This window comes from Mesoplodon bidens (genome assembly GCF_964165515.1).
Source record: "Mesoplodon bidens genome assembly, chromosome: 12".
Lineage (NCBI taxonomy): Eukaryota > Metazoa > Chordata > Mammalia > Artiodactyla > Ziphiidae > Mesoplodon > Mesoplodon bidens.
Genome location: NC_138168.1, coordinates 68,654,902 through 69,231,617, shown reverse-complemented (window position 1 = coordinate 69,231,617; position 576,716 = coordinate 68,654,902). Strand labels below are relative to the sequence as shown.

At 40.7% G+C, this 576,716-nt stretch overlaps 7 protein-coding genes across 19 annotated transcripts; 2 read left to right on the top strand and 5 right to left on the bottom strand.

Moving 5' to 3' along the window:
* Positions 1-7,328: 7,328 nt before the first annotated feature.
* On the bottom strand, positions 7,329-21,146 carry ABRACL (ABRA C-terminal like). The gene is made up of 3 exons (XM_081250636.1): positions 20,769-21,146; positions 15,521-15,587; positions 7,329-7,916 (listed from the first exon to the last, which is right to left on the bottom strand). The coding sequence occupies exons 2-3, from the start codon at positions 15,579-15,581 to the stop codon at positions 7,732-7,734; spliced, it is 246 nt and encodes an 81-aa protein (XP_081106762.1). The 5' UTR covers positions 15,582-15,587; positions 20,769-21,146; the 3' UTR covers positions 7,329-7,731.
* A 31,016-nt stretch (positions 21,147-52,162) lies between these two features.
* REPS1 (RALBP1 associated Eps domain containing 1) lies at positions 52,163-132,420 on the top strand. 6 transcript variants are annotated; one of them, XM_081250685.1, is made up of 20 exons: positions 52,163-52,437; positions 91,250-91,373; positions 93,003-93,199; positions 93,332-93,485; positions 94,042-94,103; positions 94,675-94,837; positions 95,116-95,179; positions 96,323-96,477; positions 108,007-108,128; positions 111,610-111,690; positions 117,201-117,288; positions 118,078-118,179; positions 120,487-120,559; positions 121,878-121,996; positions 122,837-122,901; positions 125,011-125,196; positions 126,385-126,480; positions 128,490-128,638; positions 129,757-129,862; positions 132,160-132,420. In XM_081250685.1, exons 1-20 carry the CDS (start codon positions 52,285-52,287, stop codon positions 132,226-132,228), a joined length of 2,328 nt encoding a protein of 775 aa, XP_081106811.1. In that variant the 5' UTR covers positions 52,163-52,284; the 3' UTR covers positions 132,229-132,420. The 6 variants fall into 6 exon arrangements, with proteins under 6 accessions (XP_081106811.1, XP_081106812.1, XP_081106810.1 ...); XM_081250684.1 differs by having other exon boundaries at positions 52,164-52,437; positions 94,042-94,166; positions 120,490-120,559; XM_081250683.1 differs by having other exon boundaries at positions 52,164-52,437; positions 94,042-94,166.
* A 1,750-nt stretch (positions 132,421-134,170) lies between these two features.
* On the bottom strand, positions 134,171-198,563 carry ECT2L (epithelial cell transforming 2 like; the record flags this gene model as incomplete). Its single annotated transcript, XM_081250499.1, is given in 27 exon segments — positions 134,171-134,703; positions 136,065-136,237; positions 144,616-144,704; positions 146,042-146,107; positions 153,384-153,439; positions 153,442-153,539; positions 153,638-153,711; positions 155,400-155,594; positions 157,326-157,496; positions 162,956-163,081; positions 164,065-164,093; positions 164,360-164,416; positions 164,419-164,518; positions 164,522-164,541; positions 166,092-166,190; positions 171,599-171,727; positions 173,534-173,712; positions 174,457-174,625; positions 175,743-175,956; positions 175,960-175,995; positions 180,041-180,194; positions 180,196-180,246; positions 185,058-185,350; positions 186,371-186,818; positions 197,230-197,270; positions 197,274-197,306; positions 198,462-198,563. Coding segments are annotated over 27 exon segments (3,330 nt in total). The 3' UTR covers positions 134,171-134,575.
* A 12,931-nt stretch (positions 198,564-211,494) lies between these two features.
* CCDC28A (coiled-coil domain containing 28A) lies at positions 211,495-228,684 on the bottom strand. 3 transcript variants are annotated; one of them, XM_081250693.1, is made up of 6 exons: positions 228,288-228,684; positions 226,237-226,436; positions 222,287-222,450; positions 218,161-218,315; positions 216,368-216,390; positions 211,495-212,057 (listed from the first exon to the last, which is right to left on the bottom strand). In XM_081250693.1, exons 1-6 carry the CDS (start codon positions 228,597-228,599, stop codon positions 212,003-212,005), a joined length of 909 nt encoding a protein of 302 aa, XP_081106819.1. In that variant the 5' UTR covers positions 228,600-228,684; the 3' UTR covers positions 211,495-212,002. The 3 variants fall into 3 exon arrangements, with proteins under 3 accessions (XP_081106819.1, XP_081106817.1, XP_081106818.1); XM_081250691.1 differs by having other exon boundaries at positions 228,295-228,420; XM_081250692.1 differs by lacking the exon at positions 218,161-218,315 and having other exon boundaries at positions 228,295-228,420.
* A 66,682-nt stretch (positions 228,685-295,366) lies between these two features.
* NHSL1 (NHS like 1) lies at positions 295,367-537,375 on the top strand. Of its 6 annotated transcripts, none has more exons than XM_081250681.1 (8): positions 295,367-295,781; positions 478,924-479,076; positions 504,174-504,301; positions 515,252-515,441; positions 520,180-520,311; positions 526,024-529,272; positions 529,789-529,921; positions 534,647-537,375. In XM_081250681.1, exons 1-8 carry the CDS (start codon positions 295,499-295,501, stop codon positions 535,380-535,382), a joined length of 5,004 nt encoding a protein of 1,667 aa, XP_081106807.1. In that variant the 5' UTR covers positions 295,367-295,498; the 3' UTR covers positions 535,383-537,375. The 6 variants fall into 6 exon arrangements, with proteins under 6 accessions (XP_081106807.1, XP_081106803.1, XP_081106808.1 ...); XM_081250682.1 differs by lacking the exon at positions 295,367-295,781 and adding an exon at positions 405,932-406,663; XM_081250680.1 differs by lacking the exons at positions 295,367-295,781; positions 520,180-520,311 and adding exons at positions 433,256-433,330; positions 439,298-439,517.
* Positions 537,376-550,360: 12,985 nt separating this feature from the next.
* On the bottom strand, positions 550,361-556,347 carry HEBP2 (heme binding protein 2). Its single transcript, XM_081250690.1, has 4 exons — positions 556,194-556,347; positions 555,484-555,619; positions 554,344-554,524; positions 550,361-550,909 (listed from the first exon to the last, which is right to left on the bottom strand). The coding sequence occupies exons 1-4, from the start codon at positions 556,290-556,292 to the stop codon at positions 550,711-550,713; spliced, it is 615 nt and encodes a 204-aa protein (XP_081106816.1). The 5' UTR covers positions 556,293-556,347; the 3' UTR covers positions 550,361-550,710.
* A 15,452-nt stretch (positions 556,348-571,799) lies between these two features.
* On the bottom strand, positions 571,800-576,602 carry SMIM28 (small integral membrane protein 28; the record flags this gene model as incomplete). The annotated part of the gene is made up of 2 exons (XM_081250498.1): positions 571,800-572,662; positions 576,504-576,602. 2 exons carry the CDS (start codon positions 576,600-576,602, stop codon positions 572,282-572,284), a joined length of 480 nt encoding a protein of 159 aa, XP_081106624.1. The 3' UTR covers positions 571,800-572,281.
* Between the last annotated feature and the right edge of the window lie 114 nt (positions 576,603-576,716).

The following is a 576,716-nucleotide window of genomic DNA, read 5'->3' as shown; positions in this document are numbered from 1 at the left end:
TCTGGATGACCTGGAGGCTGAAGGAGTCAAAGAAAGCAAGAATCTGGCAAAGCTTGTTTTGACAGGGCTACAGATGTAGCATAGGCTGGGGAATCAACACAACAGTGACCTCCAACACAGATGATGCAAAGTAGAGCTAAAAATGAACTCTCAATTTCTTACATTTGCAATCTGGGAGTCTTAGAGCAAAAATATTAGAGAAAAGTTTGGTAATAAAAGAAAGGGAGAGATTTACCACCTAAACGATGGTGAATCAATCACCTTTTTAATATTCTTTTACTCCTGAATCTGTTCTTAACTGCAGCAAATAAAGTCACCAATTCACAAGGATAAAGAGAATGTGAGAGGAGACAAAACTGATGGGCAACATCAGTAATCTTCTGGAGTTTGGAAAGCAGATGGAGGAATGATAATAGACTTGAGAAAGGTGCTACCTAAGCATCTACGATAGGGACTGAGCCATTCCCCCCCCACCCCGCACAGGGCCCCAGAGAGGCTCAGAACATGGCACTTCCAGGGGACCCTTAAGGCAGGAATGAGATCCGTGACTGGAATTAGGGGGACTGGCTGACCATCCGTACACTGAGCTGGTAGACTTTCCCCAGGTCCCATCTCCCCTCCCATAAATCCAGACAACTCTCCCTACGCCCCACTACACAGAGACACATGGGAAAATGGAGAGGAAGTAGTTCCACACCAGAGAACCCCAGTTATGGTAGAGAGAAAGGGTGATGGGCAGAGCTGAAAACAGGAGAAAAGTTTGCTGATTAAAGAGTAGGACCTGCCAGTCTCTTCTCCTACTCTGCTTCCAAGTGCCAGCAGCCATGAGATACACCCAGGCAAAAAATAGCTGAATTCTTCTCAGGAGACTGAATGGCTTCAGAGGGAATTAAACAACCTACAGTGTTGATGTTTAGGATTTTCACAATGAGAATCTTGCTTTCCATCTGATTACCACACAGCAAATCTCACTAGTACAGGTTGGCAACATCTACCCCCAATCCAGAGCCTATCATTTTTTTAGTGACTCACTATTAAATGTTAATGGAAAGCCAAAGATCTCTAGGTATTGGAGGAAATACTCCAGCAAAAACACACAAAAATAGAGATACAAACAAATTGAAAACAGGACCTCAGTTGAAAGAGACAGTGCAGGAAGTAGAAGAAAACGTCAGCGAAGCCATAATTAATATCCTCAGAGAGATGAGATACGAGATATTGTATCAACAAATGGAAACAGAATGCTACCTTCAATAAAAGTATTGGAAACTAAAATATGAAAATAGAAATTTTAACTATTAATTTTAAACAATAAACCAAAGTCAATCCCTTAGAAAAATGAAAAGAGACAAAAGATGGAAGGGAAAACTTTTTAAATTAGAATATCAATTCAGAAGTACTAACATCTAATTAGCAAGAGTTCACGGAGGCAGGGGAGACACACACACCCCCGCACAAAATGGAAGTAAAGAAATTATCAAAGAAAAATGCAAGGAAATTTCCCCAAAATAAAGAACATAAGTTTCCAGATTGAAAGAATCAGTACAATGCCCAAGTTAAAAGGTTAAAAAATTACCCATACTAAGGTGCAATATGGCAAAACTTAAAGATCCTAAAAGTTTTCACAATAAAAAAAAAGTCACATAAAAAAGATAAGAAATTAGAATCTCATCTGACTTCTCCACAGCAGAACTAGAAGCTAGTTGACAACCTACTGATGCTACTTTTTCTACCTTGGAGCTCCTCTCTTTCTTACTCTCTCAGATACCTCTCTCTCTCTCTTTTTCCATCTCTGTCTCCCTCTGTCTCTCTCTCTCTCCAAGGAGCCATGTCACCCCAGAAGTTGCTGGCAGCTATTTTTTGACCAGGAAGGAAGTCATACTTAGAATGAAATCTATGAAACTGACATCACAGAAGGTGGAGTGGAGAAACAGAAAAAAAACAGGATCTTGGTGACATCACTGAGTTACTCGATCAAGCTGTCCCTGAAGCCCTGCCTCCCTCTCAACATTTCATTACTCTTGACAGGTAGCTGCTCTATGGCCATTTAGACCTAGCCTCAGAAACCACTAGCATCATTTCCACAGCATTCTATTTGCTGAAGCAGTCACAAGCCTGCCTAGATTCCAGGGGAGGAAGAGCAGAACTACCACTGGCTCTAAGAACTGAAGTTAGTGAGTAGTAAACCCTGAGGCTCAAATGCAGCCTTTCCTGATATAGGACCTGTGCTTAGTGTACCACAAACTCATTCATAACCTGTGGACAGAACACCCCTTAGGAGCCACAGAGTTATTTCAAGGAGTCCAGGAAACCATACACGCACCAAGCATTTTCTGTGGATAAATGATGTGTCTTATATACATAAATAACCGTATTATTATCTTTAAAGTGTAAGTACTGTTCTTACAAGTAATAAATTGCAAACTCATTTAAAAATCTTTGCTGAAATTGTAGCTTTTTGTATTTTATATCTTTTGTATTACACATTTTGTATTATGTATTTTCTTAATCATGAGTACTAAAAGTACAACTAACCTGTAGAGGAAATATTTTTTATGCTTAAAAGAGGTGGTCATACCTTCCAAATTGAAAGTTACTGCTTTCGTATTCTACTATAAATCACAGAGAATCTCTGAGGAAATGGTTAGAATGTAGACACACTGCCTGCCTGATCCACAGGCACATCTAAGGCAGCTCAGCTCACAGACCCTGTCGCAGCAGCTCCAGGCAATGTGCCTTCCCTGCCTGCATTTGCAGCACAGCTGATTGGACCAGGGGTGGGCAGCTGACCCAATCAATCCTTAAACTGACCAATGACCTATGGGGTGGTCTGGCACCATAAGGACAAACTGTGCTACTCTTTTATATTAAGCATTTTCATTTAGACATACAGACATTCAGCATACGAGACAGCCAGCAGCAAGAAATGACACTAGTAGATCAAGGTAACGAGGGAGCAAACTAACTCTTAAGTAGAAGCTACCAATAGAGAAAAGATAGAGGATGCGGAAGCTAATTGCAAGCAGGAGGAGAATCAAATAGAACGAAGTGGATCCAGGAACACAGCTGAGTGGTGTTGACAGAGAAGCTCTTAGGCAGCCAGGAGTGATTCTTTCCCACAGCTGTCCATTAGAATCGGACTGGGAGATGCTACTTCGTGGAAATGCTTGGGGCCCAACCCGGATTTATTCACTCAGAATCTCCGGAATATTTAGATGTTGAAAAAGCTACAAAAGCCATTCTGATGCCCTCTGGTTAGGAGTCCCTCACCCCCCAGGAGCCCTGCTGTGGTGCATTTTCCAGTCTCCTATTTCAGTGCGTTACTTTATCTTCCTAATTGCCCTTTATGCATGCTCATAGTTAAGCCCCGTTACCCAGAGAAGAGCCTCCATTCCTTCCAACCAAAAGTGTCTCACTACAACAGTCACTAAAAGGAGAGCTACAGGGGTAAAAAAATTTAAGAACCCTTTTGTTGAGGCTGCTAGAGTCACACAAAAGCTACGAGAGAACTTTTCATACAAAATGATCTTCCGTAAAAAATGTGGTCTTTTCTGATTTCTTATCATAAAAGGCTCCTGAGGAGTGAGTTTTCTTTGAAGAGTTATTTATATCTTTTGTTAAGGAAAAGGAAACTCCAAGATTATCCGACGACAAATAAATTAAAGGTGCATGCCTTTCTCTTGACTTTTTCTAGATATACGAGGCTATAAATTAATGAGGTCAACCCCGCGTGCCACACAGAAAAGCAGGCTTGTTCCTTTGCCATCACATATGTTTGTATTTTGTCTGTCAGTCCATAGCCCTTTTTTCCCCTCATTGTCTGGAACCGTAGGAAGCAGCTCAGACACCAGGAAAATCTGGGATGTGAGTGTTCAATTAAGACAAATTCTTCAAATCAACATTTCTGTAACTTATTTTTAAATTGTGCCTCCAGCACATGAAGGAGCGCTTTGGGATTTTCTATGACGGGAACTTAAGGAAATTTGAGTTTGCACAAGTGGTAACATTAATCAATTTTTCAATTAACAGTCATTCACTCTGAAGACAAGCTATAATTATAGATTGTTTTGTATAATCTCAGTATACAAAATAGCACTGTTATGGATCTTACAAATTAAAGTTACTTCATAATGAGTGGTACTTATCAAATTATTTCATATAAGTTTTTTTTTTTACAGTTCTTTGTAATTCACTATTATTAAGACATACACTTAGAATTGTTTCTTCTGTCTTAAGGGTTCAAACTAATGTCCCAATCCTTTCCAGCCTCAGCTCCCAATACTCCTCTTTCCTTCCTTACCTTAATTTTTTTTGCGGTACGCGGGCCTCTCACTGTTGTGGTCTCTCCCGTTGCGGAGCACAGGCTCCGGACGTGCAGACCCAGAGTCCATGGCTCACGGGCCCAGCCGCTCCGCAGCATGTGGGATCTTCCCGGACCGGGGCACGAACCCGTGTCCCCTGCATCGACAGGCGGACTCTCAACCGCTGTGCCACCAGGGAAGCCCTCCTTCCTTACCTTAAGTTACCTGCCTTTCTCTACCTTTGTAGGCAGAAACAGCTCCACCAGTAAAGTCCTTTGGATCATTCTCCTGCTTTAAGGCAAACTTCACTTCATCCCAGTGCACCCTGTAACAATTCATCATTTTTGCACCTGTATCCCTCTATCATTTACCCAAAGCTTCCTCTATATTTAATATATATTGTGCAAATTATTTGCTTCTCTTTGAGAATAATAATAACCCCTAATGCCTAGCACAGTGACTTGAACAAAGTAGATACTGTACATTTTTGTTGCAAGAATGAAGAAATGTTTGTGTACAATTGTTTATAATTTCTAATTCCCATCCACCTATAGCCAATGACACTCATTACTGAGATGATTAACTGGAATGCAGTTTATGGCCAAGGAAAAGTATTTTCACTGTGATTCTGGATCAAAAGGAATCAAATTTATGATTTTGAATTTTAAGACCATGATCCAAATAAGAACTATCCATATGTTAAATTGCTACAAAGGAATTGACCATCTTGAATCTAAAGGAAAATACATAAAACTGTATTATGGATGTCAGCAGTAGATAGGAATGCTGTTGTATTAATTTTCTCAAAATAACTAAATAACCCCATGGATACATTTTTTCTGGAATATATTTCTCAAATTCTAAATCATTATGGGTTTGAAACTTTGAAACTTCATTGGATACTCACCAAGAAGATACTTAACAAAGTGACAAACTAAGTAACTATTTCAACTTCTGAAGATTTTTTAAGGAAGTTTTTGACTATGAGGTCAACCTGCTCTCAAAAAAATGCCATCAGACATGTGAGTTTCCCAGATTGCTTTCCTTTAAAAATTGCTTCAGTTTCTCAGCCCAGCCTTTCACAAAGCCTGTAGATTGTATGTCTTTTGTGTTTTCTAAATGCCTAATAATTAATATTTCAACTTAAAGATAATAATAGTGGCAGAATTATGATTATCTATACATATCAAAATTGAGATGAAAATCAATCCTGAACCATAATTCTCAGGTCTCTGTCGATATTCCTGAACCTTCATCTGAGTTCCAGAACGAAATCCTCACATTTCCAGTCCAAATACTCCAAGCTCACCATGTCCAAATGTAACTCTCCCTAAAACCAGCCCTCGTGCTCCACTCAATTTCCCTATCTCTGCTAACACGTTATTTTCTCAGTTACTAAGGCCACACGAGTAGTAGCTTTTGATCATTTCTTCTCATTTATCTTTTGTTTTCTGCCACATATATATTATATGGATTCATCCTCAAAAGATCTCTTGTATCTATATTCAACCTGTGTTGTTCCCATGTACTTAGCATCCTTCCCTTTGGGGAACTATCCCTCTCCTATTTGAGGTGAGGCTGTGAAGCACAGTCTCCTACCCAATCCTCACTCAGAAACAAGCATATGACCCAGGTCATTCAAGATATCTCATCCCTCTGGCAAATGTTATTGATCAGAGGGGTAGATTTATGCTGCAAGTGGAGCCAATCAGAGTTCCTTCCTTTGAATTCATAATTAATATATAATTCTCTCTCTGCTAGAGTTGCTAATCTAGGAGTAGACGAATTTGCAACTACCTGCAGGCATGTATATGCAGGAAACATATTTAGAGTAGAAAGAGAATGAGAATAAACCAAAGAAGTCATCAGAGCCGATATGGAAAGTCAGAGTGTTTAAACAACAGTGTTTGAGTCCCTGGAGCCAGCCATGCCTGAACTCCATCCCATCCCTGGACTTGCCAGTTAGATGAGTCAAATTTCAAAATCCTGACTTGCCCACTTTTTGGCTAGGTAAACTTGGAGAAGCTCTTAACTCTTCTGTGTCTCTCTTACCTCATCTATAATACCTACCTCATAGGGTTATATGAGGATTAGCATAATAAATGCTTGATAAATATTAGCAATGACTATGAAGTGCCAGTGAATTCTGTTGTTCTTTAGCCTAGTTTGAATTGGGGTCCTGTCACAAAAGAAAAGGTACTGGTGACAAAGTTTCAATTTCCTTTAAAATGTGCTTGGACTCCATCCTTCCTCTGCCTTCCCATTATCACCACTCCCATGAGCTTCTTGAGCAATGTTTTTGCTGGCTTGTCTGACTACCTCTGCACTCTCCACAGTCCACCCTAGTTACCAGTGGCAGAGCTACCTTCACTAAACATCACTTTCATCATGGAACTTCCCTGCTCCAATTTTTCCCCAGACTCCTCTCCCTGGCTTCCCAGGTTCCACCTTAATTAGCCAAACTGAATCACCTCTCTTCCTAACATTCCAGTCAACCTGACAGCCTACCTTTCACAAGATCATGCCTTGCTATTTCATGTCCCTCTGCCTTACCTTGAGTCATCACCCTCACCCATCCCATCTTTTTCCTTGTGGATATAATCAGCTCCAATCCTGCAAATTCTGCCTCCTCTATACCTCTTCCAACCATCATGCCTTTCACTGATCTTATCCTCCTTGAGATTCTGTATCATTTTCAGTTCTGTACTACAAGCTGCAACATGCAATCACGGATAATCCTGTATTATTTCAGGTGGGTCTAACTAATCCAATTAGAAAGTGAAGTTTTTAGGTTACATTTTTGGGGGCATGTCCCCTATCCCAGTGGCAAGCACAATATAGGCATCAAAATTACTATTTTTTTATAGGACCAAATCGTAGCACTAACCATCCCTATTTTTTAAATTCTGTAGTTTTAAGAGAATTTTTCCTTCAAATCAAGATAACTTTTACTGCAGTTACCTAATCTTGATGCAAAAACTCGATTCTGAGAGATATACATAAATCTCAAATAACTCAATAAGGCAATTTTAAGAGAGTTACATGTTTTTATTACATAAACATTACATTCATTGTGGGAGCTGGTCTTCAAGTTTGCTTCTTGATTTCATGGAATGTCAAGTATCTGTAGAAATTATCTAAGAATGATTTATGAAACAAACACTCTTGCATCCCCACCAAAAAAGCCTCATTGCCTACATTTTCCAGTCAGATTCCTGAGAAAAATAATAGGTTTTGTTTATTTTACAGTGTAATACATAAATTTACTTTCAAGATACAAAAAAGGACAAGCTTCTAAAATGAGTCTCCTTTTGTTTATAAAGTTCTATAAAAATACATTAAGTATGCTAATATGTTTGTCCTTTGATGTAATATTCCAGTTTACCAGAAACAAAAAAAACCCACAATAAACAAAGCTATGCAAGCCACATTAATCTTGCAGCAATATAATGTCAACATCATCATGAACACCTTGCAAAAGTAGCTCTCCTGGGTACGTAATCATCTTCCTTCTTTTTGCAGCTTTGAGAGTTCCTACCAGTGCTTCAAAGAGATTGGCACATTTGTCATCTCGGAAGAGGACCCCAAATTTCACACTTAATTTTCCATCAGCATCTAATTTGAGAAAACACAATGTTAGTCGATGCAAAGTCTGTTTCTTGCCACCATGTGTGGCAGATACACATAACCTTTCATAAACATCTAACTGAAGGTTAACCAAGATTACAGTTTAACAGTCAACAGTCAGAAATTCAGTGTAACCTCTTGCCAGATTCAAAATGTGATAGAATAAATGCAACGTGTGATACATCTCCTAGCTTCAGTGTCATCTGGACAGAGAGTGGAAGACAACTAAGAAACAGTAACAAAAAGTGAATGTGTGGGACTTCCCTGGAGGTCCAGTGGTTAAGATTCCATGCTTCTACTGCAGGGGACACAGGTTTGATCCCCGGTCTCCCTAGCTGGAGAACTAAGATCCAGCATGCCACACGGTGCGGCAAAAAAAAAAAAGTGAATGTGTTACAGCACTACAGTGGACAATTCCTCTCTGTCTAAATTTCGATTTTTTAATTGTTAGTTGTTGAATCGATAAAAATAACAAGTACAAGAGAAACCCTGGATCAGGAGCAGTGTTTCTCTAAGTGTGTTCTGAACATGCTCAGAATCCCCAGGGAAGGAGTGGTAACCTTAAAAATGAAGAAATCTTTATTTACCAGAATCCCTAGATTATCTAGTTTGAAGGCCAGTTTTTAATATAGATGTTAAGGGCTCCCCTGGTGGCGCAGTGCTTGAGAGTCCGCCTGCCGATGCAGGGGATACGGGTTCGTGCCCCGGTCCGGGAAGATCCCACATGCCGCGGAGCGGCTGGGCCCGTGAGCCATGGCCGCTGAGCCTGTGCGTCCGGAGCCTGTGCTCCGCAATGGGAGAGGCCACAACAGTGAGAGGCCCGCATACCGCAAAAAAAAAAAAAAAAAATATATATATATATATATATATATATATAGATGTTAAAAGTTAAGGTAAACACTAAAAAGAAGTGAGCTATCAAGTCATGAAAAACGTGGAGGAACCTTAAATATGTATTACTTAGTGAAAGAAAGCAATCTGAAAAAGCTACATGCTGTATGATTCCAACTATGGGATATTCTGGAAAAGGCAAAACTATGGAAAAAGAGAAAACTAAGTAGAAATATCAGTGGTTTTCAGTGGTTAGGATACGGGAGAGATGAACAGGCAGAGCACAGAGAATTTTTAAAGCAGTGAAGATACTCTATGATACTATAATGATGGAGACACGTCCTTACGCATTAGTCAACCCACAGAATGTACAATACCAAGAGTGAAATGTGATGTAAACCATGGACTCTGGGTGATAATGATATGTCAGTGTAGAGTCATCAACTGTAACAAAGGTACCCCTCTGGTGGGGGATGTTGATAATGGGGGAGACTATGTATGTGCAGGGGTCAGAGGGTATATGGAAAATCTCTATACCTTCCTCTCAATTTTATTGCAAATCTAAAACTGTTCTAAAAAAAAGGGTTTTTTTTTAAATTAAGGTAAACAAAAGGTGGATCTTTGGCTAAAAGTCAATCAACTGAAGTCTCAAAGGGTAATCTAGGACACCTTCCAACTGTTGGCTGTACCCTTTGATCTACCAGGCTGAACCCTTGACCCAGTCCTATCCTACTGCACTGCTCCAAGTTCTTCCCTCCCAAAGCTGTGCCCCCTGTCAAGTAGATGGCCATCACGGTGAGAAGGGTTCTTGAGTTCCTGTGCTCCCCTGCTAGAGCTTATAGCCTGAAGCTTAGTAAACTCCTACTGTGGGTGCAGCCCTGTGTTGGGCACTAGAGGCAGAGAGAAGGAAGTATAGAATCACTTTCTAACTATCAAAGAAATGGCTTCCATTCCCACAAGGAAATAAACATACAGTAAAACAACAGCACAAAGCAGTACGTGATTGGATGTCAAGAACAAGATGACTGGGCTAGAATGGGAAGGGAAGACTTCATGAATGGCAGTACCTGTTCTGGACTTTAAAGGGAGTATAACACAGAGCTTTTTAAAAAAACTTGACAGTCCTCAGTTGAAATCCTGGCCATCTGCTAGTTGCTTGGCCTTGAGAATTTTATGTAAGCTCCCTAAGCCTCAGTTTCCTCATCTGTATAATGGGGATCTTAATACCTCCCACACTGTGAGGTTGGGGACACAGTTCTAAAGCACAAAGCACAGTGCCCAGCACATGCTAAGCACTTGATCGATGTTCATTATTGGTTCAATTTTTTTATGGATATAATACATTTTATTTATCCATTCATCAGTTAACATTGGTTCAATTATGAACGAGAGAAATGGGGTATGTGCCATTAGGCACAGGTGAAACAATTAAGTGTCTAGGAGAACAGTAATTAGAGTGGCTAATTTACTCACCGCAAGTAAACCATCTAAGAGGAGAAGAAGAAGGAAATAAGTTTGTAGAGGAAAACAAAGAATGCTTGGCCTGGAAAGCAAAGATGCACCTGTTTGATTTCCCTTTTTTTTTTTTTTGGCCATGCCTTGTGGCTTGCGGGATCTTAGTTCTCCGACCAGGGATTGAACCTGTGCCCTCGGCAGTGAAAGCTCAGAGTTCTAACCACTGGTCCACAGGGAAGTCCTGCACCTGTTTGATTTCTTAACTTCTAGCTGCACAACCCTCTGTTTGCAATGAGAATCTTTCACTGATTACAGGAATCAGTGCAGCTGCTGGTAACCTGGCAGGTCCTTCAAGCAATCTGAGTTGCAGTTAGGAGGATAAAAATACCCCTCACAGGGTTATTGCAAAGATTAAAAAATAGAATATAGGTAAAGTCTTTTATAGAGTAAATTCTATGGTAAATTCTCAATTTAGGTTAAGTTTTTAAAGGTACCAAAGGCAGAAACCTGGCCGTAATCTCAGAGTTCTCCTGCCCACTCACCCCTCAATCTGACAAATGTCCAGGTGATGCCACCTTCTTTGTATCTTCTGTTGCTCTAGCCTCTCCTCTTCATGGACAATTAATTCCTTGGTTCAGGCCCAAACTGATTCTCACGTGGGTAACTGCAAGACCCCTATCAGTTTCCCCTTCTCCATGTTTACCGCAAATATACCCTCTACATTGATGCAGAACTAAAAATGTGGAAGAAACTTTGTCTGATGCAAACTTAAATTGATATTCTTCTACTCTAATCTTTCAATAGCTCCCTATCACCTTCAAACTGAAGTGAAGACCACAGCCTCACAATTAAGACTCTCCATCCTCTGGCCCTTGCGCTCATCTCTCACCTGATCTCCTGCCATATAGTTCCATGCACCTTGCGATACAGTCAAAATGAGCACCTTGGTGTTACCCAAGGTGACAGGAGTCACCTCCCCTGGTAACTTTGCCCACATTGAGCCATCTACCCAGCATCCTAGACCCTCTTTTTTAGCTAAATTCTTTTTTCTTCAAAAATGGACTCAAATGTCACCTTCTCTGAGAAGTCATCCATGATTCCTTCAGCCAAGCTATTAAAGCTCTTCTTATAAAATTGAGTATATATCAAAGCATTCACCATCAGTTATAATAATAATAGCTAACATTTATTGAGTAACGTTGAATGCATATATTGAACCGTTCAATGCATTTTACAATCATTAAAACTCACTTAACCATTTTGTCAAAGATAAGACACAATTGATTGCAAGATAGCACCATTATTTTATGTTCTAATTAAACTTCCAATTTAACAATAGAACACCATGTATCACAAAATATGTCCATCTTTTAGAGATTTTAAAGTGTGAAAAACAAATATCTTCAATACTCATTGAAAGAGTAGTAGTCAGAAAAGTTTAGAAATGTGCCCAAGGTCACACAGCAAGAATACGGAAGAGCTAGGATTCATTCCCAGAGTCTGACTCCAGGGCACACACTCCTTTTTTAAAAAAATAAACTTATTTATTTATTTATTTTTGGCTGCATTGGGTCTTTGTGGCTGCGCACAGGCTTCCTCTAGTTGCAGCGAGCAAGGGCTACTCTCCATTGTGGTGCACGGGCTTCTCATTGCGGTGGCTTCTCTTGTTGCGGAGCACGGGCTCTAGGCACGTGGGCTCAGTAGTTGTGGCTCGCGGGCTCTAGAGTGCAGGCTCAGTAGTTGTGGCGCATGGGCTTAGTTGCTCCATGATATGTGGGATCTTCCCACACCAGGGCTTGAACCCGTGTTCCCTGCATGGGCAGGTGGATTCTTAACCACTGAGCCACCAGGGAAGTCCCCCAGAGCACACACTCTTAACCACTTCCCAATACATGTTTCCAGTTTATCTGTCTTCTCGATACCTAAAGAGGCCCACAAGGATGGAATTTTGTTTATTTTCCCATCTCCAGCACTTGAGAAAAAGGTAGCACTCAAGAAATATTTGTTAAACGAAGGAGTTTAAATCTCCAAATAATCTTTACCCACTTAATTCTTTTCTACAGGATGAAAAATGAGAGACTTTAAAGAACTTTATTTTAAAAGAAACAGGTAAAACTAAATTCATCAATCTCCAACTTCGGCTAATACATCATATTTAGATTAGGCTAAATATGATTAATCTAAATCATAATTTAGATTGTCAAAATTATTCCAGATACAACATAAATAACCATAACCTGTCAGTAGATAACATATCTCCATAGATGCTTTCCAACTTAAAAAGTCATCTATTACCAGGAACAGGTAAGTCAAGGAGGCCTAGTGAAGTTGCAATGTTCAAAATATTTTCATCCTTATAGAAGTTAGGATAATTACTTTGTAGTCATCTAGTTTGTAAAGCTGCTCATTTTGAAGTGCAGGTTCAGTTTGCCTTAGCCAATAATAACACTGTGCTAGGGATATAGAGGTTAGACTTTTAAATGCAATTGAATCTGACCAATAAACACTAAGCTGACATGGAGAAAGATCTAATAAGAAAACCCGACAAATCTTTGGAAATATATCTTTAATATCTTTAACAATCCAAACAATAGTACTACTCCCAAGAGTGACAGAGCTCGTCACAGAGCTCAGGAGAAACTGAGAATGTAGAAATGAGGAACACAGGTAGGGGCATCACTATCGAAAATAAGACTCACTGAGGGACTGCCCTGGTGGCGCAGTGGTTAAGGATCCACCTGCCAATTCAGGGGACATGGGCTCGATCCCTGGTCTGGGAAGATCCCACATGCCGTGGAGCAACTAAGCCCGTGGGCCACAGCTACTAAGCCTGTGCTCTAGATCCCACAAGCCACAACTACTGAGCCCACGTGCCACAACTACTGAAGCCTGAGCACCTAGAGCGAAGGCAGACTGCCTCTGGAAGCTAGAAAAAAGACTAGAAAACAGATTCTCTAGAGCTTCCAGAAAGGAATGCACCCTGCCAACACCTTGATTTTAGCCCAGGTGACCTTTATCAGACCCTGCTGTGGTCTGAATGGCTGTGTTCTTCCAAAATTCATATGTGGAAATCCTAACTCCACAAGGTAATGATATTAGTAGATGGGGCCTTTGGGAAGTGCCAAAGTCATGGGGGTATAAGGGTGTAAATTCATGAGTCATAAGGATTAATGTCTTATAAAAGAGGCTGCAAGATTTCATCAGCCATAAAAAAAAGATGAAACCTTGCCATTTGTGACAACATGGATGCACCTTGAGGGTATTATGCTAAGTGAAATAAGTCAGAGAAAGACAAATGTCATATGATTTCACTCATATGTGGAAAATAAAAAACAAACAAACAAAACTCCCTAAATAAATGAACAAACCAAACCAAACAGAAGAGCATGCTGTGCTGTATCACATGAAACTTACACAATCTTATAAACCAATGTTACCACAATGATAGATAGATAGATAGATAGATAGATAAAAAGGCTGCAAAGAGATCCCTAGTCTCTTTCACCATGAGAAGATACAAGAAGTCTGAGACCTGGAAGAGGACTCCAAGCTGATCATGCTGGCACCCTGATCTCGGACCTCCAGCCTTTAGAACTATGAGCAATTAATTTCTGCTGTTTATAAGCCACCCAGTCCAGGGTATTTTGTTATAGCAGCCCAACCAGACTGAGACAGACTCCCAACCTACATGACCATTAAGATATTAAATGTGGACAAAACTATAATTCAAAAAGATACATGCACCTCTATGATCATAGCAGCACTATTCACAATAGCCAAGACATGGAAGCAACCAAAATATCTATCGACAGATGAATGGATAAAGAAGATGTGGAACATATATACAATGGAATACTACTTGGCCATAAAAAAGAATGAGATAACACCATTTGCTGCAAAATGGGTGGACCTAGAGATTATCATACTAAGTGAAGTAAGTCAGAAAGAGAAAGACAAATACCATATGATATCACTTATATGTAGAATCTAAAATATGACACAAATGAACTTATTTACAAAACAGAAACAGACTCAGAGACTTAAAGAACAGACTTATGGTTGCCAAGTGGGAGGGTATACGGGGGAGGAATGGATTGGGAGTTTGGGGTTAGCAGATGCAAACTACTGTGTATAGAATGGGTAAACAACAAGGTCCTACTGTATAACACAGGGAACTATTTCAATATCCTGTGATAAACCATAATGGAAAAGAATATGAAAAAGAATATATATACATATATATAACTGAATCATTTTGCTGTACAGAAGAAATTAATACAATGTTGTAAACCAACTACACTTCAATAAAACATATTTTTTAAAAAAGATATTAAATGTGTTGCTTCATGCACAAGGTTTATAGTACTGTTACATCAGCAACAGAAAACTACAGGGGACATTTGATACTAATGGCTTAATGGAATCTTCAAGGTACCTCCTGTTATTTCAAATGATTTGTGATTCATAAGTAGACAGAGCTATAAGGAAGAAGAATCAAGCTATAATGACAAGCAACTCTTTCAAGGTACTTTTTAAAGTTGTTTTTCACTTATATGATGTAAGTTTAAAACTTTGGGTTCCATTATCCCAGTTGTTGCTGAATGTATCTACTGCTCTTACAGTTTTCGAAATGCTCCCCAAACTCTTGTATGTCTGGTCTGAGATGCACGAAATACTTACAGCTACAAGCATAACAGTTGCTTTCATTACAACTTAGGAAAAGGACACTAATACTACCAATTTTACATGTCACAAATTTCACAATGGCTGCTTATATGCTGCTAGGGGGAAAGCTAACTTTAAAAGAAAACTACCTAAAGGATGGCTTCTTTTAGTTATATACACATAAACACCTGATTATACAAAACTCAAAAACCTGGAGAAAATAAAGACAATTTATTAAAATTTCAATCCGAGTCCCTAGTCATTTGGCAATTTGCAAAATGGTGGCAGGGTAAAGCAGAAAAAAATGAATTTTAACAGTGTGCCAAATAAAAATTTGAACATGATTTAATTACAAGATTTCAATGCAGCTAGGTTACAGAAGCACAGCAATTTTCTTTCCATTCAAAGGATAATGAAATATCTCAACCATTCTTTGTATAAGAAACACAATACCCGGGTGGCTCTGTGTCTCCAGAAATCACTTCAGAGCTAAGAGCGGTTATCACCTGAGACTGACAGAAGAGCTGCCATTGACTGTGTCCTGAATCCCTAGGTGATCCCTTCATATGCCTCTGAAAGTTAGTCCTACCTGCTCTAACACAAACTCAGAAGAAATACTGCATCCATGTGATAATACTTACTTTTTGAACCCAGACGATGAATTTCCTCCACTAAGAGGTTAACTTCGTGATCCACATTCATTGCTGCCTGAGGGAGAAAAAAATAAATGTGTATTACTGCAGTTTCTACATTCCATTAAACACACCTTGCAAAATCCAAGGGCCCTTTCTTTTTTTCATGTAGCATTTGTAACTATTCATTTACTGTGGCCCTCTTCCTAAAAATACTTGCATGATGTACCTGGCCCTAGAGTACCTCCATTTCCCCAATTTTATAACTGCCCCTCTGGGCTGACCCCACTCTTCTTCTACACAGTCTACTGGGCAGAATGAAGCCATTCTCCTTGCACCCACTATGAACTCTAAGCCCATGCCCTGGGCACCAAAAATACAAAGGTGAGTGACACAGGACCTGCCCTCAGGGAACTCACCATCCAGACGCAGAGAAAGGCCTGGAATGAATAGCACTGTGACAAGAAAGCACTCTTTTAGTGGTGGGTCCAAGGCATTAAGGGAACACAAAGGAGGAAGCCACAGAAGTATTTGTCACTGGGGAGGTGTGGCCACTAGACAGTTGGGAAAGGATGTTCTAGGCACAGGAAAGAGTATATACAAAAGCACAGAAGCAAAAAACAAAACAAAACCGCAGCACACTTGGGGCAGGCCCTAAGCTAGAAGCTGGTGGTACCAGGATAAACCAACACAATCCCTCCCCTCCGGGAGCCTGCGGGCCAGTAAGGAAGGCGGATCCAGGTGGATCCAAGGCAATTTTAATACCACGGGGTCAGCGCAATGATGACTTCTGGGTCCCTTCCTCCAGCAGTGCCCAGTGCAACCTGACTGTAATGGAGAGCCTGTGATGAAAACCATTCATCTTTGGACAAGGAGTTCAGGACTAACAGCGGCTGTGAGAATCCCCTTGGCTCATGAGGTCCTCCACTGGCTGGGCTCTGCCCGCCGTTCCACCATTCCAGCCACCTCAAATCTACCCCCTTGAATCCAGGCTGCAGTTCCATGGGGCTCCTTTTTATTCCTCATATACCCCTCACTCTCACACCCCCAGCCTTCACATATCCTGTTTCTTCTTCAACCCGGACTCTGGCTAACTTCCATACGTCCAGTCCCAGCTGAGATAGAACTTCCTGCAGGAAGCCCTCCCTGAATCCCTGGGGTAGGAGAGCTCTCCCGTGTGTGTTCCCACAGCATGTGTGCCCTCTTCATTTCACTTGATTGGAATGACACTTCTTAGTTTTTATCACTAGAGAGTGAGCTCCTCTATGCGGGGATCTGACTGTCATGCTCACTGCTGGACCATGTCTGGCACCAAGAGCAGGAGTTCAATAAATAATTGGTTTGCAGACTGGAAAATGAGCAAAGACACAAGAAGGGATGGAACCACACCTGTGGGTGTTGTCGCCATGGAGCTGCTGATTTATGTGAGGAACAGAAAGGAGCTCTGAGAGGGAGGAAGTGCACTCAGACAGAAAAGGTAAAGGGGCCTGGCAAACCCCTACAGAAAGTGGGAGGAGACAAACACAGCAAGAAATAGGAAAGTGCAGAGGAGAGAAACCCAACCTTGTTGGATCAAAGACGTAAAGTATAGAAGTAAAGGAAGAAGAATGAGTTTCTATAGGAAGGCAGTAATTTACAGTGAAAACAGCAACATGAGGGTTGGAAAGTATAAGCAGCTGGGCACAAGGAATCAATTCAGTCTGTTTGCAAATCGTAAGTTTTCCAAATCAAATAAAAGAGTGGGATTGTGTGAATGGTTTACGTTGGGGTGATGATTTGGAAGAAACAACTTTATTCAGACAGATTGTAACTAATTCTCTGTAGCTTTGAAAAAACAAGAATGACATCTATGTTTAAATGATATTGATCAAGACCCCAGATTTTCTATCAGCTAATAATAAAAGCACCACTACACTGCTACACTTTCGTGTAAATCTTATAATTTAAGAAGCCTACATTGCAATAAAATGCAACATCTTAGGTTAATGCATCTACACAAAACCGAATATCAAAAATTACAGTGTCCAGGGCTTCCCTGGTGGCGCAGTGGTTGAGAGTCCGCCTGCCGATGCAGGGGACACGGGTTCGTGCCCCGGTCTGGGAAGATCCCACATGCCGCAGAGTGGCTGGGCCCGTGAGCCATGGCTGTTGAGCCTGCGCATCCGGAGCCTGTGCTCTGCAAGGGGAGAGGCCACAACAGTGAGAGGCCCGCCTACCGCAAAAAATAAATAAATAAATAAATAAATAAATAAATAAATAAATAAATAAAATTACAGTGTCCAAATGTGGGAACTTTGTGTTGGTGAAATTATAACATTATATTCAATTCAAGATAGTTTAAGAGAGACACTAAAAAGCTAAAACATACCCAGAGGACACAACTGAAAGACATGCCATGAGAATAATGGTAAGAAAAAAACTGGTTAATGTCAGTGTGGTGGACAGCTGTTATATTTCCCTGCTCAGCACCCATTCCGCCTTCCGGCACCAGCAGTCTAATGTTTGTTTGGATACAGCCTTTCCTTCCTTACTCTAAACCCATGTATCTTGGGTAGAGCCTCACCCTGGACTCCAGGAGTGGTTCAAAGTCAGAATAATTGGTTTGGGACATGGGATAGGTGATCCCATCCTGAACAACGGGTTCAGCCCATCAATTTTGCCAGAACTACTAGTAAAAAGACACTTTCCTACTGGGTTTTAAGGTATAAGCTCACAGCCCCTATATAAATGGCTACCATGTGAAAAGAGCCTGCCAGGAATAAAGCTGCCACAAAGAAAAATCCAGCCACATGACAATGATTGAGTCTGTATGACCTTGGACTTTCCAGTTACAGGAACCAATCTTTCCTGGTTTGGCTTGTGCTGGTTTGCTTAAGTTTCTGTCACTTGCACTCTAAAGAATCTTGACTTTTAGAGTTAGCCTAGAGAAGACCTGCTGCTGTTTTTTAAAAATTAAAGCCCCTTTTATGTACTTATGTGAATAGTCTTATTTTGTGTTGCTCTATTGGGTAGGATGGATAGATGGAACAGAAAGGCAGATTTGAAAGCCATATGAGACAAAATTTCTCTAACAATCAAAACGATCTAACAGTGAATAAAGTTTGCAGTAGTAGTATGGATCTGTGAGGGTTGATGAAGAAATCAGCCCACATTGGACAAAATAGAAAGGGAAATGTCCAAGGGGATTACAGTCCTTTCCAATTCTCAGATGCTTTGATTTCCTCCCACCCTGAATATTTATCTCTTTAACATCGTTTTCCACTCCTTCCACCCCCCACCAGCCACACACTTCAGACCTAATTCTCCTTTAATAATGAGACTCAAAGAGGAAATCCCGCCCTTAAGCAGTATGAATTCCTGGATCACATTAAGCAGATGTATGTTCATCCAATTTTAAGACAGGAAGACAACCAGAATTTCTTTGTAATTAATTACACCTGAGGCTCCTTATCTGCACTAATTCATGTAAACGTAAGAACCTTACAAAGTAATATTATTCATCCCCATTTTATGGATGATGAAACTGACTCCGAGGGGCTTCCCACAATTAAATGCCGTTTCTACTGCATCATTCTGGCTCTTCTTATTTTAAAATTTTGTTTTATTTATTTTTTTGCTGGTTCTTATGCCAACTGCACTAAATATAACAGTGGGTTGTATTTGTGTGAAATGTTACATGCTGAGCGCTTACTGAGGCATACACTTACAAAGTAAGAAAGGCTCCCTGCACTGACGCCTCTGAGTAGGAACATAACAGGCTTAGAAACTATTGCTAGCATACGTAATTTGGCATGGTTTACGTCTTTATTTGTTTATTTAATGAGGACAAAGGAGTATGAAATACTCCGCTGCACAATCCTTGGAAGGCCCATGACATTTTATAAGGACAGAAGCCTGGGACTGGTGTTAAGCAGCAACATCAAGAACAATGAGACACCACGGGCAGAGCAAGTCTAAGGGAAAGAAAGAGCCCCTCAGCGGGAGGCTCAGGGGAAGGCGATGGCAGATGCTAGTCGGGTCCTCTAATTGAGACAGAATCCAATTAGGCACTGTGCGTGGGAATCACAAAGAAAGCGGAATGTGGGAGCACCGGGCCATCTGGGCCATATGCTGAAATGCTCCACCATCAAGATGCGCTTAAGAATATATTTAAGGACTCTCATAGCTTTTTTCTTTGGGTGGTTGGTTCCTTTTTTGTTTTGTTTTGTTTTTGTTTTTGTTTTTGTTTTTGTTTAAGTTTGGAGGCAATACCTAGAAACGTTCTAATGTCAGGGAATAAGCCTACTGGAGTGGGGACATCTTGGAGTCAGGAGCCACCTCTCCACACTGGGGCTGGCCACTGTTTCCCAGCCCTCCTTCACAATCCCTGACGAGCAGCTGGTGAGGGTCAAAGAATGACTGGGTTCCTTCCTGCCCCTCGCAGGCGCGCACATACTCCATATTTGGTCATCCCTGCACCAACTTTGGGAGGTGGCCCGGAAGGGGTCCCAAAACCCTGTCCCCTGCGGGCCATCACACGGTCACCACCGGTACCAGTGCAGAGCTGGGGAGCGCGGGGTTCGGCCCCCTGCTGCGGGGCGCACGGCTGGCTCCCGGGCGACCTCCCCAGGAAGAACCGCATTCCGGAAGCCTTTGTCTCCGAGAGTCTCGCGCCAGCGCCACCTGCCCGCGCTCCCCGGCTGTCGGTGCGCCCCCGGCGCGCCCCGAGAGCGAGCTCCCAAACCGCGCGACGCAAACGGACCCAGCCCGGGGCTCCCCGAGTCGCTGGTGTCCCCTCACTACCACCCACGCCGCACACAGAATCGGGAGCGTACAGATCCGCACCCGCCGCCGGCGCCGCAGAGTCCACTACCCTGAAGCCACCAGATTCCTCGGGGGAGCCTGTCCCCTCACTCCCAGCCCGTCGCCGCTCAGCTCTGCGGAATTGGCTCCCCAAGCACAAAGCGGACACATTGCTCCGCGGTAAAAATCTTTAAACGCTGCAGGTCTCCCTGCCCTGTCCGCCCCCGGGCGGCAAAACGTCACGTGAGCCGAGGGCGGAAGTCTGCTGGAGAGTTGGGGGGCGCAGGGGCGCGCCCACCCGGTCCCCCGCACCCGCTCAGCCCAAGGTCAGTTATACCCTCCAGGTGTCTTAGCCCCCTCCCGGTCCCGGCTCTCCACCCGCAGCCCACGATCCCCCGGCTACTTGGCCTCCACCGGCTACCCCCGTCCATCCTACATACCTACCTGGCCACATCTTCCCAGGGCAATCACTCACCTCTCCGCCTCCTTTTCTTTTCCGAGAAAACGGCGGCTGCGTCGGTGCGGGCTGGTTATCTTCTTCAACGCACTGGGGAGGAAGAAGCTGAGGAAGGAAGTGACTGAGGCAGAAAAGAGAGGCTGGTGTGCTGGAGGAGGAAGGCTAGCGGGGGGAGGGGGGGAGAGTTTCGGTGATCAGGAATGCGGCCGCCCACACTCCCAGGGACAAGCCTATGAGGAGGAAACTCTGAAGAGGAGATGCCCGAGACGGGGGCAGACTCCAGACAGGTGGCGGAGCGCTGGAGGCTTCTAGGAAAATGCACCCAGAGCTTCGATTACCGCCGCCTTTCGCCCGCGCCGCTCGGAGCCACGGATCCTCAACTCCAGCATCTGATCCTGGACGTTGACTTCCTGCCAGGATCTCTCTCCTAACTTAGGAAACAAAGCGTCCCCAGCGTGCTGAATGCTGAGGTCTCCTAGGAGGAACGTAAGCCAGGAGCAGGGGCCTTCAGAAAGCTACAGACGTGACAACAGGATGGTCAGTTTTGCAAAAGAAAATTCATGTTTGAAAACCAATTTGTTCTACTGCGAAGAAACTTTACTTGGACAAAGCTAATTCTTGGTCCCAGTCAATAGAGATTTCTTCCCCTCTTTATTATTTCCTACACGTAACCGCATAATTCAATCATTTTATTCATGCATCCTTTATTTTAGTAACTGTTGTTTTAATCAATGTGTGTTTGTGTGTGTGTACGTGTGTGACATGTTTGCTGTACCTGGCGTCCCTTCAGAAAGGAAACCGAGACCCTGCTGAGAGAACTGACCCAAACTATTCTTAGGACAAAGGTTGCACAAATAACTGCCCCCAAATTTCTCCCCCCCCCGCCCCACCCTGCCATAGCTGATTGGATTGAGTGGTCATGTGACCCAAGAGACATAGTCCATAAACTGGCCATCACCCTAAGAGGTGACCTGGAACAAACAGTCCTCACCAAACCGGGACTCGGATCATTAGATAAGCCAATCAGATTCTCCCTTGGAAATGGAAAGGGGAGAATACAGAGAATGAGCTATCTGCCAGGAAGGCTGAAGCTGAGAGGGCTTGAGGCAGAAGTAGAGAAAATGGGCCGCCACAAAGCAAACACTGGAGTAAACAAAAACCAAAGATGAAGTAGAAGGTGGATGGGGGTGGAAGTGGTAGAAGTGCCTCTATGGGAAGCTGAGACCCAGTGGTATATTAAGAACAACAAAGACCTGCTCCCCAGGAAGATATGAGTATCCAGGTCCCTAGGGCTGCACTGGGTCCCGCCACTTCCCAAAGAGCGTTCTAGTTACCCTTTCACAATAAACACCTATGACTTTGGGTGTGACTTCGAATGAGTCTCTGTTCCCTACCACCAAAAGATTACTCTTCAACAAAGGTCTGATTCGTCAAGGTTTCTCATGTTACATGAAGTTTAAGGTGATCCCACCATCCGTTTGAGGACTAATTTTTTCTCACTAAAAGAAAGCTGAGAGGTAGTATTTTATATCTTTCAAAGTCTACATAATGCAAAAATTATAATTCAAGAAACGATCATATTTAGCAATTCTCTAAGCAGGACCTGGCTACGTTGGTTTGTGGCAGTGACCACAACTCTTCATTCGGAGAATATCCAGTGAAATGAATAATCAATCTGTAGTCACGCCACTTCTTTATAACTAGGTAGTGTTTCACAGTACTTTGCCAATGGGGAGAAAACAAAAGAGAGAGAGAGAGGGAGAAAACGATTACTTTTAGCAAGTAAAAGTCCCTGTTACTATAAAAATGGATTCACTCTTTTAAAATACTTTGTTTATGCATGTTGCACTAAGCGTAACATAAACTTCCTGTAATTTACAAAGAATTACAATTCAAGAAAGTTGTTTTGAGTGAAAGAAATATCAAAATCTCGCCAAGTAATATTTTTCATACCTAATTCCTACTCTTTCAGTTTCCATGCAGGTTTTTGCCATTATCTTTCCTTGTTCTTTTACCAATATTATCATCATGTAGCTAAGCGATGTGGAATTTTAACCTAAAAAACAGAAAATAAAGTTTAACGTTTAAGAAGTACTTATTAACTATCAAGCATGCACCGGCAACAATGTGCCAAAACTGAAGGGTACAAAGTAGCCTAAAGCATGATCTTTGTCAAAAAGAACTTTCAGCGATGTACATATAAAATTTTAATTTGTCAAAAAGAACTTTCAGGGCTTCCCTGGTGGCGCAGTGGTTGAGAGTCCGCCTGCCGATTCAGGGGACGTGGGTTCGTGCCCCGGTCCGGGAAGATCACACATGCCGCAGAGCGGCTGGGTCCGTGAGCCATGGCTGCTGATCCTGCACGTCCGGAGCCTGTGCTCCGCAACGGGAGAGGCCCCAACAGTGAGAGGCCCGCGTACTGCAAAAAAAAAAAAAAAAAAAGAACTTTCAGCAATGTACATATAAAATTTTAAGACAATCCTTATCCATTTATTTTATTACATAGTATAGACCAGCACTGTTTAATAGAAATATAATTGTGAGCCACTAATGTAATTTAAAATTTTCTAGGAGCCACATTAAAAAAAGAAACATGTGAAATTAATTTTAATAATATGTTGTTTTTTTTTTTTTTTTTTTTTTTTTTTGCGGTACGCGGGCCTCTCACTGCTGTGGCCTCTCCCGTTGCGGAGCACAGGCTCCAGACGTGCAGGCTCAGCGGCCATGGCTCACAGGCCCAGCCGCTCTGCGTCACGTGGGATCTTCCCGGACCGGGGCATGAACCCGTGTCCCCTGCATCGGCAGGCGGACTCTCAACCACTGCGCCACCAGGGAAGCCCAATAATATGGTTTTATATAATGTTCTCTTTAACCCAGTATATCTAAAATACTATATTTACAACTTGTAGTGAATCTTTTTAAATTATTAATGAGATATTATAAACTTTGTTTTGTACTAAGTCTTCAAAGTTATTGTGTATTTTACTCTTAGAGTGCATGTCAGATGCTCAATAACTTTATATGGTTAATGACTACTGTATTGGTTGGTGTAGTTACAGATAATTCCAGAATAAAGCATGACATATAGGCTAATAAATTTACTTAAGAAATTACATGTTCCTGGAATGAGGAAAATAATAACACTATATTTAAAGGTTCATTTAAAAAAATATAATTGTCTCTCTTGTAATGAATAGAAAAAAATCTTTGTAAAGGATCTTCAGGGCAGCAATTCTATCCTGAGTATATACCAATAGAAAAGATACCTAAATCCACCAAGAGACATGTACAAAATATTCACTGAGTATTCATGGCAGCACTATTTATAATATTTCCAAACTAGAGCTACCCACATGCCCAGTAACATTAGAATGGATTAATAAATGGTAGCATATTCAAAAAACAGAAATTACCCACCAAGGAGAAGGAAAAACTAACAACTACATGGAAGGGTATGGTTGAATCTCACAAATACAGTGTGGAGTGAAATAGCCTATTATTCGTTTTACATAAAGGTTTAAAAGCAGGCAAAATGAATCAGTGGTGTTAGAAGTTAGGATAGTGGTTATCCTTGTTGGGTTGTGGGAGATAGTAATTGGGATGGGGCATGAGGGGGGCCTTATGGGGTGCTGACAATATTCTGCTTCTTGATCTGTCTACTGGTTATGCGCATGTTTGACTCTTCAACAAGCTGGCCAATTAAGATAAATTTTTTCTTCCTGTGGCTATGTTCTTTTTAATAACATTTTCTTAAAAATAAAGAAGAGAGGATCTTGACCAAACAAGGCTTATTCCAGGAATATAAGGATTATTCAACAATATTAGGAAATTTTATAATTCCCTATGGCCAATAGTCTCTCATTTTTGTCTTATTCTTTAAATGAGGTTTATCATTTGGATCTATCATTCTAGTTCAGACTGTCATCACCTTGTGCTCATGTTAATGTTGGTTATTATGGTAATAATAATGATTATTGCATACCTTGGGCACTAATTTTGGATCCAAGTATAGTACTGTTTGAGTGCTTTGGGTAATATAAAGAAGTAAAAGTAAAATCTGTGCCCTCGAGAAATAATGGAAAAAGAATTATATACCATGAGTAAGTGAAATTTATTTGAGGAATGCAAAGTTGGTTCAACAAATGGAAAGTAATCAATGTAATACACTATATTAATAGAATAAAGGGAAAAGTCCACATCATCATCTCAACAGATGCAGAAAAAGCATTTGACAAAATCCAATACCCTGTCATGATTAAAGACACTCAACAAACTAGGAATAGAAGGGGTTTTCCCCAACCTAACAGCAAGCACATACAAAAAACCCATAGCTAACACCACACTCAATGATGAAAGACTGAAAGCATTCCCCCTAAGATCAGGAACAAGACAAGGATGTCTGCTAAGGAATACACAAAAAAAGCTAACAGAATCAATAACCCAGTTCAGCGAGGTGGCAGGAAATAATATCAATATGCAAAAATCAGTTATATTTCTATTTTTTCTATATACTAGGGATGAATAATCTGAAATTGAAACTAAGAAAACAATTCTATTTACAACAGGCTCAAAAGAATAAAATACTTAGGAATAAGTTTAACTAAAGAGGTGCATACACTTGTACAAAATAGTATTGAAAGAAAAAAATTTTTAAACCCAAATAAATGGAAAGACATCCTACATTCACAGATTGGAAGGCTTAATATTGTGTAGATGGCAATACTCCGCCAAATCATCGACAGATTCAATGCAGTACCTATCAAATTTCTAACATCGTGTTTGCAGAAATTGACAAACTGATCCTAAAATTCATATGGAAATGAAAGGGATTCAGAATAACCAAAATAATCTTGAAAAAGAGAATAAAGTTGGAATATTCATGTTCCCTGATTTCAAAGCTTACTACAAAGCTACAGTAAGTGGTACTAGCATAAGGATAGACATATAGAAACTGGAATAGAATTGACCAGTAATAAACCCACTCATCTATGGTCAATTGATTTTTGACAAGAGAGCCAAGGCCATTCCATGGAGAGAGAATGGTTTTTCGTCTGTTTGTTTTTGTTTTTGTTTTTTGGCCATGCCATGCAGCATGTGGGATCTTAGTTCCCTGACCAGGGATCAAACCCATGCTCCCTATAGTGGAACCTTGGAGTCTCAACCACTGGACTGCCAGGGAAGTCCCAAGAATGATATTGTTAACAAATGGTGCTGGGACACTGGTTAACCACAGGAAAATAGCTAATTGGATCCCTATCTCACATCATACACAAAAACTTAAAATGGATCAAGGACCTAAATGTAAGAGCCGAAACTATAAAACTCTTAAAAGACATAAGTGTAAATCTTTATCATCTTGGACTAAGTAACATTTTCTTAGATGTGACACCAAAAGCACAAGCAATCAAAGAAAATATAAACTGGGTTTCCTCAAAATTAAAATGTCAGTGCTTTAAAGGACACCATCCAGAAAGTGAAAAGTAACCCACAGAATGGAAGAAAATTTTTGCAAATCATGTCTGACAAAGATCTCATGTCCAGAAAATGTAAAGAACTCTTACAACTCAACTATGAAAAGACTAATAATCTAATTTAAAACTGGGCAAAGAATTTGAACAGATATTTCTCTAAAGGAGATGTACAAATGGCCAATAAGCACATGAAAAGGCGCTCCACATCATTTGTCACCAGGGAAATGCAAATCAAAAACACAGTAAAATACCACTTCACACCCAGTAGGATGGCTATAATTTTTAAAAAAGGAAAATAACAAGTGTTAGTGAGGATGCAGGGAAAACAACCCTCAGACAATGGTGGTGGGAGTGTAAAATGAATGGTGCATCCTTTGTGGAAAACAGTTTAGCAGTTCCTCAAAAAATTAAAAATATATTTTAAATTCTTTGACTCAGCATTCTACTCCTAGTTCTACAGCCAGGAGTTGTACATCCAGAGCAGACAAATCCACGGTAAAAAGCAAATGGATTATTGTTGGCTAGATACTAGGGAGAGGAAGGAAAGAGGGCTAATGAGCATGGCGTTCCTTTTTAGTGATGAAAAATACTCTGGAATTAGATAATGAAGAAGATCACACAATCATGTGAATACACTAAAAACCTCTGAATTGTACACTTTAAAATGGTAAATTTAATAGTATGTGAATTATATTTCAATTAAAAAATTTTTTGAAAAAGAAACAATGGAAAGACAAGACTAATAAACAATTAATAATTTTAAAACAAACCAGGGAATTCCCTGGCAGTCCAGTGGTTAGGACTCCACGCTTCCATTGCAGGGGGTACAGGTTCAATCCCTGGTCGGGGAACTAAGATCCTGCAAGCCACAAGGCACAGCCAATAAACAAAACAAAACAAAACAAAAAAGAGAACAAATGAAGATGCTTTGGCTGAAAAAAAAACTGTTGCACAAAAGGGTTGATAGACTGCCCTGGGAAGATGCTGCCTTTTCCCATTGCTCATTTATCCATTCAACAAATATTTATTGAAAACCGTTATGGGCTAAGATTTACATGTCTCTTTCTCAAAGAGTGGTCAAAGAGAACAAACTTCCCATGTGAAAGAGAACCATTCTTTGTCAACTGAAGAACAGGACTTTTCTAAACTGGTTTATTAGACAATATATATCATCATTATTTCCAGGACTTACATTAAGATATTTTTCTAATTTTATTTTTTTCTCTTTTTTCCCCTTCCTCCATATCTTTCTTTCTTTCTTTTTTCTCTTCTCTTCTCTAACATGCAAATTAGAAACAATGGAGTTCAACAAAGCTCAGGTAGTATGTCCATCACTCATCTGAAGTGATTTATTCCCTCTTTCCCTCCTCCGCCCCCCTTTTCCTCCCCTCCCCCACCTTCACTGCAGTTTCTAGTCTCCACCCCAAAATAACTTCGGGTTGCACAAAGCTTTGAGAGTCCAAGGCACAGGCTCTAGCGCCAACCCTTCTTGCTCAGCTCACCACTACCAAATGGATGCAGGCTTTCAGTATGTCATTTCCAGATTCTTGAAAGAGAAAATCCAGTTGGGCCAGTTTGGATCGATTATTATCCCAGAGTTCAATCTGCTGTGTCCAATACATAGGGTTGCCCTTTCTCTACAAAGGAGGTGTGGGAGATGAATCACCCCATAATGTCTACCATAGACAATAGCAACTCTATAGTACAATAAAGATAAAGCCTTGTACAGTAAGTAACTACTAAACCCGTACAGATAGTTTCATTTTCATTTAAATTAATTGAAATGAAATAGCATTAAAACTTCAGATCCTTAGTCAAGGTAGACTCAATTCAAATGCTCAATTGCTACAAGTGGTTAATGGCTACTGTATTGGACAACACAGAATATTTCTATTTCCTCAGAAAGTTCTTTTGGACAGAGCTGTTAGAGGTGGTTAAAAAAAATCAACAAAATCTGGAAAATTATTAAGGATCTTAATAAGATAACTACTATTTAGTTTTTGCATTTCTTCCCCCACTCCCAACCCACCAACCAAACAAATGTACAAATCACCTCTGTTCTAGGCCCCCTACTTTTCTGACAAGCAATCTAAATTCTTACCCGAACGAGGGGCTAAATGCTACATGCAAAGAGCAGCCAGGCAGGCAGCTGTGATGATCACAGGGGAGACAGCTATCAAAGTGGGCACTAAGAAATACAATTTCTAATCCAAATATCCAAGCTGTTGTCCGGGGGTGACAGAAAGCCTGGAGTGGAAGGGGTTAATGCCACAGAGCATGACAGTTCGAGTTAATCAGGCTACACATTAGAATCACCTGCTAACCTCTAAGACACAGTGCCCAGGACCCACCCAAACCAATTAAATCATAATCGCTGGGACATCTGTGTTTTAAGGTCCCAAAGTAATTCTAATGTGCAGTCGAGGTTAAGAACCACCCTTTGGACAAGCTTTGAAGCCAGCTGCCAGGGAAAGCTTGGGGCAGCACTTGCTCCAAGGAATTCCAAGGGACTTCTGCTGCTTTTCAGCTACAATAGTTCATTGATGTCTTCTTAGTCCATCCCGTAGCATATAAAGGGTCTGCTCTGGTCTCTGCCCAGGCTCCCTCATGGTGTCTCTGGTAGGGACACTTTCCCAGGATGAGCAGAGGACAATCTGATCCCTAGGCAAGGTAGGGACCCAACAACATTATCAGATTTGAGGAGTACTTAGGAAAGTCTCTTTTCCCCCATCCTCTACCATCATAATTTATGCCTGAAATTTCAATCCGTATAGATTGCTTTAAAACAGGCATTGCAAATTCAAATGCTTTTAGAGACAGGCAAATAATAAATGACAGCTGTAGGAATGTTTACCCAATGTTGCTAACTCTTACCATTTTTCAAGAGATGACAGAAATCTGGATTTGTAAATATATATATATGTATATATATATATATATATATATTTATCTCCCATTTTTAAAAAAATGCAATTCACTGAAATGCTTTTAACACACTGTCCAGGTAAAATGAAACTTGTCTGCAGGATGGAAAAGTCCCTTTCCAAAATGCAAATGTCCCTAGAAGTAGCCAACAGAGGATTTCTTTTTTCTCAGGTCTCTGTAGGAGCATTTGTCTCTTTCTACAATCCTGATAAATCCTCTGCTTTATTCACAATTTTTTCCCTCAATCCTGCTGTTTGCTGAGCTTCTGTTTTCTCTTTTTCTCGACATATTTCTTCAAAGAACACTTTAAATTTGCTGCTTCTAGCCCTCACCACCCGCTATGTATTTCACTACTTATAACATGGCTTTTGCCTTCACCTTTTTGCTAAAAGTATCCTCTCCAGTCTAAGGTCACTAATGACTCACGACTGGCAGGCACATTTACCTGTCCCCAGTTCTCGTTGACCTGCAGATCTCCATAGCACTTGGCATTGTCACCCATCCCCTTAGTCATGATCATTACACAGTAAGGGAGAGTAAGTGGCTCTAGGCTGCTGGAGATCAGAAAGAAGTGGGATCCTCAGAGTGGATCTGAGGGTGCAAACAGGAGGCAGGGGAATGCAGGCAATAGGGTCAACTACAGTCTCCTGGGAGAAAAGTGATATTCTAAGGCTGAGTTCAAAAGAAGCACGTCTAAAGCAGTTCAGAGTTGGAGTTCTGATCTGGAAGTTTCAGGTCCAAGAGAGAAGATATAAACCTGTATGCCTAGCACAGAAAACACTAAATAATCGTTTACAGAACAGAAGTGGTCTTCACCACATCCCCTCACTATACTCTGGACCCGATGCAGAAACAGAAGCAGATCTTGCCACTGGGTCCAAGACTGGGGATGGAGGGGAGGAATGACAGCCAGAAGCCAGGGCTCAGGCCGAGGAAATCAGGGGTCAGACCCCGCAACATGCATACCCTAAAGCTCTCGGCAGAATGTTGGTGAATACTGCCATGCTGATGGGCACCCTCCCCCGTGGAGGGGACTCTGGGAGAAACTGGAGTCAGACGGCCTCAAGTTCCTTTAATCAGCTGTGGGAGAGGAGTGGGACGACAAGGAAGCACTCGCATGTGTGCACAGAAAGGTTGGGGAGGGACAAAGCAGTTCACCAACTCAGACCCTTTCCTGTATCAAGGATGGATAAAGAGCTACCTCGAGGCTTCTCCCATTGCCATTTCTTCCTTCTCTAAATCCTTTTCCTCTCCTGAGACTCTAAACAAAGGAAGAGTTCCCAGCTTGAAACTTGTCACTTTCCCTCTGGTCCATCCTGCCAATGCTTCTCTATACAGAGTTCTCAGATCCCTGAACCCACCCTAGCCTCCCTGGGTCAGAATCTTTAAGGCAGAGAGCTTGTTAGAAATGCAGAATCACAGACTCTCTGAAACAGAGTTGGCATTACATTCAAGTCTGAGATGCCCTGCTCTGGGCTATTCTTCACCTTACTGTCAGGTTAATTTTCTGAGTACAGCTTTAATCATGTCACATCTGTTAAAAAAAGAAGCAACAGGCTCCAAATGGAGTCACTTGTGCTAAGCCCCACATCAGCAAACCAAGGCTTAATACTTAACCTAATTGCAGTTACAACCTCTCCCAGGAATGTAGTCTTAACTGGTCAGTATAGAATTTTCTGGTCAGCTCCAATGAGGTAATCTGCCTCCTTCCATCCCCCATAGGTAAGTTACCTAAGCCTGAAACAATCCACGCTTTTCCCCCTTCTGCCTATAAAAGCCTTCCATTTTGTACAACTCCGTGGAGCTCCTTTCTACTTGCTAGATGGGATGATACCTGATTCATGAATCATTGAATAAATCATTCAGTGAAACCAATTAGATCTTTAAAATTTACTCAGTTGAAGTTTGTTTTTTTTCACACACTCTTGCTCAAAATCTTCAGGGTTTCCTCATGGTCCACTAAATAAAGTATATAGTTTTTACCATGCCTTTTAAAACCTTCTACAACCCCTACTACCTTCCAGATTCTTGACCCCCCCAAAACCATCTGTGAAAACCATGAGTCATTCAAATTGAACTCCATCCTCTTCCTTCACCTGGTCCAGAGTATGGGGAAGAGATGGAGATCAGTTTTGTTCTGTAAAAGTTTAGTTAGCACTTTCTGTGTGCTTGGCATACAACCTGTACCTTCTTTCTCCTGGGCCTGAAATCACAAAATCCTCACTTTCTTTTTTTTTTTTTTTGAATTTTATTTTATTTATTTTTTATACAGCAGGTTTTTATTAGTTATCTATTTTATACATATTAATGTATATATGTCAATCCCTATCTCCCAATTCATCCCACCACCACCCGCCCCCCTGCCACTTTCCCCCCTTAGCGTCCATACTTTTGTTCTCTACATCTGTGTCTCTATTTCTGCCCTGCAAACCGATTCATCTGTACCAACCAAATCCCCACCTTCTTGCCTTTGCCTTTTTTTCCTCTGCCTGATGAGTCCTTCTTTCCCACCATGTCTTTGCCTACTGAAATCCAAGGCCAAAGCCGAATGCTGGCTCTTTCACCAAGCCCCACATGTTATCTACAAGGCAGAGGTTATCCAGGCACCCAGTGTGGCTCCAGTCCTGTCTGTGTATGTCCTTAGGAAAGGTATTAACCTCTACAAGTCTCAGTTTTCTAATCTAAAAATTAGTGATCCTAAAACCTACTGGCAGGGTTGTTGTAATGAGTAAATAAAATCGGGTCTCTTTTTTAAAAAATACATTTATTTTATTTATTTATTTTTGGCTGCATTGGGTCTTCATTGCTGCGTGCGGGCTCTCTCTAGTTGCGGCGAAGGGGGGCTACTCTTCCTTGCAGGGCGCGGGCTTCTCATTGCAGTGGCTTATCTTGTTGCAGAGCACGGGCTCTAGGCATGCAGGCTTCAGTAGTTGTAGCACGCGGACTCAGTAGTTGTGGCTCAAGGGCTCTGGGGCGCAGGCTCAGTAGTTGTGGCGTATGGACTTAGTTGCTTTGTGGCATGTGGGATCTTCCCGGACCATGGTTCGAACCTGTGTTCCCTGCATTGGCAGGCAGATTCTCAACCACTGTGACACCAGAGAAGCCCAAAATTGAGTGTCTTTTTGAAGCATCCTTCCTCTTTGCAAAACACCTTGGGAAATGAATTAATATAGCAATGTGCCCAGCCCTGCGTCTTCTCCTTCATTCCATTCCCCTCTGTCCCCAATGTGTCATATGCCTCTCTTGGGAGTCCTCCAGCACTTTGGACATCTTCTAGGACAGTTATATCATGTCACCTTATGAAATGCAAATATCACCATCATCTTTGAAATTTAATAAAATTAATTCAAGTTTACTACTTTAATCCTCTAGGAAGTCCAGTGATCTTCTCTTTTTGCAATTCTCAGGATGTATGTTCTGCTTTCCACTGGTTCTGAGTTCTCTAATCCTAATTACATCTCACACTTCGTGAATATTTAGCCATTCTACCCGAAGCAGACACGGGAAAGCTTCCTTTCTTTATTCACCCTTCACACTAACTCCTTCCCTCCTCCTCCCCAAAACTAACCTTTGGCATTTGTGATGAATGTCAGGCTTTCCCAAAGGTTTAAGGATGTAGGCAAGGTACATTAAAGCGAAGCAAGCAGTTTATAATGGAATACGAAAGTCTCGTTTACAAGTCCCCTCACAGCCCTGTCTCTGGAATTGCTCGCTGGCCCCCCTCCCCATAGCTCCAGCCTCCCCATCTGCTGCCAGGGCTGTCCTCACATCTCCCAGCTGCTTCCTAAGGCCCTTCCCCGGCCCCAAAACCTCTAGTTCGCTTCCTATTGTGCAGAGCAGTTTAGCTTTCCGGTCCAAACTCCAAAGTCTCATTAATGTGCTCTGCTGAAAAAAAAAACCTTCCTCTCTGACCCTTGAACAGCTTGGAAGACCTGGCAGAAGCTTTAGAATTTGCCTTTTTCCTTTTTTGTCTCTCTCTACCACTTACTAATCCCTATGAGTGAAAGTAAGTCTACAGCCATTTGTTTTCTCAGTGATGTGAGTAACAACAACTCTCTCAGGGAGGCAAAAGTTGCTACGGTATATTGTTCTGAATAATACATTTATGTAAATTTGTACGGAACTTGTGCCATAGTCATTTCCTCTTAGTAGACTCTAAAGCTCTTGAGGGTGGACAGCGTCTTATTCATTTTGTATCCTTTGCAAAGCTTGGCACCGCGCCTGGCAGGGAGTGGGCACTCAACAATTGCTTAGTTGAATGAACTTAAAGGTTGACTTTCTAACCTCTTGACTCCTCTCAGGGCTATTAAAATGAGAGATTAGATGTGTACACCAAATACCTTAGTCATTGTAGACTGAATATCTTTTTCACCTTCACCAAAATTTAAACAAGTTTCTAGGGAAGAGGTAATATAAAAAAAAATTAGTATGTAATGAATACATATAATTACCAGCATTTATATTCTATTTCCATTGCCTTTTTAATATGAGATTAATGCACCTCCGCCCTCAGTATCAATGCCTCTGGACCATATTCAATTGAAATAAGTCACTAAAACATGCAAAAGTTAATAGAATGCATTTTTAATGGGATAGAGTGGCAAGCAGTCACGACAATGAAAGTTTCATTGACATCATTTCCAACGTGATGTGAATTATTTATTTATTTATTTATTTATTTTTATTGAAGTATAGTTGATTTACAACATTATATTAGTTTCAGGTGTACAACATAGTGATTCAATATTTTATAGGTTATACTTCATTTAAAGTTATTACAAAATGATGGGCTACATTTCCCTGTGCTGCACAGTATATCTTTGTTGCTTATTTATACATATACATTTTATTTTATACATAGTAGTTTGTATACCCTTTAATCCCCTACCCCTCTTGCCCCTCCCCCCTTCCCTCTCCCCACTGGTAACCAGTAGTTTGTTCTCTATAACCATCTGTTTCTGTTTTTTTACATATATTAGTTTGTTTTATTTTTTAGATTCCACATACGAGTGATAACGTAGAGTATTTGTCTTTCTCTGTTTGACTTATTTCACTGAGCATAATACCCTCTAGGTCCATCTGCACGGTTGCAGATGGCAGAATTTCATTCTTTTTTTTTTTTTTTGGCTGTGTTGGGTCTTTGTTGCTGTGCATGGGCTTTCTCTAGTTGTGGCGAGCAAGGGCTACTCTTTGTTGTGGTATGTGGGCTTCTCATTGTGGTGGCTTCTCTTGTTGTGGAGCATGGGCTCTAAGCATGTGGGCTTCAGTAGTTGCGGCACATGGGCCCTAGAGCACATGGGCTTCAGTAGTTGTGGTGCGTAGGCTCAGTAGTTGTGGCACATGGGCTTAGTTGCTCCATGGCATGTGGGATCCTCCTGGACCAGGGCTCGAACCCATGTCCCCTGCATTGGCAGGTGGATCCTTAACCACTGCGCCACCAGGGAAGTCTCTCATTCTTTTCTTTGACTGAATAATATTCCATTGTATATCTATACTACATCTTCTTTACCCATTCATCTGTTGATGGACACTTAGGTTGTTCCCGTATCTTGGCTAACGTGATGTGAATCTTAAATATTATTAATTGCATGTAAAATTCTTTATAAAAGCTACCTGTTAACTATCAATTATCAGTATGTTTCACAGTACATATTTTTAACTCCTCAGAGAAAGAGAGGAGAAACGTAGTTTGATGTTTTGTCAACATAAATTGAAAAGATCTATCTACAAGAGTAAATCTTTAAGTCTTTTTGGCAGTTGTTCTATATGTTTAATTAAGGAATAAAACAACAAAAATTTGCTGGGAAGGCACATATACCACATTTTCTTCTTTCTTGGTCTTAACAGTTGGGGGAATTCCCTGGGGTCCAGTGGTTAGGGCTCTGCGCTTCCATTACAGGGGGCACGGTTTTGATCCCTGGTCAGAGAACTAAGATCCCACAAGCAGCAAGGTGCAGCCAAAAAAAAAAAAACTATTTGGAATGTTCTAAATAAGCCATAAGAATTCTTTGATAAATGGAGATTTTTTCTTCTAGAATTAATTCCAATCTTTTCATTGATTTCTTAGGAACTCAGAACATGGTTTTTATTGCCACAGATTTCCTTAAAATAGCTAATTAGTTCTATGGGCTTACAAAGTCTGATTGAGTTTGATAGGTTATGTCACTCAAACACTTAGATTTTAATTTAAAAATTCAAAATCCAGATGTGTCTACATGGGCTTCTCTTTTGAATAGTTAGGTGGCTTCAGGGTGCTCCTCCAGCTATGCCACAAAGCAGGAAGAATGGCTAATAGTAACCAATGTAGAAGATTGTCTTTGAAACATCAGTATAAATACACAGTAAGAACTGTCACTGTACAAAAAGTTAGATTAGTTATCCACCTAGGGGCATCCACAATTTACAAATGGATTGCTGTATTTGCAAAATCAGATTGGTTTTCACAAAGCAGCTTTAATAATCACAGAAATAAAGACAAAACAATGGGGATTATCCTAGAGGTTATCTAATTCTTGGCACATTGATAGGAATTCAAAGCTTATGAGAGAAAAGAAAGATGAGTGGTAGTGTTATAGTCATGCAAGACTTTAATACTAATATTTTTTCAGTTCAAACAGTTATTTTTGTCATTGGTAATTATAACCATTAAACAAACATTTATTAAATATTTATTTTTAAATATATATATATATATATTTTTTTTTTTTTTAAGTGTTTATCTAGTACTGACTATGAATTGATAGGTTGCTCTTTCCCCAACAGGGTTTTTTGGTCTGATATCTAGAACCATTTCCTCTGTTGGGGAAATATCTACAAGATAATTCCTGAGCTGAGATTGTGTAAGTCCCTTATCAAATGCTCTCTTTCAGTACTTTGCAATGATCTTCAGAAGCTTCTGTTTGTAGCTGTTTTTCTGTCCCCCCATGAGTACAGAGGCTCTAATAGCTTGCTAAATGTAGCTTTTATTTTCAACTATTATTTTCAAGCCAATTAAAAGTAGAGAGGCCTTATGTACACATGGGGTAGGCAGCCATCACCGTGGTAAAATTTGAGATTAGAAAGCATAATGGTCGCCATACTATGTTTCAAAGCACCTACTTGTATTTCCACAGTCAAAGCACTAGAATTTGGCCATATTAGGAAGGCCACTTTCTTAACAGTGAGGCATCAGCATTACCTTGTGATGATTCTTGTTTTCAGTTACTGTTAGTCTGCTTTTTAATTACTGTAAGTGTATTATCAGGTATGTTTATGATTCATTATAAATGACTTTTAATTAAGTACATCATAGTTAATTTAGTGTGTATCATTATATCTTTGCATCAGTTTTATTTCAGGTTCATAATTTTCTAATAAGCTGCTGCCAAATGACATGTACTTCTGAAAACACTCCACATTTGCTGTGTGGTAACATTTAATTCATTATATGCACCCAGTGGATCTACACTATTTAAATAGCTTTCATAACACTAAGTTAAGTATGATAATTTACTCTGTTATTTTATAATTTATATATTATTGTCTTAGGATATATGTTATATATCTGTTTTTATGCCTCATAAAGTAAGCTAAATGTTTCAAGCTACATGTTTACTGTAGCTTTTTTATTCTCTCTAATTTTTTATTATCAAACAGTTCTGGGACTTCCCTGATGGTCCAGTGGTATAAAATCCACCTTCTAAGGCAGGGGACGTCAGTTTGATCCCTGGTTGGGGAACTAAGATCCCACATGCTGTGGGGCAACTAAGCCCCCGTGCCACAACTACTGAGCTCACGCGCCTGAACAAGAGAGCCCGCCTGCCACAAAGTACAGAGTCCATGAGCCCTGGAGCCTGAGCCCCACAACTGGAGAAGAGAAAACCCACACGCCACAACTAGAGAGAAGCCCACGTGCTGCAACTAAGACCCGACAGAGCCAAATAAGGAAATAAATAATAAAAAATGTTTTAAATGAAAGTTCTTTTTTCACTGGGAAAACATTGGTCCAGTAAAGCTGTGCACTCATACAACAGTGATGAAAACATTAAAGCACAGACTTTGGGGCCCAACATGCTGTGGATGGAATCCCACCTCTATCACTTCACGTGTGTGAACTCCATCTCTCTAAGACGTAGACCCTTCACACATAAAATAAGAATAATAACACTTTCTTTGTAGAGTAATTGTAAGGCTTACCTAGCCCAAAGCAGCCATTCAATGAAGAGTAATTATTATTATTATGTATGTACAGTGGGATTAAATGATGGAGTTTGTCTTTCCAGGCCTTGGGAGGCAGATGTGGTCAGAGAATTAAAATCCCACGAGCAGCGCAGTGGGATAAAGCCAGGCAGACTCTTCTGGAATTGATGGGCAGGATCTGTGTGTTACAGCTTAGTTTCAAGATAAGAAAGTGGGTACCATGTCCCTTTTGCTGACTTGCATTTTGTAGGGACCCAGGAAGCTGAAAGAAATTGCCATGATATCCCAGCAGGAACTTCTGATCTTGCACAGATACAGTAACTCAATGTTCTATTTAGCTTTAAACAAGTTAATCTGTAATTTAATCTTGTGTGGGTGATGGAAATCCCCTTCCCATCGGTTGGATGAGACATTTCAGGATATGCAAAGGGTTCCTTTCAAACCATATCAGGTGCTCAAAGGGACAAGTAAAGGTGTGTCTTAGGCCCACAAATCTGAGCTCTCATAGTTACCTGATGCAGCGGCTTACCCAGGGCCTGGTTTTAGAGCAGAATACAAGTTCTTTCCACCTTTAGAACAGAATAGAAGTTCTTTTTCTGAAATCGCCAGAAAGCTACTATGGTTCAGGAAACACATTTGTGTGATACCTCAAAGGAACCTAATAGGAGGACCTTACAGGTAAGCTTAACTGGAAACAGGGCCGTGGTAACAGTAACCTGGACTTTGTCCTAAGGCTCAGGAACAGGGTCTGAATCTCTCCCTTCCATTTAGTGAGGGGAGAACACAGCCTGATTAGGGCACTGGTCAAGGGGCAGGAGTTGACCAGGGGTCCATGTAGGGCAGGAGACACGGAGGCTGTAGGAGCAGGAAAATTGAGCCCTCCTTGAAGGAAATTCAAAATCATGCACGACAGCCAAATTCCAAAGAACCAAAAATATTAGGAGCACCAAATCTGGGGTCTAGTATGAAGGTTGAGTTCAGAAAAAAAGGCAGAATATAAGCAAGGTGGAATCAAATGTAGTAGAGGGCTGGATAAAGGGAAAGAAATAAATGTTTTTTCCTGAATTTTTTTTTAGAATATTAATTGACATTGATAGTTTTCACGGAATGGCTTGCCATAAGGACTGAAAAGGTGTCAGTGGCAAATGAGTGTATGGGTGCTCACAGCTCAGATGGCCTGGGGGAAAGCAGACAGGTACTGGTGAGATCAGTTATTATCTGAGCCCAGGCTGATTTTTAACTTCTTTGGTTCCACCCTTAACCAACTATGAGGAAACCTCCCCTTTCCCCCCATGTCAACTAAGAGTAGAGCTTTTGGGGGCTTCCCTGGTGGCGAAGTGGTTGAGAGTCCGCCTGCCGATGCAGAGGACACGGGTTCGTGCCCCGGTCGGGGAAGATCCCACATGCCGCAGAGCGACTGGGCCCGTGAGCCATGGCCGCTGAGCCTGCGCGTCTGGAGCCTGTGCTCCGCAGCGGGAGAAGCCACAATGGTGAGAGGCCCACGTACCGCAAAAAAAAAAAAAAAAAGAGTTGAGCTTTTGCCCTTCTCTCTCAGATGTATGGATATTCGGTATTTTCACAAGAGCAGAGGGCGGTCTCCTTGGGTAAGCCTGAGTGGGCTCCACTTGCTGGGCAGTACAGAGTGCAGACAGAGACAGTGGCTGGTTTGGTCCCTGTTCCTACACACGGGGCTTTTCCAGTGAAATCAGGGGTTCTGAGTTTTATGACTCTTGGGCCTTCAGACAGCACCCCTCTTGGTTGTCCTTCCAGCTCACCCTGCTTCTCTTGAGCAATGGCCTAAAGCCTTCTAGACTGCTTCTCCAGGATCAACCCGCAAGCTCCCAAGGGGCCCTCTGTAAGCCCCTCTCGTTGGAAAATCCCTCCTCTCCTACTTCCCTTTTCCCTCAGAAGCGTTATCTCCCTTCATGACGACTTCTTCTCCTGTGGTGTTTTCACAATAGACCTTGACATGTTAGAAAGTAATTTAATTAAAACCTGAAAATCTTGCTTTCCTTGAGAGCAGGGAAAGCTTAACTCCAAATCCTCCCTGGAAGTGAGGTGAAATGTTTGCATGCCATCTTTCCAGTGCAGACAAGCAGGGGAAAACAAAGCATTCATAGAAAACAGCCTGAATTGTCACAAGCTACTGCAAAACATTCACATGAAAGGGGATCAAAGGCCATTAAAGGAGAACCAGACATCCTCAGACTAGGAACAAAGCCAACTTGGGACTCAGAGGTGTTGGGTGTGGGTGGGGAGGTGCATATTGTACATTAGTACAATACAGGGGACAGAAAACGAATCGTTAGGTAGTATTACATGTCTCCTCCACTGGATTCTAAAGTCCTCAATGGCAAAGATCGTGTTATTCATCTTTCTGTTCTCAGCATCCAGTAGAATTATTAACACTTAGTAGGTGCTCAATAAATATTTGCTTGAAATGAACTAAACTTACCAAACTATTTTCATGACAGATATTTGTAGGTATGAGCAAAGCCCCCAGGATGTCTTAAAAGTTCCACATATCTCAAACTACTCAAACCTTTAGACGGTTACAGATATATTGGAACATTAAATGAATGCATATCAATGAAGGTCCGAGAAAAATGAAGAGAAAGACAAATATAAAGGAAATAGGCAGAAAAGTACCTGGATGTAAAATATAAACTAACTGGTAGTTCTCTTGTTCCAAAGCTCATCACATCAAATAATTTCTTTAAAATAACTCTATTTAATCTAATTAGAGCAGACTTAGAAACATTGAATATTAGTCTTATTTCCAAATAAACCACCTTTTTCTCAAAATGATGAAGGCAACAGGGCAGATATTACAAAACGGAAAATGTCAAGTAAATTCTGGGGTCTGGCAGATTCTCCGTAGAGAATCAGGCATCACTCTCCACTAAGGTTCAGCCTGGTCAACACAAGGATTTGTACTGTGGGAATATTGTTGTTATTTTTTTATTTATTGCCATTAAGACGCTTAACATTAGTTCTACCCACTTAACAAATTTTCAAGTGTATGATATATTATTGTTACATGTGCAAACTTTGTTGCAGAGCAGAACACTGGAACTTATTCCTCTTGTGTAACTCTTTCATTTTTGTCTCCTTTTTCTCACTGTCTTTCACTTACCTTTGCCTTCAACATCACCTCTAGTTCCATTCTCCATTTTCCTGGCTCCAAAGATGTAATTGGACATGTCCTTGCTTTAATCTTGTTAACTTTCACGTGTCATTTTCTATCTAATCAAATTATTGATCATCATCCTGCAGTTCTCTCCTAAAGAGAGCAACAGCAGGTCAACAGCAAAAAACTACATTGAACTTACTCCTCACCACTCCGGGTCTACGTAGGGAAAATTTCCATATATTCTAGGAGTATTCTGTTTCTCTCTCTTAGACCATGTACCACACTGAATTATAATTACTTGTTTACTCATAGTGAATGTCACCCTCACTGACTTCTTACCTCTTTAAAGGCAAGAAATGTTTTCTTGAAATCCTCAAACTGAGCACAGTGCCTGACATATAGTACGTATTTAATAATTGATGAATGAAGGTGGGGGGAGAGAGAGAAGAAGGAAGCAAAGGAAAAAAGGAAGGAAGGAGGAGAAAAACAGTTAATTTGTTAGTTGGAGAAGTCTAGTCATAAAAGAGAAGAATATATATTAAATTTGTGGAAACCAATCATTCATATGCACTCTCACAACAAAATCCCTGTAACTACTCCTCAGCCTGGTCACTTGAAGTGACCTGGCTAATTGGGGAGCATATCTTGAGTTGAGGGCAATGGGCCAGTTTAAGTAGCTATTTGTTTTTTTAAAGTTTCCAAATTCTACAAATACAATCATCAAGAACAAACATTAGGCCAAACTAACCAAACAAAAGCAAATTTCATTTTGGTTACCAGGCAATTTCAGGGAAACTTTTGGTTTTGATTCCTCACCTGAATTTCTCTATTTTTTAAATTTCTTTTTGTACATAGAATGATTATCTTAATGACTGCTTTCTAGTAAATAATCCTTTGAAAAGTATTCTCTTTGAGTGAATAAACTGGTTTATTGAATTACTTTGGGAAAATAGTTTTCTGTTCTTAAAGTATTGATCCAGGAAACATGAGCATTGTGAATTCTGGCATCACTGAGACTGAATCTCAGTGAGTTTATCGACTTCTTGTGGGATTGACCTTTATGAGTTTCTTTATTATATGCTACAGAAAATAGCATACAGTTAAGTTTATAGTTCTTAGCTCAAATAAACTTATTTTGGTAAAATTAGCTTTGCTACTATCCAAACAGTACATTTTCACAATGACAAAAAAAAATTTTTAAGACACTATAAATCTCTTTCAAAATAATCCAAGAAAGTAGTTAAACTTATCTTCTATCTTGAAGCTTAATTGTGTCCTGTCTTTAAAATAGTTACAAAAGGCACATTAAAAAAGATTTATGTCAAAAAAAAAGATTTATGTCAATTTAAAAATCTTAATGCAATGGATAAATTTTTGAGGAAAAAAAAGAGTTATTCAACAAGAAAAAGAAAACCTGAATAGGCCAATAAGCTAGGCAGAAACTAATAAATTTGGCAAAGAAACACCACCCAAAAATATCAAGTGGTTTTATAAGTGAATCATCCCCATGGTAAATAGAAAAAAATTTATCTAGTAAATGTGGGCACCTAAACATAATCTTGATAGGAAAGTGGCAACAGTACAATGTCAACTACAGAAAGATGTTAGATTGATTGAGCAACAGAGAAATCCAAACTAAAGTAAAGCCCCTGGGAATTCCCTGGCCGTCCAGTAGTTAGGACTCTGGACTTCCACCACAGGGGGTTCAGGTTCGCTCCCTGGTTGGGGAACTAATATCTCACAAGCCGCACGGTGCAGCCAAAAAAAAAAATGATATAAAGTAAAGCCCCTGGTTAGTTGTTTTCATTTTTTGTCATTTATAATATGTATAGTTTAAAAAGGCAAATCATTTTATGTGGCTTATTCATTATAATGAAAAACAGTGGATCCTTCCATCAAAAGGTGGGATATAATTTTCATTTTATTAAATCTGCACTGGCCATCATGACTCACCTGTAATCAATAGAATGCATTAAAAAGCTGTTGCATAATTTCTGCCTGATCTCTTGGAATGCTTGTTCTTTAAATACTCCCTCCATAAACCCAAGCACTATGTTGTAAGAAGTCCAAGCAGATGGAGATGCCATGAGATGCTCCAGGAGATAGCCCCAAATGAGTTCCCAAATGAGTCAGCATTAATTACTACCCACATGAGTGAGTCATCTTGGACATCCAGCCCAGTGAAGCCTTCAGATGACCGCACATAGAAGATACCACAAAAGATATCTGCTTAGCTGAGCCCTTCCCACATCCCTGACCCACAAAATCATGTTTTCTGCTGTTCAGTTTAGGGATAACATGTTACACAGCAATAGCTAACCAAACCACCTGCCAGTTCTCAATTCTAAGAAGCACCCCTACCCCAAGTTCCTACATGGACCAGTGGAACTACTACAGAAGTCACCAAATGCAGAGACTTAATGATTAGAGGTTAAAGGCTACAAGTGATTTCATGATACCAGCCTGATGGCCCAAAAGGCCGGACTAACTCTGAGGATACCTCAACACAGACTAAGGGACCAGGCCACAGCAGCCACTTTGCAGTAGAACCAGAGACAGCACAAGGACTCCTGCCTGTAGATTTGAGGCCCCTTCTCTCTCAGAGTCAAATCATTTTAAGCTGATCTCCATCTTCTGTCCTCATATTCCCCCATGACATCTGGGAGGAAAACAGAGAAAAGAGGAAGAAATATGAAAGGGTGAGCATTTAAGTGAACGAGACTGAATTACTCGTGATTACACTTTAACAGGAAGATTCTGAGACACGATAACTGACAAAATTAAGTTCAACCCCATGCAGATACTAATGAAGATTATAAGTATTAGAGAAAATTAAAAAGCCACATATAGTGTTTAAAATGTTTGATCCCACTACACGTATATAATCATTAAAGAAAAGAAAAAAGATACATAGATTTTAACCACTACATGCTTAGTGACTATAACACTTGTTGAATATACCCAAAGCACTAGACACATCAGTTTTTCTTTGTCCAAAGGGTTTACAGTATAGTAACAACTTAAAGACTAGGAGGAAATGGATACTATAGCTGGTAATCATATGTTGTAAATAATTATTTATATCTTAATAAAGGTTATCAGCCCTAGCCGTTTGAATTATTTTAACAAAGAACAAGAACAAATATAAACAAACAGATTTTTTTTTTTTTTCCTGTAAGCGGGCCTCTCACTGTTGTGGCCTCTCCTGTTGCGGAGCAACAGGCTCAGGACGCGCAGGCTCAGCGGCCATGGCTCACGAGCCTAGCCGCTCCACGACATGTGGGGTCTTACCGGACCAGGGCACGAACCTGTGTCCCCTGCATCGGCAGGTGGACTCTCAACCACCACGCCACCAGGGAAGCCCAACAAACAGATTTTTAATGATCATGTTTGTCCCTGATAATAGCTGCCAGTAGTTAAATACCAGTTAGATAACAACCTTTTATATTCATTCTTTCTTGTTCTTATACTGGCCAAATAAAGCATCCCATTTTACAGAAGACACTGAGACTGAGAGATGTTAAATTTGCCTTAGATTACACAGCTAATTAATTGTCAGAATCAGGCCTCAAACCTATTTTACCTCAAACTAGGATTATCTGTTTTCATTACAACTTGATACCTTCCTATTTCTGTAGCCATTAAGACTTATATTCATTTTCACTTTATTCATTTTTAGTTTTTAAGAATGCACAGAGATAACCTCTAAGCATCCTTGGAAAATGAAATATTGGCAACAGCAAAGTATGACAGAGGATTAAAATGAAAATACTTCACAAAGCAGAAAACCTCTAGCTCTTAAGCACCATGAAAGGTTATGGAACCCATAACACTGTAAAATGTTTTCATGGCAGGGCAATGGGAGTTAGGAGACACTAATAAAGATTGTAGATGTAGAATTAAAGACAGGTTGCTTTATTTTTGTTAAATTACTGGTTTAAAAAGTTGCAGTTTTTGGAGGTGACCCTGCCCAAATGCAAAAGTTTTGCTTTAGAAAACACTACTAATAAAAAAAAGAAAGAAAGAAAGAAAGAAAAGAAAACACTACTAATGACAAGCAACATGCATTTAGTATTTTTTACAACTACCTCTGCATGCTTCAGTTTTTAAAGAATAGGGAAACCATTCAGACTCTTCCCATTTTAAAAATTTAAAATATTGAAAGCACGCTAAATTGAGAAAATGTTTACAAAGGAAACTTAGGGGGAAAACTTCCTTGCATAGAGTAAATAATAAATATTTGTTGGTTTGATTTTTATTTGGAGAAAAATGCTTTTCATTTTTGGTTAGTCTTCCCTGAGAACTTTATTTATACAAAGAGTTGATTTATTTTTGCTGTGCCAACAATTTTGTGTGGATTTCTATGTCTTTGCTCCTGACGAACCTCATGCTCATATGAGATTTTACATTTATCTGGCATTTTCTATCTCATTATTAAACCCCAACTGCAACATCTAAAAAAATAATCATTTTATGATTCTCTCCTAGTTAGGTAATGAAAATAGATCACATTGGTAAGACAGTGTAAGATTGCCTCCTGTGGTTTCTGGAGGATACAGTTGTGGTTTTTCAAGTTAACCTGATTATATATCATTTATATTGATGACTCCGAAAGAGGAAAATAAATAAGATTCATATTAAGTTTGAAAGAAAAGGACAACTCTTTTCCAAGTACAATCTATAGTTGAGTGAAAAAGACCTGCTGCAAAAGATATAACAAAGAAGTAGGCATACAATATCAAATACATGGATGGAATATATATATGTGTACATATATATATAATGCAGGAATAATATATAGGAATATATAATGCATCTGTTGGTTTTTTAAATTATATGTTTGTAATGTATATATATAACATATTATATATAAAATATAATGTGTGTGTATATACATATATATACTATATATAAAATACATCCTTTTACTTGATATTGTATGCCTATCTTTTTGTGTGGCTTTTAAATAAGTGATGTCAAGAAAAATATTCATCCAAATGTTAATAGAGGTTGCCTGTGGATGGCAGAATTCAAGGTAATTTTTTTCTTTGTTTTTTTCTGAGTTATTTTGTTTTTACAGAGAGTGTGTATATTTTTATAAAAATAATAGATTTTTCAAAAATAAAAAAACAGGAATTTTGATTACAGGTAAGAAACTATATTCCATTCCAAACTCTACGTCAATCAAACAAGAAGCACACATTGAATATCCCATGTGTCCAACCCATAGATACCATGTTGTTTTTTGCAACTCCAAGTCTTTCTCCACGAGTTCCACAGCTAATTCAACAGCCACTTCTCTTAGCAATTCACCATCATCACATCTTCCCACAGTATCATTCTTGGTTTCCACAGAAACAAAAACCATCTTTCTGTTTTCTTAATTTGTTTATGTAATGTTTAATCCAATTATAACAATTACAATATTAAGTGCAACAGGTTGGTAAGCACTCATTAAGTCACTTAATAGGATCAGAAGTGCATGAGTGGTTGAGATCGGGTTCCCCAGGAAACACACTGAAATGAAGATTTGCATACAGGAAGTTCCTTGATAACTCTTGTCGGGAATAGCACCCGAACGAAGTGAAGAAAGCCCATAATTGGGCAGAGGGACAACTGCAATGAGGTAACAACAGAGGCCCCCTCCCATCCCTGGAAAATATCTGGAACTGAGATGGCTCTTCAGAGTTGTTCCTAAACAGTTCAAGGACTTTTAGTCTCCTTTATCCACTGGCCAGTCACTGGATGTGGGCTGCCCTTGGGGCAGGGGTGTAACCTGGGGGAGGCAAGTTCCTTCTCCCAAGGACAATTCCTGGCAAGGGATTCCACTGTGGGCCCCTGACAGTTCAACGTTCTCAACGGCTGGAAGAATGGGTGAGGTGGGCAGTGATCTGGGTAGTTCACAGCAACCACATGGTCCATACTCACACCACTCAGATCCACTTGCTTCATATGATATAGTACCTGATATGGGAACAACTCCCCCAGGACTCTGATGGGTCTCATTTCCTGGGAAATTTCACAAAAACAATGTGAGTGAACTATATCTGCCACAATAGCAGCTCATTTCAAGGCTGCATCTGACACTTATTGTCCCTTCTTTACTTCAATAGAATAAGCCGAGAAGAGTAGTGAGAAGCAGAATGTCTCCTCACCCTCAGCTAACACCTCTGTTGCTCTAGGTGGCTTACCTTGTGGGGTGACACAGCCCCTCATCCCTGAATAGTCTGAGTGCCTTTGTCACCATGCCCTTCTCAATCTGTGGCAATTATACTTGTCCATTTACCATCAAACCTAAACAGGGGAGACCAATACACCCCAGTGGATCTTCTGGGTGTGAAACATATTCCTTCTTGCCTCAATTGTGTAAAGTAAGTACTATTACCTCCTGATGAGTAGGTGCAATACCCTCCAGTATGTTGATTCTTTTATTCCCTACTGATCTATTGGCACAAGGAGCCCCAAGTGACAGAACATCATTCGTGGCATAAAGTTTAATGGGACTAATAATAACTAACTAATAATAAGCCTCCTAGAGGAAGCAATTCCGTGTGAGAACCAGGACCTTCAGATGCTCAAAACCTAGGGTTGAAAACCATAATTCAAAAAGACACATGCACCCGATGTTCATTGCAGCACTATTTACAATAGCCAGGTCATGGAAGCAACCTAAATGCCCATGGACAGACGAATGGATAAAGAAGATGTGGTACATGTATACAATGGAATATTACTCAGCCATAAAAAGGAACAAAATTGGGTCATTTGTAGAGACGTCGATGGACATAGAGACTGTCATACAGAGTGAAGTAAGTCAGAAAGAGAAAAACAAATATCATATATTAACACATATACGTGGAACCTAGAAAAATGGTACAGATGAACCTGTTTGCAGGGCAGAAATAGAGACACAGATGTAGACAACAGACGTATGGACACCAAGGGGGGAAAGCGGCAGGGGGTGGTGGTGGTGGTGTGATGAATTGGGCGATTGGGATTGACATGTATACACTAATATGTATATAATAGATAACTAATAAGAACCTGCTGTATAAAAAATAAATAAAATCAAAAAATAAAAACAACCTAGGTTTGAGGGGATGGGAAACTCCCCCAAGTGGGTCACGGAGGGCAAAGGTAAATGGGGCCAGTTTTATTTCCATCCCTTGGTTCTCTGTCCCATATTGTCTACCTATTGGAGACAGAGTAACATACAGGATCGTTAATTTAGGGTGCTACTGCATCCTGGAGTATGGCGTCCCATCTTCACAGAATATCATCTCCACGCTGACACGTCAGCTGCACCTTCAAAAGGCCATTCTATACTCTCTGAAGTCAGCAGCTTCTGGATGATGTGGAATGTGAGTTTAATGGGTTATGGTTATGTGTCCACTAATGCACTTCTATTGCTGTAAGGAGGGTCTCTTTGTCTGAAGTCGTGTTATGCAGGTTACAAGTTGGTGATAAAAACAGTCTTAAACACTTAGATGGCTAAAGCCCTGTGAACAGGAAAGCAAACTTATGCCCAGGATACATTTGATTCCTATAAAGATAAATCAACTTGTCATCAAACGCATGACTGGTCTCCTCGAGGGATGATGTTACATCAGGAATTGAACTTGGTGTTGAGCTGACACCAAGGTGAGCTGAGCTGAACTCAAGTGTTGCTGGCAGGTTGGACATTTGGCCTTGGTAAGTGGAAGCTGTGATGTGGGGCTCATATATACTTTCCATTGCTGCCACAATAGCTGCTCAGTTCCTGAGCCAATGTGCCAACGCTGGGGTGGCTGCTTGCAGAGGCTCCCTGACATCATCTGGCCAGGTTGTTTTGTCTACTTATGGCTCCTCCATAGTGGATGCTTTCTGGTGGGTGTGAACACATGATGCAAAGATAGTCACACTTCATGCCCCTTCCCATAGGTTCAACCACATGATTTCCTCCCAGACTTCCTCTTCCTTAATTTTCCAAACTGCCTCCTACCAAGCCCCTGCCCTACCAGCCCAATCATTTGTCACTGTCCATGGGTTTACTGTGCATTCTTACCTTGGGCCACCTCTCTGACATTAAGTGAATGAACAGGTGCACCAACAGAAACTCTCTCCAATGGATTTCCCCTCACTAACGTCTTTCAGGGCCACCCCTGAGTTGGACTTAAACCAAATTTTAACAATTATGTTCGGCAAAAGTGAATAAAAAGGCAAGCCACAGACTCTAGAAAATACTTGCAAATTATGTATCTGACAAAGAGCTTGTACCAAAAATGTATAAAGGATTTTCAAAACTCAACGATAAAAAAAACAAATAATCCAACAAAAAATAAGAAACGTTTTGAATAGCTATTTTACCAAAGAAGGTATTCGGATGGCAAATATGCACATGAAAAGGTGCTCAACATCATCAATCTCTGGGAGAATGGAAATTCAAATCACAGTGAGATACCACTGCACACCCATTAGAATGGTTTGTGAGGATGTAGAGAAACTAAAATTTTATACATTGGTGGTGGGAATGCAAAATGGTACAGCCATTTTGGAAATCAGTTTGGTAGTTTCTTTTAAAGTTGAACATTTAGTTACCATATGACCCAACAGTCCCTCTCCTAGATATTTACCCAAGGGAAAAAGAATGAAGGCTTAAGTTTGCAGAAAAACCTGTACACACATATTTATAGTATCTTTATTAATAGTCACCCAAAATTTAGAAGCAACCCAAATATCCTTCAACTAGTGAATGGATGAACAAACTATAATCACCCATACAATAGAATACCATTTAACAATAAAAAAATGAACCACTATACAAGGAAGATCATGGAGGAATCTCGAATGCATTATGCTATGTGAAAAAAATTCAGATTCAAAATGCTGATTATCGTGTAATTCCATTTACATGACATCCTGGAAAAGGCAAAAGTACAGAAACAGAAAATAAATAGGTGGTTGCCAGGGGCTGAGGGTAGAGGGCAGAGTAGTACAAAGGGGAAGCCCAGAGGAATTTTAGGGGAGAGTCACAGAATGTTTCTGCATCATGATTTTGGTGGTGGTTACATGACCATTATGCATTTGTCAAAACTCACAGAACTGTATACCAGAAACGACGAATTTTACTGCATTTAATTTATTTTCAAAACTTCATTAGAGGTTTCCAGTTTAAAACAGTTGATATTTGCTAGCAGTAACCGACTATTTGATCTTCCTGAAGACCAGTATCTTTACATTTGTAGCTATATAATATAGCCCAGCTGTTTTAAAATAGCTTTCTCATAATGTCACTTTTTAAAACTGATATATCTAGAAACATATAGGAAAGAAATTAGAATTGGTCTCAAAGGGCCTGTTAAATCACTTTTTTCCCCTTTGTACGTGAAAGTATAAATTTAAGTAATGGATATAGAGAAAAATCCCTTTCATTTGTGAAACTGTCAAGCCCTTCAGCACCAAGGCAATCCAGTACCTGGCTGGGGGGTGGAGAATGTCCCCCACTTCGTGCAAGACTTTCTGGTTTTTCAAGTGTGTGTATGTTTGGAGGGACTTTAAGCAGATACAATGCTCCTTATAAGCACTGATGTTCAGGACTCCCCCCCCCCAAAAGACTGTATGTCAATTGTATCTCAGTGTTAAAAATGTAAACAAATATACATGTTAATGCCAGGTAGTGAAAAGTGTTATAAAGAAAAATAATTCAGATAAGGGGATAGAGTGTGGTAGTGGGGCTATTTTAGGTCGGGTGTTGAGAGAAGGTCTCTTTCTCAGTACGTGATATGTGTACGGGGACCTGAGGTGTGAGAGAACAAGCCATGCAAAGGTTTGTGGGATGAGTATTTCAGGTGGCAGGAGCAAAGGCCCTGGGGGCAAGAAAGAGCTTCAAGGCCTAGGAAAGGTGGTGGAGAAAAATATGCTGAAGACATTGTAAGCCAGTGCCTACCTCATGTACTCCTCCCTTTTACACCTTTGGAAGACAGGCCATCTGTGGGCCTCTGATCTCCTCTGGTAGGTGTCCTGTAGGGACATGTGAGGTACTGCTGTGGCAAATTTAAAGTTTTAGAGATAGAGAAACATGAGATTAATGGCATGGTATATATGTAAGTGTACAAAGTGCTACTATTCAAATACAGCTCCACAAACCCTCTTCTTTTTTAAAAAAAGAAAAGTAATGCAATGCCTATAACTGTGTGTATATTAATATCCCATTAAAGCCTGGAGTAAAATGAATAAATATTGACATTAAACAGCATACATAAAGACTATAAGTAGTCTCATGTGAGTTGAGTTGAGATTTTGCCTCCAAATGAAACAGGGCAGGTTTTGCTGACAAAGTGTTACAAAAAACCCTTTGGATTTTTAGTGCTCTTTGAATTTTGGAATTCCAGATAAAAGATTTTGAACCTATAATATTACTTTCCTTTTATGGGTCATTTGTAAGATCAGCACTCTGGGGAGTAACCTGTAGCCGACAAAATAAAAACCCTAACTGAAAAATCTGTCTAATTCTGCCCTAGCTGCTGTTTTTGAAATATTTCCTATTTGCTAAGGATAAACTCTTGTTAAGATATTCTATTTGAGATATCTTGCGGATCACTTCTCAGATAGGTGCAGAATAGTGCAACCACATGATTTTCATAAAGGAGGAAATTGGGGGTCGCAGGAGTGAGCCCCTGTGGTCTGTCCAGAGCCTAAACAGCTCTATAGAGCTGATGCTATATATTTATAGCACTAAATTCCTAGTGATCAGAACCACCTTGTACAAAGAGAAAAACTTTGCCAGCTTTTCCCCCCTGTTCAACAACTTTGTTTCTCAGGTAAACACGGGAGCAAGAGTGGGAGTTAGGTCTCAGTGGTTGGTGTCTGATGAGAGTTCTCAGATGGGTTGGATGTTCATAGCCCTTCAGAGCACAAAGAAATATTGAATTAATCCTCAGTAACATCTGACCTCAAAACGGTACGACGGATACAATAATAACCTGAACAATGTTCCCCTTTCACGCAATGTTTATTAACCGTTTAGTGCCAGAAGCTTTGAAACAGTCCAAACTACAGCCGGTTTCTAAGTTCTCCTGGTCTTAATGGGCAGCGTGCTGTTCCCCCCGGTCTCCGCTCCCGGGGGTCGCAGCTCTTCCCGCAGGGCGCCAAGGGCGGCTCGGCCCTCCGTCGCGGGACCCCGGCCACCAGGGGGCGCTGCAGCCCCCTCTCCAGGGAGCGGCCGAGCCAGCCCGGTGGGTGTTTCTCTCTCCCTCTCGCGCTCTCTCCTCCTGGCCTCACATCCGGGTCTGGAGCGCGGCAGCCGCTGTCAGTGTTGGTGCGGTCGCGTCGGGGGCCGGGCCGGGGCGCAGTAAATGGCGGCGGAGGGAGGCGGAGCGGCGGCCGCGCTCAGCTCAGAGCCCCCGAAACTTTAGACTAGGAGCCCCACAACTTTTCCGGGAAGTGCTGCCTCTCCGGGGGCGTGGACGGAAGGGGCAGGCGAGGCGGGAAGTCTGGGGGGAAGCGGCGGGTAGCCGGGGAGACTCGAACCCGCGGCGGGGGCGGTGGCGGAGTCCGCCCGGGCCTCGCGCCGCCGCGGCCCCCGCCTCCTTCCCCGCGCCCTCCCCGCGGCCGCCGAGGCGGAGCCTCTTAGGCGGCGGCGCGCCGAGCCCAGCCGGGCCCCCTCCCCGCGACCTCCGGGCCCTGTGGCTCGGACGCCCCCGGCGCGCGCGCGAGGCCGGGGCTCCCCGCCGCTTCGGGGGTCGAGAAGGAGGCGGCCGGGCGGCGCGCAGTCCCCGCCGTCCCGGGGTCGCGGGGCCGGGCCCCGGGTGTTGCATGCGGGGCGGGGTGGCTGTGAGCGGAGGCGAAGATGGAAGGTTTAACGCTGAGCGATGCGGAGCAGAAATACTACTCGGATCTCTTCTCCTACTGCGACAGCGAGAGCACCAAGAAGGTGGCGGCCCACGGGCGGGTGCTGGAGCTGTTCCGGGCCGCACAGCTGCCCAGCGACGTGGTCCACCAGGTAACGCCGCCGCCGTCCCCATCCGCCGCGTCCGGGGGGTCGGCCGGCCGCCGAGGGGTCGCTTCCCGGCGGCTCGGGCCTCCAGCCGCCAGCCTCCTCGAGGTGGGAGTGGGCGCCGTTTCCAGAAGGGCCGGCGGTGGGCAGGTTTCCCCGGGTTTCTCCGCTGCGGACCGGGGCCGCAGGTGCCCGGAAGGCCCGGACTCGCGAGGGGAAGGGGGTCGCTCTTCGAGGACAAAAGTCATGCAAAGATACGATGGGGGTGGGGTTGGGGGGGGTCTGTGTATTATCTCTGGAGAGCGTAAGTCCTGTATCTCTCGGCTGCCGCTCAGAATCTGTGTTTTTCAACACTGGAAGAGCAACTTCAGATGAAAGATCTTGGATTGTTAACCATGTCTTTGAATCCTACATCCTGTATCTACTTTTTTATATTTTAAGGACGCTCAATTCTTAGGGAGATTTAAAAATTTGAACTTTTAGCTAGTAGTTTGCAAGTAGCTATGAAAAGAACTTTATAGGATGCGTGGCTGATGTAAACTGGATAGTTTTTCGATTGGCATTCGATAGCACTTGGTGGAATTTGTGGATTGGGTTGGGAGATAAGTATTGAGCAACTGCAAGTCAAAGGTGCATATTTGCCTCAATCTGTAGCCCTAGAGGAGCAAGCAGAGTAAGTCTTAAGCTTTCTTCATCACGTCTGCTTTTAAAATAGAAGGCTTCCTGGAAGTTCTTCTCTAATGTATGTGGTGAGCATTGATGTTACTCTGTGTTTAATGATGCAAAGCTGCTAGTGAGAGTCTGTCTAAACAGTATATCAGGAACAGGTTTTACGCTTCAGCTGTATGATGATCCAAGCCAGTTATCCAGATCTCCAGAACTTAGAACCACGTGCATAGGTATGATGTAGTGCACTGCGGAGAGCCCTGAATGAGGACTTTTCACACCTGGGTCCTTGACCGCACTCTATTAACCCCCAGTGTGGCTTTGGGCCAGGCGCTCTCAACTCTTCAAGCGTAAGTGTGCTTCTAACAAAAATTCTGGGAAATATAAAAATGTCCCCAAGGCCTCTGTTTTAGAAGTTACCTGTGCACTAGCTATGACTAAATTGAATGAGTTCTGTCTTTTCGCATAATCTTGTTTGTTTTACGTTGCTTTTTAAATATTTTGGGAGGAAAAGTTCGGTGTCTTACATACCAACAGCTAGGAGTCTCATATTCATTCTGCTGAAAACAGACAAAGTAAGTATTTTACGCTCTGCTGGCCACATACAGTCTCTTTATGTATATTCTTTGTTTTCTTACAGCCCTTTAAAAATGTAAAAATCATTCTTAGCTCAAGGGCATACAAAACGGGGTCCGTGGCTGTGCGGGTACTCTATGCTCCCCATATGGCTTTGGAGTTAGACTTATAGGAGTAGGTCTGGTCAGAACATGCTCATTAATGATTTTGCTCCTTTTGTAGAAATACTTTTAAGTCATTAAAAAACTAAAATTAAGGGGAAACCTCCCGTGTTCTATTTGGCTTATTATGTCTGGGGTGGGGGGAGCTGAAATAAACTGACTTTCATATTTTTAAGAGGTCATGTTGTTAAAAAAAAAAAAAAGAGTGCATGAAGACTTTAAGACTTTATGTTACTCAGGATGCAAATTAGCATTAATTAACCTTTGCTTAAAATATGTTTAATGCAATCCAAGTTATTTTCATGTTGTGCTCCATTTTATTAACACTCAAAAATAAATTTCTGTTGCCTTTTTGTATAAAGAGAGAACTTAAATAGCGTAAATAGTCAGGATTCAGTTACACGTTGGAAACTGGGAACTCCCTGAAGCAGAAGCAGAATTCTTATGGCTTTCTGGGTATTTTGCAGGCAGTTAACTTAAAAATTGGCCTAACACATAAAATGTGGAACAAAAGAGGAATATGGACAATTCCCTTATGGAAGTTCAGCATTGTCTGAAAACACAGCCCTCCCTTACTTCCTAAGCGGGAAACATTTGGGGCAACTCACGTGTAATGTTTAGTTTTTACTTAGCACTGGGCGAGGCATTTCAGGGCATCAAAACAGGAGTAAAGTTCTCAAGGACCTTGTAAACTACAGGAATACACATGTGTAACATAAAGCAATGTGAATGCCCTAAGAGAGGATAAAGGAGGGTATGACCAGGAAAGGCCTCTTGACTTAATTCAGGTGGACCTTAAATTAGTGTGGAGGGATGAAGAGGACTTCCAGGCAGAGAAAAAAACACGACTAAAGGTGGAAAGTGTGGGAAGGAGCCTTTGCAAGGACTAGCAGATAGACAGGTTTTGCTGAAGCTAGAGTATGTTTTGGGGATACTGGAACGTAGAGTCAGAAAGAGACCACGGTAGGAAAGATTCTAAAGAACAGGCAGATTTCATATTTCGGTAGGCATTGGAGACTCAGTGATAGTTTTTATTGTTGTTGTTGTTGTTGTTTTGTGGTACGCGGGCCTCTCACTGTTGTGGCCTCTCCCGTTGCGGAGCACAGGCTCTGGACGCGCAGGCTCAGCGGCCATGGCTCACGGGCCCAGCCGCTCCGCGGCATGTGGGATCTTCCCAGACCGGGGCACGAACCCGTGTCCCCTGCATCGGCAGGCAGACTTCCAACCACTGCGCCACCAGGGAAGCCCCAATGATAGTTTTTGACTTTGAGTGAAGGACAGAGTAGAGGGTGGGGAAGGAGGCTCGAGCAGTGGTCCGGACTGGATGCTAGGTACTGGGCACCCAAACCAGGGCGACAGCAGTAGAACAGAGAGGAGGGACTGGATGAACAGGTCCGTGTTATTGAAGGGCTGCTGGGTAGCCACAATGTGAGGTGCTTTGTGGGATAATGTGTCATTGAGACCAGATTATCAAGGCTGGGTGGAGAGCTCTGAACTAATTGTGAAGGTGGCAGGGAGGGAGTTGTAGATTTAAGAGAACTGAGTCGTAAAAGTAGTGCTTTAGGAGGCATTTGGAAGATCAGAGCATCTGGAAGTAGAGGAGAGAAACTGGACGAATTTGGGGACTGATTGTCTCGCACATACCTGGCTATGGGACTCAAATGTGGGAGTGGGGGAGACTGCGGGGAGTGGGATTCTGCCCCCCAGGAGGCATTTGGAGACAGTTTTGCTTGTCGTAACTCAGGGAGAGGGAGCATTTCTACTGGCGTCTAGTAGGTAGAGGCAGGAGCGCTGCTAAAACAGCCTGCAATGCACAGAACAGCCCCTACAGCAGTCACCTGCCCCAAAACGTCAGCAGTGCCGAGATTCAGAAAACCTGATGTGGACTCTGGTGCTGACAGTGGGACAGAAAATGAGGCTGAAGATAAAGTAGAGATTATGAAGGTAGACCTGATGGGCTTGGGTTGCCTGGTGGTGATCTTTTGATGAGATTAGAGTAGGGCAAGTGTTACTCTCTGTTGGACACCCCTCACAATTAGAAAAGGGGCAGGAAGAGGGCCTGATTTTTAAAAAGTTGATAATGAGTTCGATTTCAGGCGTTTTGAGCCGGCAGTGCAAATCTCCAGGGGGTAGTTGGAAATGTGTGATTTGTCCACCCTGAGTGCCGGTTATGACAGTGAAATTCACGTGTTTGGGGTCTCTCCTCTTTCTCACCTGAGTGTCTTGGAGGTAGAGGCCAGACAGCTTCTCACACGGTAGGCGTGCATTTACCCATCAGGGCTTTGACTGATGTGGTAGTTTTCAGCATTGGTTAATAAAAGTCATGAGAAGGCTGAGTCATCTGGGGGAATGAGAATCGAGGACAAAGAACAGAGGGCCCAGAACTGAGGGAGGAAGGAGCTGGCATTTACTGAGTGCCTGTTATGTTCTTTTACTGGGCAGATCATCTTCATGCAGGAACTCATTTGATCCTTGTAAGAACCCTGGGAAGTGAGTAGTATTCTTGTTTATGAACTAGGAACTTGCTAGGCAGAGAAGTTAAATAACTAGTTAGTTGTATACACTGATGTGTATAAAAATTGATGACTAATAAGAACCTACTGTATAAAAAAGTAAATAAAATGAAATTCAAAAATTCAAAACAAAACAAACAAAAATAACTAGTTAGTGATTAGAGTACCTCTCCTTTACCATTATTTCTTGCCACCTCTCAGCTCTTGCCTGCTTTTCACTGTTCATGTGATTGGTTTGCCCATAGTTCTTATGAAGAGTAGAGACTTAAAACTATTTGATTTTGAGTTATATGTGGATTTCCTCCTTTGCAAAATAAATAATTTTATGTATGATGATGTCTGGAAACACAGCCACTTAAGAGAAATAGGAAGATTCTTGTAGTTGGTATCCTGAGTTTTACATTGCTACAACTGTCAAACATGTTGAGAAACATTCATTACACTTGTTTGGGAATACCAGAGTAAAACCTGTTCTGAGTTTAAGAGTTTGTTTTGGGAAGACAGTGTGTTAATAGCTAAAGCGAGTGAGCTAAAGCTTTATAGAATTATGCTCCACACCAGAGAGGAACAGGACGAGGGGGAGAAAAATCTGGCTCATAGGATTTAATCATGAGGAATTTTTCTGTCTGCTGAGCGAGAAGATATTCAGTGGCTTAAAAATAATCTTCTTCAGAATTATTTTGTTTTTTAAACATTAGGGAAGGTATGCTATTTACCACACTAATCAGTATGCTTTTCTAGCTTTTACTTAAAATTTTATCTTTGGGAAAAGCTTTAAAACTTCATACAGACTTTGAATGAATAATAGCTTGATAAAAGGTTCTAGTACTAACTGTTCTTTTATTGAAGATTATAAGCAAAGTATCCTATAAATGAGGCCGAGAAAATCTTTCAGTTCATTTGTGTTGAGCAATATCTTGGTAGAATATTTGAATAACACGTTAGTTTAATGGAGAAAAAGTGATGACGATGAAACATAAACCATTTTGTCTCTCTTGAAATTTGTTCAATTATGTGATCTACTCATTAGAGGTAGGATTAAAATAGAGAAGCAGAGCCTCATTTAGGCATTGAAAGTTACATACTTAATACCTAATGAAATAAGTGTCAGGTTTGTTGTTCTGGAGTAGTGATTTTGCTTGTTTGTTTGTAATCACTAAAAAAATTATAACAAACGATAAAAATAATCTTACCTTGAACAGACACTTTACTATACACTGTTGAAAAACATACTGTTGTGAAAGAAGTCACACTTCATGGCTCTCTGTAGTGTCATATTTACTTAAAATTTTTTTCTTTCCTATATCATAATGTACTTTTAGTCTTCTTTTTTTAGCCAGTAGGCCAGAGTTAGAGTCTTAGTATCTTGAGAATTCAAGCTAGGCATTTTGACAGAGCTCTAAAAGAGTGTGAGAAGTTGATGTAAGGAGAACTAACCATGGAAGGTAAGTTCCAGCCCTAACCTTGAACAAATCACTTTAATGCCTGGATTTTAGTTCTCACCGTGGAAATGATTGAATTGGGGTTTTCAAAGGAGAGGTTACAGTGTAGGGATGGCCACTCTGTCCAGCCACATCCTTAAGAAAGTAGCCACACAGACTTGAAATTAGTTGATACGCTATTTTGAAACTGGAATTGATTTCTTTTACACACTTTGGGAGATTTGAAGAGGAGAATCTTGCCTAGAATGCTGAAGTGAGTATATATATAAGAGGGAACTGATGAAAGTGTTTTAAGGTCCGTGGTACTTAGTTCTTCACGGTGTCTGGCCAGTGGGAATTTGAAATGGGTAAGACTTGGCATTTCTGATGTTTTCCCTGATATATGCTTCACTTTCTGTAGCCTTTCCTGCGATAGATTCATCTTGATTTGTCATTTCCCTCTGCCTCTGTGTAAGGAATTTATGGTTGATGGGTTGCATATATAGGCATGACATAAAAATCAGGTTGTAATAATAACTTTGCTTCAGAAATCTTTTAAGTTCATACCATATACCAAATTTTATTGCAGTTTGATAAATTATAGGACTTAAAACCACATCTCTTCATTTTGTTTTAAGAATTGACTCTATGGGGAATTTAAGCCTCTCTTGTTAAATGATGAAGACAGAATTTATTAGACTGTGTATTTCCGTCTAACCTCTTTTTTGGTTGTGGATTCCTTTGAGATTCCTGTTGCACACCTAAGTGTCCATCGACAGATGAATGGATAAAGAAGATATGGCACATATATACAATGGAATATTACTCAGCCATAAAAAGAAATGAAATTGAGTTATTTGTAGTGAGGTGGATGGAGCTAGAGTCTGTCATGCAGAGTGAAGTAAGTCAGAAAGAGAAAAACAAATAACCTATAATAATGCATATATATGGAATCTAAAAAAAAAATAATGGTTCTGAAGAACCTAGGGGCAGGACAGGAATAAAGATGCAGGTGTAGAGAATGGACTTGAGGACACGGGGAGGGGGAAGGGTAAGCTGGGACGAAGTGAGAGAGTGGCATGGACATATATACACTAGCAAACGTAAAATAGATAGCTAGTGGGAAGCAGCCGCATAGCACAGGGCGATCAGCTCAGTGCTTTGTGTCCACCTAGAGGGGTGGGATAGGGAGGGGGGGAGGGAGACACAAGAGGGAGGGGATATGGGGATATATGTATATGTATAGCCGATTCACTTTGTTATACAGCAGAAACTAACCACTGTAAAGCAATTATACTCCAATACAGATGTTTAAAAAAAAAAAGAGAGATTCCTGTTGCACATGCTGGACATCTGCTTAGAAAACATAGTTATACAAAAATTTGCATATAATTTGAGATTTCCAGCCTTCCCCCAACCTAGTCGAGCTCATCCCATGGACCTCTATATTAAGACAGTTTTAAGGAAGAGCAGGCAGACCTGGGAAAGCTGAACATAGGTCATTCTTAAGTCAGTTTTGTATATTTTCAGGAAATATTTCTTCATGGCTACTATTTATACTCAGGGTGTGTATGCGGTGGTGAAAACTCAGAAATCTTCCCTGCCTTCATGGATTATAACTTGTGGTAATGTTAAAAAGGAAAAGAACTGTATTAATGGGGAATCATGGGAGGCTATGTGGACCTACTTAGGTATAAGGGAAGGCCTCTCTGAGGAGACGGGGATGGCGTAAGGGAGTGAGAATGAGATGTTTCACATAGAAGGAATGAGCGAGCACTCAAAGGGCCTGAACAGCATGTGAAGAGCTCTGTGTGTTTGAGGAGATGAAAAGCTGGAGCATTATGGGCAAGAGGGGAGAATGGCAGTGGCCACATGCTGCAGGGCCTTGTACACAGGGATAAAGAGTTTGGATTATAAAAGACTGAAAGTTTATATTCAGGGGAGTGGCAGCATCCGAAGTATATTTATCACAGGTTACCCTGCTGTGTAGAGAAGGGAACACTGGGGCAAGCAGAAACAGATTGGCCACTGGATATGCAGTAGTTCAGGTAGGAGACCATGATGGCTTAGATTAGTGAGGCGGGAGGTGGAGAGGAGGGGACGTATTTGAGATACTTGTAGGTGGTAGAAACCGGAGGATGTGATAATGGATTGGATATGGAATATAACCAGGGGCGGGGGGCGGGCACATTCGGGGATGTTGCCGGAAGTCACCATTATTGGATGCCTGGAAGACGAATGGGTTTTTCAGGGTTTTTTGTTTTATTTGGGTGGAAGGTAATGGTGAATTTGGGAGTTTTCTTTTCTCAATCGTAAGTTCTCAGAGGCCTGTGAGATTGTTAAGAAGACCTCTATCAGAGAGGATCATCACATCTTGAGGAACTCAGAGATATTTGGCTTGGAGATGTCAGTTTGAAGCTTATCAGTGTGTTAGTGGTATTCAAAGCCATGCAAATAGGTGAAATCACTGAAGAAGAGACTATGGAGAGGAAAGAAGCATTTAGAAATAGAAACCTGAGGCACACTGCACATTTCTAAGCTGGGTGAACTGGAAGCCCTCCAGGAAGGAAGCTAAGAAGGACAGCCCAAGTGGTTGTAGGGAGATTGGGAATATATATTGGGTCATGTCGTAGATGCCAAGTAATGCAAGTATTTCAAGAAAGGGATACTTAACTGTTGAGTTTGGCTGAGAGGTTGAGAAGATATGGGCAGAAAGATGGCTGTTGGATTTGGCAACCTAAAGGTCATCAGTGACCATAATGAGCCAGTGTCATAGACTGGTAGAGGTGGAAGCCAGATTTGAGTGACTTGAGGGATACACAGTGGCCCAGGAACTAGAAATTGGGTTTAAAGAAGTTAAAGGAAACAGACATGGGGCCAAAGAGGAAGTATGAGGATGTGAAGGAAGTCTTTGTTTTTTTGAGTATATAAGAAATATTGCAGCATGGTTTTAGTTGTTAGGATTAATAAGGGAAGAAAGGAAGATGAGGAGAGAAGTCCTTGAGAAAGCAAGAATGGTCTAGGATCCTGATCGCACAGGGCAGCAGTTCTTTGATAGGAAACGGATAACTTCCACAATTTCAAAAGGAGGAGAGAAAGGGAAAAAATAATCTAGTCACAGTAGCATCAAAAAGAAGAAAATACTTAGGAATAAACTTAACCAAAAAAGAGCACCAAGATGCTTATATTACAAAACATTACTGAGAGAAATTAAGTACTTTTTTTTTTTTTTTTTTTGGCTGCACCGTGCAGCCTGTGGTATCCTAGTTCCCCAACCAGGGATTGAACCCAGGCCCTCGGCAGTGAGAGCGTGGAGTCCCAACCACTGGACCGCCAGGGAATTCTCCTAAATAAAGATTTAAATAAATGGAGAGATAGTCTGTATTCATAGATTGGAAGATAGAATGTTAAGATGGCAGTTCCCCAAGTTGATCTATAGATTCAGTAAAATACCTGTCAAAATTCCAGTAGACTCTTGTAGAAATTGTCAAGCTGATCCTAAAATTTATAAGGAAATGCAGAGGATCTAGAATAGCCAAAGCATTTTTGAAAACAAAATAGGAGACTTACCCTGTCTAATTTTAAAACTTATCTACAGTGATCAAGACAGTGTGATTGGCATAAGGATAAGCATTATAGGTCAGTGGAACAGAATTGGAAGTCCAGAAATTAACCCTTATATTTATGATCACTTGGTTTTTGAAAAAGTGCCAGAACAGTTCAATGGGGAAAGGATAGGCTTTTCAACAACTGGTGCTGGGACAATTGGATATTTGTATGTTTAAAAAAATGGATTTAGACATACTGTTTTATATACTTCACACCGTACATGAAATTATCTCAAAATAAATCATAGACTTTGTAAATTTGTAATTGTAAAACCTAGAGCTATAAAAATTCTAAATATTACATAGGAGAAAATCTTTGTGATCCTGTGTTAGGCAGAGTTCTTAGGTATGACACCAAATGCATGGATCATTAAAGAAAAACTGATAAATTGGACTTCTTTAATGAAGTTTTAAAACTTTTTACACTTCAGAATATACTTAAGAAAATAAAAAGACAAGCCACAGACTCTCAGAAAATATTTGAATATTACAAACTTGGTAAAGGTTTTTAATCTAGAATATATAAAGAAATCTTACAACTCAATTATGCAGAAAAAAACCCAATTAGAAAATGGGCAAAAGACTTTTAATAGGTGTTTCACCAAAGAAGATATTATAAATGGCCAATAAGCATATGAAATGATGTTCAACATCATTAGTCATTAAGGAAATGCAAGTTAAATCGCAATGATATATTGTAACACACCCATTTAAACGACTATAATTTAAGACTGACATTACCTGTTACTGGTATTGTGGAGAAACTGGAATCCTGTACACTGCCCTTGGAAAGGTAAATGGTACAGCCATTTTGGAAAAGTTTGGCTTTTTCTTAAAAAGTTAAACACATGCTTACCATACAAACCAGCAGTTCCACTCTTAGGAATCTACACAACAGAAATGAAGATCTGTGCAAACAAAGAATTGTAAATGTCCATTTTATCAGTATTATTCACAATAGTCAAAAATTGGAAAGCAATCCAAATGTCCCTCAAATGGTGATAAACAAAATATGGTATATCCATACAATGGAATACTATTCTATAATAAAGAGGAACAAATTACTGGTAAATGCTACAACAAAGATGAAAATCAAAAACCTGATAAGTGACAGAAGCCAAACAGAAAAGAGTACGTATTGTGTGGTTGCATTTATATGAAATGTCTAGAAAAGGCAAATCTATACAGAAAGCAGAACAGTGGATACCTGAGGCCAGGGCAGGAGTGGAAACACTCTGGAGGAAAATTTTGGGGGTGATGTGATGGAAAAGTTCTAAGATTGGATTGTAGTGATGATGCACAACTCTATAAATTTTCTTAAAGCTCAGTGAATTGTACACTTATGGTTGAATTTTGTGATGTATAAATTATACCTCAAAGCTGTAAATTAAAACTTTAATAATTTGCAGAGTGAGGGGAATGCATGAAATAGTCATCTTGGAGAATGCGCAGGTGAGTGTGGTAGAGAATAAAGGACTGTGCTGTCTATGTAATTTTAATTACAAAACCTCAGTGTAACTTAACGTAATCTGGCATTTGGTTACGCATTTGTGTTTTGAATATCAAATGAAAGGTGATATATCAATAGATATTATGTATGGAAGAGATTGCCATATGAAGATTCATTACAACTGGGTATAAATAAGTACATTATTTAATAGATTAAGAAAGGGTTGAAAAAATTGTGATTTGGAATAATGGAAATCAATTTCCATCTATTGACTTTGAATAGTATGCTGACTTTATATACATTTAACTCAGATATCTTAATTAATTGTATGGAAAATTATAGAAATATACTTCAGAAATCTGAGTTTGAAATCATTGTGCCCAGTAATAATAATTTTAACGAAAGAGTGGTTTCAATCTACAGGACCACCTGTGGTTGCTTTCTTTTATTGAAATAATTACTGTCACTATCGTGATTCTCTCTGTAAAAAAAACTTCTGTTACTTAGAGGCACTGATTTGTTGTCTTTGTAGTATCTCTAAATTGCTGTATCCAATTTGAGTTTGCATAAGTAGGTAGATCTTGGGCCACATTATATATATATATATATATATATATTTTTTTTTTTAAGATTTAATTTTTTATTTATTTTGGCTGCGTTGGGTCTTTGTTGCTGTGCGCGGGCTTTCTCTAGTTGCGGCAAGCGGGGGCTACTCTTCGTTGCGGTGCGCGGGCTTCTCCTTGCGGTGGCTTCTCTTGTTGCGGAGCACGGGCTCTAGGCGGGCGGGCTTCAGTAGTTGTGGCGCGTGGGCTCTAGAGCGCAGGCTCAGTAGTAGTGGCTCATGGGCTTAGTTGCTCCGTGGCATGCGGGATCTAAGCAGACCAGGGATTGAACCCGTGTCCCCTGCACTGGCAGGCGATTCTTATCTACTGTGCCACCAGAGAAGTCCCTATATTAATGTGCTCCTTTGGATAAAAAATAGCTGCTAAGAGTGCTGATCTAAGAGTGATTATTGCTTCTTGTCTGTGGATTATGTAAAATGTTGTATGTGGAAATAGGGATATCTATGTCCTTACGAAAAGAAATTATTGTCTAGAAACTATTCAAGAGTATTTTTGATTTTTCTTGTCTCATTTGTGACTAGAAGGATCAGAGGTTTGACTGCTTAAACTACAGTGTTTATTGGTGTTATACGTTATTAATAGTTGATTTAGAAGAATTCATATTCTTTCTAAAGCGAAAAGTATTTACTTACAACACCCTGGTAATTTTCTGCGTCAGCAAGTATTGAGAATGGTCAAAATTGCATAGACTTAGGAATGTGACAGTTCTAGATTTGACTCTCCACCTCAGTGCTTATTAACTTTCTTGCTCTGAGCAGGTAACTTAACTAACCCCCTTTGAAGACTCCCATTTCCTTATCTGTAGACCGAGGATGATACCAAATCCAAAAGTTTCGTAATACCACAGTGAAGTAACATGTAAACCTAGTGTAGTGCCTGGCTCTTAGAGGGTGATCAGAGAAGTTTCGTTCACTCAAGCTCTGCTCTGTTAAGGAAAATTCATAATTCGTAGGATCTTGGCTTTAATGGTAGTAAAAATCTCCCCATTGTTCTTCAAACCTAGCTTTATACGTTTTGTTGTTTTTGTTGCAATGAACTTACTACACTGCCCTCAATCCTTTGATCCTATCAATAATGCCTTGTGTTTCTCCCTTTCACGGTGTAATTAGAGGATTTTTACTCCTGAAGTGAAGTTTACCACCAAAATTCTAAAATAAAGGATAATTCTGAGGTTTTGAGCCTACATGGCTTGCAGGATGATGATAACCATTAATGGAAATAAAGAAGTGAGCGGGGGGGCCTAGTTTAGTTGAAGGCAATGTGCTGAATTTGGATGTGCTGAGTGCGCACATCCATGTCATGTTCAGTCCATCTGGGCAGCAAGGTTTAGTGGGCATTTGAAAGCTTGAGAGCAGCAGCTGGGTGGCTTTAGAAGCTTGTTCAGACTTGGTGGTGGTTCCTGAATGAGGCCATTCAATAGAAATGAGGGATGCAAACTTAACTTAGTGTATTTGAAATGTCCTTTCAGAGTAGATGGTAAATTGCACTTTTGTGTGGAGATTTAGGTATTCTCACTTACAACTTCAGAAATTTTCTGAAACTCCTGAGACTGTTAGGAAGGCAAGCTGGATGAGGAAGTGTAACGTCTCTTTACCTGAACTTAGTCCAGCCTCCGAAGAGTTGAACCTTGGTTGTTAAACCCAGAAGGCATTTGCACATTTAAAGTAAGAGGTCTTAGCTGTTTGCACGCAACCTCCAAGGCAAAGAAATTGCATTTAGCTGAGGAATGAGCCTCAGAGCTAGAACAGTCTAGCCTACCCTTTCCCATCAGCGTCTCGTTGCAGCTTTGTGCTTCTCATTTAACACAAGATCTCTTTTAATGTTTATAATATAAGCCTGACAGATATTGTTATCCCCATTTAATTAATAAGAAATTGGATGCTCTCATGATCCTCAACAATTAGTAGATATGTGGAAAAATTCCTTGAGGGTGAGTTATCCTGGAGCATTGCTGTACCATTTCTTCAGGGATGGTTTTATTGAATTCTGCTTTCCATATATCCAGAGTACTTTCCTCTATTTACTATCTTACAATTACATCATTCATTAATTCAAAAAATATTATTAAACACCTATTATGCATCAGGGTATGCACCAGGGGCATGGAGTATGCAGAGGTGAATGGAAGAGACATGGTTCCTGCTCTTCTGGAAAACTTAAATCTTTCTCCTAAGCTCCAAGAACCTAGCAGGGGGTCACTGTTCCTATCTGGTCACAACTATATCTCTGGCACATTGTTGGTAGTTAACATTTGTTGAGTGTTGAATGAGTGAGCATGGATTTATCCTTTTTTTTCCCCCAAATATCTTTGCTTATCACTAGCTTGAATATATATTGCACCCAATTCAAATAATAATAGTAATAATAAATGCCGGTGTACTGCCTACTGTATGTCAGGTACTGTTTGCACCCCTTTACAAATATTAATTTGTGAAGTGGGTACAGCTTACTGTCCCTGCTTTTAAAATGAAGGTAAAGAAAGGACAAGTAACTTATTACAAGGTCACACAGCTCGAAAGTGGTAGAGCTTAGGTTTAAGGAGTCCTTTTCTTAACCACTTCGCTCTGCTTCCTCAATATTATATGATTAAATACTTGTTATCCCACTTCCACGCTCATATCTTTACCGTCTACTATATCTCTCAATATTCTAAATTCCCCAGTTTCTTCTTTAGAGTTACTTGACATTTACAGGTCATGCTGAGGTCCCCACACCAGCTTGTGGAGTCTCTGTACTGCTGTGAGTCCTGTTAGGTTCTAAGAGTTATTATAACAAGCCCTGTTTATCCATGTCTTTCAGCAGCGCGTCTTGGGATTGTTTTGTAAATAAAACTTAAAAATAGGTCCTTCTGCTACATTTACTTAGATGCCATTGTTTATTTTCGGTAGTTTGCTAAGTAAATTAATAATTTTATTGAAATAAAGGGATACAATTTTAAACTGTTTTTATATAAAATACAAATAACAATCTAAAACACAAATAACATTCTAAAAGATGGGTAAACAGAATACTTTTATCCGCCAAGGCCGACTTAGTCAATGTCTCCTCTAGGAAATCTAGATAACATTAATTTGTTTGACTTTATGAGGACCTGCTTCTCCTCATAGGAGAGGGTTCTTGGTAACCTGGTTTGGATCTCCTTAGCATAGGAGTGGCAGTTTATGCCATAGGTGTAAATAAGGTCAGCCAGGATGAATTTGTGGAGTGAAAGAAAGGAGAGAGCAAAAGGAAGCCTGAGGTAGTAGCTGCCTGAGGCATTGGAGGGAAAGCAGAGAAACAAGGAAAGGAAGGAGAGTTATGGAAAGAGTCATCTGTCACGTGCTACCAAACTCAGTATTGAGTTTCATGGATGCATGGGTGGAAGTCGGATTGCTTCCTGACAAGTTGGTACATTACTCTTTCAAAAATGTGTTCTAATTTAGACTTTTGACTAATTCATACTTGATTTTTCTTTTACATTCTCTACACTGTTACTGAGGTTTTATTTATTCAGTATTTTTCCTTAGGATCCAGAGCAAATCCTTCTCTTGATGAGTTCTCTATATTGAGATATTTGAGATATTTGCAAAGTAACTCATTTTTTATAGTCCTTTAGTTTCCTTCAAAAATTTTATCCCAGATGTGATATTTACCTGAAAAAAATCTGGATCATCAAGGAAAATCTTGATGTTCATAAAAGACAATGTTGTACTGTTTTCATGGAATTAGAAAGAAAACGGAAAGCCCCGAATGAACTTTTTGGCCAACCCAATGGTTTGACATCCTGCTTCTTTGAACTTTCCCCTAATCCTCTCTACCAGATAACCCCCTTTCTGTAATCTTCCCATACTGTTGTATATGTTTGTACTTGTATATACAACTTGTACTTCTAGCTTCCTGTTCGTGTGTGTGTGTTATCCTTGATAGGTGACAGGCAATTTGAAGACAAGCGTTAGCTTATCCTTGTTTTCCTCAGATCACTCTGCTTATGATAGGCACCCAGATCTTATTGGACTGGTTAATTGGTGCTGCAGGGCTTCACTCCTCATCAGTACCTTGATGGGTCCTAGCCTAACCTCTTCATTTTGTCATACCACTTAAAAATTTCCAGACGACGACAGGGAATGAGCCTTTTTGAACAATATGGAGCCTCTGAGACCTGATTATATAGATCTTTCAGTTAGACTGTGAATAAGCCAGTTAATACTAATACTTTTGAAGTTGTTCAGGTGGCTTTAGTCAGATATGGTGAGCATGCATATTAATAACTTTTCTTTAAGCTATTGTACCTCAAGGCTGTTCTTTTAATTTTTTATTTTTAAAGATACCATAGTTTACTTTAGTAATAAACTCACATGAGATCCTCTGCCTTTCAGAGGTATAATTTCTAATTCTTGAACATGACAACGAGCAAATAGTGGTAGATAAGTAATCTAAATAAGGAAACAGGTCAGTAGTTTCTCATTTAATTTAGTTGACTCTTTTGGAGGAAAGCATAGCATTCTCGTAAAATGCATGGCCATAGGGAGAGCATATCAAATCTGAGTAGTCCTGCTTGCCCAGCCTTGAAAGTTATCACCAACTCACTCCCACATCTCACATCTTGTTGCTGATTATTCTTCTAACGTGGACTTTGTGTTCTAGCAGATCTGTTTTCTGTCTCTGTTTCTCACACAGTTACTTGTTAGGTTTTTTTCCCTCATCATGTTACTTTCTTCATCTGCAGTACCCTCCCCTGGCTTCCGTGCTTCCATCCTCCCCCTTTTATTAAAAAGGTGCCTTAGTTTTTATATGTTTGGAAATGTCATTTGAACAACCTTACCTTCTCTCTGACTCTTTATTTGCCTCCTGCCTATCCTTCTGTATGTGTTTTGCACTGTTACTGCTTTTTGTTCATTTATGTCATTGCTTAACTGCTTTTCCAGGATATTTACATCCCCAAAATATTATAAGTAAATATTATAAGTGAACCATAAATAACATTCAGGTTTCTTTTCTTTTATGACCTCATGATTATCTAGAGCAGCAAAAGCACATAGTAGATGTTTATAAAACAGAGCTAGCTATTTAGGGAAGCCAGTTGCTTAGCTCTGCTATTGCTGTGCATACATGGATGTGATTGGGGTGACAAATTAAGGCACTTCTGGGGTCCTCACCCAGGAAAGTAAAAAGTGGGGGTGGTGAAGCTTGCAGCCTTGGATGTTCCACTGCTAGTGCTATGGGTACTTGCGCCCCATCCCAGTCAGTATTCTGGGCATGAGAAGAGGAGGCGGCAGCAAGAACAGGAACAAATAGCACAGAATTCTCTGAGTTTTGACTTTGCAGCTTTGCTGACCCACATTGCCAGTTCCCTCTCCCTCCCTTTCAGAATGCTTTTTTCCCTATTCTTTTTTTAATAGCAGAATGTAAGAAGTTTAAAAGAAACAAAATAGGAATTTATTGGCAACTAAAATAAATCATGGTGGAATCTGGATATCTTGGCACTGTTGCTTATATTTTCTCTATAAAATATAATAAAGCACAGCTTCTGTCCAGTTCCAGTGTACTGGCTGAAAGGAGAAGACCACAAATCCACTTAGAGGGAGGGTGCTGGGTACACTCACATGATGCAACACAGCGATTGCACATTCCCTAGCACAGGCCACTGAGATTTGTGCCATGTCAGAATTACAGATTATACTACTTGTCACGGTCAATGTAAGTCTCACAGGAATAGTAGAAACTACTGATGTTAAACCTTTGAAATCTAAGAGCCTACTATATTCTGTGCCTGCCTTCAGGAAGCTGAGGATTTAATAACCAGAGGAAAGGAATTTATAGTTAGGTTTTCTATTACTACCCACAATTTAAAAATCGTAGAGATAGAAATCTTTTACTTCCCTAATCACATTTCTGTAGATTACCCCTAAGACTTGTTTCTGGAGTGAATCCAAACTTGTGTTTCTCACACCTAACAAAGGGCGAAAACAGAATTGTCAAAGTTACTAATTGTATTGTATAATGGTTATTTTCTAGTAGTGTTCCTTTTTTGCTTCCTGTGTTATTTATTTGACTGTACACCCATCTATCTGCCTTCCTATTTTTCTTTTACTGCCAAGTAACAAATGACCCAGATTTCTTCTCTACTGTCTGTACTAGTAACCTAACTTTTTTCTGTTCCTCCTACCCTACCCCTTAAAAAAAAAAAAAAAGAAAACAAAAACATATTCTTAAAGTTCACCTTTATCCTAGCCGCCAAGTCCAGTAATATTTTCTTAGGTTTCATTCTGTTTTATCATCTCCCTTGTAATTGATACTGAATTAATTCTTGGTGGATATTATCTCTTCTTTTTGTTCTCTGTGATGCTAAATTATTATGTTATTATATGTCTTTAAGCATCGTGTCTTTCTCTTGTGTAGAGTCAGCTTTGACCCCTTTTCTTACATTCAGCCTACAAAGTCCTTCAGATTTTCTTTCTCTGAAAAACCTCAGCCAATCATCCTTTTCTGTCCTTTGCATTAATTATTTTCTGAGCTCTGACTGTCATTTATGTCATTATGTCATTTATGTTATTGCTACACTACTGCAGTAGCCTCCTAAGTCTTAACTAGCTTTTCTGTAATTGCTAAAGAACAAAAAAGCGAATTTCTAAAAACTTATATGATACTCTTCAGAAGTGCTCAGTAAAGATTAGTCTGGCATTTAGAACCCTCTCCATCTAGTTTGGTCCAGTTTACTACCTAACCACACTATAATCCCTACTTTGACCTGTTGGCACCACCCCCCGCCCCCAGTTCGAATGCCCATCTTGACTTACCCAAAAACCTGTCCATTCTTTAACATCCAGGTTAGGCTTTTTTTTTTTTTTTTTCCCCCTAATAAATATTTCCAACCCATAGTAACTTCTCTCTAATTCTTACAGAAACAAGTATTAATTACATAGCACCTGCTATGGGTCAGGCATTGAGCTATTTGACATATGTTTAATTTTAAGCTTAGAGAATATATATTATTACCATTTTTTAACTGAGAAACCTCGGGCTCCAGAGGCTACATGCTTGACATAAGCTGGAATTCAGATCCAGCTCCATCAGATGGCAAAACTTGTGTTCAAAACACCAGCCATTTCAGTGTATAAGATTACAGCCTTATATGATAGCTTATCTTTGTCATTTGTATGTTATGTTTTCAGCTAGGTTAGAAGTTTCTTAAGAATAGGGGATGTGTGTTAGAACTTTACATGCCTCCTAGGGCCTACTGTGTACTTTGAACATTGTGTGTACTTAAGAGGAGAACATTTTGCTGAGGCTGAGGCATTTCTGTGGTGCTACTAATTACAACGATCTGCCTACATTTCTTGTTAGAGCATTCTCTAAAATGTTATGAGTGCAAGAAAGACTGCAGACATGGCTGCATACTGAATTAAAGGGAGGTAGTAGAGCAACCTTATGATTTGTTTCCCAAAGTGTGGGCTATGTACCCAACAAATGGGAAAGCATAGGGAGAAAGCTATTCCTTTTGAATTGTTTTTCAAATCCGATTAAGGAGAAAGGTTCGGTTTGTTACTTGTACGTTTTTAACACCTTTCTAACACAGGTAAATCTCTTAATAAAGAACAGGTTTTTTTTTGCAGACCGTGGTATTTTGGCTGAAATTAAATGACAGTTTTGTTTTCATTGAATGTTTTTGTTATTTTCTATTTATCTCAGGTGATACTTAATGTCCATTTATATAGTGATACATTTGCCTTCTAAAATAAATTTATTAAGTTTTTAAAGTGTCTTGATTTAAAGAAGAAATATTAAGAACATAATAGCACAAGTGGCCCGAAGACATGGCAGAGCTTGTGATGGTGGTATGCAAGAATCTGAAGTTTGGGAAACGTATAATGGAAAAAGCCAGGCTTAGGAGTTTCTCAGGGTTGGGTTCATATCTTGGCCCTGCTGATTTCTAGCCTGTGACCTTGGGCAAGGACTTTCTCTTTGCCTCACTGTTTTGATTTATAAAACGAACGTAACAATGCTTACTTCTTAAATTGTTTGAGGATTGTCTTAAATAAGTACTGGTATACCACTCAATAAATAGTAGCTTTTTCATCATCAATTTTGATAATTTGTTGTTTATTTCCTCATTTGGTCAACTAAAAATCTTTAATAGAATTTTAAGGATGCAGTTGAATTCTTAGTATTTTTGACCCTCAAGCAAGTATTTCACTGCCCTGGGCCTTAGTTTCTCTGGGCCTTAGTTTTTTCATCTGCATATTGAGAATAATTTAGCACCGGTATAGGATTGTTTTGGGGACTAAATGAATTTGTAAAGTAAGTAGAATACTATGGTGCCTGATATTTGGAGTAGTGCTGTATAGCTATTAGTTATTACTATTATTATTTCCTTAGAAAGGATGTAGCTTTTTGGAAGATCCTGAGGCTATTTTACCTTTGTTCTTACCATCCTGAGTTGGGGATGGAAGGTGTTTTGTGGTATTTGATATGTTCACTAAGATTTACTGAGTGTAAAGCATCTTGGTACTAGCATCATTGTAAACCAGCAAGGGAGAATAAGGAGGTCTTCAGCAAAACTACTCTGAGCCACCACCCAATTATTACAGCATGCAGTTAAAGAAACTCAAAGGAAGACTGATAAGCCCCAAAGGACTGAGGGGGTCTGACGTTGAATCATCATGAACTTCTGTATGTTATAGCATTTTCTAATTGAGTAAAATGCCATGGAACATTTGATATTGATATGTGTACTTTATCAGCATTTTTTAAAGGCAGTACCATGGGTTCATATTAGTTGAATGGTTATATTTAGTACTATTTTTGTTCTTCAATTTTTATCTATTTTGTAAGATACACCTGGTTTCAGGACAAGTAGTGTTTGTTTCTTATTCTGTGCATTATGTTCCTAAATGTCGGTTATAAAACAAATGTAGTAAGCCAAGTCATTTTCCTATTTTTCTTGAGTAATTACACTGGTTCTCTTCGTATAAAGGGGAAAATTGACCTTAAGGCATAATAAAAAAGTAGAGTACAGAAAGTTTTTTGTTATCAAATATTTAATACAAAAATATGATAAAACACTCATTTACAAAGCAAAAGTACCGATGCTTGAATTTCACACCAGATATCTTTCCTTCGGAGGCAGATTTACAGGACAAAGTTTAGCAAGTGACTTAATTATTCCTACTGAAATCCCCAACACAGTGAAATTAATTCCTTATATTTTTTGCTCATCATAACAATTCATATTTTAAAATGTATTTAAATATGTATCATTTTTAAAAGGGGGCACGTAACTAATAATCTATATCTGGTACTTTGGCAGAAATAGATTTTTGAAAATTAGATGTTTTCAGAGGATAGTTTGTATTGTGGTTACAGACTTGATATAAAATTTTCATTCAGAGAAATAATATTTTCACTAGAAGGGATCTTAGAGGTAGAATCTAACATTTGCCTTTTATTTACGAGGAAACGAAATATATTATGTAACTTACCTGTATTCACATAGCAAACAGTTATCAAAACTTGATTCTGTGACCTAGTTGCCAAAACTAACAACTCTTGTTTTATGATGTAACATAGTAGAACTCTGGTATAGCACAGCTTATTATATGAATTTACCACTGGGAAAATATGATCGCTATGAAATAATGCAGTGGTTAAGTGCATGGGTTTCAATTCAAGTTCTGTTGTTTGCTGTGTGTCCTTGAGCAAGCTCACTAGCATATCAGTTTTCTGTTTTGAAAGAAGTACCTACCTCATAAGGTTGTGAGGATGATTATGTTAGTTAATATGTTACTGAGCTTGGAACAGTGCTTGAAACATTGTATACACACCATCAATGTTAACTACCATCACAATCATCATCATTGTCATCCTCACCCTTTAATAACCTGCAATAGCCCATAGCACAGGTTAGAACATTATCCTAAGAGTGGGATAAATGGGTTTCTCTTTATCACAAGTAATAGAGGGACTTCGCTGGTGGTGCAGTGGTTAAGAATCAGCCTGCCAGTGCAGGGGACACGGCTTCAAGACCTGGTCCAGGAAGATCCCACATGCCGGGGAGCAACTAAGCCTGTGTGCCACAACTACTGAGCTGGCGCTCTAGAGCCTGCAAGCCACAACTACTGAGCTGGCGTGCCACAACTACTGAAGCCCGCGCACCTGGAGCCCGTGCTCTGCAACAAGAGAAGCCACCGCAATGAGGAGCCTGCGCACGGCAACGAAGAGTAGTGCCCCTCCCCCCAGCTCGTCGCAACTAGAGAAAGCCCACGCGCAGCAACAAAGACCCAACGCAGCCAAACATAAATAAATAAATTTGTAAACAAACAAAACAAGTAGTAGATATTTCCCAGGCCTGTGTTTTACTGACAACTGGCCAATGATAGAGAAATATGTACAAGAAATTACATGACAACTGCTTAACCCTGTTCACTCTAACTCTACTCACTGAGTGCAGACACCTTAGAGCTCCACTCTATTCTGTGTACTTAGGGAAAGTCATGGGCTTCCAGTCCTTCCAGTAAAGGAGCTGTAGTGGTAACATAGTGCAGTAGGGAAGAACATGCCCTGGAATCCTCCGCTTCCCCATTTCCTTTAACCATGGTGGGTTAATTTACCTCTATCCTTTAGTTCTCTTATCTGTAAAATAGCAGTAAAAGTCTTTGTCTTTCAGGGATGAAAGTTTCTGTTACAAAGACTAAATGAGCTAATTTATAAAGTGCTTAGAATGATGCCCAGCCCAGTGTTGAAATGTTTAACTTTTATTGTTATTTTTTAAATCTTGATAAACTAGAGTTGCTGTGGCTCTAGAATAGTCAGTTAAGTCTCCATGTAAGAAAACAGAGGGGCTTGATTACTAGTACTGGTTTCTGAAAAATGTTACTCTTTAATTAAGATTAATATTCAGTATGACATATTGTAAGGGAACATGTTTTAAGTGTTGGCCTTTCCTGTAACCTGCCTTCTGTTGGTTAAATGGAATCATTTATCTTTAAAGGTGTTTTGGAAGGGCAGTTATAAGTCTGTCTTTGCTTGAAACTATCCTGGCTTATGCCTCTTGTCCAGGCATACCTATAAATAGTACTCCCTTTCACTCTTGCAAATGTCTCAGGTTGGATGTAAATTTTATGGTCACCCTAAGTATAGTTTATTGGCCAGATTGATTTTACTAGATCATCTCCATGTCTCAATAATATTTTCTAAAGGCAAACACTACTACTTTAAGCCTAAGTTGTAGATGGTTTGTGGGATTTTTCAAATCACTTTTGTATTTTTATTGTTTTTATCCTTTCTTACCTTTAATCTATATTTCAGTTTTTTAAAAGTTTTTTTGGTTAAGTAGGTAATACAAAAAATTGTTTTAATTGGACATGGGGACTTGAATTGAACTACCAATAAACTTTATAGGCAGTCATATAATTTTTCATATTAGGATCTTTACATTTGAGGCTGTCAGAAGTGTTTTATTTGTTTAGACAACTAATGACTGTGATACTGATTATAAGCAATAAAATATTTATTGGCCTGTATGTACTACTCTTATCATAGTTGACTGTCAAAAGGAGTTTATATTGCCCAAAGCAAGTTAAATTATAGAATTAGGAATCAGATATATTGCTAAGAGGAATCTTTTTAATTACCTATACCATTCAGAAGTTCAAGTCAAGAACTTCATAAATGTTTAAAATCTACCTCTGTCCTCTTTTATGGTAATTATTTAACTCAATACATTCTTTTTTTAATTTTTAAATAAATTTTTAAGATTTTATTTATTTACTTTTATTTTTTGGCTGCCTTGGGTCTTTGTTGCTGCCCGCAGGCTTTTCTCTAGTTGCGGCGAGCAGGGGCTACTCTTCGTCGCGGTTCGCGGGCTTCTCATTGGGTGGCTTCTCTTGTTGCAGAGCACGGGCTCTAGGCACATGGGCTTCAGTAGTTGTGGCACTCAGGCTCAGTAATTGTGGCTCCCGGGCTCTAGAGTGCAGGCTCAGTAGTTGTGGCGCACGGGCTTAGGTGCTCCTCAGCATGTGGGATCTTCCCGGACCAGGGCTCGAACCTGTGTCCCCTGCATTGGCAGGCGGATTCTTCACCACTGCACGACCAGGGAAGCCCCTGAATACATTCTTTATGTTCCTTTTTTTAGCGGGTGGAATGAAATCTGCCTTCCAGTGTTAAGCTTCTAAGTCCTGTAGCAGTTACCTGTATTGTCATAGTATATGTTCTTCGATGAATTGGTATGATAGTATTTCTAAGGGAAAAAGAACATGTATAAAATATTTGAACTTTTTTCTGCTGAAAAGTTATGGGAGACATTTGTAGTTTTTCTTTACACTGAAAAATATACCTTTTGCAAATACTTGTAGTGTAGAAAGGGGATTATTACTTATTTAGTACTTATCTGATATTTCAGTCCCTGATATATAGTAAGGGTGCGAGAAAATTCTGATATTGCTATTTAGCTGCAGTACTTGACAAATTTTATATGTATCTTATTTTTGAGGTGGTCTGCAGAATAATGTGTGCCATCTGTCAGCAATGTATAGATGGTTTTCTTTGTTCTTTCTGAGGACATACCGTTGAGGAAAGACTTGGAGAACTCATCCTTAACTGAGATAGGAAAGTGGTTGAAATATGAAATGGAACTTATGCATGAGGGTATGAGTGAAAGGAAGAAAAGAATCAAGAGAATGCCTGCTTATTTACCTAAGTGTTAGGATAAAATCATAGCAGGAGAAAGCAAAGAAGCCATGTGGTTTTGAACTGTAGGCTTGTAATCAAAAATCATTGGAGTTGTGTAAGCAAAGCAAAAAGCATTAAAGGTTTTGGATAAGAAAGTAATATGGTAAAAGTGAGATTAGATATTTGCCCCAGTGCAACCAAGTATCTCAGAGGGGTTGGTAAGATTGCATTTCACTTCAGACCTGAGTTTAGTAGGAAGTTGGCGGAGGAGTTGGTCACAGAGTGATAGCTAGAGTCGTTTAGGAATGCAAACATGCTTCATGAATCCAGTAATGGATGAGTTACCCACTTTGTTGGACTATGCTAAGTATTTAAATTAAATTGTTTTTGTAACAGGAAAATACTAGAGATTAGTATGTCCACATAGCTTGTAAACAGGTGAAACATGCTTTGTGTTGACAGCAGTATTTTTGAAAGGGAATTAAGTCATGTTGAAATGATTGGGCTTTGATGTATGCCCTTATCTTCTTTGCCACTGACTTTTTTTTTCTTGACCTTTTCTGCTTGCCGCAGTGTACTGCAGCAAAGGTGATATGCAAGTGTGCATGGATCATGTGTAATCCAAACTACGTTGGACAATGCAAACTATGTTTATTATCAGAAAATGTTTCATTTTTAAAGGAATGGTAAAAATGATCTTTCCTAGTAAGAAAGATTTAATTCAAATGAAGACTAACAGAATGAACTCGGTAAATCAGGAGGATGTGGGCACCATGGGAGAGCAATTCTCTTCAGCACTAAGTGGCAAAATACAGTGCCAGATCTTTCGGTGGGTTCCAGTATGACTAAGTCATGGTCTCTGCCCACAAGGAGTTTAATGGAGGGAGGAGGTGTCAGGAGTGTGTGGTGTGGTTAACCTAGTTACACAGGTCACTCAGGTAACTCAAATGGTAGAAGCTGGAGTACAAAGAAAGAAAAAGTCATTTGCATATGGAGTAGAAAGGATAGCAAATGTTACAGGAAGGAGGAGCCTGTTATGATGGGTTGTGAAGGAAGGGTATAATTTTAATAGGCAGACATAGGTTAGAGAGTGATCTGGTGAGAGAGAAAAGCAAAAGTATGGAGATAGGTGAGCCCGGTCTCTAGATTGACCAAAGTAAGACTGGAAAGGCAGTTTGGGACGATTTTACAGAGAGTCTTGAGCGCTAGACTTATGAGTTTGTTCTTTAAATATAATATACATTATTCAGAGCTGTACTTTAGATTTGTTAATCTGGTAGTCTGTATAGGAGTAGAAGGAGACTGCAGCAAAGTTGATTCAAAAATATTTCATTCATTCGTGTATCCAACCAACCAATGTATATCAGTACTGTAAATCAGGAGTTGTTCTAAGTGGTGGGAATATAAGAGATCTTCCCTGTTCTTTGGAAGCTCGTTCTTTTGGGAGATGTTGACAGTAAATAACAGTAGGGTACTCAGAGGAAGGATTGCACTTTGAGCTGAGATCTGAATGACCGGGGAAGTAGCCCAGCAAAGATCTGAGGGGCAAACAAACTGCGGATACAGCAAGTGCAAAGTCCTTTGAAGGGGGAGCAGTCTTGACTTATTGAAGGAAAGGAGGAAGAGGTGTTTTAGAGTTCTTGTATTAGTTATACTGTGGGTGTGTGTAAGGACTGGACCTGACACTCCAGGGAAGGATGAAATAATGCATTTTCTTTTAATTAATTTCCCTTGGTTATTCTTCAGTTGTCTCAGTACCTTGATCTTATATAAAGCCATTGTATAATGATTCATTAATGACCTGAATTAATGACCTGAGAATAATTTGGGGGGCTTCCAGAGTCTTAGCTGAAACACTCTAGGACCATTATATAAGTAGGATAGGTTAATATATAATAATACCTGTATATATGATTATCTTTCATGAAACGGTCTCACTTTTTTCCACCCTGCTTGCTAGAGGACCTGAAGGAACATTATGGTAGTTTTTGCCATTTATTTTATGCCATTTTTCTAGTAACTATAGAATACCCTCTGAGACAGACTATGTAGAAATGTGGTCTAGGTGTTTTAGTTGATCTGCATACTTAAAAAAATTATCTGAATCCACATTAGCATTTAAAAATGAGAACAATATCATAGAATATTCCAGATTTCCAGCTTTAGAAAAATCTGAAGATGGCATCATTTGACAGATGTTCTTCTGTAGCAGCAGTCAGCTAGAGCTGAATAGCAGCTGCTCTTGTCACACCTGCTCACCTTAGCTCACTGCATCCCCCATCTGGCCAGTTGCACTGATTTATGGTATACTTGCTTGCGCCTGTAGACATTGTGTTTTCAGTGGCTGCTCTAGAGCAGGGAGTATGTAGCACTGACATCAAAGCAAGAGGTCCTCCTATCACTACCATATAGAGAGTGTGCTCTATAATAGCATTTCTCAGAGTTTGGTCTGCAGAGCCCTGGTCTGATGTTTTCATAATAATACTAATACGTTATTCCTCCCTGCTCCCCCGCTTTTTTTTTTTTTTATCCTGTGTTGACCTTTGCATTGGTAATGCAAAAGAAGTGGTGGGTAAAACTGACTCCTTAGCGCAAATCAATGCAGTGTCACCAAACTGTAATAGTATTGTATTAGTTATACTGTGGGTGTGTGTAAGGACTGGACCTGAAAGAAGAAACAAGAAAGAAAGAAACCAATTTCTTTCTACAAGAAAGAAACCAATTTTACTTAAGAATGTTCTATGTAGAAAAAAAGCCTAATTTTATTAAATCTTCACCCTTGAGTGTATATCTTTTTAGTATTTTGTGTGATGCAGTGGGAAGTATGCATAAAGCACATTTGCTGCATACTGAAGAATGATGATTGTCTTGAGGAAAAGTACTTATTTTATTGTCTGAGTTGTGAGCTGTACTGACTTTTTTTTTTTATGGAGCACCATTTTTCTTGAAGGAACAGCTTACTTGGGTATTGGGCAAAGATTTTCTTGAAAATGAAGCAAGTACGACTGTCACTTAAGGGAAAACAACTAATGCTATTTGTTACTAATGATATAAAATTTGAGCTTTCTGGCAAAAATCAGGATTTTGGAAAACTTAGCTGCAACCATGTGTTGGACTGCTTCCCAGTATTCAATGACTTTTCTGATGAGACCAGTGGTGATATTAACAAATGTAATTTAAAAAATATTTTGTAAATAAAATGTGTCAACATTTGGGAGATCTGCATGACTATGAACCAGTAGTTTACATATGACCAAAGCAGGATGCAGTGCACCAGATACACCAATGGATTTTTAATGTAAGAGTATGCAAAAGAGTTTATTAATATGGCTTTGGATTCTATATTGCAGCTAACCTTTAAGCAACTACCACTTGTAGAGTTTTGGTGTGGTATCAAAAAATGATAACAGATTTATCTGAGAAGGCTTTTTAAATTGCCCTCTGTTGTGACTTCCCTGGTGGCACAGTGGTTAAGAATCCACCTGCCAGGGCTTCCCTGGTGGCACAGTGGTTGAGAGTCCGCCTGCCGATGCAGGGGACATGGGTTCGTGCCCCGGTCTGGGGGGATCCCACATGCCGCGGAGCGGCTAGCCCCGTGAGCCATGGTCACTGAGCCTGCGCGTCCGGAGCCTGTGCTCCGCAACAGGAGAGGCCACAACAGTGAGAGGCCCATGTACCGTGAAAAAAAAAAAAATCCACCTGCCAATGCAGGGGACACGGGTTCAGTCCCTGGTCCGGGAAGATTCCACATGCCGTGGAGCAACTAAGCCTGTGTGCCACACCTCCTGAGCCTGAGCGCCTAGAGCCCATGCTCCACAATGAGAAGCCACCGCCACAAGAAGCCCGCGTACCGCAACGAAGAGTAACCCGTGCTTGACACAACTAGAGAAAGCCTGCACATGGCAATGAAGACCCAACACAGCCAAAAATTAATTAATTAATTAAAATTAAAAAAAACTGTCCTTTGTCTTCCAACACATACCTATGTGAAGTGAGTGTCTTTAAGCAAAGCAACATACTGCAGTGAATCAAATACAGAAGCAGATATTAATCTTCTCATAAGCTGGACATTAAGGAAATTTGTATATATATAAAACAATGTATTCTCAATTTTTTATTTTGGAAAAACGTTATTTTCATAAAATTTTATGTTACATGTGATAGCATTATTCTTGTGTTTAAATGAATTCATAGGTGCATGTTTTTTTAATTTCCCAATTTAAATTCTAATATGGTAAATAACAATAAATATAAGCCACAAAAACAAAGGCTTTGGGGGAGTCCTCTTTAATTTTTTTAAGCATGTATAAGGAGGGATCCTGATACCAAAAAGTTTGAATATCACTGCTCTGGGCTCTTAAACAACATTGATTCCCAAAATGTGTTATACAGAGCATCTGCTCTACGGACCACTAGTTCTAAAGCATTTTAATAGATACTAAACCAAAAAGAGGTTTGTTTCTAGGCTATAGGATTTTTTAGTGCCTCTTATGAACTAAAAATGCATTGTAAAGTCGCCAAGGGGGCTATAATATATGTTTATTCAACTACAGAGCATTTAACTTGACTGGTGTTCTTTGGAATACATTTTGGAACTACTGTCCCATAAACATGCCATGTTGAGAGTTCTGTTTAGCTATGCCTTGGAGGCACCTGGGAACAGAGAGGCTTCGGACTCAGACTAATCTGGCTTTGAACCCTGACTGCCACCTACTAACCTCAGTTTCCTTTCCTATGAACTGGGGATAATGGTAGCCAACATTAGAGGAGTGTTCTGAGCGTTAAGTGGGACAACAAGTAAACAGTCTTCCTAATAATAGGTATTCAGTGTAATTGTTCCCTGTTTTCCTCTAATTTCTCTGGTAAACCTGAGTCTCCATTACAAGTTATTCCCATGTCGGTAAAGCTGATGAGTCACAGAGAGGTGTGGGGACAAGTCTAACAAGTTAGTGGAACAATAAAAGTTAAACTGACTTGGGAGCCAGTGTTGTGCACGTAGGTAGACCAAACTGCCTGGGCTTTTAAGCCAGCAAAAACAGTCAGCTTGTCCATTGACCCAGTCCAACTTAAATTAAAGAATGTTTATAAAAATGAAAGCAATGGAGTCACCTCAATTTTAACTTGATAGTGACTATAAAGGGAGGATCTTACTTTCTATTATATTTTATTAAACATTCATAAAATTTCATTTTGGAGAGAATTTTGACAGTATTCTCAGTGATTATGTATTGATTCTCAGTATTATGCATAGTTTCAATATATTCCTCATTCCATTTTTTTGCATTTTTCTACTTTAAAATTCAGCTCTTAGATTCAAGCTGAAATTCTCAGATAACTGCCATATACCTTTCTTGTTGTTAGAATTCCCTGTACCTCATGTTCTGAGCATAGGATTAAAGAGCCTTCCTAATGCATTTAAACTACTCTTTCATTGTCACTTTGTACTAGGCACTCAACTTTTAGGACTTACTGAGGGTACTTGCTCTGAGGCAGCTGACATTATTCTAGGAAAAGGACAGTGGACAGCATGTCTTGGTAGAAGATTAAAAGCATGACTCTGAATTATAGCTCTGCCCTTTTTTGAGCCCTCTGGCCTTAGTTACTTGGCCAGTCTGATTCTCTTACTTCTCCTGTAAAATGATAAAACTACCAGTTCTACTCCATTATTTTTAGGATTAGATGGGAACACCTTGAGTATTTAGCACTGGGCTTAGCACTGTGTGCACTGAGTAAATGTTAGCCCTCTCCCCAACATGTCCATATTTTGTGTATCAGAAGTAAAAAATGATGCCTGTGTACATTTTGCTCATTGGAGAGCTCTTCGAGTTATTATTAAAGAACTATTTATTCTTGTTTTCTACAGTATTAAAAGGTTGATTCCTTTTCTAAGCCATGGCATACAGGTAGAAAGGCAACGACTAGAAAGACTGCTGATAGAGCAAAAATGCTACCTTGGCAAAAAGGAAAAAGTCACAAATCATTAAGAACAGAACAAAACAAAAACTCTTAATAGTGTTATTCCATTAGGTGAAAGAAAAAAAACCCCACTTTTTCTTAAGGACCCCAAATACATATGTTATCTTCCAGGAGTTGTATAATTTTATGCTTTACATTTAGATCTGTGATCCATTTTGAGTTAATTTTTGTAAAGGGACTAGGTGTACTTTTTTGGGCATTCATTCTACTTTGTGTTCTCTTAGCTTGCTGGATCAGTTTCTGGCATTAATTTGGGGGAAACTTTTAGTTATTATTGTTTCAAGTAAATCTTCTGTTCTTTTTATTCTCCTTGTCTTCTTATTACATGTATGTCATACCTTTTGTAGTTGTCCCACAGTTTTCAAATATTCTGTTCTGTTTTTTCCTCTTTTAGTTTTAGAGGTCTTACTGAGATCCTCAAGCTCGAAGATTATTTCCTCAGCCATGTCCAGTCTACTAATAAGCCCATCAAAGGCATTCTTTGTTTTATAGTGTTTTAGATACCTAGCTTTTTTTTGGAGGGGGATGGTTCTTAGGATTTCCATTTCTCTGCTTATACTGCCTGTTCTGTTCTTGTATGGTGTCTACTTTATCCATTAGAGCCCTTCACATATTAATCATAGTTGTTTTAAATTCCTGGCCTGATAATTGCAACATCACTGCCATATCTGAGTTTGTTTCTCATGCTTGCTTTGTTTCTTCAAAGTGTGATTTTTTTTTTTTTTTTTGCCTTTTAGTATGTCTTGTAATTTTTTTTCTTGATAGCCTGACATGATGTACTGGGTTAATGATACCATAAATACATCTTTAGTAATGTGGTGGTAAAGTATGGGATGAGGCAAAGTATTCTGTAGTCCTATGATTATGTCTCAGTCTTTCAGTGAACCTCTGCCTCTGGACTGTGAACTTCACAGTTGCTTCTCCGTCCCACCCATATCCCCATTACCCCCCTTAGGGGGGACAAGATGGGTAGAATGTCATTTCCTTTCTCCCAGGTTAGTTAGGCTCTGATAAATACTGGGCAGGTTGGGCTCTGGTTAAATAGTTTCTCCTGAAGCCAGGCCTTGTTAAGACCAGAATGCTCTGGTGGGTTTCAAGATGGCTCCTTTTCCCCTCCCCCTGCCAGAAGCATAAAGGGGTTTTTCTCCCATATTCTCTGTGAGAACCTGGTAGAGGTTTCTCCTGGAGGTTTACCCCTCTGTGACAAGGGGCCCCTGTATTTTTCTCTCTCAGACTTGTACACACTGAGCCTACACCAATTCATCAGTTACAGTTATTCTTACATCAGTTATTCTTCCCTTCCTTGGCACTGGTTTTGAGGAAGTTGATGTTGATGGGTTTCTCTTCCAGTAAGTTGTGATTCTCTGTATTTGCTTTCTGTTGGTCTCCAGTTTGGGGGCAGCAATTTGCTGTATGACCTCTGTTCTCTCACAAATCTAAGAAGAGTTCTTGATTTTTTAGGTTTGTTCAGCTAGACCAGAAACCAGAAGCCCATGCCTTTCTCCCTTCACCTTCTTATCCTTCCCCCTCTCAACTTGTTAGCTCTACTTGTACATATTTAATATTGATAACATTTGCACCCTGTTCTAGAACCATAATTCTTAATTGTTTACTGTTTTGACTTCAGATTGACTGTAGAGTGTAAAAATTCAAAGTAAAAAAGTATTTACATTATGATGATATAAATATTTTACTGCAGATCCAGGCATTGTACTGTGATTACATTCTGATACTTTCTCAGCTGCCTTTCTTTTTTTTTTCCCTTGCACTGTTTGCCTTCATATCCATTCCTTCCCCTTTACTTTTTCTGAAATTTTCCTCCTGGACCCTTCTGTCAGTTTATCTGAACTGGTGGCTCCTTTGCCCAGTTGCATAGCTGTTTTCCTGCAACTTTATTTCCCCGCTTTCTTGGTGTGTATCTACTTTTTCCTGGATGCTCTGTCTCCAGATTTTGCTAAATAACATCATTTTCCCAAGAAAGAGTTCATAGGAGATAAACTTTTTAAAATTTCTGCGTCTATGAAAGTGTCTGTTCTTGTTATCATCTTTTTTTTTTTTTTGCGGTACGCGGGCCTCTCACTGTTATGGCCTCTCCCGTTATGGAGCACAGGCTCCGGACGCACAGGCTCAGCGGCCATGGCACGGGCCTAGCCTCTCCTTGGCATGTGGGGTCTTCCCGGACTGGGGCACGAACCCGTGTCCCCTGCATCGGCAGGCGGACTCTCAACCACTGCGCCACCTGGGAAGCCCCATATTCTTGTCATCATCGATGCTAATTTGGATACGGAATTCTAGGTTGTAAATAATTTTTCTTAGAACTTTGAGAATGTTGCTTTATTGTTTTCTGATATTCAGTGTTATCAGTGAGAAGTCTGATTCCAGTCCAGTTAGTGTTTTTTTCTTAAGTGATCCGTACCTCTCTTCCTTATCGCCCTCCCCTACACCTATTCTGGCTACTCTTAGGATCTTTGTTTTATCCTTGGTGTTCTAAAGTTCCACAGTAATAATGTGTTTAGGAATTCTTTAACCCATTGTGTTGAGCACTCAGACGCTCTCAGTCTGAAAACTTCTGTCCTTTAGCTCTGGGGGTAAATCTCTTGTTCTTTCATTATCACTCTTCTCCTTTCTGTGTGTCATTTGTAGACCTCATTTTAATAAAAATGTGGCCCATCTGGATTAATCTTTGTTTCTTTTCTCATATTTTCTAATTCAGCTTTCCCCTTCCTACTTCTGGAGAAATTTTATTTTTAATCTTCTAGTATTTTTACTGAACTTTGTATACAGTTAACCCTTGAACAACATGGGTTTGAACTGTGCAAGTCTAGTAACATGCAGATTTTTTCCAACAAATATACAGTCGGCCCTTGGTACCTGTGGGTTCCTCATCTACAGATGCAGAGTTGTGGATTCAGAGGGGCAGCTACAAGGACTTGAAGCATCCTAGGATTTTGGTATCCCTGACAGGTCCTGGAACCAGTCCCCTGTGGATACCAAGGGACTGGCTGTATTTCCATACGTCTTATTCGCTGATCATTCCTTTTTCATAGTATTCTGTTCTTGTTTTGTGAGTGAGACAGTGTTATCTTAAATCTGTCAGAGGATACTCACTAGAATATTTTTCAGTGCTCTTTCTTCCACGAATTATGTCTTTCAGGGTTGGTTTGTTTTCTCCCATTTGTACATTTGGCAGTTCTCTTCCAGACTGTAGGCTTTCTGCAGTTGCTTGTTGATCTTTGAGGCAGTGGAAAAACTGAGCTCTGTGTGCTTGGGCATAACACCTCAAAAGGCTGCCTCACTGTAGGAGGAGTGGGTCAGACTCTGGTCTTAGTTGGGTTGCTAAATGCTAGAAACGGAAGCTTTTCTCGGGGGCAACAACTCCTATCTACATCAGCTGTCCTAGTACTTCCCTGACATTTCATTTTTTAGTTTTTCGTTTGTTTTCACTTGGAGGGTAGAGTCTAGTTGCTAATATTCTGTGAGCAACTGTAGGTATAGGGAGCTTCATCTCTGTCCCAGTCTCACTCTCGAGTCATACCTAGCATTTCTGGGTGAGTCCCTGCATTTTGCAGGCCCAATTGATTCTTCTCCATGGATATTCTTGGCACTGATTTCTTCTACCCTACTTCATTAGGCATGACTCCATCTGCTTTCTAATTGTTAAAATTTACTTAAATTTCCTGTCAGTTCATTGTTCCCCTTTCCCTCTTATTTATTTTTAATTTGTTCCCTTATTATCATTTTAATAAGGCTCCTGAAAGGAGAGGAGGTAAATTCCTGTACTCAGTGTATTGTCTTAAACCAGAAGTTCAAAATACTTGTGAAGGCATGAGAACATCCCATCTTTTAGAAGACTTTTCATCAAAAGTTATAATAGAACCCACTTTGGTGCTTAAAGGCATTAGTTCTCAGCTCTCAAGAAAATGTGGTTTTCAGGAATGATTTAGTTACTGAAGTCCCTGACTAAATAAAGTACATTATGATCAGGTAGTAAATAAAAAGTGATAATAATGATATTTGTGGCCCAGACACTGTTGTAAGTGCTCTATTAAGTACAGTCTCATTGAATCTCCACAACAACATATGAAGTAGTATATTCTTTTCCCCAGTTTACATATGAGGAAACTGAGGCACATTAAAGTTATATCACTTGCTCAAATACTGTATAAATGATACAGAATGATTTCCCAACCACAGTAATCTCTATAGGTATTAAAGTGAACTACAATCTAGTTTATCTTTCCTTCCTAGAATTTAGTGGCTTTTTTGTAAATATTATTAAACAGAGCATTTAGAAAAGAAATTGATGCTATTTAAGGCTAGTATTCCTTTTTGAATCCAATAAAATTAATGAAAACTTTGACACCTCTCTCTCTCTCCCCACCCCCCTTCCTCCCTCTCATCTCAGAACAGGCAGCCAGGGTTCTGTGCCTGTCAGTAAGATGTTACAGTCATTCAGAGTTAATAGTACTTGACTGTGTTACATTTTAAAGCATATTCCATTTCTAGAAATTTGTTCTACAGTTGTACAAGTATACAAAGATGCGTACACATGAATGTTTATGGCATTATTTGTAATAGAAAGCTGGAAAATCCTAAATGTTCATCAGTAAGGGGTTAATTAATTTGTAATAGGAATATCCAGGCAATGGAATGCTGTGTAAAAAAATGAGAGGGGGCTTCCCTGGTGGCGCAGTGGTTGAGAGTCCGCCTGCTGATGCAGGGGACATGGGTTCGTGCCCCAGTCCGGGAAGATCCCACATGTCACGGAGTGGCTGGACCCGTGAGCTATGGCCGCTGAGCCTGTGTGTCCGGAGCCTGTGCTCCGCGACGGGAGAGGCCACAACAGTGAGGGGCCTGCGTACCACCGCAAAAAATAAAAAAAATAAATTAAAAAAAAAATGAGAGGGACCTATATATGCTGATATAAGAAGACCTTTGAGTAATATTATGTGGAAAAAATCATATAGTATGACCCTACATGTATAAAAAGTGTGTGTGAAGTATGTGTGCTCATATGTTTGTATATATGTAGAAAAAATTGGAAAAACATAAAATAATGGTTACTTTTGATGAGTATTGTAAGAACTTTTAGTTCTATGTCCCAAGTACTATTTTATTTATTTTACCATGAGCATATAAATTTTATAATGTTAAGAAAATAAAGCTTAATCGGTTGTAGTGGCTATCAGTAGTATACCAGCAACCACTCACTGGCCTGGTTTCCTAGGTGAGTTAGAATCTATTGGAAGAGATCTGGGAATATGTATCCTAAGAAGGGCTTTAAGTAGTTCTCACGATCAGGCAACTGTGTGAGCTTGCACACAAATACGCATGATTTAGAATAAGGGAAAATTACCGTAAAGAGGTAATTAAAAGAGTGAGGATACTTTGAATAATGCTGAACTAATAATAAATTTCAAAATTTAGAGGCAATAAATAGTTTTCTAGGAAATTATCAGATATTTTATAGATAGAAAACCTAGTTTATTCCAAATAACTTGGAAGAAACAGAGAAATATATCAGAGATATTGCCTACCCAGTGTCATAGGTGAATTTTCTTCCAAATCTTTAAGGATCATGAAATTCCCAATCTATTTAAAGCAGGAAAAAAGTAAAGCTTGCTAGTTGTGTTTACAAAGCCAATGTAACACCAGTTCCAAACCTTTCAGGTATAGCTTTTTTAAAAAAGCTTAATCATTTTAAGATTATGGTTAAAATTTTAGATAAATATTATTTGAGAAAGTAATGCACCGACTAAATGGAATTCATTTCAGGGATCAAAGGATGGTTTGATGTTAGGAACTCTATTAATAAGACCAGAGGGAAAAATGATCATCTTTTAGTTTTCTGCCCCCAAGTGCACACAGTAAAACTAACATCTATCTGTGTTTTTTAAAAATATAAAGCCCCAAACAAAACTATTAGAATAGTGGAACTAGCTGAATAGTTTCTTAACAAAGGTGTTGCAGAGTGTTAGCCCTTAATGATAAAACACTGAAGTGGTCTTGTTAAAGTTAGGAACCAGACTGTACATGAATTGCCGTCCCAATTAAAGTCTCAGCTTATTTCAATAAATGATTCTAAAGATTATTTGAAAGATTAAGTAATGTGAGAATAGCAAAGAAAATTCTAAAGAACAAAATGTGAAGGCTGGGCTAACCCTATCAGGTATTTAAATATTATAAGGCTAAAGTAATTAAAGAAGAATGTTACAGGTCCAGGTTCTATGTAGAACTGTGTCACACAGGGGGTCAGAAATAAATAAGTTACTGGTGAAAAAGATGAGAAACACTCTCATACTGACAGTGAGAGAATAAATTTTGGTAACCTTTTTGAAAGGCAATTGGCTATAGCTAATTTTTAAACATATGTATAGTTTGGTTTAGCAGGTCTCCTTCTAGGAATTTATTCCAAGCATTTCTTTAGAGACGAATTTTGTCTAATTCACAAGAGTGTGATGGTAATTTAGACTTATTGGTAATTCAGTCTATTTTCTTCTTGATAGGCTTCTTTAGAATACTTCATCAGGAGTTATTTTTGTAAATTTGTATGTCATAGCTCCTTTCCTTCTCTCCTGTGTTCGTGGGCTTATGGCCTCTGCAGTAGGGGTAGCTTGGGGAGAGACACAGTGACACACATGCCTGACTTGGGCCGCAAAGTGAGTTTTTTAGGTGATGCAGCCAGGATCAGTTGTAGAGGAATAATTGCAGATATTGCCTTTGATTCCTTTTATCTCCTCTTTCAGAACATCTTTCCCGAGTCCTGAGGTGGCAGCTTGGCATACAGGCTCTTAAGATTTTATTATGTCTGATACAACAGAAAGATAGTATTTCTCCTTTCTCTTCTACACATCACACCCCATTTCCACCCCACGTCCTGGGAAGAGCTTTGGGTTTGGAATCAAAAGACCTTATTTCTAGTGCCTGTTCTGCTGACCAGCTCAGAGACTTAAGAGAAGCAAAATTACCCTTGTAAACTTACTTTCTTTCAAAGCCAAGTATCTTAACCTGTTTTGTACCTGTCTTTCTACTTAAATTCCTCCTGTTTATTCCTTAACCCATTGCAAACTAGATTTTACCCTACTGCATCTCGATAACGGCTCGAGCAGCAAAAACCTAATTGCAAAACATACAGTACATTTCCCCCCCTTTTTTAATTGGATCCCACTATTTCTCCTTTTTAGAAGTTACCAATATTTATCATTTTTCTGATTAAATGATATTATATATTTTGGGTAGTAAATACAGTCTCATGTAAAGAAAACATAGAAATATCCCTTAATCTCAGCACCCAGAAATAAACGCTGGCGTATTCACTACCTCTTATATGTACATATCATAATAGAATTAGGTTATGCTTATGTATACACTGCTTTGTGTTCTGCTTTTTGTTTTCATAACATTAATGCTATAAGTGAGTTTTAAAGGCTACGTATTTTTCTCTTTATATGGCTATTCCATAATTAATTTCTTGTGGTGAGTTCAGGTTGGTTTTCATCTTGAACACCCTGTACCTAAACCTGTTTGTGCAATGATTGTTTCTTTTAAGGCTTGCTCCCACCTTCCAGAGCCTCTTCCCACCCTTGGTTTCCCACTTCCTGCTGGTACTTTTTCCCACTATCTCTTTCATAGGGTCCTTTTTATACCTGCCTGTTAGGTTTCCTTTCACTGCTCTGGGCTTGCTGGCAGTCTCATTTACTCCCCCAGCTTCGGGCATCACCTCCTGTCTGCTTCCCATCCGTGGAGCATATCTCCTCAACGTGCTCCCTTCTGAACACTGCCTCTGTGTTGCCAACTGTTCCCCGGGTAACTCCCCCGAAAGTCCCACAGGCACCTGAAATGGATGTAACGAGGCTAAAGAAACCACGGGTGATCTCCTTTTAGGTCTTCCCGTTATTTATCTAGCATTTACCTGGAATATTTTAGACACTTTGGTTTATAAGCCAAAGTAATCCAAGATATGAAATGATCCCTTAAGGGGTTCCAAGTGGGCACAGTAATCATAACACAGTGCCTGCATAGCCTGCAGGGCTGTGTGCTCTTCTATTCTTAACTCTCGCCCTCCTTTTCCTCCTAGTTCCCTTAATGTAAACCTGCCCCTTTATCCTCCTTGCCCTTTAAAATTTACACAGAAGTGATGCCCCTTAGTGGCAGAACAGCAACTTCCTCCTGTGCTGATTGTTCATAGCAAAAATGACTGTCTTTTTTCCTTGTGCAAGTGAACAGATGGTTATTGTTATTGTGATATGTTGCTGAACCATTGATAGGTACTTTTTTGCAATTCTAGTAAATACTTCTGATTTAGTACCACAGCATCTCAGGTACCTTAATCTTCCTTTGAGTGTTTTGGGGAAAAGAAAATAGACAAAATATGTTCCCTTTGTACAAGAAGTTGAGTTTTTTGAGAAGCTGAGACAAGGATATTTAGTGCTTGTTTTAAGATTACTTTATGATGTCTGTATAGTAGATGTTACTCCAGCTTTGGGGATTATAATTTAATCTTGTAACTTAAAATTCTCTTTTCTAGCCTGATACTTGTAGTAGCCAGTCGAGAAATACTTGTTGAGTGATTAGAATGATCCTTGAAAGCCTTCATGCTTTAAAACAAACAAACAAACAAAAATGGTTGTTTTAAAGAAAAGTAGTATAACCACATTAAATATAATCTGGAAAATAAGAGGGGGAAAAAAATCATATTGTTAATCTCACCTAACAAATTTGTTGGCAGAATTTTTATATATCTGGTTGTTTTAAAAGTTGTGTTTATGTAGTTAAAATTATGCATCCTGCCTTTTCCCACTTACTATGTCATTTTATGACTTTCTTTAAATGGCTGCTTAATAATCTATTAGTTGCAGAAACTTTTGACCCTATTGTATGCACAGTGTTTATGAAGAAGAGTAGATGGTACATTTGTTTCTAAAAGATAAGATTCTTAATAAAATGTAGTTGCTTATCACATGAATTTTAATACAATGATAACCCTCTTATTGCAAGGTCAGTGCCTTTTTATTTTCAAACATTTAAACCTGAAACTTGAGGAAGTTGGTTGTCAGTTGAGAGTAATATACCATATGTCAGCTGTGTGTTTTGGAGAAGTTATAAACAGAAGTTAGATAGCTGCTTATGTGGAGAATTATTGTCATAATTCTTAATGTTAACATTGTGTTCTTTTATAGATTATGGAGCTTTGTGGTGCAACTAGACTTGGTTATTTTGGAAGAAGTCAGTTCTATATTGCTTTGAAACTTGTAGCTGTTGCCCAGTCTGGCTTCCCTTTAAGAGTGGAAAGTATAAATACAGGTAAATATGGAATATTAGTAACTGAAATGAAAATGAACTTCTAATCACAAATGAAGTAAAGTCAGAACTGTTGAGTCTTTCTGATGTTTCAGTGGCGTTTGTGACGTTGAGTTAGTGTCATGTCTTTTACTACCATGCTCTTTTCATTTGTTAATATTAGAAAAATATGTCTGTCTTAACTCTGTTATGGCATATATGTACTTCATACATATTTGATGGTAATATAAAAACTGTTAAAATGGTGATTTTTAAAAATTAATTTACTAAAAATTGCTCAGAATTTAGATGAATCATTTTATCAAGGGAAATGATGAATTATAGTGCCCATCTTCATATATGCTTTCCTTATATTCTTTTCTACTAACTAAGTATAAAACAACATTATACTTTGTGTTTTCCTGTTTGGAAAAGCCATGAAAGCTCCATTTGAAATTAGAAAGTATTAGTTACCCAAAACTTTGATTGACAGACACAGTATTAAAAATATTGGCAGACTAAAACCCAAATACAAGCATCTAACCACCTTACAAATGTCACCTAGGATAATTTGTTTTTCTGTTACTTGGAGGCTCATTGATGCCTAAGTAGATGGAAATTCTATAAAGGTAGGCACTTAAATGCAGAGTTCTTTGGTTTTCATAGGAAAGGCGGGCAAGAGAAAACTTGAGGTTTTAGAATTAGAATTAGAATTTTTATAACATAGTTTTAAGTACCAGCTCAGTTTATTAGTCATCCAGAGGTTTTCATTGTGGAGCTCTGGTTTGCCACGTATCATTGTTCTAGAGTTGAGAGTTTACATTCTTTTCAGGTAATTTTGAATTCCTTTACATAAATGCTGAATAAACCATGTTTTCCCTTCTTAATGTGGAGATTCTAAAGAGAAATTCTGATAATCATGGTGGAAGGAAGTACACTTTCCTCTAAAAATGGTTCTGCTGCTGTATTGTTCTAGTCTAAAAGTGTGCAGAGAAATTCTCAGTCTTTTATCCTCTTCTCTATTTAAAATTGAATGTAGAATATTTGCCTGTAGGAGTGTCATAAGCTAGACTAAAGTGGGTGGGTATAACTAACGCCTTGTTCTGTGTCCTTGGTAGGTGAACAGTAAGATGTTTTCAGGAATTTCTGCAATGAAAATGTCTAGATTAATCTAGTCTCAAACTTAGTGACATATTCTTATTTTGCTTAGAGCTCCAACATCTTCCTTTAGGGAACCAGTGTGAGTAGAAACAGCCTAGGCTTCGGGGTCTGACTCACCTGGGTGCAAATCCTAACTGTCAATGACCTTGGTATCTTGGAGTCTCAGTTTCTTTCTCTGTAAAATGGGGTTGATATGGTTATGAGACGAGATAGATATAAAGTACAAGCATAGGGCCAGACATGCAATGAACATTTAATACAGCTTAACTCCTTAAGGACAGTTTGGTGTTACTACTTCTTTCTAGGTTAGAGTTTCCCTAAACAATCTAAGGGAGATGATCTGAATTTTGTAGAGATAAACATTTTGTGTCTGTTGTTTCTGTATCAGTTTTTGCAAAAATTCTTTCTAATGTCAAATTCATCTCTTATTTCAGTTTTTCGTATGTATACCGTTTTTTATTTTGAAGTAATAATTATTTTTGTGGTTAACAGTAAAGGACCTTCCTCTGCCAAGATTTGTTGCTTCAAAGAATGAACAGGAATCTCGTCATGCAGCTTCATATTCTTCAGACTCTGAAAATCAAGGGTCTTATTCTGGTGTAATTCCCCCACCACCGGGCAGGGGGCAAGTGAAAAAGGGATCCACAAGCCATGATACTGTCCAGCCTCGTACATCTGCAGATCAGCAGGTAAGCACTTGCGTGTAAATGCTACCAGTTGATGTCCTGTGCTGATGCTTACACTGAAACATTTATTGAGTGCCTTAGTAATGAAAATGTTACCTTAAAATTTAAATTTTAAAGTAATGATGTTCTTTCTAGGAACCTGTATCCCCAGTAGTTTCGCCACAGCAGTCTCCACCAACTTCTCCACACACATGGAGGAAGCACAGCCGCCATCCCAGTGGAGGAAACAGTGAGAGGCCTCTTGCAGGACCTGGGCCATTTTGGTCTCCCTTTGGTGAAGCACAATCAGGTATTTAGAAATTTTTTAAAGTAACATTTATTAAGGGTTGTAAATTGAAGAAGGCTTGATAATGTTCCTTTAAGAGTTGCCTCCAAGTCAATTTTTAATTATATGTTAAATGCCTTAAAGAGAAGCAAAAGCCAACTGTGAAAGTTTCTAAGTAGATATATCACTTTGAAGAGTGGTAATTGCATTTATTTATATCTGTGATGCTTAGACAAAAGTTTACTGGGATCAGATTCTCTGAAGGGTAAAATGAATAAATAAATATTCCTAGGGATATATTCCTAAGTATAGATTATATTAGTGAAGGGATGTACGCTTTGTTGTAAAAATGATTCTGCTGCTATATTGCTTATTACAGCAATAAATTGGTTATACCAAATGAGATATAATTTTAAATTGACAGAAAAGATTCCATTTTGGAAATTGTTAACATTTCTTCAAAGTTAGCATTTAAAAGAAAACTTTTATATGTGTGTGGTGATTTGTTATCATTAAAAACCTTGTAACTTTATTTTTTTCTCCAAAAATGAGTCAGCATGTTTACCCATTCTGCTTTTAGGTTCTTCTGCTGGTGATGCAGTATGGTCAGGGCATTCTCCACCTCCACCTCAAGAAAATTGGGTCAGTTTTGCAGATACTCCACCAACCAGTACTCTTTTAACCATGCATCCTGCTTCTGTCCAGGTGTGACATTTTATTGGTATTGCATTTTTATTTGCTTCATTCAGAGTATTGCTGCAGTCATTGTTTTCATATTTTGCTGTTGCAAATTTTATAAATGTAAGTTCACTCTTTTACAAAAAAAACAGAACTCTGTGCGTTTTCTTCAAGTCTGTTTTCATTGGAATGTTTCACTGAAAGTTTTGGCTGATTTTCTTGCTGATTCCATAGTGAAGTTTTGAAAGGTTTCTGCATCTAGGAATATATTTGCTTGGCTTTCTTAGCACATTTTACATAACTTTCTGTTGCTTACATATTGCTGTCGTTCTACACATTTATATAATCATTGTGCAAAAACGTTTAATAATCTATATAGCAAATATGTGGTTTGCTGATGAGTTTCTGAAGACTTCTTATTTTTTAAACATCCACAAAAAATAAGTTTTACTTTCAAAGATAAGTAACCTAGCGATCTTGGTCCATGTAATCATATAGATAGATGCTGTACTGAGGAAAAAATGTTTCATTACAGGACCAGACAACAGTACGAACTGTAGCATCAGCTACAACTGCCAATGAAATTCGTAGGCAATCCAGTAGTTATGACGATCCCTGGAAAATAACAGATGAACAAAGACAGTATTATGTAAATCAATTTAAAACCATTCAGCCTGATCTAAACGGATTTATTCCAGGTGAGTTGTTAAAAACAGAAGTTCTTCTAGATGGGATAGGACAATTTCAATTTCATAATCTCAAAAACATGGTTTTATTGGTCAGAGATTATAAAGGATAAATTAATTCTCAAATTGCCTAAAAACTTTATAATCGCTGGAAACCAAAAACATGACATGTACACATGTTACGGTTACCTTTTTCGCAGTGACAAAAGTCTTAAGACTCTTACCTCACATTTTATTCTTGGAGCTTTAAGTTCAGAATAACATTAAACAACACTGTTTTAATATTTCAGGATCTGCAGCTAAAGAGTTTTTTACAAAATCAAAACTTCCTATTCTTGAACTTTCTCATATTTGGTAAGTGTGGTATATCATTAGTTGGGTAATGTGGGTTGTTTCAGAGGAGTTTATAGCAGGTAGATTTTTGCACTTTAAAAAATAAACTATTAGAGTAACCTTTTCAAGAATAATCTCAAAGAACTCAGTATTGCCTTATAATAGCCAGCTTCTCTCTCACTCTTTAGAAAAGAAATGTGATAACACTGTAGTAGTTCTTTAAAATGTGCTATAAAATTCTTTAAGCTGTATCACCTGTTTCTTGTTGAAAGCATAATGTGTGGAATAAAAGCTAGTTTGCTCATACATGGTTATGTTTATCACATTTTTTTTAACAAGTTTAGTAAGTCCTATACCAAGGCATGATCTTAAGGACATGCTTAGCTGCCATTTAAATATAGACTGAGACTCAGGGATAGCTGCTGTGTAGTTGAAATTAGCCATTAAAACACAAATTACAATCACAGATTATTTTTTAAAAACAATTATTGGATAAACAAATGTCATTTCTACTGTATATCAGTGTATTTCTTTACATTTTAAATTATTTTGTTATTAAGGTTTTTAGAAGCATAGGATGCTATGGTAGGAAGTAGGTAGATAATGCCTAAAACCGAAAAATCAAGAACTAGCAATATGTGCATGCTATTTATGTAGTTTAAGGTAATGGATAAAAAAATGGTTGCATCTGCAGTCAGAAAATCGACATCAGGGTGGGGCTACTCTTTCTTTGTATCAAGCCTTGTAATTCTATTGGATGCTTTAAAGTGCATACATGGAGAAGTTTGATAACAATAAAAACAGTTTTTAAAAATTTCAGTGACTTACTAACTAAGCCTAGCTTTAACTAAATCCTGTTACTAAAAATGCATATGGGTTAAAGGTCATTTTTTGGTGACTTTATTTATTGGGACTGTTTCGTCAGCATTTTATTTTGAGAATTTAAGGCATACAGAAAAGCTTAAAGAATTGTTCCTTGAACACCCATATGCCCGCTGCCTACAGTTAACAGTTTGCTATATTTGTTTTATTACATATCTTTCCATCTATGGAATTTAAAAAATTATAGATTGCTATTTTCTGGGAAAGGATTTCTCTTCTTTTTGAGACCTAAAGGGAGTCAAAGAAGAATATGATTATATTAATAATAAGTTTTTCTTCTAGGGAACTCTCAGACTTTGATAAAGATGGAGCCTTGACACTGGATGAGTTTTGTGCTGCTTTTCATCTGGTAGTTGCTAGGAAGAATGGCTACGACTTACCGGAAAAACTCCCTGAAAGCTTAATGCCCAAACTGATTGATTTGGAAGATTCAGCAGGTAAGATCGGGAGCTGAAGAGACCTGATTGCATGTTTAATAAACATAACACTTGATTCTCAAAGCAAAATAAAGATAGACGTTAAAACTTAGTTTAAGAGCATAAACATTTCATCAGAAGCACGTAGATTTGCCATCAGAATAGGATGTACAGGCTGAACCTGGATTAATGGCTTGGCTTATTTAGTAAACTTTAAATAAAGAGATTAAGAATACATGCCACTATTTCACCTTACACTAGTGACTTGCAGAGATCTGAAGAGCATTTCATAGTGTCTTGTTACTTTGCTGCCTTTAATTGCATTATAAATTGTCTGAAGTGGGTAAAGTAGCCTGTCTTTATTATCAACATTTTTCCATTTAATGCATCTTGATTTGTTGAAGGGAATGCCTGGTTTATCCTTAGACCTCTGCAGTCCGCAAGCATTTTCCTTTAAAAAGCCCACCTCTTTTCTTCAGACTCTAAAGAAATCTGGGAAATTTGTATTTGATTGTAGATAGCGCTTTTTTAAAAATGTTTACAAGAATGCTTTTATAAGTGCTCATATTTACTGGTAACTTTCTTTAAAAGGAAATAAGACTACAAGGGGTAAACAATGAGTACTTTTTTCTTACATTCTGAATGAATAAGAGGACATTAATGCTAAATTCTTAATGCGCCTAATTAAAACTAAATTATTGTTTTCAATTTTTCTATCTAAATTCTCGTATTTTATATTGGAAGGAATTTTATGCTTTTAAAAAGAGAAGATAGAACGGAATTTGGCTTTTAAAAGGGCAACGTCTGTTTAACTCAGAAATGCAAGTCATATGACTTCACTGTCTAAATTATACGGAAAGAACCATATACATGTCATTTTTGTCAGGAAGAGAACAGTCTCCTTGGAGTTAAGAATCTGAGTGTGCTTCTAGTTTTGCTAATTACTCTGTGACCTTCCTTGGGCAAGTTCTAACCATTTACTCTTATTTTTTCCTTCTGTTTCTCCACCTGAAATGTGGATTTGATGCCATTCATATTTTAAGACCTGAATTGTATCCTGACCTTTTATCAACCAATAGGTTGATTAAATAATTTACTGTTGATGTCAGTTTTTTAGAAACATTATCCTGTGAGAATCCTAGGATTTGCCTAATCATTTCAGGTAGTTATTTGGCATCAGTTACCCTCTAACTTGAGCTGAAAGCTAAGTGGTTTTGTCAGATAATTTTGCTTCAGAGTTCTTTGGTTTACCTAATTAGGAAATAAACAAAAATCACTTCTTTATTTAGCTTTTTGCTAGTAGCCAAAAGGGAAGCAATTTTGATAGCTACAGACTTGCTGCATCATTGATTTATAAATTAGGCTTGTATGTAGAGTTTTTCTATGACTTTAATTTTTTAAAAACTGATAGCATACTAATACAAGAAATAAGTCAAGCTTATTCTGTTGTATGTCATTTTCTAGAGACTTGTCTGATCTTGTTATCTATTGGATTCAGATAGGTGAATCTGGCTTTTGCATGTAGTCAGTAGAGTCTTTTTTTTCTTTCTTTAATTTAAATAAAGTCTGGTTCTTTGTCATGTTGATCTACTGATGGAATTTTAAGGCTGATGATGCAAGAGGTTCTTTCCTGGGCATTTGTCTTTTTACACCTGTTAGATTTGTTTAGCAAAGAGACACTCTGGTTTTTTGCCTGCATGTGTCTATACACTATTGCTCTAACTATAATTTTAAAGGTGTCAAAGACTCAGCTTTTTCCAATTCTAACATAATATTATATGGTTTTCCAGTCAAATTTATTGTAAACATTTTGACCACACAATATTAGATTAAAATCTACTTTGCCTACTTACAAATGATGAATTTGGAGTTCTATTTTGAGGTGGGAAGAACCATTTAATCTTTTTTCTCCTACCTATCATAAGCCTGAGGTTCATGACACAAAGTCCTTTGAATATAGAAATTGTCATGTGACCCTGTGATTCAATCAGTATCCTTAAAAAACATTTTAAAATAGCTGTGTTCTTAGAAGTTCCCAGTTAAAGGAGGCATACCCAAACACTTTCTTTTGGCTGATCTGAGAACTTATCATAAATATTCCTTCTGTGGAGACTTTGTGCCTTACAGGCAAAGGTGGTTTCTACCTTCTCTGATCTTGCACAGCATATCCTATGTGCTGTTCACTATGGCACACATTATGCTGAATCCTGTTCTGTTTTTTTCCTCTTTCTACCACTACGCTCTGAGCGCCTTAAAAAAAACAGGAAATGTATCATATTCATTGTAGTATCCTCAGGACCTAGCACTTTGCAGGCATGGACCTTAGCTCAGTAAATAATTATTGAGTAAATTATGCTCAATATGTGCCATTTTTAAAGTAGTGTTTTTTCCTTAACATTTCTGTCTTTGAAAATAGTCATTTGTTTTTGTTTTTTTTTTAAATAAATTTATTTATTTATTTTTGGCTGTGTTGGGTCTTCATTTCTGTGCGAGTGCTTTCTCTAGCTGCTTCGAGCAGGGACCACTCTTCATCGCGGTGTGCGGGCCTCTCACTATCGCGGCCTCTCCTGTTACAGAGCACAGGCTCCAGTCGTGCAGGCTCAGTGGTTGTGGCTCACGGGCCTAGTCGCTCCGCGGCATGTGGGATCCTCCCAGACCGGGGCCCGAACCCGTGTCCCCTGCACTGGCAGGCAGACTCTCAACCACTGCACCACCAGGGAAGCCCAGTCATTTGTTTTAACTTTATGATGTTGGGACATATTAAAATATTAGCTCCACAAGTATTCTATATTTACAATTTAAGTAACTCTTACAGAAAAATAGATGATGAATAATGATGACTTGAGTTATAGTTGCTTGAAGTAACAAGCTAAACTTTCTGTAGGCATGCAAACATAGGTGGGATATATATGTATTTTTTCCAAAGTCATTTGAACAGATTTATAGGATTAAATATACCAGATAAAACAGAACAACAAAGGACCAGAGGTAGAAGTACTTGTGTAGACCTGAATTAAAATAGTTAACATTGAACATCACTGAATTTGACAGCTGGAGTAAATAAAAAGGGAAACTTGACTTTCGTTGTCTTATAAAAGAAAACACACAAGAATTCATCTGTGGAGGCTTTCTGAAGCTGAATTCAAGAAAGAATCGTAATCTTCTAGGAATAGCTATCTTCTTTTCTTCTAAATTTTTAAAAATTTTATTGGAGTATAGTGGACTTACAATGTTGTGTTAGTTTCAGGTGTACAGCAAAGTGAATCAGTTATACATATACATATATCCACTCTTTTTTTTAGATTCTTTTTCCATATAGGTCATTACAGAGTATTGAGTGGAGTTCCCTGTGCTATTCAGTAGGTACTTATTAGTTATCTATTTTATATATAGTAGTGTGTATATGTCAATCCCAATCTCCCAATTTATCCCTCCCCCCTCTCAGGAATGGTTATCTTCTATTAAAAAAAAAAAAAAGATTAAGGTGACCTGCTAGCCTACCACAATTGTATCTTAAAGAAAAAGAAAAAAACAAACACGTTGAGTTATTATACATTTTAAACTCAATCTCCACCTCTTAAACTCCGTTTCCAAAGAATCATCTTTGTAGCACAGTTTCAATTTTACGTGTATTTTTTTGCGATTATTTGGTCAATCTCTCTTAAACTAGATTAGAGGTTCCTGGGCAGATAGTAACCAGATTGGTCTTGTTCATCATGTTTAAGCACCTAGCAGGGTGCAAATTGAGTACACATAAGTAGACGTTCACATTTTTGAAATGACTAAATTGGCTGAACCACTTGTTTAAAACTGTTTCGTGTCTTCACACCACACTGCTCACGTGAGCACCTCAGTAGTATCTGCTTGAGATGCTCAGAGGTAAAGGAATTTGTTCACTATTCTGAGTCCTCCTCCATAATTGCTGCTTTGTACAGTAAACTTGAGCATGTGTTTCACTGTTCTTGATATGGTGCATAGATAGCATAGGTCCTCAAGCTCCTAGTGGTACTTTTAACATGAATATTTTTAAAAGCCAGACTTTTAATTTATGAGTCATATACCAAAACTACATACTTGAGACTAGCTTGATGTGAGTTAGTCAATGTTAATAGTTTCTCTTGTGTTCACCCAGAAAATTTTAACATACAAAAGCCTGCAGAAGTAACACATGCAGCTATCTGTTTTTACACAAGTGCATATTCACGTCCTTGATTTTTTTCTAATAGTGTTGTACATCTCTGCACTTCGTTACATATAGAGCTGTCACATTCTTTATCATAATTAGTGAATGTTCCTTACTTCAACCAGTTTCTTATTGATGGAATTTTCGGATAGTTTCCTGGCTTTACTTTTAAAATGGTGTTGCAAAAAAAAAAAGATACATATATTTTTGTTTTGTACAGAGAACCTCGAATCTTTGTTTTGGAAAATTTACTCTCCAAGTGCCTTTAGTTGCAGAGGAAAATGAAAATAAGCACTAATATTCATCATTAACTTTACACCTAAGGAATTAATTCTCAAGCCCCCCCCCCATATATGTGTACATTCTTAGCACTCGTGTCATTTCTTTTCAGATAGTGGGGTATTGGAGGTGATGAATCAGTACAATTGTAAATATTGGCAAAGGTGCACCATTTAGTGAAACTGGACAAAATAACTAAACTCCTCAAATTCCTGGCAAAAACAGTGACAAACAAGGCTAGCTAATACTTGAAGGAGAAAAATCTCTGCAAGAATGACACAATAGGGGCTTTAAAAGATTATGGTTTAAATATCAGTGGATTTAGTAAGAGTCTTTGGGAATACTTAACAATACCGTTAATTATTTTTTGCAGAAATGAGCTTTTTTCTTTATGATTGTGTTGTGAAAGTCAAAATGAAGTGAAGGATGTCTGTCTTGCTCTGTTAGGAAGACAACTCCATGGAAATAAATGGGAGCCTTGTCTTCTTGCTCAATACTGTATCTTTGTTTACTATATTTACTTATAGGCCCTCAGTAAATGTTCACTGACTGAATTCATGCTTTTATTAATTTTGCCACCAAATTTCACCCAAAATCTTTAACATCTTTTATGGTTTGTTCTTTATGCTCATTTTCTGTGTAAGTCTTGAAGAAAACGCCCCAGTTTAGTTGTTTTTTCTCTTTATGAAATTTTAGTCCTTATTTTAAGTGGATTAACTTTATACTTAGATAATGGAAACCTCCTGTATATCTGTGGGTAATATTCTTTGAAGTATAATAGCTGAGCCAAATAGTATTTGCTATAAAATGTTGATCAGTACTGCAAAAAAAAAAAAAGCAACAGATGCAATTTAATTAGTATTTGGGGTAAGTGTTTTATTGTTTTCAAGCCTTGTTGGACATGTTTTTACATTCATTTTTTAAAAATCTTTGGTTTTAATTCAAAACTAATAGACTTCTACATAGTCCTTCTTAAAATCTGCTTACTGAGTAAGTTTCCATTTTGTGGAGTATTGGGGAGAAGTGGAATTAATTTTGGAAATAGAACTTAGTTTTTCAATCCATGTAATATCATTCAAGGCAAACAAAGCATATCTTAAATTAAGTCTTTAATTTCTTTCTGCATATGCATTGCTTATCCCTGTCTTTTAAGTGTGAATGAAAAAGGTACTATTTATAGGGGGTTTTTTTAAACTTAAAATTTATCCACACCTGTTTTTTTTAATTTTAAATGTTTTTTTCTTGTACAAATAATATTCACATCTCAAATAAAATATATAGTTACTTTTTCTTAGATGAAGCTGATAAATGAAATTAGAACCTTGAACCTACATGATTGAAGAATTCTTCCTAGATTTGTTTTGCTACTTGAAAAGAAAATAAGTTTTAAACCATAAGACTTTAGGGAGTGTATATATTTCTATTAGATTGATAATAGCTGGCAGTCATTTTGAAACAATTTTTTAGTGTATTGAGTATAATAGTAGGAAAATGAGAGAAATTTGAGGTGGGTAGATTATAAACCTAGAATGAAACTGAAAGAGGTTCTTTCTCTTTAAGAAAGAGGTTGTTCAGCAGGTACACTGAACTGAACTGAATCTGGGAACTTTTTAGGGTCTATGGAGCCTAGAAGGATGAAAACTACTGACAGTGTTTTTATTTTCTAGTGCGATCCTGAAAATAAGGTTTGCACTTTTCATATTATCATCACTAACTTTTTTTTTTTTTTTTTTTTTTTTTTTTGCGGTACGTGGGCCTCTCACTGTTGTGGCCTCTCCCGTTGCGGAGCACAGGCTCTGGACGCGCAGGCCCAGCGGCCATGGCCCACAGGCCCAGCCGCTCCGCGGCACGTGGGATCTTCCCGGACTGGGTCACGAACCCGTGTCCCCTGCTTCGGCAGGTGGACCCTCAACCACTGCGCCACCAGGGAAGCCCTATCATTACTAACTTTTAAATGTAGATTGACAGTACATCAGTATGATCACACTGGGTTGTGCCTTCCAGGTACACTTTTATACATGGAAATACTTTTTGCATAAAAGCCCTTTTGGGGTTGACTTTAACAAATAATTTAGGCTCATGCTCTTCTTTTTCAGCCCTGATGCTCTGATGATGTCAGGGGCAGAGCAGAACCCTCAGAAGGGAGGCAGGGTTGACACAGTGTTCCAGCAGGAGGCTAGGTTGGAACACTGCATCAGGTAAGAGTAAAATTACACCCCTGCCTCCGTAAGGATACAGTCTTAAAGACTAACTTTTGTGGGCGGCTATGAAGCTCTTTGTTGGAGTATTTATAAGGAGCCAAGTTGAAGGAAGTGTAGTTTATTTACAGACATAATGCCTCTTCCCAGACTCATGACTGTTAGTTTGTAGAACATAGGTAATTTGCTCTTTTTCTACTGCCATTTGTTGTTCTATATATGAAGTTAGGAAAGAAGCAGTGTGTAATTTTGCTAATTTATTCCAGAGATAATTTTTGAATTTTCTAGGACAGTGATTTTTTTCAAACTTTCTCATCTTAGGGACCCCTTTACATTCTTAAAAATTTTTGTGGACCCCAAAAAAGGCTTTCTTTTTGTAGATTAGATCTGTCGATAGTAACCCTATTAGAAATTAAAACTGATACATTTTTAAAAAATACTACTTTATTTTAAAGTAACAAGAATAAATCCCTTACATATTAGCATAGGTATTTTTAGGAAAATAACCATATTCTCCAAAATAAAAAAATTGTGAAAAAGGTGGCATTGTTTTACACTTTTGCTAATCTCTTTCATATTTGGTGTAACAGAAGACAGCTTAGAATCTCAAACTAGCTGCATTCTGCATTCAATCTGATGAGTGTGTTACTTTGTTTGAGGTATATCAGCGGTTGGCACACCAAGCCCTGAGGCCAGATCCAGTCTGCTGACTGTTTTTGTATAACCTGCAAGCAAAGAGTGGTTTTTGTTTTCAAAAAAGAATAATATTTATCACACATGAAAATATAAGAAATTTGAATTTCAGCATCCATAAATAAAAATTTATTGTAACACGGCCAAGCCCATTCCTTTGTGAATTACCTATAGCTGCTTTTGACAGCAGCACAGTTGAGTGGTTGCAACAGAGACCTTATAGCCTGCAAAGCCTAAAATATTTACTGGCTAGCCCTTTGCAGAAAAAGGATGCCAGTCCTTAGTACATGAAGAAAATTTGGCCTCACGTAGTAAAAGGGAGGACTATTTTCAGATAATTTTGGATATTCTTTGGTACTGCACCAAAGCTCAACAAGTGGTAATTTCTTAAAGGTTAATTGCAGTGTAAAAGCTGAAACCATATTAATGAATTGTTTGTACTGTTATATAGATCTGTCTTGAGCTTTGAATGAATCTTTTACCCATGCACGGCTTTGTAACATAATGCACTGATTATTTGTAAAATATCAGTTCATTGAGTTGTACAGATCTTTCAAATGTTGGGACATTTTATTATAAAATATCAAAAAGTGTGTTTGTTAATATCACAGCCTATCTTATCAAGGAAGTACTGGGAAGCTCTTGAGCTTATAGACATAGATGTACATTTTCCAAAATTCTAATCTTCACTTAAAAGCTCAAACTTTATCATTAGTAACAAATACTGAAAATTGTTATTTTCCTTGAAGGGACAGGGTCACTTAATCCATTTTCGAGAAAATCCCTGCCTAATAGCCATGTCTGAATAATTACAGTTTATCACCTGTTCTTTCAAGAATAATAGTGGCCTGTTCAGCTGACATCTGAATCACACTGAGACAACCGTTGCACTTTAATATGGAGAAGTGCTTCATATTTGTTTCCCATTTTGCCACAGAATATTTTAAAAATGTGTTTCCAGGGGTGAGATTTAATAAAATTAATAATTTTTACTGCTTAATTGTGAACATCCTTCAGTGAAATTGTCATGCATATTTATTGATTTATTTATTTTTACATATTTTAACTGGGATGCATGGTGGTAAAGAATACAGTGACTGCTATATTGTAGTAGTAATCACTATATATTTAGATGCAGCTGCCTTGATTCTTGCTAATAAGCTAGCAGTTTTACCCACCATTGCTTTTGCACCATCAGTGCATATGCCAACACAGAGAAAAAGCATTATTACTATTACAAAATAATTTTGACGTTTTAGACCCCCCTAACAGTGTCATGGGGACTCCCAGGAGTCCACAGTTCGCAGTATAAGAACTGCTACTGTAGGAAAATAACTGTAGTGGAATGACTATGAAGTATAATTATTTGGGTGAATAACACTAAAGTTCTTAGCCTCAAGGGGCTGGACCCACTGCAGCTTGGTACTAGTGAATCAAAGAGGTACCCAGAATCCATCCCAAAACTGAACTTCCCTGCAGTGGGGATGGTGTACACTCTGGCCCTAAATTTGTCAGTAGAAGACTAACAGGAGAACAGAGGTCTAGACAAGTCAAATCAGGGCCCCAGTTTGCCTTAAGGTGACATTTGAAACTGAAATAATAATGCAGTATGACTTTTAAATAGGTTCTTTTGAAAATTAATCACCCTATAGTTAATACTATTTTTATTCTATTTTTCTTTTCTTTAATATCTGCTTTGGGAGATCTTTTAAAGACGCTTCTTCATTCACCATCCTTCTGACAGAGTTTCACTTCCGGTAAACTATCAAATCTAAAGCTATTATCCTTTCTTTAACTCCCTTTCCTTTTGTTTTAATTTAATAAATTTATTTGATATTTATTTTTGGCTGCGTTGGGTCTTCATTGTTGCACACAGGCTTTTCTCTAGTTGTGGCGAGCAGGGGTTACTCTTTGTTGCGGTGCACGGGCTTCTCATTGCGGTGGCTTCTCTTGTTGAGGAGCACAGGCTCTAGGCGCGCGGGCTTCAGTAGTTGTGGCACGTGGGCTCAGTAGTTGTGGCTCGCGGGCCCTAGAGCGCAGGCTCAGTAGTTGTGGCGCACGGGCTTAGCTGCTCCACAGCATGTGGGATCTTCCTGGACCAGGGCTCGAACCCATGTCTCCTGATCTCTGCCTAGTGACATATGTGGTCTCCCCTCACCCCTCGTCCATCCTCTCCCACATTTGCCGAAGTAGGCTGTCATACTGCTCTGATGTAGGGCTCACTAGAAGCATCTTACTGGTGAGGTCCAGCTCCAGTTTGCCGTCAAGCGCCTTGCCGTCCTCGCTACAGTCCAAGTTGAAGCCGCTGTGGAGCCGGGCGGCAGCTGCCCCCGGAGAGCTGGGCTCGGGGGTGAACATAGAGGCCGAGACCAGCGAGTCCATCCGGGAGCGACTCTGCTCTGCCACCATCTTTAATATGTAATAACTTAGGCTAATTCATCTCCCTGTGTTACCATAGAAAAAAAAGTCCATGATTTTTGTTCACACTGAAAACCACAAGCTATTTCCATGAGGAATTTGCTGCTACTATTTATTATAAATAATTTTTTCATTAGTTTTTCTCTAAGAGCTTTGAGTTAAGAGGTCTTCATAGAACATTATATAAAGCATTTCTGCCTCTTATTTGTTCTATATCACTTTGGCACTTTTACTGAGAAAGAGATAGAATTAAGAAAGAAATAGCAACAATGCTTGATCTTAGAAAACAAAAATTTATCAAAATATGATGCTGGACTACAAATTAGAACTTGCAGTGTGATATGACTATAAAGAAATAATGTCAGGGTGAGTAAAAGGGAGGTGTTTTGAGATAGTCATGTAACAGAATAGGTGAAGAAAAATTTTGAGACTTCTTCAGAGTATCAATAGTTAATTTTGGTTCTAGGAAAATAATGGTAAAGAAGAATGAATTTAAATGAAGAAGAACACACAGAAGTTACTCATTCAATAAATATTTGAGTGCCTGATATGTGGTAGGTTCTGTGCTAGGCACTAAAATGTGAAGGATTTACTTATGAAAAGACTGGAAGGTTAAAACCTATACATTGCTAAGTTGTTATATGGCTGTCTGTATAGGAATCTGAAGTATAGTACTAGTACTAACATTTAATGGCAGATGTCTTTCTTTCTGATGGAGAAACTCAGGTACTATTTATTTTGTTCAACTTGCCCATGGTCAAACAATGAGATAGTGTTGGATATTAGAGTCATATTTTTGATACAGGTTCTAAACAGATTAGGTATTCCCCATTAATTTGGCAATCAATGTGATTTTCAGACTGGGATTATATTCAAAGCCCTGTAAAATTTGGGACGATTGGAATGAGAATTTAGTTACCATTAAATTCCTTCTGTTTTTAAATTACAATTTGAGAGCTTAGAGAGGCCTTAACTAATTAAAATTAGAACATGATATCACATAATACTTTAAAAACCACTTTGAAATCCTGTCATGGATTTGTAGCTCTCTCAGTTAAGTCTGTAAATGCTAGTGAGCCTAATGATAAAAGTTTGTTTTGTGGGGGCTCATTGACTTTGCTTTTTGCTCATGCCTGGGCTCTTTCTCTCCTTTTGCTGTCTGCCTTGAAAATATATGCTGCTTCTTGGTAACAAGGAAGACTTGTAGAGAAAATTCGAGAGAATTAGTGTAAATCAGCAGTTCCCAAAGTATATGCCAAGGGAATATTGAGGGATTTTTGTCTGATAAAAAAAGGTTTATATTTGGGAAAAACTGAGTTAAACATGACAAGTCTTTGATATACAAATGTGCGTGGGGACACTCCAACAGGGAATTATAGTATCCCCAGATTTATTTGAATAGAAAACCTAATATTTAAAAATACCTTACTGATTAATATTCCATGGAATACACTTTGGGAACTGGTACAAATCCATCCCTACTAGAAAAAGATTCAAAGTATGTACCCTATTGCATTGCTATGTACAACACTCTTTTTCTACTTATTTCTAACTAGATTTTATTTTCATGGAAAACTCTGGTTTCAGGTAGACAGTAAGTTGCAGGAATAAGTATTGCCTGATTGTCTGATTGTTAAGATGTTTGTTTTGGGAACGTGAGAAAAGGAAATTCAGATTATAAATTACTACTTGTGAAAACCTTCTGTTAGGTTTTTATGAGTAAATATTCCTAAACTAAAATATATTGTTTATAGAGAATTTCTCTTTTTTAAATTGCAGACGTTGGGGATCAGCCAGGTGAGGTAGGTTATTCAGGCTCTCCTGCAGAAGCACCTCCAAGCAAGTCTCCATCTATGCCGTCACTAAACCAGACTTGGCCTGAGCTGAATCAGAGCAGTGAGGTTAGCAAAGCTTCCCTTTTCTCTCACTAACATTCACTTTTTTAAGGTAAGAAGTTCCGAGCAGGGTAATTTCAGCATATAGCTCTTTCAGCGTGTGTGCATAGTTGTGGGACCATATCAAATGTGACTGTGATAGATATTTGTAATTATATGACTCTGAGGTTTTCAAAGTACTTTTTCATATGTATATACTATCATTTAGTTTCCACCATTCATTCCTACTAAATCCCTGTGAGTTAGATGGGGCAGATGCATGAACTTAACAGTCAAAAGGGTAAATGTCTTGGACAAGATATCTTACCGCCAGTAAGGGACAAGGGCTGAGATTTGAACACAGGTCCTTTGGACGTTCAGTCAGTTAGCACACCTGCTGTGTCACACTGCCTTCTCATTCCTGTAAGCAAGGCCTGGGATAATAGATTTGGAATCTTAGCATCAGAAGTGATATGAGAAGCCACTAAACCAGCTTTCCACATGAAAAAAATATTTTCTACATTCCAGGCTATTCATAGTAATTTATTTTATTTAATACAAAATGGAATGATTTAGCCCTATTAAATGCAGCGGTTAAAGACCATGTTATATAAGACCAAGCCCAGCGTGGAAAACAGAATTTGAGAACCACCCCCCATTACTTTGGAACTCCATTATACAAAACAATAAAAGTAGGGCCACTATGATTAGAATAAGGGAAGAGGACCTGAGGCCCTGCCTCCACAAAGCACCCTCTGAGGCCCCTCTGTTAAACCTTCATGCTCTGTAGAACTTCAATTGAAAACCACTGCTCAGCCTGTTAGAGCACTTTTCTTTGTGAACAAGTTATATTTTTTTTCCTTACAGTTTTTTGTATCACTTTTAGATAGTGCTTGAAGCTTCTGTGCTTTCTTTGTCTTTTAAAGCCAGAAAAATACTGGGTTTAAAGAGACACTAGTTAATTTTGGACAACTGAAAAACAAGAGAAGTAATTGGCAGGTTTAAAGTACTTGCTGCTGCTTTATGATGTAATCACAGATACCTGCTTCTGAGACATTATAATATACATCCGTCATGCTGTCAGATATAAAACCATTTATATAAGTGTTTTTCTGGAGGGAAGATTTAAGCCTTGAAAGAATTTGCTAGTAGATAAGGCTTTATGGAGAATAGGGTCAGTGTTCTTGAAACCACTGTTTTTGCTGCCTTTATTCATTTCTGTCATTTTTTTAAAAAAAGCAGTATCAGATTAAAAGAGTATTTTTACTGATATCTGTTCATAAAAAAAAAGCAACTCTTTCTAAAGCATGTCAGTTCAAAAGCCCATCTTCATTCTAAGTAAAAATTACATGTGATCATTAAAGACTAGCAATGGAAATCCCTTTCACATCTGATGTAAGCAGTTGCATTTCCCTTCTTAAATATTCTTACCAAGTTTCATTTTGTGGTGTTTGCTAATAAGGACATGAATGTCATAACTGGTTTTTTTTTACTGTGTGTGGAAAATCAAAATGTTACTAAAACTAACATTGATTTTTGACACATTTTAATAATATTTATTTTTTTAAATTTACTTAGGATATGGAAATTATATTTTAATTTTCTACCTCAAAGCACTAATATTCTTTCAACAAATATTTACTCAGCACCTGCAAATATGGATGAGGCACTGTAGGGGATACACTAATAACAATCCGTAACATTTATTGAGCACTTTTGATGTGTCCGTTCTGTTCAAAAAGCTCTTTACATATATTAACTCTTTACATCCTTATAACAGTCCTGTGACATAGGCATTATTAACCTCACGTTACAGATGGTACAACTGGAGCACAGAGAGGTTAGATAACTTGCCTGCAGGTGTGCAGCGTAACCAGGGTTCCAGTCATCTGGTTCCAGAGCCTGTGCTCTTAATCATTACACTAAAGTTACAAAGATAAGAGTGTTTCTCTGCTCTCCAGCTAGCTTACATACAGTCTTGTAAAATCAAGTAAAATCTCATGCCACCAAATAGGTAGACAAATGTCTTCTTTTTGGAAAAAATAGTCTGCATCTAAACTTTTTTCCATAGTTAGATAATTAGGATTTTTAAAACTCCTTCTGTACCTATGCAACAATAATTATTGAAGAAACTAATTATATTAAGAAATATTGGTAAGTCACTTCCCTAAAGTGATGTCCCAGGATAATGTGGATTTATCTTTATTCAGGAAACATGCTCAATGCATCAGTATTTCTTAGTATATCTTAATTTTATGATTTTAAAACTAATCTTTAGGGAAAGCTGTTGAATGATTGCATTAGCCATTTCTGTAGATAATTTTTATAAATGTGTTCATTTGCTAACATTTAGTTTCTACATGTCTTCTCAAATTGAATATTACTGTTTTAAATAGTAAGTCGAACTTTGAAGCATAAAAATGTATACTTTTCTATACTGAATTATAAAAAGAGGATTTTGGTTAATGGAGTAGGTGTGTCTGTGTGTAAACATTCGTGTGTATATATTGTATATGTGCAGATGTTTTTCCTTCTTCAGAGTATAACTGGTAATTCTTAAGAATCAAATTTTAATGATAATTTTAATATGATTTTGATATAAAATCCTATACTGTTTATTACTAAGATCTTCAAATGGAATTTACTAAAATTAATGATCACTTATCACTCCACCTAATTTGAGGTATGATATTTGTGTACCTCTTTTAGAAGAGTAGTATTTCATATCAAAATACATCTTCTATATATAACACATACTCAGTTGCTTGATTTGCTCTCATTGTGGCCGCATTCTGATTTTTCTAGCATGGGGTTGGAGGTGGGTGCCTGATTGGCAGTTTTGTCTTGTGGTCTGGCATGGCCCTGTTCATAATGCTGATTACAGGGGTTGACTTGCTACAGATTGACATAAGCTCAAACTTATATTAATTCCAGAATTCTTTGCATTTTATCTCAATTATATTTTATTAAATATCTATACATACGTACAGAATATGTGCACATACATAATAGAATCATCTTTCAGGGGTCGCACTGGCAAGTCGCACTGACTTGCTTTGTTTTGACCAAAACTTTGGTACTCAGAATTCATTAGTACCACCAAATCAGTGCATTAACATTTGGATTTTGAAAGAAGGATTTGAAGTTATTCTTTCTCTAGTCAAGACAAACCCCTTTATATTTTTCTTTTGTCACCATTTATACCACTTAGACTCTGTTCCTTTATTGTGTTTTGAATTGAATTCTGTAAGGCTTTGAATCTCTCCCGTAGAGATTGCAGTAAATTGTTACTGTACATTTGATCATGAAGCTGCTCACTTTACATTACAAGATGACCCAGCATAGATAATGTAGAATGTTTACGGAAAAATAGAACTTACGGAATTTTGTCAGGCCTACGAAACACAACTTGCAGTGCAACCTCTGAATTACTTTGCTAAATCTTCTCCGGTGATCTTTTACTCCATCTTTCTCATCATGCTGACTTGTCTCTCCTCTGTCTGTTCAGCAGTGGGAGACATTTAGTGAACGCTCTTCAAGCTCACAAACTCTGACCCAATTTGATTCTAACATTGCACCAGCTGATCCTGTAAGTCAATCACTTAGCTTGCTTGTTTGAAATTAATTTTATTAACCCAAATTTTCATTCATTATGGTTGTTAGCTGATATGCATGATTCGGTGGAGTGCTTAGAGGGAAATGGTGGCAGGCTTTTCAATTTTTGTGTGTTTAATGGTGGAAAGAACTTTTTTTTTTTTTTTTACCATTCTTTGTATTTTCTAGTTATTTTAATGAGAGAAATCTATGTTTTTAAAATCTGATACATGTGTCTAAAGGAGCATTTTGTGACAATTGATTTAGTTGACCTTGTTTTCATTTGCTAATTGAGTGTATGTTTTATTAAACATATACTGCTTATTTCAGTGTAATGACAGTAAATACTATTTTATTTGTATGCTTACACATCGTGTAACCTGTGCTATGTATGTAAATATGCAGTGTCACCTTTTATTTTAACAGTCCAGATGGTACAGCTTTGACTTAATTAGTATGTTGAGTCCTGTTACAAGAGAATCAAGTTCAGCAAAACAATAGTGCTGTTGGTCAAAGATTCCCATTGTGCAGAGGAGGCTCCGTCTTGTCTTCCTGTGGTTCACTGTGTTGCTTTGAAAATGCTACAAAGTTCACATCCTGATTTAAAAAATAAATTCTGTCTCATAGATTGAACTTCATATATGCCCCACCCGTCCCTCAAGTTATTTGAAAACTTCTATACTGTAGCTGTTACAGTCTTCTCACTGTTCACTCCTGCTTTTTCTTTTATTTTTCATTTTTTCCTATAAAGAGAAGGACATGCTAATAAGTACCTTTCAAAAAGAAAAGAGGAAGTAAGTAGGAAGGGAAGAAGAGTGTAAAGGTAGGATTTTTAAAAATGAGTTCAGTGAAAAGAATTGGAGAAAGTGACACAAGGCATTCTTTTTAGATGTTTCTGACCAAAGATAGCCAGCATTTATTAATTAAATGTTAAAATAGTCTTGTTATTTAATATGGATTTGGGAGAAGTGGCATTTAAAGATAATAGTACATCTTCAACATTTTAAATTAATGGCTCTTTGGTGTGTTTTATAATTTTAAAGAATTTATATCTTTGAAATACAGAGAATACTGCTATATTGAATTCAAACATAATGTATGGAAGTGTTTTAAGTGTCTATTTTAATAATCTATTCATTATTCAGGGGCCAATTAATATGTAGATTATCTGAGTCTTTGGCCTTCTCTTTCCTTACTACTTTGAGGACATTAATCTTTGCTTTTAGTCTCTGAAAAATGGGAGAGAAATAAAAAGGCAACACTTAACAATTTTTCCTGCTTATTAGCAGCAGTAATTAAAGTTTCTTGGGAAGTGACAGGTGCTATAAGCTAAAAGAAAGTTTTACTTCAGCTCTGAGTTTCATTTCTCCATATTATTCTTATCTCCTACTTACAGAGTCAAGTTAATTTTATTTAAAGTACTTAATAAAAGTATTTTACAGGGAAGGATGTAGCATTAGAGACTCTTTTATTCTCTAACCCTTAAGAGATATTCAGAGTAATAATTCATAGTATTATGATCTTTGTCAGGCCAGAAAAGAACATTAAATATAAAAATCTAGAACTCGGAGGCAAAATAAATTGACTCATGACTGGCAAGAAATGCAGGGAAATAGTTGACTTAATAACAGTGATATTCTTGTAACTTCTTGGAAATAATATCCAAATTTGTGAATTCCAGCTCTAGTGTTTTAAATGATATGGCACAATACTTTCTTTTGTTTTTTCTAGTATGGCAGGAGGCTCTAGGAAAGAAAGTTTTAAATGGTTAATTGACATTTTAAACTTGAATTTAGACCTCTAAATTTGATAAAGTTGGCAGTCTTAAATATTTATAATCTGGTATGTAGAAACATCTTTTTTCTTTTACGCTGGCAAACTATAATCTCACTATAAACTTTCAATTAGTACAATGCCCTGCTTTCAGTGAGGGTCTGAGTTTCTTAACCTTCATTTAATTCTTACCTGACATATTACCAGTCTACAGAACACAGCCTGTGGCCACATTCCCAAATGATCCTTTGCAAGGTTTATATAAATAAGGATTATAAGTAAGTAAATAAGGTCCATTCAGATTAGAAGAGACTCACATAGGAGAAAAAGAACACTATAGTTCTGATACGAATGTAACATACCTTACAGTGTCAGAAACACTTAATGGAATAATTTTTAAAAGCCAAATTTTGATAAGTAGGTATTGCTCAATAAAGTTTGTCTGTGAAGGACTCCAAACTGCTCTGTAGCACTTAGAGACAGCCACCACCCAGTGCAGTGACCTCACATGCAAACTGAGATGGTTAATTATTAGGCTCCCAGAATTGTTATGAAACTGAGTTTCTGATATCTCATTTCCAGAAACTTGACTACTTTTGTTGAACTGCTTATTCTGGTAGAATCTGTTTCCACCAGGAAATTCTAGACTGACGAGAAGTGCAGTGCACTAGTCTCCGCCATGACTTATCACTGATCTTGAGTGCTGTAGAATGTTTGACTCACTCGGGGTATGAAAAGGGAGTTCATTTGATCACTGATTATGCCCAGCCACCTCAGTTGGTCTGGTGGAGCCCCCTTCCAGGTGCCTGTGTTATTCTCTAGGAATACCAAGATGTCAAAAAACAAGTCCAGTCTTAAGTAGACCACAGCTTAATCATTATAAACTGATGGTTTAATATAGCTGACTTTGATAATTATCATATGTAGCCGTGAACAAAACTGTGGGCAGAGAACTGTGGGCTAACTCAGCCCAGTGTATTTGGTAAAGTTTTCACAAAAGAGGGTATGTTTGTATGATGAGTTTTGAATGAAACCGTGAATTGGCAGAAGTGGACAAGGGCATTGCAAGCAGAAGGTCACTAGCAGGAGCAATTCAGTGCAGTGAGGGTATAGGGTAGACACGGATGGGGGAGTGATGGGGAGCTGAAGAGTGTGGCTGAAACCTGACTGGGAAGATCTTTGTTTCCTAGACCAAGGGTCTGAACTTAGCTAGGAGCTAACAAGAAGTACCATGATAAGATGAGGGTGCCAAAGAGGTAGCTGGGGAAGATCGTTCAGGCAACAATGTGAAGGACTGATGGGGTCAAGAGAGAGTGAGATGATGAGCACCTGAACTAAGTGACACAGGAATAGCAAGTAGGCAGGGCTGGTTTCAGACAGACAGGATAGTAAAATTTAAGCCAAGTAGAAAAGGTAGATATTTGAGCACAATAGAATATTCAATAAAGTACTAAGATGTATAAAATCAAGTACCTAAATATAGGATACAAATGTGCCATGAGTGTTTAGGAATGGGTTTCCTAAAGGCTTTGGGTGATTTGAATAGTTAGAAGAAAGTGAGCAGAGCCTGCCAGTCAGTCTCTTTACTTTTTTCTCTATTTTTAAATATGGGGATGCTGATTTGGAGCAGAGAAAGTGTTACTTTGGCATCTTGTGGCTCAGGACCCAGAGACTTACAGGCATTTATGGTTCTTCACCTGGGTGTTGAAATGTTTGAATTCAAAGCTCTTTCTTCTGCTGCACGTCACAGTCACAGACCGAGCTTCTGATCACTAGTCTGAGGTGGGGCCTGGTCATCTGTGTTAAAGCTCTTCCAGGAATTGCCTTGTCCTACTGGTAGCAGGATCCACTGGATTAAAGCTAGTGCAGGCTCACAGCAACAATTAGTTATATGACTGAAGTATGCAACAGGAAATTGATTTGCTGGTACAGAAACTTATGCAAATTATTTAGAGAATGAATAGAACATTCATGATTTTCTTTTTGGGGGGTCATTACTGTGACCTCCCTTTATTGTACTGGAAATACATGAAAAGGCTACTTAATATTCCTGTTACAAATTTTATAAATATCACTCTATGTACATACACACAGAATATATATTAGATCAATATTATGAGTTAAAGCATCTAATAAGTTTTCCTTGCTTGTTTTTTCTTAGTGTGCTTTGGGTTTGGAATAAGCATGAATCTATCATGCTTTCTCCTTTAATCTTGCCTTAGAATGTTAAATTCTGATTCTCAGCAGTTATTTTTGCTATTAAAATTGTAAGTTAAGAAAATAGTAGTTATTCTTAAAGCCATGTTTTTCATAACCATAAACATAACAAACAACATCTTGAGTGTATTGTTAATAATTTCCTGAGTATGACTCATTCTTATGTGAGAAATCTAAACTTTTATCCATCTATTATGTTTATCTTTTATAACTGTAACTTTAGAGTTGTAGGGGAAATGTTAGTTCAGGTTTATTAAATAGTACATAACCCTGTCCAGAATCTCACTGGTGTAGGGACAGGAAATTACTGTAAATGGATTTATCTGTTTAATTGCAGTAAAGAATTCATTTGTTATAAATGGGTTGAATTTAGAGATTTTGTGAATAAGCCAAGGAGACCTGTCAAACAGGAGATGGTATGCGAGAAGTTGCAGAGGTGTGGTGTTAATACTGTCACCAAAACAGTGTCCAACTTAAATTGAAAGGTCATTATCCTTCACACTAAATTATAAACTTAAACTCATTACTAGATATTTGAAATTTAAGGATCTCAAGTTCAGTCTTTAGCAGCAGCACATACAAAATACGAGCTGACTCCTAGTAGAAGGGGCTGAACTCCTGTAGGCATGTTTTTTAGCTGGTCTGTTGCTGTTAAGCCAAATGCTTGATCCTGTTCTAGTTCCTCCCCTGGGCGTCTCAGCTCCCAGGGCCAGGCCTCCCTGGCTACCCAGATGCGCCTTTCTCTCTTCCTTCCCTTTTGGAGAGGCTGCCATACATTGCTTTATACTATTTTCAGAAGTTGATTCTGTCAGTTTCTTTACCCCTCTAACTAGACTTGCCACTCATGACTTCAGTTGAGAATTATCAGATGTAGTATAGTCACGAAAAAATTTAAGGAAAGTATTAATGTTAGAGTAGGAGTGTTACTTATCCCAACTCTTAAAAAAATGGGTTCCTTTGTGGAAGTTTTATGCATGAATTTTAAACAGTTCTGTAGAACTAATCTATAGAAAGTATCATGCCTACTGTTACAATATGACAGGCATGTCATTAACTTTGTTTTATACGTGAAAAAGAAAAGTGTCAAATTTTTTGAGCAGTTTAGTGAAAATGAATTCAATCTTTTACTTAGTCTTTGGGTTCTCATGAAATAGTTCCTTTTAACCTCAAAGGTTCAGATTTGTATAATTTCATCAGATCATTTCACACTTTGCCTTTGAATATTGTCTTGAATTGTATTTTTATAAGATCAGTTTTTTTCTCAAATCTTTAATCACTCAAAGTTAAAATGTACTTTTTATAAAACAAATCAGATTATTAGGTGTATATAGAAAACTTGATTTTTTAAAATATAATTCTGGAACTTTTATTTAAAAAATTAATTTTCATGCTTGCCTTAGTGTGAATGAGAAACTCTGTCCACCAGTTTTTGAAGTGTTTTTAATTTTGGTTATTTCAGGGTACCTGCTTGGCATTTTTAATACAAATTCTGTATTTCCTCCCGTTTGTCTGTAGGATACTGCTATTGTTCATCCGGTTCCCATTCGTATGACTCCAAGCAAAATCCACATGCAGGAAATGGAACTTAAAAGAACTGGCAGTGGTAAGGAAGCTGTTGCTGGGTTGTATCTTAGTTTAGTGGGTTATATTTTAGATTAGCATCAAACCAAAATACACACACAGGTAATCATTCTGAGTTCAGGTTTCTTTTGTTAATTGCTTGTTTTTTAACATAGTACTTTCTGCAATTATATTTGTACTGTGTGTGTGTGTGCTTGTATATTTTTTAAAATTTATATTACAGTTTTAAAAGCAAATTATTGAATTTAATTTATAAAGTTTTAAAATAAGGACGTTTGGAAAACGTGACTTTTCTAATACCCCGTGGGTTCTTATGATCATTCTTGTGAATTTACATTTAAAGTATGTTCAAATTTTAACCGAAGAGGTATATGTTAAAGTGAATCTTGACTTTGAAATAGTATGTTTTGCTTTAACTCTTGAAGTTTCTCCTCATTTTAGATTAAATGTTTTAGTTAGGGTCTCTCACAGATAGATTTGTTTTCTATGTAAGTCAACAACATAAATTACTTATTTTACAGTCATTTGTGTGGTGTTTTATTTAACTAATTGCCCTACAGGGATAAAATTAACAAAGTATGAACATGCAGATTGACTCTTTCATTATAAAGTATCTTCTGTTGTGGCAGAAAACAAAATTCTATATAAATAGGTTTATGTTTGTCCTATTAAATATTATTTTGTCTTACATTTCATGGATTTACTTGCTACGTCTTCGGAGTATTGAAACAAAGTCTTGTACTCTGAGGTTTATGAATTTATTAATTCAGATACCTATATCTTGTATTTTTACCTATTAATTATCTCCTAGATCATACTAATCCCACTAGCCCATTACTGGTGAAAACATCTGACCTTTCAGAAGAAAATAAGATAAATTCATCAGTGAAATTTGCTTCTGGAAATACTGTAGGTAAGTGAAAGATAGAGTAGCATCATCCATTTGAGGTTTATTAAGTCTGGACTTAGAGTCTGAATAATTCAAATATATAACCATTTAATATTATCTTCACTGGATAATGCAGAGAATAGTCAGTCATTTTAAACACCCTACCCTCTGTATGAATAACTGGTTGTCCATTGCCACTGAACCGTCTTCAAGGCAGGCCTCCTGTTTGCCATCCCTCTCAACTAGCCAGATTTTGTATGTTGGCTCTTTCCCACTAGCTCCTTTCTTTCTCTCTCACAAGAAATTGGGTATGTATTCATTCATTCAGCCAATGTTAATGGAATACTATGTGCCAGGCTCTGTTCTAGACACTGGGGATTCAGCAGTAAACAAAACAAAACAAAACAAAAAAATCTTTGCCCTTTTGGAGTTTACATTCTGTAGGGGAGGTAACAGAAAAAAAGGACTCCTATCTTAGGAGATAATTAACACCCTGGATAAAAATTAAGTTGTGAAAGGGGAGAGGGAGTGACATTTTGAATAAGGTGATCAAAGAAGGCCTTACAAAAGATGACATTTGAGTTAAAACTTGAAGGAGACAAGGAATTGGGCTGTGTGAATATCTGAAGGAAGGATGTTTAAGGCACAAGGAACAGCCAATATGAAGCCCTGGTTTAGGGAAGATGCCTTATTTACTGGGAACAGCAAGCAAACACCCGAAATAGAACTAGTTAGTAAATTTGGCAGGTAGAGGTAGCAAGTGGGAGAATAGTAACTGGGGAGCAGTGTAAGACTGACTTTTACTGAGTAAGACGAAAAGCCATTTAGAAGGTTTGTTTTTTTTTTGCGGTACGCGGGCCTCTCACTGTTGTGGCCTCTCCCATTGCGGAGCACAGGCTCCGGACGCGCAGGCTCAGCAGCTGTGGCTCACGGGCCCAGCCGCTCTGCAGCGTGTGGGATCCTCTCGGACCGGGGCACGAACCCGTGTCCCCCGCATCGGCAGGCGGACTCTCAACCACTGCGCCACCAGGGAAGCCCGATTTAGAAGGTTTTTGAATGGAGAAGTGACATAATCTGACCTTCCTTTTTTAGCAGGATCATTCTGGCTGCTGTATTGGGAATAGGCCAGAAGAAGGCAAGAGTTCAAACAGGGAAAGACCATTTTAGGAAACAGTTATAACAATACAGGCAAGAGAAGATGATAGCTTGGCCTAGGGTGGTAGCAGTAGAAGTGCTGAGAAGTGGTCAGATTCTGGTTAGATTTTGGTAGGAAAAGACCACAGGATTTGCTTGAATGTGAAGGGGTGGGGCTGGGGGGGTCATGAGTGGTTCAAGGGATCTTAGCAACTGGGAATTAACAGAGTCTGTGGTAGGAGAAGGTTTGTGGTGGGGGGAGAGTAGGAGTTCAGGTTAGGACATGATAAGTTTGAGATGCCTATTAGAACATCCAAATGGAAATTTGTTAATTTTAGCATCCTTCTTGTACCAATTAAGTAAACTTCTCAGTGATTTGACAAGAAAAAGGAAAGGGATACATTTTGAAATGAAACTAAACCAAATAACCAGTCCCTTCAATTTATCACTCTTGAAAGGTATGAGTAGTATTTCTTCACATTATCCCTAGAGTTTCTATTTTAAAACTTCTTTACTGCTTCGCAACTCTTAGTCTGCTTCTGGGATTCTCTTCTCCTTCATAAGACTTTGAGGAAATTGAAAATGATATTACCTCAGGTGAAAAATTGGTACCCTCTGGTTAATTTCATAAATTTTATTATTGTCTAAGCACATTTTATTCCCTTGTCAAATTGTTAAAAATTTTACATTAACAGTTTTGAAGTTAGCTTTTTTCCTTAAGATATTTCTAATTTATTCTTTAAAAATGAATTTTTTCATTACAAAAATTATTCACACTTGTAGAAATGTAATAAATAAAAATAAGAAAATGAAAATTACTTGTAATCTCACTATTCTACGAGTGACCGCGATTAGCATTCCTTGTCAACCTTAATCCTCATTCTGTGCATGTTATATTCTTATATGAAATGAAATTGTAGTATATGTACTGTTTTCTATCCTCCTTCCATGTAACTTATTTTGAATATTTCTCTGTTATTAAATAATAACTTTTTTAGATTGTAACTTGTTCTCTGTGCATAGTATTGTGTTGTGTAAATAGTCCATAATTTATTTGATTTATATGTAATTTTTTACAGTTAGTAATACTATGATGAAATGTTAACGTGTTAGCCAATCTTTGAATATCTCTGATTTGAAACAATAATTCAGTTATATAAATGATTATTATTAAATAGGATATATCCCATTTATCAGCAGATGGTTACAGTAGTTCAGACTCTTTTACTTCGGATCCAGAACAGATTGGGAACAATGTAACTCGTCAAAGGTTAGTGTTTCTGTCAATAAAAAGCATAACTAAAATATCTTGTTAATGTTTTAATATTTAAAATTATTTAAAACCAAGTATAAGTTATTTTTCTCTATTCTTCAGTTCTGCACTTCCCTAAAGGCTGTTAGGTTACCTACTGATTTATGTAAAAGGGAAATGATTTTGATTCTTTCCAACTTTAATAGGAAAACAGAAGGAACCGTTATGTCTTCATGGTATTCTGTGGAAGGTTTAAAATGAGCTGATAATTTTTTGGCAGTAGTGGTTGAATACAGTCCTTTTTGTAGCTCATCAGTCAGAGTCTATTTAAGTAAGAAATGTGCATATTTCCTTTCATAGCCTTATGGGCAAGTACCAAAAAAATTCAGTGTTTTAAAATGTCATCTGGAAGCACAGCCCAGTGCTGGACTACCTACCCACCCTGAAGATCTGCATTATATATAACGTCTCCAACACAAACAAAAAAAGGTGTGGGGTAGGGTGAGGGTAGCAAGGGCTCTGTCTACAAGGGCTTCACCGTCCACTCAGAACTGTGCACAGGACAGAAGCATCTTTCTCCCCTGCTTTTCACGCATTGTAAGAGCCTTTTGCCACACTCCTGGAGGATATATGGAGAGAGTGGTAATATAGAATCTCTGAAGAGCTCACACAGTCAAAAGGCTGCTTTTTCATATATCTTAGAGTTCTCAGCCAGTTTGGATTTTAGTCTACTTTTTATTCCTAGTAGTGAGGATCAGATTGCTAAAGTCCATGAGACTCTTCAGAATACGTAGGAGACTTCGGTGGCCAGTAAGTGAGTCTCGAGAGAGGGTTGAGCATGAGGATAAATAACCACCTCTAAAATGAGAGGGCCTGTGGTAACACAGGAATGGGCATCTCACATAGTTGAGCCACATTCTACCTCAGCTTACCAAACTTTAAGTAAGTTGAAGGCTAACCGTATGTGAAAGTAGAGTTTCTCTTTTTTGAAAATAGCTTTTCAGACTAGTATTATCTTTAAATGAATGAAAAAACATTACTCTAGGTTAGAAGTCTACCTTGAATTCATGTTAATAACTAACTTTCTTTTTAAATTTTTTGAAGTTTTGTTGACTGTATAGTTATAAAGAAGGTTATTTGCTATATTAAATAACTACTTGTTGAATGCACATCATAAACAGTACTGTTTATTCATTGTAATACTTGTCTGTCCTCTGGAGAAAATGTCACACCAATAAGATCCTTTGCTGCTTAGCTGAGTTTGAATGCTTAAGAAGAAAAAAGAAAAGCTCCAATGTCAGTAGCATGACCAATTGTAACGGGGCGAATTTTGCAGGTCTCATTCAGGAATGTCGCCTGATAACACTGCACCACCACCTCCCCCTCCAAGGCCTCAGCCCTCTCATTCTAGATCGTCATCTTTAGATATGAATCGGACCTTTTCAGTCACCACAGGTAGGGGTTAGAGAACCATAATATATATTAAATACATTAAATATATTAAGCTAAAGATACACAGTATTTTCTCTTATTTTTTTATATTTATATGAAGAAAAATTTTGAATAGAAAAAGTATCAAATGAGAGGGAATTTTTTTTTCTTAATGACTACCTAAATTGAGTTCAAATGATAACGATGGGAACCTGAGAGATGCCACAAGAGATTTTAAAAGAACGATGTGGAGGTATCAAGGAGGGAAAGCTAATAGGTCTTAAATTACATGACAAAAGAGAAAGAAGAGTCATAACTTACTCAAAGGTTTTAATTTTTATATGACTGGTCATATTGTTATCATGCTGGTGGAAATAGAGAAGTTAGGACGGAGGGTTATGATGTTCTGTTTTTGATATTATGCGTTTGGAATGATGAGAAAAAAGAGAAATAATCAACAGGCCATTGGACTTGTGGGTTAGGGAAGATTGATGTATTGTTTGAGAATCATTTACATAGAATTAATAGGCTGAAGTGTTAAATGAGAGAAAATTTGGAAGTCTTCATATTTGATAGCTAAAGAGCAATCAGAAATATGGGAAGAAAACCAAGAATGTATAGTGTCATGGAAATAGGGAGGAGCAAGACAAGAGTGCCTCATGCAGGAGAGCCAGAGAAATGAGGTCTGAGAAGAGGCCATGAGGTTTGACCACATCTAGACAGTTTTGCAAGTTATATATGGCTTCCAGTACCATATGTTGGTATTGGAAATCTTTTATCATTTGATCACATTCATTCAGCCTGTCTGTTCTATTAGCAAAGTAATTATATTTTTACAAAAAGAAGACTTGTGTGTTCACACAGGACAGCAACAGGGTGGAGTTGTTGCCCAACCTCCTGCAGTGCCTCCAAGACCACAGCCCTCACAGGTAATTCTCCTAGGTATTCACTACTAAGCATCAGCTATTATAGTCCCCTTAGTCAATTTGTCTATTAGGTCTTTGATTCTATTCTAGAATTATTCTGAAGATCAGGAAGTACATAATTGTCATTCTTAATGTGCATTTATTAATAATTCAGGGAAGGGGACTTCCCTGGTGATGCAGTGGTTAAAATCCACCTGCCAATGCAGGGGACACAGGTTCGAGCCCCGGTCCAGGAAGATCCCACATGCCGCGGAGCAACTAAGCCCGTGCACCACAACTACTGAGGCCCACGCGCCTAGAGCCTGTGCTCCGCAACATGAGAAGCCACCACAATGAGAAGCCCGCGCACCACAATGAGGAGTAGCCCCTGCTCGCTGCAACTAGACAAAGCCCGAGAGCAGCAACAAAGACACAACGCAGCCAAAAATAAAGACATTTATAAAAAAATAGTAATAATTCAGGAAAGCTAGGTCTTATTTTAGAAGATAAGGATTCCAATAATGATTTGAATTATTTTTTTGAAAGAGGCTCAGAAGTGAACCAAAGGATAATGTCTTGACAAAGGAGTGTTTAGAGGAAAGAGCAGTGGATTGGGAGATACGAGGTGTCCACGTTATGTCCTGGATCTAGCAGTGACTCAGAGTAACCTCCCTGCATCTCCCTGGATTCGTTACTGCGTCAGTGAAGGAAGTGTTAGACGACTTCTGCACCCCCCCGCCAGGTCGAAGTTGTTTGCATCTGCATAAAACTGTTATGTTCCAAGATAGATTCTGGACTATAGCTTAGTTTTATGTGACTGACTGGCCTACCTTTTACATGAATGAGTTTGGTTGATTTTTCTGAGTTAGATTCTTATAATGAAGTTGCTTATTTGCAGTTAAAAAGATGGTTTCCTAATCATCAAAGACACTGAAATTTGGATATTCCAGTATTTATTTTATCTAAAGTGCCAACAAAAATGCTTTTACTGTGTTAAGCTGTGAAACCCAGTGAGTTGGTCTCTTGACTCAAGAACCAGTCTAGTGCAAAAGACAGAACTGTAAACAACACTTACAGTAAAAGTGCTGCAGTAGACTTATTTATAAAATGCTTTGGCACAGCTTTTCTAGCTGGTAAAGCCAGGGATCACATTGAAAAGGTCCAAGTAAGATGAAGTAAGTTAGACTTAAGCAGAGACTTGAAAGATAAAATGGTATTTCTTGGGGAGAGGGCATTACAACCACAAGGAATGGCATAGAGGTGTAAGGTAAGCCTGGCATATTCTTCAAGGAAAAACCATTGAGTTCAGTACAACTAGAGTCATGGGAAAGGAAATTAAAGAGGTGGAAAAGGGGCAGAGCATCTCCTATATCATACTAAGAAGGTGGAGTTTTTCTTATAGGATATAGAGAATTTTTAAAGGGACTTTTTAAAGAGACTTCAGATTTATTCCTGTAGCATCCTGTACTTCCTTTGTCATAAAACTCCTCACACGGTATTTTAAACCCTTGTTTATTTATCTCTTGTCCTGCACTAGGCTTTATTAGGGGATGGACCTTACTTGTTTATTCACTATTATATCCATAGTGCTTGGCCAAAAGTAGATACTCAATAAATTTATCTTTCGATTGAAGACTTTAGAAGACTTGATCTGGCAAAGGAGTGGAGGACAAATCGAAGAAACGTGCATTGGAGTGTCAGAGAGTAGCTAGAGCACGGGTTTGCACACTTTAAAAATAACAGTCTTTTTAGAAACATAATGAAACATTTTTAAAAATAGCTTTTTTATAGAATGAACAATTATGCAGTAGCCCAATTAAGAAAAAAATAGATGCATGGGGAGAATCAGAGATTAGGGCCAGAACTTCCCCTCTCCTGTGATGCCCTTTCTTTGCAATAAGAATTTTGTAAAAGTATCTTTTTTATTGGAGGTTTGTCATCTTAATTTTTTTAGTGTCTTAGCATTTCACTTAAGGTTTTTTAGAGCTAAATGTTACTGTAGCTCACCTCCCTGAATTTCCAGCTAGTAAAAAGAGCATCCTTATAATAAATTTTCAGAGAAAAAGAAAGCTCCTCTCTGACACTGGTAACACCAATAAAATGTCTGTTCTTCTGTCCTAAACCCTCATATAGGCTGCTGGTCCCGTTGTGCATCGCCCGGTGGATGCCGATGGCCTGATAACTCACACTAGTACCTCACCTCAGCAGATACCAGAACAACCAAATTTTGCAGATTTCAGCCAATTTGAAGTATTTGCTGCATCAAATGTAAATGAAGAACAAGATGATGAAGCCGAGAAGCATCCAGAGGTCTTGCCGGTCAGTTTTCAAGGGCTTATCTAATTTTCCGCTGGGAATCTTCTCATATCATGCTCAGAAGCCAGTCTTTAAACAGAGGAACCCCTAAAAGAGCAAATAATAGAAGGGGCCTCAGCGAATAAAATATCTGCTGCTGCTTCTTTTAGAGGATTTATATTCCCTAGGTCAGTGCTTCTCAATTTCTTATTGGCCTCAGACACCTGCTGGTTGCATAAAATGCTTAATAAGAATCAAAATCTGGGTGAGGGGTAGCTGTCACATGAAAAGACACAAGCACAACCATCTGGTCTTGGCTAAAACACTGTTCTGGGAGTTGCACCTTAATGCTAAACATCTCGTGTGATTTGGTAAACATTTCTGTGTAATAAGAGGCTATGGTTACCATAGCTACATTCAGTTTGTATGAGACTAAGTCACTTTATGGGGGGGTTGCATCTTACTGCTAAGCATTTGATTTTGTGATTTGGTGAAGATTGTATGAGAGGAAGTCACGTTAGTTAGACTTAACAGACTACAGGATGTCGAAATTTAATCTTTGCAGACAGTGTTCTGGGAGATTCTTTAGTTCTAGCAGCACGAACTTCTCTAGGGATCCCTGTCGTCGCTAAGTGTAAATGTGGAGTTGGAGGGAATGGGAATTCTGGAGTCCATTCTGATTGTTTCAATTTATACTGATCTTCTCTTAACACGTCCAAAAATCTGCTTGTTTGACTGGCATAATTTAGACGAAGTGTTCTTATAGGTCTGATCCATGGAAAGTTTTCTACTAGCCACTTCTTCAATCCTGCAACTTTCTGCCTGGCCTGGGGCTACTAGGGAAATGGGCTGCACCTCCAGGAAGGCAGGGTGGGCCTAAGGGGAGTGCAGGTGTGTACAGGGTACTGGTACTTAACTCGCCTGGAATGGATGCTTCCCCTCCCCCAACCAAAGAACTTCCCAGACAGTGCTGCATCCTCAGCCACCCCCCACCCCCTTAGAGATTTATTACCTCCCCTCTCTGCCCTTTAGTAGTAGAGAATGATCATTTTATAAAGTATTCTCAAATTCCCTCTCATCTTCATCTCAGGTTTCTTATTGTTAGAATGAATATTTTATAAACATTTAACTCTCTGATTTGTTACATGTATATTTATTCATATATGTATATTACTTATATATAATTTGTGATAATAATATATTCATCTCTAGGTTGAGAAAGCTTCTGATCCTGCAAGTTCTCTTCGAGTTGCCAAAACAGACAGTAAAATTGAAGAAAAGACAGCTGCTAGCGCTCCCGCCAATGTGGTATACAGAAGTCTTTTTAAATATTGATTATTTTATGCATATGAAAAGTTATATGAGATAATTTGAAAACCTTAGAAATAAAGTTCGAGATGATCTAACTCATTCCACTGCCTTTAACTGTAATATGCTTAGTCCATCTCAGAACACAGTCCACCTAGAGATAGAGATGATAGCCTATCATTTGTATTAATGCACGCCACAGGTTCTCAAATCTTATGTGGTTATTACATTCTTTCAGACATATAAAGTAGAACTTCCTTATTTGTCATATTTAATTTCTCTTATTGCAGTTATGAGTATAATAGGGGAAAATTATCAACCTTTAAGGTTAATGTTATACTCTGTGCTCTTTTTCTTTAACTGTCTTAGGAATGATTTTTTTCCCAAAAATTAATTATGAAAAATTTTAAACATACAGAAAGGTTGAAAGAATTTTACATTGTACATTAGTAAACCCACACCTTGATTATACCATTAGTATTTACTATACTTTATTTTTCTTCCAGTTTTATTGAGATGTAATTGACACACAACACTGTATAAGTTTCAGAAGTACAGCATAAAGATGTGACTTACATACATCATGAAATGACTGTCACAGTATGTTTAGTGAATGTTCTTCATTTCACATAAATACAAAATGAAAGAAATAGAAAATATATGTTTTTCCTTGTGTTAATATACTTGCTTTATATCTCCATCCTTCTCTCTAACTATATCAATCCTTCTTATCTGTTGCTTGCATTTCAAAGTAAATTACAGATATCAGGACACTTTCCCTTGAGAAAAAAATTTTGGTAACTTTTTTTTGTCATCATTAAGACATTCCCAGTAGTCATGAAAACAGTGAGTGTTTCTGAAAGTGCTTAAATTCTGCTTTCTGGACACTTTAATTTTTACTACATTAGTAGTTCTGTGATTTTTTTAATAGTGAATTTTATTTTTGTCAGTTAATGGCAATAAATTAAAAATAGCACTTAGGGCCTCCCTGGTGGCGCAGTGGTTGAGAGTCCGCCTGCCGATGCAGGGGATACGGGTTCGTGCCCCGGTCTGGGAGGATCCCATATGCCGCGGAGCGGCTGGGCCCGTGAGCCATGGCCGCTGGGCCTGCGCATCCGGAGCCTGTGCTCCGCAACGGGAGAGGCCACAACAGTGGGAGGCCCGCATACCGCAAAAAGAAAAAAAAAAAAAAAAAAAAAAAATAGCACTTAACCAAAGAGATGGCATTTGACTCTTGTTTTTATTTGTTAACAGGTCAAATCAGGTTATGGTAAATACCAGAATACCATATTTGATTCTGCTGAGGACACATTCACAGTTACCAATAAAATGTCCACTCATTTTCAAAAATTATAATTATTGTGCATCTTAGTGATGGGTTTTTAAAGAATTGCCTAGTTTTCCACTTCTTTTTTTTTTTTAATATTATTATTTTTTATTAGTTTCTGCTTTATAACAAAGTGAATCAGTCATACATATACATCTGTTCCCACATCCCTTCCCTCATGCATCTCCCTCCCTCCCACCCTCCCCATCCCACCCCTCCAGGCGGTCCCACTTCTTTATAAATTGTTTTATTCATTAAGATAATATATCTTAGGATTTTTTAGTAGGAAAGTCTATGGAGATAATGGATGCATATTTCTGGAGACTCCCTTTTATAGTTATTGAACAGGTATATATCGCGTGTGTATCATATTTATGTTAAAACTGAATATGATAGCTTTGAGTCACAGAATTCGGGCCTCAAGGAGCTTATTATGTCACCCTATAAAAAAATTTGTCTAGTAGGTACATTTACAATTGTAGTGTCACTAGGAACGTTCTTCCCCACTGCAATTTAAGTCAGTTGTTGCCACAGATATATAAATTGTTTCAAAGTAGGACAGGTGACTCTTAATTTTTGGAGAATGAATGGCTTAACAAAACCATATGATGTTGGCAAAGTGCTAACTAACCGTGAATGTCTTCAAGAAATGCTCATTATGAATGGAATTCTTGTCTCCTAGAGCAAAGGCACAACACCTCTTGCTCCACCACCTAAACCTGTTCGAAGGAGATTAAAATCAGAAGATGAATTAAGGCCAGAAGTTGATGAACATACACAAAAGACAGGTGTCCTAGCTGCTGTTCTTGCATCACAACCTTCTATTCCTAGGTAATCAAAGCCATTCCTGAACACATGTAACTACTAGAAACAAAAAGCACAGCAATTAAAAATATCAAACGGAAAGGAATTATGGTCAGACTAGTCTTGTAGGTGAGCATAGGCTTTTCACTGCTCCTCTTTGAGAGTTTTCTCATTTATGAGCGGGTAGAATATTCTTCCCACTTTTTTCCCTTCTATTATTAAGTTCAATTCCAATTACATTTTTACACTCTATTGCAAATCCTGGAGCAGACTTTAAAATTTATTAGTGCACAGGGACTTCTGTGCTGGCGCAGTGGTTAAGAATGCACCTGCCAACGCAGGGGACATGAGTTCGATCCCTGGTCTGGGAAGATCCCACATGCCACGGAGCAGCTAACCCCGTGCACCACAACTACTGAGCCTTCGCTCTAGAGCCCGCGAGCCACAACTACTGAAGCCTGCGTACGTAGAGCCCGTGCTCCAAAATAGGGGAAGCCACTGCACTGAGAAACCCATGCATCACAACGAAGTGTAGCCCCCCGCTCACCACAAGCAGAGAAAGCCCAGGCACAGCAACAAAGACCCAACGCAGCCAAAAATCAAATATAATAAAATTTTTTTAAAAATCTTAACCTTAAAAAAAAAATTACAGTGCACAGTAACACTGATGTTTTAACTATGGTAGTTCTAGACCAGGAATTGGCAGACAAGGGCTCATGGGCCAAAGTCAGCCCATGGCCTGTTTTTGTAAGGCCCGTGAGCTAAGAATGGGCTTTTACATTTTTGTAAAACAGAGAAGAGAAAAAGAAAAGATACAAAAAAAAGAAGAACATTCAGCACAAATGGTATGGCCCGCAAAGCTTAAAATACTTAACTGTCTGACCATTTACAGAAAAAGTTTGCTGATGCTTGCTCTAGACTGTCTTAAACTCAGGTGATTGTACAGAATAATCATTAAAACAATAACTACAATAATTAAGCCTCTGAAGCTTAGATACTTTTGGTGGAGCATTAAAACTGAGCAAGTGAGGTGAGCTATGCTAACAAGGCAAAGACGCTTCCTCTGCGTTCTGGGTTTAGAGATCAGGGAAGAATGGAGAGAATTTAAAGATAAAAAATGAAGGTAATTTTTTTTATCTTCTCAGGTCTGTTGGAAAAGATAAGAAAGCTATTCAGGCGTCAATTAGACGCAATAAGGAAACCAACACAGTTTTGGCCAGATTGAATAGTGAATTGCAGCAACAATTAAAGGTAATGTAGTTTCTGAATCTTTATTTGGGAAGTTCCATGGACTCAGAGCCTCTTAGTTTTGAACTGGAACTTGGAGGAGATCCAGCAATTCTTACGCTAGTATGAAATTTTACATGTAGCAAAAGAAGTGTAGATCTGAAGTGTTTTATATGCCTTTGAGTCCTTTAATATTAAAAAGAATTTCCTGTACTCAATTCTGGTATGATTGCCTTATCCTACATGTATATAAGGCATCATATTCCTAAAATGTTTCTTAACTTTCATAATGAGACCCAAGAGCAGAAATGTTGTGACCTCAGATACCTCCAGTATCACGTGTGGCTCTCTACACTCTAAGTCTAAAATGATTTGAGTATTGTTAATTTATCCTTTTATCAAAGACAACTCAGATTCTATTAAAATGACTTAAACAGGTCTAAAGATGAGGGATGGGGGCAATTTAGATCATCTCTGCAGTAGAAAAGACGAGCCTTAATAGAAATGGCGCTTAGAGCCGGTGTGTACTACCGTCATCTGTACTTGAGAGGAATGAGTTTGGTTTTCTTACTACTAACCATGATTTCTTTGACTCCCTACAAAAAAAGCTAACAGCCAGAATCATTTATGACTCATCAACATCATTAAGCATTCATGTCTTAGAAACCAGTGGTTCTCAAACCTTAATGTATATATGCTTAATTAGGGGTCATGTTAAAATGAACATTTTGATTTATATCAGGTATGGAGTGGGACCTGAGAATTCTGCAATTTCTAATAAGCTTCCAGGTGATGAAGATGCTGCTGGACTGTTGGCTCCACTTTGAGTAGCAAGGTTGTAAACCACAAAGATGAGGAAAGAGTCCATGGAAATGTAAAATGAATACAGAGTTAGTTGAGTCCCATAACATTCTTTTCATATTCCTTATCTAGCCTTTATCACATTGTCCATATCTATGGCACATTTGTCTCTCTGTCCTAGTAAAACTGAACTTGTTGAGGGTAAACCATAATCATTTCTGTTTAGGGTGACCATGTAATGTTCAAACCAAGGTACTTTTTTTTTTTTTTTTTTGGCTGCGTCGGGTCTTAGTTGCGGCACGCGGGATCTTTTGTAGCAGCGTGCAGGCGCTTCGCTTTGTTGTGGTGCACAGACTTCTCTAGTTGTAGCATGTGGGCTCCAGAGCACATGGGCTCTGTAGTTGTGGCGCGTGGGCTCTCTAGTTGCGGCACACGGGCTTAATTGCCCCGCAGCATGTGGGATCTTAGTTCCCCAACCAGGGATCGAACCGGTGTCCCCTGCATTGCAAGACGGAGTCTTAACCACTGGACCACCGGGGAAGTCCCCAAACCAAGGTACTTTTGAGAGAAAAGAGAGAGATGTGTTAATAGGCCAGGACATCAGAGATAAACTGAGACTGTCCTAGATAGATTTGTAACTATCGTGTCTCTGTCCCCAAAACCTCGCACGTTAGGCATTTGATAAACGTATGTTAAAGGAATAATATTCTTGTATTAACTCTCTGATCAAAGAAGATATTCATAGCTGTTCTATGATTATGAATTTGGTCCATTGTAAAGGAAGAATGTAAAACTCATGACAAGCTTGCTAGTACCATACCTCGAAGATGAAAGTTTTATTAATGCATGTTTTTCTGAAGAACTAAGGAAAATCATAGCAACATGTATATAGGAGCTATTTTAAAAATCACTTTTCTCATTATCTCTGAGGACAGAAAATAGGAAGTATGGTACCAAATAGGAAGAGGTCATCCTGGTTAAAACACTATACTATTAGTATGATAGAGAAAAACAAAAAAGGAAAATGGATGAATTAGAAGTTGTGGGCTATCTGAAAAGTCTGCTCAAAATCAACAGTAATTAGAAATTCTGATTACAAAATACATTTATTCATTGTGAAACTGAAACTCAAAAGGAGGTTCAGGAGTCGTTATGACCAGATGTGATCACCAGGGGAAAGAATCTGTGTTAACTGACTCATCTACAGTTACTACAGGGGGTAGGCGTTTTGCAAAATTCATGCATCAGTAGCTATCATTTGCAAATATTGGCTTTTCTGATAATGAAACAAAAAACATTTTATTACCCTGACTTAAGAAATAAAGATTTAATTAAGATATTTTAACATTACGTACATATAAAGAAACTACATTTCTAAAGTAAAGTGTCCTTTGAAAATATGAAGTTGTCCTTCCTCTTCTTAACAAATTTAAATTGTTTTACTGAATGCAGAGCTGTTGTTAGATGTGCCTTCATTTTTATACATGTTGAAACGTAACTTGGCTTTGCATCTTTTTCAGGATGTTCTTGAGGAGAGAATTTCCCTGGAAGTTCAACTGGAACAACTTCGACCATTCTCTCACCTATAAGCCAATTGCCGTTAACTGTGAACATACCCATTTTTAAGCGGTTTTGGGTTCAAAGCCAATTTGGAGACCCAAACATTCAGCTCACTGCTTAATTCAACATTAAATTTTATGATTCTGTTTCGCCCTATGTGTTCACCATTGTATTTAAGTACCTTTTATTTTTTAATTGCAACAATAAAAGGGTCAGGATGACTTCGTGGAGGGTAATGTGTTTGTTGGCACAGCCCGCCCTTGTTGCTCGGTAGTGTTAGGTGTACATCCATAACATTGGTCCATTGAACTTACGTAGCCAGAACCTCTCCCTGCTTAGATTTAGAGAACGGGCTTCTCATTTACACCTCGAGCACAGACTCAGAAATATTTACAAAAGGAGACAAAGTTAAATAAACTGTCAGTTTGTCTTTAGGTTTAATACTTAACATAAAGAATCCAAAAATCTTTAAAATGCGTTTCCTATTTAATTTTTGATTTGAAAGAACTGTATGGTATAAGGCATTCGTTAACCATAAGCTCTGCCATAATTAACATTCTTAAAGAGTCACATGGTACTTTCAGACTTTTCCACATCAACTTGGTGGGCAGATTTTATGTTTTCCTTGTGAAAATTTGATCAGTTTCACCTGTGACTTAAACTTGCTTATGTGTGAGATTTTAATTCCACAGCAGTCATGTAAACTTACAAATTAACTGTGAAGACAGGCCTTTTTAAATTGTCCCCTAGAAGCAAAGGGAAAGTGTTGACACCACAAACAACGTAAGTACTGTCCACTTGCAAACATCACCACTTTTTGCATGATTTATGTACTTAACTCTCAATTAGAAGCTTATGCTCATCAGCCTCTACAAGTTTTTTCAAGTAATATGTTTTAAAATTTCTGAGGACCTTAATTAATTATTCACAGAATAAATGGAAATTCCTTAAGATTCCTAGTTTATCTTGAGCTATCTTGTTACTCATTCTTTTGCCATAGAGAGAGGTTTTTCCTGTTAACAAAGGGATTCTGAAGTTTGTTCTATTCAGGATAATGTAGCGTCTCAGGATTTGTTTTGTATTAGATTATATTTTCATTTTGATCACATTTGTAAGTTTGCATTTATTGCTGACTAACAGCAGATATTCCTTTAACGTTTTCTTCTGTCTGTGGCATCATAGATGTTAAGCTGCATGGATATATCATAAAAGAATCAAAAGCGTGATTTTACACTAATAAAAACAGTATTTTAACTTTTGTACATTTTTTAACAAGAATTTAAATTTTTAAGAATTAGAAGGAATTTGTATTTTGCTGAAAGAAGAAAATGTTTAAAATAGCCTAGTTCACAATCCTAGACTGTACTAGTAAATTTCATTTCCTTAAAGGAGAATTTGAAGCAAAAAGGAGGCTGACAACCAAAAGCTTCCAAGATTAATACAACTTTATCTACCATTATTAAGTAAAAATATTTTTACTACTGCATATATCAGCTAAAGTTTCAAAGTGGCTAACAGGTTATAGCTTCAGTTTATTAAATAATTAAATGAAGGCTTTAAGTGCCCAGAAAACTACTCAATACCTATTTTTATTTTTCTCTGTTTTAAAACAGTTGTCTTAATTTCTTCATTTTTTTACTCACCAAAATTCCATTACAGGCAAGTTTTGTTTTTTAGAAGGTACCTCCCCCACCCCCTGCCAAACAGCCTTCTAATTTAACAGTGTAACAAATTTTTTAATATTTTTATTTGGAAAGTCTAAGAATTTAATTTTGCAACAAAAGACCACTTAAAATTACAGAAAATTTTTTAGTACTTTATAGTGGTATATTTGTAATGCTCTCTGGAGGAGTACATTCTTATTAAGGATATATGTGACAAGTTTTTAAATAAAGTACCAGTTATATTTATTTTACATATTTTTTAAATCCATAACTATTTCATGAAAATGTTAAAGATAATTGGTAAATCACCAACAGATAAAGACATTTCTCTGATCATTTAAGAAACACTTTTCATTATGACTTTATTTTTCATTAGATCAGAAAACAAAACTTTAAATACCCAATATCCTTATTCAGTCTTAGGTTCTGTCAGTCAGATTACTCTAAATAATACTGTTCATGAAAAATAACTACCAAAAGAAGTGGTTCAAAATATCATACTCAAATTTTTCTTACTGTCTATTTCACATAATTGAGCATAGGTGATAAAGTTTAAAAGTTAGGAAGAGCTTTATGGGTCATCGTAGTTCATCCTCCCATCATCCATGACAGATAATCATTCTGCTCCTTACTGGATCTTCTGCAACAGAAAATAACATGCTGTCTGTCTTTGCCAGGGCAGATTGGAACTCCTGGTGTTTTAAGTCCAGTCTCACTTTTCCATACTACTATTGATGGTGTTTTGGAGTACTGACAACCACAGGAATTTATCATCCTCAACTTCTGTAGCACAAATCCATTCACGTTTTGGACCTTGAAGAATAAATGCATTCTTGATATCTGTAAAAAAAAAATAATTTGAGGTACACTAATTAGTCTTTGCAGGTAAAAATCAAAAAGAGAAAATGTTTTAAAATGCAAGTCATCTTGAAGAATTTTTTGAAAATTAAAAAGATTCAAACAAATACAAATCCAGTTTAGAAAATGACTTCCTAAATTACTGAATTATTCAAATATAGTCTAAAATAGTCTTGTCTTTACATTATAATTGTTTAATTATAATTAGCAATTATTTTTAAAGACTAAGTGATAGACAATGCAATGTTCTTTAATTCCAGAACGTACTGGAACCAGTAAAGGTCTTTACTAAGAGTTAACTGTAGATAAGAAATGCTGAGAGCTAGACCTAGGCCACCTTGGTATGAGGCCAGGACAGAATTAAGCCAGCGACTTAGCTGAATGCCCACTTTTAGCTAACATCATGATGTTCTGATATAGAGCATAACTGATTAAGGGGAGGTGAAAGGAGACATGTCATACATGTTATGGGTAACTGACCCTTCTTAGCTGAGTTTGTCTTCTAGGTGAAATATTTATTCCCACATTTAGTGTTCATTTTTTCTCATCCTCAGATTTTAAATGGGGCTGAAGCTAATGGGAAGCAGACCTTTTTAGATAATTTCCTTCTCTAAGACCTTGGTTCTGGCTTTAACCTTAAGTCCTACCTTCACATGCAGTGAAGAATATTGGAATGAGAGGTGTTACATTCAGATTGCCTGGCCTAACAGAAATATAGGAAAGGGATATGGATCCTTTTAAGATTGGGAAGTAGAATGTAAGATAAAAACTAAAAATAGGTACAGTAGGTTTAAGTAGGATTTCTTTTTGTAACAAATGATATTTCTGTTGAGATTATTATGAATGAAATGTTTGTTATTAAACATCCTTTGCAAATCGATCCTTTATAGAAGAACTCTTAAATATGAACTTACGGAAGAAAAGGTACAGTCAAATCTGCAAAAATCACTTGGTCCTAGTAGAATGGAAAAGTAATAGATAAAAACCTAAAATTGTAACATCCTCAAGCAAAATAGAGTAATGGTTAAGGACTCCAGCTGTCCTGTCAGACTACTTCAAAGAATCCTTCACAATGATGTCGGGTTGTGTCTCTCTTTGTGATTTTTGAAAGCTGTTTTCTTAATGTTTAGGGTGTGTCTCTGACAATGCCAGCATTCCTTTCTTTTGCTATTTTAGAGGTAGATGAAAGTTTACATTAATGAGACTCTAGAAGTATTTGAGAAATTATTTGCAAGCTGTCGAATTCCAGTTCTTGTCCTGCTTTTCTATTTTAATAGTTAATATGTTTTATATAATGTAGCTTTCTAAAGGTATTTAACTCTTAGGAGGAAAAGAATACATACATTTGGAACCTGGAATATCTTCTATGAGTAGTCTATGAAGGGCCACTGATGCAATGAACTGGTAGGTTGATTTTGAAGTCCTTTCAAACTGAGTATGAGATGTGCCCCCACTAGAAACAAGCAGTGCATCGTTGAAGAGGAAAAGACTGAGATCACAGGTATGTTCATAGAGCCTGGGTTAAAAAAGAGAAGGAGCAGTTTTAGAAGTTTTACATACGTGTTTTGTTACACAGTTCACCATCTTTACACTGATAAGCTGATAGTCAAGGTTCTTCCCTACCTCAGACCTTTTGAATGGCTTATTGAAGTTCTCCGTATATTTTTCTCCTGGTGTGAATAGTCCCTCTCTCTCTCAGACCAGTCATGTGGGTGGGCCTCAAGGTTCCTGGTGAAATGGTTTGAGTATATCCATTGGACAAGTATCCAATGAATGCAGGAAAAATGAACACTGCACTTTCCCAACTTTATGACATGAATCAGGTTAAAGCTGTGTTTTTAAAGTTTTGTCAAAAGGTTGATGTTTCGTGTTTGATGTATTTAGGCAATCTGGGGAAAATATGTTTTCATTGAGTTTGGTTTCATCTTTAAGGGTAACACATTGGGTTAGAAAAAAAAGCACAAGAATCAGTAAGGTGCAAGGTGTCTTAAGTAGGAAGCAGGGGAAAGAAAAGCATTCGCTAAGTAGGAAATAGGGATTTTTCTAATTTTGATTGGAGGAAAATTGATAAGTATGAAAAGCTGGAATTAAGTAGCTCTTCATTTCCACAGGGGTTGCTTCCATGGTCAACGGTAGGCATGTTTATCAACAGGCAAAATATTGTGTCCCCAACCTCCATCTAGTATCTTCTGTTGGTGGACCCAGGTCACAGTGTTGAGTAGGTTTCACTGTACTCTAGTATGGGTTATCTCATGTCAGTACTCAATGGAGCATCAAGTGATGTGCTAGGGAGGAGCTTCGGAGAGCCCCACTGAGGCGCCCCCCCCATCTCCACTCCCCACCAGGAATGGCCAAGTGCAGCAAGCTCATTATTTTGATGGAGGATGACTGAAAAAATGTTTTGCTGAGAAGCATCAAGCAACCCGCAGGAAGTTACTCTGAGGAAGTGAGTCAATTTACTGGCTTATTCAGAGGCATTGTCTTATTTTTTATCTTCATCATCTTTGTTTAATTTTTAAGTTGTTGATTTAGATCCACATAAAGTTTTATAGCAATGCTAAAGTAACAGTATATACTATGAGCTTTTTTCGTGCCCCATTCTTTTGTTTCACTTTTTGCTTGGTTCACTCCTCCCTCCACTCAGGTCACCTAAGTTACCAAACTAGTGCACACTTTCCACTTTTCTTTAACCTGCCCAAGTAGTCACTCACAGATGTACGTGTATATACATCTATTAACAGGTAGGGTGCCATTGTTTGAAGTATTATTCCAGAATTTTTTCTTGATTTTCTCATCAATGGGAATCAACTTCTTTTTAATGACTAAGTGATAATAGTGTGGATGAACCATGATTTATCCGACTCTTCCCCGTTTGATGGGCATTTGCTTTGTTGTCCCTCCTTCCCTCCCTCTCTCTCTTCCTCCTTTCATTTGTTCTTTCTTAATTGCCACTGTGAGCAATGTTGGGATAAGTCGATTTCCTTACATACAAACAAATTCCTTACATGTGCTGTTATTTCTGTCAGGATTCCCAAGGGTAGGATTGACTGGCCAAATGGCATATATATTTTTATCAAGGACTTCCAGATTGTTCTCAATAAAAGCTGCTATAATTCACATTTAGAATCCACTTTATATTGTAATGGCTCTGACATATATAGTACAAACTTTACTGTGCATCTGAATTACCCAGAGATTTTATTAAGATGCAAATTCTGATTCGGCAGAGCTAGACGAGCCTGAGATTCTGCCTTTCTAACAGCTCCTGGGTGATGCTGATATGCCGACCGCACTTTGACTAGTGAGGCACTTAGGTTGTTTATTTACTACAGTCATGCGTGTGACGTAGGCAAAGGACTAGATCGGGAGTTAAACATTTTTAAGGAGTGCTATACTTCAGGTTCAGCTCTTTGGAGAGTGTTAGGAAATACAGGTCACGTTAGGTGTGTGGATAGATAGAAATGCAGTGGTCATCCAACCACTGGAGCTAACTCCCTTTTTCAAACATTTCCTTCCCACCTCTGTGATTATGATTTAGACTGGAAGGAGTGGGATGCTTCATATTTACTCATAGTTTATAAGGAATAATGTTCTAGATCAATTTGATAGTTTATTCTGAGAATAATGCAGCACATAGAGCTAGGGATGAGGGAGAGGGGAAGCAAGAAAGATGGGGTGCGTTTAAATCGGTGTGTGGTGGGCTGTATATGGTGAATGGCCACTTTAAATAGGCAAAAGAACTTCACCTGTATTCTTGACCCTTGGCAATATTTTTACTACTGATAAGAATCATCATACCATTTTAGGAAAATGTTCAAAGCTATAATAAAACTTTGCCGTTCTATCTGAATGACTAGGGAATGTGCCTACAAGATAGTTTTGAAGAAGTAGCTTTGAAAGGGGTGTTTGCTTGGTAAACAGATGTTTGGTTTTTTTCCTTTGGAAGGGACAGCATTGAAAGTAGAGGTAAATGAAGGAGAATTCTAGTTTTGTGACCCACTTGGACTGGGTGGGTGGATGGCCCAGAGGAGGGAAGGAGCAGGCACATTAACTTGAGCTTGGAGTTGAGGCCACTTGTAATCTGAGGACATGAGAAGGGAAAGATAAACGCACAAAGAGGTTTTTATTATTTTAATCTGATTAGGAAAGTGCTATTTAAATTATATATAAATGAATTTTACCTACAGTAAAGCTTTCTGAAAGCCATTTACACCCCCCCCACCCCAAGATCTCCAGTAATTTTCATCCAGAGACAAAAAAACAACAGAATCTTTTTTTAAAAAACTTAATTCTTCTGCACGTGTAAAAAATAATTTTGCCCTTCATACTGACATAATGGACCAACTGAAATGGGAACTCTGGATCCTACTAGAGTTTCATAAAGCTGCTTCTGCTCACATTCAAAAGAACCAACTCCAAGGTTAGAGTTCTTTCCTTGAACTTGGATAGGATTTCTTTGCTAATTCACAAATAGGCTCAATGACTCAGCCAACCATAGTTTAAATTCTTAACACCATTCGAGAAGTGTTTTGTTGTTTAATTACTACATTAGCCAGACCAAGAGACAAAGTACCCAACTTCTATAAATACATAAAACTTTGAAAGTAATTTTCAGAGCACAACCTCTGGCATGAACAGACAACAGTAGGTCATTGGTTCAGTGAGTTGACCTGAGCCAAAACTCTGAATGGTGGATCATTGTGGCTTTTTGGGTTGCCAGGATAAAAGTCAATTCAGAGCCAGAGTCCAGTATCCCTGAGAAGTCTGGGTATTTCTCTTTCCCCAGTGTCTAGTTGCCCTGGTAAATGACTGTAGGTCCCTTTGGGTAAGCCAAAAGGAATGTTAACAGTATGCATGCTCGGTAGTGTAGTATTGTTTTTCCTCAAGAGGACTCTGGGGTCTGAGAAGTGGATGGCTCTATTTGGTGATGTAAAGCCATGCCTGTATTCACCAGTCTTAGAGGGCTCCACTTTTGCATCTTTGGCGACACCCCCATTAGAAGGAGAACAAAAATAAAAATGCTAAAAATCAGCAAGCTTAAAGTCACATAGATGAAAATTGGTGTTTCTGAACAAAACAATAATATAAAAATTCCAAGGTACATAATGTATTATAAAAGCTTAACAAACCCAGAACTCTGAGAGCCATATCCAGAGAGGGACAAATGCCTCCAGATTTCCTAACTCTAAAATGACTGTGACTTCATCTCTACCCCAGAGCAAATTTTTTCATTTATAGTACAAATATTTACTTGTTCTTTTTGTGTCACCGTTCTTGTTTGTTGGTAATTTGTTTAGTACTTGTTGCTATGTTGGTGAGTTTATTATGAGGAAGTCTCAGTTCATCTTTCCACCTGCTGGTCTAATCAGTGGATAGAACACTGAGACCTGGTTTTGAATTCTAAACAAGCACTTATTAGTAATGTGACCTCAGACAACTTAAGTCCAGATTCCCACGCATAACATGGTTCCATTCCTACCTTCCTCACCAAATGATTGTAAAGAGTATATCAAATGAGAGAAGTTAAAATATGTGGTAAACTATAAAGCTTTAGACTCGTGTGCAAAAATATAAGCAGACTTTCCTCTAAGTAGAAATCCTTGATAGAAATAGTGGAAATGTCATTTCTTGAGTTTCATATGACTTCCTAAAATGACAGAAATCAAGGTTTCAGCCTAAATGTTCTGTGATAACTTTTGGAATATGAACCTTTTTTTGCATTTACTTAATTTAAATATTAATGTAAAATTACATTTGTATTTATTGCTTGGCAAATCACTGAGATAGTGCCTACTTAAACATAAATGTACCTTGTAATTAGAGTGTAAAATAATGTAGTATTCCCCTGTTTTCCTGAAACTCTCAAATGTACTGTTGTCCAAATACTAAAGCAGAAGTCTAAATTCTAATATTTGAGACTTCTGGTTGGACGTGTAAAGAGCTTGGAAGTCATCACTTCCATCGCACAACAAAAAGGAAGCTGAAAACTCAGAATCAACAATTCTTCTTAGATCCATCGAAGAAGTGAGGTTATAAAGTAGATTACCACCCCAAAGCTGAAGAGACAAGCTGATACGTAGACTCACAGCTTACTGGAAGCAGAAACTGCCTGCTGGAGCCAGCATCAGGTAAGAATATTAAAGGGTAGTTGACTAATTGCTAGAGCCTGAGTGTGAACTAGTTCAAGAGATTACGAATTCCTGGAGGCCTAGCACTGGCCCACACCACACCCCCACACCCTTGCATGAGTTTAAAACTTGCAGGAGTTTTACCTCCAGGAGCCTCACCAGGTTCTTACTGTGAAACTCAGAAAAATACCCTCATTCTTCCCATGGGGAGGGAGAAAGTAACCATTTGAAACATGTCCACAGAGTCCTATTCTATTCTCTTAACAAAGGCCTGCCTTCAAGGGAAACAATTTTACCAGAATCTAACCAACATGAGGAAAGGGAAATACCCAACCCCACAGCTACCTCTAACCTTCCTGACTCAGAGGTGACTAACAATAATAATAATAATAATAATAATAATATAATAAAATAAAAGTAAAAAAGCTGATAGACACTTGTAAAGGTCATAGCCCAGGGGTACAGTCTCACTAAAAACCTGAGACCTAATGATAGGACATACATCTCTTCCGTTCCCCTCACATCTTCCTACCACATCAACAGGACTCCTTATAATAACAAGGTATTATAGCTGAAAAGGACTGCAAGGTTCAAATCCTATTTAAGGAATATCTAGGAAAACCCAAAGACAACAGGGGAGACAAAAATGAAAATTTTAGCCTCTGACACCGCAGCTACAACAAACGGTAAATACAGGCTAACATTTAGCCAGATAAATGTAAAACCTCATACTAAAGACCTATTGACCTCATTGCCTTTCATTCAATACATCATGTCTAGCTTTCAACAAAAAAATTATAAGGCATGCTAAGAGGCAGGAAAACACAGTCTGATAAGACATGGCAAGCATCAGAAACAGACTCGGATATGGTAGAAATGTTGTTAGAATTATCAGACCAGGGACTTTAAAATAACTAAGATAAGCTAAGTTAAGAAAAAGTGGACAACATGTAAGTACAGATGGATAATATAAACAGACGGAAATTCCAATAAAGATTTAAAAAGAAATTCTAGAAATCAAAAACACCATAATAGGAATAATGCCTTTGATGGGCTCATCAGCAGACTGGACATAGCCATGGAGAGACTCAGTGAACCTGAAATACATCAATAGAAAACAAAAGAGTAAAAAAGAAGGGAACAGAATATCCAAAAGATGTGGGACAATTACAGTGGGTGTATAAATGTCTAATGGGAATATCAGATGGAGAAGAGAAAGGATGAAACAGAAGAAATAGTTGAAGTAATAATGGCTGAGAATTTTCCAAAATTATTGACAAGCACTAAACCATAGGTCCAGGAAGCTTAGAGAATACCAAGAAGGATAAATCCCCCCAAATCTATACATATCACATACAAATTGGAGAAAATCAAAGAGAAAGATAAAATCTTGAAAGTATCCAGAGACAACAATGAAAAACAAAACAAAATGAAACATCTTTCTTATAGAGGAACAAAGGTAACTATTACACTGGATGTCTCTTTGGAAACCATGCAAGCAAGAAGAGGGGGGAGTGAAATAAGTGTTGAAAGAAAAAAACCACCAAACTAGAATTCTGTAGCCAGAAAAAGTATCCTTCAAAAGTGAGGGAGAGGGGACTTCCCTGGTGGCGCAGTGGTTAAGAATCTGCCTGCCAATGCAGGAGACATGGGTTCAAGCCCTGGTTCAGGAAGATCCCACATGGCGCAGAGCAACTAAGCCTGTGTGCCACAACTACTGAGCCTGCGCTCTAGAGCCCTTGAGCCACAGCTACTGAGCCCACGCACCGCAACTACTGAAACCCATGTGCCTAGAGCCCGTGCTCCACAACGAGAAGCCACCACAGTGAGAAGCCCACACACTGCAACAACAGAGTAGCCTCCACTCGCTGCAACTACAGAGAGCCCGCACCCAGCACGAAGACCCAAAGCAGCCAAAAATTAATTAATTAATTAAATTTTTTTAAGTGAAGGAGAGGGACTTCCTCCTGGCGGTCCAGTGGTTAAGACTTCACCTTCCAATGCAGGGGGTGCAGGTTTGATCCCTGGTTGGGGAGCTAAGATCCCACGTGCCTCACAGCAAAACCAAAAAAACCATAAAACATAAGCAATATTGTAACAAATTCAATAAAGACTTTAAAAATGGTCCACATTAAAAAAAAAAAAAATCTAGGGCTTCCCTGGTGGCACAGTGGTTGAGAGTCCGCCTTCCAGTGCAAGGGACACGGGTTCGTGCCCCGGTCTGGGAGAATCCCACATGCTGCGGAGCGGCTGGGCCCGTGAGCCATGGCCGCTGAGCCTGCGCATCTGGAGCCTGTGCTCTGTGACGGGAGAGGCCACGGCAGCGAGAGGCCCGCATACCACAAAAAAAAAAAAAAAAAAAAAAAAAATCTAAGAAGTGAAGGAGAAATAAAGACATTCTCAGACAAACAAACATTGAAGGAATTCATTGCCAACAGATCTACCTACCCAGCAAGAAATGTTAAAAGGAGTTATTCAGAGAAAAGGTAAATTATATAAGTCAGAAACTTGGACTTACGTAAAGGAAGAGTGTTTGAGAATGAATATATGAAGGTAAAATAAATTCTAATAATAAAGAACTGGAATAATCCCTAGCATGTCCCCTACTATACCAGTGTGTTTAGAATTGCTGGTTTGACAGCTAGTTTCCTTCCACCATTGTAGCTCATTTCTATTGCTACTGACCAAAAACAACAAAACAAAACAACGCTGTGACAATGAGAAAAGTGACACGACTGTGTGATTTGATTTTCATTTAATATCCACTCGAGGTGGGGATCGAGGTGAAGGGACTGGAAGGGATTGGTTTCTTCCAACCTCCCCCCATCCCCCGCCACTGCCACCACCCTGCCCTGGGCCTTTGGGAAACATTCACTGAAATATTCATTGAAATAACAGGCAAACTAATTTTCATTTCTTTTATTGCAGTTAATTCCTCTCCATTTGGTTGCTCTTTGTTGAGTTATTATCTTTGCCATTAATATTGAAAACATAGATTGGCAAACAATTTTCTAAAGCAGGAATTGAAAAACTATGGCCCCACCCCTTGTCTTCTGTAAATAAAGTTTTATTGGAACACAGCTACACTCATTCACTTAGGTATTGTATTGTTTTTGAAGATTGTATTATTCATTATGTATTGTATTTATGTAGCTGCTTCTGTGCTACAACAGCAAAGTTAGGTAGTTGCCACAGAGATCATTCAGCAAGAAAGACCTAGAATACTTACCATCTGCCCCTTTACAGAAAAAGGTTGCCCATCCTTGTTCTAAAGGAGGAAAGGGAATGCTAGCACCCTCTCGTCACAAAAGTTCCTATACTGTGAGCACTGTACAAACTAGGTATGTGAGACCTCAATACCATGGTGGTCTTAGGGTGAGACCTTCTGAATACTGACCTCAGTAACTAACTGCGGATAATCAACTGGTCTTCTCTTTCTCAGAGTTGAGCAGATCATCCATGTGATACCCCACAACACTTGGCTCTCCTCGCAGTAGGAAAGTGACCAAACTTCAGAATTCCTCTTTCAGTGGAGTTAGTGGTCCCGGCAATGACAATTTAGTTTCTTCCATTCTACCCAGTAGCTGCCTGGTATGCAAGTAAGGTGATAAAGCACCTTACATCGTCTCAGAGAGGGGTGTGTGTGTAACTTTTTAGTTCAACACAAATATTTATCATAAATTTACAATATGACAGACATTGTACTGGATTCTGGGTACAAGATAAATATGACACAGTCACAGCCATAGGATAGTTAAATATTTACCTTAAAGGGAAACTTAGTTTCTCATCACAGCAGTGAAGTTGGGCTACATCTTGGACCCTAATCAGATATCTGTTTAGTTCTGATAGAGTCTATGAAATAAAAAACAAAATTAGAAATATATAAATTTTTAAAAAATAATTTCCACTACTGAAGAATGCTTTTATATCCCAGAAGATGTAAGTGTTGAGTAGAACTCAGTTCAATTATGAAAAAGCATTGTTTGTGAAACAGTGAAAACTATATTTGAGGGTGTAGTCTAATTTTTAAACTACTGAAAACATTGTTTTATTATAAATGCTTTCCTAGCATCAAAAATAAGATGGGGGTGGGGTGAGTCAGAAGGGATCTATGGAGAAAAGGAGGTGAATGAAATGTTACAAATTAAGAAGTCAGGCCCTTTTACTGATCTAGCCATGGAGATGATCACTTGATGTGTATAGTGATCCAAAGGTAAAGTTCTGTGGGCTCTGTGAGTTCCAAGATTTTGGATTTTCTGTAATCCGATCAACTCCACGTCTTTCCCTATCAAAATGTGCAGATCTAAATTAGGCCCAAACAACTCCACCTTGCTTCCCCAGTTTGAGCAAATAACAATAACACTACCAGTCAATTGATATTTTAATTCAGTATAATTCATATAGTGAACTCCTAGTATATGCTGAACACTAGAAGACAAGTAAATCATAGTTCATACCTGATGGAGCTCCCGATCTTGTGAATAAAGGACTGAAGGAAAACGTGGCAGAGACCTTCAGGGTGCTGCAGAACACCTAGGAAGGGGCAGCTCACACTGGAGACGCTGTGGGATACTTTACAAGGCAGACGAAGATTGAAATGGATCTTAAAAGGATGAACAGCAGTTTATCCAGTGGAGTAGTAAAAGAAGGCAATTTCTGAGAAGGAAGAGCATGGGAAAAGCACAAATGTGTGAAGAGAGGCTCACGCTATTAAAGAACTGTGAGTAGATTTGTGTGGTTTGATCATAAGGTGGTAGGCAAGGCAGTGAGAAGGAAGGTAGAATGGGGCCACATGATATCCCATAGGTAACAGCCAGCAGAAGACTTCTAGGATTCCCGCCGATGTCCTCAGTGGGCAGAATCCTGCACTAGATACTATGTGCAGGGAGATATAAAACAGTAAAGACACAGCCCCATTCCTCAAAGGGGGTCATGATCACAGTAGTCCCAAGAAAGGGGCTAAGACTGCAGAGAAGTTATGGGATGGGGTCAAGACCACTTGTGCCTCTTCTCATCTAGCATGCTTGCCGATAACAGGGATGTGGAATATGAGAGCTTGGCAGCCCCTGGCACACAGGAGGCACTCAATGGATGTTAGCTGAATCAAAATCTGTATGTCTCCTTTTTGCCAGTGACTTGAGGTTATAATTCATGAGCATGAGACGGAGCAAGTGCATCAGAATACAGACCGGGCACCCACAGATGATTCTCTCTATGTCTGACAGCTGATCTTTCATAGTGATGTTCTGCTTCATCTAGAAAACAAGGTGATTTTAGGGAAACAAATTGTGATATTTTTATACATAAAAAATAGATTTAAATATTTTATGGCACTTGATAAGGGCACAGTATTTTCATAAACTATTATAAGAATCTCCATTTCCTGTACCCAAAATGTTTTAAAACAATGAGGTTAGCGACAACACTGTATTCAAAAATTTCTTCTGGGCATAATGCACTATCATTTACATTCAGCCCAGACTCCCATGCAGTGTGCACGCCACAGTGATATTTCCAGAATGATGGTACTGTACTCCAGGATGCTGAATTCCTGCAAAATATAGTTGTGAGTGCTGTACTTACTCAGGCAGGAAAGTTAACTAATACATGAAAAAGTACTTTCAGAAACAAAGGGTTTTACTCTTTTTCTTTTAGTTATCTAGAAAAATCACCCAAATACTCCATCCTTTTAAACTTTTATATCAATAAAGATTTTTTTTCAATTTTTTTTTAATTTTTTGCTTTATAACAAATTTAATCAGTTATACATAGACACATGTTTCCATATCCCCTCCCTTTTGCGTCTCCCTCCCACCCTCCCTATCCCACCCCTCCAGGCGGTCACAAAGCACCGAGCTGATCTCCCTGTGCTATGCAGCTGCTTCCCACTAGCTATCTACCTTACGTTTGGTAGTGTATATATGTCCATGCCGCTCTTTCACTTTGTCACAGCTTACCCTTCCCCCTCCCCATATCCTCAAGTCCATTCTCTAGTAGGTCTGTGTCTTTATTCCTGTCTTACCCCTATGTTCTTCATGACATTTTTTTTCTTAAATTCCATATATATGTGTCAGCATACAGTATTTGTCTTTCTCTTTCTGACTTACTTCACTCTGTATGACAGACTCTAGGTCTATCCACCTCATTACAAATAGCTCAATTTCATTTCTTTTTATGGCTGAGTAATATTCCATTGTATATATGTGCCACATCTTCTTTATCCATTCATCCGATGATGGACAGTTAGGTTGCTTCCATCTCCGGGCTATTGTAAATAGGGCTGCTATGAACATTTTGGTACATGTCTCTTTTTGAATTATGGTTTTCTCAGGGTATATGCCCAGTAGTGGGATTGCTGGGTCATATGGTAGTTCTATTTGTAGTTTTTTAAGGAACCTCCATACCGTTCTCCATAGCGGCTGTACCAATTCACATTCCCACCAGCAGTGCAAGAGTGTTCCCTTTTCTCCACACCCTCTCCAGCATTTATTGTTTCTAGATTTTTTGATGATGGCCATTCTGACTGGTGTGAGATGATATCTCATCGTAGTTTTGATTTGCATTTCTCTAATGAGCAAAGATGTTGAGCATCCTTTCATGTGTTTGTTGGCAGTCTGTGTATCTTCTGTGGAGAAATGTCTATTTAGGTCTTCTGCCCATTTTTGGATTGGGTTGTTTGTTTTTTTGTTATTGAGCTGCATGAGCTGCTTATAAATTTTGGAGATTAATCCTTCGTCAGTTGCTTCATTTGCAAATATTTTCTCCCATTCTGAGGGTTGTCTTTTGGTCTTGTTTATGGTTTCCTTGGCTGTGCAAAAGCTTTTAAGTTTCATTAGGTCCCATGTGTTTATTTTTGTCTTTATTTCCATTTCTCTAGGAGGTGGGTCAAAAAGGATCTTGCTGTGATTTATGTCATAGAGTGTTCTGCCTATGTTTTCCTCTAAGAGTTTGATAGTGTCTGGCCTTACATTTAGGTCTTTAATCCATTTTGAGCTTATTTTTGTGTATGGTGTTAGGGAGTGATCGAATCTCATACTTTTACATGTCCCTATCCAGTTTTCCCAGCACCACTTATTGAAGAGACTGTCCTTTCTCCACTGTACATTCCTGCCTCCTTTATCAAAGATAAGGTGACCATATGTCCGTGGGTTTAACTCTGGGCTTTCTATCCTGTTCCATTGATCTATCTTTCTGTTTTTGTGCCAGTACCATACTGTCTTGATTACTGTAACTTTGTAGTATAGTCTGAAGTCAGGGAGCCTGATTCCTCCAGCTCCGTTTTTCGTTCTCAAGATTGCTTTGGCTATTCGGGGTCTTTTGTGTTTCCATACAAATTGTGAAATTTTTTGTTCTAGTTCTGTGAAAAATGCCAGTGGTAGTTTGATAGGGATTGTATTGAATCTGTAGATTGCTTTGGGTAGTAGAGTCATTTTCACAATGTTGATTCTTCCAATCCAAGAACATGGTACATCTCTCCATCTATTTGTATCATCTTTAATTTCTTTCATCAGTGTCTTATAATTTTCTGCATACAGGTCTTTTGTCTCCTTAGGTAGGTTTATTCCTAGATATTTTATTCTTTTTGTTGCAATGGTAAATGGGAGTGTTTCCTTGATTTCACTTTCAGATTTTTCATCATTAGTATATAGGAATGCCAGAGATTTCTGTGCATTAATTTTGTATCCTGCAACTTTACCAAATTCATTGATTAACTCTAGTAGTTTTCTGGTAGCATCTTTAGGATTCTCTATCTATAGTATCATGTCATCTGCAAACAGTGACAGCTTTACTTCTTCTTTTCCAATTTGGATTCCTTTTATTTCCTTTTCTTCTCTGATTGCTGTGGCTAAAACTTCCAAAACTAGGTTGAATAAGAGTGGTGAGAGTGGGCAGCCTTGTCTTGTTCCTGATCTTAGTGGAAATGGTTTCAGTTTTTCACCATTGAGGACGATGCTGGCTGTGGGTTTGTCATATATGGCCTTTATTATGTTGAGGAAAGTTCCCTCTATGCCTACTTTCTGCAGGGTTTTTATCATAAATGGGTGTTGAATTTTGTGGAAAGCTTTCTCTGCATCTATTGAGATGATCATATGGTTTTTCTCCTTCAGTTTGTTAATATGGTGTATCACGTTGATTGATTTGCATATATTGAAGAATCCTTGCATTCCTGGAATAAACCCCACTTGATCATGGTGTATGATCCTTTTAATGTGCTGTTGGATTCTGTTTGCTAGTATTTTGTTGAGGATTTTTGCATCTATGTTCATCAGTGATATTGGCCTGTAGTTTTCTTTCTTTGTGACATCCTTGTCTGGTTTTGGTATCAAGGTGATGGTGGCCTCGTAGAATGAGTTTGGGAGTGTTCCTCCCTCTGCTATATTTTGGAAGAGTTTCAGAAGGATAGGTGTTAGCTCTTCTCTAAATGCTTGATAGAATTCGCCTGTGAAGCCATCTGGTCCTGGGCTTTTGTTTGTTGGAAGATTTTTTATCACAGTTTCAATTTCAGTGCTTGTGATTGGTCTGTTCATATTTTCTATTTCTTCCTGATTCAGTCTTGGCAGGTTGTGCATTTCTAAGAATTTGTGCATTTCTTCCAGGTTGTCCATTTTATTGGCATAGAGTTGCTTATAGTAATCTCTCATGATCTTTTGTATTTCTGCAGTGTCAGTTGTTACTTCTCCTTTTTCATTTCTAATTCTATTGATTTGAGTCTTCTCCCTTTTTTTCTTGATGAGTCTGGCTAATGGTTTATCAATTTTGTTTATCTTCTCAAAGAACCAGCTTTTAGTTTTATTGATCTTTGCTATCGTTTCCTTCATTTCTTTTTCATTTATTTCTGATCTGATTTTTATGATTTCTTTCCTTCTGCTAACTTTGGGATGTTTTTGTTCTTCTTTCTCTAATTGCTTTAGGTGCAAGGTTAGGTTGTTTATTCGAGATGTTTCCTGTTTCTTAAGGTGGGAGCATCCCATAGGTTTTGGGTTGTCGTGTCTCCATTGTCATTTGTTTCTAGGTATTTTTTAATTTCCCCTTTGATTTCTTCAGTGATCACTTTGTTATTAAGTAGTGTATTATTTAGCCTCCATGTGTTTGTATTTTTTACAGCTCTTTTCCTGTAATTGATGTCTAGTCTCATAGCATTGTGGTCGGAAAAGATACTTGATACAATTTCAATTTTCTTAAATTTACCAAGGCTTGATTTGTGACCCAAGATATGATCTATCCTGGAGAATGTTCCATGAGCACTTGAGAAAAATGTGTATTCTGTTGTTTTTGGATGGAATGTCCTATAAATATCAATTAAGTCCATCTTGTTTAATGTATCATTTAAAGCTTGTGTTTCCTTATTTATTTTCATTTTGGATGATCTGTCCATTGGTGAAAGTGGGGTGTTAAAGTCCCCTACTATGAGTGTGTTACTGTCAATTTCTCCTTTTATGGCTGTTAGTATTTGCCTTATGTATTGAGGTGCTCCTATGTTTGGTGCATAAATATTTACAATTGTTATATCTTCTTCTTGGATCGATCCCTTGATCATTATGTAGTGTCCTTCTTTGTCTTTTCTAGTAGTCTTTATTTTAAAGTCTATTTTGTCTGATATGAGAATTGCTACTCCAGCTTTCTTTTGGTTTCCATTTGCATGGAATATCTTTTTCCATCCCCTTACTTTCAGTCTGTATGTGTCTCTAGGTCTGAAGTGGGTCTCTTGTAGACAGCATATATATGGGTCTTGTTTTTGTATCCATTCAGCCAATCTGTATCTTTTGGTGGGAGCATTTAGTCCATTTACATTTAAGGTAATTATCGATATGTATGTTCCTGTTCCCATTTTCTTAATTGTTTTGGGTTCGTTATTGTAGGTCTTTTACTTCTGTTGTGTTTCTTGCCTAGAGAAGTTCCTTTAGCATTTGTTGTAAAGCTGGTTTGGTGGTGCTGAACTCTCTCAGCTTTTGCTTGTCTGTAAACGTTTTAATTTCTCCATCAAATCTGAATGAGATCCTTGCTGGGTAGAGTAATCTTGGTTGCAGGCTTTTCTCCTTCATCACTTTAATTATGTCCTGCCACTCCCTTCTGGCTTGTAGAGTTTCTGCTGAGAGATCAGCTGTTATCCTGATGGGGATTCCCTTGTGTGTTACTTGTTGTTTTTGCCTTGCTGCTTTTAATATGATTTCTTTGTGTTTAATTTTTGACAGTTTGATTAATATGTGTCTTGGCGTATTTCTCCTTGGATTTATTCTGTATGGGACTCTCTGTGCCTCCTGGACTTGATTAACTATTTCCTTTCCCATATTGGGGAAGTTTTCAACTATAATCTCTTCAAATATTTTCTCAGTCCCTTTCTTTTTCTCTTCTTCTTCTGGAACCCCTATAATTCGAATGTTGGTGCATTTAATGTTGTCCCAGAGGTCTCTGAGACTGTCCTCTGTTCTTTTCATTCTTTTTTCTTTATTTTGCTCTGCAGCAGTTATTTCCACTATTTTATCTTCCACCTCACTTATCCGGTCTTCTGCCTCAGTTAGTCTGCTATTGATCCCATCTAGAGTATTTTTTATTTCGTTTATTGTGTTTTTAATTGATGCTTGATTCATCTTTAGTTCTTCTAGGTCCTTGTTAACTGTTTCTTGCATTTTGTCTATTCTATTTCCAAGATTTTGGATCTGGGAAATAGAATCTTGGATCATCTTTACCATCATTATTCTGAATTCTTTTTCAGGTAGACTGCCTATTACCTCTTCATTTGTTAGATCTGGTGGGTTTTTATCTTGCTCCTTCTCCTGCTGTGTGTTTTTCTGTCTTCTCATTTTGCTTATGTTACTGTGTTTGGGGTCTCCTTTTTGCAGGCTGCCGGTTCGTAGTTCCCGTTGTTTTTGGTGTCTGTCCCCAGTGGCTAAGGTTGGTTTAGTGGGTTGTGTAGGCTTCCTGGTGGAGGGACTAGTGCCTGTGTTCTGGTGGATGAGGCTGGATCTTGTCTTTCTGGTGGGCAGGTCCACGTCTGGTGGTGTGTTTTGGGGTGTCTGCGGACTTTTTATGATTTTAGGCCACCTCTCTGCTAATGGGTGGCGTTGTGTTCCTGTCTTGCTAGTTGTTTGGCTTAGGGTGTCCAGCACTGTAGCTTGCTGGTCGTTGAGTGAAGGTGGGTGCTGGTGTTGAGATGGAGATCTCTGGAAGATTTTTGCCGTTTGATATTATGTGGAGCTGGGAGGTCTCTTGTGGACCAGTGTCCTGAAGTTGGCTCTCCCACCTCAGAGGCACAGCACTGACTCCTGGCTCCTCAATTTGGGATGATGTGTTGTCTATTCATGTATTCCACAGATGCAGGGTACATCAAGTTGATTGTGGAGCTTTAATCCGCTGCTTCTGAGGCTGCTGGGAGAGGTTTCCCTTTCTCTTCTTTGTTCTCACAGCTCCTGGGTCTCAGCTTTGGATTTGGCCCCGCCTCTGCGTGTAGGTCGCCAGAGGGCGTCTGTTCTTCGCTCAGACAGGACAGGGTTAAAGGAGCAGCCTCTTCGGGGACTCTGGCTCACTCAGGCCGGGCGGGAGGGAGGGGCACGGAGTGCGGGGCGAGCCTGCAGCGGCAGAGTTCGGCGTGACGTTGCACCAGCCCGAGGCGCGCCGTGCGTTCTCCCAGGAAAGCCGCCCCTGGATCCCGGGACCCCGGCAGTGGCGGGCTGCACAGGCTCCCGGAAGGGCGGTGTGGGCAGTGACCTGCGCTCGCACACAGGCTTCTTGGCGGCGGCAGCAGCAGCCCCAGCGTCCCACACCCGTTACTGGGCTCCGCGCTTTCAGTCGCGACTCGCGCCCGTCTGTGGAGCCCCTTTAAGCAGCACTCTTAATCCCCTCTCCTCACGCACCAGGAAACCAAGAGGGAAGAAAAAGTCTCTTGCCTCTTCGGCAGCTCCAGAGTTTTCCCGGACTCCCTCCCGGCTAGCTGTGGCACATTAGCCCCCTTCAGGCTGAGTTCTTGCCGCCAGCCCCAGTCCTCTCCCTGCGCTCTGACCGAAGCCCGAGCCTCAGCTTCCAGCGCTGCGCGCCCCGGCGGGCGAGCAGACAAGCCTCTCGGGCTGGTGAGTGCCGCTCGGCACCAATCCTCTGTGTGGGGATCTCTCCGCTTTGCCCTACCCAGGTATGTGTGGTGTTTCTTGCCTTTTGAGAGGTCTGGGGTCTTCTGCCAGCGTTCAGTAGGTGTTCTGTAGGAGTTGTTCCACGTGTAGCTGTATTTCTGGTGTATCTGTGGGGAGGAAGGTGATCTCCGCGTCTTACTCTTCCGCCATCTTACCCGGAAGTCTGTATCAATAAAGATTTTACTGTACTTCTACCGGTATCTGAAAACATTGTCTCATGTGATTTGGTTTAGAATAGGTGCCCTCGGAGCTCAAAATCACTGAATACAATGATTTCACATTAAAAGGATGAAAGACTTTGAAGTAAAGAATACCCCAGGAGGATAAGGTATTTCAGGATCTTTGAGTTAAGAGTGCACAAAAGCACTGTAACATTTTTAAAGGACACAGGCTCTTAGCAGCAGCCAACCTGATATATGTAACCTCTGTATTTTTTGATTACTTCAATTGCAGTGGTCAAGTCCCGTGGTCAACATGTTCTGCAGGAGTGTGAAGCCTCAGAGCATAGAGAAGATGAATATATTCTCCAGACCTTCGGGATGGGTACAAAAGCAGCTCCGGAAGGCTGTATGAGGCACAGACAAGGGAGCCCTGGTCTCTTTCTGATGGCCAGAGAACTCCCATACTTGGGGTGCCCCGGCTGTTCTCTCCCTCAGAGCTTACCTCAGCATCTTTGTAACAATGGTCTTATCAGGCCTCTTCAGGAAAGCTCGGATTGCTGGTATCATTTTTCTGCACTAAAGGTGAGCATTATATTGTCAAAACTCTATAAGACAGTTTTAAAGCATTCTATTCCACCAGGCAAGCACCATCTGTGAAGCACTCAAAAGCAGAAAGGCAACATCTACATCTAATCACAGTATTATTAACATGATAGGTGCCTACTGATATCCTAAATATACTGTTTTAATTATACCATAAACCTAACCCTATTCATTGAACTTAATAAGTATAGAAAACTGAAAATGGGCTTTGCGTGCAGGTAGGCCTGGATTAGAATTAGAATTCTAATTTAAGTCTATCTAATTCTATGTGACTTTGTCAAGTTACTTAACTTCTCTGAGCCTCAGTTTTCTCATGGATATCATATCTAACCTTGCAGTGAGTGGGGAGGGGGCGAATCCTATCCTTAAAGTGCCTGTCACACAATAAAGGTCATTTCCTAATAGTAAGACACTATTAATGGGTTCACCTGTAATACTGCTGTTAAGCATGTTTTCCACAGCAACATTAAAAAGGGGCTCCACTGTACTTAATATCTGTTTTAAAAGGTATTATTCATCACCATTACAGCCCCCAGGAAGTTAACTCATTTTTCTCAGATGGCAGTAATGCTAATTTCTAGAAGTCAAATAGTCACTGATTTCAGAAATGTTAAGAGCTAACATTTATTGCGTGCTTACTTATATGCACCCCCATGCTAGTGACATAGATACATTATTATCCATAACTATAAAAATGTTGGCACAAATTTGCCTGTGATAATATGTGATGCTTTGTTCCAATTCTTGTCCTAAAAGTCCATTCTACGAAACTGATTTATTCATGCAACTTTCACATAATCGAGTTGTCCTGCAGTGTTTAAACTCCCCAGGTGGGGCAGGAAGGACAGCAAGGGGCAATGTCTGAGGTCAGGAATCGTCCAGAGACCTCCCAGCCCCGGGCTTTCCCTTCAGGGCCTCAGTGCAGACAGGTAGACATGACCACAGTGGACGTGGGGACAGTGGCAGAGTGCACCACCACGTCACAGGGTGCCTCTCCTGCTACCCTTTTGATGTAAACTGAGGAGGGAAGAGAGGTATCCTACTGCCATCAGAGGAAATCCCAACAAGAGCAGCAAGGGGCATAGACGGGAGCTGCATATTCCCGCTCAGACAGTGGATGGCAGGAGTCACAACAGGGACGACTGTTCATAATGCACTCGCTCAGGAATGTAAGACAAAGGAACTCCTTAATTCATCGTGAGATTTCACACATTGAGTGTTTTTATTCCAATGTGTGGATTATGAATTCCATTTCTCCATGAGACAGCTGGCCTCGCCAAGGCCGCCCAGGGCTGTAGTGGCAGCATGGAGTCAGGGTTACCAGTCTTGCTTCTGCCTCATTGTGAAGCATGTTCCTGTAACCGAGCCCCAGGGTAACTGGGACAGGTGGGCGTCTGGCAGTTTGCATGAGGATTAGTTCAGTCCCACAACCAGTTCCAGGGTGCTGCTGTGTCAAGCACTGTGCCAGCCCGTAGCGACACAAAATTAGGTAAGTCAGGGTCCCCGTCCTCAAGGAGCTCACAGTAAACCAGAGAAGATCTGGAAGCCAAGAGTAGAGAAGAAGTCTTTCCTGGTAATTCTAGTCCTTCGGGTTACACATGAAACTTCCTCTCAAGCTCAGAAGGGCTAATAAGTGCCTGGATGGTCACTCAATCTTTTACCTTCTCCATAGTTTTCAGAATAACAGGGTAATTGTTGAAGAAATTGGTGTATATGTTCAACTGGCTTCCAAACTTTATGAATATTTCACCCACGCAGTGAGCTGGGCCCCATTCCTGTAGTCTGTCTCTCAAGTCATCTAGAAACCACCTGCAATATGAGGAAAGCCTGGCCATGAAATATTGGCCAGTGACAACCTATAAACTTAAAAAATAAATTCATGGTCAGTCGTTTAGGGCAGGGCTTTTGTCAAATCCTTTTGTCTTGACACTGAGCGGTTCAGATTTGACAGGAAAGGAGGAGATGGGAAGTGAGGAAGCAGGTTGAGTCAGGTGGTCTTCCACCGAAGACCTTCCACCAGTTTTCACCGAAACTCAGGCTGTTCTTTCCGTGTTTAGGGAAAAGTACCTGTGAACCCACCACTCCTGGGTAATTAGGTTGCCAGGTGGTCTATATTTTCTATATATCAAAATCCTGTTTTTGTAATGCAGAGGGAAAAGCCATACACTGGTGTAAAGAAATCCCACATCCTGATATTAACTGTGCTATGTTTATGTATGGAGAAATTAATTTTCCTTACTGGGACTAGGTAATTCTTTTCCTTATATTTGTACTTTTGAAAAGTTGTAAAATTAGTATCTTTACAATAGAAAACAGTTACAGTATTCAATTTTTTAAAATCTAATGGCCTTGAGCCTAGAACGATTAAAACTCCTAGAACACAATATCCTCTTTCCCCTCCAGCACTAGGTCTGCCCCACACTGCCCCAAATAAAATAGGACAATACTAACGTGTAATGCCATGTGATCTTCACCTGAAACGTCAACCCTGATTTCATGAACTAAAATTAAAATGTAAAAGTAATTTAAGAGAAAAATCAGACAACTCATTCTGCTTGAAATACTATAAGCACTGTTCTTGGTTAAGTTTTATCTTTCAAACACATGGTCTGTATATAATGCCTATTTAGACATATCCAATGAGTTAAAAAATACATCTATATATCCCACTTGGCAGTTGGTTTACAGCCCACATTATATTTTATGTGTATTTACATATTTTTAAAATACTGGAGTTATCTAAAATTTATCATCATTTTGACTTAAGGTTTCAGCTGTCAAAACTTCTGTTGTTGTCTTAAAACCATTGTCAAGTGTTATTACCAATAGTCGGGTGAGATTCTATCGTAATGACTGCACTATGTAAATGCCCTCCTCCTTGGTGGTTCCTGGGGGTGGGTTTGGGGATGAGTGAGCGCGGGGCCAGCGAGGTCCGCGGCGGCACCGTCCACTGTAGGCGGACCGGCCCTGGGTGTTGTGTGACTGGGAAAGAGCCTTGGGGGCTGAGCTCCGCGCTGCAGGGTTCAAGATTCTCTCTTTGCCTGTTGTCTAACCTTAGGGAAATCCTTTAAGTTTTCTGACTTTACTTCTTCCTCTGCAAAACGTGGGTCCTAACACCTGACTTACAGGATTCTGAGGTTGAAACGTGATAATAAATGTGGATGTGTGTTGCAGAAATGCTAGACGGCACGCATGCACTGTGTGTTACTGTCGCACAGGACCAAGCCTCTGCCTGTCTGCACCTGCTTCACCCACTACTACCCTTTCTAAACGGAAAGACAGAACCCTAAAAGTTATACTGATTATACTCAGCGTTTGAAGTCAGACCACAGCTGATGGGCGGTTAAACACTGTGAACCTTCACGCCCATGTACCATTTCTTTAAATGCCGTCCTAGTGTCCTATCAGAAAAGCAAGGAGTAGCACAGAGATGGCTCTTGCCGAGGACACGTCCATCCTCTTGGCTCAACTTCTTTTTAGAGCAGGATTTATTCAAAAGAAAAATCTACTGGCTGGATTTCCCCCAGTTATATTTGGAGGGTTCTTTCCCCCTAAGAGAAACCTTCAAGAAAAAAGGAAGAACGAACCAGAATAAACGTTGAAGCTTTTTTTTTTTTTTTGGTCAGGAGCAAAACAAATAGAAAATTCTTATTATGTGATAATTGGCTTACCAACTCAACCAGCAACTCAAACTTTGGACCGTTTTTGCTGAGGCTTGATTTTGTGTCCTGAGGATTATCTTCTATAACATTTCTTTCCTGAGGATTAAATGCAGACTTGGTTATCTGGGGCGGGCCCTGGGTGTCTAACTGCCCAGTCAGCGCCAAGCCCCCTGAGGCTTCAGAAGCTCTGCCCTGCAGCCATAACCATAGTGGCCCTGAGACACAATGAATTAAGCACTCGACAAATTTGATGCCTCTCTTTTAAATTTTACGTTAAAAAAATAATAACCGTTTGCTTCCTAGGAACTGCATGATAGTTGAGAAACTAAATTCAGTGCAGCTCCCATTCCCCTGGAGTCAGGAGAGGGATTCTGCTCTCGAGCTGCTCCTCCCTGGTGCCTGGGACCAGGCCTCTGCCTCAGCTCTGCTCTCTCACCAGGTAGCAGAGTACAAATAAGTTATCTTGCTTTTAAGCCGCCAGAAGCAAAAGCTCACAGTACTTTATAAAATTCACCTCTTTGTTCACCTCGTGAAAAAGCGTCAGAAGTCATTCACATGCCATTTCTAGATCTGTTTCCACATTAACTATGGCTTATTATTTCTTCACTTTGCCTTGTTAGTTGTTCTTTTGGCTTCCATATAATTTAGCACATTAAAAAAAAAAAAGCCCCCCCTTCGGCCTGCAGCATCCCAGGGTCCACCCCAGCAATGGTCCCACGTTTGTGCTGAGGCGTATCATAACTAATGGCCACTACTGCTGCCCTTGCTAGTCAAAGATGAAACTACCTATAGCAACCCATTGATATGTAGGAGGGAGACTGAAAGAAAAACACCAATTTATAAGCAAGACTCCTTTTGCCTTACTCTACTCAGGCAAAAACAAGTTTTTATTTTGTACCTGCAGCCATCCCTTATGGCTGCCTGAAGCCTTTGTATAAGACCCCTGGTCCTGGAACTGCACACAGCCAGCCAGCGCCTGAGCCTGAGCGCTTGCACAGCTGCCCCACAGAGCCTTTCTGCCATGTCCTTTGTCTTCCTCATTCGGGGCTGACCCATAGCGGCCTGGCATGTATTTATACTTAAATCTACTTTGAATTTTGACACAATAATTTCTATGCATGGAACACTCTCTTCTTTCAAAATAAATTATAGTGCTGATAATTTATATGGAGAAATGATAACTTCAACCAGTCAGGGTGACACCCGTAGTTGTGTAGGTAGACGTGGTTGCAGGCGTAAAATGAAAATGAAACTCAACTTGCCTGGCCGAGGTTAAGAGAACCCAAGCAGTACAGATCGGATTGTGGATCCCACAGACGAGGGAGGCCCCCTTATCTGGGATATCATCTTTTTGTACAGGCTCCCATGAGTGCTCAGGCATTAAACTTCAGGAGTGGACTCCTAGACGACCCTGGCTATCCTAGAACCTGCTTGCTCATACTGGGGCTTTGTTTCACCTCTGGCTCAGCAACAGCTTTTTAAATTTTTTATTTATTTACTTTTTGGCCATGCTGAGTGTCTTGCAGGATCTTAGTTCCCTGACCAGGGATCGAACCTGGGCCTCCTGCAGTGGCAGTGCAGGGTCCTAACCACTGGACCGCCAGGGAATTTCCAGCAACAGCTATTTTTTAAATGTAAATTTTTCTCTGTGGCTAGGAAATCAGTTTGACACAGTAATTGTGTTTGAACCTAAAAACAGTGAGTTCTCTCATTTTATATTATCCATCTAATTATTAGGATTTTTAGAGTCTATTTTTTGGTTAAGATACCATCCGCTCTTTGTTTTTAGGGATGAATTTGGATTAAGTAACAGGGGCAGCAAATTTTGCACTTTTTTTTTTTGTGGTACGCGGGCCTCTCACTGTTGTGGCCTCTCCCATTGCGGAGCACAGGCTCCGGATGCGCAGGCTCAGCGGCCATGGCTCACGGGCCCAGCCGCTCCGCGGCATGTGGGATCTTCCCGGACTGGGGCACGAACCCATGTCCCCTGCATCGGCAGGCGGACTCTCAACCACTGCACCACCAGGGAAGCCCTGCACATTTTTTTTTTTTTTTTTTTTTTTGCATTACGTGGGCTTCTCACTGCTGTGGCCTCTCCCGTTGCGGAGCACAGGCTCCGGACGCACAGGCCCAGAAGCCATGGCTCACAGGCCCAGCCGCTCCGCGGCACGTGGGATCCTCCCGGACCGGGGCACGAACCCGTGTCCCCTGCATCGGCGGGCGGACCCTCAACCACTGCGCCACCAGGGAAGCCCAGCCCTGCACATTTTTAAGAAAACAATTATTTGGAGTTGCTGGGCCTTTGCCTTGGCTCTGTCCATGACCCGTAAGGGAGACCCTGGATCACATGTTAGGAATTTTCCTCTAGGGTCTTAGTTATTGCTAACATCCTAGTTATTGCTGGTGCTTCTCCCAGAAAACACTTGGCTGCCTGAATTAGGGACCAGAAATAGTTGTGAAAATGACAGGTACAACTATGTCATATGTCGTGGTCAAGAACAACTATGATTCTTGCTGTGACTCATCACTGTGGTTGTATAGTATCAGTGTAAACACTATAGGCATATCAAGGCCAGGAGTTAACTACTGACTAGGCAGCAAGATGATAGATAGATAGATAGATAGATAGATAGATAGATAGATAGATAGATTGAGTGAGCTATATATGTATCTATCTATATGTATATACGTGTGTGTGTGTGTGTGTGTGTATTTGGTCCTGGATTTGGCAGACAAGCCCTCTTACACAAGCCCCTGTGGAAGGGTCTTTAAAACAATTGTCTCAGAAGAAGGCATTACTTTCCACTCCTATGGCTGAGAGTCTGTGTGCTCTTCTGGATGAGTATCTACACTTTTAAAAATAAACCCCAAGGTGTGGAGATACTCAGCTTCTCTATTTTATCTGAATTCAGCACCTACGTTTAATCTGTGGTTTTCCTTCCTAGGGTCCCCAAATTTGTTTCGTGGGCATCATGCACAAGCTCTCAAGTGTATAACAGAGAACCAAATAAGAATCTAACACCTATTTTTTTCTGATTTGATTTTGAAAAAGGAAGATATCAAAGACATTCCTAGGCATTAAGGTGTTTCACATCTCTGTAGTTTTATTACAGGCAGACGATGTAACAAGAGCAGGCCTAATTTCCAGCATGGAGGCAACTTTAAGCCCAAACTTTCTGCATCATTTTATTAAAGTGATTAGATGATTAGGTTGAAAAGACTTAATTCAGTGTGGGGTTTTTTTTGGCAGTAGAAAGAATGAAAGTATCCTTGAGAGGAAATGTTCTAGGTGACCATTCTTTTAGGGGTCAGAGATTCCAGAAATTGTTCTCAACAATAGTAAGGTCTTTCAGATGTAAAATGAACACTTCACAAGAAGAGGCACTTATAGTGCTTTCTTCAAGCTATCCTGCTCCAAAGAGGGGCATTTCTGGGGCCTGTATGTCCATGGTTGAGGGTGACAGCTTCATTCTTAGGAATAAATGTTGATGGAAGAACTTCAGTAAGGTTTCCAGGGAGTCAGGAATGACCCAGATGTTGTAAGGACTTTGGAATAATTTGGAACCTGTGTGATGTGGTTACATGTTGATTATTCCCTTTAGTGAACCAAGGGGAAATGAGTGGTACTGGAGCCCTGGGTGCTATTTTTCAAAGGTTTTCACAGGCTGAAGGAGGGATGGAGACTACATCCACCTTTCTGGGAGAATAATCCCCAGAAATCTCAAAGAAATAGTGGCCACCATAACAAGGCAAAAGGTCTCTGAGAAGCAGAAAGAGGATCTCGATTAGATGCCGGCCCTTGTGCCCCACCCCCTCCTGTGCATTCTGCTAAGAGGCATTAATCATGCTGTGCCATCTATGTATGTGTCAGTCTTATCCACCTCAAAGGCAGAGGCTGTGTCTTATTTTATGTCTATCCCCAGGGCTAGCACTGTGCCTAGCACATGATTGGTTCCTATAAGTGTTTAGGGAACCGCACTGAGAAGCTGGGGACTTGACCTCTGCCTGAGAAGTGGTTTGTGATGGTTAATTTTATATGCCAACTTGACCAGCCCACAGAGTGCCCAAATGTTGGCCAAACATTATCCTGGGTATGTCTGCTAAGATGTTTTTGGATGAGATTAACACTTAAATCAGGAGACTGACTAAAGCAGATTGTCCTCTCTAACGTGGATGGGCCTCATCCAATCAGTTGAAGGCCTGAATGGAACAAAAAGGCTGACCCTCTTGCAAGTAAGAGAAAATTCCTCCTACCTGGTAGCCTTCAGACTGGGACATTGGCTTTTCCCTGCCTTTGTATTTTAACTGAAACATCAGCTCTTCCTGGGTCTCTAGCCTGCCTTGCCTTTGGACTGGAGCTATTCTGTTAGCTCTCCTAGTCTCCAGCTCACTGACTCACGCTGCAGATCTTAGAACTTGGCAGCCTCCATAACTGCATGAGCCAATTCCTTATAACAAATCTCTTTCTCTATATATACACTCACATCCTATTGGTTCTGCTTCTCTGGAGAACCCTGATGAATACATAGTCCATGAGCGTTTCCTGAAGAGAGAGATTTCGGGGTGGGGCATCAGGGAAGCAGGGCTCTGACCTCTAAAGGGTTAGATGTCCCTGCAAATGTGTTTATTAAGACTCCTCTCGGGGAGGATGCTTGTGGTTGGGAAGAATAAGCCACTTCAAGGGGAGGAGGGGCCGCTAAGGCGCACAGTCTGCTAATGACAGAGGGTGGGGGCTGAATAACTGCAGGCCTTTCGTCCTGCTGAGCAAGTCTGGCAGAGGGGACGCTGCCTCCAGCGGTCCACCCTGTTTGCCCCTCCCTGTACTGTGCTGTCCTCTAAAGCCAGGTGGACAAAGACTTCCAGAATATCAGGTTAATTGGGCAACACACAATTTGCCTGCTGGGGGAACTCACAAGTCTATTCCTCCTAACACTGTCCGTGGTGACTTTGTGTTGGGGGTGGCATCCAAGCCTTCAGTCATCACAGATAGGTGCTTTTTCAATGGGCATGAAATGACATTTTCATAGAAATCAGCTCTCTGAATGATGATGCAATTTTCAGTGTTTCCTGAATCCAGATTATTTCACTTAACCAAGAATGTACGGATTCTGAATATAGTACTGGCAAAAAGAATTAGCTTCAAACCCACTTTTTTACTTTTATGAATTTGAATCTCAGCTTAAATTAAAAAAAAAAAAAAAGAAGAACCATTTTTAGTTTCACCAAAAAAGTGTCCTGGGCCACAGATGAAAAAAAAATTTTTTTAGGTTATGTTGGGCAGAATGCGAGTATCCAGTTCTTCCCCCAAAAGCCAACTATTTTTACCCCCGTCAGTGTGATGCCACGTATGCTTGTAAGTGGCTTAGATGTTACTCACATTGTGAAACTACAAAGCATACTTTTTAAATAATAATCCATGAAAAGGAACTTCTTACGAGAAATGACAAGGTGAAAGCTTTCCAGGTAGAATTATCATTTTTGTTTATGAATTTCTTAAGCACATGTGTCTAACTGTACAGTGAAGCAATGGCATAAAAATGCAGCAGAAACTTTACCTTCATGAGTAAATTGCATGTTGCCTTTGGGTCACATTTTGTCAGAATAACATTTCCTTCAAAGTCTTTGCTCTTTTTACTACATTTCTTCAGCAGAAAATATGACAAAAATTCCAGAGGGTTGTCCTAAAAAATCCCCCCCCAAGAAAATTTCTATTTCAAATACAGGTCAACAAAAGTGCAGCAGAAAACACATTTTTTAAGTAGCGTTTTCATCTCTCTACCTAATTAATTTGCAAGTCCAGAAAACAAAGTAACTGTTATTCAATTAGAGTCAGTAAATGGAGCTTTCCAGTTAATCTTGGTTCTCAGCTTATGGTCACAGTTCAGTTAGGATGCCAAGATCTTGTGGGAGGGTCTCAAGATCTTCAGAAGCAAAGTGGCCCACACTTTTTAGCCAGATGAGGAAAGGGGACAGGACAACTCTTATGTCTTACAGGAAAAAGAAGGTCTGGGGGAGAGGCTCCAGCAGCAAAATTCCCGGGGAAAACACCCTGTGAGACTCCCAAATTTGGTTGCCTCTCTGACTGTAGGTTTGAACACCACCAAAATTATATCATACAAGGTTATATATATATATATTTTTTTAAATTTTTTTGCGGTACGTGGGCCTCCCACTGTTGTGGCCTCTCCCGTTGCGGAGCACAGGCTCCGGACGCACAGGCTCAGCGGCCATGGCTCACAGGCCCAGCCTCTCCGCAGCATGTGGGATCTTCCCGGACCGGGGCACAAACCCGTGTCCCCTGCATCGGCAGGCAGACTCTCAACCACTGTGCCACCAGGGAAGCCCCTGTTTGTTTTTAAATACTTCATTTTAAAGAACTGACTGGTTTAGATGAAGATCTAAAGTTGAGACAGGAAATTGTTTCCAAAAGACTTTATTGTGATAATTGGATCATGAGTATGACGTGTAAATGAGAAAACACATTCAGTGATGTCCAGTAGGCTTGTCCATGGAGCCCATCACCAAATTAAATATTTTAGATAGAAAATAAGTAGAACTTAATTATAGAACAATTTAAGTCATGGGTGCTGTGGTCTAAGAGATGCTTAATTGGGATGTTGGCAATTAACTTTTAGAGCAAATTGTAGAGGGAAAAGGACCGAACTCTCTGGCTTAGCAAACAGTGAATTTTGCCTAGGTAAACAATTGACCGACACAGAATTAATAAGATGGTAAAATTTGAACCCAGGAACTAGCTTCAGCATTTTGAAGATGAATATATTTTTTCTTAGTGGATATTCATGATATTTTGAAAGGAGATATGAAAAACAAAGGGAATAAAATTTTACCAAAGATGCTTAAGAGTCAACTTTTACTTGTGCATTCCTACACTTGTATTCACTGTGGACGTGTAACAAGCTTCAAAATTAAGCTGCAACAGAAGTAGCAAGAGTTCTTACCTGTCATCCTGCCACTTATGTTCTTCTGCAACTCCTTGAAGAGAGGACTCCTTGTTGCCTTACTGATTTCAAGGTGTCTTCCAGGAAGTCGGTGAGGCTGGACCATGTCTGCAGCTTTGATTCGCTGAAGTATGTGGAAGGGGGCGCCCTTTCCCACTGTCATCCCAGCCAGTCACTAAGAACTGACATTATTTTCTTCTTTTAGCATCGCAGGCTTAAGCTCAGATGAAAGAATTCTTCCTGTTTACAGTATGAAAAAAAACTAAATTGCATTTATATCAGGCTTATTATCCTTTCTCATGAGAAGACTAAGATAAACACCCATAGTCTGCTTTCAAAGGTAAAATTAGACACGCAAAAAGAATGCAATGAATAATTTCAAATGCCTATCTACTCTTTGATGGATAAGGCTGACATGTTATACTGTATTTGAAATCAAAAATTAAATAGCTGCTGGATTTTTGCATCAGAAAGCAGAATAGACATCCAAATAAGGATATACAGTTGTATGTTTACATCCTAAAAATAAAAATACAGGAAAACCCCACTCTGCCTGGTTTCCCCATCGTGTCATCCAAAGTCATCCCCATTGTAGCCAAGCCTGTATCTTGTTTACGTCGTGTCAAGCTACTCTTTCTCCACAAATATCTCTACAAGACTGTACTGGGTGCTTAAGAAAGTTCCTCTCCTTGAAAATCAGTGACTGAATGATACAAGGCCAAGTGAAATTTGATTTTCTGTCCTAAATGGACAGTTTGATTCTTCTCCCCACATTTTTGCTGATAAACGTGAAAATATTTGTAACATGTTCTTCTAGAAGGAGAAGAAGAAGAGTGGGAAAAGGAGGAAGAGGAGACAGAGGAGGAAAAAAAGAAGAAAACCTGTTTTATAAACAGCAGTGTCTGCACCCCGCTGTCTCTGCAAGGCTGATTCCTCCCTGCTCGGGGCCAAATATGCTCCCATTGGATGATGGTGCTGTATAAACTAAAATTAACACACACTTCTGCTACAAAACTATATTAGGCCGATGTGCTTTTTGTTGTATCTATATGGAAACTTTTCCCTTACAAGCCTCCCAATCATGCCAGCTCTCCTCAGTCTTGAAAGAAAGGCCCTTAGCGTTCAGGATTAGGGAAGCAATGCTTTATATAATTTTACATCACTCCGAGTCCTCTTTGATAGAAGGCGAGGGATTTTTAAAGGGGTAAGTGATTAACATTATTACAGCAAAGCAATTTGGCTCTTTCTGTTGGTCAGCCTATGTTACGTTTTGATCCAACAGTTGCAGCTTTAGTATCTAAATGAAATTTTGCTCTCACGTGTATTTTACCTTTGTTCTTCCTCTGGATAATGAAACTTGAGCTGGCCCCTTCACCATCTCTTTATAGCTGCAATTCATTTTTCCAAATGAAAGCACATTGATAATGTTTTACTAAGATAAATTGTTCTCTGTATTTATTATTTCTCTAAATCAGCTACTATACATCTTTGTTTAGCTGTTAAAGCTGGTGTTTTCAACGGAGTTTTTGCAAGTGATGGTTTGAAGCAAATATTTGCAGTAATAATCCCCTTCTGAGTGATGAGAAATGACCTAGTTTGGGAAGGGACAGCATTCCTTCAGAGAGGAATGAACCGTCGCCAGAACCAGGATTAGGAGCTGTGCTTTGTCCTTGGTGATCCTGGAGTTGGTGGGTGTCATTGGGCACGGTGGTCAGTGCCCATATTCCCTTACTGTGTTGGTACGAGCCGGTGGCAATCCCAGTGGAGGGGGGGGGGGTCAATAACGTGCCAGTCAGTTGAGACAGCTGAGAAAGAACTTCTGTTCCTGCCTCTGCACAGCCAAAAATACTTTCATGAGTTTGCTCACAGGTTTTGCCATGAACAGTTAAATATTACTTAGAAGCACTAATGAGCTGGCCAAGAAAGGCCACTGGTAGGTCTTGTCTTCAATTCAAATCGCTCATGGAATAGTCCATCAACACTTTGCAGTTCACCCCTAAGTGCTGAAGTCCAGACACTTTATTCAGGAGGACTGACAACAGGGTGGAGAAAGAGGCGAGAAGTTTGACCTGGTGCTTATTTTCAAATTTGGAATTCTCGGGCCAAAGACAGAGAAAAGTCTACGTATATTTTCTAAAATAGTCTGATTCAAAGAAGTCTCATTGTAAGGGGACAGATTTAAAACTGTTAAACACATAATGGAATACAATGGTCAAATTTTAGCATTAATTTTACCCCTTCTTTGGTGACACAGCATATAGGTTGAACTACTTCAAATGAAACTATAGGGTAATATATTTTAATTCTTTGTGGTCTAGGAGTAAATAATTACTCCAACTTGTTTCAGTTGCTTGCAACGAGATGGTAGTGGCTCAAAGGTCGGGGTGTCCCTCACTTATTGGTGTCTAATGTTTTCATTGACAAATAGATCAATGAAATTAAAGAGCATTCATAAGTGTACCTACACATATATAGTCAATTGATTTCAACAAACATGCAAATGAAATCCACTGGGAAAAGGATGGTCTTTACAAGGAATGGTGCTGAAATAATTTGATAGATAGCCACATGTGTTTAAAAAAAAAAAACTTCAATCCATACCTTGTGTTCTATTTTTTAAAAAAAGCATAAATCAAATGGATCACAGACCCAAATTTCAAACTTAAGACTATAAACAATTTAGTTAAACACAGAAGTGACCTTGGTTAGGTAGAGTTTTTAGATATGACATCAAAAGCATGATTTATAAAACTTAAAGACTGATAAATTTGACTTTATCGAAATTAAGAATTTCTTGTCTTCAAAAGAAACTGTTCAGAGAAGGAAAAGATAAGTCATAGACTGGGAGAAAATATTTGCAAACAACTTTTCCATAATATACAAAGATCTCTCAGTAAAAAACGAAAAAAAAACCTAATTTTTAAAATGAGCAAAAGATTTGAACAGACACTTCACCAAGGAAGACAAATGGCAAATAAGCACATGGAAAGATGCTCAGCATCATTAGTCATTAGAGAAAATGCAAATTAAAACTACAGTGAGATACCATGACACACCCACTTGAATGGCTCAGATTAAGAAGACTGACCCTACCAAGTGTTGGGCAGCTGGAGTGGAAATATAAAATGACACAACCACTTTGGAAAACAGTTTAGCTTTTCTTTTTTTTTTTCCTAAAGTTAAACATACACCTATCATATGACCCATTCATTCCACTCCTAGGTATTTTCCCAAGAGACATGAATCATCTGTTCACAGCAGCTTTACTTGTAAAAGCCCCAAACTGGAAAGAACTCAAATATCTATCAACAGGTGAATGGAACAAGTTGTGGTATATCTATACAATATAATCATTCCCAGCAGTAAAAAGGAATGAACAATTGATAACAGCATGAAGTGGATGAATCTAAAATAATTATTTGGAGTGAAGGAAGCCTGACAAAAAAGCATGCATACTGTATGATTCCATTTATGGAAAATTCTATAAAGTGCAAACTAATATATTGTGAAATCAGTGGTTGCCTCGGGTTGGAGTGGAGAAGCAGAGTGAGAAATTGTGAAGTGGCAGGAGGAAACTTTGGGGGATGATGAATGTATTCATTATCTTGATTGGTTTATGGTTTCACATAGTGTGTAGACAGACATATGTCAAAATTTATCAAATTAGGGACTTCCCTGGTGGCACAGTGGTTAAGAATCCGCCTGCCAATGCAGGGGGACACAGGTTCAATCCCTGGGCGGGGAAGATCCCACATGCTGAGGAGCAACTAGGCCCGTGTGTCACAACTACTGTGCTCTAGAGCCCACGTGCCACAACTACTGAAGCAAGCAGGCCTAGAGCCCGCGCTCTGCAACAAGAGAAGCCCGCGCACCACAACGAAGAATAGCCCCTGCTCGCCGCAACTGGAGAAAGCCCGAGTGCAGCAACGAAGACCCAACACAGCCATAAATAAATAAATAAATAAATAAACATTTTAAAATCACTTTAAAATTTTTATCAAATTGCACACTTGAAATACTATATATCAATTGTACCTTAATAAAGCTGTTTAAACAATTTAAGTAATGCCGAGAAAGATGACTTTCAGGTGTCTGGCTTACGCAGTAACTGGTGAATGATGATATCTTAAGTGAGGAATGCTGGGGAAGGGGGAGGTTTGTGCTGGGAGGCAATCAAGAGTCTGCTCTAGGCGTGTGAACTCTGAGATGCCCGTTAGCCATGCAAAATAACACCCACATGAAGATGTCAAGTAAAGGCTAGATATGAGTGCAGCTGAGAGATTTTAGAGCTGGAGACATAAGTTTGGGAGTCTTCAGCATCCAGATTGAATGTAGAGTCATAGGAATAAGTGAGGCTCCCTAGGGGAAGAGTGTAGTCATGGAAAGGATGCGAGCCTGAGATCAAGTCCAGGACACATTTAAGGGTCTTGAGGAGGAGAAGGGGGAGCCAGCAAAGGAGTCTGAGAGGAAGAGACCCCTGAGGTAGGAGGCAAACAAGGAGAGGGTAGTATTGGGGAAAGCACGGGAAGAAGGAGAGTTTCCAGAAGTCTTCATCCGCCTCGAATGCCGCTGAGAGGTCAAGGCCCAGTGAGGATGGAGAAGGGACGGTCAGATTTGGGCACATGAGAGTCACTTATAGTTTTCCCAAAGTGATTTCGGCAGAAGGAGACCACCTGGAGGAGCTTGAGGGGTGAGTGAGAGGTGAGGAAGGTGGAGGCAGTCAGCTGGACCAGCGGTTCTCCAAGTGTGGCCCCCAGGCTAAGCAGCATCGGCATCACCTGGGAACTTGTTAGAAATGCAAATTCTCTGTCCCTGTGCCAGACCTACTGAATTCAAAACTCTGGCTGGGACCCAGCAATGCGGATTGTAACAAGCCCTCTGTGAGTCAAATACACGTGAAAATTTTGAGAACCACTGGTATAGTCCACTCAGAAATTGCTGAGACAAAGTTTATGGTCTCTTTATGCGGGGGAGCGAGAGGGGAGGAGCTACTACAGGTGTTCTTGATCTGATAGGAATAATCCAATAAAGAGGACTGAGGCTGTGCGAGAGGATTTGAGCGTAGGAGTGACATCGTAGGGAGGTGAAAGGCAATGTGTTACAGAGTCCAAGCGGAGTAGTTGATGTTTGATTCGAGCAGGGGTGCTTCTTCCATCGTTAACAGAAGGGAAGACAGAATGAAGGTAAGAGGTGGGATAGGTGGTGGATTTTGTGGTGGGCGGTAAATTAAGGAGTTTCCTTAGGGAAGTAAAAGGTGAAATCAGGGCTTCCCTGGTGGCGTGGTGGTTGAGAGTCCGCCTGCCGATGCAGGGGACACAGGTTCGTGCCCTGGTCCTGGAAGATCCCACATGCCGCGGAGCGGCTAGGCCCGTGAGCCATGGCCACTGAGCCTGCGCGTCCAGAGAGGAGGGACAACATAGTCATTTTAAGAGTGGGGAAACGAATTTACCAAGGAAATGTGATAGGACTGCTTATCAGAGCTGCAATCCCATTTGATATTTATGCCATTAAAGTTAGACCAGTAAGAACAGTTGTATTACTCTTTCCAACAGCCTTCAGCTGCTTTAGTACAGGCCGGCATAGATTATGCAGATGGCTGTGTTTTAACCAGCATTGGGCTTTAGCCAAATGAGCTGGGATTTGGCCAGGAGAAAAAGAAACAAAGAAGTTCAGATTCTTTGCAAGAGAGTAATGATAATGACGAACCATTAAATCCAAGTTTAATGAGGAAGGAACCAAGGTCGAAGGCATGGTGATAGAGAGTGAAAAAGTGGGAGTGTGTGCATGGGAGGTCCTCAGACGAAGAACTGATAGAGTGGGAATATTTGAGTACATGATTTGGAAGTGGTACTCGGAGAGACAGATGCTTGAGATCAAGATTTCAGAGGTGATACAGCTACCGGGGAGGACAAGCTCAAGAGTGATGCCTGAGGTGGTGGGAAAGAGATTTGTGACTGAGAAGCCTGGGCCTTCTGACTGAACCAGGGGCTCGATGGTTCACCCAGGTGGAAATTATATTTGACACGAAGTTGAGCGATGATTTTGGAGCCCAGAACGGTGGTGGGAAATCCATTGTTTGAAGACCATTAAGTTTCACTTGAGACCATTTTTGTGTCAGCAAATCTATTATTCTTTTCCCCTTTCACCCTCATTCTCTCGGCCTTTGAATACTTTACTTTCCCTCATCCTTTCTTTTTTTCCAAAACAAATTTTAGAAAATTTGTTTTGCTCTCATTTTAAAAGTAATACTAGTTCACTACAGAAAATAGAGACAAAGAAAAGAGATAAAAGAAAAAAGGAAAGAAAAGAAAGGAAAACTCACTCATCCAACTATTGTTAGCATGTTGGTATACATCCTTCCAAACCCCTTTTATACACACACACCACCACCACCCTCCCCGACACATACACGGGATTTAAGCATTGGGATCACACCTTCCATATTCTTCGTAACTTACTCTTTTCAAACTGATTTTAAAAGTAGGAAATTCGAAAAACACATCCAGAAATAGATGGTCTTAAGAGTTTGCAATATTTCCTCCTAGAGTTTTCTATGCCTATTTTCTACATAGTTGAGATTATATAATTGTAGTAACTGTAAACAAAAATTTTTTTTACAATAATTTATACTTTGTTTTCTTTTAAACTCCTTCCTATCCTTTTGCTTTTTCCTTTGCCTCGTGGAATCCTGCCAGGGTCATGCTTTGTATGTACTGAATAGTTCAGTGAAATCTGAGGATTAAGAACTTTAAAACTCACAGTTCTCTAAGGAATGGGTAGTAAGAAACAGTTTGAGAAACTTTAATTTCACACTCCCTCTCCTCTGCTTGATTAAAAAAACAACAAAAACAGGCAAACAAAAAAACATAGCCCATGAGTCCATGAATACAGAGCTTTTATTTAACAGATATCTGTTAAATATGGCTGATATTAGACAGGTAGGCACCTAAGATTATCAGCTACCACACATCTTTACAAGGCACTTAACCGTTTTTAATACTCAGAAGAAACAAATAAATTTCCTGGCTGGCTCTTGCCACTAGTGACTTTATTTCTTTAGGGACAGTTACTCTGACCACTAACCCTGATGCCCTTTCCCCCTAAACACCTGAGTGTATGAAGTATAAAGAGAAAAGAAATAAAAAATAAACGTGACTGAATCATTTGAACTGACGGCATTTTATAAATCCACAAAATACCATCACGAGGTAGGTATGACCATTACCTCTCAAAACTGACCTGATGCTCCGAGTCGTACAAAGAGGTCCACGTGGCCCCCTTCTTCTCCAGGGGACACATAGCTTCCTAATTTCTCCCAGAAATCTCTCACTTCAGGCCTCAGTAAATTTTTAATACCAATTTTATAGCCTGGGGGGGGAAAGATCAAAATGTCATATCTGCTCTAACACTGTTCACCACCATCTAGAAAATGAAACCAGAGTTGTAGGAACCAAAGCCCATTACTTTAGAACACTTATTAATAAATTAAAAACAGTGAATATGTAATCTGTGATTTTTAAAGACTATTGTTTTTCTTCAAAAGCTATAGGAGGAAGATAAGCTTTCCCCTTCATTGGTTCCTTTTTAAATTACTTTGTTTCTTTTCTAAGAGGGGAAATTTAAATTCATTTGTACCTCCACCACTCGGAGAGAAATACTAACAAATTATTTTCCTCTAGCTTTTTTCTTTGTACACACCCATGCACAGAGACATATATACTACTTTTAAAAATAATAAAATCGAGATCATACAATTTTGTAATGGGCTTCTTTAAAAGATTTTGGGGGCTTCCCTGGTGGTGCAGTGGTTGAGAGTCCGCCTGCTGATGCAGGGGACACAGTTTCGTGCCCCGGTCCGGGAAGATCCCACATGCCGCGGGGCGGCTGGGCCCGTGAGTCATGGCCGCTGAGCCTGCGCATCCGGAGCCTGTGCTCCACAACGGGAGAGGCCACAACAGTGAGAGGCCCGCGTACCACAAAAAAAAAAGATATTGTTTTCCTCTTAATTATGAATTTTCAAATGATCAATGTTGATAAATATTTCCCATTTAAATAAATATTAAAACCACTGTTCCTTTAATTCAACAACCAAATAAACCTTTCATTGTGGTATAGTTAATTTATTAGCAGCAGACAGGTTGGAAAGTCATTAAAGGCATTGATTTTTCCCAAAACTTCATGCCACTTTCTGGAGGTCACAGTTCAACTGAACAGAGAACCGCCACATGGTTACATTCTGGTTTTTACCTAAACCTCCATTACATTAATAGTCAAATAAGTAATTATGGCATAGTCTTATGTAAAGAAGACAAATAGGAGGATGAACTCATTTGATTCCAGTTTATTCACCCTAATTCTGTCACCAGTTATCCTCTGTGCCCAGCATTATGCATTTTTAAACATTAGAGAAACTATCTATGGCTTACATGGAGATCAGAACTCTGATCTTGCTTTCATGTGGATCCATTAAGCTAGCCAGTTGTAAATGATCAAAGTCAATTCCTAGATGCCCAAAAAGAAAAGTGATTTCATACTTTGAAAGCAACCATTTTGTTACAAGTAAGAAATTTTTGCAAAATTTTTCTAGGTAAGCCATTGAATGTAGTCTACTAATGCCATCCCTTACATATGTGCTCATGTGTGTATTAATGCATGTATATACACACATATATACATACATATATATAAATACATGTTTCCTATGTCTTCTTTGTGCTTCCTTTTTCTTATATTGAAATTTAAAATATATAACTTCATTATAGAAAGCATATTTTCATCTAATGGCACCCTCGTTAAATAGATCACAAAGTAGGATTTCTGACATTTTTCTTTTGAGAGATGGTAGTTACATGATATTATTAAGTTCCTTGGTCATTCCAAAGAAAATTTAAAATAATTTGTGTCACTTTGCTCTTTTAAGGATTAAATGCAACAAATTCGATTCAGTAAAAATGTATTGGACACCAACTAAATGCAAGGCAGTTTGGGTCTTTAATACTTTTTAAAAAATAATTTTGATTTATGGTTATTTTTATTGCTTCTGATTTTTAAAACTGTTTGGGTCTGCACATTTCCACCTAGATCAGACTGCTTTCCTTTTAGAAGATGAATCATTTGCATACACATGGTGACCAAAAGATTGCCATACGTCCTCTAGGGGAGATGAAAAAAGACCCGATTCAAAAAGGGACTGGCCTCCTAACACACTCTGTACCTCATATGCAGGAATCCGAGATGATATTAATATGAAGTGTGGCTGGAGAACATGTGAAGAGCTGCTGTCATTTTTATAAACTCCGTACCAACTTTTCTTTGATAATAAAGGGTAGGAATTGCATCCAGAAACATTGCTTCTGTAGGGAAAAAGGGAGAATAAGTGAAGTTTTGATTTTCTCTTCATTTGACTTTGACAAGTGAGCACCAGTATGTCCTCTGGACATCAGTTATCCTGTACAAGTCAAGCGGCCTCAGTACCTCAGTCTCTCCCTGCGGTTTTCAGGGACAGCGGAAAATGGGGCTCCTGGGCGAGTGGGTCCAAAGCTGCCCTCTGGGCCTCTCCTCCTGCATTTGTGGGATGCCAGAAAGGGCTCTTGGAACTTACTTTTGTGGGGCACTTAAAACCAATGTAGTGACATACTTAAGGGCTCAAAATGACATTTGTAAAAGGAGCAGCCAAGAGATTTTAAATTTCCTTAATCACCTGGGCGTCATGATTTTCTGAGTAGTGTCCATTATCTCCACAGTCACCCCTCCCCCATCACCATTCAGATAGGCTTACTCCCTACAAAAAAATTTCTGGAAAAATGTTACTTTTGCTCAATAACTTTATACAGAAAATATGGTACATCCACAGTATAGCCTCTTTGTGGGGTTAAGAATATTTAAAACGTAAATTTTGAATGTTATATATCTCCCTCTACAAGAAGCACGTTTAAGACCACTGTTCTTGAAGATTAAGGAACTATTTCCATTGCTGTTTCATAGGATAAGAGCCATATAATTATACAAGATCACTGCATGTTAGCTGAATTATTCTAGAATGAATTCTTGGTGTCATAGGATGGTCCTCCACCTTCAGTAGATAGAGATTTGCTTACCGCTTGGGCAAAGCTTCTAAAGATGCCAAAACAAGCTGTTTCTCCAAAGTTTCCTGTAATCCCACTTGATCCCTCACAGTTTGGGAGAGACGTGGTTGGCATTTGGATTTGAACAATCTAGAGCAGCATGTTCCATTCACCCAAGGGGGTCGAACTTTGAACAAATCCTCTGAAAAACAAACAGCAGCAGGCTAGGCTGTTTACTTCATGCTTCTCCCAGCCAAGTCTACACAGTTAATGGCATAAAAATAAAGCTGTTCCAAGGCAGTATTCCAGATGGTAGTAATTATAGCCACTTTTTACACACCCTTTGGTTTTCTTATCCTCTCAGCTCTGTGGCTGCAAGTTACCAGTCACTTCAGGTCAAGAAACAAGCTCAGAGAATAAGCAACTCTTTTCTTGTAGAAACCGGTTCATCAATTTGTAGGCTTTACCTCATTTTTGGCCTTCTTGGCTTCAAGTAATTTCCCATTTGTTACAATCTCACAGAAGGTGAGTAAGTGAAAAAAAAGATGGGAGAACTCTAATCAGGTTTGCTCATTACCTTTACACACTGTGTAAATCAGAAGGCTTAGCTCAGAGAGTGTCTCATCCCTACTCCCTTTCCACTTTTTAAAAAAAAATGTCATTATTCCTGCTTCCGTTTCCATTTTCATTTTTCTTCCTTTTTCACCAATCCTAATTCTTCCGAAGTGTCCTGATCCTATTTATTTGCTTTTGCCTGTATTCATACTTCTCGCTCCTTATTTTTGGTCTCACAGAGGCACTGACATTTGACCTTACATATTTTATCAGAAATCTTTTTTTTTTAAATAAATAAATTTATTTATTTATTTATCCATTTTTGCTGTGTTGGGTCTTCGTTTCTGTGTGAGGGCTTTCCCCAGTTGCGGCGAGTGGGGGCCACTCCTCATCGCAGTGCGCGGGCCTCTCACTACCGTGGCCTCTCTTGCTGCGGAGCACAAGCTCCAGACGCACAGGCTCAGTAGTTGTGGCTCACGGGCCTAGTTGCTCTGCGGCATGTGGGATCTTCCCAGACCAGGGCTTGAACCTGTGTCCCCTGCATTGGCAGGCAGATTCTCAACCACTGCGCCACCAGGGAAGCCCTCTTTTTGTTTTTCTTAATTAATAGTGAAGAAAAAAAGAGTTTGTCCTGAGATACTTTAGAGAATGCCACTTACAGGCTGTTTCAGAAAGACCTCGCTATCTTCTGTGGGAATTTGTATGTAAATCCATTGGTTTCTACAGTACTTGGTTAAGATATAAAGTTGTAAAATGCCACTCACTCTTATGTAGTGCAATTTTCTCCCAAATTATTTTCCTTAGGCACTTTTCTCTTTGCCTCTCCTGTAGTTGCTCATCTTCTGTTTTGGGTTCATTCAGGGTCCCATAAAGAGCTGCGGCTTCCCTAGGGGTTAGCCAATCTAAGTTGGACACACAAGCAATGTAATGGTACTTCCAAGCACCATACTCATTATCTGTTGGCGTATAGTGCAGAAACTATCCAAACTTCATGCATTTGGGCATCCATAAGCAATCCTTCAGAAAAAGAAATGAGAAACATAAGTTACAAGGACCATTTCCCAGTAATAATCTTTTCCGGTATACAGATCATTTTTTCTTATTACATTGAGATTTCTAGTGCAGTTGACTTGCCATCTAAACTTGACTCTGAGAAATAAGAAGCATACACCTTACTACACAGGAAAAATATTCTTTGATGAACATGTTTGTTATATATGTATATATGTATTAGTCATCTTTGTACACTTATTCAATGCTCTCATAGCATTTGGTTACTTTAACCCCAGATTTTGAGAATTCTCCTTCTAGCAATGGTATAGTAGTTTGTCTCAGACCAACCCTCCCACTGGGACCCATATGATACTGCTAATAGGCAACCAGTTTTGAGATATGAAAACTGCAAATTTCATGTAGTTTCATCTAATCAAATATCTAGACAAAATACTATAAAACAATGACTTGAGCTACCAATTCAATAAGGACTTGTGCAACCAAGATCTCAGAGAGGAGGGAAACCCAGAGAGGTAATATCCTGATTTGGCCTCACTTTTCACTTCAAGGCACTTGACAGTTCCAAAGTAAAACTAAGGCTGAGAAGCAGAGAAGGAAGTTATGACTGAAAGACTTAGAAGCTGTTAAGAATTTTAGGCCTTTTCGCAGGGAAGAGAGGAAACAAATTTTTTTTTTTTTTTTTTTTGCGGTAGGTGGGCCTCTCACTGTTGTGGCCTCTCCCCTTGCGGAGCACAGGCTCCGGACGCGCAGGCTCAGCAGCCATGGCTCACGGGCCTAGCCGCTCTGCGGCATGTGGGATCTTCCCAGACCGGGGCACGAACCCGTGTCCCCTGCATCGGCAGGCGGACTCTCAACCACTGCGCCACCAGGGAAGCCCGAGAGGAAACAAATTTAAATTCAGGGCCCACTAAGGGAAATAGCCCTGGTAATGACACCAGGCTTTTAGCTGAGATCCTTTTCAGTAAGGATGACAAGGAATTAGACTGAAACTAGCTTTGAAATATTCTCTGATTGAATTTAAGTGAGCTATTCCTAGCCTAACCAAATGCCAGAAACAAAAGCAAGTTCCCTCTGGAGGAAGATAATATCATCCGGCGACTCAAATTATTGCATCGATTTTTTATATTCAATATTTGGTACTCAACCAAAAATATCAGGCACACAAAAAGACAAGAATTGTTTGTTTCTTCTTTTGTTTTTTAATAAATTGAGACCCTCAGAAGATCCAAAAGTTGTAATTATCAGACATGAACTTTAAAAAAGCTCTGTAATTACTATGCCTAAGAAATTAAATTGCTGGGTGGAAAATTTTGGCAAAGTAAGCAAATTGACACTCTAGAACTAAAAAATATAATAACAAATTTAGAACTCAATGGACCAGTTTAAGAGCGAATTAGAATCTAGCTAAAGAGGTAATTAGGAAACTGAAAACTAGGCCAGAAGAAAAATCCAGACTGAAACACTGAAGGCCAAAATGATGGAAAAGGCACATTAGAGAATATGAAACTTATGGGACATGGTGAATCAATCAAATGTATTGAAACCCAGAAGAAACAGAGAGAAAGTGGAGCAAAAGCAATATATGAAGAGATAGCATCTGAGAACTTTGCAAAACTGATAAAAGACATTAAAACCCCAATTTAAAAAATCAATGCAAAATACAAAACAGGATAAATACACACACACTCACATACACACACCCCACCAGGTACATCGTAATAAAACTGCAGAAAACAAAACACAGAGAAAAAGATCTTAAAAGCAGCTAGAGAAAACAGAAATATTACCTTTAAAGGACCAACAATAAAACCCTCTACTTCTCCAAAAAAATTATGAAAGCCAGAGAACAATGGAACATTTTCAAAGTTCTATAAAAAGTTAACTGCCAACCTAGAGTTCAAATTCCCAGTGGAAATAGCCTTCAAATTTGAAGGTGAAATAAAGACATTTTCAGAGAAAAACGAAGAGACTCTGTCAGCAGCAAGGTGCACTAAAAGAAATATTAAAGAGAATTCAGAAGATAATTGATCCCAAAAGGAAAATCAGAGATGCAGGAAGGTGTAAAGAACAACAGAAAAAGTGGTTACTTCCATGGTGGCGCAGTGGTTAAGAATCTGCCTGCCAATGCAGGGAACACGGGTTTGATCCCTGGTCTGGGAAGATCCCACATGCCACGGAGCACCTAAGCCCGTGCACCACAACAACTGAGCCTGTACTCTAGAGCCTGTGAGCCACAACTGAGCCCGCACGCCACAACTACTGAAGCCCATGTGCCTGGAGCCTGTGCTCCATAACAAGAGAAGCCACCACAGTGAGAAGCCTATGCACCACAACAAAGAGTAGCCCCTGCTCGCTGCAACTAGAGAGAAAGCCCACATGCAGCAACGAAGACCCAATGCAGCCAAAAAATAAATAAATAAATAAATAAATAAATAATAAAATTACTTTAAAAAAATAAAGTATTCTGACCACAATGCAACTTAGAAAAAAAATTTTTTTGAAGTGGTTACTCATAAATAAATATTAACTATATAAAACAATAGTAGTAAAGCCTTTTGAGGTTAATATATATATATATATATATTTTTTTTTTAATGTGTGTTTGTGTATTTTACATATGTGTGTATGAGTAAAACTAAAATATTTGAAAACAAAAGTGTACAAACTGAGCAGGGAAGCAAACGGAGTTTAAGAGTTCTATGCTCCTTGCATTACCTCAGAGGTGGTAAAATAACCCTGGATAAGTGGTGTAATCTCTATGGTAGCCATAAGAGAACTGCTAAAGAATTTACAATTAATCTAAAAAATATTTAAGCTAATCCTAAAAGAGACAAGGAGAAAAACAAAATATAAAATAATAAATAAAAATAGTAAAATGTTGGACTTAAGCCCAAATATATCACTATTTACATAAATGTGAACAGACTAAATTACCCCAACTAAAAGTCAAAGATTGTCACATGTTAAAAGAAAACCACCACCACCATATTCTGTTTACAAGACATGTTCCTTAAATATAAGGACACAGAAAGGTTGAAAGTAAAAAGAGAGGAAACAATATACCATGGGAACACTAAGCTTGGATTCATAAATGCTCTAAATCCAGGGCTCACAGTTGCCTTTTGCATGTGGCCCCTCCATGGAGAGCCAAGTATTCTCCAAGATCAGAATCTCAACATAAGACCATTCTGGAAAGTTTGTATAAGTTAAAGGAGTAAATTATTGACTTGTATTTAAAGTATGTCTACCTTTACATTTCATTAAGTCTTTTAAAAGAAAAAGAGGTGGGGCTTCCCTGGTGGTGCAGTGGTTGAGAATCTGCCTGCTAATGCAGGGGACACGGGTTCGAGCCCTGGGCTGGGAGGATCCCACATGCCGCGGAACAACTAGGCCCGTGAGCCACAACGACTGAGCCTGCGCATCTGGAGCCTGTGCTCCGCAACAAGAGAGGCCGCGATAGTGAGAGGCCCGCGCGCTGCGATGAAGAGTGGCCCCCGCTTGCCACAACTAGAGAAAGCCCTAGCACAGAAACGAAGACCCAACACAGCAAAAATAAATAAATAAATAAATTAATTAATTAATTAAAAAAAAAAAAAGGCCCCATCCTTGGAAAAAAATTAAAAAAGAAAAAGAGGAGACAAACAGGCCAAATGCAGATATAATGGCAGAGGATGTAGATCTAGGTTTATATTCTTCAACAGATGTTAGCCAAAGAGGAGCAGTTAAAGTTGTAGTTGTATAGCAATTTTTGAGGTGCGTTATCATGAATAAAACAATATCATGTAAAAACCAAAGTTTAAGTAATTTTTCACAAAAAAATGGACTTCTTAACCAAGATAATTAGTTTCTAAATAACTAAATTGAGTATTTAAAGATTATTAAAATTACATGAATTATTAGAAGAGTATATATCCCCCTGACTTATAAAATAAATTACTGTATTTAATTACCCCCATTTTTTTATCTTAAGGGTAAGTTAATTATGGTTCAGATACATACACTCAATTATTATCTTCAGGAAAGGGAGCTAACCCAATCACCTCATTACAGATGACAGTTGCATTTGGGCCCTATTATTAGGAAATGACAAGTGGTAAAGCTGTTCAGTTAAAAATTTCCAGGGCCAGCTGACTTGTGCAGCTGCACACAAATCTTTTGGATTCAGAAAGGAAAAGATATATAGAGAAATGAAGCGTGGTAGAGAAATCCACTTTGGCCACTTGCATCCTTTCTGAAAACCAGTCTTGGACAACCCTAAAAAGAAAAATGCAGAAATTTAGTTCAGATCACTAATATCTAAAATTGATTAAAATTCAATATAAATATTGGTCACTGTTCTTTCTCTAGTGTTCTACCTATTAAAAAATTAAGTCTTAAATAACATAAGGCTAGATTTTTAAGTATCCACTTTCAATGATCCATTCTAAAGAGGAAGATGAATTACAAAAATATCTAAAAGCCACAGGGGAAAAAAGTCTGAAATAAACATAGTTGTTTGATATAAATCTGGGTTTTTTCCTTTTTCTTTACCCAAATTCAATAAATCAGCAAGTCCTGTTGGCTCTATACATAGATATCCCCCAAATATGTCCCCCATCCCAGCCACTTCTCTCCACCTCCCAGCCTTCACTCTAGTCAGGGCACCTCCACCTCTCTCCTGGGCTGTTGCAGCTGCCTCCTGATTGCCTCCCTGCTTCCACTCCAGTCTTCCTAGAGCCCATACTCCACACAGCAGCCCAAGTGGTTTTTAAAAATGTAAATTAGATAATGTCACTCATGCAAGTAAAACCCTACAGTGACTTCCCAATGCAATTAGAATAAAAACCTATAGTTCCATCACACTTAGTAGTGAAATAGTAAACACCTTCCTCCTAACAAAGCAAGATTGACTACACTCTCTACTTTAACATGGAATAGAGGTTCTAGCCAGTTCAATAAAGAAAGAAAAAAATAATGAAAGGTATACGTATTGGAAAGGGAGTGGTAAACTCTCTCAATTCATGTACGATGTACGTGGAATCTATAAAACAACTATTTAAATTGTTGAACAACTTATTAATAAAACATTGTTGCTAATTTTTTTTTCAGATGTTTATAGAATCTATAGCAACATTCCCTTTTTCATTCCTGATATTACTAATTCACACTTTCTCTCTTTTATCCTTGGTTACTCTTCCCAGGAGTTCATTGATTTTACTACTACTTGTAACAAACCAGCTTTTGTTTTCATAGATTTTCTCTATTGTTTGTTCATTTTCTATTTTATTGATTTCCACTCTTCATCATTTCTTTCTTTCTACGTACTTTGGGTGTAATTTGCTATACTTTTCCCCTAGTTTTTTTTTTTTTAAATTATTTTTGACTGTGTTGGGTCTTTGTTACTGCACGAAGGCTTTCCCTAGTTGTGGTGAGCATGGGCTACTCTTCTTTGTGGTGCGCGGGCTTGTGGTGGCTTCTTTTGTTGCAGAGCATGGGCCCTAGAGCATGCGGGCTTTAGTAGTTGCAGTGTGTGGGCTCAGTAGTTGCAGTGCACAGGCTTAGTTGCTCCACGGCACGTGGGATCTTCCCAGACCAGGGATCGAACCCGTGTCCCCTGCATTGGCAAGAGGATTCTTAAACACTGTGCCACAAGGGAAGTCCCTCCCCTAGTTTCTTAAGGGAGAAGTTGAGATCATTAATTTTAAACGCTTTTTCTCATTAACATAAACATTTACATTATATTATTTTCCCTCTAAGCTGTGCTGCAGACCACATGCTTAGCCATGTTGTATATTCATTGTCATTCAACTTGAAATATTTTCTAATTTCCCTTGTGATTTCTTCTTTGACCATAGGTTATTTATAAGTGCTGTTAATTTCTAAATGTTTGGGAATTTTCTAGATGTTTTATTTTTATTAATTCCAAAAGTTATTGCATTGTTGTTAAAGAATATACTTAATAAGATTTCAACCATTTTGAAATGTATTGAGTCTTAGTTTGTGGACTAGGAAATGATGTATAAAGGTATAAATGTTACTTTGCTCATAAAAGGAACATATATTTGGAAATTGTTGTGTCTAGTTTCTATAAATGTTAGTTCAAGGTGGATAAGAAGATTGCTCAGTTCTATATTCATACTGATTTTTTTCTTTAGCTCTATTCTGTCAGTTTTTGTTTCATGTAATGTGAAACTCTGTTATTTGGTACATAAACATTTATAATTGTTATGACTTCTTGATGAATTGTTACTTTTCTTATTATAAAATGTCCATCTCTATCTACCTCTCTGGTAATACTCCTTGTCTTGAAGTCCATTTTGTCTGATATTAATATTGTCATCCTACTTTTATATGTTTACTATTTGCATGGTGTATCTTTTCCTATCCTTATACTTTACCAATCAGTGCCTTTATATTTAAAGTGTATCCCTCGTAGTCAATATACAGTGAGATGTTTTTTAGCTCATTTGACAACCATTGCCTTTATTTGAGGGTTTAGTCTGCGTGTATTTAATATAATTATTGTTATAGTTGAACCCAAGTCTCAATTTTGTTATTTGTTGTTTGGTTGTCCTATCTGTCTTATGAGCCTTTATTCCTCCTCTCCTGCCTTGGTTTGAGTTAATACTTATTTTTGTATTCCATTTTAATTCCTTTATTAGCTTTTTAGGATATCTTTGCATGTTTTATAAGTTGTTGCTAGGAAGTATGATATGCATCTTTAATTTTTTGTAGTCTCCTTAGAGGTAATATTCATATAAAATTAAAGACCAGTGCAACAATGTAATTCTCACCATCGTTTGTGCTTTTGTTGTTATCTCTACTGCATCTACTTATGTTATAAACCCCACAATACATTGCTTTTGCTTTAAACAGTCATATGTCTCTAAAATAACTTCAAATTTTTATATCTTCTCACACATTTATCATTTCCTGTGCTCTTCATTCCTGTTTATAAATCCATGTTTCCATCTGGTATCAATTTCCTTAGCCTGAAGAGCTTCCTTTAGCATTTCTTTACTGCAGGTCTTCTGACAACAAATCTTGTCAGTTTCCTTTTACTTGAAAATGTCTTTATCTCATATTAATATTTGTAATACTATTATGACGCCATTAATTAACTCAAATAATTATCATCCTGTAGCCAATCTGGTTTCTGCTACATCCTATTTTTCTTCTTCCTCCCTCATGCCCATATTATTTTAAAGCAAATCCAAGACATCATATAATTTCTTTTTTTTAATTATACTTTTAAAATTTTTATTTATTTATTTATTTACTTTTGGCTGCGTTGGGTCTTTGTTGCTGCACACGGGCTTTCTCTAGTTGCGGTGAGTGGGGGCTACTCTTCATTGTGGTGCGCAGGCTTCTCATTGCCGTGGCTTCTCTTGTTGCAGAGCATGGGCTCTAGGTGAGAGGGCTTCAGTAGTTGTGGCGTGTGGGCTTAGTTGCTCCGCGGCGTGTGGGATCTTCCAAGACCAGGGATGGAACCTATGTCCCCTGCACTGGCAGGTGGATTCTTAACCACTGCGCCACCAGGGAAGTCCCAAGACATCATATAATTTCATCCATAAATATTTCAGTGTGTATCGCTAAATAATATGTTGTTTTTTGGTTTTGGGGTTTTTTTTTTTTTGGCCGCACCTCGCAGCTTATGGGATCTTAGTTCCCCGACCAGGGATAGAACCCAGGTCCTTGGCAGTTAGAGCATGTAGCCCTAACCACTGCATCACCAGGGAATTCCCTATCACTAAATAATAATTTAAAAATATTTTAAACATATACTGCATATAATACTATCATCATACCTTAGCATTCAACAATTTCTTAATGTGACATTCATAAAGAAAACTTTTAAAATATGACATCCAACAAGAAAGACTTGTGAGGATCCAGAAGAAGTAAACTTCTTACAAGCATGCCACCTAAGCACAGATAGATCTTGAATGAATACAAAATCCACGCCCCTACTCAAGTGGTCATCTTGGCAGCTATATAGATCTTAGGCCAAAGAAACATTTCATGGCCCATGAAGGATGTACTGCTGACTCTTCAGCTAACAACTACACACAAAAAAGGACACTTAATACCTGATTGTCCTCTGTATATAATTAACAATAAACATCTGCTACAGCCCCAAGCCACCAGATAGCAATCCAGGTATGAGTAAATCTAGCTCTTCCCTGAAACTCCTGATTTCCTCCAAACTCAGCATAATTACAGATATTTGTGGCCAATCTCACAGCTGATTGGAAACTTTGGTATAAGAACCTACCAGAACTCATTTACCTAAGGCCACTGGGAATACAAGACTTTTTCTCACTACTAAGTGGCTACTGCTGCCCAATTACTGGGTCCTAATGGACTCAGATTAACTCATTGAAAGAAAAGTGGTAACTCTGAACAGACTTCATCCTGTAGTGGATCTTCTCTGACCTAAATTCCCATAGAGTGGGTCAAGCCTCAGAAAGTTTCAATGTGAAATGAAAATGACACTTCCAATTAGGTACAAAAAGGACCTTAGTTACCCTCACCAACAGATTGTTGAATATCCATTAGACCCAGAGACAGTCTTGACCATGAATTAACAAACTTTTGGCTTAACTGGAGCCTCACAATTCTTGGGAAAGGAAATGTTCTACCTTGCAACACAACACCACTTCATACATGTAGAAGGAATTAAGAAATGAGAAAATCACCACTTGGTAGCTATCACAGTAATAAGTGCTTCAGGTAAGAATCATCAATGTATGCTAAAACTAGTAAGTAAAAGTCTGACGAGGAAAAAAATACTTGCATAGATTCAAATACTTTTTAATTAATTTAAAACTAATCACTCAAATATTTTTTAGTTACTTATTAATTAATAAATACAAAATACTTAATAATTAACCATCTTAACCAAGTGGTAAAGTTAAGATCATAAACAGTAGGACAAATTGACATGCTATTCCCCCAACATGATCCACTGAGAAGAACATAGTATTAAGTCTGTGTTATTCCTGCCAAGAATGTATGACCTCAATGTAGTCTTGAGGAAATATCAGCCAACCACAAACTGAAGGTCATTAAACAAAGTAGCAGACCTATGCTCTTCAAAAGTGTCAAGTACGAAAAGACAGGAAAAACTGAGCAATTGCTCCACATCGAAGGTGGACGTAGAGACATGAAAACTAAATACAACAGATGACCTTAGATTGGATTTTGGACTGAGAAGGAAAGGACGATTATAAAGGATGCTGTTGGAACCACCAGAGATATTGAGTGGAGTCTGTGCATTGGACAGTAGTGCTGAATCAATGCTGATTTCCCAACATTGCAGGATGTATTGTGATTTTTCAGCAGAGTGTGTTTGTTTTTTAGGAATCATACTGAAATGCTTAGGGTTAGTGGGGCATTATGTTTACAACTCACTCTCAAATATGTGAAATAATAAGGTAAAAATGGTAAAATGTTAACAATCAAGGAATCCAGATGAAAAGTTTAGAGGAATTGTTTACACTATTTTTGTAACTTTTCTGTAAGTTAAACATTATTGTAAAAAGTGGGGTTTTTTGTTGTTTTCTTGCTTGTTTTTAAGAAGCAGCTACCTGCTTCAGTTCCAAGGTTTAATGATTGCCTGTTATTTTTGTGTGTTTCTACTCCCCTGACTTTAAGTCATTGCTTTTTCTTGGTCCTTGTCCATGCAGCTTTGTCATAACTGGAGACAAAACAGAGTGGCTTAAGATGAACCTGTTGGCAAGGCAGTCTGGAGAGAGGGTGGGAGTTGGGGTGTAAGCATGAGGAAAAAGAACGGGGTTGTGTGTGAGCTGGCAGCACAGGGTGCTCACAGGCAGGGGTGTCCCTTAGGGGTCTTCTCAGTATTGAAAGAGATTAACATTCAAACTGATTGAGACTTGTGACCACACCAAGGACAGTTAATCCCCGTGGACTCGTGACCTTAACTCCTGCTTCATAGTCATTCCACTGGCCCTTGAGAGACAACTTGCTCTCATTTGGAACTCTAAGACAGATCAATAAAATAAGATGCAAAACAGAAACGTCTTCAGCCTCCTTTTCAGAGATGGGTCTCAGTATCTTCAGAGTCTTTGTCCCCATCCTCACAGCATCTACCATTCCATCCCAGCCAAGCAAAAGAGAATTGAGCCTGAATTGCTTTTTAAAGTAAACCTTAATCATACATATTTTATATTTGTTCCTAGTCTGTGCTGCTGCAAGGACACATTCGAGTATAACGAATTTTAAGCAAGAAGGAAAGAAAAATGCTTCAGTCACACACACATACACACACAAATCAGTACGTGAGGAGCAGAGAACTAGGGTGGTTTGCGGTAATGACATTGTGGCTCATTGCATTTTAGTTAATGTCGCAAAGTAAGAAATCCGTGAAGAGAAATACCAGCATGTGAGGAGACAATGAAGAAAATGTGCTTCGCTCGTTTGTTGCGACAAAGATAGCTTCATTGGAATAATTCATGATAGCGCCTCGCAGCGTGCTGCTCCACGCACAATGTGTGCTTTGCAAAACTAATAAGCTTAGCGATATGGGACTTGAATCTAATTCTCTGCTCTGAAGTTTCTGATAAGAAGTAGAAGGATGCTGCCTGAATTGTGATGAAATGGCTGAGGAGCAGATGGGGGAGGGGGCCTGGAGAGGGCCGAGTGCCTTTGGCAGAGGTCCCTGCACTCTAGTGGCCCAGGCGGCACCTCCTCGTCTTGTCTGGTGGCTTGACACACGCTCCATGGCGTGGGTCTGTGTTGGGTGGATTTCCACATGGAGACCAGTGTCACACAGCATAACGACCGGGTCTGGGGTGGACAGAAAATGCAGAACCATGTGCTGAGCTCTGCAGTGAGTGAGAGCAAAGCTGGGTGTGGGTACAGCAATAAGGAGGGTGACTGCAGGTTTTTTTTTTTTTAAGATTTAAAAATAATTTGTATATTCTGATTTGTAAATAGTTAAATGGGTACATAGAAACATAAAAATTAGGTTGCAGGGCTTCCCTGGTGGCGCAGTGGTTGAGAGTCCGCCTGCTTATGCAGGGGACACGGGTTCGTGCCCCGGTCCGGGAAGATCCCACATGCCGCGGAGCGGCTGGGCCCGTGAGCCATGGCTGCTGAGCCTGCACGTCCGGAGCCTGTGCTCTGCAACGGGAGAGGCCACAACAGTGAGAGGCCTGCGTACCACAAAAAAAAAAAAAAAAAAATTAGGTTGCACTTAGTTGGTACAATTATGGGTGATTGGTAGTTTCCTCTTTTTGCCTATTTAAACTTTCCAATGTGTCTCCAAAGGCGTGATTTTACCACTGAATAGACAAAAAATGCCCAAGGCTTTCATGCAAGTCATCCCCTCCAGGTGGAAGGAACACTCATCCTCCACGTCTTGGCTTGTCTATTTCCTATGCATCCTTTAGAATCCAGCCTAAATGTCAAATCCTCAGGGAAGGCTTCCCCGAGCCCCTGGACTAGGTGAGGTCTCAGTTACTTTTCCTTTGTCACTTAGCATCACCGTAGCTATTTCTTTGATATCTGTTGGGTTGGCCATGCCTGCCCTTGGGTGGTGGAAAATAAAGGATAATGCATGCACATGGGTGTGACATCACTATATGAGTGCAGGATGACTTCGCTTGTGTGATTCTTATTATTATATGACTTGTGGCCAATGAAGCAGTAGGGTCCTGAGGAAGGAGTAAGAAACTTTCTCTGGAACTAGCATGGTAGATCCAAGTCACATGCCTAGTAAAAAGCTATTTTTGCAACAATGTAGGTAACAATATAAGGCGATGTTAGTGGGTTTTTGGGGTGGGATTTCTGGGGTACTGCCAGAATCCTCTCACATTCCCAACAGGCTGACCATTCCTGCTCCCCAAACACTTCCCTGTGGGAGGATACTCTCACCCACTGAGCCCTGCCTACTTCACGCCATCTCATATTCTTTGCCGAAACCTGTATCCTTTACACTTGATGTGCACTAAAGTGTAACCTGAGCACTATTTTTGTGTTTCCTTTCTTGCTGACCCTCAAATTTAGTCCTTTTTTGGACTCATTCACCATTTAAAGACTTTCTCTTCCACTGGACTGGAATTCCCATAAACAAAAGGTATGGCAGCCGTCTTGTTTGCTGCTGTGTCCCCAGTATCTGGTATGGTGCTTGTAACTTAGCAGGGGGTAAATAGATACGTGTAAATTAGAATAAAGAATGAAAAAAAAAGTCGAAAAACAGGAAGAGAAAATCACTGCTTGTATTAATTTCCTGTTCATTATAACAAATTACCACCAACTTAGTGGCTTAAAGCAGTACAAATGTATTCTCTCAGAGTTTTGGAGATCGCAAGTCTGAAATCAGTTTCACTGGGCTACAGTCAGGGTGTTGGCAGGGCTGGTTTTTTTCTGCAGGCTCTAAGGGGAGAACTTGTTTCCTTGTCTTTTTCAGGGCCTAGTAGCTGTCTCTGTTCCTCGGCTCAGGTCCCCTTTATCTTCAAAGCCAGAAGCATAAGATCTTCAAGTCTCTCCATCTCTCCCATCATCACATCATTTTCTCCTCTGACTCTGATGTCTGTTGCATCCCTTATAAGGACCATTGTGATTATGTTGAGCTCCAGTGATGCAGGATAATCTCCCCAACACAAATTCTTAATCACATCTGCAAAGTCCCTTTGCTGTACAAGATAACACTCATAGGTTCCAGGGATTAGGGCCTGGACATATTTGGAGAAAATTATCCAGTCTACCACAGTGCTCTAACTTCTGAGACATGGAAAACACCCCCAATTATTTCCAGTGGTGCTATGTTGTACTGTCAGATATCCAGTGAGGTGCATGAACATCCCTCTTGTTCCATTTTAGGCCAAGTTTTAGTCTACTAAAATATGAACTTCAGAGGGTAGAGGTCTTTTACACTCTGTTTAGTGTTGAATCCCATGCACCCAGAACTGTGCTTGATATACAGTAGACCCTCGGTAAATATTTGTTGAATGCTGCATGAATAGACTTTAGCTTTTGTCATCCATCATTTACTTCTTCTTCTTTAGATAAAATAACCTCAGTTCCTATTTGGTGGTCCACGTGGTTCTACAGGAGCTGACTTCATCCCTGACTCCAAAAAGCACATGGTCAAAGCTAATTAAATTCATATGGGTCAATCCCATGGCCACAGCCACTAGCAGGAGTGGGCATGGACCCAAACTAGTCCAGAGGGAAACCAAACAAAGAATTCTTTTCTTCTGGACACAAATGAGGCACCATAATAATGACGCCATGACTGCTGAAGGCAGAGCAGAGGGGCAGAAAGAAACAAGTCGTTTAATTACTGAATCTCTGGATCGAGCTTCAACTGCAGCCAGACCTACCTATGGGTTTTCCAATTACATGAGAGTCAAATATTTCTTTCATTATTTGTGTCAAGTTTAAGGTTACTTACAATGAAATATTCTAAAACCACTAAGAAGTATTGCAAGTGAAACATGAAAAATCTACAGAAACAGAACAAATAATTTTGTTTTGCTAATAGAGAATAGGAGGGACGGGACACTCATACCATCTGTGTCCCAGCCTCCAAGAAGGAGTAGACAAAAAGGTGGAAGAAGCCTTGGGGCCTTTAGGTCACCCAGGCCTTGTGTCTTACCCTTGGCTGGGTACCAAATCACCATGGGAACTCAGTAAAAACAGCTTCCTCAGCCCCATCCCAGGTGTTTTGAGCCAAAATGTCTATGGGTGAGGCTCATAGTTCATGTTTTTAATAAACTCCAAGTGACTCTAATGGGTTCACCCTCCTCAACATTGGTGAACTGGACTGCCCACTGGTAGAAGAGGCAGCCTAGCAGATCCTGATGCTGATGCCAAAGTACAAAGTGTTGAATACATGTATGGTGTCCTTAGGAGAATGTATAATCCTATTTGAAGCCCTGAATTAATTAAATACTTAGACCCCGCATGAGGGTCTGACGCGCTCTCTCCTATGTGTAAAGGACATCAGTTTGACTGCTAAATGCTTTTTGTTTTTCCAAACCTGGCTGGTTCTCAGCGAGATTCTGGAGAGTTGGTATAACAAGAGAAGTGACAGCTAGATAAATGGACTATTATGGACCATTTTTAAACCTATTTATCTTCCTTTCACGTTCCTTAAATAAGGGAAATCAGGGTAGCTCCAGGGTTAGTGAATTCAAGAACTCAGTGTCATTAATGGCCAAGGATTTTCTATATTTTCACTTTGCCTGCTCAGTAGTTTGCTTTGGTCCCTCCAACTTGTTCCCTGAGCTGGTTCCCAAATGACTGACTGCTGTGAGCAGAGATCTGCACACAACAGAGATCACAGGCTATAGGGCAGAAGAGGGCATGTCCTTTCCTCTAGTTCCTTTTTAGGTCCCTTTGAGAGTGAAGAAAACTCTCTCAGAAACGCTAGCAGCCACTCTCTTGTGTTTCCTTGGGCAGAGTTAATATCTACATGCCCTTTCCTAAACCAGACACATCAAAGAGGATGGAATGACCATGATTCTGTCCAACCCTGACTCACTCTTTGGGGGTCAGTGTGACCCACCACCCCTGAAGCACATGATACCTGAGGGAAAAAAGGGGCTTTGTCAGGAAGATGGAGAGGAATTGGGGAATGGCATGGGTGGGTGGGTGTGTGATGGACAGTGTCTAGCCCACTAAACAGGAATTGATGCAAGAAGAGGAAGGATCTCCAGCCGCCCAAGCTTCTTTCTGATCTACCCAACCCTTAAAGACACCTTCCCTTTCCCTTCCCTTCAGAGCACTTACTTATCTCAGTCCTTGCTTCCTTACACTTGAGATACTACATGGGGATATTTCACAAATGGATAAAAGTGGTTTTGATATCTGGTAGTACAACTCTTACTAATTTTTTTCTTTATATTTAAATTTTTCGTAGCTGTTGTAGTCCATTTTCTTTTCCAGATTAGCTTTAGAATCCGTTTCTCAAAGTCCTTAAGAAAATGCCATTTTGGGATTTGTACCAAGATTGAATTCAATTGAAAGATGAATGTGGAGAGACTTGGCATCTTGAAACACAGCATATCTATCTATTTACCCAGGTTTTTTTTTTTCTACTACCCTTTAATACAAATTTCTAATTTCCTTCATAAGGGTCTTGTGCTTATCTTTTTAGTTTTATGCAACACACATAAGGAAGCAGAGCTGAGAGAAGGGAGAGAGTGAGTGAGCCCTGGTAACACTGAACCTAAGGATCTAGCACAGCCTAAAGTAGACAAATCTTAAGTCAATAAATTCCCTTTTCTTCTTAGGCTGGTTGAATTCCATTTCTGTTATTTGCACTTGAAAGCATTCTGACCATGACATCAAAAGAATACATAGAGAGGGTAGGAGGAAAGATGACAGGCAGTCACCAGGCACTTACTCTGTATGTAATAAGAGCATCCTCCTTCTGCTTCTAAGACTTGCTAGCCGTTTAGGTCTCACAGGGAGCTACGTCTACTCTCATTCTGCCTCAACCCTCCTGAAAATTTCCTAAAGACATTTAAAAATACAGAATGGAGACAAATGGTCTCTTAAAACCTTGTCTCCATTTTCCAATGAGTTATCTGTGGATTTGACCCTTCGCAGAGGGTAAAGGATACTTGGTAGATCTGGAAGCTAATATCATGTCCTTTATAAATGGCTGGTAGTATCATCAGGGCTGCTACATTTGGGAAGTTGTGCAATGCACAAGTTTAGGAGGTGCCATTCACACAGGTGATAGAGTGAAATAGCATCCCCTGGAGGTGTGCGATATGGCACCCTTGGGTATTATTACTATGCATAATTCCTTTTGGAATTGCTTTATAGAGGTCTTGAATTAATTAAATAATGAAAAGTCTTCAATGAAGCAAAGTATTAGTAATATCCTATATTCTAAAACTTGTAATATCTTGAAAAAAATCCTTCCTCTGAGAGAACTACCAAAGGAAAGCTTTGTTCTGATTATCTTTGTTATCATTGTAATTAGGAAGTGTTTTACACATCTTCATTCATTCAAACAAGCATTTATTGAGTGGCTGCTATGAACCTGGTATTGTTTTAAGTGCTAGGGACAGAAAGAGTTACCAGAAAAAGTCCCTGCCCTCATGGAGCTACCTTCTAGTGGAATAGGCAGATGGTAAATGAACAAGCAAGGACTACGGTGTATAACATAATGGCAAGTGGAGCTACCATACTGTAAAGAGAAGTGAAACATTACAAAGGGGGAGTAGCGACACTTATAAAACAGGAAGTGAGGACTTCAAGTGCAGGGGCTTTGCCTAATGTAAGCCGGTGACCGTCCTACGACCCACTCTCCCTCTGTCCCCAGTAAAACAGCTTCGGGGTTTGGCTTCTCCTTTCCTTTCAAATTCCAGGGTTTCCTTTCTTAGCTTCATCCAACCCTAAAAGCTACCCAACAGCAAATGCTAATATTTTATATGGTTGCCCACGACCATCTGATCTATGTGAAAGGACAGAAATATGTCCAGAATACGGGGCTGAGGGGAGGGAAGAGTCAGGATGACCCACGTTTCCAGACCTGTCTTGGATACTTAGAAAACAATGGGTCTCTGAATACTCCCCTCTCCCCTCCACCACCTCCACACAGAAATGTCCTTTCTTATGGACGTCAGTAACTCAGCGTGACGTAGCTGTTCTATATTTAAGGTTAATCTAGAAGTGTGTTGTCTCTGAAAAATTTATGTACCAGATTTCCTCAGAGATTACAATTGAGATAAACATCCTCAACTGAGCCCTCCCAGGGGCTGCTTGGGAAGACGGGGTGGGTGTACTGAGGCGAGAGTGCGGGGCGGCGGTGTTCCCTCTCAACTATACATGGGTTGGTACATTTTTCTGCCCTCCAACCCCCTTTCCAGGTGACTCTGATGGAGACAAGCAACAAGAGCTAATCCTTGTTTGGTGGTGATCTCCCTCTCCCTACACACACACACACACACACACACACACACACACACACTATCCATCCATGTCTTAGGACTGCAGTTACATGAATCATGAATGTTGCCCCACCCACCAGGAAAAGCTACAAGTTTGAGCAGCTCCAGCCCCGTAAGGAAAGGTCTTTGTAGGAGGCATTACCTCTTGCTGAACAGAAGCAATTTGAAACCGGTCCCACCAGTGTGACTAGGAGACTGATTCAGTCTTCTCATAGGTTTCTCCAAGTGTGACAGACACAAACAGCCCAGTTTCCTTTAAGGAGTCACAGGAAAGGTCAGCCTACTCAAGTGGCAGGGGGACAACACCACTGGAAACCGTCAGACGTGTGGACAGATAAGCATAATGGACAGGAGAAATGCCACCATAGAGGTTTGTAAAAATGATGGGGGTGAAAGATGAGCGGGAAAGGCTTCCCAGCGGAGGTGACATTTAAGTTGAAGTGAGAGGGAGGACTTGCCAGAGGGAAGGTTTGAGAAGACGAACCTTTGAAAAATATCTTAAATATCATAAAACTCCATTTAAGAAAATATCCAAAGTCTTAACAATATGGAATATTTATTAGGATAGAAAAGAAAAATCTTAGATATTTGAATATATCTCATAGAGATTAAGAAGAAACTTTTAATGAAAACTGTGACAACATATTTCTGACTGGTACTGCAATATCCTGTTTAAGCTTTATAACTGCCTGAATTAAAACAAAGTTATTCAGAAATTATAAAACAAAGCATCTAAAACAATGGCTTCTCTGTCTGAAAAGCAAGGTATTGCACAAATATAGCTGAGCTTACATGCAAAGATTTCAGGCATTTGAATAATGCTAAATTCTCTCTTTTATTCACAAGCTTATTCATAGTTATGGGGGAACAGGGACTAGAGGAGTAAATATAATTCAGAAAAAACACTTAATAATTAAAAGTTGATTGCAGTGCTACCATTTGATCCAGCAATTCCATTTCTAGTTATATACCTAAAAGAAGTAAAGCATCCATATAGAAAGACTTATACACAGTTGTTCATAGCAGCATTACTTACAGTAGCCAAAATGTGGAAACCACCCAAATGTCCATCAACTGATGAGTGGATAAATAAAATATGGCATATCCACACTATGGAATATTATTTGGCAATAAAAGGGAAAATCTTGATATATGCTACAAAACAGGTGAACTAAAGGCCACATATTGTATGATTCCATTTATATGAAAAGTCTGGAATAGGCAAATTTATAGAGAAATAGAATGGATTATTGGTCGTGCAGGGCTGGAATTGAGGGGGATTGGAATGGGGAGTGATCGCTAATAGATAGGGGGTTTCTTTTGTGGGTGATGAAAATGTTCTAAACTTAAATTGTGGTGATGGTTGCACAACTCTGTGAATGTACTAAAACCAGGGGTCCCCAACCCCTGGGCCATCAACCGGTACCAGTCCGTGGCCTGTTAGGAAGCAGGCCACACAGCAGGAGATGAGCGGAGGGCAAGCGAGGGAAGCTTCCTCTGCCACTCCCCATCGCTCGCATTACCACCTAATCCATCCCCACCCCACCCCCACGTGGAAAAACTGTCTTCCACGAAACCGGTCCCTGGTGCCAAAAAGCTTGTGGACCACTGCTAAAACCATTGAACTGTGTCCTTTAAATGGATGAATTTTATGTATGTGAATTACATCTCAATAAAGATGCTTTAAAATTTTATTGCATTAACTTTAGGCTAAAAATGAAAATAAGTTGGGCTTTTAGATTTGGTTAAAATCAAGCACAGCTCAAACTGGATTAGACCATCTGCACATGGTGTCTTCAGCTGTCAGTAAGAGGGAAGAAATGGCTGACCAAAAGAGATGGCAGGAAGTCATGTAAGAAAGACTTCATCCAGACTGTGGGGAATGACCTGATTGATGTTCAACATCAAAAACCACTGCTACAAATGAAAGACCCTGGTTTCAGGATGCCAAACCCAGAGACCAGAAATTGACATACAACTTCCCCCGAAATTAGTAGCCCAGAACATGTAATAACAGCTTCATGGGACTATGAAATACATATAACTCTGCAGAAACACAGCTGCTGTCAAACAAAGCAGAGTAATTTCACTTAACAGGTTAGTTCCATATCCTTCTCCCACAGAAAGAAGAATTCAGGCGCCAGACAGTGAATGAAGTTTCCAGCGAAAAAAGGTCAGGCCTAATGTTGATGAGCCTCAAAATATACCACAAGATCACTAATGACCTCCAGTGGTTACAAGTAAAATTGCTTGGTTCGTGATACATGAGACTAGAACAGGATGGCCCACAAAGCTATTATGGATATAGGGCTTGGTGTCTTACTTTCTTATCTTGAAACCTGCAGAATTGGAGTCAAAGGAAGCCTACCCAAAGACTACCATAAAAATCTCCCTTCCTCCTGATTTTTTTTTTTTTGCGGTACGCGGGCCTCTCACTGTTGTGGCCTCTCCCGTTGCGGAGCACAGGCTCCAGACTAGCAGGCTCAGCGGCCATGGCTCACGGGCCCAGCCACTCCGCGGCATGTGGGATCCTCCCAGACCGGGGCATGAACCCGCATCCCCCTGCATCGGCAGGCGGACTCTCAACCACTGCGCCACCAGGGAAGCCCCTTCCTGATTTTTAAGCGTTGACTGAAGAGCCTCTTTGTCTGTGGCCTGTCTTTGCAGCCTCTTTCGACATGCCTGGAAGATGGCTGTCTCCCTCCAGTGACTCGGTGACTCCATCAGGAATAATCCACTAGGAGCCCCACAGATGCAGAGAAATCTGACAATGGAGAAGGTGCGTTCGTAGGTAGGAGAGATGAAATGACTGTGTGAAAGTGTAAGAAAGACTGAGAGAAGCAGGTGCTGTGAACTAAAATTACCCAATTTGGTCTTGCACAACTCTGACGCTTTTTGGTAAATATCTAAGAAGTTTGAGGGTTAGCCTGTCCCCCAAGCCCCACCATCAGGTTGTAGTGAAAGCAGCACCAAATGATGCCCTACCTGGAGTTTCACTGAACAAACTTTAGTAAATAAGCCCAAACCACTTCATACAGCCTCCTCTGTAGGCCTGACAAAATCCCAGCTCTCTGCCCTTTGGGTGAAAGATTCATCCAACTGAGAAAGAACAATGTTCCATAAACAGGATTCTATTACTATCCTTTTTGTTGGCCTCAGGCTACCAGAAAACCCCCAGTCAGACAAGGCCACTTTTTGGAGATGAAACCATCCTTAATAAGCACCAACTGGCCTGGCTGGATTCTTCAAACAGGTCCAGGCATGCTGGAGGGCTCTCTAGAATATTTTGGTCAGTCCACATATCTGAATACTTTTAATTTCACCAAAGACAGGCCATTTCTAGCATTCAACCAGCATGTTAACAAGCCACTAGTTGCTCTGATAATAACTAATATCTAATACTTGCTATGCTAATTAGCAAAGTATCTGGTAATAGCTCAAACACTGTGACCTTTCCAATACAGCGCTAGCTAATCACCCCTAGCGTACTAACTCTTGATCAGAACACTAGCTGCCCCTGGGTGTAATTTCAACTAACACTTTCACATGTCACACCAGCCATGCTGGAGTATTTTAAAATAAATTACAGATATAATAGGACGCAAGGGAAAGAAGAAGAACCTGGACTTAACGGCAATCAGTGACCACTGCCATATAAGTCTTGCCCATATTCCTAAATGTTGCTGCCACTGTCATTTCTCAGATATTTTTTGGATCCATTCATTCATGTAACAAATATTTCGGAGTACCTACTTCAAATATCTTATCTGTCTGAGAGTTCCAAGGAGAATTTAATATACTAAGAGAATGTTAAAAATTCATTGGCTGAAGTTATTTATAACTTTTTGCAAAAACTAAACATCTTGCTATGGTATGAAGGTATTCAACTCCCCAAGGCTCCATTTTACCCACAAAGAAGCAGCGGCACTAGAAAAGATTGTTTATAAGCCTTAAAATATCAGTAGCTTTTTTTCTGTGGAAAAAAAGAAACTCTTAAAAGTTATATGAACATTTTATGATATTTTATTTTCTTTAAGATAATTACATCATTAGGCTACATTTACCTTAATTGTGATTTAGTGCATCATAAAAAAATCGTGAATAAGAATTCTTGGGCTTCCCTGGTGGCACAGTGGTTGGCAGTCTGCCTGCTGATGCAGGGGAGGCGGGTTCGTGCCCCAGTCTGGGAAGATCCCACATGCCGTGGGGCGGCTGGACCCGTGAGCCGTGGCCGCTGAGCCTGCGCGTCCGGAGCCTGTGCTCCGCAACGGGAGAGGCCACAGCAGTGAGAGGCCCGCGTACCGCAAAAAAAAAAAAAAAGAAAAGAAAGAATTCTTGATGTTGCTTGTTAGTCCAGAGGTCAAATCAGTGACTTATAAGAGCAACTCTTTCCTGAAAGAGCTATAAAGGAGAGAAAATGACATTTTCCTTTACAGTTCGATATGTTCTTAGTTGCTAAGCAATCCATAGGCAACCTAACAACCTCACAGCTAATATTTGCATTGCACGTTACAGTTCACAAAGCACTTTCACATATGTAGTAAGGGTCTCTGCCTTCAGCTTAAACTCCTTTTATCTAGGGATGCAGGCAAGCCCAGGCTTGTTGGGTGGGCTGGTGGGAAAGGCTGGCAGGGATGTAATTGCAGAGGGGCTCAAGGAGGGCCCAGAGAGGTGATGGATGCTCACTATTGTTTCCACCTAAGCTAATGTGGTCTGGGGAAACAGATCCCAAACATTTCATCTTGAAAACACATACTGGCCACTTGCTTAATTGTGAAAACAGGGCCGTGTGAAGTAGGTGTGATTTTCCTAACCCATAGTCCTACCTCTTCATAGCACCCACCAAAAGGAAAGTTAGTAAATTTTGCTGAAGAGCCATTGTTAGGAGTGTCTCCATGAAAGACATACACCAGGACCAGCGTCCCCCCAAACCAGGACTTCAGTGCAGCTTGGCTCAGAGGACATATATAAACCCACTGTCTTTATTAGTAGTCAGGCTTTGGTCCCAGCCCATCTGGTCTCCTTCCCTTGTGAATGTGCCTGGACCGTGCAGGAGCTCTGAGGACCCAGGCAGCCCCCTTTTCCATGAAGGTCTGGCAGAGCTGCCTGGGCCATTCCAGTGACTACTTCCTGCATTATCTTTCAAAGGAGGGGCATCCCCAGGCCCCAGGGAACCATGCAGTTGGCACAAGAGGGAAGAGAGAATTAAAAGAAACACATATCAACACTCTCCACACCAAAATATCACCGAAGCAACTTCTCTTGTCTGCTCCCCCTTATAGCAACCAGGGTGTGTCCTGGAGGTTTCCGTTTCATCTCTGGAGGTGCTGACAGGGCAAAAGTGGGAGCAGCTCTTGCACCTCCCATAAGATTGGAGTCGTGGACTGGGGTGAGGAGACACTGTCTTTGGGGTAGGGTTATTTTTGTTTAAAGTGACTCAGAAACTAAGTTCTTTACAAGTATTTATTTTATTCTAAATATGGCAACATGAGACCCAATATATCACAGTAAAATTCACGTTAGAAATCTTGTCTTATTCTAGAGTATGTGACTCACCTGTCGATTTAATGACTTGTTGCTAAAAGGTGTCCAGGCACTGAATCTTGTGGGGAAGCTCTCCGTTTCCAAGCTTTCCCTGGGAGAATTCCCAGCTGACATCTCAGCAAATTATTTTCGTCCGGTCCTAGAAACTGTAGTTTCATTTCATAAACTGTAGGTTTAATTAAGATCACCTAGAACATCCAGTGTATTAATGTTGTCCATATAGGAATAATAGAATTACAGCAATTCATTTACATATATTTGTTTATATAGATACAATTAGAGCAACTCATATATATATATCCATACAAATATACACAGAGAGTTCATGAACACTGCCACTGGGATGGTCCCCAACCCCTCCTCTTTACTCTCAACCCCCGACTCCCCCTCAACGCTGCCAGCCGGGATGCTCCACTCATTTACTGGTCCTTGCCACCCTACACACAGCCTCCCTGATCCTTAGCAGTTCCTAGCATCAGGAACTGCCAGTGGTACCAGTTTCCTTCATGCATTCAGCTTTGGTTGAACAAATAATAGCACGTACATGAAACTGAGTGTTGACTGCGTTCCAAGCAATGAGCAAGGCTTTTGGAAAACAAAGTTAAGACTTCTCTAAGACAGTGTATCCTTAGTAGTCATCAAAAATCATCATCGCAAAAATGGCCCTAGGGCGCTGGCTGTGCAAGATGGAAAAACCAGACTGAGCTGACATTAGTATAAGTCTTCTCCAGCTGCATACAGAGGAAGAACAGGGTGCAGTAAGGATATCGGAGGCAAAAGACTTACTTGCAGAACCCATTAGAATGGCCTGGGCCTGGGGCTCCTGCAGCAGAACAACAAGCCCTGGGCTGCCCGGCTGCCCTCTGCTGTACCCTCCCTGGTTCTGGGCAGCTCTGCCCTGCAACAAGAGCCTTAGCCTCCTGTGTTCCCGTCCTCTGTTTTCTGCTCATCCATACGTGGGATCCGGGGACTGCTGTCCTAGAACAAAAACTGTGACCCTGGACATTCAGCACTTATTTTAAATAAATACTCATATCAATACTAAAAAAAAAAAAAATTGCAATTATTCTCTCCTCAACTACTTGCACCCAAATGTGAATCCAAACCAGAGCTGTTTTTTACTTTGCTGGGAAAATGACTCAGAAATTGGAATGATTCTTTTTTTTTTTTTTTTTTTTTTTTTTTTTTTGCGGTACGCGAGCCTCTCACTGCTGTGGCCTCTCCCGTTGCGGAGCACAGGCTCCGGACACGCAGACTCAGCGGCCATGGCTCACGGGACCAGCCGCTCCGCAGCATGTGGGATCTTCCCGGACCGGGGCACGAACCCGTGTCCCCTGCATCGGCAGGCGGACTCTCAACCACTGTGCCACCAGGGAATCCTTATAATAACTTTTAAAAATCCAGTTTAAATCAGAGGTACAAATGTTCTGCATAGAATACTAAAAATTTTATCAAGAGAAATTTTTAAAGATCTAAGTAACAGTAACGTCTATATAGATGTTAGTTGTACCAAATTAATCTATTAATCAAAACCCAGCAGTGGGGTGGGGTGTTTGTGTGCATGTGTGTGTGTGTGTGTTTGACAAACTAATTATGAAATGTGTATGAAAATGCCAAGGGTCAAGAACAGCAAAGACAACTTTAAAAAGAATAAAGTAATAAGACTTACTCTACATGGTATCAGGACTTATTTACTATAAAGTTAGTGTAAATAGAGCATGAGATATTGGCATAAGAATAGACAAATAAACCAGTTGAGTCCAGAAACAGACTCACAAATATATCTCACTAGATTTATGACACTAGTGGCACTGCAGAATAGTAGGAAAGGAAGATTCTAGTCAGCAACACATGGAGTAGAACCACTGCGTTCCGTTGGGCCCAGCTGATCCTCAGAATCATAAGAGTAAAAGATTGTTTTAAGCCACTAGATTTTGGAGCGTTTTGTCATTCAGCAATAAAAACTGATAGAAAAAATTCATACCTGGAAGTAGAGTATTGCCGTAACATAACTTAGAGCATATGGCAATGATGTCGAAAAAGAACAGCAAGTGGAAATTGGAAGGGTGGTGAGGAGACTGTCAGTGGAGCCTAGAAGAACAGTGAAGTTGCTAAGAAAGGCTAGAAAAAGGATCACCTGTGTTATGTAGCAGTGGAATGTTTAGTAACACTGTTGCCTGCATTAATGTGGACAATAGGAAATCTACCAAGGAATCTGCAGACCTGGCTAAAGAGATTCCAAGCAGGATATAGAAAGTTCTGACTGGCTTCTTAGCTGAATATGATACAATAAGAGAGACATGAACTGACCTGAAAATCTATTTAGTTTTTTAGCAGAATCGAGCAGAAATAAAGAACATCTAGTACAGTATCTCCAGCCAGCAAAAAGTCTCAAAGTAATAAATGGCTTCATTTCAAAGACCTCCTTGATAAGGTCTTTGAAAGGTTTAAGGTGGTGTGTCTCATAGACCCTCTCATTTAGAAAACAAAAGAGTTCCTAAGAGTCTTAGAGACTTGGTCCCACAGCACCCTGATTCATATCCCAAGGCAGCCAGGGGCCTATCGCAAAGGGATTTGTGGATGCAGCTTTTGTTGAAGAGAATGGATTATAATAAGATACACAGAAAGCCCACACAATTGTCAAGAAGATCGTTCTGGTGAAAGCACGACCAGCTTGAAGTAAAAGGGACTGAGAAGGCCTGAAATAGTCTCTGAGCCTCCAACTTTCTACAGGTAAGAAGCAGGCTGAGAAAGCTTTGCAACTGCAACCACAGATAATTTCTTATTGAAAAAGATGGGTGACTCAGAGGACAGACCCAAGAGAAGCTGAGAACAATGGATTAGGAGACTACTCCCAGGGAGCAGACCTGGACCATAATCAAGGAATTATTGGGACAACTGGTCCAGCTGAATTTCAGAATTGCTATGTACCAGAAACTGCCATGTGACTTCTGTTTCCTGCCTGTGTGAATAGGAAAGACTGCTGTGGTCACCCTTTTTGTGTTTCACCAGTGTAATCTAGGTGTCTGGGAGACAGCTAAATTCACAGGTCTCCAGTTCAAGAGGAGCGACACACAAGGAGCCTCACGTGCAATTGGACCTGATGCAGATCATGAGAGACTGGACTTCTAGACTGATACCATAATTGGATGAGACGTTGGGTGTCTTGGGATGGGGTAAATGTATTCTGCTTGTGAAAGGCATGTGCATTGTTGTGACCAGAGGATGCAACATGGTATGTTGTCTGTACATATGGCCAGGAATGATTGCTCCCATCCAGGTCTCCCATCAAGAAGTGGAGTCTTATTGCCCTTCCTCCCCACAAATCTGCACTAGCACTGCCTTGTTAAAACCAATAGGATGTTATGGAAGGGAGGATATATGACTTCTGGTCCTGGGCTTTAAGACGTGCAGTTTCTCTTTCTGCACTCTTGAGATCTAGCTGCCGGGTAAATAAGCTCGGGCTAGATTACTGAGTGAGGTGAGACCACATGGAAAGACAGAGGTTGAACCAGCCTCCAACTATTTCAGCCACCCCAGTCAGAGCACCAGATGTGTGAATGAAGCCATCTTGGGTATTCCAGTTCCAGCTGAGCTCTCAGGTAAATGCAACCAAATGAATGACCCCAGCCTATAACAGCAAGTGGAACTGCCCAGATGAATTGTGAACCCACAGAATTGTGAAAAACAATGATTCCTGTTTCAGATTTGGGGATGGTTTGTTATCCAGCACAGACTGACAAAGTTGTGAGCATCCAGAACTCATATATAGCTGGTCAAAGTGTAAATTAATATAAGTACTTGAAAAACGGGCATTATTTCCTAAAGTTGAACATATGCATACACTTGACCCAACAGAAAAACATGCACATGTGGACCAAATATATCCACAAGAACGTTCATAGCTGCTTTGGATAGCTCCAAACTGGATACAACCCAAGCATCCACCAACAGTTGAATAGATAAATATATTGTCATATATTCATGCAATAGAATGCCACAGGTCAATGAACAGGCTGCTGCTACACACAACAATATGCATGAATCACACACCTAAGACATTAAACAAAGGAAGCTGGAGACAAAGTAATACATTTTGCATGGTTTTATTTATACAAAGTTCTACGTACGCTCTAGTGGTTGAAGTCAGGACAGTTGTTACCTTTGGGGAGGAAAGATAAGGTAATGACTAGAAGGGATATGAGAGGGGATTCTGGGGTGCTGGTATTGATCTAGGGGTGGGAGCCTGGGTGAGTTCACTTTGTAATTCATCGAGTATTACAGTTATAACGTGCATATTTTTCTATATCTTCTATTTTGATTAAGAAGTTTTAAAACAACATCAAATACTACTAAGTACCTAGAAAAAGTAAAAGTACAACTTTATAAAGATAGAAAACTTTACTGAAAAACAATTTTTAGAGACCTAAATCAATGGAGGGAGATGTTTAGAGATATGTATTAGAGATTCAGAAAAATGAAGAGACTAATTCTCTCAAATTGATCTACAGATTCAATGCAATCTCAAAAAACATCCCAAAGTGATATTGTATGTATGTAACTTGAAAAGGTGATTCTAAAATATTTATGGAAATTTACAAGGCTAAAGTAGTCCAGACAGTGTGGAAAAGCAAGAGAGGGAGATGTGTTTCTAGATATCAAGACTTATTATAGGGGAGGAGGGATAAATTGGGAGTTTGGGATTAACATATACACATTAACTGAATCACTTTGCAATACACCTGAAACTAACACAACTTAGTAGATCAACTGTACTTCATTAAAAACAAACAAACAAAAAAACAAGGATATATTGTATAGCTCAGGGAATTACAGCCATTGCCTTGTAATAACTTTTAATGGAGTATAATCTGTAAAACTATTGAATCACGATGCTATATACCTGAAACTAATATAATATTGTAAATCAACTATACTTCAATAAACAATTAATGTAGAAAAACTTATTATAAAGCTGCACTAATAAGATGACATGGTATTAGCATGGGGACAAACAACTAATCAGGGGACCAGAAGAGAAGTGTCCAGAATAGACTCATGTATACATGGGCCCGTCTTAGATTTGAAATCAAAGAGGAAGAGAGAGATTTTTCCATTTATAGAAAACAGAGTATCTATTTAAACAAGAGAAAAGCAAGTGGACCACTTTCTCACACTGTACCACAGGCACATCAATATCTGGAGGCTTTTTTACATATAAATTCAATTACACATGGCTTGTGAGTGCCCAGAAGACAAAATGAAGAACAATGGATGAGGTCAGAGAGATGGATTTTGGCTCAGCCTAAGTGGGAAAACAATCACTTCAGCAACATTAGCTGTCTTGGGAGGTTATGTCCATTACAGAAGACGTTAAAACACAAATTGGATGACTGCTTCCACTGAAATTCTAGCTGAGATTCAAGCATCAGAAATGTCTAAGTTTCTAAGCAACCCTCTGTTGCTATAAATACCAAGAAGAGAGGGAACAATGTGAATTTCTTCAGCTTGGAGTAGCTGAAGAAATGTTATTGGCAAGTCAGAAGAATCTGAGAATAAGCCAAACACTGGTGGTGCCTCTACGCTTATTACACTTCAATGAGACAGAAGCACATTTTAAAAATGAATATCTCGGAAAGGCATGTAGCATATTAGGAACAGTTTTAGAAATATTACAGAAAGGCGGCATGACATGGTGAGCACGAAATTTGAATTCCTGCTCTGATCCCCTCAAATTGAAGCCTTAGGGACTTCACTGGTGGTCCAGTGGTTAAGACTCCATGCTTCCACTGCAGGGGGCATGGGTTTGATCCCTGGTCTGGGAACTAAGATCCCACATGCCGCACGGCCAAAAACAAACAAACAAAAAACCTCAACCTCCCCCCCCAAATTAAAGCTTTACAAGTAATTTCATCTCTGAGCCTCAGTCTCCTCACGTGTGAAGCAAGGCAGTGATGTGTCTTGGCAAACTACAGTACAATAATGTTCAGATAAAAACCTCATGGCAATGTGGAAAATTAAATACCTCCCTCTGAATCAACATTAAATCAAAACAAATCCTTAGTTTCATAAGATGCCCAGCTGTTGTTATGTGAAATCTCTCCAAGAGCCAACATAAAGGATTTTTATTTAGCAACTTCTCAAAATTGGTATTATCCTCTGTGGTAAGGTATTACTGAGTTACAAAATGAGCGGAACATTACAGAAAGAATAGTTGCTATCTCTGCTGGTGGGCTTCAATATGTGAGTACAGTACATCATATATAGATATAAACATAGACACAGATACAGATTCCCACAGGATTATATTCATTCTCTTAGATGAACATGTTACTTTATTGACTAGTTATTTGATCCAGGGAGAGACGGCATGCTGGCAATCACTACTTCTTTAAATGGAATGATTTCTTTTCATAGTCCAGCATTTAAAATCTCTCCAGGGACTTCCTTGGTGGCCCAGTGATTAAGAATCTGCCTGCCAATGCAGGGGACATGGGTTCGATCCCTGGTCCGGGAAGATCCCACATACCCAGGAGCAGCTAAGCCCGTGCGCCACAGCTACTGAGCCTGCGCTCTAGAGCCTGTCAGCCATAACTACTGAAGCCCGTGCACCTAGAGCCCATGCTCCGCAACAAGAGAAGCCACCACAGTGAGAAGCCCATGCACCACAACGAAAAGTAGCCTCCACTCACCACAACTAGAGAAAGCCCATACGCAGCAATGAAGACCTAACACAGCCAAAAATCTAAAAAATAAAAATAAAATAATTTTAAAAAATCCTTTCAGCCTCTTAAAAAAACCCCCACAAAACTCTCCAAATAGTAGCTCCATAAGATATTAATAGGTATTTCCCAGAAAAACAGCATCTGTGGTTAAATACGCCTGGAAATGATTGATTGAACAAAATTAAAACTATTTTTTGTAGGATGTTTTGTAAATTTAGTATATTGATGCTCACAGTCAGTCTCCAAGAGAAGGAGATAATATGTAGCATATCTCTTGTTCATTGTTAAAGGAGCCTATCATGAAGTGTATTAGTTGTCTAATGTGGGTATCATAGTGGGTATCTAGTGCTGTGTAACAAACAGTCCCAAAACGTAGTTGCTTTAAAAAAGCATTTATTCTCTCATAGTTTATGTGAGTCAGGGGTCAAGCATGGCTTAACCAGGTCCTCTGGTTCAGGGTCTCTCACAACCGAAGTGTCAGCTGGGGCTTTTGTCATCCCAAAGCTGAGCTGGGGAAGGATCCACTTCCAAGCTCGGGTAGGGGCTTGTCAGCAAGGTTCAGTTCCTCACAGACCGAGGAACAAGGGCCTCAGTTCCTTGCAGGCTGGAGGCTCCCCTCCCAGGTGGGCTTCTCCACAACTTAGCTCACAAAATGGCAGCTGGCTTCCACCCAAGTAAGCAAGCGAGAGGGCAAGAGAGGGCAGGCAAGATGGAAGCTAGAGTCTGTAACAAAATCTCAGAAGTGATATACCATTGTTTTTTGATTCGTCAGAGCAGGGGTCAGCAAACATGGTCAGCAGGCCATATTTGGCCCACTGCCCATTTTTGTAAATAGTTTTATTGAAAGACAGCTAATCATATTTATTTACATATTGTCTGTGGTTGCTTTTCAGTACAACAGCAGAATTGAGTAATTGGGAAAGAAACCATATGGCTCACAGAGCAAAAAAAAATTTCCTACCTGGCCCTTTACAGAAAAAGTTTGGCAAACCCTGCGTTAGAAACAAGTCTAGCCTCCACTTGAGGGGAGGAGATTCAAAAGGGCATGAATACCAGGAAGCTGGGGTCGTTGGGAGTCATTTTAGAAGCTGCCTACCTCATAGTGCCTGGCAACAGGTAGGGACTTGGCAAGTAGTTGCTGAGTAAATGAATAATTGTTCACATCCACCAATTTTCTAAATTCAAGGGCTGAAAGAAAAGTTGCTAGCCAAGAAAAAACCAAATCCCTTCACCGATTATTAGGATTTGACAACTGCATCACAACTGTAACAACTTATCAACTTGTGTGATCTTCTTATTAGTAATTTCCATCATTATGTCAAGTGAGTTAGATGGCAAAATAAGCTTAGAATCGAATTCATATGTAGATCGGACAGATTATTCTTTCACAACATCAGCAAACTGGAAGAAAGCGTACGTATTTGAGATGAGAATTCACTCTGGGGGCAAGAATATTTATTGTGAATTATGTTTACAATCGGACAGCTACAGTATCTTCTAATACCAAGAGAGACTCAAAACCTAAATGTACAAAATCAAATTCTCATCCATTTTTTTCATCTTTTCTCCATGTGCTTTCTCCAAAAGCCAAAATACTGTACCACAGAGTTCTTCCTTGATCATTTAGGATCTCTCTTGTTCTAATACAAAGTAGCGAGTCATTCTTGGAAGAGGAAATGTCCCGCTGCTGCTTTGCTTACAGCCTAGTTTTCCACTGAATTGAAACTCCAGCCTGGGTGACACAAACTGGAGAACTATTTCTTACCTCACTCTGTAAAACAAGGGCTCTAAATATTTCTAAAGTTTGGTGCAAAAAGGGAATAAAATAGGAGACCCCAATCTGTGGCTCTTCTCATGTGTTACTGGATCCAACAAACATATTAAGTAACTAAATCAAAGTGGGGAGGGGGACATGGAATAAAGGCTATATTTAACATCCTACATTTTTTTGAGTAGCTACTCTGACTGGCACAGTGCTAGTAAGTCTCTTTCCCATACACGAGCTCATTTATTTCTCACATTCATCCTGGGAGTTTGGTTACAGATGAAAAGAACAGGGTAAAGAAAATATTCCAAGGTCACACAGGTAGTAACTGGTATCAAGTTTAAAGGTTATACTGGATTTATCCTAACATGTGAGTGTAACTTGAATTGGATGTATGACTGGTATGGGTTAATTTGGAAATATACTTTCTATCCCATGACTTACTATTCTTTATAACTGACATATCAATGAGAAACTCAGCAATCGACACTTGCACCTCCATGCTTAGGGAGAAAAAGGCGGGTGGGGGGTGGCGGGTGGTGCCTGTTGTGTGACAACCAAAGCCAGGTTAAGGGGTGAGAGGGCTGGACAGCTGCCAGTCCATACAGAGAGCTAAATCATCACTGGGATAAATCAGAACCGTGTTGTCATTAACTATGTTTCCACAGGTGATTGGTTACACAGCTGGAGGAATGTAAATTACTCGGGTCCTACTCCACTGTGCAAGACACTGACTTGGAGTGAACTGGAAGCAAAACATTGTTCCCTGGCACAGAGGTACCTACATTTGAGTACTTTGGCAATTCACATTGCAAGTTGTACAATGATTCATTTATTTTCTAAAAGTTAATTCCTTAAATATGCCTCCTCAGAGGTTGTGTGGTTCTAAAGATTGCAGAAAAGAACTGGTATACAGGAAGTGAGTGTGATTTGTGAAAAAATAGGAATGAAAGATAATTCCAGTTAAGTAAAATGTCCTATATTCAGGGCATGTAAAAACATGACATTTTGAACATAAACTGGTATATAATTTTTATTAAATGCACAAATAAATAATAAATAATGAAAGTAATAGCATGTTTTGAGGCACAGGAGGAGTTTTGTGAGCCAAAACTGCTCATAATCAAACGCTGGATTTGCTCACAGATATAGAAGTTTAAAGCTGTAACATTAAAATTATAACAAGAAGTGACTGTACTATTTAAATTCATTCAAGAAGAATAATCACTTATTGTTGTTCTAAAACTTCCAAGTCCCAACCCCTACTTTCTTTCACGTAAATAATGGTTTTTAGAGCACAATTTTTGAGGTTCCTATGATGCACAAATGTCAAGATGGGCCTGAAAACAATTACACGGGTTGTGCTGCACTTGAATACGTGTGTTGTTAGGATATTCTGTTCTGATACATGGCAAGGTTGATTAATAAGCAGAGCATGGGTCCTTTTAAAAAGATAAAATAGGGCTTCCCTGGTGGCGCAGTGGTTGAGAGTCCGCCTGCCTTTGCAGCGGACACGGGTTCGTGCCTCCGTCCGGGAAGATCCCACATGCCGCGGGCCCCATGGCCGCTGAGTCTGCGCGTCTGGAGCCTGTGCTCCGCAACGGTAGAGGCCACAACAGTGAGAGGTCCGCGTACCGCAAAAAAAAAAAAAAAAAAAGAAAAAATATAAGTATCACGATTTTAACTAAGATTTGATCTTATTGATCTATATATGACTATAACCCTTTTCATCAAATCTTAGCATATTAACTTTTCAGAGCTATACAGTTCTAACCACGAGGTGTATTCGCAGTAGATTCTTTGTATTTCTCTTTCACTACCTGCCCCCCCATCCCTCTCACTCCCCCCACCCTCACGTGACCCCACTTTTCGGACTCTGGCCGGAGGAAGAGGGTGAGAACTGCCCGAAGGAGGGAGGGAGTCGCTGTGAGCCAGCTCAGAATCCTACGAAGATCAGTGTTTTCCCAACTGCTCAATAACTCAATAACTCAATGACTTCATCCCTATCTCAAATGCGTGCCCTGCAGGAGATAAGAGTTTACTGGCCACAGCCCAATTCAAACCTGACCCTAGGCAGGGACCGTGGTGTTTCTCCCAAGCGCCACTTCAGCGCTGTGGTTCTCCAAGGTCACCGAAGGGGAGCCCAGCGAGGGCGCTGCTTTGGGTCTTCCCGAGGCTGCACCGGGAACTAAACCTCCCGGGAGCTGGGCCCCCATGGCCCCAAGAAGAAGCTGTGCAGCCCAGAAGGCAAGCGCTTTGCCTCCGGGAGGTGGCGGAGAGTCCCGGCTCCGGACGTCTGCCTCCTCTTTGGACCGCGTGGTGCTGCGAGAGCAGGACCCCCGCCGCAGCCGGGGGGCAGGGGCGGGACTGGCAGCCCCGCCGTCTCCATAGAGACCGACCACATGGCCCCGCCCTCCCCCGCAGCTCCCTGGCACCAGCACCCACACAGGGTTCCAGAGCGGCTGGAGGGACCGCGTGACCGACGCCGCCTTCCCAGCTAGAGGGCCCAGAAGCCGGGCGGACCAAGCCCCGAGCGCCGGCGCCCTGCCGGCCAACGCCCCCTCCTTAAGGGCTGCACCGGATTCCGGCCCGGGCAGCGTTCCCGCTTCTTTGTCACCCTTCAGGGAGCCTGCGGTGGGATCCCGGGCATCACTGTAGTTCCAGAAGCCCCTGAAGACACGGAGCAGTGGGGCCAGACCCCGACAGGAGACTTGGATACAGAAGCCAACGTTTGCTTGCTCTCAAAGAAAGCCAGCAATTTTAAGGCTGTGTGATGGAAAAGGTGGGGTTTCTTATCTTCAGCAAATCCTCAGAATATTTTAATACTTATTGCCAATTTTCACATTATACAGGAGGTACCAAAGCCAAAGCAACATCCTTCTTAATTTCTAATGGTTCTAGTCAAAATGCCTTTAAGTATTTATTGTGAAGGCTGAAAGTTTTTTTCATTTATATGTAGATGCATAGTTACCACCAAGGAAAGATGTTCACAACATGAAAAGCAGGTTAGAAAACCGTATGAATAGTACTACCTAATTTTTGTAAATAAACGTTTGTCTAAGAAGTCTGGAAGTATGTAAACAAATGTTAAATGGTTTGCTCCGGTAGTACTTTTAAAAAATCAATTTAAAAAATTTCTACAATAAATATGCAACATCTGTATAATAAATAATAAATTTTATTCTGATCCAAGCACCTCATTTTTTTTCCCCTGTTGCCTTTAACATGTTTTAGTTGTGTGAAAGGATACAAATTAGATAAACTAAAAATTTGTTACCTGGGACCCACATGGGGTTCACTGACACAAAGGACAAATGAACCAGCTGAATAAACAAGGTCGATCTGCTGCTCCGTCACTAAGCCACAGGAAACAGCTTTTGCTTTACTCTATCTCAGGACCCATCCAAGAAAAACACGTCAATTGGCAAAGTTTCCTTTTGCTCAGTCAGACCCTAGAATGCTTTTTCCCTTGGAATCCCTATTTGCTCAATCCAACAAAGCAGTTTTGAAGGTTACATTTAATGTTCTGATGATTTTCTCAGTTTTAAAAGGGGTATTAGAAAGACTGATTAGATAAACTGATCAAAACTCTTGGAACCCAGAATGCCAAAAATGACTGAAATTGAGACTTTTAAAAAATATTGTTCAATGGGTCCCCACCCTCCCCATCTCCCATTAGGTGCTTGTTTCTGTGGCCTGGAAACAAGGAGGAAGAAGCATGGACCTATTCTACAAGGTGAAGGCAAGTGAGCTATAAATGGATAAACAAAGTGTGGTATATCCATACAATGGAATGTGATTCGGCCAGGAAAAGAAGTATTGATAACATGCTACAACATGGATGAAACTTGAAACCTTGAAAATATTATACTAAAAGAAGCCAGTTACAAAAGCCATGTATTGTATGATTCCATTGATAGAAAATGTTCAGAATTGGCAAATCCGTAGAAACAGAAAATAGATTACTGTTGTCAAGGGCTGAGGGGTTCGGAAGATAGGGAGTGACTGCTAATGAGCTTTGAGGTGATGAAAATGTTCTAAAATTAAATTATGATGATGGATGCACAACTCTGTGAATCTACTATAAACCGCTGAATTATATACTTTAGAAAAGGTGAATTCTGTGGCATATGGATTATTTCAATAAAGCTATTTAAAAACTAATGTTAATGTTCAGCTACTGTTTGCTGAACATTACTGGTGTCAGCTATTGTGCTAAGCATCTTATATGTACTTTTTTACTTCTTCATAACAACCACTACAAGCTGGTCATTAACCTCATTTTCTAGATTAAAAACAAAAATTAAAATAGAAACTGAGTAAACACACATGAACCCAAAGCTAATGGGCAGAATGCGGATTCAAATCAAGGTCTAAGTAAGGTCAAAGACCATGCTCTTTTCATTATGCCAATATTTAAATGTGCATAAGTTGCAAGATTTGCAAGAAAGTTACAGAACCTCAATTTTCTAAACACAGTTTACCTTTGAGGACTGAGCCCTTGTATTCCCAGATTGAAGACTACAGGTTTCTCCAAAACAGAGAGAGACACTAATTTAAAACAATCACTTTATTAAAAATAGCAAATTTCACAAATACTCATTTAACATTTTGTTGTCACTGGCCACTGGAAAACACACCAGGCGTGTGTACTGATTGTCTAACGTAAACTGAAGCTGGGCTCCCACAAAAAGCCTGGGCATCATCAACTTATGATCAACAGTGGAATAAGTTTGGTGAGCTCAGGAAGGATAAATCCTTCAGCCCTATCAACAACATTTAGCACAGTGCATTTCAAGTATAACCCGTAAGGCAACAATATAAAGCATAGCAGCAAAAGCTCTGTATCACATTTCCTGATTACGCCTTCCACAAGGCCGAGGCCTCCAGTTATGGTGAATTATGGCAAGTCGAGTTCACTGAAAGCAGCATGTGAAAGCAGTCACTGCACTTGCACTTTAATTAATTCCTTATTGTGGAAGATGATTCTGCTACTGGATTCAGCTAGAAGAGTAAAGAATGTTGCTTTTCTTCAAACCACGAGAAAGCGACTGCATTTCATTTTAGCCGGCAGAAGTATTTGGAACATCTTGTGCATCTGCCAAATGGAGTTTCTGTCTGGATTCATCAGTTAAGAAGATTTTCATTCTCTAATGAGTGCTTCTTTTAAATTTCTGGAAATTACATTCAAGAGCTAAGAGACAGAGGTAATAAAAAAAGAAGTATGTTTAAAGGGAAAGTGCCTATGCTGCTATTGAGAAACTTGGAGGTGGTAAGACAATCTTTAAATGGAGTAAAGTAATTTTACTATGTCTAGAATTTGAAGATTTAAAAACAAATCACTGATTCAAGACTATGTTCCAGGACTTCCCTGGTGGCACTGTGATTAAGAGTCCGCCTGCCAATGCAGGGGACACAGGTTCAATCTCTGGCCCGGGAAGATCTCACATGCCATGGAGCAACTGAGCCTGCTCTCTAGAGCCCGCGAGCCACAACTACTGAAGCCCACATGCCTAGAGCCCGTATTCCACAGCTACTGAGCCCACGCGCCGCAACTACTGAAGCCCGCACACCTAGAGCCCGTGCTCCGCAACAAGAGAAGCTACCATAATGAGAAGGCCGTGCACCATGACGAAGAGTAGCCCCGGCTCACTGCAACTAGAGAAAGCCCACGCGCAGCAACGAAGACCCAACGCAGCCAAAAAAAGAAAAAAAAAATAGGGCTTAAAAAAAAAAAGACTATGTTCTAGGTTCTAATAGAGCACAGAATTATTTTAATGCAGCAAGAATCATTTTCATGGTAAGAAGCTGATTAGAGGCAAATATGAAAACTTACTGGATTAACAAAATTCACTTGAGAAGACAACACCACTTCATTTCCTTGGGAAAATAATTTCTTTGTGAAAGTCCAAGAGAATGAAATAAAAGCATCATAGCTCTAAAACCTTTCCTATAATCCTCTGAATTGTTCTTCAAGAAAACTGGAAATAGGATAAAATTCCTGCATAGTTTATTCCATTCCCTTCTTATCACTGCCTTTCATTTTCCTCTTTCATCTATATGATCCACTTGCCACCTGTTTTTCAAGACTCAATTCAAACAATGATCTGGATATATTGAGGACAACTAAATGCTAGCAATACGTGTACAGCAGATGTTTGCAAAAATGTACAGACATGAGCTGTGCCGTCAGAGATATTCTTGTTCAATTGGAAGGCTGAGATTTAACACATATCAACAGATAATGAAATAACGCAGAATGCTAGTTTGGGGTACAAACAAAATGCTTTATGGAAATGGTCAGCTTGAGTGTTATTTGATAAGGAGAAGGGGGAGGCCAGAGCAACTCTAGGTAGAAAGTACAACCTGAACAAAGGCATTAAGGTGAGCATGAACTTGGGCGTCCAGAAAGCCAACTTGGTGGGAATGAAAAATAATGAAAACTATAACAGGGTGACTATGCCGTGATCAAATTACTGAGAACCTTTTAAAAATCTGACATAGTAAAAAACTTGGTGAGAAACAAGAATGGCAAGATGAAAGTGATGTTTTAGGAAGAATAACTCAGTGGCAATGTCTAAAGTCTACAGCAGTACTGTCCAATAGAAATATAATGTAAGCCACAGACATAGTTTTTAAAATATATTTTATTTATATTCATAATCATGAAATTATCATTTCAACATGTAATCATAAAAATATTGAGATAGTTTACATCTTTTCATTCTAAATCTTTGAAATCAGGTGTGCACGTTATACTTACAGCACATGTCAATCCATGTTGCCAACACTTCATGTACTCAGTAGTTACTTGGCTAGTGGCTGCCATATTGGACAGTGCAGCTCTAGGGTTTCTAGAGAACAGAAATTTGAAAGGCCGTGGAATCAGGTGATGAGGGTAGAGAATGAAGGAAGAATACAAAACAGAACTGATAACACCTGACAACTAACTGTAATTAAGAGACAGCAAATAATTTCGTGCCCCTGTCCAGGCTAAACGGCAGATAGTGCCACGACTGATTAGCAATGTCTGCTATAGTCATAGAAGGGATTTTTAAACAATCTTGAAGATTAAAATAATAGGGGCACTTGAGAAAACCATAATTCAAAAAGAGACATGTACCACAATGTTCACTGCAGCACTATTTACAACAGTCAGGACATGGAAGCAACCTAAGTGTCCATCGACAGATGAATGGATAAAGAAGATGTGGCACATATATACAATGGAATATTACTCGGCCATAAAAGGAAACAAAATTGAGTTATTTGTGGTGAGGTGGATGGACCTAGAGTCTGTCAATACAGAGTGAAGTAAGTCAGAAAGAGAAAAACAAATACCGTATGCTAACACATATATATGGAGTCTAAAAAAAAAATGGTTCTGATGAGCCTAGAGGCAGGACAGGAATAAAGACACAGACGTAGAGAATGGACTTGTCAACATGGGGAGGGGGAAGGGTAAGCTGGGTTGAAGTGAGAGAGTGGCATGGACATATATACACTACCAAACGTAAAATAGATAGCTAGTGGGAAGCAGCTGCATAGCACAGGGAGATCAGCTCGGTGCTTTGTGACCACCTAGAGGGGTGGGATAGGGAGGGTGGGAGGGAGACGCAAGAGGGAGGGGATATGGGGATATATGTATACGTATAGCTGATTCACTTTGTTATACAGCAGAAACTAACACACCATTGTAAAGCAATTACACTCCAATAAAGATGTTAAAAAACTAATAGGGGCACTGATGACAGAGAGGAAAATTAGGAGGGAAAAGTATGAACACGGAAAGAACATTTATTACAGATGAGGAAACTAGGGTTGCTAGGCTTTGCTCAAGGTTACATAGCTGCTTACCAAGACCTGAGACCAAGCGGTCCAAAGACCATGCGCTTGCAGTCTACCACCACGGCCTGATGAACCGTGGGGGCTGAAGTGAGGAAAGCGGGAGACAAATGAGTCTAAATGTTTAACAGAAACTCAGATAAGAGGAGAGGAGTTATGTGTCATAAGCAGAGAGAGAATATAAAGCATAGAATATAACGTAAAACAAATACAAAGAAAAAAAGAACCGGGAACTACTCCTAAGAAAAGCCTCCTAATTAACTCCTATCTTACCCCCATATTAAACTCTTTCTTGGCAGTGGTATCTTACATTAATATCTCCTACAGTTTATGTGGCTTCTCAAAACTGTATTTTCTTCATCTGTAAAATGGGGAGTATAACACCACCTACTTCCAAGAGTAGGATCAAATGAGATAATGCATGTAAAACACTTCATATAATGCTTGGCAAATAGTAGGTATTCAATAAAGGTGAGATATTAATTACTATTACTGGATTTGTATATATCTTCCTATTTCTTCATTGTTTTTACTGCACAATTCAGCAGTTAGTATATGTTATTGCAGTAAGAGTGATTTTTAAAAAATATATATTCTATATAGTTTGGAAATTTTCATATACACATGGTTACATGTAGCAGTTACCCCATATTAAAGACAATACTCTGAAATGTTAAACAATCTACCCAAATTTACATTAGCAAAACATGGAACCAAATTTCGAAAATCAAATCTCTTAACTCTACAACAGTATCCTTTCCAGTATCTCACTATTTGGTTCAAAGAGATGTCTTACCACTAAAATTATTTTACAGGCAGGATCATTTTTTATTTGTTCTTATATATCTCACATTGTGCCTATCAGTATGTTCAAAAATACATTTTTAAAATTTCTTGAAATAATTGCTCTAAATTGAAATGTCAAAACATGAATATTTTACATGTGCCTTTGTGATTTCCTTTAAGTTAACCCTATAATACACTTTAATGCATCTAAAATATTCTAGTTCTAATACTAAATTTAGAATACTGTATTATGTCTGCTATCCCACTTCCATTTAGCTTAAGAATCTAAGATTCAAAATAATGTATATGGCAACTAGCCTAATTCTTTTTTTTTTTTTTTTTTTTTTTTTTTTGCGGTACGTGGGCCTCTCACTGTTGTGGCCTCTCCCGTCGCGGAGCACAGGCTCCAGACACGCAGGCTCAGCAGCCATGGCTCACGGGCCCAGCCGCTCCGCGGCATATGGGATCTTCCCGGACTGGGGCACGAACCCGCGTCTCCTGCATCGGCAGGCAGACTCTCAACCACTGCGCCACCAGGGAAGCCCTAGCCTAATTCTTAATTCTCTTGATTAAAACATTTTAAAAATTTGTCTTAAAAACCCAGAAACCATACAGAGCAAAGCACAAACCGCAGAAAAACAAAATTTCAGCATACAAAACTACTGGGAAATTCCATTTAGAAACTAAAGGGAAAGATGGCTCCAGTAAATAGCAGTAGGTTTCTTCACTTGATTGGGACTATTCACCAAGAATTATAATCTGCGAACTTTTCACTGCTGATGTTAAGCAAAGGATACATGGAAGAATTCAATTCTTCTAGCTGTAACACAAAGTAACAAATTTAAGTTTTATTTTTATAAGATAACTATCATAGATAATTGTTAACCATACATTATTAAAGACATTATTTCACATTTAAGCTTTCTTTAAACAAAAAAGTATTAAAGAAAAAACTTTCTAAAAATTTCCAGACTGGGAAATTCACTTATGCAAAATAATAATAAAGTAGCTTTAGTATTTATGAAATAAGAATATAAGAGAATTAAAACCATATGATAAAAACTGAAGTTTTATAAGGATTCTTAAAACCATGGTTAATTATAATCATCTCTAATAATAGATTTTTTTTAAAAAGCTGCCATTTTAATGATCAAAATCTTTAAAAACTTTATGAATTACAAAAACAATTTTATGTGATATTCAGTTTTTAGTATGAGGTAGAATTAACCACCCCTATTTTACAGAGAGAAAAATCTGAGTTACAAAAACATTAAATTGCCCAAAGTTATGCAGCTCTATTGTAGATCCTGGACTAAACAAAGGCTCTCTGGTTTCAAATTCAGTTTTCAACGTACCACAGTCACAATTAAAAGTACAGGTTTGAAAATTTTAAACTATGGGCATACAATTTCACTCACATTTACTTATTCAAAAGATAGAGAAAAGCAATAGAAATTAACCATTTCTGTTACTGGTAAATATGGAATCTGAAACTAAAGAATGTTGAATTCAATTTTTATTTATTTTTGTTCCAAAAAAGATTTAAAGAGGCAAATTTAATTAACACTTTTCAGTATATAAGAATGCTATATGGTGTTACTGGTTGAATTATATCCTCCCAAAATTCATGTTTTAGTCCTAACCCTTAATACTTCGTAACATGACTATATTTGGAGACAGGTTCTTAAAAGAGGGAATTAAGTTAAAATGAAGTCATTAAGATGGGCCCTAATCCAGTATAACTAGTGTCCTTACAAAAAGAGGAAATTTGGACATAGGGACCCACACAGAGAGGAAGAAGGCCATGTGAACATGAAGATAATCTTCAACAAGCCAAGGAGAGAGACCTCAGAAGAAACCAACTCTGCTGACACCTTGGTCTCCAGCTCTCAGCCTCCAGAACTGTGAGAAAATTAATTTCTGTTGCTTAAGCCACCCAGTCTGTGGTACTTTGTTACAGCAACCCTTGCAAGCAAATACACATGGCAACCTACTAAATTACCATAAACACCAAACACACTATAAGTAACTACCACCTGAGTAAATACGGCAAAATGCATTAATCATGCCAGGATCTTTTGACCTACTATCTTCTATATCTTAAGATCTTTTATGTGTACAGAAGCAAGTATTTTCCTTTTAGATTTTCCAATATCCCAGAAAATATGCTTAGATGTAAATATAAGGATATACTGGATCCCAATATATCCTTTGGATATATTGCTTTCAAGAGTATAAAGTCCAACATGGATAAAACTTGAAAACATGACACTAAGTGAAAGAATCCAGACATAAAAAGCCACGTATTTTATGATTCTCATTTATATGAAATGTCCAGAATAGGCAGATCTATAGAGACTGAAAATAGATTGCTGGTTGCTGGGGGATAGGGGGAGGGGAGAACTGAGAGGTACAGGATTTCTTTTTGGAGTGATGAAAATGTTCTGAAATTAGATGTGGTGATGTCTGCACAACATTGTGAATATACTAAAAATCACTGAATTTATACTTTAAAATGGTTAAAATGGTGAATTTTATCTCAATAAAAATTTTGATTAAGAAAAGAGTAAAGAAAGAGGACTGTACTCACATCAGACAGAAGCCTATCCAGATTGGAGTCACTGGCTGCTTTTCTCTTATCCTCAGGAAGTTCCTCTAACTCCCCATAGAGCTCCAAATTCAAGCGAGCTAATTTCTCCTGCATTCCCCGAACATGTTCCATCTGTTCAATGGAACATTCATTTCCTGGGGGAACATTCCAGAACATTAATAAAGATTAGGATAGGTCAAACTAACTGTCTTGAGGAGAAACTTCTAAAGTCAAGGTGCTTAAAAGAAATTGGTTTTCTTTCTTTTGTAAATTACATTAATGACTGCATATTTTCTGTGTAAAATTATAAATCAAATCTTCAACCAGGAAAACAACAACAATCTAAAAAATAATCATGAGCATTAAAAACTGATATAGGGCTTCCCTGGTGGTGCAGTGGTTGAGAGTCCACCTGCCGATGCAGGGGACGCGGGTTCGTGCCCCGGTCTGGGAAGATCCCACATGCCACGGAGCGGCTGGGCCCGTGAGCCATGGCCACTGAGCCTGCGCGTCCAGAGCCTGTGCTCCGCAACGGGAGAGGCCACAACAGTGAGAGGCCCGCGTAGCACAAAAAAAAAAAAAAAAAGATATAGAAAAAAATTTAAGAATGAAAGAACCCTTTAGGTAAAAAAATTTTTTTCAATAGTAATATATAGAGAGGTGTTAACACCATCTATTCACATCCTAGTTGACAACTGCCATTAAAACTGAGTAACCCAACATTTTATAATGATCTGAGTGAAACTAAGAGTCCTACAAGGACTTCAACCATGAATCATTCTGCCAACCAACGGTGTACTCCTCCTTTAAGAAATATAAGTGAAAATATTAATAAAGTGTGAAGAATGTAATGAAGAACCACAATGTATACATAGCAGAGAAGAATGTAATGAGAACCACAATGTATACACAGCAGAGAAAGAAAACTTATTGCTAAAGGACAGGTCTTGCATTGTTTATTGACTAGACTCCTCTGAGGTAGCATTATCTGCCCAGAGCAACTGATGTATATACATGAAATTTTACAAATTTTCATTCAGTTTCAGTACAGCCTCTCCAAATTCTTGATACTATCATTTTCCCCTCCCAAAACCTCTGATTTTTCTCAAAGGTATAATATAGCTCAGCTAAAGTTGAAGTATGTATCTTGAATAAATATGAATTAATGTAAATTATATTATCTTTTCCTCTAGCCAGCTTTATAACATCTTCATAAATTGACTATATTACATTATGTTAAGGACTACTAATAATTTTAAAACTAGCTACAGCTCTTTCAAAATCATCCTTTCTTCATAGTAAAATATCTCATATTTCCTCTATTTTAATGATGTTTTTCAACAGTTAGCAACCTGGAAGGTCAAGTGGAAGAACTACCTCAAGAGATGTATATGTATGTGTGTGTGTGTATACATATAAAGATGTACATATATTATATAGACAGAGGAAAACAATATAGAGTAAAAATATAAAGAGGTAGAAATCACAAGGAACAAGAGAAGAGATTCAGGGGATGGACCCAGGTGACCTAACATGAGAACAACAGAATCTCCAAAAGGATAAAAGGGAACAGATGGAGGAGAAATAAATGACCAATAGAAAAAAATGTTCCTTGAGATGAAAGATGAGTTGGCAGATATGAAGGGCTCACTGATTTCCAGGCAGGGATGATACAGTCCTAAGCATATTCTGGTAAACGCTTAAACTTTAAAGACAAAGAAGGATATCTTTCAAGCATTGAGATTGAAAAAAATTACTTGGTAAGAAAGAATCCAGGGACTTCCCTGGTGGTCCAGTGGTAAAAAAATCCGCCTTACAATGCAGGGGATGCAGGTTCAATCCCTGGTCAGGGAACTAAGATCCCACATGTCGCGGGGCTGGTAAGCCCACACACCACAGCTACTGAGCTTGCATGCCTTAACTAGAGAGCCTGTGTGTTGTAAAACTACAGAGCCCATGCCCTCGGGAACCTGCATGCCACAACTACAGAGCCCACGTGCCCCGGAGCCTGTGCGCCACAACTAGAGAGAGAAAACCCTCATGCCACAACTAGTGAGAAGCCCGTGCACCGCAACAAAGAGCTCCTGTGCCGCAACAGAAGATGCCGCGTGCTGCAACTAAGACCCGACTCAGCCAAAAATAAAATAAAATAAATAATAAATAATAAATAAATCTTTAAAAAAAAAAAGAAAGAAAGAATCCAACTGGCAATCAACTTCTCATCTGCAATGCTTATATGTAGCAAACCATCAAATAACAGAGACTTCAGTCCAAGAATACAAAGTCACTTAAAAGTTAGGGCAGGAAAGGTGTTGGGGAGAAAAGTGAAGAAGTAAAAGTGATCCAGAGATTATATCTCAAGGATGGGAGAGAAGAGAGGGGAGAGGGAAGTGAAAGTATTCTAAAGATGCCACCTTACCGGACGGAGTAAAGCAAGGAGGAAGGGATGTCATAAAACATCTTTGTGAAATAAATAACATGTTTTAATGTCTTCTTTTCAAATAATAGTATAACCATGACTGGAAACCCAGAAACTATAAGAAAAGATAGACATATTTGAGTATACAAAAATTTAAAACTTTTACAAGGCGATGTATACCATAAATTCCAGACACACTAATGTTGCTTAAAAAAATAAAAACAAAAGAGGTCAGAGGGTTAGTACCTAAAATATGCAAAGGGCTCTTAGTAATTAACAACAAAAGGATAAATAACCAAATGAAAACCTGGGTAAAGGTCCTAAAAAAGAGCAATCCAACCGCTTAACAAACATTCATGGCTATTCAAACTCAACAGTAATAAAAAAAAAACCCGTTTACACCAACAGGCTGGCAAAAATGAAAAGGTTGGTAATACCTATTAGCTGGTGGGAATTCAGGGAAAAGAGCTGTTTCATAAATTGCTAATGAAAACTAAAAGTGCAAGAGCTTTTCTGAAAAGCAATCTGGATACTTTTATTAAAATTAAAATTCCCTCTATGCTTTGACCCAGTGATCCCACTCATGGGAATCCATCCCAAAGAAATCAAAACAGCCACACATGGATACGTGTAAAACGATGTTCACTACACCATCGAGTTTAGCGGCTCCAAACTGGAGACGAGGTACATGCCCTTCAACAGAGAAATGGCTGAATACACCAGGGTATATTCACAACTTGAAAATTATGTAGCCATTTATAAAAAGAATGAATTAGAGCTATACCAGGTGACTCAGAGAGATTTTCATCAGGTATTGTTTAGTGAGCAAAGCAAGACACCGAAAAGTGTATATAAGATACTATTTGTAGAAAACAATGAAAAGAAAAATCTGTGTGTGTATGTGTGCGTGCGTGTGTGTGTGTGTCACACAGTTAACTGGTTGGGGCTGGGGGGAGGCAGAGGCAGTAGAGGGCGTGAGGGAAGGGGTACGGAAGCCAAGTAAAAGAGCTGGGGAGGGAGAGACGGCACTAAAAAACACAATATTTATGTTGATGGCATTTATGCTTTTGTGTGAGATTCCATATGTGTGCACTCAATAATTTTTAGACTGCTTTTTAAAAATGCAGGGAAATAATTTTTATCATCAGAAAAAGCTTATAAAGTGAGTTGGAAGCTGAACATGAAATATCTGACCATACACTTTGTGAACACATATACAGAAATACCTATTCAGAGTTTTATTGGGACGATCAGTTAACTGTTCTTACGTCTTCATCAAGCCAGATTCTTTAATATTCGAAAGTCAGGCATTGTGAGCAAGACACAAGTTTAGGCTTGAAAGGGTAAAGAAAAATGATCTCGAGTCTTTCTAAAACTGAAACACTAAATCTAAAATATTTCAGTTGACAGAGAATGTCCCTTTTGTTTGTTACACTTTCAAGATACTTAGTCCCTCAACAGCAATCCTACTTTAACAATTCAACTAAACCTCCCTTTTTAAAAAACCTTTTTCCTGAAATCTTACGAGACAAATTATATCCCACAACAAATGAAATCTAGGTTGATTGCATTTTATGCCTCTGGACTGTTGTTTTTTTTTAAATAAAAGAAAATGACACTTCAAAAAGGAATTGCAAAATACATGCAGAAAATATGATGCAAACATCTTGAGAAGAAAAAGAGTAGAGAGAAACATCTATGGATTACCGAATGCTTGGAGTTTTCCAGAGTGGAAGTCATTCAAAAGGCTGAGGAGCCCCCTCTCCATCTCCTGGACATCAGAGACATCGGTGAGGAAGGAGTGCTGGATCGGGGTTGACTGAGCGCCTTTGCCTTCTCCACCCTGAGGTTTGGTCTTTTCTTTCATCACTCTGTGAAAAGGGTGCAATAAAAAATTAATTGCCTATAATTACCTTTAAAAAGAGATACTTTTTCAGGCTGTTCTAGATTAAGGAAAAAACAAGACATCCGAATAAAATCAATACTAAATAAAAGCAGCCATTTCAAGGCAGAAACCAAAAGAACAGGCTATGAAAATCTCAAACAAATGTATAAAATATAACTACTAAGGTATATAAAGAGTTTGAGTAATGTACTTTTACTCTATGGTAATTCTTTGGACTGCAAAAAAAACTGAAGAGAGAATTAGTAAGTCTTTTTACCAGCCTGTGTTTCATATTTCACTTCTCCGTAAACACATTCTGCTTTCCCATCTAACTTTATCCTAGCTGTTCCCTGAATTATGGGCTGTCCAACAAGTGGTTATGGGGCCCCTACTCTGTAGCTGACACAGTGCCAGACACTGAGTATATGAATGCGTGCAGGCCATCAGTGACTGCCCTGAAGCACGCCCAGTCTAAGGAGAGAGACAGACAGAAATTCACAGTCAACATGTGACGGAGAGCTAGAACCTGTTATCCTTGACTCCTCCAGCTTCCTAAGGCTCCCACGTGCAGTCATGAAGTCCTACTGGTCACACCCATAGAGCTGTCTCTAATCTCTCCTCCTCCACTGCCACTGTCCTATACGTGCCCCAACTACTCCAGCAGCTTCCCAGCTGGTCTCCCGGCCTCTACGTGCTGTCTCTGAGCCCACAGAGCAGCCAAGTCAATTTTTAAAAAGTCAAGTCAGATCACATAACTTACTTAATGCAAACCTTTCAGTAGTCCAATAACCTGAAGAATTTCTATCCTCTCTTGTATGTCAATGCTCTACACATTCTGAATCTCTTTTGCTTCCTAGAAATCCCTTCTCTCGTCTCCTTGCAGCTAATCCTCTGCCCACGTTAGCACCCTGCCCCTCACTGCCATCCTTGCCAGGCTACCTCCCACACATGCTTCAAGTCTCAGTTTAAATGTGATCTGCTCAGGAAGGCCCTTTCCAAACCCCTAGACTAGGCTAGTTCTCATTACACACGTCTAGCATATGCCAGGCTCTCAAACTCTGGAGTGATGGTGCTATACATACTGTAATATGGGAGCAGAGAGAAAGAACAGTCTACTCAACCTAAGGGTAGCAGGGAAAACTTCCTAAAGGCGATACGGGAGTGAAGGCTTAAAGACTAGGAGTGAACCAGGCAAAAATGGGAGGCGGGGGTTGTGTGTTACTTTTATAACCCCGACACGGGCTATAGATCCTGACGTAACACATATATTCAGGACTCAGTTAATTTCTACATAACATGGCATGAAGACCTCTTCCCCACAGGTGCACTCGCCACAATGTGGGTAAGACAAATAGGGTGTACTGGGGGGCTCTGAGTGTGCAGGCAAAGGTGGCAAGACTAATTAATTCCCGTGAAAAGAAATCAACTTAGAACACGTAGGCCGTTGACACTAGGTCACTAACAGTTCTTCACAAAGCGGGATTTGTAATTTTACATACATGATATTAGATTTACTATCACTATCTAGTATCTTGCTACTCAAAGTGCTGTCCAAGACCTGTACCATCAGTATTACCTGTGAGCTTATCAGAAATGCTTAGCTGAAGCCCCATCCCGAACTAACTGATTCAGAATCTACATTTTAAAAACATTCCCAGGAGATCCATATTCACATTAAAATCTGAGATAAACTACTATGGACTATAAGGTTTCAGTAGAGCATATTTTCTTTTCTTTCTAATTGGAAGCTTTATCCAAGTAAGTGTTTTGCATCAGTTCATCACTTAACAACCTTCTCAAAAAAGAAAATAAAAATCTGTTTCTTCTTACTTTGGTGTTTTTGATCATGTCACACTGTCTCACTTTACGTTAAAATAATTCAATTAAAAAGCACTCACTGAAATTATACTATGTGCAAAGCCCCACTCTAAATACTGTCTGGCACACGAGACCCAGCCCTCAGGAAGCCCACATTCTAGAAGAGGGTAGAGAAATAAAAGTACAAGGTAGAAAAGACAATGAGATACAAATAAACTGATGTAAAAATTTGGGAAAAGGAGTGATTTCCTTTCAAATCTCTTGGCTTTCTTTCCTCATCAACCATAACCATATTCAAAATCTGATTCTAAATTAAACTCCTCCAGGAGGAAAACCCCTTTCCAATCTGATAATATATTCAAAAGAAACCCTTATAACTTTTGTTTCTCATTTAGTCCTTATTGGAATGTTCTTTTCCAAGGGTCTCTGGCTATGTCCCTTTTGTTTCCTCAAAGACAGTGTGAGATCATCACCAGCAATCTTGTCTTTTGTGTTAATCCAGTGGCTACAAAGTGCTACAAGCATTACTTCCTTAACTAACTCTCATGATGAGCTTGCAGTTAGAAACTTATTTAATCATAATTATCTAGAGGATTGAGATTATGAAATGCTTTTTCTTTTTTTCTTTTTTTTTTTTTTACAGTACGCGGGCCTCTCACTGTTGTGGCCTCTCCCGTTGCGGAGCACAGGCTCCGGATGTGCAGGCTCAGCGGCCATGGCTCACGGGCCCCGCCGCTCCGCGGCATGTGGGATCTTCCCGGACCGGGGCACGACCCGTATCCCCTGCATCGGCAGGTGGACTCTCAACCACTGCGCCACCAGGGAAGCCCTGAAATGCTTTTTCTCTTAAGATATTATCCTGCTTTCCAAATATCTAACCCTACAAAATACTCATATATGCAGCAATAATAGGTAACATTTAAACTTGTCCCGGGCTTCCCTGGTGGCGCAGTAGTTGAGAGTCTGCCTGCTAATGCAGGGGACACGGGTTTGAGCCCTGGTCTGGGAGGATCCCACATGCTGCGGAGCAACTAGGCCCGTGAGCCACAACTACTGAGCCTGCGCGTCTGGAGCCTGTGCTCCGCAACAAGAGAGGCCGCGATAGTGAGTGGCCCCCGCTTGCCACAATGGAGAAAGCCCTCGCACAGAAACAAAGACCCAACACAGCAAAAATAAATAAATAAATAAACTTGTCCCGTTTCCTTTAAAGCCTTAAGACAAATATTAATATGTTCACTAAATATTAACAATGATTACTTCTAGGTGGTAGGATTTTAGTATTCTTCTGTTTCTTCTTTCAATTTTCCTGTGTTTAAATATTTACAATAAATACAAATCATTTCTATTAAAACAGTGAACTCATTCTTTAAAAAAAAATAAAACTACCAAAGCACAAACGCTCAGCTTAAAAAAAAACAACAACCAGATATGTCTTTTCCATTTCTGGCTAGCTCATCAACTTTGTCTGCAAGTTTTCTTGCTCTGTATTTTTTTTTTAAATATTTATTTATTTATTTGGTTGCGTTGGGTCTTAGTTGCGGCTCGAGGGCTCCTTACTTGCGGCATGCAGGCTCCTTAGTTACGGCGGGCAGGCTCCTTAGTTGCGGCTCACTGGATCCTTAGTTGCAGCATGCATGTGGGATATAGTTCCCGGACTAGGGATCGAACCCGGGTCCCCTGCATTGGGAGCACAGAGTCTTAACCACTGTGCCACCAGGGAAGTCCCTGCTCTGTATGTTTTAATACGAGACAAAGTAAGAGCCTTAAAGCCAATCATTCATTATTCATTTTCTAATCTCTATACACTGTAACCTTCAAAAAAATTTTTTCTAAATCACATGTAATATGTGTCTCAAAAGTCAAACCAAGAGGAAAAAAATGTTATAAGAATTAGTGGATTTAGTATTTACTTTAATAGCATTTTGCTGTGACAATGTGAAAGAAAAGAATTCACCTTTTTAACTTTGGTCGCTGTGAAGTTGACTGTGATGCAGGATTTGAAAACCCCGTGCTTTTACTAACTGGAATGGCATTTTTTTTGGCATTAACAACCTGAGTAGAGTGGGCACTAAAAGACTTAGGACTCCTCCTCTTCACTTTGCGCTCCTCCATTGTTTTAAGTTCCTTACTGCACCAAGGCCAGCTTCTTATGACCTAAGGAAATACAGCAAAATTATACACATATGCTATAATACGCCAAAATGAAAGGGCTTCAAAGACCCACTTCATGGGCTGTAAGAGGATCAAGAATTTCAGAGGTCATTAAAGAAAGTTAGAACAAGGATTCTTAAGCTTAGTTTACTGTATTATGTACACAGAAGCCCTAACCAAGACTGCCTGTTAGACAAAAAGTTTTTTCACTGTTTATTAATTCATCCCACAAAAATTTACTCTCTTCTACATGTCAGGCAGTATTTGGGGCATTGGGGAGACAGTACTGAATAAGACAAAGTCCCTGCCCTCAATGTTCCCTCCATTCTTATACAAGGGGAACAACATATAAACACTAAACAAATCATCCAGCCTGACTCAAGCTTTATGTGCCCCTTAGGTCTCCTTCTAAAACGTATTCTTTCAAAAACCACCTAGATACAAACAGATATATAATTGACATGGGTACCTGCATTTTAATTAGCAACTAGAAACCTTATTTCAACTACCAAGTAGAAATTCAGTTGCTGCCTAGAGTTAATACTGGTTCTAGTTCCTTGATCAAATGAAGTTCTGTAAAATTAAACTTGTCCCATCACAATTTTAAATTTACTTTCTCTACCTATTTCCAATGAAACATGAAACTTTATTATATAAGTTTAGTTTTGTCAATGTCAAAAAAGTTACACTATGAAGTTACAGTGGGTCCTTCCATAGAGAATATGTGTAAAACCTTCTATTTATCCAGTACTTTCCCTTTATGTATTAACCAGCTTTATTTCTCTAACAGCCACCCATCTAAAAATATCCTTCCACATTTCCTTTTTATTTATGCATAATATTAACTTCTTCCTAAATATATGGTTTCATGCATCATAAGATGAGAAATTTATATGGCTATTCTCATCAGATTGTAAAGTGCACTAGGACTGTTAGGTCTTTTATTGTATGTTGTGTTGAATTTAATCATTTTATGACCATTCAAAAAGTCTCAAACCCACTGATGTCACTCCTCAAGTAATTATTTGAGAATTTTAATGAAAATAAATTTTTTTTGGCTACTGTCTGGACTCCGAGCTACTACTAGCACTGTTATTTAAACCATTGAGCTCAGTTGGCTCAGGCTGACTCTAGACAATCATAACTGGAGCTAAACCTCCAAAGGACCAAAGGCTGTAAAGGAGAGGCTCTATTGCCCAGTCTCTAATCCCAGATAACGAACGTAAATCCGCTTAAATCTTGGCTAACAATTTTTCTTTTAAGAAGCATTTTAAGTAACAGAGCAGACATTTTGGGGTTGTTTCAGCATGCAACACAAATTAAATGTTTAAAAAATAACTGAATGGAGAAGATGGGATATCAGTTCTCCAAAGAGGCAAGGATCCGTATAAATTTATGATACACATACACACACTGGTTTTCTAATTTAATTATGTTTATACACAGTTGGTGACACAAGAATAAAAAAAAAACCAGGAAACAATGCAAATAAACCAACAGTGGTCTAAACTATTGATAAGATGTTCTGAGGGGCCAGGGCTCGAAAATTATGTTTTGGTTAGATAACAACTACTACAAGAGCACCGAAACCCTTCTTGTATACCAAGCAGCAAGGAACCATTCAGAGAAGACCTTCATAGACTACAGCTCATAGTCTAACTCACACATTAGTTTGACAGCCAGGAACCCACAGCCTCCAAGCCGGACCACTAGAAATTCCTCTTGACTTCACCTCATTGCCCTTCCCTAATCAGCCGTCACGGAGGACCTTCCCAGCCCAGAATCCGGTAGCGGCCAGAACCGGTGGTGGGAGGGGCCTACAGGGGGACATTGCGGGGGTGCCTTTGCTTCCACTTCATACCTGGGGAAGAAGGGAAGAAGGGGATCGGGGTCCTCTTCCTCAACCTGCAAGGACGCCGGGGCCTCTGAAGCCACCGCCGCAGCTGCAGCCGCCGATGCTACAGCTGCAGCTTGAGCCGGGGTCACATCCCGGACCTCTCGTCTCCACAACGCCCTTTGTTTACGGAAGTGACGTAAGGAGGCGGAACCTCCGCTTACTAGCGGGGAGCCTCGCCTCTTCCTGTTCCACATGCGCGGCTCCCGTCTCCGGCTCTGGCACCGTATTGCTTCCCCTGTCCTGCATTCAACTGTAAGTTCGACGGGCATGGAAAGGAGGATCCAGAACTGGGCTTTTATTTTGGGCTCAGTGGCCCAGAAGCTGGGAGGGTCAGGAAGGGAGGTGGAGGCAAGAACCGGAAATATAGTACCTTTTCCGGAAGCTGTCCCGCCCTCTCCGTGTCAGCTCCCACGCACTACAATTCCCAGCACGCTGTTCGAGCAAGCGTGGAGGCGGAACCAGAGTGTCGCCGTAGCAACTGTTCCGGATTGTTTCTGACGCCTCGCCTGGACTTCGCAAGGTAGAACAACGTTGGCTTGTAAGGCGGCGTAAAAAAAACGTGATTCTGTTTAGCAACCCCGAGGCTGAGCCCCTGAATGAAATGCTATTACTGCTGCTATAAGTAGCTACTGTTCAGGCACTTGACAGACGTCATCTCTAAACCTCACTGCAATCTATGAATTAGGTGTTAGAATCCCCCTTTTAGAAATGAGGAAGCTGACACTCAGAAAGGCTGCGTCTCTCTGTCGCCAAGACAGTTCCTCCCTACCTTTACTCCCTCTGGAGAAGGAGTTGAGGATTGAGAGAGATTGAACTCTCCTAAATGAGGGGGAGAATCCATGTTTTATTCCCTCATCTGGGTAGCCTTCCCCGTTAGGGGTGGGAGATTTTAGGTTCATAGAGCTTTAGATTGAAGAGACTAGAAAGCACCGTGTACTTCTCCCTCGTTTGCTAATAAGGAAACCGTATCTAGAGGTCGTATCAATGCCCGAGAGGCAGAGCACAGGCGAATGCAATTATCCTGGTTTCTAATATGGGATGTTCTACCGCGACCCCCTCCATTTTTAAAAATTCTGAAATGTTTTAAAAAGAAAAACAGAGTAAACATTCATGCACCCACTATCCAGAATTAACGGATGTTACGTTTTATCATTTTATATTTTTAAATGAAGAAATATACCGTTACAGATAAAGCGGGTGCTACCTATTCTCAGTGCCACTCTACTTCCCTTCTGAGGGGTAACTACGGTCTTAAATTTGATACGCATCTTGCTAATCTAGGTTCGTATACTTTCACTGTTACTATGTGTTTGTAAACAATATATAGAATGACTTTGGGCTTTTGAAGTTTTACATGAAAGCTTTATATTTTGTGTATTGATCTACAAGTTGACTTCTCACCCAAGTCTGTTTTTTGAGATCTATCCACATTGATACAGATGGCTAGACTTCACTTGTCTTAATTATATAGTATTCTATCAAATAGACTTGCCACAAACTATCTGAGAATTCCCATAGTGATGGACGTTTAGGTTGTTTCCCATTTTTCACCGTTACAAACAATGCTGTAGGGGGCAATCTTCTCAATATCTTTTCTCAATGTCTCTTAACTCATCCCTGAATTGTCTTATCTGAATAAGCAGAACTTGCAAACTGGTGATTCACAGGCTACTTTTTTTTTTCAAGTTGGTTACTAACAGTTAAAAGCGAATGAATTAAAAATGATGTCAGCTCATCCATTTGGCATCCCAGTAATAAATGGGAAGATCTGACCACACTAGATCTGCACAACAGGCTGGCAACAGTAGTTCAAGCCCAAGAGCAGCTGCCTCCTTTAGATCAGTTCAGGTGATCTCTATTTTTCTCTAAGACACAATGTGTTTAGTATCCCTCTGAGCCCTGTGGTATTTGCATTTGCAACATAATGCAGTAATGAGATAGAGTCATAGAGGTACTTTTTCTAGAGTTCTTGAAAGAAATCTTGTTCTTTGAGACTTACTAGATTTTCCTTTATACTGCAAAGATCCCTGCTTTGGATTGTTAAATGCGCACCTTGTGTAAATTAATCAGATACTTTTTTCCTAAAGACAGTATGTATTTCCAGGATAGGAGCTGTGATCAACAAGACCACTCCCCTCACCCTCCACTAATGTACTCTATATAGCATATTTTCAGGACTTCCCTGGCCAGTCCAGTGGTTAAGAATCTGCGCTTCCACTGCAGGGGACACGGTTGGATCCCTGGTCGGGGAAGATACCACATGCTATGCAGTACGGCCAAAAAAAAAAAAAAAAAAAGATTAGCATATTTTCAAAAATATTATTTCTTATGGAAAATTTCAAACATATACCGAAGAAGACAGAATGGTATAATGAACCCCTAAGTATCCATCATCTAGCTGTTGACTCGTGGCCAATCTTATTTCACTTATACCCCTCCCCTGACATTTTCTCCTGTCCAGTAATATCTACATTGAAGCAAATCCCAGATATCACTGAATCTGTAATATTTCAGTATGGATCTCTAAAAGACTTTTAAAAACTTCACCATTAGATCACTATTATTCCTAACACAACACTAATTGCTTAATCTTTTCAAATATGCAGTCAGTGTTCAAATTTCCGATAGCATCATAAGTGTCATAATTTTTTTTTTACATTTTATTAAATCAGGAATATTTTCCTGTAACGTCCTTAGGTGATGAATGGGTTTGGAAGCCACTGTTGTACATCTTCATTTGTTGAGCTGCAAACTGGCAATGTCTTTCCCCTGGAGGTTACACTCTAAAGGAGATGAAAGGTATCTCAACCCAAAGCAAATGGCTATTCTACCTCAGTGCCTGGAAAAGAGTCACACCTTGTTGTCCGTTGTGGTTCTTTTAAGGAAGAGATTTTTGGGTTTTGATTTTTTCACTTGGAAGCCTATCTATCATTTCCAAGGGTTCCTACATCTCCTTTTCCTCCTATACCAGAATGCCTAGGCCAAGATAGATCAGAATTAATGCTTCTTTGCACGCCTGACTCAGGAAACAGCTAGTAAACAAGCCTTAAAACAGAAATGAGCTTGCCATATTCATGGAACTGATAGAATGCCAGTCAGTGTGGTGGTGTGGATTCTGGTCTACTCTGAGATGTACATCTTAAGCATTAGTGAAGGGTCCCAAAATAAACACAGGGACCCTTAAAATTGTAAGTATTTTACTGCTGACTGCTTTGGAAATGCAAACAAGGGGGTAAACAACTGACCTGAAAAGTTACAGACTTAGACATTTACAAAATTCTCACATATATGGCCTTTGATTAATCTGTCTCCCTCAATAGGCTTTAAGTTCCTTGAGGGCAGATATTATTTTTTATAGGATAGATATTATTTTATATTTTTAGATATTTTATAGGAGAGATATTATTTTTTGATTTTTGTATCTTAAGCACATTGCATTGTGCATTACATAGAACATGACATAAGGTAGGTGCTCAATAAATGTATGTGTTACGAATGAATGAAGTTCTCTGATTTTATTTCTGAAAGTAAAGTGTTTCACATAATTCTTCTTTAAACCCCAAAGTCCATAGATGTAGACCCAGTCATAATGCCAATCAGATGATGTCACTAATCCCCAGGCAAGTGCTCTTTTTTTAGCTGGGCAATTTGTGTTCTGTTTCCCAAGCCTTCATACCAAGGGATCTAATGAAGGAACTAATCCTGAAGCTTAGGGAAATTGTTGCCCGGGTGATTATTTTAAAAACTTAATATTTGGTATAGTTTCAGCTTGTGATTCTACACGATTAGTGTTTTAATATAATTTCGTATTCACACTTCCTTTTTAAGGGCAGGAGTAGTTAACAGGATTAGGGGATGGCTGCCAGCAAGATACGAGGACAATTCATCCTTTCTCTAAGTTCTTGTCAGAGGGACACTCCACCTTTAGAAGAAGGCTTACTGTAGGCTTAACCAAAAAACAAAGTATACCGGGACCAGCAAATTAGCTACACTGCATTCCATCAGTTTTATTTCTTTTTGTTGAGTTTTAATTAAGTAGCAGTATTATCATGGAGCATCACAAGATTGCTAAGAAATACCTGTTGGGGTAGCTTACAGAATAGAGGATGGAGGGAAGGAAGGAAGGAGGGAGGAGGGAGGAGGGAGAGAAGAGGGAGGGCGGGCGGGAGGGAGTAAAGAGTAGGAATGGCTCCCACTGAAATGTTACCTAAAACCTAAGCTGCTACCACTCTGTCTTTTGAGTTGCCATAATTCCTATCAATGGGAAATAAATCTTTACATGGGGGCAAGAAAAGGGATGAGACTGTAGGTAGATGGCCCACGTGTGTCGTAATACAGTAATGAGAATTGGATACGTACAGGTGAACGGGAGGCTGAGTTTGGGGATATGAGGTTGACAAAGGCGAATTGTTCTGTATGATCAAGTGGGGGAAGTTGTTCTCTGTGGCAGAGGGTGTGGGTTGAGAAATGTTGCTCATAGTTAGCAAAAAAGTGGGGAGCAGAGGGGGAACGGAGGGACAGAATGGTGGGAAGAAGAAGAGTGATGAGGGCTGTTATCCAACTGTACTTGTTAGTGTGGCTGTAATTACACACACGTGCTCGACGCTTCCAAACATCAAAATAAATCCCCTACAAGCTCAAGGCTTTGTGTAAATTAGTCATTATGGAAATCAAAGGAAAAGCTTTGTATTCTACATCTTTAGGAGATTTGGAGAACAAGGGCAATATGTATGGGATAGTAAAGTAATCCATAAACTAAACTATGTCAGATGAAGCAGGAGCTAAGAGTCCAAGGTGAACGAGAAAATTACAAGCCACAGTTTCCCCTACAATCTTAGAAAGAGGGAGAGACATGAATTTTCCACCATCTGAAGATTGGAGGTTTATATTAATTTCATTTTAACCTTAAAGGGCAAGGGTACCTGGGATGACACCTGGTAATCTGCTGGTCACTCCCACTAGTCTGTTACCTACCTGAAGGAAGGAACTATATCTTACACAACTTTATATTCCCAAGGTCTAGCATAGTGTCTGTCATACAATAAAAACCTAGAAAATGTTCATAAAATGAGTGAATAAATCAGGAGAAAACTAGACTTATATGATGGCGAGTAGCAGAATGGCATTATTAATTTAATCAAGTGTCACCATAACTCAGATGACTAATTCACAGATTAGAAATTACAAGGATTCTTAGTCATACCTACCTCTGGCCTCCAGGTGGCAGTATTATCTCATATTAAATTGTTTGAGACCAGATTGCATTTAACATTTGGGGGGGGGCGGAAATAACCATAAATGAATTAAACAATTCTGTAGCTTATTTCTGTAATTGTACTGAGCAAAAATAACAAATAAAATGTACTTACATGAGATTATAGATTTCTTCTCCAATTTCAACACAAATGAGAATTACCGGTCATTCTCTAATTCAAGCAGTTTCCAAAACTTTGAAGGTAAATACAAATTGGTGTACTTTGCTTACAAAACACATGTATTTCTTTAAAGTATGGAAATGTGGGGGGGGCAGTAATATGTCTAGAAATAATTCATCTAGCAACAAACAAGGTGACCAGATTAAATACAGGATGGTCAGTTAAACTTGAATTCTAGATAAAGAATACTTTATTCATATAAGTATATCCCATGCAATACTGGGGACTAAAAAAGTACTTGTTTATCTGAAAATCAAATCTAACTGGTCATCCTATATTTTGCTTTGCTAAATCTTGCCATTTTACCAACAACATTTTGTTGTCGTTAATTACAAAATAAGCAGAACTCTTCCCAGGTCTGCAGGGCCCAGTGCTGTTTCCTTATTTGGAGAGATGAAGAGGAAGTAGCTTGGTAGGGTCGGCTTCCTCGCTCTAAGTCTAACTTTACCGTTCTTTGTACTCTACCCGTGCAGATCAGAGTTCCCCAGCTGAGTAACTTATCTTCAGGAAACTGACCTCTCAAGCAAGTGCAGATGGTATAGCCTAAAGTGGTGATTTTATACAAACACAGTGTTTTATAGCACTTGTGAGTCTGGTTGCAAAAGCCAAACCATGAATGAGATTCTAGACCCCGTCACCTCTGATTTATACTTTTCAGAGGTACCTGATCCATAGCAGCTATGACAACAGAAATAGGTGAATTGCTTATGAAATAAATCCTATTTCAAGAAAGTAAAGAATTTTCTGGTAAATTCAATCATATGTTATAGTTCTATGTACCTTTGCATTTTTAATATAAGCATTCCCTATCTTCTAGATAAAATGTGCTTCATAATGTCATTTATAAATATTTCTGAATTTAAAATAAGCTTTCCAGGGACTTCCCTGGTGGTCCAGTGATTAAGAATCCACCTTCCAATGCAAGGACGGGTTCAATCACTGGTGGGGGAACTAAGATCCCACATGCCTCGGGGCAACTAAGCCTGCACGCCGCAACTATAGAACCCACGTGCTCTGGAGCCTGCACGGCACAACTAGAGAGAAGCCCGCATGCCGCAACAAAGAGCCTGCGTGCCGCAACTAAGACCCGATGCAGCCAAAAATAAATAAATAAATATTAAAAAAAAAAAAAGTTTTCCATAGAAACAATATCATGAATGGTAGCTCTTCAGGTTACCTGGTAAAAGTGTATTTAATTATGTGACTGAACCACTGTATTTTAAATTAAAAACAGTTTTTTTAAAGGTGGTTATAATAATAGTATTTTAAAGAGTAAGAAAGAAAAAAGGTTTTAAAACATTGAATATTCGTGTTTGAGGAAATCTCAGTAACGCTTTGACTCTTGCTGTGTCCCAGAAGTCATTCTAAGTGATTTAAATGAATTAACCCGTTTAATCCTCATAGTAACCCTAGGCGGTAGATTTTGTTATGATCCCACAAAAGTGGGGCAAGGGTTAAATGGCTGCCCAAAGTCACACAGCTACCAAGTAGTTGACCTGGGACTTGGGCCCGCCCACAGCTGCATTAAGCCCTGTACATCACAGCTGCGTTGGTGTAAATACAGAGTTCAGTGAATTGTGGGAGAAGATTCTGAAGGGGACATCTGATCCACTGTCTAGGATAGTACACCGTATTGTTCACGGAGCCTAGAACAGTTCAAAGTGAAGGGCTGGTCTTTTCCTTAATTTAGGTATATTTTGAGTGCTGCTTTTGTGCTTACCAACCAGAATGGAGCTGTTTTGGAGTTTATAGATGCAACAAAGAATGTCAGAAAGAGGAAGAAAGATTTACCTGAGGTAACTGGATAAGAGTTAATAAAAGGTGGAAGAAGATTAAGGGGAACATGTGTGTAGGTATGAGAAAGAAATTTCTGGGGTGGAAATAACTGAGTTGAGACCTGAAAAGAAAAATCAGAAGGAGAAGAATTTGACTTTGTTAATTAACTACAGGAAAAGGAAATGGGAAGTGGAAGAGATATTGCCCCAAACTGTTGCTAGTTCTGTCTAACTCGCTCAGATTTGTGATACCTGAGGTGGGTCATGCATGACCCAGTTGTGGCAATGGTGCACTTCCTGAAGGCCGTTGCTCAAGGCACAGTCCCTCACGTGCTGAAGGAAGAGTCAGACTCCAAACCCCACTTAGTCGTCTTTAGACACTCTGTCCACCCTGTACCCTCTCCCAAAGAGATAAGAGGTAGGAGGGTGGAGGGAGAAGAATCCTGGACTTACTCTTTGGGCAACAGCCTTCTGACCTTGCTACCTGGCTAGTTGGATAAGCTTTGGCCTCTGTTTCCTAAGCTGGGAAAACAGGCATGATATTACCCACCTTGTGATATAAGCACCCAGCAAATATTAGCTCTCACCCCATTTAATCTTCATAACTCTATGAGGTAGGTATCATTCCCATTTTACAGATGTGGAAAAGGAGGCTCAGAGGGGTTAAGGTCCTTGTTCAAAAGCACATGAGTGTGAGTACAGAGGTGGAGATAGGATTAAACCCTGTCATTTAATCCTAATGACTGTTGCTCTTTCCTTTGCAGTATTGCCTTCAGTAGAAAATGCAACCACTGAAATAAAATGGATTACTTTTTTCCCCCTATAGTGAAAATAAAATAAAGCCTTTTTCTACTTCAGTCCTGATAAATAGGAAAAAAATAAATAAAACCCAGAAATATTTTTTTTCCTAAGATAGCAAAAATGGAAAGGTTTTCTAGAGCAAAATATACGTTTATAAACATTCCAAAAAGCTTTCAAATTATGAATAAGTAGACACTTGTAGCCTTCATTCATTATAGTAACTTTTATTTTTAAACTATTCCTTATTACACAAGTAATACAAACCTTTGCATTCAACATGTGTTTACTGAGCATCTACTAGGTGTCAGATATTTTTCTAGGCTCCGTGAACAGTACAGACAAAAATCCCCGTTCTCATGGAGCTGGTATTCAAATGTAAGCACGGCAGATTGTACGAATAACCATAATAATGAAATCACTTCTACAGAATAGAAAGGATAAGTGTTATGGGGAAAACAGACTTGGGAAAGGAGAATAGGGTTGTGGGTGGCCGTTGCAGTTTTAAATGGGGAGCTGTGTACGGGAAGGCCGAAGTGAGCAGTTGAGTTGTGAGCAAAGACTTGAAGAAAGGGAGGCGGTGAGTCATGAGAACATCTGGGTAAGAACAGCAAGGACCAGTGCAGTGGCAGAAGGTGGGAGCATGCTTGGTGTGTAAAGACCAGCAAGGGGGTCAAGCTGGCTTGAGAGGGTTGAGCAGGGGACAGGGCAAGAAATGGTGAGGTGGGAGAGCTAAGGCTGCGTGGGTGGGAGGGTGGGAAGAAGTGGCAGATTATGTGGGGCCTGCTGGGCCATTTTTAGGGTTTACGTTTTTTTCCCTTTGAGAAATGGAAGCATCTGGAGAGTTCTGAGCAGAGGAGTTACATGATCAAGCCTCCGTTTTGATAGATCACTACCTCAGGCTGCTGTTAGGAATAGACTGTGGGAGCGGAGGGGGGGAGCAGGGAGACCAATTTGGAGACCATTGAGGTGACCCTCGTGAGAGATGATGGTGCCTGGACCAGGATGGCAGCTGGGAAGGAGGTTAGAAGGGGTCAAAACCTAGATCCATTTTGAAGGTAAAAGTAACAAGGTTTGCTGAGAGATTGGATACGGGGTGTGGGAAGATGAGTCAAGAATCACTCCCAAGTTTTTGGCCTGAGCAACTGCAAGGAAGGATTTGCCATAGACTAAGATGGCAAGACTTGTGTGTTGGAAGCCAGGGAGGGCAGGAAGTTCATTTGGAGATGTTTTAGGCCTTCAGGTGGAGATGCTGAGTAAACGATTGTATGCTTAAGTCTGGAGCTCTGATCTAGCCCGGATGTATACATTTGTTCAGCACATAGCTAGCATCTACAGCCGTGAGACCTGATGAGCTCACCAAGCAAACGCAGAGAGAGAAAACTCCTAAGGACTGAGCCTTGGGAAAAGAGGAACTGGCAAAATTAGGAAATCAAGACAGAAAAGACTAAAGAAGGAGAAAATTAGAAATACCAGACAATGGCTATGCCATTCACATTTTCATATACATCATTCCAGACCTTTTTTCCTTGCTTGCATATGGCTTCCTTTTTTAAAAGTTCACTTAGAAATATAATCTAAAATTTTACTTTATAGATCCCTTTAAAAATAAATTTTGAGTGTATCCATACATGTATGTGATATTCCAATAAAAGGTAATAAAAGTTTCATGATGAAAAGGAACTCTCTCTTCCAGACAGCCTGGTTAGTGGTCTCATCTCACATGTGGACAATATATGAATGTATGTGTATATATACACACATGTATTCACAACATGCTTAGGATATGCACCTTGTTCTGCCACTTTCTCTTAACACTGTATCTTACATTTTGTGCCATATTGACATATGCAGAGCTTGCACTTCCTAGATATACTAGTATATTAAGATTGATTAATATGATAGCTACCCAGGTTATTCTAGTCAAAATTGTCAGGTGATCTTGCCTGGAGAGACCCCCACCACTGCATATGCCAGAGCTTTAGGTCTGTCTTTCCTTTCATCCCCTTTCTCCTTCTAATCATTCAGTTCTTGGTTTCTTCTTTTTCTCCTTATAGAAACATATCTGCCATGGATTGCTTCCTCTCAGGGTTTCTTTCTGCTTTGTCATGCGAAAGTGTAGCTATTCACTCACTAAATATTTATTTAGGATTTTCTGCCTCTTTGGAACATAGTGTGAGTTAGGAGACAGAGTCTGCAGGAGCTCCTGTCTAACTGGAGATGCAGGATTGTAAACAAGCGATTACAGCGCCACTTTATATATAGTGCAGTAACAGAGAGAGAGCAATGGAATGCTCTGGGAGCGTGGGGAGGGAGGGGAGAAAGGAGCGACTACCCTGGCATAAAAGGTGAAGCTACTGTAAGAAAGACTACTTAAAATGTATATATAATACATATAAGATATATGATAACATATATATGCTCATACACACACACACACACACACACACACACACACAAGTATATATATGGCTAAACAAGACAGCTTCTGTCCACAGACCTGAGGCTAAGGAGCAGGCTCCCCGGCCTGGGCGAGCAGGGCCCCCTTGACCTGGCTCTGGGGTATCCACACCCCTTTGCTCTGTCCCTGCCTGCCACTCTCTGTCCTTGAAGCACTTCCATAGCTCTGCTCTCACACACTCTGTTCCCTTGGCCTGGAACGCCTTCCCATATGTGAATACCTCTCAAGAGCACAGCAGTGATGGTGATAATATCATTGTGGGAAGGACAGTAGTCAAACAATACAAATAGCTTTAGAATGTATTATGCACAAATTTACATGCAGTCTCATCTAATCCTTTTTTTTTTTTTTTTTTTGTGGTACACGGGCCTCTCACTGTTGTGGCCTCTCCTGTTGCGGAGCACAGGCTCCAGACCCGCAGGCTCAGCGGCCATGGCTCACGGGCCCAGCCACTCCGCGGCACGTGGGATCCTCCCGGACCGGGGCACGAACCCGTGTCCCCTGCATGGGCAGGCGGACTCTCAACCACTGCGCCACCAGGGAAGCCCTCATCTAATCCTTTTAACAACCTTATGAGACAGATACTGTTTTAAGCCGATTTTTAAAATAAGGATGTTGAGGATAAAAGATATTAAACAGCCTACCCAAAGTCACACGACTAGTCAGTAGCACAGCGGGGGTTTTTACCTAGCTCTAGCTAATTCTAGAGCCCACCTCTCAACTTTGCTGCTACTCAAAACTAGCTCTTCAGTAAAATAATCCTGCAACGTAAATATCTTAAGCAAAAATTTCCTCATATGTACTCCAATTATTTTATCGCCTCACGTATTAGTGTAATACCCATTACGATTACTTTTTACTTTTATTTTTCTTAATTGCAAAAATAATGTTTATTATAGAAAAGTCAAAACTATAGATAAGCAAGATAACAAGAATAAGGTAATTATTATCCATAGTCCCACATTCTGGGGAAAAAAGACAATTTTAATCAAAAGACTACATACTGTATGATTCCATTTATTTGGCATTCTGGAAAAGGCAAAAACTGTGGGGAAAGAAAACAGTGGTTGCCAGGGGCTGAGCTACAAAGGGCATTGGGGCTGATGGAAATGTTCTAGACCTTGATTGTGGTGATAGTTACATGACTGTATATATTTATCGAAACTAATAAAACTGTACACTAAAAAAGTACATATAAACTATACCTCAGTAAGCCTGACTGGAAAATAATTAACATTTTCCTGTATATCCTTCCACACTTTTCCCTATGCATATATATTGTAAATATATATACTTTTAAAATAGTTTATATATGACTTTTATTAATATATTTGTTAGAATATTTCAAGATTTACAGAAAATTGCAACATTAGTATAGAGTTCTCATATCCACCTCCTACATAGTTAACAACTTGTATTAGTGTGATACATTTATTACAGTTAATGAGCCAGGGTTGATACATTATTGTTAACTAAAGTCCAGAGATTATTCAGATTTCTTTAGTTTTAACCTAGTGTCCTTCCTTTCCTGTTGTAGGATCCCATCCAGGACCCCACATTACTCTTATTTCTCATTTCTCTTTAGACTCTTCTTGGTTGTGAGTTTCTCAGACTTTTCTTGTTTTGATGACCTTGACAGTTTTGAAGTACTGGTCAGTGATACTGTAGGATGCCTCACTATTGGAATTTGTCTAGTGTTTTTCTCATGATTAGACTGGGGTTATAGGTTTGGGGAAGAAGACCACAGAAGATATATGCCATTTTCATCATATCTGCATTATGCTTTATAACCTACTTTTCACTCAAATAATGTATCAAATGCATATTTTCTACTCACTACATATAAATCTATAGCCTTCTTAATGGTGATAATAATATTCTGTTGTATGGGTGTAGCAAAAGTCGCTTACCCAGCCACCACCTCTTCTGGACACTGTAGTGTTTTCACTATTGCAACAAATGCTACTCTATATATTTGTTCAAACATCTTTGCAAACTTGTCTGAGGATTTCCTTAGGTTAAGTCCTGAGCTGTGGAGCTGCTGAGGTAAATTGTATTCACGTTTTGTTGGTTGTTTACAATGCTTTTGATACATAATACTGAAGTGCCCTCCAGAAAACTTATTATTAATTTGAGCTTCTAGCAGTCATGTTTCAGTGCCTTGTTTCCTCACATTCTAGCTAACGCTGATTATTATTCTTTTCAACCTTTATTATTTATTATATTAGAATATTTATTTCTTCTTATTATTTTCAACCTCCGTCAATTGTAGTAGAAAATGTATCATGTTGCATTATAGTTGTGTATTATCTTCTGCCAGACAATGAGCTCCTAAAGGAAAAAGACTATATCTTATTCATTTTCCAATATCCAGAGTCTAAGTTACTGCCTGAAAGAAATAGGGAATATGATCCGACAAGAGAATCCATGCTAAAGAGAGAAAGGGTTTTCACCATCCCTGGGTGCAGTGGCATCCTCTGAGCCAATGACCTGTGTGCATTATGTAATTGAAAGGTGTGGCTCTAATAATGTGAGCTTCAGACCAGGAAGGAGAGAAATCTACACTAGACCAAGAGGGTAAACAGGATCTTGCCATTTTCCTCAAATAACAAGCATGATGGCTGGGGATTTATTTTACCAACTCTGAAAAGGAGTATCACCTGATAGTTCCTTTAAGCTGTAATGCTATTAAAGCATTACATATCACAGCTTTTTAAAACAATTAGATATATTTGTGATTTTGAGATCAAAAAGAAAAACTTTCAGTCAATACCATCTTATATTTGTGGCCTTACTTAACAGTAAGAGCTGCCAAAAATTTTATTCTTCTTTTTTTTCTGCACACTTCTCCAATATTTTATTTATACCTTTTCTTATAAAACCTTGACTTTCTCCCCTTCCCCATACTTAGTTCTTCCTAAATCTTGATGTCACTTATAAATGTATTATGTAACCATAATGATAAATGTCATTGTTTCAATTTGTTACTGGAAGGGAACACTATACAAAAAGAAAAGGAATCTGTATTTTCATAGTAAATATCAATATTTTTAGTTTTGTTTTCTAGTTTTGCAAGATTGACTCAGTAGGGTCTGTAAAAAGGAAAAATGTTTTTGAGGTCTAATGGTAATTCATCACTCTCCTAAGATTATTAAAATTTTCAGTGGGAGATTTCCTCAAGGTGCTGCTACTTAGAGTATCCCTCACATCTAAGAATTTCCATATGTTCCTTACAGGGGCTTCACCATCCCTCCTAGTTATCACTTAACCTCTTTTGAGTTATGGGAGTTCCCTTACTATTATAATCTAGGCTGCCAAAGATGGGGCCCCAAGTTGTAAGATAGGATAAAAAAGAGGGCCATCATCATTAGGGATGATAAGAGAAATTCAAAAACCCAGACAAGTTCCTGGAGTAAGAAGTGCTGTAGTATTACGTATTTTTTTTTTTTTTTTAATTTTTGGTAGCATTGGGTCTTCGTTGCTGCGCATGGGCTTTTCTCTAGCTGCAGCAAGCGGGGGCTACTCTTCCTTGCGGTGCATGGGCTTCTCACTGTGGTGGCTTCTCTTGTGGAGCACGGGCTCTAGGCACGCGGGCTTCAGTAGTCGTGGCACGCGGGCTCAGTAGTTGTGGCTCGCAGGCTCAGTAGTTGTGGTGCACGGGCTTAGTTGCTCCGTGGCATGTGGGATAAATGCTTTAAAATTATGTCTTTAGTTTTTTCTCTCATGTCCTTAGTAATTTCTCATACTAATTGTCTTGGTTTGATTACTTAAAAATTATTCAGTGATTTTTTTCATTGAAGCATTATTAATAATTATGGTATTTGAAAAAGTAATAGTCTCTATTCAAGTTAGATTAGTTTATGTTTTAATGGCATAGTTTTTGTTGCTACAAGTTATATTTATTATTCACCTAACAGTGCCTAGACAACCTTACTATTAACTCCTAATCTAAAATTTAGTAATGTGTTAAGATGAATAGAAGTCAAAAGAATAGGAGATAGGAAACAATGAGGACTTTAAACATCATTTAAATTATCAACGTTGTCTACCTGAGACTGTAATTGAGAAAGAGGGGGATCCGAATTGAGTTACAAGAAGTAGCCTCTTACTGTTTCTATCTTTAAAGGATCAAACCTGATAAGGACTCTAGAATGTTACCTTGACAATCTGAGGAAAGGAACTTGGGGCTCAAAGTCTCCTCAGTCACGCTGGAGTTTAGGCATTTAATGATCAAATGATAATCATCAGGCATGTAGGTAAACTAAAATGAATATATCTGACTGCGTCCCATCACTTCAATTCCAGAAGGTTAAATCTTTTAGAATAACCAGAATATTACAGCTACATTAAACCTTTCAAATGTGAAGTTAGGTATATAGAATTCCCAATATAGTATTTCAGAAAAGAGGTTCCACAAGGCCTATGAATCTCCTTGACAGAATAACATGCAGAATGATGTCAGCCTAGTCAAATGTTTTGACAAAACAAGACTTTCAGATGGAATGATAAATTTAGCCATTGTATAAGTCAGTCAAGATTTTCTGAACAACTCTGTGAACTTAAGATGGCAGAGGCAAACTTTCCCACGTGAAACAATGAGAGAACAATAAGTAGTATCCTCTCTTCCTAAACTATATTCCCATCATATCTCTATCTTGCTCAAAAGCCTCCTGTCCTACCCTCTTTCTTAGAGAAGCATCTCCCCAAATCTGTGCCATGGAACACTGGTATTCTAAAAGATAGTAATAGATCTTGCTGAATAGATGCCTGTGGGAAAAAAGAATCCAAAAATGTGTTTTTAATTCTATGTATGTAAGAAAAACTCTAGGGACTTCCCTGGTGGTCCAGTGGTACAGAATCTGTCTTGCAATGTAGGGGATGCGGGTTCAATCCCTGGTCAGGGAACCAAGATCCCACATGCCGGGGGGCAACTAAGCCTGCGTGCCACAACTACTCAGCTCGCGCACCTCAGCTAGATCTCGCGTGCTGCAAACTACAGAGCCCATGGGCTCTGGAGCCCACGCACCCTAGAGCCTGCACGCCACAACTAGAGAGAGAAAACCTGTATGCCACAACTAGAGATGAGCCCTTGCACGACAACAAAAGGTCCCCACGTGCCTCAACAAAGATCCCGCGTGCTGCAGCTAAGACCCGACGCAGCCAAAAATAAATAAATAAATCTTAAAGAAAAAAGAAAAACTCTAAACACCTTTAAGAAATTATTAACATGGAATAATTTGCCTTTAAGAAATGGAATGCCAACTTCTGTACATCAAAAATCACTTTAAAAAAGTTAAAAGACAATAGAGACTGGAGAAGTTACATGCTGTACATTTAAGTGACAAAAGATTGGTATCAAGAATATATTAAAGGACTTACCTGGTGGCGCAGTGGTTAAGAATCTGCCTGCCAATGCAGGGGACACGGGTTTGAGCCCTATTCCAGGAAGATCCCACATGCCGCGGAGCAACTAAGCCCGTGTACCACAACTACTGAGCCTGCACTCTAGAGCCCGCAAGCCACAACTACTGAAACCCACGTGCCTAGAGCCCGTGCTCCGCAACAAGAGAAGCCACCACAATGAGAAGCCCATGCACCGCAACGAAGAGTAGCCCCCTCTCGCCACAACGAGAGAAAGCCTGCGCTCAGCAATGAAGACCCAATGCAGCCAAAATTAAATAAATAAATAAAATAAAAAGAATATATAAAAAAGTGAGCAAACGGTATGAACAGTAATTCGCAGAGGAGAAAATCAAAATGATCAATAAACACATGAAAAGATGTTCAAATTCACTAGTGATGGAGTGAATGCAAATTAAAACTAAAAATACCATTTCATACTCAGATTGGCAGAAAACTGAAGAGTCTGATAATGTCAAGCGTTGTGAAGAATGTGAAACAGAATTCTCATACACTGCAGGTGGGAATATGAGTAAGTACCACCCTGGAGAGTTGATTGGCAATATCCAGTAAAGATGTGCTTAACTCATGAGCCAGTAGTTCTAAGTAGAAGCACATGTGCACTAGGAAATAGACAAGAAAATGTTCATGACAACATTGTAATAGCAAGAATTGTAATATTCATGTGTCAGTGTGCCTGAATGGAATGGATATATTGGGAAATAGTCGCTCATTGATTCATTAAATATTTCTTGAGCTCCTGCAGTATGCCAGTGCTGTTCAGGGTGTCGGGTACACATCAGTGAACAAAACAAAAAGTATCTGCTCTCACAGAGCTCACATTTTATTGCGGGGGTGGGAGGTGGGGGCGGGAACAGTGAGATGTGTTGTGGAGAAAAAGCAGAGGACAAGGAGGGACCAGGGGGAGGTCTTGAGTGGTCAGGAAGCTAAGACCCTGCAGAGCGAGGGAGTGAGCTGTACAGACATCTGGGGAGAGCGGGGGAGGCACAGGAGGCTGCAAGTGAACTTGAGGCAGGAGGATTCCTGGAGATTCTGAGAAATGGCATTGGTGGGGTGGAGGGTTGGCAGGTGCCTGGAACCAGGTGAGCCTGAGCCCACTTTGAAGACCGCTGCTCTAACCCATGGGGCACTCGATTACTGAGCACTCACGATAATGCTTGGCACCATTCTCAGCTTTTTACACTTATCTTGTCATTTCATGTTCACAGTCTTCTTATGTCTTCTGAAGGTATTTAGCATCATTTCATAGATGAGGCGTGTCATTTAGCATATGCTAATGTATTACAGTGAGTGTATGATGCTCAAGGTCCACTGGAAGTCGAATCTTCCACCATCTGGGGCCTAATCAGTTCTAAGGAGTTTGTGTTGTATCCTCAAAGGCTATGTCATTCCTTTAAGGTTGTGCCCTGCCCCCTTCCCTCCTGTCTCACTACCATTTGGGTGTAAAGATACTCTGTACAAGGACATGAGTCATTGCAAGCAGTGGTTGTCTCTGGGGAGGTGAACTAGAGTAATATGGCTCAAGGGTAGGAGGTAGGGAAGCAGGCTTTCACTCTTGACCTTTTGTGCAGTTACAAATTTTTTTTTTATCAGTATACATAATACATTTTCCAAAAGAGTAAAAACTGAAATTAACGATCTGGAGGTGAACTATTGAAAATATACAGTGATTTTTGGAAGAGCCTATTTCATATATTATAGCATATGCAGTGCTTGCTTTGCTGTGATGCACCTTGTGAAATGTCATTTTGTTTTGTGAAAACAAAATGAAGGAGCAGACTTGATGCAGCACCTGATACGAGAACCTGACCTGCAACATTACCGTTAGCATCAAGCAGCCACATTATGGGGAAAAAAAGAGCCCCTTTCACATTTAAAAAGATTTTTGCGTGTCATTTTGTATAGTAAAAATGTAACATGAGAGATATTTAACATTAGATATCATTTGTTTTTAATAAAATGTTTTGATTCTATAAGTGGATCTGTTAAAAATGGAAAAAAAATCCAATTTTGATTTCTTATCATTCATCTGAAGGGACATTTTTGGCCACCTATTTTAATTTGGGCAGAAACTGTAACTACTGATTTTCTGATGGTATTACATTAAGATGTTATTACATCAAAAAGCATTTAACTCCTGGTGGTTGTCAGTGAAGACATTGTAACGTTAAAAAGCACTCTGGGGTCAGTTTGCTTTGACAAAGAATAAAGATGAAACTCCTCAGCCCTCCTCATGGTGGTTCCCAGCCACTGTGCTTTCCCCTTGTGTGAACCTTCCTTTACCCAAAGTATTCTATCTTTTGTACCCTAGTTCCATTTCATTTCTTACATTTTCCAGACTTTGTTCTTATTCCTTCTTTCATTTGGACCCCTCCCACTCCACTTATAAAACTGTGCTTTAAGGGCCAGAATAGATCTGCCTTTTTCTTGAAGCTTTCACTGACTGTCCTCAACTGCAGTGACTTTAACCTCCTGCCCAAATCCTATCATGCACCATTTCTTTACCTCACTTGGTCATTATCATTTACCGGGTGCAGAACGCAGAATAATGGCCTCCCAACGATGTCCACATCCTAATCCCCAGAACCTACGAGTATGTTAGGTTACATGGTAAAGAAGAATTAAGATTGCAGGTGGAACTGAAGTTGTAAATCAGGAGATCTTAAAGTAGGCAGATTATCCTGGATTAGCCAGATGGACCCGCTGTAATCATGAGTCCTTTAAAAGTGGAAGAGGCAGAAGAGGGAACGAGAAAGATGCAGTGTGAAGACTCAGCCTGACGTTGCTGGCTTTGAAGGATGCCATGAGCCAAGGAATGTGGGGAGCTTCTAGAAGCTGGAAAAGGCAAGGACACAGATACTCCCACAAGAGCGTCTAGGAGGACTGCAGCCCTGCTGACACCTTTATTTTAGTCCAGTAAGATCTGTTGCAGACTTCTGACCTCCCAGACTGTAAGATAATAAATCTGTATTGTTTAAACGACTAAGTTTGTGGTAATATGTTACAGCAACAATAGAATACTAATATACTGGGATTACTTAGTTATCTTTTTAGGTATTTTGACATCATCCTCTTAAGTGATTTTGAGTTCTGAGAAGATGGGTACCAAGCTTCAAATATCTTTATAGGCCAACATTATAACAGGGTCTTGAGCCCAGTGTCATAATCCGATACTAAGAATTCAGGAAAGAGAGGGGAGAGTTAACCCCCTAAGAAACCCTGTACTGATTTTTAGATGTCATATCTACACACACAGGCTTTATTCACAGGGCAATCATTCTCGACTTTACTAGTTCTGATAGGGGCCATAAGTATTTATGCTGGTATTAAACAGCTCTCCTGAACAAACTTAAAGGGGAGGATATAATTTGTGCAGCTTCCTAGTGAGTCATTTATTCAATGCACATGATGTGAAGGGCTTCAGATTGCTGTTTAAAAAATGTACTTCCATAGCTTCACTGTTGCTCGCGAAGCCAGTAGTGAATATTTACAGTGCGCTTATTAAGAGCCAGGTACAGTTCTAAGTGCTTTACATATATTGTATTATCTCATTTCACCTTACAACCCCATAAGTGGGGCCAGTTATCACCCCCATTCTGAGGAAACTGAGGGACAGAGACCTTAAGTTGCCCAATTGCACAGAGTTTGTAAGTAGTGGAGCAGTGATTCATCCCTAGGCAGCCAGTCTCCAGAACCCAAGCTTTGAATTTTAACTTGTGCAAACCCAGCAGTTTATCATAAAATCCTTCATACCTCAGGCCTGTGGTGTTTAGGTGAAAGTTCAAAAAAAATGTTAGTTATAGGGGCTTCCCTGGTGGCGCAGTGGTTGGGGGTACGCCTGCCAATGCAGGGAACGCGGGTTCGTGCCCCGGTCCGGGAGGGTCCCACATGCCACAGAGCGGCTGGGCCCGTGAGCCATCAACGCTGAGCCTGCGCGTCTGGAGCCTGTGCTCCGCAACGGTAGAGGCCACAACAGTGAGAGGCCCGCGTACCGCAAAAAAAAAAAAAAAGTTAATTATAGGTGGTTCCTTATTCATTTTTCCTTCCTCTTTCCAATCAGATTTGTTTCCTGATCAGAATTTGGAAAATATACCCAGTTGGCATCTCTAACTTTTCTGAGTTATTAGCTCTTTTCAAAGTTCAGGTAGGAATAGCATAACTCACCCTATTTACATATAGGATTTACTCACTTGTCAATGTTTGGATTTGAAATTGAATTTGACATTTGGGTTCCCAAAGAATATGTTTTTATTCCATTTCTTTACACTGGATTCTTATCCATAACATAATATACATCAAAGTATAAGCAGTGAATATATCTGGTTGGTGAAATTTTGGGTGATTGTTATATTCTTTGACCTTTATTTTCCAAATTATTTTCATGAATATGAAACTTTTATGATGAAAAATGCTATATAAATGTTAAATCACAAAATGGTTCATACTACATAGATTTTATGTGTTTTTCTTCTATGCTGTTTTTAAAATGTATTCCCATCTTACTGATGCTACTTCAGTGACATCATCCTATTCTATAATATGAAGATATTATAATTTACTTTGCCGATATCTAATCACCTTTTTTTCACATTTCAGTTGTGAGAAACAATGCCACAGTAAACATCTTTGTAACTAAATATCCATGCACTTTCATTATTTCCTTACGATACATTTTTAACTGTGAAAATGCTATGCCAAGGATTTGCAGGTTTTGTAGAGCAAATTTTCGTGGAATTTTAAACATATGCCAAACCTCCCTTCAGAAAACTTGTACCACCTTTCTCTTCCCCACTAGCCGTGTCTGAAAGGTTAGATTTCCCCCTCCCTTGACGATACTGGATATTTTACCTTGCATTGTTTGTGAGTTTAAATATTTCCTTTTTGTATATTTATGAGTTTTTTTTGATTGCCTAATTTGATTTTTTTGTCCATTTAAAAAATCTGTCTATTTTCCTTATTGATTGAGAAAAGCTTCTTATATATTAAAGACATTAGCTCTTTGCCTTATTTTTTTTTTCTTTCTTTCCTTTTTTTTTTTTTTTTTGCAGTACGCAGGCCTCTCACTGCTGTGGCCTCTCCCGTTGCAGAGCACAGGCTCCAGACGTGCAGGCCCAGCGGCCATGGCTGCTCAGCGGCACGTGGGATCCTCCCGGACCAGGGCACGAACCCGTGTACCCTGCATTGGCAGGCGGGCTCTCAACCACTGTGCCACCATGGAAGCCCTGCCTTATTTTTTTAATGATTATTTTCTCTAGCTTTTCTTTGAGTTTTGTTCATGGTGGGGTTTTTCTGCTTGTTTGTTTGACCTTGAATCAAGGGAAAGAAACTGTACAGACCCCTTGGTTCATGGCACACCTTTATCACTCTTTCATTTAAGGCTCTTCTCATGTCTTATCTATTATTTACTTTTTCTGTTTTCCGTTATCCCTTGTCTCCAGTCTTATTGTTCTACCTACCCCTGGCCCTGGACTCCTGCTCCAAAGTGTGATGTCATTAATATATGTCCTTGAATATGTATATATTGTTTAATTATATAGCTAGAGAAATATATATAGTGTTATTTTATGTGCAACTGTTTTAAATTTTCCTAAATTATACTCTGCTATAGATCTTGCTGTGTCCCTTTTCATTTTCACTCAAGCTGTGATTTTAAGATGAACTCATGTTTTAGTATATGTATCTTTAGTAGTCCATCGAATAAAACTACAGCATTTAACTTATCCCTTCTAATGATGAAGACATAGCTTGCCACGAGCTCCCATTGTGCTAAATAGTGTTGGCTTGACTATCCCTGTGTATGCCAATAGACACCGCTGGGTGAGTGTCGTTAGGACAGGGTTCTCAACCATTTTTGTGCTGTGACCTCTGTAGCAGGCTGGTGAAGCCAGTAGACTCATCTCAAAATATGTTTTTAAATGCGTAAGACAAAATACATGGGATTGCAAAAAGTATGCTTCTTTGTTAATGAATTAAATATATGATAACTAGCCATAACTAATAATGAAAAATGAAAACATGATTTCTGTTCATCCCAATGTCACAGATACTACCGTTAGTGTGGTTTGTTGTTTACATACCTAATCAAAGAAAACACTAGATTTCTATATTTAGCATATATTAGCTTTTCCTTTGGGAGGATTTCCCTTTACCTGCATCTTTTTGGGCCATTCCTGTGTGGAGTTGTGTGTGTCCACATTCTGTTTTTGGCTCATACCAACATACTGAGTGAACTTGTCTGACAACCAAGCCTGCGTTTTATCTTCCTCCATCATTTGGTCATAGGTGCAAAGTGAGGCATTGGTACAATAAAAATAGGAGATATGGGAGCTTGGACTACCTGTTTGTGTAATTTACTTGAGCCCTGGGGACATGTGGGACCTTATCCTGTATGTACCACTTACCTTTTATGATGGGTTACCACTACACCCATCTGAATTTATGGTTTAGTGGATCTTCTAATCTCTAATTCATGATGGGTAGGTAGCTCTGGTCACACAGTCACTTGATGTCTCATGACAGGAAATCAGTCTTTACTGGGGCCTAACTGTACACCAGGAGCTGCTTTTCTTTTCTCTCTCTTTTTTTTTTTTTTTTTTGCGGTACGTGGGCCTCTCACTATTGCGGCCTCTCCCGTTGCGGAGCACAGGCTCTGGACGCACAGGCTCAGCGGCCATGGCTCATGGGCCCAGCCGCTCTGTGGCATGTGGGATCTTCCCGGACCGGGGCACGAAGCCGTGTCCCCTGCATCGGCAGGTGGACTCCCAACCACTGCGCCACCAGGGAAGCCCAGGAGCTGCTTTTCAAATGACAAGTAGTTCTCTGCAGCCAAAGACATCACTTTCCACCAGAATCCTAGGGTCTGAGTTGCAGCTCTTCTATTGAGGTTCTCCAGTGATCCTTAACATCCTTAAATCCTTAAATATTAAGGATACTTCTAACATCACTGGTTCTCGGTTAGCATATGACTTGAGTGGCTTAAAATTGCAGATGCATGTTCTCCTTCTCCAGGCCCCACTCGCTGGCAGCCCTCTGAACTGCTTGATAAATGGGTTGGGGCAGTATTCTCAAGTTTAGTATATACTGCCTCCAAAATCTAAAGAGGCCCCCCAATCCCTGTGCCCCTTGGTGTGGTGGTACAAGGACAATGACTTGTCCTGTTCCTTAGGTGGTCTGTCTGTGACATCCCAGGCTACTGGCCCTCTGAAAGTTTCACTGAAGTAGCAGGCCTGTGAATCTTGGTAGTGTTTATCTCTCACCTTCTGGCATGCAGGGTTCTTACTACGGCATCCAGAGTACTTGTCACTTTCTATTCACCGAGTCTACTTGGCATGATGTCATAGTGGACCAGCTTGATTTTCCGGAGAAAATCAAGATGATCAAGAATTTTGAGCACAATATTATGAAGAAAGCAGAAGAGTTTAAAAGTCCTGAGTCAGGACAGTAAAATATACTGCTGTGCTTCTCATGTAAAGGTAAATTTTTTGGATCCTCTTTATTGTGGGGCAAGGACTGTATACTGTATGCCAGAGCTTGTGTTGATCATTTCTATTAAACATACTACATCCAGCTTATCAGTTTCAGTTGGAGCTAGCAAGTGGTTAAGTTTAAAATATCACCATTAAGCAACGTGATCTATCTGGTTTTTGCGGTGGTCCTACAGGTGAATTAAACAGGGAAACCAACACACTGCATCCTCTAAATATTTCAGAGCTATGTGAATTCTTGAAATTCCTCTTGGGATGTGTTTGGTTTACTCTCTTGGCACTTAGACTGACTATAGTGGGGGGACATTTTCAAGGATTTCTTTGTAGCCCTTCTTACCATGATAATTTTTACATAGTAGGTCACAGAATGTGAAAGTTCTGCCAATTGATAAGTATGTCCATTCAAATTTCACACCTGGGAACTAGGGAAATAACCACAGAATAGATTATTTCCTATCTTTAGGATTCTATTCTATTCTGCAGAGTTTTGGGGATCACAGTAACAAGGGACTAGTGCCAGGCATCAAAGATATCACCTGGCATCCATAAGTCCTTATCTACCCAGAGGTCTATGATGGCATCTTGTGTTTGATTGTTTCAGTGTCAGTTCAGGCCCTATTATGTAACAGTCCTCAAAAAAGTCTAGGAAGAGGGACTTCCCTGATGGTCCAGTTGTTGAGACTTCGCCTTCCAATGCAGGGGTTGTGGATTCGATCCCTGGTCGGGGAGCTAAGATCCCACATGCCTCGCGGCCAAAAAACCAAAACATAAAACAGAAGCAATATTGTAACAAATTCAGTAAAGACTTTAAAAAAAAATGGTCCACATCAAAAAAATCTATTAAAAAAAAAAGTCTAGTAAGATTCTTTTCTCCAGTGTAAAGTTTCTGTTTTAAATGGCTGCAAGAGGTTTTAAAGAAAGATTGGAAGAATTTTTTTTGTGCAGACTTGAGGAGGTATTATAAAGTCCTTCCTCAAGGAGACCCATACCCGCCTTTAATCATGGGATCTGGTCTATGAACTGACTTAAAACTCAATGAGAGACCACAACATTTTTCTATTTTGCAGCTGATGTCAGTCTTCTCAGCAGTTATTTTGTTTTTCATTTTCCAAGGCAAATAAGTAATGCCTTGATTGGGTGTCCATCCCTCTGTCTTGCTCCTAGCAAGGTCATAATCTGTAACCATTACAGCTTTCTGTAAAGGCACTGTTTGCCGTTCCAGCCTTGCTGTCAATTACGTTAGTTATGTCCATATTGACTCTGTCAGGTGCCATTCCCAGGCCTCTGCCGTTCTAGAATCTTATCACCTCTATTGAACGCTTGTTGCAAGGCAGCAGCTCTTCAACACATAGAGGAAATATCATTGAGTTTCTCAAAGATCCCAGTTCAAACTACTTGATGCATTTCTCATTCCCTTAGTGAAGCCAATGTCCTCTAGGGCTTCCCGGAGAATATGGTCAGACAGTGCGTTCTCAGATCGTATGTAAGAAGTGTGGTAAATCTATCTTAACATTTTCACCTCCCTGACCTTTATGACCCCTTCCTTAATATTCTGCCAAAGTAGTTCTGGCATCTCAACCTTGCTTACAGTAAGACATCTAGATGGCCACACTTCAAGAGCCCATCTCAGCAGCATGTTAGGATAACTCCAGATTTTCTTCCCAGGAGGCGTAACCCCAGGTCACAGGAGAGTGCTCCAGTGTCAGCAAGTTCTCCACTGTGCAGATTTATATTCTTTGCCCCTTACCACTACCCCAATCGATAGAGCGCTCTCGAGATACACTCCCACACGTGCTCTTCCACTTCTTGCCAGCATTTATTATTCTGGTCCTGTGATTGTTTTGATTGTATAAGCTATTTCCTCCCAGAGTGGGAAATGATTTTTCCCAGTAAACCCTTGTTATTCCTGAGGCGGTGAAGGTTGTAGTGGCATATCTTAAACAGAAAAAGCATTGTCTTACAAAGCGACTGACTCAGGTGAGGTTTTTGTAAAGCTTCCAGCCATTGTGAATTTTTCTCTCTAGCAAGGGGGAAAGGATTGGTGCTTCTGGCAGAAGTTTCATGGACATTTGGGGATTCAAGATATTCTGATGTATCCACCCAAATGTCACTATCCCGGATGTGAGGATACAGCTTTCCCTAGCTGGGCCCTGACTTTCTCTTGGAAGACTTTTTGAGGTTGTGTCTTCACTCTCCTTTGCAGTTTTGCCACTCTTACAGTTAAGTCTGAGGCCTAATTTTTTAAGCGTATATTGCCCTACAGCTATGGGAAATGAGGGTCATTTTATTTATTTTTATTTTTCCCCTTTCTCTTTTTATTTCCTTTTTTTAAAATAAAGGTCTAATTTACATATAGCAAAGTAAATACATATTAAATGTAGAGCTTAGTATATGTTTACATTTGTGTACATGCTTATAACTGCTACCCAATCAACATACAAACCATTTCCAACACTCCAGAAGGCTTCTTCATATCCCCACCTAATCAACATTTTCCCCAGAAAGGCATCACTATTTGATTTCTTTCATCATAAATGCATTTTTCCTGGGAATTCCCTGGTGGTCCAGTGGTTGGGACTCTGTGCTTCCACTGCCATGGGCCCAGGTTCGATCCCTAGTCGGGGAACCAAGATCCCGCAAGCTGTGCAGTGTGGCCAAAAAAACATTTTTCCTATTCTTTTTAGAATAATTTTTTAAAAATAAATTTATGTATTTATTTTTGGCTGTGTTGGGTCTTCGTTGCTACGCGTGGGCTTTCTGTAATTGCGGTGAGTGGGGGTGCTCTTTGTTGTGGTGCGCAGGCTTCTCATTGTGGTGGCTTCTCGTTGCAGAGCACAGGCTCTTGGCACGCGGGCTCAGTAGTTGTGGCTCGCGGGCTCTAGAGCACAGGCTCAGTAGTTGTGGCACATGGGCTTAGTTGCTCTGCGGCATATGGGATCTTCCCGGACCAGGGCTTGCAACCATGTCCGCTGCATTGGCAGGCGGACTGTAAACCACTGCGCCACCAGGGAAGCCCTTTCCTATTCTTTAACTTTGTAAAAATGTGTTCGTGGTTCGTACTCTTGCTCATCATTATGTCTGTGAACATATTATGTTGTTGTGTGAAGCAGTAGCTCTTGTTCATTGCTGTTTGGCATTCCATCGTTACCATAGTTCATTCATCTGTTCCCCTATTAATGGACATTTGGGTTATTTCCAGTTTGTGCTATTATGATAAAACTGCTATGCACATTACTTCATGTGACTCATGGTGAACATAAACACTTATTTCTTTGGGAAGTAGAGTTTTCCCAGAGTAGAATTGCTCAGTTATTGACCATATGTACATATAACTTTAGTTAAATACTGCTAAGCAGTTTCCCAAAGTTGTTGCACTGATTTAAACTCCCCTACCAGCAACAAATTCCATTTGCTCCACATCCTCACCAGGTATTTACGTCATCCTGACAGTTCTTTTCATTTAAGTCATTCTTGTGGGAGTGTAGTAGTATCAAATTATAGTTTTAATGTGCATTTCCTTGATGAATAGTGAAATTAAATCGTCTTTTCATATGCATTTTGCCATTGTTTATCCTCCTTGTGAAAAGGGTTTTGGAGGCAGTTTTTTTTTTTTTTTTTTTAGTTGAGGTATAGTTGATTTACAATGTTGTGTTAGTTTCTGTTGTACAGCAGAGTGATTCGGTTATACATACATATACGTATTCTTTTTCATACTCTTTTCCATTATAGTTTATTATAGGATATTGAATCTAATTCCCTGTACTATACAGCTGGATCTTGTTGTTTATCTATTTTATATATAGTAGTTTGTATCTGCTAATCCCAAACTCCTAATTTATGCCTTCCCCCCACACACCTTCCCCTGTGGTAACCATAAGTTTATTTTCTATGTCTGTGAGTCTGTTTCTGTTTTGTACATAAGTTCATTTGTGTCATATTTCAGATTCCACATATAAATGGTATCATGTGGTGTTTGTCTTTCTCTTTCTGACTTTTTAAATTTAGCATGATAATCTCTAGGTCCATCCATGTTGCTGCAAATGACATTATTTCATTCTTTTTTATGGCTTAGTGGTATTCCACTGTGTATATACCACATGGAGGCAGTTTTCAAAAATCCAGCTATATGAGTTTCTTTTTTTCTTATTGATTTGTAAGAATACTTTATGTGTTCTGAATCTAAGTACTTCATTGAATACATGCTCCAAGTCCTTGGCTTGCCTTTTAACTCTCTTAATGGTGTCTTTTGATGAACAGAAGTTCTTAATTTTAATGAAGTCCAATTTATCTATCTTTTCTTTTTTAAAAAAATAAATTTATTTATTTATTTTTGGCTGTGATGGGTCTTCGTTGCTGTGCGCGGGCTTTCTCTAGTTGCGGTGAGCGGGGGCTACTCTTCGGTGCGATGCACGGGATTCTCATTGCAGTGGCTTCTCTTGTTGCGGAGCGTGGGCTCTAGTCACGCGGGCTTCAGTAGTTGTGGCACATGGGTTCAGTAGTTGTGGCTCGTGGGCTCTAGAGCGAAGGCTCAGTAGTTGTGGCGCACAGGCTTCGTTGCTCCGCGGCATGTGGGATCTTCCCGGACAAGGAATCGAACCCGTGTCCCCTACATTGGCAGGCGGATTCTTAACCACTGCACCACCAGGGAAGTCCTATCTATCTTTTCTTATAGTTAGTGCTGTGTATGTTCTGTTTAACCCCAAGGTCATGAATATGTTCTCTGTTTTCTTCTAAAAGCTTTATTATTTTTTTTTAATTTAAAAAATTTTTATTGGAGTATAGTTGTTTTACAATGTTGTTATTAGTTTCAAGTGTACAACAAAGTGAATCAGTTATACATATACATATACCCACTCTTTTTTTAGATTCATTTCCCATATAGGTCATTAAAGAGTTTTGGGTAGAGTTCCCTGCACTTAAAAGCTTTATTGTTTTAATACTTACATTTAGGTCCATGATCTACCTAGAATTACTTCGGGGATATGGTGTGAAGTAGAGGTCAAAGTTCACTTTTTCCATATGGATATCCAGTGGATCCAGAACCAATTATGGAATAGACACTGACATGGAAGACTTTTTATTTTTATAGTGGGCTTTGTGTTATAGTTGAATGACATGAATATGTTTTCTTTTATCAAGACTTTAAAAGCAGTTAACAGAAGCCAAACCATTCTATAATTCTTGTAATTACTATTGCCATCTGTTCCAGTCCCAAATTACCACATAACTGTGCTACGCCTTCTACTGCCACCACATTCCAGTCCAACATGGGTGATTGCAATTTGCGAAGCCATTGTTATCAGAGATTATAACCATCTCACACACTACCAACAATGGGGTTCTTTTTGCTGCATGACCAGTGGGTGATCCAGGTTTAGAATCCTGTCTTTTTTTAAAAATAAATTTATTTTTTAATTTATTTTTGGCTGCGTTGGGTCTTCATTGCTGCACGCAAGCTTTCTCTAGTTGTGGCGAGCGGGGGCTACTCTGTTGTGGTGCACGGGCTTCTCACTGCAGTGGCTTCTCTTGTTGCGGAGCACAGGCTTTAGGTGCGTAGGCTTCAGTAGCTGTGACTCATGGACTCTAGAGTGCAGGCTCAGTAGTTGTGGCACATCGGCTTAATTGCTCTGCGGCATGTGGGATCTTCACAGACCAGGGCTTGAACCCGTGTCCCCTGCACTGGCAGGTGGATTCTCAACCACTGTGCCACCAGGGAAGCCCTAGAATTTTGTCTTGAGGGTTTTCTTTCTGTGGCTACTTCTGGTATCAACTTGTTTATTCTGGGTTTCTCCCAAAGCAGAGCCTGGGTCTAGGGTTACATGCAAATAGTTTATTTGGGCTGTGATTCAAGGAAGCAGAAAGGAGGGACCAAGGAAATTGAACGAGGGAAGGAGAGGAAGGCAACACTGGGCTGCATTATTAGGAGACTGATTGGTGCTTGTTCCTGCCGAGAACTTCTGCAGACCTCTGTCAAAGGGAGAAGATGAGAAGCATTTACCCCAACAGCTGGTTTGTGCTTCTGGGTGTGTTGTGTCAGTACCAATGAGCTACCACATTGTCCTATACCACTTGTCCAGAGAAACCCTGCACAGGAAACAAGAGTGTGTGGTCCACTCTCGAGGAGAGATGCTGTAAAAGAAAGAGTGGAAGCCTGTGTGAAATCAGTTGTATCACAATCAGATGTGAGAAAAGAAGATGTACACAAAAGGTTTCCAATGCATATGTTGATATAGTTCATGAGACCCAAGAGTAACAATGCAGCTGGTATCAAATGTATATGAACTCAAGTACTTCAAATCTCATTAGGTACTCTCTCCATATCTGCTTTTCTCTGTACACCTCCTTCATTTCCAGCTCCCAGCAGTATAGCTTTGTTTGATTCACAAATGCTGGGTGAGTGGGAAATGACCATCCATGTCTTTTGTGTTTATGTGTTCCCTATTCAATATGGCAACCAGACTGAACTGAAAGTTCTTTATTCCAAGTTCAAATTCTCTGAAATTCAATGTGAGCAGATATGACTTACATTATGTCTAAATAGAAGTGTTGATTATTATTGTGTTTTTTGCCAACTCTCTGTATTCCCTCTACTATGAGAATGTTAAAGAAGAAACATGTGGCAGAAGAAGAATTGTCATCAACCCATGGCTGATAAGCAATGTGAATGAGATATAATCTTTTATTGTCTAAGCCACTGTGATTTGGGGGTTGTTACTGCAGCTTACCTAGTAAAAGTTGACCAATCCACATGCCATGGTGACTGCTGACAATCATGTTTTTTTTTTTTTTGAAGATGTTGGGGGTAGGAGTTTATTAATTAATTAACTTATTTTTGCCGTGTTGGGTCTTCGTTTCTGTGCGAGGGCTTTCTCTAGTTGTGGCAAGCGGGGGCCACTCTTCATCGCGGTGCGCAGGCCTCTCACTATCGTGGCGTCTCTTGTTGCAGAGCACAGGCTGCAGACGTGCAGGTTCAGTAGTTGTGGCTCACGGGCCTAGTTGCTCCGTGGCATGTGGGATCCTCCCAGACCAGGGCTTGAACCTGTGTCCCCTGCATTAGCAGGCAGATTCTCAACCACTGCGCCACCAGGGAAGCCCTGACAATCATGTTTTGACTGCAATTATCAGCTGGGTATATCTGACTCAGATATCTTTTATAATTACCTGAAGTTCTTTAACTCAAGAATTTTTATAAATAAAGCAAAAAGATTAATTAGAGTTATGGGACCTCACTGTAAACATGTACCACATAAATTTTACTCAGCAGTTATCTTAAATATACTCAAGATATTAAGCTCTTTAGGTATAAGTAAAAGGGACATCTTTTGGCAGAGTTTAGTAATGGCGATTATTATAAAAATATAATTGGCAAAAAGAGAGAGAGAGAGAATCTCAAAGGAACGTAAGACCAGTAGATATCTTCAGAATCTGGAACATGTCCAAGGCAGTACAGGGCTAGTTATGTGTGGTCACACAGGGTTATGAGTGCCCTGGTATTAATATGGCTCTAATAATCTTGATCTTTGCTTCTCTTGCTGTCTTCTTGTGTCTCTTTCTGCCACCACCTGGCTTCCTTACAGTCTATTTTATACACTTTATCTTCCTCATAGCGTTTTCTGTAACTATAATTTCTGAATTTTAGTGCCTTCAGCTTGCTGATCAGTTTGGTTTGCCCTTGGTTCCTTCTAGGACATCGCTGAAACTTCAACTACCAATATTAGTTGCCTCATCTATATTCTCCCATCTATATTCAAATTCCTGATTTTATTTGACCCAGCTGTAGTGGGCTGAATAGCAGCCTCCCAAATTCATGTCCACTCAGAACCTCAGAATACGACCTTATTTGGAAAAAGGGTTTTTGCAGATGTAATTAAGGCATGGATATCAAGATGAGATCATCCTAGAATAAGGTGAACCCTAAATCCAATCATGACTGTCCTTACGAGAGACAAAGAAGGATAAGAAATAGAGCCACAGAGAGGGTAAAGGCCATGTGAAGACGGAGGCAGAGATTAGAGGGTAGCCAAAAGCGGAAAGAATGCCAAGAACTGTCAGCCATGTGAAGCCAGGAGAGAGGCATGGAATGGATTCTCCCTTGGAGACTTCAGAAGGAACCAACCCTGCCAACACCTTGATTTCAGACTTCTGGCCTCTAGAATTGTGAGAGAATACATTTCTGTTTTAAGTTATCCAGCTTGTAGTAAGTTGTTATGGCAATTACAGGAAACTAATACCCCAGCTCATCTCTGAGGGCTTTTAATAGTCCTAGGCCAGTGGCTGGGCTATGGATTGGCCACCCCTGGGTGAAGTGCTCAGAAAAGGGTCATCAGTAGGGCTGTGAAAAGGGTGATTTCCTTTGAAATGACACTGGACATAGGAGACATGTAACTGGCATGTCTAAAACAATTTAATGCTTGGCCGCCAAGCATCTGTACTCTTCTTCCCTGATGGACAAAATATCTCAGTGGATGTGATTCAACTCTCCCACGCAGCACTGCCTATGTCCAATCAGACAAACGTCTGGAGGTGATGTCACAGGAGCATTTCAGAATTTACTTGTCATTATCAGAATCCTCATTTTCTGGGCAATGTCCATTTCAATGTCCTCTATTCAACTGAAATTCCGATTGGTATTATGCTGTTGCTATTCAGAATCCTATAAATGAAACTAAAGTTCTCAAATTTGAGCCTGATCTACTTTAAAAGGACATATACAGCTGAAAACCCTCAGTCTTGACTTCAGTCATTTAAACAATAATGCCACCTTACAATGTATTAAAATAAAGCTATGGGTATAAACCTGTAGAGCAAGAGTTGGCAAAATTTTTCTTAAAGACTAAGATAGTAAATATTTTAGGCTTTCTGGGCCATATCATTTCTATCCTGACTATTGTAGCATGAAGATAGCTGTTGACAGTACATAAAATGAATGAGTGTGGTGTCTTCCAATATTTGGGGACAATGAAATTTGAATCTCATATAATTTTCACATCATGAAATATTCTTCTTTTGATTTTTTTCCTCCAACTATTTCAAAATGTAGAAACCATTCTTTGCCAGTGGCTGTATAAAAGCAGGCAATGGGACATACTTGGCACATGGGCCATACATAGTTTGCCAACTCCTGCTATAGAACTTTGGGCTCTTTGTCCACCCAAAGTCACCCCTTATTTTGCTAATGGGACCCTAATTTCATTTGGGGAACCTTTTTCCCACCTCCACTTGTCATTGAAAACTGTCTGCTTCACGTTGTGCTACAGGAGATATGGCCTTGGGTATAGTGACTGGTTCGACCAGAGTGCATACTGAAGTTGTATGGGGTCTACTTTCTCTTTCCACAGAAACTTGTAGCAATAAGGACATGATTGTAAGCCTGGAGATGCCAGAGGCTACCACATGAATCTTAAGAATGAAGCTGACACAGCAGAAGGCTGAGCCAAGACACTTAAGAGAAACTGAATTTTGATTACATTTTTGGAGCCCCTGGATCAAGCTCCTCATGACACTAAACAACCCCAAGGCTACATGAATAAATAAATTTTTCTTTCCTATTTAAGTGAGTTTGAGTTTGGGTTCTCTGTCACAACGACAGGATACTAACTGAGGCAAAATCTTTCACCTTGACATTTATTAGAACTACAAAACAAAAACAAAATTTAAAACTAGATGCCAACTTAATTACCAAACCAGAAAAGTTCAAACTATAGACGTTGTTTTACTGAAACTAAGTTTCTCTTCCCAGTGTGAATACCGCATTGGCCAATATGTTGTGGGTTGTTTGGAGTTTTGCGGGCCTTTGTGTCCTACACAGAAGGTGTGTGCTCTGCAATGAGTCATTTCTTCACTGCTTTTCTCTGTTTGAACTGTTGCAAAGCTTTCACTCACAGAGCCTGCTGTGACTGCATTCAGTCTCGTCTTGGTGCAGGTGTACGAGTTACACATCAAGTCAGCCTCTTTACTTTCCTCTTTTGCTCAGACAAAGAAGAACATCATTGTGCTTGCCTTGCAAATTATATAGATATCAAATTAAACTTTCATTTTATTAAATTACTTAAGCCAAAGTCTTTGATCTGTGAAAATAGTTTTCAACCATGAATGGAAAATAAAGCTTTGTGTTTTTAACAAGAAACAAATTCAGCCGTGGTGATTGTGTCAGCCACTGGGACATGCCAACTGTCGGTAATTAAGCAAGCCTGTGATGTCTAGACCTGCTTCATTTGTTTGTGGCCCTTTTTCTGTACCTTCCATTGACTCCCACGTGTGTCCCTTGATTCCCTTCATTGGTGTGGTCTATTACTTCTGTTAGGGGTTTTAAACTAATTGCACAATTTGTTAGAGTCTCTTTGTCTACAATTGCATGAAGTTCTTGTATTACTTTTCAGTTGGAATACTATAATCTGTACTTGTGCTACTTGTTTTAACCAGGAATGGTGTATTATGGCTCCAAAAATCCTGCAAAGATCTCAAAAACACTGTGGCTTATAACAGGAAGCATTTCTATTTTTGCTCACAGGCCTGCAGGTTAGCAGGGGTAGCTCTGCTTTAGGCTGCAGGTTGGCTTGTCTTGGCTCTTGGCTTTAGGTCAAGTGTAGGACTGCCTGCGTATCTTACTCTGGGGCCCATACTAATGGGCAGCAGCTAGCTGGTGCATGCCTCTTCATGGCAATCATGGAGTGCTAAAGACTGAGTCAAAGAAGGCAAGGACATTTAGGTCCTTTGTGCATGTCATGTTCACTGACATCCCATTGACCAGAGCAAGTTACATGGTGCAACATCAGTGAAGTAAGGAAACACACCCATCCACTCTAGTGTGCTGTAGGTTTACATGGCTGAAGGATGGAGGGAAGAACTGTGAACAATAATCCAGTCTAATACATATGGCTTCACTTTGTATGAACTCTCTCTCTGCTCCTCCAGCACTTTGATCTCAATTTCTATTGCTAATATGCCCTGTGGGAGTGAGAAGGCTTTCTATAGCTATTTTGGATTTTAAAGGAAGAGAATAGTTTCCAGATAGCTTAATGGCTATAAATCCAGTAGCTGTTACAGCTGAGTTTCCATTTTGGCTCAACCTTCTGGCTTCTTTGTTGATTTATTTTTATGATAAAATTAATATTTTAAAATATATTAAGATTTAATTTTGTGTTTTAATGCAGTAAAAAATGTATATGATTCTATTTTTTTGATGTATCCTTAAATATACAATGTAACTAGTAAGGCAATAAGGGGTCTTATTCACAGCCAGGTTTGTAGGACCTAGCATAGTGCTGAGCATATAAGGTATGCTTGATAAATATTTGTTACTTGAAGTACATTGCTTTCTTACTTACTGATTGTTACTGATCACTAGGTAGTAACTTGTACATGAATAGATATTTTCTTTTTTAATGTATATATAATTAATATCCTCCAACTTCATCCATCTGTTAACTGTACCAAAAAGGTGTGTATGGGCTTCCCTGGTGGCGCAGTGGTTGAGAGTCCGCCTCCCGATGCAGGGAACACGGGTTCGTGCCCCGGTCCGGGAGGATCCCACATGCCGCTGGGCGGCTGGGCCCGTGAGCCATGGCCGCTGGGCCTGAGCGTCCGGAGCCTGTGCTCCGCAACGGGAGAGGCCGCAACAGTGAGAGGCCCGCGGACTGCAAAAAAAAAAAAAAAAAAAAAAAAAAAAAGGTGTTTATAATGTTCTGTGTAGAAAGGTGATAAGTTTGTGTTTGCTCTTTTCAGGACTAGTACAAATTGTTTGCTGTGGTTTTTCTCAGGTTTTTTTTTTTTTTTTTTTTTTTGCGGTCCGTGGGCCTCTCACTGTTGCAGCCTCTCCCGTTGCGGAGCACAGGCTCCGGACGCGCAGGCCCAGCGGCCATGGCTCACGGGCCTTGCCGCTCAGCGGCATGTGGGATCTTCCCGGACCGGGGCACGAACCCGTGTCCCCTGAATCGGCAGGCGGACTCTCAACCACTGAGCCACCAGGGAAGCCCTCAGGTTTGTTTCAAAAATTATTTACATACCCCTTTGATGTGCTAAGAGTCCTTAGAAGAATATCTAAATGGATATTTAGAAATATGTACCAATACAGGGCAAAATCTACTAATTTTCAAGTGTATAAATATCAGCCAGTGAAAATACCATTTTAAATTGCTTTAAAAAAGCATTTAAAATTAAAACTGGGTATGATATAAAAGGATCATAATGCATGAGAAAGGTAGTAAAAAGAATAAGTCCTCCTTGAAAGATTATTTCCTCTTAGAAGGAAGTAAATTAATTCCTGGAGTTGATTTTATGAAAACTGAACACATCATAAAACAAAATGAACTTAATTGAAAGACAGTTTGCTTTTTATAATAGGTCATCTACTTAAGAGAAGAGCAAGACCAAAGTAATTGAATGCCTTCTTGGGTTTTTTTCCCAATGATTCTGAGAGTTCAGACTATTTCCTTTGCTTTTTTACAGGAAACATTTATTATAGCTTAAACATGCACTAATGTCTCTAGTTATAATCATCTTGCCAGATATACTTAAGGCATAAAGAAAGGAAGGAAACTAATATTCATGAAGTGTCTACTATATGCCTGGTAAGGTGCTAGAAGCAAAGACTTGTTGAGATGAGAAATATTCTTGTTTCAGAAAAGAGGAAACTAGGTTCAGAAGTTTAAATGTCAGGGTTTTTTGACTCCAAAATCATGTTCTTTGGCATGAGCTAAAACTGGAGGAAACTGTCCATTTCATAGTGTAGTAAACTGGCATGAACTCCACTTGCAAGTTCAATAATTGCAGTTTAGTAAAACCAAGTTTTATTTAGAGATAAACAAACAAGTATGTACATATGTTTTGCAATAGACAAATCACAGTGGTTCAAAGTCTTACAGTGGGTATTCCCCAGTGCCACATAAGAGGCCCCAAGGAATGGATCAAATGTGAATCTACCCACTGGACGCTCCCCAGTCCTGGGCATGAGTTGACACGTTGATTCCTCCTGGCTGGAATTTCTGCTTGTGGTTGTCCCTGCTGTGTCTGCAGTGCTGACATTACCCCTCAGCTCCAAATCCACTTCTTCTGGTTGTACCTTGTTTTCCTTGTGCTTCTAGACTCACTTTCCTACTCTGGTGAAGCCTCCAGACATTCTATTTTGACATTTCTTGATTTAGACGAAGGCTTCCAAATTCCTTCTAATCCCGGCAGGAGGTATCTCTTTCATCAAATACTTCTCCCAAATTAAAGGATTATTTCCTTGATTATCAATTATCAACATTTATCTAGTGTTTGTGGTCTTTACAATCTGCTACTAATGTTTCCATCCTGTCCTCAAAGAATTTGTAATCTACTGAAGGAGAAAAGCTGTTTACATAAAAATAAAAGCTGCCAAATGACAGCTATGGGTAAGAATAGTAAGCATTACAAGACTTCCTAGGAGGGAAGGATGAACCCGGACTGCAGTTCTCAGGGAGCTGAGACTAGAGCTGGCCTTAAAAGGGCTTGTTGACCAGAGGTCCTTCACCCCCCAATCTAATATCAGGCCCTGGCTGGCATTAAAGGACACATCAAAGAGGGGAGGAACACAATGGGGCTGCCATTCTGGAGGAACAAAGGCATCCACATACTTCTTCTCCTGTACTGAGTCATCTTCCCTCTCCCCCTGCAGAACTTTAAGGGGGTTTGCTTTCTTCCTGGTCCGTGACTTCACTCAAAAAGCTCCACGCTTATGAGAAAAGCTGGTCTGGTTCTGCTCTGGGCCTGAGGGGAAGACATATTTGTGGTTTCTATCTTGTCTGGCCCAACTCACAGAGTATGAGATAAATCTCAGGCAGAAACTCTAGTCAGAGGAGTAACTAGTATGCATTTCCCTTGAAAGTGCTGTGTCCTGTTTCTCCGGAGTCCTATGCGATGATGAGACAGGATAGCAATAAAAACTGGCTAAGGGCTTAGATTTGGGAATAAAAAAATATTTTCCTTAAAATAGCTGTTCTAAGTATAGCAGTAAGAGTTGGGAGAGGTCTAGAAGACTTCAACAGAGCTAAAGGCAGAATTTGGAAAAATATCTGATTATTATTCCACTTCTCCAGAAGTTGACAGGACTAGGTGCTCAGGATACCTGAGATCAGAGGCTTTCTGTGCTTCTAGGTTCTTCACACATGTTCATAATACCTGGTGAGGTGGTAGCTCCATTATAACAGACTAGAGAAGTTAACTTGCCCATGTTTGTGAAACTATTAAGTGACTAATTGACGAAACACTTGATGGGATGTGAATATAGGTTCATAGATTGAACTCATTTTTAATTAATGTAATTGAAGAATTAGCAACCTGAGAATCAAATGAATAGTTCCAGACTGCTCCACTGCTCTAATTCACTAGCTCAGCTAAATTTTAATGTGTATGAGCATGCTAATGAATTAATGTTACCTCTCCCAAGTAATATATTTGCATTTGTAACTGGCATTAGGATATATCTTAACCCAATTATTGTTTTTTTTTAAAGCAATATAAACTTGCTGCAAATGAAAACTTACTCCAAATCTCCTTAAATAGAAGTGCCTAAAGCACAGCAGTTCTGGCTCAAATGTGAGATGGTGTAGGTTGTGGGTGGTGGACTTGCAAGATCGTTTTTTCCTCCATTTATTTTTTCCCTCCAGGTTGCCCCTGACTGACTCCAATGGAACTCTCTGCTCTAAATTATACATGTGATGACCAATCCCAAACTTAATCCCAGGGGGATGAGAACTCTAATCTGGTAGGGTCTCCAGAGGTCTTTGAGTGTTCACCCTACAGGTGGACACTGAGACTTGCATGGCAGCTATACCTTGCCTATAGATCCTAAGTCTCTTTCCTTTTGAGGAGATTGACCTAATCTAGATAGCAGAAATTTTCTCCAGTTTAATTATGTCATTTTGATTACAAAAATTAGACAAATAACCAAGAGCTCTCTCCAAAATTCACATCATCTTATGTGATGGGGAGGCTTGGGGAGGGGAGTGGTCAAGCTCCATTTTGTAACTATCTGGTTCTGAGAGTTGCCCCAATTTACTTACTTCACCTACCCCACCACCGCAGCCCCAGAATGAAAAATGTAATGTAATTATATTGTGATATTTCAACTTAATAGTGAAGAATGTTTTTAATTTCTTTAGGAGACTATAGCTGCAAAGACTGATTGTACTGTATATTCACAGGCCATAATTTCACTGATATTCTCTTTATATATTAATTATCCATGAAAATGAAAAATTTTTTAATGTTAACTTTTTTTTTTCACTAAGTTGATTCTGCTAATAAGCTCAGGAATGCAAAATTCACATTGCACATCGTGAAAATCAAGTGTTTTAGGCATTCCTAGTGCAGTTTGATGAAACATCTTTCTTAGGTCCTTTATAGTCTCAGGAAAAATAAGTTACTAATGTCAGAGGGTAATCTATTTTCCTTGGTGTATTACTTTTATCAGGTGTAAATGTGTTTGCCTGAAAGCAACTGAAAATGCAGGAAAGAGAGGCTTAAACCTGTAAGAGATGTACTTGCCTCAAGCAACGAGATATCTGGGGGCAAGCTTCCAGAGTGGGGATGATGCCTTAGCAATGCCTTCATGTGGCTCTCATTTTCATGGTTGAAAGATAGCCTCACTTCAGGCATCATGTTAGTTACAAGTGGGAAGAAGGAGGAAGAAGGAAGGGCAAAGTGTAAAGGAAGTTGCCAGTCCAGTCTTCAAAAAAACTTTTTTATAAACCTCAGGCAGAGACTTCTGTTTACACTGCATTGACCAGAACTGGATCACAGGGCCACCCAACTTCTATCAGCCGAGTATAGGAAAGCAAGTATCTCTCTTTACAACCTGCATCCTAGTAGAGGAGGCTGGATGGAAAGCTGGTGAAATGGGTGGTCAGGGAGCCAAATTACAATATCTGCCACCACTGATTGGGATTTTTCTCTCACTGATTCCTTGTCAAGTGGAATTATTTTAAGCAAACAAAAAGTTTTCAGTTCAGAAGTTCTAGTTTAAGAATGCAATGTCCTCACCACTTATTTCCTCTTTTAAATGATAGATTTGGGCTGTCTTGTCTCTAAATAGCTACTTATTGTAGCTTGTGTTTTGAGAGCAGCATATCTAAGATCAAATGACAAAATGAAGGGAAACATCTTGTGACCTTTTGGTTTCAGTCATTTGGGATGTATTTCTTGCCAGGACAGACAGTTCAGTATTTTTAAATATTCTGGTGTTTATTTGTTCAAGACCAAGACAGAACCATCACGAATAATGAAGATACGAAAAAAGAGCCAAACAGTGAGATATACAAATGAACAAGAAATTCATTTGAGTCTGTTGAACTAAGACAGTTCCAGTTAAAGAACTGTATTATCTTTTTCTTTGGAGGCAAAAAAATTTGTTAATTTCCATGGGTAAAATTTCACACTGTAGTTCTTAAACTCTACTAAAGACATCTAAACATTGTTTATGGATCACAAAAATATCTAATTTGAACAGCCGATCCTACTGTAATTCTAATCATTAGATTATTGCAACTCAGACTAAAAAATGTTTCTTTTTACAATTAGAATAAAACACTCTCATTAGAGAAACTTTGTAAAAGAAGAGAAGAATACTTCTTACATCCACTATTGTGAACACTTAACATTTTGATAATATTTCTGTTTATAAATAGGAAATAATAATAGCCAATGTTAATTTAATACATACTCTAGGTTAATAATTTTAGATGCATTATATAACTTAATCCTCTCAAAAACTCTAGGAGCTAGGTACAGTTTTATCCCTGTGTTTACAGATGAAAATAGTGGTGGTTAAATAACTTGTTCAAAGTCATATGGTTGGTAAGTAACACAGCTAGAATGTCAGTTCAGAAAAATCTTTGGAACCTCAAAATTCTCAAGACCTGAATGGGCCTTGTTGGGTATCTAGGAGGCTGGAACAGACAGACTTGAGGACTTGCCATTGCTTTTGTGTCTTGGTAACATGTGATTCAAGATTCTGATTTCCAGGGAAGATGGCTGAGCTGTCCATCAGTAGCCTAGATCTGAGAGCCGCCTTGGTTCTTGTTCTTCGTGAGGATTGAAGTTTCATGGATCCTTAGATTCTGTGAGCCTCTCCCTGGTGTTCAATAAAATTTCCCCTTCATTTCCAGAGTATTTCTGATGCTTCCTATCAAAGAACACTGATACAATAGGTTTTGTGACTTAAGTAGAAAATCTAAACGTTTTCCCATGGGAAAATGCAGTTTCCAACAAGAAACCTGTGAACGTCTTAAAAACAATCCATTAGAAAGTTGGATATTCTATTCATAAATATAAAACATATTATGTTCCTTATATCCTATCCTAATTGACCTTTTAAAAAAATTATCTTTCGCAGTACTATTTGTTCATTTTATTATTGGAAGTTATGTACATAGGGGCCTCATATATTGACCCTAAAATTGTGTACCTTTAGCCATTTCCATTTGGTAGGGACCTTACCTGTTTTACATAATAGCTAATACACTATTTATGCTTAGTAAAAATTATTCATACTCTCTCATTTGTTTTAGTTAAACAAGTTATAGTGAATTTACTCATGTGTAAAACTTCAAACAAAACAGGCAAACTGGTAAATACTTTTAAACAAAACTGGAATTATTAAAAAAAAAAAAACTAAACTAAAAGGCTCCTTTTAATTCCTCCCAATCTCCATCCCTTCGCTAGAAGTGAATTCAGTTATCAGTTGGCAGTGAAACCTTCCAGTTCTCTTCTATACATATACCTACATGCATGTCCACATATAGAAATGTAGAGGTTTGCTCCATACGTTTTATTTTTTAAAACTGAAATGTGCTAAAGAATGCCATTTGCTCGTGTCACACAACAACTTGTCTCTGAGCTCTTTTCCATGTCAGTACATTATGGATCCATCTTATTCTTTTAAGCTGCTACCAGGTATTCCATGATGTGGATCTACAATGGATTGTTTAATATTCTTCTGATGGACAATTTAGTTGTTTGTAATTGTTACAGTGAAGTTGTGGTGAATATCCTTATACATTTCTCCTTGTGCATATGTACCCGTATTTCTCTAGGATAGATATCTAGCAGTCGATTTCTTGAGTTGAAATATGTGTGCTTTAAAATTTTTTTAAATTAATTAATTTATTTATTTATTTTTGTCTGCGTTGGGTCTTCATTGCTATGCACGGGCTTTCTCTAGTTGCGGCAAGCGCGGGCTCCTCCTCATTGCAGTGCGTAGGTTTCTCATTGTGGTGGCTTCTCTTGTTGTGGAGCACGGACTCTAGGAGAATGGGCTTCAGTAGTTGTGGCACACGGGCTCAGTAGTTGTGACTCGTGGGCTCTAGAGCATGGGCTCAGTAGTTGTGGCACACAGGCTTAGTTGATCCGCGGCATGTGGGATCTTCCCAGACCAGGGCTTGAACCTGTGTCCCCTGCATTGGCAGGTGGATTCTTAACCACTGCGCCAACAGGGAAGTCCCTAAAATTTTTGATAGGTAGCAAAATATGAGCTCATAGCCAAGTACATGGCCGTATACCATCAGTTCCTTGTGATCACACTGAATCTTTTGTTTCTCGACAGTTATTCTTACAGAACATCATTCCTACATTCCTTTTTCCGATTCCTCTCTCTCATACTTCCATTCCTCTAAATGACTCATATTAAAGATGCATTTTTGGTTGCAAGGAATAAGAAACTCAAACCCGCTTAGACAGAAAGGGTAACTTATTGACTCATGTAACCAAACTGTGGGGAAGGCCCAGTCTCACTGTATCTCAGGGCATTTGAGGCCAGAACACTGCCAGGATGCATTTTGCTTCTGTTTTTTTTTTTAATTAATTAATTAATTTTTGGCTGCGTTGGGTCTTCGTTGCTGTGTGTGGGCTTTCTCTAGTTGTGGCGAGCGGGGGCTACTCTTCGTTGTGGTGCGCGGCTTCTCATTGCCGTGGCTTCTGTTGTTGCAGAGCATGGCCTCTAGGCGCCTGGGCTTCGGTAGTTGTGACATGTGGGCTCAGTAGTTGTGGCACACGGACTTCGTTGCTCCGTGGCATGTGGGATCCTCCCGGACCAGGGCTTGAACCCCGTGTCCCCTGCATTGGCAGGCAGATTCTTAACCACTGCACCACCAGGGAAGTCCCTTTTCTTCTCAGTTTCACTCCTCTTCTACAGGGCAACTTCTTTCTTTGAAAGTTCTTTATATTCAGATACAAGTCCTTTATTAGATATGTGCTTTGCAAATATCTTCTCCCATCCATGGCTTGTCTTTTAATTCTCTTAACGGTATCCTTCAAAGAGCAGAAGTTAAAATTTTAAGTCCAATTTATTAATATTTTTCTTTTATGAGTTGTGATTTTAGTGTTGTATGTAAGAAATCTTTGCCTCACCCAAGGTCAGAAAGATTTTGTCCTGTTATCTTCTGAAAGCTTTGTAGTTTTAGGTTTTACATTTAGGCCAATAATCAATTTTGAGTTAATTTTTGTATACGGTGCAAGGTATGTATGGAAGTTTATTATTATTATTATTATTATTATTATTATTATTGTATGTGGAAATCTGATTATTCCAGGTGGTTATTCCAACCATTTGTTGAAAAGGCAATCCTTTCTTCACTAAATTGCCTTTACATCTTTGTTGAAAAGCAGTTGTCCATTTATGTGTGGCTCTATTTCTGTACTCTCTATTCTGGTCTATTGCTTTATTTGTCTATACTTCAGTACTACACTGTCTTGAATACTGTACCTTTACAGGAAGCATTGAAATCAGGTAGAGTTAGCCCTCTAACTTTGTTCTATTTTTTTAAACTTGTTTTGGCTATGTCAAGTCCTTTGCATTTCCATATGAATTTTAGAATCAATTTGTCAATTACTGTAAAAATGCCTGCTGGGATTTTATTATAAGTAGATTTTTAAAAGTTGAGATAAAATTCATATCACATAAAATGAACCATTTTAGCCATTCTAAAGTGTATAAGTTGTGCAACCATCACCACTATTTAATTCCAGAACATTTCTGTCACCTCCAAAAGAGAGCTTGTATCCATTAGCAATCACTCCCCATTACTCTCCCACCAGCGCCTAGTAACCACTAATCTGTGTTCTGTTTCTGTGGATTTGCCTCTTAGGGACATTTCATGTAAATGAAATCATACAATATTTTGCCTTTTTGTGTCTATCTTCTTTCATTTAGCATAATGTGCACAAGAGTCATTCATGTTGTAGCATGTATCACTTGCTGGAATTTTGATTGGGACTGCATTGAATTCATAGCTCAATTTTTGGAGAATTGGCATCTTAACAATGTAAAGTGTTCTGACCCATGATGAGATATCTCTCCATTTATTTAGGTCTCCTTTAACTTCTCTCAGCAGTGTTTTGTAGGGTTTTTGTTTGTTTTTTAACAGATTGGTTTTAAGCAAATCTTTTTACTGTCCTGATACTTTTGGTTCTATTTCTACAGAGGCCTACTTAACTAGATTATTATTTTTTTGTCTAGAGCTTTTTTTTTAATATGTTTGTGTTTAATGGTGTATCTTTTTAAAAGTTGAAGTATAGCTGCCGTACAATATTATATAAATTACAGATGTACAATATAGTGATTTTAGTATAGACGTCTTGCACATATTTTGTCAGATATATCCCAAAGTATTTTATACGTTTTTGACACTGTTGTAAATTTTTTTAAATTTCAATATCCAATTGATTATTGCCAATATACAGAAATACAATTGACTTTTGTATATGAATTTCATTGATATTCTCTATTATTTTCATGTTTTCTATATCTTTCTTTCCTCTGTGATCTTAATTATTTCCTTTCTTCTGCTTACTCTAGTTTTCATTTGTTTTCTTTTTTCTAATTCCTTAAGGTGGAAGCTGGATCAGTGATTTGGTACCTTTTCTTTTTTCTACTGTAAGCGTTTTAGTGCTATAAGTTTCCCACTAAATTGTGTTTTAATTTTCATTCAATTTCAAATACTTTCAAGTTTCCCTTTTGATTTCTTCTTTGACTTATGGATTATTTAAAAGTATGTTATTTTGGGCTTCCCTGGTGGCACAGTGGTTGAGAGTACGCCTGCCAATGCAGGGGACATGGGTTCGTGCCCCGGTCTGGGAAGATCCCGCATACCGTGGAGCGACTGGGCCCGTGGGCCGTGGCTGCTGGGCCTGCACGTCTGCAGCCTGTGCTCCGCGGTGGGAGAGGCCACAGCATGAGAGGCACGCGTACTGCAAAAAAAAGAAAAAAAAAAAAAAAGTATGTTATTTTTATTCCAAATATTTGAGGATTGTCCAGAGATCTTTCAGCTGTTTGTTTATAATTTAATTCTATTGTGGTCAGAGAACATACTTTGTATGACTTGAATCCTTTAAAATTTATTGACACTTTTTTGTGGCCACAGATATGGTTTGTTTAAGTAAATGCTCTATGTGCAACTGAAAAAATTATGTTTTCTGCTGCTGTTGAAGAATTCTATAAATGTCAGTTAAATCAAATTGATAGTGCTGTCCCATTCTATATCTTCCTTAATTTTCTGTCTACTTGTATTATTAATTATTGAGAGAGGGAGTAGAAATCTCTGACTAAAACTGTAGATTTATCTATTTCTCCACGTAGTTCTATCAGTTTTTGTTTCACGTATTTTGAAACTCTGTTATTAAGAGCATAAGCATTTATGATGGCATCATTTTATGATGAAAAAATAACCTTTTTTCCCATAGCAATGTTTAAATGCTATTTGTATCATACATTTAAATTATGCATGTTATTAAGTCTATAATACACTGTTATGTTTGTTTAAACATTCAATTAGCATTTAAAAATGTTTAAATGAGGAAAAAATCATATAATTTACCCACATAGCTACTATTTCCAGTGCTTTTTATTCCTTTTTTAGATCCATATTTCCATCTGGTATCTATTTTCTTTTGCCTGAATATTTTCTTTTGCTTTTAATATTTCTTAAAGCATGGGTCTGCTGGTGATGAATTCTTTCAGCATTTGTATGTCTCAATAAAATAGGAACTTTGTGGTTAAAATGATTTAGTCTTTGTTCTCAGGATTAGTTAATAATTTATTACAGGCTTGAATGTGGAGTATCTGTTTATTCATGTTGACATTTATATCTCTCAGCATAATAATGTCTTATTTTTAAATTGGAACTTTGTTTGTTTGTTTGTTTTACTGCCTACAATGGGCCAGGCTCTGTTGCTGGGTGAAAGGGCTGTCCCAGAGATAACACCAGTTTTGGGGCCTCATGGAGTCTCTCATCCAGCCATGGGATCTCACATTCAGTACATCCAGTTCCCAATCACCATTTTATTATAATTGTGCCTATATTGTCCCAAGATAAATTTTCCTTTTAAATCCTAGGAAAGCCTTATGAAATTATTTTCAGCTTTTCTCCATTCCCTTCTTGAAATTTGGAATTATTCAATTACTATTTCAGTATTCATTTAAACTTCTTTGGAATCTCCAAGGTTAAAAGTTCTTGTATGAAGAACATCAGAAAAAGAGTAACAATGTCTAGTTTTCACAATTTTCTGGTGTGTTATAGTGACTGTGTAACACATTTGTTCTTATCTGAGTCATCAGTGGACAGCTTCCAGGTCTCTATGGAACTTTGTTTAGCAGATGGTTTGTTAATCTGACTATGTCAGAAATTCAGTCTAAAGGGTTGATATAGCTCACTTAGTGACAATGATTAGTTTGCCAATTGCATTACTCAGTACTAGTCTAATAAGTGAATGTAATTTGAAAATGTATACTGAGCAACATTTTTATCCAGTTTGCCCATGGTACCTATCAGAAGTAAATATATAGCTTTGTTTTACATTGGCTCAGCCAGTAAATATAATTGTTTGACATTTTATAGAAATATAAAAGCATCAAAACTAAGCATGTTATAAACCTTTTAAAGGGATGTTCCATTAAAACTGGAAATTTTATTTTAAGAGTTCATGTTGTTGCTGGATCATTGGTGCCTAGTGGTTAGGGCACAGGATGAGTCTTGACCTCAGATATAGAGGCCAGAGGGGAAATGCAAGATGGGGTAGAATTAGGCCTGGGTAAGAGCAACATATGGGGTTAAAGATACAGAACTTTGTATTAGAACAGTTCCAAATGGAAAAATGGAATGGGCTCTTCCGTGAAGCAGTGAGTTTCACTAGTTGTGTTCAGTGGAAGCTGGGCTATATGGACTGTCATAGGATATACTTGTATTAAGGAAATGTGACTTCTAAGACCCCCCTCTTCATTTTAAGCTTCTTTTATTTTAGTAGTGCTATATATTATAGCAAAAGTTTATAAGTATCACAAATGCTCAACCTCAGGGGACAGATTACACAAACTATGACTTATATGCATTTTAGAACATTTAGAACAAGCATTTTAGAACATAAAGTTACAAGTTTACAGGCTGAGTCATTAATGACAAGCTCTACATAAATCATTTTTTAAAAAACAATCAAGATTGCAAGTTTATATTGATTACAGGAGTGTAAAATATGTTTATTACATATTATTTTAAAAGAATATAAATAATAAAAATTAATGATGGAGTGTGTTGATTTTAAATAGCATCCTTTAGAATCTTAGAAATTTTGTTATTAAAGAGAGTATGTATTTTATTTAACAAAGTTTTATTTAGTGCCCAGGGATGAACTAAGGATTAACTGATTAATCCTTACAGCAACCCTAAGAATTATTATTATTATTATTATATGCTTTTAAGTTTAAAGAAAAAGCAAGGTGAAGAACAGAGAACAGTGTACAGAATGCTACTGCTGTTAAAGAGTACAGATAGAGATATAGCCTTGCATATGCATCAGACTTCTCTGGAAGAATAATTCTGTCTCTGTCTCTCTTTCACTTTCTCTCTCTCTCTCTCATACACACACACACACACACACACACACACACACACACACACACACACACACACACACACACACACACACACACACACACACCTGCCTCTGGAGAAGGGAACTGGGGTTCAAGATGGGTTCAATACTTTTTTGTACTATGAAATTAAAAAAAACATTTGCATCTATTACTTTAAAATACTATTAAAATAATTTGAGTCTATACTATATAAAAACAAAAAATAAAAAATTTTTAGTTCTGAAGTTGAAGCCCAGGAAAAAGATGTAGCAAAACCAGAAGCCAGTGCTTGAGATGGGATAAACTTCATACGTGAGTAATGCCATAAGGTTCAAATAATGATTGAAGGTCCACAAGAAGGAAACCAGCAGCTAGATAATGAAGCGGAGATTAGGATAAAATGAGAAGTTTAGGTTAAATGAGAAGACATAAATCAGGAAGGAGAGTAATTTCTAGGCAAATGCTATGTCAGAGGGTTATAGCCACTGGGTGATCAGACCTCAAGATGGTTAAGAAATTCACAACACAAAAAGAGCATAGTGTCAAAAGTCCTGGAAGTTGATATCTGTGGAGCAGTTGATTTACAAGCAGCAAACCTTTAGTCCTAAGACTGCTTCCTACTGGTGACCCAGGCACCTTTTCTTGTTGAGGGAAATGGCCAACCTCACTTGGCAGACACAGCTCTTACAGAGGAGCGCAAGTCCCACAGCATGTTCACAGGGAAATATTTCTCTCCTTCTCACTCACCTTTCATCATCTATCCACTCCCTGGATGTCCACTGAGCACCTACTATGCACCAATAACCTTTAATAGGTGTAAACTAACATTTCAAACTTTAGGGAAAAGAGCGCTCTTCTCTCTAAACTGTTTAATAAGCCGTCTGACCCTTGGTTTCTAGATAGGTATTGTAACTTAGTACCATCTGGCTTACTGTGTCATCTGTGGCCTAGCAAACGTCATAGGCTAATGTGTTCGTTTCCTGTTGCCACTGTAACAAAGTACCACTAACTTAAGCAACACAAATTCACTCTTCTTACAGTTCTGGAGGTCATAAGTCCAAAATCAGTTTCAGTGTGCTAAGATCAGGGTGTACACAGGGCTGCATTTTAGGGAAGCTCTGGGGGGGAGTCCATTCCCTTGCCTTTTTCTTCTTCTACCAGCTGCCCACATTCCTTGGCTTGCGGCTGCATCACTCTGACCTCTGCTTCTGTCCTCACATCTTCTCTGACTCTCTTGCCTCCTTCTTTCCCTTTAAGGACCCTTGTGATTACATTGAGCCCACTCAGATACTCCAGGATAATCTCCCTCATTTAAAATCAAGTCATTATGGACTTTAGTCAAATCTACAAAATACCTTCACAGCACTACCTATTGTGTTTGATGGGATACCTAGGGAGATAGACTGGCCATAAGCTGATCACCACATTTACTTAATATTTTCTTTAAATATGCTCACTATTTAAATAAATTTACTGAAAAGGAAAAGTTTGTTTTACTACATGATGAAAAACCCATATCACATTCCATAAATATAAAATATATGAAAACAAATACTATGAAAATACTTGTTAACTTCCAGCTAGATACCACTGCCTGCAGAAGGCTGAGCCTGTGGCTTGGTCTCATTGTTTACAAAAGGAGACCAACAAGCGTCAGAGAGATGTTGACAATTCAACACGAAACTGAGCCTTTCTCCTTGATAGGAAAAGAAGGATTGAAAGACCTTCAAAAGAACATGACTTCCTCAATATTTAATGAAGCAGCCGTGCACCAAGTAAAATCCTATCACAGATTGCCAGAGATTCTGTTTCAGACTTTGGGAAACATTGACTTAAAGTTTTCAAATCCAAGCTCTTGAATCAGGCTGAATATAAATCCAGAGTCTCTCCTTCATGCACTAGCTATGCACCAAATCTATTCCCTTACCTGTAAAATGGCAGTACTACTAAAACCTGTTTGTAGTCCTGTTTGTAGTTATTTAAATGAGATAATGCCTGTACCGTCCTTGGCATAACACCCAGTACATGGTAGGTGCCTCGAAAATATCAGTAACTTTTTTTTTTAATAAATTTATTTATTTTTGGCTGCGTTGGGTCTTCGTTGCTGAGCACAGGCTTTCTCTAGTTGTGGCGAGAGGGGGCTACTCTTCATTGCGGTGGGCGAGCTTCTCATTGTGGTGGCTTCTCTTGTTGCAGAGCACAGGCTCTAGGTGCACAGGCTTCAGTAGCCATGGCTCATGGGCTCTAGGGCACAGGCTCAGTAGTTGTGATGCACCGGCTTAGTTGCTCCATGGCATATGGGATCTTCCCAGGGCTTGAACCTGTGTCCCCTGCATTGGCAGGCGGATTCTTAACCACTGCGCCACCAGGGAAGCCCAGAAAATATCAGTAACTTTTAAAGGAGAAGTCACTGTTGTAACTCCAGCATCAAGACACTTTCTGATATTGTCAGCTTTCTCCTTTGCCCCCGTCTACCCTCAAGTTGAGATACTTGGCCTTGACCTAATCTCTTCACTCTCAAGGTACAGAAACACATGACTGAATCTTTTATTTTGGCTGTGGAATCAGGACCACAATTCAGGTCTAAGTACCCTCTAAGGAAGGGGTGTGCAAGTTGATCCAGGTGTGGATTGTGGGCAAGGTCACCTGAGCAATTGATGGTCAGCAGTGGCTTGCCATCATCTTCATGGCACATTACCAACAGATATTTAGTGTGAGCACCTACTATGGGTAAAATTTATGAGAGCTTCGGGGCACTATGCTGGGTGGCCTCTGTGAGCTTGAGGCTGGATGTCTGCAACACACTTTGAGGAGCCATTTGGAAGCTACAGATCATGCGCAGTTGGGCCAGTTGATGGTTGAGAGGCACAAGCTCTAAGGAATAAAATTATAAATTGCTCAGAATTGTATTCTACATTTCCCTTTGCCTACCTGTTTGTTTCTCAGTATAATTTGAGGTGTTGACTATGGCCCACAATAATCTAGGTGGTTTGGGGTACTGAGCTGTCTTACGAATTACCTTTCTCTCTAACTTCCTTGTGGTTAAGATTGGCAAGCATAGTTTAGGATTATAATTGCTGAGTTTCAATGACAGAAAGAGTACTCTGTAATGGAAGATACTTATATGTCATAAACATCCTGATTTGATAAAACATTAGTTTTCCTTACGAAAAGGTCATAATGGACATGCAATTTTTTATGTTCAGTTTTTTTTTTCTTAAATGTAGTTTTTTCTAGAAGGGGAAATGTTGGGGGAGACATATTATTTCAACTCTTTATGGGCATACATTAAAAAAAATCTGGGCATGTCTGTGAAATCTTTTTTGCGGTACGCGGGCCTCTCACTGTTGTGACCTCTCCCATTGCGGAGCACAGGCTCCCGACGTGCAGGCTCAGTGGCCATGGCTCACAGGCCCAGCTGCTCCGCGACATGTGGGATCTTCCCGGACCGGGGCACGAACCCGTGTCCCCTGCATCGGCAGACGGACTCTCAACCACTGCGCCACCAGGGAAGCCCTGTGAAATCTTAATTGTATACTGAATTATTGCCAAATCCTAGTTTATTAGGAAGTATGAGTTATGGGTAAATTATTAATAGAAGTTAAAAGCTAATTATTTAAATTATAGTTGGACTTAGTTGAATATTAAAAAGGGCATTTCTTCAAATTGTATTTCCATATTACTTTAAAAACAGCCTAATATAAATGACCCAAATAGGCACACATTTTTTTCTCAGTCTTCTGCAATTAAAACAGTATTTTATAGACGAGAGCTGGTTTGCTGTAGTTACAGTCTTACTTTGAGAAGAATAGACCGCTAGCTCATTTTCCATTGAGATGACGCATAGATCCAGGCTTTATGCAGCCCGAAGCTTATGCAATTTTGGAGTCCCTCTTTGAGAAAAAAGAATACCAAATAATTGATTTTTGAAAACTTCACAAAAATATGTGGCCCTGTGAACACATTGGTAAGGTCTCCTCACAGGGCCAAGGAAAAATCAAGTGAGGAGCCCTGAGGCATTAGCCTTGTTACCTTCACAGTAAGTTCACCTCTGACTAAATATACATTATTGTGAAAATTTCTGAGAATGCTCCAGTTTCCCACATTCATGAAAAAGCTCTTTGGGTTTGATCCTTGGGGATGCGTAATATTACCAATAATCAATTACCTACGTAAAATGATGAATTATTCTGTTATTGACAGTGTTCCCTTATGATATCTGTTTATTGAAGCATAATACAATAATTTAAAAATTTTACCATTTTGTATTTTTTCAAAAGATATAGCCAATAGCCCTTTCACAGGATGTGAGAAAAATGGAAACAAAGGAATATATATACATATATATCTGAAAGCATTTTTTTTTCTCTTGGTATAGATATTTTTCTGGAGACTTAATAAGTAAGAAAATTATACCTTGCTTGTATTTACATAATTACTTTCTCATAGAATGTTACATTAATATATTAGGCTTAAGTAGTGGTTGAAAGTGGAAAAAAAAAAAGAGTAAAACAAGGAGCCTAAACTTAAAATAACTTCACAACGGAGAAAGAACAATTTTCCTGACCATGTTTCTTAGATCTCCATGATCGAAAAGAAGTGGACAATTTAGATATTTACTGCATGTAGGAAATAAAGCAATTTCTATAGATAATTCTAGAAAAAACTTTTTTTCAGAGCTTCTTGAAATAAGAATATTCTTAATTTTCCATCTTGACTATAGAAAATTGGTCTCAATTTTTTCTTGTCTCAGTTACATAGTCTTAATAGCCTAATATTTGGTCATGTCTTTCCCACTTCTTTTTTTAAAAATTTATTTTACTGAAGTATAGTTGATTTACAATGTTGTGTTAATTTCTACTCTGCAGCAAAGTGGTTCAGTTATACATATATACATTCTTTTTCATATTCTTTTCCATTATGGTTTATCACAGGTTATTGAATATAGTTCCCTGTGCTATATAGTAGGACCTTGTTGTTTATCCATTGTGTATATAATAGTTGCATCTACTAACCCCAGACTCCCAATCCATCCCTCCTCCACCTCCCCTCCCCCTTGGCAGCCACAAGTCTGTTCTCTATGTCTGTGAGTCTGTTTCGCAAATAAGTTCATTTGTGTCACATTTTAGATTCCACATATAAGTGATATCATAGGGTATTTGTCCTTCTCTTTCTGACTGACTTCACTTAGTATGATAATCTCTAGGTCCACTCATGTTGCTGCAAATGGCATTATTTTCTTTTTTTATGGCTCAGTAGTATCCCATTGTATATATCTTCTTTATCCATTCATCTGCTGATGGACATTTAGGTTGTTTTGATCCCATTTCTTCTTTTTGAAGATGAAGAATGAAATAAATGACCAGATGAGGGAGGAAGGAGAGGAAAGAGGCATAAAATTAGGATCCTCAACTGGAAATTGGAGAAGGAAAATAATATGAATTTACTGAATAATATATTCATCTGACCCACTTCATCATCTTATGACACCACATCTGGAGCACGGACACTGGAAAAGAGAGAGGCCTACTGTGTGGATAAGACGATTTGTCGCCTCCAGATGGAGCAGGACTTGCTTGGTCTGTCCAGTCTGGGCAGCAGGGTGGCCTCTGCAATTGCCAGGTGGGCTCACTTGGTTTAGGTACCTCCCCTTATGATAATGCAGAAACTATTTTTGCAACCTTAGAACATTAAAAGTTATAAGAGGGAAGGTACAAACTTTCACATAAGCACTAGGGATGTGATGTACAACATGATAAATATAAATTAACTTTGCTCTACATTCTATATGAAAGTTGTTAAGAGAGTAAATCCTAAGAGTTTGCATCACAAGGCAAAATTTTTTTTTTCTACTTCTTTAAGTTGTAGCTGTATGAGATGATGGATGTTTACTAAACTTATTGTGATAATCATTTCATGAGGTATGTAAGTCCAACCATTATGCTGTACACCTTAAACTTTTACAGTGCTGTATGTCAATTATGTCCCAATAAAACTGGAAGAACACCTGGCAGTCCAGTGGTTAGGATTCTGTGCTTCCACTGCAGGGGGCCCAGGTTCGACCTCTGGCCAGGGAACTAAGATTCCCATGAGCTTCATGGTGTCCCACCCTCCCCTCCCCCCAAAAAAACTGGAAGAACAAAAATTTTTTTTTAAATAAAAAAATAAAAATAGTAACAGGGGTTAATTGGGAATTATGGCACCCATATTAAATAACCAATACATAGTTAATTTAAATTTAATGCAGACCTCACCTTTATCAACCAAGGATTTGAGGCAGCTTACCAGGTACACATGTAAAAAAGTAAATATTCAATAAATAGAATTTTGTTTAAAGTATGGTCATGGAAAATAGAGTGGAAAATTAATAAGTGTGGTGGTGGGATTGGGTGAAAATAGAACACATATATCCTGGCCTGGAGGGCACAGGTACTATCATAGGACAATAAATTTGTCATGAAGCTATGGGTCTACGGTCAGTTAAAATTTTTTTAATTAACCATGGAGAAAAAACATACTCATTTCTTCTAGGAAGCAGGGCTTTTCCTAATATAAGTTTTAAAAGGAATTTCCCAAGTGAAGCTGTAGTAAACAATATTCATAGCAAACAAAACATAATAGGTTTATAAGCTGTTTCTTGTATTGTCAGTTGATGAAGAACAGCTGAGTTTTTTAAAAGCTGCTGGGTAAAAACAGCTCTGCAGGGAGTAATCCATACTATAGAAAGAACCTGATACCGTTTACTAAACAGTTCACCACAGTATAAATATGAAAGCAGAAAGCTAAAAAAATACATAGTGTAATACTGGTACTTCCAGTCTCTTCTCAGTAAGATGTCGAAATTGGCTAAGAGAAATGTTTCTGTCACGATTCTGATTCAGGTTTTCTTTTACCTTGTTTTTTGTAGAATTCATACATTATAGTCGAATAACTGTAAAGAAGTTATTTCTAACTGCTCTGGTTGAGATTTTAAAGGCTATTTATTTGCTGCATTTCATCTTCTATAGCTGTTGTCTCTCTTTGAGTCACAGTTCCTTCATTCCTTCTTGAGGTGCCTACTTGTAGAACAGAAGAATGGCAACATGATTTCAGTAAGGTCTTTTTTTTTTTTTGCGGTATGCGGGCCTCTCACTGCTGTGGCCTCTCCCGTTGCGGAGCACAGGCTCCGAACGCGCAGGCTCAGTGGCCATGGCTCACGGGCCCAGCCGCTCCGCGGCATGTGGGATCTTCCCGGACTGGGGCACGAACCCGTGTCCCCTGCATCGGCAGGCGGACTCTCAACCACTGCGCCACCAGGGAAGCCCTTCAGTAAGGTCTTTGATAGTCTCCCGTGATCTCCTTATAGACAAGACGGTGGATATAATTTGGGTGGCAGATCTGTAGCCAGTTGGAATCTCTGTCACCCAAACGTTTACCAACAGATGGCTGTCGTTCTGGAGGGAGGGCTCTGTGGCGTGTTGTAAGGGGTAGTCCAGGTATAAGAAGCGCTAAGGGAGGAGCAGGTTGGTGTGGTGGAGTAGTTGAGCTCAGTTTTGGATATTTCTGTGCGACTTTCAGGTTGAAATGTCCTTTAGCAGTTGAGCAAATGGACTTGGGGAAGGGAAGGAGGAAGAGAAGAAAAGGAAGGAAAGGAAAGAAGGAAGGAAGAAAGAAAAATTGAGATCTAGTTAAATAACACACGTTTATTAAGTACCAACAAACTATATACCAGGCAGTGGCTAAGCACTTTACAGGTTGTAACTCATGTGGGTATCACAGCAACCATATAAGGATTATCTTGCTGTGATCTCTGCTTTACAGATGAGGAGTGGAGATATGAGTGGTGAACTGCCTTTCCCAGAGCCACACAGCTGGGAAGTGGAAAGAGCTGAGCTGTGAGCTCTGGTGAGAAATGAAGAGCTGGACATTTAAGCAATAAAGTCATAGGTGTAGTTCTGGGAGCCTCTGTGAGCTGAGGTACAGTAACTCCTCCAAGGTCAGTGTGTTGGCCTCTAGAGGCTCAGAAAAATAAAAGCCATATTTCCTGCAAATGTGCATTTTTCACAGTGTGTTCATAGCTTTTAGCCCCTCAAATTAGGAAAATATGATATAGAGTGAGTGAAAAAGGAGCATGGCAGAAACCTGGGAACAGCTTCAAGAAAGTGGAAATGGTCAAAAAATGGGAGATGCAGCATAGAGTCAAGGGCCAAAGCAAGCACGAGGTTGTGAGTGACATCAGCAGAGCCATTTCACCGGAGGGATGGGTGAGAGAGCAGATTGCAGTGACTTGGTTTGTGGATCTGGAGACCTCAGATGCAGACTAGCCAAGAAGCTTGTCTAGGAAGGGAAAGAGAAAGAAGGGTGGGGCGGCTAATTATATAGAAAATCAGGATGAAGGGAAGGGTTTTTAATCTTTTAATGAGAGGCGTGAGTGTGTCTTAAATGCTCAAGTGGCAAGTGGGGATAGAGAGAGAGCAAAGATTCCAAAGAGGGGTGATTGTAGGAGCACGGTGTTGGAGATGCAGGAGCAGATGCATCCGTCCTAATAAGCACAGGGAGGTAGAACGTCCACCTGGAGATGGAGGAAATGATGCGTATGTATACAGGTAAGTCTGGAGGTAGAGGAGAAGCCTCTGTACTGTTTCATCATGAGGAAATAGTGGCCCAGCTAAGCTAAGAGATTGCTATCTGGTCTCACAGCCAGCTTGTAGCGTTTTTGGAGCTAGTAGAATCCACTTTGTTTCCATGATATTATTCCTCTCCCAGTGAAAAAGTCTCCCCTTGACTTCCAAGATACTAGGCTATTTTTGGATCTTCTCAGGCTTATTTGAGGAACTCTTTTCTGGTTTTCTGGATCTCATTTCTTTTTTTACCAGTTAAATGTGTTCTGGGCCCCCTTGTAGTGTGACATAGTTGAATAATTAGGGATCCTGGGGCCTGACCTGGGTTCAGACTCCGACTCTTTTGCTTCCTAGCTTTGAGCTCTTGGACAAGGTACTTAAATTTACTGAGCCTCTCAGCTACCTCATCTATAAAGTGGGTACAATAAAACTTACCTTCAGATTACATGAGGATTAAGTGAGATAATATGCACACAATGCCTGGCAGAATCCCTGGTACGTAAGAGATGCTCAGAAATACAACACCCTGTCTCTTCTCTCTCCCTTGGTGAGATCCCTAGAGACCCAGGCTCCTTGCTTCTGTGCAATTTTGAGAAAGTCACTGAATCTTTCTGAATCTATTTGTTCATGTCAAAAAATGGAGACAGTCTTACTACACACCACTGTTGTGAGAATGAAGATGGCTCTATGGAAGTCTCTGGGAGGCTGCTCCCTCAGTCTTTGTTGACTCTAAATCTTACCTACTTCCTGAGCTTCACCTCTCACCCATGATGAACATCTCCCCACAAGCATATTTTCCAGCCTCTTCTCACCTGAGCATTAGGTTCTAACTACTTGTTGGATGTTGCCTGGATCATCTGCTAATGGGTATGATTATTTTTGTTTTTAACTTGTTCTATTCACACTCATCTGTGATCTCTTTTGTATCTTACATAGTTGGCAAACTCTTCCTCCTGACCTTTACTTTCCCCGGTGACAGCCACTTCTTCTTCTATTTCTTCTCATTGTACTGGTTATTTTCTATTTGCTGTCTATCCCCTCCTCCATCCTTCCTGCCTGAGCACCTCTCAGTCTCCCTGGCCAGCTGGCTTCTCACGAGAAGTCCTCGTCCACAAGGGGGGAAAATTGTCTATGTTCTGCTAGAGAACATAACCATGGTTCTATTAAATGGGAAGCTAAGAGGACCCTCTTGGTTATTTGGGGCTCCTCTTGCCACTGGAGGTATTGGCTGCTTCCTAAAGAGATAATCTGGTTGTTGCTACACAAAACAGTCAATGGAAAGTTACTGTCCAGGACTCAGATCCTGCAGGAATGAAGGTTGGGTTTACCCTAACAGGTGCTGACCAAGAGTAAAGAGAATATGGAGTGGGTGGTAGAAGAAGGCTGCTGTGGTTATCAGCTCAGACCCCCCAAGACTAGTTGTAGAGGTGGGTGCATAACTTAGGCTCATTGATGGTTTTCTTTATCCTCCCCTCCTTTCCTGCTACCCCATATGAGGTGCTGAAGGTCGTTAACATTGCAATTTAGGTCGTGCTCAGAACATAACTGAACTGATATCCTGTGGCTGACAGTAGCGAAGGGTGTTTCCCACATGTTGGGGGTCAGAGTTTCTTCACTGAGGGAAGAGCAGAAATGGATGCTGAGGGGAAAAGGTGGGCTGTTCTGATTAACCTCCATTTGTGTCTGCTCCCCTCTGCCCACCACAACTATTACCCGATCTGTTCCAGCCCAGGATGTTGGGCCAGCTTCCCACCCATGCAAAGTACCGGCAAGAGCTTGAAAGGGGGGAGAGGAGAGATTGGGATATTTCCCCCCCATTCTCTTCCTGCTCAAGGGCTACATTTTTTGGCAGTGAATGCACTTCTTCAGTTTACAAGTGACCTCCTTCTCATGGCCCCAGCTTGTATGGTGCTTTGAGAACACTTCCTTCCCCTGGGCTTTTTTTCCAGGTCAGGTTCTTTGGGAAACAGACTCTGATACTCTGTCTGTAGAAGGTTTGCTGAGGAGTGAGTGCTTGGGGTTGCTACTTGGGGTGGGGAAGTGAGGGAAGCAGGACTGGGCAGAATATGTTGGGATGGCCCTGCAGTTAGTTGTCACAACTGGGCAAGTGGGCGGGACCTTTATACCTCCGTGTAGACCAGTCATTGTGTGTGGTCGCCTCTAGGGAAGGGCATGTCTTCAGTAAGGAAGTTCCTTTTAGTGAAGGACAAGTCCCAAGGAGGGATTTGGCTGATGCCTGTTGGCCACCAGTACTCCCAGCTGCTGGTGGATGAGGTCAGTCCTGGAGGGGAATCAGGGTGGTGCTCCCCTTACACCCTTCAAACCCAAGGGCCCCAAAGGCTTCCCACTACTGCTAGTCCAGGGGGTCTCAGCATCCACTGATGCCTCTCTTAACCTGCTCACACCTCTGTAACATCTTATCTTTGTTCAGTTCTCTTAACTGAACCATCTGAGTTGATTTGTTTCCTTTCAGAGCCCTGACTAATATACATATTAATTTAAAAATGACATGAATATATAAATACAAACTCTCATATGTTCAAGAAGGAGAAGTTCAGTACCTGATGATAGGGAGACCTGACCTGGCTGGGGAGGTGAGGGCGGGTTTCGTCAAGGAAGTGATGTGAGTGAACATCTGAAAGGGGAGTCAGGGTAACTATAAAGAAGAGAATAAGCGGGGGGAGGGGAGGAGGAAGGAGAGACTTTTTTTTCTGGCCATGCCACCCAGCATGCATGATCCTCACTGACCAGGGATCGAACCCGTGCCCCCTGCAGTGGAAGCGGGGAGTCTTAACCACTGGACTGCCAGGGAAGTCCTGGGAGAGACTCTTTTTTTTTTTTGCAGTACACGGGCCTCTCACTGTTGTGGCCTCTCCCGTTGCGGAGCACAGGCTCCGGACGCGCAGGCTCAGCGACCATGGCTCACGGGCCCAGCCGCTCCATGGCATGTGGGATCTTCCCGGACCGGGGCACGAACCTGTGTCCCCTGCATCGGCAGGCGGACTCTCAACCACTGTGCCACCAGGGAAGCCCCGAGAGACTCTTTTAACTGAAGAAAATGTTGAGTCTGTACGGCCCATCCCACTCTCAGGTGAGGGCGACAGTAGAGGCTGGAGAGAAAGGCAGGACCACACCTTCAGGCTTTAAGCCCCCCATTAAGGATAATTCCAAAGGTATTGATTGGAAATGCTTGGAAGGTTCTGGAGCTGAGGGCCATAATCAGATTTGCATTTGAGAAAGATCTCTCTGGCTAATCAAAGACCAGTGTCCTTTTTAATTTGGGGAAAATTACCACTTGCCTGCCAGTGTCTGTTAAAAGCAGAAGACTCTTCGGTTTATAGAAGTCTCCAGACTGACTAGACAGAAATTTCTATCACTTGGCAAATCCCACATATAAACTACAGTGTATTTCATGGACGGGATGTTACATGTTACACCCCACTGTGCCTATTGTGTCTTTTTCACATTATGATAATTGGTTGCATTTTTCCCTACTGGGTAAGTGATACTAATAGTGTATCAACCATGAGACTTTTCATACAATAACAATTTGTACTATATATAAAAAGTTGGAAAATACTGTATACTCTATCAGGACTTCTGATTTTGCTTTCCACTAGTTTTTGGAGTCTTTACAAAGTATATAAACTTCTACCACTTTGGTTCTGGAGTTGATTTAATAGAATTTCTCTTTATTCTCTCTTCAAATATGTTAATGGAAAAGTGTGAATACAGACCGCTAGTCATGGTTTCATGTACAGATGTAGTCTCGGACCTCAGGGCCCCTTTCTGCTTTCTCAGTTCTTGTTGACTGTTGAGCAGAAATCAACAGAGTCAAGGGCAGAGCCCGATCCCTTGCAGAATTTCTGAATGGAGGAAGAGGGGTGATAGCCGCACAGAACAACCAACAGGAGGGCTGTGACCAGAGCCCAGAACACCAGCCTCACCCAGTATTTCTATCCTGTCGCCCTTCCCAGCACCCACTGCCTCACCCAGAAAGGTCCCAAACTGGGACCTGGGAGTTTAATATGCCATTGCTTTCTGCCTCTAGTAATTTAGGCATGAAGATTCTCTTGATCTAAATAATTAACCTAAAAACAGTTAATTCTGTCATCTCATTGGGTTAGTGTTACTGGTTTAATTGTGTCCCTTAAAAAGGTATGTTGAAGTCCTAGCCCCCAGTACCTCACACTTTGACCCTCCTTGGCAGTAGGATCTTGGCAGATGTAATAAGTTAAGATGAAGTCTTACTGGAGTAGGGTGGCCCTTAATCCAGTATGACTGGTGTCCTTATAAGAAGGGTAGAGACACAGAGACAGAGACATGTGGGGAGCATGTGGCCATGTGACAACAGAGGCAGGGATTGGACTGATGCATCCACCTCTAAGCCAAGAAACACCAAAGATTGTTGGCAAATACCAGAAACAAGAAAGGATTCTCCTCGACAGGTTTCAGAGGGAGCAGGGCCCTGCTGACACCTTGATTTCATATTTCCAGCTTCCAGAATAGTGAGAAAATACATTTCAGATGTTGTAAGCCATCCAGTTTGTAATTTGTTATGGCAGCCTGAGGAAATGAATATAGTTGGTGTCGATTTTTATCATAAACCCTGAGGTGAAACTCATATCTATTATCATGTAAAGTTTGAGTCCTTTTTGATAAGACTTACTGACTACTAGAGGGACAAAAAAGATTGAGCACTGTAGAAAATATTTTGTTTCAAATGGGATAAATATTTTATTTCCATTCAAGGCAGATTTTAATTTTTACCTTTTGGATAATTATCAAGAAAAAGACATCAACTGTACATCCCCTAGTTGGTTGATGCAGTTTGCTTTCCTTTGTCATTAAGAACATTTCTTTTTTCCATTCACATAACCATAAGTCATTGTTCCATCTCTGAGGTTTCATATCTGGTGCCCCCTTCTCTAATCACCACGTTCTTGCCTATTTTTTCTGATATTCCCCTGCAGCCACTTCAGGCCCATTCCGTGAAGTTCTGGGCCTTCCCAGGACTGCATGCTGGAAACTCTCCCCTCGAACTCAGTCCATTTACTTATGTTTGTCCGCCACATTCTCCAATCCACCTCGTACTCCACAGACAGCCTTTTTTTTTTTTTTTTTGCGGTACGCGGGCCTCTCACTGTTGTGGCCTCTCCCGTTGCGGAGCCCAGGCTCCAGACGCACAGGCTCAGCAGCCATGGCTCACGGGCCCAGCCACTCCATGGCATGTGGGATCTTCCCGGACCGGGGCACGAACCCGCGTCCCCTGCATCAGCAGGCGGACTCTCAACCACTGCGCCACCACGGAAGCCCCAGACAGCCTTTTAATGATGATCTTCATTGTGACCTTGATGCCCCTGAAGTTCCCACTGTGTTAATTTGCAACCGTCTGCTGTCTCTGTTCTGCGGCTTCTAGAGTGCAGAGAAGTTAGAGCCACGCACCTCTTACTCAAGCTGTCCAACTCACCTGAGCTGTCATTCAGTAATTCTTGTAGTCTCCACTTGTTGAGTTGCTAAGAAACTCCCCACATTTCCTTTCTTACATCCCCTCCAAATGGATGGGTTTTGCTCCCGTCTTACTGAGATCTAGGCCATCTGGCAACTTCATTTGTATTCTTGGTCTCATCCTTCCATATTCACTTAATTCGCTCCAGAATCTTCAATCCCTTGATCACCCACTACTTCTTCCCCTCATAAATTCCTATGTATTCAACTGAAGTAACAGAAAAATCCAACCAACAGTTTAGTGCTTCCCAAACTAAAATATTGCAATACATCTGATTCACCTGGGGAGCTTGTTGAACCATCCTCAGTCAATCTGGGGCCTGTGATTCTGTAGTTCTAATGGATCCCAGGTGATGCTAATGTTCCTGGTCCCCAGACCACGAGGATTTACCCCTTAAGTGTGTATGGGGTCATCCTTCTGGGGCAAGTGCAGCATTTGCATGATGGCTTTCATCCTTCTGGGTTGCCTCTCATGGTCTCAAGATCCTGCCGCAGTTCCAGATATCCCATCATGATCAGAGTGCATCCAAAGGCAGGAGGCAGGGGTCTGACCAGAGAGATGACAATGTGAGAGCCTTCTCTTTTCTTTCTACTCTCATCAAGGAGGTGAATATTTCTTGAAGGCTCCCACTTCCCCTTAGAATTTACTGGCTTAGAGTTGGGTCACACCTGACCACTCACTGTCCAACCAGGATGGGACAGAAGGATTATGACATCTCAAGAGGCTGGACATGCTGGTACACAAGGCGAATTCTGTCAGCAGAAAGGGGGAGGACGGCCCACTAGGATGGGCAGCGTCCTGGTTTTCATAGCACCATCTTGAGCCAGACCTGGTTTTCAAGCACTACTTTGAGGGGAAAAATGTTTTGATAATAATGCCTTATTGAATCCGTTTTTGAGCTTCTTTTCATGGCAGTTTTCTCTATGAATGTTCCACACACACACACACACACATATTCTCTCTATTCATATCACTGATATCTGGCTTCTGCCCCCACTGTCATAATGGAATTGTTCTTTTGAAGGTTGCCAATAACCCCTTCCCCACTTACCTCTACCTGCCTCGTTTTGGCCACTTTTTCAGTCTTAAGCCCCGCTACCCTAGGGATTGGTGAAAGCCACCACTCCGATTTCCTCCTCTGTTTTCTTTCAATCTCCTTTCTTCTCCTCTTGCCCCCTGGCTGGGGCCTTTCCCCGACTTGGACCTTAGCTCTCTGCTCATCCGTCCTTACAGTTAGTCATCTATTAGCTCTTAGGACATCTGTTCTCATGTATTTAAGTATTACCTTTAAGTAGTACCTCTATGGCTCCCAAACCTTATCTGAATTCCACCCTCTGATCTTTACCTACCCATCACATCCTTCTAACTGCATGTCACACCAAACCACTTCTCTCCCAAATGAGATTCTTTTCCTACTTTCCTTAACTTTGTAGGTGGCATTAAATTCTTCTTGGAATAAATTAGCATAGTTTTTTCTGTTATATATATTATTTTACAGGATGTTAATTGGGAAGTTGTGACTGATGCACCAGGAGATGACACCTATCAGATACCAAAATGAGTTAGGATGGAGACTACAAGGTGGAAATCTCAAAGTGCTAAGTGGTTGAGTGATGAGATACCTATTCAGACAGAGGCTACAAAAGAGGTTACTTTTGGGAGGGCTTTGGGAGGAGGATTTGTCTGGATGGAGCTGCCTGGGGAGTTCTGGCCTCACTCCGCAAGGGTAGGGGCACTGGCATCTAACACCAAGCCAGGTGAGGACTTTCTCAGAACCTCTGAGAGCGTGCTGTAGGCTCCAAGCTGACAGTGGATGGTGCCAGATTCCCACCCGAGGAAGGTACTGCATCCTATGGGGCAGAGTAGAGGGCCATGTCTGGGAGGAAGTTGTTCTACCTTTCAACCATAAGCTTTCTAGAAATGTGTGAATCTCAGAGACCATATGGGAGTCCACAGTAGGAAGGTCAGCTTGGGGTCATTTTAAAAGGGATTCTGCCTAAAAGGTCTTGCTGGAGAGCTGAGAGGACCCAACAGCAAGAGTCTGTGCAGAGTGGACTCAAGGAAAACCAAGACTGAGGTAGAAGAAGCAGTTAGAGAGACTTCCTTGCCAGCCTCTCAGGAAGCATGTTCCAACATTCCCAGTAGGGGCCACAAAAGTGTTCATGAAAGATTTGGCTTCAAACGTCCATCAGGCCCAGAGGGTGTGATGCCCTTTCTGTCAGAGTACCAGCCCAGGATAAACTCTCCTGCTGCCCCACGCCCCCCTCCCTTATGGTTGTTAGCAAGCTGGCCGGGGAGGGTGAGATGGAGGACAAAGCCCTTTGCCTGACTTCTGCCCACAGAAAGCCCTGCTGGGGAAGGAGCAAGATTTTAATTACTGAAATAAGAGCATGTCTTATCTCTAAGTAATAGCAGGATTTTCAATTAACTGAGAGAGAACAAAATAGTTATGGGACTGCTTGAGTTGTCATTAAGTGGAAAGGGAAGAACTGATTTTTAATGGGGCGGCAGGCAACAAAAATTGAGTTGCTTTTATGGGTACACTCCACAAATCCTGTTTATTCAATGTTCTGGTTATGTAGAGAGCTTAAATTCAGCTTCTGGAGTACTGAAATCATTGTATTAAAAAATTCTATTCATATTGCCCCAGGATTACAAATTAACAAAAATGTCCTTGCTCCCCTTATATTAGTTTATGTGATTAAACCATATTTCTTTGCAGACCAAGACGACAGTCTCAAGGGATGAGAAGGATGAATGCATAAATTAATGAACAACACTGAACGACAACAGTCTGCTGAAGCAGTTAGTGTTCTTCATGATAAAGGACGTGTATCTAGACTATGTAAAGGCCTATTCCTTCTTAATAACAAAAAGACAATAATCCAGTCTTTCAAAAATGGACAAAATGGGCTTCCCTGGTGGCGCAGTGGTTGAGAGTCCGCCTGCAGATGCAGGGGACACGGGTTCATGCCCCGGTCCAGGAAGATCCCACATGCCGCAGAGCGGCTGGGCCCGTGAGCCATGGCCGCTGAGCCTGCACGTCCGGAGCCTGTGCTCCGCAACGGGAGAGGCCACAGCAGGGAGAGGCCTGCATACCGCAAAAATGGACAAAATTTCTGAACAGACATTTCTCCACAAATGTATGCTATCTTATTACAAAGAAGAGAAACAAATGGCTAATAAGAACATGAAAAGATGCTCCAAATCATTAGCTTTCAGGGAAATGTAAATCAAACCCACAGTGAGATACCACTTCACAACCATTAGGATGGCTAGAATTAAAAAGATAATATCAAGTATTGGTGAGGATGTGGAGAAACTGGAACCCTTATACACTGCTGGTGGGAATGTAAAATGGTGCAGCTACTTTGGAAAATGGTCTGGCAGTTCCTCAAAAAGTTAAACATAATTACCATGTGACACATCAGTTCTACTCCTGGGTGTATACTCAACAGAAATGAAAACCTATATCCACACAAAAACTTGTACATGAATGTGCATAGCAGCAGTACTTATAATAGCCCCAAAGTGGAAACTCAGCTGACCATCAACGGATGAATAGTTAAACGAATGTGGTATATCCATGCAATGTAACATTATTCAGCCATAAAAGGAACTGAAGCACTTATATAGGGTGTAACATGGATGAACCTGGAGAACAGGATGCTAAGCAAAAGAAGATAGACACAAAGGGGCACATATTGTGTAATTTCCTTCATATGAAATGTCCAGAAGAGGCAGATAAATAGAAACAAAAAGACGAGTATTGAAGAGAACTGTTTTTTTGGTGGAGGGGGGGATAGAGGAGGAGGTGATTAAAATGTTCTAAAATTGTGATGTTTGCATAACACTGAATATACTAAAATCCACTGAATTGTATAAGTAGGTGAATTATTTGTGAATTCAAAATGTTATTTCTGGTTCCCTGCACCGGGAGCCCCCTGATGGCTGGGATGGAGCCAGCTTTGCTGACTGTATCTTAATTTTCTAGCCAGGCTTCACACACAGGCCCTCAAAAAATACTTCTTGAGAGAATCACACACTTGTATACTGTACCTGATGTTTATACGGTGCTTCATAAATTTCAAAGCATTTTTTTTCAGGGACAGCAGCAGTTCCTTTGTGCCTCATAATAACCCGAAGGTTGTCAGAGTGGGTGATCTATGAGACTGTTATTTGCCCATATTGTGGGCAAAACCCATTTCTATTAACTTTCATCTGAAGGTGCTCCCTTAGGCCTGTTTGTCTTGCACTTCTCCTGTCTCCCAGAGAAAGGGAATCCACTTTGTAGTACAATCAGCACAGCTCTGGGAGACTGATTCCCAAACTGCAACCCAACAGCACAGCAATTCGGGTCACTTGGGGGGCAGAAACCGAAGAACCGAGATTCCTTTGCTGAGCAAACATAGCGAGGAGGCCAGTGAGATTTTAGCTTCGGGGGTATTGGACTCAGTCTCCTCAAATACTTCTAACCAGAAGGTTTGAGTTAGTGGGGTGTCCCATGACCGTGATCTCAATAGCATTTAGCTTAAACGTCTTCCAGGCACCGAATTTAGGGTTCTAGGTTCTGGTCCGCCCTCTCCCCCGCCCCCCCCACCCCCGCTCCCCACTTCCCCAACACACACACACACACACACACACACACACACTCTCTCTCTCTGTCTCACATGCTTGGGGCAAGAAACCCAGATTCAGCACATTTCTCCAGGACCCTTCCAGATGGAGGGGAGGGAGCCACAGGAGGAGCCATTTTGCTAAGAAAAACTCACTTGAAGCACCTCCAAAAAGAAGTCCTTAGAGTCCTCCCCGCCCCCCAGTTGGGACGCGCGCACTCCTAGTCGGCTACAGAACCCCTGGCCACTGGGCGATTTAACGAGGTCCTCTTTTAGATCCACCGAAGCGGCCCCGAAGCCGTGGCCGCCTCCCAGAGGGGGACTGGGAGAGCCTAGGGGGACCCACAGAGGCCCCGGGGGGTCGCCGGCGGGCGGGGCGCGCTGACCCGGGCCCCGCGGGCAGAAGCGCAGGTGAGCAGCCGGAGCTGGGCTCGCCGACGCCGCCCTCGTGCCTCCGCCCCGCGGCGCCCCACCCCTCCCAGCGCGGGGGCCGGGGATCTGGCGAGGGCTCTGCCCAACCGCCGGGGGGGCTTTGACGGGAAGTGGGGCGGCGACGTGGGAACCCCCGGACCGGGCGGCCGTGCCCGGTCCGCCAGGGTACATCCAGGCGCGGGGCCACCACCTCCCCGCGAGCGCTGGGCGCGGCGGCCGCGGGAGCCGCAGGTGGTTCCCCGGGCCGGCCCTTTTCTCCTCCCCCTTTCCTTTCTTTCGCCTCCCCTCCCTCTCGCCCGGTGTCGGCGGCACTTCCCCCGCTTCCTCCTCCCTCTCCAATCGGGAGGGAGGGAAGGAGCCGCCGGCTCTTTCCTGCCTCCCTGCAAACTTCAGCGGGACTCGCGTCTCCGCTCGCTGCCTCGCCCGCCGCGCCCCCAGCCCGGGAGCTGCTCCTCGAACTTCCTTTGGCCGCGCGGCCCGGGAACCCTGGCGGCTGGAAGGGCGCCGCTGGGCGCCAGGCGGTCGCCGCTCGGACCCTCCGGAGCCCTTCCCCGCGGCTCCCCGGGCGGCCGCCGCTCCTCCTCCTCGCCGCCCGCCCGCCCGTCGGTCCGTCCCGCCCGCCCGCCTCGCCGCTCCCCGGCGGGTAGGAGCCTCCCGGCTGCCCCCTCGGCGCCCCGCCGCCGCCCGGACTTTTCTTTGTGTTGGATGCAGACTGGCGCCCCGCGCCGACGGGGGCCGGACTGAGTGCCGCGCTCGCCCGCGCCGCCCGGCCCGGCCATGCCCTTCCACCAGAGGACCGTGGAGCCCGCGCGGCTGCGCCAGCCGGAGGCGGCCGGGGCGGCGGGCGCGCCGCTCTTCCGCTCGCTGGAGCAGGTCAGCTCGCACGCCCTGGTCTGCCTGCTGGAGCAACTCGCCGACCTGTCGCGCTGCGCCGGGGACATCTTCGGCGAGCTCGAGGGACAGGCGGCCACCCTGGGCCGCCGCACCGCAGCGCTGCACCGCCGCCTCGACGCCCTGCACGCCTCCACCGCGCGCCTCGACCACCGCCGAGTGAAAATCCGTGAGTGGCAAGCGGCTCGGGGGAGGGGAACGAGGCGGGGAGGCGCCCAGCCTGCTGCTCCCTCCCGCCCCCTGGCGGCCCCGAGCCGGCTCTCGGGCATCCGCGCGGAACCCCGGAGCCCCTACCCAGCGCGAGGGTAGGGCTCTCGAGTGGGGACGGCGGGACCCGAGACTCGGCGGCCGTGCAGGTGGCGGGCGCATGTGTTGTTCTCGGGTTCCGAAGGTTCCCGGCCGCCTCGAAGGAGTGGGCGCCCTGATGGAGTGTGAGAATTGGGCTGGCCCCGTCCCACTGTCCGCTCCTTCTCTCTTGTTTGTGTGTGGGGGAGGCTGAGAGGAGCCCCGGGGGCGCTGTAGGCAGAGGAGGAGCCGAGGTCATGGGAAAAGGGTCCGGGAAAGGTGGTCTGTTGCAGAAGCAGGGTACCACATAGGTATGGACTTACTATGATTCTGGTCCTTGAGACTTCAGGAGGATCCGTTTGTGAAAATCTCTGAGGATCTCAGCGAGCGTTGGGGCTGCATTCACCTCTCTGACCGGTGCTCTTACCTAAGTACAAACAAAAGTCCGCTTTTAGTTCAGAGTTTTCTTTTTTGGTGCTAATTTTTGCCTCTTCCCGACCCCCGGCCCCTTCACTGACCCACCAGCTCTTTATAATTCAGGGAACCTTGACCTTGTAGTGAGACTCAGCATCCCATTCGTCTTTTGTCTAAACTCCTCCAACTCTGAAAATCAAGTCTCTGTCCTGAGGTAGTGATCTCTCCAAGCATCTATTTCATTTCAGCAGCTTAACCAGCTCCAGTGAATGAAGTAACTGGAATTTCCTGTTGGCCCAAAGTAGAGAAACTTTCAGTGTGATGTTTATGTGGTTTCTCCCCTTTTGGTACATGGACTTGGTCATATTCCTCAGTGTAAAGGGTAAAGTGGAGATGGTTGATGAATTGCAGGGTGGGAGGGGAGGTGTTGGTGTAAAACACGCCTAGATTTCAGCAGCTCTGGATGAAATACTGTCTCTTAGAATCACTTCATATGCAATCTTGAATAGCTGGTTTACATTTTTTTTCCATGCTTGCTAGAAAAGCTTAGCTATATTTTACCACTTTACAACTGGAACAGTTCAAGTTTTTAGTACTTTAACACTGGTGAGATTGTTTGCTGTAATACATCTTTCTCCAGGTTGTGAAGTTATGTGATGGTTTTACATTTTACAGTTCATCTCTCTGATACTGCTGTCAACACATCCTTATAAGTTGTGGGCTGTTCTCAACCAGGGAGAGTTCCCCCCATTCCTCCCCCACCAAAAAAAAAAGTTAGAAAGGGGGAAAAAAGTCAAAGTGGTCTCATAAAGTTGTTGGACATAACAAGAATATATCTACTTAATGTGAATACTGACCTCATGCATCAGGATATACTGTCTTAGTGGAATGTCATTGTCATCTCAGTAATCACTAGATGCTTCTATGCCTTTCCCGTGTAGAGTGTCTGTGTGTAGGTGAAGGAGAATTTCACCCTTGAGGAATGCTGTGATGAGGCAGATCTGACTGCTAGGTGAACTGATCTATTGTGGGAACTGAAAGACAAGAAAAAACTCCCTGGAGGTCAAGAACTCCTTCTTTTGCCAGTTTTGTTTTACATTTGAACATATCACTTTTCTCTCTTTTCATACATATGCACCAATAGCTAAGGTTCATAGTCAAAATCCCCCAAATTCCCTGAATTAACTAAGGTTGTCCTAATTAGTGACTGAAGTAACTCTCTTCAAAACATTTCACAAGTTTCTTTGAATCTTTGGCTTTGATTTCATACTGCAAAACCTGGCTCATCCTTTTTTTTTAATGATGGAGAAGGAAGGCTTTTATTGAATATAATTATGTCTGAGAGTAGAAGTACACATATAGAGAAGAAAGCTGAACTATAAAGACATGGTGTTTTTGTGGTTTTTCACCTTCACACACTTAACTTTTTTATATGTTAAGACGCATTGAAACACTATGCATTCATCTTATTTAGACTCTGTTAGGATTCTTTTTTTTTTTTTTAATGTCTTGTTCCTGTGTAAAAGCTACATTTTGAAGTCTTTTTGGTCCCCTTTTAGGCAGGTCTAGAGAATAACATGCTACATTAGAATGGATGCATAGACTTTTAGACTTGAAACTGCCTGTAAAGGACATCTCTTTCATTAACTCTTAACAAGGGAGGAAATCGAGTCCAAGAGAGTTGAAGTGATTAGCCCCAGGTTAGATGGTGGGCTAATGGCACAGCTGGGCCTGGAGCCCAGACCTGATTGACTCGCCTCCTGTCCCACTGCATATATCCTGCCCCATTTAGGGTTACGTGAATGGGAATGGGTAACAATTTAGATACATTCCATAAACAGTCCCAAGGATGACAATGACCATTTAATTTCATCCTTCTTGTCAGATAAACCTTGAAATGAGTCTCCCAAGGAGCAAGTAACAGAACTGAACAGTTTATCAGAAGCCAGAGTACAGCAGCAGTGTATATTTCACTGCCTGATGGGTCTCTACTATAATCAAGGGTGTGAGTGGAGCTGTTTAAGAAACGTACACACTTTTATCTTTCCAACACAGAAACAGCATTTTAGTCCTGTGGGCCAGTCCTGCCTCAATAATTCTGAGAAGTATTTAGTCAAGTTTGCCATTCCTCAAAATCTCATAGGTAGTCATCCAAAATAATTTTTTTGTTATAATTGGGGATAGCATACATCATTTTTTCCCTCCTGCTTATCCTTAAAGACTCCCCTAATGCTTCCCCCAACACCACCAGGTTGGAGGGAGGATTCCCCTGGCATCCAGTGTAGGCATGCATCTGTTCGGTCTCTCCATCCCCACATGTACCAGTGTGGGCTGAAATCCTCTATTCATTTCTGCTCCCCTCTGCTAGATAGCAAGCTCCTGAGGTCAAGGATGGCTGCATCTTTGTTTTTCCAAAGTTTAAAACAGTGCCTGGAATGTGACAGCTCAATCGATATTTGAACTGAACTAATATTTAGTTTCTTAGTGCTCAGTGTCAGGAAGAATAACTACAGAAACCTTTGGGAGGGACTGTTATACTGACTGCTGCAAGTCTGCATGAACAAGACAATTGCTTTATTTTATTTTATTTATTTATTTCTTTAAAGGGAACATTTTGTTTACTTATTTTTGGCTGCGTTGGGTCTTTGTTACTGCGCATGGGCTTTCTCTAGTTGCGGTGAGTGGGGGCTACTCTTTGTTGCAGTGTGCGGTCTTCTCATTGCGGTGGCTTCTCTAGGTGTGCAGGCTTCAGTAGTTGTGGCCCATGGGCTCAGTAGTTGTGACACATGGGCTTAGTTGCTCCGTGGAATGTGGGATCTTCTAGGACCAGGGATCGAACCCATGTCCCCTGCATTGGCAGGCAGATTCTTAACCACTGTGCTACCAGGGAAGTCCCAACAATTACTTTAAAAACAAATGAAAAAGTAAACTTTCTGCCTCTTTAAGGTTATGAGTATACTTCCATAAAAGTCAAATGTCGTTAATTCTGCTGACAAAATAAGTTCCCATTAAGAATAGTGACAGTGGGGACTTCCCTGGTGGCCGATGCAGGGGACACGGGTTCGTGCCCTGGTCTGGGAAGATCCCACATGCCGCGGAGCGGCTGGGCCCGTGAGCCATGGCTGCTGAGCCTGCGCGTCCGGAGCCTGTGCTCCGCAATGGGAGAGGCCACAACAGTGAGAGGCCCGTGTAAAAAAGAATAGTGACAGTGGCCAGAAATCTGTGTAGTTAACATCTTGGCTCTGTAAATATTCGAAACAGACTTTTCTATACAGAAATCAGTAGGCACTCAATCTAACAGTCCTGTATTATTTTTAAACCCTGAGTGATTTGTTTCTTTTTATAATTAATAATAACATTATACTATGTAGCACTTTTATAACTGAAAGAATGTTTTTCAATTCTTGCGAGGTAGGAAGGCCAGGTTGTAGTATATCCGTTTTATGGACAAAGAAATGGAAGTTCTGGAATTAGTAAGAGGTATACATATACAAACATTGAGTCTTCTGATTTCTAGTCCCAAACTTCACCTTAACAGTGCTTCCTGGGTGAATATGAAATGTAATTGTCAAAACAGATTTGGAAAAAAGATGATTTGCTGGCGTTTTTCCCTTATAGTTCCAGAAAAGCAGATTTTTCTCCCCCTTAGATTCTAGAAGTGTTGTAAGTTTAGTGAGGTTTGTTGGGTACCATTCACACCTTAGGGGCACCATTCACACCTTAGTGTATGTTAACTGTGCTTCCGTGTGGTTCTCAGCATGTGCACCCATACGTGATGGCCTTGGTAGAATGTATACAATTTTTATAGGTGAGATAAATGGCATTCAAGATAACTTGCTGACAGAAAGATCATATGGGCACTATTTTTGCATAAACAAGGTATGGGTTTGTATTGTCTGTATTAGGCAGACATTATAGCCTAATACTTTCTGGGTGGTGCTTTAAGTGTCAAACTGCATTGTCCTAACTCACAATGACTGCTCTCCTGACCCAACCAGAGAGAGGGTTGACTGGTCCTGATGTCAGAGTATCTTTGCTTTTTTCTCAGAATGAATCTTTCATGCAAGGTGCTTGTCAGAGTTGGGAAGACAACACAGACTTCACTCTTAAGAACAGGTTGTGTGATTGTTTTTGTGCCTGCTTGCCTGCTGATGAATGTTTGTTATTTCTGTGACATTGGCATAAGACTTGCTTTCATTGAAACATACCACATGCTGGGGAGGATGTTGGCGTGGAAATGAGGTCTCCACCGACCTCTAATCCCTGGATGGTCCCTAAATGTGTTAATAGAAACTGACAGCTGAGCGGCCAGGTTGCACCTCAGGTTTAGGAGGCCGCAGGAGATGAAGCAGTGTTTCCCATACTTGCCTGACCTTAAGAACTGCCTGGAACTCTTGTTTAAGTTACGGATTCCCAGACCCTTCCAAAGCTGTTGAGCGGGAGTCTCCAGTATGCTTAACAAGTGCCCTTGTGTTCTTAGAGCACTGGGAGGAGTGCTGAAATAGACAGGGAAGCTCGTTGGGTTGAGAACTGGGAGACTTGAGTCTGGCTTCACCTCTAACATTTTCTTTCTTTCTTTTTTTTTTTTTTTTTTTTTGCGGTACGCGGGCCTCTCACTGTTGTGGCCTCTCCTGTTGCGGAGCACAGGCTCTGGACGCGCAGGCTCAGCGGCCATGGCTCACGGGCCCAGCCGCTCCGCGGCATGTGGGATCCTCCTAGACCGGGGCACGAACCCGTGTCCCCTGCATTGGCAGGCAGACTCTCAACCACTGCGCCACCGGGGAAGGCCTCCCTCTGCCATTTTCTAATGCAGATCTGGAGTAATTTATTCAAAACCTCCTTTCCTTATCTGTAAAATAGAGACTTTGTCTAAAATAACTTCTGTGGGCCTTTCCAGTTTTGGCATTTTGAGGTGCTAATGAGGGGTTACTATTTGATAATAGTAGTATCTCAGATGACCTTGTAAATACAACTTTGATCAATAATCTCTCTCTGATTCTTATCGTTAGGCATCTAAAAAAGTGTTTGTGTCTAAAATCAATTCTTTATGACCATATGGACTCTTTTAACTCATATTTTACCCACGTGGAGCGCATGGAGCTTCACATCTTGAGGGCTTAGTACTTTTCCAAACAGATCAGGTAGGTACTTGTTTCAAATTTGCGTATATCCTGCCCACAGTCCATTCATAGCTTCCTCTTCATCCTTGAAAAGTGATAACATCATTTTGGAAAGAGAACTGTTTAAATGCATTTGCCATATGTTAGAGTTCTTAAAAAGAGCGTTATTTTTGAAAAATATTATGAGCATATATCGTTTAAGCCAAAACATCAATCTACTTTTCGACTCCTGGGTACTGAAACTATAATTACTTGGTTTAAAAAGCTACCTACATTTAGGTTGAAATGATTTATTTAGCAACTATCTCGTTTTCTGCTATATGAGAGGAAGAGCCAGTATTAAAATTTGATCTGTATGGATTGTGTTAGGATTGGGACTAGCAAATGAAAAAACTTACACAATAGGAGAGAGATCTTTGAGAGTCTTAATACTTTGGAAGAAAATTTAGAAACAGAGAAGAATAACGCAGCGTTTTCCTCTGGCTATCTTTCTAATATGTGTTAAAAATCACATTTTAAGTATAAAATAAAATGGTTTGCACCTAACTAAGCACCTAGTAACTTATTTATTTAACTCTATTTCTCCTCAAATTGGTTTATATGCTGGAATGAATTAATTTTGCAAGATTTGAAGTTCAAAATCAGCAGGATGGTGCTGGATGATGTTTCGGTTGTGGTCGAGGATGTTACATTTGTGCTGCACGCCTTAGCAGCACTTTAGACAAATGGAACAAAAGAGATGGAGCATCTGTTTTTGAATGAGGACTCTTCTGAGAAAAGGCCCTGGAGGTCCCAGCCTCAGTCCCTTTCCTTGTGAATTAAATGACATGTCTGTGAGAGCATTTAGCATCACTCCAACCGAGAAATGACATTAGTGGTATCAATATCTAGGCAGCAGCACAATTCCAGCTTCTGGTATTGGGCTGTCTTTTCGGCAACTTTGTACTGTCTGATAGTGAGGACAGCTAATGTCAGAGCACTTGCTATAGGCCAGACACTTTACTATGTACAACAGCTCCAGGAAATGGATACCATTATTATTTCTGTTTGACAGATGATGCAGCTAAGCCACAAATAATTTGTTTGTCTACATTCACAGCTAGTAAGCAACAGAGCTGGGATTTGAACCCAGGCAGACCTGTGTCCAGAGCCTGTCCTAACCATTCTGTGGTACTGTCTCTCCTCAAGTCATGATATTTTGTACTCAGATGAGGAAAGCTGATGCTAAGAGGATATGGCAGAAACCTGGCAAATGTCTGGTGGGGGCGGACCGGGGGAAACTCTAAGTTTTTTGATCTTCTCCCTTTTCCTTCTTTTTTGGTTTTGAAACCTCTCAAACTATTAGCATATAGCCAAGAAATTTGAGACATGCCTCTGAAGTACTTAGCACAGTGCTTGGCACACAGCTGATGTGTATTTAGCCTTTGCTGTTATTTTGATGACAGTGAAGGCTGAGTTAGCATCTGAAGGTACATGGATGTTCATGTACTACTGCAGGTGGCCCAGTCCGTCTGAGGCCGCTCGCTGAAGCCTAGAAGATGAAGCTTTGGTCAGAGATAAACATACAGATACTTCTCATGTGAAAACCAGAGAGTTCTGCCCAGGATCTTAAAGTACATGTGGTTCCTGACAGGAGGGTGGGAAGGCTGGTGGCTTCTTTCTGCCTCCCAGGGGTCTGGCCTGTGGAGCTGGGGTTGGAGGAGCGAGCCTTTCTCCCGGGGCCTTTATGAGGATGTCTGAGAGCCCTCTTCACCTCCATTTCCTCCTTTCTCCTGTAGCAACTGCAGACCCAGTTCAGCTCCCACTGGGTGCTTAGCTCTAAGAGCGTCCCCTTTACCCCAGATGCCCAGGGAGCTGTCAGCACCTAAACCCTGCTCCTACCCGATTTCACACCCCCACTCAGAACTTGAGGGGAGCTGCTCAGACCTTAGCTTTCCCCGGGCATCTTGGGACATAGAGCAGTTGTTAGCACTATTTCATTCACCTCGTGTTTCCCACACTTTCTGAGTTATCAGATGCACCTGGGCCCTGTTTAAAAACAGATTCCCAGAGATTCTGGAGACTCTGAGTCAGCAAGTCTGGGGTGAGGCCAGGAACATGCCTGGCTGACAAGTACCCCCAGGTGATTCTGATTAACCGAGTTTTGGAAACACCAGTCTGTGTTATGTGTTAGGAATCTGGTCCATTGAAGATGGCGGGCTAGTCCTCCATTCATGAAGTGTATTTGGGGTTATTCTGCTAGTGCTGAGTTGTGAGGGGTACAAGAGGAACAGGGTCCTTCTTCAGGTACTTTACCATATGGTGTCAATGATTCAATGTGTAAGTAAATATTAAGGAATTAACCATTATTGACAACATTATTTCCTCCCTTCTGGAATAAGATTTTTTTTCCCCTGTGGGATGGTGGGAATTTTCTTCCATTAGTATTCTTTTTTTTTTTTTTTTTGCAGTACGCGGCCCTCTCACTGTTGTGGCCTCAGGCTCAGCGGCCATGGCTCACGGGCCTAGCCGCTCCGTGGCATGTGGGATCCTCCCGGACCGGGGCACGAACCCGTGTCCCCTGCATTGGCAGGCGGACTCTCAACCACTGCGCCACCAGGGAAGCCCCATTAGTATTCTTTTATTTTCACTTATTCTTCTGATTTGTTTCACAAGAAATTACCCACCCACATCCCCAGAGGAAAGCAGTGTCTTGCTTGGGGAGAACTAACAACTGTTTCTGGTTATTCTGCAGGGAAATCCTCTCCTGTTCTTTTCCTCTACTTTTTACCCCTTCAGATTAAAAGCTGGTAAAGTACTGTGTGGAGGATTGTGCAGTAACTGGCTGATTAAAACGGCAGTAACACATGGTAGAATAAAATGGGGGCTTGCTACATGGCTATATTAGACATCCGATGCAGTGTTCTGAGGACTCAGAGAACACAATGTATAGCAAAGGAAATCGAGTTAAGTGGAGGCTATGCTGTGCACAGCCAACTTATGCCTATGTTGGCATCTGAGAACGACCGTTGAGGCGCTCTGCCATTTCCCCGCTGATGGTCTGGCTGCTGTGACCACGATCTAGGCAAGGGCGCCGCCTTCCATCTCTCAGGATGTTCCAGCTGTACTTAGCTAGCTGGTGGCAACTCAGGGAGCTCCAGGTAGCCTGACTCTACAGCTGGGATTCTTTACTTCTGCATTGTACGAGGGCTAAGGTTGGTGGAAAATCATGCATTCCAAATAATCTTAGCATAACTTTTCATTTAATTTATGGAATAGGCAATACATTTACATTGTTGAAAAAAATATGTACAAAGTTAATGCATTGAAAAGTCTCACTCCTGCTTCTGTTCCCTTTCTGCCTTGTCCTCCCCCACTGCACTAGAATAACCACTTTATTAACTTCTCTGTATTCTTCCAGAATTTCTTCATGCAAACATAAAAATGTTAATTTATGTTATTTTCCTTTCGTTTGCTACCTATCGATATATAATTTCTGGATTGTCCTATTGCCTTTGTTTATTTGTGTATGTGATCCAAAGTGATTATTTTCATTATTTTTCTGTATGTCTTTTAAGCCAGTTTCTTTTTTATTTGTAAAATTGAAGTTAACTCTCTTTTTTGTCAGAGAATGCAGTTGATTTGAGAAAAACAAGATTAGTTAACCTTGAAATGGACTGTTAATCTAAGCACCTTCTTAAATGTTTTTTATTGCCAGTGTTTTGATTTAGATACATTTAAAATATGAGCTTCCCAAGAGATGATTAATCTTTTCCTGTATTAACAAAGGAAAAGGGAGGAGGGGCTTCTGTTAAATGTTTGTATGAACACTGTAAGTTGAGTTTATTTAAAAGTGGGCATTTTCTGCCTTTTATCTGGATATCCAGTGTGCTGCATGTGAATTACTTCCTGACGTGGGAGAGGACTATTACTGATATAGGGCTGCATTTGAATATTAGTGTGGAATGTTTTACTCTGAGATAGTCACTTCATTAACTACATAAATGCATATGATCCGGAGGTCTGCTTGGTATTTTTAACTTCACTGTCTTGGTTATATCTACCTTAAGTGCAGAGTACAGTGCAGAGTGACACTCATAGACATTTGAATGAAGCAACTATGGACATTTGAGTTATTTTTTTCCAGGTTGTCAGCCTGCTTAAGACCAAAGGTTGGTACTGAATTAGTACAGAAATGACTAACTTAAACATTATTCATGACTGTAGACTCAGAAGCTTAATCATTGAATTACACAGCCTACCGTGTAGTTTTGTGTAAATAAAAGTACATTAAAAAGCTTTCAGCCTTGGGGCTTCCCTGGTGGTGCAGTGGTTGAGGGTCCGCCTGCCGATGCAGGGGACGCGGGTTCGTGCCCCGGTCCGGGAGGATCCCACGTGCGGCGGAGCGGCTGGGCCCCTGAGCCATGGCCGCTGGGCCTGCACGTCCGGAGCCTGTGCTCCGCGGCGGGAGAGGCCACAGTGGTGAGAGGCCCGTGTACAAAGCTTTCAGCCTTGCAAAGTATGCCATCAAATAGTTCTGATTATAAAATTATAATGTATAGTCATCATATATTTCATACCTGTAAAGTACAGAGAATATAAAGAAGAAAAAGTATTACAACCTAGGGAGTGTCCATTTCCTCTTTTTTTTTCTGGTTAATAAATATGTATGGATCTATCTATAAGTATAGCAATAGATAGCATTTTTAACAGAACGGGGAACATTACTGTTGCTATATAATTTTTTGTCCTGATCTTTTAAAACCTAGCTTATATTGTGAGAATTTCCCCCAGGTCATTGACATCCAGAGGCTGTTTTAAATAGGAGAAGCATTGGGGTGCATCTCTCTGACAATCTCTTACTTTGCTTTGGCTCCCAAGTGAAGTCCTTATGATGTTCCCAGGGGTCTGTGTGTTCACACAAGAGTTATCAAGCAGACAGAATTTTTTTCTTTTTTCTCCTGGTGCTTCCTAGGGTTTGTTCTGTGTTTAGTTATTTGAGAACTTGTCAATTGTACTCATGAGTAGTGTCTAGGAGAGGATGTGTTGGAGTTTTATCCGTTAGTCCAGTGGATTGCTAAGTCTTTGTCATTATCCCCATCTGCTTGAAAAATTCATCATATTTTATGTCTAAGACTGTTTGCCCAATACGAGGGTTCTCTGTATCCTTGCAGCAAACAGATCGTTGAGTCAAAAGATAGTTGTCTCCTTCCTTCTTTTTTGGTTCTTTAGTTGAGCTGCCTTCCTGTTGGTACTAACAAATACTATGTTGCTGTTTTTCCTCTGAAGTTACATTTCTTTTTCCCTTGAAACACCAGTGATATTTCCCTTTTCCCTTCACCAAAATGGCAATTAGAAATCTGTCTCAAGGTTTCTCACCTTGGCGGGCACCTTGTCTTGGCAACATATGTGGTCTGTTTAGATTAAGCTCAACAAGATTTAAAAACAAAGGTCTGTCAACTATCTCTTGCTGCAACTTTGGTTCTTGTTTTGTGGAAAGATGAGGATTAACCTTGTTCCTTTTATTGTAAATGTTGGATGGGTTCGTTGAAAAATGAATAGTCTGTGGGAAAATAGGGGGATGGGGCAAATTCACTCATGATAATGGTGGCAGGGGATGAAGGTGTGTAATGGGTGGGAGAAATGTCATTGAGTGCCATTAGTACATTTCATATAATCTAAATATATTGCTTGTAAATTGCCCAGTCCGCTTAATAATAAGTATTTACATTAACATTGATGGGATGACCTTTGTAGCTAACATTTGTAGGCTACTTACTGTGGGCCAGCTTCATTAATCCTCATAAAAACTGTGTAAGAGAGATGTTACCACGCCCACTTTACTGATTTTACTGAGGGGCACAGAGGTAAGGTAATTTGCCCAAGGTCACAGAACTGGTAAGTGGTAGAGACAAAATTTGGTATAGGTGAGTTCTGTGTTTAAACATTTTATTTGAATAATTTTAGTTAATTTTTGTGAACTTTTAAGTTCATTTTAATATTGAAAAATTTCTGAATATGCCTAGGGGTTGATAGGTATTTTCTATTTTATTCTGGTTATTTTTAATCATTTTGCCACTAGCCCAGTGGCATGACCCATGGAGGTGAATTAGCAGCCCATGTGACAGTGCTCTTGTGAATTTGTAGAGAATTAATAAAGTTTGCCTGGTTGGTTGAGCTGCGCTGATGAAAGGTGCTCTCGTCTCTAAATACAAAGTCTTTTTGTTAATGCGTCCCATCTTCTGGTCTCTTTTCCTTTGCCAGACATTCATGATCAGTGTCAGAAGAGAGGTGATATAGGAACAAATTCAATTTCAGGCTTTTTTTTTTTTTTTTTGCGGTACGCGGGCCTCTCACTGCTGTGGCCTCTCCCGTTGCGGAGCACAGGCTCCGGACGCGCAGGCTCAGCAGCCATGGCTCACTGGCCCAGCCGCTCCGCGGCATGTGGGATCCTCCCAGACTGGGGCACGAACCCGTGTCCCCTGCATCCGCAGGCGGACTGTCAACCACTGCGCCACCAGGGAAACCCCAGGCTTATTTTTATTTAGTGCTAAGTTAAGGGGGCAAATTCTCTTCTTGCCTTTCCCTTCTCTCCCCAAGCCTGCTGTACTTAAATACTGTGACACTGTAGCATGCTATCTCAAGCCTATACCTCAAGGAAATGGCTTAGTTTACTTGTTAGTGATGGAGGAGACTAGCTGGTTGATACTCCACTCTCTAGCACATTTACCTGTGTTAATGGAAAATACCTTTAACCGCGTGGTGCTTGCTGGTGGCGGCGGCCATGGGAATTGGGATCCATAACCATTAACTTAAATCAGCAGTTCTCAGAGTGTGATTCCTGGGCCAGGAGCATCGGCATATCCCATGAACTTGCTGGAAATGCAAAATCTTGGCCTCCACCCCAGGCCTACTAAGTCAGAATCCGTGTGGGTGGGCTCAGCAATGTGCTGCCAACAGCCCTCCAGGTGATTCTGATGCTGGAGTTTGAGAACCACTGTCTGCAGTATCAGCTGGCCAGGGGCCAGAGGAGTGAATCTTCTTAGAGACCTGTAGCCTGCGCTGTGCTTGGGGCAGTGACTGGGGCTGCAAAAGCTGAATCCCCAGAGGGCTCTTTACCAAGCTTGTGCCTCTGCCGGGGCAGTTCATAACGGGCGCTTCATTACCATACAACGGGAGTCTTGCCTTGAGAGGCTCGGAACCCTGCCAGTCTGTGCCTCAGAGGCACACGGGCTAGCTGGCCTTCGCTCTTTGGAGATTAATAACCTGCCCCCCTGGGCTTGCTTATCGTCCTCAGGGCTAAGGGCAGCCTCTCTGATTTCCCTTTTCCCAGGAACTTTAAACAGCATCTAGAGAGCAGGGAGGTGACTCACCACAATCGTAGGGTAGGGACACAATTTCTAAACAAAATCTGAAGGGAGAGGATTATTCTTTCTAAATACTGATTACATAAAACCCCCATTTCGATATTTTAGTGAGTGCCTCCTAACGAAAAAACGGAACTAGGAAAACTTGAGGCAGACATGGGAAATTTTACTTGCGGATGGGACTTACATGTTTGAATAAATGTGAGAAAAATATACAAGCATAAACGTATTGAGTACTTGGTGTTCTGTTGCTGGTGGTGGAATCCTATTTTGCTTTACCCAATATAACTCAGCTTTTCCATGGATTATTTTCTTATTTACGTAAGCTGTCCATAAATTAGCTGTTAGTACAGTATAATCCACTGTAATTTGGAGAGGTCAAAGATAATTGAAGCAGTTTGATAATGGCTGCAGAGCCTAGTAAAGAGACAGGCTGTGTGACCTTGAATAAATTACTTAACCTCTCTGTGCTGTGTTTTCTCCTTGGTAAAATGGGTATTGTGTTAATGGTAGTTGTGTAGATAAAATGAGATATATAGAACAGTGCCTGGCCCATACAAACAAGAAATATTAGCTGATAGGTACTTTGGATTGGCCCTTACTATTTTTTTTTTTTTTTGCAGTACGCGGGCCTCTCACTGTTGTGGCCTCTCCCGTTGCGGAGCACAGGCTCCGGATGCGCAGGCTCAGCGGCCATGGCTCACGGGCCTAGCCGCTCCGCAGCATGTGGGATCTTCCCGGACTGGGGCATGAACCCGTGTCCCCTGCATCGGCAGGTGGACTCTCAACCACTGTGCCACCAGGGAAGCCCCGCCCTTACTATTTTTAAAAAACTTTTAACTTCTTTTTTCTGAGTGTATTTCAAAATTGAAGTGTTAATAAAGTTAAGACTTTGGACTTAATTATTTGTTTGGACCCTCATACTGTAAAGTTTCCTGATGAGTGTTCTGGTTAATTGTGTTCTGGTTGATTTAGTTTTCTAGATAGCTGATAATTAGGTTTGATAATTGGGTTGATTGTGGGACTTTAAGATCATTGTTTTGGATATCATGATAATTCAGTTCTGAAGGTCTAGAATATTGGATTAAATTTATTCAGTGTGTTCTCCAAAAATAGTGTTTTGGTTACATTTTGATGTGAGTTTTGATGTCATTTTCCTCTTTTCAAACTGGGATCAGATAAAATGAAGTTAGGGGTTTTGGTTTGTTGAGTTCCAATGAGTTGGTTTTATTACACACATAATCTCTAATTTAGAAACCTATCAAGTTACAAAAGTTAATTTTTAAGTTGTTTTGAACTTGTAGTACATTTCCTCTTACAAACCATGTTTCCAAAGCATGACCAGGCTCAGGACACAGGGCAACCCTCCCCGAAATCCTGTTCAACCTGAAATATAGATAGCCAGACCTACAGTGCCACAGGGTCAAATCATCACATGAGAATTTGCTGTGGGAAAATGGATTATAAATGGCAACCAGGATACAAGATCACATTCTTCTGTCCTCCGAACCCTTTCCCTAAGCTGTGTGACACTGGCTTCATCTACAGCATGAATGATTTGAATCAGGCCTCCAAATTCCGGTTTGGAGGGGAGGGAAGGTAGACCTTATGGTTTTGTGATAGCAGGATGTGTGAGTTATAAAGCTTTGGAAGCAGAGGGTAGGGTGGCTTCCAGGGTGCGTAGGTGTATGCGACTGAGCACGTTTTAGGTCTTGTGCTTATTTAGCAGGATCTTGGCTGTGGGCACTCATTACAGTTGAGAGGTCCAGGCCGGGTCGGGGAAGGCGAAGCCACCAGCAGCCTTGCAGGTTCATGTGGGGCAATTGGCAACTGTATGCAGAGCGTTTCAAGCTGAGTGTTTGTAGTAGGCAGCTGCTTATAGTGCCTCTTTTTCTAGGAGAGTTTAAATGGATGAGGGTCAGCAGTTTTATCAGTTTCAAAAACCCACTTATTATAATCCTTATTTTTTTGCTTTTACTTACCAGTTTTATATGAGCATTCATTTACATTTGATTTCTGTTCGAAGATTGTGTGTGTGTGTTTTTTTTTAAATAAACAATATGTAAAGCATTAAAGATCCTTTCCACTTGCACTCAGCATTCTCTGGAAAAGGATCTGAATTGTTTATAGAATCCAGCAAGCTTTTGGTAGAGTACATGTTTTTAAATCATCTTGAACATGTAAAGAAAAGACAGACTTGAGCTTGTTAAAAAAAATTACTCCTGTCAACTCCCATGTAGCTTCGCCTGTCAAACAAGACTTGAAAATGTTTTCCCCAAGTGGCCATGTCTTAACAATTTATGTCCTTGAGGGAGTTCCTTGGAAGGAACTAAATTCTGGGAGGTCACATTTTTCTTTCAAGTTTGATTTCCAAAGTGAAAATGAACTTCTGTTTTTTAACTTGAACTTTGAAAAAAACTCGACGAAGAGCTTTTAGAACTGTGCAACGATTGTGTTATACGGAACTGGGCTTCCCCATCTCTGTAGCCAGAAATGAATCTTGACAGTTTCCTTTGTAGCTATAAAAATGAAGGGAGAAAGAGAAGAGGTAAAAAAATGCTGAGTCTTAGAAATTGTTCTAGCCGCTTAAATCTTAGCTACATAAATGTCTGTTTATATTGATGGGACAAGACCAAATAACAATATATTTTTTTTCTAGTGAAATATTTTCTCCCTTGGGAAACCACTTTGCTTATTTCTCAGGCTTTCTCATTGAAAATGTATGAATAGCCAAAATCTAGTATTTAGCATAATTAGGAAATGTACAGTTTTGACAGTCCTTGAAAAGGAATATATTTCATGTTTTGAGAGTCATATGTAGTACTTTAAGCTGAGCCATGGTGAGTATCTGTTTCAGGAAGAATTGGAAAGGATTCTGAATTACCTGCAATGTCCCTTTTGTTCAGATGTTTTTGCTGTAACCATTTTATATTAGAAATAAACCATCATCTTTCAGATGGCATTGGATCTAGACAAAGCTGAAGTATCCTGTTAGTATACTGTGGGTTTTAATTTTCCTGGGTCACAGATAATAATTAAATGCTTTACTTTTTAAATCTTATTGTTGAGTGGTGGGTGGTCAGAGGAATAACTATGAAGTGGAAAGAAAATCATAAGGTGGAGGCAATGATAAAATTTTTCATTGGCTGATTCATAGTTATTGCAGCACCTTTAAGGGTAATGTATTGTCCTTTGCATTCAAGGATGTAACTGCTAAGGGTCTGTTAAACTACTGCTTTAACTTTTCCCTGTGGCTGTCGAGGATTTATGGTGATTCATTTCATGCTTCCTTTGATGAGAGCTGGCTTCATGGCCATGGAAATGAGCAGCGGGGATTGGCTCGTGTGAAAAAACCTATAGACGTGGGTCATATTCTATCCTAGAACCATCTGTCCTTTCCTCTCTATGTATGTAAAATGGTACCTGTATTTCTGGGCTGAGTTAAAAATCCCTTTCTTTCCAAATGTCTCTCTTTTCTACTTAATAATAAAAATTAGCAAATGGCTGGCCTTTCACGTTATCTATCTCTAAAGTCCAACAAAAATACTAATTCCTGGTCTTCCCTGGTGGCGCAGTGGTTGAGAGTCCGCCTGCCGATGCAGGGGACACGGGTTCATGCCCCGGTCCGGGAGGATCCCACATGCCGCGGAGCGGCTGGGCCCGTGAGCCATGGCCGCTGAGCCTGCTTGTCCGGAGCCTGTGCTCCGCAACCGGAGAGGCCACAACAGTGAGAGGCCCGCGTACCGCCAAAAGAAAAAAAAAAACTAACTAATTCCTCAAGAATGGGAGCTGCCTTATGCTGCTTAAGGTTCTTTTATGTGCACTCATGGATGTTCAGACAGAGATCCAGAAACAGTATCTGTGGGTGACATTGGAAGAGTGTTGGAATTTTGAGGATTTTACCTTCTAATGCTTGACACTATGACACTTGGGCAAGTTATATCACCTCTCTAGGCTACAGTTTTATCATTTGAAATGTAGGTGAATGAGATTACATGATCTCTAGAATCCAAAGTAAAGAAAGAGGATTTTTTGTTTGTTTTCCTTAAAATTCCTAAGGAACTTCTCACATTGGGATGCTATGAACTGACATCAGGTAGAATGGACAAATAGGGTAAGAATTTCTGGTGATTTCAGAAATTATATAGTATGACTTTGGTCACTGAATGCAGCTGGCATTTCTCTGCTTTGGGTTTTAAAGAGGAGTTATATTTTCCGTGGAGTCTCGTTTAAAGTTGAGACTGTCCATGCTGGTTAACACTTGGCATATGTGTCCATTGTAAGAGTTCTTTCCCAGTGATTCTAAGGTTTTCATGCAGTGTGTAACATGTATTAGAATGTCTTTCTGACTTCATAGGAAGAGTGAAATATTAGCTGTTACAATTATAGAATTCCATAAGTAATGAACTTTTTTCATAGTCCTGTTCCCTAAGATGCAACTACTATTGGCAGGTGGTGTATAACAGAAGGATTTGAACATCACGGATATTTTCCGGTTGTTCATTTGATATTTGCCTTTCTAAATTCATGTTCATGAGAGTACGGAAGGGATATGAAAGTAGAGAAGATAATGAACAAAATAAAGATACAGTCCTTTGAACAGGCAATTAAAGGGTCTGAAGTTCTTTCTGTTAGATGCTTTGCGTTTTGACTTACTTGGGATTTGGTGAGAGAATGAAATTCTAGAAGAGAATTGAAAACATTGTGGTTGACCAAACATTGACATTTTATCCTCCTTTTCTTTCCCTGTTCTTTAGAATAATGTCTCAAGTATACACGTTTCCATTTGGTTCTTTCCAAGAGAAATTACGTTGTGTTGAGTGATGGTCATGCTATCCTCTGTAATTTTTTACATACAGCAGAACACAGGCTTCACTTAGATGATTTTTGCATTATCTCACATGATGACAAAACATGAAAATCCAAATTTTGATGTAGACTAGAAAGCAATTTTTTTTTTTTTTTTTGCGGTACGTGGGCCTCTCACTGTTGTGGCCTCTCCCATTGAGGAGCACAGGCTTCGGACGCGCAGGCTCAGCGGCCATGGCTCACGGGCCTAGCCGCTCCGCGGCATGTGGGATCCTCCTAGACCGGGGCACGAACCCGTGTCCCCTGCATCGGCAGTCGTTCTCTCAACCACTGCGCCACCAGGGAAGCCCAGAAAGCAATTCTTAGTGTTGAAGTTTTCCAGTATTTCAGTCTTTTTTTTTTTTTAACAATGCCTGAAGTTGCTTCATTGTTTTTTTTTTTTTTTTTTTTTTGATTCTCTCCTTCCTTTTACGCCCTATTGACCAGTTGTAGACAGAAATATTCTTTTTTTTCTTTTTTTTTCTTTTTCGGTACGCGGGCCTCTCACTGTTGTGGCCTCTCCCATTGCAGAGTACAGGGTCCGGACACGCAGGCTCAGCGGCCATGGCTCACGGGCCCAGCTGCTCCGCGGCATGTGGGATCTTCCCGGACCGGGGCACGAACCTGTGTCCCCTGCATCGGCAGGCGGACTCTCAACCACTGCTCCACCAGGGAAGCCCCAGAAATATTCTTTAATTTCAGTAAGAAGGACATTGTTATATGGTAGAACATGCCTTTTACTGTCCTACAAAAAGCTTTTAATTAAAGAGTTGCTGTTGTAAACTGTTACTGGACTTTGAACTCTGAAACAGCCCAGGAATAGGCATTTTTAAATTCCACTTTGGTTTTTCTTGTTATGCTTGTGCTATTAATTAAGTTCAGAAACGGGACTCTGCTTGCCTGTTCCTGCATTTAGCGTTCTGTCTGGAGTTGCAGTTCTAGTTCTTTGCCTTGGCTAAGGAATTGCCATCTTTAAAGGGATATTGACACCAGTTTTCCCATGGAACACGGCTCTGGAACGCTAATGACTGCAAATAGATGCAATTTGACGTCTAAAAAAAACCTGATAAAAATATTATTCTATACATTTCAGTGAAAATATTCCTTCCATAGTCATTTTGAGAGAGTATGTGTTTCATCCAGTGTTGTTGCTGTTGCTAAAAACGTCGAATTTTTTAAAAATTGAATCTGGAATCTGTTAGCACATTTATATTTTTGGTTTGTGCTTGTGTATTACTTGTATGATTAAATTCTCATTGAAAAGGTGCCAGTGCTACAGGATTTTATTCCCCATGCTCACTGGTGCCACTCCCCTCTGCAGAGTTAATCACAGTCAGCATTTTGGTGTCTGTCCTCACAGCTCCCATCACATTGTTTCGTCATCCTCCTGTGGATAGACTTTTAGGTTCTTTTTCAATTTTTATCATTTCAAGCCACGATGCAGTGAAAATCCTTGTACCCATCTCATTGTGTAGCAGTATTGATAATATCTGGCGTTACTGTGAAGCTGTCCTTTGAAGAGCATGGATTTTGCTTTTGGCAAATTTCTGGCAAGAAATCTGGTGATAAGGTGTGTGTTCAAGCTCTTCAGGTATTGAACATTTTGACATAGAGTGAGAGTTTCCAGAGTTATTCCTGGAATAAATGTCTCAAGATCATTAATTCAAAAGATGATATTTATCTGGATATAGCAGTTCCTAGAGGTGTGTGTGTGTTTAATTCATCTCCTTACTTTATAATCAGACATGATACTTGATGTGCCATTTGAATTGTGTTTAGTTATAATAGATGATTTTCCTGAATCTTTAGTTAAATAAACGTACTCTGATTCATTGTTGACTTTCACCCCCCAAATGATAACGGCTGCTGTTTTTGACTGCATGGCCTTTCCTACAGTTTGTTAGTCTGACTAAATCTACTGACTCTTTCAAGGAGGTGGCATTTGAGCTACGTTGTGTACTGTTCCCCATCCCTGTGTGCCTGTCCACTCTCGTGTGTTCTCACGGCACCCTGTACCTACCCATCTTAGAGCAGCTGCACCTGATGTCGTGTTCCTTCTTTACTGTGTGTGTCCTTGCAGATAAAGTGCATTGAGAGCTGGCGCTGTTTTACAGATCGATTCATCCCCCAGCTAGACACCGTGTATTTATTAAACTCATGACTGAATACAGTAGTGGAATAACTGCAGAGAGACTCTGGAGCTCACACTGGGAGGGACTTGATCGCTAGGTAGAAAAACAAGGTGCTGTGATTCAGTGGACAATAGGGAAATTAATGGTGTTTGAATAGAGGGGTGATAGGATTATACCTTTAATTAAGGAGATTAAGTGTTGTAATGTACGAGATGAAATAGAAACCTGAGACAGGAGTTTAAAAACAAGTGAGGACGAGGTTAAAGTGGTCTGGCTTGTGTAATGATAATAGCAAAAAAGAAAGGAGACAGTATTTTAGAATAGAATTTACAAGAATGACAACTGACTGGGTGTAACACCCGTGTATTCATTCAACTACCCGTGTGGTATGACGCGCTGGGCACTGTGTTAGGCATCGGTGGGAAGGGGCAAAGGACAAGCCTGCCGAACAGGTGTGGAGAGCGGGTGACCTGTAGCGCAGCATGTTGATGCAGCTACAGTTGACGTAAAGTCAGGAGGGAGGAACTGGTTTTGTTGGGCAGTCTTGTTAGCTTTTTTTTTTTTTTTTTTTTGCGGTCCGCGGGCCTCTCACTGCTGTGGCCTCTCCCATTATGGAGCACAGGCTCTGCACGCGCAGGCTCAGCGGCCATGGCTCACGGGCCCAGCCGCTCCGCGGCATCTGGGATCTTCCCGGACCGGGGCATGAACCCGCGTCCCCTGCATCGGCAGGCGGACTCTCAACCACCGCACCACCAGGGAAGCCCCGTGAGTTCTTTTGAAATGGATTTTGGGTTTAATCTGTGTGGAGGTGATAGTTGAAGCCACAGAAGTAAAGCAAAGCAAGAATTCGATTCTGCGTTGTTAGAAGGCTAAGTCGCTGTCTGTCGTGGCGTGGTGCAGAAGCCAAGGGTTTCTGAAAGCCCTCCCCCCTCACATCCAGGGCAGCAGACACAAGGAGTGAGAAACGAACACTGAATTTAGGGGAGAAAAAGGGAAGGTGGAAAGTCGACAACATGAAGATGAAGGACCAAAGAACTGCTTACTTCGTTGTATCTGTTTCTTATTCCACTCTTCTGACTTGGCGTTCATGATGGTTAATTTTCTGTGTCGACTTGGCTAGGCTGTGGTGCCCAGATGTTTGGTCAAACACCAGTCGAGGTGCCGCTGTGGAGGTATTTTTCAAGTGTGATGAACACGGAAATCAGTAGACTTTGAGTACAGCTGGTTTCCCTCCATAATGTGTCTGGAGGATCTCATCCTATCAGTTGAAGGTCTTAAGATACAAAGACTGAGGTCCTCCCGGGAAGAGTCAATTCTGCCTCCAGACTGTAACGTTGGGTCTTCCTCGGCTCTCCGGCCGCCCTGCAGATTTCAGACTTGCCTGCCCTCGCAGCCGCATGAACCGATTCCTTAAAATAAGTGCCTCTCTCTAGATAGATGGGTGGACACACACACATGCACACACACACACAACATACATACCTACACATACACACATACATTCTAACATGGCTAGAGGCAAGTTGTAAATATTTTCTATTTATTGAGCTTATTCTTTAGCATTTAGTGTCATCCCGGGTTTTTGAGTCTTTTGACAGACAATTTAAATTCTCCACTTCTCAGGCAGTTTCCGATTCTGCTTTTGCTCAGTTAGTACCTTGTGTGCGCCCTTCTTGGGCATTATGTTATCGTAATTGTTCGCGTGTGTGCCTGTTTCCCCAAATGCATCTGCAAGTTCTTGAAACTTACGACTTGCTCCTACTAGCTTGTGTAGCTTGGGTAGACAGCCTAGTGGGCACATAAGAATTTGTCAGTATGTGTCTACTGAGTGAAAGAGTTTATCACTGACTGATACTAGAAGGAACTTGAAAGGAGACATACTAAAATGGAAAATAAGTGTGACCACACAGAACCAGAGAGGCTGGCAAGCACATCGGCAGCATCTGCTGGATCCTAGTCTTACATTGGATGGCAGGTGTGAAATGTATTATGGTCATTTGGATACCACAGCGAACCATTATCTAATCAGTATTTGGTTTTCAATTTGTCAAATATTTACTCAGATATGACTTCTCCAGTCATGGCCAGATAAAGCTAGACTTTAAAATATTTCTTAGAGGCTTCCCTGGTGGCGCAGTGGTTGAAAGTCTGCCTGCTGATGTGGGGGACATGGGTTCGTGCCCCGGTCCGGGAAGATCCCACATGCCGTGGAGCGGCTGGGCCCGTGAGCCATGGCCGCTGAGCCTGCGCGTGCGGAGCCTGTGCTCCGCAACGGGAGAGGCCACAGCAGTGAGAGGCCCGTGTACCGCAAAAAAGGTAAAAAAAAAATTTTAGAGACATTTTCAAGGAAACATAGGAGCATCGGGAAAGAAAAAGAAATGCTTGTAATCTCATCACCCACAAAAAAAATGAACTTTTTTTGTATAGCTCGACCTATAATTTTTAATATACTCAGACATATGCAATGATAGCATATTGTATATGCTGTTTTGTTAATTGCTTTTTCTCAAGTAAACATGTCATGACACCTTTAGCTGTTATTAACTATACATAATTTTTAATACTGGTGTTGTATTCCATTACAGGGAAATATATATTACTTAATCCCCTTATTATTGGACATCTACTCTCTCTCCTCCTCCTCGTCCCCCCTCCCCCTCCCCTTCTTCTTCTTCTCGTCTTCTGCCTTTCTATTTTAAACAGGGGCTCAGTGCATATATTTGCACATATATCTTTCTACACTTAACTATTATTTCCTAAGAATGAATTTTTAGAAGTAAAATCTCTGGGTCACTGGTAGCCAGCTTTATTTTTAATGGAGGTTTTTGCTACATGTTACCTAAGTGCCCTCCAGAAATGTTTTACCAATATATATTAATTCCAGTGGTGTAGGAGAGGTCCATGAAAGGCGTTCTTGCAACATGTACAGGTATGTGACTGACCGATTGCGTTTTTTTTTTTACCCTTTCTAGGACGGGTTCCTTTTTCTTAAGTTTTGAATATTCTGCATAAGATCTTGTTCAACTTGTTAAGCCTATTAGTAATTCTACCGGGATAAATTAATAGTCGTCATATATCCAGGCTTGTTTGAACAAAATGCTCAAGCATCCAAAATATGAGTAGCCAGTCTTGCAGCATTCGTGAGTGACTCACTTGTTTGTTTGAAATGCAAAAAGATGGGAGGAGGCAAGTCAAATGACTATGAATCTTCTTTAAAGGAACCATAGTACAGTATGTAAGACCAAAGGACTATCCCCAACCTCAATCCTGGGGGGATGGAGTATAGCACATCAAATCATGTCATATCGTCATAAAAATCCAAACAATTACCAATGATACAACTATCAGTTAAAAATAATGGTTTTGCAAGGACCAGGATCACATCATCTCAGTTAGTATCTTAAATGTGTCTCTGGTAAGAAATGTTAAAAGAGTAACTATTGTAGCCTCAAATTGAATTTTTCTCATGGATTACAATTAAACTACACTTGTAATGTTACTTCATGATAATCCAGATATCTTTTAGAATGGAAAAAAATCTCTGAAAGCTATGGTAGTTATTTCTGTTTTTGTTGTTGTTCATAAAGCTACATTCATTTAACATAAAGGACTATCGTTTATTCTAAGATCAATTTTTTTTTTTTTTTTTTTTTTGCGGTACGCGGCCCTCTCTCACTGTTGCGGCCTCTCCCACTGCGGAGCACAGGCTCCGGACGCGCGGGCTCAGCGGCCATGGCTCACGGGCCCAGCCGCTCCGCGGCATGTGGGATCCTCCCGGACCGGGGCACGAACCCGTGTCCCCTGCATCTGCAGGCGGACTCTCAACCACTGCGCCACCAGGGAAGCCCTAAGATCAATTTTTTGAAAAACAGTTTTATTCTAGGAATAAATTTGTTTCCTCATTGAAATTATTCAAGACTCTTTTTCCTACTTAGATTAAGTTCTGTCTCCATGAAGCCCAGGACATTCTAGAAACTTAACTGAGACATGGTTTCATAAGATCAGTCCTGGTATTTCTTGTCTCTGTTTACTGCAGTTAACAAATGTAATAAAAGGTAAATCTGAAATATGAGAAATGAAATTTAAATTTTCTCCTGTTTAACCATTTTTATTTTTTGATTAAAGATCGTTAAACAGTTGTTGGAATTTTGAAAATATATGGATAAATTTAAAGTAGTTCCCATGGTATCTATAAATTAAAGGGGTATGTGGAACTGTATAAATCTGCCTTTCTGTGTCTGTGGTCAGAGGCCTATATTTTTCTTTCCCAGAGTTCAAGGAAGGAGTACTTTTATAAAAAACATTTCTGTGTAATCAGGTTTGTGCATTCGATTCGTTCAGTATTCAGATGGAAGTTCTAAGACACACATCAGTGAAATCTTCTGTGCTCAGACTCAAGTTATAGCTAATTGAAGTCTTAGAGGTTCCAGCACAGCCTAATTAAGAGGTAGAAGAGGGGCTTCCCTGGTGGCGCAGTGGTTGAGAGTCCGCCTGCCGATGCAGGGGACACGGGTTCGTGCCCCGGTCCGGGAAGATCCCACATGCCGCGGAGCGGCTGGGCCCGTGAGCCATGACTGCTGAGCCTGGGCGTCCGGAGCCCGTGCTCTGCAACGGGAGAGGCCACAACAGTGAGAGGCCCGCGTACCGAAAAAAAAAAAAAAAGAGAGGAAATGGAAAAATAGACAAATGTTATAAAAACATAGTGCTGCTCCTGAGTGTGCTGCCGCAGGAGGGGAGTTACGTACGTGTGGTTACCACTGCTAGTTGGAGTTAAATCTGCCAGGTAAAAACCTCTGGGCTCCAGGGTCTTCAGTCATGTGGATGTTTAACAAAAGATACAGTCTTTTGCATCAGGAAAGGAATAAGAAAAATGTGAGGTATTATGTGAAAGAAGGATGTCATACAAGTTATGTATTTTATAAATTTATTTATTATTTTGGCTGCATTGGGTCTTCATTTCTGCCCGCGGGCTTTCTCTAGTTGCAGTGAGCGGGGGCTACTCTTCGTTGCGGTGCGCGGGCTTCTCATTGCAGTGGCTTCTCTTGTTGCGGAGCACGGGCTCTAGGGCTTCAGTAGTTGTGGCTGGAGGGCTTAGGTGCCCCGAGGCACGTGGGATTTTCCCGGACCAGGGCTCAAACCCGTGTCCCCTGCATTAGCAGGCAGATTCTTAACTGCTGCGCCACCAGGGAAGCCCCAAGTTATGTATTTTAGAAAGGGTGTGGCAGGGAAAAGTAACTCTCCCTCTCTTAATTAACTCGCTATGTACTTGCCTGACTCAATGTTATATTCAGTTAACGTAATAATAAGTAAAAATGTCACGAAGGACTTTTTTTTTTTTTTTGCGGTGCGCGGGCCTCTCACTGTTGCGGCTCTCCCGTTGCAGAGCACAGGCTCCGGATGCGCAGGCTCAGCGGCCATGGCTCACGGGCCCAGCCGCTCCGCGGCATGCGGGATCTTCCCGGACCGGGGCACGAACCCGTGTCCCTTGCATCGGCAGGCGGACACTCAACCACTGCGCCACCAGGGAACCCCACGAAAGATTTTTAATACTGTGTATTTTTGTAATTCTCAGGCTCTTAAATCCTCAATGAGTCAATCGTTAGATGTTAGAGCATCATTCTCTTAACTCCTGATCCATAATTTGGTAGGAGATGCCCAGTATTATCTTGGCTTCTCTTAGGTTGTAGAGAAATACTTTCCTTCACAGCTGCCATTCAGAAGTGTCTTAAATTTATTCATACTTTCACTAGTAGTCAGGAGAAGTATGAGAGTGATTTTGTAAGATAAAAGTTAAGTATTAGTGCAAGTATCTCAAGCTACTTCCCTATTCTCTTGCCCTTTGTCAGTATGTGTAATTGTTGACTACCTACTGCAGCCCTGTCTTGCTTGAGTACAGCTGTAGACTTAGTATGTGTGGGAGAACAAGGGTACACCTGTAAATATAAAAGAAATGAAACATTTTCAAAGTTCTGCTCCTTCCTGCTAGCCCCATGAAATCCTCTTGTCATGAGAGTAAATTTTGTCAAATTAACGGGAAATTCTTTTAATTACAATTTAAAGTTTAAAAGACTTGTACAGACCACAGCTGAACTCAGTGATAGCTAGAGGCTTCTGTTTTAGGAGATAACTGTAGATAGCAAAAGATTGTTGCCAAGGTAGTCTTATACTTTCTTTATCAGATACTCTTTCTTAAATGATATGTTCAGAAATTTTTTTTTAACATTTCCGTATATATCTTAAAATTCCTTTTTTGCAATTGTTTTCTCCTTGGAATTATTTATAGACTTTTTCATTACCTAGATTTAGTTCATTTTCCAGATAGTTCAGGGACATTTTAGAAACTTACAACTTCTACGCAGAAATGAAAGACATTCGTTCTAGAGACAGGGTAGATCAGCCTTGGTGTTTCTCTACTGCTGTTACCAAATGTAATAAAAGATAAATCTTTTTACAATATGAATATGAGGAATGAAATCTAAATTTTTTCATACTTGATAATTTATATTACTTAAAAAAATTAAATGTTGGTGTTAGTCCTGACATTATGCCAGGACCTAAGATGCATGGGTATTGGCCCTCGTTGAGTGGAATGATTTTTATTAACCTCTTTATGAGGAAGAGTCTTTGGCTCTGAGTTTCTAATGTCATTGAAGGCCTCTGATAATTGGCTTATAAAACTTTTCTGAATACGTATATGAATTTGTTTTAAAAAATTACAGAATAGATAATTAAAATGTAAGTAAAAAAACCCAGTAACCTCAATTCTATGAACTCTGGTCTTCTGACAGAACAAAACCTGTGTTGATTTTTTTCAGGCACCTTGATACGTGCAGACTTCTCAGAGTGACTCTTTAGTGAGAGTGATTGCCAAGTTATGCATGAGTATGGTCAGCAAGGAATCCAGTTCAAATAGTAGAATAGCATCTGTGAGTGAGAGAGAGAGAGAGAGAGAGAGAGAGAGAGAGAGAGTGTGTGTGTGTGTGTGTGTGTTTACGTTTACGGGATGGAGGACAATACATACAGATTGATGCAACAGTAAGTCAGGCTGAAATCCTCTATAAATGAGAACTGATTATTGCAGCTGATAAATGTGGAAATGGGTAATTAAAACATGGTATGTAAGGACACAGAGTTTTCCTCAGTATTGTCTTCGTTTTTTTTTTAAATTTATTTTACTTTATTTATTTTTGGCTGCGTTGGGTCTTTGTTGCTGTGCGCAGGCTTTCTCTAGTTGTGGCGAGCGGGGGCTACTCTTTGTTGCGGTGCACAGGCTTCTCATTGTGGTAGTTTCTCTCGTTGCAGAGCACGAGCTCTAGGCACGCAGGCTTCAGTAGTTGTAGCACGCAGGCTCAGTAGTTGTGGCCTGCGGGCTCAGTAGTTGTGGCCCGCGGGCTCTAGAGCGCAGGCTCAGTAGTTGTGGCGCACAGGCTTAGTTGGGATGTGGGATCTTCGTGGACCAGGGCTCGAACCCGTGTCGCCTGCATTGGCAGGTGGATTCTTAACCACTACGCCACCAGGGAAGCCCAGGGTTGTCCTCTTAAGACAATTTGTGGTGTTGAGAACCTCTGTCAGGTTTCTCAATAATGTTTTCTTAGCTGGATAATTAGGATGTGCTACTGATGTGATCCAAAAAGTTTTCAGCTCTGAAAGAAGTTGCCAAAAGAGGGGAAGCCTCAGTGTGTACCAGTCTGGAAATAGAATGTCGATTCTACTTAGGGGTGAGTGGTAAAAGCAGACCACTAGTGTGCCTGTGTGTATCATCACAACGTGTATTAGCAGCTTTGCTCTCTCCTCGTTTATATATGATTTTATCCCCTAGATCAGAGCTTCCGTTCCCCCATGTTATCCTAGATCCTCTTATTGTCTCAGCAACAGGATTCAGCACTGAGTGTGTTGCTAATTTCCACCCCCATAGATAATATATCACTAGGAATGTTTTTGGCTGCAACTGAAAACCCCTGCACTGGGGTAAACAGACATTTATTTTTCTCAGGTAACAGAAGGTCGGGCAGGTAGGCAGTCCAGGGTCACACAGCTGCTCACCAGCGTTGTTAAGGACCAGGCTTTTCCTATTTGGGGGGACCCATCTTGGTCATGGGGGTTCCTCCTTAGAATTTTGGGGGGAGGTAATCTCTGGTACTTCCACCTACATCACACTGGCAAGAACCGTGTATATCCACCACCAGCTGCAAGGGGGTCCTGTGTTTTCATCTGGGCACATGGCTGCCCTGGAAAGTAGTTGGTGTTGGATTAGTAAGAAAGAGGGGAGAGCGGGTCCTGGATTGGCACTGCAGTGTGTGCCACAGAATGCTATTATTATTCCACTGAGTTTATTTGGATGTAATCCTTTTGATAATCACTCACATAAGATGATAGTACATCATGTGGCTTTGCTTAATTCTTTTAGTTTCAAAGTGACTAAATTGCAAAAATGTTAGTATTCTTTATAGGAGGAAGGAAAGATGGATTGTAATTTTGTGTTCAGCTGCTGCTGTTGAATATGATCTGTTTTCCTCTGACTTCTCTCGAAACTACAAACTGGGTAAAACTCATGCCAAGTTAGGTATTTGTTTCACGGATTAAAAAAAAAAAATCATCATTCAACTGCCTCTTACTGAGCAGCAGCTTTTCAAGGGAGAGTGGAGAGTGACCAGTGGATGGGATGTGGCCTCTGGCCTCACAGAGCTTCCGGTCTGGTGGGGCAGCCAGGGGACCAGCTGCTGACCACAGAAAAGGGAACATGAAATACAAGCTGGATGTGGAGGTTAGAGGTCATATTTTAACACGTATTGTGGGAAGAGAGCAACAATGTGGACTTAAAAGTCAAGTAATGTTGTTGTTCAGTTTCCACGTTTTAATTGTCTTTTTATGTATGTTTAATTAACGTAGTAAAGAAGGATCTTGTCACTTTAATAGGAAAGTAAGAGGACTTTTATGACTCAAGCATGTCATTAGAAGCATGTTCATTCCTCTTATTCTCTTTCCTTCCGGTTTTATGGATCTTTCCTAGGCTCTACTCAATCTTAGTTCTGAAAGGAGCCACTGAAGGTGTCTAAATATATAATGAAGTTTAGTTTCCCCAAATAAAATATTGTTAACCTAATGAAACTAAACCACAAATACAGAAAGAAATTCCTTTTCTTTTTAAAATCAAGCAATATCGGGGCTCATAGGGCAGGATTTGTAAATCCCTTCACAGGTGCCCAAATTGACTGCATTCCCATGCACACACACCCGTGTGGCTGATTTATTTTCACATAGTTACGGTCGTACTCTATGTGTGGTTCTGCAACTTGCTTTGTTTTTTTTTCTCGTAGCATCTTTTTTTGATTCTTTTCTCCACAGTGCACATGGAATAGTGGTTTTCTCAATCAAATATGGTGCCACCCTCCCCTAGGGAGTATTTTTAAATATGTGGGGCCTTTTTACGACAAAGTATCCTGGCCAAACTGCCAGTAGCATCCCGTGGAGAAACAATGACATGGAAATGCCTTGTCTTTTTCACATTTCTTTATGTAATTAAAAAATGTGATTATACCATAAATATTCCCTCCCCGATGGTCAGTGTCTTTAAACATACACACACACACACACACACACACACACACGTGTCTGTGCATCTGTAAGAGCCTAGCACAAATTACTAGAAGAATTGCTGGGTCGAGAGGGTATGCATGTTTAAAGTTTACTTCTATGCTCCCAATCGCTCTCCCAAACCTCTGTACAAAATTACAGTCCTAATAACAGCATGCACATTCTCCCACATCCTTTTCAACATGAGATATCATCAGTTAAAACGTTTTGCCTACATAATGAGAAAAAATAAAGTCGTGTTTAAGTTTCCATTTTCCTGTCCAAACTCCTGTTACAGAGTCCTTTCAATATGGTGATAAGCAGCTGATTTGCTTTTAGAGAAGTGCAGTCGGTGCTCATCTGATCTGAATATCCCGTTGCCTGTTTCATTCATGTTTCAGAAACAGCCTTGTTCACCAGTCAGTCACCTCTTTGGAGTGTCTTTTTTGTCTCACCTGCTGGGAGTGTCATACCAATACTGACTGGAGTGATTTTTATGAAGAGTTATGAGTTGGTATTTGTATAGAGGGAGCGGTGTTTTCCAAAATCTGGTTGCTACCCAGTTAGTGGGTGGGTAAAACCAAATTAGGGCTCATGAACAGTATAAAAAAAGAAATAGAATAGAAAATGTTGGAGGGTCTCATATACAGTAAAGGTAAGGCATGTTTCATGAAACTTACTGAATGAGTATTTTAGTATGTGTTTTGAATATGTCTGTGCCTAAATACATGTATATATGCCTCTTTAATATGTCTGAGTGCTATACTGTGATGTAAAATATCGCTGGGTTGAGGATTTCTGGTAAGGAGAATCTTAGCTTTAAAAATTTATTCAGAACACAGTTTATTTCTGTCCTAACCGAGGAAGAAGTTTTCATACTGGTTTGTGGCATTAAAAAATAAATTTCCAATAGTATCAATACTTAAAAACGGTTAAAGACTAAGGCTTTCAGAGGGGCTTAAATGCATAAAGATAGGCGTGTCACCTAATTGGACTTGGAGATATAATGGGTGTGGAAAGCCAAATTGGCTTGGGTGCAGGAGGAAGAAATGATGAGTTACACCATGCTAAACTTAATTTCACTGAGCAATGTAATTTATCTGCGCTCCAGTGCAGTCCCTGCCCTTTACTCTGCAGTAGCTGTGCTGCTACGCAGGCAAGAATATGCAGGGGAAATCTTGACACTCAACAGTTTTGCCCTGTGAGCAGCACATGTGCAACTGATCATCCAAGAGTGGTGGCTTGAACTAATTTTGACTGTTTTACTTCCCTCAATTCCAGTGCTGATCTTAAATGCGTTACTTAGAAAATTACGTGTTGGTGATTATAATAAAAGGGGGTAATTAAAAAAAAAAAAAAAGCAATGGGACACTGCATGTGGGTGTGTTTAATTACCTGGCAGCTGTTCCTGTTTCTAAAGTGTGAGACATATGGGTAAATGATAGCCTGTCTGTTAGAAATTCTACCTACACTTTTGTGTTTCTTCCCTTTTATAGTTGGGTGTCTTCCATCATTTGCAGAGCAATCATGATGACGACTATTTTGTGCTGTACTATATGTTTCCCAAGTGCTTATATCTTTCATTAACTTTGCCTCTACCAGTTTTAATGTTCTTACTTGAATTATTCTTATTCAATAATTGCATCTTCATAAAAAATGATATGAGTGGAAACTTATAATCTTATTTTCTGGATTTGTAAATAGTGATGTTAGAAAACTGGTGTGTTTCAAGTTCTGTGGTACAGTCATAAATTCTTTCAAATTTTATGAGGTATTGCTGATACATTTTTGGCAAATATAAACACTAGATAAGAAATCTTATTTCACAAACCAAAGAAGATGGAAGTGAAAGTTCTGTCAGGACTGTCAGCCACCACATGATATTATTGGGTACTGATGTTCTCTCTTGTTCATATGAAGCATGCAGAGGCAGTGTTGACATTGAGTACACTTAATTGTGTTACTTTAAATTGAGGTAAAATCTTTTAACCCCTCAAAAGGTTTCAAATTATTTTATTTTATTTTATTTATTTATTGGTAAGCATGCTTCTTTTTTGAAGTATAGTTGATTTACAATGTTACTCTCAGCAAATAATTGTATACATATTCTTATTCAATTTAATCCTGTGTATGTGATGGCATCCCAGGAGCAGCAAAGCATGCATCGCTCTGTCCATCTCAGTTTTGCTCAGTGGTACCAAGGCATCTGATACCTAGTGTGATTTTGCATCAGCATCTCCTACTGACTTAACAGAAAGTTTGCTTGAGTAAGTACTTTGTCCGTGGTGATTATAATGACTGAGATTCCTGTTAATCGTCTTATGGGACTTTGTGAGTTAGAAGATTCTTGAGATGAATTTATAGTTATCTTACAGAACCATGTTATTGTTCTTCCTCCTCCTTGAAAATCACTCCTTTCCATTTACCCTTCATCTAAAGAAGCCGCAGCATCAAGAAAGAGAAGACAAGGTTTAGGTGATGTGAGTGAGTGTTAATGTTTCATTGTTTTTACTTTAGCCCTTCTATTTCGTAACCTGTGTCATAATTTAAAATGATGTAAATGATAATTTGACCAGTTGGCTTGATGAAAGAATCTTGTATATTGCAGAAATAGAGTCATTTAGTCGATGTTTAGAAAGAAAAACAAAAGCTAACGTCATAACACATTATGCTCTGTATGTTCAATTTAGGAAAACATATTTTGTGTGTTTCTTCGAATAGTATTATTTGTGCTACTCAACAATTTTTTACTTTTTCTCTTCTTTGTCTAAGATGCCCTCCCCAAATTTAAATAGTAAAAGGACTACTGAGCATCTAGAAAAAACTAAAGAAATGCCAATAAAAGTCAGTTGTAATTTACAGTTTTTTTCTTTGAAAATATTAAGTATTGGGCTTCCCTGGTGGCGCAGTGGTTGAGAGTCCGCCTGCCAATGCAGGGGACCGGGGTTCGTGCCCCGGTCTGGGAAGATCCCACATGCCGCGGAGCGGCTGGGCCCGTGAGCCATGGCCACTGAGCCTGCACGTCCGGAGCCTGTGCTCCGCAAAGGGAGAGGCCACAACAGTGAGAGGCCCGCGTACCGCAAAAAAAAAAAAAAGAAAAGAAAATATTAAGTATTACATTAAGTTCGTTGGCACGTGTAGGCTTAACAGACAAGTTTTGTTGTGTGTGCTCAAACTGTGAGGCAATTTAAAACAATCGTGTTACAAACAGATCTAACTTGCTCTAATTAAACAAGACCCACACAAAACCTTTCAGAAATAGAATTCCATGTTTTCTCTCAGTGGCCTTATAGAAGGAAATAAAGATCTATATCATATTAGGCTTAATTATTGGAAGATCCGTAGAGTTTCAAGTTTCAGAATGGCTTCTTTGACTTGAGGAAGTAAAGCTATCGCATAGAAATGGTCTATTGAATGAAGCTATCTCTAGTGCCTTCCCAGTGAGGGGCCAGAAGAAGCTTACAGAACCCACATCCCCTGCAGGCTGTCATGGTCTGTGAGGAGTTCTGGATAAAAGGTTGAGCCACTTCTTGCTGTTGCCTCCCCACTCACTCTGCTTGGTAGCCGGACTGTCATCCTAATTGCCAATGAGGGTGTAGTGAACACACTTTCCTGTAATAACCTGGTGTGTCATTCTCTTTGTTCAGCTCCTTGAGGATTATGTGATACGTAATAAATAATGGCTAAAGAAGCTTCTATATGCAACTCCTTCTTAATTTACCAGTAAACCAGTTTAATGATTTTAAAAAACCCAGAATATATCCAGGTACAGTTTTTACACCAAATTTGTTCAGTTTTGCTATTTTGTGGTTGATTATATTCATCTTACCTTCCACCCCCTCTACCACTCGCATCTAGTACCTCTCTTTCAATTATTTTGCCTGAAAGCTTTTTAAAAAAAAATTCTTCCCTCTTGCATGGCACTAACCCAAAGAAATACTGTGTACGTTTGGAAGGTGGACTGTAAGTTGCCCTGATGGTCTGTTACATTGGGGAGTGCAATAAAAAACTCCTACCAGTATTTACACCGTGGTGTGGCCCTTCCCTCTGAATGTGGTCTTGGTCTGAGAGTTAGCTGACAGAATCAGCAGAAGTCACACTGTAAATTCCAGACCTAAGCTTTAAGAAGTCCCACTACTTACATCTAAGAAGTCCAGTGACCCTAAGGAAGAGGGCATATGGATGGAGGGAGGCCCTCTGACTACTGGAAAGAGAGGGGCCTGGCCCTTCCAGTTTCTTAGCTGGTCCCTGCTGGCTCAATGCAGCCTCATGTGATGACTGGCAAAATGAGCTGAAGAGAAGACTTGCCCAGCTGAGCCCAGCCTGGATTGCAGCATCGCCAGCAAATAAAACAATTGTTTCTTTAAGCTGCTAGGTTTTAGGGTGGTTTGTTGTACAGCAGTAGATAAATGAAAACACCCTGAGATTTGAAAAATGCATTTTAATAGCTACTTAGCAATAATTTGTATTTACATGCTAGAAAAGTAAAATATAAGTTATTGCTTATCAGCTATTAAAATAGATTCATCAATGTACTATGTGCTATTTACTAATATAGTTACATCAAGAGGGAAAGAATAAAATAGCCATTGGAGAGATTCGAGTGTCACTCAGTGGTGTTATTAAATACAAGCTCTATAAAGTAGTGATGACTTTGAAAATTTTGGCAGCAATTTAGACCGCAAAGTTGGAAGAGAAATGTAAGTAAGAACATTAAAAATATTATTATTATTATTATTTTTTTTTTTTTGCAGTACGCGGGCCTCTCACTGTTGTGGCCTCTCCCGTTGCAGAGCACAGGCTCTGGACGCACAGGGTCAGCGGCCATGGCTCATGGGCCCAGCCGCTCTGCAGCATGTGGGATCCTCCCAGACCAGGGCACAAACCCATGTCCCCTGCATCAGCAGGCAGACTCTCAACCACTGCTCCACCAGGGAAGCCCTAAAAATATTATTTTTTTGATGGGATGCGTTAAGTTACTTTTCTTCTCAGAATCCTTTTCTTGTCAATTGATGTTTCAAACTAAATACCTCTGTAGGTTGACTGATTACAAATGTTTTCACTCAAGCCACACTAGCTTCTAAACCTGTCTGTAAGCTGCTTTCTTAAAAAAGTGAATAAGCTTAGGAAATAATTATTCCACAGAGTACACAAAACTCCCGAGCAAGCTTTTGTTCCGTGGACAGATTTGATTCATCAAGAAACATCAAGATAATTGTCACGATTTAAATTTTTAAAAGAAACCAAGAAGCCTTTGGCTCAAGTGTAAAACTTTCTGTTGTTTTCTTGGCATGACGCCTTGAGTTGAATATTTTGTGCTGTACGTTGCTCCATTTTTGTTTTGTTTTGTTTTGTTTCATATTTTTGCCCCTGGGACAGGAAACTACAGAACAAAATATATTCATTTTGGTAACCAGTGCTGGTCCTTTGGTGACTCATTCTTCTTGAGTGATTAGTACAAAAAAGAGAGGCTGACACTTAAATGCTGCTCCCTAGTGGATACAGACGATGAGCCAAGGTGTTATTCTTTCATCACAGATATTTTCTAAAGCCGGGAATCAGTATTTTGACACAAGAAGGACAACATTCACATCCAAGCCCTCTCCTGTTTCATAATTTTTTTCTTCCCGATGTGTAGTATGCTCCATTTTAATTAAAATTCTTAATGGGCTCCAGCAGTGTACATTTGAATATACCAGTGTTCCCTCCCTCTTGGCATTAATCTGTGTGATCATGTAAAAGTAATTTTATAGAGAAACATTTTCTCTCAAAATTGTAAGCTTCACAAAGGTGGCATCATGTCTTATTTGCTCAAGACTGTAAAATCCAGAACCTAGGACAGATCTTAGCATTTCTAACTCTACACTCAAATTATGTTTTGAATTAATGAATTTAGCTTTTTAGTCAACTTTTTTTCCCCCCGGGAGTTACTGGTCTGGGCAGTAGGCTAACAATCCCAGATTGGCAGATTATGTTGAGGGATTATGTCACATTTTCCTACTTCTTCCTCAGTGGATAGTCACTGATTTCTTTCTACCCCAATTCTGTTAAAGCATTGATAATTATTTTAATTCAAGTATCTATAATATGCTGAGTCTTTTCAATATACAGTTTCTAATGCTTACAAAATATCATTTGGAGTTAGGGGTTAAAAATATTGGCGTGGTTGATTTTCTTATAATTCCCTGCTGAAACCCTGTGTAACAAGGGATTTATGTGGAATGTTAAGAATGTTTCGATGTTTCTGGAATTACTGAGTTGGAAGGTGCTTGAGGAAGAAAGATGCATTGGAAAGGCTTTTGTATCCCTATAATTACATGACAAGAGGGAAACTTTAGGTTCTTGGGAACTTTACTAGGATTCTCTGTTAACTGCTTGTATTTAACATTTCCCCCTACCTGAAAGAATATAAAGACGTTTTGGTTTTAGGTTTACCTTTTTGCTCAGAATATATCATACTCTGTTTCATTCATTTTTAAAAAAAAATTAAGTTATATATATATCTCGAGCACTTATTTTATGCCAGATACCTCTTAAATTCTTGAGGTGTCATGGTGAACAAAAAGGCCAAGATCCCCGCTCTGGGGAAGTCTGCCGTGTAGTACGGGAGCAGACAAACAATGAAAATAATGGCAAAAAGGACATATTATAGTAGGTTGTAAGGTGATGAGTGCTATGGAAACAGTGAAGCAGGGTAATGGAAATCAAGGAGAGAGAATGGGTTATCATTTTAAATCAGCCGAGCAAACCGCTTTCAGGTGACTTTTAAGCAAAGCTGGAGGAGGTGAGGGAGTGAGTCAGGAAGATGCGGGGCAGGAGAGGCTTCCTGGCCAAAGGAAGGGGAGGGGAGGAAGGAGAGGGGTGGGAAAGGGCCCGAGCAGGGCACAGGCTGCCTGCTGCTTCCGAGGAATGCTTTGATGGTTAAACTTGGTCCAGATTGCTGCTAGATCATGCTAGCATTTGTGAACCTTATTGGAAATGAGCATTATATTATCCTATCATCAAATAAAATAAGACTGAAAAGAGAAATTACTAGAATAGAGCCGCATTATAAGATACAATCTTCAAACATTTCTCCTTTATGGTTTTGAGGCCCTAGGTAAATCATACAGTACCTTAGTGACAGGTAACTGTTGTTCTAGAATTCCTGATCAGGCCCCAGAGGCCTTTTAGATGTTTAGGGTCATTGACCTTGTATCCAAGGTTAGAGACCATATAAATCAGATAATTAGAATGAAAGGAGTTGAAGTACGTAAAATTCCTTAAATCTGTGTCTATACATAGTACGTACTCTGCAGATATTAATTGAATCTAGAATCAGAATTTTAACTAGAAGATGAATTTTAATATTTATATACTTATATAGAAAACACGTCAGTTTTTTAGTTTTTTATTTAAAAAGTAATAATTTATCTTTTGTCTCATCTTCGTTTTCTCTGCCATCTTACTTCCTTATCTCAGTCTCTATTCCTCAAAATCAGATTTTGAATTAATAACAGTAATAATAACACAGCAATGCCTGTGTCTCCCTTTTAAAAACATTGTTTTGTGTGTTACACATTTTCAGCTTTTCAGCCCAGATGGATTTTTAAACTGATTACCTGACACTTTGGAAGATATTGCTTCTTACTGCATATTACAGTATGAAAATAAGTTTTCGAGAAATTTTTTGCTGCCTTGTTCTGATCTCCTTTTTTAAACGACGAATACATATAAACTTGAAAAATAAGTTTTACCTCTTATTAAAAGTATAAGTGATTCTGTTAAAGTGGTACCTAATTATACCATAATTTTGCTTTTATCTTTTTTAATTTTGATATTGTTTAGGGCCTACTTTGTGCCAGGGGCTGACTAGGTGCTAATATAGGCACATCTCCATCTTACATACATGTGTTTTTAAACATATGTAAATGAGTATGGGTTTGAGTATTGGCCCTACCACTTTTAAAGATGTGCCCTCATTCAGGTTAATTGATTCTGTGAGACTCAATTTTCCCATTTATAAAATATAGAACTGATGTTACCTTCAGAATTGAGAAGAACGAAGATGATGTCTGCAGAATACCTAGTTTAGTGCTTGACATACAGTAGACTCAATAAATGGTAGCTGCTGTTAATTTAAAAAAACCCAGCATCTCACTTATTAGCTATTTCGGCTTGATTTGCTTTCATCTCTGACTTGTCTTCTACCTAATGTGTTAAGCTTACCTATCCTTATTACCCTGCTCGTCAGCCTTTTGAGAATAACCACTTAAGTGTTTGATGAGTACGTTTATGAAGCAGATCCAGTATTTAAAAGAATCTTAGGGTAAAATACTTGAGAATGATTACCCTTTAATTATAGTGTCTTTCTTTGAACCCTTGAGTTTCCTCTTAATTATTTTTCCCTCGCAGACCTACAGCCTTTATCTCCTTGTGCTCGGCCCCCTTTTGGATCTCCCCACTAATTACTCCCTCTTCTCCTCTCCCCCCACTTCTCTTTTACACTCTACACTGCTGCTAGAATAAGTTTCCTAAAGCATCGCCATACCCTTTCTTTCATTTTCTTAAAACATTTACATTGACTCTGTTACCACATCCGAAGTTCTTTGCCTAAACTTCATGGTTCGCTATTATCTGGAACCCTCTTACTTCCTTATTCAGTTTAACTTCCCATGATTCCTAAACCAGTCAGTGGAGACTACGCACAACCGTCTCCGCTCCTTACTTGCGGCTTTTCGTGTGTCCCATTCTTTCTGCTCACGTTGTTCTTCTTCATCTTCTCTACCTCAAGTCAAGCCCATATTGTAAGGGTGTATTCAAGTTCTACACTCCTTTAAAGTGTCTCTTTCTAACTCTGATTTCAGTAATTTTTTAGAAAAAATTTCATACATAAACTAGTAAAACATTAGAGAATGTACTTTGTAAAGTACTAACTGCTCATTTTAGTCTTATATCCTGAGGAGAAATATACATTCTTTGTAGAATTGGCCTCTTTCACTAAATGTAATATCTTTGAGATTCACCCATGCTGTTGCATATGCCAGTGCTCATTCCTTTTTTATTGCTGAGTAGTATCCCAGTGTTTGAACATACCTACATTTGCTTATCCATTCTCCTGTTGATGGACATTTGGATTATTTCCAGTTCTGGACTATTATGAATAAAGTTGCTGTGAATATTTGTATATAAGTCTTTGGGTGAACACAGTTTCGTTTCTCTTGAGTAAATGCCTATGAGTGGGATTCGTTGGTCAAAGGATTGGTAAATGCTAAACTTCATAAGAAACTACCACAGATTTTTCCAAAGTGGTTGGAATGTATGAGAATTCTAGCTGCTACCATCCTTGCTGTTGTCATTCTTTTTAATTTAACCTTTTTATTATGTATGAAGATATATCTCATTGTAGTTGGAATGTTCACTTCCTTGAGATTGACTACCTTTTCATCTACTTATTGGCCATTTGTATGTGTCTTTTAGAGGAGAGCCTGTCCAAGCCTTCTGCCTATTTTTGTTGGGTTGTCTTTTGATTATTGAGTGGTAGAAGTTCTTTATATATTCTCGTTATAAGTCCTTTTTCAGCTCTGTGATTAGGGATATTATATTGCCTTTTTGTTCTTAGCAATTCAGAGGCAATAATTCTAGAAAACTGCTGCTTTAGACATTCTGTCGTTACAGAACTGTGTAAAGGCAGGATATTGTGGGGAGGGCTAGAGGCCAGGCAGCTAGAGAGAACATCTATCTTATGTTTTCTTCCTCTTCTAAGAAATGTTTTTTTCTTTCCTAGAAAAGCCTTGCCCATGGCCCCTCAGACGACTTCTCTGTATGTCTGTTGACAAGAACTGGGTTACTTGGCTAGCCCTAGATAGCTTGCAAGAGAGGCTAGAAAAGTGTCTCTTTTTAAAGAAAAATAAAGTGTCTATGGTGGAAGATGGATGAATGAGAAGGGGGTTAAGAATGTAGTCTACCCATAGCTAGTCAAGGGCAGGGTGTCTCAGGGGAAGAAACATTACCAAGCTCTCCAAGATGTGAGCACATAGCCTATTCAGGGAACGGGTGCTATTTTGAGAGAAAAATGAATAAATTTATTGCTTGAAGAACCTTTGCAGGGTATCTGTTTGAATGTGTTGGTAGCCAATAAGCCAGAACATTTGAGGTGGGAATTTGATTTGGAAGCGCTCAGAGAGTAGGTGGTACTTGAAGCTATGTCGTATAGAGATCGCTCAGTGAGAGTTTATACAATATGAGAAAAAGGAAGACTGCAGGCCCTAGGGAAAACTTAATTTCAGAGATAGCCAGTGGAAATTGGGATTCCAAAGTAGACTGAGACCAACTAACAGAAGAGTAGACAGTGATAATACAGCCATGGGAGGAGTTTCAGGAAGGAGAGAAGAGTGGTCAGTGGAGTAGGAAGTCCCAGAGAAATCACTGCTGAGGTGTCAGGGATATCTATTTGGAGTTGGCAGTTAGGAAGATATGAATCTTCTCAAAAGCAGTTATTTGGAGTGGAGGGAGTAGAGGTCAAATTGTAGTCAGCTGAGGGAAAGTGGGAGGTAAGATGGTGGTAGCATTGAGGTAGGCTACTTAATCAAGAAGCTTAGCTGTAATTCCATTAAAAGAAAACTTTTCAGGTGGAAGAAGCATTTAAATATTAATAGATGTTAACGATATAGTAAAGAGTGGGGCAGTGATGGCCCACCTTCCCTGAGGAGGTGGGAGCAGAGAGTGAGGGGTTATCTTTCTGGATAGGACTAGGAAGGGGCTCCATATCTTCATAGGCTAGAGGAATGTGGCCATGAATAAGGGACACTTAATTTTTTAATTTAATTTAATTTTTTTATCCAAGTATAGTTGATGTACAATGTTGTGTTAATTTCTGCTGTACAGCAAAGTGTTTCAATTCTACATATATATACATTCTTTTTTATATTTCCACTATGGTTTATTTTATTTATTTATTTATTTATTTATTTATTTTATTTTTTATTTTTTTGGTCACACTGCACGGCTTGTGGGATCTTAGTTCCCCTGCCAGGGATTGAACCTGGGCCCACAGGAGTGAAAGTGCCGAGTCGTAACCACTGGACCACCAGGGAATTCCCTCCATTATAGTTATCACAAGATACTGAATACAGTTCCTTGGGCTATACGGTGGGACCTTGTTGTTTATCCATTCTATATACAGCGGTTTGCATCTGCTAACCCCAAACTCCCACTCCCTCCCTCTGCCACCTCTCCTCCACCTTGGCAGCCACAAGTCTGTTATCTATGTCTCTGAGCCTGTTTCTGTTTCATAAAGTTCATTTGTGTCATATTTTTTTTTAGTGTATTTATTTATTTATTATTCTTATTAGTCATCCATTTTATACACATCAGTGTATACATGTCAATCCCAATCTCCCAAATCATCACACCACCACCCACACCCCACGCCACTTTCCCCCCTTGGTGTCCATACGTTTGTTCTCTACATCTGTGTCTCAATTTCTGCCCTGCAAACGGGTTCATCTGTACCATTTTTCTAGGTTCCACATATATGCGTTAATATACGATATTTCACTCTGTATGACAGTCTCTAGATCCATCCACATCTCAACAAATGACCCAATTGTGTTCCTTTTTATGGCTGAGTAATATTCCCTTGTATATATGTACCACATCTTCCTTATCCATTCGTCTGTCAATGGGCATTTAGGTTGCTTCCATGACCTGGCTATTGTAAACAGTGCTGCAATGAACATTGGGGTGCGTGTGTCTTTTTGAATTATGGTTTTCTCTGGGTATATGCCCAGTAGTGGGATTGCTGGGTCATATGGTAATTTTATTTTTAGTTCTTTAAGGAACCTCCATACTGTTCTCCATAGTGGCTGTATCACTTTACATTCCCACCAACAGTGCAAGAGGGTTCTCTTTTCTCCACACTCTCTCCAGCATTTGTCGTTTGTAGATTTTCTGATGATGCCCATTCTAACTGGTGTGAGATGATACCTCATTGTAGTTTTGATTTGCATTTCTCTAATAATTAGTGATGTTGAGCAGCTTTTCATGTGCTTCTTGGTCATCAGTATGTCTTCTTTGGAGAAATGTCTATTTAGGTCTTCTGCCCATTTTTGGACTGGGTTGTTTGTTTTTTTTAATATTGAGCTGCTTGAGCTGTTTATATATTTTGGAGATTAATCCTTTGTCTGTTGATTTGTTTGCAAATATTTTCTCCCTATCTGAGGGATGTCTTTTCGTCTTGTTTATAGTTTCCTTTGCTGTGCAAAAACTTTTGCGTTTCATTAGGTCCCATTTGTTTATTTTTGTTTTTATTTCTATTACTCTAGGAGGTGGATCAAAAAAGATCTCACTGTGATTTATGTCAAAGAGTGTTCTTCCTATGTTTTCGTCTAAGAGTTTTATAGTGTCTGGTCTTCCATTTAGGTCTCTAATCCATTTGGAGTTTATTTTTGTGTATGGTGTTATTGAGTGTTCTAATTTCATTCTTTTACATGTAGCTGTCCAGTTTTCCCAGCACCACTTATTGAAGAGACTGTCTTTTCTCCATTGTATATCCTTGCCTCCTTTGTCATAGATTAGTTGACCATAGGTGTGTGGGTTTATCTCTGGGCTTTCTATCCTGTTCCATTGTTCTATGTTTCTGTTTCTGTGCCAGTACCATACTGTCTTTATTTACTGTAGCTTTGTAGTATAGTCTGAAGTCAGGGAGTCTGATTCCTCCAGCTCCGCTTTTTTCCCTCAAGGCTGCTTTGGCTATTCAGGGTCTTTTGTGTCTCCATACAGATTTTAAGATTTTTTTGTTCTAGTTATGTAAAACATGCCATTGGTAATTTGATAAGGATTGCATTGAATCTGTAGATTGCTTTGGGTAGTATAGTCATTTTCACGATATTGATTCTTCCAATCCAAGAACATGGTATATCTCTCCATCTGTTGGTATCATCTTTAATTTCTTTCATCAGTGTCTTGTAGTTTTCTGCATAGAGGTTTTTTGTCTCCCTAGGTAGGTTTATTCCTAGGTATTTTGTTCTTTTTGTTGCAATGGTAAACGGGAGTGTTTCCTTAATTTCTCTTTCTGATTCTTCATTGTTGGTATATAGGAATGCAAGAGATTTCTGTGCATTAATTTTGTATCCTGCAACTTTACCAAATTCATTGATTAGCTCTAGTAGTTTTCTGGTGGCACCTTTAGGATTCTCTATGTATAGTATCATGTCATCTGCAAACAGTGACAGTTTTTCTTCTTCTTTTCCAATTTGTATTCCTTTTATTTCTTTTTCTTCTCTGATTGCCGTGTCTAGGACTTCCAAACTATGTTGAATACTAGTGGTGAGAGTGGACATCCTTGTCTTGTTCCTGATCTTAGAGGAAACGCTTTCAGTTTTTCACCATTGAGAATGATGTTTGCTGTGGGTTTGTCGTATATGGCCTTTATTATGTTGAGGTAGGTTCCCCCTCTGTGCCCACTTTCTGGAGAGTTTTTATCATAAATGAGTGTTGAATTCTGTCAAAAGCTTTTTCTGCATCTATTGAGATGATCATATGGTTTTTCTTCTTCAACTTGTTAATATGGTGTGTCACATTGATTGATTTGCATATATTGAAGAATCCTTGCATCTCTGGGATAAATCCCACTTGATCATGGTGTATGATCCTTTTAATGTGTTGTTGGATTCTGTTTGCTAGTATTTTGTTGAGGATTTTTGCATCTATATTCATCAGTGATATTGGTCTGTAATTTTCTTTTTTTGTAGTACCTTTGTCTGGTTTTGGTATCAGGGTGATGATGGCCTCATAGAATGAGTTTGGGAGTGTTCCTTCCTCTGCAATTTTTTGGAAGAGTTTGAGAAGGATGGGTGTTAGCTCTTCTCTAAATGTTTGATAGAGTTCACCTGTGAAGCCATCTGGACCTGGACTTTTGTTTGCTGGAAGATTTTTAACCACAGTTTCAATTTCATTACTTGTGATTGGTCTGTTCATACATTTTATTTCTTCCTGGTTCAGTCTTGGAAGGTTATACCTTTCTAAGAATCTGTCCATTTCTTCCAGGTTGTCCATTTTATTGGTATAGAGTTGCTTGTAGTAGTCTCTTAGGATGCTTTGTATTTCTGTGGTGTCTGTTGTAACTTCTCCTTTTTCGTTTCTCATTTTATTGATTTGAGTCCTCTCCCTCTTTATGAGTCTGGCTAATGGTTTATCAATTTTGTTTATCTTCTCAAAGAACCATATTTTAATTTTATTGATCTTTGCTCTTGTTTTCTTTGTTTCTATTTCATTTATTTCTGCTCTGATCTTTATGATTTCTTTCCTTCTGCTAACTTTGGTTTTTGTTTGTCCTTTCACTGGTTCCTTTAGGTGTAAGGTCAGATTGTTTACTTGAGATTTTTCTTGTTTCTTTAGTTAGACTTATATAGCTATAAACTTCCCTCTTAGAACTGCTTTTGCTGCATCCCATAGGTTTGGGATCATCGTGTTTTCATTCTCATTTGTCTCTAGGCATTTTTTGATTTCCTCTTTGATTTCTTCAGTGATCTCTTGGTTATTTAGTAATGTATTGTTTAGCCTCCATGTGTCTGTGTTTTTTACATTTTTTTCCCTGTAATTAATTTCTAATCTCATAGCGTTGTGGTCACAAGAGATGCTTGATATGATTTCAGTATTCTTAAATTTACTGAGGCTTGATTTGTGACACAAGATGTGATCTATCCTGGAGAATGTTCCGTGTGCACTTGAGAAGAAAGTGTAATCTGCTGTTTTTGGATGGAATGCCCCATAAATATCAATTAAATCTATCTGGTCTATTGTGCCTTTTTTTTTTTTTTTTTTTGGTATGCAGGCCTCTCACTGCTGTGGGCCCTCCCACTGCGGAGCACAGGCTCTGGATGCGCAGGCCCAGCGACCATGGCTTACGGGCCCAGCCGCCCTGCAGTATGCGGGATCCTCCCGGACTGGGGCACGAACCCGTGTCTGCTGCATCCGCAGCCGGACTCTCAACCAGTGAGCCACCAGGGAAGCCCTATTGTGCCATTTAAAGCTTGTGTTTCCTTATTAATTTTCTGTTTGGGTGATCTGTTCAATGGTGTAAGTGAGGTGTTAAAGTCCCCCACTATTATTGTGTTACTGTTGATTTCCTCTTTTAGAGCTGTTAGTAGTTGCCTTATGTATTGAGGTGCTCCTATGTTGGGTGGATATATATTTATAATTGTCATATCTTCTTCTTGGATTGATCCCTTGATCATTATGTAGTGTCCTTCCTTGTCTCTTGTAACATTATTTTAAAGTCTGTTTTTTCGGATATGAGTATTGCTACTCCAGCTTTCTTTTGATTTCCATTTGCATGGAATATCTTCTTCCATCCCTTCACTCTCAGTCTGTATGTGTCCCTAGGTCTGAAGTGGGTCTCTTGCAGACAACATACATATGGGTCTTGTTTTTGTATCCATTCAGCAAGCCTGTGTCTTTTGGTTGGAGCATTTAATCCATTCACGTTTAAGCTAATTATCGATATGTATGTTCCTATTACCATTTTCTTAATTGGTTTGGGTTTGTTTTTGTAGGTCCTTTTCTTCTCTTCTGTTTCCCGCTTAGAGAAGTTCCTTTAGCATTTGTTGCAGGGCTGGTTTGGTGGGGCTGAATTCTCTTAGCTTTTGCTTGTCTGTAAAGCTTTTGCTTTCTCCATCGAATCTGAATGAGGTCCTTGCTGGGTAGAGTAAGCTTGATTGTAGGTTCTTCCCTTTCATGGGAAATATATGTATATCATGCTGCTTTAAGTATATCATGGCACTCCCTCCTGGCTTGTAGAGTTTCTGCTGAGAAATCAGCTGTTAACCTTATGGGAGTTCCCTTGTATGTTTTTTGTTGTTTTTCCCTTGCTGCTTTCAATAATTTTTCTTTGTCTTTAATTTTTGCCAATTTTATTACTGTGTGTCTTGGCATGTTTTTCCTTGGGTTTATCCTGTATGGGACTTGCTGCACTTCCTGGACTTGGGTGGCTATTTCCTTTCCTATGTTAGGGAATTTTTCGACTATAATCTCTTCAAATATTTTCTCGGGTCCTTTCTCTCTCTTTTCTCCTTCTGGGACCCCTATACTGCGAATGTTATTGTTTTTAATGTAGTCCTAGAGGTCTCTTAGGCTGTCTTTATTTCTTTTCATTCTTCTTTCTTTATTCTGTTCCACAGCAGTGAATTCCACCAGTGTGTCTTCCAAGTCACTTATCCGTTCTTCTGCCTCAGTTATTCTGCTATTGATTCCTTCTAGTGTAGTTTTCATTTCAGTTATTGTATTGTTCATCTCTGTTTGTTCTTTAATTCTTCTAGGTCTTTGTTAAACATTTCTTGCGTCTTCTCGATCTTTGCCTCCATTCTTTTTCCAAGGTCCTGGATCATCTTCACTATCATTATTCTGAATTCTTTTTCTGGAAGGTTGCCTATCTCCATTTCATTCAGTTGTTTTTCTGGGGTTTTATCTTGTTCCTTCATCTGGTACCTAGCCCTCTGCCTTTTCATCTTGTCTATCTTTCTGTGAATGTGGTTTTTGTTCCACTGGCTGCAGGATTGTGGTTCAGATTCTGCTGTCTGCCCTCTGGTGGATGAGGCTATCTGAGAGGCTTGTGCAAGTTTCCTGATTGGGGGGACTGGTGGTGGGTAGAGCTGGCCGTTGCTCTGGTGGGCAGAGCTCAGTAAAACTTTAATCCGTTTGACTGCTGATGGGTGGGGCTGGGTTCCCTCCCTGTTGGTTGTTTGGCCTGAGGCAACCCAACACTGGAGCCTACCTGGGCTCTTTGGTGGGTTTAATGGCGGACTCCGGGAGGGCTCTTGCCAAGGAGTATTTCCCAGAACTTCTGCTGCCAGTGTCCTTGTCCTCACAGTGAGCCACAGCCAGCCCCTGCCTCTGCAGGAGACCCTACAACACTAGCAGGTAGGTCTGGCTCAGTATCCTGTGGGGTCACTGCTCCTTCTTCTGGGTCCCAATGCACACAGTACTTTGTGTGTGCCCTCCAAGAGTGGAGCCTCTGTTTCCCCCAGTACTGTTGAAGTCCTGCAGTCAAATCCTGCTAGCCTTCAAAGTCTGATTCTCTAGGAATTCCTCCTCCCATTTCCAGAACCCCAGGTGTGGAAGCCTGATGTGGGGCTCAGAACCTTCACTCCAGTGGATGGACTTCTGTGGTATAAGTGTTCTCCAGTTTGTGCATCACCCACCGAGCAGTTATGGGATTTGATTTTATTGTGATTGCGCCCCTCCTACCATCTCGTTGTGGCTTCTCCTGTGCCTTTGGATGTGGGGTATCCTTTTTGGTGAGTTCCAGTGTCTTCCTGTCGATGATTGTTCAGCAGTTATTTGTGATTCTGGTGTTTTCGCAAGAGGGAGTCTAGTGTAGTTATCCATTTGTGTCATTTTGTAGATTACACATTTCTGTTTCTGACTTACTTCACTTAGTATGATAATCTCTAGTTCCATCCATGTTACTGCAAATGGCCTTATTTCATTCTTTTTTATGGCTGAGTAGTATTCCACTGTATGTATATACCACATCTTCTTTATCTGTTCATCTTTCGATGGACATTTAGGTTGTTTCCATGTCTTGGCTATTGTGAATGGTGCTGCTATGTATGTAGGGGTGCATGTATCTTTTTGAATTATAGTTTTGAAGGCCACTTAATTCTTTATGGGTGGAGGGAAGGATGGGGAACAAGTATTTGGGGGCAGGTGGTGATGGGTGGTTTGGGTAGGCCCATTGGAAGCAGACAGTGTTCTCTTGACTGCCTCTATTTTCTTTCAAATTAGAGGGGCAGGAATGGTCATCAGCTGTGATTGGTTTTGGGATGGATGGGGAACTGTTTTAATTTTCTTTAACTTTTCAATTCTACTTTAGACCAGGTCTACAATATTTTGGAAACATTGCTTACCAGTTATAAGCATTGTTGGTGTCAGCAAAGCTGATAGTTTGTATATGTTTGGAGATTTCAGTCTGATAATGTATCAGCCCATGAGCTTGAATGGGCCCAGGATTGAAGGTGACTTGGTTTTATTAACCAGTAAATTTTTTTTTTTTTTTTTTTTTTTTTACTGTACGCGGGCCTCTCACTATTGTGGCCTCTCCCGTTGAGGAGCGCAGGCTCCGGACGTGCATGGCTCACAGGCCCAGCCGCTCCGCGGCATGTGGGATCTTCCCGGACCGGGGCACGAACCCGTGTCCCCTGCATCGGCAGGCGGACTCTCAACCACTGCGCCACCAGGGAAGCCCCCCAGTAAATATTTTTAACATACCTATTACATCCAAGGCATCTTGATAGGTGCTATTAAAATACAAAGAATTACTAGGAAATGATAGAATAAGTTCGGTTGCTCTAGCCTAAATGTCAGAGTACTAGGTTCCTTTCACTTATCAGCTATGCCACTTTGTATTGTAAAGGAACTTTTGGGCCTGAGCATTTCCTTTTCTATATAACAGAGGGTGTGGACCAGATGTGCACTAAGATGGTATCAGATAGTAAAACACACACTTACACACCCACAACTTATAGATACTTGATATAGATACTTGATATAGACAATAAAACCTTGATATAGACATTAACACCTGTGGGCGATAGGAAGGGGAAAATCTGCCTGGTAACACAGAATGTTCAAGGATATGGCTGTTGGCAGATCTCTGTGACAATATAGTCTGTAATACAGTGTCTTACTGATGGCAACTTTGAAGTGTTGATAGTACTCCCTCAGGCATACGTGATGAAGTATAGCATTCTGGAAAAAAAGCTAAGTTTCTTCAAAAAAAAGTAGCTAAAATTAAAGAAATTTGTTTGTATATAAAGATAAGAAGGTTGGGGCTTCCCTGGTGGCGCAGTGGTTGAGAGTCTGCCTGCCGATTCAGGGGACACGGGTTCGTGCCCTGGTCTGGGAAGATCCCACATGCCGCGGAGCGGCTGGGCCTGTGAGCCATGGCCGCTGAGCCTGCGCGTCCGGAGCCTGTGTTCCGCAACGGGAGAGGCCACAACAGTGAGAGGCCCGCATACTGCAAAAAAAAAAAAAGAAAAATAAGAAGAAGGTTGTATACATTGATATTTTAAGCAGTTAATGAGTAAAAGTTATTATATGGCAATTACTTATTTTGTGGTGAATAAAATATATTTATCCCAAATTCTCAAGTTTTTAGATAATGCTTTTTATCCTGAAGATAGCTTCAAGGAATATCTTTAATTGCTCCCAGGAGTAGATGGAGAGAAGTAATTTGACAGAGTTTCCAGATGGCCATTAAAAAATACTAAATTTCCTTTAAGTTCCTAATGACAAACTGTGCATTTTGTTGTATTTCCTCTCCAGACAAATCAAGTAATCCTGATGTGAGTACGAATCTGCTGTAACCCAGATTTAACTGTATTAAAGCAGACGGTACAAAAGGAGAAGAAAAGTCTTTTACTATCCCCTATGGGCAAAGCTCAAACTTATTTATCCGCATCCAAAGGCAGTTTCTCTCTGTTTTGGCCTGACTTCTGGGAGCCCAGAACTCTTAAAAGCTGTTTTCTTGAAAATAGTGAGCTCTTTTTTTGTCTGTCCTGGTGTTCTTGGCTGAGCTTCCCATATTCTGGCTGCTTTTACTCATTAATATTCAGCTTGATCCATAGTGACCGAGAAGGCAGCAAAGGGCTGGAAATTAGTGCAATGAAAGGTCCTATCAGGGCTTTCTGAGGAAAGATGCAAATGTATCCAGGAATAGTGTAACCAAGTTTCATTTTCTCAAGTTAGTTGAATGCTTAATGCTTAAGGCTTTCAATCCATTTAAATAGGAAGTGGTTTTTGTTTTTTTTTTTGATGTGGATTCAATTAGGACTTAACTTTTTTGCCTCCTTTACAGTAAGTATACTTTTCTCGTTGAGAATAAAATAACGAATCCGGTTAAGATAAGCATAACACATTTCTTAGCTCAAGCACATTTACACAGATTGACAAATATTGAATCATTTATAAATTGCTGTCAGCCACGTGGCTGAGATGAAATTGATTGTAAAAGTGGAAACTGTATAACTTTAGAATTAGTTGTTTCCTTTTCAGCATATTGAAAAAACACATTTAGCTATTTATCCAAGGATATAATTCTTTCTTTCAAAGATGGCTTTGAAATGAGTAATCAGCATATATAGTTTACAATGTTTTACAGTGTAGAATCTTTTTTTAAAAAATTTATTTAGTTTTGGCTGCTTTGGTTCTTCCTTGCTGTGCGCGGACTTTTCTCTAGTTGTGGCGAGTGGGGGCTACTCTTCCTTGTGGTGCACCGGCTTCTCATTGCAGTGGCTTCTCTTGTTGCGGAACACGGGCTCTAGGCACACGGGCTTCAGTAGTTGTGGCATGTGGGCTCAGTAGTTGTGGCGCACGGGCTTAGTTGCTCTGCGACAGGTGGGATCTTCCCGGACCAGGGCTCGAACCCGTGTCCCCTGCATTAGCAGGCGGATTCTTAAAACCACTGAGCCATCAGGGAAGTCCCTACAGTGTAGAATCTTTTAGTAGAAGTTTTGGGGTTTTTACTTCAGGAGAAATTGATTGTGTTCTGTTAAAGAAAATCTGAAAAATACATGATTGAAGAGTGTGGTCGTTATTTCTCCAGACTGCAGCACTTTTTTATGAAGCCTGTTTTCATAGAAATCAATTTTGTAAATCCTATCTGTTTGCTTATTAAGGTTTGAGGCTTCCTAGAAGGAAATCCTATTACCACAAATGCTTCCACAACTAAATCTGTGCATTTAAAAAAAATGTGTTAATTGCTTTTTAAAAATTCAGTGTAATATTGATATAAAAATTATTGGGCAACAAACAAATCTGATGCTTTTAAGTCATAATGGGATTTGGCCTTCATTGAAATAATTAGGGTGAAGATTCCTTGCTATCCCATCAGTTGTCCCACACTGTAGTAGCGTCTGGGCAGGGCTGATGGGAGGGAGGTAGAAACCGTTACCCTTGGACGCTTACTTTATTCAGTCACATTATGAACAGAATATTCTTACGTGTACAGGCAGTGGAGCTTCTTCAGATGACTTCAGTATTGAACACTGTTTTTTTTGAAGTTGCAGCCTTGAAAGACAACTGTGTTTTATCATTAGAATTCTGATAGTGCCTCTCTGAGGCTGATGTGGGATGACTGGAAGTGGTTGAGCTCTGTAATGACATGTCTGATGTTTTCTTCTCAAACCTGTGCTGGATAAAAATGTTGTGTTTTTTCAGCATCCATTTATCCCATAAATATTTACTAAGCACCCAATTATATGGACTAATTCAGTTTTTGCAGTAACAGTTTCTGCTAATCAGCGAGGCTTCAAGTGCCTTCTAGTCTTGGCCAGTGGCTACTGTGGAAAAAGAATGGAGGAACATGCTTTAATTACACAGAAATAAGTCATTTAAGTGTAAGTGGTTCAAAATAATATTTCACAATATTTCAGAATAATCCAAAATCAGTATTTTGAGTTACATAGTGAATGGTTCTTCTTGGGCTACTCAGGGTAAGTTAAAATATTGAAATGGGGAGTTAACCTAACAGATGTAGGGTGTAGTGTTCCACAGTGTGACGGTAAAGCTGTAAGTCATCAACTCCATAGAGCAACTCAAACTGGCCTTGCTGTTTGTGATGCCAAACTTTAGAATCCTCTCCTAGATATGCATATCAAGGATGAGGATAGGAAATTAATACATATTGATCATAATGAGTGATTTAGATGTATATATTTTATGGATGTGTGTGTGTATGTTTATTTAAAGTTAGTTTGTTTTTCCAGATGAAATATGTTGACAAAAATATTTAAATATAAATAAATAAATATATATAAATAAATTTCTTATATTTAGTATACTACTGAAATATTCTGATGAATATTATGAAAGTCAAGATTTTTTTCTTCTGATGAATGAAGAGCTCATTCAACTTATAAATATATATGTATGTATAGTGTGTTTGTGTGTGTGTGTGAGAGATACTTTGTCCTAATAAAATCAACTATTAATAGTCAAGCCACTACCATATTGTAGTCTAAGATGATACACAGTGGGCTGTTTTGGTATAACTTATTGTTATTACCATTGTTACTTTTTGTATCTCTCGTATGAAGAGCCCAGAGGAAGCTAATAGGGGAGTTGCTATTCTAGACCTAGTTTTCACTTACAAAGGAGAATAGGTTCAGGAACTTTCCATATGGTAAAATTGTTGGCGTACATCAACCCAACCTTTGGTATATTAATTATTCATCCTTAAAATATAGAGTAAAAGAATGATAGTTTTCTAGATTATATTGACCTACATAATTGACAAACTGCATAGGGAGCAGTTTGGGAATTGAATATTCTAGGTGTAGAATTTTATGGTCCTATTCCTTTTGGGAACAGGTTTGACATTAGGTTGGTATTTTTACAGCAAGAAATGTGAGTAGAGAAGACTATTTCTCATCAACAACTCATTAATCCTAATATTGCCCTTAGAAGGGAAAGAAATAGCAAGTGTTCTAGATTAGTCTATGGGGGAAGTAGAAGATAAACTTCACATTGTTTTAGGTATTATATATATATGTGCATCAGAAATTTAGATATTCAGAAGTATGCTGATGGAGTAACAATGTGTATATGATATACAATAATGTTTTGTTTAGTCTTGATTATTAAATGAGATAGTCACCTATAAAAATGTTTATTTGATTATATAAGCAATATTTGCTAGTGCTGAGAATTTGGAAAATACAGCAACCTGCCACATGGAGTTGGTGTATTCTGTTATGTTTTGCCTTTTTTCTAATATTAATTTAGATCCTGAAGGGTAGTTGAGATTTATATGTGCATATGCATTTATGTATAGATTGTTATAGTTTGATATTCTGTTTTTTTAATCTACTTTTAAAAAAATTTTGTATTAGCACAATGACTTTTATTTATTTTTATTTTTTTAACATCTTTATTGGAGTATAATTGCTTTACAATGGTGTGTTAGTTTCTGCTTCATAACAAAGTGAATCAGCTGTACATATACATATATCCCCATATCTCCTCCTCTTGCGTCTCCCTCCCACCCTCCCTATCCCACCCCTCTAGGTGGTCACAGTAATCTACTATTATCATGAACATTTCCTTATGTTTTTTAAATTGTAATTGTTAGTGAAAACATAATATTCCATCCCATGTATGTACCATAATTCAACCATTTCCCTATTTTTGAACATTTAGGTTTTCTAATTTAAATTTTTACTATTAACTTACTATAGTTTGTCATAATCTATAATGAGCATAGTTGCTTGATTCTTTGATGTGTATTTTTGTTACATCTAATGTGATGAAATTTATACATGAAATATGCATATGACTTATTTAAGTGAAATTTTAATATGGATATATACACACACAAACACAATTACTATACTTTAAATTTTTTCAAAATTCTGACATTAATCAGAAAAAATGCTACTTTGAGTAGAGTGAAGACTGACTAGGAAATATTTTACACTGTTACATTTAATTATTTTACTTTTTTGTGTAGCCTTAGATGTGATCATTGTTATCTTTTTCATAAAATAAAAGAAAGCTATAGAAATGTCTAATTAAATAAGTTGCTGAAAGTAGAAGTGTTTAAGGAGAGTATTGAGGATGCAAGTTTCATAGTAGGAATACAGGAATAGGAAATAATGTCTGATTAACCTGGGAAATGGGAGAGTGGGTCCTTTTTATTTTCATTCCCCTGTTTGGAAATTTTGTAACTTGATGGAGCATAAATTTGATTTTAATATCAAAACCCTGTGTGCCAGTTAATGAATTGATAACACAGGGCCTTTAATGCAACATTCAATTCCTACATTGAAGACTTAGTGCTGTTTTAAATTTTCTGGCAGGAGCAAGCTGCTTCTTTATCCTTGTCTTTATTTCCCCATTAAAGTCATCCCTTAGGACGGCTGTGGGGGGATTGGTTCCAGGACCCTCAAGGATGCCAAAATCCATGGATGCTCAAGTCCCTTATATACAATGCTGTAGTATTTGCATATAGCCTATGAATATCCACACTTCAGATCACCTCTGGATTACTTAAAATACCTAATACAGTGTAAATGCTATGTAAATAGTTGCCAGCATGGCAAAGTCAAGGTTTGCTTTTGGGAACTTCCTGGAATTTTTTTCCCCTGAATATTTCTGATCTGTGGTGGGTTGAATCCACACATATGGAACCTCAGTATACAGAGGGTCAACTGTATATACTGTATTATTTTTTTTAAACCTCTTGCATTTCAAATTATATGTTTATTAAAAAAATTTTTGAACATGATTACTGTGTGGTAAGTTTGAAAGTCACTCCTGCCCCACCCCAGGCTGTATCATTAGTGTATAAGAATTCAGTTGATCTTTGTGGATTTTTTTCTTTCTCAGGTAACATTGCTGCTTATTTGTCATTCTAGGGGCCAGCAAAGTACACATCTAGAGAGGAAAATTGAGATAATGGGCTAATAAGAAGGGCCAGGAAAAACCCAAATAGCTCCACAGGGGCAGAGAGGGAATGTTTATGACCTAGACTCAAATTGCCAGGACTGGAGAGTAGGAGATAGAGCCAGGAGCTTCTGTCACTCACACACACACACACACACACACACACACACACACACACACACACACACACACACCCTACACCTACCTCAGCACCTGACTAGAGAGTAGGAGATAGAGCCAGGAGCTTCTGTCACTCACACACACACACACACACACACACACACACACACACACCCTACACCTACCTCAGCACCTGACTAGAGAGTAGGAGATAGAGCCAGGAGCTTCTGTCACTCACACACACACACACACACACACACACACACACACCCCTACCTCAGCACCTGACTAGAGAGTAGGTGATAGAGCCAGGAGCTTCTGTCTCTCTGTCTCTCTGTCTCTGTCTCTGTCTCTGTCTCTGTCTCTCTCACACACACACACACACACACACACACACACACACACACACACACACACACACACACACACACACACACACACACACACACACACACACACACACACACACACACACACACACACACACACCTACCTCCGTACCTGGCTGCTCCTCTTCCCCCAGAGCTGTCAAATGCAGTAAGGAAAAGAGGAGTATTTTCCTTAAGAGGTTCCTCCCCTGCCAGGATCACAGAGAAGAGAAGCTGATGCTGAAACCCCAGTGAACAGCTTATTGCAAAAAAGGACCCAGTTGAGCAGTTTAATGTGCCCTCAATCCCAAGCGCACTTCACAGGTATGTCTGGTATGTCTGGTGATTTAGCAGAATTTATAGACTGTAGACTCAGCCCATCTACGGACATCAACTGTGAGAAAATGACAGTAGCTGTTTTGCGGTTTTGCCTTAAGAGGAGAGATTCTTGCGTTAACACCCCACCTAAAAGAGTTAGTTCTAAAAATTGAATAACAGTCTTTAGATTGAATTAAATTAAGTGGACCGGTCAGGCAGGGCTGGATGGTTGTTTCCAGATGTTTCTTTCCCAGATCAACATTGATTTGTTGGCGAAGAAGGCACATGGACTGATTTGGACACCTCAGAGCCAGGGATCATTTGATCAGTTAAAACCAGACTGTCTGGAGACAGCCTTCTGCCTGTTCTTGATTCTAACAATGGATTGTTGTAGCCACTAATGCCTCCCTGCAGGGTCAGGAAGCTGACCGATGCTGAAGGCAGGAGAGAAACACCCTTCAACAGTAATTTTCCACAGAGGAAAGCTAGGCTAAGGAAACAACATTCATTCAACAGATACTTTTGAGCTTACACTGTGTTCATGGCACTGTCTTATCCTCCAGAAGTCTAGAGGGAGAAAGAAAAGAACTCGTGCAGGGGTACAGAGCAGTTATGTAGTGAGGGGTGATAGTCTAGACTTGACATGTGAAACAGACATGAACTCTGGAAAAGCAATGTCTGGACGTAATCAGGACACATGGTGACCTGAAATTTTATTTAGAGAATTAACAGTTTGTTTTTCTGGTTATTTGTTCCACGCTTCTTTGACAGAACTTGAGGGAAACCTGTAATCCAAAGTAGTAGAGGCAGGTACAGATAGTTAAGACATTTGGTTCTCATGAGGGATCTTTCCAAGGATCTGTCGGAGTTGTTGCAGACGCCCCTTCTGCTGCCCTTTAGGATCTTTGGAAATATCAAAGTTCGTTTGTTTGGGGAGGAAATGTTAGGCCGTGTTCGATCGTATTTAATCCAGGTGGCAGGTGCAGAGGCGAGCCTTACCGATCTGAGTGTCAGTCGGCACGGGCTTTCCGAGCGATATGAATTGCCCACTCAAGCTAAACAGGGCATCCGTTCTTCTGCCTTGACATTACATAATTTCCCCAGGTAATCTCCTTCCATCTGTTCTACTTTTTGTACTTGTGGGAATTAACTCCAGACTCACGACACCAGACGCACGCACCCAGCTTCAGCCACCCGAGTCACCTTGTGTCACACAGTGAACTCTTACGGCTGCCCCTCCTTCTCTTCTCTCTACTCCCTTGTCTCCTGGAGCAAGAGTCTTCAGACCCCTGCTCCTCTAAGTGCCGTCCGTGACCAGCGGCATCAGTGTCAGCCGGCTCGTTAGAAATGCAGAGGCTCCAGCCCCAGTCCAGACCTACTGAATTTGAATCTGCATTTTAACAAGCTCTCTAGGTAATTCTATGCACATTCAAGTTTGAGACATGCCGTCTTAGACTTTGCTGTCTCTCACCATCTCACATCCAGGCAATCAATTAGTAATGTCAAAAGGTTGTCTCTCCTCAGTAATCTCAATAATCAGGATAGTGGGCTGGGATTGTATCTGTTGAAAAGCACACGGTGGAGGACGAAAGCTCTCCGGTGCACTGCAGGCTCCAGCACTCCCTGCCGCCTCCTTGCCTCTTTCAGTCATTTACCTGCCTGCCCCTGAAGACATCTGTCCCCAGGCATCCTGCCCTGGCCACACTCACTTCACTGCACCAGTCCCTAGCTTCATTTTCTTTGGACTAAGTGACTGCAAGGGCCTCTGAACTGGCCTTCAGCGTCGTTCCGATCTGCTCACCCTCAGATCTACCTGCCTATAAATCCAGATTCCACACCTGCTGAATTTCCTTGGTGGCTTCTCATCACTCACTGCTCTTTTCTAGAAGTTACTCCCTGAGTACACCTGGCTGATTGCGTCTGTCCTCTGTTTTGTACCTCCCCCCTGACCCCCGTCCCCATTTCCCTGAACTGTCCCTTCCTGCTCAGCCCTTGGACGTCACTGTAGTGTTACCTACCCTGTCTGCTCTTGACCCCCTCCCGGTCCTGTCCTCCACTGCCAAGGGAGCACCACCCAGAGGAAAGCTCCTGTGTGGCTGTGCTCTCCCACGTGAGAATGTGATGCCCTTGGGAGCAGGGGCTGTATTTTTATTTGTACCTGATATCCTGTGGATGAGTGCAAGGTCTGATAATTATAGAGAGTGATCAATGGATGTTTCTTAACTTGAATTTGTTACACTGACTAGGAAATTTGGTGTTTTCCTGGAGTTATTAATATAGCTAAGTCTTCCCCCAACCCCTTTCTGGAACTCGGGTACGCATAATTAGATCAATCATAGTTCTGGGTTTATGGCAGATTATCATTGGTCCATGCTCGCCTCCCTTTATTTATTTAATAGTAAATTAATATGCACTCCCGACACCTCTTCCTCCCCAACATGAGAACCAGTACCTTATTGTTCATCTTTATTTGGTTTTGTATCTCTCCTTTGCATCATCCCCTGCTTCCCGGCCACCTCCCCTGCCCACCCCATCCTTGACAACTTATTCTTGAATTCCCTTGACCATTAATTCTGTGCCAGGCATGCTGATGAGCAAGTCCCTGATTAACTCACTGAATCCTCCAAACAACTCCGTGAAGTAAGCAATACAATAAAATTCTCTTTTTTCTATTTATACTATTTGAGGGCAATGGTTACTATCATCTTAATTAGGAATAGTATCACATGGTATCCTCACCTTGTTGCTTTTTTTTTTTTTTTGCAGTGCACGGGCCTCTCACTGTTGTGGCCTCTCCCGTTGCGGAGCACAGGCTCCCGACGCGCAGGCTCAGCGGCCATGGCTCACGGGCCCAGCCGCTCCGCGGCATGTGGGATCTTGCCGGACCGGGGCACGAACCCGTGTCCCCTGCATCGGCAGGCGGACTCTCAACCACTGCGCCACCAGGGAAGCCCTGTTGCTCTTTTTAAAATTTTTTAAAATCTAAATTGGCTCACAGTATTTCTCCAGTTGGCATGGGGTTGATTTTTGGTTTTAAGTGTGTGTTCATTAGTACTCTTAGATACTTGCTCCACTGCATCACTGTTTTCCTGTAATAAGGCTTATATTTGGAAAGGCTGATGTTTATGGCCTTCTTGCCATCTACTAAGCTAAATCTGTTATGATATGGAATCTCCCCTGTTAATATGAGAAATCATGATGTTTTTCATTCTGTAAAAATCCTACTGAGTTTCTAGTTCTTTGTTTAAATGGAGTATGGCTCATTCTTCTCTCTTTCAATATTTGGGATCAAAATAATATTTTCTCTTAAGATAAATTAAACATTTCAGCTTTATCTATATTTTATAATTTGTTATAAGTAGAGTGATTATATGAATATATTTATGAATTAAATGTAGAACAGGTTCTGCTAAAGTGTACTAGTGTAATACTAGGACTGACCGTTTGAAATTTGAACTTTAAACATCATACTGTAGAGTCACTTTAATTATAAGAAAGATTTTTTGAAAGACTGTCAGATTTTTCCAGTTCCTTCACTTGAATCTTTCTTGGGGAATGGAATTTTGTTACATTTGGTAATTTCTTCTTTTTTAATATAGATTTTTCTTTCCATTTATTGAATTTATTGATGTATTTCCTACTCACATACTTTATAGTTTTGTCCATTCTTCTTAGCTTAAAAATCTATTAACTTTAGGTGTCATTCATTTTCAAAAGAATCATCTACTGTTTTTGGTTGTCAATTTCATTGCATTTTCCTTCTCTATATTGTTTGTTTCTTTATCGAGTTTGCCTTTTCTAATTTTATTTTGGCTTGTTAATTTGTTCCCTAAGTTCTTCATCAAGAGGCTTGGTTTATTATGCTTTTCTTTTTTCTTTTCATTTTGTCACCAATATAATCACAGTCGTAGAGCAACGAATTCTCTTTCCTTCTGCTTCGCAGCTTTCCAGCATTTTGTTATCTTACTTACCAAAAATATTTTATTGTGTTCTGAATTCCTTCCCAGGTTCAGCCTTTGAGATACTTTGGTTTCCAGTTTGCATATACTGGAACATTATTCAAGATTGATTTTTTTAAATCTAATTTTGTCATAATGTAGGCCAAATTTTTTTTTTTTTAAATTTTTATTTATTTATTTATTTTGGCTGTGTTGGGTCTTCGTTTCTGTGCGAGGGCTTTCTCTAGTTGCGGCAAGTGGGGACCACTTTTCATCGCGGTGCGCGGGTCTCTCACTATCACGGCCTCTCGTTGCGGAGCACAGGCTCCAGACGCGCAGGCTCAGTAGTTGTGGCTCACGGGCCTAGTTGCTCCGAGGCATGTGGGATCTTCCCAAACCAGGGCTCGAACCCGTGTCCCCTGCATTGGCAGGCAGATTCTCAACCACTGCGCCACCGGGGGAGCCCAGGCCAAATTTTTGACTTACTGCATGATCCGTTTTTGTAAGTCATTTGGTTAGAATTGGAAATCAGGTGTGTTTCTCTCTTTTTTTTTTTTCATTCACTCCTATATGGCAGTTAGGTTATTTCAGGCAAATTTCATTGTCTGCTTAAGCTGTCCTGTTCTGGCAGGGGCCTTTCAAGTCTTAGTTACTCTTGTAGTTCTCTCTGGCCATGTCATCCCAGCTTTCCCTCTTTTGTTTACATTGCTGCTAGCTTTTCATTTATATTTACTTATTTGCTGGCTAGATTAGAACACTTTAAAATAGATTTGCTTTAATGTACCTTGAGGCTCTTTATCTAATTCCCTAATAGCTAGCATGTTTGGGGCGCCCACTACCTACTATGGTAGTTGCTTTTACATACTTTCTCTCATTTACTCTTCATAGGATCCCCGCAAATTAGGTGGCATTAGTCTCATTTGACAGAGGAAGGAGCTGAAGCATTCAGATGCTGGACACAGTTCCCCAAGTCACATTACTCGTAGGAGACTGACCTAGCAGACAGGGCTGTCTCCTTGCTGGGGCTGGCTCTGAAGCATGGCCTTCCTGTGACAGTGACAGTGGGTTCTGTACACACTGGGTACACCTGGGAATGTCCCCTGACTTTTAGTCTGTGTGCATTTTTTGGATAGGTAATCAGTTACACTAAAAAAAAATAATTCAATGGTACTTTAAAAAAACAGGAAGTTTGTTCTATTTATGTTTTCTTTTACATTTGAGATATTTCACAAGCTAAGCTACCAGATGTAATTGGGATGTAATTTGTGCTATTCTCCACTATCCTGATTGTTTTTGCATTTTCTTGCTTTCACGTTTCTGGGATGAACTTAAACTCTGATTTTCTATGGAACTAAATTGGAAGATAATGATATGTGCTTATTCTGTATAGGCAGCTCTGAACTTTGCTATATGTGATTTGTGTAACATTGGTAGTGTAATGAACCCTTCTCAACAATCTCTTTATTCAGGATTCAGTGTTCTTCAGATTTCTTAACTCTGATGTTAATAGATCAGCAGTGACTCTAGGAAAAAGCTGCGCATGTTGGTGCTACTATGGCCTGATCTGTTCGACACTTCCCCCCTCACTGTTCTATCTCCCCCAGACTAGCTCCTTGGGAAGTTAGTCAGTAAGGGCTGCTCTGACAGTGGTGTCCCCTCACTCACCCCATCTTTCCTTCCCACATGTGTGGCTCAGGTATGAAGCCAGGAGGAATTGTCCTTAGGTCTCCTGTGTCTGATCCCCTACTTTTGCTCTAAATACCCAGCACATCGGATATTTGAAAAATAGAGACTGGCTCACAAAATCATAAGCAGGGGGCACTTGGGAGATCCACCAACTTGTCTCAGGCCTCTGTAGCTGTTTCCCACCTTAAACACTAGTCAACATTGCCACACACTACTGAGCTTGAAGGAGGCTGTACTTGATGGAGCAATAATCTGGAATATTATTGCATGTTTTTTTTGGATTCTAGGATCCTTTCCCCTCACAGTTCAAAAGCATATCTGTTCTAGTGTCAGAGGCTTGTGTTTCAGCATGCTTTTTGAATAGCATTATAGACAATAAAGAAATGCTTTTACTTCCATTTTTTCATTAGCATTTGTAGTAAAATTGTTTAAATTAATTCTTGTTATTTTATATTAGTGACTTCCAGCTTGGCCTCTTTTCTGGAACTGATGTGGCGTTTAGCATTTTCAGTAAGTCATACTCCATCATGATAGTAACAGACTCCCTTGATCTTCTGAAAACAATCGACGAATGTTATAAACAACTATAACATTTTGCTAACATTATTAAATTATTTTGGGGGGAGGGCCATGAGTCTCCTGCATAAGCTCTTCCTACCCTATTGCTTTTGTTGTGACCTGCTCAGGTGTTGGTCTTATTATTGAGAAATAGTTTCAGATCATTTAGGTCATGAAATACTTTCTTCTGTCTTCAAACAAACTGAGAGTTTTGCCTCAGTTCTGGGCCTGGGTGATAATTTCCTTTGTGCATATTTTCTTTCAGGCTCTTCTTTCTCTTCCCCTAAATCTGAAGGATTCTTTTCTTTGCATCTTAAATGTTATCTCATCTTCTTTCTTGGCAGGTACTACAGAGTATCCTGTTTTTTGTTTTTTTTAATACAGTTTAAAAACTTGACCATTGGGGTATGGTTTTGTTGTTTTTGTTTATTTGGGTGGCTTTAACTTGAAGATTGCTTCTTAATAATTTATGTCAATAGTCTCCTTCAATTCTTAGAAATTAAAAAAATTACTTCTGTGATTTTGGTTCATATTGTTCAGTTTCTCAAACCTTTCCACTCTCCATGGTTTTCTTGGCCCATGAATTTATCTTGCATTGTTACATCCATTTGTGCACATTGTACTGGTATATTTTCAAATCAGTTAATTCTCTGGAATGGGATATGGTTTTGATTTTTGTCAGCTCATTTATACCTTTAGTTTCCTTCTGAAGAAATAGTTCATAAACTTTTTGGAATAATGGACTCTTTTCTGGGCTTGAACACAACTGCTGATGAGTGGTCCTACAGAAAAACTGTGGACCCCTTCCCTTGCCCAGAAAAAGGGGGATACATAATTTCAGAGCTTCGCGGATCCCAAGTTTCTATATGATTCTCCCCTCCTTTTTAAAAACTCCATGGAGAACATGCTGTATATGGACTGCTTGACCTTGCTTTTTCACTTAAACCATATTGGCAGGTCCTTTAATTAGGTGGGAGTGGTGACTATGAAAAGCAGCAGCCAGTCAGTCCCTCCCATAACTGCTGGAGTTAGTGAATTTTGTTCTACTTCTAATTAAACTAGTTTTTTTTTTTTTTTTTTTTTTGTGGTATGCGGGCCTCTCACTGTTGTGGCCTCTCCTGTTGCAGAGCACAGGCTCCGGACACACAGGCTCAGCAGCCATGGCTCACGGGCCCAGCCGCTCCGCGGCATGTGGGATCCTCCCGGACCGGGGCACGAACCCGTGTCCCCTGAATCGGCAGGTGGACTCTCAACCACTGCACCACCAGGGAAGCCCATAAACTAGTTTTTAATAATGACATTAAGTATTATGTTCTTCCTCTATAAATAGACACTTACCTTGGGGAAATTTCAGTGGCTCATTTGGTATTTACACGTTTGTCATTTTATTATTTTAAGTAGCCCGTATCCTCCTCCTCACCCTCATAGAAGTGGACATTGCAGAGGAAGAGGCAGGAGCCTCTGACACTCAGGCCCAGGGGATGAGGCCAGTGACCCAGGAGACAAGAGGGTCATGACACGTGAACATTCTTAGGTGATGATTTGTATGGTTTTTAATAATTTATTTTTAAAAAGCTCCCTCAGCTTTATTGAGATATAATTGACATATGACATTGTGCACATGTATTTTAAATCTCAAGCATCACAAATTCGCTTTAGCAAACGTGTAATGCTCAAGTCTCTGCCAGGTGTCAGACAGGCCTCCTGTTTCCTCTACACGTGGCTGGAGTGGAACCTCTTACTGTCAGATTTTCTGTCATACAAAAGTGTTTTAGAAGAGCGTAAAATTCTGTAGAGGCAGAAAAAAGGAGGAAAAATATTTTTCCCTACCATAGTGGTGTCTCTGCAGTTCCCTTTATACCTTCCTCATTTGAGTGTCATAGGTAAATTTGTTTTCAACTTTATTGAAGTACATTTCACATATCACCCATTTCCAGTGTACAATTTAAGTAACTTTACTGAGGGGTGAAACTGTCATCATCTGTTTTAGATCATTTTCACCACCCCTCACCTAATAAGATCCCTCATGCCCATTTACAGTTGATTCTTATTCCATTTCAAGACCGCATGACAACCACTGATCTGCCTCTTGTCTCCATACGTTTGCTTTTTCTGGGTGTTTCATCTAAGCACAATATGTGGTCTCTTGTGTCTTCCTTCCTTCTTTCCCTCCCTCACCCCTCCCCCTTCCTCCCTCCCTCCCTCCCTCTCTCCCTCCCTCCTTTCCTTCTTTCCTTCCTTCCTTCCTTCCCTCCCTTCCTCATTAATTTATTCACTTGTTATTGAGGTATAGTTGATTTGCAATATTATATTAGTTTCAACTGTACAATAGTTAAAATTTTAAAAACTTGATTTCATAACTGGTTGTCAAGATAGCCTATACCTCTCTGGCCATATTAGTTCGGTGAGTGGTTTATCTGCAGTGATCTAAACAACTAGGCAGAAAATGTTTTCCATCCGTGTTTTGCTTTCAGCTTCAAATAGTTGTTATTCGAAAAGTGCTTCCTCTTATGACTAGGACGAGACTTGAAGACAGCTACTAATGCAGGTCCTGCAGAGTGCCCAGAATGTTCTAAGTCATTTAAGACTGTGGTGTACACCAGGTTTTAACTGTGTGTCACAACCAGTTGGAGGAGCTTTTTCAAAGTAGGCGTGTCTGAGCATCACTCTCATCCCAGTGAATCAGGAGCAGGGTTTGGGGCCCGGGCATGCAGCTCTCAGCAAAATCTCCTTGGGTGGCTGGTGCATGGCTGTGATTGGGACGTCCTGATCTAACAGGTGTTCCTTCTCTAGCATTCCCAAGAATGCTTGCATGGCTTTGCCCTTCATTCTCTGTTATAAGTTTCTATAAATTAATGCATATTAAATAGTGGCATACGAAATCATTTTCATATGAAGGTATTCATATACCCCTAAGTACTGAATTTGCTAATGGATGTTTTCTACTTTTGCAACTTCTCATGAGCTCTGCCCCTGTGTATCTACAGAGTTTTAGTCAAAACCCCAAAGTGGGCACAAACAAAGCTTCATTAGAAATGTTTGGTGATCAGGGTCAAAACTGCATCAGTGACAGCCTCAGATGTGAGCATGAAGCTGTCATCACCTTGCGGGTCACTGTGTGTGCCCTACTCGGCTCACGGCAGTTTGAACAGCACAGGACTGTGTTGGGATCAGACAGGGATGGGGTGTCTACCCTTCCGTATTACTCAAGCCCGTCATTCAGTAGTGATGTGGACGTGGTACCTGCCATTCTGTAGCGTTCCTGATATACTCAGAAGCGCCGTCAAGCCTAGCTAATTGCTGTCTGGTATCTTAGTTTTTTTGTTGTTTTTCATTCTCTATTTGTTTTGCAAGCATGACTTTCTCTTCTTAACTGTTCTCAATACAGCAGACTCATGTCCTAAAGAACGGTGCTTCCTCTATGAACAAACAGTGGAGCGAGGGAGGGAGGAGTAGACTAATAGATGGAGGAGCGCATGAAGGGTGAACTTGATGTCTTTGAATGGAGAGGGTGGCTCGTGGATGGGAGGGGGTGGGAGAAAGAGAGAAAAAAAGAGGGGGAGGCAGTTGACTGATTAACCTTTCCAGTGAGTCTGGGAGGTAAATGGATTTCCTTGCAGTGCGGGGTGGGGGCGGGGTTGCAGTTTATCTGTTTCCTGTGAAATTCTTCTTGCAACAAGCCAGGACACCGACCTGACTTCATGTTACATGTGCGTCTTCCCACAGCCAGAAAAGATCTCCTTTCCTGCTCTGATTAGCCAACATTTTCCATTATGTATAAGACTCACCGTGGCCCTGTGGTCACCCCCTCCTTCCTCTGCAGCCTCTTGTCTCCCTCCTCTCCCGCCTCTAGTCTCCCTCCTCTCCCCTGAGTTACTGTAGTATTTGAGTTGCCCTTCCCACGTTTGCACTTAATTACAGTCTCTTTTGATTTGCTTCTTGCTTTATGTGAGGGAGGTAATTTATCTTCCCAGATGAACGGTAACCTTACCAAGAGCAGCACTGCATCATCTAGGTCGCTTCTGCATCCCTGTTGCCCCTATGAGAGCAGTGCTAATGCTTCCTGGTCCGGCTCTGATCCTCCCAGGGAGCTCAGAGGACTGCTTCCCTTTGGCTTCTGGCTTGAGGAGTGATGGAGAGATACACCTCTGCTCCCCAGACTGGATCAACCCTAAGAATAGCAACTTCTGTGGCTGGAGTTCGCTGTTTCTTTGACCTGGTTCTAGCTGACAAGGCAGTTTTCCTGGAGCACTTCCTCCCATTGCTATAGTCTTGGTAGGAGGAGAGGGGAATGTAAACTGGTTTCACAAATTCCAGAGATCTAGCAAGACCTGTTCTGTGCCTCTCCCCTCAGTTTCAGGTTGTTGAGGGAGCCCTGTGTGGTCTGGTTTATCCTGACTTGCAGGGAGCCCCTGCCCTTGCTAAACATTGACTCAAATACTTGCAGTGGCAAGGAGCACTGAAGGAGCTTTCTCCTCTCTTCTGCCTGCTCTCTCCCTCTCTCTGTCTCTCCCTCCCTTTCTTTCTCCCTCTATCCCTCCCTCCCAGCCGCAGGCTCTCTCACTAGAGTTGTAAACAGCAAGAACTGGCCTGTCCTGCTCCTGCTGTAAGTTTTGCTACTCAGCCGAGTGAACAGTTCTCCTTGAATTCACTGTTATTCATTGACTAGTATCTTGGTGTTCAAGAAGTGCAATGTTGGAGCTAAGTATCTGATGTTTATGAGGTCAAACTTGCAATTTTTTGACCTTAGGTAGCAATTGTCCCATTGTAACATAGCTGTGCTGCTATGCAGAGTCCGCTCGTGGTCCCTTCAGCATGTATTTCAGAAATAACATCAACAAGAAATAAAACTTGTGTGTGAATTTATTTGCTTTGCTTCAAAAAATAGCAAATCAGACTTTATTATTTCTGGGGCTTTGGGAAATTTGATTAGAGCAGATATTTTGAAATAGAGTACTAACTCTGCTTCCATGTCAGTAGAGCCATAACCAGGAGTCATAGGTATTGGCATAAACTTGGGCATCACTCTTTTTTTTTTTTTTTGTGGTATGCGGGCCTCTCACTGTTGTGGCCTCTCCCGTTGCGGAGCACAGGCTCCGGACGCGCAGGTTCAGCGGCCATGGCTCACGGGCCCAGCTGCTCCGCGGCATGTGGGATCTTCCCGGACCGGGGCACGAACCCGTGTCCCCTGCATCGGCAGGTGGTCTCTCAACCACTGCGCCACCAGGGAAGCCCGGGTATCACTCTTTAAGTCAGTGGGCATTGCTTTGAATTTGCATGTTCCTCCTCCCTCCTCCTATTATTGTTAAATATTTATTTCTTCATTTACTTAGTTACCTGTCTTGCTTGCTTGGGTTATTTCCATTTCAAAGCGTGGTTTCTTAAACTAGGCACCTCTATTCATATAAAACGTGAATGTCGTTTTGTAGCTAAAGAAGATTGGGAATATGTGTATGAATAGAATCATCATTTTCACCAACAAGATAGCTGTATTGACAAGCAGGGACTAAAAGGCATCATTTTAAACATTACAGTAAGAGGACTATGAGCCACACAACAACACAGTTTTTGTCTGGTTGCTGCCTGGAGGGCAGCTTGGGCTGGAAGGCTCTCCTGTGTGGAGATGGTGTGGAAGGATGGCACCGACCCGGCTGACACCTGCAGCAGCCCGTGAGCCCAAGGTTTCCGTAACGCTGGAGGCTGAGACCTGGGGAGGCATGGGCTTTCTTGCTCTTTCCCAGAGCCCCGGAGCTATTCTGTCTGAACTCAGATCCCAGCTCTGCTGTTTCCTAGCTTTGTGATCCTACGGTATGTTATTTAAATTTGCTGTGTCTCAGTTTCCTCAGCTGAAAATGGTGCTGTGGGTAGTAGCTACTTCGTAGGGCTATTGAGAGGATTCAGTGAGTGGCTCACTTCAGAACAATTCCTGCTCTATAGCAAGCACTTGCTTCATTTGTCATCATTCAGCTACGTCCCCAACAGTGGCGGTTAATCCATGTGGATGTTTGCTTTCCTCTGTAATGAGAAGTTCAGAAGCAGGTATCCCAGGGATGGTATGGTGGTGTCACGAGGCTGTCATCATACTCCATTGTTTCCACTCTGCTGTCCTTACTGGGTCTGTCACCTCGTAGTCATAACATGGCTGCCTCATCTCCAGCATCTGTCTTAGGTTCCAAGCAGGAAGAAGAGGAAGGGCAAAGGGTGAGCACCAGCTGAATTGCCTCATCTTATAATGAGATTTCCCAGAAGCTCCATCCATCAATTTCCACTTATATTCTGTTGGCCAAAATGGTAGCACATAGCCTTATCTATGAGGGAAGAAAGAAAGTGTAGCTGTTTAATTAGTCACATTATCATCCTCAACAGTATCAAGGTTGGTACTGGTAGGAAGGAAGAAGTAGGAAATGGATATTGGGTAGGCGAACCAGCAGTGTCTGGCACCACACTCCATATTACTGTAGAAAGGGTCCTTGAATGTGGATGTCCCTGGAGATGGAGAACCTTGGAGGAAAGAGGTTTCAGGATGCTGATTAGAAATTATGGAAATATGCAGACCTTCTAGAGAGTGATTTCTAGAGTGAAACATCCATTTCCTGGCCATCCCAGAGTAGCTGTGAGCCTAGCACCAACCCATTCCCATCTTTCTCCTGCTTTCTCAGCCTTGCCCACCTCCCCTCCCCTGTCACTTTCCAGGGACTTCAATGTCCTTTTTAGACATTTTCCCTCTATTCTGTTGCCCACAAACTCCAGGGTGCTTTGGGGAGCACCCATGGAGGCAGTGGCATCCTGGTGGCCTCACCAGCCCTGAGGACAGTATGCAGGGCAGCCCAGTCATCCCCAAGGGGTGGGGAGCATGCCGGTTAGCAGGCCTTGGGGGAATTTCCCAGTGTCCAGCTCCCTGCTTGCTGTATTTTTTCCTCCTCTAATCGAATTCTTTGGCCTACATACTTCCTCGGTTTTATTGACATTCCATTCCCATGGTGAGTGTTGATGAAATGGAAAAAGAGCCTCTGCCTGGATGGTCAGCAGGGGAAATCTTGGCTCAGGCTCCTGGACCCCGTCATGGCGTTTCCCCTCTGCGGTGGCCATCACCGAAGTGACTTGCTCACAGCACACATCCATTAGTGGTTCTGAATTTGGGGAAGGGCAAGAGGCCAGATGTCATCGTCTAAAACTCCACCTCAATCAGAAATAATGAAAGACTTGTCAGCATGGGAACAACTACTTAAAACTCAGGCTCGGGCTTCATTATAGGCTGTTTTATTAATAGCCAATATTTTGGCCTGCATTTTGTTAAAAGCACAATACCAGCCAATATTTAAGCAGCTTTCTATACCTGTTTGCAGCAGTCTCACTTTCCCTCCAGAATCGGTAAACTTTCCAGTAGAAAAAAAAGGACCTGGTGTGGTGTTTCTCAGGATTTGCTTTAAATCTACTTCTAATTCCATTAGCTCTCTTTAGAGAGCCAATGCAAACACAATTACGGACAGCTCCTTATGAAGGCATAAACGCTCCTTAGTCTGGCTGAAACTCAAGGTGGTATCTCCAGTGCCCTCTCCTTTAAAAATGAGGGTTTTTTCCCTTCTGTCAAGTGGTTTATAAATGCAGTGGCTCAGCAAGGGAAGTTAATTTTTTAAAAGTGTATATTTAATTTGTTTAATGCTATGTAAATTCCATAAACCAGCTCATTTAGTACAGGGAAGATATATTTAAAGTCCACAAGTAAAGGGTGGATGCTATTGTGTCAGACTAGTTAAAAAGGAAGATGGTTGAAAGACTAGTGTTTCAATTCAATTATATGTTTTTTGTATATGGAAACGTTCTCATAGTAAAACGTTCAAACATTACAGTTCTCCTTGACCACTTTTCCTACTCCCCTCCTCAGAGGTAACCAGTGTTTTCACTCTGTCATATATCTTTCCAGACCTCTTTTCTATGCATTTATATTTACTTACAGAAGTTATCCTTAAAATTGCATATAGTATTATAATTTGCATTATACATCTTTCTGCTGTTAACAGAATATACCCTTTTTTAATTGAAATATATTTGACATATAACATCGTGTAAATTTAAGGTGTACATGTTAATTTGATACATTTATATATATTGTAATATCATTGCCACTTTAATGATAATTAGCACCTGTAGTGCATGACATAATTATCATTTCTTTTATAGTGGTTGGAATAGTTAAGTTCTAGTCTCCTAGTAAATTTGATGATCAGAACAACACATATTGAAGATCATTACACATAGGCACATTTATACTTGTCTCATTCTATTCATTGCTGCATAGTATTCTGAATTATAATTACACCATAGTTTTAGTCTTTCCCCTGTGGTTGGTCATGTAGGTTGTTGCCAATGTTTTGGTTTATGGCTTTGTTTTTTGGGTATCACAGACTATGGTGCAGTTCTTGTATTTGTCTTCCTGTGCACAGGTGTGAGTGTTTCTCCAGGATAGAATACTGAGAAGTAAAATATTTGAGGCATAGAGTATGTGGCATTTAAAATTTTAATTTTAAAATTGCCTTCTAAAAGGGCTGTACTAATGTACCTTCCCAGCAGCAGTATATGAGAGTTTCAACATACTTTTTATATGGCATTTCTTTTCTGTGTTTTTAAACAGCCTTTAATGGTTAGCTTTTGTATACACTTTTATCTGTGTTCTGGGGCTACACTTAGTACTCATATGTATTTGATAAGCTTTTAATTTGAAGTGATGGTAAATATTAAAGCACTTTTATCCCACTGAAGCAGTAAAAGTACACCGAGAAATTGTCACGCTAACTCTCTTTTAGTGAAGTATGTATGTATGAAAAGCATGATTAAGGTGCTGTCTGTTGATTGCTGTGTTTTTTAAAAATTATTATTTATTTATTAAAAAATTTTTTTGGCTTTGTCGGGTCTTAGTTGTGGCACACGGGCTTCTCTCTAGTTGTGGCATGTGGGTTTCTCTCTAGCTGTGGCATGTGAGTTTGCTTTAACTGTGGCACACGGGCTCCAGAGCGCGTGGGCTCTGTAGTTTGTGGCACGCAGGCTCTCTAGTTGAGGCGTGTGAGCTCAGTAGTTGAGGCGTGCAGGCTTAGTTGCCCCACGGCATGTGGGGTCTTAGTTCTCTGACCAGGGATCGAACCTGCATCCCCTGCATTGTAAGGCAGGTTCTTTACCACTGGACCACCAGGGAAGTCCCTATTAACTGCTATGTTTAATTGGCATTGTGAGTTGCCTACCAAGCATCCATCCACGCTATAGTTTTATTAGCAGAACCTCTTATTTTTTTCTTCAGAAAGTGACCCCATTTCAGGAGTAAATCATTGAAATACCATTTTCCTTGCCACTTGAGTTGAGGTATAAACATATATTGTAGTTCTGGCCCACGAGATATGGCAAGACACCTGCTGAAGGAATTCTGGGAAGAATTTCTTCTTATTTGGCGTGTATATTTCTCATTGTGACACCTACAGCAGTTGTCTCCGTCTTTTTTTTGTTTGTTTTGTTTTTTTGGTGGTACGCAGCCCTCTCACTGTTGTGGCCTCTCCCGTTGCAGAGCACAGGCTCCAGACGCGCAGGCTCAGTGGCCATGGCTCACGGGCCCAGCTGCTCCGCGGCATGTGGGATCTTCCCAGACTGGGGCATGAACCCGTGTCCCCTGCATCGGCAGGCGGACTCTCAATCACTGTGCCACCAGGGAAGCCCTGTCTCCATCTTTTGATAAGAACAACATGTTAAGGGAAGGTGGAAAGAAATTGGGTCCTTGGTCTGCCAGATCAGCTAGGATTGCTCTCAGCTGCAAGTAACAAATTTAAATGAAGTGGCTTAAATAGGGATTTATATTTCTCATTTTTCTTGGCTTAGCTTCCCAGTGATGTTATCCCCACTCAGGTTTATCTACTTTCCATATGCTGACTTTTCCCCTTTATGCTTGTTACTTCCTGGCTTCTCAACTCTAGGGGGAAGGAACTCCCATTTAGCAGAGAGCAGACACCTCTCAGCAGACTGGCTCTTTCACCTCATGCCCAGCACGGGGGCACATGGCTGTCTTCACCCCCAAAGCTAACCAGAGTCGGATATTAGGCATGGGGGAAACAATTTTCATGATTTATCTCCTAATGCAATCTTTGCAGCCGTATAACAGATCTTTTTCTTGAGACATTTTGGGTTGTTTTTTTTTTTTTCTTCCGCCACTTTTAGCCAAAACATTTCTAACACATTCAAATAAGCAGATGAGAATATCATGCCAAGAATCACTGTGCTTCCTTAAAGGCATGAATCTGGTCATGTGTTCCTTTGGCAGATATGTGTTATTTGTGCCTTTCTAGCATACATTCCCTACGTTTTCTGTAAATAACATCTTTATTTTCTTTTGGGAGACCTCCTACCCCATTCTTGGTTTTTGTGACTTTGGGGGCAGCTGAGTTAAGTGTGGGCACTCGCCCCCAGCTTGGAAAGAGTTATCATCTTGGGCTCCCTGAGCCAGTGATAATCAGCCATGGGTCTTAGGCTGGGGCCATCAAGAGACAGGATGGAATGAACTCAGAAGAAAGTTGAGCTGAGAGGAGAGTTTTGTGATCACGTCTTTTGAACTATCTGTCCCTGGACGTGTCACTTTTTGCTGATGTCTTTTAAGTTGTGTTTCTAGTATTTGCTACTGAATGTCTAGCCAATGTAGCCTCCAGACCTAACTTGTCTTTCTTCTCAAGTCTTAGTTGGCTCAAAAATTTGTTTGGGGCCCTTTGGGAGGAGACGTTGGGAGAGGCCTGTCGGGGCAAACAGCCAGCCCCTCTCTTGTTGAAGCAGGTGGGGGTCATAAGGGGAAGAAAGCTGAGAGTGTCCTGCTGAATCCTCAGGTCAGATATAAGGGAGAAGTGCATGACGCCCAGGACCTACAATGCACCCTGTACCTGAGCGCCTCTCTCCCTTCAGTGGACGTTCCTGGGGGGCGTTGCAGTGGTGAGATAGCAGTAATGGTCGTCATCATTCCAGTGATAGCTGTAGAGCGTTGCTGGGGGCCACAGGCTGTGCTCAGCACTTTGCATTCATTATCTCATTTAATCCTCATAACTACATCTGAGGTAGATGATGTCGATATCACCACTGTATAGAGGAAACCCAAGTTAAAAAACTTGGTCAAGGTCACGCTCAGCAGCAGTAGTGGGACTTGAGCCCAGGCAGTCTGATTCTTGGATTGCGTGTCCCCCTCAGTGATGTGTTTCCAGCTTGCTTGAGCAGCCTCTACTGTGTCCTGCCTTTTTCCTGGCTGATGTTCTGCCACAGTTTGGTCCCCCGCTCTTTCTCCCTTCATTCAGTGCAGCATTTCTATTAGCTTTCGCCTGTGAAATTCTGCCCCCTTTGAGGCCTCTGGAAAATCCACTGTTCTTGGTCACTTTATTTGAAAGTAACATTTCCTGGGAACTCTCCAGCATGTATTGTCTGTATCAACAATTCTTCGTCTTTTAGGGACTGTGCACTCTTTGGATAAGCTTTATTCTCCCTAGAGAAAATGGCATATATGCATGTCAGTTTGCATACAGTTTCATGGGCTCATGAGTATCCTGAAAACCACTGTGTCTCTTTACATGCCCAGCATCTTCCAGTCTCTAACAGAGTAGATGCGTAATACAGTGGGTATGAGCGAAATGTTCCTCTCATGTAAATATCTTGCCTGCCTTTAAGGTTTTTTCCTAATCCCCCAGAAGGAAGGGATAGTCTCAATCTTACACTGAATTTATTTGTATATTATGATGTAACTAGCACAGTTATTTGTCTAATAAATTGTAGAGCTTTGTTCATGGTGGCAGTTGAAGGAGACCCCTCTGCTTTATTTTTTTTGCCAAATCATCCTTGTTCCAAGTAGTTACTTCAGTTTCTCGTCCTTAGTAATGGATCAGGAATTTTCTTTATGGCACGTTAACTGAAATAATATGGAAAGTTAGTAGATACAAAAGTTCCAGTGCAGGAAACAAGTCTTACCAAACCTAATAGGCTCAAGAAATGAGTTTGGGCTACAGACCTATCACGTTGTAACACGCCTGTTTTATAGAGAAAGCGGGAATTCTTGGATACGTACTGCACTGAAACGTGTATAAAATTTTCAACTCTCTTCTTAACAGTTTAGTTGACTCATGCATGTGGAGCCTGAAAATGAGCTAATTTTTTTTTTTTTAAAGACCAACTGTTAAAATTCTGTTGCATGTGTGCATTATAGTTTTTGTGTTTGGATTATTGGTGCTCAGATTGAAAAATCTTGAGACCCTTTTGTTGTTGAAAACTGACCTCCTTTATTTCAGAAATTACTCGGTATGAAAAACATGTCATTCAGAGTCGTTTTCATGATTTTCTGACAGACAGACATGTTAGTGCCTTTCAAACAAACTAAAGCCTTCCTCTAATACGATTTCTGCTCCTGTGAACTAAACTATGTGCTCGGACAAAGCAGTGTCTTGGTCTAGAATTCTTTTGTTGGGGCTCACTCTTGTAGAACAGATTTCCCTGCTTCGCCCTGTGGCTGGACAGTGAGTGAGGCTGGCAGGGTCGAAGGTCAGCATGGGGGTGGGGAACTGGGGAGGCAACAGCTCCGCTCTTAGGATGCTCGGGAAGCACCACTGCGACTCCCGAGAGGACCTCAAAGGCAGCCGTGCCGCTGAGGTCCCGGAGAGGCATCCGGCCTCCTCTCACAGTCACCGACCACTGGAGCCTAGATCGTGGGACTTTTTAATTTGATTTCCTAGTAGGTATGAGTTTAAAGACATTACAGAGCATCCATTTGGTCTCCTGACTGTGTTCCCTCTGAGTAGTTGTCCTTTTGAAACAGACCTCAGCATTTAACTTTAAAGCCCGAGAGGACGGAGGGAGGCAGACAAGGAACTCCACTCTGTGGTTCCCGTTATGACCACTGACGGTCCTCACATTTATGAGGCATTCGTCACCGCTTTTATTCTATGCAAAGCAACTTGCTTTTCTTGAGTTCCCCCAAGCTTTCGTACACTGAAGCAAGAATCAGAGCATCAAAATTGTAAATCTGATTACATTCCACCTCTCTTCCAACTCAACTTCAAAGAAATTTGCACAATTTTAAGGTGTCCTGTGTAAATTGAAACTCGTATTGCTACAAGAGCTTTTTTGCTTATGGGCCAGATGAAGGTTTTTTGTCTTCTCATCTGTTTCAGGGCTCATCTCTGTGACCACATTCTTTTTCTTTTGGTTGGTTTATCAGATGATGGTGTATTTAGAAGTGATGTGCACTGCAGTGATGTCAGAAATGTGTAAGCGGGAGACCATGGCTGACTCATCTCTCTGTTTAGTGTTAGTACTGTGACTTGCATTCAGTGAATGGATGAATTTATTGCCTGAATACTGACTGAGAGGCATGGTGCTAGTTTGTGGAGATACAAAGTTTAATAAGGTACTGTTCTTCTTAATGAGATGGAAGAGAGAGATAAAGAAAAGGAAATAATTACTAAACAGGATGGAGCATTCAGGCTGGTGCACAGGGAATACGGTAGCACTGGAGAGATTTTTATCCAACTCTGGGGCGTCTCCTCTTTGAGAAGGTCCTATCTTAGTTAATAGGTGAGCAGGGGCATCGTGAGTCACAGAACACAGCATGGTGTGTGCTAGGGAATATAGGCATTGGGGACACGATGCTAGGCGGCTGGTGGCAAGAGGCCTATGATGGGTGGGGGTCCTTTTATCGTGGAGGACCTTGTGTGGCTGGGATACAAAGGAGATTTGGTCCTAGCCTGGAGAAGTGACCTGGAGTGATACAGGCAATATGCCGAATCAGTAGATGACGCTGTAGGCTTGTTAAACAAATGGACATCTAAAACATCCATCGTGAGGGACACTGTGGGACTTTGTGTCATTTTGTTGTTTTGAAATTTTGTGATGATGATTGATAATTAATTACAGTCTGTAGTAGATGGGAACGAGACAGTGGTAATAGTGCCTTCTTTGTGGAGAATGAAGTATTTTGGTTGCAAGAGGGGAAGGGGGGAAGGGAAGGAAGAGGAGGAAGAGGAAGGAGGTGCAGACGGTGTACTCTCCAGGCTGGATGGAGGGAGTGGAGCCGCCTGCGTAGGCTGTGATTCGTGGGAAGGGGGCTGGCACAGCAGAGGGCTTTGAGAACGCAATGAAGACTTGCATTCATAAAGCTCTTTCCTGCGTGTGAAGTCCCTTCACCTGTATTATTAATTTTGAGCTCACAAAATCCTTATTTAAGAAGCCGAAAAACAGCAAGAAAAAAGAAGCAGAACAGTAATTCCTGCTGACTTACAACTGAAGTTCAGAGAGATTGCGATGTTCAAGAATATGCAATTAGGAATTGAAAGATGTGGTGTAAAACCTCTCAAATTTCTGACTCCAGAACTCATGTCCATACCGTATTACTGCACTTTTGCCCTGCTTGCTGGCAGTTCAAGGGTCCTGGACCTTTTCCTCCCAGCTTTGCAAGCAGCTTCCTTCAGCAGAGAGGCCTCTGTGCGGACAGACCCTTAACAGTACAGAAACTTACCTCAGTCAGATGAAGATGGTGATGGGCCTACTCTCTGGAAGCAAAGTCATTTTGGTTGTATGATGCCTCACTTTGATGACAATTTTGCTTTTATGACTGTGCCTAAAGTGTTAAAATACCCTTCAAGTTAAATAATAAAGTCATGGTGGGGAGACAGGGTGGGTGGAGCTGGTACAGCACTGAGAGAATTAACACCTTTGTCTTTTTTTCTGCTCAGTAGTTCCTTATCACATACTTCCAGCTGAAAGAAATCTGTTCTGTTTTTGACTGCTGCAGTATTTTAATTCTGGCAAACTCTTTTGAGGAGAGAACGTGAGCATTTATATTTTTATTTGTTTACATAAAAAGGTAAACGTGGTGAAATCCAAGTTAGGTCTGCTGTCTGTTTAACAGCGCTGTGCCAATCAGTTTCTGCTTCTGGTAATGGAGGGATTTTTTTTAATGCCTTTGTGCCAGGCGTTATCCTAGGTGTAGAATAATGGAGATATGGCCTTCTGCAAGGGGTTAGCCGGAAAGGTCTCACCTTCTGTGTTTCTGTGCCGTAGAGCTGGGATTCTTAACCCGAGGTCCATGGATTTCAGGGGTAACATTTGTGTGTCTATGTGCTTTCTGCAGAAAATATCCTTAGTGTTCATCAGATTTTCAAAGGTTAAGGACCGCTGTTTAGGATGATCACTTCTCTTGCATGGATTTCAAAAAGAAACTTCAATATATAGGAAAATCCTGAACGCAGTCAACTCCTGCTCAGTCACCTTTGGAAAACGTCTGCCCATCATTCCAGGTGGCCAACTTGCCCACACGTCTCTGCTATTCAGAATCTGTGTGGTCTTCTAAATGAATTCCAGGTAAGCTTAAAATTCACAGTGTATTTTACAAGTTCTCTCATCTATATGTGGTTGCTACCGGTGTGTGATTTTTCTCTCAAAACAAAAATTAAAATCGATTTGGAATTCGTAGTGAACCACATTGCCCTGCAACTATAGCTATGCCTCTTGGTAGCATTTAGTGTGTATGACGTGTTTACGTTTGAAAGGGGAGAGATGTTCTTAGAATGAGAGATTGAAAACGAGAGAAGGGAATTTGGAACTCAAATAGGTCTGGGTTATACCTGTAAGAATTTATAATGGTAACTTTTTTTTTTTTTGCGATATGTGGGCTTCTCACTGCTGTGGCCTCTCCCGTTGCGGAGCACAGGCTCCGGATAGGCAGGCTCAGCAGCCATGGCTCACGGACCCAGCCGCTCCGCAGCATGTGGGATCTTCCCAGACCGGGGCATGAACCCGTGTCCCCTGCATTGGCAGGCGGACTCTCAACCACTGCGCCACCAGGGAAGCCCTATAATGGTAACTTTTAAGTCAGCCTCCTGTCTTTAGATTGTGGGCTGCTTCAGGACAAGGGCTGAGGCCATTCTCATTTGTTCCTTAGCACCTAGTGTGGGGTCTGCACACAGTCCAGTAATTTTTTGGTGGAAGATCTTCTCACATGAGCACTAGTTCTACTGTGCAGGTCCCACCAAACTTCATAGGGCTTATCCAGGAATGCATGGGAAATCTTTACACTGATCTCAGAATCCTGAGGGCTAGAGCAGTGGTCCCTAACCTTTTCGGCACCAGGGATAGGTTTCGTGGAAGACAGTTTTTCCACGGATGGGGTGGTGGTGGGGGCGATGGTTCAGGTGGTAATGCGAGCGATGGGGAGCAACAGATGAAGCGTCACTTGCTCGCCCGCTGCTCACCTCCTGCTGTGTGGCCCGCTTCCTAACAGGCCGGGGACCCATAGTGGTCCACAGCCCGGGGCTGGGGACCCCTGGGCTAGAGCACTGAGTGGTGTTTTGTTTTTAAAATGCTCAAAATCCTCAAAGGGGTTTCTCCTAGAAGTGGATAAAATGTTATTCTTCTCTCAGCAAACTATTTCATTTTAAAAGCTTAAAACAAATAGTTACATTTTGGCCAGTTGTTTAAGTAGCTAATTTGGGGAATGGAAGGCCTCTTTCTTCTTCCCATAAAAGGAAACTGAGGCCAGCAAATACCATTGTGAGCTGAATTACTTTTTGTTCATGTTGGCAATTTCTCTGTTTGTTTGGAGAGCTTTCTGTGTGGGTTCCTCACATGCTTAACCATGATGGTGTCCATTGTCAATTTATGAACTGCCTAGGAAGGAGTTCTGCTTTAGTTTGTAACAGCACAACAGTGTCTTGAATACACGGATTCTTAGTGATGAGGATATAATTCTATTATGCATACTGATGATGAAAAGAACAAAAAGCATGCCTCATTCAGTTCCAGGTGGATTCTCTTTGCTGCGTTACCCATGGAAAATGATAAATGCCTCCACTTGTTGGACACGATCCAAAATTAGATCGAATAGAGATTTAAAAATAATTCTATTAACATGCAAAAATCATTTGCATTTCTATGGAAATGGACATTTAAAATGTAATATCCTTATTTGCTCTGAAGAAAATGAAATAAGAAACATGTACAGGATCTGTATGCTGAAAATTATAAAATGCTATTGAAAGAAATCAAAGAAAACCTAAATACTTAGAGAGACATACCATGTTCATGGATTGGAGGATTCACCATATTAAAGATGGCAGTTCTCCTCCAAATTGATCTTAGATTTAATGTAATTCTTATTAAAGTCTCAGTAATTTTTTTTTTGGTAGAAATAGACAGACTTATTCTAAAATTCATATGGGGGCTTCCCTAGTGGTGCAGTGGTTAAGAATCCACCTGCCAATGCAGGGGACATGGGTTTGAGCCCTGGTCCGGGAAGATCCCACACGCTGTGGAGCAACTGAGGCCATGCACCACAACTACTGAGCCTGTGCTCTAGAGCCCGCGAGCCACAACTACTGAGCCTGTGTGCTACAACTACTGAAGCCGCTGTGCCTAGAGCCCATGCTCCGCAACAAGAGAAGCCACTGCAATGAGAAGCCCGCGCACCGCAAGGAAGAGTAACCCCCCCCTCACCGCCACTGGAGAAAGCCCGTGCACAGCAATGAAGACCCAACACAGCCAAAAATAAATAAATAAATAAAATAAATTTTAAAAAATAAAATTCATATGGAAAGGGAAAGGCCATAGAATAGCCAAAACAACTTTGGAAAAGAAAAAATAAAATGTGACCAATCACTCTTCCTAATGTTAAGGTCTACTGTATAGCTATAGAATCAGGACATTGTGGTACCTGGGGTTGGGTAGACAATAGATCAGTAGAGCAGAATAGAGAATTCAGAAATAGGTCCACACAAACATGCTTAATAAATGATGCTGCTGGAGCAACTGAACATCTATAGGCAAAAAATGAACCTTGACCTAAGCTTACACCTCATACAAAAATTAACTTAAAATGGATCATGGATTTAACTGTAAAACATAAAACTACAGAACATCTAGGGAAAAAACAGGAGAAAATCTTCAGGACTAGGACTAGGCAAATATACACATAGACATTTCACTGAGAAAGGAGATACAGATGGCAAATAGGCATATGAAAAGATATCCAAAATCATTAGTCACCATTAGAGAAATGCAAGTTAAAACTATAATGAGATGTCACTACATACCATTCAGAATGGCTAAAATGAAAAAATAATGCCAAGTGCTAGTGAAGATATGTAGAAACTGGATCATTCTTACATTGCTGGTACAGAAACTCTGTAAAATAATTTGGCACTTCTATTTAAAATTTAAAATAGACTTGCCATATGATCTAACAGTTGGACTCTTAGGCATATATCCCAGAAAGATGAAAACGTATACGTGAATGTTAATAGCAGCCTTATTTGTAATAGCCCCAAGCTAGAAAATACTCAGATGTCCTTCAGTGGATGAACAAACTGTGATACATCTATACCATGGTGTAATACTCAGTAATAAAAAGGAATGAACCTCAAGGAAATTATGCTGAGTGAAGAAAAAAAAAGGCAATCTCAAAAGGAAACATGCTGCATGATTCCATTTGTATAGCATTCATGAAATATCATAATTATAGAGATAGATAATAGATTAGTGGTTGTCAGGGGTTAGGGATGGGGTGGGTGTGGCTATAAAGGTGTAGTCACTGTGGTGTTGTAATATTGACTGAGGTGATGGTTCTTCAAAGTGACATGTGGGACCCATATATATGCTGTCTACAAGAGACCCACTTCAGAATTAGGGACACACTCAGACTGAAAGTGAGGGGATGGAAAAACATATTCCATGCAAATGGAAATCAAAAGAAAGCTGGAGTAGCAATACTCATATCAGATAAAATAGACTTTAAAATAAAGAATGTTACAAGAGACAAGGAAAGACACTATATAATGATCAAGGGATCAATCCAAGAAGAAGATATAACAATTATAAATACATATGCACCCAACATAGGAGCACCTCAATACATAAGGCAACTGCTAACAGCTATAAAAGAGGAAATCGACAGTAACACAATAATAGTGGGGACTTTAACACCTCACTTACACCAATGAACAGATCATCCAAAATGAAAATAAATAAGAAAACAGAAGCTTTAAATGACACAACAGACCAGATAGATTTAATTGATATTTATAGGACATTCCATCCAAAAACAGCAGATTACACTTTCTTCTCAAGTGTGCACAGAACATCCTCCAGGATAGATCACATCTTGTGTCACAAATCAAGCCTCAGTAAATTTAAGAAAATTGAAATCATATCAAGCATCTCTTCTGACCACAACGCTATGAGATTAGAAATGAATTACAGGGAAAAAAACGTAAAAATCACAAACACATGGAGGCTAAACAATACGTTACTAAATAACCAAGAGATCATTGAAGAAATCAAAGAGGAATCAAAAAATACCTAGAGACAAATGAGAATGAAAACATGACGATCCAAAACCTATGGGATGCAGCAAAAGCAATTCTAAGAGGGAAGTTTATAGCTATACAAGCCTACCTCAAGAAACAAGAAAAATCTCAAATAAACAATCTAACCTTACACCTAAAGGAACTAGAGAAAGAAGGACAAATAAAACCCAAAGTTAGCAGAAGGAAAGAAATCATAAAGATCAGAGCAGAAATAAATGAAATAGAAACAAAGAAAACAATAGCAAGGATCAATAAAACTAAAAGCTGGTTCTTTGAGAAGATAAACAAAATTGATAAACCATTAGTCAGACTCATCAAGAAAAAGAGGGAGAGGACTCAAATCAATAAAATGAGAAACGAAAAGGAAAAGTTACAACAGACACCACAGAAATACAGAGCATCCTAAGAGACTACTACAAGCAACTCTATGCCAATAAAATGGACAACCTGGAAGAAATGGACAGATTCTTAGAAAGGTATAACCTTCCAAGACTGAACCACGAAGAAATAGAAAATATGAACAGACCAATCACAAGTAATGAAATTGAAACTGTGCTTAAAAATCTTCCGACAAACAAAAGTCCAGGACCAGAGGGCTTCACAGGTGAATTCTATCAAACATTTAGAGAAGAGCTAACACCCATCCTTCTCAAACTCTTCCAAAAAATTGCGGAGGAAGGAACACTCCCAAACTCATTCTATGAGGCCACCATCACCCTGATTCCAAAACCAGACAAAGATACTACAAAAAAAGAAAATTACAGACCAATATCACTGATGAATGTAGATGCAAAAATCCTCAACAAAATACTAGCAAACAGAATCCAACAACACATTAAAAGGATCATACACCATGATCAAGTGGGATTTATCCCAGGGATGCAAGGATTCTTCAATATATTCAAATCAATCAATGTGATACACCATATTAACAAATTGAAGAAGAAAAACCATATGATCATCTCAATAGATGCAGAAAAAGCTTTTGACAGAATTCGACACCCATTTATGATAAAAACTCTCCAGAAAGTGGGCACAGAGGGGGAATCTACCTCAACATAATAAAGGCCATATACGACAAACCCACAGCAAACATCATTCTCAATGGTGAAAAACTGAAAGCGTTTCCTCTAAGATCAGGAACAAGACAAGGATGTCCACTTCCACCACTAGTATTCAACATAGTTTTGGAAGTCCTAGCCCTGGCAATCAGAGAAGAAAAAGAAATAAAAGGAATACAGATTGGAAAAGAAGAAGAAAAACTGTCACTGTTTGCAGATGACATGATACTATACATAGAGAATCCTAAAGATGCCACCAGGAAACTACTAGAGCTAATCAATGAATTTGGTAAAGTTGCAGGATACAAAATTAATGTACAGAAATCTCTTGCATTCCTATACACTAATGATGAAAAATCAGAAAGAGAAATTAAGGAAACACTCCCATTTACCATTGCAACAAAAAGAATAAAATACCTAGGAATAAACCTACCTAGGGAGGCAAAAGACCTGTATGCAGAAAACTATAAGACAGTGATGAAAGAAATTAAAGATGATACCAACAGATGGAGAGATATACCATGTTCTTGGATTGGAAGAATCAATATCGTGAAAATGACTATACTACCCAAAGCAATCTACAGATTCAGTGCAATCCTATCAAATTACCAATGACATTTTTTACGGAACTAGAACAAAAAATCTTAAAATCTGTATGGAGACACAAAACACCCCGAATAGCCAAAGCAGTCTTGAGGGAAGAAAACGGTGCTGGAGGAATCAGACTCCCTGACTTCAGACTATACTATAAAGCTGTAGTAATCAAGGCAATATGGTACTGGCACAAAAACAGAAGCATAGATCAATGGAACAAGATAGAAAGCCCAGAGATAAACCCACGCACCTATGGTCAACTAATCTATGACAAAGGAGGCAAGGATATACAATGGAGAAAAGACAGTCTCTTTAATAAGTGGTGCTGGGCTTCCCTGGTGGCGCAGTGGTTGAGAGTCCGCCTGCCGATGCAGGGGACACGGGTTCGTGCCCCGGTCCGGGAAGATCCCACATGCCGCGGAGCAGCTGGGCCCGTGAGCCATGACCGCTGGGCCTGCGCGTCCGGAGCCTGTGCTCCACAACGGGAGAGGCCACAACAGTGAGAGGCCCGCGTACCACACACACAAAAAAAAAAACAAAACAAAACAAAAATAAGTGGTGCTGGGAAAACTGGACAGCTACATGTAAAAGAATGAAATTAGAACACTCTCTAACACCATACACAAAAAATAAACTCCAAATGGATTAGAGACCTAAATGGAAGACCGGACACTATAAAACTCTTAGAGGAAAACATAGGAAGAACACTCTTCGACATAAATCACAGCAAGATCTTTTTTGATCCACCTCCTAGAGTAATAGAAATAAAAACAAAAATTAAAAAATGGGACCTAATGAAACTTAAAACCTTTTGCACAGCAAAGGAAACCATAAACAAGACGAAAAGACAACCCTCAGAATGGGAGAAAATATTTACAAATGAATCAATGGACAAAGGATTCATCTCCAAAATATATAAACAGCTCATGCAGCTCAATATTAAAAAAACAAACAACCCAGTCCAAAAATGGGCAGAAGACCTAAATAGACATTTCTCCAAAGAAGACATACAGATGGCCAAGAAGCACATGAAAAGCTGCCCTACATCACTAATGATTAGAGAAATGCAAATCAAAACTACAATGAGGTATCATCTCACACCAGTTAGAATGGGCATCATCAGAAAATCTACAAACGACAAATACTGGAGAGGGTGTGGAGAAAAGAGAACCCTCTTGCACTGTTGATGGGAATGTAAATTGATACAGCCACTGTGGAGAACAGTATGGAGGTTCCTTAAAAAACTAAAAATAGAATTACCATATGATCCAGCAATCCCACTACTGGGCATATACCCAGAGAAAACCGTAAATCAGAAAGACACATGCACCCCAATGTTCATTGCAGCACTCTTTACAATAGCCAGGTCATGGAAGCAACCTAAATGCCCACTGACAGACGAATGGATAAGGAAGATGTGGTACATATATACAAGGGAATATTACTCAGCCATAAAAGGAACGAAATTGGGTCATTTGTTGAGACGTGGATGGATCTAGAGACTGTCCTACAGAGTGAAGTAAGTCAGAAAGAGAAAAACAAATATCGTATATTAACGCATATATGTGGAACCTAGAAAAATGGTACAGGTGAACCGGTTTGCAGGGCAGAAATTGAGACACAGATTTAGAGAACAAACGTATGGGCACCAAGGGGGGAAAGTGGCAGGCGGGGGGTGGGAATGGTGATGTGATGAATTGGGCGATTGGGATTGACGTGTACACTGATGTGTATAAAATTGATGACTAATAAGAACCTGCTGTGTAAAAAAAAATAAAATAAAATTCAAAAATTGATAAAAAACATAGTAACATGTGGTACAATTTCATAGAACTACACACATACAAACAATGAGTCCATATATAACAGGTGAAATATAAGATGTATGGATTGTACCATTGTCAATTTCCTGGTTTTGATATTGTACTGTAGTTATGTAAGATACTAATTTTGGGAGAGGGCTGCATGGGACTTCCCTGTACATTTCTTTGTACCTTCGTGTAAATTGAAAATGATTTCAAAATCACAAGTTTTTAAAAATAAACCTGTCTCACCTTCGCATCTTACTTCCAACTGAATTCTGTCGTTTTTCAGTATCTACATGGTGCAGTCTCATTGTAGTCTGAAGGAGTAATGATACACTTATTGTGCTGTTGGGGCTTTTAATCTGATAGGTCACCTTAGGAGGAAGGTAAAGCATATACAATTCCTTCCTCTTTAATCTTAGCTTTGGCTTTTGTCATTAAAATAAATGAATCCCTGAGTTTTTGTAGTGCTATTGCCTGATTTAAGAAAAACTCCTATGGTCAGTATTAGTCATTATTTGAGCTTTACCAAAGAGGACTTTAAGAAAAAAACAGTATTCCTCTGACACGCATTTTCTGCGTGACAGGTGCACTTAGGCAATAGCAGCACATGTCCAAGGATGAAAGTGAATGCATAACAAAAGGTTAAAGGGTTTTCCAATAGATTACCGAGAATGTTTGACATTTCCTTAATGACGTAGGTGTTGGTTTAGCTTGAGTTTGGGTATACAGAAAACTGGAAAATATAACTTAGAAGACTTTTAAGGCAACAGTGGATGTGGTTGCTATGTTGGAATGAAAGAGTTAAAATCAGGCCAAGGAGTGTAATCAAAAATATCCAACAATCCTGGTGAGGTTTACTTGAGATCAAAGTTCCAGGACAAGTGATTTAGATTTATAGTGGAACCAGATTTTATAGTCATTCCTTCCCAGTTAATCCAAATTCTATCCTGTACATTTAATCTCTCAAAAGGTAAATGAAGGCACATAATATTGGAATAGGATCCTTTGTCTTCTGTTGAATTCAGTGCTTTCATAATCATCATGAAAAAATGCTCTCAGATGGGGAACAAATGATTTCAAAGTGGAGGCAGCTCTTTCCAAGTAGATAGTATATTCTGACACATGACGATACATGCAGACATATCATGTTACAGAATGAAGTGGCCATTTTTGTGGGATGAATTTTTCTAAAGAACATTTTGAAATATTGGAGGTTTGGATTATTGTAAAACAAATTTTCCCCCTCACAGATTAAAGCCTTTGATCCCTCTAATTGCCAAACATATAAATTATAATGAGGATATTAATATCTATGTGTCTGAATTTTCTGTTTACTAAAAAAAAAACTTTAAGAAAATCTCAAGTAAAATTCTGGATTGTTAAAAAGTGCCAAAAATTATTTTTCCATTTAAACTTACTGTAATATAATGAGACAAATGGTCTGAACCCAAGGAAGCATGGATTGCACTTGATTTTGCTTAGCAATGTTCTCTTTTGATTAAAAAAATGAAAGTTAAAGTTTAAAAACATTTGGAAAGAAAGTTCTTAGGTTTTTGTCACTCAGCAACCTAGAGTTTAATGACCGTTTATAGTGCTAATAAACACTTAATTTTTGCAGTAGGCAATGTTAAATCAAGTTGAAAGAAGGCAGTGAGAGAACATCAGAACACCTCTGTATTGCTTCATTTTAAATTTGCTACATTCTTCATCTGTGTATCCAGAGCATTATATTCTGAATTCTTTCAACACCAATAAACAGGAAAGACATGTAGGTGACATTGGAAAGTTACTTTCTAGCCCTTCTGTAGGTACTAACCTAAGCCAACCTGAGACCTTGCCTTGAGATCAGATTGGACCAAACTGCACATCTGTCATTTGATAAGCTCAGGGTATCTCGAGCACTCAAGGAGAAACTGGAGGTTTTGAGGGTATCTGGGTTACACACTTGGTTAGATAAGCCAATTCTAATTTCATTAGCACCATTATTTCTGTGTATATTTACAAGGGGGGAAAGAGGAAGACTTCTTATAAGGAATTCCGAATCTCTCTCATATAGTACAGGTTACCATAAAACTATTCATGTTGTATAGAATTTGTTTTGAAAAACTATATACCAGAATTCAAAACAATTAGGTGGCTCAGAATGTTTTCTGTGCTGGAAGGTAACAAACAAAGCTGCTCCTAATTTTACAGCTGGATAAACTTGAACACATAGAGAGTAGGTGATTTGCTGATGATCAAACAAGGGGATCTGACGGAAAGCATGGCTCTGAGCTCTGAACTTTGACTCCTGTACTTTTGTAATCTAATGATTGAAAACACGAGAGTGACCTGAATTAAAAAGAAATGTGCAGAAGGTCATTTGCTGGAATCTCATCTTCATTATAGAGCTTAAGGTGTGAGGATGCTGCCATCCTAGAAGGAACAGAGGCAGGATTCAGCACTGGGTAGAAACATATAGTTTCTACCACCCCACTGCAAGGAAATGTTGCCCTCATTTTTGTCTGTTTGGACAAATCTGAATCTGTGAGTACTGTGGAGAAAGGGTCCATGCTCAGGTATTGTTTAAATGATCTCACTAATCTAACAAATACTTCGTGGTATCCTTTCCTATATTAAAATAAGAGTTTCTTAGGCAGTGTAATGCATTTATACACTTTTTTTTTTTTCCCTTGGTGTTGCTCTGCACAGCATGTGCGTTCTTAGTTCCCTGACCAGGGATTGAACCTGCGCCCCCTGCAGTGGAAGCACAGGGTCTTAACCACTGGACCACCAGGGAAGTCCCTATACACAGCATTTTTTAAAAGTCAATATAACGCCCTAACTGTAATGTAAGGAGAAATAACAGGAAAGTCATTTGTAGCTTTTCATAGTCATTGCTCAGGCAAAACTATACTAGAAGATGTAATGACACAATTAGATGCTTCCATGTATGTGGAATGACCATGATGAGAAGGCTGGTGTTTCAAACACTGTGAGCGGGGGTGTTGTCAGTGACGCAATTTTCAGAAATGATGAATAATTCTCGATAAAATTCCAAAGTAAGCAAACTGAAATGATCTTTCAATTTTAACAATATCTGTATTTCTGGAAGATTTGGCATACAGTAAAGTCAAGCACAAATATTGCATTTTTATGTAAAATAGAATTGAGTTTCTAAGCTCAGATGATATGAAAAAGACTTTTTTTACTAAACTAAGTCTAGAACTTCTGAAATCTGTGAAGGAGGAGGTAGGACCATATACTGTCCCACACATTGTAAGATGTCCAGTATTCCCTGCTGCCTACCCACAAAATGCCAGTGATGTGACCCAGTCAATGTGGCAACCTGAAATGTCCCACACAGTTCAAGATGCCTGCTAGGGAGAGGTACTACTCCCCTTGAGAACTTCCAGGGTTCATTTCCTGCTTCTTTTGATGATTTGCCTGCTTTTCAAAAGAAGGCACTCTGTTATACCATCTCCTAACTTCTCTTCATTGGGTACAGTCGTGGGTGGGAGGTGGGAAAAGATTGTAGTTTGTAGTAGTGGAGAGTAGTGATTTTACTTCATGAGGGATGATGGGTCTCTACCCTTAATAGTGCTGTTTACCCCAGAAAAAATCATTTCCCTGACCTCATCTTCTCCACAGTTATGCTGGAGAGTATGTTAAAAACTATTGTGAAACAGGATTGTTAATTAGAATTTTTCTTCAGAAGACTGAACTATTCAATATTATTAATGGTAAAATTTCAAAGCTTCAGACCACCTAGTTTTGGTCATCATAGCAGAACCAGTCACTGATAGCTGAGTGTGACTCTGTAACCTATCAAGTGTTGCCGTATTTGACTAGTGTGTACCAGCAGTCACCTGACAGAGTAGACACAGTATGTGCTGTAACATAATAACAGTGATTTGTTATAATACTGTCCCCAAATAATGTTAATTGTGTTGCATTTCAGATGCTACCTCATGAAGATGTGCTTCTCTGATGCCCCATCCCCACCCTGGTCCTCAGAGCCATGTTTGTTCAGGGAGCCTCACCCAGTGCACTGGACTAGGTTGACCACCAATCCCAAGCTGGTCAATCAGGGTGTCCTCTTGGGTATTGTGACAGGGAGAATGAAAGAGGAGAGCAGAGAGAAAGAGAGACAGAGAGAGAATTACTCTGTGTAGTAATTTTGGGTTTGGGTGCTAGAGCTGAAATCAAGGTGTTGGCAGGTTTGGTGCTTTCTGAGGGCTGAGGAAGGATTGGTACAAGGCCTCTCTCCTTGGCTTGTAGTTGGCCATCTTCTCCTGGTGTCTCTTCACATTGTCTCCCTTCTATTTGTGTCTGTCTCTGTGTCCAAATTTCCCCTTTCTATAAGGGCACCAATCATATCGCATTAGGGCCTGCCCTAATGATCTCATTTTAATTTGATTACCTGTTTAAAGACCATATCCTCAAATAAGGTCACGTTCTGAGATACTGGGGGTTAGTATACTAACATACCTTTTTCGCGGGGGGAACCCAATTCAACCCATAAGAGGCCCTGTAAGCCATTGTCTTACTGTGTGGACTGGGGAGCACAGGAATTTGATTTGCAGAGATAAAGAAGAAGGCACAAACAAGACATGGAGAGAAATAACTTCATGGATTCTTGACATGTCATTTCCAGTTTTCCCTGGAGACCAGTTGTATTCTTAATGTTGGTTTCTATGAGTTACCATTTTGGCCTTCTAATACATTCCCCTTGCTTAAGTTTGTTTAAGCTGGTTGCTGTTAGTTTTAGCCAAGGGATGCTAACTATTAAAGAACCAAATTGAGACAGGCATGCCACCCTAAGGAACTGGTTATGACTTTCTAGATTTTGTGAAGCTGTTGCTGGTTAGATGAACTAGAAAAAGGAAGCAGGAAGAACCATTTGAAGCCCACTGTCATAGAATCATGAGATAATGGAGGGAAAAGTAGAAAGGAGCAAATAGATATTGGTCCTTTTCAGAGTGTCTGTTATTATATGTTATGGATTGAATGTGCACCCCCCCTGCCCAATTTATATGTTGAAACCCCAGTGTGATGGTTTTAGGAGGTGAGGCCTTCGGGGGTGGTTAGGTCATGAGGGTGGAGCCCTCATGAAGGGAATTAGTGCCCTTTTAAGAAGAGACATGAGAGCTTGCTTACTCTGAGTTCTCTGCCATGTGAGGATTCATCAAGAAGACCACCATCTGCACACCAGGAAGCAGGTTCTCAATAGACACCAGGTCTGCCTGTTTCAGCCACCCAATCTATGATATTTTTGTTATAGCAGCCTAAACTGACTAAGACACTGTGTAAACCCTTTCATTTAATTAGGGTCTGAATTAAGGACGTGGATTAAAGAGATTCAAAGAAAGAGGGAAAGTGAGAAATCCACGTTGACTTTGAATTTTCTGTTTTAGGTGGTGGGGCTAATGGGTTTGGTATTAACCAGTTAGATGGTACTAACTTTTTGTTTGAGGAAGGACCTTAAGTTCTGATTTGGAAGTACTGAGGTTGAGGGACCTTAGGTCAGTCAGATGAGGATTGCCAGGAAAACAGTTGGCCATGGTAACGGGAATGCGAGTGCTGGAAACATGGTTGTAGAGTTCTTGTAATATGTTATGTTGTTTGAAGGCATGTTGACTGGAAGCTATCACCAAGAGAGAATCCCAGAAAGGGCCATGAATGAACATCACCATTTGAGGGGCAGAGGAGGAGGAGGGTCAGCAAAGAAGACTACGACAGAGAAGTGGCCACCTGATATAGCAATTGGCTTTAAACAGACTCAATATACATTTATCAGACATTTATCAGCATAGCAGGTACAAAAGTTTTGAAGTTGTGTTGCTGTGCACTGAGGCAAGAACCGTGCATTGAAAAAACTGAGGCAACAACATAGATTGTTCCTTCAGGACTGCAAGAAGGGAAGAAAATGACTGCTCAGGAGGAAGGTAGGATAGAAGGAATATTCCCCACATGAAGAGGGGAATCCATATTCCTCCAGAGATGTGCTACTTAAAATAACCATTGTTCACTGAGGCGTGCAGAGTGTCTGGCTGAACGCTCGGTATACATTACCTAATTTACCCCCCTTCTACAAACCTGTTTGACTTTAGAGAGAGAAGTTAGGCTAAATCTTTCTGCGTACCTCAGATTCATACAACTTATACGTCATTGAGCCAGTAAAGGAGCCCAGGTCTGTCTGAATCCACAGCCATGCCATCCCTCATGTCTACCCTCCTCAAAAATGCATTCAAAGTGTCAGTTAAATACAAGAAAATACAGAAAAGCAATTCAGGCCATCTCCTGGAGTTTTTGAGGTGGGATTTGGCAGGCATACTACATTACTGAATTAAATGAACGATAATAGGTTAAAAAAATAAAATTGTAAATGGCAGTAAGAGGCATAGAGGTCCTGTTTGGCTTGGAAAGAAATTGGTCCAGGGTTAATTGTGTAAGTGAAATAATAGGAGTAGAAATTACAGATTCATTTGGGTGGCAATTAGGAAAAAAAAATCAGTTAATAGAAAGCTAGATGAGCAATTTCAATAAAGATCAGTAATATAATAAAGGTCACTTCTAAGAAAACAGTTAACCAACCTAGGTATGAGTGTCAGAAAGCCAGAAAGGCATGAGTTTGAAACTAGACTAGTAGATGAGAAAGTCAAGGATTAATGCAGAAAAATTAAACAGAAAGGTAGAGTGAAAGAAACCCCCACTGGAAAAAAAAAAAGAAGAATATCAAGAGATGAAAGGGATGAAATTAATAAACTAAAGTTGTTCTCCACTGGATAAGTAAAAATTTAAGTTTAACATTAATACATGACATATCTTTTCTTGCATATATAAAAGGGTATGTGTAAAATAGAACCATGCAGTTCACAAATTGAAAAGTAATGTATCGCTTATTGTAGTAATGTCTACTAACTCACATGCCCCTGCCTTTCTTACCATGCACCCACTGGAGCACCCAACCACATCTTACTCATCCTGTGTCCTTAGTAGTTCCCAGCCTACCTGGTACACAGTGGTCCTAATAAATACCTGTTAATTCTATGTGTTCTTTCATTTCCATTTGATGCAGGAAACCTAAGAGGTGAGGGTCTAGGGTTTTAGGTACTCGAGTAACAATTCACTAGCTCAAAAAAATAAACACTATTTTGTTTCTATATCTGGAGTTGGAAAACTAAGAAATAGGGACTCTTAAGATGATGTAATTAAGTTACATTAGATTTTTCACATTATTGGAAATGATGTCTATTATCACTTGGTTTCTGATTACAAATCTGTATTTCTCTTCATTATCCGATTTTTAACCCAAGATGACCTGTTGGAAAACCTAATAGGTACCTTCCTATTTAAGTGTTTTGTCAAACTGATGCAAGGCTCTATGTTACACAAGAGAACAGCGTTATATTTTGTTGATTTTTTTGAACTTTTAATTGAAAATAACATTCATACAAGGAAGTGTATATGCTTAACTGCTTTTTTTAAGACACCAATTGTACTTGAACATTTGTTGCATTTTAAAAAATAATTAATTAATTTATTTTTGGCTGTGTTGGGTCTTCGTTTCTGTGTGAGGGCTTTCTCTAGTTGCAGTGAGCGGGGGCCACTCTTCATCGCGGTGCATGGGCCTCTCACTATCGCGGCCTCTCTTGTTGGGGAGCACAGGCTCCAGACGCGCAGGCCCAGTAGTTGTGGCTTATGGGCCTAGTTGCTCCGCGGCATGTGGGATCTTCCCAGACCAGGGCTCGAAACCGTGTCCCCTGCATTGGCAGGCAGATTCTCAACCACTGTGCCACCAGGGAAGCCCGCTTAACTGCTTTTTAACTTGCACATGTCTTCCGCTTATTGAACAGTTTCATGGAGAGTTGGTCAGTCCTTCTTCTTGTACTTTAATAGATCATAATGTTCATTTCTGGGTCCTCCTAATGTGCAGCTGCTAAAGGAAGCAAGAGGGCAATGCTAATATTAAAATATCATGAAGAAAGAATGTCATTTACATAGGACCTGCTGGGAGTACGGCATATTAGGTTTTTGTGTTTACTCAGTGTTTGGAGGTCTTAACTTTTTGATTGCAAGGTAGGACTCCTATGCACTTAAATTTTCCTTGAGAGATTTTTTTTGGTTGAGCTTAACTCTTGCAAGGCAGGAATAATTTGCTGCTGCAGCTGCCTCTAGAAACTATTTTAAAGGGTTATCTCAGAGACGCTTTGAGAGTCTGTCCGTAGACGCCCATCTCCCCACTGCCACCTCTGTTGAATCTAGGTGAGAAATGGATGTGAACTTAATAATGTACACAACCTCATCAACCCTTTGGAGATGCTCTGCTAAATTAATTGCGGCAGACTCCTCAGGGTGTCCTTTTGTGGTACTGCTGATTCTTTTAAGAACCTTGGCTGTTTTGCCAAAGGTATCACGTCTTTATAATCTTAAACATATTAATGAATGAAACACTTGCTTTGAGGTATGTCATCGATAGTTTAGCGATCCACTTAGCCATCAAAATCCTACTTTGGGGCTTCCCTGGTGGCACAGTGGTTGAGAGTCCGCCTGCCGATGCAGGGGACGCAGGTTCGTGCCCCGGTCCGGGAAGATCCCACATGCCGCGGCGCGGCTGGGCCCGTGAGCCATGGCCGCTGAGCCTGTGCGTCCGGAGCCTGTGCTCCACAACGGGAGAGGCCACAACAGTGAGAGGCCCGCGTACCGAAAAAAAAAAAATCCTACTTTGACTTGTCCACATAACCCTTTTAGCCTATTTTTAGATTTATTAAGTGCTTTTCATGTAGTTGATGAAAAAGCTTTCATTTAAGAAATTGTTTCCACATGACCCTGGGGCCTCCCATTGTAGCTTAACAGTAGTTGAGATGTTGCATTGTTTGTTGGAAACTGCGAAGTAGAGTCAGTCCTGGCATATGGGGACCCTAGCCTTAGAGCTGGGAGGGCCTCGGGGTGGTAATTTAATCTCTTCATTTTACAGTCACGATGTCCAGAGAATTTCGGCAACTTATCCAGGCTGACTCCACTGGTCAGACAATGCAGATTCTGACTCCTAGGCCCTGTTCTTTTGCCTACGTCAGACTGACACTTGAATACCTGAAGACGTTGAGATCTTTGCCAAAGAAGTGCCTTTGAAGTTGCTTTGTGTGAGAGATGCAAAGGAAGAGGAACTTTTGTCCTGAATGTGTTTGGTTTAAGTTTTCAAACAGAAGTTTATGGCCTTTTTTTTCTCCTTGGGCTTGGGAAGGAAGGCAGTGTTAAAGGAGAGAGAGACCCAGAAATGCCACCATGGTATCGTAAATGAGGAGAAAGGTGGGCCATATTGGAGCTACCTTTGTCATTTATACAAATCCTGCAGCAGGTGCATATACAATAGATGGTGTGGCAGCAGGAGCCTTGGCAGCCTCTAGACCCCTCACCTTCTCTTATCCATCATCTGCATCAGGACTCGTGGCTTTGCTTCCTAACCATTTCTCAACTCTGTCTTTATGCTGGCCTATTTTTTTTTTTTTTTTTTGCGGTACGCGGGCCTCTCACTGTTGTGGCCTCTCCCACTGTGGAGCACAGGCTCCGGACGCGCAGGCCCAGCAGCCATGGCTCACGGGCCCAGCCGCTCCACGGCACGCGGGATCCTCCCGGACCGGGGCACGAACCCGCGTCCCCTGCATTGGCAGGCGGACTCCCAACCACTGTGCCACCAGGGAAGCCCTATGCTGGCCTATTTTTACCCATTCCCTGTCCGTAGATATCTTTTCTGCTGATTAAAGAAATTCAGAAAGGAAAGAGAGAGAGAGATTCTTTTTATATTCTATTCCAGGGTCCCCTATTGCATATATTAAAGTTGGTTCTTTTATATATATATATATATATATAAAAATTTTAAATTTTAACTCACTCCCATTTTGTCATGTTTGTTCCCTTTTCCGACATACTCTGCTTAGAGACTATACATATAAGAAAGGCTAAGTAAATATAATGTAGGAAGAAAGCTGGTTTTCGTAAGTCGCTTTCTATCTCATGTAGGTGACTGAGCTCCTTAGGAAGATCCCCCTGGAGGCCCGTACCCCATGCTGTGTAGCATACAGTAGTCTTGGCTTTAGTATAGTGAACACTTCTGGTTTTCTTTTCTCAGGTGACCTCCAAAGGTTCAAGACATGTAATGAAATGAGTGCCAAATTAGGGTCATGTGCAGGGTGGGCTGTGGGCGGGGGCGGGGGGGTACTTAGCTCACGGGAACCAGCAGACCCCCAGCCGCAGCCCTCTGCGCCTGAACGGGCTTTGGGGAGCGTGCTTTGTTCCAAGTACCTAGTCCTCTCAAAGGAATACATTTTTGTTTCTTTGTGAAAATGGCCCAGAAATGAAAAAAAGCCACCTGTGATTTGTCAGTAAACTTGGGGATTTATTAAAATCTTGCTATGCAGCCCTTCCTTATTAATGTCAATGGGCTCAATTCATGGTCCACGCATGGTTAATGATTTGTCTATTGACTTTGTCTTCCTAGGAAGCAGAACAGTGGTTTTCAGCTCTGGCTGCTGCTTCTTGGGAATCAAGTTGGATTCTGTAGATTTGGCATTGTGCCCACACATCTGTAGAGTTGAAAGCTCCCTTGGTGATTCTGATGTACAGCTATGGTTAAAACCCATTGAACTAGACTAGAGCATGAACTTCAAAGAGTTCAGGGGAAGTACACAACTACTCCAAGTCATTCCACAGGAACAGGTAAGGAGGCTGTTTTTGCTGAGAGCCAGGGAGTGATTTCAGAAGCCCAGAGGAACTGGCAATCCTGGTGGCCGTGAGAAATTAAGCTCTTAGGGATTTAGCTCTGTTGAGGCTCCTCCCCCAATCCCCATTTGATTTAATAGACTCTCACCTTATCCTGAAATAGTTGTGAATGGGAATGTAACTCTTCTCTGCTGCTAAAGCACAAGTATATATACTCCAATAAAGATGTTAAAAACAAACAAACAAAAGGACAAAAAAAATAAATAAAATACCCTTAAAAAAAAAAAGTCCTTTCTCCGCTCTCCGTTGCCTGGAAGCGAGGAACCAGGGTAGTGTGCTTCTCATATTTTATTCCCAACACTCCTGCCTCCCTCCAGATAATAGATGTGATCAAATAAACTGAAATCCCCTCTCACCCCATCCTTGGAAATTTCCAGCATTCATTAGCATATCAAAGGCTGGGAAAGTCCTGTGGTTAACACGATAACAAAAAAAAATCTCTTTAAAACTTTGTTTCAGTTAAACAAACTTATTTGCATAGGAAGAGACTTTTTGCTCCTATTATACCTACAACTAAGTATTTTTTCCTTAACAGCAGTTTGGGAAAGACTGGCCAAGTCACTTTCTGATTCAGTGATTTTCTGAGCGTTAATTTCTGACAGCTGAAGCTCTTTTTAAAATCCCCTTTGAAGTTGGACTGAATTAACAAATGGAAGGCTTGGCAAAGCAGTTTACTAATTCATAACTATATCCCTCTGCTTTCTTTGTGTTGCTAAGTACTATAATCTTTGACCTGAAAGGAAGAATACTGCTAACAAGTAAATATTTAAAAGGCCCATGAAGTATAATGTGTATAATGTGCGAGTTTGTGCCTGGGGAGCCTGTCTGCTGGCTGAAAGCAATGACTCACTTTTTCATCTCCTAAATAGGCTGTTGTTTTACAGTAGGTTGAAAGGAAGTATTTTAAGTTAAGAGTTAGATTTTTTTTAATTTTTGTTTTTAGATTTAGTTAGCCATTGGCTTCACCGATTTGAAGGTGACGTGTAATTCATAACTCTTGAGTGGGCTGGTACTCTGTACAAGCAAGTTAGCGTTATTGTGAATGAATGAACTCTGTGCTACCAAAGACAACTTGGAACAGAGTGAGGAAACGGAAACATGACTCATTGATGGACTTGAAGAGTATCAAGGGGGACTCACTAACTTCAGAGCCAGAGCGGAGGCGTGGTAAAGCAGGGAGAACCTGGATGGGGCAAGGAAACCAGGGTTCCAGTCCCAACAGTGCCCCTGACTGCCTTGGTGACAATGGCTGATTCACTAAACCTCTTGGCCTTCTTTCTGCCCATAAGGGGAAGCGTGAATTATTTGTTGCTAGGATACCTGCCAGCTTCAAGACTTGATGAGCCTCTGAATTGTACGGATTTTCTGGTTTGTGTGGAAGTGGGTGTGTATGTTTTAACGGCCTTCAGATGGGATTCATCAAAGCTCCATGAAACAAACCTTTATTTTTAAATTTTGAAGTGAATTGGTATGACAGAGTATGGCCAGGGGAGTCCATGACAGAAAATAAGGAAGCAAGTAAACTTTGATTTGTAAGGCTGTGGGCAACTCATTTCCTGTGGCTATGGCATTTGGTATAGAATGTGTATGTGATACCGTCAGAGAAAGGTTCATTATTGTCTACAGGCAAAAGTTTTGCTCTATCAGGATTTCTTTTAAAAAGCTGTAAAATAGCTCCTAGCTACCCTGTTCAATATACCTCACTATGTTTTAAAAAAATATTGAGATCACCCTACTGAAATATATCCACAGACATTTTTCATTAAGAACAGCAATCTGCATACCTGACACCTAACTGTTAGCTTTTGCAATGTAGTTTTTGCACAGTCACTATTGTATAAAAATAATCTTGTGTTCTACTATGTTCATGTAAGGATTTTCTTTCATACAGGCTAGATTGACAGGTACATTGAAATATCAGTGCTATGCCTGTTAGAAACTAACCTATATATTCTCTGAAAGTGATAATCTGACCTGAATGTTTTGGGGAAGGGGGATAACACAGTATTCTGAGGGTCATGATTAATTCTCTTTAATTATGGCTGTGAGAATACATCAATTGTCAGGGAATAATTGTACCAAAAAAAAAAAACCCAAATATTTTTAAAGGGTAACTTTCAAAGTTAAATCATATGTGCAAGTTTCTGTAACTTTATCCCTTTTTCTTCCTGCAGCTTAAACCACGGTATAATATTTTACTACCAGTGGTTTTTGTTTTTGTTTTTTGATAAACTGGTGCCAGTAATAGTCCCTTACCTATTTTTTTTTGACTGTATTTTGTAAATTCTCCAGTTCCAAAAGATACGCCTGACAATAATGATTTCCATATATGCGTTGAGGGCGTCCTACAGTGCTATGCGCTTGACTCATAACCCCACTAGGTGGCAGTATTATTATTCTTGTTTGTATGTTTTCAGTGGGTGGCTGGTAGAGAGCCTTGCCCCAGATCAAATTGTCAATAAGTATGTGTTGAAATCAAGATTGGAATCCAGCTGTGCCTAATTCAGATATTTGTGCTGTCCCCCTCTCTCTGCTGTACGAGCATGTCTTGCGGGGGGTGGGTAGGGGAGGAAAGTGGAAAAGCCTTGCTTCCTACATGATCTACTCAGTAAATTTCTACTGAACACCAACAGAATTAACATTTTTCTTCTCGAGGAGTTGCCCACCACTGGTGGACAGGAGAAGGGGTAGTATGGGTGGTTAGACATCAGTTACCTGTGGCAAACTAAGGAATCCCATATGCCCAGCTTCGTGGTGCCTTGCAAGTTCTTGGGGCGAGGGTGTGCATAAATAAACAGCCACTTTGGAGGGTCAGAAATAATGCAACCAAGGAAGGGGTACTGAGATGAATCTAGAAGGGGGTGGGTTGGCCTCTGCTGATGGGGCCTAAATCAAAGACTGAGAAGCCTGGGTTAGATTAGCAACGGCGGCTCCTGAGCAGCATTTGACAAGATCAGGGCTGCGGTTCAAGGCTGACGTGGCAGAACGTGGAGGCCCAGATGGATCAAACTAAGCTGGAAGCTGCAGGGATTTCCCTTAGGGCAGACGGGAGAATGGTAGAGGGACGTCTCGACTGTTGCCTTGTTTAAAGGGAGGTTATCTTTTTTGTGTGTGTGTGTGTGCAGTACGCGGGTCTCTCACTGTTGTGGCCTCTCCTGTTGCGGAGCACAGGCTCCAGACGCGCAGGCTCAGCGGCCATGGCTCACGGGCCCAGCCGCTCCACGGCATGTGGGATCTTCCCGGACCAGGGCACAAACCCGTGTCCCCTGCATCGGCAGGCGGACTCTCAACCACCGCGCCACCAGGGAAACCCAAAGGGAGGTTATCTTTGAGCCTGGGTATGAAGGTGGGAGTGAGGCTGAAAGGAAAACCTAATGGTTTGGAGCAACCTGGGTGACGGGCAAAGTAAGCATAGAAATACGGTAGAAAGACGAGGGCCCAGTGGAGGTGGGCGATCCAACTTGTGGTCAGGCTGTTTTCCCCATTTACGGGGTGTTAGGGACTCACAGGATGAGAATGAGCAACGAGTGGGGGGCTGTACTGTCCCCGCTGCAGACTGAACTTGTGTTGAGGAGGCCGCAGCTGCGGGGAGGCGTTTTGTTGTTGGCAGTAGAGGGAATCGGGGAGAGGAAGGCAGCCTCTAGAAAAAGAGGCTGAAAGTGCCAAGTAGCAAATTCATTCATGCTGTAGATGGTGAGCCGCAGGCAGGAGTGAACCAGGAGAGGGGAGATGGGGTAAGTGAGGTTTTGGAGTGAAAAGGAGGGACAGAGAGCAGGAGCGGGGTCAGGGTTGGGGAGGCTGGCAGGTCCCCCAGCTGACGGGGAGGCTTGCTGGGCAGCCGTAGGGCCCTACCCCATGCTGAGCAGTGAGGTTAGTCAGCCTCGCCCAGCCAGTCGATGCCTACCCTGACCTGTACCTGCCCTCCAGGTAGTTAGTACACAGCCTGTGACCCCCAAACTTGTCTGATCAGCCCCCCAGGTGCTTCCCTGGCCCTTTCCCCAGAGATTCTGTGTGTCTGGGAGGGGGCCCCAGAGTTTGTGTTTTAATAAGCACCCCCCAGGTCATGCCGGTGAGCAGGCAAGTTTAGGAAATGCTGACATGGACGCCCGAATGTCCTAAAGGCTGGCCAGCGCCCTCTGTGATATTTCTTCTTTAGCTCCTCATCCATCTGGCCTGTGTAAGTATGAGACACTTCCGAATTTTAGCCCATAGGTTATCGAAGTGAATGGATACCCGACTGTTTCTATTTTATAAGATACCATCAGGTTTTGAGTTTTATTCAGGATTCTTTGCTGGTTCCTAACCCAGGCTTGGCCAGTGTTTGAATACTACAAATACTCCATCCCTGAATTTACCCAAGCCTCTACTGCTTGGGGCTTTACAGAAGACGGATTGTTCTGTTCTGCCACCTGCTGGTCAACCACAGGCAAACCATGTCAAGTTTTGAGCATGATTTTCAATGGATCCTAGATGAGGCAAAAAGTCTTATCTCTAATAAGGCCATCTGCTCTAAATTAAACCTTGTATACTTAATGTTGCAAATCTGACAAAGTTAATTTTCTCTTCTCTCTGGAACCTCTTTTCCAGCCCAGGTGTTAAAATACTAATAACAAGGACACATTCTGAGAGATCAGTTACCTGTGTTAATCTCAGAAAGAATGTTTTTTTTAATGCCTCATGTCTGTTCTATGGACAAATGATTCTGGCAATTCAAAACCACGGTGAAGACAGATGGGATTCAGGCTCCGGAGTATTGGAGGAGTGTAATCTTGGAAAATTGCTTTACCTCTTTTAAGATCAGTTTATTTTCAGCATAGTTGCATCATCTTCATCACCATCATCATCATCATCATCATCATCATCATCATTATTTTAAACTGTGCCTGACTCTGGGTCCCAACTTTGCTGATGACCTGACAATGAATTTCTAAAAATGTTCTGGGGTATCTGTTAAAGGCTGGGCCACACAGTGGTAAACTACTTAGATGGAATTCCTGCAGCCATGGAGCTGGTGTCACAGTGTCACACAAAACCCCTCAGATTCTTTGTTTCCTCATCTGTAAGATGAAAGTGTATGACAGAATAATCTCTAAGATCTCCTTTGGTCTCAAGCTCCTGTAACTCAAACAATCAGCGTGAGTGTAAGACTTAGTTTTCCTAGTGACTGTGGAAGGCAGTGTCTGTTCTCGGCCCTTCAGATGGGTACGCCTCATCCCCCCCCCCCCCTCCAGGCCCCAGTGACACCGATGCTGTCTAGGAAGCTTCTGAGGAGACTAATTTATGCTTTGCATCTGATGCTCTTTTAAACATTTTAAAAAGTTAGAATTGGAAAAATGGCAGGCTTCTTCATTTTATTGTTCCTTTAAATATTGTTAGTTGAAACACAGAACCAGCATTAACTTAGCTTTATCTGTAAACAAAGTGTAAACTTTCTCAAAGATTGGTGTTTCTTAATTGGGGTAGGGGGCATACCTTGCACAAAGTGTTTGATGGCCAGAGAGACACAGGATGGGTCAGGCCCAGCTGGAATTGCATTAGTGCCTTGATTCTCAACCGTGGGTGAATATTAGAATCACCTTTTGTAAAAGATTCTTGTTCAGTAGGTTATGCATAGATTGGGTTTGGGGTTTTTTGTTTGGCACTTACGTTTTTAGAAAACTAATGCAGTTTCACTTGGGGCTGACCCATCCTGTGTTTCTTTGAGCGGTGCTAGGCCATCAGACATTTGGGAACTTAGAGGGTTCCAGACACTGTGGTCAGCTCTGGACACTGGACACCCACAAGTGCTTACTGGTCATCACCTCTGTCTTCATCTTTCTCTCCTACCTTTACTAGGCTGGTGACAAAACGTTTTATTAGGCTGTTGATTCCTTAATTACTCTTTAGTATGAGGCTGTCCCTTAGATAGGTAAGTTAGATTTTGAACTTTCCTCAGGCTTCATTGTAATCTCATTTTGTAAAGGGTGTCTCTTCTGGAAATGGCTGAGCATATGCTTACATATTAATTCTTACTTGACTTAGGTAATTCTTAAATGATGTCACTTCCTTAAGTGACACCCTTTGACCTAATCTCAGATACAGGCTAAAACCTACTATAATTCCCTATGGCCTGAACAAGCAATATTGCACTATGTGATAAATTAAAGGTTATGTGACGCCGTTAACTTTTTTCTTATTTTGAATTGTAATTTACCTTTAGCCAAGCATTTTCTTATCAACTATAACCAATAATGTGTATTTTATGGAACTATACAGTACTGGTACTTTTCTTCTGTATTCATTCCTCCCCTACCAAATATTGTCAGCAAACTAAACTTTAGAAGATGCTGGAGCACATCTTGAGTATGTGTGTGCATGCGTGTATTTGGTGATGAAATTTGGAAGTTTCTTCACTTTTTAGCTATTTTACACAACTGTCATTACTTATGGTAATGACAGTGGTAATTACTTATGGTAATGACAGTGAGGTACACTACACCTGTGCTATTTTTGTAGTAATTCCTTTTAACCTGTCAGGATTTCACACTTTTCTTCAAACCATTCATGGCCTCACCTCATTTGGGAAGAGAAATGGGCCTAGCAGTTCCTTGAGAAAATGACACAGGTGCAGTTCCTTGAGAATTTTGTCTGTGTAGGTGAGGCCTGCATGCTTGGTTCTTTTCCTTACAATGCTGGCGTTGAGTGAACTGTTTTCCTGCTGGGAGTCTGACCCTCCTTTGCAGCTCACCATCCCCTTCCTATATATGCAGCCACAATTTTAATCTCCTGCTTCTGGCCTTACCAGACGTCTCCACCTGTGTACCAGCCACCTCTACTTCAAGTCCTGTAAGATCAATGGTTACCTCTTTACTGCTGCTGCAGATGAAAATAACCTACCAATTATCAAGTGCTAGTGATGTCAGCATCTCCCCAGTTAGTTTTCAGGGTCCCTGGTGTCTTTGTCTTGCAGGGGGTTGAGTCCAGGAATGAGAACAGAGGGTGCCACTCACTTGGGGCCTTTTGAGGGAAGCCTGTCGTAATTGTCCCTGCGTTTCAGGGGGAAGCAGAGTGGCTGGGCTGGGAGAAGGGAGATTAGAAGGGCGAGTCTCTATAACTAATGCCTTCGTCTGTGCTAGCCAGTCTCTATCCACCCCCTCTAGTCTGCCATCAGTGGCAAGGGTCTAGTGTTTATTTTGTAGAAATACTTCACCCTTCTTTGAAGTTCTTTTCGACGGCGTTATCTTAAAGAAGCATATTACAGAAACAAAAATTCCCTTGATTTAACACATTCATTTTGACCCTGGAGAGCACGTGTTTCAACCAAAAATTTCTGAACGTCTTAAGTGTCTTTTAGGCCATTTGTTTTCTGAATTTCTCCTTATCAAAATGAGTTTATTACTTAAGGCTGTGACAGATGTGATTGTACAGAGACAGCCAAAGTCGTCATCATCAGATTGAATTGCTCTTCTCTAAGTAGCCTTTTCACTTGGAGATTTCGATGACTATAAAAATGGTTGAGCTGAATGAAGAGAAAAACATATAAAGCCCTGATTATGTGCTTTGTTATATTTTCATGTGTTCCAGAAAGCTTAAATTTGTTAAGCTTTTAAAGAAAACACTCTTATGCAACGAGTGAAATTTTAATAGACACAGTGTGTGGGAGAAACACAAAAGGCCATTCCCTTAAGCAGATTTGCACATCGAGTGTAGAAGCTTAGGTATCGATTTTTCTTAGACATACCCTGCTGTGAAGTGTTCCTTTAATTACCTAAACAAGGTTGTAGGGAAAGGATCAGGTGAATTGGTTCATTAGAGGTACCAGGTCCGTGGTACCTTTACCCATCATGCCTCTGGTTGCAGAGTGAGTGGAAATTTTAAAATATTAACTATTTTTTAAAAATAACTTTTAAGAATGATTTGCAGGGCTTCCCTGGTGGTGCAGTGGTTGAGAGTCCGCCTGCCGATGCAGGGGACACGGGTTCGTGCCCCGGTCCGGGAGGATCCCACGTGCCGCGGAGCGGCTGGGCCCGTGAGCCACGGCCGCTGAGCCTGCGCGTCCGCAACGGGAGAGGCCACAACAGTGGGAGTCCCGCGTACCGCAAAAAAAAAAAAAAAAGAAATAGGCACTCCCTTTCCCTTGATTGCTCAGGTGAGTGGAGTGTGTTGCCCCGCCCCAATCAATTTGGTTTGGCCACGTGACTTGCTTTGGCCAATGAATGTTAGCAGCCCTGAGGCAGAAGAAGCTGGTGCAGTTGCGCTTTGCTCTTTGGTGCCATTGCCACGAGAAAGGTAAGCATGGACTGGCCTGCTGGTCCTAGGAGGGAGGAGAAGCACTACAGGTTATCCCTAGGGTGACTAACCATCCCAGTGTGCCTGGGGCTGCCCCCATTTTAAAATAATTTCCATGTCCTAGGAAATTTCTCAGTCTCGGGCATACTGGAGCAGAACCACCCCAAGCCGAGTCTATCCCAGATGACCTGGCCTCCAGGTGACCCACAGAATCGTGAGAAATCCTAAATGATTGTTGTTTTAGGCCACTGAGTTTTGGGGTGCCTTGTTACGCAGCAGCAGTTAAGCAGTATAGCGCCTCATAAACGTTTGCTTATTTCAACTGAGATAGCTCCTGGCAGACATGTTGAAGGTTGAGTAAAAGTTAAGCAGGTGAAAAAGATGAGAGGTGTTTTGGCAGATGGAGGCACAAAAGGGTCAAGGGCCCAGGGGCCTAGAATATAGTGTGAGCTGGCCCGTGGAGGACAGCTCTGAGGGGAGCGCAGCTGAAAGCAGGGGGCCCCTTTCCCAGGGGAGAGGCCCGAGGCTGAGGCTGTCTTCATGGTCGACGGAAGGGTAGCCTTTGGGAGGAAAGACCTTGGCTCAAATCTCAACTCTGCTACCTAATAACTTGGCGGGGGGGGTGTTAGGCAAGTTACTTTATAACGTTTATCCTTGGTATCTGCATCTGTAAAATACGTATGATGATACATATTTCACAGGGTTTTTGTTAGAGGGAAGAAACCAACAGGAAAGTTTGTGATTTCTTCATTCTGACTCAAGTGACTTACCTATCAAGCTGGCAGCAAATGATCCAGTTAGAACAGTGTGGCTGAAAGCAGGATGGGCATTGCCACTGTTGCTCACTGGTTTCAGAACTTTTCAAGTTTTCTTTCTCCCACCTTTTTTTTTTTAGTGTTTGAATTTCTCATTTATTTCTCACACATTTGTCTGGTTCAATGGAATCATTGCTAGTATCAGCAATATTTAACACATGTTTAGCATGGAATGGTCGTATAATAAAGGGAATAGCTGAAATGATAAAATGTCTGTTAAAAAATAACAGATATATTCAGTGTGCTCCGTAGAGCCATAGTGAATATAGTTTTAAAGATAGAGCCAAATAGAATAAACATTTTGGAAGGTCACTTGAGGTTGACTGAAAAAATTCTTTGTCTTAATCATGTACCAGGAAAAACTTAAAAAAAATTTTTCCACTGCCACAGCAACTAAATTTACGTGGTGGAACCCAGGAGGTCCCAGCCTGTCTGCATGGATTACCAGGTAGGATGTGGGCTGCTTTTCTGATTTTGGCTCTTCTGTTGATTGCCCCAGGTTCTGAGTGGGATCATTGAATTCCAGAGTTTTGGTGGATGGAAACGATGTAGATGTCCTTACAAATGAAGAAAAGCATGCCGCCTAGCAGTTAGTGACCTTCTTTCTTCTCAAAGTGATGCAGGATAACTCTATGGATAATGGAAATTTATTATTAACCCTTTAATTCAGATTATACAATTTTAACAGTTTACAAATTTTACTTCTGCTTTTTGTAACTTAGTGATAAAGGAATGGAATTTAGTTATAAAGGTCAAATTACCTCTTTGACCTGGAACATGCTAAGATCAAAAGAAAGAGGGAACACGGGAATCAGCAGACGATTCTGTTCACTCTTGTGACCAGTGTTGGTTAGTGCTGGCTGTGTGTTAGGTACCGTTCGGAACATGGAGGGAAAAGGATGAGATCCCTGCTTTGGGGGAGCGTTATTGGCTAGTACTGTGCTAAGTCGAAGATGGTCCAGGGCCCTACCTGGGTGCTTTGGGAATTCGGCATTTCAGACCCTATTCCAGACTTGAATCAGACTCTGTGTTTTAATAAGATTTCCAGTGATTTATGTGCAAGACAAGTTTGTGAAGAACTGGTTGAGTAAATAGAAAAAATAATAATTACAAGGATCTGGAGAGGGATGAAGTACAAAGGAGATTATGATTAAAAAATTTTTTATTTGGAGTTTTATTTCAGTTTCAGAGTAGGTTCATCCTTGAACTTAAAAGTGAATGCTCAGTTTTAGGGGAGCTTCTTGTATGAACTTCTTGGATGGGGACATTTTCTTGGTCAAGGTTGGGGCAGAGTTTGCATTCTTGGCAAGCCCCTAGCAGTGCACAGTACACATCAGTGACAGTATCCATCAGTGAAAGCTTCTGACCAGGAACAGGCCTTACCCCCTTGCAGCACGCCCCATCCCCGGGGGTTGAGAGCAGTAATGTGCTGCCATATTGCTCCTGTATCAAGTGATCCTGGGGGAACAGTGTCACTAAGGCTCCGTGTCAGAACTGTTCAGGAGTCCTTTTCAGACCTGAAGACACTGAAAGGTGGGATTTAGGCTTGTGGTGATACATAAATACAAGTGTTTGCATTTAATCTTTCCAGCTGAGGGAAACACTATTAATTCCATTGAAAGGGACCTATTCTGACTTTCAAAGCTAGAGCTCAACGTAAAGGCAGTGCTTTTTTTTTCTTTTAAGTATGAAAGCCGTGGCAGGTGAGGAGAACCCTAAAAATAGACCTCTCTCTGAATAGTTAATTGGCAATGTTTCATCTTCTCTGACTTCCTTCTTGAGTAAATCAGGTGCTTAATTCGGCAGGGGGTGGGAGTTGGATGAGGAAGGAGGATTTAGTGTATTGGAGGAGTTGGCTTGCTGTGGCCCTGGGGGCAGTATGGGTTATAAATGTCTGGCTCGAACTGTTTACTTCTAGATGTTGAGATAAGCTTTCATTATTCCTGTGAACAAATTACCTCATAGAAAGTTTGCATTTGAATCTACTCTTCAATTATTTACCAGAGATGACAGTTGGAAAAACTACTACACCCTGTCCTAGAAGCTGACGGGCTCTGTGACTCATGGGGTAATCTGATAAGGGTACACACTTCACTGCTTCTACCCAGTCAGGGCTGCTTTAGAACAAGACACAGTTCAGAGTGACTCTCCTTGCTGCGGTATATGTTTTTTTCACCCTTGTCTCTGTGCGCCCCATTCCAGCCAAGCCAGCAACGCTACCAACTCTGACCAACTGTTCTCCACTGGTTTCTGACATCCGGGTTCTGCCTCTCCTATTCTTCCTTTCCAGGTTTGAGGGAGAGGTGTAATCATGAAGAAGAACCTTTTGTATTCTATTACAAGTTAATCACTAAAGGGATGTTGCCTATAAGCTTAAATTATACATAATGGCCCATCTCTGGGAACCCTGCTTCCCAGGTAATGAGCATTAAGCTAAAATACCTTTGTTTAGCTCACAGGAAACATCCTGACCAGGCCCATCTGTGAATGACTGCAGGGAGGGTGAACTTAACACATCCCCTCTGGAGGCTGATGGGAACCAGGAAGTGTTTGACTTTACTCCCTCCCCTTTTAGTATAAAAGGAGCCTGAATTCTCCCTCAGGCCAGATGGTTCCTTGGGGCACAAGTCCACCATCTTTTCTGTTTGGTTGCCGGCTTCCCAAATCAAGTCTGTAGCCTTTGCCCCAGCAATTTATCTCTTGATTATTGGCCTGTTGTGTGGCTAGCAGTGTGAGCTTAGACTCTGTAACAGAGGGTCAGGGCAGAAAAGGTACACATGGAAATTAAAAGTTATAATGCTCTTTTGTGGCCTTTGAGGCCAAAAACCTGATGGCACTTGAAATTAGTTCCTACTCTTGGCTGGCATTTTACACAGATGGCAAGGGCAGCAATTACATGCCTGATTGAGTTGAGAGATTTGTCTAATCCTATATCCTGTCATGTTTAACAATTTTTATTAAATCAAAAACTTTCACTTGAGCTTAACTCATCTTTAAGGATGTCAGTATCTATTGAAACATGAAATACTGTGTCTTTTGGCAAGGACTTTCCAAATGTATTCAATCTATCCCTTTGACTCTTGGTGGAAATATAAATAAATCTTTCCAAATTAATGGGTATTTGACTCAGGAATTCTCAAAGAAGATGATTCTAGAACTTCCCTTAGTAATATATTCTGGTGCATCCCAGTTTTTATAGTTAATTTTTCTTTAATGTATTACTTAAATCATTCCTGAAATAATAATTTCTTCTCTTTTTGTCAGTAGTGTTGGGTAAATTCCTCACCACCCTCAAGTGCTAAGAACTTAATATAAAAGAGGCAATACATCATAAACCCGGTTTCGGTCCACCTGGGGGTCGTTATCTAGAGGCTGCTCCTCCAGCCATTTCAACCCTTGGGCTTCCATCTCGCAAGTGAAAGGACAAGGGTGCTGGCCCCGAGGCAACTGTAACAAAGCCTTTCCTTCCACTAAAGCTCTGCATTTCACTCCGTGAGTGCTCATGACTCCCATGAAGCATATAATTGAAGCAAGATTATTTATCTGATTTCCTGTTGCCTGAAGCTCAGCAGGGGCAAAATGGTAGGAAGGGAGCAGTTATCGGCACGTATGATGACAACAGAAGTTTCATTTTGACAGCCTGACGGTGAGGGCAGAGAAGGGAAGCACTGCACAGTAAGGAGTGTGGTTAAAAAAATCTGTTCTGCATGTCTGTTGAAGAGGTCTGGGAAGAGTGTACTCTACTGTAGATTTTCTTGGAAAAAAATGGTTAAGTTATGATGTTTTATTACATTGAAGATTATAGTGGAATCTAATATTTGAAGAAACAGGTTATATTCTGAAAGTAGGGATTTTCCACTGTGGGGTTATGATGAAGATTAGCAATAGTGTATGTGATGTGCGTGGCACACAGTAGCCATGACCCCGATGCTGCGGGCAGGGGTGGATTTGTATGACCCTAGGGTTGATAGTCCAGATACTTAAAGTGTGTGGTTCATCATAGTTGTTGCATAAATATAGGTTGAATGAATGTAATAGCTTTTTAAGCAGTTCACTTATGTTTTTCTAAGCTAATTGGAGTACATATCTAACACAGATAGTTAAAATACAAATATTTCCGACAAAGCTGATTTAAGTCATTATATTTTATCTTGGTCATAGGGGAACTCTGGTCCAGTTGTAAAAGTAGTTAAGTTATTTGACTTTCTTTTACATAAGTGAAGATATTAATCATCAGGGCTCAATATAACAGAAACAGAATAGCTGATAGATGGAGAATTGGTTATACGCAAACATATCCATCGGTCTTGTGAATGATGGGAAATCCATTAAGTTTCTTTGAAGTCCAGCATAAGTGTGTATTTACTTTGAGGAAGAGTCAGGAGTCTAGTCCTTGAATGGACCAATTTTGCTTCTTGATTGCTTGGCAGTGAATATCTCTCTAGCCCCTCCCATCAGCTCTTTTTCACATGTGTGTAGGAGGTACCAGAGGAAAACACACCAGTTACTAATAACATCAATTCATCCATGGTCTTGTATGTGTATGTGTGCACACTCCAAGGAAGCTGGTCTGGGGACACTGTTCAAAAGCACTTGCTGAGGGCTTCCCTGGTGGCGCAGTGGTTGAGAGTCCGCCTGCCGATGCAGGGGACACGGGTTCGTGCCCCGGTCCGGGAGGATCCCACATGCCGCGGGGCGGCTGGGCCCGTGAGCCATGGCCGCTGAGCCTGCGTGTCCGGAGCCTGTGCTCCGCAACGGGAGAGGCCGCAGCAGTGACAGGCCCGCGAACCACAAAAAAAAAAAAAAAAAAAAAAGCACTTGCTGAATATAAAGAACAGCATGAGGTTTATTTCAGGGCTTAGATATTTCTAAATTAAAACTGTAACTGCAGGATGTAGACATCAGTGGGGATACCACTGTGTTCCTTGTTTGGGGTCTATGCATGGATCCTTAAAGAATGCATACTTGGATGTCAGGGGGTCCCGTGAACATCTGAAATGGTAAGCAGCATTTGGGATGTTTTGTATTTTCTGGCACGAGGGTCTTTTTTTTTCTAAGTTTATTTTATATTTTGAGTTTCTCAAAGTCTTTGACTCAGAAGGAATATTGGATATTTGAACTTTGATGTTAGCCATTGATGCTATATGTAATTATATCATTTTTGCCCTTATAATAGTGCTCAAATCACGTACGTTCTCTGCACCTGAATTTCTCCATCAGTAAATTGAGGGGCTTAAACTACATGATTTCTTGAGTACCCTGAGCTTTTATACCGAGTCCATGTTTTTGCTACCTGGACTGTTCTGCACCTTTGCCCTTTAGTCCTAGTACCTGTTCTCTGTCGTGGTTTCCATGGTAATATGAGCTGTCCATCCAAGGAACACTTGGCAGCTGCTCTGTGTTTTTCTTCTATAAACGTTGCTGTCCTGGTAAGCGTGTAGAGCCTTTTTCTTACAATCTCAGTGAATTGCTGTAGATGTAGGATGCAAAATCCTGCTTTTATTTTTAATCAAAGTTTATTTTCTGTTGTAATTTGTTAGCTTTAATATATTGGCTATTACAGGAGAGTGAGTACAGGAGGGTGAGATGGACCCAGTTCTCTACTTGCCCTTACTCTGAATGACACCTTGGGGAGAGGATACTGACCCAAGTCTCTATGATGAAAAGTTGCAGAAGTTCTTTATACCCCTAGGACCATGGAATTATGTTGGCCTTGGGTGAAATGATGCACCCAAAGGCATTCCAACATGTGGCTCCAGGTATTTTGCATGCCCTGATTAAGGGTTTCCAAAGGGCTAGAGCCTACAGCTAAAAGCTACTAGCATAGCTCTCAGATTATGGTTCTCTGCGATAGGATGATCATTCAAAGCCAGAGAGGAATGACCCCCAGGGGCTGCCGGTGGGGAGGCAGAAGTGGCTCATCAGCCCCCGACTCTGGCTGCTGGTGGAAGACAGGAGAGGCAATGACAGGTGCAAGAACGGCTGCATTTCACCTTCGCTGAAAGCTGGGAGTGACATAATAGCTGGGTCAGTTTTATTCCCTTTGGAAGTACATTTCCTTAGATGATGACATTCCTAAATCCACTTAGGAATGCTGGATGTGTATATAACTACATAATCTTTGAAAGCTCCTTCTCAAAATGCCACTTCCAGAAGTGTGGTCTGATGATAATTAATTAAGTTTTGGCTTTAAAAAAAAAAGTGTCCAGAAGTGTGTATGCGTTTCTGTAGCTTTGCTGGAGTTCAGAAGTTTGAGCTGCCTCTGAAGTATTCACTGCAGCAGGGAGGCGGGGTTTTTTGTCTCCAATGAGGTGGCTTCGGTGTTGGGAAAGCCTATCGCCTTTCATAGGAGCGCTTACTCTGTAATCCAAGCAGTAGCCACACAGCCCGTTTTATTGTTTGTGGAGTCCTGTGGCTCCTGAGTGCTTCACAGACAGGAAAGAGGGCAAGTGAGCTGAACTCTTTGATTTCTCCCAAGTCACCTGTGTGGGTGAACTTTAAACTAGGCGCCTGGGTTGATGCTGAATCTTTCTCTCCAGCCTGAGGAGTTCCTTCTGTCTGCAGCAGACGGCTGGCTTTCTGCCCTTGTGGGGAAAGATGCCTGGGAGAGGAGTAGGATTACAGTATGGGATGCTAGGTACACACCAAAGAGTCGGAGTGCCTTGGTCCTGTTCTTCACCAAGTCCTGACAAGCGTTCCTGAAATGAACACCCTGCTTCATTTTTAAAATTATACTTTTAGTTATTTTTATTTTCATATTTTCTGGGGGCGAGGTAGGGACTGTGGATAATCCTGGTCTAGAGACCAGGTACCACAATGTGGCTAGGGTAAAAAAAAAATTTTTTTTGTTGTTTCCTAATTTCTCATTTTTATTTTCTTTATAATTGGGTGACATAGAAGCAATCTTTCTGCAGAATGCCCTGCCTGACTCTCAGTATTGTCTGAACAAGTAGGAAGGAGCAGTTTCATTGAAAGGACCTGGAACGATTTTTAAAAACAAGCTTTTTGTTGGCTGGACTGTCCTTTGTCTATAGTTGATTTTGATGTGAAAGAAGATGAAAAAGGAAGGCTCTTCAGGTCCCTTCAGACTCAAGTCAAACCCAGGTTCCCTCTCACGTGCTGTGAGTTGGATAAATTTCTCCTCCTTGCCCAGGCAGACAAAGAGGCTGTTTCGCAGTGATGGAGAGCTCTCAGTTTGTGGGCAGCAGGTGGAAGCGGATGATGAAAACTGGACCTACAGAATCCAGCCCAGAAAAGGTGACTTGACTTTTTTTTATTTAAACATTTTTAGGAGTTTGCTATCTAGAATTCTTTGTTTCTATCACTGATTTCTGTTCACGATTTTTGGCCCCGTTAGGAGTTTTTGTGTGTCTTTGTATTGGAATTCAGTGTCACTCATTTGTTTGCATGTCTAACATAAAAATGCTCCTTCAGTTAGATTCAACCTGAGATTGTGTCCTTCTAAGAAGGATAAAATAGCTGTTATGTGTCCTCAGCACTGCCCCACCCCCACCCCCCCAAATCATATCCACACGCTCATGTGACTTGTGCAAAGTTCAGTGGTAAACTACATCCTGGGAGGAATCTTCTGCTCTTTACAACAATTGAAAGTTAGGACATGGAGCTCTTCTTTGAAACAGCGCACTGAGAAAACTTTGGGAATCGTGGATAAACTTTTTGCCTATTTCTTTAAGAAGACTGATGAATTACACAAACGCTTGAATTAAACAGGTGTTGGGGTGACATGGAGAAAATGAACACACGAAGTGCTGGCCCTTGATATCCTGGCCAGAAGGAGTTTTTGGATTTCTTTCAAGTTCCTTTTCAGACCATTGCTGGTCTCTCTTCTCAGGTTTAGAATGTTTTGTCTTCTTCAAGGTGAAGAAAAATATCAGTCCTGGTGGAAAAGAGGGAAATATTTCAATATTTCTTAAACACACCCCTGTTTTATATTTAGAATTTCTGAGGTCTTCCTTTTAGAATGTTTACTGGAGAGACTGAATTGTTAGGCTCTAAAATGGTTTCTCCATTCAGAGCTGTGTCACAGCCCAGTGGGGGAGCACTGTTTAAGGTTTACAAAGGAACCTCGTCCAGACATTCCGCATGCTTGTATTTTCCCTATTTATCACATTCTTCCCGAGCCAAGAGAAGCCTCACTAAAACCTTTCAGGGACCTGTCCTCCCCCTTCTTTTGAGAAATAAAACTGCTGAAACGTGAGAGACCTAAGTTAAATGTGTGCTTATGGGGACAGTAATTATATTCCATGGACTGAGAGTTAAACGCACCTTTCTTCGTGGATAATGTGGGTTAAGCCATTTGCTCTTGTCTGTTAAACTGGCAAGAGCACAAGAGGGACTAGTTAATGCGCTTTGAAGATGTCAGTTGTTTATTATGTCAAGAAGGGGGTCCACAGTGGTCTGCTGATACTGAGCCGAAATACACAGGTTTTTAGTTCAGATGCTGTATAATTGCCAGGCGTAGAAAAGCCATGTGTGCTTTCTGGCTGGAGTTGTGTAGTTTAGTAAGTCTACGAACTTTACTTTTCTAAATCGGGAATAAGTTGTGGTTTTGGTAAATGGGTGGGTTGTGATGTTCAAAGGGTGGATACAGTAGTGCTGTGGTCGCGAGAGGGTGTAGTTTTAATTCCTTTGGTCTTTGCCAGAGGTTGCTTTTTTATGACTTGTTTTGTTTTAAATCAACTGCTGTCAAGTTTCTGTTCAAGATTGTGTACATGTGAGCACGCGGCTTTAGGATTTCCATCATAGATGCGCCATCTAAATTAACGCTAAAGGAAAAGAGACTGTGAATTTGCATGGATTAGTTTTAGTTGGGAAATGAAGCAAATACTGTACACTTGACTTGTAAAAAATAAAGAAGCCATTGTAAAGACCAGGGGCGATTTGTAGAGGGAGGACTTGTTTATATAACAATACAAAAGATTGTGCCCTTTATCCCTTACAGTAATAGGGGATACAGTAGCCTCATGAAGATAAATGGTGGCATAATACGGCGTGTACATTTATATGGCTCTTAGAAATAGTTGGACATGGGTAATATTATCACTTTTGACATGTGCGGTTAGGGGAAAGTCCTTAAAAAGCTGCCTGTAGATCAGAATTCGTGGTCTTAGATTCTTTTTTCATATTTGACTTGCAAAAGAAAATTGGCTCCCAACTTTGACATGTTGCCTCAGGGGCATTATAACAGTTGATCTTTATTCCACATAATTCTTTCCTTTGGAGAAATACAGAGTGACGTTTGTTTACGCTTACAGATCAAAAGAGGGAAAATCTTTCAGAAAAGTTATACAGGATTGGAGTTTTGTTTCCTTTTTTTTTTTTTTTTTTTTGGAGCATCAGATAAGCTAAAAGTCTAACAAGGATTATCAGTCAGTGCTAAGAATGCCCAATGGCCATATTAGGATTTGTTTGCAAGTAAATATGCATCGAAGACCTATTGGTCTGATGGGGATTGTGTAGCATCTTTCTTTTATATCTGTCTGCCTAGACCACAGGCATCCACATCCACTTTCCTTTCAGCCGGTTCCCTAAACCCCTGACCTTATATTCACATTGTTTGATATACACAGGTTTCTAAAAGTCTGCTCTCCCTTCTTCTCCCATGCATACGTATACTGCCGTCAGGCAGTGACAGCCAGAAGTAGCGCAGTGTAGCTTAACAAGTCAGCCTTGTGTTAGCGGTCCTGTCTGTGTTCTTCCCTCTACCCGCCGCACCCCCCTCAAGGGATCTCTGTCTGATGAGGTGTCCGGTTCTACAGGCTTTCTCCCTCCCATCCAGCAGCTGCTGCAAGGCAGGAGTGCTTGCCCTGCTCCCTGCCTACATCTCCAGGTCGCATTGCTTTGCACGATTAGCCCACTGAATCCCTGCTGTCAGTGTAGGTAGTATGTTGAATAAGATGCACGTTCGTTTTATAAAACAGTTCTTTCAAGTTTTGTTTTAGAAGTTCTTTTTACAGTGAATCTCCATGCTAGATGGCTTATCAGTAACGTCAGATTAAAGTGTTTGAGTGGTTACCTGTATGGATATCTATCAGTACATAGACCCATAGCTTTACAATCCAGTGTTACTGCTTATACTCGAGAAGCTAAGGATAAAATTCCTGAGCCTAAAAAGTAACTAGAAGATACGTATTTATGTGTCCAGAGCAATCACAGGTAAGGACCTGTGTGCTTTCCCTTGTTCTAGCACATGGCAAGTTTTCAAAACTCCCTTGCATGGACATTTGTACTCTGGAAGGTAAAAATGAATTGAGTAACAGCAGTGACCCGTCCTTGTATTCTTCGTGTGATGTGACCCACTCTAACAGCAGATGATGTTTCGACTTAATTAGCCATAAAAATCAAGGGTGTGAATCACTGTCCTTTTGAATGTTACATTTAGTGAATCATGAGCTGTTTTACTAGATGCCTGTGTAGTCAAAAAGTAGAAGTCAGTTGTAGATGAGACCATATGTTGCTTTTCACGTGGAGTTGTGAGAGTATTTAGGAGGAATTCTCATTGAGTACCACGTGTGGGATACAGAGAAATGTAGGACACAGGCCCTGAAGTCATGGAGTTCATACTTCAGTGGAGAAGCAGATAAGGCATTTAAGGGAGAATTAAAGAGAAAGTGCAGGATAATTGTGAAAAAGTGAGTGGCTTAGATGAGAAGTTACTTTATATGGAGCATTTCCATGTTTTGCATGGTCTTCTGGCTGTGCATTGATTTCAACAATATTTAATGAGCTCTTGCTTTGTTTCCAGCACTGTGGAAGGTTCTCAAGGGAAACTAATGACCAGCAGTATTTATTCTGTGCTTCCCCTGTCTTGCTTACTCACTTGTCAATTAAAACCAAAAGAGGAGGAATAATAATGGCGTATCGTCTCATTGAGCAGAGCGTGTTTTGTTGGAGCCCCAGTTCTGTGTTCAGCTGGGCAGAGGCATGATTGATGATCCTGGTATTGGCAGGTCAAGAGACTGGGTAATTGACATGCCAGGCTGCAATTTAAAAAATGCTTTCATTCTGTTCTTCTGGACATTGCCATATGTATTAACAACATTACAAAATTTGAATCATTTGGATTTCCGTTCCCTCCCTTTCCAGGAACGACAAAAATGACCAGAGACTGACCTTACTAGATATCAAGGGTAATGAACAATCCATACACTGGATAATCAATTGTGTGGAGTTGGCTGTATTTAAAATAATTTCATCCCAGTGTCCTCTCTAATAAAATAGTTGCAGAAAACAGAATCCTTGCGCATAATTGGATTAGCAGTGACTTCAGATACTACAGTGGAGGAAAATGGCATGGCAGACCAAAAGCAGCAAGGTCAAGATCCTGTTTCTATATAAATACCTGTAATTTATTTTTGATCATAAAATCCTTAACAGTATAAGATTTAAGAACATTTCCTTTGTGGCATTAAAAAAACCTGGAAAATATTAGCAGATATTGTCAAAGCAGAACCCCAGATTTGATAGTAAAATTAAACAAGTAATATTTATCCTGAGGGTCACTATGTATGTTGGAAAAATAGCTCAGTGGAGTTTATCTTGGTGTCTTAATAAAAAGAGGTAAGAATAATATTCTTAGTGCAGTGAATGTCATGTTTTCTTTCTTTCTACTGAAGTTGAGGTTCTGTGAGAGAGACAGTGAGTGCCACTTAATATTTTAATCTGGTTCATTGAGACTGCCCTTTATTAACCTTTGATTGTTTTTTCTTTTGAAGTTGGGAATCTCTGTTGTCTCGCTGCCTTGCTTTATTGCAAAAATGATCCTGTTTGTTATTAACTTGATGAAGTTCTTTTTTTTTTTTTAACGATGTTGGGGGTAGGAGTTTATTAATTAATTAATTTATTTTTGCTGTGTTGGGTCTTCGTTTCTGTGCAAGGACTTTCTCCAGTTGTGGCAAGCAGGGGCCACTCTTCATCACGGTGCGCGGGCCTCTCACTCTCACGGCCTCTCTTGTTGCGGAGCACAGGCTCCAGACGCGCAGGCTCAGTAGTTGTGGCTCACGGGCCTAGTTGCTCCGCGGCATGTGGGATCCTCCCACACCAGGGCTCGAACCCATGTCCCCTGCATTAGCAGGCAGATTCTCAACCACTGCACCACCAGGGAAGCCCCGATGAAGTTCTATTGAAATGATATTTTAACTAATACCCTTCTTTTATTTACTTGTTTTTAAGTTTGTGGGTTTGTTTTGAGACTTAGATACTTATTTAGATTACTGTAAGTATCGTAGAGTAGTGAAGGAAGTCACTTATTGTCAGAACTTGGGTTTGGAAGTGAGTAACCTGTGTTCTTTTTCTTTCTTTTTAAAAATTCAATTAATTAATGAATTTACAAATTAATGTATAGTTAATATAACCTGTGTTCTTTTCCATGGAAATGTCTTTACTGGGTTTTGAAATTGTTCTTTTCTTTTTTCTTTTTTTTTTTTTTTTTTTGAGGTACGCGGGCCTCTCGCTGCTGTGGCATCTCCCGTTGTGGAGCACAGGCTCCGCGGCCATGGCTCACGGGCCCAGCCGCTCCGCGGCATGTGGGATCTTCCCAGACCGGGGTACGAACCCGTGTCCCCTGCATTGGCAGGCGGACTCTCAACCACTGCGCCACCAGGGAAGCCCGAAATTGTTCTTTTCAAACAGTTATTTTAAAAATAATTTAAAAAGACACTGCACATTAATTTGGGTTCATTTTTATGTCTCTTACAATTCATATTTATATAATTATGTATCAATATTATAGTCATAGAAAGTGTTATATTTTCATGTAATTTCAGGGGTTTGGGGTTTATCTATCATTTTCTATCAAATTGAATGATGTGTGTGTGTGTGTGTGTGTGTGTGTGTGTGTTTTGTTTTTACCACAGTATTTCCTATCAAATACTTCAGGTAGCTCCAATCCTATGAGTTTTACCTCAAGGCCTGTTGTGTCTGCACCCATCTGCTCATCCTTACTGTGGTCCAGGCCCTCATCAGCTCTTACCTGGCCTTCTGAATGGTCTTCTACTCTTGTTATCTTCACTCTTGCCGCCTTTGAGCTATTCTTGAGTCTACATTGTAACCAGAGTGATCTTCCTAAAATACAAATACCATAGTCCCCCCTTATCCATGGTTCCACTTTCTACGGTTTCAGTTATCCATGGTCAACTGTAATCCGAAAATATTAAAGAAAAATTCCAGGAATAATTCATAAGTTTTAAATTGCACGTCATTCTGAATAGCTTGATGAAATCTACCAACATCCTGCCCTGTCCTGCCAGAGACGTGAATCATCCTTTTGCTTAGGGTGTCCCGCCCGTGAGTCACTTAATAGCTGTTATCAGATCGACTGGTGTGGTATCCTGGTATCGCAGTGCTTGGGTTCTAGTCACCCTCATTAAACTTAATAACAGCCCCAAAGTGCAAGAATAATGATGTTGATAATTCAGATAAGCCAAAGAGTAGCCATAAAGTGCTTCCTTTAAGTGAAAAGGTGAACTTCTCAATGTAAGGATAGAAAAAAAAAATCATATGCTGAGGTTGCTAAGATCTACGGTAAGAAGGAATCTTCTGTCTGTGAAATTACGAGGAAGGGAAAAGAAAACAGCGAGTTTTGCTGTTGCACCTCAAACTGCAAAAGTTACAGCCACCGTGTGTGATAAGTGCTTACTTAAGATGGAAAAGACATTAAATTTGTACAGTAAGATATTCTGAAAGAGAGAGAGAGACCATATCCACATAACTTTTATTACAGTATATTGTCATAACTGTTCTATTTTATTATTGGTTATTGCTGCCAGTCTCTTATTGTGCTTAATTTATAAATTAAACTTTATCATAGGTATGTGTAGGAAAAAAACAGCGTACGTAGGATTCGGTACTGTCCTTGGTTTCAGACACGCACTGGGGGTCTTGGAACGTATCCCCCGTGGATAAAGGGGGACTACTGTCTAATGGGGTCATTCTTCTGTGGCTCCCAGTGTGCATGGAATGAAGTCCTTACCATTTAACATAGCAGGAGATCCTCCTCCATCGGACGCCTCCCTGTCCCCTCTCCCGTTTAACTCCAGAAATAGCAAACAGACCCACGGCTCTTTCACAGCTCCAGAACTTTCATCTCCCATTCCCCGAGTCAGGATGCTCCAGTCTCCTCCTCTGCCTGTTAACTTCCTGCTTTAAAACTGTGAAGTCCTCCCTGATTCCCAGAGGGTAGAGCTGATTTCTCCCTTCTCTGTGTTACTCCTGACCCCCTGCATACCTTTGTAATTGCGTCTATCACACACCCGGGCGGTACTTATTTGTTTACTCGTCTGTGACTTGAGCTAGACTGTGAGTTCTTTTAGGACAGAGACCAAGTCTTCCTTATCTTTCTTATCCCCAAGGCTAAGTACCCAATAAAGGGATGCTGACTGGGTGAACGAAACCCACCTGGGACACTGTTAATAGTGCTGTTTGCCCAGGCCCACATGCCAAACAGCGCTCTCTGAATTTGCTTACGGCATGGTGGGTTATAGGTAGCACTGCATGCTTACTTTGTCGATTATACTGATGAATATAATCTTACAAGTGCTCCTGACTCTGGACTTTTCCGAGTGTAACAAAAGAGAGGGTGCAGTTCGTGGGAACATAAATTTGGTGGCAAGTCTGCTGTTTCCTGTTGCTCCACGCAAACCGTGCACGTATGAAACACTTTGTACAAGCGTTTGATCCTGGCTGTTTTGACCATGAGTAAAGTTGACTTAGTGAAGAGGGATGAGGTGTGGGTTGGACGATGCCATGCCTGATAAGGAGAGGCAGCTCGGCGCTATCGCAATCTTTTCTTAACCGGTTTTCCTGCTTTCGCTCTTGTTCTCCCTCACCCCCAGCCAGGCAGTCTTAACACAGCAGCCTCAGCAACCCTGTAAAACATCAAACATAGGTCGAGCCGTGTAACTTCACTGCTTAAAACCCTTCTCGGACGGCTTAGTAAAGTCTTTACAATGTTCTCTGAGGCCCTGTGTGATCGGCCTCCCTCACCCCATTGCTTCCCCAACCTCATCACCTGTGCTTTCCCTTCCCTCTCCACTAAGTCAGAGCAGGCTCCTTGCTGCTGTGGGAACACACGGTGCAGCTTGACCTTGCCCTCCGCTTAGAATCCCAGCTGTGCACGCAATTCTCTCTCTCCCTCTCTCACTTTTGCCAGGTCTTCGCTCAAAAATCATCAGGGATCTTATTTAAAATTGCCACATCTTGGGGCTTCCCTGGTGGCGCAGTGGTTGAGAGTCCGCCTGCCGATGCAGGGCACACGGGTTCGTGCCCCGGTCCAGGAGGATCCCACATGCAGAGCGGCTGGGCCCGTGAGCCATGGCCGCTGAGCCTGCGCGTCCGGAGCCCGTGCTCCACAACGGGAGAGGCCAGAACAGTGAGAGGCCCGCGTACGGCCCAAAAAAAAAAAAAAAATTGCCACATCTTCAGAGAGTTGGCACATGTCTGGTCTCCTCATTTCCCCTGCCATCCTGTGGAACAGTGTGGTTGGCTCAGTAGCACTGATCCCACCATAAGACTAGACTCCAAGGGAAGCATCTTGCCCTCTGCAGCTGTATTCCTTTCCTTCGGTGCTCTGCCTTGTGGATGATGGGGATGTAGTCTAAGCGAGGACACCAGAGTCTGAACTTGGGTGCACCTGGTCTGGGGTTGCTTAACGCCAGCGGCCCTACACAGAGCTGCCTATAGGAAGTTGATCTTTTCGTGAAGCCAAGCTTTAAGTATTTACCAATGTGAATAATTTTCCTATCCCAAGGTAATGTTTGTCACTACTTATCAGCAAATAGAAAGGCATGTGTGATCTAAGCAGTCTTTGCTGCCGTCACTTGATGATAGACTTAGCACTTATGTTTTCAAATAAACATATATGTTCTCCCAGACCTACAGTAGTGTAAGCCATGACTCCATCTGGCACAACTTCTGCTGACATCTCTTATCACATGGTCATATCAATGTTAGTGTCCCCCATTGAACTCTGAAACTCTAAGGGAAGATCGTTTGCCTTTTTTGCCTTTGTGCTACCTGGACATTTTACAGTGCTTAGAACAGAATATATTAGATGGTCAATAAATATTTATCAGACTAAGAAAACACAAAATGTTTCCTTATAAAACAAATATCTAAGAGAAAGAAATGACGGGAAACAAAGATTTAAAAAGCATATACACAAGTAGCTTGAGACCTTAATAAAGTTCCAGGTGGATTTCCACCTGCAGAAAAAATAATAATAATAAAATGGCCACATCTTCATCCTGATCCTTCTATCCATATCTCTGTTTTACTCTGAAGCGCTTTCCACCATCTAATATACTATATACTTTTCGTATTTATTTTCAGTACTGCCTGTCTCCTCAAACTAGAATTTAACCTCTAAGACGAGTGATTTTTTTTTTTTTTTTTTTTTTTTGCGGTACGTGGGCCTCTCACTGTTGTGGCCTCTCCCGTTGCGGAGCACAGGCTCCGGACGCGCAGACTCAGCGGCCATGGCTCACGGGCCCAGCCGCTCCGCGGCATGTGGGATCTTCCCAGACCGGGGCACGAACCTGTTTCCCCTGCATCGGCAGGCGGACTCTCAACCCCTGCGCCACCAGGGAAGCCCTGAGTGATTTTTTTGTGTTTGTTTTGACAACCAGTGTTTCCCCAGGCCTGGCCCCTAGTAAGTGTTCAGTAAATTTTCATGGGAAGAGAATGAATGATGCAAAGACCACTAGGTCAGGAAATCTGGATGTTTTGCTTCTGTCACTCGCTAATTGTGTGACCTGAAACAAATCACATGATCTGTTTAAGCTCTAGTTTTCATTTCTGTAAAATAGGATATTACCTACTCATCATACATATCGGTAGCAGGTACAGCTTGTTTACTGAATAGATGAGTGTGTGTTTTATAGATACGTATCAGCGTACAGATCGAATCTGGTTGTATGTAATGGTCCTGCCCCTGGGTTGGCAGTCCCTTCACTGTCCATAGTTGAGTCAAAAGGTGTCCTTATCCTCGTATAGAACATATATGTACTAATGTCAGAATTTTCGGTAGAGAAGTAATTGCTTTTAAACTACTGGGCAACCCGAATGGAAGCTGTCACTTCCTTTACATAATTTTCAGGTCATTTCTACCTCCGTTTTTATGTCAAATCCTGAAATGATGAAAATACTAAATTGAAAGTCGCGTCTAAATCAGTCAAGCCCCCGCCCCCCTTAGGTATGAACAGTAGCTAACATTCGATGTGTGCTTGCCGCGGCTCGACACTCTTACTGACACAGTACATGAACGAACTCATTTAATAAATACTGTCTGGGTACCATAAGTAGTCAATAAAAATAACAGTTGGTTTGACGAGGAAGAATTAGATCATTAGGGGGAACTGAAAACTGGGCAGAGAAACTTATATGTGGTGAGACAGGGAACCAAGCCTAATTCTTCAGAAAGAGAAATGGCATTGAAAGCACTTAGGGCATGTTGGGGTCTTTGACCTGTTAGCTTCTGTTTTCGGGGTAAATGCTCTGCTTTGAGACTATTTGGGTATGTGCTTATTTGAAGCCCTCTTAAGTCTAGCCTGTGTCTTATCCAGTGTCTTGTACTTTACAGATAGTGAGTAAATACTAGTTGTGTGAACACGTGATAAGCAGTGCTGAAGGAAATTGCTCTGGTTTGGGCATGCAGAATGGATTGGAGTGTTTGGAACTAGAATCCTGCCATATAGGGGCTGCAGAGGTTGAAAAGAGGCAAAAGTGCTGGTCGGGGCTCCCCTGGTCGGAGCACAGGGGTTGAGAATCTGCCTGCAAATGCAGGGGACACGGGTTCGAGCCCTGATCTGGGAAGATCCCGCATGCCGCGGAGCAGCTGGGCCCGTGAGCCACAACTACTGAGCCTGCGCGTCTGGAGCCTGTGCTCCGCAACAAGAGAGGCCGCGATAGTGAGAGGCCCGCGCACCGCGATGAAGAGTGGCCCCCGCTCGCCTCAACTAGAGAAAGCCCTCGCACAGAAACGAAGACCCAACACAGCCATAACTAACTAAATAAATAATAGTAAATAAAAAAAATTTTTTTTTAAAAAGTGCTGGTCGAAGCGATTATGTAGGCATGTGAGGAAAGCAGTTACAGAACCACAGATTTCCATGTTAGGCCCTCTTTGTTAAGGTAAGTCATAGGTTTTAATAATTACTTGTTAGTGTAGCAACAGTATCTGTGATTTTCAAAGGTATAGTTATACTTCTCTAGCTTTATGAAATGTGGGTAGTTACACCTTGTATTTCTAATCTTCCTAATTAAAGGTGATATTTATGGTGATCACTGTGATGATAAACGTGATTGGAAAACTTACATGTAATCAACGTACACATTGTTCCTAGACACAGATGTGTGTGGTGTGAGGCTGGGGAGCCAGAAGCTGGATGCAATGATGTCTCTGTGGTCTGCCCCGCTTCAGCCTTTACTGAACTTCTCTGTGCCATCAAATGCAGCATTGCAAGGTGTTCTCTGTCATTTATAGCTGATATTTGATGACCGACTAGTCACCAGAGACATTAGATCAACAGCTATTTATTTAGTTCTTGCTAGAACCCATCACTATGCTGGGTGCATCACATTTGGGCCATTTATACGTGTACAATACATGGTGAGCGCTTGCCTAGGAAGCAGGTGTCTGAGGTCATCTCCCTAGGGGCATTTGTTAGCTGGAGTTCTCAGTTCCCTCCCTCAATACCACCCTTTACTTAGACTTATTCCCGGGATCTGGGTGTGGGTTGTGGATTCTTGTGTTTTGAGAGCTACTATTGCCTTGTAGACTTGATATAAAGCAACATCTTGAGAAAGCCACTTGGAAGAGTGAGCCTCTCCTAGATTCATCGTGAAAATGGCTTGGCTTGTGAGTGACCTTGAGTGACCTGACACACAGCCTTCCCTAGAGCAGGCACTCATTAAGGCTGGTGGAATGAAGAGTGACTCTATCCTGCCATTTTCATGCCCTCCTATTTTCAGGAAAGGCTGTGTTGGGGGCAGTAATGAATGGAAGATAATGGAAGAAGGTGGCAATAGATAGGAGGGAAGAAGGGAGGATAAAGATATAAGGAGAGAAGAGATGAGTCTCCATACATTTGCGAACACTTTTCTGATCCCGTCTTCTAAATCAATAAAATAATAGTAGTCTACTGGGACTCTGACATGTTTCTGCATATGCCCCTTGCAGGACTAATTGTGTGCTTGTAATAGTTAAGGTTTGTTTGCTTTTAAGGCATAGCTTAATAAAGTGTCTGTACATGGTTGAAAGAAGTGTGGAGTAAGGATAAAGGCTTATCTGTTCACTGGTTAATATAATTTCAGTGGTGCAAGTGAATTGTCAGATTAGAATTTAATGTATATTTATCTTTCTCTAAGGGAAACCCAGTTATAAGTAAAAGCCACAAGCAGTTGACATTTCAGTAAACTGTATCACTTGATGTTTGGGGGTTTTTTAGTAAAATTTAAAAAGAGAAAGTGAGAATAAATATATTTTATTGTTGTTACAATTCCTTTGCTTCTATTCCTGAAGGTTCTCTTTCACTTTGTAACGAGAAGCGCCTCAGCTAAAGCAGAAGCTGGGTATCTGGCGTTTCCGCATTACATTTTGAGATAAGCCAGAATTCCTACCTGGACACAGGTGTGTATTGCTTCAGTCTTGAGTGGCTGGGAATTCTTTTGCAAAGAATACAGAAGTCAGTTTGAGTTTACCCTGGTGGGCAGTTGTTGGATTGGTTGCTCTGGTCATCTTGACTGGTGGTTATTTATTTACATACTTTTTTTTTTTCACCAATGAAAAGTACATGGAGTGGTTTGACTTGCTGGAAAAAGAACTTTGATTTTCACCTTAAAGTAATTTTATTGCAGAGTTAATCAACATATTGTATTCCAACTATAAAAAGATCATTTAAGTGCTTTTTTTCCTTGCTAGCTTTCCACATCCAATTCTTTGTCCTTAAGTATGAATGTCTGAATGTTGTTCTTTTCTAAGGACCCGGGTTCTGTTTGGTTTGTAAGCAATTTTTGAGACAGCTTGTTGCATTTGGGATGTTCTTGTGTGCTTTAGGAAGCTGGAGAGTTTGGGATTGCTCTCCTTCAGTGTTCCTTTGGATCATCAGACCTTGGTTACTTCCCACACACAGGGGTATGCGTTAGTTTGTCCCGTGGATCTGTGTGCTCCTGTCATTGTAACTAGGGGAGAGTTATGTAACTGAGTTTAGAAATCCAAAAGGTTATGTTTCAATTCCAACTAATAAAGGTCTGAACAAAAACACAATTGCTAAAGTTTCCCCTAGTTTCTGAGAAAGTTAAGCTAAGTTTCTCTCCAATAAATGTTTATTTGGAATGGGAGAAAGAACCTTCTGTAGTAGATCTATGATGTGAATGTTGAGTTTTTCAGTGCCCAAGAAGTTTAATTATAGCTGTTTAAGTCAATGACTTTCAGAAGTTTTGCCTGTGTCCAGAGTAACAGGTACACGTTACTTTTGTTCCTAGTCTACACAACACATATAAACACACATATATACACATACATATGTTCATATACATATATACACACATTTGCATCTATATAAAATGAAACAAAAGCTTTGTGAAACTACTTACCTTTATTGCATGGCTACATGTGATACCCTCTCTTTTCTCTTCTGTTTTATTCTGTTATATTTTATTAGACAGAAGACGTCAGTCCCGACCTACTAAATTGATTTTTATCACTACCTATTAGGTCACAGCCTTTGACTGGCAAAATAATGCTTTCAGAAGACTTCACTTCTGGTGGTAGGGTTTTATTATGCTGCGTTCCAGATAGCTCCCTCACAAACTGTGATGGAGTTTCTGCAGCTAGTCCATCATCATATTACTGTTGTAGGAAGGCCTTGAACACCAGAAGTATCTTGAGATGGAATGCAGATTAGTGGTGCATCTCAGAAAAACCACCTGGCCTGAGAACTGAGCAACGTTGTTGAGCACCTGAGCATTCACTCACCATAGTAAGTCCTCTTCTAGGTTCCCCTCTGTGCCCCCCAGCCCAGGGCCATGCTGGTGGATAAGGGGAAATGCTTGAAAACTCACAGGCAGGACTGAGCGATTTCCAGCATGGACCTTGCTCCCTGCTGGAGCACAGCTGTGCAGAGCCTGCTAATGCACTCCGTGCGTTACTTGCACCTGCTCCCCGGCCCAAGGGAAAGCTCATGAATAGCAATGTCTGACGAATATCTGCCCTAATCTGGAGATTTCTCCGTCATTATGCTTACTGGCCTGTTGTCCATCCCCCACAGAGGAAAATTAGTTGAGAAGTTCAGTCCATTTAACTTTACTTTCAAATTGTTGGACTCTAGCGTGTATGTATCAGAGATCCTATGTCTGAACTGGAAGAAAAGCTGCATTTTCTTTGAAACACAGTTATTGTAAAAAACTGACGACTGATAAGAGATGCTTTTCTAAATTGTGTTCACATGGACTACATGTTAGCTTATATAAAACCTTAGAGGAAGGTGGCTTTTATTATTTGTATTTCCATATAACAGAAGCTCGCTTCATTCATAGTCCAGAATTCTAAAACAAATTTTAAAATGTTAATGAACATCTTTCTAAAATTTGCTCTGCAGATAGAGTCTGTTTGCAGGTCATAGTTTACCCAGTACTCGCTCTGTACGGTCTCACTTTATTGCTCTCACAGTCCTGTGAGATGGGCAGGACGGTGGCGTTTACCTAACCCTTTTGTGCTGAGAAAGCTGTCCCTGAGAGATTAAGTGACTTGCCTGAAGCCTTAGAGATAATAATGGAATAGTTGGATTTGAATTCACTTCTCATGACTTAGTCCCTCCCTCTCTGCATGACACTGTGTAGTATCTCTGCTCAATCCTCTCAGGACAATGGAAGCTTGTCTGGATGCCAGCGGTGTCACTGTGCATAGTCATTGAACTTTGTGAGTACCTGGTGACACCCTGGTGGTTATTGAGGTTTGTAAGGATCTTTGCTTTGGCACGAGGTGGGTCTCCACTGCCTGCTTCTTAGTCCGCTTTTGCTGTAAGGCTGTGAGCTTTCTCTTTTCACCCACATAGTCGTGCCTGCCTCTTGTCCCCACCACTCTCTGCTCTGGGGTTTCTAATATGTTACCTTGTGTGGAGGGTCTGGACAATCCAGTTTATTACAACAGTAATGACCGGAGGATCATAATAAGATCCGAAACCACAGTCCTGTGTGTATTGCTATCTGGTAGCACAAGTATGGCTATCTTGTGTCTTGGCCGTATTTGGAGTGGTTGAGTGGTTGAGTTTTTCCAAAAAGTGATCTCTTAATAAGTGGGATGTTCTGTAATATGTAAATATGTTTTTTCCGTGTTTATCTTCTTCTGTTGGATTTTTTTTTTTTTTACTACAGTTAAATAAAGCACATGTTTGCATTAATGTTACAGAGTTGTGTCTATATTGGGGCATCCCAGTTCTTTTTGTAAATGCTAAATTTTAAACACGTCTATAAAATCACTCTGAGTTTCCAAGTAGGATTACTGCATTGTTTCACTTAAGCAAGCATTGCTTTTCAGCTCTGGTCTCATCATTAACCACTTTCTCTAGTAATGTGTTGAGTTCTCACTCGCCTCTCTTCTCTGCATCTGATAGCTGTACACCAAATATATTTTTTTGTTTTTCATGTGGTTGAAATGGCCTCTCCATATCTTCACTTTCATATCTGCTTCTAAAAAAATCAAAAGACGGTGACAATAAGACATGTTTCTATTATCTGAAATCAATTCTACTCCACTAAACCTTTTTGACCAAACACTTAAGTGACGTTTGATCCTCCTGAACACAAATGGGAATTATATAAAATGTGACTGAAAAAGCTGATTTGTCTCGCTTTTTCTGTGAATTTCTTAATAAACTACTAATACACCAATACTTGGAACTAATATGACCTTTTAATAGTCTCTGTTGAAATAGTCCTCATTTTGCATCCCAGTCCTCATTTTGGCTCACAGTAGTTGCTCAGTGAATGCTTTGATTTATACATAGGAGAGCTGCAAAAATGCTTGGGTGCAATTTGAATACATTGAAAATAGAGATGTAGAAAATACTTTTTTTCTATGACTCAAGAAATGAGGCTCAGAGAAAAGTAACCCTTTCCAAAAGTATTGCTGTCTTTTCTCTCATTCTCCAAGCATAAGAGAATTGATAGAGGAAGCTCACTCCTGATATGAAAAGCTTTTGATATCCAAACTAGTTATTCTGTGTTGTGTTTGTAAAATCTCAGAGATGATGACAATTGTAAAGATGTCCTTCCTTTTGAATGAAGTGAAATTTCAAAGAATTCTGACTGTTTTGGGTATACCTAGAGAAACCAACTTAAGCAGCTCCTCGAGAGAGAGCTTATTGCAGCGATTATCACATATTTTCTTCTCTCGGTGCCATTTGAGAGCATTTTAGTAAATATTTGCATATAGTTCCTCAATTGGAGTTATGAAGGTTTCTAAGTAGAGTTACCTTAAAAAACAAAGCTAATTTGTCAGGACTCGAGGAACCTCCGAGATAGCCTTGTGTGACAGATGAGAAGTCGCGGTCCAGGGAGGTGAGTTCACTTGCTTTAAGACCTCACAACGTGGGACTTCCCTGGTGGTGCAGTGGTTAAGAATCCGCCTGCCAATGCAGGCGACACGGGTTCGAACCCTGGTCCGGGAAGATCCCACATGCCGTGGAGCAACTAAGCCTATGTGCCACACCTACTGAGCCTGCGCTCTAGAGCCCGCGAGCCACAACTACTGAGCCCGCGTGCCACAACTAATGAAGCCCACGCGCCTAGAGCCCATGCTCCGCAATAAGAGAAGCCACTGCAATGAGAAGCCTGCCCACCGCAACGAACAGTAGCCCCCGCCCGGCGCAACTAGAGAAAGCCCGTGTGCAGCAACGAAGACCTAGTGCAGCCAAAAAAAAAAAAAAGTCCTCACAACCAGGAGCAGCCCAGTTAGGCTGTGCCCTTGTGTCCTTTCCTTCTCTTTTAAATGGTATTGAGACTGTGTTCCTTTCTATCAGTTTCTTTAATTTTGACATTCCTGACTGCCCTATGAAGGTCAAGTGACAGATTTCTCTGTTGACCTTCCAGAGCAGGTTTTGGAAGCTTTTCACCAACTCTGTATCACACAGAAAGTTTTCTAAATAGATGTGCCGAAGACAGGCAACTTACTAGTGATGGCAAAGGCAAAAGAGGGACAGCATCGACACCATCAACGCTGGAAATAGGCTCCCCTGTGTCACTTTTACTCTGCTTACAAAAGCAAGATTCATTCAGGTTTGAAAGAATTGAAGGCAAAAAAAAAAACAAAAACCCCAAACAAACAGAAAACCCCAAGGGTCTCAGCCTGCAGCCTTTCCTTTGTATGAGCTGAAGTCCTTAGAGACAGTTGAATAACTTAATAGAGTCTTCAGAAGCACATCTGCCTTGAGAGAAATAAGTGCATTTTAAAACTGTGAACTTAGTATTCTGTTTTTAACAGAGAAACTTTTTCCTCTTGAGGAACTGTAGATTTTTATTATCCTCAATAGCTGAATTTGCAGAGATGTGTTAAATAAAAATAGAACACGAAGTAAATGCCAGCTATTTCCATCAACAGAATTGTAGGTGACTTTTATTAGAACTTTACTGATGTTAAGTGAAGAAAGAGGGAAAGAGAAAAGGAGAGAGGAAGAGAGGGAGAAGGGGGGCAGGAAGGGAGAGAGGAAGAGGTGAAACAAAAATAAAAATGGAAAAAGAGCGGATCCGTTCATCTTGATCAAAGAGGAGGATCAGAAAAGAGCTGTTTCTGTGGGCTACTCTGTCCTCTGTGGGTCTTGTAACTCTGTGATTATCTTGCCCTGTGGCAAGACGCCACCCTGAAAGTGCTCGGCCAATTGGAAGAATCATTTTCTTGCTTATTTTTAAACTCCTAAGGACAGGGAGAAAGACTGAAGGAGCCTAAATGCTGTGGTTTCCTCAAACCATTATTGTTGTAAATCCTATGGGTCCTGAAATAACTCGCTATTCCTGAAGTTTCACACTGCCCGATTGCTCAGAAGACTTGGCAGTTGAAAGGGAAATGATTAGCTCTTTCCTTTAAGCGCCGTCCCCAAGGTTTAAGTGGGTCAAAATTGAAGAATGTGGTGATTTCAGAAATAAACTACCTTTTTAAAAATGGAAATTCTCTAGTTCTTTATACAGAGCTTTGAGTTGTTCAAAGATTTTCTAAATCAAAAATAAAATATTTTAAATTGATATAGCTTAAGTAACTTAAACATTAGATTATTTGATTATCTATGCAGAAATTATCAGGAGCCTGGGCATTTTAACTTGGTGTCTTCCTATTAGTGTTTATGTCTTTGCTTGATGATTAAAAGTAATTATCGTCCAGTAACTCTCTCTGGTTATGGGCTTATGTTTTACTAACAAGTAAATTGTGACAGAACTTGTGTTCTTTCTGGTTGGCTGGTACATGATCTTGAATACTGTTGATTTGTAGTCTGACTTCTCTTTAGAATGATTTAGGACGGTGATGTTGTGGACAGAAGAGTTGCACCTGTTTCTAGAGTTGAAGGTTGGCTATTGTTTTAACTTCCTCGCATTACTCAGATGCTTAGGGAAAAATGATGCAAATGACCTCTTTATTTTAGTTTGGTTGGGTTTTTGTGGGGAAGGTTGCCATTGATTTGTATATTTTGGGAGTCAGTCCCTCCACAGGCACATTGATGAAATATACAGCATGAAAGGTTATGAGTTTATTTTGATGTGTTTTAACCTAGACTCTCCAAAATATATTATGCACGTATTTGGCACACTGACAATGGCAAATCTTTAAGAGGATGAAATTTACACTCTAGTGGTTTTATTTTTTCCCTATAATACATTCCATTATAAATTCACCAAGAAAGGGGATCTGGGGTCATTATTATGACATCTTTTGGTGTCCTCCCTCCAGCTGGACACACTGACCTCAACATTCTTGTATGGATACTTCCAGAAAATTTCTTTTTTTTTTTCCTTTTCTACTTCCATCATCCTTCAAACATTTAATTTAGGCTGAGTGAGAGAAGGAAAAACTGCCTTCTGAGTTTGCTCTGACGAGCTTGCTTTGAGAGAGAATGGTATCTGTGTTTGTGGGTTTGAAAATGAGGCCCCCTTTGGACTATTAGTTTATAGAAATGATTTATAAAAATTCCACCATAAGTTCAACTATTCAGTAACTGTTATTTAATGTTGAGTTTTAGTACAATTGTATGTGGGGAAATAATATCTATTTATTTAATTTTTAAGGAATATGTTCAATATTTTTATGACTTTTCATAGGAATCATTATGCTCTTGGATAGATATTTCATGAAGATTTTATACACTCCACTATTTACTTTTGGGTGAAATAGTAGAGTGATAATTCTTGTTTATGCTATAAGCATTGATCATCTATTGTGTTTCAGGCACCTCACAGGGCATTGGAGGTTAGGTGTGAATGAGCAAGTCCTTATTTTGAGGAACTCTCATTTTAGGTGGGCAGACAGAATTGTGACACTATCATAGCTACATAAATAAAGCTGGGGATTCTGCTGGGGGAGGGGAGCGAGGTCAAGGATGGCTTCAGAGAAGTTAAAAAACAGGCTGTGGGGATGGGGGCTGTATTCCAGACAAAGACAATAATAGTCTTATCCAGAATAGTGCAGGTATGAGACCGTATGGAATATGGAACAAAGCCTACAGATGGGGCCGCTGAAAGGAATATGGCCGGAAACTTTGGGGAAAAGAATTGAGTTCAAGTCCAAATTTGTTGCCAGATGGGGAGTTCGGGATTTATTCTTGTGTTTTTTACGTAAGTGGAAACATGATTTCTTTTTTTTTTTTCCTCCCGTAAGAGGGAGAATGGTGCACTAAGTGCTCTTTGGAAAGATGTAGGAAGTATAACGGTGGATTAAGAGGTCAGACTTAGAAAGAAAAAATAAACTATTATAAAGTTATAAAGGAATATTGTCACTTGAAGAAACATCTTAGCCATCAGCACTACCTTTTTTTTTTTTTTTTTTTTTTGCGGTACGCGGGCCTCTCACTGTTGTGGCCTCTCCCGTTGCGGAGCACAGGCTCCAGACGCGCAGGCTCAGCGGCCATGGCTCACGGGCCCAGCCGCTCTGTGGCATATGGGATCTTCCCGGACCAGGGCACGAACCCGGCTCCCCTGCATCGGCAGGCGGACTCTCAACCACTGCGCCACCAGGGAAGCCCCAGCACTACCTTTTGAAGCTCCATCAGGCTGGATGAATGGAGCAAGGTTTCACAATAAAGGCTCCTTTCTGCTGCCATTGCCTAGGAGGCATACTGTGCTCCTACATGGGCTAGACTGGAGCCCCATGGACAGCAATGGAGTCAAGGCAACTCTGCATATCTAAGGGAGATCAGGAGGGGCTGTAAGATAATCTAAGCTAAGAGCTCAGGTCAACTTGGACACTTACTCTTACATTCCCTAAGGAAATAGAACCAGAAGGGCCCAAGGGTTCTTTTTTTTTTTTTGATGTTGAGGGTAGGAATTTATTAATTAATTAATTTATTTTTGCTGTGTTGGGTCTTCGTTTCTGTGCGAGGGCTATCCCTAGTTGTGGCAAGCAGGGGCCACTCTTCATCGCGGTGCGCGGGCCTCTCCTGTTGCGGAGCACAGGCTCCAGACGCGCAGGCTCAGTAGTTGTGGCTCACGGGCCTAGTTGCTCCACGGCATGTGGGATCCTCCCAGACCAGGGCTCGAACCCATGTCCCCTGCATTAGTAGGCAGATTCTCAACCACTGCACCACCAGGGAAGCCCCCAAGGGTTCTTAAACAAAGAAAAATGAAAAAAGAAAAACATCAAATAATTTGGGTGTAGAAGACCTAGGGGTCCATGAATGAGATTAGAGACAAATTTCATGATAAGGAACCAAATGAGGGCTTCCTTCTTGGTTGTGATGTCAAGAAGTCTAGACTTAGACTTAGCTCTGAAGGAAAAAAAAAAAAAGGAAATAACTAAGAACTGGCTCAGGAGAGTATATTTTAAAATGGCCAATTAAAGCAGAACTTCCATGATTCCAGGAGGAAACACAGTGATGCGAATGAGGCTACCTAAGACCAGAAGCCATTGAAGAGCCCCCAGTGCAGTATTTACAGGGTGCCTTGGAGCTTCATAGTTGGTTTGCGATCAGCACAAAGTAACCTGTCTTTTTAACGAGCCAGGACTGACACGTCTCCTGAGAGAAAAGTGACTGCAGAGAGGATGAAGGTTGCCTTTGGGATCAAGTAGGTCAGCCCTGGCTGCAGAGTGCAGAACAGTCAAACAGGGTGCAGGGTCAGATGATGTTAGGAGGAGGAAGAACGAAGTCCTGTGTGCCGGATTTTCCAACGATGAACTAAAACTGCCTACAGAGGTGGCCAGCCTGGAGTACCACAACCAGTAGTAGCTTTAAACTAGCCAGTTTAAAGTTATAAGGCTGTCATTTTTTCCCTTCTTTCTCTTGGTTCTGTGGTAGTAATAAATATACAGAAAAACTCAGACTGAGGCTCTCTCTTTTCTGAGAAATTCAGAATATTGGTAAGAACTGAAGTATCCTAGCACAGTGGGTAAGATGGGAAAGACTAACACTTTGGTAAGATGTTCAGAGAGTGCCATTCAGCCTTGGCCATCAGAATGGCTTCTTCTGTGGTCATTCTCATATAAGCAGCACCAGAGGGTTTCAGCATCTTCAGTTTCTGGCAGTATAGGGGGAAATGGGAGCACTGGTGTTTGGGAATATGTCTTCAGTCTCCTCTGACTTTTAAAGCACTGAGGTATGCCCAAAGATACAGGTATGAAAACAGGCCTTGCCTGATTGAATACCTTTCTAGTTGATGTGAAACAAACCCTCGAATGGGTATGGAAAAGGGTTTTTCCATCTTTGCCTGACTTTTTTGGGTAAGAGTCAAAATCAGGATGCATAAAGAAAAATATGGTTTGCCTGTTTTTCTTGTAATTTTGTTTTTTGTTTTGCCAGGAACAGAATTTTGAGCCCATCTAGACTCATTCATTATATGTATTATGCAGATTAATTCCTAATTTACCCGCATCCCCATTATTTTATTGAAACCAAACAAACTTTTTTAGCAGGCAAATGAAATAGCACTGGAGTGGTTTGGAAGACCTGAGCATCTAAACATTTTTGGCTGCACGCGTGGCTGCCACTCCCTCTGACCGAGACAATAATATTAAACTTTAACATGATGCAGGATGTTGTAATCCTGCAAGAGAGAGAAGTGGTTGGGCTCTAAGGTCATGGTTGGCAAAGGCAAGACCTTTGTTCTGTCCAGAGGGCTGTAAATTCTGCGAGCGAGCCTCATGCTTGGCCCGCTCCCTTCACACAGGCTTCCTAGGGATTTAGTTGTTTTTTTTTTTAAATAAAAAAAACTATGTTAGTTTTATATTTTTTATTTATTATTTATTTTCTTTATTTTTTTTGGCTGCGTCGGGTCTTAGTTGCAGCACGCAGGATCTTAGTTGCGGTACGCGGGCTTCTCTCTCGTGGTGGTGTGCGGATTTTCTCTCTCTAGTTGTGGCTTGCGGGTTCCAGAGCCCGTGGGCTCTGTAGTTTGCAGCACGTGGGCTCTCTCATTGAGGCATGCGAGCTCAGTAGTTGTGGCGCGCAGGCTTAGCTGCCCCTTGGCATGTGGGATCTTAGTTCTCTGACCAGGGAGCGAATCTGAATCCCCTGCACTGGGAGGTGGACTCTTTACCACTGGACCACCAGGGGAAGTCCCCTTAGGGATTTAGTTTTGAATTTCACTAGCAGTGATCAGTGGTGGTAGATAATAATAATTTTTTTTCTTCTAGTTTTATTGAGATATAACTGACATACAGCACTGGTGTACAGCATAATGGTTTGCCTTACATACATCATGAAATGATTAGCACTGTAAGCTCAGTGAACAGCCATCATCTCATGTAGATAGAACATTAAGGAAATAGAAGAAAGTTGTTTTTTCCTTGTGATGAGAACTCTTGGGATTTACTCTGGACAACATTCATATTCACATAGAGCAATGTTAATTATATCTCTCCTGTCACATTCCATCCCTAGTGCTTATTTATCTTATAACTGGAAGTTTGTACCTTCTGACCACCGTCATCCATCTCCGCCTCCTCCCCACGCCCCTGCAACCTTCTGGTAACCAGAAATCTGATCTCTTCTTCTATGAGTTTGTTTGTTTTTGGAGTATAATTGACCTACAGGACTATGTTAGTTCCTCGTATGCAACATAGTGATTTGATATTTCTATGCATTTCAAAATGATCACTGTGGTAAGTCTAGTTATCATCTGTCACCATACAAAGATATTATATAATTATTGACTATATTCCCCACACTGTACATGTCATACCTGTGACATTATTTTGTAACTGAAAACTTGTACCCCTTAATCTCCCTCACCTATCTCTCTCCTCCCTCCACCCCCAGATAATAATTTTAATGAATAGTTCTTATTCTTTTTTCCTAGTTTAAACAGTGTGCCTTTTCAGGTTTTATTTCTCAGACCTATTCACAGTTGTTTGATGATGAAACAAGGGATTTATTTTTTTTAATGATTTTTGATATTAATAAAAGTCTATTCCATTTCCACTGCTTGTGTTTAATGCTGTGACTTTTCAGGTGGTGATACCTATCATTTCACTAATCAAACAGAAGATGGTATTTGTATTGTTTAGCAGTGTTATATCATGGAAAGATTTTTTTTTCCAGGAAAAATTTAGCCATAGTAAGTACAGTGATGTGGGGAAAATAGGCTTTAAACCCTTGTGATCATAAACTGAAGTCCGTTTAAAAAGAAAAAAAAAATCATACACCTTCTCCAACAGCTGCTACCTTGCTAAATGGATTCATTTCCTTGAGCTGTTGTACCAGAGTACCAGAAATGGGGTTGCTTAACACAACAGAAATTTCTTCTGTTCTGGTTCAGGAGGCCAGAAGTCTGAAATCAAGGTGCCTGCAGGGCCTTGGTCCCTCCCAAGGCTCAGGGAGAAAATCCTTCCTTGCCTCTTCCAGCTTCTGATGACTCTAGGCATTCCTTGCCTTGTGGCCACGTAACTCTAATCCTTGCCTCTTCACATGGCCTTCTCTGTGTGTCCTTTTCTATCTCTTATAAAGACACTGTTACTGTCCTTAACACCACCCTAATCCAAGATGTCATCTCATCTTGATCCTTATCTCAAGCATGCCTACAGAGACTGTATTTCCAAATAAGGTCACATCCTGAGGTTCTGGGTAGACAGGAATTGGGAGGGTGGGGAGAGAGTCACAATTCAACCCATTACATTAAATTATAGATGTTTTAACCTGTAGCTTGGTTAGATGGTAATAGGCAAGAAGCTGTCATTGATCATTATTAATTTTGCATATTCTGTTATATAATTATTATATAACTTATCACATTGTATTACAGTTCTTTATTTACCTACTTGCCTCTTGCATTAAATCATAAGAAGGCAAATATTGTCTTTTTTTCCTGATATAATGCACCTAACAAAATGGTTATTTATGTTATATTAATATACATATCTACATATATCACAGCAAAAAATGAATGGAGTAGGTTAGAAGGATAGAATCTTAGAGTAATTTAGTCCCTACCTTCAATCCACACCTTTACAGGTCATGAATTGCTCTGGAGACCAGCTAGATAAGCCTACAGATGTGGCTACAGTCATGTTCTCTTTACTTTCCAGTTCGGTGTGCTTTCTAGCACATCAAGTCATCTCTATATTAAAAGGTTTAACTGTGAGTATTCATAGAGTGCTGTTAAAAGCACGCAACCACCCCAAACCCTGGGTACTAACCTATGTTCAGAAGCCTTAACTCTCCAGGGTGTAGAATTTCTCTCGCTGTGTGCAATTTTAAAAGTTGAATCTAACCCACAAGAATACTTTCAGGAATATCTTTGCAATTCATACATTGCATAGAAGACCACTTGAGATAGGAAAGGATGAAGAATGACTCCCACCATCTGTGGGGAGGGTCACATGTTGAGATGGGAAAGGCTGAATCAGGTGGTTTGACTTTGATCTTGAGGCAGCTGCTACTTAGTTGAGCAAATCATCTGAATGGGTTTCCCCAATGAGATGAGCTGGTTCCTTCCAGTTCTGTTCTAAGAGTTAATATCACTGTTTGTCATTCCACATGCAGGTTTCTTTTCATCCCAACTAGCTTCTGGCTAAGAACCTCTTCCGTTTCTCTGTGGTCATAGCAACTAGTACAGTGACTTCCTCATGGTAGGGAACTTTTTTTTTTTTGCGGTACACGGGCCTCTCACTGTTGTGGCCTCTCCCGTTGCGGTGCACAGGCTCCGGACGCGCAGGCTCAGAGGCCGTAGCTCATGGGCCCAGCCGCTCCGCAGCGTGTGGGATCTTCCCAGACCTGGGCACGAACCCGTGTCCCCTGCATCGGCAGGCGGACTCTCAACCACTGAGCCACCAGGGAAGCCCTGGTAGGGAACTTACTAACCAGGCCCTGCTAGTGGTACTGGAAGATGAAGAGCAGAAACCCAGCTAGGCTATGCTGAACCTCATGTCGAAAGCCAAAAGGCTCAGAGCATCCATCGTATGTAGCCAGGGCTGCAGCAGGCACCCCAGGACACAGACAGATAGATTGGTTCTGAGTCAGTTTCCTGTATCCTGTGGAGTCAAAAGGAAGACCTGCACACAGCAACGGGCCTTGTGAACAATGGTCACTTCCTGTGACCAGGAGAGCCTGAGGGCCGGGGGGTGGCCACTCACGGTTCAGACAGCACTTTCAGGCAGGGTGCTCCTGAGGCCACATCTGTAGACTGTTTCTCTTCAGATCTGCAATAAAACTTCTCTCTCTTTTTAACCTGTGTTAAAGAGTTTACAGTGAAGTAAACCTTGAACTTGCAAGAGTGCATTTAGCTTTCCCGTGGAGGGGGAGATAAGTAATACTCTGCTTATGGGTACAGAAGCGTTGGATATTCACATACTCCGATGCCAACTTAACTATATTAATCTTTGTTTCCTCGTGTGAAAAATGGCAGTGCCATAGAAGTTTTAAAAACCCTCCACACGCAAGAGGGAGGGGATATGGGGATATATGTGTATGTATAGCTGATTCACTTTGTTGTAAAGCAGAAACTAACACAGCATTGTAAAGCAATTATACTCCAATGAAGATGTTTAAAAAATTTTTTTAATTAAAAAATAAATTAAAAACCCTCCACGTTTTTTATCCTAACACACAAGTATATTAATAGTAGTAGTAATAGTGGTAGTCGACGCTTTTGTAGTGCTTTTACTATTTGGCACTGTTTTGAGCACTTCACACATATCCACCCATTTATGAGGACTCAGCTGTGTGCACCATTTCATATCATAATGCTCAGTGCTAATTCTGTACCAGTGTATGAGTTGTTCCACATCAGAAAAAAAGAGTGTGACTAGCAAAAGAATAAAGATGTCAAAGAATAGTTGTGAGAATTAATAGCAAACAGTGAAACCGAATCGAGTGATTTCTTTTTTGTGTTGTGGATCACGTGAGGTGCTCCATCTGCTGCGATGGAAAATGCTGAGAGAGAAGAGAAACCAACGGGCTGGCTCTCGTGCTGCCCCGCACTGGACCACACGAACATGGACTGCTCACCCCCGGCTCCCCTCACTTTCCAAGAGGATCGTGGCTGATTTCCAGGGTGTGAAACTCCGTATGAAAGACAGGGAGGTGTCAGCAGGTCAGCCCAGAGAGCTGGGGATTGGGCAGTGGCTTCCTGTAATCCCAGGCGCCGGCTGACTGCCCCGCTCTTGGCAGTGAGGGCTGGGAGGTGGGCTGGGAGACAGCTTTGCTAGCGCTGCAGCCCGCACCGGCCCGTGGAGCACTGGCCCCTCATGGAACTGCCTCACTATGTTCTGCCTGAAAGGTGAGGGGGCTTCGGGCCCACTGGGGTGGCGAAGCTACAGATAGAAAAGTGTTCGTTTGGCGTCAGAGTCTAAATCCCAGGGCTAGTTCTCTTAAAATCAGTTTGAGGGAGTTCTGTTAAGCATGAAAGTGAAAAAGTCATTGTTCTTTTTTGGTTGCAAACAGGAAGAAAGACCTCCTGCTGGGGAGATGGAATTTTTCTTTTAGACAGAGAGGATATTTCTCTGTTTGGATGCGTTTTGGATGTGTTTTGTCATAGACAAAAGTAATTAAAAGTTTAGAATGGAAGGAAACTTAATAGTCTAAGTGGGAATGGTTTACAGCTGTAGTATGAGTCCTGTTAGAGAAGTTTTCATGTGATGATTTGCTTGTGTAAAGGGTTAGAGTGAATAGAAAGGGGGAAGCGATTCTATTGCTTTCAGCTTTAATGTGTGAATCCAGGAATTAAACTAATTTTTATCGTAGAGCAGACTTCTCATTCTAGCTATGTGTGTATGGATTATAGTACTTTGGGAAGTACTGGAAGATGGGGAATACATGAATATATGTAGTGATTCCCCCATTAGTTGGAGAGTATTTTCTCTTTTTAGGCAGTTATTTTTTCTTCAACACTATTTTTCTTCCAACTCTTGTCATAATGTAATTAATTTAAGCATTTAAGAATGTGTTTTTTGATGATATTGTTGGAATGGGGGAGTTAAAATGAATTTCCTTGGAACCAGAGTAGACTATTTTGTTCATATCTTTTGGTGTATATCATTGTGTTGATCTGAAATTCTTGATGGCTTTTCAATTTTTGGAAATAGAGTGGTCCTGGCTTGCTTTGCTGATTTGCCGCTTTGTCCTGAGTCTATTACTGAGGTGTAGACCAGGGTTCTCTAGTCTCAGCCTTTACAGATTTAACCCTGACACCTTAAAAACCACCCAAGTCTTTAATATTAAACTTTGAGTTTAGGTTATTTGTTTATATGGTTGGTATAAATTTGATCAAATCGATGGGGTAAAAGCAGAAAAGAACATCACATCTTTCTCTCCCTAAGAATTCAACTAGGGGCTTCCCTGGTGGCACAGTGGTTAAGAATCCATCTGCCAATGCAGGGGACACGGGTTCGAGCCCTGGTCCGGGAGGATGCCACATGCTGCGGAGCAACTAAGCCGTGCACCACAACTACTGAGCCTGTGCTCTAGAGCCCACGAGCCACAACTACTGAGCCAGCGTGCCACAACTACTGAAGGCCACACGCCTAGAGCCCGCCACAACTAGAGAAAGCTGCACACGGCAACGAAGACCCAATGCAGCCCAAAATAAATAATAAATAAATAAATTTATTTAAAAAAAGAATTCAACTAATTCTTACTCTAAAGTGTATCTAGTTGCAATTAGGAGCCCCATCAGCAGAAATGAATTTGAATATTTCTGAAGAATAATTTTAGGTGAAATGAGTTATGGGCTTTCCTGATGCTTTCTCAAAAAATTGTTTGCTCAAAAAAAAAAATAACCACGAAGAGCCAAAATTCAGTATCATTGGATGAGTGTGCCTCCTAACCGAGTGTCATTTCCCCAGCTGAAATCATTATGATCTAATGACAGCTTCCGGTTTAGGATTTTTAATTGAATGCAGGTGTGGAGTTGTTGCAGGGCATGACTTCCGCTGCTTCAGCGTGTGTGCCTCCACCCATTCCCATCACGGGAATTTCATTTTATTAAAGAATCTATCCATTTCATCGACTCTTAGTTTCCGAGGTAACTTGGGAGATTTTAGAAAGTCAAGTGAATGGCATGTGATGACAACTGAATGCTTTTATGCTGAAGTGTGTGTTCTCATCAGGACTCCACAATCCCTTTTAAAAAACAACAACCCACTTTCCCATCTCCCAGCAGCCAGGACAACAGTTGACATTTTGCTCTCTTCCTGTGATTTATAGCCTCTTGATTTACAATAATGATTTTTAGGTTGCCCTCTGTCCTACATGTGAGGCTAACCCAAGATAAAGTCATGGTGAGTGCGATTAAACACAGGAATATTGAGGGCTGCTTGTGTTGCTTTGTGTTCTTACTGCATTTGTGTTTCCCTCTATTGGAGGCTTTTTCAGAGGACTTCATTAATTGGCCTGTTTCTGTGGCTCCCTGAGGTTCTAGGAACTATTGGTTATGATTAGCGTGGATATTAAAGGAAGCATGATTGCCCTTCTTTTGGGTTCAGTTGTGTCTTTGTGTATTTCTTTTTGTGTGTGTGTGTGTGTGTGTGTGTGCGCTACGCGGTGCTCTCACCGTTGTGGCCTCTTCTGTTGCGGAGCACAGGCTCAGCGGCCATGGCTCACGGGCCCAGCCGCTCCGCAGCATGTGGGATCTTCCCGGACCGGGGCATGAACCCGTGTCCCCTGCCTCAGCAGGCGGACTCTCAACCACTGCGCCACCAGGGAAGCCCTGTGTATTTCTTTTAATTGTTGAAGAAAACACATCAGACAGCCTCCCACATGGATGCAGGGTTTCCTTTTCTCCATTTATACTACTTTTTTTCTGAAGTCATGTCTACTCAGCTTTTGGTCAATTTGGTGCTAGAAAAAGTGCCTTCTTGGAAGAGAGATGTCATCTCTGTCACTGTTGTTGGCTATAATAGCTCGTATAGTTACAATCACCCTCTACTGTTGCCACTGAAATAGCTCAGATACATTCACTCCACACACGTTTGCTTCCTATGGGCAACATCTGAGCTCCCAGTCTCTGGGAAGATGTTCTCTCAAGTTCTGCCAAGGTCCCTGTCGTTAACAAAGCCGAGGTGTGTTGTTCCTTCACTGTGTAATCAGCAGTCTGGGAAGTGAGTTTCCAGCCAGTCAAATAATATGATTCACAGGAAACTACCATGCATATGTTGTATACCATTCATGGATGACTTTATTCAAAAAATTAGAATAAAATATTTTTACCTCCAGAACTGCATGGAACATAATTAAGTTTCTTCGAGATGATTCAGAAAATGCAGATTTCTTAATTACAGTGCACCAGCTTCATCTTTATACATATTAATTATCTTTCCAGTACATCTCTAACGCTGAAGACTATCTTTTTCTTTTAATTTCCAATCTATCACAGATAAGTATCTTGTGAAACATAAAATCACATGCTGTGGGCTGTCACCACAATGTCAAACAGGTGTAATAAAGTTCTTAAACATTTTATTTCATTTTCTGTAGTAATCTTACTGTAGACTGGTAACAAAGCGTTGGCACTTGTAAGTAGATAAATCTGTATAGTTAGTAGACACTTCTGTGTTAGTTTCCTAGAGCTGCTATAACAAATTACCACCAAGTGAGTGGCTTAAAACAGGAATTTCTTCTTTCAGTTCTAGAGGCTAGAGTGTGACCTCAGGTACTGGCAGGGTCTTGCTCCCTGTGAAGTCTCTAGGGCAGAATCTTTCCTTGCCTCTTCCAGTTTCTGGAAGGTATTTCATGGCTTGTGGCAGCACCTATGCCTCTGTCTTCACATGGCCTTTCTACCCGTGGGTCTCTCTGTGACTCTCTGTCACTTGATTTTCTTATTAGGACACCTGTCATTGGATTTAGGGTCTATGCTAATCCAGTATATGACCTCATCTTAACTGACTACATCTGCAGACTCTACTTCCAAATCAGGTCACATTCTGAGGTTCCCAGTGGACATGGATTTTGGGGGGGACATGAGTCACTCTATGAGAATGGACCACGCATAGTCACATGGATTGAGGGTAGCATTATAGGAGGTGTATTTAATGGAGAGCTGTAAGAATGGCTGTCCAGTGTAGCTGCTGTGATGATGTATTTGAAATGTGTAGCATTGCAAGTTTGACAAGTTTGTATGTGTAGGTAGAAGGGTTGAGTGTACCCACTACGATCAGTCATGCAAAAGAAAATGTTGCCTTTTTATTTCCTATAAAGGATCCAGTTTCCTTCATGTGCTCTGATCCTGCTGAGACGGGGAAAAACAAAAAACAAAATTGAACTTCAGTTCACTGCCGTCAACTCAGTGTGAGCCAAAAATTTAAACAGTTGCATTAGCTAGCTCAGGCTGTTGGATGAATCGGTCTCTCAGAATTCTCCTATTATCTCCTCTCCAAAGTGGATTCTGTTAAATTCCTCCCTTATTAATATAACAGAAGTGATGCATACTACGTTATGTACTTTTGAATCATTGACTTTCTCATTACCTAATTTTTGAAATGTTGAAGCAGGATACTTCCGTGTAGTTGCGTTTAAAACATAAGGTATTTTTTTTTTTTTTTTTTTTTTTTTTTTTTGCGTTACATGGGCCTCTCACTGTTGTGGCCTCTCCCGTTGCGGAGCACAGGCTCCGGACGCACAGGCTCAACAGCCATGGCTCACGGGCCCAGCTGCTCCGCGGCATGTGGGATCTTCCCAGACCGGGGCACGAACCCGTGTCCCCTGCATCGGCAGGCGGACTCTCAACCACTGCGCCACCAGGGAAGCCCCATAAGGTATTTTTTAAACCTCACTCTTAATATGGAAAGGATTAATACATACATCCTTTTGTACTCTAAGAATAATTTCAGTACGTTTCGTGAGAATCGTGAATCTTAAGTTTCTGAATTTAATATTGATTTTACCTGGCCGGCATTCTCTCCAGGGATTTAAACCTGGCTTTGGGGTTGGACTAGATTCTTTCCCTTCCTCTCCTCTTACTGTCCTCCAAGATCCAGAAATTGAGTTTCATGGATTGGAAAAGTGGTGCATTCTGTACAGTGGGTGTATCCCAGCTGCCTACATACTCAGCATGGTAGGGTCCTGTCTGCATCCTTTTCTGCTTCACAAGTTACAGATTTAGGAAAGCCTTTAGGTTGTCCAATAATAGCAGAGTTATGTTGGAGATTACAGCTATGAGCTATGTCAGGCATGTATTTCTGCTCCCGAGAGGGCAGTTCATCGTAGAAATTCAGCTCTGTCCTTCCTCCTCGCGCACCCTGGAACAGATCACAGGCCTCTTTCCAGTTGTCTCGTGTATGTTGTACATGTAAAAGAATTCCTTAGATTCTTTTCTTGGCAACATTTGGAAAATAATGTCTGGAATCAGAAACAGATTTGTTATTTCTGTGCTGAAACAAGTGCATTTTTCAAGTTAGCAAGCAACCATTTGCTCTGGAAGGTTCCCCACCCCTTCTTAAATCCAGTAATAACCTGTCAAGTAAGTGTTGAGCGAAGTTTATGCTATTTTACTATTTGATTCTGAGCATCATTTTAAAAGGCTTGAACAATCAAAATGCAAAGTGACCTTGGGCATATTGCATCTGTGTGAATCTGGACATTTCATTATCATACATTCAGATTTTGAGTTTTACTTAAATTAGGAGCAGCCTTTAGGACCATAGTCCTGCAAGCCTCTCCTCCTTTCATTTAAACATTGCATATAATTGCTAGCCGATAACCTATAGCTACCAAGAGGAATTCACACTTGCTAAATCTGCAATTTCAAGTAGCACTTTTAATAAACACACTGATGATATCATGCATTTTTCAAACTGGCGGGCAAAGCCCTTGAAATTTAATAAACCAAACAAAGCTGGCCCTTTATTTCCTTTGTCTTTCCCTTGAAAACTTTCTCATGCTTTCAATTCTCTTTCTTCCTTCCACTACTAATCAAAATCTTGCTTTTAAATATGTTGCAGTAGAAGCCAGATCACTGTGCTGAAGAGGTGATATAATAAAAACTAGGAGATGCCATCCTTAAGGAATGAAGGAGCAGTTAACAGAGCTTTGCTGCCTGAAGCACGCAGGGCTGGGGGTCTGCTTGTCTGTGGAGCATGCTCTGTGCAAAGATAGTGCCCTGGGTGATTTGGTGGAACTGAATCAAATGACTCGAATTACCAAAAGCTTTGGCAGAGGTTTCTGTTAGCTTCTCCATTTGAATATCTCCTGTCCCATTTTTACCTATTTTTGTTTTCTTTATTTGCTGATTCCCGTGTCTCTTTTTTTCTAGTTTTTCCCCTTCCTCCTCTCCTCGTCCTCTGATTGCTCACTGAGGGGGCTGCATTATACCTAAGCTGTCTTGAACTCCCTCTGCTTACAAAGGTGCAGATCAGTAATCTGCACACGCGTTAGTAAAAGTGATAGTTAATAGACGAAGGCAGATGGACCAGTGTGATAAAGGCAATTTACCACTCAGGACATCATGTCACCACCATCAGCCAGGCACAAAGGTACGCAGGGGTATGTATTTTTCTATTTTAAACATCAGGAGAAAATACTGCCGGAACAACCTAAGGGCCTTTCAGCAATTAATAGCTTTTGCATGATTGAACGTATTGGGGACGCAGGGTAGGAAGGGTAGGAAGATGGATATTCCTAGATTTGAAAAATGTCCATTGTTTTATAAAATCATAAAATCATAGCAGTTGGATTTGAAATGAAGAGGTTTTCATTTGACAGGCAGTAGTATAATGACCAACTATTGGGTATCATATTTGCAATGTCCATTCTCCATCTGCTGATTATGTCATGTTTATTGGGTTTTGTTAACTTAAACTGGGTTTAGAATTTGTATTGTTGTTACTGTCAAAATGTGGCAAATACTGTGAGCCATGGAGACAAAGGCCACGCTGGCTTGAATGAGGACTCAAGTTGGGGGGTGGGCTTGAGTGCTTGTGGCCACTTCTTCATTGGAATGTCTTCTTATAACAAAAAGATATAAATAGCATAAATGGAGCTTTAGAAACTGGGAGTTGAAATATAGTTTAAGTGAATTTATATTTAAGTGGAGTATGGTTTTCAAAGGTCAGATTATATATTACATGTTTGTTCTTGAGAGATTTGGCAAGAGGCAAGACAGCATTTGGAAACAAAAGAGAAAAACTCCCTCCTCTGATGACCATAAGAGGACATCTATGCTCCTTGTGGTTTTATTTCACCGAGTGAAACTGTGCAAGCTTTGGAAACTTTTAGAATGAAAGTTGGGACACCTGCCTCTGCTGTCTGATGTGTGGAGGGGGAGGGGCGGAGGGCTGCCCTGCGACTTGCCCGGGGTGTTCTTAGGAGAGGGAAGAGAGAGGGGGTCCAGAATGGTTAAGGTGGCTTCAGGAAAGGCAGGAGTCCAGGAGATTCCAGAGTGGGTAGAAAGTTGGCTGGGGAAACTGAGAAGCTGAGAATAGTGCCTTTTCTGTTTTCAAACAGAAAAGGTTCCTCAGCAAATGAAAAGGGAGCCTCAGAAGATGCCTGTGAGGTGGCATGGTGAGGGAGAACAAGGCATGTGGGAGCACCTAGCCCCAGATGGTACTCCGTCTCGCCTTCCTTGGCCATCACTTACAAATTTGGAGTTTTTCTTTAACCCATTCCTCATTTCTAAGAGGACAAAGGAGGCTCTAGTTCCTTCTTTTCCTGCAAAAGTGTTGCTATAACAGAATACCTAGTTTTATGCAAAAAAGGCCAATATTATCCCAAGGTGGCTAATTTATATATCTAGATTCATACAAAATTTGTTGATGTTCTGAAATACCTCTGAGGTTCATCACATCTGACCAAACTGTTTTGACAGAACTTAGGGTGTGAGTATTAATTCATCAGATGTTAATGGGTACTTACCATGTGCCTGGCTCCCCGCCGCCCCAGGAAAGCCTTCCATCTCCCACGGTCCTGGACTTCTCCCAGGCCCAGGACTCCTTGGCACCCAAGACCTTTCCAGCTGCTTCCCTGTCCTCTGAAAAGGCACTACTGCTTGCTCCTGATTTGGGGGTGCCTCTTTCCCCAAGATTGACTTTGAGAACAAAGCAAAGCCAGAGACTTTTTAAAGGGTTTCCCTGCTCATGATGACCCAGATAACAAAACATTAACAGATTAATCTATGAAGAAGATTCAAGAAATCCCAGCTCTGTCCGTTAATAACATAAGCTTCAGTAAAGATCTCCTTAGCTATGAGAGTAGCAGCTACCTGACAAAAGATCAAGGATTAAATAATAACTTACATAAAATGCTGGACCTTTGCTCACAAGTATGTAGTAATGTTAGTTAGATGTGACCTCTCTAAGTGCTTCATAAAGTTACTGATTAGACTTACCTTGGGCTTGTGAAAGTAAAGACCCACTTCTACCACAATGTGCGAATACAATGTAACTATCATATATAGTGAAAAAAGGCAGATATACTTCTGGTTTTTCATTGCAACATATTTCCACCAACTTTTGTAAAGTTTTCTGGAATCACCCGTTGTATAAATACACCCAGATGAATACAAAGAACCATAAGTCACATATACTGGCAAATGAGCACTGTAGCAACACAAATATTTTGAAAGCGGGGGAGGCCAAGGAGAGTATCCTGACGCGGTTCTAACTGCTCCAGTGGAAGTGTTTGCTCCCACAGCAGTGGGGACGAAAACCATTCCTTTTTGGAAATGGAAATGTTCCTGGCAGAACAAATACTTGATAAAAGTTTAAAACAAGATTTGGTCTGCTCGTATGGTGCCTTTTATAAAACTGCTTTGTATTCAGAAAAATCTCTGCATATCTATAGACAAGAGGAACGGATGGATGGGTAGTTTTATCCTTCATAGGTAGACATGTCCTTATTTCAGGTTGACCGTTGAGGAATCGGTAACTGGCTCTCCTTAATCGCTGGAGTATTTCTCCTTTCACTCAATTCTTTCTTCCATTGTTAATTGGCCCATTTTCCACCTCAGAGAGAACAGGTTAGTGAGTGTAGGAGTTGTCCAGCTGAATTGTCAGTAAATTACAAAGAGAGTTAAAAAAAAGTAGCAGACTCGAAAAATGACATTGTGTGTCCATTCCTCCAAAAAAGCAGGGTCCATAAACGCCGGAAGGACTGAATGCAGATGAGTACATTTTTGACGGCTTTCAGCATGATTTAAAGCATTGGTTAACACGAGATAAAACATTAGTTTGATATTTGCCATCACCTTTAGGTTTGGGATTATATGATTACAACAGAGACAGCTTCTTTTCAGTCACTTGTTGTGAACATCTAAAGCTTAAGGTCCAGTATGTTTTCTGCTTCCCACAGAAAGTTAATGTTGGTATGGCAGACATTATAAATCTTTATTTATATGCTTTTTTGGCTTATAGTAACAAATTTGGCTAGAAGTGAGTTTGTCTTAGTTGCTCCCCGCCCCTCACTCACCTTCATGAAATCGTTGAATAGATCCATTGTTGGAGTGTTATCTGCAAAAGATAAAGTGTCTGTGAACTGAGGGGAAAACAGGAGCCCCTAAAATAGATGAGATTCCTTTGGCACATGACATACCAAAGGGTTCTCCCCAACTGCTATTTTGGACAGTGTTTGACTAGGTTTTCTTTAATTTTCCCTTTCCCTCATTTCAACACTGGAAAGTGACCTTCCTGCTCTGTGTATGAAGACCAGCTACCTTTCTCTGTCTCCCGCTTGATACTGGCCCCTAGCAACTCTGTGATGTCTGCAATTAGGTCAGGCTGTAGGCATGCCCGATAGAGAAGCGAGAGAACAGGCAGGCTTCTCTCTGCCAGAGTCATGCTTCCTCACTGCACAGCGAGAATTCTCATGTCAATTCTAAGATAATTCTCTAATCAGTGTCAAGAGCCCTTCGCTGCTTTTCAGTAAGGGAATCTAGTATTTGTGATGTACTGACAATTCCCACATTTCTATCTTCAACTGGGACCTCTCCCCTAAATTTCAAATGTGAATATCCAACTGGCTCCTTCACGTTTCCAATTGGATGTCTGAAGGACTTCATGAACTCTCCTGGTCCCCTTCCTGCTTTGTCCCCACATCTGTCCCACTGCAACCTTCCTCATTTCCATAGGTGGCAAATCCACTTTTGCAGTTGAGCAGGCTATAAACCTTGAAGTCATATATGATTCCTGTTTCTCTCCTAACCTCCCCCGTTTAATGTCAGAAAATCCTATTGACTCAATTAAAAAAAATCTTTTCTGGGATCTGACTACCTCTGGCCACCTCCACTGCCAGCTCCTTGCCGGGTCTCACCTGGACGACTATCACAGCTTCCCTTGACAGCCCGTTTTCAACCCAGTAGCCAGAGTGAACCTTTGAAAACCTAAGTGAGCTCATGCCACTCCTTTGCTCAAGACACCTTTCACTCAGAGTAAAAGCTCAAGCCTTGGCAATTTCTCGTTATTTTGGGAACATCAGTCACAGGCCAAAACTAAACCATAGAGGAGAAAAGTGGTTTTCTAAGAACCACAGAACTTGTAGCTGTGTCAGATCCTTTATTCTGGCAGAAAATGAAAAGGTTTCCTTGCTGAAACCACAGCCCCAGGTGAGTAGTGTTCTTGTCCGGTGCTCGTGGAAGGTGTGGTCTTTAATGAGATGCCTTCATCTTTTCTGCAGTGGGAGTGAAGATCATTCCAATCTGTCTCATTTTATCATCAAATGTAGCTATTTGTGTATTTAATGTAGCTACCAAGGTGTACCTTTAGTTTTTAAGAAATAAATTTGATAAGAGAGTTTCTGTTGGAATTTTGGAAAATTGATTCCCATGGCTTTTTTTTTTTTTTTTTTTTTTTTGGATAGGGATTAAGTTAGAACTAAACAGTAGGGAGCCTATCCATATTAGGAAGCTAACAGAAATATTTAATAAGCAGCTCACAGTTTTTATTCTTATGCATATACTTGTTTTGCTGAGCCTTGGTTTGTTATAAGGAATATCAAAAAGTCCTCTCATGATAAGTGCTTGATACTTTACTCTTTCATAGAACCCCGGATTTTTTTTTTCCCCTTTCATAGCATTATTAAAATGGAGGGCAGGCTCTGACCCACTCATTGAGTGAGATTTGCAGGTTCTTTGTGACATACCATGTCATGTGTTTGGCAGTGAAAGGTGCTGTGGCTTCCCCACTAGATTCTTAGCTCCTTGGGGGCTTATCCCGTTATCTTGACCAAGAAAGAATTCCAATTGGTATCTGTGATTAAAGGAATGAAATGTAATATTTAACCTAGTTTAGGTGGAAAGGACTTCATCCATCACTCTCCATGAAAGTAAATGGACTCTTCTGAGGATAACTGAAAATAGAAAAGTGGATTTTTCTACTTTCAATGGGACTGAAAATATGCAGGCAATAAGCAGAGCAAGAAAGATTTTTAACTTTCAAAGTTTTACTTTCTATACAACCTGATAGAAAAACCTAGTGCAACGATTTCAGCCATTAATGGCTTGTTAAGAGGGGGAAGCTGATCAGAGAGGAGGAGGAAGGTTAATGTGTTTCTAGAAATTCAAACATTCAGAACAAATGAGTCTAGACTTTGTGGTGACAGGGAGGGAGACATGCTTCCCAGGTACCTTCTTGGTCTTTGAAGGGGCAGGTCACCATCAGGGAAATGGCCAGTCCCCTGCTGGCTCCTCTCAAGCACCGTCCTGAAGTGGTTACACTTCTCCTAAAGGACCGGGGATTTACTCACCAAGGAGAAGCACAGCCTTTAAGCACTTTCTTCCCTCTTGAGTTTTCAATTGGAAAAAAACAAAAATAAAACAAAACAAAAAACTCCGCTCCAATGCATAGTCCCATGAATGGCCCATTCATGGGACTGTAGATAAAAGGAAAGTGATAAAATTATCTTTAGAAATATGAGATTATTTTCTCTTAGCAAGTCATCATTTAAATATGGGACTTTTTCCTTTTTATATCTATTTAAATATTTCTCTTGAAATTTTATCTCATTTGACCTTCCTGATTCTAAATTTTCAGATCCACTGGATTATTTTCTAGGCTTCCCCTGTATGCATTTCACTCTATTTCCATTACAACACTTGTTCCCCGTTTTCTCCGTCAATATGCTTGCAACTTGGTCCCTGTGTTTTTCTGTCCGTGTTAGGTACTATGAGAACAAGCTGGTTAGTATTCAGGACCTTATATCAGAGTGTACCTAGAGGTGCTTTATTAATATCTGTTAGTGAATGAGTGCTTAGCTGCATTAAGGACTTTATTTCTTCCCCTTTACCTCTGTGAACTACTATGGTTATTAAAAATTACAGGAACTTTAACCTGTAGGTTGTGTTTTCAGCTCAAATAAAATGAAAACGGTGGACCCATCCATCATTTTAATGACCAGTTGAGATCTTACTAAAATGCACATTCAGGATGGTGAGCCTGAAATCTGCATGATTAACCACTCGTGATTAACCACGAGTAAAATTTTTGCAAGTGAAGCAGAAAGACTCTTAACCTAGGAGTCAGAGAGAGTTTCTCATCCTGAGTCTATCATTTACTGACTCTGAGGAAGCCACTTACCCACTGAGCCATTTTCCCCATCTAATAAATAGAAGTGGCTGCCCTGCCTACTTGATGGGGTGATTTTGTGGGAATCAAATGAGATAAAGTACCTGGAATGTTATTGGGGAAACTGGCAATTCTCTTGCTTCCTCCTCTTTCATTTTCCTATACTTCCTGTCAATTCCACCTTTTTAATATGTTCTGGAACCTGCCTCTCGTCTTCATCCCCTGGGCTAGCACTGCCTTAGTGTGATGACTTAGCATTTCATGCTTTTATTGGTTTATTGGGAGTCTAACTTTCTAATTCTAGGCTAATTGCTCTCTGATCCCCTACTTCAGACCCTATCCAGAATGTAACAGACCTCATCGTGTTTCTTCTCTTACTGTAACTCTTCAGTCCCGTCCCCCACCCATAACATTGCCTTCAGGATAAAGTTTAACTTCTTTAATATGATGCAGGGGAGCCCTTTATAAAAGAGCATCTCCCTGTTTTCCTCTTCAGCCTCAATTCTCACTTGCCTCTTCCCCCATCCCCATTCACCACTTTTGCTCATCTTTCTTTGCACGTGTCAGGACCCTCAGCTTAGGAGGACTATCTGTTTCTCCCGTCACATCTACCTAACATTTAGATTGGACCGACAGGACTTAGTTCATACATTACCTCGTCTTGGAAGCTGTCTATCTCTAACATTCCAAAGCCGGTTTTTAAGCCCTCCTCCGTGCTGCCTGTCACATTGTCATGCAGCTGTCTGTCTTCTTGTGCTGGGCAATAGGAACCTAGAAGGCAGGGCATGTGTATCAGTCATTGGGCTTGATGCCAAGAATCACATAAGACTTCATTGAGGTAATTCATTCATATTTGAAAATCTTTAAAAATATGAGGGAAAATTCTGGTGTATCATCTGGCTTAGTATTAGAAGCAAAATAGAAAACATTAGCCTGCCCGTGTATAAAGTTATAAACTGTTCACACCTGGGATACTGAGGCTCATTTCCAACTGTTCTCTTTAAGGAGGTTCCAAGGAGTTGAAATGCATTAAGAATTGCACAAGTAAGATTTTTTTTTTTTGTCTGGAAAGAAGTAACTATGCCAAAAAAAAGTTCTAAAGTAATTTGGGTTTTACCTGGGAAAACCATGTTTGGGATGCAGGACCACATTATTCTGTAGGGATAAATGACGCGGATATTGTCAACCAAAGCCAGGTGTTCCGGGTCTAGGGATTTATGACCTGGATGGTGGCGCATACCAAAAATATTAACCCATTCAAGACAAGTACAGATAAACAATTTAATGATGGAGCCATAATTGATTATCAGGCTAAGATAGTATGTTTGAGGCTTCTGGAATGAGGAATCCAAATCATGGAATACCAACCGTGGTATGCAGACTTTGGCCTCGTGATGTCCATCAGCTGGCGCCATGCCTGTCGTCTTGTTACACTACATGGCAAAAAGGGACTTCGCAGATGTAATTAAGGTTACTACTCAGTGACCTTAAGAAGGGGAGATTAGCCTGGATTATCTAGGGTGGGCCTCATGTAATCACAGGAGCCTTAAAGAGCAGAGCCGCTGGCGAAGGGGGGTGGGAGAGGCTCCAAGTGTGGGAGGAGTCAGTGTGCTCTTGCCAGCTTGAAGATGGGGGCAGCCACCGGGAAACCTTGAGAAGGAACTGAATTCAGCCAACACCTGAATGAGCTTGGAAGCAGCTCTTGCTCTACAGCCTCCAAGTAAGAGCCCACAGCAGCCGACACCTTGATGTAGGCCTTGTGAGACCCTAAGCAGAGAACCCGGCCAAGCCTGCTGGACTTCAGAGCTGTACAGCCCTGAGATAAATAAGTGGGTATTGTTTTAAGGTGCTGAATTCATGGTATTTTGTTAAAACAAAAATGGGGCTGACATATGGGAGCTTCTTAGTTTGGGAACCTTTCTGTCAGGACACTTGATTTCCAGTGGCCCTTCATATTGAATGGGCTATGTTTGACAGACACTAAAATTAAATGCTCCTTCTGATAGCTGTGAGGGGCTTTACTTCTGGCTGATCTGAGATCTTTCCCTGACCTCCAGAACATCAGAGTTGACCCGAAGCATGCCCGTGAGTGTGTCTTAGACTTCTAAAGGCTCCAGTGGAAAAATCAACCAGGGGAATCTTACGTTATTATATGCTGACTTTGTTCAGGAAAGGTTAACAATAAATCTGAGGAATGAAGATTGTGTTTGGTAGTACAGTATCAAAGGCTCATTCTCAATTTTTCCAAGTGTTGTATAAAAGTAGGACATTTGGGCTTCCCTGGTGGCGCAGTGGTTGGGAGTCCGCCTGCCGATGCAGGGGACATGGGTTCGTGCCCCGGTCCGGGAAGATCCCACATGCCGCGGAGCGGCTGGGCCCGTGAGCCGTGGCCGCTGAGCCTGCGCGTCCGGAGCCTGTGCTCCGCAACGGGAGAGGCCACAACAGTGAGAGGCCCGCGTACTGCAAAAAAAAAAAAAAAAAAAAAAAAAAAAGTAGGACATTTAAGATGTTTACTTCCTTTTAGCATAGTTTCTCTAATATTACCTTTATGAGCGCTATTCTCTGTCAAAGGCCCCGTCAAGCCCCAGATGCTTGAAATATACTAATCTTTTGTTAAGGAAAAGAGAGAGGATTTGATTGTGACTCCATTGAAGAAATACTGTACTGTCATGTTGCAATTCTGAAAGCCATTCATTTTATTTGTGATGTATAGGACAGGCAAAGACTTAAGTCTGGGCCATGCTTTGTCAGTGTGGTGAATTTGTCCATAGTAAATATTAAAACAGTTGACTTGGTATCAAAATAGGAAACAGTTATGTCTGCATAGGATGATAATAGCAGAGTCAGAAATTAACAGAGTTGATAACCCTGCTCACTCACTAGCCTTTGTAGAAATGGACGACCGCCTGAGAGGACAAATGTATCTGTCCCTCTCAGAGCACGAAATAACAACCTTACAGATAATTCTTTGAATGACTAGTTGAAGAATGAAAATTTAAAAGAATGGGCTACTGACCTGATGGGGCAGCCCCGCCAACAAAATTTTTTTTTGCTTGCTTTGCTTATTTTATATGTGTAATGAATTTGAGATATAATTTTGACTTTGGAAATAAGAGTTTCATCTGACCTGCACATTCATTTCATCCCTCAGATATTGTCTACATTTTCTTGTTTTTCTAAGTCAGTCTCTTGTCTTTGTGTCTGCATATTTATTTTTTCAAAAGAAACATTTACTTAGTATGAGAGCAAAGCTCCTGCCCAGTGGTGTTCGAAGACCAGGCTGGCTACTGAATTGTCTCTCTCCATTTCCTTTCTTCCTTGGTCCTCACACTTCCTTGGGCACACTTATTAACCTAGATCTACTTACTTATTGTTTTTCTTCTAAGTATGTTTCATCCCTTCCTTCTGAATGGAAACCTTTGGTTTTTTTCTCTCCATTTTACCACTCTTTATAATTCTTCATTACTCCAGTTTCTCTCTGAGTATTAGGAGTATATTTTAAAAAGAAATATCAGAAACAAAATCTTGATATTTTAGGCTTATCGTATAATCATCTGACATTATATTTACATATAAAGCCTTATAATTATGTCAAATAACTTGGTTTCTCTCCCTGATCCTCTCACCTGAGTCTTATGTGTACAATTTACTAGCACCCAGTAAATTACAAAGTATGAACTGGAAAATGGCCCATGAACCTCAGAGGAGGAATAAAGTAGGAGACAGGTCTGGCATCCAGTTCACAGGCTCTTGTGTGGAGCTGTCTGACCACTGGTGACTTCAGCTCTGCAGGGGACTGTATGGCAGGGGGCAGGAGTCACCTACCTTCCCTGCGTCTCAGCTCTTTCACCTCTAATACACAGATGGTAATTCCCTAACTCGTGAGATTTTCATGCACTTCAGATGGTATAATGCATGTAAAGCTTGCCTGGAACCTGTCTAGACCCAATAACTGTTAACTACCGTTTTCCTCTCTGTCCTGTATGTGTGTTAAATGCCACATAGCCTCTGTTAATCTAACCGCTGTTTGTGACACTGCAGCGTCAAAGAGGATCCTTTCACTCAGCGTTTTCTGTTTCCTAAGTGGATTGGTAGGGATCGTACCCACTTGTTTTTACTCTTCATATGCAGATGCTCTCAGCAAGTGCCCGAACACCGGTAATCCTGCTGCACTCTGACTTGCCAGTGACGGGAGCTATAAATTCAGCTGCTGTGCACGAATGAAAATGAGGGGATTTGTTTTCATAGTGCAGCAAGCCTTATAAGCCTTATTACTCTTTTGTCACTTCATCTTTTAAAAAGAACAGAAACTTTTGCTGCTGTTGCACTTTTGCCTCTCCTGCTTCACTGTCCCAGGCTGCTGGTTGTGAGCCACATTGCAACGTTCATCTACATGTCTGTATGGGTTTTGGTGTTTCATTGTGGGTTTTTTTTTTCTTTTTCCTCTGCACATAACTTTAGTTTCTAAAATATGTAACTACGAAAGAAAGCCTTATCCGTACAAAATCCAGTGCAGCCTCACAACTCTGTTCTTGACCTCATATGTCAATAGGATAAAAAGGAGGAGCCCAAAGAGAGACAACATTGATTTGTGTGCTGCTTATACAGCTGGCTCAATTTGCTTTCTTGTTTAAACACTGCAAAGCAAAGACAAAGAAGCTAATGTTACACACATTACAGGGTGTATTACCTTTTTAAAGGCATATCTGTAAGTGTAAAGAAGCAGGATAGATGCTGGGGGCATTTTTAAAAAAGGACCAAGATTGACAAAATTTTTATGGATATTATCAAGATGGATTTTATTCAACTTAAGACCCTGTGTCAGGTTATTTTAAAATTCATTAGTATTGCAGGTAAAAAATAGAAGGAAATGAGGATATTTAAATACAAAAGTAGACTCTTGAAAGTAGTGATACAGAGACAGTTAAATTTCAAAACTGATGAAGTGTAGCCAAAACTGCATGCAGAGGAAAATTAGTAAACTTACATGTTTGTATTTTTAAGCAAAAAAGAATAAAAACCAAGCTCTTGACTCCAGGGAAAGTATGAAGGTTCATAGTTATTGAAATGGCTTATAATAAAAATTGGAGAAAAATGGCAAACCCACTGGAATTTGTTCATATATTACTGGTGTTCTGGGTAAAAGAAGAGAGGGCAGGGAAGGGGCATATATAAGAAGGAAGAGAAGTGGGGACTGTGTATGACAAAATATGAGGTTTTAACATTGACCCGAGCAATTTTATCTCTAATCTTGTGATCATTTTGGCCAGATATTTTCAAATCCTTTTTTCCCCTAATAGACTTCCTTATCGGATCCCCAAGTATTTCCCCAACACTTAAGTTGTCCTTAGAACTCTGCTTCATTCCCTCTTGTATCAGCCTAGCTAACCTCCAATTTTATGTTGTCTTTTATTTTGCAGCAAAATAAAATGATTTTATATCTTCTTGCTCGGGGTGTGTATAGTGATTGTACAGGACTGAATCCTTGCTGTTTCTGACAGGCTAGAAGCATCTCTTTTATCTATTTATATCACATACGTTTGTGCCCCAAATAGAACTTTGAGCTCAACTAGTGTGATTCTCTCGTTATAGATGTGAAAAAACCAAGGCCCAGACACAGTAAGGTTCCAGATCTCACCTATCAAGGTGTGAGGACTAGAAATGGCAATCCTTGGCCAAAGGGTACTCTGTCTCTACCAGTTTGTAGCCAGCCCGGTTGTTCTATGTGCCAACCCTTTCAACACCGTTTCAACCAATTTTCTCTTTGGCTTTTATTACATGAAAATTTGGCAAGAGGGGCTTCCATCATTCAGGTGATTTTCAAAGACAAAGACTCTCCTTTTAATTTATTTTTGATATTTACGAATGGTCTTGTGATAATCACAGGAACATCCCTTCAGTATTTTTAAATTCTGTTTTTACTTGAGTACTCACTTGATGTGGAAGAATACCTTTAAATCACTCTACTGGTCTTTCCTCTGTGGAAAGCTTTTTGGCATTATCTATGTAGAAGCTGGATATATGCACGCTATGAACCAGCAAATTCCCCTTTTAGTGAGGTACCCAACATAAAGATATAAATATGTTCACCAAATGACATGCATGAGAATGTTCACAGCTGTACTTTTCATAGTAGCCCCAAATGAGGAAAAAAACAAATGTCCATTCATAATAAAATGGATGAGTAAGTCTTTTACCATACAGCACTAGGAATAAACAGACTACTGCTACATGCAACCACCTAGATGGATATCACAAACATAGTGTTGAGTGAGATATGCCAGACACAGGAGAGTATGATTCCCATCATATAAAATTCACAAACAGGCAGGAGTAATCTTTGGTGATGATGTCAGGGTAGTGGTTACCTTTGGGACATGAACAGGGAGTTCTGGGAGCTGGTAACCATCTATGTCTTGATCTGGGTGCTGGTTACATGGACATCCACTTTGTGGCAATTCAGTAAGCTGCTCACTTAACCATTTGTGCACTTTTCTGTACCCGATAAAAAGTGCACTTAAAATCCATGCTTAAATTTAGCTTTCGGTTCTCAGGCTTTGTGTGCATCTATGTGGGGCTTGGCTTGCTGTGTCTTCTTTGTTAAGTGATTACTCCTTCCATAGGCATCCCCAGAGGGCCTATGGGGTGGCGAGTAATTAGGAGGGGGCTTCCAGCATCCCATACCTGGTTTTAATTCTTGCCCCACCACTGGACAAGCTTACGGCCTTTGAAAATTACTTAGCTCCTTACTGCGTCTCTGTTTCCACAACGACACCTCGGGGCTGTGATCAGCATCAGTGAGTTAAATGAGATCATGCATGGAAATGGTCGGCTCAGAGTAAGCACTATTAACTTCTAGCTATTGTTTTTGTTTTGTCTCCCTAAAGACTGTTCTGTCCTTTAAAAATACAGAGCAATCTTGCTATTTGGCACCAGGCCAGACCTGCAACATAGATGTGGGTTTGGGCTTCCCATTCTTATGTCCTTAGATTTCATACTCTCCATGACTGTTCTCTTCCAGTATTCATGATGATTCCGTGTCAAGAATTCCCAATCAAGGGAGTCAAGAATTCCCCTGTCTCAGTGCACTGTCTTCTATTCCTGGAGATATGGAGCTATTTTGCTCCAGCTTTTTTACCTTAAAATGTTCTCATTAATCCATTGCCTTCCCCACGCCCTCCACCTCCCAATGACAATTTTTTCTTCCTAAATACAAAAAATGCTGGATGAGCTGCAAGACATGGGGAGCAGACTTCCTGTAATTGCCTTGCTGGGTTCCTTTTGCCCAAATGAGTGATTCTTCTCAGGAATGTTCAGAACCTGTGTCCAGCCATTGTTTGGTGGGAAGATGGAGATCGCAAATGCTATACAAAGAGATCAGGAAAGGGTGAAATGGGGGGGGGGGTGGAGACCCTTTCTTTTTTCCATTAATGAAACTCATTGATTCAGAAAATAATCCCCTCCCTTTATGCCTAAAGATTATTGTCATTCATTAACCCAGATTGTTGAATCTTGTTTTGTAATAATGTGAATCTAAAAAGGGCTTTTCAGTGACCCATGGACACAGAAACAAACCAGAGAGCTTGAAGAGAAACAGACCAAAATTTTTATGAAAAGGGATGTTATAATGACGTATTTCAGAGTTTGAAACTACTTTCTTGACCTCACATATCCTTTACCTGCCCACCCATTTTTCTCTTTGTCTTCAGAGCAAAACATGTTAATAAACCAGGTGGTCTACATCCAATCTCCTCACTTTCCCGCCGCCTCTTCACTTTTTCTTGGATGTGGATCTGGATCGTCCACTGCGCGCTGTGCATCCCCTCAGGGAACTCGCAGCTTCCCTGTGGCCGGATGCAGCGCTTACATTTTTGTCTTTGCCTCACTTTGGTAGCACATTCTGTGCACGTGACTATTTCCCCCCTTTGATACAGTTTCCTCCCTTAGAGTTTTAAGAACCTACTTCACTGGCCACTTCTTGACTCTTTCTTGCTCTTTCAAACCAAGAGCCTTAGGATTCAACCCTCCGTTCTCTTCTCTACCTACCTTCTTTCCCCAGGTGTTCTCATTCAGTGCTTTTAAGTACCTTTTGTATGCTCATTTCCAAGTATGCTTTTTTAAAATTTTTATTTTATTCAAGTATAGTAATTTACCGTGTTGTGTTAATTTCTGCTGTACAGCAAAGTGATTCAGTTATACATATATATACATTCTTTTTCATATTCTTTTCCGTTATGGTTTATCACAGGATATTGAATATAGTTCCCTGTGCTCTACAGTAGGACCTTGTTGTTTTCCAAGTTGTTTTTAATCTCTGACCCTGGCCTCTCCTCTGAGTTTCAGACTTAACATGCAATTGGCCATGTGAGATTTTCACTTGCGGGTCCCATGGACGGCTCCATTGGAGCATGTTTTGATTCCCTTCCCCTTCAACTGTTCCCCCTCCAGGGTTCCCTTTCTCAATAGACAGCATCACTAGCCTCCCCCAAGGTAAATTCTGCAGAAAACAACAGCAACAACAACAACAACTGGAGTTAACTGATCCTCCCTTTCTTTATGTCCTACATCTAACCTTTTTTTTTTTTTTTCCTGCGGTACGTGGGTCTCTCACTGTCGTGGCCTCTCCCGTTGCGGAGCACAGGCTCCAGACGCGCAGGCTCAGCGGCCATGGCTCACGGGCCCAGCCGCTCCGCGACACGTGGGATCTTCCCGGACCGGGGCACGAACCCATGTCCCCTGCATTGGCAGGCGTACTCTCAACCACTGTGCCACCAGGGAAGCCCCTACATCTAACCTTTCTGTTCTATCTCCTAAATATAGTTTGAATCCACCCATTTCTTTTTTCAGCACCAGTTCAAGCCCCCATTATTTCTTGCCTAGCTCACCACAGTAGCTTCCTACTTCTTGTTACTTGTATACAGTCTGTTCTCCACACAGTGGAAAATTGGATAGTGGTTAGAGAGATCTGGTCGAAGCTCATGTGTTTGTTCCAAAAATTAGAACTCAAGGTGGAATTGACCAACTTCTCATTCAGGCTCTGTTGTCACTGAAAGAAAAACACCCAGCATCAAGAGTCGTGAGTTTTATTCAGGGTCTTACTGAGGACTATAGCTCAGGAGACAGCCACTCAGTAGCTCTGAGGAGACTGCTCTGAAGAGGCAGGGGAGAAACCAGTTTATGATTTTTGGCGAGAAAATACGGGCAGTCAAGCGTTATGTCTCAGTAAAAGGCTACTGCTAACCACAAAGAACCGATATCTCGAGTAAATGATTTTAATGCTTTTCTGTGTATGGGAAGATGCATGGAGGTGGGGTCATTAAAATTCTTCCTGAGATATGCATCTAACTGTCTAAGGGACCTGCTTGTCCAGAGCACAGAGGGCCTCACCCTGTCATCATCTTAATTTCCTCTCAGGGTGCCCTGTTGGTCAGCAGCTGCAGCCGATCAGTGACTTAACCCTTGCAGAGCTGGGTGGTGAGCATCGCTCAACCCTTGCAGAGCTGGGTGGTGAGCATCGCTCTCTGTTCTTCTTTGTTCATACCACCATAGACAGAGAGGGCTGACATGTTTCTTTTTTAGAGATAGAACCTTTCAGTAATATAAATGGGAAGCAAAGAGTTACCAATCAACCCTCTCTGAATCCTGAAATGGAGGGAATAAGAAATACGATATGGCCAATGTAAGTGTTCTGGATCCTTCTCCAGACATCGTGTTAGAAACCTTTAGTTGTGTGTGGAGGAGCGTCATTTCTGAAGTGTGAGAGAGAACTAGCACCAGACAACAACCTGCAGACAACTGTACTTGTTTTCAAAGATTGTTTACGAAAGTTGCCCTGCTCCCTGTTGCTCTTCTGACGTGGACTATGTATCATGACGATTAAAAAAACATCTTGTGGGCTTCCCTGGTGGCGCAGTGGTTGAGAGTCCGCCTGCCAATGCAGGGGACACGGGTTCATGCCCCGGTCCGGGAAGATCCCACATGCCGCGGAGCGGCTGGGCCCGTGAGCCATGGCCGCTGAGCCTGCTTGTCCGGAGCCTGTGCTCCGCAACGGGAGAGGCCACAACAGTGAGAGGCCCGCGTACCGCAAAAAAAAAAAAAAAAAAGAAAAATCTTGTACACATGTCACACTCGCCTTGCAAAATTAAATTATTCATAGATCGAGATGGCAGTAAACTACTTTCTTCATCCAAGATGCCATTTCTCTGATTTTTAAAAAACTGGGTAAGAACATTAATATTTAATGCTTTTATTTTATAATATCAGGGTGTTTATGAAGAAATAAATATTTTTGACTAATGAGATACATAGAAATTCCATTTGATTGTCATTTGTTTCTTGATAAGACTTTCTTCAGGTCATTTTATCAAAAGGAAAATTGGATAGCAAAATAGAATTTTTTTAAGGAGATTCACTAAATTACCACTAAATTATGCCTTGAAAAAATACTGCTGAAGATATTACTATCTACATGGTGGTTTTTTCCTGCCTCATTTCAGAGATGGCTTATTTGTGCAGTATGCTCAGAAGAATTGTATTCTCTCAATAGATGCTCACCTATGGAGTGTTTAATTCTTCAGTAGCATTTTGGAATGTGTAAGTATCAGAGTTTCTATATCACTGCTTAGATTATTCACTCTTCTTCCTGAGAACACATGATATAGTAGATAATTAAGGCCAAACATAAACTTTTCTAGCATTGTTTCTGTTCATTTTTTTCCCCAATTTTAATTACATAAGGTAGTTGGAAAAGTGAGTTTATCGAACTTGCTCTTTTAATTTGTGAAGTCAGATTGCAACAACCTATGGAATAAATTCCGGTTTCTTGAAAATCATTCCTTTGAACCTTCCACTCTCACCTCTATTGCCATTATTTTTCTTATATAATGTGAATTTGAACATGTCTTTTAAAAAATCTGCTGTAATTTTTTTTTTTTTTTTAAGTTCTCCAAAAATGAAGTCTATGGAAAGAAACCAGTCCTGGGCTGTGTTGAGTTGATGTACTTAGTAGGTGACCATGTTGAATACTACTTGTGGGCCACTGATGCAATTTGAGTAAAAGCATTCTCCAACTTTCTCAGCTGCTGATTTAGGAAGATCAGATGTAGATGACTATATTTCTGGATCTGAATCAAAAACAGATATAAAAGGCGATGAATCCCAATTGATTTTGGAGCCTCTTGTAATTGTTCTTTCTCAAGAACTTGGCCAGAAATCCTGCAGCAGTTTCTTTCACTGGCTCATTCAGCTCCATCTCACTCCCTGTTTGGCCTGACTTCTCCTATCATGTTAGCTAACACCTTCATTTCCCAGATTCCCTTGCAGCTAGAGTTGCAGGTACATGACCTAGGCTCTGTCACCCAGACCCACTGATTGAATTTGGATGCCAAACTGAGGAATCATAGGCAATAGCTGTGTAGGCTGTTTGGATCTCCTGGCAAGCCCAGCAGCACTGGTCTCTTGCTCTTCCAACATTTGCTTCTGTGGACACTTGACATCCAGACATGTACATGATCAGTGATAGCCGGTGATGACCAGCAGGCGGCGACAGCGGCAACGTTTCATTGTAACAGTCCTGACTATGTGGTGTGTAAACTTATCCTCTGGCCACCTGGAGATTCTGAAAGCTCCTTAAGGTCCCTCAGTAATTCCTCTTACCTTAATATAATGAGTGGATTCTGTTTGCATCTAAGTGTTCTGGCATTGCCATCATAGCTGCTTTAATAAAGTGCTGGCTGTCCTGTTTCAATTATCTATGTTCTTTCCCTAAACACTGATGTTCTTTTCCTAAATATTGATAGTGGCTAGATTTTCTTGTGTATTCTTTATCAGAATTGATGCAGTATTTCAGAGTTGTATGTAATTAACATTGAGGAAAAGACAGTGTTTTAAAAATAAACAGAAACTATGTTATTTTTCATTTATGGTCTTTTTTATAAGATACATTTCTTTATTTTTTTCTTTTCCATTATAGGTTATTATGAGATATTGAGCAACTTCCCTGTGCTATACAATAGGTCCTTGTGGTCCACCTGTTTTATATATAGTAGTGTGTATATGTTAATCCCCAAATCCTAATTTATCTCCCCCATGACCCCCGCTATCCCCCTGCTATCCCCTTCAGTTACAATAAGTTTGTTTTCTGTGTCTGTGAGTCTGTTTCTGTTTTGCAGATATGTTCATTTGTATCATTTTTTTAGATTCTATATGTAAGTAATATATGATATTTGTCTTTCTCTGTCTGACTTCACTTAGTATGATAATCTCTAGGTCCATCCATGTTGCTGCAAATGGCATTATTTCATTCGTTTTTATGGCTGAGTAATATTCCATAGTGTGTGTATACCACATCTTCTTTATCCATTCATCTGTCGATGGACATTTAGATTGCTTCCATGTCTTGGATATTGTAAATAGTGCTGCTATGAACATTGCCTGTATCTTTTCGAATCAGAGTTTTCTCTGGATGTATGCCCAGGATTGGGATTGTGGGATCATATGGTAACTCTCTTTTTAGTTCTTTAAGGAACCTCCATACTGTTCTCTATAGTGGCTGTACCAATTTACATTCCCACCAACAGTGCAGGAGGGTTCCTTTCTCTCCACACCCTCTCCAGCATTTATTATTTGTAGACTTTTAATGATGGCCATTCTGATCTGTGTGAGGTGTTACCTCATTGTAGTTTTGATTTGCATTTCTCTAATAATTAGTGATGTTGAACATCTTTTCATGTGTCTGTGCGCCATCATTTATGGACTTTGTTCATGACCATACAGTTTATACAAACCCCACTCTTAGCAAAAAAAAAAAAGTCAGTTTGTCAAGGTAAGAAGTAATCAGGAACTAAAATGTTCATTCAGAATTGTCCAGCAATATGAAATTGAAAGAGAGACTGGTGAGACTAGAGGCTAACGTGAGTCAGTAGGTGACTGTATCCCATCCCCCCAGATTGTTAGTGTCCTACCTGGAATAGATTAGCATTGAAGAGAGGGGGGCAGTGTTAGGCTACAGCCAAAGGTGAGGCATGGGGGAAGTCATTAACATAAGGGGCACAGACTGCTTACCTCCATTCCTTCTTTCATCAACATTAGTTTATCTTGGTTTTATGGAATTTGCCTACTATCTCAATTCATTTTTCTATGTCTTTCAAATTTTTCTAAAACACAGGATCACTACCTTATATGAAAACTTTTGCTGTCCAATCATTACTGACTGAATGAAGTCTGACCTCTTTAGTCAATAGGCAAGATTCCTCCCGACCAGTCCTGACTTACTTTTCCAGCCATATTCCCACTGCCAGCCCTAGGAACCCCATTTTTTCATCTGAAGGGCTAGCAGATTGTCTCAGGCAGGTTCAGGTGCAGACAGCAATGTACGCAGAAGGGGATTCAACACAGGGTGTAAGGATCGTTGGAAAAACTTGGGGAACAGGTCCAAGTTGAACTCCCAGGAATGATTTCCAAGAAACCAGTTCAGAACTGGCTCACCAAGGGAGCCGTTATCTCTGCTGCCAGCAGAAAACTGGCACTCAGGTTTGGACTCCAAGATCACATTGCCACAGCTGTGTGCCTTACCTGCGAAATGAGTGCTACTGGTCTAGCCTACCATCTCCACGTAAGGAGGGACTGGATGCTGAGGCTGCAGTTACCACTCCTACTGAAGTGTCTCAACAGCCAGACTAACCACCAGAGCCAGCTGAGTGCAGACTCAAGTCCTCAGCCAAGTTGAGGTGCAGCGACGTTTCAAACCAGGAGGCTCAGGTATACTGGAGTCGGGGAAATGTGGTTTCCAGCTCCCAGTGACTGCAAGGCGGTTTGACTGAGGCCATCAGAGGCAGCGTGCACCATTTGTCGTACACGTGACTCATATTCCCAGCACACAGACGCCTCGCTCTCTTCTTTTGGCCTTTGCTCTTGCACTTTTGTCTAGTTGGAATGTGTTTCATATCCTCTCTATGTAGCAAAGCCTTCAAGGTCTAGCTCACATGTCATCCTGCTATGTCATGTTTTCCCTGATATCATTTCCTTTTGGCCCCCATTAGAGTTTACCCTCTGTTTTAAAATGTCTTATTACCGTTTGCTTGTATCTGTCTTCTTCTATTCAATAGAATTCCTTACAGACAAGGAATAGATTCATTTTTGTCATTTAGTCAAACTTACTGGCATCTCCAAAGCCAATAAAGGCCTGGTCCTGGTCCTCAAGGAGGGAAGGTCCTAGTATGGGAGACAGATGAGGCCAGTTATGGAATGGATAAACCACAAAGGAGTGAACAATCCACTCCTGTGGGGAGAGGGCATGGGAGATGAAAGGATCAAGGAAGGCTTTGTAAAAGAATTGTCTCCATCTTGGGGTCTCCAGTGCTTAGAGTGGTTAGTGCTTGGTGTATAGCATCTTTAATAAAGAAGACCAGGCTGGAAAGGAGTGATGTGATATTTTTGAATGAACTTTTGTCTCTCCTTTTTTTTTTTTTTTGCGGTACGCAGGCCTCTCACTGCTGTGGCCTCTCCCGTTGCGGAGCACAGGCTCCGGACGCGCAGGCTCAGCGGCCATGGCTCACGGGCCCAGCCGCTCCGCGGCATGTGGGATCTTCCCAGACCGGGGCACAAACCCGTGTCCCCTGCATCGGCAGGCGGACTCTCAACCACTGCACCACCAGGGAAGCCCTTGTCTCTTCTTAAAAGCTCTTTATTAATACTGATACTTTAACATTAGTTATTTTTTTAATGCCATAGAGTAAAGCTAAATCCTCTAGAGCTCATAGTGTTTAAACTGTTTCTTTTCTTCCTGTAACTCATTCCTTTAATAAAATAATATTAACTGCATGCCTGCTGTGTATCAGATCTGGTGCTCGGCACCTGGACCCTGCAGACCTGCTGAGCTGTGGCCTCTGTTCTACAGTCTAGATCCTGTGTCTAGTGGGACATACAGTTACTAAACAAATAACTACACAAACACAAGTACTAGTGCTATGAAAGAAAAGTGAAGGTCTCCATGAGAGTGAATAATAGAAGGTAAAAACAGAATCAGGGTCAGGGAAGGTTTGCTTTCCTGAAGAAATGGCAATTAATCTGAACCCCAGCGTATCATGGGAAAAGAGTAAGAAAAAAGTAACCCGCTATTCTTCTCTCATTTTTCATAGCAACCAAAAAGGAGGTTTTCCCTTTAACTCTTCCCCCTTTGTCCATCAGCCCCAGCAATCATTTGGTTGCCAATATACCTGGTATTAAAGTAAATAAATTCCAATTTCAACACACAAGGAGACATTTCAAAAAATGACTTGTACAATGTATAATGAGGTGAAAATAACCATTATCTGTGTGGACATTTTTGTTTAGTATTTGCAAGCTACTTCTTAAGGGAAATTTCCACAGAGGTTAAACAACTATGGCCCTATAGAAAAATGCTTTTAAAATTTCCAGGCTCTTTCCCTCCCTCACCTGTTTCATAAAGATGGGTGATTACCCCCTTTTTTTGAATGTGCCCATGAATGTTATGTGTTGTCACATTGTATCAAGTTCCCAAGCATCTGGCTTTTCCTGGCACCAGGATTGGCCCTGTGCAAAGAGATCTGCATGGATTCGGCCCTGGCCCGCCAGGAGCTTACAAAAATGGCAGAGGGGGTTTTGCCATGTGTAGAACACACAAAGCATTAAGGCAAACAACTTAAAAACCATTTGACTTAACCCGAGAATGGATAATTGATGCTAGAGCATACATAGACCAAGTACCTTCTATTAGGAAAGCAAGAAGCAAGACCTTCATCATGGGGAATGGAGGCAACCTTAGAGAAAGCCCACGTGGAGAGGGCAGGCTGAGGGGAATTCGCTCCTCCTTTGATCATTGTGGGCATCTTCCAAAGCCCTCTGCATAGAACAGAGGAGACTTACTTCACTCTGTATGACAGACTCTAGGTCTATCCACCTCATTACAAATAGCTCAATTTCGTTTCTTTTTTATGGCTGAGTAATATTCCATTGTATATATGTGCCACATGTTCTTTATCCATTCATCCGATGATGGACACTTAGGTTGTTTCCATGCTAACACACATATATATATATATATATATATATATATGGAATTTAAGGGAAAAAATGTCATGAAGAACCTAGGGGTAAAACAGGAATAAAGACACAGACCTACTTGAGAATGGACTTGAGGATATGGGGAGGGGGAAGGGTAAGCTGTGACAAAGCGAAAGAGAGGCATGGACATATATACACTACCAAACGTAAGGTAGATAGCTAGTGGGAAGCAGCCGCAGAGCACAGGGAGATCAGCTCGGTGCTTTGTGACCGCCTGGAGGGGTGGGATGGGGAGGGTGGGAGGGAGGGAGATGCAAGAGGGAAGGGATATGGGAGCAGATGTATATGTATAACTGATTCACTTTGTTATAAAGCAGAAACTAATAATAATAAAAAAGAACAGGAGAATTTGCAGGCTACTGCTGAAAGCACTCCTCTGCCTCAGGACTGCCAAACTATCCCCTTTTCCAGTGCGATGTTTTTAGGACATTCTACACATTTTAGTGCTCTCTGAATGAAGCATTCACGTTGCCATTCAACATGTTTAGTTTGGGGTGCATTCTAAGTCAAATTATACAAGAAGCTATTTGTGGCATGCAGCAGCTGCGGAAAGAAGCGGCCGTGTTTTTTTTGCGGGGGTGGGAGAGGAGTGTTGATGTTAAACAATATGAGTGAAGCTAGAAAGTTCAGAATATAGAGTTATCGTTGTTGATGAGTGGTTGTGATTGTATTGACAAGAGGGAGAGGAGGGCTACTACTGAGCGAAGAAGTGCATTTTATCCTATTTCAACATGGGGTGTCCTGCTGGAACTAGCTCTCCAGAGCTGCCCCGGAGATTATTTTGATAATGAACGTAATACATTGTCTGGAGTCTGTGGCTGATTCCTCTATCCAGTGGGGTGCAGTTGGTGAGTATTTCTCTTCAGAAAGCAGTTAAAATAATTAAATTCTATTCAAGTGAAGCTGATTGTACATGAACATCAAGGCACGTATTGAAAAGTGCAATTATTTTAGGACCGCCCTCGATGGTCTAAATGTATACTTAAATACAGTTTGCTAATGAGAATTGATTGTGGCAGCTTCATTTGAACTTGTTTCTGTCATATAATGATGTGTGTGGATTGCTACGCACAAAGAGATAGGTGTTTCAGATGAGGTGATAAAAATGGGTGAAGCTGAGTCTTCGGAGAGCTGCCATACAACTTGAGAGAGGTTTGGGAAAACTATTTGGCATTGTAAGAACTTAATCTGTTTTATTTTCTCCCCAGATTTCTTTTCTTTTTATTCTGGTTGAGGAAAACATTGATTGCCATGTCTTCGTTACCAAATTCCTATAGTGATTTCTACTCTCTTGATCTTTTTTCTTTAGTGAAAAAAGCACACACACACACACACAAAATAATCAGTGGACCAAATTATGAAATATTCACACCTGTCTTTATATTTCCAAGCTTCGTAGTTTTGGCTGCATATTAAAAATAATGTTAGGCACATGAAGAAGACTGTTGATGTTAATCCGGCCTGATATTATTGTATTTGCAAGATGCAAGATGTGAAGAATTTCTTTTTTTTGTTTTTTTTTTCTGCTTTCTGTTTCAAACTGCCATGATGCCGATGCGGGGGACCTAAGCATATCAGTTTTTACAAAGCCAGTGGCCAGCTGTTACCTAGTATTAGCATTATTGTTTTGATTACCATTGATTTTTCTCAGATTCTATGTGAGCCTAATTATGTGGGCTCTGCCATCACCATGCTTCCCGTCCCTTCCATTTGTGTCCAGATGTATCGTCCTCTAGTACCAGAGAATGCCCACAAGTGTGAAGACACTTCTGCAGCATCAGTTCAGAAATCTACATCGTGAACTCCTTGCTTTAGAAATATTAGGTTACGAGAATTAGATTACTGAATATAAGTCTCTATATACTAACCAATGTTTTTATTCTTGTCTCTTGCTGTCATTTGTTGTTTACTTATTTAAATGTTACCTCTCTGGATTGAAAAGAAAAATCCATGAAAGTATATGAAAACTTGAGTTTATAGGCAGGTTTTAGTTGTTTCAAAAGTCTGTGACTGCCTAACTTAAGTAAAAGTTCTGTACTGTCTAGATTGTCTGAATATCATTTTATGCCAGGCTGACCTTCCCTTGCTCCTGCTGTGACGTCTCCAGCATAATTACAAAACCTTCCTAGCACTCATGCTTTATAAGGAGCTATGGTTTCTCTGAAGAATTCTGCTGCTGTTTATTCAGTGGCTTAGGACAATGTAAACTTTTTTTAATAAAACCTAACACGAATCAGATAAATGTTATCCTTACCTAGATCAACTTTTACCATTACTAGGAAACCAGCTACAGTTGGAGACATTTAACTATAAGTATCGCCGTCAGTTCATCAGCAAACCAAAGCAGTCTGTCTTAATTTGTCTAATTATCATTTTGCATGTGAACCAGCTGGCCTCTTAACAAAAGCAGTTGATCACATCAGCTTATTAATCGTAGCCTTCATCTTAACCATATGTGAAACAATATAAGAAATCACAGGAAATTTAAAAAAAACTAACAGTTCATGGAATTCTTCCCATTGCTTGTCAAATAAAAAGCTCAAGCGATTCTTTTCTCTAAATCTTCATACTTATTGATCATTAGTTGGGAAGAACTTAGGCAATGATAAATCTGATTTCCCCTTGTTCGTTTAAAATTATTTTTTGTATTTGTAGACAGTATGGTTTCAGAATCATCTTCTCTCCAAATGGAAACACGCTCCTTTGGATTCCTTTGTTATAAGATTTTACCTTTTGGTTGTAAATTGATATGGACCTCTATTTTCTTGGTCCTAATTATTCACTTGTAGCTGCCCCCTTATTGAATCAGAAATGCTTTCTATAATTCAGGGGTGCTTCCTTAATCTGAGCTTGGTTGTAGATACTAGGGAGCTTATGAATATTCACAAATCTTCCTGGAGGTATGAGATCAACTTTGTCTAAATTGAGGCTCAAAAGGGGCACAGAGATTACAGAGTATGGTCCTTCTTTGGTGGAAGAAGATGAGGACATTCTTTTGAGACATGACCATGAATGTGGGTGTGTTAAACCAGAGCCCTTTTTTCCAAGCTTCTCTGTCAAGAGACAGCAGGAGGAATCCTTTTCCTGTACCAGTGTCTCATTGAGCGGACAGCGTCCCCCTGTAGGTGGCAACCTTCGACTTTATTTTGTCAGTTTTCCCCTGGTAGTCATGATTAGGAAGTATCCTTTGCTCTCAGTTTTTTTCTAGGTAGAAAATTCTTCTCAAGTGTAGATTCTTTACAGGTTTTGTAACACCATTAATCAAGCAGGTTCTTAATATTGTCCAATTTAAAAAGTAAAAGAGAACCCAGAATATAAAGCACCTCAGCTAATCACATGACTCTCTTAAATTAGATTTCCAAGATCATCACATTATACTTTGGCTTTTCATTCCATGATGAGATTTTTTTTCTTCCCTGAAGATTTAGAAGAAAGGTTATGTTGATTTTTTTTCCTTTTCAAATTTAAAATTTTATTTCCCTTTAAATTATTTTTATTATAAAAGGATATAATTATGTTAAATTTAAATAGCCCAGAAAAAATATTCTTATTTCCAAGTGATTGAAAATTATTCTCTTCTCTAAGATGTGCTAGGCCTTTAATATGTATTCAGAAAATATGTTTTGAATGACAGTATTGGGGAAGGTAAAATGAGTTAACTTAATTGAACTAGTTGATATGTTGCTCTACACATATACATGATTTCTCTCCTGAAATGAGCGATTATATACCTCATATAGGCTGAATAAAATGAATTAGATGAATCAGTGCACTCATGGATGGATTAGGGCTATGCAACATGTGAAGAATAATTAGTCCAAGTATAAGAGGCTTTACATGTAGTGATATTATTTGTTCTCTTTCTGCAAGACAGACATAGTTCACTTTGGAGGAAGTTATCCGTGAAGTAAAATGACATATATTTTTGAAATAGAAAGTTATGAAAGCTCTGTCAAGGAATGATTCTGAAGGAAGGTTAATGCTTGAATTATAACTTAAAAAATGAATAGGGCATGCCAAGTGGATAAGTCAGGGATCCAGCATTCCCGGGGAAGATTAACAGGGTCACAGAGGGAGAAATGAGTGTGGATGGTTGGAGCCCTGCCCCATCAGCCCTCTGCAGTGAAGGCAGGGTAGCGTGGTGTATTGAAAACTGGAGCACAAGATGCAGAATGAGCTCAGCTGCTGGGTAGCTCTGTGATCTACTGCAGGTCACTTATTCTGTAAAATAAAAGGAGTGGATTGGATGCTCTTTAGGGCTCTTTTCAGCTCTACCTTTCTAGGAGCCTGTGACATCTCCCCTTTCCAGGTTGCCCTTGCTGTATCCCTACCCACCAGTATTTCCAGTCTCAGGGCCCATTCCCTTCACAAAGCTCTCCCCTGTCTGCCCCACCTTATGTCCATCATGTCAGGACAGCCTCTGGATTGTCACATTCCCTACATTAGAGAGACAGTGCGTCCTTCCATCCCCGCAGGCATGGTTGAACTTTGAATGCTCAGTCAGCAGGGCTCCCTTTGTGTTTAGACTTTTGATGGGGGTTTCTTTTCTCCAAAGCATACTTTCCGTCTGCTTCGCCTTTCATTTGTTCAGCATTTGTCACATGAATATTGTGACTTGACTAAACTAGGCCCAGTGATAGCAGACGTTTTGAAATTGACCAAGCAGATGGTAGCAATGGTTTTAGATTAAATTATTAACTAGGATCCACAGCAGAAGCCTTTAGCTTTAACACATGCAGAGTGAAGGGTATTTCCTAGCATCAGGATTAACTGGCAAAGTGGATGCCAGATCAAGTTCCTTCTAAAGAATTGATACATTATCATCTCTTAAGGTTTCCCTTTCTACCCCCAGCCACTCCCCCGACCAGATATTGATGAGAAGGGAGATTTCCATTTGTCTTGTTTTCAACATGCCATATGATTCATCATTAAAGATTAATTCAGAAGCAGAAGAAAGAAAAGACTATTGTACCAATGAAGTTCTAGAATATTAGTGATTTTTAATACACTTTTGTGAAATAACATGATTCATGGGACGGTTAAAATAATTCTTCATGGGCATCTGCCATCAGACACCTATTTGCATTCCAGGCCAGCATCTCTACAACCATGCATGCGTGTGTGTGTGTATGTTTAACATTATTATTTAACTGTTAAATGTGTAAGATTATACCCAGTGTATATTCAAATTTCCCCATTTGTCTAAAAGGCCTTTCTTTATAGCTGGTTTATCCAAAACTTGCATCCTATCCAGAATCATACATCTGGTTGTGATGTTCCTTAAATCTCTTTTAATCTGGCACATTCCCTTTATTGTTATTATTATTTAATTGATTTATTGGCGAGGCCAGACCAGCAAAATGTTCCACTTTTCAGTTTGAGTGATTGTTTTTGTTTTTTTTCCTCTAGCTCTAAGTCTTGTATTTCCTGTAAAATGGAAAAATTTAACTTGTCAAAAACGTTTAACTCGAATTTACCATGGGTGATGTTTATATTACTTGGTATTTCATCACGTCAGGGCCCACATAATATCGGTTGTCCCAGTAGCGTCTGCTGGATTAAGGAGACGGCCGGCTGATCCTTCCATTGTGCTATTGCTCTAATAGTCCTCTTAGATGGCAGCTCTTCAGTAATGGCATTTAAAACTGACAAATAAATCAAAGAAGAAGTTTTAAATGTTTAATATCTTAGACTAAAGAGATGAAGAGTAGTAATTTGTAAGAAAAATGCCTGATGTGAAAAGTAAGAGATTGATTCTTTCTTTATTTATTTAATTTTTGGCTCATTGGGTCTTCATTGCTGCACGCAGGTTTTCTGGCTTTCTCTAGTTGTGGCGAGCAGGGGGCTCGCCTTTGTTGTGGTGAGCAGGCTTCTCACTGCAGTGGCTAAGAGATGGATTCTTTAGCCAACAACTGGCGAACTCATCTTTCAGTTTTTAATCAATTAAGTGCCAAACAGCAAGAACCTATGGTGAATTCAATTTGTCTTGAATAATATAAAGTATATTTTTCCATCTGCTGTATCAAATACTTAAGGCTATTTTTTAATATCATAAATTACAATTGTATTAACAAATGAATTTGTGGATTTTTTTAAAACCCCTTAATTGTGAAATTTTGTCTATCTGAAATTCAACTTTATCTGGACATGCTGTATTTTATTTGGCAGTCCTGTTTTTAAAATTTACTCTCTTATGTGTACATTTATTGATTGTATTAATTCATCTGCCTGTTATTAATTTGCTTTGCAGCTTCAATAATGATTGCCATTTTCGTAGATAAGAATCATAGACTGTATATAATTTCTCTCAATATGCAAGTATTTATAAAAACATGAAACATAATCCTCCCAAAAGTTAAGGTTATGGGAAGACTTTGTTCCTTAATAAACCGAAGCTAGGCCTAAGCTTTCTGTAAGTCTATCTATTATTAAAACATTGTTATGAACGTTTATTAAGGAGATTATGTTGCTAGTTAATTTTTATAAATTTCTAAAATCTCTTACTACTAAGTGTGTACATTTTATTTTATAGACCTGTGGCCTTGCATAGGATACTTTCTGCTATGATGTTTTCCAATCCAACGAGTCCGAAAAGCACAAGAATGAATGGGTGTGTCTATGGATTTAAACGTTGTATTTCAAGTATTTTAACTATGCATAAAGATAATCAGTACACCTAAATTAACTTAGTCATGTACAGTCTTCTATTTCAGATGTTAAGCTTGATTTTTAAAAATAGCATAAAACACATCAGTAGTCAGTAAAAGCACCATTTATAGGTAAGGTTAGGCTGAGAAATTTTCTATTTTCAAGAGCTAAATTCCTTTGAGACATGCTTAAATTATCATTTAGAATCTGGAGCTCTGACCAGAACTCCATTACATCTGACTTTTCTTTCCCTTCCCTCCCCTTCCCCACTTAGATGACCACGGTGATCTTTGTTGATTATACAGTCCATTTTCAATTGATCTAGGACTCAAATTTTATGTAATTCAAAATGTGTGTATATATTATATGGCATAATCATGCCTTGTTTCTACTTGTAACTCCTGTTTAGTATTTGAAAATGTTTCTTTTTACAGAATACCTTTAAACAAAGTTTGTGAAAGTTTTCGATTCAAACTAAAGACTTTTAATGCCCTAACTATATTTAATGCCTGAAGCTTTGTGTAAATGGGGAGGGGGAAGGGAAGAATTCAAGGGGGCTGGAGGCCTCTCTATGAGTCCTTAGACAGCTCTGCACTTACGCTTGTAGGTTTACACCTGTAATCTTTTGTCGTTACTAAAAAGAATAAGGGTATATTTTAAGGTTTACTGCAAATGAAAGCATGAGTGGTAACAGGGTCATTTATTAATAGCTACGGTCTAATTTTTAAATTTTTATATGTCAAGTATATAATGGTTCCTGAAACATAATACACACTGTCAAAGGCAGGCTGCTAAGACCAAGGATGTTGTGGAAAAACAACCCTGCGTGAGAATTGGTTCTGACCTCCTCACCACTGGCGTGATTTGCTGCCACTGGGTCCCCACCTTCTCTCCCTCCCTCCAGTCAAGCCCATTTAAGCCCCTCAAACACACTCTTCACCTATACTAGTGATGTCTTACAATGTCACGCTGCCCATACAACTTCCTCTCTTAAACTCCTTCAGTGACTCCCTAGCCCACCAACTGAATTCCACCCCTTAGGACAAGCAAGGCCCTTCAGGGTCAGGCCCCAGCCTCTCTCTCCACCTTTGTCCATGTCACTCTCCCATAAGCTTACACCGAAGCATTTGCAGATCCCCGGGTGTCCCAGGACTGGGCTTTACCTAGAAGTTCCCTCTTCGCCTCTGTTCCCTAACAGCTGTTTGTCTGTTTTCTACTGGAAGTTTTATGGTTTCTTACATTCAAGTCTTTTATCCATTTTGAGTTGGTTTTTGTGTGTGATATGAGATAGTGGTCTAGTTTCATTGTTTCACACGTGTCTCTCTAGTTTTCCCAACACCATTAAGGGCCCATCAACAGATGAATGGATAAAGTAGATGTGGTGTGTGTGTATACACACACACACACACACACACACACACAATGGAATACTACTACTAAGTCAAACAAAAAGATGAAATCTTGCCATTGGCCACAACATGGATGGACCTTGAAGGTATCATGCTATGTGAAATAAGTCAGATGGAGAAAGACAAATACCATATGATTTCAGTCATATGTGGAATCTAAATAAATAAAATAAACAAACCAAACAAAAACAAACACGGATAAAGAGACCAGAGTAGTGGTTACCAGAAGGGATGGGGGTGGGAGGAGGGAAAAATGGTTAAAGGGGGTCAACTGTATGGTGACAGAGGGAAACTGAACTCTCGGTGGTGAGCAGGCTGAAGTTCAGACAGAAGTTTAAAAATAATGTTGTACACATAAAACCTATGTAATGCTAGAAAGCAATTTTTTAAAAAAGCTTAAGTGGCTACCAATAACTAAAATATGTTTGGGTTTGCTTGAAATCTTCTCTAGGGAGCAATACTGTGGCAGTGTTTTCTGACCTAATACCTCAAATTATGACACAGGATCTAAAGCTAAATGCATTAATGTTCAGACACAAATAAAAAACTAATTTATAAAAAATAAATTTAAACTAAGTGAGCTACATACCCTTGGTCATCTTTCCAGTAAACATCATGGTCTTATCTCTCTCGCTATACTTATTTACTGTTTTATTATTTTTATCTGTTGGGGTGTGGTCACTGACTTTCGTAGGAAGTTCCTCCCCAATGGACTATGAACTTCCTAAGACAGTCAGTGACCATGTTGGATTTACTTTTAACCTGGATGCCTAACACAAGGCAGCTAATAAGTGCTCGATGTAAAATTGCTGACTGGTGGAACATAAATGCATATTCACAGTTAAAATTTTTAGAATATGTGTTACTTTGCAAAATATTCCTCTGACTCTTTGCTGGTATGTTGTATACCCGCTCCTGGGAAGTAATCAGATAACTGTAGAAATAATTGGATGATTCCTAGAAGAAAAAATTTTAATGTTGGTTAAAAATAAGATTTCATTTCAGTGAAAGATTAAGCAGAAATGTTGGACTTTTATGAATAAGGATGCCAATATTTATACAATAGAAGTGGTAATGGAATTCCAAAATTCTGGACCAGGATAAGCCACCAGGATTATCCAAGTGATATTAGAGCATATTTTCCTTTGTAATATTTGACAGTCTTTTTAGAGAATAATGATTTACTCTTAAATATTTTAATTTATAGGTTCTAATAAGGACTTTTGTGTAAGATACATTAACTTGAATGTACTAACTGAAGACTTCTACTCTTAAATATTTTTATTAGTTATGGGCTCTAATAAAGACTTTGGTGTAAGATATATTAACTTGAATGTAGTAATTAAAGATATCTTTGCAAAACTTAATTGCGCTAATGAAAGAGGGCTCAGGACACCCAGATTCTCATCTTAGCTCTGACATGCATCAGCGTCTAGATCTCAGTTTTCTCATTTTTTAAAATAAATTTATTTATTTATTTTATTTTTGGCTGTGTTGGGTCTTCATTACTGCACTCAGGCTTTCTCTAGTTGCGGCGAGCGAGGGCTACTCTTCATTGCGGTGCACGGGATTCTCATTGCGGTGGTTTCTCTTGTTGTGGAGCACGGGCTCCAGGCGCGCGGGCTTCAGTAGTTGTGGCGCATGGGCTTAGTTGCTCCGTGGCATGTGAGATCTTCCTGGAGCAGGGATCGAACCTGTGTCTCCTGCATTAGCAGGCAGATTCCCAACCACTGTGCCACCAGGGAAGTCCAGTTTTCTCTCTTTTTTTTTTTTTTTTTTTTTTTTTTGCGGTACGCGGGCCTCTCACTGTTGTGGCCTCTCCCGTTGCAGAGCACAGGCTCTGGACGCGCAGGCTCAACGGCCATGGCTCACGGGCCCAGCCGCTCCGCAGCATGTGGGATCTTCCCAGACCAGGGCACGAACCGGTGTCCCCTGCACCGGCAGGCGGACTCTCAACCACTGCGCCACCAGGGAAGTCCAGTTTTCTCATTTTTAACTGGAGTTTAAATGTACCTGTCTGGTTCACTGAAAAATTGACTGTCAGCCCTAATAGAAATGAGAAAGTTCTTGATAAGTAGCTAATTTAAGTAAACTGGCTTAAATTAGACGTTCAGCTTGAGATAATGTGAGATTCGAGTAGAGGTTAGTAAGATGGAACTGGAGGACAGACCAATGAAAGACAGCAGACGGAGGTGAAGACTGAGCGGGGTGTTTAAAGGCAGAAGCTTCATCCAGAGGTCAGCATATCTTTCTCTAAAGGTCCAGAGAGTAAATATGTTCAGCTCTGCAGGGCATATAGCCTTTGACGCAACTACTCAGCTCTGCAGTTGTGTGCAGCGTGAGAGCAGCATAGACAGTAGATGAATGCATGGGCGTAGTGGTGTTCCATCACAACTTGATTATCGGACACTGAAATTTGAGTCTCATATAATTTCACATGTCATGAAATATTATTCTTTTAGTTTTTTTCAACCATTTATAAAGGGACCAGCTGGATTTTGCCCAAGGGCCATAATTTGTTGACTCCTGCCTCACACCAACAAAATCATTAAGGTTTCAAGGGGGAATAAGTGAATAGCATAGGACGGAAGTATAACAGCTGGCTCGTGGAAGCTTGTTAAGGGTTTGTCAGAATCCAGAGAAGGAGCAATCAAATGTAGGAAAGGAGCTAGTGGTTTGCAGTGTTGATGAAGAATAGTGCCAGAACTGGGTCATTAGCTGTATATATTAAAAAGATAACTAGAAAGATGCAGAGAGAGAAAAAGACCATTGGTACTGGTTAGAAGTTCAGGGTGACCACTGAGAATTTTTTTAAATGGTCAGTGGTAGAATTTTAGACAGGGCGAAAGATAATTTGTGCATCAAAACTGGAAGTGATAGGTTTAGAGCAATCATTCATGCAGCTGGCAGTTTAACTCTGCAGCAAGTAGAAAGACAAGCATGAGGTTGTGAAGTTGATTTCCATTCACAGTAAAGGGCATTACTGTCCCTTTATTAAGCTTAAGGCTGCTTAGCTGTCTCTTCAGATATTATTCATGTCTCTAACAAATACTTATATATGCTTACCACATACCAGGGACTGATCCAAGGACCTTGTCAATAATAACTCTTGAAATTCTCATAATAACCTTGTAATGTAGTGTTATTACCTCCATGTTACAGATGAGAAAACCAAGGTATGGAGAGGTCACTTCTCTAGTAAGTGGCCAGTACCCTGGGTGACATGGCTCCAGAGCTGAGCTCTTCACTCCTTTGCTATGCCGTCAAGTCTTCCACGTCCGGGATATTAGAACTTTTAAAAAAAATTGTTGCTACTGGTATAGAGCTAAAGTTAGAATAAGAAGTGCCATGGATTTATGTATTTTCCGTTGAATGTGTAAATGGAAACATTGAAAAATACTAGACACTTTCGTAAAACCATGGCTCTTCAATAAACTGTGACATCCAGGCAAATGCAAATTATAAGATGAAAACACTTCCTCATTCTCATGCTTTTTTGCAGGATGTAAAGTACGAGATGAGAAAATCATTGGGGAAATCTTTATAATTAAAAAGCTCTTTCCAAACACGACTTATTATGTAACACAATAAATACCATAATTTATGTGGGTCCTTCCTGAAGCTCTGGACTTAGGAGGTTAAGAGGCAGTGCGGAATAACGCATAGAGGACAGTGTGCCCCCTGTGCGCCCCGGGAAGTGGAGTGGAAGCCTGCTTTCTACCCCTAGACTCACCACTGACTGCTGTGTAACCAGATAATGCCATTATCTTTACACAACTCAGGCCACTTTATATCAGGTTTAATTGACTGAGAAAGGAAATTACTCCATGCGTGACTCTTACCGGAGTTCATTTTCTTAGAGCACTTCTCTGACTAGTCCTAATGTCTCACTACCAATAAACATATCTCCCTCTTTAAAATGAGAGCCGGTGGGATTCACTGGATAGATTCTTCTTTTATTGCCATTGCCTCCTTCAAGGTTTTACTCAGATCTCACTTTTTCAAGCTCTACCCGGACTCCTGTTTGATACTACAACTTGGCCACCTCCCCTCCTCCCAAGCCCCTTTTATCCTATTCAACTTTTTCCTTTGTCCATTCCACTTACCACCTTTTAATATACCACATAATTCTGGTTTACTGTCAAGTAATGTAAGCTCCAAGAGGGATCTCAAATGAGTGGCCCTTAGTATGTGCTCAATATTTATCTTTTAATGAATGAATCAATGTTCAGTGCCATTGTTGTATACATGAAAGGCCATATGCTCTTTCCAGTTGGAAGTTTGCATGGGGACATTCAACCTCGGAAACTTGTTGGTTGTGAACTGAATGGGAGTGCTTCCTGCCAGAACCCTTACTACCTGTCTGAGTGCAGTGAGCTGAGAGGCAGCTCTTGAAGCCGGGCCAGGTTGTCATTCTTGCTTATAAGTGTGTTTTCCTAAGGGAGACTTTGCACACTCGTTTCAGGCAGCTTACACTCACAGTAGTTTGTCATTTGCCATCTGGCCATGTGGTTACTTTAAATAAAGCTATGTATGGGATGAAAGAACACAAATTGCACATACATATTATCACAAATCTGTGATAATATGTATGGTGATAGGATAATATGTGTGTTTTGGTTTTTGTTTGTTTGCTTTGCTTTTGTTGTTGTTTAAAAAATAAAATTGGGGGGAAAATGATTTGAGGAGGAATCATTCCAAAGTTTTCCCAGAGGGAGACCCTTATATAAATTTTATTCTTTGACTAAGAGCTTTTGTTATAAACTAAATGTTTTGAATTAGTGGGTTATTACATTTTTCCATTCAGTTGTAAGTCTGGCCCAAAGCTATAAAATAAGAGGTTGTCTAACGTGCCTCAAAGACTGTTTTGCCATGAAGTGGAATTGGGGAGAGATGTGAGGAACATTCTTTTCCTTTGTCCCTTTTCATAATATTTTCTTATTTGTATTCTTTTCCTTTTTGTTCCTGTCCCTTTACCCCAGAGTGTATTTTTTACAGTGTCTGCTTGTACCACGTTTCGGATTCTTCTCTGTTTGTGTTTCCCCAGTTCTCTGTGGCTAATTGCAAATGGGCAAAAGAACCAGAACTCAGTACAGTACATTCAAGTTAAAGAGAAACTCAAATAATGATTGTTGGAAATTATTTCTCTTCTCTCCCGTGGGTGGTGTTTGATGTGGAATTTAAAAAACCTGGCTTAGATGATAATTAAATTTAAAATACAGATTTAAATGATTAGGGTACTATATCATCTAATTTCTCCTTTGGAATGGGAGAAGTTGAGGGGTTTTTTTGTGGGGTGAGGTGGGAGAGTTGCGGCAGCTAGATGCAAACAGGATCACCCTTTGGAACAATGACAACGCTATGCTCACACTGGCAAGAAAAAAAAAAGAAACTGGGTGAGAAGACAGGGCGTACTAAATTGCACGAAAATGCAACCAAGTCCTCATTTACAGCTCCATGGAGATTCTATTGTAAAGTTTTACTGCTTCTTTGCAAACATTCCTTTGGTGTGGGAGGCTGAGCCTGGGGGCATGGTTGGGGAAACAATAGTCTGGCTCTTTTTTCCGCCCCCCCCCAAATCAGTTCAAATGCCTGACTTAACTAGGGAGTCAAAGAATCAACAGACTGGCTCTAAGACTTGGCAGCTCCAGTTAAAAGATCTGGATGTTCACAGTGGCCCAGTGAAAATGGGGAACACATTTACTTCACCTCAGCTTCCTTAAGGAGAATCTGCACTGTTTTTGTGGAATCCAGAGAGGAGAAACTTCTGATCTATTGGAGAGAAAACTGAATAATTGAGCACCAAGGCAGAAAGACCGATGTGACTATCATGTAAATAAGAACTGTGATTGGCTTTCTCTTTCTTTCTGTACACGTTGTCACTGGCTGCTCTCAGCCTTAAAGATTAGGTTTCAGTGGGAGCGTTTCAGGTTCAAGGACTGTTAATGGTTTGTAACTGCCTGACAATAAGCTCAACCTCAAAGTTACATCACCCCGGGCAGATGTCTAAGGATTCAAGGCCAGAGGAAGAAAGTTCGAGATCTGGAGCAGAAGGATGCCGCTTGCCACCTGCTTGCTGCACTGAGCTTTTAATGTGATTCAAATTTCTAAGCCCTGTGTAGACATCCTGGAAATGGTGGTCTTTATTAATACAAAGATCAAGTCTTTAATTAAACTTTTTAGGAAGAAAAGTAAGTAGTTTCTTTTCTCCCCCACTACATGCGAGTGTGTGTGTGTGTGTGTGTGTGTGTGTTATGTACTACTTCATCCTTTCGAGTGACAGAATTAAGAGTGTGAAACAGCATAATTGGCATGAGTTAAACTCCATTCTATACCAAGTTGTTCAAACACCTCAGACTTTTGTAACTCTAGGGCAGAATTCTGTGATTTTTTTTTAGCATGTCTTATTTATTTATGGTTGGGGTTTTAGGTGAATTCATTTCTGCTTCTCAAAGGAAGTCCTTTGAAGAAGGGAAGGGAAAAAAACCCTTGTATTTACTTTATGTCTGCCTTGATGTACAGTGTATGGTTTTTTGATTCTTTGGCTAAATATATGAGGAGCCTCTGTGTAATGTATCACATGTGTTTGGTGGGGATGATCCTCTAAAACTCCCTGGCACTCTGTTAGGTATTTAAGAGCTCAAGGACAGGCTCTGTCTAGACTGATCAGTCATTGTAAAGTGCACAGCTTTTGTGATGTGGCTTCATTGTATTCTTACCACTGGTTTAAATTTCTTTAATCCAGGCGCTTCTTCATTCTTTGGAAAGTATACTTTTTATAAATACATGGTTCTGTTTTTACATAGTTGTTGGTTTATTTTATTTTACTTTAGTTTTTGGACCAGTGGATTTAAACTGGATAAATGTGCCATGGGCAGGAGCACTGGTAAGAGAAACTTTGGAGAAAGCAAAAGAACAGCCCTTGGGGCTCGTTTCTACAGCTTCCCTGGTTGAAGGCTGTCTTTGGATGGACTGATTAAAGTCTGCCCTGGCAAGAGTGAGATACACCAGGGGAGAGACAACTGTTCTTTCTTAGGAGCCAGTTTGGTAGCTGTGTGGTGGGGCTGATGGTGTGATGACACAGACACTATTACTTGGACTTGATTTGTAATTGGCGAATAGGAAGAGTTTCAATTTTCAGTATTTTCTAACTATGAAGTATGGTAATTCAGTCTTTCAAATAAATAGACATTAGCACAAAACATTGTAATTAACTGTGGCTACTCTTTGGGGGACATATGGTGAGTCCCACCCTGCGCAAGATTCTCAGATACATAACTAAGAGCTAAATCGGGTCTCTGTGGGTTTTATAGATTAAGTTTGATAGTTCTGTGCACCATGCAAAACATTTGTTCCACGGAGGTTATGTGAAATGCCAGGTGCCTAGTTTACATGCTGCTTTTAGCAAACATTAAAAGCAGAAAGCACACAGGACATTTCTGTTTTTAACTTGATGTCTAGTTCTCAATGTTTATTTTCCCATTTAGCAATTTATGGAGAAAGTGGGATGGTTTTAAAAAACATTTTGTCCAGTTTTATTGAGATATAATTGACATACAGCACTGTGTACGTTTAAGGTATATAGCATAATGATTTGACTTGCATACATCATGAAATGATTTTCACAGTAAGTTTAGTGAACATTCATCATCTCATATAGTTACAAAAGAAAAAGAAAAAAAATTTTCTTTGTGATGAGAATTCTGAAGATATACTCTCTTAACAACTTTTATATAGAACACAGCAGTGTTACTTGTGTTCATCATGTTGCATATCACGTCCCTAGTACTAATTTATCTTACAACTGGAGAAGGTGGGATGATTTAGGAAATGAATTATTTAAAGCCTGGCTTGTAGAATTCAGTAGCTGTAGAGAAGATGGTATATGGGGTGAGCGCTGACCATGGTATATGTGGTGGCTTATGTTCCCAGGGGCACTGAGAAAGGCCAAGTTCCTCTTCAGTGATGGTTGAAAAGTCAGGAGCTACCTTCAAGTAATTGCACTGCTCTCCCCACAGCCATTATTTACATGAGTTATTTCATAAGCTAAGACTTTACATATATTAGTTCATTTGATCTGTTTAATGGCTGTAATAGCTGTACTGTAAGGTACATTGAGTTAATTTTAAACATGTTCAAATAGAAAGGTTCAATAGTTCATGCACGCCTGTTGATTTTAATTTGAGAGTCTACTTTATGGTCTCATTTCCAGGGACATAGTACGTTGTAGAAACAAGTACGCCCAGCGTGCCCTGTGTGGCATAGGTCAGAGGTAGGGGAAGACTCGCCCCTGACTCACAATTGTCGTATCTGCTGGTTTCACAGGAGTTAGGCTTGTCACCCTCAGTAACTGCCTCAGCACAGGGTCCTTCTCAAGCTTCTTTAGTCTCTTCTACACCTGGCTTATGGCAGCAGTTATATAGAGAGTATTTAAAAAATTGTTGTTGAATATTTATGGTGCTGTCAGTTTCATGTTGGGATCCATTGGTACCCTATTTAGATTGTATTGTCAGGAAAAAATGAAATGCGTAGACAAAGCGATCCCAGTCCCTAGAAGGATAAAGGAAAATTGTCATAGAGATTTAGCCTGCCTATCATTTCCCCCTCTGACGTCCTCAATCTCTTTTGTGTTGGAAAAATTCAATTGAATTGGATTATATTGGGAAAAGTCAATTGCATTGGAATTTCTAAAAACATTGGAATATAAAAGTATTCCATGAAAGCAAGAAATACAGAGAAAATTTTGTAGCACAAATGGATTTCTAATTAGATATGCTATTTAAATGTATTACCTTGAATGTTTATGATTAGTTTTGTAAAAATTCAATTGAGTTTATAACAGTGATGTTTTAAAAATAATGCCTTAGAGGGGAAAGAATTGGTCCCAACTTCTTAGGAGAAAATTTGTTTTCTGTCTTGACAATCTAACATTTACTAAAGCAGTGACATCGTACAATTGAGTATTATTTGTCATGGCGGAGTTCAGCAGGAGTTGGAGGTCTTCATTGATTTTGTTAATCATTTTCTAACATTGGAGTAGAGGGAGGACCTGAAAAGCTGGGAAACAATTAACTGAACAAACACGAAACACAGTGGCAAGGACCCCTGGGATCTGAGATTGAATCTTATTCAAAACCTGTTCCATTTTTCCCTTGCTGGCCCTTACCTATGGATGTGTTAGGTACCAAGAACCCCCCTTGATGTAACACATTTAAGTTGACCTCTGAATGTGTTCTTTCTTTCTACAGCTGTGTCCAACCTAGATGAGGAGAGTCGGTGGACAGTCCACTACACTGCTCCATGGCACCAGCAGGAGAATGTGTTCCTTCCCACCACAAGACCCCCCTGCGTAGAGGACCTGCACCGCCAAGCCAAGCTCAACCTCAAATCAGTATTGAGGGGTAAGATGGTGCCCTGCAAGCTTGCTGTTCTTGGATTATTGACTGTTAGAATTGAAAGCATAGATTTGGTTGCTATTGATAATGAATGGATAGTATGCTGTGTCTTTATAAAATATCATAAATACACACAACCTAATACATGCCTAATATGTTCTGGTCTCTGAAAGCTGCCGATTTACAGATATGCAAATCTGTCCTTAAAGAGCCTGCTCCATGTTAGAACCCTCTGGCACGTCTAAACCACTAGTACCAATTTAATCCAAATAAACACCTGCTGATGTGGGAACTTTTGCCACTGCCTTTTTAAGACTATTGTAAGTATTCCAAGCAAATTATTAAAGCTAGTACTTTGTAATGGTTTGTTCAGTTAGTTCAAGTTGGGTGGAAAGGGGACCTAAATATAGACTGTGAAGGAGTGCAGAGTGGTTTGATTTATCAGAACTTGGGCAGCACCCAACGGGGCTCCTTTAAGCCCAGGTGGGCAGAGTGCACTGCGGCCAGTAGGAAATCCAGGAAGAGTGTACACCTGTATCTAGTTTAAAATTCTCATTTTTACCTCAGCTTGTTGCTGATGTTAAGAAGAGTTTATGCATGGTACAAAGAAGGCATCCTAAAAGTGATAAAGGAGGGAGGAGGTTCTTTAAAAGAGGAAGAAGTGACTTTTAAGGTTCAGAGACTTCCTCTGAAAACAACAAACCCACATTCTTATCCTACCAGACTCTGCTTCTACCAGTTTTCTCCTATGTGCTGTTTGGGATCTAACTATACTAAAAAAGTACTTGTTGCTTATCTGAAATTTAATTTAACCAGGCATCCTATATTTTATCTAATTGTGAAAGACTTACATCTAAGAAATACTGTTATTGATTCAAGAAAAACCCAGCATGAGGACTGCTGTAATTTTTATGCTAGTTTTTACCTGTGTATCAGTCATTTATTAAGTAATTCATATATTAATGTACTGTTACTATAACTACTGTGGTTACTAGCTAACATTTATTAAACATTCAACTCTATACCAAGTATTGCTCTAAACCACTGCACATATTATCTCTTAATCCTCACAGTAATCTACAAACCATTACTGTGCCAGTTTTACAGATGACAACATAGAGACACAAAGATTAGAAACTTGCCTAAGATCTCAAAGTTAGTGGCAAAAGCAAGATTTCACCTTGGACAGTCTCAGGCTCTAGAGCCCATATTCTTAACTGCTGCCTTTAACAACCTTTTGTTTGAAACCTGTTATTCCGGCAGAAATGCAGAATACACAGACAGGGTCTCAGCCCTCGTGGAATTTATACTTATATCCAGAGTGCAAATCACAATGTGGAAAATACTCGAGAGGTGCCAAAAATGGCTGTATTGTAATTAAAGAAAGCAGATAATCTCTGCTTAGAGAGAGAAGGAATAGCTGTCAATAGACTCAGAATAGATGTGGTATTCTGAGCAGAACTATACAAACATTTTCAACCATGGCCCTATTTTTTCTTCCTTTAATCTTTTATAACGCTTCAGTTATCCCATATGTATCTTGCAGTCTTATGTATCTTGTATCTTATAGTCTTGGCATTGGACTCTCCAGCAATGAGGACATTATTGGGCTCCCTTTTTCATTTAGACTGAATACCCTGTATATGTAGTGACTACACGCTTAAATAAGAATCACGTTAGTTGGGCTCTTCCGTATGGCCTTGGAGTTGTACTTTGACCTTTGTTGACTTCATGAGGTGCCTAAATCCAACCACAATTTCTTCTAGATCCCTTCAGTTCCTAGTGATTTGTCTTTAGTAAATTTTGACAAAGAGCTTCTCTACGTAGAGCTCACCTTCCTCCACCAAAGAATTAAGAAGAAGATTAAATGGCACGGTTCCCAGGACAAACCCCTGAGGGAGTGCCATTGTTAACATTTCTCTTTGTTGCTCTGAAGACAGAACACTGCATGTTCTGGCTTGTAGAGAATGCTTTCTCAAAGGTATATGTGAGTTTGAATATTCAGGCCCAGTGGTTTTTTGATCACCCTCCAGGAAATTGTGCTTCACTGCCTCTTTCATGTGTTTTCAAGTACCAGATCAGAGCTTCTCTTTTCTGCCCTTAGAACACTGAGCATCTGTATATAGATTTTTCTGATTTTATTTTCTTTTGGACTGTTCAACAGATACCTATGAAATATCATCACCACTGGTTTTGCCTACACTTAGATTTTATTCTGAAAAGGTAAATGCTTCAGTGATTGTTTAAATGCCCTAAAATCGTTCATCGAAGGGATTTACTATTAATAAAACTAATAAGTTTGGGAAATTCTTAGAGCTCAACTTTTAAATCTGGATTTTAAATGCACCTTAAGAGATTTCAGATAACTGATAACTTGAAGAATAGTGGTTGAGAAAGATGAAATGAGAAAGAACGTCTGAGTTCTTTTGTTCTTCATTTATTTACTTTTAGTCACATGTACAGAAACTTCACATACCACTTCCCCTACATCATGTTAGCAACTCGAAATAAACACAGCATGAGTGCAGAGTATTTATTGCCTCATTATCAGTGAAGATTAAAAAGAAAAAATCCAGTCCCTTACTATATGGCAACTACTGAAGTATGATGTTATATAAGATTATCAGTCTAAGTTAATTTGACCTCAACAGCCTTTGCTTAAAAATATAGAAAGGTAAAAATAAAAAAAATAAAAAAAATAAAAAAAAAAAAAGAAAAAAAAAAAATATAGAAAGGTAGGTCACTATTCACAATGATCATTCTAATATTTTGTTCCTCCTTTTAGTCTTACTGTGACTTTGTCCACTGTTTTAAGGAAGGAATACTATCGTTTAATGTTAAACAGGTTGGTGCTTTTTCTTAATCATTAAGTGCTCATTGTCTGAGCTGTTCTGTCAGTTTTTGTAGGGCGCTCAGTTCCCCTCTTGAGGACCATAAAATACAGAGGGAAATAATACAGTGAGTACTAATAAGTTAATAACTAAGTGTTGTAAACATTTGCTTATGTTAAAGTAATGCACAAATGCCTACTGGTCAGTAGAGTGGTTGAGGAAGGCACAGGTTTACTGAAAATGCTTCTACGAAAAAGCTAAGCTTGAGTTAGTACATAAAGGTAGATAATAGACACTACTTAATACATATTTAAGAATCAATTCTGTGCTATGCCAGGAGTTTTTAAATGAAGAGACAAAAGGTCGTGGGTGTCCAGCTTTAAAGAGCTGAGCTTGCTGTCTGGTGTCAAGACTGAAGTAAACAGACAGTAGTGTAATGGAGATGGGCGTGAGGTAGGCTGGGCATATAGGGGAGAGCTTGGTCAGCCAGAACAGCACTGGGAGACCAGCACTCTCCCATTCCCCCACTGCGGAGGAGATGGGCTTTCCTGGTGCGTCACACAGCATGTGGAGTGCCTGCAGCAGGTGGTTTCCATTCCGGTCCAAATAAAGCAGAGATCTTTTGTGTTTGTTGTTGGGGGCTAGTCTCTGGAGAACTTGATAGAATTTAGTGACCATGCTCTTGGATCAAATGATTTGGTTTTGTTGATTTATTTAGTTACTAGAGATTTAGGTAATGACTTATTGCTAACAACAATACAAACGTGTACCCATTTGTTTTTGTTTTTGTTTTTGTTTTTTGTTTTTTTGGCTGTGTTGGGTCTTTGTTGCTGTGCGTGGGCTTTCTCTAGTTGTGGCGAGCGGGGACTACTCTTTGTTGCAGTGCGCCGGCTTCTCATTGCAGTGGCTTCTCTTGTTGCAGAGCATGGGCTCTAGGCGTGTGGGCTTCGGTAGTTGTGGCACACGGGCTCAGTAGTTGTGGCTCACAGGCTCTAGAGCGCAGGCTCAGTAGTTGTGGTGCACAGGCTTAATTGCTCCGCGGCATGTGGGATCTTCCCGGACCAGGGATTGAACCCGTGTTCCCTGCAGTGGCAGGCAGATTCCCAACCACTGCACCACCAGGGAAGTCCGTACCCATATTTTAAGAGTATTTTGATATTTGGGTAAACAGGACATCTGGCTAGTAATGAATAGTGAATTTTACTGAATTTCCAGAAGAATTCTTCCCTTTTAATTTCCATAGTTATTTGAACCCTTCATGAACTTCATCAGAGTTATTTGTGATGGTCAGTAACCTTTATCTATCTAAATTTTTATCTAGGTAGTTTTTATATATATTGAAGGGGCCACAGTTCAGTGGGAAAAGGGGAATTGAGGGATGTGGTGGGATCGCTCAGACTCAATGAAAGTTTCAGATTTTATTTCTTCACAACCTGTAGGCCTCATTTGACAGTTTTAAGATTATTAAAGGCTGAAACATGTTATTTTTCAGGCTTCATGCCCCCAAAAGGCCAACTTGGGAGAGAGATAAACATACTTTCTCATACTATGTTTAACAGGCAGTTTGGTTACTGCATCTGTGTTAACTCCTGCCTGAATTAGTTCACAGAGCATCTGTTGTTGGTATCAGAAACCGTCTAGTCACAGTGAAGAAACACATTTTAGCAGGTCAGCCTGCTCTGTGGCTCTAGAATTAGAAGTGTAAGCACAGGGAGGAATGTTGGATCTGGCCTGTGTTAATTCAGAGTCAGAAGGTTATGTTTATTATATCTGGAGAGATAAGAATTGGGGATTTACACTTCGAAGAAATGACTATTTGTACCAAGTGATTTAAAACAAGTGTGTGTGTGTGTGTGTGTGTGTGTGCGCGCGCGCGCGCGCGCACACACAAGGTTTCCAAGTAGTCCCAGCCAGGTTTCTCGGACAGTTCGTGACACACAGACTTTATCTAAGGGTCACTGCATCTACCTTTCATTGTCAAGAAACCACCTACTACTTGCATTTTGACTTGGACAAGTAAGTCTGTTCTGGGAACGGCTGTGGGGATCTCTGGATTTGATGAGGGGGCTTGGTGGTCTCATTTGTCTGCATTGGGCTGATGGGCCCCTGGGATATCCCAGGTGCCCTGTGGTTTTGGCTATAGAGTCTCCTCTTGGGGGTCCTGTGGCATTTTTTATAGAGCTTTCTGGAAGACACTTTTCTAGGCATGACCTGGGGGATGTTGGCTGAGAGCTGTCTCTCTTGGAATGATACATCTGCTCACCACCCAGACAGGCTCAGGACGAACATCTGCTTTGCCCACCTTGTGCTAATGACAATGAATTCTTCATGTTTTTCTTTTCTGTCACTTTTTAAAAATTATGACATAGAACACAGACAAATACATAAGACTTGTACAGTTTACCAAATAATTATAAAGCAAACATCTATGTAACTATTATTACTCTGGTCAAAAAATAGAATACGACCTGAACTCCAGAAGCCTCCTGTTGTTCTTGCTTTCTAGTAGGAAAAGCTCAGGTTTCATGAAAAGTGTATGGGTCACATCTAAGTTCACATCCTGCCTCTGTTATGTACTAGGAATATATTATTTGAGTTTAATTTTGAGTTTATCGCTTTAACATTTTGAGCTTTTTTCATCTATAAAGTAAGATCATAATATCTGTTTTCGTGGGAATAAAACCAACTTATTTATATAAAGTATCTCAAAGTACCTGCCTCTCAATGTGGAAGCAGTGTTTGTAGAAAGAAGGGTGCCTTTTAAGTGCAATGGAATACAGATAGAACCTTCAGCCCTCTTTCCCAAATGGCTGTCATGATTTAGCTGGCACTTCCTCTCCCAGCCATTATGCTCCAGGGATATACAGTGGGGAGGAGGGAGAGAGGAAGAGAACAAGGAACATTGTCAGATGACAGTGACAGCCATAGACACTTGTTCGTTTCATCCACATGAGCAAGATTCCTTTTCCCCGACTCCCCATCAATCTCTGAAAGATGCCCAGGATGCTAGAGCTAGAAAGGCCCTCCCCGGTCCTCTGGTTAATAAATCCCCTTTCCATTTTGTAGATAAGTAAGCCAGGACCTATCAGAGTTAAGGGATTAATTGACAGCTGCTTTGCAGTTTATAGATGGCTCTGCCAAGAACTCCAAATCAGGTTTCTCAGCCCATGCTGGCCTGTTTTGATCTCAGATCCCAAGGGCCTATCTCTGACGCCTCTTCAGCTGCCCTCAACTTCCAGAAGGGTCACTGGGACAGGACTTAAATGGGGAATCCAAAGGCTCAAGGCAGATTTGGTTTCTTCAGCCAGTTAATTTAGGAAATGCAAAATAGCCTAAGGTTGGTGGCTTCCCTGTTGCTCATGAAAACTTCTCTTCACTCATTCCTGATTTCATTAAAAGTCAAATATGTTTAAGAGAAATAAAGAAAGGAGGCTTCATCATGAGACATCATGTGTGACAAACATCTGTAACCATTGTTTCATCCTAATAGCATTTGGTGCATATTTTTAGGGCAACAGTAGGTCATTAGTACCTCGATGGACTTAAAAAAATAGTAATAAATAGGTTATAAAAGCGACAAAAGAAAGATAAGGGATTAGAAACATTAAATATACCAATGATTTAGCACTTGTAGCCAGTTTACTCTTTGCCTTCTTCTCTTTTTTTTTTTTTTTTTTTTGCGGAATTCGGGCCTCTCACTGTTGTGGCCTCTCCCGTTGCGGAGCACAGGCTCTGGACGCACAGGCTCAGCGGCCATGGCTCACGGGCCCAGCCACTCCGCGGCATGTGGGATCTTCCCGGACTGGGGCACGAACCTGTGTCCCCTGCATCGGCAGGTGGACCCTCAACCACTGTGCCACCAGGGAAGCCCTGCCTACTTCTTTACTTACATTCTTCCTGAAGAATCCTTTGGTAAAATTGATGTGTAAAAGGAGACGGTTAAATGTCACTGGTTAAAGAAGGATTATCTTTCTTTTTTTTTTTATAAGAAAGAAACATTAAATTTCATTCATGGAGAATTTTAACTTATTTACTAGTTTAAACAAAAATAGGCATAGAGTTGAGGGCAGGGCAGGGAGTGGTTCGTTATTCTGGAAAAGCCGCTGAACAGAAGTAGGATGTGTAATTGTCTCATCTTTCCTGAACCACAGAGGCATTGACATCTTGTTCTGTTGTCAGTAACTGTTCTGAAAAATGAGATAGGAGACCAGAATTGTGATTCCGGTGCTGCCAGTAGCCCGTGAGATGTTGGAAAATCATATACCTTTTTTTAAAAATAAATTTATTTATTTAATTTATTTATTTTTGACTGTGTGTGGTCTTCGTTGCTGCGCGCGGGGTTTCTCTAGTTGCGGCAAGCAGGGCTACTCTTTGTTGCAGTGTGCGGGCTTCTTATTGTGGTGGCTTCTCTTGCTGCGGAGCACGGGCTCTAGGCGCACGGGCTTCAGTAGTTGTGGCACGTGGGCTCACTAGTTGTGGCTCGCGGGCTCTAGAGCGCAGTCTCAGTAGCTGTGGCGCACGGGCTTAGTTGCTCCGTGGCATGTGGAATCTTCCCGGACCAGGGCTCAAACCCGTGTTCCCTGCATTGGCAGGTGGACTCTTAACCACTGTGCCACCAGGGAAGCCCCATATCCCATTTTTGTACTTGGCTCCCTCCTCTGGAAAAAATTTTCAATCTCCAAGTTCCCTTCTAAGCTCCAAACTTCTGATTGGCCTCTTTTAACTGTTTAAGAGTGGTATGCAAAGTTTATTAACACAAAGATACAATTTACGGCTGAACACAAATACTGACAAATTGAATTGTCCACAAATCTAAGTTTGTGGTGACATAAAAGTTTCTAAGTGCACCCAGCAAGTGAGGCACTGGTCTGGATGTTGTAGCAGAGTCAGAGATAAATCGACATGGCTGCTTTCCTGGTTTACACCTCGTCAGAGAAAGAAGTGTGTGAATAACTCACAAGGTTGATAATGGTGGTATTACTGAGCCACACCCTTGTCCATGGGTGTTGTCTTTAAAACAGAAATCTGATCATGCCGCTCATTAAACATTTTTTACCAGCTTTCCACCATTGGCAGGATAAAACCTAACTTCCTTAGCATCTGAGAACCTTCCTTACCCCTGTTTGTCCAGCCTCACCTGACAAATCACCCTTTCTCCCCCATGCTTCTCTCCTCCTCCAACCAAGGTCTTTACCTTGTGCCCTTACACATAAGGATAAAGTCCTTCTGTTGGAACCCTGGCTTGTCTTCCCCTCCCTTTCTCTCCACCCCACGTCTCAATCCACTTCCTCTCTCTTCTAATCCACAACCTCTCACACCTGGCCAACTCCTGTTCCCCTTGTAAGGGTCATCTGGTTGATGCTCAGATTCCCCTAAAGCTTTCCTGGACTCCTCCTGGCAGACGTGGGCATCCCTTACCCACTTTTCTACACATGCCCACAGAACCTTACACCCCTCCATTAAACTAGAAACTGTGTTCACATGTTTATCCCCCCACCTGACAGCAAGACCTTTGGCAGCAGGACCTTCTCTTGTCACTTGTGTGACCCCAGTGCCTGGTACTGTAAATACTGTTGTATTTGTGGAGGTCCTGGAAAGTTCATCTCGAACTCATGAGGAAGATCAGTCACAGTCACAGAACAAGTGGTGAGAACACGGGAGTGAGGAGATTGGAGATAGAGAGAGTGCAGGGAGAGGAGTTGTGAAGGTTGAGCCTGGAAGGCTTTGATCTAGGGGGCTGAAGAAGTCAGGAAAAGAGTAACTGGGGAGGAAGAGAGGAGATCAGGATGGGTCAGTGACCACGGTGCTCGGGGATGGGCAGAGTCAGAAGAGAGGCTACGGAACTGGTCAGGAGGCAGTCATTGGTGACCGTCAAAAGAGTGGTTTCAAGGGGGTCTGTGGATTTAAGAAGCCAGGTTTCATGAGATAATTATTTTAACAAGCAGACAAATAATACAAGTAACATTTCTTAAGAAATAAATGATGTCAACAAGGCAAAGAGAAAAAGGACAGTATTTTGAGGTGGTGGCAGGCTAGAAGTAGTAGTATTATTTGTTTTAAAAACTAGAGCCAATCAAAACATGCTTGTAGACAAAAGAGCCCAGAGGAGGAGAAAAGGTTGCAAATATAAAGAGAGAATGGGAGCATTCCCTGAGGAGATAGCAGGCAGTGAACGGGCGCAGGCAGAGGTCAGGTTTCGACTTCTAGTTCCCAGACAGGACTGGGGAAAGGGCATTTTGAGATGGAGCAAAGAAACATTGAATTTGTTTATTAAGGGGTGTTGGAGTCTTGATAGAAAAATGGCCCCCACTCTGTGGCTAGTTCCTTGGTGAGAAGGATGACTTCATTTGGAGCTCTCTTGTTCAGTGCTTGCGAATTTAATTAGGTTGACTTTTCAAAGACAAATGGTAATGTTATTAAAGACTTTTTTTTTTAATGTTTAGTATTTCATTAGACTTCCTTTGGAATTTTTATCCTTAGGGAAAGTTGCCCAACCTGATGAAACAATGGATTGAATTCTCTATTGAGAAAAGAGAAGTGTAAAGACAAAAATAAAAAAGTAACAGAATGGAATGATACACAAAGGTGGCGGTTTAACTTCTGTTGTTTGATTTGATGGCACACAACATTTTTTTTATAATACTAACTCTCTGGGTATGATAACCCTGAAAGGGTACTTAACCTGTGAGAGGGAAGTCAGATGCAAGAGCAAAGAAAAAGGAACAATCATTGCTTTTTCAGTGGGTAAAGAGACCTGTTGCTTTTTTTTTAATGGTAAGCAACACACAAAAGGTAGAATAGCAAAGACAGTCATTTACATGATCCAGGTCTTAACAAAGCACTATGGGTTGTTTAAACAAAAGGCTTTTTGTTTTGTTTTTGTGTCCATGGTCAGTCTGCTGTTTCAGCAATTCCATTTTAATTCCTGATAAAGTGCGTAACTTGAGTGGCTGCTATATTTCACCCAGCGCAGCATAAAAATGCTACATTGAAGGTACTGTGGATAAGGTTTGTTATCATTCCCTGAACAACTGAAGTCCCTGGTGTTGGTTTAGAATCTTTGCAGGCTATTTGATATTGAGTAACCTTGGTGATACTCCACGACTGCCAGTGATAGGTCTTTTTCATTCTAAAGTGAAATGAGATCACCTCTAGTTGGGCTGTGCTCTGGTGGTGCTCAACTAGGGCTTGCAAACTCGCAGCACCTTCACATTTATCATGGGCACCAGAAAGCTTTCAGCTTAATTTAAATCTAATTTAGTTCTTCAAATCTCCTTAAATAACTTTGGGTATGTGAAGAGAAGAAATGTTAAAAACCAGTTTTCTGCCATGGCAAATAACATTTGAGGAATAATTCCTTCCATGGTTTGCAATGAAAAATAAGGCTAACAGTTTTATCCAATGGTATAAGTTTTAATATTTACTTCCTGTGTTTTGGGAGGTTTTTATTCCACCCTAATAGAAATTAACCATAGAGGGAGAATATCAGTCAAAATGACCTTTTTTTGCCCTTCTGCATAAGTGAGATTGCCTATGGTGTTTAATGTCAGTGAAGGAGATGCTGGTCCCAGGGTATGGAGCGAAAAGACTCTTTTCAATGCCTTTTCTGTATATTAGTCAGCACATTCATTTCCTGTGTGACTGTTGAGCTGATGACACCACATTTTCCCATCCTGACCACCTTATCTCCCCAAACTCACTAAGGAGATTGAAATGAGAAGTCATTTGGAATAGTGCTAAAATAAGTGTTAGGCATATGAATCCAGCAGTCTGCTTGTCATTACCGCCCCCTTCCTTTGGCAAAACCCATCCATTTCAAAGGTGGCTTTTCTGACCATCTCTCCTCTACCTTACTCCTTCCCAAAACTTTTCTGGGAGCTTTCCTGTGACTTCTGTTCTATCTGACCAGAAATCTTTGGGGGAGTTGCCCGTGATGGAATTAGTGTCTTCATGCTGGATTTGATCAGTGTCCCTGAAGTTCTACCAAGACCAAATTTTCTTGTATAGATAACCCAAATAGAGCACTGAGTATCATCTTCCCTACCAGCTCTTCCCTCATCCTCTTATTTCCTGAACATATATATGATTGGGACCCCTTTCCCCTTAAATTCTGTGTTGCTGCTGGCCCCAGCCCATACCAGCCAGCTGTGCTTAATAAACACTAATGACATGGGTGGTGTACCAGATAGATAGGCAGGTCCCATGCCTTGGGTAAATTAAGATGGAAAGTATGGCCAAAGCTAAAATACACCTGGGTGAGGGATGGGGCCGGCCCTTCTGTCACATAATCACAGTACCCTTTCAAGTACTGATGGTTCATTCATTTAATGAACTCCCTGGCCACCCACACTGAGTAAATCATGTCTGGCTTAGACACCTTTAGGAGGACATTGGCTTTTGCTTTCAGGGCCTGGGAAGCCATTGGAGAGGTTTGAGCTCAGAAGTGACATAATCTGACTCATCATTTTTAAATGGTTAAATCTGGTTCTGTGTTAAAAGTTTGCAGTAAAAGGGATCGGGGTGATGCAGGACGCTGGGCAGAGATGACCACAGTAATCAAGGGACAGGTGGAAGCAGCCTGAATCAGGAAGCTGTGTTTAAAGCTGAGCTGAGGTGGTACGTTAAAATAACAAGACCTCTTCAAGCGGTTTAAGGGAATCTTGACCTGTAAAGTACTTCTACAAGAGCAAAATTAAAGCTTTTTCTGAAACACAACAGTATTCCTTAGGAACCGAAAGTAAATACCAGATATAGCATTTCTCCTCCTCCTGCAGTGATCTGTTAAATTCTTCTTTGTCCTTTGTTTCCTGTTTTCCTCTCAAGTTATTCTGTTGGTGAGTGTGGATCATCTGTGACATAATAAAAGAAACAGATTAACTCTCTTTTCCCCTTGGGCCTTTTATCATTTCTCACCTGGAATATGTAGGAAATCTTAAACTATGGAAATTCTGCTTCCTTCTTCGGGAGCCTCTCCTCTAATTGGAAGACTTTTCCTTTTATGTCACACCGACCCCAAATGGTTGAATGGATTTCACATCAAGCACCTTTAATATTGTTTCTCCTTCTCTGTGGCTACTTACCTGCCTCTGAAACAGTTTTCTCCTCCTGTGGCTCCCAGACCAGCAGTAAGACCATCACCTGGGAACTTATTAGAAATGCAAGTTCTCGGTCCCCACTCCAGACCCACTGAATCAGACACTCTGGGACCCACTGGTCAGCCAAGTGGTTAACAAGCCCCCAAGGGATCCTGATGCACCTTAACTGGGAGAACCAGTGCTCCATAAATTGTCATGTGAACTTGTTTAATCAGTCAGCTAAATTGTAAACACCTTGAAAGTTGTACCCCTTCAGTTTCACTAGCTCATCGCAAGCTAGGGTTCGAACACACAGCTGTTGACTGTCAGAGTTTGAGCCCTTGACCGTCGCCATTCATCTCCCTGGCTGTTAGCAGAAGGTTACTTGAACAAACTGATTCATCTCCTTCCAGGACGCTTCCTTCTCCTTGACACGTGGGTGATTGTTGGCATATTTTCTGATTGGCCGTCTCTTTCTTACCTGCAGTTAAACAAACTATACGCTAACACCTGGAACATTTTGTCTCATATGCACCATTAAGAGAGGAGATATTTCAGAACCTTTAGGGAGACTTGGGCTCAATCATTAAAGCCATATATTTTCTCCTTTTCTTTTTTATTTTATCGTACTTTGGATGCAAAGTATCTTTGACGTGACGATTGATAAAGAAGTTGTCTTATGGACTCATATATGCAGTTTTTGGAAGATAAATTTGGATATAATACTTCATATATAATAATATGCTTTTATATCATTGTAAGTATTGCTGTATAACTTCATATCAATACAAACTCTTACTCAAGTGGAGAGGGGAGAAAAGAATGAATCATTAGTGTAATAGTAAACCAAAAAGGATTATTTATTTGGAATCTATTATTTTAAATTGCTGTCAAATTATCTAGGACAATATCCATTGAAAATATCTATATTAACTCCATGGTGTCTTTAGATTTAACATAGCTTTTCAACTCACTTGATATGCTGCAATTAACTGAATAACTTAAAAACATTCGACCATTATAGTCTCTTAATTATGTTCTAATTTGTTGATTCTTAAAGACGATTTAAATAAATTGAAGTGCAGCTGTTTTGAAGAAAAGAATTTATGGAAAGTCCAAATGTAATTTTGGAAAATCCAGTATACATGACTGGCAAGGCAGAATCTGAACTACAGTACCAGTATGATTTCTTTCTCTTGCTCAGGATTGCCAAACCCAATAAATTAAGATACTAGAAGGCAGATCCCTTCTATTTTAAAATGCATTTTGGTTTGATTTTCATTAAAAAAATAAGTTCCCTAATGTTTACAGAGCATAATATTTGAATGCAGTAAAATTTTCCTACATGCTTGTTACTTGAAAGCTCAAACTAGAATCTTTAGCTATATAAGATCTGATACAGCTGTTGGACTGGAATTGATTATTTATTTTCTTCTAAATATACGTTTGTAGTCTTCTGTGTTCTCAGTTCTCTGGTACCGGACAAAGATATGTAATAGAACTGGCGTTTGACCCTGTCATTGATAATCTGATGGATAAATAACTGGGATAGAAGTTTGGAAACCTGGATCTACCAGAAACTTAAAACACTTGTGTTTTATAATCCATAAGACAGGTATAATATCTGCTTTCCTTCAATTCCCACAGACGTATTTTACACACAAATCAAATAATGATGGCCAAGGGCTTTCAGTTTAGAAAATAAAGCATTTATAAAGCGTCATCAGGGTAATGGCTTTAAAAATCAGTGATCTGAAAAAAAGAGTGTTTTAGACTGTGGCTCATCACAGAACATTCTCACTGAAGCAGTACATCATGACCACTCTTTATAATTAACTTTGGAACTGGAGTCCTCCCAATTGTTAATGATCTTGAATTAGAGGAGGAGGATTATGAAAGATTCAATACTGTTACACAGAAACCACACTCAGATTTTACAGTGTGGTGCATCTCAAACGCTGTACTGTTGTAAAACGCCAACATTGTGCTTTCGACCTGAATGTTTCAGCACTTTGCTGGCAGTTCCTGCTCCTATACACCACCACTATACATACACCCTGAAAAATGACAAACTAATCTTTCCTAGCCAGTCCTTTTGGCTTTTAATGCAGCAGTGCTTGTTTTCTTTTTTTTTAAGTATAATGAATTTACAGTATTCTGTTAGTTTCAAGTGTACAGCAAAGTGATTCAGTTGTACATGTGTGTGTGTGTGTGTGTGTGTGTGTGTGTATATATATATGCTTTTTCAGATTCTGTTCCATTATCGGTTATTACAAGATAGTGAATATAGTTCCCTGTGCTCTACAGTCGGTCCTTGTGGTTCACCTATTTTATATATAGTGGTGGGTATATGTTAATCCCAAATTCCTAATTTATCTCTCTGTCCTACCCCCGCTGTCTCCCCTGCTATCCCCTTTGGTAACAATAACTTTGTTTTGTATGTCTATGAGTCTATTTCTGTTTTGTAAATACATTCATTTGTATCATTGTTTTTATATTCCATATATACGTGATATCATATGATATTTGTCTTTCTCTGACTGACTTACTTCACTTAGTATGATAATCTCTAGGTCCATCCATGTTGCTGCAAATGGTATTATTTCGTCCTTTTTAGGGCTGAGTAATATTCCATTATGTATATGTACCACATCTTCTTTATCCATTCATCTGTCGGACATTTAGGTTGCTTCCATGTCTTGGCTATTGTAAAGAGTGCTGCTATGAACACTGCGTCTATCTTTTCGAATTGGAGTTTTCTCCAGATATATGCCCAGGGGTGGGATTGCTGTATCATATGGTAACTCTATTTTTAGTTTTTTAAGGACAGCAGCGCTGCTCATTTTAAATACTTCCTTTATCATTGCTTTCTCTTCTTACTCTGACAAGCTAACGTTCAGCAAACCTCACTTTTTTCCCTTTTAGCATCCACTCATCTTACCACATCATTTCCTTAGGGGATAAACGACGAATCCCTTTTTCTTCCCACCTTGCATTCAATTTCTCTTTCTCCATCTCCTCCTTTTCCTTCTAGCTCTCGCTTAAGTAAGTCAGAATTTAGTAACCATTTATTTAAGTTAAAAACTTTGTTCTCTCAGAGTATACTTCAAAGTCTTTATAATAAATTCATGAAATTTTTCACTTATAATTGTCTCATGGAATTATAAATATGAAAAAATTAATTATGACAAATTATACAAATCAATGGTAAAAATGCCAGTGTGCTTTTACTAGCATCACTAGGTGATTTACTTTTCCTCATACAGGTAACGTTCAGACTCTTATTGTGGTTTGGTTGGAATTCATGTATTTGAGTACTGTTAGCTGAGTCATAGCATCTGGAGGAAGGTGGTAAGTACAGGTGAGATCATGTCACTTCTGTGTTGGCAGTCTCCAGAGGCTACCCGCCGGCCTCATGGTTTCAGCCAGAGTCCTTACAGGAACCTCCAAGGCCCTATGTAACCTGCTCCCCCTTTACCTGTCTAACCGTCTCCTATTGTCCTTCCTCTTCCCCCAGCCCAGATCACTCTTCCCTCCAGCTCTTTCTCAGGGTGATGGAACCCACTTTCTTCACTCAGATGTCACCACTCAGGTAGCCCTGCTTCAGTACCACTCCCTATGCCCTTCCGTGCTTTATTTTTCTCTTAGCACTTAGGACCTTCTTATGTATTATGTAGTTGATTCTTTTTACTGTTTGTTGTCTGTGACCTCTTAGAGCATAAGCGCTATGAAGACAGGAATTTTTGTTTGTTCTGTTCACTGTGGAATCTCCTGCGCCTATAACAGCACTTGGCAGGTAGTAGATGATTCATAAACATTTATGACTTAACAGATAAACGTGGGATGGGGATGCTTTCCTCTGGAGTATACATGAGGAACCAAGAAAAGAGAATTGTCTTAGGGGTTAATGACTTCTTCCAACTTCGATCCTGCCTTTTTTGGCAGTAATTGCTACTCTACCTCCTTACTCCTTTTCTTTGCTATTCTTTCGTTAAAAATCACCAATTGAACCTGGCATAGCAGAGGATCTAAGGAAGTATGTGATATGGTTTATAATATTGAAGAGTTCAGGCTAGCATGGAACGTTGTAGTAACTAGGGAAGGCTTTGTGGAAAAGGGGATTTGAAGTAAACCTCAAAGGATTTTGATTGAGCTGTCTTGAAGTAGCACAGTGACTTGGGTTCCCTGGCGGGTAAGCATGGCGGCTGCCACTGCCAGCCAGTAGACCCTGGATGCCATCATCTATAAGAGGGTTTGGGAACTGATGATGATAATATACATTATATATTAATATGTATAATTAATATAAATTGAAGAATTTATAAAATAACTTCCAGAAGGGATCAAAAGATTTTCTTTTTCATCTTAAAATTCTGAGTCTGCTAATATTTTCATTACCCATTTGAGATATGCAGTGTTTTCACCTACAGACCTGTTTTCCCTTTGAGGAAAAGTTAAGAGTCCATCTCTAATCTTAATTTTAGTAGACCTTAAATACCAACATTCTTTTAGGTGAACATTTACTTATTTCATTTTGTACTCATATTTTTGTTCTTGTTGTTATGGAAATGTAAGTATAGGGGAAAAACTATAATAAAACTAGTTTAACATCTTTTCTTTCTTGGAAAGAGTTTAAGGAAACTAAAACCCAAAAGTGAATGTACTGATTTGCTAGATAAAGGCTAATGTTATTTTATACATAATTAAGTGTGGTACAGAGAGATCTGAAGGAGGGTAGTTTCTCGTCATAAGCAAGTTGATCTCTCAGGAAAGAGCACCAGGTTTGGGGCCAGAATACCTGGACTCTAATGTTGGCTCCACCAATTGGAGCAAGTTTCTTTTTGTGTCTCAAGGTTTTCATACGTAAAGTGTGGATAATTATTATCCCCGGGCTTCCCTGGTGGCACAGTGGTTGAGAGTCCGCCTGCCGATGCAGGGTTACCCAGTCCGGGAGGGTGCTGAGCCTGTGCATCCGGAGCCTGTGTTCCGCAACGGGAGAGGCCACAACAGTGAGAGGCCCGCGTACTGCAAACAAACAAACAAATATATATATATATATATATATATATATATATATATATATATATATATATATATCCCCATCTCTTAGGCCCATTGTGCAGAGTAAATGATTTACTGTACGTAAAGTGCTTAGAGCGATGGCTTGTTCATAGGCAGCCCTCAATCAAAGGCAATATTATTAATACGCAGTAGTTAGTACGTCTGCTGAGAGTTGTTTTTACATCTCGCCTTTTCCTACTACAAAGGGTAACTTTTCTTGGGACCTTAGAGATTGGTCCTGAAGCTGACAGATGTTTCTTGCCCAGAGTTGCACAGCTCTTCAGTAGCCAAACGGGCATCTCCAGATGCCCAATTCCTGTCACAGTTTCTTTTCCATGATCCTCTAAGATTTCTGCCAAAGGCACCCCTGCCCCGTTTCTTTGAAGATCGTTATGAGTGTCCTTCACATCTTAGCATCTCCTGGTTCCACACTGGGTTAATTTCCTAGGGCTGCGATGACAAAGTACCACAAACTGGGTGTCTTAAAACAGTAGAACTAAAAACAAAAACAAAAACAGCAGAACTTTATTGTCTTACAGTTCTGGAGGCTGTAAGTCCAAAATCAAGGTGTTGGCAGGGCCATGCTCCCTTCAACCTCTAGTGGAGAATCCCTCCTTGCCCTCTTCCAGTTTCTGGTGATCCCACATGCTCTTTGACTTATGGCAGCATGACTCCAGTCTCTGCCTCTGTCTTCACAAGGCCGTCTTCCCTCAGTGTCAGTGTGTCTCCGAATGGTCCTGGTGTCTCTTTTTCCTCTTCTCATAAACCTATCAGTCATACTGGATTAGGACCCACTCTAGTGATCTCATTCTAACATGCTTACATCTGGAAAGACTATTTCCAAGTGAAGTCATGTTCACAGGTACCAGGGGTTAGGACTTCAGCATATCTTTTCTAGGGACACAGTTCCACCCAGCACACATACTTTCAGATCAGAGAACCTTGATCCTTTTCTCTCCTTGCTTTGATAGTTACAATATATCAAATACATTTACCAAGCACCTGGCTGATACTCTTTCAGTGTAAAAATGCCCCTAAGTATAAGGCTTTGTGTTACATGAAACTGATTAGGTTTGTGAATTTTGTAGTTAGATTAATTCAAATATTTGTGCTCTTTTTTGGATTGAGAGGAGTTAGAAATAAATGTTCAGGCCATTGACAGTGAGAGAATCCCCGTATGAGTGTCATACTGACTTAGGAAAAGCCATACAACCTCCTGATGTTTTGGTAAAGATGTAGCCAACAGCTTGGTCAAACTGTAGAATCTTAAAGAACTGTGTAGGGCTTCCCTGGTGGCACGTGGTTAAGAATCCGCCTGCCAACGCAGGGGACACGGGTTCGAGTCCTGGTCCGGGAAGATCCCACATGCCGCGGAGCAACTAAGCCTGTGCGCCACAACTACTGAGCCTGCGCTCTGGAGCCCACGAGCCACAACTACTGAAGCCCGCGTGCCTAGAGCCCGTGCTCCACAACAAGAGAAGCCACCGCAATGAGAAGCCCACGCACCACAACGAAGAGTAGCCCCCGCTCACCACAACTAGAGAAAGCCCGCATGCAGCAACGAAGACCCAACGCAGCCAAAAATAAATAAAATAAATAAATTTATTAAAAAAGAAAAAAACAACTATGTAGCCAAGCAGGTCTTGTTATGGAATTGCTTACTGGCTTTTAAAAGTGGGAGAGTTTGGGGCTTCCCTGGTGGTGCAGTGGTTGAGAGTCCGCCTGCCGATGCAGGGGCATGGGTTCATGCCCCGGTCCGGGAAGATCCCACATGCTGCGGAGCGGCTAGGCCCATGAGCCGTGGCCAGTGAGCCTGCGCGTCCGGAGCCTGTGCTCCGCAAGGGGAGAGGCCACAACAGTGAGAGGCCCGCATACCGCAAAATACATGAATGAATGAATGAATGAAAAAAAAGTGGGAGAGTTTGAGGTAGTTATGGTTTATGTGGTAAATGCTGACAGCAGTGACTGTTTTTTGAGCACCCGCCAGGTGGAGGGTTCTGTGCAAAGTCCTGACACACCTTGACCTAGTCTCTCACCTTAAAGAGCAGAGTACTTGGAAATATTTGTTGACTGATTCTCATGACAGCTTCCCAGAAGTAATGTGCCAGCGCTAGAGGTGGGATCTGAGTTTCCAGGAGGTTAAAATGCTGTCCCCACAGGTCTCACAGGTGGTGAGCGGTACCTGGTTTGTCCTGGATTCCAGATACTCAGCAGCTTCCCCATAGAGTCCCTCCCAAAGGTCAACGCCCTGTTACTGAAACACAGCAGGGTAGCTTTTCATCGCAGATTCCACATCAAAAGCCTCTCAGTCTCATTCAGGAAGGATTGGAAATAAACACTTAGTAAGTGTCGGGAGAATGGGTGACAAGAATCTGGAAAATCATAGATTCAGTGTCGTCCCTCTTTTTGGAGGAGTCATTAGAGCTGGTGTGGGATAGTCTCATTCTCCCCCTTGCTTATGAGGTAGGGTGGCCCCTCCTTGTCCCCTCTGAAGTTAGGTATGGCTGTGTATGTGGCTTGTTGTGTCCAAAGAAATAGGAGTGGAAGTAAACTCTGGTTATTTCTGGCAGAAGTTCCCAGAGCCAGTGTGAAACGCACATTCTCCCAACGCTGCTGCGTGATGGTCCAAGCACAAGCTGAGAAGGACCTTCCCTCGGCCTGGTCCCTGCGTGACTGTGGTGAGCAGAGCCCCCAGTAGCTCTGCCTGGACCAGGAGAACATGCAGGAAAGAATCCTCTTGTTGTATTAAGCCACTGGGATTTTGGAACTGTCTGTGACTGCTGTATATTCCAGCTCATTGTCACTAATTCAATACATTTAGGAGCAAAACAGGGAGAGTGGAAATTCATCAAGGATTTCCAGTAGAGAAAGTGATTTTGAAGATAACTCTAAATCTTCTTGCAGCAGACTCTCAGCATATCTAAAATATTAAAACAGAAAGTCTAAAGAATAGTTTAATATGTGAAGGTTTGGAGGACAGAACAGTATTAAATTCACAAGATGTTTAGGTAACCATCTAATCCTATGACAGTATTTTTTGCTTCTGTATTAAAAACTTTGGTCTACCAAGGTGTTCGTCCATTGTCCTTGCGCTAAAGAAAATAGTTTGACATGAAAGGAAGGAGGAAGAAATTTGTGGCTGGGAAACCAAAGGACACAATAAACAGTGACACCTTTATCCAAGTAGTACTGTGAGAACAATAGCATGGTTTTACTCTTAATTTCTGTTGCAAGAGACGTATGTGTTAAAGACAGAGCTTCTGTTACATTTAGTATCGTGTTTCCCTCCTGTGGTTACTTGCATAACCTGGCTTTAAATTATGCTTTGCCTTGCTCTTACCATCAGTTCAGTGTTTGAAAAGTCTTTGTTTATTCATGATGGCTAGTACTCACTTACATCTCACTCCACAGACAATAAACTCAGTTTTTAATGAACAAAGCCATGGTTTAGAAACTGAGAGCCATTGCAACTTGACAGGAGGAAATTTTCCTAGATTTCCCGTAGAGTTGGAATAAGATAAATGACAATGGAATTTGATGAGTTTACTAGATTGCAGAAATCTGATAAGGGTATAAAAAATTGGTCATCTGCCATAAATTTATATGGACTAATTTTTTTTTTTGGCTGCGTTGGGTCTTCGTTGTTGCGTGCGGGCTTTCTCCCATCCAAGTACTCACCAGGCCCGACCCTGCTTAGCTTCCGAGATCAGACGAGATCGGGCACATTCAGGGTGGTATGGCTGTAGACCGGGCTTTCTCTAGTTGCGGCGAGTGGGGGCTGCTCTTCATTGCAGTGCACAGGCTTCTCATTGCGGTGGCTTCTCTTGTTGCGGAGCACGGGCTGTAGGCATGCAGGCTCAGTAGTTGTGGCTCATGGGCTCTAGAGCACAGGCTCAGTAGTTGTGGCTCACGGGCTCTAGAGCACAGGCTCAGTAGTTGTGGCGCACGGATTTAGTTGCTCCATGGCATGTGGGATCTTCCTGGACCAGGGATCGAACCTGTGTCCCCTGCATTGGCAGGTGGATTCTTAACCACTGCACCACCAGGGAGGTCCCTGTATGGCCTAATTTATTCTTAGACCAGCATCGTGTTCATTTGATATGCTACTGTTTATTATACTACTATGTAAATATTTTTGTGACATAAACTTAATCTTGGGGGGAAAAAGGCATTATCTTTTAAACTAGGCTTAAAAGGTGACACACATTGGAACTACTAATAATTGTCAGCCTTTCATGCTTTTAATTTATGGATAATAATTTTGCGATATTTTGGTCTTTTAAGATTCAACGGGTATTGAGTTATTAGGCTACTTTAAATTTCTTTTTAATTAAAAATTTTTAATTGGGGCTCCCCTGGTGGCACAGTGGTTGAGAGTCCACCTGCCGATGCAGGGGATGCGGGTTCGTGCCCCGGTCTGGGAAGATCCCACATGCTGCAGAGCAGCTGGGCCCGTGAGCCATGGCCGCTGAGCCTGCACATCTGGAGCCTGTGCTCCGCAAGGGGAGAGACTACAATGGTGAGAGGCCCGCGTACCGCAAAAAAAAAAAAAATTTTAATTGGAGTGTAACTGTTGTACAATATAGTTTCAGGTGTACAACATACTGATTCGATAATTAAATACATTACAAAACGATCCTAATAAGTCACCATACAAAATGTCTCATTTATTTCACTTAGCATAATACCCTCTAGGTCCATCCATGCTGTTGCAAATGGCAAGATTCCGTTCTTTTTTATGGCTGAGTAATAGTCCTCTATATGTTTGTGTGAATATTGGAGTACATATGCCTTCTTGAATTAGTGTTTTTGTTTTCTTCAGGTAAATACATAGAAGTGGAATTGCTGGATCGTAAGATAGTTCTATTTTCAATTTTCTGAGGAACCTCCATACTGTTTCCCATAGTGGCTGCACCAGTTTACATTCCCACCAACAGTGCACAGGGGTTCCTTTTTCTCCACATCCTTGCCAACACTTGTTATTTCTTGTCTTTTTTTTTTTTTTGTGGTACACGGGCCTCTCACTGTTGTGGCCTCTCCCGTTGCAGAGCACAGGCTCTGGACGCACAGGCTCAGCGGCCATGGCTCACAGGCCCAGCCACTCCGTGGCATGTGGGATCTCCCCGGACCGGGGCATGAACCCGTGTCCCCTGCATCGGCAGGTGGACTCTCAACCACTGCGCCACCAGGGAAGCCCCTGTTTATTGTCTTTTTGATGATAGCGCTTTGCTTATTTTTAATATTATTGCCAAGAATATCAGAACTGATATCACCTTTAGAGATGATCTAGCCTAGCAGTCCCTTGCAGAGCAATCTTTTTCAAACACATTCTTACATGGTACCTGGTATGTGAAACAGATTTTTTAATATTATAAACTTCTATAATTTAAGACCTGTGCTTATCATAAGGTCAGTGGATGAGGGGAGAAAGGATTATTTTGAACAAGAAAAGGACCTAGTTTAAGAGGACCTTGGCCTTCACTTTGTATTTTGTTTTGTTTGGCAACTATTTGAAAGCACTGAATTACGTGATAAGTAGCTGCCAGTGGTAATAGGTTTTATTGGTTTGTTTTACAAGGTTCACCCTGAATCCTTAGGTGACTTCAGTTTTATAGGACTACAGAAAAGTTAATTTAGCAATACAAGTTAATGACATGTAGAACTATGGAGCTGTTATTTTTTATCTTAGCTTTAAGATAAAATCAAATATTTACAGAACTCTGCACAGAGCACCATTTGAAAACTAGTCATCATGCTCCATGTAGCATCGCTGTAGAATGAGAGCATAGAGTCTGGTTGTACTATCTACTTTTGCAGAGAGATTGTCATATATTGGAGAAAATGTGAAAGTATTTCTCACTGAAAAGGGTTAGGGTTAGTAAATCCTCATTTTTAAAAGTGTGTTCTGGAAGTTTCCGAAAAAATTTTTTTTTATTTTCTCTTTTACTCAGTATTAACAGTGGTTGCCAGCCCACACATTGTTCAGCCCATAAGTAACTGAAGTAGTAGGGTTTAGCTCTCTTATGATTATCAGTACATATTTTAGTTTGGCATTCTAGAAGAGCCTCGTGACTATTTCCATGGGACTTTAAAAAAATCTGATTTATAGTTTTGCTTTAGTTCTCCACTCCCACTGTGAGGTAGATAGCACAGGAGAGTGAGGATTTTTTTATTCTCCAGTTGCAGAATTTTTATCCCTCCACTAAAGCAACTATTAATCTCCTCTTTGAAGAAGAAGCTTAGCCCCTAGTGTTAGAAGGGAACTCTGAAGATGCCCTACTTTAGTTCTGTGCCATTAGGCGCATGGTTTTGTAAAGCTGTGCAAAGAGGAAACTTGTCCAAAACCAAACACATGTCACCTTCCTTTACCAAGCTGGATATTTAAAGGAACCCTATGGGGAATCCTTTTGCAAGGCAAATGCTCCTCTGAGGTATCTGGGTAATAGGAGAGCTCCTGGGGCTTTGAAAAGCCATTAGAACTCTTCTTTCTGTGCTCACCCCCACCAATGGGAGTTATCAATGCAATGGTTTGTTGTTGCTCCTTGAAGAGAATCTCTAATCTCTGAGCAGCCAGTGGTCCTAGTCCCCCTGTGATCCAGGGCTGCTACTTACCTTCCACTCAGGTGCCAGGCATTCCTCCGTGGACTGGAAGACATCTCAGACTGCCAGCCAGCTTGTACTAACTAAATTCTGCACAGTGATTATAGGCTGTTTAGCATCAAAGTTAAATTGAGAAGTAAAAACAAAATGAGAGCATTATAATCCATGATTTCTCTTGTCACTTCCAGCTAATCAGTCTAGAAAACAAGCCTAGCATGAGAATTGCATGTGTTTTTTTTTTTTTTTTTTTTTTTTTTTTTTTTGCGGTACGTGGGCCTCTCACTGTTGTGGCCTCTCCCGTTGCGGAGCACAGGCTCCGGATGCGCAGGCTCAGCGGCCATGGCTCACGGGCCCAGCTGCTCCGCGGCATATGGGATCCTCCCGGACCGGGGCACGAACCCGTATCCCCTGCATCGGCAGGCGGACTCTCAACCACTGCGCCACCAGGGAGGCCCGCATGTGTTTTTTGATGTGGAATTACTTAATCAATTGTTTCATGTCAAAAATTATAGTAAGTATGGAAACCAGTACGGAGCTTCCTCAAAGAACTAAAAATAGGGTTGCCATATGATGCAGCAATCCCACTCCTGGGCACATACCCAGACAAAACTCTAATTCAAAAGGATACATGCACCCCTATATTCATAGCAGCATTATTTACAATAACCAAGACGTGGAAGCAACCTAAATGTCCATCGACAGATGAGTGGTTAAAGAAGATGTGGTACATATATACAACGGAATATTACTCAGCCATAAAAAAGAATGAAATAACGCCATTTGCAGCAACATGGATGGACCTAGAGATTATCATACTAAGTGAAGTAAGTCAGTCAGAGAAAGACAAACATCACATATCACTTATATGTGGAATCTAAAATACCACACAAATGAACATATCTATGAAACAGAAACAGACTCACAGACATAGAGAACAGACGTGTGGTTGCCAAGCGGGAGGGGAGTGGGGGAGGGAAGGATTGGAATTTGAGATTAGTAGATGCAAACTATCATATATAGGATGGATAAACAACCAGGTCCCACTGTATAGCACAGGGAACTATAGTCAGTATCTGGTGATAAACCATAACAAAAGAATAAGAAAAAGAATATATATATGTATAACTGGGTAACTTTGCTGTATAACAGAAATAAACACAACATTGTAAATCGACTATACTTCAATAAAACTGAAAAAAGATTATGGTAAGTAAGACCTTGGGTTCAAATTCTGAGTCCACTGCTTCCTTACATAACATTACACAACAAGTGATTTAATTACCCTAAAGTTGACTCAGAGGATTGTTGTGAGGTGTAAAGGTAATCCCTTTGAAGTGTATTAATGTGGCATGTAGAGTGTGGCAGCTGCTTTACTAATTCGTAGTTCTTTTTATCATAATTTTTATTATTAATATTGTCATTATTTTGAAATTGTGTTATGCATAGAGAAATATTACTAGGAAAGGTAAGTAAGGAGGATTAAACTCATCCTGGTTCTTAAAGCCCTTTCTCCCCTCCCCGGCCTGTACCCCTGCAGAATGTGATAAGCTGCGGCAGGATGGCTACCGGAGTTCTCAGTACTACTCCCAGGGACCCACCTTTGCAGCCAACTCCAGTCCATTCTGCGATGATTATCAAGACGAGGATGAAGAACCAGATCCAAAGGTAAGGCTTCTAAATGCAACAGAGGATCCTGGATTGGATCCCAGAAGAGAAAAAGGACATAACTTGGAAAAACTGGTGAAATCAGAATAAGTCTGTTTTTTAGTTAATAGTATTATCCCACGTTAATTTCTTAGTTTGGGCAAATGTACCATGATTATGTAATATGTCAATATTTGGGAAAACTGGGTGAAGGGTACACAAGGAATTCTTCATACTATCTTCGCAACTTTTCTATAAGTCTAAAATTAGTCCAAAAAAGGTAAGTTCAGGACCCAAGGAATTCATTAAAGGGACATAATCAGTGTATTGATTTCAGTACAGTATTCAATAAATTACATGAGATATTAAACACTTTATTATAAAATAGGCTTTGTATTAGACGATTTGCCCTAACTGTAGGCTAATGTTAAGTGTTCTGGGCATGTTTAAGGTAGGCTGGGCTAAGCTGCAATGTTCGGTAGGTTACTGATCTATATACATTTTGACATTTGTTTTCAACTTACGGTGGGCTTATCTGACAAAACCCCACCATAAGTTGAGGAAGATCTATACAAAGAAGGTCTTTTATTATAATTAGAAAAGCAGCTATTTCAAAATTGATCTAGCCTACAATTTTAAAAACTCACCTTTCTCTTGTTGGTGTGAGTAAGGAAAATTAAAATCAGAAGATGAATTACATGTGAGGATTTTGTTTTGTGTAGATTAAGTTTTTTCAGCTTTATTGAAATAGAATTGACAAATTTTTATATATTTAAAGTGTGATGATTTGACATACATGTGCTTTGTGAGATGACCATCACAATTGGGTTGATTAACACATCCACCACCTCACTACTTTAAACACAGAATTATAATTCATTTTTTAAAAAGTAGTTATTAAGCATCTTCTGTGTGCCAGGGACTCTTCTAGGTGCTGGTGATGTAACAATGAAGCAAACAAAAGAAATACTCGTCCTTGATGGTGCTTTGATTTGATGGTGAGCCACCGAGAATAAATAAGCAATGATGCTGTACTAGTGACGTGTGCTCTAGAGTAAACTAAAACAGAACAAGAGGTTGCAATTTTAAATTAAAGGGGTAGGCCTTCCTGAGCAAAGAGGTGGTTGGGATTAAAAGAGTGAGCCATGCAGAAATCTTGGAGAAGGACATTCCAGGAAGAAGCAGCAGCCAGTGAATGAATGTTTCTTAATGTATATAGCATTTACCTGCTACTACAAAATGCGAAGATTAATAAGATATCTGTACTTGCCTCAAGAAACTTAGAGCTCTCAGGTAGGGAGAACTCACCAGAATGAAAACTTTTACATATATTAACATGATGGCAGTAAATGTTTGTCATATAGTGACATTCGAAAGAGAATTCTTCTGACTTGGGCAGTCACGAAACGGGGAAGGGGTTGGGAGAGGGTGAGGTGTGTAAGAAGAATATTTATAGACTACTGCAACAGACAAGATGTCCTAAGGACCTAGAGATCCAAAGAGTGTCTGTGAATGGTGAGGAAGGGGGAAGTTAAAAGCTAAAGTTAAGAGATGGTGTTATTCTAGGAGTTAAGGAGACAAATTTCGAGCGTTAGCTCTGCCACTTGCTGCATTTCTTTGGATGTATCACTTGGGCCTTCAAGGCATTAATTTCTTCATCTAGAAAGTGGTGAGTGGAAAATTGTTCTCTGAGATCGGAGCTGTAATTCTGCCCAAGTTAATTTTAAAAATTAACACAATACCAATACAGTAAGTCCCTTATATATGAACGAGTTCTGTTCCAAGAGCATGTTCGTAAGTCCAGTGTGTTCGTAAGTCCAGCAAAGTTAGCCTAGGTACCCAACTAACACAATCGGCTATATAGTACTGTACTGTAATACGTTTACAATACTTTTCACACAATACGTATAAAACAAACAAAAAATAAAGAAAACATATTTAATCTTACAGTATAGTACCTTAAAAGTACAGTATGATACCGGCTACATCACCGCTGCTTTAACACTTGCTTCCGGACATCCTGGGCTTGAAATAAAGATACTGTACTACTGTACTCTATACAGTACTGTACAGTAAAGTACACAAAAGCATAAGCACTTGTAGAGGATGCACGCATGTGACAGTGTATGCCAGACGTGAACTGACTTAAGTAATTGGACATGTGAACACGGTTTGCATCTTTGAAAGTTCGCAACTTGAAGATTCATATGTAGGGGACTTACTGTAAAAAGTTGAGTAGTTTTGTTCTGTTTTAGTTTGGAGTTATTTTAGGGGATGGGAGGAGGGGGGTGAGGACTGGAGAAACTGAGTCCAAGATTCCTACCTGGGAAAGCTGTAAAACAGAAGAGCAGTGGTGGGGGAAGGAGAACCGGCCTGACCAGGTATTAAAACATAAAGGGTCTGGGCTTCCCTGGTGGCACAGTGGTTGAGAGTCCGCCTGCCGATGCAGGGGACACGGGTTCGTGCCCCGGCCTGGGAAGATCCCACATGCCGCGGAGTGGCTGAGCCCGTGAGCCATGGCCGCTGAGCCTGCGCGTCCGGAGCCTGTGCTCCGCAACCGGAGAGGCCACAACAGTGAGAGGCCCGCGTAAGGCAAAAAAAAAAAAAAAAAAAAAAAAAACCATAAAGGGTCAAGAATCACTCCAGTGTGGCACCTGGATATACAGACCAGTAGGACAGAATATTAAAAACAGACTGTAAAGTCCAGGAGTAGACCTAAATCTTTAGGGATTTAGTATATGATGAAGTTGGCATTTGAGATCACGTGGGAATCCATTAACTGTACGAGGGGCTCCAAGCTAGCATTTTATGGTCTCCACATTAAGACCAAGACCCCTAACTACAATCATGTCCTTAAGTGTCATTCTATCAGTTGGGATCATTTTAAACATGGAGTATATAGAAGTCAACTTAGAGGGAAAATTCTACTGGGGAAACCCTTCACTTTGTACTTCCAGGTGGGCAGTGGAGGTGGGGCTATGATGAGGAGAACAGTGAACTATAGAGAAGAAGGGACAGGTAAGTTAACAAATGCTTAGAGGACAAATGGTCTGACAGCAAAATTAGGATGAAAAGCATCTAACTTGCATTCAAGAAATAATTAAGCATCTATTATGTGCTTAGGATAGAAGCACTCTCCTAAAATGAGAGTTGCTAATAGGGCAAAAGTTAAGGACATAAATTAGAACAGAAGACTTAGGGGACGTCTGTTCTGGTTATTTATTCTGGCTAATCATTCCAGAATAATTATCCTAATGCAAAACATTTCCCAAGTAGGACTTGTGTTTATGGTGTGGTGAAAGGTATTTTGCTAATGATATCCACATATATCTTTCAAAGTAGTGATGTAGTGTAGCAAGAAAAGAAATTGCTTGACATATTTCCAACTATATGTGTTATGTATATCATTAAATAGTAAACATGCTGCATGAAAAATGCTGTCTGCAAAGAGATTCAGAAATCTCACAAAATACCTTTTTATTCAGCTGTGAAATCAAAGAGTAAGGCATTGCTTTAGTATTGTCCTAGCCTTGACATTTTTTTGTTCTTTTAGTTTTCCGTGTGTACCAGGTACTACCAAAGAGGTTATTCAGGTATTTGAGGAAAATTCAGTTATAGATGACAGAACACTTCCTTGAGAAGGCATTTCTCCAACTGCCATTGCTGGAGGTTATGTTTGATGAATATCTTCACTGAATCAAGGAAACATTCATAGAGGCCCCATTGTCTCAGCAGAAAGAATGTCAGTCATTACTCAATCTCTTACATAAAATTCCCCCCCAAACAGATAAATTAGACTGGGATTGTGGCAATAAATCGTTGGCTTTAATGGTATTGATAGAAACAGAAATTTTCTTTTCTAGTTTTCTGTTTTTCTTTGAACTGGCATCTCAGGTTCTGTTTTAGTCTTCACTGATAAGAGATACTTAAATTGGAGGAGGACTTACTTAGAAGACCACAGAAGGACAGTAGCCTTACTCTGTGACTGCACATGGAGGAGGCTTGTATAAGGTGATGCTTCAGAGCACCGGTCCCGGGGCAGCTTTTCCACCTGTCAAAGCTGGTGGCCTTGGCAAATTGCTTCCCTCTGTGAGCTTCAGTTTCCTCAACTGTGAAGAGTCGTAAACGACATGTTCTGGTTTTGCTCAGGACAGTCTGGTTTACAGCTGCTGTTCTGTGTGATTATTCAAAGCACCCCTTTCACTCTCAAAGGTGTTCTGGTTTTGATAATAAATTGCATGATTACCTCACCCACCTTGAGGATGATTGTGAGGTTGAAGTGAATTAATGTTTGTAAGATCCTTAAGCATGGTGCCTGGTGCATAGTATATGCTCAAATGATGATGACTAGTGTCTTATAAACTGTCTGGTTTTATGAAAATTGGCCACTCTTTCAGTCACTCTGAGTCTTTTATTCCACCCACATAGAATTTCCTACCTAAGGCAATGAATTTGAGAGGTTTCAGCAATTACTAAAAAATTTCTAATTGTGTCTTCACAGGTTATCTATGTGTAGAACTACCTATGGTTATACTGGTACTAACTTTATAATGATAGTAAAATACTTTGAACTTTTTCAAAATTATATCTCATTTTCACAAGAACTCCCATGAAATAGGTACTTTAATAATTATTACTATCATTTGAACCATCTGGAAACTGAGACGCAGATATATGAAATTACTTTCCCAAGAAGATCACATAGCCAGAATGAGTCAGAGAGGACATGACCCAGGGCTTCTCACCTTATATTTCCTTTCTTTTCATGGCACCATATTGGGGAAATAAAAGGGCAAGATTACTGAATTACCCAGTGCCTTCAGATTATGCCTGCCATTGTCATTTTTCCTTCTATTATTACTATTATTATTATTATTATTTTTTGCGGTATGTGGGCCTCTCACTGTTGTGGCCTCTCCCGTTGCGGAGCACAGGCTCCGGACGTGCAGGCTCAGCGGCCATGGCTCACGGGCCCAGCCGCTCCGCGGCATGTGGGATCTTCCCGGACCGGGGCACGAACCCGTGTCCCCTGCATTGGCAGGCAGACTGTCAACCACTGCACCACCAGGGAAGCCCTTTCCTTCTATTTTTGACTTGTCTGATGTTCATTCATTCATGCTATTGTTTTCAAAAACCATTTAAGTCCTGCTTGGTCTCAGTATACAGACAGGGCCCCTAGCCTAGGGTAACTTACCATCTAGAAAACATTTACGACGATTCTAGATACAGTCATTTCTCACTGGGTCTCTCTGGGTGAGTAGTTTCAGGAGGACACAGTGGAAGCACAGAGGAGTCTTGGCTGGTTCCTCATGTTCCCTGCTCTGCAGTTTGTGGCCCCTGTTACTCTGTACCTTCGCAGGCAGGGTGGGAAGATTGGGGTCTGTCATTTCCAGGCCTTTATGCTTTCAAACTGTGAGGCTGTCTCTCATAACTTGTTCCCGTTTCTCTTGCTACACACATCCCATTAAATTGGAATGGGCTGTATTCCTAGCTGCCCTCCATTCTAGACCGGGGCAGGACGGGGGGCGGGGGGGACAGACACACAGCATTCTCATTGTGTTGATCTCTGTATTCCCGGTATAGAGCCAAGCACCTGGCACAAAGAAAAGCTCAGAGGCTGGGCTCAGTGCTGTCTGTGAGTCTACTTGATACTTGCTGCAACCGTGCAAGGTAGCTTGCATTGTGCACGTCACAAATGCATCTTGGAGGGATTACACCACTTGCTTAAGATCACGTAGCTTTTAAACCCTGAAACAGAGTTCTCTTTCTCTTTTTAAAAAGAGCATTATGTGGTGTAATTTACATAAAATAAACTACACATCTTTAAAGTATACAATTTAATAAGTTTTGACATATTTATACATACAGGAGACCATCACCACAATCAAGATAGTGAACACACCCGTCACCCCCAAGAGTGAACTAGGATTAAAACCCAAATCTGTGACTCCACAGCCCCTGTTTTCCCTGAAACAATGAGTGTATGTGGAATTGAGCCCTAGCTACAGCTCTTTCCTGCTAACTACTCTCTTAGGGGAGTTTTGAATTGTTGAGATAATAGGAAGAACATCTTTTTCAACCCATCATCCATCAGTAAAAGAGTGGATAAATAAATGTATTAGAATGGAATGTAGGCTTCAGTGAAATGGATTAACTATAGCTCACACAACAACATGGATATGTCTTCGAAACATAATGGTAAGTAAATAGCACTACAAAGAGAATGGTACCATTTTTATAAAGTCAAGCAAGTCTAAATATGTAATTTAGACATATTTATGCACACACATAACAACAATTTAGGGAATGATAAATAACATAGAATTCAGGAGAATGGTTACCTTGGAAGCAGGGAAAAGTATGGGGTGGATGCAATTTTTGGTACTATTTTAAGTCATGAGTTGGGTAGTAGGGTCTTAAAAATTCATGTTATTTTGTATATATGATTTATTATAATAAAAGTTCATTAAAAGTAAGAAATTACATTATCACTTTGAACATTTATGTTCACTTAATATGTGATCGTTTAAATCCAAAATATTTTAATTCAGTACATGTTAAGAAAGTTTAGAGCCCATGATAAAGAGGCTAGGTTTGTGGTAATATACTGAGTAGGAGAGAAGGGACAATTGAAATTATTTAATAATGTGAATGTGGAAACCACCTCCTGGCCATCCTGGAGCTGCTGGATGGGCCATGAACTGTGCTTCTGTGTGGATCCCCCCAAACCACTACCCTTGGTTTTTGTTGTTGGGTCCAGGGCCCAGGGGACCAGGGGGAGGAATAAAGAGAGAAGAGAATGAAGTCAGGATCTCTTGTGTCTAAGTGTATTGACAGTGGAAGAAGCATAAAGCCAAAAAAGACTCCAAACATTTCGGCGCCTTATAAAACTATCTAGAATCTTTAAAAAGCAAGAGTTAACCCAAGAAGGATTTAATTCTGGAGAGAAAAACACCATGGACCAAGTAAGTGTCCTGTAAAAAGGACCAGAATGTATGTGGTTTTCCTCTTAAATGGTGCTCTATATAGTTTCATCTGTTCTATATCTATTTTTATGTAATAATTGCTAAATGAATGCTAACTTTAACTCTGGCTATAATTAGGTTTTCTAATTTTTAAAAGCATAGCAGATTAAAAAAAAAAAAAAAAGCCTGGGTGGGCATATGTGTTTCATAGTTAAGCCCACTTTTTGGTAACTTGGCCATCTGCCAAAGAGAGCATGTTTCAGGCCCCACCATCCATCTGGTGGGAGCTTGTCTGATTTCCAGACAGGACCTAGTAGTCTCTGAAATGCAGGACTTAACAGCATCCAAAATTCACAAAACAACTGCTGGTATGGCAGGTGATCTCCCTTTGTAAATTAAGCAATTTGACACAAGAAATCGAGGTTTCTTATGTTTCATTTGTGACTGTCCATTCCTTCCAGGATAAGGATACGGGGTGTTAATGAACATTACTGATCAATTTACAGTTTTTAAAACTGCATTTAAGTTCTGAAAGCAAGACCACTTTAAACTCAATATTTAAAAAAATAATTTACCCTGTACTGAGGGATCCCTTAACATGAAGCATGGTGACGCTATTTAAATTATTCTGTTCTCAACACAGGGAGCTTGAGTTGCTCAAAACATACAGCTGGTAAATGACAGAGCCAGCATGCTGATACTTACTGTTTTTTACTCCAGAGTGTAGTGTTCCACCCACTACACCACACTGTTGACTTTACTCTAGCTTTTTTAAAGGTTTTGTTCTTATTCGGAGATATAAATGGAGATTTTATTTTTATTTTATTTATTTTTGGCTGTGTTGGGTCTTCGTTGCTGCGCACGGGCTCTCTCTAGTTGCGGTGAGCGGGGGCTACTCTTCGTTGCAGTGCGTGGGCTTCTCGTTGTGGTGGCTTCTCTTGTTGTAGAGCACAGACTGTAGGCACGCCGACTTTAATAGTTGCAGCACACGGGCTCAGTAGTTGTGGCTTGTGGGCCCTAGAGCGCGCAGGCTTCAGTAGTTGTGGCACACAGGCTTGGTTGCTCCCCGACATGTGGGATCTTCCCAGACTAGGGATCGAACCCATGGCTCCTGCATTGGCAGGTGGATTCTTAACCACTGCGCCACCAGGGAAGTCCAGAGATTTTAATTTTAGATAGAAAACCTAGCAATTTATTGCAAATATTGCCAAGTTGTTATTTTACACTGTTTGACAGCAGAAGCTTTGAGGGCACATGTGGGTTCTAATCCCAGTTGCCCACTTGTGAAGTTCCCAAAAGTGAAGTTGCTTTACTCCATTTCCTTATTTACAAAACAAGGCTAATGCTGTGAAGATTAAATGAGGTACCAATTCCTATAAAGCCTGTAACCCAGGGCAAGGCATTGAGCAATCAGTTACTAAATGGTGACCCCTTTTTAAGCTAAAATTGTGAAATAGCTCTCTATGCAATTCTGATTTAAAGCCTTCTGAAACTTACATTCTCATGGGAGAGACAAACAAGGTGAATAACTAAAATATATGCATCCTAAACTACTACATACTAAACTAAAATACCATGCATACATGGTGATATGTAATGAAGAGAAAAAAGAAAGCTGAGAAGGGGGATATAAAATATTGGGGAGGAGTTGAAATTTTAGGTAAGTGAACAGGTAAGACCTCAACAAGAAGGGGACTCTTGACTAAGCACCTGAAGAATAAGAAGGTGCTACCTGTAAGGATGTCTAAGGGAAGAGCAAGTGCGAAGGCCCTGAGGCAAGAGAGTGCTTGGTTTGTACAAGGAACTGGATGGAGGATGGTGAGGCTGGAGTAGAATAAATAAGGGATAGAATAGTAGAAGATGAGGTCAGAGATAGCAGTGGGCCAGTTCATAGGTCATGTTGGGTCTTGTAGGTTATAGTAAGGATGCACAGGAGCAGCACGATCTGGCATATTTTATTTATTTATTTATTTTTAACATCTTTACTGGAGTATAATTGCTTTACATTGTTGTGTTAGTTGCTGCTGTATAACACAGCAAATCAGTTATGTGTATACATCCATCCCCATATCCCCTCCCTCTTGCATCTCCCTCCCACCCTCCCTATCCCACCCCTCTAGGTGGTCACAAAGCCCCGAGCTGAGCTCCCTGTGCTATGCGGCTGCTTCACACTAGCTATCTATTTTATGTTTGGTATTGTATATATGGATCTGACATATTTTAAAAGGATCCCTCTGGCTTCTGTGTTGAGCAGTAGACTATTAAAGGGGCGGTGGGGAGAAGGGGAGGGTGGCCAACAAGGTCAGAGTATGGAGACCAGTTAAGAGGTTAAGGTAATAATCCAGGGCATTACAATATACATTTTTTTTTTTTTTTTTTTTGCGGTACGCGGGCCTCTCACTGTTGTGGCCTCTCCCGTTGCGGAGCACAGGCTCCCGATGCGTAGGCTCAGCGGCCATGGCTCACGGGCCTAGCCGCTCCGTGGCATGTGGGATCTTCCCAGACTGGGGCACGAACCCGTGTCCCCTGCATCGGCAGGCGGACTGTCAACCACTGCGCCACCAGGGAAGCCCAACACATGCTTTTTAAAGATAGAAAAATCTTCACAAACATAATGTTAAATGAAAGAAATAAGTCACGAAACAGAAAATACAATATAATTTCCCTTAGAGAAAATTCAATTACAGGCAAATAAAGCCTGGGGTGTTAGGAGTCAGGATAGCAGTTACCCTTTTGGGGTGCTGTGTGGTTGAGGGGTGCTGAATTGGCTTGGCTGCTGGTGTTCTAGGAATTCCCTTGGGAAGGTTTATTGACTTTTCATTTTTAAGGAAAACCTGTCTTAACTGCCTTAGGTGGTGGTTAGTTTTAATGCTTTTGACTTGAAGAGCAGTCCTTAAGCGTTTATTATGATTATAACCTGCCATTTCCCAACGAAAGTCAATTACCCTTTTTTGTTGTTATTGTTGCTGCTGTTCCTGAGACCGTCACATTTCTTTTGAGATCTTGGTGTTTTCTTGTCATAGAACCAGCTGCTGGAGCCATCTTGAAGTTCATCATAAAATGCTTTTGCCAAAACAACTTTCTTGCTTACACTTTTTAAGATGTTACAGGAGGAAAGGTGTTGACGAGGGCTCCCCAGTTAGCATGTTCATCTGTATAAAAACAAGACACTGCTGGAAATGTTTTCACGGGACTTTGATAAGGCTCCAAGCAGAGCTTCAGTCAGCTTCTTATAATTTAACAATTTCACACTGATTTTTTTTTCCCCATATAAGTGGTTTCCAAAGAGCACAGATAGTTGAGCAACAATAGCTCTGTCATTTCAAACTGTTCTTTGAGGTCAGAGCCTAAAGGAAATGAGATTGAGGCTAGAAATTACTTTGAGCAAAATGCAATTTTAATAAAAATAGAAACTGGTGGGCAAACCCGTGATGTTTCTCTGGGCTTCTAATGTTAAACTAAATCCAAAGCTTTCTGATCAGAGTAAATATAGAAAAAAACAGGAAGAACTTAAAAAATTTTGTGGGTCAGCAAAACCTTTTGCAGTCCTCATGGCTTAGAGACTAAGGCCTCTGCACATCAAATATATTATGGGTCCTACTCAAGGTGATGAACACTTCTCTTGCAAACCGTTACTTCTGTTCCTAAATGTGACCAATTTTTTTTTTTTTTATGGCTTGCTTCACATCAGTTAACATTTTTTTTTTTTTTTTTTTTTTTTTTGCGGTACGCGGGCCTCTCACTGTTGTGGCCTCTCCCGTTGCAGAGCACAGGCTCCGGACGCGCAGGCTCAGCGGCCATGGCTCACGGGCCCAGCCGCTCCGCGGCACGTGGGATCTTCCCGGACCGGGGCACGAACCCGTGTCCCCTACACTGGCAGGCGGACTCTCAACCACTGCGCCACCAGGGAAGCCCCAAAATTTTTTTTTTAAAGAAATGTATTTTTAAATGTTTCTGCCAGCATTTACACACGCTGTGGCTTCCTCTCACTTTTTTTCCCCTGCAGTGTTCCGTCTCTTCGTCAGAAGAGGAAAGACTTTCTGCCAGGAGACCTAAAACGCCCACGTCAAGTGGCTTCTCTGACCTTAATACTCAGACCAACTGGACCAAATCACTTCCCTTGCCGACACCGGAGGAGAAGATGCGACAGCAGGCCCAGGCGGTCCAGGCTGATGTAGTTCCTATTGACGTAACTGGTATGCTTTGCTCTGCAGGCAGGTTCCACGTGTTCTGGGAGAATGACTGTGGCTCTTTGTTTGTTCTGTGCTCTTAGCACGTCATGTATGCATCCAAGGTAAATGGCTGTGCTCTGACTTCCTGCTCTTCGTTTAATGAAGGGAATACTGAAACATATATATGTGTGTGCATGTCAAATACACGTTAGGTAAGAAGACTGTGTCACCAAAGGTCGATGTCGAAGAACTCCGTGGTCCAGCCATTCTGCTGAAGTGTTTCTTTTAATCGATTTGCCTTCTAAAAATATTTTGGCTATATGGGAATATCTTCCAAACGTGATCTTGGGTAAGAAAAAATTAGGTTTACCTTCTAAAGGGCTATTTTAACTCATTTTTACAAGTGAAGATATAACACTTGAGTGATATTTCTGAATGATTTGCTTACCTGCTTGTTTTCTCAAGTAGAAAAAGAGAAAACTTACTTGAAATAAAAATATCAAGTGAATTAATAATAACTATAAATATTTATATGTATATATATATTTTTTTTTTCTTTTTTTTTTGTGGTACGCGGGCCCCTCACTGTTGTGGCCTCTCCCGTTGCGGAGCACAGGCTCTGGACGCCCAGGCTCAGCGGCCATGGCTCACGGGCCCAGCTGCTCCACGGCATGTGGGATCCTCCTGGACCGGGGCACAAACTCGTGTCCCCTAGCATCGGCAGGCAGACTCTCAACCACTGCGCCACCAGGGAAGCCCCTATAAATATATATTTTTTTAAAACTTAATAGGGTGGTAAAATTATATCTTGAGCTCCATAATTTGAATTCTATAACTGTCAAATAAAAATCCATTCCTTCTGAATTTAACAATATCATCTATGATAATTAAAGTGACAAGGTACATAAAGTTCAAAGACAGTATTTCACAAATGTAGAAGACCTGTTAAACGATATCAAAACTTGTCTACTTTATCACTTCCATAGCCTGCAGAGAAACTAGGTCAGTGGTTTGGGGAGTGTACAAAATGCAAAGTAGACACGTTAAGAGTTAGTAGTTTCAGCCATTAGACTATGTGTTCAAGAGAAATCGTTTACTGATAGTTATATTGATAATCAGTCCATACAAAGCCTGGCTTATAGGGCCAGAACCTAAAAAAAAAATCAGGTGACCAATAAGGATAAGTTTTCATAAAAAAATTAGGATGAAAACCCATAGCACCCTTGCTATGTTTCTGAGGCAACTGCTCTTGACTACTGTTAGAAAGCTTTTTGCCATGGCATTGGTGGGACTAAAAACATTTTGTAAGGAACTGAAAACATTTTGATAGTTACTGAAGAATTTTTTAAAACCTTACAGGATGTTTAAAAATTACATTTAAAACTCTATTTTGAATTCCAGAGAAATTTAATAAATAAGTACCTGAATTATTTAAATTCCATGTGCATTTTTCCATATTTACTATACTTAAGCCTTAAAGGAATAACATGGCATTTTATTCCATTTTTTTAAAAAATAACATTGATTTTTCTGAGCGTGATTCTCATTCACCTAGATCATATTTTTTAAAGATATTTTTATACGTAGTTACATTTCAGAACAAAGTACAATGTTTATTGCTCAATGAAATACATGGGTGCATATTTTCTACAAGAAAATGCATTACATTATTTGATTAAGTGCAGCAGAAATGTAATTACATTATATATGATTAAATGCCTCAGAAATAATATTATAAGATAAGATTGTGCTATGAAATGTGACAGTCCTTAATGGAATTAGGGTAAAATGCATTATCGTGAAATTAGGAAATTTAAAACAGAGTAACTAGAGTTTCAGGAATAAGGAATAATTTGCAGTGAAATACATTGTCACAACAGCAGACACCGTCAGTCTCTTTGAACTTCATTCTCTCCTGTTTGACGACTAAGTGGATATGAATTACATAGAGTTTAAAAGGAGGTCTTGAAAATGCCACACAGGACAGGTGAATGACAATAAACAAATGAGCAGTATGAGTGAGGAAAAAATGCAGTTTAATTCTGAGTGGTTAACGTTTTTGGAAATGTAGAAAGCAAATACCTAATTACATATTTATTGATCCATTTTCTGGATCCGTGTGTTCACGTATACACACATATTTCATAAAGAAGTAGTTTTTCTAATATTCTGGTATAAATAAGCATTAAATTTAAAATGTTTACTTTTAGTGGTTGAATTGACATAGGTTATACAACTTCCTGTTCTTCATCACTAGAAGTCCAATGCGCTATCCATTGCGCCACAGAGCCACCTCAACTTCCTGTTCTTTAAACGACATATTTCTAAAGCCCTAGAAGACTTCTGAAATAAAAATGTAGCTTCCTGTAGGGCATTGTCATGTGTTCATTTTTTTGGATGAACATTGACCTTCTATTTGGTTTGCAGGACAGTTCAGCAGAGGGAAGAATGCCAATCAATATATTATTTCAAATCCAGAGAGATGCTCGCCAGGCATAGAGGTAGAACATTAGCGCAATGATCTGCTGGCTTGAAAATCAATTTAATCCCTTTAGTCATAGTCCTGTGGGACTCGTCATGTTCTAAGAGTTGAGAAAAAAATGTTTAAAATAAAATGTACATACGAGTATGTCCCATAGTCGGCAATGTGGGATAACAACTCTTCCACCTGGAAGATAAACAGAGTGGGTAAACATACTTAAGCACTTCTTACAAACTGCCTTTGTACTGATGTTCGAGCTAGCTAAATTGATCTCTAAGTAGTAACCATGACCAACTAATGCCATTTTTCAATGAAAGGGAATAATTAAATTCCTCTCAATTCAGTAGATATTTACTGAATAACTGCTTTGTATCAGGCATTGAGCTGAATGCCACAGGCGATGCTACAGTACATGATCATGGTCCCTACCCTCCAGAAATGTATAATCCAGCGGGGGAGACAGTCCTTTTAGGTCACGATTCAAGATGGAGTGTTGGCACCAGTAATGGTGTATGTCTTAGATGTTCATCTTCATGATTTGTTTCTTAATTTCTTTGGAGCTTGGGTGGTTTATCTTTGTTTTAGTTTAGGAAGCAAAACTGGAGACTAAATGCAGCTATCTGTTAATATTCTGTCCATTCTTAATGGCTTGATCCAAGAAAATGTTTTTCTTCTGCTTCAGGGCACTAGTGGACTAGTGAAGTCCTGACTTGTCCCTTACAAGCGCCATATATGCTATTGTACATAGTGACCCATTTATCACAGTGATGGTACCTTCCGGCGTTTCAGGGTCTTCTCTAAGTCATTTCTATTTTTCTCCATTAGGAACACAAGTGTGAGCATTTTCAAGTTTGCAAGCACTTACCTAAGTTTGTTGCTTTGTAGGTGAAATGTGTTTTGATCATTCAGATCTTTGATCCTCTGTTTTGACTAGAACCTTCTTTATTGGTTCTATTCACAATTTATTCCCATTAAAATAGAAGATACATTGTTTACAACATACCCACTTTGAATGTGCGTCAATATTGCTAAAAAGAGTGAATAATTTTTATACTTTTCTTAAAACATAAAAGTATGTATTTTGTGTATGTATTTTTTTTAAATCTCTTTTTGAGGAGAAGAACCATTTAACAAGGTCAATGCTATAAAACTTTCTTTAATTAAACTGTTAAATTTAAGGCAGACCAATCAGTAACTGATTGGTCTGCCTTAAATTTAAACTGATAAATTTAAAGCAGACTGATCAATAACTGATACGTTACTATTTTATGGTTTCCCATGGTGTGTTAATCACACAGCTTACACGCTAGAAAGAAAAGAAGTCCTGTGGATGTGGCATTCTGGGTTTGGTTTCAACATAACTGAAATGAATTTAGATCAACTTTAAAAAATGATTAAGAAACAGCAAGAAGCAGTTCAGCTTTAACAACAGCAGTGCTCCTGGGTCTCATTGTGATAAAAGTACTTTATCATTATAAGGCTTTTTCTTTTTCATTATCATTGTATCTCACACCATAGCAATTACCACAGTCTATCCAAATTATCAGCCTCCTTGACAGAAGAAAAAGCTCTTCATCCAAAATTCTTGATTAAGTTATTTGTTTCATCACATAGGACAAGACATTACATTGGTCTCTGGAGAGGACCAGATGAGTCAAACATATTCATCACTGACACCGCATACACACTGATGTTAAGTGTGATTTCAGTGACCAGAAGACCTTTGTAAAATACTTCCAAATTGATACTTTTTTTGTGTGTGTGTGGTATGCGGGCCTCTCACTGTTGTGGCCTCTCCCGTTGCGGAGCACAGGCTCTGGACGCGAAGGCTCAGCGGCCATGGCTCACGGGCCCAGCCGCTCCGTGGCATGTGGGATCCTCCCAGACTGGGGCACAAACCCGTGTCCCCTGCATCGGCAGGCAGAGTCTCAACCACTGCGCCACCAGGGAAGCCCAAAATGATACATTTTTTAAAGAACACAAAATCACTTTTCCGGTGCGTTACTCACCAGTTTGTATTTGCCACTCCAGCTCATTTGCAAATGAGCTCAAGGTGCTTCCTTTGGAAGGACACACACATGGACGCTGGAAAAGAGCCTTATGGTGCTAATGTGCTTTCCTTCCTTTTTTGCCCTGCAGCATTCATTCATCATCGTATGACTGGCTAACATCATTATTAATACCTTCTTATCATTTTACAACAAGCTTCTGGAAGAAAGTGCATGGTGTCGGCTTGCTTGAAAATAACCTTGCTTTGCTTGTTCTACTGCTCTACATTAGGGGAGAATTTCGATCGCCAGGCCAGCCTTCGGCGGTCTCTAATTTACACAGACACTCTGGTAAGACGACCGAAGAAAGTCAAAAGGAGAAAGACTATTACAGGAGTCCCTGACAGCATTCAGAAGGAGCTAGGTATGGCTCATCAGAACTGTATTCTGTTGCCCCTCATTGCTACTCACCATTCCTACGCTAACCTCGTCGGTGGTGCTTATGAAATCGATACATTCTGATAGCCTTTTGGTACCCCAGAGGGCCAGCTTCTTTCCTGAACGAAGCACTGGGTACAAATCTTAACATCCCATGCAGATGATTTATTCAATTTTGTTGAGAAGGTAAGAGGAAGAGCCTATATGAAAACTATTAATTGGGATGATAGAAATTTAAGTTATGTCATCATCTCTATGTACCTTGAACAGTGGGCATTCCCACAATAAAATTTACTTTCAATTTAGAGCTCAAGTCTTCATAAAACCAAAAACCTATTCTAGGACTTCAGATTATGAATGGAGACTTCATTAGTTGTACCGACAATACTGGTGGCATTTTGTCATCAGAGACAACAGTGTAGCATAATTAGTAAATACCAGTACAGTGGAAAATAGCCACGTATGTTGGCTAGTGCTTTATTGGTACTTCGGTGAAACAATTTCATAGCTTTTTGATTCAGTATTTTTCAACCTTTGATAAAAATATGAAAAAATCTTTCGGCTGGTGCAGAGGGTGATTTACTTCATTATTCACTCATCCATTTTGTTTCTGCTTATCTTTATATATGCTTTGAATAATCCTTTCCTTCTTTTCTTTCTATATTCACTTCCTCTCCCTGTTTTTTCATGGCCCATCAGGAATGTCTGCCAAGATAGCAGGGCTAAGAGCAGGGGCTTTGGTGCCAGGCTGCTTGGATTTAAATCCTATCTCTGCCAGTTACTTGCTGGGTGGCCTCAAGCTGGTTACTTCACCTATCTGAGTCTACTTTTTCATTCAACACATGTGGCTGGTGATGTTACTAGAACCTACCTCATAGGGTTGTTTGAGGATTTAATGAATTTATACAGATGAAGCACTTGGTGCCTGGTAGTACTATAAACATAATAGCTACAATTACAATTATTGTATTCAACTACATACTACCTATCTTGAAACTTGCCTTTTTCTTTTTGGCCAACCTGTGGACTTCTTTCCTTATAATCACTTCACCTGGTCTTTTTACTTTTATTTGCTATTGAGGGCTATACTCTAGAAACTCCTAATCATTATTTCTGAGCTTGCCTATTAGTCTTTTAATCAAAATGAGTTTATCCTAGCAATATTGGTATATGTTATAGCAGTTTGAGATAGCATTTCAACTTCCAGGTGCCACAGACATCACTCCTGTGTGTTTTTTTCCTAACACCCTTGCCTAAATGCTTTGTATTAGGGAAGGAAGTCTCACTCTTCTTCACCCCACGTCTTCTCTCTTACTGCCATCCAATTCTACAGTATGTGGTCTCTGCCTTCCAGACTGTAACAACAATGGGACAAGAGTAGCGATGCTTTTCCTCTGCTCTAGGTAGCTCCAGTAACCCCGATGACATACGGGTGCTCATCTTATCCCATAACACAGGAGTTTAATCACAAACAGAGGCAAGATTGCATCCACAGGATTTATGAAAGTTGCTTCTGGTTATGCCCTCACATCTGCCTCCTTTAGTGGGCCAGGGCTCCTGTATCCCATTCTTTCAGAATCTATTTTTCTCTCTCCTTTAGATAACAGCTAACTAATTTGAGAAAAAATAATATGTACTAGTATGTTCAGCAGATATTAATGAGCTAAGCTTTTACAGAGCTCAGGTAATATTTATATTTTAACTGATCTTCTAGGACATGAGCCTTAACCTTAAAAAGTGACTTTAAAGACAGCTCTTTGCAAGATAACAAGGTTGATGTTTCCAGGTAGGCTACATTTTGAGTGGCTTTCCAACCAATATGGGTAGGTTTTGGATGGCTTTGTGCAAAGAGAATAAGAATAGTTTGGCCTGAATAAAGATAGACATACACATAAGTATTCAATATGAATTATCTATCTATCTATCTATCCATCCATCTATCTACCTATCTATCTATCTATCTATATTTCCAGAGCCTCAGAGTTAAGAACTTTTATCACTTTTATTACTGAACCAACCAGTATGGAGCCAGTAACTCAGTTGCCTCTTTGACCTTATTGGAAGGATCTGATCAGCTAGGTAAATCATATCTTCTGTAGTTTTAATATTTTTAAAACCAATGATAGAGTCTCTAGGGTCTGCATTCATTTCTGTTTTGCCCGTAACATAGGAACACCACTAATCCTAGGGGAAAGACAATAGCTTTCCCTACATCATCTGTGTTGTGAGTGTTACCAGATGTGAGACAGTTGATGTCATTGCACAGTTGATGACATATCCTGGATCACCACTGGAGGTCGACTGAGACAGCTGTAGCTAAGTTAGAGCTAGTTTTTTTAAAAAAGGACAATTAGACAACCACTCTAGTTTTATAGATAGGGTAGTTGGAAGGATTCGTGGGTAGAGTAAGGGAAAGTAACATTTGAACACAGTAACATATAGCAAAAAAATTAGATCTTTTCTTTGTTCGTTCATTTGGACAAAGGTTGACCTTGCCCTTTCTTCTAATATTTTGTACTTATAAGGTGTCTGATTGGAAAGCTTTGTGCTACCTAACTAACGATTATCAAAAATAGACACTTCATATTTTCTTTAAAAATTAGTCTTCCTTAGATATAAAGCGTAGGGAAGGATGGCTGAGTCAAACAAGTTAGATTTTTAAAGGATACGATTATCTGAAAGAAAGACATTTAATAGGAAAGATGCAGCCTGTCCACTAAACACTGCCCGAGTTGTTGGGACTTTGGATTTTTAAAATCTAACCAGGGATGCTCCCAGAAGTAGAGAGTTAATTGTGCTTAATTATATGCAGCTTTTACTTCAAAATCTTTAGTGGCCTCGAGAGACCAGTCAATATATAAAGCTTTAAAATCAAGGTATGATATTTTCTGTTTAAAGCATATTTATGGTATATAATGTGTTGCCTTCCGTTTAAATAAAAGGCTGAAATTTCTAACTCTTTCTTTACTCTCATCTTAAACGTACGTAGAATTGTATTTGAATGACCTGTTATGAGGTTTCATCTTTTAGAATCAGATAAGATTATTTTGTTGGTATATAATGATTGTTTGGCTGCTGAATAATTTGGGTACTCCTGGAACTTACCCCAATATGAATTCCCCAAGCAGAAAAGGCCTTGTTTAAAGGAATCCCCTTCTGAATAATTTTTGCTGGTTTGTACTAAGAACATTACTTTAGACCTGACAATACATTAAACCTTAAGTAAAACTAACTTGTAGATTTCTATCATTTTTGATTTTTAAAATAAAAAATGATAGAAATCATTTTAAAATGATTCCTGTTTTTTAAAAATTGGGCAATCCTTGTAGTATTATATAATAAGTAAAAGAAAAAATATGTGTAATTATTTTAAAATCAGGTAAATCCCATCCAGATTTTTAGCAGCACCTGAGCGGACTATATTTGTTTGTAGTTCTATTTTTGTAATTTTTGCTGTTTAATCAAGATAGCATTCATCTGTCCTGTAATATTGTCGCACCTTTTGTACTGTGAACATTTTGGAGGATCTGTCTTGGGAATAGAATTTTGATGGTCCCTGTGATAAATAATATCAGAGTTGTTTTATATATCTATTTTAGAGGTTATAGAAAAGCATTGTTATTTTAATTTAAAAATAGTATTGAGCTCTAGGTGGTAAAGAAATGGCTGTAGTCCCATTTTCAGAAGCCTAGAATGGTTTCACATGCAAAATTGTTACCTGAAAGAATCAAGACTTTGTTTATGGCCCTTAAAGACATTTCAAAATCTACCACTGACCTCATGTAAAAACTACTACAGATTTGAAAGAAAAAGATATTAACATAATAAGGTATGCTGAATGTTTGGAATTGAACTGGTGCAAACTGATACAGAACTACAAGTCAACCCCCCCACCTTCTAAAAGACTAAACCGCAAAAACTTGCACCTTTTTTCTTTCCTTAAAGTGGGTTTTCCTTCTGTTCCTGCCCTTTTGCCCACCTCCCCTCTTTCTGAGGGAGAGTGTCACATGTGCACACGTGAGTGTGTGTGTGCAGTAAGTATACTTGGCAGAGGGTAGGAGGAGGAAATAGATCCTCTTTGCCAAAGATACAGGTACAAAAGTGATTCTCCGTCATCCCAGTGAAGGAAAGAGCTTTATGCTGGGGAGCCTTCGTTGCAGGGTACCATCTCCTGTGCATTTGATGCACGACCACTGCTGCCATCTTAGCGTTATGCTTTGCTCCTTGGATGAGCCGTGCTATCCAGTCAGGGATATGTGCCATATGATGGTTAATTTAAGTGGGGTAGGGAGGGAGACCTCGGGGATGCCATCATCACCAGTGTCCCTGTCCAGGTAAACAGGGATGCCGGTTGGTCCTTGTTGGATGACAGTAACATAGAAAGAATTATGGTTTTGCTATTATTTTTCTTTCTTTTTTTTTAAATTTATTTATTTTTATTTTTGGCTGTGTTGGGTCTTCGTTTCTGTGCGAGGGCTTTCCCTAGTTGTGGCAACCGGGGGCCACTCTTCATCGTGGTGCACGGGGCTCTCACTATTGTGGCCTCTCCTGTTGCGGAGCACAGGCTCCAGACGCGCAGGCTCAGTAATTGTGGCTCACGGGCCCAGCCGCTCCGCGGCACGCGGGATCTTCCCGGACCAGGGCTCGAACCCGTGTCCCCCGCATTGGCAGGCAGACTCCCAACCACTGCGCCACCAGGGAAGCCCTGCTATTATTTTTCAAGATTTAATTTGTCCTAAAGATTACTATGCATGAATTGATTTTCTTTCTATATATACTTTGAGTAAATTCTTGGCTTCATGATTTTTTTTTTTTTAAGCTTCTCTTCTTTCCTAGGTAGCTTGAAACCTTTACCTACACTTAAGGATTTTTCTCATTCATTTTCCTCCCTCTCTGTAAACCCTGCCTCGTGCTGCTGCTGCTGCTTTTCTTTTTAAACATACTATTCTTTCTGTTTGGTTGTAAAGCTCCAAGAAATGAATAATCTTAATCTGAGGAAGTGTTCACTGGATCTGCTTTTTCCTGCTGCTTTTTCCCCTCCAGAACACAACAGATTGCTACTGAATTTTGAATGTCACCAACAGACAGATGATAATGGCTTAAGATGGATAATGAAATGTTTGAAACACAGATGGGCCTGTAAATCATTTTTCTTTTTCTTAGGATTTCCTTCTGACATAAAAAATTAATGTAATTAACAATGTTTTATACCAATATCCCTCATAAATGGTATCTCTGTAGCCCTATTGTTGAACTGCTACATTCATCTGTCTTTGGAAAAGACAGTCACTGCTTGACGGCTGTTCTGTGCAATCACCAGGTGGGTGAAAGGCTACCTTTACGAAAAGGAGGTTATGTGAAAAGTAAACCTTCCAAGAAGCACTCAGCTTTGATCTCAAGGGGAGTACCTGAGAATCCTATATGCAGCACTTAATGTATGGGAGGATTTGAAGTATATATTAAGAGAAGTACCCAAAATTCATAATAAGGATTTTCATTTTAGGGGCTATCAGTAACTGTCAATACTTAAACTTTCTCTTAGGTGCTTACAGGAAAAAAGAAACCAGACCAAATAGAAAAGATTTTTTTCTTTTAAGTACAACAGAACAGAGTCAGAAGGGGGTGAGAGATCAAGGTAATGAACTAAGATACTGATTTTTATTTTTAGGTGACAAGCCTCTTTCTGCTTTATCTCCAGCTTTGGGGGGCACTGGCCAAGATGATGTCGGTGGCCACTCAGTGGACACCCCAGACCACTACTCTACGCTCGGAAGGCTCGATAACTATCGATCTGCTGGGCAGCGCTCAGAAACCAGGGATTCCAGCTGTCAGACTGAGGCAGTGAAAATCCTACCACCTTCTATGAGAAGAATCAGAGCGCAGAAGGGGCAAGGCATTGCTGCCCAGATGAGTCACTTCCCAGGCTCCTCTGGCAACATGTCTGTGCTGAGCGACTCTGTGGGCGTCGTGTTCCCTTCCCGCTTCAACAGTGACGCTGGTTTCCACAGTCTCCCCCGGTCTGGAGCGAGGACAAACGTTCAGTCCCTGGAGCCACGGCTGGGTGCCCTGCGCCCTGCAGAAGATGCAGACGAAACTCTCGCCTACCAGACGGGTCACCTGCAAGTAGACGAAGACTTCAGACATCTAGGAGCTGCCCCAGGGACTGGAACATTTTTGAGGCCCAAATCCCAGGAGCTGGGGCACTTGGAGGGTGAAAAGGTAACAAGCTCGGCGTGCGTAGTCTCTCCTCACACGACCTACTCCACCAGTATCATCCCAAATGCCACCCTCTCCTCCTCTTCAGAGGTTATTGTGATTCACACTGCTCAGAGCTTAGGGCAGCTGGACAGTAAAATTACCAGTTCATCTTCATACACGAAGATCAAATCCAGAGACCACTTCCTCTCCAGGCAGAAAGATGGTCATCATTCTCCCCGTGGTAACTGGACGGAGGGGCACTCCACCATTTTCTCACAGGCCTCGGATCCTCATTCGTCCAGTGCAGCCACTCTGCTGTCCCTCTGTGATTCTGCGGTCTCTCTAAATACGCCCGCAAATCGGAAGAATGGGTCCCAGGCCATGGCCTATCATGGTAGAAACAACCTGAGCTTCCCGGTCCATCCCCAGGATCTGAACAGCAAGAGTGAGTCCAGGCATTCCGGAGGCAGGGGACACGGCGGCAGCGCGGAGCCCTGGGAATACAGTGCCTCGGCTAGTGGGCGTGTGTCCCCACGGAAGCCACATTTGGCAACTCCTGGTTACCCCACCCCTGTAAGTAACATGAGCGGTGGCAGTTTGGACCAGACGTCCAACACAGATGGTGCCAGGGCCGTGTATCCAGGGGACCACGATGGCTACTACACTTCTCTGCACACCAGCTCCGGACACGGCCCTGGGAATGTGTGCAATAGCAGCGATGGCTTTGGGAACCCGAGGCACAGCGTGGTCAGTATTTTTGATGGAAGAGCGCGGAAGAACCAAGGGGACCGGTCGAACTGCCAAGACAAAACCCTTTCTCGAAACATCTCTCTGAAGAAAGCGAAGAAGCCTCCCCTGCCACCCTCTCGGACAGACTCTCTGCGCAGGATTCCCAAGAAGAGCATCCAGTCGAACGGGCAGGTGCTGAACGAGAGCCTGATCGCCTCGCTCCAGCACTCGCTGCAGCTGAAACTCCCGGGCAAGGGCGGCAGCTCGCCCTCCCAGAGCCCGTGCAGTGACTTCGAAGAGCCCTGGCTGCCTCGCTCCCGCAGCCAGAGCACAGTGAGCGCGGGCAGCAGCCTGACCTCCGCCACCACCCCCAACGTCTACGCCCTGTCCGGGGTCACACCGGCACAGAGCGACACGAGCAGCGTCAAGTCCGAGTACACAGACCCGTGGGGTTACTACATTGACTACACGGGCGTGCAGGAGGACCCGGGGAACCCGGGCGGGGCGGGTCCAGCCGGCAGCGCAGCGTCGCCCGGAAACGGGCCAGGCCGCCATCTCCCGGACGGGTCCAGGGCCGCGGTAGCCCCAGTGCCCGATGGCGCAGTCAAACCAAAGATCACATCGCCGGAGAAGTCACACAGGGTCACTTCTCCATCCAGTGGGTATTCCAGCCAGTCGAACACACCCACAACTCTCACCCCTGTGCCTGTGTTTTTAAAGTCAGTGTCACCAGCCAATGGGAGGGGGAAGCCCAAGCCCAAGGTGCCAGAAAGGAAGTCCTCTCTGGTATCTTCAGTATCCATCTCCTCCTCGTCCACGTCTCTTTCCTCCAACACTTCTACGGAAGGAAGCGGAACCATGAAGAGGCTCGATTCGGTGCTGGCCACTCCCCTGGCTGCGCCTCCTCTGCCCTCTGTCCCATCTCCCTGTCCCAGGGACAAGTCTCCTTTCCTCCCTCCTCCGCCTCTACCGGCGGATTTCCCCGAGGGCTCTCCTCTGCCCGGCTCTCCCCTCTTCCCCTCTCCACCGCCAGAAGCTCTCACTCCCTTCTGTCCCCCCACCGACGCCTTCTTTCCTCCGACACCGACAGCACTCAGCCCCCTTCTGCACTCATCTGCCTCCCTGCCACCTCTACCACCTGCCTTCCCCCCCTCGGTGCCCCCGCCTGCCCCACCGCTTGACCCCAAATTGATGAAAGATGCCAGGCCTCCTTTCAAAAAGGCTGGCCAGCCAGAGCCCTCCTGGGAGGCCTGCAGGCAGCCTTCCACCAAGGAGGAGGGCGGTAGACCCCCCATGCCCCTGATCACCACGGAGGCGTTGCAGATGGTGCAGTTGCGGCCGGTGAGGAAGAACTCAGGAACCGATGTAGCACTGTTACGTGAACACACATCTCAGGAAAAACGAACTCCGGTTGTTCCCCAGTATCATGTAAAGCCATCTGCTCTCCTGAAATCCCGAAATAGCATAAATGAAATGGAGAGTGAAAGCCAGCCTGCCTCCGCGACAAGCTCGCTCCCAACTCCTGCCAAGAGCTCGACTCAGGGTCACCAGGACAGTGTAGCCGAGCGTGGCCTCCCGAGCCGCAGCCCGGGCCGCGCCGGGGAGGCAGAGGACGGGCCCGGGACCGCCCCGCCCCATGAACCCCCCAGCCCGTCGCCCAGCAGGAAGCCCCCCCCTGTTTCCAAGAAGCCCAAACTGTTCCTGGTGGTGCCACCTCCGCAGAGAGATTTCACGGCGGCGGAGCCCGCAGAGAACGTGAGCAAAGCGTCGCCCAGCCCCATGAGAGGAGAGGCACGAGAGAGGTGTGCAGCCGGGGCTGGTTCCGATGAGACCGACTCCGGCAGCTCGGTTCTTGCGGGAGGAGCTGCAAGATCTGAGTCCCCGGGCAGAGTGGAAGCCAATGTCCCCATGGTGCAGCCCGATGCCTCGCCAGCCCCCTCGCGGGAGGAGCCGGGCGCCGAGCGCAGTGTGGACGCCGGGGACAACGTGGAGAGCTGTTTGTCTCTGCAGGACCCAGGGCGTGAGTCTGGTTTTCTCTTGTTCCCCTCTGACCATATGCAGCTGAGGCGAACAGGGCTGGTGCACGTTCACGTTCAAGCCAGCAGTATGTGGACTCCCCGCGCTGCCTCGTACTTAGGTTACCAACTTGGCATTTCTATGAATTTTTTTTTTTAATCTAGATCTAAGGGTAGAGCTTACAGAAGCGCAGAAAATAGAGGTGGGTGGAGTGGTCGGCAGCAGGCTGGGTATTAAATAGCAGTGAGTAATCCCCTGGAGAGCTGCAAAGAACTGTTCTAACAAAATTTAAGGGAGATTCAGTCAGTTTCTCTAGACTTTAACAGAAAAGCCTGAGCTTTGACTGTCATGCTTGTGTCATTTTCCCCATCTTTGTAAAATATCAAACTACAGGCCCCACTGCTTCTCCCTGTGACTCTCACGTTGTCAGGATGGTAGGGAAGCCTATTTGGGAGCTTGGCTAAAGACTGAAATCCAAGTCACTTGTGCATCTTGCGTCTGCCTGCTTGTTTCTCCATAGCTGGGGTACCGGAGGCTGACACAGCCGGTTCTTCCTCAGAGACCTGTGACTTCTGTAAGGAAGATGGGAGTGATGAGGTGATGACCCCCAGTAGACCCCGGACCACGGAAGACCTTTTTGCAGCTATTCACAGGTATCCAAAACCCCTTCCTCTTTTTTGCATCTACTTTATGAGTCCCCCTCTCCAAATCGTTTCTCAGTGTATTTTTCTTTCTTGAGGTTTCTAATGTCACCCAGTTAGGCTTCATTAACCTGATTATTGATTTCTTCGTTTGTTTCTATATTTTTATTGGCCTTGACTCCAATTTCTGTTTTACTTTGTTCTACTGATTTTTATGATGATATGGGGGACAGAAGCTCAACGTGATGATGCCATTTGGTTGGCCCTTCTCTGACTAGCAAGAAATGCAGTGTCGCTGTATTTGATTGGATATTTACAGGAGTTGGGTTAGAGTAGCCAGTGGTCCAGTCCAGGATGAGGGATGCTGTGTTCTGTGGACTTAAGATGCACAGACTAGCTGTACAGGACTTCTTCTTTCCTAACAGTGCTTGGTTTTATTGCTGTTACTATTTTCATTTTACAGAAAAACTAGGATTTTATAGTGTACTATCTTTGGCTACTTAAATGTTTCAGTAAAAGTACATCTTTTTTAAGCAGGAGCAAAAGGAATTAAACTTGCTTGTTACTATATACTGCTAGTGCCATCTACTGGCGTAAGAAATTATTGGGTTAAAAAATGTATAAAATTTTCAAAATAACCGCCTGAACTGTTGTACTCTTTACATGTGATCACCTTGAAGAGTGAATGTGACTTAGCACTAAAGTTTTATTTATTGCCTCATTTTTCTGGCTATAAACAGTTGAGTACTCCCACAACGGTGTCACTGTAAAAATGGATATGATTGTGTTCGTGCAAGGACTTTAAACTATATGCTGTATAAACCCTTTACTTCCTTCTAAAATTCTTTACCATAGTATTTTCAGATAACTCTTATGAATGCCCCTGTGCTGCCAAGGTCCCTGAATCAATGTCCCTTTTTTTCCTCCTGAAACTAAACATCCTGTAAAATCATTTGATCCTCTGTGTAAGTAACCTGTGTCAGCAGTACTTTCCCAATTCTTAGAATCTAACTGAAAAGGCTGTTAATGCATGAGATGGAAAGCAGAGGCTGTGCAGTCCCTACCTGCGATTCCTCGTGCAACATGTAAACATCTAACTTGGGTGGGGGGGAAACAAGCTGATGAATTAAGGTGTTTGTCAAGAATTATGTTCTTTAACTCTTGACTCCACTACTGGTATAGTGTGCCAATAGACCCTAAAGCCTGCCTCTTTAACATTGTCTGACCGCTGTCTGTGCTCTCATTAGAAATAAAAAGGTAGCTAGTGATCACATTATTCCTCCAAATAGGGAAATAAAAATTCCACATCCTTTGAAAGCAACTTCAGTGACATGTCTAGAGGTTTACGCTGATGTTTCTAACTCGAATCATGCTGGACACCTAATGAGCTCTCAATGATTGTGTAACTATTAGGAAATTCTTCCAAGGCTCAACATCTCCCGTTCGATATGGGATGCATTGGGTGGCTAAATATGCAGGCATATATATTTAAAACAGCATCCACAGAGAAGATGTGTTGCCTGGTTGCTCTGTGCACTAAATACTTGGTCTCAGAGAGAACCCCAGCTGTTGTGGGGCCACATTACTACACACTTTTCCTAACAAGATACCGAAGATCTCCTCTGTGTTTTATTGTGGCAACCTTCTTAAGGCACTAAAAGACTGTGGTTTCTCCTATCAAGGAGTTACATCTACTGCAGATGCAGAAATTGGCCAGTCTGTATTGTTCCTTGTACACGACAGAAGGAAAGACTGAGTAGGGTATGGATTACAGAGTGGGAGCAAGGATGCAGGCTAACTTTTAGTAGATGGATGGATGGATGGATGGATGGATAGATGCAGGCTAATTTTTAGTAGATGGATCGTTGGATAGATAGATAGATAGATAGATACAGGCTAATTTTTAGTAGATGGATGGATGGATAAATAGATAGATAGATAGATGCAGGCTAATTTTTAGTAGATGGATGGATGGATAGACAGATGCAGGCTAATTTTTAGTAGATGGATGGATAGATAGATAGATGCAGGCTAATTTTTAGTAGATGGGTGGATAGATAGATAGATAGATGCAGGCTAATTTTTAGTAGATGGATAGATAGATATAAACATAGATAATATATTAGCAGACATAATAGGAAGCCATCTAAAGTCTGTGATTTTTAGGGCTTTATTTTATACCCTTCAGTACCTAAGCTAATAATCTAAATTAAAGAATATCTAAATTGAAACACAGCTTTCAAATTTTATAATGCAAATTAATTCACTTCAGATTTAAAGCCAGATGGAAAATGTAGAACACCAGTTGAGGTGTGAAGTTTTTATCTTTATTGAAGTAATTAGTTTTTAAGCCAGTGTTAATTGTTCAAGCGTTTTTTTATAGCCATTTTCCTTAGAAATACACACACATATTTATAGTCTGTGTGTATATATACATACATATATGCAGAGAATTCATATATTTAGTTTTAATTCTCATTTTAGTGGGCAGTTACTCTTGAGAAACAACAATACTTTTATAAATTCCCGTCTTCTGTCTTCATTCTAAATCTATAATTAAAGGTTGTAGCTTTAATCAAGCATAGCTATGGCTTGTTATGTGGATCTCAGCACACCTTCTCCATTTAAAAGCCACAAACCAATACCTACAAGAATCAGATGAGCAGAGATGTCTTTGGGAAGCAGACAGTATAAATTGTGAGGTCATGTGCTCTACTGCAAAGGTATTCCATCAGGTCCTACTTCTTGTGTTAAGCTGTATGACTTCACTCTCTAGACCTCGATTACCTTCTCTGGTCAGACCAAACCACCTAAATGTTTTCCAGTTCTGAAATTCTGAGATGTTATTGTTTCTGTGGTTTTTGTCAGTGGGTCAGCAACTTAACTCCAGAGCGGTGCTCTTGTTGACAGTGGAATAGAACTGTTGAACCAAAGTATCACAGGCCAGTCTCTGCTGTCCTAAAGGGGCTGGTGCTGTGTCAGCTCTGGCCACCCGCTTCTGCCTCTTAATTGGGTTTTTACCACTTCCTGTCTTCCATTTTAGTGGCTTCTTTTTGGCCAGAAGCACAGAGAGGACCCTGGGAGCACCAAGCCCAGGGCAGCCATCATGGGCCCATCCTCCCCTGTGGCTCGATGTGCAGGACAGGTAAAAACAGCACTAAAGCCTCAGCTGATAGCAGGAAGGAAGAATTATATTTCCCTAAATGACACTCAAAGGTTTGTTAGGCATCTACTCTTTGCCTGACACTTTATGGCTATGACTGCATTTATCTTTATTGATAAGCCTCTCAACTATCTACTGTTATTCCTCTTTTCCAGATAGGAAACAGGATCAGAAAGTTCAACTTGCCCCAGTTTACAGAGCAAGGAAGCTTTAGCAGTGGGTGAACCCAGGTCTATGTGACTCCAGAGGTCCTTTATCTCATTGAATCCTCACAAACCTGTGAGGTTGTTATCATCATCCACATTTTACAAGTCTGAAAAACTTGTAAATAGATGAGTAACTGGTCCAGGGTCACACAGCTAGAAGTTGCTCAGATTCAACTCTTAATCTCTGTGTTCAGATAGCATCCTCTCAACCTTTGCCTGTTGCAGGTTCTAGAATTTTATAGCAGAAAAAGAGGTATAACCACACCTTTAGTAAATATATCAAGTTTCCTTACAGCCAGTCCACCTGCACTTAGCTGAGAGATTCCTCCCACGCTGAGTTGTTGGTATGAAGAGACCTGCAAGGGGCCACTTGGCACATCTGCTTTATTTTCTCTAATGCATTCTCAGCAGAAGACACGTTGAGCCAGGGAGATTCTTAGAGACTGGGTATAAGAAATTCCCCCAGGACAGTTTTACTTTTCCTGAAGGCCCCTCCTCTTTCACCTTCTACCCACATCCCTCACATTTGCTTGCTCAGCTAGTGGTTCTCTGCAGTCAGCTAACAGGATCTGATGTGGAAGGTTCACTCTTCTTTTCCAGAAAATTCGATTTCTAGGAGTTGGCGAATGGTCCAGTAAGAGCCAAGGAAAACTGGTTTTATGCCAAACTCTAGAATGATGGAGAACGTAAAGTTGCAGAGTTGTTCTAGAACCTAAGGTGGGGGCCTGTCTCAGTATGTGGGACATTCTAGGAGCTGGCTTGTCTATTAGGCCAGTGGTCCCCAACCTTTTTGGCACCAGGGACCAGTTGCGTGGAAGACAGTTTTTCCACGGGCTGGGGGGGTGGGGAGGATGGCTCAGGCGGTAATGTGAGCAATGGGGAGATGAAGCTTCGCTCGCTTGCCCGCCACTCACCTCCTGCTGTGCGGCCCGCTTCCTAACAGGCCCCGCTACCCCGCGGCCCGGGGGTTGGAGACCCCTGTATTAGGCCATTCAAGTGCCAGCACCATGAAATTCACTCAGCATCAGTCCCATATAGAAGAGTTAAGTAAGAAATGGCAATTATTCAAAACGTTGGAAATGGTCCTCTCCAAAGTAAGATAATATGATGTTTGAGATTTGTTTCAGAATAATCCAGTGAGGGTAGAAATGAAAACAGGGTGGCTATAAGTTAATAATTATCACAGCTGGGTCATGGGCACACATAGTAATACAATGAACTATTCTTTTTGCCTGGGTGTTTGGTACTTTCCATAGTGAAAATAATAGATGGTGACCTTAATGTGCGGTGAGAGAAGCAGGGTGGATGTGGTGGGCCTCCAGTGGCCCACCAGGAATTCACCTTCATCTTAACGTCCTTAAATCTCAGGTCTAAGAGGAAAGTCCTTGGCCGTAAAGATTCCGATGATGATCACTCCCGAAACCATTCTCCCTCCCCGCCAGTGACACCCACTGGTGCTGCCCCCAGCCTGGCCTCCCAGAAGCAAGTGGGATCGATTCAGAGAAGCATCCGGAAGAGCAGCACCAGCAGTGACAACTTCAAAGCTCTGCTGCTGAAAAAAGGGAGTCGGTCAGACACCAGTGCCCGCATGTCTGCAGCCGAGATGCTCAAGAACACAGACCCCAGATTCCAGAGGTCAAGGTCGGAGCCTTCGCCAGACACCCCCGAGAGCCCATCAAGCTGCTCGCCGAGCAAGAACAGAAGGGCCCAGGAGGAGTGGGCCAAGAACGAAGGCTCGATGCCTCGGAGTCTCTCCTTTTCTGGCCCCAGGTACGGCCGCAGCCGAACTCCGCCTTCCGCCGCCAGCAGCCGGTACAGCGTGCGGAACCGGATCCAGAGCAGCCCCATGACCGTCATCTCAGAGGGCGAAGGGGAAGCCACGGAGCCCGTAGACAGCAGGGCTCTCCGGGCCCTGGGCGCTGCGAGGGGACGTTCGCTGGAAGCACTGGCGGGGGATGGCGGGGGTGAGGGCAGCCTGCTCTGTGCAGGGCAGCCCGCTGCCTCGCGGGGGGCTCAGGCTCCTGGCCCCACGGAGGGGCGGCCCAGCGCAGAGGGCACGGATCCATCAGAACAGCGTGGAGGTCCCCAGAGGGAAGAGAGCTAAGGGCAAGAACCTCCCAGGTGATGTGGGGAGATGTGCAGCACACCGCTCTGGGAAGCCTGACAGGTACCCTTCCGTGCCTTGTCCGTGGATCCCGCTCAGCATCTGTGCTGTGGACCCAGCACGGCCGGCCCCGCAGCGGAAAGGGAGGGCTATTTAGACTCACTTGGCACTTGCCCCGTGGCTTAAAAGCAAGTAGAAGCTTAACTTCTAAAAGTGCTTCCTGGGGAAGATTTTTTTTTTTTCTCTCTAAATGCTGGGTGTGTGCAGGGATGTGTATGTGTGTGCATTTGGAACACTTTTTATGTTAAAAAAAATACAAACAGCATGTACAGAAATAGGAGGGACAGCGTTAAGCTAGGTAGAGTAATGGAGCCTTCTGAGCAAGGTGGTAACTGCTTTAAAAGTATTATGTTTATGGAAATTAGTGAGTTCCAAAAGAAGGGAGAGGACCATTACTTCTGAGAAAGAGGGGGTAGATTGGCTGGTTCTGAGCGCACAGAACGGGTGGGGATGTGCACAGGTGTGCTTTCAAGGGGAGCCATGTAGTGGTTACCCCAAAAAGTTGGTAAGGGGCTAAGTGACGCATTGGTTCAGGTACTTTTTTCTGGGGAAAAAAGGCTTTGTTTCTTTTTTGTAAAAATGACAGATACGTGGACATGGCAACGCTGTAACTCGGAGTCTGCTGCTGTGCAGCCACAGACACACAACTTCTAGCCTGGTTTGTAGAAATGTGGGTAATTTTTTAATGACTTTCGTCCTTGAGCAGCAGCTGAGACCTCCTTGGAGAGCTGAAATGACAGTGGCACATACAGGGAGGGTAACAGATGAGAAAGGAGAGAGGAGTAAGTGATACACTGCTGGAATTTGTTTCCTGCTTATTAAATAAAATTATTTTTCAGAATTAAATTTTAAAACTTGCACTACAGAACTGTGGGTGGAGCCTTTACTTTTACAACTGTTTTTTTTTAAACCAGAGTTTGAACTTCCATTTGGCAATTTCTTATCCCTTGAAACGTCAACATTTGCTAACTTTTGGATATCCTTTTGGCTACACCAAAGAAAAAGTTAATGCTATTTTTCCTTGAACTGCCTGCCGTATCGTGTCCTCACTTAGAAAGGTTTATCAAAATCTATTATATATTATCTTACTTTGAAGAAAACGCTGAATAGCTCTTTTTGGTCAAATAAACTGATAAAAATTGGCAGGCCTTGGCTCTTAATTAGCCCTGGGAAATGAATTTTTAGATTAAAAAGATTTTTTGCATCATTTGGTTTGTGTGTTTTTATATTTTTTACAAATAATTGAGTTCACTAATTACCTTCTAATCTTCTCCGGTTAGAATTTTAACACTTTTAGACATGGAAGAAAAGTGTGTAAAGTATTTATTTTTATGTGATATTCTTGTGACCACTTCCAACTGCCATGTACATAGACTCCTATATTTGTTGGTTAAATAAAATCAGTCTTGTCTTCTTCATCAGAAGGACTTAAGATGAGAGTACTGAGATTATTAGCCTAAATACAATGCAGCTGCCAATTATCATCTTTCTTGGTATGAAAATATCATCTAAAAGTTGGACGGCACAGGCCCAATCATCATAAGGTTTATACAGTAAAACATTAGGTACCCATTTTAGACACGTCTTTGAGATAAAAACAAACCTGAAGAATTGAGACTCCTTCCATCCTCTGAAGAAAACAAAACACGTCTTTTCACACAACCAGAAATCAAGACCTGACATTTGGCCAAGAGCAAAAGGACTTTCTACCACTTGGAGCAAGCGTCTGCTACATTGGGCGCAAGAATCTTTTCTCCTAAATTTTAGAAAAGTGGCATTTGGCTTTTGAATATGAAATCTTTTCACAGCTACCTAAAAAGGATGAGAATGTACGTGGATATCAGAAAACAAATTTAATATATAAATCATTTATGTTGAAGGTAAGATAAGCACCCTCAAAACTAATTATAAAGTTTTTTTTAAATCCCCATTTTTAAAGGAAAAATATATTAAGTTTTTTAATTTGCTTTGAATAAAACAATTGTAAAGTAAACATTTGAACCTTTTTTGTTCTTGCTGTTTGTACATGCATTTTTGAATGGTGAGCTAGGTCTTCTGGTTACAGAACTGCTGAGTGCTTCGCTGGATACAAACAGAACGGCAGTGATGACCAGAAGGTGCCTGTGGGAAGTGGGGACCCAACAGAGAGGAAATAGACCATCACAGACACTGTGGGTTGTGCCATCCAAAAGAACCTAGGGAAAAGCAACTCTAAAAGGTGTCCTATGGACTTTTGAATAAAATCCCAGTAAGGTATCGACTGAGAGTTCAGGTGATGTGATGTGTAGAGAGATGCAAGAACTTCTCACAGCATGGTTGAAATATAGGGAGACAAGGATCTAGACTTACCCCGGCAACACACGGCATCTTCAGCTTTGCTACTTTGTGGGGCTCGATACTGTTAATGCCCCGTATATATTTAAAAACTCAGTGAGGACAGACTTACTGACTCTTCCCTATACCCCGAGAGTTCAAAGCCCCAGGGCTAAGCTATTTCCACCTTGTTTTTCTAAGAGTTGGGAGAGAAACAAATGACCATTTGGTCTGTCAGTTGGAAGCAGCCTCCTCAACTTTCATCTGATTTCTGCCCTCCTATTTCTGAAAAATGTTGATTGAAACCATTGCTTCTGCTGTGGGAATGAGAGCGTATTTGTTTGGGGAATCACAAGGACAAGGAAAGAAAAGGAGGCATTTCTGTTTCTCCATCTTATTTCCCATCCACCAACACCAGGCCCAGCTCTGGGGTGGGTGTCCCAAGGAGGACAGGGGAAACACAGGATTCGTTTTCTGCATTAATGTGTTTTCAGCACATAAACTGAATTTGAACAATTGTTTATATTGCTGGGATGCCATCATGAAATGGGTACAGTAGGATAATTTCGCAGACATTAGGATATGGTTGGGCGGGTAGGGGGAAGGAGGGTCTTTCGAATAAAACATGGACCCGATTCTTGAGGTTCTGTAATAAGCTATTCAGTTACTAAAATATAGTTTCTTTCAGTGAGCTGCCCTGAACTGCCTTTCACACAGGCCAGCCTTCATTCACAGAACGAGAACTAGAGCAATCTGTAGTCACTTGTTCAGCCTTGAAAAAAAAAAAGCCCTTTATTAAATACTTCTCATGTGCTAGGTAAGGAAGAGAGAGTTCCAAGATAGAAAAATGTGGATGAGAGATCATTAAGGTGCTTCCAACCTGGTGAAGAAGACATACAGTGAACTGTCAGAGTAGACGAAAAGGAAGAACCCTGGGCAGACGTTGCTGCGCGCCCTCCCGCACCCTGTGAGTTCCCCTTTACCAACAGAACACCTGGTCAGTCAGCCAGTGCAATGGGGAGCTCTGGGGAAAAGATCACTTACCTAAGGAGTCCTGTGGTGGACAGAAACAGCTAGGTCCTTTTCCACTGTCTTGCTTGGTCTTCGGCAAGAGACTAGCAATACACCAAGTAACATACTAGTGTACCGCCCACCCCACCAGCTCCCACAATCCAACGGGCCATGTGGCATGGTTTTGGCCAGTGAGACTGGCAACAGTCTAGGAGTTTCCAAGAGAGTTGCTTTCCTTATGTAGGTGCCATCCCCTTCCTCCTTTTATCCCTAGAATGGGTGGGAGGCTGGACGAGGAACAGTACTCTTGCAACCTTTGAGACACCAGTAAGGACGGAAGAAGCCACATGTTGTGGAAGGCGGAGGAGAAAGGAGCCTGGTCCATTGATGACAGCCAGAGTCACTGCACCAGCCTCGGGCTGTCTACCTCCAGACCCACTGGGTAAGTCATTTGTCACCTGCTTTGCAGTTGAGTGGTACTGTTCTCAGAGGAAGGTAAGAGAGGGGTTGGCTATGGTGAACCTGAGCTAAGAGTGTACGAATGAGGAGGATTTTGCTGAACAGGGGAAGCTGGCAAACGAAAGACACTCCAGACGGAGGGGATAGCATGAGCAGAGGCACAGAAGCAAAGTGTTTAGAGGAAACCAAGGAGCTAAAATAGGAAGTCTCTAGAAAAACAAAGTGGGACATGAGACTGGAAAGGTCATCTCAGGCAAGAATGTAGAGGGCCTGGGATGTCATCCCAGGTAATTTGGGTTATGTTTGTAGTACTGGGAAACAATGAAGGTTTTTAAAAGGGGGAATGATATGACCTGCCCTGGGTCTTAGCCTTTTCTCAAGCCACTCTCTCCCTTGGTAACTGCGTCTAATCCCATAGCGTTACATTTATATAATATATACCCGTCACTCCTGAGTGTCTCCTGTCCTGACTTCGTCCATGAGCTCCAGTATATCCGTTGCCTGCTCAGAATCTGCATTTAGAGGTGTTTTAAACTTAAATATATCCAAGCCTTTATCGATGGGCGTTACCATTCACACAGTGGCTCAGGCCCCAAGTCTAGGCTCATCCTTATGGCCTCTCTTTTCACCCCACATCTAAACCAGAAGCAAGTCATGTCAACCGTATTGCCAAAATATATCACAAATCCAATCACTTCTCACCAGTTCCACTGCCACCTCTCAGGTCCAAACTATTATCTCTTGACCAGACTACTGCAGAAGCCTCCCAGCTGGTCTTCTTCCCTTTGTCATGCATCTTCAACCACCCTCAATTCACCTTACAAAATCTGCTTTGAAAAACAATTCAAGCACTCTCCTGCTTGAAACGTTCCAAAGACTAGATGTTACAATTGGAATAGGCTTCTAACTTCTAGCTGTGGCCTTCAAGGCCTTTAAGATCTGCCACTGTTCCCGTCACTCAAAAGGTTCGCCTCATTCTTCTTTCTGTGCCGATAGATGCTACTTCTGGACTTAGAGACGTTATTCTAACTATTGGAAAGAAAGGTGCCTGTATTTCTATGCTGGTTTAGGTTCCTTAGGAAGTAGACACTGTAACACGTTTGAAAGGAAAAGGGAGGAAAGAGAATGGGGCAGGCAGAGCTATCACCCTGCAGTACTGATCAGTCAGCTAGGTCCTTTATCAGTGTCTTGCTTGGTCTTTTGCAAGAGGCCACCCTGAGAAAAGTGTGCCCTCAATTTCCACAGCTTAGTGAAATCACTGGCCACTTATCCTGCCTGCCTTGAGAAATAGCATGGCCTCAGCTTGAAAGCTAAGGTGGACCTTTTGAAGCCAACAGTTGGAGGCTGTCAACCAAGCACACTTCTTGCAGCTGGATGGCAAGTCTTTTCTTGAGGAGGGATATAATGGCACATCTCCATGCCTGCCACACTCCACCACTTTGCACTGTTTGCATCCAGTTCCCCATAAGCATGTGGAGACCAGCTCCTCCAGGGCTCTGGTGGACCTCTCTTCCTGAGGAGAGATTTAAAAAGAAGACTTTGATAGGACCAACTACAGAACCTTCCAACACATAGTCTCCAGGACACAAGTGGTACTCATCATCCCCCACCTCCACTCTAAATGCCTTTCACCCTCAGGTATCACCTCTGTTGGGCTTGGGGCTTTCCCGATGGTGTGAACCAAGCCCTCATTCCAGAGTGTTCTGAAATCCTGGGAGCCAGGGTGGCTGTACTTGCCTGTGGATAGACAATTGGGGGAAGGAGTACAAAGGGTGCCCCGAGTGGGCCCTCTAGTTCCCCACCTCATGCAACTGTAAGCTTGCCTACAGTTCAGGGCCAGTTACCCCTGACAAGATGGTGACTCTTCTTGCCTGCCGGTCCCTGGATACACAGAGACCAGAGTGCCCAGCTGGCAGCAGTAGGTTGAAGTTCAGTGGAACCCTTGCTGTGTTGCCAATAGGGAGTGTACACCTCTGAGAACAAGGACCTCTGGCTCTGCAGAGCCCAGATTTGTGGGGTGGAAAGTCCTACATCCCTAGTGGTTCATTGGGAGTGACTGATGATGAGTGAGGTCACTCCTCCTTCTACCCCTTGGTTCCCAGGTCCACGTGTCCTTCCTATTATAGACACAGCACCATAGAGGTTCTCTGATTTAGTAAGTGTACTGTGTTTGGGAGATGGCGCCCCATCTTGGCAGGGTATTGCCTCCAACCAGGCACTAAAGCAAGTCATTCCAATATGCTCTCAGGCCAGCAGCTTCTAGGTGGTGCAGTATGTCAGAGAACAAGTGGACCCTGCGGCCATGAGCTAACTCTCCCTGATTGGATGTCATGATGTGTACATCACACATTCTGTAAATCCATGCCAGCGGATCAGAGACTTTGTAAGTTTCTAGACTGTGGTGCTGGGCAAGGCCCTGTGAGCAGGAAAGAAAGCTGCATACCCAGAATAGGTGTTAACCCTTGTGCCAATGAATTGCTGGCCCTGCCAGGAACGAATGAGTCTAATATACTCAACTTGGTATCAAATGACAAGTCAGGCTTCCGACAGCCTTACCAGGGTCTCAGCATTGGTATGTATTGCTGGCAGGTTGGACATTCAGATTCAGCAGTATCTAGGTTGGCTCTGGTAAGTGGGAGTCTGTATTTTTGGGGGTTCATGCATAGCCTCCATCTTTGCCACCACGGCCACTATATTTGTGTGCCCATTGTACCAGCCCTGGGGTGGGCACCAATAAGAGCTAATACCAACAGGCAAAGTCATTTTGTCTACCTGGTTGTTTAGTGCCTCTTCCAGTGGGTACTTTCTAGTGGGCCTTAACATATGATACGGTTTTTCAGGTTCTGCGCCTGTTCCCAGATGTCTAACCATATGCCTCTAGCCGCAGACCTTGTCTCAATCCCATTCTTTTTCTTTTCAAACTCCTGACCAGTTGGACAAGCCATTGGCCACTGCCAAGATTCCACATATATTTTAACTTTTCTCTCTCACGAAGTGAGTGACCAGGTCCATCACCAAAAATTCTGCCCTTTTTTTTTTTGGCAGAAGATTTTTTTCTCGAAGCTTTCTTTCAACGTCACCCCTGAATGGGTGTGTGATGCAACTGCTGTCCATCTCCAGCTCGGGCCCACATAGTAAGTCGACCCACTGACCAAAAAGCAAGCTCAAGTCCCTGCCCGCCTCCACCCTTCAGCCTATCTTACAGGTCCCAACAGCCATAGGGAGGGAGCAATGTGGGGGCAACCGTAATGACGTGGGGATCTGGGCCACCTGCTCATGTCGCTTGCTCGCGTGCTCCGCTCCTGCTCATGACTGCTCCTCGAGGTATCGTTTCCATCTCACGCTGGAACCGCCTAAGGTCCCACAGACCTTAGGACCTGGTGGTTCTGACAGGGCCCAGCTAAGATGGGCAGCTCTGAATGTATCATCACTTGGTGTCTCATGGGTCCATCTCTACCAGGGCCCAGTAGCACTCCCGAAGCTGCTTTTCAGAAAGCATGTGGTTCTCTCCTGCACTTAGCACAGCCCTGCTTCAGGACCCCAGGGACCTGCATTGTGATTCTCCCACTGGGTCTTATAAATTCCACACTGCAATTTTTTTCACCACTGACACCTCCAGTACCCTAGGGTCTGCCAGATCACATGGTCCAAGTGGCTGATTCCTTCATATCTACCACTTCTGGATCTGTTTTTAGTGAGTGATTGATTCCCCTCTAATTATGGGTCATATTTTTCTGTTTCTTTGCATATTTTTCTAGTAGTTTTTTTATTGGATGGTGGGAACTGTGAATGTTAGGTTGCTTGTTGACAGATTTTACTGTATTCCTTTAAACAGCATTAGGCTTTATTCTGGTGCACAGCAAAGTCTTTTGGAATTAGTTTGATCCTTTCAAGCTTTTAAGCTTTGTTGGGGGAGCTCCAGAGAAGCCTTTGGTTTAGAGACAATTTAACCTCACTACGAACACCGTACCCTTTTGAAAACTCTACCTGATGCCCCATGCGTTATGAGTTATTTCCACTCTTGCTAGTGGGAACAAAAGCTATTCCCAGCCCCAAATGTGATCTGTGACTCATTTGTTCTACTGCTTTCCAGTTGTTCATTTCTTGGCAGGGATAGTTTCTTCTTACACCTTCACAGATTAGTGCTCAGCCAAGACTCAGAGGGACTCGCTGCGGATCTACAGAGCTCTCTCTGTGTGTGTGTTCCTCCTCTCCTTTATTCGGCCCAACAAGTCCTAGCCACCTTGGCGTCCCATAACACTGGTCCCTGTCTCCTCAACTCAGTGAGACCACTGGCCTCTGTTTGGCTTCCTCCCCCCTTCCTCCTTTGCTGCCTGAAAACTATACCTCCAAGCTATAAGCTTGAACATTCACTGGACTTCCCTTTCTTCCCCTTCTCTCAGAGATCACAGTGGTGTGCTATGGACTTTCCACGTCTGGCTCCTGTTTCACCATCATGGCCAGAAATGGATGCTCATCTGGGGAGTTTTAAGAGCATTGCTCAAGGGAGTACCGTTTTTACTTACCACCCTGGTTGAGGGAAAGGGGGTTTAGAGACTTACGCTCTTACTTCACAGGTCGAGGAATCAGTGTGGGTTTATCCTACCTGCCAAGTACGTCAATCTTAATTATATATCCAGGGATTGGAGAAATAACAATGGGGGTTTGCAGACCCAGTGGACCCACTATAAGCCAAACTTTGACTAGTACTCCATTTATTTTCTAACGTCCACATGCTCCCACTTTAAAATGGGAAGGGGAACTATGATGATACTTTGAGTTTCTGGGTATCAAATGTCAGTCTGAATCCCAGTGTATCTGGATATTTTTCTTTCTCCAATGTGTAGCCACCTGAGTAAATGGCCATAGGACCTTTTGGAAAAATACTAGGGGAATCATTACTGTATACACTGAACTACTGCAGTGACCATTCCCCTAAGGGCCCAGTCAGTGGGTTTTGAGTCTGGAAACTGGGCAAGGGATCACAGTTTTGTGGGGTTTTTTTGGAGGTTGTTTTGGGGGGGGAGGTGATCTCAGCCCCCTGCTTATCCATCCTTGATCTCTTTTGATTATATATAAAGAATTACCCTTATTGGTTACCCTCTCTGTTTTGCCCCTAGGAATGCCATGTTCTATTAACTACCTCCGTAAGACTTCACAGGTCAGGCCCCCTTGGCTGCCACTTTGACTTTGGTGTTTAATATAGTTTACGCACCCTTACTTTTGTAGTTAGCACTGCCACCTGGGCTCTGCAAGGTCTCGTCATCACCCACATTGCTCTCAGCAAGCCAAGTTCCACCCCAGCCTTTCCAGCCAGCCCAGCCTGCAGAGGAGATCCTCCACAGAGTCCTTGGTGAGGCTCACACCTCTCTCCCCAGTGCATTCCTACTGGCCTTGGTAAATGAGGGCTCCTCTGGGCCTTCTCGTGGAACACAATGTCTGTGGACTGAAGTGTGCCCACCCCAAATTTATATGTTGAAGCCCTAGCACCCAAGGTGATGGTATTTGGAGATGGGCCTTTGGGAGATAATTAGGTTTAGGTGAGGTCATGAGAGTGGAGTCCCCAAGGTAGGATTAGTGTCCTTATGAGAAGAGAAAGAGACCAGAGCTTCCCTTCCCTCTCCATCACGTGAGGATACAGGAAGAAGATGGCTATTTACAAGCCAGGAAGTGGGCCCTCACCAGGCACTGATTTGACCAGCACCTTGATCTTGGAATTCCCAGCCTTCCGAACTGTGAGAAATACATCTCTCTTGTTTAAGCCACTCAGTCTATGGTATTCTGTTATAGCAGCCCAAACAGACTACGACAAAAATCCTCCGATGGGCCTTGTTGCCGCCCATGATATACGCATTCCAGCATGCCCCTTCCGTGAGCCTTTTCAGTCCTTCCTCTATTACCTCTTCCATCAGTTCAGGCATTTCAACATTTCTATCACTTTTTCAGGCTACTAGGTGCATCCCTAAAGCAGTGAGTTTGCTGTGTCCCCTGGAGTTCTACTCATGGTGTTAACTCCTGTATCCAGAGCAATATCCCCAAGTCAATAAGCTTCCTTTATCCAGTCTTGTGTCCTGGCACCTTTGACTGAGCACCTTCAGAACCTAGTCCCCAGGGTACTCTCCTGGCCCCTGCCAGTACACGTTGGCTAGGCTATGCGGCAACCTTTGCACGTCGTCCATCTCTTCCTTCCTCAGGCCCAGCCTGGCCTCTGCCAGGTTATGCTGTGACTTAACCTTGGGTAAATGCCTGATAGTCGGGAGATGGGGTGGGGACAGCTCCTAGAGGCACCTGTTGCCTTGTGGGGGAAAGACCTCTATATTGTCTTTCCTCATATTAGGGCAGGAGGAGGGAGAGAGGGTAGTTCTAGCTCTTAGTGGGGGGAAGGGTGGGCCTCTTCCACAGGCCCAGAGTGTTCAGAAACTTCTAGGGAGTCAAAACTGTTGGGGGCACCCACCAGATGTCCCCATTTCATGTTCCAGGTTTGGTCCTGACCTTGACACGGCAGATCGGGCTTGGTTGAACATCCATTGGTGGTTATTCCTTTTACCATCCAGTCCTTATGCTGGCCTTCTGCATGAGGTGAGGACTTCTTAGCAAGCTATGAAAGAGGCTCTGGCCCTCACATGTAGTTTTACATTCTTTGTTAACTGACCTCAACTTTTCATTATCCACCTGCAGGACAACAATCCAGCTCAGTAACAACCATTCAAGTCTATTGTCCTTGTACTCATTATCCACCCCACTCCTCATTTTTTTTTTTTAAGGAATTTTGCCTTTTTTAAAAAAATTTTTATTTATTTATTTATTTATTTATGGCTGTGTTGGGTCTTCGTTTCTGTGCGAGGGCTTTCTCTAGTTGCGGCAAGTGGGGGCCACTCCTCATCACGGTGCGCGGGCCTCTCACTATCGCGGCCTCTCTTGTTGCGGAGCACAGGCTCCAGACGCGCAGGCTCAGTAATTGTGGCTCATGGAGCTAGTTGCTCCACGGCATGTGGGATCTTCCCAGACCAGGGCTCGAACCCGTGTCCCCTGCATTGGCAGGCAGATTCTCAACCACTGCGCCACCAGGGAAGCCCCCCACTCCTAATTTTTGAAGCTCCTGAATCATTCACCAGTCACTGCATTCCTTTTCACCAGTAAGCTGTTCCATTTAAGGGATTAATAACTAGACAGCCTCGTGCCATGAGCTGTGTATGTACGGCCTGTCCACAGGGATGGGGAACACATAACCAGCCAGGCAGTGCATGACCCAGTCCCCAAAATGCTGTCTTAACTGCCCACAGTCTTGGGGCCACACTGATACCAGCTGAGACAGGGTTGGGAGTACAAAAGATGTATGGTGATGTCATACCAATGAAAGGAAAAAGGAAAAACAAGATTGGGCAGGGGAGCTGTCAGACTTGCAACACAGATCTGACACTTTCTACAAGCCCGCCAGGGAGCTCTGGAGCAAAGGAAGGGTTTATAGGAAGGGTCCCGAGTTGGACAGAAATGGCTAGGTCTTTGTACCACCAGCTTGCTCAGTCTTTGGCTGAAAGATGCCAGTAAAAAAGCATGCCATCAGCTCCTCCTGCCTCGCTCCACTGTAGGCTAGGTGACCCCCTGAAAATAGTGTGTCCTTATCTTGAAACCTGCAGTGGATCCTGAAGAAAGTCACAGCTGGAGACATCGCCTAACCACACCCCTCACAGCTGGGCAGCGGTCCTTTAATGAAGGTGGATCTGAGTGGCATGCCTCCACCCCGTGCTTGCCGGCCATGACCCCAAATCCCAGAAGAGATATGCCCATTCTTTGGCCACAATCAGAAATAAGTACCAGAAGTGACTGATGACAGCTTCGCTTCAGTAACCTCGCCTCTGAACCAGGCTCCTAAATCACGCTCAGCAGCGGCGACCCTGCTCTGGTAACCGCACCTCCACAACTAAAGCTCAATCAGTTCCTAAGTGTTTCCGAAAGTCCGCTAACCCTTGAACTCTGCACTTCCAGAAACTCCGTACAAGTCAGTGTTTTCTTTGTCCAGAGAGACTGTGTCCTGCAAGCACAGCGCTCCCTGCTCAGCAAGCAGTATGTGCAGCTTTGTTCTGGATACTGAAGGGGGCTTCTCCCTTTGACATGTCACCTCTGCTCAAAAGGCTTCCCCCGCCCCCAGGCTGTCATCTGAGTGGCTCCTTCTCATCCTTCAGATCTCATGTGTCTCTTCCTCGGGGAGGCCTGGCCTGCCCACCCACATGACAGCCACTGCACTCCGCCCAGCCACACCCTATCCCACTGCCCCACTGGTATTTGCACTCTCTCGCTCTCCAGAACGTACACTCCACAAGGACGGGGCCCTGCCTGTCCTGCTCACTGTTGTATCCTCAGCTGGAAGGTGGACTGAGTGGGAGAGTGGAAGACGTGGTTGGGTCTGACGGGTACAGCCACTGATGGGGGCATTTCTGCCTGTCACCATAGCCCAGCCCCTGGAAGAGCGTGCAGAGCCTGCGACCCAGGAGGGACTCCATAATGCTTCTTGAAGAACGAATGAAAATAAATGGCATTCCAGTGAAATGCTGAGGAGGAAAAGCAAGATTTTTAGAGGGTTAAGTGATGACTAGAAAAGAATGGATGAATGCACTCAGTTTAAAGACTTATTTTCAGGCTTTTAAAAACATGAAAAATTGACATACACATAGACTAACGTGGATGGGTCTGTGGGAAGCACAGTGGTGGTGGTGGAGGGGTGTTGCCCACCTTAAATCCCTGTCATGGTCCCTGAGATACCTCCTCACAACCTAGAGCTCCAAGGAAGCCTCTGGACAACTCTTTCCAGAGAAACTGGATAATCAAGGCAAGGGAGAAATGGGAATTATTGTCCTATGTAAGGGTCTAGGGGGAACTAGGATTGTATTCTGGGGAGCGGGGAGGATCAGGCCAAATCAGAGCCTGTTGGTAAGCAGAGTGATTGGAGCATGTTGGGAGGGAGAGCCTGAAGATGGGAGAAGGCCTAATGGATGGAGCATGAATTAGACCAACAGGAAAGGTGGATGGTTTAGCCTCGGAAAAGAATCTAGACATGAATTTCCTATTGATAAGAGAAGACAAATCTCAATAGAAATGCTGAGGGATATTTTGTAGTCAGTGCCAGCCACATAATTAAAATAACTGATTCATTGCTGTGAGAAATACTCTCTGGTCTGGATTAATTGAGGGCTGAAAAATGTTTTAGTTTATGATTTATGGACCAGGAGGGGAAAATGGGATACCTTGGACTGAATAGTACAAAATCGCTTTTTTATGGAACATGTTTCAGATTACAACTAAATCTTGGCAATCAGACATATGCTCTTCTCATCTAAAATGGAAGTTACTGCATGAGATGTCTATTTTTATAGGACTATGGAGTAAATATATAAATATTTACCTCATACCAGTAGAGGCGAGTACTGTGGACTTTCATCAGTAGGAGGGCTAGAAGGTGACCCACAGTTGGTTTTCGTAAATGAGCTAAGAAAGAAATTTAATTTCTTTTTGGCAAACACAAAAATGCAAAGAATAAAAAAATAATCAATGCAAGCAAATACCTTTGGAAAATAATCGCCTAAGACTTAAAAAATTATATCTATATAATAATTTCAAAACCGGAAACCTAGCTTGTTTTGTATCAAAAATTATAATCTAAAAGGTATCTCTGAGGTCATAATCATATTGATTATGCATGCATGACATGCAGGAAGGACCCCTCAACACAGTCCTAGCCCACTGATGGCCTGAGAAAGCTGCACTCTAGAACACTGACTGCCAGTGGGCGCCGTGGTTAACGGTCTGGACCCAGGAGTCCGACTGCCTGGGATGGAATTGGCCTCTGCCCTTACGGCTCCAGCTGGGGGCAAGTTACCTTACATCTCTGTGCCTCAGTGTCCTCATCTGTGAAATGGAGCTGACACAAGGTGGCACACAGGGTTGTTCTGAGGGTCGACTGTGGGAATTCAGGTGAAATGCTTAGAAAGCAACACCTAGAAGGCAATCCATAAATGTTAGCTATGGAAACCATTAACTGTAGGTACGTTGGTCTAATGTACCCAGGTTAGGGAGATTAATTTTAAGAGATACCATATAATGTTGGGGCTGCAGGGACCTTGAGCATCATCTGGCCCCACCCTTTCATCCACTGGATACCCACATCTGCCACATAAGTGATAACGTGCCTGCTTGAACACACACAGTGATGGGAACGGGAAGTAATGTCATTCGTGGGCAGCTTTACCTGTTGGGAAGTCACTGAGCTCCAAGCTGCTTTTCTCCTTCGTGCCTACAGCCATCCTCCACTAGAAGCCCCCAGTAAAGCTATGACCTTCCCATGACAGGCTTTCAGATATCTGACTGACACTCTTCTCCAGGACAAGCGTGTTCCAATACAATTAGGTCCAAATTTCAACCTCTTTGATTTTGCAGCAAACCCCTCTTTGAATACTGAATCATTTTTATATACTGATTCAGTATATAAAAATACTGCATAAAATACTTTAAAGATTCAAGTGATTTTTTTTTCTTTAATTTATTTATTTACTTATTTTTGGCTGTGTTGGGTCTTCGTTGCTGTGCACGGGCTTTCTCTAGTTGCAGAGAGCGCGGGCTACTCTTAGTTGCGGTGCGCGGGCCTCTCAATGTGGTGGCTTTCCTTGTTGTGGAGCACGGGATCTAGGCACAAGGGCTTCAGTAGTTGTGGCACGCGGGCTCAGTAGTTGTGGCTCACGAGCTCAGTTGCTCTGTGGCATGTGGGATCTTCCCGGACCAGGGCCCGAACCCGTGTCCCCTGCATTGGCAGGAGGATTCTCAACCACTGAGCCACCAGGGAAGCCCCTCAAGTGAATTTTAAAAGTCTACGTTTGTATACATTACTTCAGAAAAAACATGCCTCTCTTGAGTATCAAAATAAAATAGGAAGTCCCTAACTTCATACATTTATTTTTTGTCACGGAATATTAGCAACACTTTTGAGTATTGTGAGAGCTTTTCTCGTGTGGGGAGCAGCGGGCAGATAGGAAAGAGGGCTCAACAGAAAAAGTAACAGTGGCAGCTGCAAAAGACACTTTGATTTCTGTTTCCAACTGAACTTGAGTTCTCTAGGCTTGACGGCCTTGTAGTTCCACACAGGATAAACTTTAGCATTTTTATTGATAATATCTGGAGGCGGTAACATCCAACTGACACAAATCCAAAGTAGAAATAAGGCAACATGATTGTGATACAGTGAAGAAGGCGGAAGTAACATGACGTTCCCCTGGAGCCTCATAGAAATAAAGATCGATTTACATGTTTATAGAATACTGTCCCCTGTTATCCGTGTATCTAAAGCTTCAAGCATTAAAAAGGCACAGTGGAAATAAGCTCAATTCATAGTAGTACTCTCAGGTAGAGCTACTAGACACATTTTGCTTATGGGTAATGCTGACGTCTATGTTAAACAGAAGTTTTGCCCCTGGCAATGGACCTTCCTCTCATTTTCTCATTCCCTTTCTTTGGAGGGTTCTTTTTTCTGAATCAACCACACTTCATTTTTTCTATCAAGCAATTTGAAAGGACTGTTGTAGCCTGCGGTGTAGTAAACCTTTTCATCGAAAACTTTTCCTTCTTCCCTCAAAATGCTTGCTAATGTCAAGAGTTGTTCTTGATTCTTTTGGGCACTAGAGAATCCATCGAAAGACCTACAAAGGAGAAAGTAAATGACCATAAATGATTTTAATACTGATGTGAAGGTCAGTCTAAGAAGAAAAGTGGGAGCTGATACAAAGAAACCTGGACGGAGTGCGGTTTCAAAGCCCCTCCCTCTTGACAGCTGAACTGACTGTTCCCTTCCTCTGGTTCCCAGGCTCAGTGTGACCTCACACGCACCGAGGGGACCCAGGAGGCGGCAATACGTCCCAGCTGTTGGGCAGATTTGGAAGTTATGCCATCTTGTGCTCTAACTCTGTGCTTCTCAAGCTCTAATGTGCATGCGAGTCACCTGGGAAAACGCAGGTTCAGGAGGTCTGGGCTGGGGCCCAAGAGCCTGCATTTCCAACAGTCTCCTGTACTGCTGATGCTCCTGGTCAGAGAGCCACAATGAATCCCCCTTGGCAGCCTCCCTTTCAGTCTTTCCATTTTCTATCGAACATTTCCCCTTTCTTTTTCTCCTTAGAAAAAGGGCAGGCACTGTATTACAGATGAACATTAAGTTTTGACCCTATATGGAAGAGATGGACATTTTGGCAGCTCTGTACAGTCTGAGAAAAGCTTTAACAGAGACAGAATCAAAGTGCTTGGGAACACTGAGGATATGATTACATTGGGGCAAGGTGTGTCTCTGAGTGGGGCCTGGAATGGAGGATAATTTTGCTGGGCAGAGAAAGGAGAGGGATAAGAAAAGAACAAAAGTCCAGAAATACAAAGCAACTTCATAGTGAGGCATAAAATGAGGTCAGAAAAGTGAGTCAGGACTTCCCTGGTGGCGCAGTGATTGAGAATCCGCCTGCCAAGGCAGAAGACATGGGTTCGAGCCCTGGTCCGGGAAGATCCCACATGCCGCGAAGCAACTAAGCCCATGCGCCACAACTACTGAGCCTGCGTTCTAGAGCCCACATGCCACAACTACTGAGCCTGCGTGCCTAGAGCCCGTGCTCCACAACAAGAGAAGCCACCGCAATGAGAGGCCCGCGCACCACAACGAAGAGTAGCCCCCGCTCGCCGCAACTAGAGAGAGCCCGCGTGCAGCAACGAAGACCCAACCCAGCCAAAAATTAATTCATTCATTAATAAAAAAAAAAAAAAGAAAGAAAGGTGAGTCAGAGCTGGAAGGAGGAACCTTGTACATCATCCTAAGGCCTTTTGAGATTATTCCAATGCATGTTGGAAAAGCAGAAAAGTAACTTGATTAGATCTGGGTAAGAATATAGGCAGAGAGATGGGAACTAGATTGGAGAGAAGGGGCCAGTTAGGAGGTTGCTAAGAGGATGGGGATGAAAAGACAGTCAAAAGATTTGCATAAAAAGTGGGAAAATAGAAATTTAAGTGTAGATTTTAAAGTATATAAACAAAAATACCCTGAGATTAAATCATGACAGCATACCGACCTAGCTGAGTTGCTGAAATGTAAACATGATGAATTTGAAGGCTGAGAATAGGAAAAACAGGCACAAAAACATTCCTAATATGCCTTCTTTAGCATAAAGTTTATTGTCAATGTGCCAGTGGAAAAGATCGTTCCTACCATTCTTCAAATAAGATGTAAGGTCTCGAGGGTACGAACCAGGCCTGTTCTGTTCAACAATGTCTACCAGGCGCCTAGTCATTCCTGGCATGCGGTACCTTCTAAATCCCAGTTGAGTAAGTAGAGGAATCTGTGTATGCACATGTATATAAAATAACACGTCGAAGATAAATTGATAAAACTGTTCTATAATTTCCATCATGTTGACTGATGATGATAATTCTGAACCATGTGTTAAGAAACGTTTCTGCTCCTAAATTTATTATTTATTTCCTTAAGGAATGTTCTGCCTAAAGGGAATCTGTTTCAGATTCCACTTCTTCCTTGAAATCAAGTCTTGCGCCTCTTACTTAGAAATCATCTTTTGTCCTCTGAATACAGGTTGTTCTACAATGATCTATCCACAGCTTTATTCACGACACAGACATATACTGAGCCTCCCCACACACACCTGCCTCACCAGGAGCCGAAGGATATGGGCAGAGTAACGTGTTGCTGTATTCTTGAGGAAGTTACAGCCTATCAGTAGGTCATTAGAATTTAGAACCATAGCACGAATGGCTGGCTGACTGGAGAAACTGAGGAAGGCATCACAGACAAGGTACCAATTGATCTAAGTCCTGAAGGATGAAAGTAGGCTCTCCAGGAAGAGAAGAAAGAGGGAGCTGGAGCTGTAATAGTAGTAGTATTGTAGTAATACTACATGTAGTAATACAACATGTAGTAAGCATGTAGTAATATCATGCTCATGTTCTAAGTATTTTAGGTAAATTAACTCATCTGATCTTCATGGCAACCCTGTGAGATAGTAGGTAGGTACTGTGATTAGACACATTTTACAGATGAGATTTTTGGCAAGGAAGGTCTCAGTAACTTGCCTAAGGTCAAAGGTACAGAGATGTGGAGGAACTCAGCCTACTCAGTGAAGGGCGGGAGGTGGGGGGAGTTGTCAGGGAGACAGGTTGGGCCGCATGTTGCAGGTGATGTGTACCTGAACGGTCTGAATGTCACGTGGAAGCAAGAGGAAGCCAACAGATTTTTAAACACAGTAACAGGTTGGGGTTTTGTTGCTGTCGTTGTGAGAACGATCAGGGTTCCAGAGTGGAGGGCCAGGGAGAGGAGACTGGTGGGCAGAGAGAACAGCTGGGAGGCTCTTGAAGTGGAACCTGAGACTGAAAAACGTCGGAGTATCTGGTGAGTGTCAGGCATGTGCCGAGGACTGGGGTAGCAAAGAGGACTTAGCTGCGGTCCCTGTAAGGTGAGGGCCCGAGCAGGTAACAGTGGGGAGGAAGGGAACGGAATCACGACCCTTTCTGAGGCGACTGGGCCAGATTCAGGGGCTGAGTGTGCTGCCGATGGCTACGACGGTCCTTGCTGGGGAGGCCGGCAGGCTGATCAGTCGCTTTACTGAGACAGGCACTGTAAGGTCAGAGTAAGGAACCAGTAAACCAACCAACAGAGGCAGTCACTGTGGGAAGCAGCTGCCATCCTTTGGGCTGGGGGAACAAAGGGAAGAGTTTGAGGCTATCAGAAACTACGAGTTGAGAGGAGGGGTACCATGCATTGTTTTAAGGTATTTTTCTCCAAATTTAACTAGAGGGCAGGTAAGGACAGTCTTTTGCTTTTGTGGGGGAAGGTCCGGTGTATAATTTGTATTGTGTCTTATCTGTGGAAGGTGTGCATCAGCCTTCTCATTAAATATATTAGTTATTTCTTGTAAAGGACCCTTAGTAACGTATAAAACTAAGTCACTAGGAAAACACCACAAAATGCATTAGACCTGTTTTTATGGAAGGGGGAAAAGCATAGGAGCTAAGCTGCACAGGAGCTAAACTATGAGTGCCCGCAAGTAAAACCAACAGTCAGAAAGGTTATAAATTATCTACCACTTACCGTACAAACACCGTCATTTCAGCTCTGTCTTCAATGAAGACATTTGACTCTGAAGGCCTGGGGGGATCAGATTGCTGTTCAGAGGGGATATACAGGGAAATGGTAACGGTAGACTCGCTAAAAGGACCTGAACCGGGCTCCACGTAGCTTGTCACTGGAGCTGTCATCTTTATTTTCATCTCTGTGCCACAAAAAATATATATTTAAATGCAAAGGAGACCGTGAAAGCAGATTTAGTGTATTTATGACTACATTTAAAAACTTATTTTTTGACCTGAGTTTCTTGATTTTTACTTGACATAAATATTTAACCCTTAAGATAATTTTCATCTTAAAAAAAAAAGAGCAAAATGACAATTATCCACTGCCCACATTCAACACTTTCTGTATTATTAATATTTTTCATTAATAAATTCCATAGTTTTAGGGATAGAAGGGGAAATGAGAGATCACATAGTCCAGTTCATTCTTTACTTTTACAATTCGGAAACAGAGGTCCCATTGGCTAAGTGACCTGCTAAAACATAAATAGCATGAGAGCCAAACCAGAAGATATATCTTTTTTTTTTTTTTTGCGGTACGCGGGCCTCTCACTGTTGCGGCCTCTCCCATTGCGGAGCACAGGCTCCGGACGCATAGGCTCAGCGGCCATGGCTCACGGGCCCAGCCGCTCCGCGGCATGTGGGATCTTCCCGGACCGGGGCACGAACCCGCGTCCCCTGCATCGGCAGGTGGACTCTCAACCACTGCGCCACCAGGGAAGCCCCAGAAGATATATCTTGACACCCTGGATCTTGTGTTCTTTGACCCTTCCTGCCTCCTAATGTCTCTTATCCTACCAGTCACCAAATTATCTCAAAGCATTAGCCATGAAAAGGCCTTAATGCTAGTTACACAGAGGCCCAGTTCATCCAGCAGAATCACAAACAAGGAGAACAGAGGCTAAAAAGCACTGCCCAGTACTACCCTCCTCTAGACGCCTCGGGTCCTCAGCAGAGTCCTGCTCTCCAAACATTAAGTCTTTGATGATCTGGTTATTTTTCTGTTCTAAAAGGTATTTATTTAATCAGCGAAAACTCAATAAGCCAGGGCACTCAACCACAATACAGTGTGTATAATTACAAGGTAAACTGCCTTCACCTTTCTCGTTTTTGCCTTGAATGTAGCTGTTCAGCCTTGTGAAGCCAGTCTGCATGGCCGAATCCCAGTCCATAGACTCAACTGAAGTGCTGACCCACTTCGCAGGTCCGTAGTGTCGGATCTCATAACTTCCAGGCTAAGATGGAACAGGGGGAATTTGGGGAAGCAATTCTAAGACGGCAGAACGTGAGATGCAGCAGTACAGGTACCTTGATCTCGGGTCCACCTGGGACGGCCAGTCCAGGGGCTGCGCTCCCCTGGGGCCCGGCCGGAGGTTCTGGCTTCCCAGCACCGGGCAGGGCTCCTCCCCCCGCGGCTCCCATCTTTGGATTAAGAGACGCAGGCGGCCTCTGCCCCACAAGCAGGGGTAGGGAGAGTCGGCTCGATTCGGGTTAAAAGCAAGCAACTGTTCCGCCCCCGCCCGGAGGGTCCCATCGCAGGTTTTGGGACGTGGTCGATTTTTTTTTTTTTTTAACCGCAAAGAAAAGAAATTGAGATGTAGCCAGTAACCTGGGGGTAACTACGGCTTACCGACCGCATCTTCCCGTTTGTGCAGAAATGGAGCTAGGGACTCCGACCATTTTTTAAAATGTGCTTTTAAGTTAAACCTATGGGACCCTCCGGCTGCACTGAAGATCACCTCGAGTACAGCCCCACGCTGCCCACCCCCCCCCCGGCCCTCACCCTTCGCGCCCGCGGGTGGAGCGTACCTGGGGACCTGCGTCCTCCGGGGCTTCCCAGCCCGGCGTCTCCGCGAGGGCCTCCGAGCCCTCGGCTGCCCCGGAATCGGGCTCCAACACCTCGGCCATGGGCGGCGCCGACACTCCGGGAAAGAGGCCGGTGAGCTGCGCCGGAAGGGGGCCACTGGGGACCGCCCCGCCTGCGTGTCCCCGAGTCCCCGCCCCGTAGACGCCCGGCCAGCCTCTACACACTGCAGGAGCCCCGAGTCCGCGGGGCACTGCGGGAACCAGGCCGGGAGGGGGCGCTGCGACAGCGATCCCAACCCTGGCCGGCCGCTCCCCTGCGGGTCCCCCAGGAGACCGATGGCAGGGTCTGTTTGGCCAGGCTTTCTTTGGGGGGGGGGGGGTGTTTCTCCCGCCCCCGGGGGGTTTCTCCCGCCCCCACCCTTTTTTTTTTAACATCGTTATTGGAGTATAATTGCTTTACAGTGTTGTGTTAGTTTCTGCTGCATAACAAAGTGAATCAGCTATATGCATAAGTATATCTCCTTATCCCCTCCCTCTTCTGTCTCCCTCCCACCCTCCCTATCCCACCCCTCTAGGTTGTCACAAAGCACCCAGCTGATCTCCCTGTGCTATGTGGCTGCTTCCCACTAGCTAGCTATTTTACATTTGGTAGTGTATATATGTCCATGCTACTCTCTTACTTCGTCCCAGCTTACCCTTCCCCCTGCCCGTGCCCTCAAGTCCAGTCTCTACATCTGTGTCTTTATTCCTGTCCTGCCCCTAGGTTCATCAGAACATTTTTTTTTAAGATTCCTTATCTATGTGTTAGCATACAGTATTTGTTTTTCTCTTTCTGACTTACTTCACTCTGTATGACAGACTCTAGGTCCATCCACCTCATCACAAGTAACTCAATTTCGTTTCTTTTTATGGCTGAGTAATATTCCATTGTATATATGTGCCACATCTTCTTTATCCATTCATCTGTCGATGGACACTTAGGTTGCTTCCGTGTCCTGGCTATTGTAAATAGTGCTGCAGTGAACACTGTGGTACATGTCTCTTTTTGAATTATGGTTTTCTCAGGGTATATGCCCTGTAGTGGGATTGCTGGGTCATATGGTAATTCTATTTCTAGTTTTTTAAGGAACCTCCATACTGTTCTCCGTAGTGGCTGTACCAATTTACATTCCCACCAATAGTGCAAGAGGGTTCCCTTTTCTCCACACCCTCCCCAGCATTTATTGTTTGTAGATTTTTTGATGATGGCCATTCTGACCAGTGTGAGGTGATACCTCATTGTAGGTTTTTGTTTTTGTTTTTGTTTTTTTGCGGTACGCGGGCCTCTCACTGTTGTGGCCTCTCCCATTGCAGAGCACAGTCTCCGGATGCGCAGGCTCAGCGGCCGTGGCTCACGGGCCTAGCCGCTCCGTGGCATGTGGGATCTTCCCGGACCGGGGCACAAACCCGTGTCCTCTGCATCGGCAGGCGGATTCTCAAGCACTGCGCCACCATGGAAGCCCCTTATTGTAGTTTTGATTTGCATTTCTCTAATGATTAGTGATGTTGAGCATTCTTTCATGTGTTTGTTGGCAATCTGGATATCTTCTTTGGAGAAATGTCTGTTTAGGTCTTCTGCCCATTTTTGGATTGGGTTTTTTGTTTTTTTGTTATTGAGCTGCATGAGCTGCTTGTATATTTTGGAGATTAATCCTTTGTCAGTTGCTTCACTTGCAAATATTTTCTTCCATTCTGAGGGTTGTCATTTCATCTTTTTTTATGGTTTCCTTTGCTGTGCAAAAGCTTTTAAGTTTTATTAAGTCCCATTTGTTTATTTTTGTTTTTATTTCCATTACTCTAGGAGGTGGGTCAAAAAGGATCTTGCTATGATTTATGTCACAGAGTGTTCTGCCTATGTTTTCCTCTAAGAGTTTTATAGTGTCTGTCCTTACATTTAGGTCTGTAATCCATTTTTTTTTTTTTTTTTTTTTTTTTTTGCGGTATGTGGGCCTCGCGCTGTTGTGGCCTCTCCCGTTGCGGAGCACAGGCTCTGGATGCGCAGGCTCAACGGCCATGGCTCACGGGCCCAGCCGCTCTGCGGCATGTGGGATCTTCCCGGACCGGGGCACGAACCCGTGTCCCCTGCATCGGCAGGCGGGCTCTCAACCACTGCGCCACCAGGGAAGCCCTGTAATCCATTTTGAGTTTATTTTTGTGTTTGTGTTAGGAAGGGTTCTAATTTCATTCTTTTACATGTAGCTGTCCAGTTTTCCCAGCACCACTTATTGAAGAGGCTGTCTTTTCTCCATTGTATACTCTTGCCTCCTTTATCAAAGTTAAGGTGACCATATGTACGTGGGTTTATCTCTGGGCCTTGTATCCTGTTCCACTGATCTATATTTCTGTTTTTGTGCCAGTACTATACTGTCTTGATTACTGTAGCTTTGTAGTACAGTCTGAAATCTGGAAGCTTGATTCCTCCTGCTCCGTTTTTCTTTCTCAATATTGTTTTGGCTATTCAGGGTCTTTTGTGTTTCCATACAAATTGTGAAATCTTTTGTTCTAGTTCTGTGAAAAATGCCATTGTTAGTGTGGTGGGGATTGCACTGAATCTGTAGATTGCTTTGGGTAGTACAGTCATTTTCACAATGTTGATTCTTCCAATCCAAGAACATGGTATATCTCTCCATCTGTTGGTATCATCTTTAATTTCTTTCATCGGTATCTTATAGTTTTCTGCATACAGGTCTTTTGTCTCCTTAGGTAGGTTTATTCCTAGGTATTTTATTCTTTTTGTTGCAATGGTAAATGGGAGTGTTTCCTTAATTTCTCTTTCAGAATTTTCGTCATTAGTATATAGGAATGCAAGAGATTTCTGTGCATTAATTTTGGTTCCTGCTACTCCACCAGATTCTAGGTCCTTGTTAAATGTTAAATGTTTCTTGTATTTTCTCCATCTGTTTCCGAGATTCTGGATCATCTTTACTATAAATACTCTGAATTCTTTTTCAGAGGTTGCTTATTTTGTCTTCATTTATTTGGTCTTGTAGGTTTTTACCTTGCTCCGTCATCTGTAACAAATTTTTTTGTAATATCATTTTTTTTTTTTATGGGAGCTGCTATATTCTTGTCTTACTGGTTGTTTGGCCTGAGACATCCAGCCCTGGAGTTTGTAAGCAGCTGGATAGAGCTAGGTCTTGGTGCTGAGATGAGGACCTCTGGGAGGCCTCACTCCAATTGATATTCCCTGGATTCTGAGGTTCTCTGTTAGTCCAGTGGTTTCAACTTGGAGCTCCCACCACAGGAGCTCGGGCCCGAAATCTGGCCGGGGAACCAAGATCCCGCAAGCTTCGTGGCACGGTAAAAAAAAAAAACCAAAAAAAAAAAAAAAAAGGAAGAAGATAGAAAGAAAAAGAGGAGCAGTACAATATCAAAGCATAGAAAACAAAATAAAATTAGAAAGGTAAAAAATATGTATTAGGAAAAATAAAACTATAATTGAAACAACTGCAACAAGGTAAAATAAAACCACAACAGAAAAAAGAATAAAAAAAGGTGGGTGGGGGGCGGAAACAAGCCAAAAGGAGAGATCACTAACAAAGTATAAAGAATAAAAGTTAGAATATTAAAAGATTTATTAGGAAAAATAAAAGAATCAACAGCAATGAATCAACAAGGTAAAACAGAACCCCAATCTAAAAGAGAAAAAAAAAAAAAAAAAGCCTTGGCTATGGGGGCGGAGTTTAGGCACAGGGGTGGAACATAAGCAAGGGTGGGGTGGACCTAGGTGGGTGGGGGTTGATGTTTGAGCGTGGGCCCGCCCTTGTTTTTTTTTTTTTTTTTTTTAAAGGGCTCTTTATTTTTTTTAGTAATTTATTTATTTATTTTTGCTGTGTTGGGTCTTCGTTTCTGTGCGAGGGCTTTCTCTAGTTGTGGCAAGCGGGGGCCACTCTTCATCGCGGTGCGCGGGCCTTTCACTATCGCGGCCTCTCGTTGCGGAGCACAGGCTCCAGACGCGCAGGCTCAGTAGCTGTGGCTCACGGGCCTAGTTGCTCCGTGGCATGTGGGATCCTCCCAGACCAGGGCTCGAACCCGTGTCCCCTGCAGTAGCAGGCAGACTCTCAACCACTGCGCCACCAGGGAAGCCCCGCCCTTGTTTTTTAATTAACAGGTACACAGAGGTATCCACTCTGGGAGCCGCAGGCAGAGGACAGAGCAGGGGGCCAGTGGGGTTTCTGGTATAACCAGTCTGGGAACCTCTCCCATGGCCCCACCCGCAGGGAACTGGTTCTGCTGACGGTCTACTCCTGGGAAGGGAAGTGAGGGAGGCCCGCCCTCTGGGTGCCTTCAGTGAAAGGTGGGAGTGGGGGCGGGGAGGGGAAATGCTCCTACCGACTCTGACCTTGGCCGCCCCAGTTCGCACCCTGGTGGGCCGAATGCTCCTGCGCAGGTTGGATCTGGGGACCCAGCCCGGGGCAAGCAGGCAGCCCCACTCAACCTAGATGGCTTAGGGCCCAAACACCCTGTCAGGGACCCTAGGGAGAGGAAGTGGGTGGGACCACAGTCCCACCTGGAGAAAATCTTCAACTGTACTTGTTTCTTGTCCTCTTCCACCCAAATGACCCCCACACCTCTGAGTCATCCCACCAGACCTAACAGGCTGGGAAGGTGGGATGGGAGAGAGAGAAGGGACAGTGGCCAGACCCTAGTGATTTTGAAAGTTTTTGGTTAGATTTATTCTGTATTTTTTTCTAAGAGAATTATTGAGATAAAATTCACTTACCATATAATTCACCCACTTAAGGCATACCATTCAGTGGGTTTTAGTGTATATTCACAGTTGTGTAAACATCAACCACAATGAATTTTAGAACATTGCCATCATCTTCAACCCCCTAAAAGAAACGCCATTGAAACCGCTTTGGCCATCATTCTTCAATCCTCCACCACCCAGTCCTAGGCAACTGCTAATCTGCTCCTTATTTCTCTTCTGGACATTTCCTATAAATGGGATCATACAGTATCTCAATACATTGGGCTGCTCTAACAAAACACTGCAGACTGGGTAGCTTACAAACAACAGAAATGTGCTTCTGACACTTCTGGAGGCTGGAAGTCCAAGATCAGGGTGCCAGCAAGGTCAGATGAGGGCCTTCTTCCTGGTGGGACTACTTATGGTCTCCTCACATGGTGGAAGAGGCAAGGAGCTCTCTCTGGTCTCTTATAAGGGCGCTAATCCCGTTTGTGAGTGGTCTGCCCTGATGACTTAATTACCTCCCAAAGGCCTCACCTCAGTGCCATCACATTGGGCATCAGGATTTCAACATACGAATCTTGGAGGACACAAACATAGCATATAGAACGTGGTCTTTTATGACTAGCTACTTTTGCTTAGCAAAATGTTTTCAAGGTTCATCCCTGTTGTGACATGTATCAGTACTTCATACCTTTTAATGGCTGAAAAATATTCAGTTGGATAAACATTTTGTTATTCATTCATCAGCTGATGAACATTTGAATTGTTTCAAACTTTTGGCTATTATGAGTAGCAATACTGTTCTACACACTCGTATACAGGTTTCTATATGGACATATGTTTTCTTTCTCTTGGGTAAATACCTAGGAATGGAATTGCTAGGTTAATTGCTAACTCTATATTTAACTTTTTGAGGAACTGCCAAACTGTGTTTTAAAGTGGCTGCACCATGGGAATTCCCTGGTGGTCCAGTGGTTAGGACTCCACTCTTCCACTGCCAGGGCGCGGGTTGGGGAACTAAGATCCCAGAAGCCACATGGTGCAGCCAGAAAGTAAAATTTAAAAAATAAAAAATAATTTAAAATAAATAAAGTGGTTTTACATTTTCACCAGTGGGGTATGGGCAGTTTCTCCACATCCTTACCAACACTTATTATCTGGCTTTATTAGTATGGCCATCCTAGTGGGTATGCCTAGTGCTTTACATTTTTTTGTTTTGATATATAATTCACATAACATAAAAGTCACCATTTTAAAGTATACAATTCATTGTTTTTCAGTATATTCACTATGTTATACAGGCATCATCACTAATTCCAGAGCATTCTGTCACTCCAGGAAGAAGCCCTGTACAATTTAGCAGTCACTCCCAACCTCCAGGCCTCTGGCAATCACTAATCTACTTTCTGTCTCTATGGATTTGCCAATTCTGGACATTTCATATAAATGGAATTATATATAATATGTGATCTTTGGTGACCGGCTCCTTTCATTTAGTGTAATGTTTTCAGGAGTCATCCATGTTGTAGCATGTATCAGTACTTCATTCCTTTTTATTGCTGAATAATACCCTGATGTATGGGCCTCCTGTTTTCAAAGCAATTGATGTCTTTACCTTTCCTTCCCCTTCCTGGCCCAAACAGGTATGCAGTGGCCTGCGGATACCTGACACTTTCTAGTGTTATAGCAAATCTATTATTATGCTGAGCTAAATTTGAATTATTTAGTGAAGGCTTAATAATGAATTTTGACTTATTTTTTAAAATAGCCTTATTATTTTAACTTATGTAACAGGTGTGATCCATTGTGTAGGTAACTTTGCAAAGCTAAGAATAGTTTTACTTTACAGAAAGGTTTTATTTTTTTTTTAAAGAAGAAAGGGAAGTAATTTACACTGTTGCTTAAGATATCTGTTGTTCTTTTTCATCTGCACCAAACCTTTTACAGTTATTGATGCTTTTTGAAGGCAAGAGCATTTTATTTGTAGAAAAACTGAGGCTAAATTTGGAGACATTCATTTTATAAGGTGTGGAATATACAATTAATGAAGATAACAGCAGGTGACTAAGCTGAATTATCTATATTTACAAGGTGATAATTAGTCATATGAAAGAAGGAAGGAAAGAAAAGGATTTATTTTAAACTAATATAATTTCAGTTAGAACAAACAATGAAATTCAGAAGGCTCAAGTTTTATACTCATGTGTCAAATAATCTAGCTAGTTTTCTTGTTGATTAATTAAGGTAAAATTTTTCTTTCTATCAGCTCATATTTAATTGATGTTTATGTGACATTATGAAGATATTTTAAGATTTACAGCACTTGTGGCACCTTTATATCACCAGGGTCCTCCAAGTTCATGCCAGCAGGGAGCAAGCATGGGAGAATCCTGCAGCAGGAATTCCAGCTGGTTCTTATTATTCACGGCAGGTATATATGTTCTGTAAGGTCACCACAGACGTTGAACTAGTCAATACTGAACCATCGCTTCTAGAAGAAATACAGACTTAGGTTCCTGTGAGCCTCTGGTTACATTTTCATCAACAGATCAATATATAACCTTGTTTTATGTGTTATTGTATAAAGATAACTCATTTAATATATACTGTTAATTCATTAACATTGAACTCACAAAAAACAACACTGTAACTTATGCCTTAATGAAGTGTATATAACATATATCTTCTCTGAAAGGCACATCCCAGCCTTCTTGCACTTAGGAGCACTAGATAGCACTTCAGCACTGCTTGGGGGGCATTTAAAATAGCAAAATCACCAACAAGAAGCACAAAAATGTGAAAAATGTGGCACTAAATAAACTGTGGAAAGGACACTCATTTATCATATAAGACCTCAAAGTAGAAGGCAGAGCTTAGCCTTGATCGACCTCAGCTGGGAATGCACAGCCAGTGGCTCAGCTTTTTCGCCACTCTACGCATGCACATATCCACCTGCGATCCAGAAAGTGCTGTATTGATTTGGGGGTTACAAATATATATCAGCAAGTAGGTGAATTTGTAAATATGGAATCTGTGATTAATGAGGATTGACTGTAAATGCTTCCTGCACTAAGTTATATTAGTTACTTCCATTCATATTTCATTGATCAAAGCGAGTCATCGGGCCTTAACTGACTTCAAGAGGGTGTGAAAGTGCAATCACACTGTGTCGTCAAAGAAGATTTCAAATATTTGAGATAAGTACTAATGCCAATTGCTGATGATATCGTTTGATCATTCATTGATTATTCCATACTTGTGGCAGATTTTGGTTCCCAAAGATAGTTGCAGCATTATCTCCCATCCAACATGCTGTTCTTATTATGTGACTTTGACGCACCTCCCATTGAGAGAATGAGGTCTCTGCTCCCTTTCCTTGAAACTGGGCAGACTGTGTGACTTCTGAGGCTAGGTCATTAAAGACCTCCACCAAGTTCTAAGGACACCTACTCTGAGAAATACAACAACCATGCTGAAGGGAAGCCCAAGCAGCTCCACAGAGAGCTATGTATAGGTTCCTAGCTGATGTCCTGACTGACAGGTGGCATCAACCACCACACGTGTGAGTGACCAAGGGTTCAGATGGCTCCAACTCCCTGTCCTCCAGACAGCCTCCATCCTTCCAAGCTGAGGCCTCAGAGGTCATGGAGCAGACAAAAACAGTATCCACAGAATCTGTGAGCGTAATAAAATGGTTATTTTTTATGCCACTCTGTTTGAGGTGACTTTTTTTCAGGAATAATAACTGGAAGAGTTATTATATGTATCATCTATGTATAGTGTTGTAGTAGGGGTTGGTGGGTTTTAGAAGTGTATAAAGTTTGGTCCTAGTCTCCACATATTTTACATTCAGGTCATTGTTTAAACTGAGGCCATTCTTCTACCCACAATGTAATTAAGTAGTTGGTCTTTTTATAGTTACCATGATCTCAAATATGATAACTGTAAAATGGGTAGCAGCTTGGTATTCTAACAGAAAATGTAATCTTTTCTTTTGCTTGGTTTCTCCTTTAGCTTTGGTGAGAATTTTAATACTCATCCATGATTTAGACACAAAACAACCCACGAAGCTCCACTTACACTTAGCACTTTGCTCAGTGCCTGACACAGAATTGCTTGATAAACGTTGAATGAATGCCAGTCCGAATTTATCAGACACAGACCGTGATCGAGTGTCTTTAGAAGCACTGGTGAACCACCTTTCTCATGGGCCACAGAAAATGAAGAGACACCTATTGAATGTGGGGTTGAGGATAAGAAAGCAAAGGTCTAAAGCTGGGAATGTCTTTAAACATTAAAACATCAATTCTACTCAATATGAGTATGATATAACTTCTGAGACTGTGGTGAGTGTTTGTAAAGACAGAGAGGGAGATCCACACTGATTTTAAAATGGTTCATGCTTTGAAGTAAAAGTAGACAACCAAATACACCACAATAGGTAGCCAATGTTCTCAAAAATCTCTTAGAAGAAATTAATATAAATTCATACTTAAATACATTACATACATTTGGTGTTTTAGTTTGGTTTTTATTATTTATTTAATGTTCAGAAACCTGGGGAATTTTTCCAGGTTCACATTTCCTGTACACATGGAATACCATGTGATGAGTTGACATTAGCTTCTCTAGGGCTGAGAACAGAACGGATGCAGTAGAGACGGGCTGGACTCCACTGTTGTTGCTTTCACATCTGCAACTCTTTGGACCTGCACTTGAAATAGAGGATAAACCAAGGCAAAGCCTGCATATGTGGTCTGTACATGGTTCATGCTACTTGTGAGAGTGTACGTGTTGACATCTTTTTTTTAATACCAGTGAACTGGAATTGGGTATCAGTTTCTGGGCCTACCATGGCTTCAGTCGTGCCATAGTCACGAATTCTACAGCTTGCGCCCTTCAACATATAAAGCCATCCCTCCACCAGATCAGAAGAAGGTGCCTCCTTCAAGGTTTAAGAGTCTGGCTTTCCATCCCAACCCTCCTACTTCCTGGTGTGTGACCTTGGGCGTGTGGTTCAGCCGTATTGAATCTGTTTCTTTATTTGTACAAATGGATGGTATTCACCTCATATGATTTTTCAGGATTCCAAGAGATAATGCCTGTTTATCTCTTAGCCCAATGTTGTGCATGTTGTATCCTGATAAATAGTAGTTCTTAGTATGGTCTTTTGTGAGTAAAAACTCTGGACCTGTTCATTAAGAACTGAAATTGGTTCTTTGAACTCACCTGATCCCTTGCTGATTGAACACACCTATTGCGTTCTTATATATTCTGCCTATAGGAGAAAACTTACTGAGATCACTTACATGTTTATTTTTATGATGACATTAACAAAATGAGAGGAGAGAGGGAAGGAAAGTGTGGCTAGAACCATTGTTTGTGTAGGGAGGAGAGAGAGAACACAGGTATTTCCTCTGAAAAAATTCAGATTTCTCGTTTCCTTGCCTGAAGCTGGCTTGCTTTGAACTCGGATAGCCTCTCTCCCAGGGCTGCATTATAACTGTGACAGGCCCAAGGTACTTTTGCCTTGGTGGGTCCCTTCCTCTGTAGAAAAATACAAAAATTATATTTTATGACTCTGCTGGTATAAAGATGCATATAATCTTTGACCCCCGAAGTTAACTTTTTAAATTCTGATTGTAAAAGAAATTAAAACATTTTTATGGGCCCCTAAAAATCATGTGAGCTCTAAGCATGGTGCCTGGTGAGGCTAACGGACAGGCAGGCCCTGATGTCTTAGTTTCCCTACAAGAGAGTAAGAACACGTGATGTGTTATACGGGATGATAAATACAGAAAGGCACTAGTACTTACTCTGCCTTTTTGGCAGATGTGTGTTTTAACGTTGTATCCTTCTAACAACCCTCTGAGACAGGTCTTATGAATGTGATAAAGGAGTAACTAATGAATAATTTAGAACCAAGAGGATTCAGTGTTTGAAGTGAGAAAATTTAACTTTGGCCTCACCTTGTCCCGAATCCAGATGGAGAAGATGAATGCTAATGTTGGCCCTTCAAAACATCCAACTATGTGTATTGTCTGAAAACGCTGGGGAATTGGAGAAGGAGAAGGTAAGTTTTAACTCTATATTGAGAGTCCTGCACTGCACGAAGAATATGGCGGGGCTTAAGAGTTTGTTGATGCTTATGATACCTTATTCTAACATCAGAAGATGGTGATCTCAGTTCCTTTACTAGGGGCTGATTTGGTCTTTGGGACCACCTGGTTTCTGAGGAGCAGTTGTGTGTAATTCTCATCTTTCCTCTTCTATAGGTAAGGTTCTCTCCCCCAACTCCCCCCCCCACCCCGCCAGCTTCTTTCAAGATTTTTTCTTTATTTTTGATTTTCTGCAGTGTGAATATGATGTGCCTAGGTATAGTTTTTGTTTGTTTGTTTTGTTTTGCTTTGCTTTGTTTTGGGCATTATTCCTGCTTGATATTCTCTGAGTTTCCTGGATCTGTGGTTTGACATTAATGTAGGGAAATTTGCCACCGTTGTTGCTTCAGATATTTCTCCTGTTCTTTTCTCTTTCTGGGATTCCCATTACTCGTACGTAACCCCTTTTGTAGTTGTCTCACAGTTCTTGTATATTCTGCTTTGATTCTATTTTTTCAGGTTTTTTTCTCTTTGCTTTTCCATTTTGGAAGTGTCTATTAGCATTTCCTTAAGCTCAGAGATTCTTTCCTCAGCTGTATCCAGTCTACTGATAAGCCCATCAAAGGCATTCTTCATTTCTGTTAGTGTTTTTGGTTTCTAGCATTTCTTTTTGGTTCTTTCTTAGAATTTCCATCTCTCTGCAGACATTACCCATCTATTCTTGCATGTTGTCTATTTTTTTTCCATTAGAGCCCCTTGCATATTAATCATATTTATGTTACATCCCTGCCATCTCTGAATCTGTTTCTGATGCTTGCTGTCTCTTCAAACTGTGTTTTTTACTTTTTAGTATGACTTACAACTTTTTCTTGAAAGGTAAACTCAACGTACTAGGTAAAAGGGACTGCAGTAAATAGGCCTTTAATAATGTGGTGGCTGGTGGTTAGGTGTGGGGCAAGGGAAAACGTTTTATAGTTTTATGATTAGGTCTCCGTTTTGTAGTGAGCCTACGCTGCTGGGCTGTGAACTTCACAAGTGCTTCTCTGTTGCTTTTTCTTTTCCCCCATTAATTGGAACAAGAGAACTAGCAGGGCTGGAGTTGGGTATTTCCCTTCCGCAGAGTTAAGACTAGAACCAGCTGGGGCTGGGAATTTCCCTCCCCCCACGGGAGTTAGGCTCTGATAAAACCCCAGCAGGTTAGGCCCTGGTGAAGTAGTTTCTCCTGAGGGCAGACCTTGTTAAGAAGATCAGCAGGTTCTGGCACATTTCAAAATGGTTCCTCTTCTCTTTCTGCTGGAAGCACGAGAAGGTTTTCTTCCCGGAGCTCCACTGTGAGAATCTGGTAGGACTCCTAGAGGCAAGACTGACTGAGTTTGGGCCCCGCTGGAGTTTTTAATTCTCAGCTTTGTGTACTCTGAGCCTCCAGCAATCCTTCGGTTACAGTTCAGCTTTCCCCACCCTGGCGCTGGTCCCTGAGGACGTTTCTGCTCGCGGATTTCTGCTCAGGTAAGTTGTGATTCTTTGTATCTGCCTGTCTGCCTCTCTAATTTGGGGGCCAACGGTTTGTGACCTCAGTTCTCTGAGGGATTTAAGAAGAGTTGTTGATTTTTCAGTTTGTTCAGCTTTTTCTTGTTGTTAGGATGGAGGAATGACGTTCAAGCTCTTTTTCATGCCAGGCCAGAAACTGGACTCCTTTTCCTTTGTATAAAATGTTACCTGAGTGATGGTTTTCTCGTCCCGTGTAGAACTTAGTGAAAATGTCCACATTCTGGTCACTGGTCCTATTATACTCCCTCCCATTCTTAATCTTTTCTGGCTACAATTATTGCTTCCCCAAATACTTTTTAGCTGTTAAAGGTCTAGTTCTTTCATCCCTGGATTTTTTAAAAAATTCCACTCTCTGTCTCGGAGTGCTAACAGCTAGTACTACCCTTGTGTGCCAGGTGTGTAAACATTTAAACAAGGATGCACTGTTGACACTGTTGTTTCTAATATTCTGCTGGCAAATCCTGCTTTGTGAATTGAATCGGTGGCAGGTGCACATTAGGCTGATGGCTCCAGGAAGGGGTTTACAGACAATGCTGCGTTATAAATGATGGTTCAAAGCTAGATTTACAGACCTAGTTTTCTCTAAACCTGTTACCGTACCTCTGTCCACATTGAAGCTCACCTGTATTTTGTACCCACCCACATTACCTAGAGAAAGGACTTTCCGCCTTGCCTTCGTATTAGGATCACTGGCTTTATTTCTGTTTAATTGGTCTAGATGGGTCTTGGTATCAGTATTTCTAGCAGTTGCTCGAGTAATTCTACCATGGAACTAGGGTTGAAGTCCACTGGTGTGCAGCAGGTTTCAGCGAACTTTTTCGCTAACGGAACCGATAGTAAATATTTTAGGCTTTGAAGGTCATGTGGCCTCTGTTGTAACTACCCAAGTCTTGATGTGGCAGCCATAGGCAAGTGGGCGTGACTGGGTTCCAATCACTTTATTTCTAGCCACCAAAATTCTAATTCATGTAGTTTTCATGTGTCATGAAATAGTTTTCTTTTGATTTTTTCTAACTATTAAAAACTGTAAAACTCAGTCTTGTCTCACAGAATGTACAATTAACAGGTTGCAAGTAGGATTTTGCCTAGGGGCTGTAGTTTGGCAGTAGTTTAGCTGTAGTTTATTTTCTTCAATTCTTCAGTTTGCTTCCATAAGAGAAAATGTTTCCTTAGCTACATCATTGACAACATCTTCAATGAGTCCTAACACTGACTACTTATTTCAAGTAAGTCTATCAGAACATTTTTAAACATGGCAATGCATTTCCTTATTAGCCTTTGAAATTGTGGCAATTGGGATGCTTTTGTCTACAAGTAACAAGCATGGCTTAAATGGCTTTAAGCAGTAGGCAAGGTATTCTCTCATTAAAATATAGATAGTTGCAGGGTTATTCAGCTGCTTGACAATCATCAACCCAGGTGTTTTCCATCTTTCTACTCTACTGTCCTCAATACTAGTTCTGGCTGATGTCTTGCCTCATGGTTGCAGGATGGCTGTTGCAGCTCTAAGCATCACATGCAGATACATAACATCCAGCAAAGAGGAAGAGAATCTCCTTCCATGCATTTATTTTTAATATGAGGCAATCGTTTTTAGACCAAGCCTCTCCTCCTGTGTAGATCTCTCCTTCAGTCCCAAAGACCAAATCAGCCGCCAGTGAAGGAATTGAGATCACCATAATTAATTATCATGATGCATCCCCTGTCATCGGGTGGGATCTGGTCTGCCTCTCACAGGTGGTTCCAGCATCCCAGAACCAAATCAGGGTTCTGTTAGCAAGGAAAGAGGAAGAAATGGCAGTTGGGAAAGACTCAACAGAGTCTCCCAAGAGAACTAGATTCTTAGGATTAAAAAAAGAAGGCTGTCTGCTGAGCTTCTCATTTCCATTTGCTTATTTACTTCCCTTAAAGACCATTAGAGAATTGTTCAGTACAATTTTCCTGAAAGAAATATTATTGATTTTTTTCACTCAAATAGATTATATTTTGCTTCAGCCCTCAAAGAAATTATTTCTATCAGATTATGTTTGAAAAGTAACGCATCCTACTTTATTTTTCTAAAACTATACCACGTTGCATGTCTAGCATAAAAACGCTCATGTCAAAAAAGCTTTAAAGGGGCTTCCCTGGTGGCGCAGTGGTTGAGAATCCGCCTGCCTATGCAGGGGACATGGGTTCACTCCCCGGTCCGGGAAGATCCCACATGCCGCGGAGCGGCTGGGCCCGTGAGCCATGGCTGCTGAGCCTGCGCGTCCGGAGCCTGTGCTCCGCAGCGGGAGAGGCCACAACAGTGAGAGGCCTGCAGACCGGGAAAAAAAAAAAAAACTTTAAAGAGTCATTTTTTGTTCATTTTGAACCATCAAAAGTTTGTTTAGTTTTGCAGTTTATACTGTGAAAACACTGAAAATAGTTTTTCCCCCGAAATTCCAGCAATGAGTATGAGTTTAAGAACCATGTGTGGTTCTTACCCTGATAACCACCCCCATGGGTATCCTGATACAGCCCCTAAGTGGTATACATGACCCACCTCTACCTCCCCATTTGAAAATCATGGAGGGAGATTTGTATCCCATTCCAAACTCAGAGCTATGTCCATCCTGTTGTGAGCCCTGACCCCCAGTCAGGAGTGGGGACTGAAATTCCACATTTGCAATTCCTTGGGAGACCAGCTGGCACCGTGGAAGCTGCTCTGGCCCGGGAGGGAGAGGCCAGGCTTCTGGTCCCAGCTCTGCCTCTTAGGTGGTACTTAACACTGGACAAGTTACTTAACCTCTCTGAACTCTAGTTTTGACATCGGCAAAGCAAGAGTTTGAACTATGCGATAAGATTCCGGTTAGAGCTTATCTGTGTTTCTCTTTACCATGTGATCCAAGATTTCGACTTTTCCCTTCCAATGTTAAACTGATTTCTATTCTTGTTCCTGCTGCTTGGTGAAGGCACACACTGTCACTGTGTCCCCCAAGATAATGTGTCAGAGCAGCTACCCTTTGTTCTGCCACAGCACAGTCAGACAACCCACAGTATTCTAGTGTGAGACATTTACATGTAACTAAGCCAAATCCTCTCATTCTAGGAAGCAAATCAGAAAGTAAGCAAGAGCAACACTACAAAGGAGAGGATTTTGGAGAGCTTTATTATTTTTTTTAACTAAAATGTTTGCAACTGTCCTTTACTATTAATATTGAAACATTTCACCATTATTTACTACTACAGCTCTAGAGGTGTTTCTCTCACCTTCTAGAACTCTCCTTGCATCTTCACACAGAAGTGAAATGATGAGGCCCTGAAAAACTTGTGTAGGAAGAAAAGTTTTATTTTGGTGGCAAGAGCAGTTATCTTTGGCTTATCAACATTTTTCTGTTTTTCTTTTCAGAGCTGTTTCCTATGTTCACTAGTAATTTTTTTCTTCCTCCTTTTCCTTCCTATGTTCACTAGTAATTCTTTTTCTTTGCATAGAACTTTCTTGTTTTTCTCAGGGCCGATATATGTTATAAAAGAGCCCGGTCATCTTTAGAACAACCTGGGGAGATTTTTCCCTAAGGAACTTGAAAATGCATGAACAAGATTGACATTTGTCAAGCTCCCCCCATCCCCATTCATCCAGGTGTCGGCCAGTGAATTGCAGCTTCTTAGGTCCAGAGGCCCTTGTTCCCCTGCTCAGGTGGGCTCAGTGAAGGGTGGAGAGCTGTTTTAATGGTTACAAGAGCAGTTTATAGTGGCACATCCAGTCCAGGTGAACCCACTTGATACTGAAGGCCCGCATCCAGAGCCTCTCCTCCAGGGGCATTCCTGGTGGCCTCTTCATAGGAGGGGGGTGAACACGAGAGAAGGGCTACCTCCCCGGGCAGTGGGGAGTAAGGGGAGGTCTGCTCGCTGCTCCAGGGTAAGCCCGGCAGGAAGTCGGTCACCTCTCCTGCAGGCGGGTGCTCTGGAAGGTCGAGGCTGGAAACCTGCCCCTGGGGCCGAGAGGCCTGGCAGTGGCGATACAGGAAAAGCAGCAGAAAGGCCAGGAAGAGCAGGACGGTGGCTGGAAGAAGGATGCACAGGAAGGGCTCCACGTCTTCTCTGGTGGAACTTATCTTCTGGGTGCCCTGGAGTTAGGGAACGGAATTGAGTTAGACGATGGGGAAAGAAGACCCCTGCATTTCTAAGGCTGATCTTTGTCTTCGTTTTGTATTCTCCTTATCATTTACTAACTCTAAAAATCACCCTAATCATTCATTTATGCCAATGAGCTTGGGCCTGCATGAAGTAAAGTGTACTTCCGAGATAAAATATGACTTCAGAATGTCAGAAGTACACAAGGGTACCCTACAGTATTTCCACTGAAGTAAAAATGTTAGGATAAGTTTTAGTTGGCAGGTCCATCACTCATTCTTTCAATGAGAACTTTTACTATTTATGTACTTATTTTGTTTAGAATTAGACCAATAATGTTTTATTGCCACAGAAGAATTATATGGAACTGACTTCTTTAATGCTAGAGTAAAATCTGACATTGTTATGTGCTCATGTCTCATGTAATCAACATTTGAAATCCAATTGGATAGCTGATGCTTATGATGATTGAGATTTTGAAATGTCCTCTATGTTTTTGCAGTATTTGTAAGATAAATGTGGAAATTTGAAATTCTCTCAAGAAAAAGAATTGCAGATAAATTTATTTATTTATTTATTTATTTTTGGCTGTGTTGGGTCTTTGTTGCTGTGCGTGGCTCTTCTCTGGTATGGAAATTTGAAATTCTCTCAAGAAAAAGAATTGCAGATAAATTTATTTATTTATTTATTTATTTTTGGCTGTGTTGGGTCTTTGTTACTGTGTGTGGCTCTTCTCTGGTTGTGGTGAGTGGGGGGCTACTCTTCGTTGCGGTGCACGGGCTTCTCATTGCGGTGGCTTCTCTTGTGGAGCATGGGCTCTAGGTGTGCGGGCTTCAGTAGTTGTGGCACACAGGCTCAGTAGTTGTGGCACACGGGCTGAGTTGCTCCACGGCCTGTGGGATCTTCCCGGGCCAGGGCTCGAACCCGTGCCCCCTGCATTGGCAGGTGGATTCTTAACCACTGTGCCACCAGGGAAGCCCAAGAATTGCAGATGAATTCATTCTTAAGCAACCTAAAAGGTATTGATTTCATTGTATCAGCTCACAAGAATAATGATGGTTCGATGGAGTAAATAATAGGCATGAAATGATACTCCAACAGCAAGGTAGAAAAGCTATATGAAAAATTAAGTCCTGTTCCAAATTGCATAGACATTGCTTTACACAAAGCTACTAAGAAATAATGAAGTATTAAAAAGCTTCTCTGTTCATTCACAACACATGTGAATATTAGTATACACTACTACAGAGGAAAAGAAAACAGTGTAAAGCCTTATAATTGTGTTTAAAGAAACAACATATTAAGATCTTTGTCTACTGACTTAAAATAAATCTTATAGTAATAAAACTATGAAAGCTGAGGTTTTTGCCTTGATTTTGGTGGAAAGAACAAATGTTTTGCTGGTCTTGACCTCTTAAGAGGCTGACTTACCTAGTGTTGTTCATATAATCTTTTTTAATTCCTAAAGAATTTACAACTATATTGTTAATTCTGACTCAAAATTAGATGGTTTATTTAATGTTTACGTTGCTAAATATTTTGTTTTCTCTAAGATATGAGTTAAGATATTTTAACTTAAAGTGCATACAATTAAAGGTTTTCTTGGGAAGCAGAACATCGTCTTTGGGCTTTGACAGCTGTGGTCTTGAATTCCAATATGACCTTCTGATACGTGCGTGACCATGAACCATTCACTTGCCCCCTCTGTGTCTACTTTTTCTTCTCTATGAAATGAGAATAAGAACATCTTTTTTGGAGGGCTGGCATGAGAATGTAATGAATCAATGAACTATGAATTCTTTCTGTTTTCTCACACATAATCTAGTTTATCAGAACTATTAACTTAAAATCTGTTGTGCTGTAACAAGGACTTTGAGTATAAAAGCTATAAGAACTCAAATTTACTACAGTTATTAAAAAATCAAGTTGGACTGAAAAAGCAATTTAAATATGTTTATTTTCTTCCACTAGATGAATTATTTAAAGTGTTAAAGCTATTATCTCTTAATACTTAATCACTCTTCAACCTTGATAAACAAGAGCCATTTTGCATAACTGATTTTTCCTTCATTCTCCTTCAGTAACGTGGATGATAATAGTTTCTAAACAGTTGTGGGCATCAAATTTTAAATACTCTATTAAACCCCCTAACTTCAGTATGCATAGAATATGAAGATACTTAATATTCTATTTAAAGGTTTTTCTGTAATAGACCCTCTTGCTTACCATTATGCTATTAATGCTATTAGTTGCAAAAATTTGTGAAAAGAGAGATGCTACAGTCCCCTTCTGTAATTGGTACGTCCATTGGTTATTTTGTCCAAATATTGAGTGGCACTGAAAGACTTATCTAATACCGCAGATTAGGACAATTTCTTAAGATAAAGAACTCTTCTTTCTTCCTAGTTAAGAGATCACAGAGCTATGAACAAATTTATGATGGTATCCTTAATTTGTTTATTTAATGATTCATGGTATATTGGTTCAAATTGTTGTGGATTTTGTTAATGCAGAAAGGATGTCTTTTTCTTTTTTAACATCTTTCTTGGAGTATAATTGCTTTACAAGGGTGTGTTAGTTTCTGCTTTATAACAGTGAATCAGCTATACATATACATATATCCCCATATCTCTTCCCTCTTGCGTCTCCCTCCCTCCCACCCTCTAAATCCCACCCCTCTAGGTGGTCACAAAGCACCAAGCTGATCTCCCTGTGCTATGCGGCTGCTTCCCACTAGCTATCGGTTTTTCATTTGGTGGTGTATATATGTATATGTCACTCTCTCACTTTGTCCCAGCTTACCCTTGCAGGATGTCTTTTTTTAGTCAAATATTCTAATTGTTTCACTACCCTCAACGTGGTTTTTTAACTTTTAATATTTCTCAAAGACTTTGCTGTTCAGGGAATACTTTAAAGAAATAACCAATAGAAAGTGTAACTGTTGCAGGATATATCATATATATGTGTATAATTTATTTCTGTTAAAAGTGGTTTTAGAGAATTTAAATACCAATCTCATCACTCGATTACAAATACAAATCTCACTCGATTTTCCAGAAAACAAGAAAATAGGTTTGTTTCCCCCTCTCTGGTGGGACAGTGGTATCACTCATTTCCCTGCTGATCGTAAAATTAATTCCGAGTTTTTAGGTTTCTACAAATATTTTTCCTTAATGACGCCTCAGACTGAGACTTCTTTGGGGATTTCCCAGATAAAGCAAAACAGCTGCTGCATTTCTTAGTGAGAGGCAAAGCGTCCTTAACCCTCTGCTGCCATTCCTGAAGTAAGATCCTTCGCTTCTGCTAACTCTTAGAAACAGCTGGAGAGCCAAAGGGAGTCCCTCTCTCCCTCTCTCCCTCTCTCCCTCTCTCCCTCTCTCCCTCTCTCCCTCTCTCCCTCTCTCCCTCTCTCCCTCTCTCCCTCTCTCCCTCTCTCCCTCTCTCCCTCTCTCCCTCTCTCCCTCTCTCCCTCTCTCCCTCTCTCCCTCTCTCCCTCTCTCCCTCTCTTTTTAATGTAGACTGAGCAAAGAACAAAGTTGTCACACCAAGGCATAAACATTTGTTGACTTCTAGCTTCAGTGTTCTTTGATATATTTGATATATCAAGCATTCTTAGAATATATTTGTGACAAGTTTTACTTGAGTTTATCACTGTCAAAAGATACCAACTTTCAAGGTAGTTCCTCAGACCAAGCCAGTCAGTGAATTCATATTTTTGTCACACCTGTAATACAAAATGTTGCCACTAAGTTTTCCTAAAAATGTAGGCATTGTTGGTTTTAAAGCTAACAAAGATACTTTGGGGAAGAAAAGGCATGAGTCATAGGTACAAACCTGCCGATGGGTTTCCAGAAGAGGTAGGCTCGGTTCACTGGTTAACCACTCGTACGTCCCCCTGCCAGCGTGGCCAAACTTCTTCCAGCTGCTGCCCATCAGTTCCCGCACGTTTTCACCCGACTGGTGTGCCAGTCACCCTTCCCCCTCGCTGCCCAGATTTCAACCATCCTGCTGCTGCTTGGCCTGCTTCCAGCTGGGATGAATTCGGCT

Excerpts from the sequence above, each read along its gene's own strand:
- ABRACL (XM_081250636.1), bottom strand. The coding sequence starts at position 15,581 with ATGAATGTGGATCACGAAGTTAACCTCTTAGTGGAGGAAATTCATCGT. Across the intron at positions 7,917-15,520 it reads TCATCGTCTGGGTTCAAAAA|ATGCTGATGGAAAATTAAGT; the intron begins GTAAGTATTATC and ends TTCTCAAATTAG.
- HEBP2 (XM_081250690.1), bottom strand. The coding sequence starts at position 556,292 with ATGGCCGAGGTGTTGGAGCCCGATTCCGGGGCAGCCGAGGGCTCGGAG. Across the intron at positions 554,525-555,483 it reads TCAAGGCAAAAACGAGAAAG|AGATGAAAATAAAGATGACA; the intron begins GTGAAGGCAGTT and ends TTTGTGGCACAG. Across the intron at positions 550,910-554,343 it reads GAAATGACGGTGTTTGTACG|GTCTTTCGATGGATTCTCTA; the intron begins GTAAGTGGTAGA and ends TCTCCTTTGTAG.
- REPS1 (XM_081250683.1), top strand. The coding sequence starts at position 52,285 with ATGGAAGGTTTAACGCTGAGCGATGCGGAGCAGAAATACTACTCGGAT. Across the intron at positions 93,486-94,041 it reads CTTTGGTGAAGCACAATCAG|GTTCTTCTGCTGGTGATGCA; the intron begins GTATTTAGAAAT and ends TTCTGCTTTTAG. Across the intron at positions 117,289-118,077 it reads ACTTAAAAGAACTGGCAGTG|ATCATACTAATCCCACTAGC; the intron begins GTAAGGAAGCTG and ends ATTATCTCCTAG.
- NHSL1 (XM_081250681.1), top strand. The coding sequence starts at position 295,499 with ATGCCCTTCCACCAGAGGACCGTGGAGCCCGCGCGGCTGCGCCAGCCG. Across the intron at positions 295,782-478,923 it reads CCACCGCCGAGTGAAAATCC|CTGTGTCCAACCTAGATGAG; the intron begins GTGAGTGGCAAG and ends TTCTTTCTACAG. Across the intron at positions 479,077-504,173 it reads CCTCAAATCAGTATTGAGGG|AATGTGATAAGCTGCGGCAG; the intron begins GTAAGATGGTGC and ends GTACCCCTGCAG.
- CCDC28A (XM_081250693.1), bottom strand. The coding sequence starts at position 228,599 with ATGCCCGTCGAACTTACAGTTGAATGCAGGACAGGGGAAGCAATACGG. Across the intron at positions 216,391-218,160 it reads TGGATAGGCTTCTGTCTGAT|CTAGAAGAATTGAATTCTTC; the intron begins GTGAGTACAGTC and ends TTTGTGTTACAG. Across the intron at positions 212,058-216,367 it reads GAAGAATTGAATTCTTCCAT|ACAGAAACTCCATTTGGCAG; the intron begins GTATCCTTTGCT and ends TGATGAATCCAG.